The following is a 512,361-nucleotide window of genomic DNA, read 5'->3' as shown; positions in this document are numbered from 1 at the left end:
TTGCTCCTTGCAATTTCCACTGCTTTGGCAATGTCTGGAAGCTTAGTTTTGGCATGTTTTGGTATTTTGCACTGCTCTGCTATAATCCCGGTCCATTTTCTTAGAGTCACTAAATTGCCCAAATTTCCCAAATTTTTTTTTTTTCTCCTCCAATTGCAATTCCGTAGCTGGTATCTCCATTCCAGCCTGTTTGAATGTCCTTCTTTTCTGTTTTGGCCTTCGCGGGGATCATTTTGGCAAGCTTTGCTGCATGTGCCTGCATTTCATAGAATATGGGAAAATTTTTTCTTTTTTAATTTTAGATTTTTAAGTGTCCATACCATGTTCCATATCCTCTCCTCCACGTTGTGTCTTCCTCCTTGCCATTTCCCCTGCTTTGGCAACGTCTGGGAGCTTAGTTTTGGCATGTTTTGGTCCTTTGCAATGCAGCTCATTTCCTCACAGACCATTTCTTGAAGACACTAAAACTCCCAATTTTTCTGCATTTTTTTGGCTCTTTTTTTCAATTGGATTTCATTTGATCCTATCTCCTTTCCAGAGCGTTTGTAAGCCTTTCTTTATGGGGTCGCAAGATTCCGTTTCCTTCCCGAAAGGAAATGAAATTTCCTTTCGGGAAGGGAAACGGAATCTTGCGATTTCAATGGGGACCAAGAGAGGAATCTTTGGTGCATGTCCCTGCCCTAGATGACATGCCATGACTTTTGATGCCTTTGACTTTGGGAAAGATTTTTTTCTTTTTTTTTCATTTTTTTTAAGCATCCATGCCATGTCTTTTATATCTTCCCCTCCACGTTGTGTCTTGCTCCTTGCAATTTTCACATGCTTTGGCAATGTCTGGAAGCTTAGTTTTGGCATGTTTTGGTATTTTGCACTGCTCTGCTATAATCCGGTCCATTTTCTTAGAGTCACTAAATTGCCCAAATTTCCCCAATTTTTTTTTTTTCTCCTCCAATTGCAATTCCTTAGCTGGTATCTCCATTCCAGCCTGTTTGAAAGTCCTTCTTTTCTGTTTTGGCCTTCAGCGGGGATCAATTTTGGCAAGCTTTGCTGCATGTGCCTGCACTTCATAGATATGGGAAAATTTTTCTTTTTTAATTTTAGGTTTTTTTAAGTGTCCATATTATGTTCCTCATACCTTCCCCTCCACGTTGTGTCTTGCTCCTTGCAATTTTCCCACTGCTTTGGCAATGTCTGGAAGCTTAGTTTTGGCATGTTTTGGTATTTTGCACTGCTGCTGTATAATCCCGGTCCATTTTCTTAGAGTCACTAAATTGCCCAAATTTCCCAAATTTTTTTTTTTTCTCCTCCAATTGCAATTCCGTAGCTGGTATCTCCATTCCAGCCTGTTTGAAAGTCCTTCTTTTCTGTTTTGGCCTTCAGCGGGGATCACTTTTGGCAAGCTTTGCTGCATGTGCCTCCATTTCATAGAATATGGGAAAAATTTTTCTTTTTTAATTTTAGATTTTTAAGTGTCCATACCATGTTCCTCATATCCTCTCCTCCACGTTGTGTCTTGCTCCTTGCCATTTTCCCCTGCTTTGGCAACGTCTGGGAGCTTAGTTTTGGCATGTTTTGGTCCTTTGCAATGCAGCTCATTCCTTCAGACCATTTTTGAGACACTAAAACTCCAATTTTCTGCATTTTTTTGGCTTTTTTTCAATTGGATTTCATTTGATCCTATCTCCTTTCCAGAGCGTTTGTGCCTTTCTTTATGGGGTCGCAAGATTCCGTTTCCTTCCCGAAAGGAAATGAAATTTCCTTTAGGGAAGGGAAACGGATCTTGCGATTTCAATGGGGACCAAGAGAGGAATCTTTGGTGCTGTCCCTGCCCTAGATGACATGCCATGACTTTTGATGCCTTTGACTTTGGAAAAGATTTTTTTCTTTTTTTTTTCCATTTTTTTAAGCATCCATGCCATGTCTTTTATATCTTCCCTCCACGTTGTGTCTTGCTCCTTGCAATTTTCCACTGCTTTGGCAATGTCTGGAAGCTTAGTTTTGGCATGTTTTGGTATTTTGCACTGCTCTGCTATAATCCCGGTCCATTTTCTTAGAGTCACTAAATTGCCCAAATTTCCCCAATTTTTTTTTTTTCTCCTCCAATTGCAATTCCTTAGCTGGTATCTCCATTCCAGCCTGTTTGAAAGTCCTTCTTTTCTGTTTTGGCCTTCAGCGGGGATCAATTTGGCAAGCTTTGCTGCATGTGCCTGCACTTCATAGCATATGGGAAAATTTTTTCTTTTTTAATTTTTAGTTTTTTTAATTGTTTATGTTATGTTCCTCATACCTTCCCCTCCACGTTGTGTCTTGCTCCTTGCAATTTTCCACTGCTTTGGCAATGTCTGGAAGCTTAGTTTTGGCATGTTTTGGTATTTTGCACTGCTCTGCTATAATCCCGGTCCATTTTCTTAGAGTCACTAAATTGCCCAAATTTCCCAAATTTTTTTTTTTCTCCTCAATTGCAATTCCGTAGCTGGTATCTCCATTCCAGCCTGTTTGAAAGTCCTTCTTTTCTGTTTTGGCCTTCAGCGGGGATCAATTCTGGCAAGCTTTGCTGCATGTGCCTCCATTTCATAGAATATGGGAAAATTTTTTCTTTTTTAATTTTAGATTTTTAAGTGTCCATACCATGTTCCTCATATCCTCTCCTCCACGTTGTGTCTTCCTCCTTGCCATTTTCCCTGCTTTGGCAACGTCTGGGAGCTTAGTTTTGGCATGTTTTGGTCCTTTGCAATGCAGCTCATTTCCTCACAGACCATTTCTTGAAGACACTAAAACTCCCAATTTTCTGCATTTTTTTGGCTTTTTTTTCAATTGGATTTCATTTGATCCTATCTCCTTTCCAGAGCGTTTGTAAGCCTTTCTTTATGGGGTCGCAAGATTCCGTTTCCTTCCCGAAAGGAAATGAAATTTCCTTTCGGGAAGGGAACGGAATCTTGCGATTTCAATGGGGACCAAGAGAGGAATCTTTGGTGCATGTCCCTGCCCTAGATGACATGCCATGACTTTTGATGCCTTTGACTTTGGGAAAGATTTTTTTCTTTTTTTTCCATTTTTTTTAAGCATCCATGCCATGTCTTTTATATCTTCCCCTCCACGTTGTGTCTTGCTCCTTGCAATTTTCCACTGCTTTGGCAATGTCTGGAAGCTTAGTTTTGGCATGTTTTGGTATTTTGCACTGCTCTGCTATAATCCCGGTCCATTTTCTTAGAGTCACTAAATTGCCCAAATTTCCCAAATTTTTTTTTTTCTCCTCCAATTGCAATTCCGTAGCTGGTATCTCCATTCCAGCCTGTTTGAAAGTCCTTCTTTTCTGTTTTGGCCTTCAGCGGGGATCACTTTTGGCAAGCTTTGCTGCATGTGCCTCCATTTCATAGAATATGGGAAAATTTTTTCTTTTTTAATTTTAGATTTTTAAGTGTCCATACCATGTTCCTCATATCCTCTCCTCCACGTTGTGTCTTGCTCCTTGCCATTTTCCCCTGCTTTGGCAACGTCTGGGAGCTTAGTTTTGGCATGTTTTGGTCCTTTGCAATGCAGCTCATTTCCTCACAGACCATTTCTTGAAGACACTAAAACTCCCAATTTTCTGCATTTTTTTGGCTTTTTTTCAATTGGATTTCATTTGATCCTATCTCCTTTCCAGAGCGTTTGTAAGCCTTTCTTTATGGGGTCGCAAGATTCCGTTTCCTTCCCGAAAGGAAATGAAATTTCCTTTCGGAAGAAACGGAATCTTGCGATTTCAATGGGGACCAAGAGAGGAATCTTTGGTGCATGTCCCTGCCCTAGATGACATGCCATGACTTTTGATGCCTTTGACTTTGGGAAAGATTTTTTCTTTTTTTTTCCATTTTTTTTAAGCATCCATGCCATGTCTTTTATATCTTCCCCTCCACGTTGTGTCTTGCTCCTTGCAATTTTCCACTGCTTTGGCAATGTCTGGAAGCTTAGTTTTGGCATGTTTTGGTATTTTGCACTGCTCTGCTATAATCCCGGTCCATTTTTTAGAGTCACTAAATTGCCCAAATTTCCCAAATTTTTTTTTTTCCTCCAATTGCAATTCCTTAGCTGGTATCTCCATTCCAGCCTGTTTGAAAGTCCTTCTTTTCTGTTTTGGCCTTCAGCGGGGATCAATTTTGGCAAGCTTTGCTGCATGTGCCTGCACTTCATAGCATATGGGAAAATTTTTTCTTTTTTAATTTTAGGTTTTTTTAAGTGTCCATATTATGTTCTCATACCTTCCCCTCCACGTTGTGTCTTGCTCCTTGCAATTTTCACTGCTTTGGCAATGTCTGGAAGCTTAGTTTTGGCATGTTTTGGTATTTTGCACTGCTCTGCTATAATCCCGGTCCATTTTCTTAGAGTCACTAATTGCCCAAATTTCCCAAATTTTTTTTTTTCTCCTCTCAATTGCAATTCCGTAGCTGGTATCTCCATTCCAGCCTGTTTGAAAGTCCTTCTTTTCTGTTTTGGCCTTCAGCGGGGATCACTTTTGGCAAGCTTTGCTGCATGTGCCTCCATTTCATAGAATATGGGAAAATTTTTTCTTTTTTAATTTTAGATTTTTAAGTGTCCATACCATGTTCCTCATATCCTCTCCTCCACGTTGTGTCTTCCTCCTTGCCATTTTCCCCTGCTTTGGCAACGTCTGGGAGCTTAGTTTTGGCATGTTTTGGTCCTTTGCAATGCAGCTCATTTCCTCACAGACCATTTCTTGAAGACACTAAAACTCCCAATTTTCTGCATTTTTTTGGCTTTTTTTCAATTGGATTTCATTTGATCCTATCTCCTTTCCAGAGCGTTTGTAAGCCTTTCTTTATGGGGTCGCAAGATTCCGTTTCCTTCCCGAAAGGAAATGAAATTTCCTTTCGGGAAGGGAAACGGAATCTTGCGATTTCAATGGGGACCAAGAGAGGAATCTTTGGTGCATGTCCCTGCCCTAGATGACATGCCATGACTTTTGATGCCTTTGACTTTGGGAAAGATTTTTTTCTTTTTTTTTCCATTTTTTTAAGCATCCATGCCATGTCTTTTATATCTTCCCCTCCACGTTGTGTCTTGCTCCTTGCAATTTTCCACTGCTTTGGCAATGTCTGGAAGCTTAGTTTTGGCATGTTTTGGTATTTTGCACTGCTCTGCTATAATCCCGGTCCATTTTCTTAGAGTCACTAAATTGCCCAAATTTCCCAATTTTTTTTTTTTTCTCCTCCAATTGCAATTCCGTAGCTGGTATCTCCATTCCAGCCTGTTTGAAAGTCCTTCTTTTCTGTTTTGGCCTTCAGCGGGGATCAATTCTGGCAAGCTTTGCTGCATGTGCCTGCACTTCATAGCATATGGGAAAATTTTTCTTTTTTAATTTTAGGTTTTTTTAAGTGTCCATATTATGTTCCTCATACCTTCCCCTCCACGTTGTGTCTTGCTCCTTGCAATTTTCCACTGCTTTGGCAATGTCTGGAAGCTTAGTTTTGGCATGTTTTGGTATTTTGCACTGCTCTGCTATAATCCCGGTCCATTTTCTTAGAGTCACTAAATTGCCCAAATTTCCCAAATTTTTTTTTTTTCTCCTCCAATTGCAATTCCGTAGCTGGTATCTCCATTCCAGCCTGTTTGAAAGTCCTTCTTTTCTGTTTTGGCCTTCAGCGGGGATCACTTTTGGCAAGCTTTGCTGCATGTGCCTCCATTTCATAGAATATGGGAAAATTTTTTCTTTTTTAATTTTAGATTTTTAAGTGTCCATACCATGTTCCTCATATCCTCTCCTCCACGTTGTGTCTTCCTCCTTGCCATTTTCCCTGCTTTGGCAACGTCTGGGAGCTTAGTTTTGGCATGTTTTGGTCCTTTGCAATGCAGCTCATTTCCTCACAGACCATTTCTTGAAGACACTAAAACTCCCAATTTCTGCATTTTTTGGCTTTTTTTCAATTGGATTTCATTTGATCCTATCTCCTTTCCAGAGCGTTTGTAAGCCTTTCTTTATGGGGTCGCAAGATTCCGTTTCCTTCCCGAAAGGAAATGAAATTTCCTTTCGGGAGGGAAACGGAATCTTGCGATTTCAATGGGGACCAAGAGAGGAATCTTTGGTGCATGTCCCTGCCCTAGATGACATGCCATGACTTTTGATGCCTTTGACTTTGGGAAAGATTTTTTTCTTTTTTTTTCCATTTTTTTTAAGCATCCATGCCATGTCTTTTATATCTTCCCCTCCACGTTGTGTCTTGCTCCTTGCAATTTTCCACTGCTTTGGCAATGTCTGGAAGCTTAGTTTTGGCATGTTTTGGTATTTTGCACTGCTCTGCTATAATCCGGTCCATTTTCTTAGAGTCACTAAATTGCCCAAATTTCCCAATTTTTTTTTTTTCTCCTCCAATTGCAATTCCGTAGCTGGTATCTCCATTCCAGCCTGTTTGAAAGTCCTTCTTTTCTGTTTTGGCCTTCAGCGGGGATCAATTTTGGCAAGCTTTGCTGCATGTGCCTGCACTTCATAGCATATGGGAAAATTTTTTCTTTTTTAATTTTAGGTTTTTTTAAGTGTCCATATTATGTTCCTCATACCTTCCCCTCCACGTTGTGTCTTGCTCCTTGCAATTTTCCACTGCTTTGGCAATGTCTGGAAGCTTAGTTTTGGCATGTTTTGGTATTTTGCACTGCTCTGCTATAATCCCGGTCCATTTTCTTAGAGTCACTAAATTGCCCAAATTTCCCAAATTTTTTTTTTTCTCCTCCAATTGCAATTCCGTAGCTGGTATCTCCATTCCAGCCTGTTTGAAAGTCCTTCTTTTCTCTTTTGGCCTTCAGCGGGGATCACTTTTGGCAAGCTTTGCTGCATGTGCCTCCATTTCATAGAATATGGGAAAATTTTTTTTTTTTAATTTTAGATTTTTAAGTGTCCATACCATGTTCCTCATATCCTCTCCTCCACGTTGTGTCTTCCTCCTTGCCATTTTCCCCTGCTTTGGCAACGTCTGGGAGCTTAGTTTTGGCATGTTTTGGTCCTTTGCAATGCAGCTCATTTCCTCACAGACCATTTCTTGAAGACACTAAAATCCCAATTTTCTGCATTTTTTTTGGCTTTTTTTCAATTGGATTTCATTTGATCCTATCTCCTTTCCAGAGCGTTTGTAAGCCTTTCTTTATGGGGTCGCAAGATTCCGTTTCCTTCCGAAAGGAAATGAAATTTCCTTTCGGGAAGGGAAACGGAATCTTGCGATTTCAATGGGGACCAAGAGAGGAATCTTTGGTGCATGTCCCTGCCCTAGATGACATGCCATGACTTTTGATGCCTTTGACTTTGGGAAAGATTTTTTTTTTTTTTTTTCCATTTTTTTTAAGCATCCATGCCATGTCTTTTATATCTTCCCCTCCACGTTGTGTCTTGCTCCTTGCAATTTTCCACTGCTTTGGCAATGTCTGGAAGCTTAGTTTTGGCATGTTTTGGTATTTTGCACTGCTCTGCTATAATCCCGGTCCATTTTCTTAGAGTCACTAAATTGCCCAAATTTCCCAAATTTTTTTTTTCTCCTCCAATTGCAATTCCGTAGCTGGTATCTCCATTCCAGCCTGTTTGAAAGTCCTTCTTTTCTCTTTTGGCCTTCAGCGGGGATCACTTTTGGCAAGCTTTGCTGCATGTGCCTCCATTTCATAGAATATGGGAAAATTTTTTCTTTTTTAATTTTAGATTTTTAAGTGTCCATACCATGTTCCTCATATCCTCTCCTCCACGTTGTGTCTTCCTCCTTGCCATTTTCCCCTGCTTTGGCAACGTCTGGGAGCTTAGTTTTGGCATGTTTTGGTCCTTTGCAATGCAGCTCATTTCCTCACAGACCATTTCTTGAAGACACTAAAACTCCCAATTTTCTGCATTTTTTTGGCTTTTTTCAATTGGATTTCATTTGATCCTATCTCCTTTCCAGAGCGTTTGTAAGCCTTTCTTTATGGGGTCGCAAGATTCCGTTTCCTTCCGAAAGGAAATGAAATTTCCTTTCGGGAAGGGAAACGGAATCTTGCGATTTCAATGGGGACCAAGAGAGGAATCTTTGGTGCATGTCCCTGCCCTAGATGACATGCCATGACTTTTGATGCCTTTGACTTTGGGAAAGATTTTTTTCTTTTTTTTTCCATTTTTTTTAAGCATCCATGCCATGTCTTTTATATCTTCCCTCCACGTTGTGTCTTGCTCCTTGCAATTTTCCACTGCTTTGGCAATGTCTGGAAGCTTAGTTTTGGCATGTTTTGGTATTTTGCACTGCTCTGCTATAATCCCGGTCCATTTTCTTAGAGTCACTAAATTGCCCAAATTTCCCAAATTTTTTTTTTTTCTCCTCCAATTGCAATTCCGTAGCTGGTATCTCCATTCCAGCCTGTTTGAAAGTCCTTCTTTTTGTTTTGGCCTTCAGCGGGGATCAATTTGGCAAGCTTTGCTGCATGTGCCTGCATTTCATAGCATATGGGAAAATTTTTTCTTTTTTTTTTTAGTTTTTTTAAGTGTCCATATTATGTTCCTCATACCTTCCCTCCACGTTGTGTCTTGCTCCTTGCAATTTTCCACTGCTTTGGCAATGTCTGGAAGCTTAGTTTTGGCATGTTTTGGTATTTTGCACTGCTCTGCTATAATCCCGGTCCATTTTCTTAGAGTCACTAAATTGCCCAAATTTCCCAAATTTTTTTTTTCTCCTCCAATTGCAATTCCGTAGCTGGTATCTCCATTCCAGCCTGTTTGAAAGTCCTTCTTTTCTGTTTTGGCCTTCAGCGGGGATCACTTTTGGCAAGCTTTGCTGCATGTGCCTCCATTTCATAGATATGGGAAAATTTTTTCTTTTTAATTTTAGATTTTTAAGTGTCCATACCATGTTCCTCATATCCTCTCCTCCACGTTGTGTCTTCCTCCTTGCCATTTTCCCTGCTTTGGCAACGTCTGGGAGCTTAGTTTTGGCATGTTTTGGTCCTTTGCAATGCAGCTCATTTCCTCACAGACCATTTCTTGAAGACACTAAAACTCCCAATTTTCTGCATTTTTTTGGCTTTTTTTCAATTGGATTTCATTTGATCCTATCTCCTTTCCAGAGCGTTTGTAAGCCTTTCTTTATGGGGTCGCAAGATTCCGTTTCCTTCCCGAAAGGAAATGAAATTTCCTTTCGGGAAGGGAAACGGAATCTTGCGATTTCAATGGGGACCAAGAGAGGAATCTTTGGTGCATGTCCCTGCCCTAGATGACATGCCATGACTTTTGATGCCTTTGACTTTGGGAAAGATTTTTTTCTTTTTTTTTCCATTTTTTTTAAGCATCCATGCCATGTCTTTTATATCTTCCCCTCCACGTTGTGTCTTGCTCCTTGCAATTTTCCACTGCTTTGGCAATGTCTGGAAGCTTAGTTTTGGCATGTTTTGGTATTTTGCACTGCTCTGCTATAATCCCGGTCCATTTTCTTAGAGTCACTAAATTGCCCAAATTTCCCAAATTTTTTTTTTTCTCCTCCAATTGCAATTCCGTAGCTGGTATCTCCATTCCAGCCTGTTTGAAAGTCCTTCTTTTCTGTTTTGGCCTTCAGCGGGGATCAATTTTGGCAAGCTTTGCTGCATGTGCCTGCACTTCATAGCATATGGGAAAATTTTTTCTTTTTTAATTTTAGGTTTTTTTAAGTGTCCATATTATGTTCCTCATACCTTCCCCTCCACGTTGTGTCTTGCTCCTTGCAATTTTCCACTGCTTTGGCAATGTCTGGAAGCTTAGTTTTGGCATGTTTTGGTATTTTGCACTGCTCTGCTATAATCCCGGTCCATTTTCTTAGAGTCACTAAATTGCCCAAATTTCCCAATTTTTTTTTTTCTCCTCCAATTGCAATTCCGTAGCTGGTATCTCCATTCCAGCCTGTTTGAAAGTCCTTCTTTTCTGTTTTGGCCTTCAGCGGGGATCACTTTGGCAAGCTTTGCTGCATGTGCCTCCATTTCATAGAATATGGGAAAATTTTTCTTTTTTAATTTTAGATTTTTAAGTGTCCATACCATGTTCCTCATATCCTCTCCTCCACGTTGTGTCTTCCTCCTTGCCATTTTCCCTGCTTTGGCAACGTCTGGGAGCTTAGTTTTGGCATGTTTTGGTCCTTTGCAATGCAGCTCATTTCCTCACAGACCATTTCTTGAAGACACTAAAACTCCCAATTTTCTGCATTTTTTTGGCTTTTTTTCAATTGGATTTCATTTGATCCTATCTCCTTTCCAGAGCGTTTGTAAGCCTTTCTTTATGGGGTCGCAAGATTCCGTTTCCTTCCCGAAAGGAAATGGAATTTCCTTTCGGGAAGGGAAACGGAATCTTGCGATTTCAATGGGGACCAAGAGAGGAATCTTTGGTGCATGTCCCTGCCCTAGATGACATGCCATGACTTTTGATGCCTTTGACTTTGGGAAAGATTTTTTTCTTTTTTTTTCATTTTTTTTAAGCATCCATGCCATGTCTTTTATATCTTCCCCTCCACGTTGTGTCTTGCTCCTTGCAATTTTCCACTGCTTTGGCAATGTCTGGAAGCTTAGTTTTGGCATGTTTTGGTATTTTGCACTGCTCTGCTATAATCCCGGTCCATTTTCTTAGAGTCACTAAATTGCCCAAATTTCCCAAATTTTTTTTTTTCTCCTCCAATTGCAATTCCGTAGCTGGTATCTCCATTCCAGCCTGTTTGAAAGTCCTTCTTTTCTCTTTTGGCCTTCAGCGGGGATCACTTTTGGCAAGCTTTGCTGCATGTGCCTCCATTTCATAGAATATGGGAAAATTTTTTCTTTTTTAATTTTAGATTTTTAAGTGTCCATACCATGTTCCTCATATCCTCTCCTCCACGTTGTGTCTTCCTCCTTGCCATTTTCCCCTGCTTTGGCAACGTCTGGGAGCTTAGTTTTGGCATGTTTTGGTCCTTTGCAATGCAGCTCATTTCCTCACAGACCATTTCTTGAAGACACTAAAACTCCCAATTTTCTGCTTTTTTTTTGGCTTTTTTTCAATTGGATTTCATTTGATCCTATCTCCTTTCCAGAGCGTTTGTAAGCCTTTCTTTATGGGGTCGCAAGATTCCGTTTCCTTCCCGAAAGGAAATGAAATTTCCTTTCGGGAAGGGAAACGGAATCTTGCGATTTCAATGGGGACCAAGAGAGGAATCTTTGGTGCATGTCCCTGCCCTAGATGACATGCCATGACTTTTGATGCCTTTGACTTTGGGAAAGATTTTTTTCTTTTTTTTTCCATTTTTTTTAAGCATCCATGCCATGTCTTTTATATCTTCCCCTCCACGTTGTGTCTTGCTCCTTGCAATTTTCCACTGCTTTGGCAATGTCTGGAAGCTTAGTTTTGGCATGTTTTGGTATTTTGCACTGCTCTGCTATAATCCCGGTCCATTTTCTTAGAGTCACTAAATTGCCCAAATTTCCCAAATTTTTTTTTTTCTCCTCCAATTGCAATCCGTAGCTGGTATCTCCATTCCAGCCTGTTTGAAAGTCCTTCTTTTCTGTTTTGGCCTTCAGCGGGGATCAATTTTGGCAAGCTTTGCTGCATGTGCCTGCACTTCATAGCATATGGGAAAATTTTTTCTTTTTTAATTTTAGGTTTTTTTAAGTGTCCATATTATGTTCCTCATACCTTCCCCTCCACGTTGTGTCTTGCTCCTTGCAATTTTCCACTGCTTTGGCAATGTCTGGAAGCTTAGTTTTGGCATGTTTTGGTATTTTGCACTGCTCTGCTATAATCCCGGTCCATTTTCTTAGAGTCACTAAATTGCCCAAATTTCCCAATTTTTTTTTTTTCTCCTCCAATTGCAATTCCGTAGCTGGTATCTCCATTCCAGCCTGTTTGAAAGTCCTTCTTTTCTGTTTTGGCCTTCAGCGGGGATCACTTTTGGCAAGCTTTGCTGCATGTGCCTCCATTTCATAGAATATGGGAAAATTTTTTCTTTTTTAATTTTAGATTTTTAAGTGTCCATACCATGTTCCTCTATCCTCCTCCACGTTGTGTCTTCCTCCTTGCCATTTTCCCCTGCTTTGGCAACGTCTGGGAGCTTAGTTTTGGCATGTTTTGGTCCTTTGCAATGCAGCTCATTTCCTCACAGACCATTTCTTGAAGACACTAAAACTCCCAATTTTCTGCATTTTTTTGGCTTTTTTTCAATTGGATTTCATTTGATCCTATCTCCTTTCCAGAGCGTTTGTAAGCCTTTCTTTATGGGGTCGCAAGATTCCGTTTCCTTCCCGAAAGGAAATGAAATTTCCTTTCGGGAAGGGAAACGGAATCTTGCGATTTCAATGGGGACCAAGAGAGGAATCTTTGGTGCATGTCCCTGCCCTAGATGACATGCCATGACTTTTGATGCCTTTGACTTTGGGAAAGATTTTTTTCTTTTTTTTTCCATTTTTTTTAAGCATCCATGCCATGTCTTTTATATCTTCCCCTCCACGTTGTGTCTTGCTCCTTGCAATTTTCCACTGCTTTGGCAATGTCTGGAAGCTTAGTTTTGGCATGTTTTGGTATTTTGCACTGCTCTGCTATAATCCCGGTCCATTTTCTTAGAGTCACTAAATTGCCCAAATTTCCCAATTTTTTTTTTTTCTCCTCCAATTGCAATTCCGTAGCTGGTATCTCCATTCCAGCCTGTTTGAAAGTCCTTCTTTTCTGTTTTGGCCTTCAGCGGGGATCACTTTTGGCAAGCTTTGCTGCATGTGCCTGCATTTCATAGCATATGGGAAAATTTTTTCTTTTTTAATTTTAGGTTTTTTAAGTGTCCATATTATGTTCCTCATACCTTCCCCTCCACGTTGTGTCTTCCTCCTTGCCATTTTCCCCTGCTTTGGCAACGTCTGGGAGCTTAGTTTTGGCATGTTTTGGTCCTTTGCAATGCAGCTCATTTCCTCACAGACCATTTCTTGAAGACACTAAAACTCCCAATTTTCTGCATTTTTTTGGCTTTTTTTCAATTGGATTTCATTTGATCCTATCTCCTTTCCAGAGCGTTTGTAAGCCTTTCTTTATGGGGTCGCAAGATTCCGTTTCCTTCCCGAAAGGAAATGAAATTTCCTTTCGGGAAGGGAAACGGAATCTTGCGATTTCAATGGGGACCAAGAGAGGAATCTTTGGTGCATGTCCCTGCCCTAGATGACATGCCATGACTTTTGATGCCTTTGACTTTGGGAAAGATTTTTTTCTTTTTTTTTCCATTTTTTTTAAGCATCCATGCCATGTCTTTTATATCTTCCCCTCCACGTTGTGTCTTGCTCCTTGCAATTTTCCACTGCTTTGGCAATGTCTGGAAGCTTAGTTTTGGCATGTTTTGGTATTTTGCACTGCTCTGCTATAATCCCGGTCCATTTTCTTAGAGTCACTAAATTGCCCAAATTTCCCAAATTTTTTTTTTTTTCTCCTCCAATTGCAATTCCGTAGCTGGTATCTCCATTCCAGCCTGTTTGAAAGTCCTTCTTTTCTGTTTTGGCCTTCAGCGGGGATCAATTTTGGCAAGCTTTGCTGCATGTGCCTCCATTCATAGCATATGGGAAAATTTTTTCTTTTTTTTTTTAGGTTTTTTTAAGTGTCCATATTATGTTCCTCATACCTTCCCCTCCACGTTGTGTCTTGCTCCTTGCAATTTTCCACTGCTTTGGCAATGTCTGGAAGCTTAGTTTTGGCATGTTTTGGTATTTTGCACTGCTCTGCTATAATCCCGGTCCATTTTCTTAGAGTCACTAAATTGCCCAAATTTCCCAAATTTTTTTTTTTTCTCCTCCAATTGCAATTCCGTAGCTGGTATCTCCATTCCAGCCTGTTTGAAAGTCCTTCTTTTCTCTTTTGGCCTTCAGCGGGGATCAATTCTGGCAAGCTTTGCTGCATGTGCCTGCATTTCATAGAATATGGGAAAATTTTTTCTTTTTTAATTTTAGATTTTTAAGTGTCCATACCATGTTCCTCATATCCTCTCCTCCACGTTGTGTCTTCCTCCTTGCCATTTTCCCCTGCTTTGGCAACGTCTGGGAGCTTAGTTTTGGCATGTTTTGGTCCTTTGCAATGCAGCTCATTTCCTCACAGACCATTTCTTGAAGACACTAAAACTCCCAATTTTCTGCATTTTTTTGGCTTTTTTTCAATTGGATTTCATTTGATCCTATCTCCTTTCCAGAGCGTTTGTAAGCCTTTCTTTATGGGGTCGCAAGATTCCGTTTCCTTCCCGAAAGGAAATGAAATTTCCTTTCGGGAAGGGAAACGGAATCTTGCGATTTCAATGGGGACCAAGAGAGGAATCTTTGGTGCATGTCCCTGCCCTAGATGACATGCCATGACTTTTGATGCCTTTGACTTTGGGAAAGATTTTTTTCTTTTTTTTCCATTTTTTTTAAGCATCCATGCCATGTCTTTTATATCTTCCCCTCCACGTTGTGTCTTGCTCCTTGCAATTTTCCACTGCTTTGGCAATGTCTGGAAGCTTAGTTTTGGCATGTTTTGGTATTTTGCACTGCTCTGCTATAATCCCGGTCCATTTTCTTAGAGTCACTAAATTGCCCAAATTTCCCAAATTTTTTTTTTTCTCCTCCAATTGCAATTCCGTAGCTGGTATCTCCATTCCAGCCTGTTTGAAAGTCCTTCTTTTCTGTTTTGGCCTTCAGCGGGGATCACTTTTGGCAAGCTTTGCTGCATGTGCCTGCACTTCATAGCATATGGGAAATTTTTTCTTTTTTAATTTTAGGTTTTTTAAGTGTCCATATTATGTTCCTCATACCTTCCCCTCCACGTTGTGTCTTGCTCCTTGCAATTTTCCACTGCTTTGGCAATGTCTGGAAGCTTAGTTTTGGCATGTTTTGGTATTTTGCACTGCTCTGCTATAATCCCGGTCCATTTTCTTAGAGTCACTAAATTGCCCAAATTTCCAAATTTTTTTTTTTCTCCTCCAATTGCAATTCCGTAGCTGGTATCTCCATTCCAGCCTGTTTGAAAGTCCTTCTTTTCTGTTTTGGCCTTCAGCGGGGATCACTTTTGGCAAGCTTTGCTGCATGTGCCTCCATTTCATAGAATATGGGAAAATTTTTTCTTTTTTAATTTTAGGTTTTTAAGTGTCCATACCATGTTCCTCATATCCTCTCCTCCACGTTGTGTCTTCCTCCTTGCCATTTTCCCCTGCTTTGGCAACGTCTGGGAGCTTAGTTTTGGCATGTTTTGGTCCTTTGCAATGCAGCTCATTTCCTCACAGACCATTTCTTGAAGACACTAAAACTCCCAATTTTCTGCATTTTTTTGGCTTTTTTTCAATTGGATTTCATTTGATCCTATCTCCTTTCCAGAGCGTTTGTAAGCCTTTCTTTATGGGGTCGCAAGATTCCGTTTCCTTCCCGAAAGGAAATGGAATTTCCTTTCGGGAAGGGAAACGGAATCTTGCGATTTCAATGGGGACCAAGAGAGGAATCTTTGGTGCATGTCCCTGCCCTAGATGACATGCCATGACTTTTGATGCCTTTGACTTTGGGAAAGATTTTTTTCTTTTTTTTTCCATTTTTTTTAAGCATCCATGCCATGTCTTTTATATCTTCCCCTCCACGTTGTGTCTTGCTCCTTGCAATTTTCCACTGCTTTGGCAATGTCTGGAAGCTTAGTTTTGGCATGTTTTGGTATTTTGCTTTGCTCTGCTATAATCCCGGTCCATTTTCTTAGAGTCACTAAATTGCCCAAATTTCCCAAATTTTATTTTTTTCTCCTCCAATTGCAATTCCGTAGCTGGTATCTCCATTCCAGCCTGTTTGAAAGTCCTTCTTTTCTGTTTTGGCCTTCAGCAGGGATCACTTTTGGCAAGCTTTGCTGCATGTGCCTCCATTTCATAGAATATGGGAAAATTTTTTCTTTTTTAATTTTAGATTTTGAAGTGTCCATACCATGTTCCTCATATCCTCTCCTCCACGTTGTGTCTTCCTCCTTGCAATTTTCCACTGCTTTGGCAACATCTGGGAGCTTAGTTTTGGCATGTTTTGGTCCTTTGCAATGCAGCTCATTTCCTCACAGACCATTTCTTGAAGACACTAAAACTCCCAATTTTCTGCATTTTTTTGGCTTTTTTCAATTGGATTTCATTTGATCCTATCTCCTTTCCAGAGCGTTTGTAAGCCTTTCTTTATGGGTCGCAAGATTCCGTTTCCTTCCCGAAAGGAAATGAAATTTCCTTTCGGAAGGGAAACGGAATCTTGCGATTTCAATGGGGACCAAGAGAGGAATCTTTGGTGCATGTCCCTGCCCTAGATGACATGCCATGACTTTTGATGCCTTTGACTTTGGGAAAGATTTTTTTCTTTTTTTTTCCATTTTTTTTAAGCATCCATGCCATGTCTTTTATATCTTCCCCTCCACGTTGTGTCTTGCTCCTTGCAATTTTCCACTGCTTTGGCAATGTCTGGAAGCTTAGTTTTGGCATGTTTTGGTATTTTGCACTGCTCTGCTATAATCCCGGTCCATTTTCTTAGAGTCGCTAAATTGCCCAAATTTCCCAAATTTTTTTTTTTTCCTCCAATTGCTAATCCGTAGCTGGTATCTCCATTCCAGCCTGTTTGAAAGTCCTTCTTTTCTGTTTTGGCCTTCAGCGGGGATCACTTTTGGCAAGCTTTGCTGCATGTGCCTCCATTTCATAGAATATGGAAAAATTTTTTCTTTTTTATTTTTAGGTTTTTTTAAGTGTCCGTATTATGTTCCTCATACCTTCCCCTCCACGTTGTGTCTTCCTCCTTGCAGTTTTCCACTGCTTTGGCAATGTCTGGAAGCTTAGTTTTGGCATGTTTTGGTATTTTGCATTGCTCTGCTATAATCCCGGTCCATTTTCTTAGAGTCACTTAATTGCCCAAATTTCCCAAATTTTTTTTTTTTCTCCTCCAATTGCAATTCCGTAGCTGGTATCTCCATTCCAGCCTGTTTGAAAGTCCTTCTTTTCTGTTTTGGCCTTCAGCGGGGATCACTTTTGGCAAGCTTTGCTGCATGTGCCTCCATTTCATAGAATATGGGAAAATTTCTTTTTTAATTTTAGGTTTTTAAGTGTCCATACCATGTTCCTCATATCCTCTCCTCCACGTTGTGTCTTCCTCCTTGCCATTTTCCACTGCTTTGGCAACGTCTGGGAGCTTAGTTTTGGCATGTTTTGGTCCTTTGCAATGCAGCTCATTTCCTCACAGACCATTTCTTGAAGACACTAAAACTCCCAATTTTCTGCATTTTTTTGGCTTTTTTTCAATTGGATTTCATTTGATCCTATCTCCTTTCCAGAGCGTTTGTAAGCCTTTTTTTATGGGGTCGCAAGATTCCGTTTCCTTCCCGAAAGGAAATGGAATTTCCTTTCGGGAAGGGAAACGGAATCTTGCGATTTCAATGGGGACCAAGAGAGGAATCTTTGGTGCATGTCCCTGCCCTAGATGACATGCCATGACTTTTGATGCCTTTGACTTTGGGAAAGATTTTTTTCTTTTTTTTTCCATTTTTTTTAAGCATCCATGCCATGTCTTTTATATCTTCCCCCCACGTTGTGTCTTGCTCCTTGCAATTTTCCACTGCTTTGGCAATGTCTGGAAGCTTAGTTTTGGCATGTTTTGGTATTTTGCACTGCTCTGCTATAATCCCGGTCCATTTTCTTAGAGTCACTAAATTGCCCAAATTTCCCCATTTTTTTTTTTTTCTCCTCCAATTGCAATTCCGTAGCTGGTATCTCCATTCCAGCCTGTTTGAAAGTCCTTCTTTTCTGTTTTGGCCTTCAGCGGGGATCACTTTTGGCAAGCTTTGCTGCATGTGCCTGCACTTCATAGCATATGGGAAAATTTTTTCTTTTTTAATTTTAGGTTTTTTAAGTGTCCACATTATGTTCCTCATACCTTCCCCTCCACGTTGTGTCTTCCTCCTTGCAATTTTCCACTGCTTTGGCAACATCTGGGAGCTTAGTTTTGGCATGTTTTGGTCCTTTGCAATGCAGCTCATTTCCTCACAGACCATTTCTTGAAGACACTAAAACTCCCAATTTTCTGTTTTTGGCTTTTTTCAATTGGATTTCATTTGATCCTATCTCCTTTCCAGAGCGTTTGTAAGCCTTTCTTTATGGGTCGCAAGATTCCGTTTCCTTCCCGAAAGGAAATGAAATTTCCTTTCGGGAAGGGAAACGGAATCTTGCGATTTCAATGGGGACCAAGAGAGGAATCTTTGGTGCATGTCCCTGCCCTAGATGACATGCCATGACTTTTGATGCCTTTGACTTTGGGAAAGATTTTTTTCTTTTTTTTTCCATTTTTTTTAAGCATCCATGCCATGTCTTTTATATCTTCCCCTCCACGTTGTGTCTTGCTCCTTGCAATTTTCCACTGCTTTGGCAATGTCTGGAAGCTTAGTTTTGGCATGTTTTGGTATTTTGCACTGCTCTGCTATAATCCCGGTCCATTTTCTTAGAGTCGCTAAATTGCCCAAATTTCCCAAATTTTTTTTTTTTCTCCTCCAATTGCTAATCCGTAGCTGGTATCTCCATTCCAGCCTGGAAAGTCCTTCTTTTCTGTTTTGGCCTTCAGCGGGGATCACTTTTGGCAAGCTTTGCTGCATGTGCCTCCATTTCATAGAATATGGAAAAATTTTTTCTTTTTTATTTTAGGTTTTTTTAAGTGTCCGTATTATGTTCCTCATACCTTCCTCTCCACGTTGTGTCTTCCTCCTTGCAGTTTTCCACTGCTTTGGCAATGTCTGGAAGCTTAGTTTTGGCATGTTTTGGTATTTTGCATTGCTCTGCTATAATCCCGGTCCATTTTCTTAGAGTCACTTAATTGCCCAAATTTCCCAAATTTTTTTTTTTCTCCTCCAATTGCAATTCCGTAGCTGGTATCTCCATTCCAGCCTGTTTGAAAGTCCTTCTTTTCTGTTTTGGCCTTCAGCGGGGATCACTTTTGGCAAGCTTTGCTGCATGTGCCTCCATTTCATAGAATATGGGAAAATTTTTTCTTTTTTAATTTTAGGTTTTTAAGTGTCCATACCATGTTCCTCATATCCTCTCCTCCACGTTGTGTCTTCCTCCTTGCCATTTTCCACTGCTTTGGCAACGTCTGGGAGCTTAGTTTTGGCATGTTTTGGTCCTTTGCAATGCAGCTCATTTCCTCACAGACCATTTCTTGAAGACACTAAAACTCCCAATTTTCTGCATTTTTTTGGCTTTTTTTCAATTGGATTTCATTTGATCCTATCTCCTTTCCAGAGCGTTTGTAAGCCTTTTTTTATGGGGTCGCAAGATTCCGTTTCCTTCCCGAAAGGAAATGGAATTTCCTTTCGGGAAGGGAAACGGAATCTTGCGATTTCAATGGGGACCAAGAGAGGAATCTTTGGTGCATGTCCCTGCCCTAGATGACATGCCATGACTTTTGATGCCTTTGACTTTGGGAAAGATTTTTTTCTTTTTTTTTCCATTTTTTTTAAGCATCCATGCCATGTCTTTTATATCTTCCCCTCCACGTTGTGTCTTGCTCCTTGCAATTTTCCACTGCTTTGGCAATGTCTGGAAGCTTAGTTTTGGCATGTTTTGGTATTTTGCATTGCTCTGCTATAATCCCGGTCCATTTTCTTAGAGTCGCTAAATTGCCCAAATTTCCCAAATTTTTTTTTTTCTCCTCCAATTGCAATTCCGTAGCTGGTATCTCCATTCCAGCCTGTTTGAAAGTCCTTCTTTTCTGTTTTGGCCTTCAGCGGGGATCACTTTTGGCAAGCTTTGCTGCATGTGCCTCCATTTCATAGAATATGGGAAAATTTTTTCTTTTTTAATTTTAGGTTTTTAAGTGTCCATACCATGTTCCTCATATCCTCTCCTCCACGTTGTGTCTTCCTCCTTGCAATTTTCCACTGCTTTGGCAACATCTGGGAGCTTAGTTTTGGCATGTTTTGGTCCTTTGCAATGCAGCTCATTTCCTCACAGACCATTTCTTGAAGACACTAAAACTCCCAATTTTCTGCATTTTTTTGGCTTTTTTTCAATTGGATTTCATTTGATCCTATCTCCTTTCCAGAGCGTTTGTAAGCCTTTCTTTATGGGGTCGCAAGATTCCGTTTCCTTCCCGAAAGGAAATGAAATTTCCTTTCGGGAAGGGAAACGGAATCTTGCGATTTCAATGGGGACCAAGAGAGGAATCTTTGGTGCATGTCCCTGCCCTAGATGACATGCCATGACTTTTGATGCCTTTGACTTTGGGAAAGATTTTTTTCTTTTTTTTTCCATTTTTTTTAAGCATCCATGCCATGTCTTTTATATCTTCCCCTCCACGTTGTGTCTTGCTCCTTGCAATTTTCCACTGCTTTGGCAATGTCTGGAAGCTTAGTTTTGGCATGTTTTGGTATTTTGCACTGCTCTGCTATAATCCCGGTCCATTTTCTTAGAGTCGCTAAATTGCCCAAATTTCCCAAATTTTATTTTTTTCTCCTCCAATTGCAATTCCGTAGCTGGTATCTCCATTCCAGCCTGTTTGAAAGTCCTTCTTTTCTGTTTTGGCCTTCAGCGGGGATCACTTTTGGCAAGCTTTGCTGCATGTGCCTCCATTTCATAGAATATGGAAAAATTTTTTCTTTTTTATTTTTAGGTTTTTTTAAGTGTCCGTATTATGTTCCTCATACCTTCCCCTCCACGTTGTGTCTTCCTCCTTGCAATTTTCCACTGCTTTGGCAATGTCTGGAAGCTTAGTTTTGGCATGTTTTGGTATTTTGCATTGCTCTGCTATAATCCCGGTCCATTTTCTTAGAGTCACTAAATTGCCCAAATTTCCCAAATTTTTTTTTTTCTCCTCCAATTGCAATTCCGTAGCTGGTATCTCCATTCCAGCCTGTTTGAAAGTCCTTCTTTTCTGTTTTGGCCTTCAGCAGGGATCACTTTTGGCAAGCTTTGCTGCATGTGCCTCCATTTCATAGAATATGGGAAAATTTTTTCTTTTTTAATTTTAGATTTTTAAGTGTCCATACCATGTTCCTCATATCCTCTCCTCCACGTTGTGTCTTCCTCCTTGCAATTTTCCACTGCTTTGGCAACGTCTGGGAGCTTAGTTTTGGCATGTTTTGGTCCTTTGCAATGCAGCTCATTTCCTCACAGACCATTTCTTGAAGACACTAAAACTCCCAATTTTCTGCATTTTTTTGGCTTTTTTTCAATTGGATTTCATTTGATCCTATCTCCTTTCCAGAGCGTTTGTAAGCCTTTCTTTATGGGGTCGCAAGATTCCGTTTCCTTCCCGAAAGGAAATGAAATTTCCTTTCGGGAAGGGAAACGGAATCTTGCGATTTCAATGGGGACCAAGAGAGGAATCTTTGGTGCATGTCCCTGCCCTAGATGACATGCCATGACTTTTGATGCCTTTGACTTTGGGAAAGATTTTTTTCTTTTTTTTTCCATTTTTTTTAAGCATCCATGCCATGTCTTTTATATCTTCCCCTCCACGTTGTGTCTTGCTCCTTGCAATTTTCCACTGCTTTGGCAATGTCTGGAAGCTTAGTTTTGGCATGTTTTGGTATTTTGCATTGCTCTGCTATAATCCCGGTCCATTTTCTTAGAGTCACTAAATTGCCCAAATTTCCCAAATTTTTTTTTTTTCTCCTCCAATTGCAATTCCGTAGCTGGTATCTCCATTCCAGCCTGTTTGAAAGTCCTTCTTTTCTGTTTTGGCCTTCAGCAGGGATCACTTTTGGCAAGCTTTGCTGCATGTGCCTCCATTTCATAGAATATGGGAAAATTTTTTCTTTTTTAATTTTAGATTTTTAAGTGTCCATACCATGTTCCTCATATCCTCTCCTCCACGTTGTGTCTTCCTCCTTGCAATTTTCCACTGCTTTGGCAACATCTGGGAGCTTAGTTTTGGCATGTTTTGGTCCTTTGCAATGCAGCTCATTTCCTCACAGACCATTTCTTGAAGACACTAAAACTCCCAATTTTCTGCATTTTTTTGGCTTTTTTTCAATTGGATTTCATTTGATCCTATCTCCTTTCCAGAGCGTTTGTAAGCCTTTCTTTATGGGGTCGCAAGATTCCGTTTCCTTCCCGAAAGGAAATGAAATTTCCTTTCGGGAAGGGAAACGGAATCTTGCGATTTCAATGGGGACCAAGAGAGGAATCTTTGGTGCATGTCCCTGCCCTAGATGACATGCCATGACTTTTGATGCCTTTGACTTTGGGAAAGATTTTTTTCTTTTTTTTTCCATTTTTTTTAAGCATCCATGCCATGTCTTTTATATCTTCCCCTCCACGTTGTGTCTTGCTCCTTGCCATTTTACACTGCTTTGGCAATGTCTGGAGGCTTAGTTTTGGCATGTTTTGGTATTTTGCACTGCTCTGCTATAATCCCGGTCCATTTTCTTAGAGTCGCTAAATTGCCCAAATTTCCCAAATTTTTTTTTTTCTCCTCCAATTGCAATTCCGTAGCTGGTATCTCCATTCCAGCCTGTTTGAAACTCCTTCTTTTCTGTTTTGGCCTTCAGCGGGGATCACTTTTGGCAAGCTTTGCTGCATGTGCCTCCATTTCATAGAATATGGGAAAATTTTTTCTTTTTTAATTTTAGATTTTTAAGTGTCCATACCATGTTCCTCATATCCTCTCCTCCACGTTGTGTCTTCCTCCTTGCAATTTTCCACTGCTTTGGCAACATCTGGGAGCGTAGTTTTGGCATGTTTTGGTCCTTTGCAATGCAGCTCATTTCCTCACAGACCATTTTTGAAGACACTAAAACTCCCAATTTTCTGCATTTTTTTGGCTTTTTTCAATTGGATTTCATTTGATCCTATCTCCTTTCCAGAGCGTTTGTAAGCCTTTCTTTATGGGGTCGCAAGATTCCGTTTCCTTCCCGAAAGGAAATGAAATTTCCTTTCGGGAAGGGAAACGGAATCTTGCGATTTCAATGGGGACCAAGAGAGGAATCTTTGGTGCATGTCCCTGCCCTAGATGACATGCCATGACTTTTGATGCCTTTGAATTTGGGAAAGATTTTTTTCTTTTTTTTTCCATTTTTTTTAAGCATCCATGCCATGTCTTTTATATCTTCCCCTCCACGTTGTGTCTTGCTCCTTGCAATTTTCCACTGCTTTGGCAATGTCTGGAAGCTTAGTTTTGGCATGTTTTGGTATTTTGCACTGCTCTGCTATAATCCCGGTCCATTTTCTTAGAGTCACTAAATTGCCCAAATTTCCCCATTTTTTTTTTTTTCTCCTCCAATTGCAATTCCGTAGCTGGTATCTCCATTCCAGCCTGTTTGAAAGTCCTTCTTTTCTGTTTTGGCCTTCAGCGGGGATCACTTTTGGCAAGCTTTGCTGCATGTGCCTGCACTTCATAGCATATGGGAAAATTTTTTCTTTTTTCATTTTAGGTTTTTTTAAGTGTCCACATTATGTTCCTCATACCTTCCCCTCCACGTTGTGTCTTCCTCCTTGCAATTTTCCACTGCTTTGGCAACATCTGGGAGCTTAGTTTTGGCATGTTTTGGTCCTTTGCAATGCAGCTCATTTCCTCACAGACCATTTCTTGAAGACACTAAAACTCCCAATTTTCTGCATTTTTTTGGCTTTTTTCAATTGGATTTCATTTGATCCTATCTCCTTTCCAGAGCGTTTGTAAGCCTTTCTTTATGGGGTCGCAAGATTCCGTTTCCCTTCCCGAAAGGAATTTCCTTTCGGGAAGGGAAACGGAATCTTGCGATTTCAATGGGGACCATGAGAGGAATCTTTGGTGCATGTCCCTGCAAGTGATGACATGCCATGCCTTTTGATGGCTTTGACTTTGGGAAAGATTTTTTCTTTTTTTTTTTCCAATTTTTTTGAGCATCCATGCCATGACTTTTATATCTTCCCCTCCAAGGTTTTTCTTCCTCCTTGCCTTCTTCCACTGCTTTTGCAACATCTGGGAGCTTACTTTTGGCATCTTTTGGTCCTTTGCACTGCTCTGATAGAACCCCGGTCCATTTTCCTCTTGTCACTCAATTGACCAAATTGCCCAATTTTCTTTTTTTTCTCCTCCAATTGCTATTCCTTTGAAGGTATCTCCATTCCAGCCTCTTTCTAAGTCCTTCTTATCTGTTTTGGCCTTCAGCGCGGACCAGTTTTTGTAAGCTTTGCTGCATGTGCCTGCACTTGATTGCATATGGGTAAGATATTTTTCTTTTTTGTTGTTAGAGTTTTTTTAGTGATTAAGCCATGTCCCTCATATCTTGCCCTCCAAGTTTTGTCTTCCTCCTTGCCTTTTTCCCCTGCTTTTGCAACATCTGGGAGCTTCATTTTGGCATCTTTTGGTCCTTTGCAATTCAACTCCTTTCTTCACAGACCATTTCTTGAAGACACTAAAACTCCCCATTTTCTGCTTTTTTTCAGTTGCATTTCATTTGATCCTATCTCCTTTCCAGAGTCTTTGTAAGCCTTTCTTTTGGGGGTCGCAAGATTCCGTTTCCCTTCCCGAAAGGAAATGAAATTTCCTTTCGGGAAGGGAAACGGAATCTTGCGATTTCAATGGGGACCATGAGAGGAATCTTTGGTGCATGTCCCTGCACGTGATGACATGCCATGCCTTTTGATGACTTTGACTTTGGGAGTGGTTTTTTTTCTCTTTTTTTTTAAGATGGGGCATTGATTTTTCTTGTAGTCATTTAAGTTTAAAGACTTTTCAAGATGCATTCTGATACTCTGAGATTTAGTTTCATTTAAGAGGAATATCTGGAGTTATCTGTAAGCAAATCTTAGATGAATATTCACAGATATTTAATAAAATAAGCTGAGTAAAACCCAATCGACAATTTTTGTGAAATCTTTTTCTAGGGAAAATCCAGTCAATAATATTACTTTACAATTACAGAAAATTGAGTTTGAATCAGAATGTGAGGGTTATCGTTTGAGTTCACAGAATCATGGAACCATGGAATGGTTTGATTTCGAAGGGACCCTAAATGTAATCTAGTCCTAGCTACCCTGCTGCGGGCAGGGACACCTTCTACTAGACCCAGTTGCTCAGAGCTCCCTCTAACCTGACCTTGAACACTTCCAGGGATGGGGCATCCACAACTTCTCTGGGTAACTGTTCTAGTAAAGAATCCTTTCCCAATAGCCAATATTTATCTGCCCCCTTTCAGTTTGAAACTCCTACTCCTCAACAAATCCCTGCACTCCCTGATAAAGAGTCTCGCAGGATCTCTAAAACAGCCCCTCATCCAGATAAAATAGTAGGAGTTATCCTCTTAAATAGGCTTTAAGCCAAACATTTCCAACATTTAGACCTTTTTTAGGTGAAATTGATCCCAGCACCATAAAAAACACCCTTTACCCCATGTAAATCCTGCAGGCCCAAGAGTTAATAACTTTCTTTATTGCTCAAAGCTTGGAAGAGGGAGAGAAGGGAATCAGACACATTTCTTGATGACTAAATAAAAGGTTTTAAAGAAACCTAACTTTTTACCCATACTTGGTGTTATTTTTAGATTTACAAGAATAAAAAACTCTTTTCACACAGCCCAGAACTCAAGACTATAGTTAAATAAGCATAGTTATACGCACACATATCTTTTAAATAAGTTAGCTCTGCTCCTAACAACTGAAGTCTCCTGGGGGTTCTTTTTCAGGTCTCAGGGACGTCATGGATGTGTTAATGACACTCTCATGTAGCTTGGCTGTGTTTCCCTTTATTAAAGTTGTATCATCCAATTTAGGCACAATTCATTCTAAATCCCAAACTTAAACCTCTACAAAAGGTTAAAAATATATATTTAGGATTAATGAAATTCAAATTACACAGTTTCTCAAAGCCAGTGTACTTGTAAAATTAACCGTCTCACTGCAGCAGGGATAAGTGAAGCTTAAAATGACATTATAAAAAAAAAAAAAAAGGCATTTTTGCCCTGTATGGATCAACTATGTTATAAAATATTGCCTCTCTTCTGAGGAGAAGTGAAAACTTGCTGTTCCTGCAAAAAACATGAGTGATTTCATCTAGGACAGCACAAGATGGGGGCAGTGAGGGAAATACCATATGAAACACCAGTATGGCACCATCTGGGTGATTCCCAAGTCACAAGAACACTGACTGCAAGGAAAGGAGATTAAATGAGACACAATAATTACAGAACTTAATCCTGCATAAATGAAAATCAATGGAAGAATGCCTTAAGTTTCCCTTTTTTTTTTAAATTTCCTATTAGTAATTGTTTGTGCTACTTTTGTCTTATGAAACTCTCCTTCATGTTTAGGTTGGCCAGTCGCCAGGCTCTCATTTTGATGACCCTCCAACTGGAGACTGGGTTCCTGTTTGAGATCCTAATCATCTCCGCCACATTTTGAACAGAATCAGAGATCTTTCTGTCTTCTGATGTGTTTTTAGAGCAGTTACCATTAACTTTTAGTTAGAACTTTCTGGTGTGTTTCCTTAAAGTGCATGAGAGAGGTGGGGTCTGTATAAATTTTGCACAGGGTAGAACAAGCAAAGAAAAATTTTAACATGGAAACATGCAAATAGATGCATGCAACATTATCAGGGGAAAATAACTTTACCTGTAACAAAGGTAATAAATGAAGAAAGAAATGTAAAAAATCTACAAAACAGTTCTAGAGGAATCAACAAACCAGTAAATTAGACATGAATTTGTAGTGAAATAAGGTAAGAGAAAATTAGTTCAGTCTTCCCTGTATAAAGGATTCTTGTGATCTACACATTTAATCTTTGCCTCTCTCTGTCGTGCTCTCTTTCTGTCTCTGGAAAATAATTCTCAAATTGTCAGAACTAAATAGCTTTTTAATTAAAAAAAAAAAAAACACACCAGAAATTTGTGCAGAAACACAGAAATTTTTAAAAGGTAAAGGATAGAACTTTTTAACATTTGAAAACAAAATCAAGTAGAAAGGTTTAGAGAATATGACTAAAGAAGAACACAGCAAAGAAAAACAGATACAAGTAGGTTTTCTGAGTGCAAATTGCTAGGATGTAAAAATAATAATGATGGTCTTTGAGGAGAACCATTTATTCAGTGAAGTGTAAGTAAGAATAATTAAAAATCAGGATGGAGAAAAAAATGGGGGCAATGCTCTTGACAAGAAGCTCTCCAAAGGTGGGAAAGCCTCTCCAAGGCAACTCTGGCATCTCAACCCCTTATCCTGTGCATTTGCCCAGGACAAAGCAATTTAAATGGAAAGAACAGCCTTGCAGTTTCAGGGGAAAAGTAACTAAGGGGTTACTAAGGAAAGGGTTGAGACATCAACTTCTTAACCTCAGTAGTCCAAGCACAGGAAGACTGTGCACAGACTAGGAAATCCATATCCAGGGCAGCAGAAGGCCATGCGCATTGAAAGAAGAACTAATGAGGCAGATCTAACACCTTCCATGCCTGATATTCCAGCATTGTGAGACTGAAGCCCCTTTACTAGACCAAGAACTGTGGATTGACTTTCCCTTCTGGTCTGGGTAATGCACATTCTTGTCATTGGTCTAGATATAAATTTAAATTTGTATGAAATATATCTTTCAATAAGATTTTGAAAACTTTGTTCTGAGGAGTGAATCAATGGTTAAGAAGTACCTTGCAGTTAACATTTTCAGCAGCATAACATCATTTGTTTAACCTATTGTTTAAGTCAAGGGGAGCAGGGATAGGTTCTACATCTGGTTTTTTATCAGATACATGCTTATTGGAAGTTTTAAAGTAAGCCTTTTTGGCTTTGGCTAATGGGTTTTAAATAACTTCCAATGCTAGCTTGAAGCAAAGCACCTTTCTTGAAATACACATTTATTGTTTTTTGAATGACTAACACTGACTTAAGCAGTGATATCAAAATAAAAATCTAATACTCAGTATGAATTTATAGCAGTGAAACAATGTTAGCTGAAATTCATCACAGCAGCTCAGCAAAAGGCCTGTGATGACTACAGAACAAGTATACAATCAATTACAGCCTGACTGGCAAGTTGTGGCACTCATATTTTCTGGAAAAATCCCTTCACCCAGGATTTTGCTCCTGGGAAGTTGAGAAGCCTCAGAGAAAAAGGAAAACAATAATTATTTTATTTGCTTCTCCTGTGTTTTGCTCCTTTGGGATGTGTTTGGAGATTGTTTACCAACAGGTGGTTGTTTCATTGGTTTCATGTGAATTGTTTTGACTTACTGGACAATCAGGTCAAGCTGTGTCGGGGCTCAGTAAAGAGTCACTAGTTTTTATTATCTTTTTAGCCTTCTGTGATTATCCTTTCTGTATTCTTTAGTAAAGTTTAGTATAGTATTCTTTAATATAATATAGTATCATAAAATACTAAATTAGCCTTCTGAGAATATGGAGTCAGATTCGTCATTCCTTCCCGCCATGGGGCACCCTGCAAATACAATAACAAATCACCTTGCAGTGAATTTGTTTTCATGTAAGTTTTCATAATTAGTTCCCCTCCATTAAAAACAAAAAATATAGAGTGAACAAATTATGGGTGATAGAGCACTCCAGAGCAGAATGAATGTTATAACACCACAAGCAAATTTTATCTAAATGTCATAATTTCTCAAAGTGATTTCAGTAAAACTACTTCATTCCTCTGTTTGTATTTCCATATGCTCACAAGTTAATGGAGGAGTTATAAGCACAATATCCTTTGGTTTAGTGCATCTTCCAAAAAGCTTTAATTGCGAGGGCGCCAGTCCTTGAAAGCAATTTGAACATTTATTCCCTTCCAGTCTCCTTCATTCTATTATATTTTAAGTACATATGTGATTTTCATGAATGGTCATTGCACAGGTCAGGTCAATCAAAGACTACCCTATTAATGATTAGGTCAAGCATTATTACTGGCAGGTATTCTCCTCTTTTTCTAATTGCTTTTAACTGGTGAATGACAAGCCTACTCAAAGAGCTTTTATACTTTATTGCTATGATTTTTATCCAACTCTGCTGTCTTTCCAAGTGTCATTGACTATTAACAATGGTCTCTACACAGAGAACTGTAAAGGGCAAGTAGTGATTCACTTTAAAATATTTTCTTTTCTTTTACCAAGAGGAGATGTAATCATCCAAATAATTGTATTTATATTGCCTCTAAATCTGCTATTTATGAAATAAGTCTATGTTAAGGGACTTTAACAGGGATTTCATCCATTTTAAAAGAGGTAAAAGCTGAATTAATTCATAGATCTGGCTTTAGTTCAGTAGTAAAAGAAGCCAAAAGAGTCCAGTTACAGAGTACTTATCCAGCTCATTGGAGAAAGTGACTGAAGGCAGAAGAAAAAAGTCTAACTCTTTCCAACATTTGGTGTAATTTCATTTTTGAGAATTGAAAGCAGAAGCCAGGCTGCAGTGATATATATTTTTATACCATATAAATATAATTGTCCTGCAGTAAAATTCTGTAGATAATAATTTGGCTTATTCATAAATACAACCTCATGTTGTAAAGCTGCATTCATAGGCCTGACACCACTTTAAAAGCACACCAGGTGCTTTCATCAAGACATTTTTATACATTAGATAATGGCACAGCCTTCACGAGGAATGAAGAACAGCTTTAACTAAACAGTAAATTAAAAAAAATACAGAGCATTAAAAAGATCCGTTCATATATTCATGATATGAACCTGCCTCAGAGGGCTCTTTGACAAATAATTGAAAAAAGTTGAAATACAAACACACTAACAAAAGCTCAATTTCATACAAATGGTGTTTCTTAAGTGGCTGATTCATTGACCCTGTACAATAGGCAGTCTCACAAGTAATTTTTTCCTTCTCTCTCTCTATTTGCCATTTTTGCAGTTTGGTTATCTTATAACAATGTTGCAAGCTATCATCCTCTTAAGAGCCATGAAGGTCTCTAGAAAGAATTAAAATATTCAAGTAAATGTACTGAAAAAGAAAGGAAAGCTGGTATAATTTCAACAGAAGACCTGCTAGTGGGACATAATATGTAGGCAGAAAAGAAGTGCAATAAAAATATGGAAAAAAGAGAAATAGAGTGATCTGCAATTGTAAAACTAGTGAGATAACTGCACTTGATAAGACAGACAAAATTCAGTCTGCATGGAGAGCTAAAAACAATAGAAAATGGAAGAGTTAACTCTTGTAATGCATTTGAAACTAATTAAAGGGAAAAGAGTAATGAAATGTGCTGAAAGCAAAAACTATTAAAATGTGAGGACATTATGAACAGCCTTCTGGACCTGGTTATTTCATATTTGCAGTAATCACTCTGGCCAAAAAAAAATTTAAAAGCTAGTTAAATGCACTCATTAGAAAGTTAATCTTTAGTGCAAACATAGGGCAGGACTGCAAAATTACATTAAAATACAGATTTGAGATATTAAGCTAGAGAAATCCAATAAAATTTAGTAAACAATGGCAAACATTTGTGTTATGAAATAATATCTCATAACCAGGAACAAACACAGTAAAAGAAGATAAGTGCTCATTGGATCCACTAAGTATCCAACCTCAGGATAGCTTTTGGAATATAGAAAGACACGTTAGGGAAATCAGGGATTGTGGTACACCAGAATAGCACCTACAAAAAGAGCCTGGTTTGCTTAGGCCAGAAAAATAAAGGCTAGCAGCAAGTGCAAAACGACAAAGGTGGTTTGAAGGATGTTAAATAGAGAACATAGATGTTAAAGAGAGATCATGTAAAGAAGATCATGTAAAGAAGAATTTTGTCTTAGAGAAAAACAGATAATAAACAATCCATAAAAATAGAGACTACTAGGTTCTTTTCATCAAAATGAAATCTTCCAGCAGGAGAAATGAGGAAAAGCAAAACACAAATTCTGTTAGAGTCACCACCAAAACTTATATCTAAATTATGGGGGTTTTGTCCCTACCTTGATGTTTAGATGTTTACCAGGAAAGGTGAGTGTTAGCATATTAATTCCTATAACCCTGTTGAAATTCATAGAATAAGACTTTATTGTACCTAATTTTAAACCTCTGTAGTAGAAGTTTCCTTATCAGCTAGTTGTCTATTTTCATCATTAATGAAGAGAAATAAAAAATCCTGGGACAAGATATATCTGGTCAATTTGAGTGTTTGTGTGAGATAAGTTTGCTCCTCAAAATTATTATTCCTTTTTCTTCTCTGAAAAGAGTCTGGGTAAATAGATAAGCTATTGTCTAGAGCATAGAAATGTATATTTGATACACAGCAGGTACTGTAAGGATCTAAGGACTAAAATGGAAGAACTGTCTAGCAATTTACAGGGCACCTCAACAAAATTCAGGAAGATAAAAAGAGAAAAAAAGTAATTCCTTGTATAGAATCTGTTTCTCTCTTTGTCAAGGTATCTGCTTTTACAGCAGGAAAAGGACACATATTGTTGTCATTTTACCCACTAAAGTAATATTGAACTTGGCAGTACATTGTGCCACCTCTATGACAGGGTGCAAGCGAAAGATGTGAACAAGTGACTGAAGGCTGGTTTCCACAAGTCTCACAAATTTGTTTTTCTTGCTGTATTTCCAGACTCGATGTCTTTCTCACTGGAGCAAAGACTTCATCATTACTTTAATAGCAAATTTTTATCACTAACTTTTAAGAAGCTTGAAACAAACCTTTCTGTACCAGAAACTGCTCAGTTTATTTAATTTCAAAGAATTCAGAAAAAACACAGCACTACATCTTCAACATGCAAGGTGCTGTCACTTGTTCACCTTTTAAGTGAGAAAAATATTTTAAATGTAGAGTCTCTTTAGCTTGACAATTCCTATTTCTTGGGATAGTTCTAGGGACTAGAATCCTCACATGGAAAATTCATTTGCCCCCAAAAGATTTTCCTAGGAAAAATGATCTCCCAAGTGTATGTGTGAAGATTCCAAAAGCACATTTGCAAATGTTAGCCTAAAAAGTCAAAGTAAAAGAAATTAAAGCAATGTGGTTAAAACTTCCTCTTCAACTAGTTTGAGACAATCCCAGTAGACTGCAAAAGATTCCATGGGCAGTGTTAAAGCAATCAGGGTTAAAACAAACCCAGAAACTATTTAGTTTGACAGTATTTCCTAAGCAGCTTAATGGGTTTGTGTAGAAAGGATATTGGCTTTTGACATGCAAGCATTTGCTGAGCTGGTTTGTCATTCTGCTGCTTTGTGCTGGCAGATTCCACCTGGCTCTGCTGCTCCAGCACTGCCAGCTCCCACTGCTCAGTGGCAGCCATGCGTTTAAAGACAATCAGCTCAAAGAGGACCAGTGACCCTGATATATTTGAAACTATTGTGACACACTGCTACAAAGCACTGTCCCACAGGGTACAGGGAGAGGAGAAATGCTCACACAACAGAGCTACATTAAGTTAATCATCTGCTCCAAGACTCTGAGTCAATTTGCTGAAATAAAGGGTTACCATGCTTCTTCAGGAACACCTTGAGATTATTTTAGTGCACAGAAATGCCTGAGGACACACCTACTTTTTGTCTGTGCACTACGCTAGAGAGCCTTGATTCTGTCAATGGCCCCTGGTACAACTGCTATAGGAGTGTCACATAAATCATCACAACCTGGACCTTTTACAGGTGAAATATCAATTAGTGGCAAAGAAAGAGGGAATCGAGTTCAAAGCCTGCTTGTGAGACACCCTTTGGAGTCTCTGCATAAAAGACCACCAGCACACTAGCTCACACAAGTCTTGGTGGTAAAAAAAGGGCTTCCTTTGGTACTTTTCAAATTCTGAGTTAATTCAAAGCTTATTAATTCAAAGGCAAATGCAGGAAGGAAGTACAGACACTGATAAGCTGTACTGTTGGAAAAAAATACATCCTAATTTGAATTTGAAGCAAAGGACTTTTTTCTTCACTCAGCTGCTGGGAAGAAACTTATAATTAAGTATATGCAAACTAATGGGCTTTGTAGGGATCTAGAACAACCAAAACATCAAGCTCTAGAGGTATGAATCCATCAGAAACAAAAAGATTTTCTGCATGTCCTCTCCCCCTGTTTTACATTGCCATTTTCAAGGTTATACTACATCCTCATTGACACATACATATGCATAAAGGTAATATTTCAGCCATTTTCTAAGAAAGCTTGGATTCTATTCCATCTCACATCCTACACTTTTGACAGTCAGAGCAAAGCACCTCCAAAAGCACAAGACATAATAAGAAAGTTTACTTTCTTTTAGTTTTCTCATTCCTGAACAGGTAACTAGGATGCATTTCTTTCAATCAGCATATCAAATCTTAGGTGCTGCTAATTGCGGAATAGCATGGAACAGAAAGTACAAAGAGATCACGATGATTCTCAGTGTAGCCTCCAGGGGATTTTTTTCTTGTATTATTTTCCTGGATGGAACATTGTAAATTCTGTCCGGGGGGTTCTTAGGGTTTCTTTACATTTCACAGCCTAATGGGATCAGTGGGTAAGCACAGTAACTCCTGCCTGTTACCACACTCTGGCATGCCTGGGGTTATAGTGCACAGACCCCATAAATGCAATTTGTTCAGGAAAACCTCAGGCTGCACACCATGTACTCTCTTGGAAGCACGGGACCTACTGTGCTCCCGCTGCCTGAGCATGAGCTACGTGTCACTGCAGGATCAGATTTACCACAGCTGCAGGCCACCTGTGCTGTGCACACAATGAGCTAAAAAGAAATCACAGAAAGCTTATTTCTTAGCCATTTAACCCATGCTTGTGATGCTGATATGCACAAAATTATGCTTGGCAAATGTTTTCAATGTGCTGGGAAGTAGGGGGGAAGCTTTAGGTGATAACACACCTTCTCCTGAGGATAGTATAATGTATTGACAGAGGGTAAAAAAAGAGTTAAGGCCTCATTAACACTCCTCAAATGAAGGGCCTTTGTTTTTCATTAAAACTTGCCATCTCAAAGTGTGTCACACAAATGAAGTTACAGCATGGGGAAAATACAAGAAGGCTCACAAGATTTTGAAGACGAGTTCATAAGCACAAGTTATCTGTGGTTAGGAATTGAATTGCAAACAGCAGTTGCACCCTGGCACCTCTGCAGGTTGAAATGAGAGCAGAGATGCCAGTGCTGCCTGTCCTGCCCCATGTGGCTCCTGGGGAACAGTGCCTCGGGCTGCTGTCCAGAGATGGCAGTGAGGAGACCAAGCCACCCTCCTCCTCCTCAGGAAGGACTGATACCTCCAAAACTGGAGCTGCTGTGCTTCAAAATATTCCTTGGCTAAATCATTTACCCACACCCTTCCTTAAATATCTCATCTTTCGTAACTGTTAGCATATTTTTCTCTCTATTATAGCATTGATCTCTATTTCTTTTCACTACAGCACAACCACTACCAGAAGTTATGACTTTTATGCACTCCCTGTGGTTAGGGAGACTGTCCTGAGGAGCAACTGAAGCCTCAGATCAGTTGCCATTTGTGCAGTGGCACATAATGAAAGAATGGTCCCTGACAGTTAAGCATAGCAGACCTGAGTATCACTTTGAAATCTTGCTGCTAATGGGAATTCCTGTATTAAAATATGCAAAAGAATGGCCTAAATTAGAAAATATTTCTATTAATCACGTTTCTGAAAAATTGTGTCAATTATTTAGACTTCAACTAATTTAATAAAATTCTTCTTAATTGAATCTTCTGTTCTTTGTTAAGCATTAAGGCCATTATGTAATTTTGTCCCACGCAAAAATAATATTTTTTTTAAAGTAACATTTCAGCTTTAGTATTTTACTCCTTACTTTCAGCTGAGGCAGCCAAGCCTATTAGTAGAGAACATGTTCATATTGCCAAAGGTAGTTCAGGAGTTCACTAGCAGATAGGCACAGGTGTAGACCTTACGACAGCTAAAATTACATTTTTAAAGGGCAACACAGAGCAATTTTTTAGACTTTCTGAGGCTCCCTCATCTTCTAAAAGTTCAAGTTTAAGGGACTAAATAAATGGTCTGGTCATTTTTTTGAGAAGATTGCAAAAGCAACTATGACTAAATTTCCAGGAGCTGTTACATGTGAAAAGCCAGATTTGACAATACCTGAGTTCACAGTAACTCTTTATTTATCTGAAAGTCAAACCACCACTGCATCAATGAGCAAATGCTGCACATTTTTCAATATTTAAAAGAACAACAAGGCAAAATAGAAAACAGGATTCATTGCATTACTTCTCAAGAGGCTTCTATGGTACAGTGAGAAAAAACTTCAAAGTGGGCAAAACTCCTATTTCTTGTGAAAGCTGCATTATAACTTCCCAGTCTACATCTATGCTGTACTTGATCTGGTAGCTGAAGGGGAGGAACCTAAAAAAAAATCTTTCCCAAAACCCTGCTTCCAAGTTCTTATTTGCCCTGCAGCCAGCCTGGATCGATGCACTCGCTGGGTGTTTATTTTCCTTTCCTGAAGACACCACAGCCTTTCAAGAAATGCTGCTGGGTTTTTGTCTGCCTGGCATCTGTTTTCTGCTCCTGTCAGACACCAGCACAAAGGCATGCAAGAAAACAGCTCACCAGGCATGGAAAGCCACGGCCCAACCAGACTGGAAATAATCTGGCTTGAGCAAACTGCAGGCATGCTGGAGGCTGTACCCCGAAGTACTGCAGTTTGCTGAGAGATACCCCAACAGATAAGCAGTGCAGATAGTCTGCAGGTTAGTTACTTATAAATCTTGTCCTCAGTCCTAAAAACACTACTAAAAAGACACTGCAGACCTCAGCATACTCTATTACACACATCTTTCCTAGATGTTATCTCCATTCAAAGAACATGTGGACACAATTTGGAAATTGTCCTAAATCTAGAAAATCCTGAGAGGCTTATGATGTAGGAGGCATTTTGTTTCCAAAAATTACTATAACTTATTTCAGTCATATCCTGAGACATAATAGCAGTCGTGTTGAAATGAAATTGTCTTAGCTCCAAAGGACAAAGGTGTATTTTTTGTATGAAAAGTGTAAGGCATGTTGACAGTGCTGTTGAAAGCAACAAAAAGAGATTGAGCCCTGAAGTCTCTGCTCAAGTGAAGTTCTCCTGGATTCCATTATGTATTGTGATACAGTAGTTCTATAACATTTATTCACTTATTCCCAGTTTTCTTTAATATTATGTATTTGAATGCATTTTTTTATGTTAACTGCATTTTCTAATTTTGATTTTGACCAATTCTATACAGCCCCTGAACTATAGCTTGGGGATTTCCAATATTACACATTTGAGGAGGACAAGAAAAATGAGAATTTAACACCATTTCATCAAAAGTACTTCAGATAATGGTATAAAAGAAAGCTGAGACTGGTCATATACCTATCAATGAAACAGGGGTAGAACTGAGCACAGATTTTTTTATAACCAATTTTTACAAGACTCTTTTAGAAAACCCCCCCACTCAATCAAATAAAACAGAAAAATATTTTCCAATTCAAACTACCTGGAACGTGTCCTGCAGAAGGCAGGGTATAATTATTCAAATACACATTTGGCCAGTTTACAAAGTTAACACCCAGTGCCATGAAAAGAGCCATGGAATTCTGCTGAAGCTGTGAGACCTTGGTTTTAACACATCTCCTGACACACACAGCACCTCCCACGGCAGCATGCTGCTCACTGCAGAGCTGGGTGGGCTCTGAGGGAAGAAATCTGCCCCCCAAACCCACATGGATCACCCTCCTAGCATCATGCCTCATGGTGATTTGTCTTCATATTGGTATATTCAGGGTTTTTTTACAGCAATATCATAAAAGAAGCTTCAAAACCTACCAGGCTAATGTTTTTGTTTTCTGCTCACAGTAAATGACAAAAATCACAAATTGTTCATTCTCTTTCCTCATAAAATTATGCCACATGAGGATCTCAACAGGACACCCCACTGAAAGCATATCCAGATCCCCCTGGCAATATTGCAGTTTAACAATAAAAAATTCAATCAAATAAGCTCAGTTTTCCACTTCTCATTATTCTGCTTATTTCTTTTTTTTTTTTTTTCCTGGCTTCCCTACCAGCCTTTCCTAATGCTGACCCCTGAGTGCTCCCTCCTCCCCAAGCTTCCTTTCCTCTGCAGATGAGGTGGCAACCTTCTTCACCCTCTCTACACACCACTGGGGGCTTTTCTTGGAATTAGCTCTGTTTGCTTTCCTCACACTCCTGCACTGCCTTCCTGAAGTTTAGAATCATCTCCTCTATTTAGAGAACAAAATTCTAGCAGCTTTTATGTTCAGCTAGGGCCAAGAGCTAGAGGAAGGCTCAATTGCTTCTCCTTCCTTTTTTTTGCTCTTTGTGAGTCAGAAGCACAGAGCAGGCAGCTGTAAAACTGGCTGAGGGACCACTGAGGGTTTGAAGTAAAAAAATGTTAATAAATGAGACTTATTCCATCAAAGCAACTTTAAGAAAAACAATTAGATTTATTTGAAAACAGTACTGAACATTCTCAATGATAGAGCAATAATAGTCTATCTCTTTCTGTTTCCTGAAAGTAGGTATAAATATGTCAAATTAATCCACAAATTAGATAATTAAATAAATATTTTTCATTATGTATGGAGGCTATCTTTCTTTTAATAGAAAAAATAATTCCATTAACTACTCATCTACAGGACTCCTTGTTTTCATATTGCTGAATTTTTTACACATTATTCAGAATATTGTCAGACTAAAAATTCAGTAAGAGGCCTACTTCCATTTAAAAAATTATAATTACACCATGAAATTACTTTCACACCAATAAAGCTTTGTTTTAATGATGTGCAGCCCTTCAGCATAGTATCCTTAGTTCAACACACATTAAGCAATAAGGAAAAATATTTTTGTCTATTAATTTCAAGAAGCTTTGGCTAGCCCTGCCTATTTTTGTATTTTCTGTAGTACAAAACAAGTATAACAAATACTATTTTTTCAGTGTTATTCCTTTATTGTTACTGCTTGTTTATTATCTATATTTATATTTTATTTTCTCAGCTATTTTTTACCACCATGGTAGCATCATTTTAGTTTGATGAAACAAAATGTTTCTTGAGAACAGACATGGCAGTTTTTAATAGAGTCAAACATAGGGGGTTTTTATTAAACAGTTGTAGTGACTTCATCCAAATGTTTGCTTTACCTGCATAACAGTGTGGAAGAAAAGGAAGAAAATAAAGATTGTTTGTTTGTTTGTTTTTGTCTGTTTCTTAGAAGGAATGCTAGCATTTCATAGTGGAAATGTTTATATCTCGTTGAATCCTGAATTGAATTGGAAATTATAAGGCATAGAAAGTGTGACCTAATAGCTGCTATAAATTTCAAAAATTTCTTCCTAGATGATTTCATATTTCTGATATAAATGTGAATTTTATAAAAGCTATCGCCTGATATAATTGTGGATTTTATAAAAGCTATGTGACGTGAAAGTTATGACACTCCTTGGGCTGGAATCAGGATCAAAAATCCTTAGGCATCACCTGATAATCTCACATCTTTAGTTAAGTAAATTGATGGAAAGTAACCCGTCCTGTGAGACAGCTCTGTGAAAAAGCAGTTCTCAACTCTATATGAAATCATTGTTACTTCTAGCTCAGGTATGGCATTTGGACTGGAGGCAAGAGAAAAATTCTCTTTCTAAGGCCAGCATTGCCCCCTTGTGCTGTAAAGGAGCCAAGACATGTAACTTTCTGATTCTGAAGTTTGGAATGGGTTATCCACACACTAAGGTGTAGTTCATTTTAGCAATCTTTTTTTTTTTTTTTGGCGTTCTTTGAATTTCCCATGTAGAAATTTTAGAACAAAGTTTCCTTCTCATAAACATTTATTTCCTTTCCTCTTCAGAGACTACTTGTACAGAAAAAGTTTTCTCCACCTACACATTTCTATGTATCTCTAAGGTCCACTATTAAATGGCCATTGTTTAGATATTGGAGAAACAACAGTGGAAATTCACAAAGATTTTATATGAAAGTGAAAAGAACTCATAAAACTTTTTGAGATTTTACAGTTGAAAAAGAAAGTGTTGAATATTTTAGATACAATATTTTAATACTAGAAAATAATAGATAAAGCTATGCTACCACTTAGAAGAGAAATCTTGATTTTGTGGCTCTTTCAGTTTAACAAATTAAGAAATTGGTCTGGGCTCAAACTCTCAAATATCAAGTATCACTCCACTGGAAAAAGTCAATAAATATTTCAAAATAATAAAAAAAGTAGCTAGAGCTATTCTTAATAATAGTAGCTATTAAATGTCAACTTTCCTGACCACTTTTCTCTACTTTCTTCTTACAGAAGCCAGGAAATCTGTCCATAAACTTCCTAAAGGGACCCTTTCTCTTTTAACACTAGAAATAAAACACAAAAAGCCCAAGGTTCCTCTAGATTAACTAGACTGCAAAGGCAAAATAATAGAGTGAAAATTCAATGAACCATAGAAAGCCATTTGCTTTCTTCTAAGTTGATGGAGTCATCAACCCAATGTTGTTGACTTATTTTTAATAAAACTTGATCATCCTGCTTGTGTGGGTTTAATTTAACTAGCAACAGTAGGCTTCTCCAGGTCCGGTCATAATTGTTTTAAACCTTCTCCACCTCAGATATTTTCAGTTGGTGTAATTACTGGTGTATTTTCATCTGCATAAGTAGGAAGACTAGGATCAAAATGTTTTGCACAGCCCAAACCCAGACGGAGAATTTTATATTATAATACCTGGGAGAAATATGAATCTTTATAATACATTTAAAAACTGGGGCATTCTCCCAGGCGTACAAAGATAAAGTTGACTTGCAGTCACTTTTTTAAATAAAAAAAATCTAGCAACTCACCTAGAGTTCAATAGCAAATATTTTTCCTAAATCCACAAAGGGAAAGGAAGGGTTGAATTTGCTTTTGCTGCAAATGTACTGATATTTTCTTTTCCTTGTCCATTTTTGGCCATCCTCAAAGACATGTAACATTCACAGCATATTAATATTGACAATTTGGATGGAAAAAGTTGATCCAGTGAATAAGTATACAATAACTTTTGGGAGTATGGTTTAATCCTGTTGCCTGAGCCACATGACTAGACAAGTACACCTGAATAATTACTTCTCCCCACTTGTTCTTTAATAATAACAGCTGCCAGTCCACTCTACCAGTATTGCTCCTGTTTAGTTTCTCATCTTTTGCTGTTTAGACCCCCCCATAACATTATTGAAGCTTCTAAAAGCAGATGTTGGATCTCAGAGGCTATTTTTAAATCCCTTGGACATCACCAAGAAACTCTGAAAATCTTGCAATTAGTTCATACAGAAGACTGCCATCACGAAGCTGTCATTTACGTGAGCATGAAATTCAAGCTAAACTGGGTATTCCATAACTGAAACACATTAGCTAATCACCTAATTTTAAATGTGGGTTCTGAATTTTGCACGTGTATCTAGTAGGTTCTGGTGGTTCTCACTCACATAACTTGCTCCAGCATGATTGCTATTTTTTAGCATACCTTATCAGAGAGCAAGAGAACACCAATATATGGAGATGAATGTTTCCTACCTGAGCACAGCACAGAGCACTAAGTTAACAAAGCCCAGTGTTTTGTAAATTTGCACATTTTATTCTTAGACCTGGGGTTAGGTCAGAGTATCAGCTACATTCCTTGTAAATAACCATATCACTGAAGCTACAAAGCACCAAGTAAAAAACACCATTTTAAAACAGAAGCAGATCCAAATGCTGAGCATGATGTAATCAATGAGTTGTAAAAAATAAACACATGTGAAAAATGGAAATTGATTCTTTCAGTCAATTAAGAAGCAACAGGGGTAATGACGTACACACTTAACCCTGTTCTTTCACTGCAATAACAGAGTGATTACCAAGATAAGATGCTGTGATATGGCATATTATGTTACAATACAATCCCTTAGTTTTGCCCTGTGACAGCACTAAGTAGTGCACCTCAATAGCTGAGGTGGACAGACCTGCACCAGTAAGCTGACAATTCCACAAAGATTACATAACCCAAGCTGGAAAAAAGCTGGAAAAAAGCTGGGATAGAGAAATGTCCTGAACAGTACTCACAGCCAGCCATGGGGGGTGGCCAAACAGCACATCCCAAAACAGATTTTTGGCTTCTCTGACTCAAACCTCCCATTCTGTGTGGAACAGAGAGGCAAGAGAGCAAGACTAAAACAATTCCCAGCAGAATTCCAGCAGTTTTTTTTCCATGTAGGATCGTACCCCCGACTTTGGAACCCTGCTGCTGCTCCAGAAAGACTGCAGGGTGCTTGCCGCTCCATCAAAGCTGAGACAGGCAAAGTGCCAAAGCACAACAGGGAGCCTTTTTTTTTTAATTTCCTCTCTGAAATAAAAATAAACACATTTTCTGACACCAGCTTTCAGCATATACAAGGTTTGAAAACTTGCAGCTATCCAACTCTGGTTCTGTTTGCAGTATATGTTGGTGTGCCTTGTCCTTGCAGATCTGTTTGAATTTGAAGAAATTAAATCCCAGGTTAATGGCTGCTTCTTGCACACCATAACAAAACCAGTGTTATGGTACTGTGTCCTGACAATGTCTAAATAGCTGAGCTAAGTTGCTGCAACCAAGAAAAAAGGGCAAAAAAAAGCACTATCCCTATTTTCATTTTGTGGTACTCCAAACGGGATGAATTGAGAATTGGGCCCAAATTCCTCATGGTGTCCCCAGGTGCCATATGCATATTTTTATCACAAATATGCTGTATACAAAATGACATTTGTTCTTAGCAGGTTTTCTACTCTTTATTGAAATCTTCTCCAGAAGCTTTGCATAAATTACAAGCTACAATAATTTTCTCTGAAGCTGATCAAAGACAGCCCAGAGAATATAGAGCATGTTTCCTGTGTCTTATTTGAGTACAGGAACGGCCAAAACCAATCCCATCACTGTTGTAACACCTCTCCAGAGCAGAGGTTTGTAATCTGACACTGCTGTAAAGCAGAGGTTTCTAATCATTCCAGCAGAATTTGGCACCTCAGAGGCTCTGGTCACTCGCACCCATGGCACAGCTGCACAATGAACATCCAGAGAAAAGATTTGTTCTTGGGCAGTGACTAGAGGCCAAGTAGCCACCTTGCTGGCACAGGAACACAGACATACATTCTATAGTTCTCTGTGGCAGCCTCGTGCCCCACAACAACTTAATCCACAAGAACAGAAGAAAAAAACTGTCTTGTGTACTCTACCTCAGTAGAGGTGGATGGTAGAGTTTCATTTATCAGAGGCTGCATCCAAAAAAATAACATATTATGTCTAATGAGATATGGGTGATGGCTTTTTTCTTCTCTAGCAAGGTTCTCTCACAAGCTTTCTCTGTACTTGGAATGTTTAGCTGTACTCCTCATTCTGCTGCCCACATGAGGTGCCTCCAGAGGTATCATACAGTGTTTTTTTAAGTCACCAGTACAAAATGACCCCCAGAGCTTAGAAGACACCTCCCTTCCCCTGAGGAGACTTTTCAATACAAAGTAAATGGTGTGGTTCAGAAGGTTTACAATAAGTGAGTTTGACAGAAAAGACCAGCTACACTTGCACCTCCACCTGTCACTCTCAGCTTTCTCTTGTCCTTCAAATTCAGCTGCCACTGGCTGGATCTGCCTGGCTATTGGACCCTGCTTCCCGTGCCCTTCTACATCATTAGCTAGCCTTCATAAAAGGAAAGCCAGCACCAAATGCATCCTCTTGATTTTGTGGTCCAGATCAACCTTCATCAGTCATTCAGGTTCAGCTCCCTCCTTATTACATTTAACCTAACCCATCAATTCAGCTCCTTCTCTGGAGATAGTAAAATTCACTTGGCCTTGTCCAAGAGTGACATTTAGCACACAGGAACTTAATTTTTTGTACTGGATTTAACCAGTAGGAAATAATATTAAGTCCTCAAGTGCCATGGTGCTTTTAGTCTTGAACTTGAAAAATATTCACACTTTGTTGTGGACTTCCTGTATTTCATATGAACGTGGCTGAAAGGACACAGTACAACAATGCTACTTTACACAGACATATGAATAGGATTAACAGATATCAGATTTCTGACAACAAACAGTCATTTCAGAGCAACAGTAGAATCTAGATAAACTGACCTCTTCCCCCTTATTTTAGAGATATTGTGATAGATTCAAAGAAACTGTTTCTCTTTACTTATATCTCAATAATGCTTCAGAAAAAACATCCTATGCAGAATCTCCTCTTATTCCAAGACTTACCTTGTAAATGCACTTGTCAAGAAGCGATACTTGCTGAGAAATTAAGCAGCCCATTAATCCATCTAAACAGACTAAACTCTAATTAGCACAACTGAAAAGTGCAATATGACATTACATTTACATAGTATGCATGGGCATATTTCTGGAAAAGGCTGTGTATTTGTGTTGTGCAACATGCTGCATAAGATATGTGATCAAAATTAGAGAAAAGTGTGGACATGAAGGGCCATTCTGTACATGTTTTTGAAAATTATCTCACAGATGGCACTTTCACTCCATAATGTAATTTTTTTATGCATCAAAAGAAACGAGAGATAAGGACAGCTTGGTAGTTTAGAAGTAAAGGGACTCATTGCCTCTGACAAAAGATAATCTCCAGTTAAGAGTACAGTCTATCTAGGCATTTCAAGTAGGAACATACAACCCTTCTAAAGAAATTACTTTCCTTGCCATTCACAGCTTGCAATGACTGGCACTGGGCTAGCTTTTGTCACCACCCCACTGTAGAGAAATGCACATGTATAATCCTACATCCTTCATTCTACACAGGCCTCTCTCAAAATTGGCCTTATTTAGAAGAAGAATACACCACTACCAGTATAGAAAGTTGCCACTGTCAGTTAGAAAGATACAGTTTCAGAGAGTTTGTTTGTTTGTTTGTTGGCTTGTTTGTTTGATTGGGGTTTTTTTCCCAGCAAAAAATCTCACATGATATGGTGTCATGGAATTACACCTGGCTTTTACAATCAGGATTGAAATGATATCCAATAACCTTTACAACAGCCCAATACAAAGGGAAAAAAACGGGATTTTTTTTTAAGTTCTGATTTTGAGCTCTCTCCTAATTCTCACAATGGAAACAATCCATAGGTATGAAAGCACTGCAAGTTTGTGGTAAGGAATGTAATTTTAGTCTTGAGACCTACACAAATTTTATGGCTTTCAAAGCCTTCACATCTATTCCAGCCTCCCATATCACTGTACCCACACAACCTTCCAGAACACTTTTACTTTCCATGTACTATTTTTCTACAGTAAACAAGACAAGGACACTGACTTCAGTATCCAAAATCCAATGAGCAGTACTCATACTGAGCACCCATACTGAGAACTTGCATATATTTCTGTTTCATCAAAGGCCCAACCGTTTGCAGGATGAAGAAAATGGATAATTCAATGAAGCCCAGAGAAACTATATTATAAAACAACTGGAAAAAAAATAAGTCTGTCTTTCACAAAAGAGAAGGGAAACACAGAGTTTTCCAACGCTATCAAGTTTCCCTTACAGATCTGGAACCTCACAGAAATAGTATCAGCTGCTCTCTTCCTACAAGCATCACCAGGCTCCCAAAATGATGGAGAAAGAAAGCAAAAGATCTCCGACTATCCTCTTTGGAGTCTATGACCATCTGTTTTTCCCAGAAGCAGGAGAGATAGTGAATTAGAGAGCTTTTCCAACATCAACACTTCTAAAACTCTTGATGCCTGTAGTTTCAAGTTCCAAAGAGACCAACATAATTCTAATCAAAGTTGCTGACTACAGTGATTGGCAAGAGCACAGAGTCTTCAGCTGCAAAAAGAAGTCTATCACTGCCACAGAGGCACAGAAAAACAACTTCCCTCAGATAACTCAGACAAACTTTAATTTGCAACCAAAACCAATGCCAAAACAAACAAGCAGGATACCAATGATATGTAACAAGTTAGCAGTTTGGTATGCCAGTTGGAATATTGTCATTCCATGGACACAAAACAGATGATCCAAAGCATGCGCACAGTCACTCACACACAAGGGGTACCCAGAAATTCGCTTTGCCTCACCCAGAGGGTTAAAGAATCGCTCAGGGGTATCCAGCAGTAAAACAGACTCTCAGGAAGGAGAGGCATGGTATGGGTGAGGGCATTCAATCCCAGGAAGTTTCCTTGGGTAGCATCCCATCCCAAGGGGAGAGCTTCCCCTCACAGACCCACCGATCCCATGAAAACCACACCCAGGGCATTTCTGGCAGGTCCCTGTTTGCATGTCCAGAGAAGGGCTGTGAAGCTGGTGAAGTCTAATGAGGAGCAGCTGAGGGAGCTGAGGGTTTTTAACCTGGAGAAAAGGAGGCTCAGGGAGCTGGGGTTTTTTTAACCTGGAGAAAAACAGGCTCAGGGAAGACCTTATTGCCCTCCACAGCTGCCTAAAAGGTTGTAGCAAGCTGGGGGCTGGATTACTTGTCCCAGGTAACAAGTTATAGGACAAGAGGGTATGGACAAGTTGCACGAGGAAACGGTTAAATCTTTTGCTGAAAGGATGGTCAGGCTTTGAAATAGGCTGCTCAAGGAAGTAGTTGAGTCACCAATCTTGGAAGCATTAAAAAAATGCATAGATGTGGCATTTGAGGACAAGGCTTAGTGGTGAACATGACAGTGTTGGGTTAATGGTTGGATTTGATGACCTTAGAAGTCTCTTCCAACCTTGATGATCCTGTAGTTCCATAACCTGGCTGTGTCAAGGCTCATGGTCATGGTAATGATCCAGAAATTTCTCTGGACCGAGACTTCTCATGGGGACCCAGTCTGCTCACCAAGAGGTCATGCCTTCTCCATTCCTGCTGCTGGGAGGGTTCAGGGCAAGGAAGTGGAGGTTCTGGTGTGTGTGCCACAGCCATGGAGTGGTGCTGTAAGGGCAGAAATACTGGCACCAAAGGCTGGCAGCACCACATATTGGCTGGGGGGAAATGTTGGGGGGGGGAGGTGCACCTGCCACAATCACAGGTATGAGACCCTGTCCCAAGGTCGCCTCTGAGCCCTGAGGGCTCTGTGAAGAGTTACAAACTTGTTCGAACTTCAGATCTTGCCATCATGCCCAAGCACAGCCATGAAGAGAAATCAAACAAGCCTGTCCAATCCATGCTATCCATTCAAGGAGCTGGGCAGCTTCAGAAACGTATCCTAGAGGCAGGAGGGGCAGAAAAGCCCTAGAACCCCTTTCTGCCTACATAATCCAGGCAGCAGATCAGCAGATGGTGGACCCTTTGCTCCCTAATTGTGTTTTTAACAGCCAGATTTTACCTTGCTACCAGGAAAAATAAGGTAATAATCATAACCTATTTTTTCAACCCATATTAATAATTAATAAAGAAAATAAGTGTGTTTGACAAGTAGAATACTGTCTACCTGAAACTGATACATGCAATATCTCCTCTAACATCTCAAGAAACTCTCTTGGGTTTTTTGTAGTTTTTTTCACAGTTGAATGCTGGCTTGGCCACTTGTGACCATTATAGAAAAGAAAATTCTTGTGATAGCACACTATGGCTGTGAGAGCTGCAATGCAAGAAATAAAACGGTGAGTCCTGCCCATGCAAGTACCACACCTTCCACCCACGTCTTCCTCCCTTTTCCTCCCAGGCACACCCTGGTTTCAGGGTGTTGACAGCCTCATGACCTGCATGATCCTGGAGAAGAGAACAGTGCTGAAAGCTGTGCACTCTGCACTAAGAACAAAACCAGATCCCTTTAAGAGAAGAACAGCCGAATTCTACATTTGCATTTAAATAACATTAAGGCCGTCACTAAGGCCATTTATGTGTGAATAATGGAATAACTTTTTGCAGTTCACTACTGCAAGACCCAACCTAAATAATGGTTAATTAAATTCATCTCAAGCTGGACCTGAAGTTTCTCATAACGGCCACTAGAGGAAAACTAATATACAGAGAGCAGAAGGCCTTTGCTATACAATTGAGAGGTTCTGTTTGTCACTGCACTGTGTTTTAACATACCTTAAATGAAATCAAATGGCAGTCACCTGACACTGTCAAGTAAAGCAGAGTGAAATTCAGGTATAACTTTTGTGTTCTTGAAATCTGCCTGGTATTTCTACTCAAAGAAGAGAATATAGGCTAAAAGGAGAGAAAAGCAGAGGATGAAGATAGCAGATGATCCTCTCTGTTTACATTTTGTGAGGAGAGGAAAGCTTGTGTCACTCTAGATTTTGGGATTGGCATAAAGCTGCTTGAAAGGGACAGTCTCTCCCTAGCAAAGAGAAATCTCGAGGTATTTAAACTTTTCTGCTGTGTCAGGCCTGAGAAGTGTGGAAAGGCTGATGAGAATTCAGGTTCCAAATTTATTTCCTTGATAATTAATCAAAAAATGAATACGAGTAAAACAAGGGAAGAAAGGAATGGGAAAGTTTCCTCCATGTTAATTAAATTAAATTAGTCTTGGGGATCTAGAAAACACAGGACTAAGAAATTACTATTATAATTATAAAAATTGCTCTGAGGTTTCCACCACTGAATGGATTTCTCAGTAAAAATAAATAATAATTAATTTCACTAGTCATAAAAATCCAAGAAGGTTTTTCTCATCTTCTGTTAAAACTACTTCAATATTTTTAACCTAAGACAAACATCATGTCAACATATTTTTATAAAGTCTCCTCTTAATTTAATATTCTTTCCTGCTTTTTCTCTTTGATTTCTACAATAAGCACTGATTAATTCTTTCCTATTTTCATTGCTTTCCCAAGTGTTAGCTATTTCAGTCCTGTTAAGTGGCTAGTCTTGGAAGGAACTGTCAATCCTGATGCAGCCTAATTTAATTTTTTGATTGAGTATTCTGATTTTAACAATTCTGTCAATTTTCACCAAAAAATGCACTGCAGAAAATAATTATTTTATGAGGCAAATTTTGTCATCGATTCCTGCTTATATTGTTGGTATCTCCCTGTATTAGCTTCCAAAATTCACATTTGAACTACGATACCCAGAATTACCTTCCAAACAGCACTTTTCCATTATTTTATAATTCAGTATATTTTTTACATGGATTCTCAGTTGAAATAGAAAGCATAATTTGCCTACTATTAAAATGAAAGTTAAAGTTTGTATGATAATATACATGTGGGCCTCAGCTCATCTGTTTTCTATTCTCTAGCCTTAATTTAGTTTTTTCATTTAATCAATAATCTAAAAGGATCTTCTAAAATAAAACAAATTTTCCAGTTATTCAGAAGGTTCTAGAAGTCCCTTTCGCTTGCTAAGACTTTTTTTACAGATCTGCTGGCTGTTCACATCAAGAGCTGAGAGTCTCCAAAACAAACAGCTTAGTCTGGAGAAGTTGTTTGTGTGAAGTTGAAGACTGCATCATGATGAATATTTATATGGAAATGAATTGAGGTTGCACAGATAAAGCATGCTTCCCTGACTTAAAAGAAATTCGGTATGCGATTGATACATACATTATTCACATGCAAAATAGGAACAGAATCTTTTAATAGCAGTGTTCCCAAAGTCATATCCTTTCTCTCTACCTAGATCAGGTCTGTAGCAAGTAGGACTGTTCCTTGCTGTAAAAGCAAGCTGTGGTGGCTTTTTGCTCTGTATTTCAGATTGTGCAAGTCACATTTTAAAAGTGTCACAATTTAGTCAGATTCGATCAGATTTTATCAAAGCAAAAACCCCTGTTCAGAGTGCAAAAAAATATTACAAATCCCTGGTTCAACACCATGGGTCAGCAGTTTTTAAAGAAATCTTTACAAAGATATTTTACAGAGATCATTAGGAGCCTTGTAAATTTATTGTTCAAATTCCTTTAGAAGTAGCAACAAACTAAATGCTGCAGAGACAGCAGTAGTTATGCCTGCACAACAGTGCACTATGTTATCTGGTAGCACTGCTAGGTATACATAGACTTCAATTTTATTTGTTTTCCTATCACTCTTTCCTTCCCTGCTTTATGCAGTACCACAGAAAATTAGCTGATCCCACAGTTTGCATTATAAATCTCTTTCTAAATGTTTTCTTACTTCATTTCCTCAGAACCTAGTTTTCCAGCAAGCTGACCTACTTTATCTTATTTTTGGTACTTGCAGTAAATTCCCTTAAGCTTGTCTACTCTGACATTGCTTAAAATGTCTTCTATATCCTGGTAATCACTTCTCTTAAAGCAAAAAGATCCACCATGACTGATAAAAGAGCTATAATCTGTTGGTCCTTCTGAAATCCAGTAAGATGCTTTTACATTGCAATGGTATTTTTCTCATTAAACTCTTTGTGAAAATGGCTGAGGTATTTTGGAAGGTAAACCAAACAAAAATATTCATCCTGAGACAGATTTCAGCATGTGCTGCAATTTAGCTGAAATCTCATTTTTGCACAGTTTTAAGCAAGGAAAAAATAATGTCTAATAGTGGGAGATACAAGGCAACTTTACTACTGGTGTCACTAATGGCCTGACTTTTAATAAACTTATATCTGTTTTTTCAGCAGGACATTTTATGGAGGATGCTTTAAGAGCTGCTAAATTGTTTACAGTATTTACATGGAAGGAGCTTTCCAAAAAGAAGTGGTAGATGGCTTTACTGCTATCATGCTCAGATATGACAAGGTGCAAAAAATACCATGGTGATGAGTGAGAGATGATTTGATAAAATTAGGTTTGAATCACTGTTGCTCTACAACTATTACAGTTGTAGCTGAATTCCCACTATAAGGCTTGTTTTTTTCCCCCTTTAAAAATCTTCAAGCAACCAGTAAAAGTGGCATGTAAAATCTGCGGGGAAGGTTAAAGTTCTGTGAAAACAGAGTGAGGGGTAGAGAGAGAGTTTGTATCTGTGTGTCTGTGTGTCTTGTGTCTAGGATGGATGGGTTATAAATCCTGCAATGTCCTGTAAAGAAGACCAAGGGAAAATACACAGTTTTCTGTCTTTTCAGTGGTCTTCTGTCTTTGGACAAATTGAGGCTGGGAGGAGATCAGGACACTCATCTAATCTCTGGACATTTCACGTAGAGATTTGTTATTGTAGCTGTGCTTACCAGCAAGTTTTCTATCAGCAGCAAAGGTTTCAGCTTTTAGAGAGAAAAGCATACATCAAGGAGGATTATTTTCCTCTTCCTGTATACCTGCAATGATACAGGGCAGCACAGGCACACTAGTGTTTATTGTAAACTGTAAGAACAAGCATAATAGTACTTATCCCACAAGAAGCAAGTAGATTTTTGACAAGTGTCTATCAAAGAAGATAAGAGATGTTCATTATCTGATGGCATCTGGGTAAATCCTAGACCCTTTATCCATGAGGGATATTAATCTCAACAGGAGTTTTGCAAATATATAGTGGTTGTCATGGCACATGACTTTCTACTTTCTTTTTTTCCTTCTAGCATATTGCTTTCCTCTTTAATAAACCTAAAAATCTTGCAGCATTTTTCAGTAATCATCACTGAGGCTCTGAAAACTCTCAAGGAAAACATGTCAAACCCGTTTAGAAATAATATCCCACTGCAGGTTCTGAATTTATAGTTTCTGAATTCATAGCAATATTCTAAGATACAGAAAAACAATATGGCAAAGCTGTAGTCAGAATATGGACAAACTCATTCACCACTACAGTGATTTATCAGAGGAAAAAGAACATAAGCAAATGTCCAGCCCCAGAACAGCTTCTCCTTGCCTTTAAGATCCTTGCCTGATCAAAATTCTTACAGATTTGTTTAGCTGGAGTCCCTTCAATTACTACATAGTTATATTTTCAAGGCAACTGCATTTACTATATTTGTTTCGGTTTGATGACAAACACGCATTTCTTGGTTAAAACTTGTTACATTGTATAAATCCCAAAAAGTTATATTGTGATGATAAATATTGTTAAATCAAAATTATTATAAAACTAGGAAAAGAACACAAATTATTTTCATATGAGTTTTCAAGAAACGCATATCTTGCACTTCTTTTTAATAAATAGTAAAGACACATCTTCTTAGGAGTAATATTTATAGATTTTCTTACTTGACTTGTATTACTCCTTGGAGTAAATAAAGCCATCTCATGGTCATACCCAGCTCCTGCATATGACTGGATACCATCTCTTATTAGTTATTTCTTCGGTAGAACTATACACTGAAAGCAAAAACAAAGAAGAAACAGTTTAAAGTGGTTGACTAGAAGTTCATATCCAAAGGTATTTATTTATTAACCATGCCCACAATTAAAAAAAAATGTGGATGGACTGGAGAAGGTCCCAAGAAAGGCCAAAAAGATAATCCAAAGGCTGCAGAACCTACCCTGTGAGCAGATTGAGAGAAGGAGAAGGCTCAGGAGTGACCTTCTCTTCTCCTTGGAAAATAGAATGCTCAAGTGAAAACCTCATCGCAGTATTCCTGTATTTAAAGGGTGGTCACAAAGACAAAAGAGAAATTTGTAGCCACAAGAAGCTATGGGGTGAAGACAAGAGGCCATGAGTGCAAGTTGCACCAGGAAATGTTTTATTTCAATGCAAGAAATAATTTTTTACAGTGGGAGCAACCATTTACTAGAACAACCTTGCCAGGGGCATGGTAGAGTCTCCATTGCTGGAGATTTTTCAAGACGCAGTTAGACAGAGTATTAGGTGATCCCATCTAGGCTGCCTTTCCCATGAAAGGTCAGACCAGATGAAATTCTGAGGATCCCTTCTCCAGAGAACAGTCCTGGGCTGTTTTATGATCCTATGATTCTAATTTCAGTTAACACAATGAAACTTGTGGCTAATTAGTGCTACTGAAAAACTGAGCCTGTCATTAAGTCCTGGTTTGGATGACTAACCTTTGAAAATTCCATGAAAGAGGAACTCTTCAAAGAGTTCAGATCAGAAAACTGCACCGTACTGACTTTTTCACTTTTAAATTCTTGAAAATCTCAGTCCATGGTAATCCGGAAGTAGTGATGATCACTATTCCTCTGGGGAAGAGAGAAGACAGGCTGCTTATTGTTCTTTATTAGAAGTTCTAAGAAAATAATTATGGAAGACTCTCAGGACACAGTTTGCTCTTGTAAGTCACTGAAGGATCTTTCAGTGAACATACTTTATGTGCCACTTCATAAGGTAGAGCATTTATTTCAGTGTTTTCCAGAGTGGTCAGTTCTTTTAAGGATCCTAACTCTACATAGTTGTTAATACACAGGCTGCTATTTCAAAATTACTTACAAAGCATGGGATTTTACAGTGCCTTTTTTTTTCTGCCAGGTCTCCTCTAATTTCAAATATGTCATTCATCTTCCCTGTTACTCACTGAGCACACACTGTACATGCCCAGAAGCACTTTAAGAGAAATTTTACCTGATCTGAACTCATTTGGCCAGGTTATAGCATTTCTTCTGCTATTTGGAAAGCAGTTCATGGTTCTGCAAATGCTGTTGTATGCATTGAGCTCTAAGGATCACCTTCACAAAACTAAGTAAGTCCATCAACATTTGGACCCCAAATATTAAATCTCTAACTTTCACCATTACTTTCGCTTTTGCTTGTTATTGGGTTTTTCTCAGGTTTTATTTTATCATTGGATGAGTAGCAAATTCTCCAATGTGATCCAATTACACCGGAAAGCATACAGCTACTAATCCCAGGATCCCAGCTAGCCAGTCCATTTAGATTCCTCTTATCCAAATTCCTGTTTGTTTTCAGCCAAAAGCTGAAATCTTTCACTCCCAACCTAAGAAATATTGTATCCTTATGGTCCGTATTTGAGCCGAGGCAGAGAAGCTCTGCAAAAGTGGTGAAACATCCTCTGCTGTGATGTAACTGCTTACATGTTTCGCAAGAAGATTGCAACCAGCACACTGTAGGGTCAGGTATTAAAACATACAATAGAAGCAAAGGCTGTGGGGTGGTTTCTTGGAGCCACAGCATCAGCCAAAGCTCAATTGGTGAGCCTTTTGAAGGGTATAAGAGAACAACATCTAGAGTGTGCTGGATCCTCCTAATATTTTCAGTAGCAAAATTTCCTTTGTGTGGTGAAATTACAGACACTTGATACTTTCAGTTAAAAGGAATCTATTTATTTTATGCCTGTGTAGGGATTTTTTTCCGGTGGATGTTAACACACAACTCTCTGCTTTGTAAATACATATTTTATAAGATATTTGTCAAATCATTTGACACAAATAAATCTGTCACAAAACCAATTCTGTTTCCCATATCCAGGAACTAAAAACTGAATCCAATTTGCTCTAATTCATTAATTGTAAAGAAGTCTGGGAACTTTATCTCCCTCTGTTTCTACACACTACATTATATAAACAGTGGCATCTATTAACAGAGTACTGGTCACTGCAAAAAAATAGGAGACAAAAATCAATGACCTAATACAACAGGTCATTGCAGAATCCAAAGAGATGCAGCATGAATAAAGATGTTTTTGAACACAGTCAAGGTTACTGAAGTTAAGAGCCTCTACATTATGCTAAGGTACATGTCAGTCATAATAGTGAACACATGACATGATTGATCTTTGCTTTAAGATTCAGAGACCCACTTTCATCCACTAGCCACGTGTTCCTGAAAACACGCTGAGATTTCGAAGAACACGGAGATGCATGAAGCGGAAGGAGAGCCTATTTGAGACACATTCCAAGTAACTTGAATTTTTCCAGGTCTTCTCTTGAGAAGGGCTGCCACCGCCTTGGAACTGGGTTTCTAGCACCAGCCTTTCCTCCACAGCCCACAGCAGCACGCTGCTGGAGTACTACTGCTGCCAACACTGACTGAGACAGCGAGCAAACCCCAACATTGCCTATTATTTTCTCCTACCGTCGCACCCAAAGCCTTCCTCCCACGGCATCCTTAGTCAGCGCGTGGGCGCGGAGCCGCATGTGTGTGCACAGGGCTCAGAACCGCGTTGTAGCTGTGAGGAGGATGCCAGGCTGCCGGGGGCTGCCTCGGCCTCTCCGGGGCCGCTGTCACCGTGCGGAGTGCCCCTCAGTGAGAGGCCTCCGCCTCGGCCTCTCCCCCTGGGATGCCGGGGGAGACGGTGTCTGTCAGGGGCATAGCCCTGCAGGGGTAGGGCTGCGTGCAGCTCTCGGGGCTCGCACAGGCGGCACGGCGGCCCTTCCAGGCAGGGAGGAAACAAGGAGTGCGGGAGGAAGCAAGGAGGGCGGGTGGCTTGGGGGGCGAGGGTCTCCGGGCAGGGCGCGGAGCGGGAGTTCCGGAGACCCCGGCCCCGTCGGGCGAGCCGGGCGGGGGGCGGGGGGCTGCGCTCCGTGTGCGCCTGTGTGCCGGCGCGGAGCCCCCGCCCTTCCCCCGGCGGCGCTGCGCGGTGGGCTGGCGCTGGGGTATTTACGGTAACGTGGACCCGGCGGTGGCAGCTCGGTCGGTGTCAGGTGATCGGCGCCGAGGAGCCGCCGCCACAGCCCGGGAGGAAGATGCAAGATGGCCCAGCGGGGCCGTGAGGGGCTCCGCGGCGCCCCTTCCCCGCCCGCCGCCGCCGCCTGCCCGGCCGGCGGGAAGCGCTGAGGCCAGCGCCGCCGCGCCACAGCCCGTCCCCGGCGGGGGCACCGAGCCATGGGGCTCTGCTACAGCCTGCGCCCGCGGCTCTTCGGCGACGCCGGCGGCGGCGGCTCCATCTCCAGCGCCGGCGCCGCCTCGGAGCCCGAAGCGCCGGCGGAGCCTCACGCCGCCCCGCAGCCGCAGCCTCTCGGCGTCCCGCTCCGGCCCGGCGGTAAGCCCGGCGGGGAGACGGACGGGCCGCCGCTGCTGCTGCTGCAGAACGGCGGCGGCGGCAATGGGGCGGCCCCCGAGCGGCAGCCGGCGCTGCCCAAGGCCGGCGGCCCCGGCCTTGGCGGCGGGGGGAAGGCGGCGCGGCAGCAGGCGCTGCACCAGCCGCCGGCGCTCCAGCGGACCTGGGAGAAGCTGCGCCTGGAGGAGCGGGAGGCGGAGAAGGAGGCGAGGAAAGTCAGTAAGAGCATCGACCGGGCGCTCAAGGAGCAGAAGCGGGAGTACAAGCAGACGCACCGCCTGCTGCTGCTCGGTACGTATGTGTGTGTGTATGTCTGTCTGTCTGTGCGGGGGTGTGCCGGGGCGGGCAGGTGCCCCGCGGGACTCCCCGGCAGCGCCCCCTCCCCGGCTTCCCCTGTTTTCCTTGGGCACCCTCCATCCCTCCTTTGTCTCCCCGTGCCCCCCCCCGGCCCTGCCCTGCCCTCCCGCCCCCCGGCCGTGTCCGTGCCCGGGCTCTCCCCCAGACAGGTTTACACCTTCTTTTCCCTTCCTCCTCCCCGCGGTCTCTCCTCCCAGCTTCTGGCCTTGGCAGTGGTTTTGCAATGGAGATCGGCGCTCGTCGGGCGAGGGCGAGCGGCTCCACCCAGGCGGGCGGGCGGGAGCGATGCGGATGGGGGAGCAGCGGGGTCTTCCCGGCTGGAGGAGCCGTGCCCGGGCCGGGGCTGCCCCATTGCCCGCGGCGGGAACTTCGCTCGGCGCCCTCGCGACTCGGAAACGTTAATAGAAAAAAATTTAAATAATAACAATTTTTTTAAAGCACGGTAGAAAAGGAGGAAAAATGGCAATGCGTGCATGAGGTGTGTGTAGCCTGTGGATAGTCCTCCTGTGCCGCGTGTAAGCAGGGATGGTTTAATGAGCAGCGGCTTGAGGCTCCTAAATGAGAGGAGTGGTGATGAGCAATAGGCTCCTTATTTAAAGAAGCAGTGAGCGGAGTAAGGGGAAATAAGAGGGTGTAGATATGTACATTCCTCAGACATCGCCTCTACTACAAGATGTGTTCTTCAGCTGCAGGCTCTTAGATTTTTTAGGGACGATTTGCCAGCTTTTGTCCCCTATTCTCTGAGGTGCTACGTGCGGTCTGCTGTTGCCACTGCTCTTTCTAAGCATTAGTTAATAGTCCTCTCCGGAGGATTTGTACCAGCTGATACATTTACAGTATGAAAACCACAGGGGTATCTAATACAAGCATCTCATTTCCTGCAGGAAACAGAACAGTCATACTGCAGGGCTTTTTTTTTTTATGGTCTGAGCAGAGGGCTTATTTGGCCTCTTAGCTGTAGTCATAAATATCTGTTTTCTGTTAGCATGAAAATACTGATTTGCTTTTGCATTAGCTTCTTTGCCTGTTCTCATAAAGTTGCGTGGCACAGAGTTTTGGTGCTTATCTAAGTGCATTCCAGATTTGGGGTAGTCTTTACATCCTTCTTTATAAAACTCTGTTTCTGTTTTACTGGATTCCTTCATTCCTGTTGGTGGGTAAGGGGAGGAGAAAATATGAAATACAGCAGTGGACAAAAGGTATACCAGAACTGTAGTGTTCACTTTCCAAAATCAAAGAATGGGCTTTATTATTACCCATAAAGTACCAGCTTGTAGGATAATAGTGCAGCTGCTAGAAAGAAAGGAGGAAGAAGATGTAATTCATACTCCATGGAATTATTATTATTAGTAGTAGTAGTAGTAGTAGTAGTGGTAAAATGTCTCTTCTGATTCTTGAACTGTTGCAGTAATTAACTCTTTGATACACCTTTTTTAATGGTATATTAATTTTTTTTTTTTTTTCTTCCTGAAGCATCTGTACATGTGTTTTGGCTAGTATGGCTGCAAGAAGGCAGAGACCCCGTCTTTTGGCCTTCCTCTGGAGAGCATTGTCATTGAACAAAAGAATTCTAACAAGTAGATACTGTGTGTAGTCTATAACATAGGTGGTTGTCATAGTAAACCGGAGCAGTAAACACCTGTTCAGAAACAATGACATTTGAAAAATAAATCATCTCTGACCTTTGGCTCCCTAAAAGAAATTCAACACTCCTAAGACTCCCTGTGTTGATTTTTTTTTTTTTAATCCTTGTTAAAATCAAAAAAGATTTTCTTGATCTCTGTATTGCTGGGAGGAAATGTTGGATTATTGTCTCAGGCCTTGCAGATCAGGGCCTGACTTAAATGTTTCATTTGGACGTAGGGAGAGCTGCAGATGCTTTGTATTGTTTTTGAAAGTAGTGGAAATGCTGCTTTAGATAAGAGGAAATTATTTAGAATTGGGAAGGGTTTATTTGTCAGAGAAGGAGTAAAGCAAAATTGCATTGCACAAGGTAGTAGGTTTCAGTCTTGCACAGGGGAAAAGACTTTAAATATACACAAAGGTCTTTTAGAATAAAGAATATTACCAGCCTGATATTTTATAGCATTTCAAGTTGTAAATAACTGGATCCCTCCCCCTAAGGTCTTCCTGGCAGAGTGAACCTGAAAAGTGTACCTTTGCTAGAGAGAGGAGGAATATTTTTGTACATCAACATGGAGGAAATGCACAGCAGAGGCGAAATGGTGAATGCAGTGACAGCAGAGCACCATCACAGAACAAACAAAGTTGAGCAACAGCGTTGGCGTGGGCTTTGTGTTTCTTTTTTTAAACACAAGTTTGTAAATAATAGCCTTATTTTGGCTTGTCCTTGTATATGTCATATATTTACTGGGGCAAGTTTAGAGGATATTATTGAAATTTGAGAGAAAAATACAGTGTATATTTTAAGGAGCTACTATTAGATATCAAAAGGGTGTGCAAATAAATGCACTAATGTAAGAATACTAAGAATCCTTAGAATCTAAATAAGTAGTATATTAGTAAGAGAAGCTTATAAATGTTTGAAAACGACCTTTCCTTAAAAGCACACTTACTCTTTTATTATGTCAAATGAAAACAATCAGCTTTGTGATGAGCTGTGCATATCAGTTACCAAGATATTATGAAGTCTCAAAGGCTTTTCATATGTATGTTGGTAAATACCTCTCAAAGAGCCTGTTCTTGCCTGTTACAGCTTACCCCAACTAATGTCTCGTGGTGCATGTGATGTTTTGACACTCTCCCCTAACCTACATTCGGGAGCACTTAATGTGTTTTGTCATAACCAGTGATTGTGAAAGGGAGGGTGTGCAGTAAGTGCTCAGGATCAGCTCTCAGTCTGTGCTTCCCCCATAATAGGTGTGTAAGTATCAGGTGGCTGTAGCTGAGATGCTGAGGCTTTACTGGTGTACTGGAGTATCAGCAGACATGGTTTGGGTCTATTTGTTTGTCTTCTTCTGAAAGAAGAGCTGACATAAAATAGAAACTGGCTTTCCATCACAGCTGGCTGTTTCTTGCTTAACATCCACTTTAAAAAATACAGTAAATTGATTGATTATTGAATTGATTATTGGGTTATGTATTATTTGTATGGGGGTTTATTTCCTTTTCATTTTGTAAGTGAAGTGTTCATCTGTGCAGAATTCTTAGGGTGCTTTTACTAACCCTGAGATGAGGTGGTGTTTTTTCTAAGCATACGTATTTATTGAGCATATTTGCAGGGCTTGGTCAGAGTTTTGTAGCTTTGGTTTCTGTCTTGTTTTCTGTTTGGTCTTTTTTTCCGTAGAATTGCAGCCATCTCTTCTGCAAGACTGTTTTAGCTGCTGATTTCCTAGAAACTGTAGAAACATTACAAATCACTTTATAGAAGCAATTTGCATTCTCATTTGCAGTCTCATATTTTAAACTATTTTGTGAGTAAGTGAGGTGAAGGGGAATTGGCTCTAAACAGATTGTTAGTGATTGTGGTATAATTAAGGCTCATGTAATGTTGAAATAAGCTGTATAAACTTGATTTTTTTTTTCCCAGATAGCTGTTGTCTTCTAACCTCTGACTCCTATTTTTCCCATTTACCCTCACTCCTGGTTGCTATCTTAACTTTGGATGACTTTCTCAAGCAGAACACATTCTTTTACACTTCCCTGCTAAACTGAAACTGAAAGTGGTCTGAGTAAAAGCTTTTCTGTTCAGCAGAAACTGAAAGTAATGATATAGGGGTGAAGGGAGGGGGAAAAGAAATATTAATTTCTTCACTTAAAAGGTACTGGAACTACTTATGTGATATTTAAGTACTGACTTGATAGAGAAATTTAGATATGTTGGGTGATGTTCATGTACAAAAGTATAGAAAATATACCAAAAAACGTAGTTCCTCTGAATTGAGGAAATCTAACACAAAGATGCCTTGTCAAGCTTGAGAAACTCCTGCACAGGAGAGCCCAGAAAGCTCAGAAGTGTGTAACAAGAGTAATGGGTTTTTTTCTTTTCTTAACTATGCACCAAATGACTGTTGTCAGAAATGAACTTTTTGTGCAAAGAGAGTTTCTGGTCTGACAGCGGTTTTTAGACTGAAATTGCAGTCTCGTATATGGTTCTGCATCAGAACATACATCATACATCATCATACATCCTCAAGCCAATTTTAAATCTTAAACCTAATGAATTTTATTTTGAAAATAATTTTAACTTTTGTGTGGTGTCAACTCCTGCTTTTTGATAAATACCTGAATATAGTTGAGCTTGATGCAGTGATACTTTCCTCATGTCTGCATAAGGTTGAATGCTTGAGGTGTTTTTCTGTTACCACCAGAGAGGACTCCTTCCCTGGTCTGTAAGGGAGCTTGGCATATTTAGGATCCTTACAGCCAGCTATTTCTAATATGGAGATAATGCACAGATAATTGGTAGGAAAAGAGATCTTCAGGACTTTGAAATCCTGGGCTGCGAATACTGATCAATGTAATAATGCAAAAGCGTTTTATAATCCCTAATACTTTGCGTAATTTGCAATGTCTTTGCAAAAGCTCTTCTGCTTCTGTTGTAACTTCACAGGAAGTGGGATATTCACTCCTTGCACAGGAGGAAACCAGTAGGCAGGAGTCATCAGGACATTTGGGATCAGTGCTTGACTTCGGGGGAGTTTTAAGTGTACTGAAAACAATCCCTGACTTACAATCCTTAGCTTTTCTTTCTCTGTAAAATAAAAGCTAATTAGATTTAGCCCATATTTATGTGTTTTAACTTATTTCCATTCTTTGATTGATTTTGCTTATCTTGAATCACTTGATATTTAAGAAAAAACAACTAATTCATTTTTCCCACTATTAAGTGTAGTAATACTGAGGGGCTTTAAGTGCTGTGGAAGGATGGGTTCTGCAGCTCTTAACTAGAACTTTTGGTCATTAGGCAAGTTTTGTGTATCAGTGTGTATTCCATGAATCTTCTTGGAATGCAGTGTCTTAGCTAAGCAAACTTTGCAGGTATGTTATGTCATGTTAAGGTCCCATTATCACTGCAACTTTTGACTGCTGAAAATTCGAGGAGTAGGTAAAACTCCTAGATTTTAATCTTAGTTTTCCCTTCTCCCCTCAAACAGTTTAGAAGAAGTATATTGCTACTATGTTCATCCCTTTCCGCTGCCCAACCCACACACCCAATTGCTTTTTCTTTCGATTTTGACACAGTGTGACTACAAATTTGGGGAAACACATAATGGTGGGGGTTTTTTCCTACAGTCATGGCTTCCCTCAACTTTTTCAAGTCAGGTACCATTTGAGCTGGTAAAGTTGAATTAATTTTTTTTAAAAGTTTTTTTTGTTTGTTTGTTTGTTCTTTGGGTTTTGCTTTTTATAAACAGCAGTCTGTCCAAGCTGTGGCAGAAACCTGGCCTGCTTTCTGCTTACCAAGTGTAACTTTTTTGGTAGTTATGTTCTAGAAATGTTCTAGAAACATTTTGCCTTTGCTGAGTGATGTGGAAATGATTCTTCTCTGTGAATGCTTGAATAGCAGTAGAGAAACAAAATGGTGTAAATAAGATAACAGAGGTATTGCTTATTTTCACGTAAAAGGGATAGAATCTTATGACTCTTATGCAGGATCTGGAGGAAATGCAGCCTTGTATCTGGCCTGTGCACATCATATTTATGCTTTTTCCAAGAGTGGATGAGCATGTTAAATACATATTAATAATATTTCATATTATCCCTGCAGCAGTGTTTGAATGCATGTTTGAAACTCCTGTGTCTTGCGATTTCTCTGCACATGAATACTAAATAAAAGTTTAATAACTTAAAGCCTTGTGGAATAAGCTCTATGAGGAAAGAAATGTGTGCTGTTGTGTTGACCAGAATAGGTAAAAACTCCTTGAGAAAGGATTTATTATTTTCTTTTTCTGTGTTCTTGTGCAGAAGATGAAAAAATCTGAGAAAAAAAGCTGCCAATTAATGTCTGTAACATAAGACAAAACATCAATCACCTGTAGTGGAACATCTTAGCTGATAAGGTCTCTTTGCTGATAAGGTAAAACTTGAATTGCATCCTCAGAATCTGGTATTTTGTTTCTTTGGTTTTAAACTTAAGTTTGAATATTTATAAATTCCACTTATGTTTAAGGTAGTGTTAGGTTTCAAGAATAATAAATTTGTCCTTTTGAAAATACCATTACTGTACTAAGTCAGGTCCAGGTAGAATTATAAATTCTATGCTGTTATCTTTATTTTAGAAAATTTACATCCTGTGGGAGCAACATGAATTTTGCAGCTTAAAGCTGTTTAAAAGTAGAAGGTGGTTTTTTTTTTCCCCAAGTATTTAAATTAAAAATTTTAAAAAATGGAAAAGTTTTGCACTTTTTCTATGATGCACAATACACTTTTAACAGGTTCTTTTAAGATGGCTTCATTCCTTTAAAGGACAAAAAGAAAGTTCTTCTCAGCAGTCAATTCAAGCATATTATCTAGTTGATCTTCAGAAAATGAGACTATTCCTTCTGTGATTTGGGTTAGTGCATGCAATGGAGAGAAGTAGCAGGCTGAAAAACATCTGTAATAAAAACGCAACAATAAATTGAGTCCTCATTCTCTGTGGGTATACTTTCCTTACCCCCAGCCTCTTTTCATAATTTGAAAGTATACTTTTTGATACATGTAAAATAACCTGTGTTTAATTTGTATCTGTAAATTAAAATGGATAAGGAAAAGTTGTATTTTTCCATCATGAAGAATGAAGGCTATGTTAACCTGCCAAAAGTGTGAACATAGGTCCTTAGTATTGTGTGCAAGTGTAATTTATATTAAGCAACTTAATCTTTTATTGAAAACTGTTGTGAGTGTTGTTGAGACATTGCCAACTCTGCTATGCTGCAACTCAGTGAACTACGGGGAGTTAATTCTGTATCTTGGAGTAAATGCAGAATGCACTTCACGGTGTTAGGCAGTGCCTTCTCCAGAATAATCTTGATTTTCACATGTGGAGGACAAAACTAGAGCAAAAGCAAGTTGGTTTTTTTCCTTAAGTGAAAGAACTCTTTCCAGGTTCATGTTTGAATTGATTTTTTGTGTTGATTGTAGAATCATTTTCTATTCCAAATGATATTTTTTCAGATAGAGGTGCACTCATTTGTCTGTGTGTGCATGTGGCCACTCAAGTTCTTGTAAACCTGAGGTGATTGCTCTGGAGTCCAGGTGGGATAAACCAACCATCAAGAATATGTGGTTGGATTATGTCCTGGCATATCTCATAGCCTTCAGTCTTCATAGGCATAGGGCAAGTGTAATGGATTCTGTAACAAGATTGCTTTTTTTCATCCTTTGACTCACTGGACGTCTGAATTACAAAACAGACTTATGGTGTTATCTTCTGCCTGTTCTGAGCTTCCTGTGTTTGTCTAATTCACTGTCTAGCAGAGATAGGAACATGATATTAAGCACTTCTAACGTGTCAGCCATTGCAAAGATGTATATAATTTTTTATGTTCTTTTTTAAACTATGAACCTAAAATGCAGAAGAATATGATAATTTGTATAAAGGACATACACAGAATTAAGCACTTCATAATCTGAAAAGATATGATTAAAGAGTTTGGGGGAGGTTTTGGGGTTTTTTTATTTTTCTAAGGTTTTGGTAGGGTTTGGTTTGTGTGCCTTTTTTTTTTAATCTAATTTTTAGATAGGCAAAAGGACTGTCTAAGTGGCAAGATGCTGTGGAAGGTATTTACATCTCATAATGTGTCTGCTTTAATTTAATTTAGTCATTTCATCACGTAATACTAAAAACTGAATAAATAAATTTTAAATAATAATAAATAATTACTGAAATAATAATTTAAATAATAACTGAATAAATAAATAAATTTTAAAATTCCTTGACGTGTGGGCGACATTCTTCTGCTTCAGCTGTGCTTAAGAGCCTCATAGTACATTGTCAGTCTGGTACTGTTACTTGTGGTGCTGTGTAACCTGGTCATGTATAAACAACCAGGAAAATGGCATGAAGGACAGGCTACAACTTAAGAGGACTTTCAGATCCTTTTATTCATTGGGTCTACTAACTTGTGAGCATGGCTGAAGACAGAAGAGTAGCTGTTCACTGGTTTTGCTTTTATCCCTTGAAAATATTTCCATGAATAAAAACAGATGGGAACTACAGGACAATAATTCTGGTTTAGTTTGAGTAGTTGATCTTCCTTTGATTTAACATTTTGAAAGATGAACAGAAATCTCAAATTCTTTAGAGTATTTTCTCACGCTTGAGATGGGGTGAGTGGAACAAAAATACCCAACCAACCAACCAAGAAACCACCCATGTGTCATGTAAATTCTGATAGCTTTGTTTTGTTTAACAGAGCTGTACTTCAAATTCATATTAATCTGGACTGTCCCTGCAGGTGAAATAGCACTGAGAGGGGAACATAAGCTTCTGACACTTCGAGAAAGACTGGATAACCAGCTGTATTTAAGTAACTGTCATGCATCATTCCTTTTGGAAATACATTTTTCTTCTTAATTTTGGGAATATCTTTACTTTTTCTTTGATTCTTCAGTGTTGTAAATTATTTATTTTTTTTAATGGAAGACTGATAAACACTAGAGTTGAGTTTGATATTGTGCTTCCTGACATCTTGCTTCTAGATCAGGAGTCATATCAGTCCCTCTTCCTTGAAGTTCCTCGTGCACTCTGAGTGCATAAATCTGTTGTTCCAAATTCCATTGCTGCTCCCTCAGGTTTTCTTATTCTGCTCAGTGTGACATCTGAGTTCATGAGCTTGTTTGTTCAGTAGTGTCTTTCCAACTTGGTTACGATTGAAACAGTACAGTTGGTGTCTTGTTCATTTTAGATTTTTTTTTTTTAATGGGGAAACTACAATTATATTTTAGAGGGCTACATATTCACTCTGAGGGCCTTCTACTTCTTAACTCTGTGTACAGAGGTGAAAATGTTTGGTCAGCAGAGATGGGGGGAAAAGAAAAAAAAAACTGCAGTTGTGTCTGGCTTGTGATATGCAGAACTCTCCTCTGTCAGGCAATCCTGGCTTCAGGTATATGTCAACTATGTCTTTGAACTACCAGAGGTAGGAAAAAAAAAACCATTTCACAGAAAAGCTGAAGTGGAGAGAGTAGTTTTTTGATACTTGAAGTTGCTCATAATTTAATGCAGAAAGGATCACCTGAAGAGCACTCGACTCCCTATCAACAGCCATTTGGCAGTAGTCCTTGTCTAATTAAAGCAGATTCACAGATATGTGATCTATCTGCCAGAGACTGAATTAATGCTTTCTAATATGTCAGGAAAAGTTAAAGCAGTGCAGTGAAAGGTCAAACAGCCTTTCAGATATGCTGGAGAGGTATTTGGAGGGTGGGTAGGGAAGTTGGGCCTATTTTTTCACGCTGCTTCATGCTAAGTACCACTGCTTGTTCTCCTGGTCCAGCTGTTTCAGGAAAAACAGATAGGAGCTCTGATGCTCTGAAAGAGAGTGAGCAGTTGTTCCACACTTGGTCTGATTCCCTGCACAATGCTGAAGAGCAGGTACATGTTAATACCTTGTTCTGCTCTAGGGAGAGGCCATTCATCTTAATACCACAGTTTCTCTGGGTTTCTGTGCATTGGTTGTGTGAGCAATGTCACAGTCTGCCAGGGTTCTGCAGCACCTCCTGTTCTAGTACATGTAGATTGTGTGCAGGACAAAACAAATACATAACCTTCTCAAGCTGAAACACCATAAGATCAGTACATCCTACTGTGCTGACTGCCACTGAAATGTAACCTTTTCTTAGTGACGGTATTTCCCTTAAGATAAAGATGGCTGGCCAAGTATGGGAGCAAAAGTTTTCTTTTTGTTTTTCTGTTCCTACCCTTACTCTTAAAAGTAAGAACTTCTGCTGTTTTGAGATTGTTGGTGGTTTTTTTTTAATATGTATTCTGTATCTTGATAACCTGATAAAAGATAATTAGATAACCTGATGAAAGAGTAATTAGAAACTTGAATTAATTGGCTGTTCACATAATGTGCAAAGAAATGTTGAATTAATCTTTCTTAATCTTGTGTCGGACAAAAATAGTTTGAAGATATTACTGAGTTCCACATAAATAAATAGCTTGTTTTGAGTTCAATCCTTTATTCCCTAACACAGTTCTCTCTCTGAATTTAGGCTGATAAAGACTTTGGTATTGGTAGCTGCTTAATCAGCTTGAGGTAAGCAATCAGACAATGGATCAGACTTCAGGAGTTTATGAATAATTAGGCTAAAGTCCAAAAGTGACTAGTAAGATTTTTTTCATTTGACTATATATGTAACCAAGACATCATTTCATTTCCTCATAGTCTCTGTGCTCTAAACTCATAGTTGCTTGAATTTTAACATGAATATTACACTTTTACTTCATACAAAGTGTTCAAGCAGTGTTACTGTTTTGAACCTTAGTTCAGAGATACACTGTTCCACCCAGCCACTTCAGCTTCTACTGAGAGCTGGAATTCATACTATGCTTGCTTTCTCCGTCTTGTTTTCTATCTGTACCTCACATAGTTGCTCCATTCTTTGAAAGAAAACAGTCCGGAATATATTCTTTAAAAGCTAAATGTGCTTATCACCTATAGCTCTTGTCTGTTTTTTCCAATGTGTCTGAAGTGGGCGTGCCTGCCTTAATGGTGTTGGTATTTCTTTTCTGCAGGAAGCATTGGTTTTATTTTTTGAATTTGTTTATCTGACAATTCATAATTAGTATATATCCAAGGGTTTCTGAAACTGGCCTATAAAAATCTTTGTACTCTGCTTCTAGAGATATGACCTTGCAGTGGCTCATGGAAGAATATTACTTGATTGTACCAGTTTTATCATAGTTGCTGTTCTCCTGCTTGTCCACACTTGACTCTTTTGATAAGCTGGCCTTATTCACAGTGATGTCTTTAATTAGTGGGTAAAAGTTTACTGTAGCTAGTTGATGGTTCACACTTCATTCTTGAAATCCATGTATTATCTGATTCCTGATTCAACTTAAAATGTGTTGTATCGATTGTTTGCAGAGCAACATCAGACATACGTGTGCTGCTTATTTATAATATCAAATTATATTGACATAAGCCTTCAACCTAATCAACTGTGTTTGCTATCAATATCCCTCAGATAGTTATTATTAATTAGGCAAATAACTTATTACTGATTCATTGGCATTAGTTAGTAGATACAAGTCCTGTGCTTGATGGAATGGGATTTTTCTTAAACTGTGTGTAATCTAAATAATGAGATCTTGTCTCTGGAAAAACCTTGATTTTCTGATGCCTTCAGGTTATCTCATAGAGTAGCAGCAAATGTGATTGACATTCCTTACGCCATTATCTGCTGTAATTTGCAGGGCATGCTCAGATCCTTCTTGTAGAGAGTTATCCTGTAAATATTGAGAAAATAACTGTTTAGATCACATTGTGAAGACCGAGGGCAAGAATCTCTGTTTAAAGAATTAATTGTGTTGACACACAGGGCAATTTGCTGTTACTGTTTTAAGGTAAAGAAGCTAACTTGACATTTCTGAGTGAATATGAATGTTTTTGTTAAACAGTGAAGCTGATGAACCACATCTTGGTCTAGCATGGTGCAGAAGAGGATGCTGCTATTATGATTTCTTGTAAAACAAATAATTTTGTTAACTTGAGATACTTTAGAAACAGCAGTACTTTGCTCGGACCTTTTCATCTCTGTTATGTAGTCTGGTTTTAGGGCATTTGAAACTGTTCTGTGTCCTTTTCTTAACAAAGAAACCAGATGTTTATTTAAATTTATATTTTCAACAACCTGAAAATGCTTTATCAAGATGAAGTACTAGGCCAGTTAAATACTTACTGCTACTACAGACCAGCACAGGAGAAAAAAGATAATCTCATGATGCTGTGTTTTTTGTTTTCTTCTTTTATTTGTTACTGGCTGTGGTCCAGAAGTGTCTTCTGTACTATGTTAGATCTTGCAGGCAATTGCTTGGACCTTTTATGAACGCTGTCTTTCAAATCAGCTGACTCTTGTTACTTTTTGCCTTCTTTGTTTATGGTTGAAAAGTTTCTTACTCAGATTTTAAAACAATCTTTACCATAAAGGAGGCTAAGTCAAAATGTAAAGCTCTTAAATTCAAGCATTTAGTAAACTAATACTTTCATTTTAGGTCAGGTTTTTGGTGGCATTTTTTTTATAATAGTTAGGAAGGGTAACATCTGTTACAAAACCTGCTTATTGCCAGAATTCTGATATGTGATGCATGTAGGAAATCAATTCTTACTCTAACCTTTTGCTAAAATAAAGGAAGCATTCTTACCCTCATTATCCTCTTCTTTATTGATAGGTATTTGACTGATGAATTAAGTCTCTCTGAGCACATCGGGGTAGTCTCGTTTTTTAACTCATCCTAAACATGCACTAACAATTATTTCAGTTCATAAAATACCTGGCCAAGTCTGTCATCCCATCATAGACAGTATGGGATGATTCTGAGGTGTACACGTTTTTTTCAGAGCATCAGATGGCTTGAAAACCTTTCTTGACCCCCATCCCTGACTGACAATGTATTTAACATTTCAAAGGGTAGCCCGTCCTCTGTGGGTGTTCTGATAAATATGACTCTGACTGGAGCCTGGTCTTCAAGCATTTTAATTAACTCTCCACACAGGGACCCTTCCTGTGGAGAAAACATGCATTTTCTTTTAAAAGAATTTCCAGAATAGATTGTGAGCATAAACTGTGGAGGAGGAAAATTTACTTGCAAGTATAGGAGCAGTTGTGTTTCTGATTTTGCTGTAGTATATAAAGATCTGAAATCCTAAGTCAGTGTAATGTGAAAGTACGTAAAACACGTGCTTTTACACTAAAGCATAGTAAGTTTTGCTGTGACTGCAGGAATCCCAAATGTGAACTTAATTTTGTGGTGTCATCAGTCTAGAATTTACTGCTTAATTTGGAGGAGGAAGCGGAGATCCAGAAGCATGGCAGAAAATTTTCTTGAGTGCCTGATTTCCCAGTTTGGTTTTGGCACGTGTCATCAAAAGTGCATCAGGAGTACTGAGTTGTACTGTCTTCTACCAACTTCACTTGGAGTCAAATGCTCAGCACTGATGAAGACTTACAAAAGTGTTTTGTTTCACAGTCTGAATGTATCAATTCCTTCAAGGAGAATATTCTTAATTTTTGTTTTAGTGGTATTTTTGACACTTTGTACTTGGCTCAGTCCTTGAATATGTAATTAAGTGATGTCAATAAATTAATTCATTCTTTTATTTTGAGTTGAATTTCTAAGAGTACTCTTATTCTTAGCCCTAAAACTGCAAAATCTTTCATGAAGCCTATAGAATGCAGCATGTAACTTATGGCTCAACAGCAGGATGCTGAAAAAATGAGGGTAGATTTCAGAACAACAGATTTATTAAAATATTGACAGAAACACTTTGTTTGTTTTCCTAATTTTCCCTTCAGGTCATAAGTATCCATTGGTATTCATGATGGAAAACTTTAAGCTGAGAGGTTAAAACATAATAGAATTAGCTGGATAGTGTCATATAATGAATATCAGTAGGGAGACTCAACTATAAGGATCTGTTGGGTTTGACTGAAGTCAGACTGTCAAATATACATGCAAAAGTTGGGCATTCCATCATGAAGGATATCTGCCCAAACTTTGGTACATGTGCCTTATTTCAACATGTGTTTTGTTGTCTTGGATTAAATAGCTGCTTCCTTTCTGTGTTCCTCATTTTATTCTCATTCCTCACAGCGTAGAATAAATAATAGTAAATGTGTGACATGTTGACTGTATGTGATTTTTTTCTTTTTTTATGTAGAATAATTCTTGTACTGTATACAGAAGTCTTTAGTGTCTAGTGTGGATTTTTCCAAGGAGTGGACCATTGATAATACATTTCCTCTTGTTCAGATGGAAAATCGAAGTAGAGGTGGATCATGTTCAAATTTACGTATGATCTAATTTTCAACTATTAATTTAGATGTCTACAGCCTGGCCTACTTCTAAAACTGTTTTAGAGAGCTATTAAAATAAGCTGCTACCTTTGGTGTCCGAATTATTATGTTGATATTTACTCTAATTTCTGAAAACTGCTTCTCAAATTAAATAAATTACATCTTGAGAGTGGAGAAACATAGCAATAATGCTGCAGCTGCATGACCTTCTCTGATGGTTACACATCCAAGATGCGAAAGCCCAGCCGTGAAGAAGCTGAACTTTCTGGTACTGTTTTTATGTCCCCATGCCACCATAATGGTCTGGGCCTCTCAGATACTTGTCAGACAGGTTCCCTGTCTTGACAGCATGGGAATGTCTTCAAGTCTTAAAAGTAAACAGTTCCTGGCTTTCCTGTGTGCAATCTTCACTTCTAGTCCAGTGGAAATTGCTGACTGATAGCAACTGTTGGTATCCTCCTGTCTCACTTCAGATAAGCATGAGAGGCAGTGTACTGGAGGGTGTCTTGGCAGCAGCATTCCAGCTTGGGAAAACTGCCCCATGTTGCACAGATTATCAGACTGCATTGCTGCTGCAGATTTCCATGACTGAAAAGTCTCCATCTGACCAGCTTTGGCAGCCAGAGGCCAAGCAAAGAATGAGTCCTTTACTGCACCAAGTAAAAGGTCTCTGAGCCTAGGCAGAGGGATAGCTACACTCCTATGAGGGAAAACTTTGTCCCTGCCCCTTGCTGCTAATGCATGACAAGAGTGCATGGGAAAAAATTTAAGCAGAAGCTCGTTGTTGCAGTCAGTAATCTGATTTACCCCAAGATGCAGCAAATTCTTAGTTAATGAATTGGAGGTTACCAGGATTTTCTTGTATGGTCAAGTTGCCGTATCGTGCTCACTGCTTAGGTTTACCTGCTCTGGTCATAGAACTGCTTATGTAGTGGTAAAATGTTTATTACAAAGCTTCTGTGTAATTATTAGATTTACCTTTTTTCCTTAGAAAATGTGTGCAACTGTAAAAGTAACACTTCACAAATATTTCTGTATGCAGTAGAAGTTATTGAACGTGTCATCAGTGAGCTTGATAACAGTTTAGACTGGAAATCTTGTATTCCTTTATTGGAACAAAATGGGATCCAAATCCCATTCAAAATATGATGCAATTTTATCTTATTATTTTAGATCACACATCTGTTCTGTTCCTCAATGCTTGTCTTCTCCCTGTGGTACTATGCCAGAACTAATGAATTCTTTGGGATCTTATCTAATCTGAGGTCAGTGTTGGATAAACCATGTCAGTAATTCAGAAAAAACTGAGTCAAAGGGTATTGTAACTTCCAGCTATTGCTGGTTGCTCTAAAAAAGCCAGTGAAATTACAAAGAAAGTTCAATAACTTGTTTACAAATACAGAGTAAATTAGTAAATTTAAATTTAGAATTTGAATGACTGTCTAAGCAGATACTGTGTTCTCAAAATGAAGCTGTGATACTCAAAGCTGTCTCCACCTGTGTTCCCGGTTACCTGCTGGTTCAGGTGTGAAGAATGGTACTGCTGCACAGGAAGGGATTTGTGTGTGTGACCTGCCATGCAGTGAAGCAAGCTTCTCTGTGGCAAAAAGAGGCATACAGTTCTTTTTTCTCAAAGAAAACTGTATCAGCCTCTTAGCTGAGCCAAATGTCTTACACCAGTTACCCCAGTTTTATAGGTACCATGGTATCACCTCTGTTTGCTCTTTACTCACCATTTGCTTTGCCCTGAGTGAAGCAGAATTCTGTAGCTAAACTGCCATGGCTTATCCCACAGCATGATTAGAACTGTTAATGCTGTCTTTGCAATTTTGCAAATTGGGAGTAAACTGGGAAAGAAAACTTGTGGTAATTTCATTATGAAGGCAGCATGGATTTTAATTTTTTTAAACTTGGGGGCTGCATGATGGTTAATTTCAAGATCAGCTCATGAAATACCATATTCTGACGAAACTTCGGTACAAGACAGAGGGTGGTCTAGCATTTTTGTAATGGTAACTGCAGACTGAAGTAAATTCTCAGATTCCTAATGGCTCTTTATTAAAGAGTTGCAAACTTCACATGGTTTAGTAGATGTTCTTGATCAGTTTCTGCATCTTGCCTATGAATGAGAATATGCAAAAGTCAGGTTTTGCTTATGGTTGTTTATTTTTCAAGCCCATATATTTTCAGTCATCTTCTCCCAGATGTAAGTTAAAACTTCTGCAAGATGTTCTCCCCACTAATGGTAGGAAATAGGTCCTTTTGGAAAGCCAGGTGGTCTTTAAGAGCACTTTGATGGAGTGAGGTGCACTGGATTGGCACTCATCACACCCTGTTACAGTAGATGCAGATGATGGAGCACTGTGGCTTTGCCCCAAAAAGGCAGGTGCAGTTTTCATAGATACAGGGATGTGAAGGCAAGTGCCAAGGACCTTATGTTAGATGGTATCTCACTGTGTAATACTCACAAGTTATACTCACAACACTGTTAACTACTTTAAATATTTCTTAACCTATTTTGTGACATTATATGAAAAAGACTTTCTTGTATCTCAAGTCACAGATAAACCCATTGCCACCAGAACAGTAATTGCAAAGGTCACTGTGAATAGTCTAAGTGGAGATATATTCTACAGGCTGCATTCAGGCTTTGTAGTTAAAGAGCGATAACTGGTTAACTGTAGACATGGCAACAGCAACTCTGAAGATATTTGTCAAAGTTTATTAAAGCTCGTGCTTTAATTTTCTGCCTTTTCCCACTCCCACCATGCCCTGCTCCAGTTTACACCACATTTGGGATGAAATCCATACATTTCCATGTTGATGCTTGGGTGGCAGATAACAGACATGCAATTCAGTTATTTCCTTCCTGTCTCACAGTTTCTCCAACTTGGCCATTTTATTGGAACCTCTTATATGGAGAATCTTCTCTGGTTGAAGGTAGATACTGAAGACATTGAGAGCTTTAAAACCAGTTCATGTACCCTTCATGTTTTCCACAACTGCTGTTCCTGAAGCCCTATGGGAAGGAAGGATGATTGGTGGCTACCCTTGACTTAGTGTAAATGGTTTGAGTGGTGGCAGTATCCAGTGTTACTCAGGGTTACCCTATTAGGTCAGCCTCACCCTATTTTTCTTGTAAACCAGTAAGTCTCACCAGCTTTGTCTTAGATAAGACTGGTGTTGATTCAAGGTGCATCTGATTCTTCTTTTGCCAGTTGTTCACCTTTCATCTCTTGAGCTTTCCTCCTATTTTTGGGTTGCCAAATGCATCAGACATAGGTGAGATCACCTTTACTCATCCAGAAACTTAGTTACTTAAACAAACAGACCCTCCTGCTAACTGGTGCCTATGCTGCCCTTCTGATACCCTGGTTTGAACGTCATACAAGTGATGGGATTCACTGAAGGAATTATCCATTCTTTAGAGATGGAGAGATTCTCATCTATTAAACTTTGTGTCACAATAAATCTTAGCCAAGATGTGGTAGATGTAGATGTGATTCTAAGATCACATCCCTTTTCAAGACACATGACTTTACTCTTCTGCATACACCAGTGTGTTGAGCTTGAGGAAAGCTTGAGTAGAAAGTGTTCCTATAGGTTCATCCTCTTTATTTTTGAGCAATGTGATGTGCACATTTACAGTACTGATGTGCATATTAACTACAGACATCAGTCATTTGAAACTCATTCATAATGAGCAAATAATAAACTTTGGGTGGGTGTTCCTAACTTCATGAAATCTCCCTAAATAGTTTTCATTAAATGCTGTTTTGCCTTGAATTTTGAGATAGAACTGATTCAAACTCAAAAAGGGATGTCAAGTTTTGAGAGAAAAAGCAAAGCTGAAAACCTTGCCATTTTCTGATGCAGAAGGGATAGCATATTATAACTGATACCTGGATTAGGAAAGTTTAAATACAAATATTTTAGGGAATGTCGTGTTTCCTTAAAGATGTTGGAAAGCAGCAGTCTGCCTTGGGACTATGAGTGAATGAATATTGTCATTACAAGTTCTTGTCTTCTCAGGGCATCACACATCCTTGACTACTACAGTTTTGTGTATATCAACTTACCAACATTAAAAATATAAATGTTCTGATGCAGGCTTGTTCTGCTACCAAAAGAGGTAGCTGAAGAATTTAAGAAAAGTCTGTCCACCCTGATAATCTATAAAATTGCCAGTGCTTTGTTCTTATGATTTAAAAGAAGTAAGATGTGCTTGTCCTGTTACATTTTGAGAAAACTAATGACTAATTGACTGCTTGAGACTTTGTTGTTGTTGTAAATTTGTGAACAGATTTGTTTAACAAAACAATATGCATGACATTTTAATGGTGATGTTAATAAAGTAGTGCTACTGTCACTAGGAATACTGGTCTCTTTTCCAAAATTTTTATGGTTGTGTGGACCACTAAGATGATTAGGAGGAAGCCTTCTCGTTCAATAAAACTTGGATGCATAAATTGTGTGTAAACATGGCAGGAGGAGTGAGAATGGTATGGATTCTCAGCTGTAGACTCTCAGCTTAGGACATCTTAGCCAGTTTGGAGAGTCTCCCTGCTTGATTTGCCCCTGAATTCTTCCTACTTTCACCCTTTCATGGCTTTCAGAGGGGGTTAAGAGTGATAGGCTGGAATGGGATAAAAAACCCCGAAGTGAGACTGACCAGAGAAAGGTTTGCAGTTGAGTGTTGCTCTTCACCAGGTGATCTTGAGGAATTCCTGCGTTCTTTGCATTTTGTCTTTAATCCTCGTGGTGGCAGCACACACCAAGAGAAAGGGAGCCAGCCGAGTGCTGCTGACCTTAATTACAGTTAAAGTGAGCGTGCTCGTACTTACACTTTTAGCTTTTGTTTCCAGTGAGGCAACTCAAAAACAGAGGGTCAAAACTTCATCATCTGCAATGTCAGTTTTTATGAATTTCTGAGAGACATTTAGTTGGGAGAAATATTTCCTCTCCTCCTCTCCATCCCCACACCAGCAGGTAAAGGCAGCATTTGTGAACATCGTGAGCTGCTGAGAAAACTTACATGGCAGGGTTGACGTTTCAGTTGTCCAAAATGTTATCCAAGGACTATTGCAGTTTTTGAATGGTGAGGGGTTTTTTTAACACCAGCACTAGTGTCAGAACTCTTGTTGTTCAAGCACTACCTTGCTGTAGTCTTTCCTAAATTTGCACACAAAGTCAGGGTCTGTCTGATGGATTCCAGCTGGAAACAGAGAGACAGTGTCAGGCATCTAGTGAAACCTATCGACACAAGGCAAAGAAGAAATACCAAATGTGTTAGTAATGAGGTACTGGTAACCAAATAACTGAAAAGTCACTAATACACTGAAAAGTTGGCTGTAGATTTGACACTGTGCTAATTAAAGATGGTAGATAGAACTAACTTTTGGTATCTGAAACAGCCTTTTCCAAAATAGCATCATAGGCAATTCTTTTACTGTAGACTGACTTGATAATGTGAGTGGACAGTTATTTCACGGTAGAAGTGTTGGTTTGTAAACCAGCACAGGGATGGATTAATTTTATGTCATCTGCCTCAGAATCACACATCAGTTTCTTTAGATCTTTTTTCACCTCACCAAAAGTGTCAGTATTTGTTCTGTCTTCAGTGTTTCCTTAACATACTGTGAAGCTCTCATCATATATATCAATCTTGTGGAACTGAAGCCAGTATTACTGAAATTCATAAAGCACCTAGAAGAAGGAAATAAGATAGGAAAACAAACAGCAGTTTATATGGAAAACAGGTAAATGTAGTCTGTACACACTTTTTGCAGGACTGCTTCTGGTATCTGACCTGAAGTTGTTTAACTTTAGGAACACTTTAGGTGTTTCTTACTCAAGTAAGGATGAAAATATGCTCTGTCTGCACTGTATTCCAGTTAGAAGATTCAAGAACTGGAAAATGGGTAATAAATATTTCAGTGAGGGCATTTTCAGTATCTCAGAAGTGGGCTAAAAGGCCAATTTAATGGTTCTACCTTCCTGAGCTGTTTAGATACAATGAATTTTAAAAGGAATACAAATTGAAGGGATAGACCATTGTGCCTATAGACATCTGCTTCTTTACCTTTGCATCTTTATTTTAGTTAATTGAAGTCTTTTTTCACTTAAATTTGAGAGCTTAAGATGGAAGTCTCTGCAGAACTAGTTATAGGACTAGAATAAATTGTTACTGTATGAGAATCAAGAAGATTCTTTGCTTCTCATTCCATAAAGGGGATTAAAATACTACCAGGAAGAAGAACTGTATGTTCTCTGTATTCGTATTGGTCTTACAGGGAGCATGCATCAAGCCCAACACAGCTAAAACAGGAGCATACTTTCTAATATGAGAACTTGTATATGAGCCTAAGCTGCATCCAGAAGAGGACAAGCTCATGTGTGCAGCTTTTCATTTTCAGTCATGCAAATTTAAGAGCTATACCAGAAATTATCCAGAAAATCACAGTGTTAGATCTTAAAACTACAGTGTTACTCAACAACTGGCAGATCACATTACCTTTTTCATGATACTTATTTTGCCTTCTTGCCACTATCTCATTCAAGGAAATTTTTGAAGCTCAATAGCCTTGTTTTATGTTGTTAAATGTGGTAGATTTATGAACTTCCATTACCCAAATCACTACTTGTATTGTAAGTGTTAATGATGGGATTGCTCTTTCATGTAAATATAAATATAATACAGTCTACTGACCTTCACTGCTGAAAAAGCACTATTTGAGGCAGTGTGGTTATGGAACAAAGTACAAATAAAGTACTCTTTCTTTCTTGGTGACTGAGATGGATATTCTTTTCCTTTGTTCATCCTGTTAATTACACAGTGTAAAGCAAATTTGTGGGAAGAGAACTTACATTAGACCAGTCAGGATGGTTGGAAGTGGGCAAACTGTTGTGTACATAAGGATTTGTGTGTTTTATGGTCAGAGCATTGCTTTTATTCTACAACCCAATGTATTGCAAAAGCTGAGCCACCTTTGAAGGAATGCAATGTGGTTGTTTTTTTCTGTATGATCAGAAAATGACTGATGAATTACTTGATACTGGGATTTTTTTTTTCTTTGAGCATGTTGTTTGGTTTGCTTTTTTTGCTGAGAGTTTTGAAAAACCTTTGAAGAACTCTGCAGGGTTCTACCTGCAGGGCAACCTAAGACTGCATTCAGGAACAGATATGGTAATAGAAAATGCCCTGTCCAAGGACAGTCTGACATGCAGTGTCCTAGACTGAAAATTCAGAGGGAAAATTACAAGATGTAGGAGTTCAGAAAAGTAATTTGTAACATGAATTTTGGGAGAATTGATTTCTCTGTGAAGCACCTTGGTGCACACACTGGGTTACTTGTTTTGTAGAAGGAGCTGCTGCTTTCACTTGTGAGGTGGGAAGGGGAGTGGTGGACACTTGTGGATGCAGTAAAACTAGGCCAGCAGTTGGTTCATTTATCGAATAGTGGGGGTTTTAATGAATGTTTGGTGTTCCATGCAAAATTGAAAGGTGTAGAAAATAAGACATAATTGCTGCAGTCATTTATAGGTACTTGTGTCTATATAGTCTTTGGAAACTGTATGGTTTCTGTAGATGGGCCATAGCACTTCAGCCTTTTGTATGAAATTACATACTTTCTTTTACTAGCATCAAAACATGACTTTATTGCCCTGTGATGTTTTTATTTTAAGACTGTGCAACGTATGTAACCTCTAATTGTTGAACAGCACCGATTCATAGTATATGTAACATGGATCAGATAAGAAACAATTCCCAAATACAGTATATACTACACAAAGAGTAATTGCTTGAGAAACAGGCTGCTTGCTTCATCTGTTATGTATTCTGCATTTAAAACTTTGTGGTTTTCAAACCACAATGTTTCAGTGGTATTGGCAACATTCAAAGACTGATATTGCTTATGGGTGGAGTCAAAAAGATTTCTGTATAAAATATTGGCAGCTGAGTCTGGCATGATTCACTTTCCAGACTAAGTAAGCAAATCCATTTTAATTGGCGTATAGTGTTATGTCTTTCATCACTTACAGAGTGTTACCAAAGAGTTAAGGGCAAATACAATGATTCCCCACTTTGTTACTGTACAATAAAGTGAACATGGGCACTTTTTACTTTATGGGGCCTTGCTGGGCCCAGAAATAAGTTTTTGAATATATTATCCTTTCTTGTGTGGTGTTGCATGCTGAAGAAATCTTTTCAGCTTTTGAGAGCTTTGGGGAATAAAGGTCTAAACTACATCCTTCTGCAGCATGTCTGTCACTAAGTCAAAAATGCTTTTATATACAGCCATTTGACATCATCTATTAAGATCTCCATCACTTTCTTAGGCTATTCCTTTGGAGAGGATGAGTTGGAGTAAGTAAACAAAGATTTTGGGTCTATTTTGAGATCTCTGTATAAACATATGGTCTTCTGTGTCTTTAAGATTCTTTTAGGCATGAGTCAGGACTTTAGTGTAAGAAGTGAAAATATTTTTATTAGGTGGGAGTGGTCTTGATTTAGAGTTGGAGTATTCTTTTGCCTATGCTACTGATAAATTCAGTTTGTATGTCTGTAAAAGATATATATGTGGAAGTGTATTGGATATAGTAAACTAATTTCTGTTTAAAAATGTAATGAAATCCTTAAAAGGCCATCTAGCTGCATCATTTTTGAAGGACAAAAAAAATACTGACTAACATTAAAAAATCTGGTTTAGGTTATCTGTGTCACAGTCACTGAGCTCATGTCCTTTCCCCTTCCTTTTGTTAATCATTCCCTCATGAACTCCAGTCATCCATTTGGTTCCAGGAGGGATCGGTCAATTCTCCCTGAGTTAAAATGCGGGATCTATAAACTGCAGCTCTTAACATCTGTCTTCTGTCCAGATTTTTGAGACTATGTTCCTTGTAGAAAAAAGAGGATTCCTAACCCCTGACTGAAGAGTCTTTGTAAGGCACAGCATTGTCTGTTACAAAGAAAAAAAAATCCTGGAGAATGTCTTTTTAAAACCGTGAACATACCTACGAGTCTGCTCATCTCTCTTCTGCTTCCGTTTGCAGCCCTCTTCTTCTATGATAAATCTGTTGGGGTTTTTCACAATCAACACACATCATCCTGTTTTCTTTTTTTTTAATTTTATTTCAGTTTTCCTGCAGAGGAACTTCTCAGCTCCAGACTCTGCTTTCGAATCTTTTTTTTTGGAAGGGTGCCTTTTGCAAATCCACGTTGCCCTTTGCTGGAAGCAGAGCAAGGGTTTACTGAGCTCTACAGCTTCCTTGGCACTCCTTTGGCTGTGTTTGAATATTTGTATTTAGTAAACCATTTTGGTAGTCTTCTGAGCAGGCTAGAGCATTAGAGCATAAGAAGCTGTAAGAATTAGCTACACAGGATGATTTGAGTAATTCATCAAAATTTACAGAACCTTTACCTTTTAGGGGATTATATGCAGTGTTCCTAAAAATGCTGTGGTTTTGTGTTTTTCAGTTATGACAGTGCTAAAGCAGTCAGTCTGGTTGTATTTCTCATTAATGTTGAGTCATACATTTTAATAATAGCTGTATGTTTAGAATTTCCTAGGATTTTGTACTTTCTAAAGTAAGAGTGAGGTAGGCGAATTAATCTTTAATTTGATTATGTGGCTATAGACCTCAGATAAATTTGTTAGATAAACTGCGTGTTACGAGAGTGCTGTATTTGTCTTATGTAATCATGAAGTTGCTATTATTGCTTGTTACAAAAAAGGTATTTTAAAGACTTGATGTTTGTAGAATGAACATTCAAATAAATACATGATAAACACTGCAGGTGCGGTTCAGCAAAATGTGAAAGTCGATGAAGAAACGGTACCATTTTAATTTTTCTAGGTAAAAATTTTTCATTAAATGCCTTCCTTTTTTTCCCTTTTTTATGACACCTCCACTTTCTTCCCCTCTCCCCAATATTATAACACATGCATTTAAACTTTTTTTGGATCCTTATAATTTGTGAACACTTGCACTATTCACACTTCCCACACTTGTCAATCTTCAGTAAAAACGCCTTCGTAAGGTAGATATTATACAATTTAAAACATAAAATCCCCTTTACAATTATTTGTTATAGCTGTCTTCAGCTTCACTTGTGTAGCAGCAGTGAAATAGTTCCCACTTACTGATTTTTCATCATGCAGCTCTAGCAGTATCCTGAGGTCCATATTTAGCATGAGTGGCTGAGACTGGGGGGGGAAGTGGGGGAAAGGAAGATGTCCAAGGAGCACCTGGGGTTGTAGGAGACAGCAGTGCTTCTTAATTTGGTCGAGGGCGTGCTTCTTTTTTTGGTCTTGGAAAGACACAAAATTTACAGTAAATAAAATGATAGTAGAGGAGTGAAATAAGAGCCACGTAGGTAATGTTAAAAGCAGGAAAAGCCAGTCTTGGCTTTTTCACAGGATATTGCTATGTGCTTTGTTCCTATTTCTTCACATAATGAGAAGGAGGTGAACTGTAAGCAGAAAAGTCTCTTCTGCCTAAAAATGGTGTTTTAAAAATCCTGGTTGGCAACCCTTGAATTCATTGCAGTTGAGAGGAAATCTTCACCGGTATTGGTAAAGTGAACTCTTTTTTCTACTGCAGCCTGGGCCTTTTCTTGTGCTCACTAGAAATGTGACACTCATTGTAATGACTAAGTGAACTAATCTCTTTAATCAACCAGTCAGATGAAATCCTGACTACTTAGGACCCTTGGGAGAATGGCATGTGCTGAAGCCTGTTTGTGAACGTGCAAAAAGGTGCAGTTTATGTGCTTTTCTTCATTTCAATCCATGCCAGTGATGCAGGTGGTGTCACCCAGCTTCTTTCTCCTGTCATATGCAGCTGAGCAGCATGGTTTTAGCAACAAGGGTAGCGCTGTAACCAGCACTGTGGGAATTCAGACTGTGGATCAGTTTTCTCTTCCAGCCTCAATGACAGACAAATGTATTTTCCTGAAATCTTAGCAGCATCTTCTTATCATAGCTGTAGGCTGTTGTTTTTTTTTTTTCTTTTTTTTTTTTTTTTGTGTTTGAATGTACACCCCCTTATTTTAAATACACTCCCATAGCATTTTACTTCCCTTTCTCTGCTATAACAGCCCACCTCAGGGGTATAAAAAGGGATTTCCAGAACCAGGTTTTCTATCTCGAGGATCTTCTGGCATTCACTGCTGCAAGAGAAGTTATGTGATCGATTCTTAGGAAGCTTAAAGACGGTCTTGGAGCTGAAGGGGAAGTAGGTCTGTTGCAATAATAGCTTAAATACTGCAAGAAGGCCCTGAAATTGTTTTATGTTCCTGAGAGCTTGGCACCAATGATGCAAAACTGAAGGCTTAAGGATTGCAACAGCCTTGGAGGGAATGGTGTATGTGTATGAGAAGTTAGTAAGAGGATTTTTAAAAGGTCATGGGAAACCCAAGACAGCCCATCAAACACCAGTGACTAAGGACTGCCAGGAACCCCTCTGTGGAACTCATGCCTTAGATGGCTCTTCTTAACTGCTCTGCCTTCTACCCAAAGTTCCCTGAGACAGCTCAAGATGGGCTGTTAGCAATAAAGTTATTCCCATGCTTTGATAATTAATAACTCTTGTATAGAAGTGTCTGGGGTGTGGGGATAACAACCAAAAATAGCAGTAAGCCATCTGTATCAGGATTTCATAGCTGATTTTTTGTGAGGTGCTCCACTCTGTGGAGGGCAGGCCATCCAAACCACTCCTTAGGAAAGGCACTGGCCTGTGGTGAGCCGTGTACCAGCTGAAAACGGGCTTCCATTGTGCCACGTGACACGCACCCTGATTTGGGTGTACTGGTCTGTGATTAAGCTTTCATGCTTCACTGAAAAAATTACTTTCTGACCACCCAAAAATGTTCAATTCTGCCACAAATTAGTGTTGTAACTTTTAATGAATGGCTGTGCATTTGCACAGTATGTGAAACTGGGGTGGTATCCTTCCATGAATTCCATAGAAAGATATTATTGGTACTGTTACTGACTTTGAGTTTTGAAAATAAATCTAGGAGCTATGTCCAGTTATCAGCACAATGGTACATTTTCTGTTTATGAAGGACTCTTCTCAGGTGCCAGTCCTTTATAACATTTTGAGAAAGTGGCTCAAAATGTCTCATGGAAGTAGTATGAAAATTAATATTATTAACGCTAGGGTTTGTTTTTTTGTGAAACAGTGTGTGTTTGCAGGCCTTGCATAAATATGTGATATGTCAAGTGCTGTGGTTTTGTCAGTTTTTAAAAGTGTGGTATCAGTTGCAGCTAATACTCCTGTTCAATAGAAAATAAAATCATCTTTGATACACTTTTCTATTCTGACAGGTTCATCTTCATAGTGTTACAGAATGTCACTTAGAAAAGCAATAATTTATAAAAAGACTGAGTAATTACAAACCTTATGGTCACATTTTGCAAAGGAGAAGTTGCTAATAGTCCTCCAAGTTAATAGCTGGGGTTAATGTGTATTTTTTAATGGGACAGATTTATTTTCATGAGAGCCAAAGTTCTTTCTTGCTTAGATTGTGAATTCCATAAGGGAATAGTAAGGAGTTAAGAAGGAAACATGATGAAATGTTGGTCTTTGCATCCAAAAGAGGATTTGAGTCATGAACTCCTGACCTCGTGATCCTCAATTACTTATCCCGGGTGAGGGAAATCTGCTCTACTTTAATGTTTTTATTATTAATGTGACTTGGAATGAATGCAAGCATTCTTTTCTCTTAGAACGTGTTTAAAGAAAGTACCTCTGGATTAAAAAATACTAGATCTTTTAATTTTTAGTCCAAGTTTTTTTTGCATAGCCAGTTTCTAACAAAAAAAAAAGTTTTTAGAGAGGATTGGTTGTTGTTTTACAGGGCACACTGAACCTTGACAGTGGTACACTGAGAGCTGATGGCCAAGTATATTAGAATGTTACCTAATAAATAATATATTTACGTCACTGTTATGACTTGGCTTCCACGAAGAGCACTGTAAAGGCTCAGTGCAAGGGCTAGCCAGTGGTTGGTTGCATTAACCCATCTTCTGCAGGTATTGCAAACCATCCAAACACACCACCAATTTTTACCAGATTTCCTATGAAAAGTACATCTTGTCTTTATTTCCAATGTATCTTCTCTTTTACCAAAAAACCAGAGACAAATCAGCCCCATGTTTTATTTTCCTAAGTGTCTCGCTGCTAACCATTTCTGAACATCAGGGCTGTTTCCGTGTACTGTGCCATGTTTGTCTTTATTATTTGAAACACGGGAAATTTCTGTGAAGTGTAGGAAAAGCAGTGCAGATATGTTTATGCAACTGCAAATTAGTCCCCACTTTAGAGAACTTATTTGTAGGTCTCAGGGTTCAGAACTTCTTTAGTAAAATGTGAACTCACAGGAGGATGAAGAAGGCAAATGGAAATGAGTGCTAGAGCAATATACGTTAGTATGACTGAAAATTAACTCCTGACCTATCAAAGCACCCAGTTTTTAAATCTTGTTTTTCAAATGATAAATCATGCTGTTGTAAAAGCCAAATATATTTTTGGTGTGCTGTAGCTCAAGGTCTGCTTTAAGTTAAGGTTACTTAACTTGTCATTCTGGATGCTTGTGTAATGTTTCATTAAGTGTTTAGAATTCACAAAGCATTGCATGTATTTGCTTTACAGAGCTGTGGAAATCTCTGCAGGAAAATAAGTGAAGAGAGAAAAGGAAATAAAATTGTCAGATTCTGGGATCTGACCTGATGTGACCAATTGCTAGTTCCATCAATTAGGTTGCAGATAGTGTTTGCAAGGCAGACTATTGGATTTTTGCTGGGGACTGGGAATCTCATATTTTTGTGTCTAAGATAGCAAAGAATTCTTGAGTTTGGATTCTTTGTTTCATAATATTAATGTGGTAGATCTGCATGTATTTTAGCAAATATCACTGGTCTGAAAGCTATTTTTGTCAAATGTTGGAAATGTGTTTTAACAATTCCCAAAGACTGCTTTGGGAGAGGTTTATACAGGCTGTCATAACTCACATGTCAGTTAACAACTTAACATCCTTGAAGTCTTTCTTTAATAATTTGTGCATGAAAAACTTAACTTTCATGAACAGAAAGAAGTACAATTATTCTCATCTGAAAAGTCAAGTGAACATAAGAATGAGAAACAGCTCCCTGAGAGGCAGCACATCTCTAGCAGAGTGCCAGTATGCTGCTGTGAATACTCAGGGCAGTGATAAACCCTTCCTAACTCATTTTCCCATTCATAAATTGAAGTTAATGACATTTTCTCACTTTCTTTTTAAAGGAAAGTGCTAGGTCATTCATGACCATTAATATTGTGAGCAGGGAGCTAGTGCTCACTTAAAACACATGAGGACTGTTCTTCATGTTCCTGGCTGATGCCTGCAAGGACACTTGTTTTTATGCATTGGCATAAGCAGCCTGTGGCCTGCAGGCCTACTGCTGAATCCACTCTTGGCTGCCCTTTGAATAGGAAGCTCCTTACAAGCTCCCTGTATTGCTGTAATTCTGACAGTCTGATCCTCAGGCATCTTTTGTGGGGGATCTTTGGCAGGAGCCAGGGCTGACTTGGTTAGGATAAGCTCCTGTCTGACTTTGGACACCACTGTTTGCACAAGTGAAAGGTGATGAACATGTGCAGTAATCCTACTTACACAGTAAGGAAAGGTGGTACATGGCCTGCATGACTGGAAGGCTGGGATGTGGTGCTAGGAACCTTTTAACAGTGCTTTGAAAACTGGAAGTTCTGAGGCTTCTTAGAGCACTTGCCTCCACCATGTATGTGGATTTCACAAATACCAATAAACTGATGTGCATAGCAGCTAACTGAGAGGAGATTTTAGTAGCATAGGCACCTGGAAACTGAATCTCATAGACTCTAATGATCAACTGTTTGTTAAACTGTGGTATGGGTTGAGTTGTTTGGGGGTTTTTCGAGATGGGTTATATTTATCTAGTTTAGAGCTCCTAAGACTTTCCATGATTTCTGGTAAGCACTTTGAATTACATGTATTGAGCTTATGATACCTATATATAAGTGGCATGGCTGCCAAGTCCAGCATCTGGGACACAAAGCAAACAAAACAAAACAAAAAAAAAACAAACAAAAAAACCCCAAAAAAAACCCCCAAAAAACAAAAAAACCCACAACCAAACACAAAAACCAAAACCACAAAACAAGAAAAAAAGCCACATCCCAAAAAGTTGAGATGAAGGCTTGATTTAAAATAATTGCTTAAATTCACACTGAAATCCTGTGAAATTAGGAGAGAGAGTATATTTCATGCTCTGTTTTGTCTTGAAGAAATGTTTTAATGACTTTTGCAGTTTATAAACTTATTCACGACAGCTTTGCAAGAGAGGAGTAAAGAGCCCTAAAACAAGTATCCCTTACAGCATAACACTTGTTCATTCCCAGAGGAAGTCAGTTTTGTGCTTAGCATGAGGAAGGAATCCTGATGGGAAAAATAGGACATTGTCATTTAATTGGACATTGCATCATAAAGCAGATTCATCAGGGAGAATGGTGTGGAGGGAATTAGAGCCACACAGGTATTCATAGTTTAGAAGAGTCTATGTCTTGCTAGTTTTCGTATTTGTATTAAAATAAAATTATGAGACATGCTAGATCTTACATCACCTTGACATGAGCCACCAGAATGGTTCTTGATATATAGCACAGTAATGTCAGTGTGACCAAAATGCTTTCTGTTTCCATTCCTCTAACCTCCTCCTGCACTGTGGTGTCTGTGGTTGCCACAAATAAATTCCATCTCACAGGACCTCTCTGAACTGATGTTCACTGCTTAACAAGATACTTGTCAGTCTCAGGTCCACAGTTTATCAGATTCAGTTCCACTCACTTTTCCATTAGTCTCTCCTTCCAGAAATAGCCTGTCTTTTTCTTTGACCAAGTTCTGGCTGACATCACTCCTGCCTGATCTGTCCTCCACAGTTATCAGTTCTAGGTTTTCTCTACCTTTTTCAACTAATCTACATGCCCAGTTGTTTTTGGTTTTTTTCCTTTTAGCAGCCACTGTTCTGCCTATGGCTGATACCACTTCTAAGTCCATGACATTTGAACCTTGCACAGAAGACATGAGGAGCATATGTTTTTTCCAGAGTATCCTGGTCCCAAATCAACTGCAGTTTTGGGAATACAGAATTTCTCACGGGTTGAAGCATTCCACCTAGGGAAAGCAAGCATGTACCAAGCAGGTGCGACATTCTTCTTCTTGACACCACTTCAAAAAGAAAAGGCTTGGTAAATTGATTGATTTTGGCAGATTTTCACATGGATAGCAGATAGATCCCATTATCTTAAAGTTTACATTGCCCTCTGGACTTCCAAATCTTGACTTAAAGCATATGGAAGCTCAGACTTGATTATATTGTGTTCGTGAGCTTTTTGTTTGATTTTAACATGTCATCAGAGTATGTTAAACCAGGCAAAGCAAACTATTTTCTCCATGTCCACAGAAATGATCTGTTTTGGCTAAATTTCCCAAAAGGTTCAGTCTGACATGACTCTCAGCACAGAGCACTTCTGCACAGCAGCTGACATTTGGTGAAGTCTCAAGCAGTTGATAGCAGGGTCTTCTAATCGAAGTTGTTGGACAATCTTATTAATAGGCAAGCTTGGAAGCATTGCTGCTGATCCATCTCAAGAGCTCCATAATTTGAGGTGTTTTCCACCCCAATATGTATATTTTCTATAAAACTGAGGTAGCTAGTCATTGATGACAGTCACTGAACTCCACAGTTACATTGCTTATGCAGCAGTATGGATTCGTAGTGCAGTTGTCTGTCTGTTTTTTAAAGCCTCAGCATTGGTAAGGTTTTTTTGTCAGACTAAGGACCATAAAAAGTTTAGGAGCTACTTTTAAATGTCTGCTATTAGGCAGTTCACTGAAATTTTCAAATTGTTTTTTTTTGGAGTTTGGTGATGAATATGTTTCATGCCTGTTAATCCAGACTGTTAGGAAGTCTGGATTAAAAAGCAGACACTATTTGGGCTGAGATGTCAGCTGTAACTTGTCAATAATGATGACAGCCTGCATATCCCCCTTAGTCTAGGAGCCACAGTCTGAACTGTTTTGAGCCAGGACACAACTTCCTGTCTGCGGGGGAATTCAGTCTTGCAAAATTTCAGGTGTTTGTCAGTATTTAAAATAATTATCTTCATAATAAACTTGAACCTGAGCTTACATCCATCAAAGTAAAAGAAAGATCAGGTTTGTTGTTGGAGCACTGCAGATTAGGTTTATGATGATGGGCTTTCTTGATTAACTGTTGAAAAGTTCCATTTGCTTGACATATTCCATACACTATTATGAAATTCAGAGTATGTTCTGCAAAGACATTTGAATTACCATGGTTGTTGGACTTAGAGTAAAATAAGGTGTCCCTTAAAATAATGAAAATGTGGTGTTAGAGAATAGCTTTCAGATGGACCTCCCTGATAAAGAGCTATATTTAAGCTCTACCTGACAAACATTTTTCCAACTTGCACTTGATAATCCCCCAGTTGTTATTTTCTGAATTAACCTGTTGCAGTGCTTATGTGATTCTTGTAAGTAAGCCTTTTCCTGGTATCAGGCTGAACTCTCTGTTGTTACAAATTAAGGTAAGTATTTCCTGTTCTCTCTGAATGAACTGATCAGTATCTTCTTTGCAATAGCCTCCTTCATTTTAAGAAGTATTTTGTATTTGTTTCAGGTTAATCTCTTCTATATTGAACACAATTTGTTCAGTCTTTCTTTACAGGTAAGGTCCTTTGTACATGCTACAGTTTTTGGACACTGTTCTCCAGAACTGATTTGAGAAAGTCAAGTTCAAACATGAGCATCAGCTCATGTTAGTAATTCCTGTAAAGTGTATTAAAGAGGTATATCCTCTACCTACTACTGGAAGATCCTGCTTTCTGTTAAAATCTGTATTTAACAATCAGGATTAAACTTTGGGCCCTATCTCACCTGTTACTACACAACCACTCCAGTATAGCCTAGATTATCCAAATGCTATGTAAACAGTGGTTTGACCTCTTGGCTCTATGACTCTTAAATTTTGACTGGCATGTTAGAGAAATTGGAAGTGGGCTGATCAAAGTAAGTGCAGAATAGAAACTGAAAGCTTCTTACCCACATGAACAGTGTTGATTGGGACAGCAGTTTAAGTCACAGTGAGCTTGAATTACTGTCTATTATCAAACTTGCACAAAACCCTTTATGATGGATTAGGAAATTCCTAGAAGGAAAAAGCTCTCTATCTGTAATATGGATTCTTATCTGTGTTGACATATTCAGTGAGTTTTGAAAGATAGCAGGACTGTTCATTTGTTGCCTCTATAGTCCTTGCCTTATCTTACATTAGTTCAGTTTTAGTATTCTTGACTGTGGAAGGGATTGCAGGAAACTTGTCTTTCCTTTTTTTAATTACACTTAGTGCATAATTGGAGTTCAGGCATGTAATTTTGTCTTTTAAGGAAGATTGTGATGATGCAGAAGATTTAGTTGGAAGGTCTTACTGAGTTGCCAAAAAAAAAAAAAAAAAAAAAACAACCCAGAAGTCATTAAACCTGTAGGTCTACATATATGTATTGCTCCAGAAAATATAATTGTCTAACATGCTGCTGTTTGTGGTTTCTTGCCTTACTTGAGGTACCCAGCTGGTGTGTGCTGCTTGCAAGTTCATTAACACATTTCCTGCCTTGGCAGGAACCTCAGGCACTGGTGATACCCTTGACCTCTCTGGAAGAACTTATGGTTAGGACTTTTGCTCTTTTCTGCCATGCTCTCATAGATCAGCATGTCATGTTTATTGCCTGTGGAGCAGAGCAAGCACTAGCAGTGTACTCTGGACTCTCCTGAGCTAATTGCCTTGAATGATTGTGATTACATGAGCTTGTAACGTTGTTCTTGCATTGCAGTCCTCTGCTCCTTTAGGCACCATGAGATTCTGTCTAACTACCCTTCATTAATCATCCCTGCAGGTGGTTTTATTCTTTTAGAGTTATGATTTTTTTTCCCTAGTGGCATTTCTTTCTTCATTGACCCTGTGTCCATATCTTGAAAATTATCTTATTCAGAACATTTTTGATATTCTATAATTTCATGCCAGTACAAAGAAAAAAAAAACCACAAAAAGAATCCCCAACCTATAAGAATCTGAAACTTTCAATGTTTCTTTCCTTTTCTAACTGGAAATAGTCCACTACATTTTTTAAAAAAGCAAGATTTGAAGTAATTTTCTTTAACCGAGAGTGACTTCCTTTATAGATGGACTTGTTTCACATAAAAACATTCTGGAGCCTAGCTATAGATGCTGCTTGAAAATTCCTGGCAACTTGGCATTGTTCCCTTCTTATTCATATTCCTTGCAAACCTTTTTGTCTCCAACTGATGATGCAGAGCGGTGAAATGCCATTCAGTGGACTGAAGTCCAGAGTGTACTTTAGATACCAGCTTAGACCATAAAAACATAGCATTGTCCCTCTACAGCCAGATCTTCATATTCTGAGTATCAGAAGTGGTCACGTGTTTGTGTTGCAGATTTAGACATTTTATGCAGAAGACTGTGCATACCCATTGTAGGATCTTTCTTTTTCAGCTTTGTATGAATAGACTTTATTTACACAGCACACTTTTAGAAAGCCTATTTTTGAAATTACTGTGGAAGGTCTTACTGAGTTGCCAAAAAAAAAAAAAAAAACCCAGAAGTCATTAAACCTGTAGGTCTATATATATGTATTGCTCCAGTCTTACCCACTGTGAAACAGGACATGTCTTAATGCTAATATGTTGTCCAGAAGTATAATCTTATTTAAATTTTGTGGAGGTTTTTTTCATTTCCTGCAATGTCACCCACGTTCAGAGTGAATACTGATTCTAAGTTTAAAAAGTAACATTAGTATCTGGATTCCTCAGTGTAGTATGAACTGTACTTCCTGGTAAGATGTAATGTATGGCTCTGTTCAAAATACTGTAGCACTGCAGTTTTAGGCTGAAATGAACTCAAATCCAGAATAGGCTGTTCTTAGCTATACCTTTGAAATTTATTTTAGTTCAGACTGAATTTACATTGTTAATGTCTGTCTTGAAATGCTTAGCAGACTTTAAAACAATTCTGTCCTTCCTTGCTCCAATTCATTCGGAAGATCATGTGGCTTTAGAAGAGATTTTTTTTGTTTGCTTGCTTTTAATTTGGGGGAAAATGCTAAGCATGTTTTTGGCTATTTTTAAAAGAAGTTATAATTATGTCAAAAATATCACAATGAGGAAATATTGAGTATGTATAATGGGTTTCTAATGTATTTGGCATATGGTAAAAATGGAGCCTGAAAAGATTTGTACAAGGACATATTAAATTAGTACAGAAACATGCTAAACTCCTTAAAATGGATAACACTAGAAGTCCTGTCTATATTTTTCCAAACCATAATGAGTACTTGGTGAAAAACATATTTTCCTTGCACAAAAGTACTCTGAAGTGAACTAAGTGTGCCAGAACTCTAGAGGATGAGTTCCTCAGCCAGCCTAGTAAGTACAGGCTTCTTGGTCATCATGTAACTTACTTGTTCCTATAACACTTTAAAATGCACAGTGGTAAAACAATCGAAATATCAGGGCATGTATGGTAAAATGTGCAACTGTAATGTTTGGATTATTAGAAAATAGCTGTTTGTCTGCTTTTCTGCCCATTAAAGTTACTTTGCAATGGAACAGAGCTATTCTAAGAGGGAATTAAAATTGGGAGTTCATTTAAAAGGTTTCATGGTTTTAATTTTGAAATACAGGATAATCATTTTACCAAATACTTAAAATCTAAGAAATTAATAATCAAAACCAGATTGATATATAAAGAGAATAATAAGTAATGAATAATAAACTATGTTAGAATAAGGAAACTTAATTCTGCTTTCTAAGAATTTTGAACTTTTGAGGTCAAACAAGTTTAAGCTCTCTTAAAATGCATTATTAAAAGACAAGGCAGTATCCATAACAGCATCACAATCTAGCAAACTTGAAGGAGTTCTAGTATTCAAGACAGACTTAATCTTCAAAGTGTACTCATGTCAAGTTGTACAGATATTTTAATAATAAAAAAGTATAAGTCTAGAAAAGAAAGAACTTGAATATTAAATGCAGTGAAATTTCTGCTGAAGAACACCACAGGTGACAAGAAAAAGAAATTAGTAAAACACTGCATTGATACCTGTCTCCAGAAAAGCTACTGTAAATGTATTAAACTAACAGAACCAATTTTACATAATTAGTGATAAAATCATAGATTAAAGATATTCACAGTGCCCAATTTTAGACTCCTGCAATATGATATAACTTTGTCAACCATGAAACAACAGCTTTTATGAAGCCGCTGAAATGGATGTTTCAAAGCAGTAAATGTTTCAGCAGTATAAGTTTAATTTTCCTGTGTGTCTCTCTTTCTCATTCTGCAATACCTCAGAAGAAATTTCACTCTTTGTTGCCAAGAGAAGGAACACGGAGAATTGCCACATCACTGGGTGCCGGAACAGTCCTGCCAAGTGGCCTGAAGTTAGGCCCTTTCCTCAGCCAAACTGTGTATATAATTCCATGTCCTGTTACCATGATCCATAGATGCGTGATCATTTTTCTTACAGCGCATTCTCTAACCTGTTCTAAGCAGGCTGCTGCACCACAAGCAGAATCACCCTCAGTGCTGTCCTGGGGGGCACCAGCATTGCCAGCTGGACAAGGGCAGAGATTTACCCCTCTGCTCTGTGCTGGGGCAGCCTCACCCCGAGTCCTGTGAGCCCTGCGGGGTGCCACAGCATCAGAAGGAGGGAGAGCTGTGGGACAGCATCCAGGAGAGTGACACAGAGATGATGAAGGGCCTTGAGAGGAAGCCATGGTCTGTTCAGCCTGGAGAAGACTGAGGGGAAGCCTCATTGCAGTCTGCAACTTCCTCATGAGGGGAGGAGAAGGAGCAGACACTGATCTCTGCTCTGTGGTGACCAGTGACAGGGCCAGAGAAAAATGCATGGAAGTGTGTCAGAGGAAGTTTAGGCAGGATATTTGGAAAAGATTCTTTACCCAGAGGGTGACTGGGGACTGGAACAGGCTCCCTGGTCACAGCACCAAACCTTTTGGAGTTCAAGAAGTGTTTGGACAATGCTCTCAGGCAAATGGTGTGACTCTTGGGGTGTCCTGTGTTCAATGATCCCTCCAGGTCCTTCAGGATAGTCTATGATATTTTGGCTCCAAAAAGAAAGTGCTCTTTAACAAATTCTGCTCTCAGTTCTACCCATGAATGAAACATTTTGGTGTTGGGGTTTTCTTTCTCATCTGTGTTTTCCCATCGAGGATGTTTTGAACAGATGGCTTCAATTTTATGAAATGTGTGGCAGTACCTTCCATTAAACTCTGTGAACTAATATTGTGAACTAATATTGGTTATATTTGGCAAATTGTTTACTGTGCTACTTTTATCTGTACAAGGCATCATGTTTCCTTACTTGAGGAAGTTTAGCCTGTGTCTGAAGCTTAAGATGACTTTTTGCATTACTATCACTGGCATGCACTTTTTTTTCCCCTAGATTTCATTTGGTGTGTCTTTATGAATCTCAGTTATTTGTGTTAGTGCCTAAAAGTTTCAAATAAAGATCTTAACTTGCATTGTAGGAATGTGCATAACAAAATTGATGGCTGTACCTGCTTTTATATATGGCTACCATAGCAGAATCCTTTATATGTTCCCCCCTTCCTTTTTTTTTTTTTTTACATATATTGGGAGAGGTTCTTTATTCCTTTCAGGCAGAAGGTTGAAATCTGTATGGGCTGGCCTATTAAGTGTAAACTTTGTCTTCTAAACTTGTTTTATTAGAAACATTTTGGTATAGTGTAAAATGGATTTGTACCTCTTACTTAGAAGTTTACTAAATATGGCTCATAATAATGCACTTTATGTAACTTTCCTACAAAACAAAAATCATGTTTATGAAGGAGAAATGTATCCCATCTTCAAACATGCTCTAATTTTTTCAAATATCTAAGAATAGATTTTGGCAGCTGCTGATCCTCTGAGGGGATCAAAATCACTTTGAGGGCAGTGTGAAGTCCTGTTCACTGGAGCAGCCATTTCATCTGTCCTCTGCCTGTGTTCTGGGGCTGGATGGTTGGAGAGCAATAGCTTTTTTGGAGATTGCAGGCTTTGCTGTGTAATTATGTTGACATGCCTGGTATTCTTGTCTTTAACTCTTCCCCATGCAGAAATTACTCCTTTGGGCTAAAGGATGGATGTGGAATTTCCAGACCAAGTTTGCTTAGCTGCTGCTGTCAGCAGCAACAACTATGCATTCGTGCCTGACTTTGAGAATGTTTTCCTTAGGGACTTCTGGAAACTTTTGGAAGCTTGTTCAAGCTATGATACAGTATTCTAAATGAGCTGCCATAAGCTGCAAAATTCCAGGCATTTCTGTGCATGGGTGTGAATCAGCTGTACAGTACAGCTGCAGTAAGACCAGCAGAGGAGGAAAAGCCATGTGCATTTATTTCTGTCCAGGAAATCCCAGACAAGGATAGTAGCCCAGCATACTCATGCAACATCTCTTTTCCAAAGCAGAAATCGATCCTCCTCAGGATCCTGTTCATCTCCCTGATCTGGAATGCCTATGCCAATATCATAGGCACCCATGCTTTACTGTCAGGACCCAGGATATCCCTCTGGCTGTCCTGAGCAGCCAAGACCCCTGCCAGGGGTCTCAGAGACCCTGGCACAGAGCCCAAAATGCCTGTGCTTTTGACTATGACCCATGGAGCAAGTTACCAACCTTAGATGAAGATCTGCAAGCCATGACAAATTAAGTAGAATGGTGGTGAATTTATCACAAGGTGAAAAAGTAGATTTTGGGGTTTTTAGAATGGAGATTCAGGGGGGCAAGATGGAGGGATCTGGGTGTGTCCAGCCTTTCTTCTTCTTCTTGGCCTCCATCTTCTGCTGTGATGTTGGCACTTTTAGATTGGTTAAGAGTAGAAGCTCACTGTGTAACATAGGTGATAGGTATTGGAAAGTAATTGTAAACATTGTATACGTAGTTTCTAGTATAAAGACATAACACCGCCCCAGGGGCAGGCAGAATGCCTCGGACCGTCGGTGCTGAGCAGGTCTTGGCAGGACAGGAGAAAGAATTTTATAGATAAGATAAAATAAATAACCTTGAGACCAAGAAATGAAGAGCCCTGACTCCTTCTTCAAGCGCCAGGCTGGGAAAAGAGACTTTCAAACTTTTCTTGGGGTCACTCTGACCAGCTAGAGGCCCTGACACTTTACTACCTCTGCTTCTCCAAATTTGAACCCTGTTCAAATGTGCTGTCATACACGTCAAGCTAAGCTTGTGCTCCCTCCATTCCCACTGCAAAGGGAGCTCTCTCCAAAGCAAAACACAATCCTGCGCTCTTCCTTCCCTTTCCCACTCCCATCTGATTCATGCCTGCCCAGCACATGCCCTCTCTGCTCTCCTGTGCTGCTCCTCCCTCCCGACACGCAAACAAGGTCCCAGCACAATTCCTGCCCTCAGAGGTGGCACAGCCCTGTAGCACTGCCCATATCCCAGGACAGAGCCTCCTCCTGTCTGCTGAGCCACAGGTGTGGATCCCAGGCAGGCTGGTTTAGCCTGGCCAGGTGGCTGTAGGCACAGGGGGCTTGTGGCAGCTTCTCAGAGCAGGAAGTTTTGGTTGGCCAAATAATGATCTTTATCTTGCTGCTCCTGTGGAAGGCTGAGCCCGGGAGGCACTGCGTGGCTCTGTGCCCTGACTGCAGACACGGGACAGGTAGTGCCAGCACATGCACAGGGCACTGGGTTGATGAGATCCTAAAATCACATTCTGGTAGATTTTGGTATTTGGCACTAGCTGGGACAGGACTGTGCTAAACTGTTGTCATTTCACCTGCTAAATTGTTTTAATTGTAGACAAATAGGTTTCTTTCTCTTTTTCTTTGTAGAAAGTAGGGAAAGAACAGTGGATTTTGCTCATCGCCTGAAGTTATCCATGAAATGATTCCTGTTCAAGGAAAGACTTCTAAAAAAATAATTGAAAATGGACATTTGAAATATACATGGAAACAGGTGCCAGGCATTTACCTGGAATGAGATTAATTTTGGCAAGTGGGGAAACTCTCAGCAAGCTGATTTGTTGAGGCGTGGGTTTGAAGATTGCCAGTCTGCTCTAACCATGACAAGAAGCAAACTTTGCTTCTTCATCTTTAAAAAAAAGTCAGAAAGATAAGAGTTCTCAAATGTTTTCTGCCAATAAAATATAGTTAAATTAGACAAATAGTGGAATGCAATTTTTACGTGGCAAAACTGTTCTTGGTGCACTCTGCAGTCTGTCACACTCTCACAGAAGTGGTGAGTGGCATTTTTGCCTTATCTTCTGCCACTTCCCAATATTTTCTTTTCCCATCTCTCAAATAACATTCAGGTCTTTCATTAGCTTCAAATGAAGATAAGACAGTGAACAAATTTTCTGAAAATAGTCTTAGGATTGAGATACACACCTTGATTGAAATATTTCCAAAAACAAATCTCCTCATGGTAAAGATCGATGAAAAAGGTGATTTTGTTTGGTTGAGGTTTTTTTATGAATACTGTAACATCAGACACATATTTAATATAGTTTCTTAATTTAGAAATATATTTTTTCACTAAAGAAAATTAATTTCGAAAGTGTTTTCAAGCACCAAGGGTCTTGGATCAAGTCTAAAAGCAGCCCTAAAAAAAGAGTTCAAACTCCATATTTAAATTTAAAAATACTAAATTGAGTAACTTCTTTTTATAGAAGATATGATACCTAGAGCTTAACTTAAACTTTGCCCTCTTTATTGCAGTGAGAGTTGCCCTTACCTGACAGTGGTCTAACCATGTTAATATATTAAGCCAAATCTAAAAATACTGAAAAGAGAAGGTAGTTTGGTACATCTTATGCTTTATATGACTTGTTATATTTATTAACTCTATATATAGTTTCCAAATAAGTAGAAAAATGTGGAAAGCAAAGCTTAAGCAGACCTAAATTCCTTGGAGATGACATTCCAGTGAGAAAAAAATACCCTACAAATCTGTGTCCATAAAGGTAAATATTCATGAAATATGCAGAAGTGGAACCTGGTTTACCCATAGGTCTGGTCTCTCAAGTTTCGTGAGACTCTTTGAGCCCGGATTTTTCATGTTGGCACATAAGTTAGCAAAACTGATGTTCTTGTATGTTTAGGCTTGGTTCCTCTTTGCCTGGGAAGCAGGAGGAGTTATTAATAGCTATTACTACTAAAATGATTTGTGATTTCAGGCTGTATCAAATGTGTGACTGTCTTCCTGCTGTACTGCGTGAGGGACCAAAGCATAGGCAGGGCTCAGAATCTCCTGCTGCGGATGTTGCCAGATGTTTGTTGTTTGCCAAATTTTAAACAATTACAAAATTTCCACCATATCTTCAGAGCACAGCTTCCTTCCCTTCCCCCTCAGCCAACTTTCCCTCTCCCCTCCCCTTCCCTTGGCTTTGCTTGTAGCTGTGAGTGCTCACTGTTCCTGTGGATCACAGGCACTGGTTTCTGCTGACTAGGAGCATTTATTTACATTCAGGTATTTCGCACTGTTGGGTCTACAAATGCAGGCCAATGAGCAGGAGGTTTTCTTAAAAATTTACCTGAAGCCTCTCAGAGTGGAAGAAATAATTTAGACCTTGAAATATGACTGAGATATGTATAACAGATGAACACAAAGTTCCTAGGTCTTAATAATGAATTGACATATATTTCAAATCATGGTAATTTCAGTGTTCTTACACGATGTATGTTAAGTTTGGCTGTGCTTTTCTCAGAAATTTGTAAAACAATTTCAGATCACTGTGGTGTTCTGATGATAAACAGCACAAAGGAAGTGGAGATCACACTGTGTAAGGTGCACAACCTTACATGAGGTTTTAAATGCATTAACATTTTTTCATGAATGAAATTATTTAGTGTTTAATTAGAGCTAATATCCAGGGAAGAGGCTTCTAGTATGTGGTGTTACAGAGCCAGGAGGTGGTTGCATAGTACAAGAATTAATGACTGCTAATTTTGTTAGCAAATTTGAAGTATTTTAATAATAGAACAAGTGCTTAGATGCTATCTCTAAATTCAGAACCTCCCAAATAGTTATTCAGTCAGACTATTTTTATCCAAGTGTCACTGTTTCTCAAATCAAATATCCATCCAAATACAAGCTTACAAATGGATCTAGAGATGAGGACAGACTCCAGTTGTCCAAAACAATATTCAAATGTTTGAAATAAGAGAAGCTATTTTCATCCATCCGCAGTCCTTCTCTTGTCCACATGTCTGCTCATATTATTTGACCAGGAACTTGCTTTGTAGCCTTTTCCTTACTGCTGTCCTTGTATTATATGGATGCAGTTCCACACAGCTTCTGTGAAGATGAAGCAGGACTCTGAGAAAAGTCTTTACCTTTGCCCTGAATCACGCTAAAAGCAGCTGGCTTGCTCGCTGAAAGGAGTTAGATGACCTATGGAAAAGTTGATACGCCAACCTTCAATTACAGTCTTTGATCTTCCTGTCCATGCTAAGGACCAAAATAAGATTGTTCTGGCATCCTCTTTGTTTTTATAATCCTTATTTGTTGCTGCTTTGTTTAGTGGAGTTTGTAGTTATTATTTGAGTTTAGTTCTTGTAATTTAATAGTCATCTGTGATAACCAAAGGCCGTTTTGTCTGGGACAACAAATTTAAACATTTCCTAGGAAAAGTGGAAGTGTATGCAAAAATTGCAAGTTACTGTATTGTATTAAATTTTCTGGGTGTGCAGTTATCACTTATGTTGTTCTGGTTTTGTTAGCCATGAATTGTAGAGATTTTCAGAAGCGTAGCTTTTGTTAAGACCTGAAAGCACCTTGTGGGAAAGCATTGTTATCGCATTCCACTTCGCTTTTAGACTTTTTTGTTCCTATTCTAACACCCTTGACTGTCAAATAAATTGGATTATTCCAGTACATTTCCCTCCCACTAAACCTTTCTATTTCTTCTTAGGTATTCTATACTCTCAATTTAAGAATTTGGTTTTTTCAGTTGTGAGTTCAAGATTTAGATGTTAAATGTATTTTCTCTGGAAGGTACTTCTATGACTTCTAGCATGTGTTTTGAAACAAGCTTTGAAGCATATATGAGAAATACCTCACTGGATGTTAGCTATATGGTTTCATAATATATATGTCCTACTCATTAACTTGTAACAAAAGTAGACATTATCAATACTATCTGAAAAATAACTACTGGACAACTTGCAGTGTGACCAAAATCCTGAAATTTCAATGTAGCAAATTTCCTTCGGCTTCTAGGAGTTGGGCTTGCTTGCAGCTGACACTCTCACAGTCTCCTCTGTGACTAAGTACTGTACCTTGAGATGTCCCAAGAAGCTTTTTCCTAGAGCCTGACTCTTCTTGGCTGCATGCTTGGGCAACAGGAAATCCTCTTCTCAAAGATGCCTCCAAAATACTCTGGAGATAGTGGGGAGGCAGTGGAAGCTAACCCTTGGAATCTACTTTGATCTTCCCCAACAACTATCTTGTGGTACCTATCAGTTGACATGCAGTTGTTCTTTTCCTTCAAAAACATGGGTGTATGATAGCAGTGCTTTCTTAGGCAGAGAAACTCTGAAAGAAATAAAGAAAAATAAGAACTTCTTTGTTTTCCTCTCTTTTGTCCTCTCTTTGGCAGCTATGATAAAAAAACAGAAAACCAGATAAAAAGGTATCTGGGGATCTTAAATAGATGCATTTTTTGAAGCTATATTAACTAACTACACATGTTATTTGGGGGGTTACGAGTGTTTATATGCTTTGCCTTTCTCTTGGAAGCTAACCAAGAGCTTGAAGTTTTTTCACACTTTGTGTTGTGAAATTTTTAAGTGTGTAGTTCCTTAATGACTACCTAAACAATACCTTTTTGTGTGTCGATTTTACTGTAATTTTTTCATCTTTCAACATTCATAATGCACATCTGGAGCCTGGTTGCTCAGATGCAGACTTTTGTATTAGATCCTCTCACTTTTTGAGTGAGTCTCCACTAGCTCTGGCACAAATGCCTGTGGGACTTAGTTTTAGCTCACAGACCCCTCAGTTACTCAGTGATTGTGGCTTTAGAGGTGCAGTGTGACATGTAGATGGCAGAGTACCAATAGCTGTGCACAGATGAGAAATTCTTAATTTAACAGTTCCTCTAATTTTGGTGTGTATAAAGGTTAAAATAACATGCACATTGGGATTATTATTAATCCAGAGACTCTAAACGTGGTCTCTTAGTAACCTGATGGTAGTAGGGAAGAAGCTCGGAGTAGAGCCACTTCAAAAATACACTGGTTGCCCCAGTTGAACTCATGTTGACATTTAAATAGGGTGTCATGTTCCACAACAGATGAGAAACAATGCTTGGCAAGAAGACCATTTCAAGAAGTGGACAGGAAAATGGGTCTACTTTCTCTTTTCCCAGTGGTGGATGAGCTATTTTGGTGCTGGACACTGTTCCTGTGTGAAGTGTATGGGAAAGAAATAACAAAAGTACGCTGAACCTGGAAAATGAAATTATTTCACAGAGGGTAGCACAGAACAACCTTAAGCCTGTACTTTTACCTGGGGAAAACAAAACCTGGCGACATGGCAAACAGCAGCTTTCCAGAAGACTAGTAACTAAAATCTTAAAAAGACTGAACTTTTGGAAAGAAATCACTTGGAGGAAGTAGGAGCAGTAAAAGTAGTAGCTGGACTAACTTTTGCTTCTGGAGGAATGCTGGTGGTATTCCACAGCCAGCTCATTGGCAGTCGTAGAAATAGCAGGGATTAATCGTTAACTGCTTTGCTTTGCTGTTTGTCTGATTTTAACACACTGCTGCTAGAGCAATGAAGTATATTATGAATAATATAACAAAGCAAATATTTGTAATATTTTTACTGCTAGCCCAGGTATGTATATATATATAGCTATTCTATTACCTGCATGTGGAACACAATACTTTAAAACTATATAATTAGCCTATCACTTTAAGTAATAGCTTCTTTAAAGCTGCTTCTTTGTTTAGATTGCCTTAGATATTCAGTTGAGAGACTGGTAATTTAAAACTTGATTTCAAAACATGCTATTTTCTCCTTGTTTTCTAAATAGATCAGTACTAAGAGTAAAAGCTTGGCACATTGTGGTCAGTAGAAACTATTGTCTTGGACTGTGGATCCTATTTATCTAAACACACGATAAATCTAAGCAAGCTGTGGGAAAGACTGAAGAGTCCTTTTCAAACTTTTCTTAGAGGAGTATTTAGCCTCCTTGCTCTTGCATTTTATGATCTAGGAAAGCATGATCATTAGTTGGGAAAATCTTCCCTGAGAGTTAGAAGAGTAAGAATTCAGTCTTCAGTGATTTAGGAATTCTTTTCTTGTGTAAAAAGTGTGATGTAGTAGCTCATTCCCTTCTGTTTTAAACTTACACACCTGCCTGCCAGGGAGGGCAGGAAGCTGATGTTCAGGTGATGAGTCCGTACCATGGAAGAGCATCTGTTGTAACTCTGCGTGGTGGGTAAGGCATTCCTCTCTTTCAGCAGGAATTACTCTGAGCTTGTCACAGATATAGGAGTCACAGCTACCTGAGTTCTGCTCGGTAACCACACTGGCATGTTTTTAACAAGATTTAATAAACTTTGACAGGAGCAGGTAGAGGATAAATCAGCAAGACATCCAAGAGCAGGGCTGTAAGATTGTGAGAACATACTATTTAGTTGGCCTGCGGTAAGAGGCACGTTTTCCATACTGAGGCCTTTAAAGCTAGCCTGATTTGAGGTTATTTCCAGTATCAATGAGTTTAGGGGTTTTTTGTAATGCTAGCTTTGGACCATGTTTTCTGCACACCCCCTACATATACTGTGTTGTTTCAAGTGTGGATGAGCACATTAATTTCATTTTCAATTGTTATCCTTCATTTTTTAAATTGTTTGTATTGTTTAAAAAAAAACGAAACCACAAAACCTCAGTTTGAAAGTATATTTTTAATATTTTATCAGCCCTGCATAAGGGGTAATTATTAGGATAAAAAGGGGGAGATTATTCAAAAGAAGTTCAGTAACTTGAAATCCCAGAGTTGTGAGAGTTTGCTTGATTTGTTTTGAAAGCCAGTCCAATCAAATTAAAAGCAGACAAAACTAAATTTGATTCAAAGTTGGCTCACCTCAGGTTTCAGCAGGAGCTGTGAAAGCCAAGTTTAAATTGGGACAGGAAGGGAGGGAATGTGGTCAATAGCCTTAAAGTTGAGCATTTTAAATAGGAAGTCTGTTTATGACTCCAATGGCACTTGCTGTTCTGATTTGTTTAGAAAAGCTAAAACAATTCAGGACAGTGGAGTTGCTTGAGGCTTTTCTGGCTGGGATTGAACTAAACTTTGTCAGAAATTTCAGCTCATCTCCAAGCTTTTATTCGTCCAGTTAAGTGGTGTGATTCCAATTTATACTCAAGGCACCAGCTTGGCATTACTTTCCTCATTTTGCAATATTGAGCAGAGCATCAATATTTCCTTGCTTAAGAATAGATTGTAGAACTCATTCCATGTGCTTTTCTAAGAGTAGGTCTGATTTTATCATAAATATTAAAATACTGTTTCAAGGCAATATGGGATCACAAAAATTTTTGGAGGGATATTGAGGAATTTTTGGAGCAATATTGATATTGCTCGTTGCTGAAATGTGGCAGGGTTAGTGTGTGGCTTGTATTTGATAGCAGAAGCAGAAGAAAAAGTGTTCACTCAGAGAGGTGAAAACTGAGGAGGATATAATTGCTAGATTTTGTTTGGGATGAACATCCTCTCCCTCCCAAAACCTGCACAGAATTTTCAATAGGCAAAGCCTTTGCATTACTTATTTTATTTCTTTTCATTCCTGAGTTTAACCTCCTTCTTCTTCCCTCATACTTACACATCTTCTCTTCCTGCTCCCACATCAAAATGCCAAGGTTTCCAGAAGGCAGTTCTCAGAGCAATCTGCTGAACCATTGAAACACTGGTGATTTAAAGCATCATCTCTGCTGGTTCACTAGTGCTCCTAGCTGGATAATTTTCTGATTTATGTAATACATCATATTTCTATATGTACAATTTCTAATTTGTGCAATACACTGTATTTATGGAATTCAGGCAAATAGTGGGGACAGGAATTCTATTCAAAGTACTGTATTAGGAATTCATGGGCTGCTAATGTGGAAGAAAATAACCACATTGTTTGCTCAAATAGCAAAACTCTTAAACTGCAACAAACAAATTTAACAGAAAGAATACATGCATATGCAGTTGGAATTGATACATCCTTAATTTAGTTCATACCAAGTTGATATTCATACATTTACTACATGTGATGTTCTCAATCCAAATCAGATCTTGCCTCTTTGGGGTCACTTTGCAAATTACTGGTTAGAATATTTTAGATATCTGTAATACAAACAGATCTCAAGACTTGGCAGCCTCCTTCTCATCTGGCAGCTGTAATGGGAAGATGTGCTACATGTTAGGAGCTATAGCCCAGAATTTGCAGTCCAGATGTGGAGCATTCAGAGGACTTGTGAGGATAGTTCATGGTTTTCCAGAGTGGTGAGTTTTATAAAATTCACTGAGAAACACGTGGGACACGTACACATGCTACCTTTGCTTTGTGCCAGCAGCAGTTTGGACAGTTTTGGACAGTTTTGTGAGAACGCTGCAGCCACCCTCCAGCCCTACTGAATGGTGTAGGGAACAACTGGAATATGTTGGCAGGGCTGGAATTGTAATGTGATGCAGAAGATCATGAATATGTTATGAGAAAGATGTGATTTCATAAATCTGTCAGCTGTGAAGGGGAGGTGATGGTGGTTTGTAGGCTTAATGAGATGTTAGTGAAAAGTTATTGTTAGTGGCATAGGAGTGAAGAAACTGTGGAATTTGTCAGGTGTTTCATTCTACAGGGAAGAACTCAGTACATATTGACAGCATTTATATTTGTAGTCCCAGAGTACCAGGACTCTAGCACCAGGGTTTACTTTGGAATTGCCCTAGATTATGAGACACATTGGTCAGGGAAGAAGTTAAAACTACATAATGGTTAAGGCTTTTCTAAAGAATAGCCAAATTGCTTATATTCCCTCTCCCCACCACAGCTACAAGCTCTGCTCTCTCTCCTGGTTTTACATAAAGAGTATGACACTCACATTTGAAGAGCAGGGGAGGTGATCTCAAAGAAACTTAAAAGGAAACTTAAAGGAAAGGGTTACTCCAATCTTGAATTCAAGGGAAGGGAGTATGGAGCTGACAAGCATTCCTCCCACTAATATTCCTTTTCTGTCAAATACCTATATTATTTTCTTTGTCATCTGGATTCTCTGCATCTGGATAAGGATATTCTCTCTTCTCCTTTCTTCTCTCCACCTGCACTAAATTTTGCTGCTACTGAGCAACACCTTTTTATTCCCATCATTTTTCACTACAGCTTTAATCCCCTTTTCTTATTAGCTCTTTTCTTTATCTTTAATTTTCCTGGCCCTGCAATCATGCATTCATGTATGAAGTTCCTCTTTTAAAAAGAAGTTTGATTCTTAAGAATTCTGCTAACATTTATTGAAAACAAAAGCATACAAATGCCAGTTGTAGCATTTTTCTTACAGTTTTTCAGTTTTCTGCCAGTCATGTTGCATAAACTGATACCGTTGGAGCGCAGTTTAAATTCAGCTCCTAGCCTGTCTTTTCCATCCTCTCTCCTCAAGTGAAAACTAATCAGCTAGAAATTAATTTGGATATATAATTTTTTCAGAGACACTGTCTTTTAAGCATAAAACATGTGCCTGGGCTAACATTTGGCCTTGAAATCTGGTGTTCCCTTTGCTTTTTTGACTGTACAGTGAATGGTTTACTCTAAATCCAGGGGAAAGTGTTGAGACAGAGAACGTTTTCAGAGTCTAACCATGGTTGGAACAGTCACCTTTGTATTGCAGGAAAAAAATAGCAACATTTAGAAAAGCTAATGTGGTGAGGGTAAAGAAAAATTTATCTGTATCTCAGATTTAAATATGCATTTATTTACATGTGCTCAAGTTAAGAACATGACTGTTACCCTGTTTCCTCTCCTACCCCTTGCCCCTGTCCCATAAATGTACCAAACTTCAGAGCAATCCTAAACAGTCCATATATTTTGCTTTGTTTTCTGATCTGTTGAAGTACTCTTTTACATAGAATTACATTATCTGTTTACATATTACTGTGGAAATTTTATTTTGGGGAGACAGTTAGGAGGCATTTTCATTCTGGGGGGGTTGGCAGCTGCTAAGTGTGCAGAAGCAGTCTTAGTTCTAACTAAGAACAATCTCGAAAGTTTCTCTTAGTGTACTTGACTTAATGATGCTTTGTTCTTTCTGGTTAAGCAATAAACACAAACAGATTCTAGCTCGGATGTGCTGGTCTGCTCCTCTGTAAGAGATAAGGACTCGTCTTAGTGGCACAGTTTCTGCAAAGGGAAATAGTGTCTCACTCATTTTCTAGAATTCTTTAAAAGTGTTTGGGGAGTAGTGAAGTAAAGACAATCAGCAGACGATTTTATTCCCGTTTCAAAGGCCTTTCACAAGTTTTATTTGGGGGGGTCAGCTAAGCACTGAAACAGTGACAGGGAGACTGACAGAGTATTCTCATGATATTAATGTGTTGTCTGTTTATCTGTGTTAACAATGGATTTATGAGAAAGTTTTATGTCTTTATATATCTGTCAGTAGGCAAAGGAGATATTTTGGCTACACAAATCTAGAAAAGGCTGAGGAACTTGGAAAGGGACCAAGCTAGGGGTATCAGCTGGAAGATTTCTGCATTTTTGTCATTGGAAAGCTTATATTTTGGCACAGTTACAGAAAATAAGGACTTCTCTTTTTTGCTTTTGAGACATGTAGTGGTATACTTGTGCTTGTTGGGGTTTTTGTTTTTTTTGTTTTTTATAGTCACAGATTTTCTCTTTCGAGTGTCCAAAAGCAGTTCAAATACCTGTAATCCCATATTAAACTCTTCCTTCAAGAGCTCCATTTGCTTTTTACAGCTCTTCACAGGTTTGCTTTGGGCAGATCTCAGGCTTGTTTATCTATGCTGATCATCACTTGCAGAATTTTAACATATGTGGCAAATGGCATTTCAGCTACTCTCTCAAAACAATGTTCCCACTTCTGCTTGTTCAGCATCTCCCTTGTTGCACATCTTCCCCAGTTAATACAGTTCTGAGGTCTGCTCAGGTGAAATTTCTCCAGTTTCTGTTCTTCTTGATGTGTTGCATTAAACCTCCCTCCACGCCACCCTTATCTACTTACTTACCAAAGCTTTTTTAGTAAAATGTTGCCTTAAATGCATATTAACAGTTGCCTTCATATCAGTGCTCTTGAGTAACACACAAGTGAGAGCTGAAACAAAGAATCAGTAAATACATTAGAAATCCCTCTTAAAATGTCAGTAGTTTCAAATTCAATACAGATGCATCCACAGATTGAGAAAGTTTGGAGACTTTCTTTCATGTCAGTACTAGACCTCATAGAGATGGTATTTGTAGAGACTATTTTGGGAGAGGGGATCAAAAGAATGTTGAAATAAATTATTAAATGGAATCAGGAGGCATCTAGGAAAAATTCTGCCACCTCCAATCTCAATGGTTGTCACATACTCTTCAGAGATTGAGAAAAAAATCTGGTGGCTGATGAATGGTTTCATTTTTTTAAATTATGAAACCTTGATTGATTGGAATGTTGGTTGTCTTCTTATGACCTAATTTACCTCTCATCTTTTCTAATTCAGATCTTAGTCAGAATTGCGTAATTTACTAAGTACTGCAAATAGAGATTCAAGATAAATTTTTAGGTGGGCTAGCTATGTCTTAAAAAGAGATGGGAGAGAAAAATGCACTTCATCAGGAACAGGGCAAGAGGATACAAGCTGTGCCAGGGGAGGTCCAGGATGGAAATGAGGAAGAATCTTTTTCACAGAAAGGATGATTAGGTTCTTGTGGACTCACCGACCCTGGAAGTGTTCAAGAAACAACTGGACGTGGCACTTAGTACTGTGGTCTAGTTGAAAAGGTGGTGATTAGTCAAAGATTGGGCTTGATGATTTTAGGGGTCTTTTCCAACCTTAATGATTCCATGATTCTGTGATCAGTGTATTAATGAGTCTATGTTTACATTAACTTGTCTTCCTAGGGTCTGCATGATATTCTTCATATGATGCCTTAATTCTCCTCTGAAAATCCCCTGCATCACCATCAGTTCTTTCCCCTTCTGCATTCTCATGCTTTTTAATGTGCTTTTGTTTGAAAGGAAGTCACCAGGAGCAGTGGATCATAACCCGGTTTTTAGCTGAACGTTGGTTGAGAAAATTGCCATCTTTGTTCATTTGGGGCATTTGGGCTTTTTTAGCCACAGAAGAACACTTTGCAGAAGACTTGACTAAATTCAAAACAATTTCATGAACCACATTTATGTTCTTAAAGAAGAGAAGTCTGTACCTACCTGGCAGCTCTTGAGTTTGCCAAATCATTGTCATCATTGGACCCTCAGGTGACACCGGAGATAAAGGATAAACTCTGAGAGGTGCAGCATGTTGGCAGGAAGATTGATGACAGATAGATACACTGTGCAGATTTGTGAGAGATGGATGCATTGATGGCAGGACAATGGACAACATTAGTGGCACTTTAGAGCATTATTTGCTGCTTGCTCTTCAGTTCTTTCCGTGGTATTCAGCTTTACTATTATAACTGAAGAAATTGCTTTCAAGCAGGGGAAAATTGAACAAGAAAACAAAAACATTGCATGCAATTTGAGATCCCAGTTTTTTTAATGTGATCTACAGCTTGAAGCCTCTTTCATGTGTTCCTCAGAAATGCACACTGCTATGAATGCTGATGCTCGTCTTCCAGCTGGAGCAGACCACATGTCCTGAGGTGTCTGTGGAAGAGTCTTGGACAGTATAATCCTTCCCCATCAAACAACCAAGGACACGTCCTCTTTGGCCAAAATGCAGACTCTTGCATCTATCTCATACTAGATGCTTTTGGTCCTGTGATGTGTAGGAGATGTGTAACAGCTTGCTGTCCTCTAACCAAAGCATGCCAAACACATGGGGGAGGAATACTTTTGGACCCATAAGATGTGTGGTAGTGGAGTCACTGTGAAGGAAGAAGGGGAAGAACAGCACAGAAGTTGTGATTGGAACAGGTCCTTTCTGGTTCACTCCTGCTCCCATGTAGGGGAAGAGAAGGGAGGGCTTCAAGGCTGGTGCCATCTGATGTCTTGAACTAGGCTTTTAGAGGAGACACCACCTTGATGTGCTTTGCCTGCAGTTCAGCAACCCTACCCTTATTAGTATGGCTTCACTGAAACCTTTGCTTTTAAGACATCTTCAGAGCCTGATGTTGCTCTGGTCTGAAGGCCCTTGTTAATTTTTATCATAAGTAGTGCTTTAAAAGAATGATTGAGATATTTTGTGTTATGAATCTGTAGCAAATTAGTTGATGCCATTTTGGCAGCAGCCTTTTTTGCATTAATTTGGAGGAATCTGTCATCTTCTTGCTACTGTTCTGGGCCTTGAAACTGTAAAGAATGGCACAGCTAGTGATCTGCAATAAAATTCAGGTCAGTCTTTTCTTCTTTAGAGAAATTATTTATAAATGTCCTTGTTGCCAGGCACTTCATAACTATATAAGTGGGAGAACCTCTTAGTGATATACCTTAATAGCAGAATTAATGATGTTTGAACTTAAGTCTGTTTGTTGAGACTTCATTAGCTTTTCAGCCGAGAAAGCGAGCGGGGGAAAATGCGCTCCAAACACCTGAGTTGTGCACTGGGGCACAACTGCCTGGAGACAAGCAGCCAGCTAAGGCCCCTATAGCACTGCTTTCTCACTATGAAACTGCTCTTGTTTCTTTCATGAGTTACATCTCTTGTGGGTTCCTTTCACCTTTTAGTTTATGTCTGTGCTCGATATCTTTTATTATTTTAAATTCTACATGTGTGTGATTACCATCAGAAAAGTGTTTATGTGTGTGTATATGTACACCTTTTTTATTTTCAGGTTTCTGTAAAGTGTTTTCATGACTGAGCATCAAACACATTACACAGTGATGAGTCTTTAGATAATCCTGTTTAGGAGTTGATTTTGCTTTGATTTTGGTTTCAAACTGTCTGAAGTGGGACTGCTTGGAAGCCTGCTAACCACTGCCCTGTGTTGATGACGGGTAGTCCCTCTGTTAAACCTCTTAATGTCCTGCAGCAAACTTTTTCAGTTTCTTAGAACAAGAGGATCTTCTTATAATCATAAGTGTGAAACACGGTGCTGTGTACTACAGTACTGGATTTTTTTTGCCGAAGAGCCCCCTTTTAATGAGAGTGAATTCCTAGTGCTAAGAGGCAAAAATCATGTTTTACTGTTTTTACTACTTGGCATGTCCTCAGACAATTTGTTTGTTGTGCTGGATCATCACGGGGTCTGTTAGATCATCTAATTGAAAAAAAGGGAGTTTGTAGTCCTGGAACATCTCCAGAAGTTGTTTGTTCCATAGCCAAGTCCCTCCTATGCTCAACTCTGAGGTCATCTCCGTAAGTCATGTTTATTATGTTTAATTTATTTCCCTATTGCACACTTGGAATCGAAAGGTTTGTAATGAAATATATGACATAAAGTGCATTTTAGAAATAACAATGTAAATATGTCTCTAGGGTTGGTCACATGGCCTTCAGCTTTAGGTTGAAGGTTATTTGTTCAGTACTTCAACTGAAACATCCTGATTATCATTGCTGCTAAGATACAGATAAGGTGCTGAACAGTGGACAAAGTTTTTTAAATTAATATATATTTGTTTGTGGGGGGAAAAAATGAACATGCTTAGCTTTCCATGTTTTCACATCTGATTTTTCAGGAACAGTAGATACCTTACAACATGTTCTATTAACATCAGGCCTGCACAGTTTATGCCTTCGTTTCTGATCACAATGTCCCAAGTTCTTCCCTCACCAGCTTTAATCAAGTTTTTCTTGAAAAGTATATTTAAGAGTAGGGTGTGTCTGGTTTTTTGTTGTTCAAGATCATTCAAAACCTAATCTGCTGCTTAAAAGAGGCACTGAGAAATGGGGTGGGACTTCCGAATTTTACATACTGGTCTGTGAGCAGGAGTTTTTCAGGAAACAGGAGTCTTACTGCTTCTTTTGAGAGAGGTTTTTATGCCCTATTAATCAGGAAGAAGAGTTTCAAAGGGCTAGCTCTTATCTTTATGTCATTACATATTCAGTGCAATCTTCTGAAATGTGTATCATCTGTATCAAAAAAGAAAAGAGACTGCTGCTGACAGCTCTTATAAGCATGAAAAGTCAGAGGGAGGGGGTTTAAAAGTTTATACCGTTCTTTTATGATGGCTTTGGGTTCTCACAGAACTTTTTGAAATCATCTGTATGATTCCCTGCAAAACTGAAGCCGCTGGTGTTGATTGTTGCAGTCGATGGAGGGCAGGTACTGAAGAGGCCCCAAACCAGAGAGTACAGAGCAGAGGGGTGGTTTGGGGGGGCGAGGGTGAAGAAAGAAATTTATCAAAGAAGGCACCTATAATAATTAGAGAATGTAATTGTTCATAAAATGATAGGTTAGTCCTTACAATTAGACTTGGAAAGCAAGTAAGGAAGATCAGGGCACAGAAAGAAAAGGAAGGTGGTATTGCTTAATGCACTTACTTCCTATTCTAAAGATAGCTATCTTGATTAAAATGTCAGTGGTATGACAGTCATTGTAGACCAGGATGTATTCAGTTTGCTCCAGCTGCCTGACCTTGCCTAGCTGTTGTCTGAAATGAAACAAGCTGTGTTCCTATCAGCACTTTCTCTGGGTTGCTGTGGAAAGTTATACGAACCCCCACTGGTGTCTGTGCAGGTTTTGTGAGCTATGGCACTGAATTGTGTTTGCTGCAGATTTTTCAAGCTCAAAGGAAAATTGTTCTGTGTGCCCAGCTCTGCCATGCCTCTCAAAACACCTGAAATAATTCTTATTTGGGCTGTCTGACCTGTCAGGAGCTAAAGATTAAAACTGGCATGCAGCCCAGTGAGGGAACAGCTTCTTCATGTAGCTCATCAAATCACTGGGCTCTCGTTTTGCAGTGTAACTAGTCTTGCTCAACATAGATTGACTTTGAGTAACTTGAACCTAAGTCTTCTGGCATTTTTGTATGGAAAATACAGATCTTTCTTCTCCTGCCACCCTCTTCCCCCCAGAAAGGGAGTATCAAAGAGCAAGGTCCACCTTGCACACTGAAACTGTATGACAAAACCCGTGGCATTTTCAGATGGATTCCAATAAATTGAACATATTAGCAGATTCTGCAAACTTTCATGTTGGAAAGTGCTGTTTTATCATAAGTTTGCCTGCTCTTGATTTAAAGGTCTGTCTGTATTCTGCCTCTCAGGATTTTTGAGGACATGTATGCCTGCTTCATAAATGGGTTGATATAGACAGCTCTTTAATACAAGTTGTGGAAGTTGGCATCAATAGTGAAAAAGAGCTCAAAAATAAAAATATCAAAAATGCAACACAAATAGGGGTATACCTGCAGAATGATGGCTAAATTTCATAATGTCCATTATAACTTCATTGCAGCACTCTACAGTGATCCTTTTAAAGTTTCAAGCAGGTGTTTATCTAGAGCAGTTTAATTTAGGCATATGCATGATTTTGTTCACTTTATAGAAATATGTACAGATTTCGAGTATTCTTATCTTGCATTTTGATGTAAGGTTTGATCATTTGGAGAAAAAAAATTCTGAAGTAAGGTAGTCTTTATAGGCCTTGGATCTCACGGCAGTTTCATCAGACTCCACAGAAACTCAGCCAGTAAAGGTGAACACCGTCCACATATGGATGGTGGAGAGCCCATGAAAAAGTTGATGAATTGGATTATATCACTAAATGGAGAGGTAACTTCATACCAAGAGACAGAAAATTTGTGTGTGTGTACATAACATACCTATTACCTTAGGCTTTTAATTGCATAATTTACATGGAGAAGAGGGAAGCTCTGATATGCTGCTTGCTTATCATTTTTATTTTAAGGGAAATTCAGGCTTGCCTCAGTGGGTTGATAGGTAAATGCTAATTTTCATACGTACTAGCATCAGTACACATAAGGCATTTTATTCAAATTGTCCTAGCTTGCAGTTGTGGTAGAATTTAGAGGGGGAGGAATTTAAAATACAAAAAAAATAATGCAGAGGATAATGTATTGTCACAATCCCTGTAGTGAATAGATACAGAGTAGTTTACAGTTGAAGCATTTTTCTTCTTCCATCTTCAAGAAGTATCACAGAAGTTGGAGCTGTTTTCATGACATGTTGAAGGTATGAATTGCTTGCTCATATGGATTTTCTCATTGCTTGAGGTCATTGGATGCCTTATGGACTAAACTGTACAGCACTGTATTGAAAGAACTATTCCTTTTAAGTGAAGAAAAGCATTAAAATGTATTAGCATTAATTCTAAGAAAAAAGGGGATTCATTAATACCACTAAAAATGATTAATCAGCAGCAGAGTTGTTAAACTGCATGCAAAAGCTCTGTCACTTGCTGGTGACCAGCAAGTTTGACTGGTCACCAGCTCTGCACCTTTGCTTTCCAAGTTATTTACACATCAATGAGAATTCACTAATTTTGGCTTGCTGCCATGCAATGCAGTTGCTCAGCTGTATTTCCTGCTAGTAACCTTTACTTCCATTTCACAGTGATTTCTGGGCACTAATTGTTAGATCTCTAGATGAACCTACCTTGAATCCATTTATAGTTTGGGAAGAGAAAAAGGCATTTCAAGGGAGGGATTGATCAGATAATAATCTAATATTTTTTTGTAATTAGATTTTAAACATTTGTGTCAGAATGATTTTAGTTGTGGCATTGCACCCCACATTTGATTACTATAAGATTCAGCTCTTTGTGCTGCAGTTGCTTAAAATTTTTACTGATGGTAGAGTTTTGCATAATGTGCAGGGTTTTAACTCTCAGTGAATGTAACATCATGTAACATCACTGTTCATGATTATAGAAAATTTTCTGTATGGCCCACAGCACAATTTTCTCTGCTTATCATTGTTAACCCCAAAATGATCAAGTGAACAGATTCCAAGCATAAACTTGGAATATGTAACAAAAATATTTAAATCTGGGGTCAAGATTTTCAAGTGCCAGGTAAATAAAAAAATTATATTAAAAAACACCATGGTGTACACTTAGAATAGAGGAAGCTATTTGTAGAAAAATTACAAATTTTTTTTGTATTGTATATGGATAATATGGCATTGGTTTGTTTAGTTTTTAAGTAATCCAAATACTTCTGGAGTATTTTTCAGTATAAAGCATGACTTTGTAAGTTACCATCATGGTTTCAATAACAGTTAGAACAATTATCTGCTAAGATTTATTTCTTAAAATCTGATCGTACAACTAAAAACAAGCCAAACTTTAATAGTTATGTAGTGTTTGTATTTTTTTGTCTGTTGATATTTTGAATTTTTGAAGTGCAATCAGTATTCACTCAGTATTTTCCAGAAAGGCACAGAAAAGAATCATAGAATGGTTTAGGTTGGAAGGGACCTTAAAGACCATCTAGTTCCAACCCCCATGCCAGGGGAAGGGACACGTCCCACTAGACCAGGTTGCTCATGGCTCAATACCCATTCAACAGGTTCATGGCAACAGCATGCCATAAATTGTCCATTGTATACTAACACTAATTCAGGATTCCATAGGCAATTGAAATTACTAAGAAACACAGATTTTGGCAGTACTGGAAGTATTTTGCCACAGCACAAGTTTTTTGTTAATCTTTGGCTGCATGCTCTGTGCAGTTAACAGAAGACAGCCATTGGCTCATGCTGCAAATCACATAAAATTTCAGAGATAGCATATGGAAAGTATCCAAGTTAAACTGGAAAATGTGGGCACTTGACTCAGTGACATCTTTTTCTCTTTTCAACTTACCTTCTTGCAGGGCCTACAGAGAAGTAATCTGACTGTTCAGAGAGCTGTAAATAGCAGAGAAGGTAACTGGGGCTGGGGAAGCAGTATGGTAAAGGCATGAAGGGAGCCTGAGGAGATTCACAGATTAGCAGGAGGCTATTGTTTGCTGACACAATAGAAGGAACAGGCTCCAAAAGGTGTGTGGATGCCTGCCATCTTCTGCCTCCTTTCCCTCTGCTGGATTGGACTTCCACAGCAGAAACAGCAGCTCACCATGATAAAGTGGAAGCATGATGAAAGGGATGCCCAGGTGCCCTCTCTCCCCTGAGACAGTTGCACTAGTCTCTGAGCTGGAATTGGGTGATGTTTTCTCCAGTCATGCTCTTACCATATCCAGGCTCTTTTGGCAGCTGGAAACTAATTTCTTTTTCTGTCTCATTTACACATGGCTTGCAGCATCTCAAGCCAGAATTATTAAATTAGGTGAAACAGTTCAGTTTGGAATATATTAAATCTTTTTCTCTAGTCATGGGAAAGCTCTCTGGTACTTCTCTGGAAAGCAGCAACATGCCTTTTGATTTCTGTAAGGCTAAACCAGTGGTCCTGACCCACAGATGTGGATACAACATTGCCTGCAACAGCCCTTTGCAGTGTTCCTGCTGTAGTAGGAAGCTGCTGCCCTTGTGCCCAGGATAGCAAGGGAAGCCATGGTGTGCTGTGTGCTTCACCTGTCATCACAGGCAAACACAGTGATCCCAGGTCTGATAAATCCTGCTCCTCCTAGTCTCTGATACCAGCCATCCAGTTTAGCCTTCTTCATCCCTCTTCTCTGTACCTCTGCCAATTTGTGTTCCTTTATCTTCAGGGGAGATGACCCATATTGCTTGTGTTTTCCACAAATTCCTACAATGTTAATATTTTTCTCTTTGTGAGGAATACCTTGTTTGATATGTTCTGGGCCTCATTTTGGCGAGGTGGAGAGGGCATATCCTTGTTTAGTTTTGATTTGTTTTCATGGTCACTCTGACAGCTCATGGTCATTAGGAGATGAAATATTTTGAGAAATTAAGCTTTCAGAGGGGAGGACTCTATGACACATGCAGAAGAGCTGCATCTAAGATGGATATACAGCTCATGTTTAGGCATTTGCTATTTTTTTCATAGTTTCTGCAGCCTCAATAAAATTATATGAAAATAATTACATTGAATAAATTTCTGTCTTGCACTCTGTGCCTTTTACAGACACAAACCTTGAATCTTTCTGAACATACAGCTGTCCATTCCCAAACACATTGTAAATTGTTGCATGGACCACAAGCATGTGAATGGTACTGAGGAGTTTTAACCTAGCATAATGTAAGTCATTTGCATGTTCAGACAGAGCATCCTTGTGTGCTTCTTCCAAGCTCTCCTCTTTGTATACAGTGTTACAGTGGTTTGTATTTCTGATAAACATTTTGCAGGGTTAGCCTTTTTAATAGCTGGTTTTCCCTACATCAGCAAGCAGCACCCTACGCTGTCTAAAGGTTAAAAACAGATTTGTCAATGAAAATGTATAGTGCTTGATTTTATTTAAATCAAGTGTTCTCAATTAGTGTCCATGTGAAAGAACTATGTAATAGAATACAATAGTCATAATGTATCTAATGATCCTTAAGTGGCAGATTATGATCATATCTTTATTAGTGGCAGTAATTGTGGTGACAGTGTTGCTGACAGGTTAAACCATTTCTTACGACAATAGCTTTTGTGCTGTTGCATTGGGATCAGAAATGCAGTTCCTGAAGATTTGCATATTGTGAAGAATAGGCTGCAAAGACATGGAAGCATAATCTTGTCATTGTGTTTAGTGATGTGGGTGGCAGATTGTGTGTAGCTGTTTCTGAGCAGGAGGAGTCTGCATATGGGTAGGCTTAAAGCCCTTTAAATGTTTTAGGATTGGTAGGCAAATTGGTTGATGATGTAAATGTTGTTGTAAATTGTTAAATATTCCAAGCAGCTATAAGCTTTCTAAAACCTTCTCAATGTTTTAAAACATACAGTGCAGTGTCTGAGCAGCTGCATTAGCTGAAATTGCTGGATTAAACCCCTTTTGCACTTGTGCTATTCCTAACCTCAGACACTGCTGTGGTAGTTCTGCATAGCATTGTGCTGCATCATTGGGGCATTAGAATTTAAAATTTTAAGGAGGTTGCGAGGCATCAAGCTAGAATGGGTCTCCTTAAAAAACAAACAAACCAACAAACTAGAAAACCCCAAACCAAAAAACAACCAAAACCAAGCCTACAATTATGCCGATTGTACAGAAACGTGGCACCTTTGTTAATAAGTGTGAAACTTTAAACCCAGTGAAAATGTTACCATAGTTTAGGAAATTTTCTCACATTGTGCATTTTTATTGTAAAAACAAACTATTTCTTTCCCAAAGTATGTGAGAAAATACTGATTCCTCAGTAACTTATTAAATGGCTTGTTCCAAAATGTCTGCAAGTTCTGTGGACTTTTCAACCTTTCCCCCTTCTCCTTCGTGCACGAATGCTTTTATCACCTTTCACCCCAAGTGAAATGATCCTGTGAGAAATATTTGCTCCAAAGAATCTAATCCATGTTATACAAGCAGCCCAGTAGATGCTAGAAAAAACTTTTGGGTTTTAGTAAAAATAAGATCAGTAAAATCATATGGGTTTGAATTTCATGAACTCATTCTGTCAGAACAGTATTTGAGACTAGCAGTGAATAAACTGAGTAAGTAAACAGTAGAAAACAATAAAAAATAGACTTACTTTCCAGGAGATTATCACACTTGAAGATTGTATTTCCCCCTCTGCCACAAAGGTATGCAAATGGAATAGTGTATGTCTAAATAATGTAATGTATCTGCTTAGTCTTCATATTGACCATTTTCTCTCTCCAGAGAAATAAATAAATTCATGTCATGAAAGCCTAAAGTTTAATTGTAACATGAACCTTGTTGTGGAAAGGACCACGTGGGTCAACAAGCCATGTCTCTTCAATTATGAGCAAATATGTGAAAGCTATTTAATCCAGAGATCATCAGCTTTGTACAAATATACCCTAGAAATACTTATAGGAAACTTAAGATCTAACATCACAAAAAGCCAAGCAGAACATGACTCAACAGGTATTTGTTACAAGCAGATATATAGTTTAAAAAATTAGATGCATAAGGAGAAAAATACTGGGTTGTTGTTTATTCAGTAAGTTTTGATATTTTTTCTGGATTCGCTAGTCATGCAGTCAAGCAAAAGCTGTATTTCTGTGGTAAATATTATTTATGTAAATCAGGTTGTGAGTGCACGAGGCTACCAACTTACTGGGAACATTATTTCCTGGAGTGAATTTTTAATGACTGCTCTTGTGTGTAATTGCATGTTGGGATCCTTAAACAGGGTTAAGAACCAGTTACAGAATTCCCCACTTCATGCTAAGGTAGTTGTATGCAGTGATTTTCTATATTTGTAAGAATTTTCTGTGGAGAGATACCACTAACCATTCAGGCACGCGCAGGAATTAGAGCATAATTTTTTAAACATGTACTTCCTTTTTTCTTTTCGGAAAATCAACCATTTTTGGGGTAGCTAAAACTTAGTTTCTCGAGCAGAGAAGTTAAAACAACTGAGAAGAAACTAAAAAGTATCTCTAAGTTTATATCAAGATAGAGGGGTAATGCAAGGAGATCATAGGTCAGATGTGTTTGGGGTAAATGTAGAGAAAATCTAGCTCAGCAGAATGTTGGGGTGGAGGCAGTGACTGTGAGAGTCCTGCTCGGAGGTGTGCCTTGGAGTTAAAGGTGAGGTTAAGGCACATCACACGGATATTCAGTGGCTCACAAGTTGGTTTTCCTTCAAGTTTTTTGTTCCTGTCCAGCTAGTGAGATCCTGATAGTTGACCTGAGCATTTATTACTAAATGCAAAATTTTACGTGACATACAAAAGCTTTTACAAACTGCAGACAGATGATCTGGCTTTGCTGTTACAGCTGTGTAAGATGTTAGTCAGCATGTTGCAGAGAATCCAGGACATGTCTCCTGTATAAGTTTTACTCCTTTTCTGAAAGTGGTAACTTCAGCTATAATTCTAGCTGACTTCTTTATTTATTGATTAATTCACTTCTAAATTAGGGCAATATTAGCATGTTTTGCCTGGCTTTAATCTGTTTAATTCTAATGACTCCCCTAAACAACTGATTAGAACTAATTTTCCACTGCCTTAAAATGGGAATGTATTATTTGTTAAAGGGGAGGGGGGACGGGGGGGAAGGGAAAGTTGGGGAAGTGCCCTTGGAGTGTCCAGCCAAGTGAAATTCTTCATAAACTGGGATACTGACAGAAAAGTGCCTTTTCTTTTGCCAAAAATGTAACATATCCTATAATACTGTTGTCTTGCAAATTCATCAAAAACTTATCCCTTTTGCTTATTGCAAATGCATCTGTGTCATTTTGTTTAACAATGTTATTTCATTGTAATATGTAAGAATATTTAAACCACGGGAGATTGCTTAGTCTTTTAAATGCTATTAGGACGTTGCTGGATTCGTGTTAGTTTCAATCAGCTGCTTCTGCCTCTGGTACCAACAGATGGACCTGTGTGGAATGATGCCATGTGAGTCTCTCTTCACAGATAAGGGATTTCTAGTCAGAAAAGACAAGAATAAACAATGAAATTATTTTACCAATAAGGGTCTAAAGGGAAGCCCTGAGCTGATGGGATGGCCATAGCAGAAGTTCTCTGTTCCCTCTGCTTTCTCTGGGACATGGATGAGGAATAACTAGCTTGGATTAGGAATAACTAGCTTGTATCAAAGAGGATTGTCTTCTTTCTTTAGTGTAATCATACTGCAAATCTGCTTTTCACCTGATGCTTTTCTACACGGGCTTCCTAAGGAGCATCTGGCTCCTGCTAGATCTAATCCTTCACAAATGCTTTCTCAGGGCTAAAGGCTATCATTGCCATTTCTGTGGACTGCTGCCTGCAGTTTTTCTGTGAAAAACTTTTCTTTTTCTTCAGACTATTATCATAAGCCCACAGCCTTCTACTCCATCACATCAGCTACTTTCTCCCTTTTGCTGCTTTCTCGCTTTTGGTCCCTGTGCTGCACAAAGATGGGAGAGGAGTGGGCACAGGAGAAGTTGGTTTGTCAGGTGAGTTACGCAGTGGCAGCTGCCAAGTAAAGCAGTATGGCTTGGAAAACAACCATGTCAAGGAGCCAAGGACCTATTCAGAGCTTTGCCAGGCCTGTCAGCATTGCCTGACCCTCTTCTGCATCAGTGAATTTGTCCTTAATCGATGGACATGAAGGCAGTTCGGGACCAGGTCCACAGTCACTGTGCAAATGCATACCTCATCTTTTCTGGCATGTCTCTCATCCTACTTCTTAAGACAGATGACCCCCTCTCAAAAAATTGTAATGACTTTTTTGAGGTGATGGGTTTAAAGAAAAGGATGAAAGTTAGATTTGGTTTGGAGTGTGATATTCACTTCTCTGCAATGTACGTGCTGGTTTTTTCCTAAACCCTTAGTCAGTATTTTTAACACAGTTAGAGTCATATTTTTTTTTGGTTCCTGGTTCACGTATCTTATAAAACTCCAAATGTAGCCTTCCACGGAGTGTGTACTTTTGTGTTAATATTTGACATCTACAGAGAGAAACTTACCAGTAATTTATGACTAGAGAGAAAGAATTATTTTTCTTGCATGCCTATGCAGTTACAATTAATTTTTCTCTTTTTTTTCCTCCCGAGTTTGATGTGAGGTGGAATAAAAACTCAACCACTAGTGAGTTGCATATCCTGATTTGCCAGCAGTAGGCTACATGAAAAAGAGAGGTCAGGGAGGAGAAGCAGAGATCAGGGCACCAGTGTTACTCACCTAGTACAGTGCCCATACTTGAGGGTAGTGTCAGCAGAGAGTTCAGAGATCCCTGTGAAAGTTGACCCAGGAAGACTGGCAAGCTGGAAGAATCTCTTTACCAGTGGCTTAGGTCCCTCCTATGTTTTTGATTACCTCCATCTTTCCATTTGTTCTTTCTTAAAAAATGGATCCAAAGCTCAAAGGAGGCCGTGTAAAGGGAAGATGGGCTGCAAATGGTCTGCAGGGTTGCTGTACAGAAACTTTCTCCACTTTTACCTAGAGTTTGCCAGAAAAAGCTCTGCATCAGTCCTGCTCTGGATTGGAGGGGCAACCAGAGCAGGTCTCTTAGCTGCATCTGTAGGAGCTCCACATTAATTCTTTCTGGGGTTTTGTCCCTTCTTACTCCAAGCAGAACAAGGCACAAGAAACAAGACTGACTTTGTGGCAGGGGGTGGCCACCCAGTGTGATTTCAGCTGGGCTATCAGTCCTCCTCCATACAAAAATGCAAATATGGCCTCAAGCAAGCAGCTTGTGCTCCCCAACATTCAGCCTGAAGCTCACAAGCAGTGCATCCTGAGGTGGGAACTCAGAGAGGAAAGCAGGAAGTAAAGGTGTCTCCAGTTTCCTTCCAGGAGGGTTTATGCTGTATTGCCTGGTTTCATGAGGCAATAGCACAAAATTTAGCACAAAAGTAGAAGGCAAATCTCATTTTTCACACAGATATCCACTCAGTGTGTAGTTATATTTATAAATATATGCATATATAAATGTGCATATATAAATATATGTATGTATAAATGTGCTGCCTGATATGAAGGGGCAGAAGCAATGTGAAATACCTCATCCTTCAGGAACTCAAGGAGGATCCCACAAGATTTCCCCTCAGAAGAGAGGGTAAAACCAGGAAGAGACTTCTTTCCTTTGTCCAGGGTTTTGTTTTTATTCCTGTGGACAATTTGTACTGGAAGTTGGTTTGGTGAAGCAGCACCACTGCCACGTTTTATAGAGTTTTAGATTTATCTGTGTGCAGAAGAGACATATTCATATATGATAGCTATGGTTTCTCTCTGGGAAAAAAAAAAGAGCTGTGTCCAAAGGGGGTGAAAATTTCTCTTTTGTTTATTATTGCTTCTAGGATTTTGTAGTTCAATTATGTTGGGATAAATGCTGTGTTTGGGAAAAGCAAAGGGGAGGGTTGGGAATATAATTACAGCTAAAAGTTCTTTCTGGGCACAGGTTACTTGTGCATATCATTCTTGAACTGTGTGATCTTTTCTCAGGAGGAAGAGACCCAAAGGGGTCATGGGGTTTTTCGAGGGGGAGAGAGGAAATGAGAAACACTTTCCCTCTTTTGGAGAAAGGTAAAAGCAGGATATACCAGGATCATGTAAAATTCTGTTTATTGGCACTGAGCCGTTTCAAAGCTGAGAACAAGTCTGCACCAAAGATCCCAGTGTTAGTACATGAAAGAGGAAAATTGCTGGGGAGAGGAGGGGAAGAAACAGGGCAGATTCCTGCAGACTGACTGACACTAGCCAGGTTTGGGACTTAGGTCTCAAACTGAGGTATTTACACAGGTAATGAATATGCTGCACACATCTTGGGCATCATAAATTACAGCTTCTGACACTGAAGGACTATGAAAATTCAGACCCAGTTAGTGATTTCTAACCAAGCCATTCAGTTTTGGGCTCTCATAGTGCTGTGGCAGGGAGCAAACATGACTGCTCTTCACAAAAGCTATTCATCATATGTCCTGTGTCTGACAGCCTCCAAAACCAGTAGTCACCCTGAACTGTGCTTCCAAACCTATCTGTATCGGAGTTGCTTTTTGTCTCTCCAGACAGAAAAATGCCAATAGGAAAAGAAGCAGTCTGTCCTAAAAGTGCAGCTCAGAAACACTTTAAAAATGCATATTTTGACTTGGCAGATCCTGTCAATCCCGTAGTGTGTTAGCCCAGCTCCCCCCACCTATGTAAGAGGGAAGATGAAAACAGCTTCCAGGGTCAAGATCGAGCAGTACCATAAAACCACATATCTGGCACTTGAATTTCCTAGTCTCCTGAAAACTCCACATACCCAACCACAGGTCGAGCAGTACCTGTTCATTTTCTGGGTTCTGACCTTTTCACCTTCCTCTGATGTGTGCTCAGATTAAGACAGTACCAGTTTCTCTTACTTGATTCAGCATTTCCCACCTGAGTGAGGGAGCCATTTAAATAAAAAACAAAAACAGCTAAACTAAATCCTTCTGCTTGTAAAATCTAGTTTCTTTTTGCTACATACTTTCCAACACATTTTAGATTAAAATACTGTTTTGTTTGATTGAAGCTGATGGCAATCTCTCTTTGATTTTAGTTGTGACCAGGATTTTGCACACGTATGTATCTGTCAGAATATTAATTTTTCAGTAAGCCATCTTTGAAAGTATGGGGGACTATTTGGAGATAAAAGCTGAAAGTATTTGGGGACTGCAGAGTAACATCCATTCTTTTTCTAGTGTTCTTGTGTCTCAATGCATCATGTCTAAGCCGTGCAGGTGGTTTCTATGCAGGAGGAGTTTAGGACGAGCCAGGTGCTATACTGCTGCTGCTTTTGCACTGAGGTGCCAGTTTGCAAGACAAGAGATTTGAAGCAAAAAGGAATACCTATAGGGTTGTCTAGCTTGAAGTTTCATTTTAGGATCTAAAATGGAGGCAAATGAAGGAACGGAGATAGGGTTTCTTGTCGACATTTGTTGTTGTAGTGATATTAGATATGCTTATTATCATGTTCATATTGCACATTATCATGAGCTGTTTGGATAGCTTCATTTTCTGGTTCAGCTGATGCAGTTTGGAATATTCAAAGGGAAAAGACGGCCCATGTGCTGCCGTGACTACTTGTGTGGCAAGGGACATTTTGTTGGTTAAGCAGTCGAGGCAGGGTGTTTGTGCATATGCGTGCTCTGTGTGTCGAGATTCACGCGGGCAGACCCCGGCCGCTCCCACACGCCGGTGCCAGGCGCTGGCTCCCGGCGCTGCTCTCGCAGGTCGGTCACGATGGCAGCCATCACCTGTGCCAGCCTGGGCAGCCGGCAGTGCCAGCCCTCGCTCCGGTAGCGGCCAGGCTCTTCCAGTACCGCCGAGGAGCGCGGGGAAAGGTCGGGAAAAGCCCCCCCGGTCCCCGAGCGCGGCGTCCCGCAGCTCGCTGCCCCTGCGGCAGGCCGCGGGCGGGGGTCCGGAGGCCGCAGGTCCCGCGGCGGCCGTGCCAGCTCCGGGTTTTGGCGGCAGCAGCGCGGCCGGGGCCGCCGGGCGGAGCGGGGCGGGGCGGGCGGGGGGCGCGGACCCCGCGGCGCCGCCCGGCCCCGGCCCCGCAGGATCCAGGTAGATCCGTCCGGCTTTTACCTTTCTCCTTCGGCTTCCCTGCGCGTTGGGCTGGTAGCGGGGCTGTTTCCTGGTCTCGCAGAAAGAGGCAGTGCTGAGTTAGGAAGACAAAAATAGACCTTTACAGAGAAATATAGGGATTGTGTGCGCGGTGGGGAGGGAGAGCGGAGAGCGGCACCCGGCTGGTTTCCAGGAGGAGCCCTTTTCTCCCTCTCGTTGCATGTTAGGCATTTTTGCACAGCTTTCTCCCCCCACCCCCTCCCCGCCGGGGCAGGGTTACCTCTGCCGCCTGCTCTCCGCATCTCTGGTGGGGAGCGAAGCAGCCAGCTTCGCTGCGATCGGAAAGCGGCCAGAGACCATTTTATGTGAGCGAGCCGGGTGGGAAGAAGCGGAGAGAAACCGTCGCAGGGACACACACGGATATAAAGACTTGTCTTCTGCCTTCCCCCCTCTCCCTCCCCCTTGTAAATACTAAATCTGAGAAGGCAGCGATTTGACATCCACCCTGAGCAGCGGCTATGGGGTGTTTGGGCAACAGCAAAACGGAGGATCAGCGTATCGATGAGAAAGCGCAGCGAGAAGCCAACAAAAAAATAGAGAAGCAGTTGCAGAAAGAGAGGCTGGCTTATAAAGCGACACACCGCTTGCTGCTGCTGGGTAAGGAGGAAGCGGCAGAGGTGGGGGCCGGGGCGAGCGGGGCGAGCAGGGGGCAGCAGCCCCAGCCCGCCGGGAGGGGAGATGCGGCGTGCGCCTTGTCCATGAAAAATGTGGGCTGCTCTATTGAGCAATAAGCGAGGCGTCCACAGATCGCCTAAGCCACATGGATGCACACATACAGAAATGCTGCCGAGGTGGGAGATGCTGTCGCGTCCAAAAAAAACCTTAAAAAAAAACCAAACCAAAAAAACTCTCTGACCACCCAGCCTGAACCATGTATCACAATGTTCTCCCTTTCCTTCTTTCTCTTTTAGGGGCTGGTGAGTCAGGAAAAAGCACTATTGTGAAACAAATGCGAATCCTACATGTCAATGGATTTAATTCAGAGTAAGAATTATTGACACTTTGTGACTTATTTTTCCTTAAATGTTGGAAACCGGTTAACACACAGTACGCTAGGAAATTTCTCCTCTCATCCCCTATGTTTTGGTGGCTTGACACTGTGTTGTGAGGGAGGGAGGGGAGTGAGAATAAGGAAATTGCTGCTATTGTATGTTTGCATTTTCTCCTTCTGGCCCCTTTACTGTATTTTACACTGTTGCTACTGCAGCGCTTGACAGGCCCCTGTGTAGCAACAACATGGCGACTACTTTTTACATAGAAGCAAATAACCAAATATTGCATCTGTCTGTAATATAAAAATACATGTCAAATCATAATCAGATGACACTGTGTGCTGTTTTTCCGGTGCTGGGGTTAGCATAAAACTGAAACTAATTTTGTCTATTTGCTAGAAATCCTCCCGTTTTGTGGGGCTACATCATTTTCTCTCTAAAAACTCTGCCAGAAATCATTATTAATCCATAGCATTCATTTTAGATATTTGTTGGCCTTCACCTACGTGTTGTTAATTTAGAGCATGTTTACATCATGCTGTAGAAATGAAAGAATGACTTCCAGTTCCATCAGGGGAAGCTTTGCAGATGTGGCTGTGATTGAATGATTTAAAAAAATATATTAGGGATGAATGTGCATTGCTCTTTATACTGTGCAAGAAAATGGATAAAGGGCAAAATGTATTTGTCTTGCCTTTTTTTTTTTACTATTAGTATGTTTTAATGTTTGAAGAGCAGATAAACAAGCGATCAGTGAAAAAAAATTAAATGCAAGTGACTGAACTGCTTTGGAAAAAAAAATCAAAGTGTTCATATTTCTGTTTTAATGCAGAGAAAAGAAACAGAAAATACTGGATATTCGGAAAAACGTTAAAGATGCGATTGTGGTAAGAACACACTTTATACTGTTCTTACATGCTTGTTTGTACTGGAAATTATAAGGATTATGCTTTCCAAGATTGTGATGAGAGAAATCCCATTTTGCTGATCAGATTGGATTATCTTCTATTGATCCTGTATCAGATTAATGTGTTTGTTTTTCTGTTTTATCCAATTCTAGACTATAGTTTCAGCTATGAGCACTTTAATACCCCCAGTTCCATTGGCCAACCCAGAAAACCAATTTCGAATGGACTACATCAAGAGTATAGCTCCTCTTTCTGACTTTGACTATACACAGGTAAGAATAGAAACCACTGATTTATTCTGCTCGAGGGGGAATATGTTGCTTCACTTGGATTTACTGAAACATTGGGGTTATTTACTCTTTGGAAGATGGTCTTAGAAAGTTCTTATGCCAGCATCACCTCTGTTAACTTTCCTACAAGACTGTGGTGGTTGCACCTGTTTTAGTGGTGCAAGGTTTTGTTGTTGCGGACTTATTTGCTAATATTTCTAAATGCTGTTTCTGCATTTAGTCCTCTTCAAATTTTCTGATGCAATCTTACATATTGACACATCAAATAAGACTTTGTTGAAAGCTGATTTCCTACGTGGAATTAGATGCAGGATGTTAATCTGAGGAGTTACTGTCTACCTGCAGAAAAGGATATAAGAGGAAATAAAAGGCTAGACACTAAACAGCACACAGTGTTGTTTCCCATACTTACTGCACTTGAGAGTGGAAACCTGCGTAAGCAGTGGTCAAGTGAGGTGCTTTGCTTCCTCATGTATTGTAGTTGGCATGGGCAGTGGTTTGCTTGTATGTAAATGTTGCTTTAATTTGATATGGGATCAATGTGGGACTTGTGTGTGGAGGCTGATCTTTTGTATACAAATGAGAGATACTTTTCAGATTAACTTGCATAGGCATCGTACATTATTTTTATCTTTTTATGTTATTATTTATAGGCACATGCATAGAATGTTTCATTTTTTATGCATGACAAGAAAGCAAGTGCATAGACATTCTGAATTTTATTTTTGCTGTAGCACAGTTTTAATTTGCCATAAAATGGTACTGAAAGCAATTTGTTATGGATACAGTAAAGACTTAAAAATATCTTCGTTTGTTGGCTAAATGATTGTGAGTTGTACATGCTATCAATACTGCCAAAGAAGCCATTTACAGTAGAGTGTCTTTAGGTTATTATGGCTTCAGGGTGCAAGGAGGAGAAGGGGAAGAGTCCTTTCTTTGTTATATGACTCATATTCTCTGATGTGTGGTTTTGCCTCTGGTAAACCTACCACTTTGAAGGTTCAAGATAAAGAAAAATTATCAGACATCTTGTACAGTTAGAATTTAACACAGAATGCAGATGTTTAAAAAAAACGACTGCATGGTACACCCACATATTGCATAATTGCTCAATTGGTGGATGTAAGTTAGTGAAAATGAGAAACTCTTTAGAAATGGAATGTGAGCTTGACGTGAAGTATTTGTGTTATGCAGGTATTACAGTTCTGAGGCATTTGTTGTTCATTTTATGTGGATTTTTTGTCTTGAATTTTGATCCTTAGAGGAGTAAAAAAAAAATGGTGATACATATACTTTGCAGTTCTCTGTAGTACATATGTTCTTTTGAGATTCTGGGATAAAAGGCTAAAGTGGACTTTTCATAGTGCTGGAGATGTTTTCATTTTATAATTGCTTTCAAATTTTCTCCTTTTTCACAGAAGCTGGCTATATCTAGTCAAATTTGATTCATGGCTTGGTATTTTATATAGAGGAAAATTTAACCTTCTTGGAGGGGAAAAGAATAGGACCCTGTGGACCTTGAAGCAATTAATAATTCATTTGAAATCTCAATTCATAGTCCATTTTGGTTTAAAATAAAAATATTAATAAGTGGTTTTTAACTAAATAGGTTTTCTGAAAATACCATCCTGTTATTTAAATAGTGTCAATTATTAGTCCTAATTTTAAAAAAATATTTAAGAGGTTGTTACAAGTTTAAAAGAAGAAGAGAAATCTAATGCTGATTTAGAAGTAAATATGTTTCTGTGTCACTTTCATATTTTCCCTTCTGTTTTCATCTCAGCTCAATTCATAGGTTTAATATTTGTAAAATGTAAAGTATGTCAAGATTTTTGGAGGCTTTTAAATCTTTCTTGGTTCGAATGTTATTTATCTCCAGGAGGATTTGTGAGCAAGGCAGATTGAAAAAAATGCTATTGTGTTTCAGGGCTTGATTTTACTCCAGTTTAAGCCAATGATAAAGTAAAATTAGGTTTCCAGCTGAAATAAATTTTGACCCATTTAGTATTTTTGGATAAGGACAGATATAAAAATAAATACTTGGATAGTAATCAGTCAGGCATCCTCTGCTAAGCAGTACTGATTCTGTAATTAAAAGCTGATGTATGGAGTAAGGCCTTCTGAGCCCAAACCAAGAGTTTAGCAGCAGACATGCAGGACTTTAGGGCTAATCATCCTTACTTCAGAATAGTTGTGAAGGGAAAAATGCTGATGTAGGCAGTTCTGGGGCCCATTTTGGCACATTCTGTAGAGTAACAAAGGTTACTGTCCTTTGAATGAGGGAAGAGGCAGCTTTAGGGTTTGTGACAGTATGAATGGTAATGAGTTGTTAAAGACCCTTAGTGTTGCAATTTGAATTAGGGATGTGTCATTTTTTTGGATGACATTAGCCATGTAACCTTTGTCATAAAAATCGATGTGTGTTAGTTGAAGATGGATTTCAGATACATTGCATGCCAAATGTGGGAAAATGACTGCACCTTATCAGGAGTCTTTAAAGAGAGATTCCTGATGAAATACAGAAACTTCACTGATGGCACAATCTGACCAACACTCCTGGGGTGCATGTTTGTGACATATCGGGTGTGCTTGGACAGACATTCTTAAATTGCATACAAATTAACTAATACACATTTAATTGTGAAAATTACCCTTAAAATAGGTGGATATGAAAATACTGATTTCCTGTGGGTGAAATCATACTCTTAATTGCAATTTATGACTGAAATTCCAAGAATTGAGTAAAGGTGGGGACTTCATATTTAGACTGAAATATTCTGAGTCTTTGTTTGTCTGTTTTTTTTAATTACATACCTCTCTATAAAATGTAAGTAGAATGTTTTCTTTAGTAGTGATACAAATCTTAAAACAAATGTTTTTCTCTTTACAGTGCTTTAACATTACTTTAAGAGTCTGTGGAGTGCCCTCCACAAGAGTTTTACTTAGTTAAAGAAGATCATTGTATATATATGATTTGGTTATGCTAACTTGATGGTTCTTTTAGTTGGTATAAAAAATTGAAAGCTTTCTGGATTTGTTTTATAATTTTTACATAGTCTTTCATTACTTTTATAAAAGACTGTACAATTTTTACAAAGTATTTCCTGGCTGACTGATGTGTTCTAATTCTATAAATCATAAGAATTAGAGCTAGAGTTTTCACAAAATTGATAAATAGAAATAAGTCAAGTGTCCACTGTATTTTCTTCCTTGAAGTTGTGACAGGAATCAAGATAAATTTTTGTCTGACCAGATTAGACATTATCTTTGCTCAAAGGTAGAATCAGTGGAAGTGCTTTAACACTGGAATTGTAGCATGCGTGCCCTATCAAAAAGGATTTTTTTATTATTTTTGGCAATGTGATGATTGATATTTACTAAAGTTAACAGGAATTGACCTGCTGCAATTTTAATCCTTTATTGATGGGAATTTATTTTATCCTTTGTTAATCAGGGTGAACATATTAAGGCCATATTATGCTGGTAGCTGTGGTGTATCAGCTAAGTTGTGTTTACTCAAGGTCAGTTGTCTTTGTTAAAGTTTTTGAATTTTCTAGGAACTACAGAGCTTATCAGTGTATAATTCCTTTACCCCTTGTCTTCCCTGAAAATGTAGCCAAATGAAGTCACTTTCCATAAAATATGTCTTGAATGAAGCTCATCTGATCAGTTTTGTGTAGGTTTATAGCAGGTGATGGTCACCTACCCCTGGGCTGCATTGCCAAGTGTTGCTATACAAACCAGTTACCAGCAAACATGAATTATCTGCTTAGTAGAGAACATGTAAACACTTCACAGGTTTTAGGGAAAGGGGAGAGTTTTCAAAAGATTCATCTTCCTTTGCAAGGAATGTTTTAGGGAAGCAAGGTATTTTTTGGAAACTTCATAAGCGGTGAGTTGTGTGAATGCAGTCCCTTGTGCTGATTTTAGTGTGTGAGTTTTAAATATAATTTTTAAAGCTGTTTTATTAGTCAGGCAAGCTCTTTAATTTAGCTGTTAAGAATGAAATGTTAATGTGGGCATTGACAGGGAAAGTACTTTAGATTAATCAGGTCTGCAGTTTGCTTTACATTTTCAGATATTGCAGTTTGAGTTCTGTCTAATGACTTTAATTTTCCTTCAGGTTTTCTTTTTAAAAATCAGGGCATCACATTCATAATATAAAGACTTGATAAAGAAAGATAAATACTTCCTCTCAGAATTTGAAGTTACATAGACTTTTGTTAAGCATTCCAAATTTTTCTGATACCTGGTATTCAAATTCCATCTTGTGTTGATGCCTAGAGGTAGCTGCTTTTCACAGTGTGCATCTCAATGTTTGAAGCAACTGAAAATCTTGCTTAGGTGAAGTGTAATGTTGGGCTGTAGAAAGTCTTTATCCTGGATTTAAAAAAAATTGATAAGTATGGTTTATATATGGTTAAACTTGCTTGGGTTGTACAGTTAATCCTGTCACTTTATTTGACCACAAATTCTTTAAGTTTCCCTTTGATGTAGCCCAAAGGAGTTACAAAATAGCATCACCTTACATTTTCTGATTTTCACTTAACTCACAATTTTCCCATCTTTTTTGTGAGTGTGAAAATATACATTTTACCTGAAAACAAAAGAGAGAATGCAGAGAATATTGTGACTCAAATAGCTTCACTTGATTTTTCTTTCTATTTAAATTTTTACTTTAGGGCTTTGTTTACCATTTTGGTTAGAATGAACACAGGTTTTTATAACTACCTGTAATTGCAGTACTTAACATTACTCAATATTAGTATCAATATTAACTTTTTAAAATTAATTAGACTTAAAAAAATGAAGTGATTTGTGGTGTTCTGTGATCTAAGATGCACATTGGTAGATTTTCATATTTACATAAAAAGATATTTTCATATTTAAACAAACACAGAAAGTTTTTGAAAGGCCAGGCAACAATAAAGTTGTGTTGGTCTGGCAACCTTATTACTGCCCTGAATTAATAACACCTGAAGAGCTAATGAAGAAGGCTGACAGAGAAGGACAGCTGGAAACACATATGCTGTTACAGCTGTTGGCAGCTCCTTAGTCTTCATACAGAGGTTAAAATTGTCAGAACTGATGCTGAAAAGTAGAGGATATTAGGGAGAAGAAGCAATCAAGTAACCCATGAAATGTTTTTATTGTGGTAGCAGGTTTTTTCATGCTGTACACTATGCATTAACAACACATACTGAATTTGAGCTATTTTCATGTGAAGAGCAGATTCTGCTGAAGCCCAGCTATAGTTTTTCTTCCTTATGAAATACCTGTTTGCATGCAGATGTGGCTTAAGTTGTCTGCTTTTCATTAAATCAGCAAACTGAGTCCTTAATGTTCTGATTAGTCAGTGTTAAAGTTACAAGCATTTCATACATGAGATCCAAAAAAATACTTCAGTGTTTCGTGTTATGTTGTTCTTGTTCTCTGTAAGCAGTGAGTTTGCTTTTGATGGATCAGTCAATCCAGTTGTGCTTTCAGAATTAATCAGTTATTATTTTAACTGTGTAGTTTCAAAAATACGAGACTGGAACTGGGATCATGCTACAAACAAGTATAGAACAGTTTGAGAGGGGAGGAAAAAAAAGGAAAAAAACCCCAAAAATCAACAAATCTCAAAAATCAACAAATCTCAAAACATCATAACTTCTCAAATTTATAATATATACTGGAACTGTAAAATTACTAACCTGTACCGTGGTTTCTTTTAATTCTTTTATCTCCGTAATAAATACTCCGACTTTACTGAAAACAACCGGGAGTTAAAATTGGAGTGGTTTGTGTATAAAGTACAGCTCCTCCGTGAAGCTCAGGACTTCTTGCTTGAAATACACAGTTTGTGTTTGGTATGGTGCTTGCTTTAGACAAAAAAACTGATGTTCAAGCATAAAACAAAGTAAGTTTTCTGCTATAGTAGAACATTGTTCTGTAATAAAAGTGTAACATACATCTTCCATCCCTTGTTCGAAACTCACTGACCCAAAACAGTTTATAGCAATGAGAAGTAAAGAATTAAATTTGTATCCCAGGAAAGGAGCCCAGGGATCTACTTAGGCCCCCAACAATTAGCAGTAGAAATACTGGGACTGAGAGAATAAGAAATCCTGTACATGATCACAAATGATCCAAAGTTAATAAATAGGAGTTGTATTCAGAAAAAAAAAATGAAAGAAATTTTAAAAAATTTTTTAAAATTTTAAACATCTAAAAGTATTTTCAAAAGTTAAATATTAACTTTTGTTTCTAAGCCTTCCTGTCTCAATATTTTTAAGAACAGATTCAACTTTGAAATATCTGGAAAAGGTTCACTTTTTTCATAAGTACTTTGCATTTTTAGAATATTTTTTTTCCTAGTTTACAGTGTAAAATAATTAATTCCATTCTGAAAAGGCAATTATTTGAGGAAGTCTTATGAACAATGGTGCTTGTGAATGAAGTTCAATGTTGCATTAAGTATTACATCATCATAGTAACACCAAATTAAATGTTTGTTGTCGTATACAGTGAGTCTGATTTCCCAGTTAGTGAGGTGGTATTCACATTTTATCCAGCCTGACTTATTTATTATCATCACACAACACAGAGACTTTTATTGTGAAACTGGAAAGATATTATCATTTATTATTATTACTGCTGCTGCTAAGTAAAACTTAAGTTATTTCCGTGGTCTCCAAACCTGTTGACATTTTCTGGTATTACTTCCAAGTTTTGTACCTATTAATACAAATTAATTAGAGGGTTTTTTTACAGTGAGTTCAGCATCCAGTCAACTACTGCAAAGTATTAATAATAAATGCCACATTTTGCCTCTTTTTGCTACAATTTGAGATTAAAAGTTCACATACTTTTATTGCATTTTATTAGGATAAAAATATTTTTACATCTAAATTTGGATATTAGATTTGATGGCAACAGAAAGACTAATAACTTGAATTATCATTTTAAGTAGGAGTGACTGATTCTCCTCACAGAACCAAAAATGTATTAGAGGATCATTTCTGAACATTAGAATATTTTTGTTCATCAAGTATTTTTCAGTGTACACCCTAATTTTGAATTAAAGGAAGGCAGAATCAATAGGTTAAAGCCTGTACTGCCATTGTCCTGGCTACAGACTTGTGAAAGACACAGATTTATTTTAAAGTGTGGTTGCTTTTGGGGTCTGCTGTTTTGAATTCTTTCACAACTGTGGCTGCTGCCAGGGTATCTTCTGAAAGCGATCCTGCGATGCTGAGGTGGCAGCAGTCCTGTGCCACCCTAGAAGGCCAGGTTTGGAGAAACAGCCAGTGGAGTAGCACTGATCCCTATGGTGATGCTTGAAAGAGGTGTAGGAGCCTGGCCAGAATCACAAACTGATCCTGATTCCCAGTCTTTCATAAGGCAAGAAACAAAAGAAGTTCTTGTCATTTTTACCACTACTGTTGAGGTGCCCTGAAATCTTGGAAGATTTAATTATCAAGGAGTTTATGTATTAAGATTTGACATGAACATCAAATGATGGCAAGAAATTCACTTGTTTTTCCGCTTATGTGTAAATCAAACTGAATTAAAATGGAAGTAAATGTAAAGAAGTGCAAAAAGTAACCACACTCTTAATGAAGACACATTGTACATTTAGTCGAAGGGTGATGACATTTCAGGCTTTCAAAAGTGGCAGTTTTCAGAAGAAGGATATTGAATTTTTTTATGAATTGCCACTATTTATAAACTACATAAAAACATATTTTCCATCACATCCAGAAAAAATGGCAGATGTAGCAGAGTATGTTTCAGAATTGCCTTTATTATCAATTAATTCTTTCAATCTCTAAAGCCAAAGATCACAGGTTGATTTTCTGGTTTTGCCATTTTTGAGTGCTCTGCAAAAGTAGTATATTTACTAGTCAGGGAGAATCTTTGTTTTCTGCTTCAGTGACCATGATAAAAGTGTACAGATCATGAATAAATCATTACATGTATGCACCTCGTCACTGAAGCCAGTGGAAACCTATGGAACACAGACTATCACTTACTCAAATAATATTAGTGTCCCTATTTAGTGTTCCAAAGAAGTGAGTGTTCATCTGCACAGCAGCAAAGAGCTGCAATCCCCTTTCTTCAGCACCTGATGAGATCACAGCTTCTCTTTCTGCAGCCATGTTGAGCTTAGCCCTTTGCTTGTTTTTTTCGTCACCTCCATAGCTTCATCCATGGCTTGTACTTATTGTCAACATCAGATTACCTCTTTTAATGTCAACAAAGACTGCATACACAGACAGGATATTTTGTTTGCAGAAGGTAGCAACCTGAGCTGAGGAACAGAGAACAAGCTAAATAGTGTGAACAGAAGACTCTATGTATACCTTGCATACAGTGAAATAGATAGGTTAAAAACCAAAAGGTATTATGAACAATTTCTTTCCTCTGAGGATCTAAGAAGCTCTTTATAATAAATATAAATAGGACTGCTAAAAAGCAGATAAAAGGCGAGAAAAATGCACATTTGCAGTTAACTGCTAAAAGTTTCCATAAAATGTTTATGGTTTTGTTCTGTCACTCTTGTCATATAGTTTGTTTTGCTGTAGTTAAAGAGATTCAATTCAAGTTTCAGGGCCTTCTCTTTAAAAGGAGTCAGGAGGAGAATGTAATTTGTACAACACAGTTTCAAGTTCATATTGCCTTTTACTTTGGGAGCTTTTAATAATTTCTTGGAACGAAACTACCTCTGGTTGTAAGCATGCCAGCTATCACATGAAGCATGCAGATTAGGGTTTCTTGCTTTAAATCAGTGGATTAATTTTGGCTGGTTTAAAGTGTACTCTTGTAATTAATCTACTAGTATTTGTTTTAAAAACCTATGCTGGATGTTTTGAAAGGATATTTTTCCTTAGGCAAGATAGAATATTGGAATTTTTTCTGCTATGTCGACGTTAGAAATGAACTTTGCCTTTTAAATCTTTTAAAAGTAAACATTTTCTGACACTTCTGCCAATTCATTACACTTGAGTTTTCTTGGTGCTGTCAGTAGGACTTAAACATATTTTAATGCAAATAATTATCCCACTGTTTTGAACTGAAATTGTTTAGCAAGATGAAATAGGCTAAAGATATGCAAGCCCTCTTATCTCTGTTAATTTGGTGAATGCTTTTTGATCACGTCCACCCTCACTTCCAGAGGATGTTAAGTGACAGAGCTGTGCAGATCATTCTTTTCTTAACATACACCCACATACTTTCTTTCATAGGAGCTAAATAATACCAAATTTAAGAACTGTCAGGTAGGAAAACAAGAAAAGGCAAAGAACAGTTAACTAAAATAGTGGAACGTGTGTCCTTGCTGCCTGCTGTGCAGACAACAAACTGCCCCTTGCCTGCAAACCTCCAGCTGCCACAAATAGCAGCAGGACCTGGTTGTCAATCAGCTCCAGAGTGCCTTTGGTGCAGGCTGTGTGCCATGAGGAGTTACCAACTCCAGGCAAAAAAACCCAAACAAACAAAAAAAGAAAAAAAAGCAGAAGAGAAATGTGAATGAAAAAACTATGTAGCAATATGTGGTCACTAGAGGAAGAGGTCAGGTGTCACCATGTGCTACTGAAACCATGTCATTAATTACTAGATCTCCACCAGGTATCACAGCAGAGTGAGTCTTCATGGTAGGATTTGTAGCTTTTAAAATGTGCATGAGAATATTCTTTCTGGCAGATAGGTGTCCTCTAACTTTAGCATTTCTTTCCATCTCAGGATGTCAGTGCTGCCTGTTCCTTTTGGGAAAAGAAGACTTACTTATTTAGGATAGCATACTTTTAGCTGAACAGTAGAGCTTTTCTTTTCCCATCCCTAGAATTAGCATTTCTAATCACTGTTGTTATCTGCTGAATTTCTCCCCAGATTTTACCAGCAGCAAACTTAACACGCTAACCAACAGCAGTGTGGGTATTCATGGACCAAAAGAATAATTAGTCAGGGAATGTGTAAGTGAGAAATCATAATCAAAAAATAATTTTAGGGACTAAAAACCATGTCACTAGAGGAAGATGGCTGTTGACATTTTTGAGAGCCAGCCATTCAAACTGCAGAGGATTTTCACTGGATTTTAAGGAAATGAAGTATTAAATTTCATCCTTGGCCTTCAGTTCTATAGAGCAGGTTTGGATTCTTCTCACTGATGAATGAAAGGCTGGCAAGAACTATTATATTCCATAAATACAGAAGTCATCCTAAACAGCTATATTCCCAAGGGTCTAATGTTGCAAAGGCTTAAGCAGTTGGATATATATGGACCTAAATGCACAGCTAATACTGCCAGCACAGCATTCATGCAGCTGAGCTTCCGGTTATGCAGTGATATTAATATAAAAATCACAAATACTTTCAATTGAAAAACAAAACAAGCAGATCATTTTTCCCTGTTAATTTTATATTTGGGAGGTCGCTGAGCACTTTTATGGATTTTCTTGGGGGTGGGTAAAGTTGTGTAGGTTAGAGATTGGCACAGAACTTGAAATAAGCAAAATCCTTTTCAGATAAGTGACAGTTCTCTGGATGCTATTAAGCTGTGAACAGTAGGTCTTTTCAATCACTGTGATTCATTTTCATATTGTGGGGTTTTTTAATAATAATATCTTTAAAAGGCTTGCTGAACAGTAGGCTGCAGCAGCATAACTTTCTGTGCAGAAGGAAAGGTTTTATGCACAGTGTCCTAGATAATTTACCTTAAATTGATTTGCACAGCTCAATAAAACCATAAGAATACTGTACCAGCTCAGATCACGGGTTCATTTAGCACCAGATCTCACCTCTGATCGTGACTGATAGTGAAACAGGAAAAGGACCCGCACATAGTAATGTTTCCCACATTGGTTGTCCTAGTCTCTACAGATTTATGGCTGAGGTTTTTTTGGCTGTGAGTGGTATTTGTGAATTTAATAATTTTGGTAGCTTTTTCTTCTAGGAATTTTTTCCCCCCAACCTGTGTGAGCTTTCAGTTATGGCAGTGAGTTCTGCAGTTTACTTAAATGTGTTACTTAAATGAGGAAGTGGCACTTCCTCATGTGTTGTATGAGGAAGTGCCACTTGATTGATTGAATTGATTTGGAGGTTTTTGTTTGGTTTGTTGGTTTTTTCCCCTCCAAGCCTGCTGCCCACAAGTCTTCCCTAGTTTCTCTATTAGAAATATTTCATCTTTCCTACATTGCACCCCTCATTGCATATCACGTACCTCCAAATATTTGTCTTTCCACTTAAAGAGTCTCTTTAACTTCTCTCATAGGGCTTGTTCTGTGTCTTTGCTCATTCTTGTTGCCCTTCTAGTTTTACAAGACCCTGTTGGCAACGAGAAACCCAAACTACAAAAAGTGTTCTAAGTGTTGTTTTCTTTTTCATTATCTAGTCATTTTTATTGTGGGGTGGGGGATTTTGTTGGTGTTTTGCAGTTGGTTGGGTTTGGGGAGTTTTTGACACTGAGTTATAGTAGATTATTTTATAATTCTATGAGAGCTTGAGCACAATTGCAAGTAAGAGGAATGTGTGTGAAGGCCTCTGTACCAACACATTAGCAGAGCCCAAAGGGTACTGTTAATGATAATTATCCTTATCTCAGGTATTTTAAGATCTGTTATACATGTTGACTAGTCTGTTCAAAAAATCCATTGCGTTCAATTTTTTCTATTCTTTCATGTGTAATGACATGTCTTCTCATTTGCTTTACTGCCATGTATGACTTTGAAGATGCATTTTTAAAATTGTGTACCATGACTAATATTTTCTTCCATACAGATGGAGACCACACTTTATTTTTGTTCTTAAAATGGAAAATAAATTGCTCTTCAGCCTGATTTTGGAGAGGCAATGTTTACAGTACCACAAAGGACATTTGTGCTTTCAAATCTGCTCATAGTTCCTTAATCATTCATTATGGTTTGCCTGATTTAGCAGAAAAGAACACCATTATTTTGAACCCTTCTCATTAGAGAAATAAAATGTTTAAAAATACAAAATGCCCTTTTTTTTCACAGTTCCTAATGCTGTGTGTCACTAAGAGAAAATGGTCTGGACTTTTTGATATCCCTTGGGGAAATACTGCAAGTAGCAGAATTTTGTTATTTTTATGTCAATTTAGGTCTTACATGATTCAGCACTTGTGGTTTGTGGGAAAAAGTGTTGTAGATTGTGATTAAAGAGGCAAAAATAGTAAGGAGTGGCTACTAGTGAAGGGCTCTTTTTACTGCTAAAATACTTCTTTTTATTGACTTATTTAATTTTTAAATCTGTACCTCTCTTCATCATATTTTCTCTATCAGTTGTGACTAGCACATTTCAAAGAAAATAGTTCAATTCTGTTTCGCTTTTCAGGCTCTTTTAGCAGTACAAGCAATTAAGAACAAGTCGCTATAGGATCTGTGCATTAAAGTCTGTAAAACCAGTAGGTCAACCAGTCATCCCCTTCTGGTAGCCTCTCAGGAATAAACAGAAAGTCTCTAGGGAAGGGAATGGAAGAGGATACAGGATGCAAAGAAACTGCTTGTAGTGCAGGAAAAATTCTTTGTTGTAGTAATGGACCACAAACAATAAGTTAACTCATTCTGGGATACATTAACAAGGCTGTTGTACAAAAAAGCATGAAGTAATTATGCCATTCTCTTTGGCAATGGTGAGTCCTCAGCTGGGGTATTGTGTCTAATTTTGGGAATTGAATTTAAAAAGAAGTACACAAATGGAGTCCAGAGGAGAGCATCAAGAGTAAGAGGAGACAAAGTAAACTGGATATGTTTACTCATAGAAAGAGATCACTCCAAGTTGAAGAGAAAAGGGAGCCAAATACAATTTTTAGTATTTAAAAAGCTGTAATTACATATTCTTGTGCCTTCCTGTTCTGAGGGAGGAAATGAAGTTGAGGAGAGGAGAAAATTCCTCTCTTCCATGGTGTATGGCAGTCCACATGTTTGGGATATTCTGCAACAGTGAATTTAACAGTCACAATCTCATAAATACACTGAGATACGACTGCCCAGTTTCAGGCACTTACATCTGCATTTTCAGTTAGATGAATCAGCTCATGCTCAAGAAGTTAAAAACTTCCGAAAATCTGGGAAACTTTGGAAGATACAAGGTCATGTCAGTTGGTCTTACACATTTGCCACTTACTGTTCACAGAGCTTTTATGGGCATGTTGGTTGAAAGCCTCTGGGACTTCTTTTCCAAATCTAAATCCTCTGTAATCATGTCTTGAAGGAAACTAAGGTTTCATTAGTTATCTAACTAATTTTGTCATGGCCATGGTGTATAAACAGACAGTGATAATTTCTCATAAATAGTGCATGTTCTTCCAGGGTGCTATGTCAGACAGCAGACTATAACATAGCATACACAAAGTTCTCTTGTGCTTCCACATGTTGATTGCTTTAAAACTAATTCCTGGCAAGATGCACATGATTCACTTCTCATGGAGAAGTGAATTATGCACATTTCCTAATTCGGCAGGGCCTAACATTTTCCTCCCTAAAAGCAGAAAAAAATGTCTGAGAGAAATAATGCAGTCAGAAGTATTATCTCTAAAAGCTCAGAGGAGTAAAGAGCTTGCCTTCAGATATTTTCAATTCAAACCAGCAGGCAGGGGTATTTGTTTTACTGTGTGTGTGCACTGGCACGCATATGTGCATTTATGTATAAGACTTTTCCTACTTCTGTGCAAGGTTCTAATCTGTTCAAGATCTAGAACGTATGGTGACTAACAATGGGGTGAAAAATCCAGTTCAGAGGCTGTTAGCTGTAGCCCCTGGAGCATATGGAAATGAAAATAGAATTTGGAGGATAAAACAAGTTTGTTTCAAGTCTGTGGCATCAGTGAGAAGGTTCTCCAGGTGGAGGGTGGCAGGTGAGTAGCTTTGAAATGTTAGTGATAGCTCCCAGCCATCACCACGAGGAAGTAAACTCATGAGTCCTGTGGCAAGTCCTTGGAAGTCTGCAGGCTTTTTAGAGACTGTGTTTTGCATTTGTCTTCAAAACAGGGGGTTCAGAATAGAGTCAGATGTTGACTTTGCTAATGAGAGGTTTAAGGAACTACAGACACAGAACTAATGTATATTAGTTCTCCTGCTTGTGATAGCAAGATCTATAGGAAAAAAAAGACTACTTCCATTTCATATTCCCACTAAGAGTAGTTCCTATTTTCCTAATGAAATTAATTTGAAGGAAAAATGCTGACATGGATGCTGACATCAATGTTGTTGACTCAAAGGATTGTTACATTGAAAGGCATATATTTTTTTTGTTTCTGTAATTATTAGGAGTGGTGGGCTTATTATAAGTACAACTACATGTCATGCTAACACCATTCCTGATCCATGCTTACATGACAGATGTCAACATACTTTAACTTTAGGAGTTGGAATCCTGGGGAAATACAGAGATAAAAAATATGCAGTAAATCAAAGTTTTCTTTTCTTTTACTTTTTCCTTTTCCAAAATACAAACAACAAAACATCTTTGCAAATAGCACAATTAGGTGTGTTTGTTTTGTGGTTTTTTTGTAAAAACATATCGTTCTGCATGCTTCCAGGCACCAAGAGGGAAATTTAAAATAAAAAGTTTCAGCACTTTGTGGAGAGTTGCTCTATGGAATGTGAAGATGTAGCAGGGAGAAAATTGTGACTCTAACAGTTGGCTTGACCTGGGGGGGGAATTCCAGGCATTTGCTCCTAGCAAGTTTGCTCTGAGCACTCTTTGTTTGCTGTAGGTGAGGTCTGGCTCAGTTGTGTCAGTGCATACTCTCTCTGGGCAGGTTTTTCCAGTGTGGAAAGGTTGGGTTCTTGTTGGGACCTGATGTTTCAAAACTGAAGGGTCTATCACTGGCCAAGTGACTTTGGAATTCATTTACTTTTTTTGAGATTTAGGCTCATGTGATACTCTTTTCATGGCTCTACATCAATTATTTTTCTCCTCAGCTTCTGTAATTTAAGCAAGTAATCAGTCTTTGAGTCATCACACTGCTCTGGGCAGCTAAGGAGTGCCTACTGCTTAGTTTCATGTGCATTGTTTCTAACAATGCTGCCAGGCTAAGCCATTGTCCTCCTTCCTCCAGCCCTCCCCCATCACTATCCACTCCACTTTCCCATTTTTATGCACTGTGCCCTCAGCTGTGTCCTGGTAAAGCTGTTTGTTTGGCCTGACCAAATGAGGTGGAGGGAGAGGTTATTTTTAGTGCGGATCATTTCCGTGGTTTTAACTGAGGGCGGGTGACACAAAATGGAGAAGAAGAAAGTGGAGATGGAAACCAGCAGAAGGATGTAATGGGAAGATGATGCCTATCGAAACAAGCCGGCTTATTTCCTCCACCTCGGGATCTATGGGCAGATATTAGAGCCAGACCAAAAGCCACTGAGAATCTATGTGTCAGGAGAAACCCAGCACAGTGGGTTGGTTTGGCTTCTTCTGATGTGAAGACTGACATTCCTTGCAGAGGTTAAATGGTATAAGAACAAGTCTGTCTTACTCACCTTTGCCCTTTTCGATAAGTAAACATATTAACATTCACTGGAGTTATTCCTAAACTTAACTTTGTGGAATGGAGCTTTAAGGCTTAAGGCTTAGTCTGATGCCTTTCAAAAGCAGCCGACTCACATGAATTTGAGTGTACAAAAGACTTACATGGCTGTTTGAGCCTTATGTCACGAGAACCCTTTTCTCTTGGTTTTGTTGTGTAACTGCAAGGTACTTCCACTCTACTACTCTATTATTTTTACTGAAAATATGCTATATAGGTATGCAGAAATTCCATGAGGGGTCATTTGACCACAAAAGACATGGCAGGGGAGCATACCTATATGTGTATATATATGCATTTAAATTCTGTTTACATTTTCCCATGGTGTTGGATCAGCCAGCATAAGTGTTCCTGTGGTTGTAAAGTAAGAATGAAGCATTGTTCCAGTGCACGTCATGTCGGTGATAGTATGTAGAATCAAAGCTATTTTATGAAGTTCACATGGCCTTTGGAGGAGATGGGATGAGTTCAGAGTTCACAAAACAGAAATCAGCTGTGGGCTCCTGAGTATGTAGAAAGCCTGTTTGGCTCGAATTCTTGAGAAGTCTTGGAAGAATGTTGTTATGTATCCTTGTCCTGACCTTGCCCATTTCTTTTTGGGCATCCACTGTTGGAAAAAGGACAGTAGGCTAGAAAGAGCTCTAGTGTGACCTTGCCTTCTTGATATAGGATTTAAGAAATCATTTCTAAAAGAGATTACTTTCCAATCTATCCCATATCAGCAGTATGCTGATTCATTTTTAAATAGGTTAACTAAAAGAACAAATGAATCATAGCTGTTGAGCAGGTGAAAGTTTTGGCTTATATGCCAGTGAGATTCCCCTATTAACCCTTACTTAATTTTTCCAGTTGCACCATAGCAAGTGTGACACCACATTGCCTTTTTTGCCAGAATCCATAATGGTTTTCTTTCTGGTTTTCTTTCTCTAAGCTGAGAGAGGCTTCTGCAACAAGAAAATCCCTCTTTTCTACCAGCTTGTCCTTGTAAAAGGTGTTATCTGATGTTAACATGAGGGAGCCTGTGGCTATCCAGAAGGGAAAGGGCTCTCCACAGGAGCAGTGAAGCTCCTGAAGTTTCACAACACACTTTAAAAGCCTGAGGATCAATTCAGATTTTAGCTAAGCTAAATTGTGTTGTTTAGGAGATAAATGGAGAGCACACATGATAAGATCTAATGTTTTGTCTTCATAAAGTCCAGTGAAGTTTTTCAGTTGAACTTTTCAACTCCTGCTAAAAATGTTAAATACAACCCTGGTATCTGTGCCTGTGTTAACTCAAGCATTAAATTATTTAATCTCTTTTCTCATGGAGGTAAAAAGAGGAAAAATAAAACTTCCTTTGCATTTCAACCTGGATTTATGTAACCAGAAAAAATGGAAGGAGAATATGTCAGTCTTTGCAAAAATACAAATGCCATCTTAGCTGAATATTTTAATTATTATAAGCTGAATACTTAATAATAAGTACTATGTGGAGACAATCCACATAGTACTTCTATGCATCTAGCAGTATTTGTAATTTGTTTTAAATTGTATTACTGCCATCCTTTACCTTAGTTTCCATGTTTAGTTCTCCAAAATCAGAATCCTCTCTTATCACAAGGAAAATGTACCAGTGATGTTTCCTGAGCATGTAAAGAGGCACTTGGAAAGGAAGTTCACATTTTTATTATATGAAGTAAAATATTGGCATGAGCATGTTTGTCACCAGGTCTGTTAAAAAAAAATCAAGCCACTTTAGACTAGAATAAAATTGCTCTCCATCTGTGTCTAAATATAAATTATCTACAATATAAACACATTACATGGTCAAAACTAGAACAATGTTCTACTAGTAGAAGCCAGTATTGTTACTTTAGTCTTCAAAATAAATGCAAAACAAGAATAATGACATTTTACTCAAAGTTAAAGTTGTAATTTAGGAAGGTTTTATTATGTTGTTACTTTTTTTTAAGATCAGGATACATTTCCAAGAAAGTTTAGAAAGTGGTAGATAGAAAATGTGATTGAGGGCCAGCCAACTTAGAATTAACCTGTCCAGCCAACTAGAACTGAAAATTAGCAGTGAGGAAGAGAAAAAACTAGCTTGTTTTCTTATTTACCTGAATGGATGTCAAAAATACATCAAAAACAAACAGAATAAGACTTGGAACTGAATCATTAGTATCATTTTTAAAAATACCTGAAACTTACGACTCTTCACTTCACAAGTTGATAATGTTCAAGGAATGTAATACAATTGGTTTTCATCAGTTGCAAAAAAGCAATAATATTTGGGGCTTAATTTTTTTTATGATTTTCCAAGAGCTTTATACCTTGTATGCATTAGTACAGTGTTTACTGTAAAAACAGTATTTGATCATTACAGCAAATGCATACACCTGAGTACTGCACCAGTTTTTCAGATGTTGTTTATTATGCTGCTTATTTTATTTATAGTGTTATTATATTGTCTTTCTGACAGTAGTCTGAAAGAAGTGTCAAAAACTTTCAGTATTTATTGTCGTTTAACAACAGGAATTATGTCAGTTTCTTCCTTTTTTCATGGATACACATAACACTGCATACTTGAGTAATTCATCAGAATATTTTCTTTCTTTATTAGTGCTTTTCACAGCATCAGAAAGGCTTTCCTGCTCTGCTTTCCCAACTCTCCATGAGCATGCTAGATACTCTCTTTTCCTGTCTAGGGACATCTGCTCTGGGATTGAGGTGAAGGAAAGAGGATGCTGAAGAAGTCACCCCAATATTTCCCCTGGTTTCCTCTTTCCTCGCTATCCTTGACTTGTCCTTTCCTTCCCTGGTGGGACCTGGGCAGTAAACTCACCCAAAGATGTCTCCTCAGCAGAAGGCCTCTCAGGAATGGCTTTGCTGTTTCTGCTTCGTGCCACCTGGGCAGACATCACAGGAGGCTGAGTTATATTTTTACCTAACACAAGCTCTCTGACGTGAAAAATGAACTTTTGCCCTATATATATGTGATACTGTCCCGTTGAATTGTTTTCTGTCTAAAGTACATGTTTCTCAGTGGGAAACACTTCCAGCTAATCAAAAAGCACTGAATAAATACACTTGGGTAAAAGGAAGCATGTTGGTAATATAAACCTTATATCAGTAACATCTGTATTTTAAACCTGATTGAACAAAGAACAAATAACTACTGATATTTACGAAAACCTTTTATACCGATTACATAAAAGCAAACATCTTGGAGAACATAGTCACTAAAAAATAGGAGATTTTTATTAATTCTTTAAACCATTTAAATATAGCTTTAAAATCATATGCACAATCTGGGCTTCTAAGCTTTTACTGTCTTCCTTTAAGGTTGAGATTAATTAAAGGTCAGTGCCACAAACATTTCCACAATGAATAGTAAAGCCCTGGAATGAAATAAGCCTCACTTGAACATTTGATTAGACAAGATAATGTATTTCCCCCTGGAGTAGTTTGTTATTCAAAACAAGCTCTTTAGGGAAGGAAGTTCACATCAGTTGGTAACTGTTCCTGTGGATACCAAAGAACTTTGTACAGTACACACTACAGTAAATTGCACTGCAGGTCATTTAGGAGCTGGAAGCATGTCCCATGTCTAAAAGTATCAAAATGTATTTAAAAAAAAACCAGCTAGATAGCAAAAAAACAGCAGGCTGTGATACTAGAAAAAAAATAGCACCCACATTTACAGAGATATTCATGCTTTTATCTAGTCAAGAAATTGTATCTTTCTAGCAGATGAATTTTAGAAATGCTGTTTTACACCTTGTCAAAAAGAAAACCATTAAAAATTGACTGTCAATTGATACCTTTAGATATAATATGGAATTTAATAACTTCCTGCTTTAATTTTCCTGTAAACATGTTTGTAGACTTCAAAATTATTAGCTATTCTGATGTGTAGATGAGATCTTTTTTTTCTGTCATTGACCTATTTGGACCCTTTTTGTCTTCACTCATTATGTATCTTGAAAGTTCTAGTGACCGATAGCAAGCTGTGCTCATTAGGACTCAAATAATTTAAATTCTGACTATTTCCAATTATCCATATTAATTGATTTTAGACAGTAAGCACAGATGTTTTGTTTTAGACTCCTAAAGATGCTCTAAAACAAAAACTTATTTTTGTGGAATGGGAACATTCCATCCAGTTAATAAATGTTTGCTGCTGGAAAAAGCAGTTTTCAAACACTTGACACTATAGCAATAAAGTCTGCTATATCTCTGGTGGGTACTTGAGTTTTGAAATACAATTTAAAACTAATTTTGACTTTGTCTTGGACTGCCATGTTTTTTGTGTCTTTGATTACAGAAGTTTCTGTTAAATAGCCAGCCCAAAGAGTTATTGTGCTCTGAGGTTGCTGAAGGTGCTAAAAAAGCTGTGGTTTGTATCTTAAATTTGTTCTGTGGAATTATGATGATGATGGCCATCATAAAAGTTTCTTAGATTTGGGGAAAATGTTGTGCAAGATTTATGTAGTATGTGTTATATAATATATAGTATTAAAGAGTGACTCAATATAGCTATATGTGGATATTATACAAGTGAGCTAACACAGATTTATATTGCCACCCTTGGTATCTAGTACTAGCATTTGAACTGCAATTTGAGTTAGTAAATAGTCCCTAATGTGAAAAATAGGCATATTCTGGCAGCCAGCTTGGATCTCTGTACAATTCCTGCAAGTAACTTAAATCTCACTTCCTCCATTCCTTCTCCTGCCTTTCTTCCTAGCTAAAGCAGAATGGGGTATGTGCTTGGCATAATCTGCTTTTGATCTTCACCAGGAGCTTTAAGTGGGCTTTGTTTTTTTCTCTCCTGTAGAGTGTAATTAGTTCTCTAAGTAAAGGAGCTAATGAATTCTGGTTGTCTGTGGATGTTGTAGACACCCAGTCTACTTCTCTCTCCAGTGACAATAAATAGCCCATTTCTCCTTCAGGTCTATTGCTTGATTCTCCTCCAGATCAGGCCTCGTCCCCTTCCAGGTGGACAAGAGGCAGAGCATGTTAGGGCATTTTTGGTGAGTAAGTGCTGGCTGGCTGGTCAGACTGTATGTGTCCATCAGCAGCTCATTCAGCACAAACAGGTAATTTGTTAGGATCATGCTGAAAACTTCCCTTCAGCGAGGAGGTTCAGTGAGTGGGCTGGGAAACCAGCCCCTTTCTCCAGCCAAGGGCAGTCTTGATAGACTTGAATGCCTTCTTTGAGTCCTCTGCCTTTTTGTGGCATTTGTTTGGAAGTGGCCAATGGATTGCAGAGTTAGGTGAAAGCCATGATTGCTTGTCAGACAGGTGATCCAACAGTGTAAGTCACCATTTTTTAGGAAACTAAGTTGAGACAGCATACTTTGGCAGTAGGGCTGAAACAGATTGATAAATTAAGCTACAGCTGAAATTTAAATGAAATTTAAATGTACATTTTATGCTTATGGTCACATTTTATGTTTATGGCTACCAATAACCTTTCTCCCTCAAGACAGTATATTTTTTAAGAACTGTGGAGTGCTGCATAATATTTTTCATTCTCAAGGAGAATGGAAGGTTTTCTGCTCATAAGTTAAAATAAATGAATTCTTGTGAACAGATGGGTGTAGTGATGGACCCAGGTGCAGAATGTTGAGTGCAGCATTGCCCCAGTGTTTTGATGCATGAGTCTGACTTTGCTAGATGTACAGACTCTTCTGAATAATGTTGTATATAAAAGTGGATCTTGTGTCGTCATTGTTAATGTATCTTGCTCTTGCAACAAGTTGTAAAGTGTTTGTATCAACTACTGAAACTTTCATTTCAGTCCTTCTGTTTTTTTTGTATGGACTTTTCTGCTGCCCTGCTTCAGTCAAGCGTAACACATCTTGATTTCTGTCCTTCTAATCACGCCCAGAGCACAAGACTGATTTTCACAAGTATGTGCACATTGAAATTGTACATGGCTAATTGAGATGGAATAGTTTTTAACTATAAAAATAGTTTTTAAGTATATTTTAGATGAAGAAGCACATTTCCCTGAGCATACTGGGGAAGAAGATGTTCTATGTCCTGTACTTCATTAAAAGATCCTGTCTTGCAGTGTCAATATCATCAACATAAAGAGTATGATTTGCTGGAGAACAGCATTGGATTTGGGGTTGATATCTATCATCTCCAGTACCTGTCAGATTTGTAGTGGTTGTCTCATTTTTGCCTCATCACTTCTAAACCACCTTTAAAATACAATCACTACAGAAAATAACAACTTTTAAAATAGAAAAATGACAGATTTTTAACTAATTTTACACATTTATGGTTTCATACATTTTAATTGGTGTCCCCTTTAATGTCATGTCATTAAGTTCACAGTAAGATAGTTCTTGATGTATATACAGCCACATAAAAGTTCAGTTGAAGTGTCTGCTGCTAGCTAGAAACATTATGTGTAGCTTTTTCTTGTAATTCATCAAATGAATGTAACAGGGAAAGAGGATAGCTGCTGTGAAAAGTTGTTACTACAAAATACAGAAGACATGCAATCTAATGGTGTGTTAAAACAAAAATGCCTTCAGTAGCTGCTCTAAATTGGGCAGAGCTTAATGGCTGAACAGACATGCTTCAAGTTTTTATTTGAAAAATCATAAATTGCTGAGGTGCAGCTTAGCCATGTCTTGTAGTTGGAAGGCTGTGACAACATCTTCCAGTGACAAAACTGCTAGTTTTTGTCACTTTTGGCATCAGGAGCCAATAGCTTGCAACATACCCAAGGTCTACTTTCATCCAAGAAAAGATACACTGCCATAGGTCTTTCATGTAGTGTGAATTCATCATTGCCTTGGGCTGGCCAAAGTGGTTGTGGGTGGTACAGAATGCAGAGTTGTTGTAGCCATCATTTTCATACTATGCTGTTCAAAGTAGGGGAAGGTTGCTGTTGCTGAAAGGAAATTTACAGAGGGTTCCTGATGTCAGAACACTTTAAAACCTCTGTCCTGCACAGTACTGATGGTTTGATATTTTAAGTACATTGAATAGTGTTTAAACTCTTGTTTTGATGCCTGAAATACTACATTAATAACTTTTTAAAATTTTTTTTAATTTAAGATCACTGTTTTGTAAGTGAAAGTAAATATCCATTTTACAAATAAAAATGTAATATGATATCACTGTTTCAGTGAATTACAACAGAGCTCTGCTTTTCCTTACTGCAGATAAGACACGAGCAGCGTAGTGCTTTTCAGATTACTGAGCATTTAATGAATTTTGAGATGAGATTATTCAGTTCATAGCTAAGTAGTTTGAAGGTATGCTTTCTTTAAACATGATAGCTCTTCATTAAAAGTTGCAGGTATCATTTCAATTTTCATATCATAGTATTAAATTTCTTATAGGCAAACCATAATCTGAAAACATTCAGAACAGCTAGAAAAGTGAAAATACTGATTGAAAATGTGAGAAAATCTGGTGATAACAGTTGAGAGTGTTTATTCAGTACTGTAACTAACTTAACCAAAATCCCATTAATATTTGGGGTGATTTATTTTTTCAAGGTGGACAGTGGAATTTCAACTGAACTGAGATAGAAAAAGGAAAAGTATGGGTTTTATATTTTTGAGCCCTTATAATGTATCAACAGTAAGTGAATAATGATTTGTAGCCTTTTTTTGCAGTACAGAATTATTTCGCAAAACATGGAGATGGATTTACACACGCACAAAAATCTATTGCACTTGTCTCAGTTTAGCAGAGTTGAAAATAAATACATTGAACGATTGTCATCTTCCTTAATATGATCTTACTGTAATGTATACAAAATATATTAGTATAAACAGACTTTAATATGTGAATTTAGAAGTCCTTTAGAAAAAGAATACAAGCAAGCAGGCAATTAATTTTTTTTTGTGTATGTCCCTAGTAACCTCTTAATGACATTCCATGTCACACAGTACGTTTCTCAGTCCAGTGAGTGACTAATAAAGTGATTTCCCCCTTCCTATTCCCCTGTCATCAGGGTTGCGTGAATTGTAAAGCTGCCTAAATCGTTTGTAAGTATATCCTGCCATACTTTATTAATCTCTGCATGAGATTGCTGGGATACAAGCATTGTGAAATACATAGTATCATGCAGGCTCAGGCATCCTGTGATTGCAGTAGAAGAAAAGAGATTTAATTTTATGCATTTGTATTATTCTCCCATTATTGAAATGCTTTCTAAGCAGTATGCCTTATTTTTATTTTGGAAGTCTACTGCTGACTTCCCAGGACTTGGTTTAGTTGCTGCAGCCTCTGGCTATTTTTATTCCACTTCCTAAGAAATGTGCATCTTGACACAAGCCTTTTTCCAATCCACACATTGTCTACAAATCTTACATACTATATAAAAGTTAATCTACTTACCTGAAGACCCAACTTCTTCCTGAAGTATCTTGGATCTCTTCCAGCATCAGCAAAGAAAGCTCGTAATTTAGGGCTATCATATACAGAACCATTGTTGAAAAAATAACTCGGTGTTTAAATTTAAACTTCATTGTTATGTGTTTAGTTATTGACCTGTGTATCTGTGAAAAGAAGTGCATTTCTTCCTTCCTCTCTCTCTTCCTCTCCCTCCCACCAAGGGAGGTCAGGTCCTCCTGCTACCTTTCAGCCTTTGTCCCCTATTAAAAATAGAGCTCCTCCACTTCATTATCATTTTCCTCAGCAGCTCAGCCCCAGTGCACTCAGTCACAAGATTCACTTTCCACTCTTGCCAGCATCCCTACAGACTTCTTTGTCCTAGATAGCACTTCCCCAGTGAGACACCAGATGACTTAAGGAGATTAGGCAAGGGTGACCAGTTCTATGGGAATAAAGTGGGAGGTGTCTGGGTTCTGTTTGTGTGGGAACCCTCCTGGTAGGCAGAAACTCTCTACTTCTGCTGTGTTAGCACCTGTGGAAGAGTCCAACAAAACACTTTAAATGGGGGTAGCAGGTTTTTGCTTGCTGCAGAAGTTTTCTTTTTGGCTTGAATCAGAGTAGAGATTGGTGCTAGTTTTTAGTCATCTGGAGATTTTCTCAAAGAGCTACTGTTCCTTGGTGGGATTTTTTTTTGTTTGCTATTCCTCCAACAGGTTGATTTTGCGTTATCCCTATGGTAAACTGTCAGCGGAGTTTGGAGAAAAGAAAGCAAATCTAGCAATATATCTACCTACTGCTACCAGTCTGAAAGTGTGTGGGGCTCTGAAAAAAGTAGATTGGTGGTGAAGGGATCAGCATGTCTTGTAGATATTGATCTGGTTACTCAATTGCCTTTGTTCCCTACAGATGATTAGTTAAAGGTTCAGCAAAATGGTAAGAAATTCAGAACTCAGGAGTATTTTAGATTATACTTTCTTCAGCTCAGTAATGATAGTGAGCATTAGGCTGGATGTGGGGAAGATCCAATAAGATCTTCATCTCACTATGTACAGATCTTTCCTTCACATGATTAATGCACATTTTCTTCTGAAGAAAAAAAAAGGATCTCTTTATTTTAGAAATGTCCCAATTAAGAATACTGTCCAGCTTGTTTTGAAATTCTTTTGGTTTAACTCCACATTATGAACTACCTCCCTTGACATGCTTGTAATCTTTCTGTTAATACAAGGGGCAAACTCAGATTCAAAAAATAAAATAACAATTAACTCTAAAATTATTATTAATAATGTAAATAAATAATCATACTACTGAAATAGTAGTAAGTGTGAATTCTTACTGAAGTATCAAAATTTCCTAGAGAAGAGAGTAGCTTTTTTTCCTGATTTGTATATGGGCAAACTGAGCCACCAGAGGTCACAGAAAATAGTTTGCAAGAGCCAGAAATAGAGCTCAGGCATTTCTACTTTCAGCTCAATGTTCTTGTCACTGGATACCACCAGATGGTCTCCAGATTATTCAGTAAATAAGCCTCTGCATCCTCCCTAAATATTCCGCCAAAGCCAACTGGCTGTGTCTCTCGCTTGCTAGTTCCCAGTCTGTGAGAGTGGCTGACTTGGCAGGTAGTGTTGTAGCTGGCCCCATTGAGCAATCCTCTACTCTACAGGTTCTCTGGTTTTACCAGGCAGGATTTTACCAGGCAGGACAATCTCTTCTCTGCCACTGCTTTTAGCAATTCTTCTCTTCATCTCAAGGAACTTTTTCTTTTTTAGTGTAAGACTTTTCTGTATGTGCTTGAGGCAAACAATCTAATTTAAAGAAAGAAACCGAACTGATAACTGCCTGCAGATGTCAGAAAAGCATCTAAAGAAATATTTTATCTGCTTTTAAAATCTAGGTGACTTAATTGTTTCTGTGTGCCTTGAAATTCACAAGGTAGAAATATATATGCATGCACTTGTGGCTCTGTGTGTCTGTGTGTGTGTAGCATAAATACCAGATGGGAGAGGAGGTTAATGACTACAAAACAAACTGTTTTCTAGTCTCTCTTAAATAATTTCTTCACTTCCCATTTGTAGGCCTTTTTTTTTCCTATTTGTTCTGCTGAGGGTTTTCATGGCTCTTCAGTTCTTCACAATTTTGCCTATAAAATAATATGTGCCTCATATAGAAGTGTCCAAAGTAAACTTTATGTGCTGCTGTTCTGTTGGCGAATTTAGCAGCAGAAGTCTAAATGCTGGCCAACAGCAGCTTTCCTCAATTTACACTGCTGCCATTGTTGTGCTGCCAGTATTTTGAAAAAAATCCATTTTTTCCAAAGTAGACAGCTGCAGGAGCACATTCACTGCAGGAGCTGCAGGGTACATGAGCCAGTTGACTGGAATGGACCTTTGACTGGTATTCCCCAAAACTGGGTAAAGCAGTTGACTGGCTGGAGACAAGGCTGCCATTCACAAGGACCTTGGTATACTCTGCAGAAATAGGCTCCAAGAGTTCAGCAGTGAGAGTTCAGCAATATGTCAAGCACCTGGGACAAAAAAATCTTGGAGTATCAGTGTGGACAGGAGACCAGCTGTCCAAGTAGCATCTCCACTGAAAGTTACCTCGGAGGTCTGAGGGAGACTGTAAGCGTTGAGTCAGCAGTGTCTTGTACACACTGAGTAGCACTAGGAAGAGTGTCAGTTGGTATGGGGAAGGGATTATTCCTCTACACAATACTCCTGAGGTCTTGTCTAGGGGTAGTGTCCAATTCTGCACCCATCCCAAAATATCAGAAAGCTGCAGTAAGTCCAGTGGAAGAATGACTAACAAAGTTAGTGAGGAAAATAATTGAGCCTGGAAAGAGAAGGCTAAGGCTAGAGTTAATCAGACCCCATTTAAAAGAGATACAGAGTTACAGTAACAGCCAGATGCCTCTCAGAGATACACAGGGGTAAAACAGGAGATAACAGACTCATGCACAACAAGGGAAGGTCATATTAGGAAAAAAAATCCACTTTGGCCAGACAAGAACAGATGGCCCAGAAAGACTGTGACATCCCCATCCTTGGAGTCTCGTCAAGACTCAGCTGTAAATGTGATATGAGTCCTGCTTTGAGCAGGAGGTTGGACTGGGTGATCCAGAAACCACTTCCAGTATAAATTTCTCTGTGCTTCTGTTCCTATACCTGGTTCGTGCCAGAGATGTGTGTCCTCATGGGGTGACAGGCTTTGGAGCACCTGTAACAAGTGAGATTGATCTGCATCTTCCTTGTAAAGAAAATACAGCTGTATATAATGCACGTCACACAGTCAAGAAGTCTAAAGCAGTAAGCAGCCTGCAGATATTTTTTTTTTTGTTCTCACCTGAACTTAGAGCTTGAACAACTTGAAGATGGAGCTTGTACTCTTGGTTTATAAATTTTCCTGATTGTGGTGAAAGTGAAAAAACAGCTGAATGTGAAACAACATTCGACTTATATGGATGGAATCACCAACAAAAGACATCTAGATTAGCATTGGATGAACTGTTGTAACCCAGTTGTGTAGATCCCAGTTGTTCAAGAGCCAAGTACACCTGTGAAGAAGTGGCCAGGGTGCTGATGGTATTAGGTGGTAACAGAAAAAGAAAGCATTACCTGCTGTCAGACTTGTTCCCCTGTTTCAAGTAGCCTGGTTGAAACTGTTTCCCACTGCAGCACATTTCTTGTATCCTCCCTCCTGTTGTAAAGGTGTTGGCCACCATCCTTAACAACCTGAAGACAACTCACCTAGAAGTAAGATGCACAGTTTTACAGGGCCCTGAACAATATAGGAATCACATAACACAAAAATTACAGGTCCCACTTCAAGGGACAGTGTGTTTAAAAATGTAGCAGGTAAAGGTAAGAGTGAGAGAGTTAAGTATTAAACTGGCTGCTTTAACAATTTCCACATTCGCAAGGTCTCTCCAGTGACCTGTTGCTTCTGCACCAGCTTTTCCAGGAATTTTCGTTCTTTTTTCTGTTGACTGGTGTTGTCCTCAACCACTGTTTTTGTCTCTCTACAGTAAAAGAGCCCAGCTACTCTGCTATGAATTCTTCCATCTCCACAGGCTTTAACTGAAAATTGGAAGATAGAACAGTTTATCTGCCTTTGCATGTGAGATTCAGAGTTCATTTGGTGTAAAAATAAGTCATAAGATGGAAGTCAGCTGCCTTTTCATGCAAATCAGTGTCATGGTTTCAACTTAATAATATAGATACTGTGCAAATTGTTCATTTGTTGCAGTCTGTTCTCTGCAGTTCCCTGCTTAACCATAGGTACCCCAAAAAGTAAATGTAAACTGAATGGGGGAGGAGGAGGAGAAGGGAGGGAGATGCTTATTGAAAACTCTACTAGGATTTTCACAATTTACCAGCGTTGGTTATGCAATCTTAATGTTTCAATTTTAAAAATCCTCAGTAATTGAGTTCACTTAAAATGTGAGGACAGTAAGGAATTCCATGGAACCAAATCAGTTGTTTCCTGCAGTGAGTTTCTTTGTAGGTACAGACATGTATCACCATGCTTTATGATTATTTTATATATGAAACCCACAGGAACAACAGGTAGGGATTTCCTATCGCTATCATCAGAACTGGCTTTGGAATCTGCCTAGTGTGTTGACATTGGAAAATGTAGGCTCAAGAGAACAGGGATAATGTGTTTGTGGAATGCTACAGAGCTTGCTAGCCTTAAAAGTAGACACTTTGATGCGTGATACACACACCCACCAATCTTTTTTTGGTTGTCCTCTCAATCTTTTGGGTTTTTTCTAATGGCAGAATTGAAGTGCAATTTGCAAGTTACTTGGAACTTCTGGAGAAGAGGATTATTCTACATGAAGGGAGAAAAATACAACCCTCAGATACTTAGAAGAATGTGGCAGAGAAAAGTGTTTACACAGGCTTATGTCATGCTCAGCTGTACACTAAAACAGCTGCCTGCTCTAATTTAAGACTAAGAGCATTGGCAGTGTCCGCTAAAAACACTGGACCTATTGTGTTAACAGTGCAGATAACCAGTAGTTGGCATCTAGGCTACTATTTTCTTTCTTTTTTGTTTTTCTTTTCCTTTCTTTTTCTGGTCCTCTCCATGATCCTAGTTGCATAGCCTTTCAAAAGCAGTTTTCATTTTCATGTTTTTACACAAATATACACATGCATGCCCTATTTGCCTTACTTTTCACTATTACCAAACATTTTTAATCTGAGGCCATAAAGGACGATGGGACCATAACCTCACTGGTTTCTTCCTACAACATCTCATGTATTTAAAAAACCCGTTAAGGATTCTAAAGTGTAATGTTTACCTTCAAGTATTCTTTGCTTTAAGCACAGAATTTTGGTTTTAGTGGTTCACCAGTTAGTGTGAGGTTTTATTTCTAGAGAAATGTTAGGAGCATAGTTTCGGGTATTTTCTTCAGCTACTGAAATCCTATGCCTGATTTTATATGGTCAAGAGCTACTCACCTTTTTAAAATGTCAGGTTCTGCTTGGCAGCTGACGCCTCTGCAAAATGCACAGGCTGGCTTGAAGGAGAACACTTCACTGAAAATGCTGAGTTCACAAAACTTTGAGCAGAGGGCACAAAGCTCAAAGTGTTGTTTGTGAAAGAGGTTTTGACAGCAAAGTCTCCTGAATCTGCTTCTTTACTTATGTCTGCCACATTCATAAATATTTGCTTCTTTTCCTTGAATATAATCGACATAGTACAGTTTTTTGCATCATTTCTTCTTTGTTATTGATCTCCAGAGATTGCAAAGATCTCCTGTCTGACAGGATCAGTGTATGCTGCATATGAAAAAAAATCTGGGGGATTCCAGTGACCAGCCTTCAACAAACGAGAATTCTCCATCCAAAACTATTAACTCGTCATGAGAAACTGAGCTCTTATCAGACTGAAAAACAATCCAATTTCTGCATGTGTCTCATGTAAAATAATAATATTTTAAAAAAACCTCCTTAGAAGTACTTTCCTTTCATTGTGGGAAGGCAGCAGTGGTAGACTACAAAATGTCATCCTAACTTAAAGGATCAGACAGCCTTAAAAAAAGAAATCCCACTTCACTCATCCCCTTGAAGGACCTCCCCTGCTTTTTAGGTTAAATGGAAAGAAAATCAGGTGGAGTCATGTCTCAGTCTCCAAGGTTTGCCACTCAAGGTGATCCTGGCTTCTCATTCCAACTCCAACATCACATTTTTGTTTCTGGAGAAATGCAAGAAATTAGGGAAACCAATCTTTTTTCACTCCTGCACATGTAGAGAAACACAGATAAATAATACCAAATACAGTATATTAGTTTTCCTTTCCCTCAGATGGTGTGGACCTAGTTGATGGGTGTGGACCTAGTTGATGTGTGTGACTGTTCAGAGAGGGAGGTGAACTACTGGAATTTAAACCATTGTTTAGAGAAGATACTTTACTAAGTGTATTGGTCAGAAGCAGATCAAATCTTTTAAGTCGTGGACTATACTTTTATGTGGTCTTCAAGGGAAAAAAAAGGCAATGCAAAACTCTCAATAGAACAGAGCAAAAGAAATTTAGCTAATGCTCTCATTTTTGCCTAGTAGACTTGTTGCACAAGATGCCCTCAAAGTGTTTCAAGGTTTTCTGATTCCCATAAGGTTTTTATAGTATAAGTGATGGGTTTGAGGGCTTTTTCTGATAGGTATCATTTTTTGCAAGTTATTTTACTTTCCAGAACCTAAGATAGCTGTGAGAAGTTCCATTTGATGGACATGATCTGAACAGCAAATGCATAGAAAATCTTTAGAAAAAAATGAAAACCTGTAAGATATTATCAAAAATATGTAAACAATAACAATTGTAAATAGCAAAAAGAGGTTCAGGAGCAGTTTGCCAAACAGAGCTGCAGCAGTGATCAAGAGGGTCTCTCTGTAGCACCAGCCAGAGTGAACACTGACATGGACAGCTTTAATGTGATGTTTGCCTGAAGTTAAATAGTTGGAAAACAAACTGAGTTTATGTCAATGTGTTCAGGATACCTCCTTCTGTGGGGGGTAATCTGAGCAGGGTGGCAAAGGAATGCAAAAGAATTTTTTTTAATCTAGTAGAGGAAGTTCCTACTCTAAAATCAAAAGTGTTGGACAGTTGGGCCATCTGGAGACTCCATCCAGTGATAGGATAGGTGCCCATGAAGACAGAAAATCCAGATGCTTTTTGAAGACATAAGAAAACTGTCAGTGAAATATAAAGTTCTCAAAAAAAATTTCCCACTACTCTCAGGTCAAATATGCACCTCATGACATTCTGTTGCTTCAACAAAACTTAAAAGAACTAGAGATCACATACAACTGAATATAAAGGAGAAAAATTGAATAATCTATGACCATTATTATTTTAGTAATGGTGAAAAATAAAATTAAATTCTTGCCCAGATCATAAAGAAAGATACAGAGATCAAAGGCAACACTTACTTGGAATGTTTTTATTTATTTAATATTATTATATTATTTAATTCTTCATGGTTCTGTTTAATTTCATGTTTATAGGACCTTAGTGTTTAAAGTCCAGAAACAGTAATCAGACTATCAGTATGAACTGTTGGGAAAAGAAACTCCAGCTCTAATACAAGTATTTTTTTAAAATCACATCCTTCCAATATAGCAAATAAGTGCAATTTAAAATGTGTTGGTGACCATTTAAAGAAAAATATTGACTGTAATAGTTTATTACATTTATCCTTATGATAAGTTTCCATTTACTCTGAGGGATGAACATAGAAGAAAAATTAAGATCTATAATGATTTAAGATGTATGAGGTAAAAAACAATGTAGCTACAGGGCAGTACATTTGTACATACTAGCACAATAAAAGCATATTTATCCTGTGACATTCCCCCTTATTTCTGTGAGATGATTACTAAGTATTACAAAAAAAAAAAAAAAAAAGAAAAAAAAGAAAACAAAACAACAACAACAAAAAACCCCACACACAAAAAAAAAAAAAAAACTTCAGCTCTTTAAATCTCAAAGCTCCAGAATACAGAATACAGTCGGTGAGGCAGGATTTAGTGGATTGGAATGGATCAGACAGTATCCACGGAAAGTGCAGAGCAGATTCTTGCAGAGCCCTAACCTGCAAAATGCTCAGAGTTCCTCCAAACAATGAAGAAGATCCTCCAAACAATGAAGACCAACTGGTTCTTTAAGGGAAAGGCCCTTCCAGTTTGAACCATTTGCTGTTAGTCACTGGAGCTGGCACCCAGACAAAGTATCCCTCCCTCATGCATTCCTTTCTCACTAGATATATAATTATTCCTTTACATGTTGTCATAGTTTTAAGCTCCTGACTCAGATTTCTTAAATACCATCTAAGACAACTGTGTAGTCCCTTCTCAGAAACAAGAGTTAGGGGTAGCCTGGAAGGAGACACAGTTGCTCTCCGCTCTTCTTTGTCACCACAGCTCTGCGCACAAGTAGATGTGGTTTTCTTCAAGAGAAGGTTTTTTTAAGGATTTCTTAATGATACAGATTTCTGTCAATAAGAAGTTCCTTCTTTTAGGCTTCAGTGGGACTTTGCATCTGTGGAGTCAGATGGTCACTTCCTTTGAGGCAGGATGACACAGTTGGTTCCCAGCTGCATTTTAAGTGTTACTTCATTCACATCTCCTGCTGCAGCATTTCCAGCCTTGGCGAGACTTGAAAGGAAGCTGCTGCCAAGTCCAACCTTTTTTACCTCATCTCTGCCATTGCAGAGTCTGCACTGCTGTGGGCAGTCCCAGGACAGCAATAAATGATGGAAGTGGCCAGGGAGGAGTGTCCCCCCACTCAGCTGTGCAAAAAGATGCTGCTGTGCTGGACATGGCACACTCCTCAAGGCACAGAATCTGCGTCCTGTGACCTGAGCACGCAGGGAATCGTGAGATGCCCAGATCAGTAGCAGACACTGTTCATGTGACTGCTGTCTGCCATACACCTCTGCACACGTGGAAGTACGAGTTCTCTCTGTTGTTACTCTGGCTGGAAAGAGTTCATCTAATTCTTTGGAATTCCTGACAGAATATGGGCAAAGTCTTTTACATGCCTCTTACTGCCTTCTTATCCACCAGATATCACTCTTTCAAGTGATTTTTCTGTACTTCAAGTCTGTTCCTCTATAAGAAAGAGAAACAGGACTTGCTGGGCTTTCTTAGAAAGGTTTTTGTGAATTAGTGGATTTTAATTAAGGATTCATTAGAAATCTGTAATAATGAGTTTTGCTTATTTTGAAAGACAGTTTATAGTTGTTCTGTATTAATGCTAACGTTTTGAAAAGGGGCATCTGCTTCCTCATTGTTATTTTTTCATTTTCATTGATTTGTGGGGTTTTTTTAAGCTAGGAGTATGAGTGAGATGGAATAAAAATATATAAATAGATTAATTATTACAGAAGCTCTTAGGACATGAGAAATTTTAAGTTTATTCTGAAAGGCACAATTATATGGAATGGCACAGCCAGTAAAAAACTGCATCTGTTTTTTTGAGTTTATATTCCTTTCCCTTATCATCTATAGGTCCTTCTTATTTAAAAAAAAAACAAACCACTGACTGACTGTGAGCCCTCATGTCTGTGACATGTACATGCTGAAAAGGTTAGAGGTGTGGCAAAAGATATTTTAGTCAAGTCTTCAAATAGGAATTATGAAAGATTGGGTTGTGGTCATGAATACTGGGAGTGTGCAGCCTCCTCACTGTTCTGAGCAGAGGTTTTGGGCATTTCTCATCAGGAGGTCTGTGATCTTTTGCTGGGGCCCATGGACACAGAGCTGCTTCTGCTGCTTCCAGGTTCAAGAGTTCAGTGCTGGTGTTCACAGTGTGAGGCAAACGGAGTCTCTGAACTCAGAATTGGTCTGGAAGCTGGCTAGCCAGCTTTGTCATCTGACTTCAAAAGCACCACATTGTGCTTGGTTTGGGAGGGTTTCTTTGTTCATTTTTCTCTCCAATAAAGGTAGACTTCTTTGGAATTGTTACAGATTAGATTTCAAAAGTATTAAGTGGTTCATTTTGCTTTCCATTTCTCCTGGGCCAGAACAATTTGTTTTAGGCTTTGAAAATGAGTAGATGATAATTTCAGTTGTTTCTGTACACCTGAAATAATCTTATTTCAATTGTTTGCCAAAGTGTAAATCTCCAGCTTTCATTTTGATTGTGAAGTTTGCTTTGGTGGTCTGCATGGGTATAGTAATTTTTAGTGATTATTTAATGTTTGAGCACAATTTAAATCTTTCATTTTAAAAATTTTTTAAACGTGCTTAGGTTTAATTAATTAGAGCTAAATTCTGTATTGTTTCTCTTTAAAATGGAAACTTAATCTCAGTTTGCATTCTGTTTGTTGTAACATTATTGGCTGAGTACAGATGTGGTGTAATCAAGTATGAAGCCATTTAAGAAACAAAGACTCAGGAAAATTTAACTGTGACAGTTTGCAAAAGAAAATATTAAGATTTGAGCATAAATTTTTGCAAGATTAACTTCCCTGGGAAGTTGAAAACATAGGAAAATCATGTATTGCTTCAAATAGCCCTTTTCCACAGAAATCCATGGAGTACTCTGTGGGATCATTTGAAAATCAGATTATGTATTCATGCTGGTTAAGGGAATCTGCGTTAGGAATCTAAAGAAAACATTGTAAGATTAGGAATTACAATATTTGCTTCTGTTGGTAACTGCAGTTAGATCAATGAAAGCAAAACCATATATGTGGGTACATCCATCAGAACAGAGAGGAGTCAGATAGGAAGGAGTTATTAGGAATACTCTTGAATCTTTCTAAAATAAATCAAGTCTTTTATTTTTGTGTGTGTGTGTGTATGTTGGGGGGAAGGGGAGAACTACTGGGCTTTTCCATGGTACTTCTCTAAATGACTTTTCATTGTTTTCTCAATACAACATATTCCAGGTAGTACAACATGTGAGCTGGTATCTTCTGTGTTTGTACTGGGCGTTCCTTTTAGAATTGGATGTCACTTAGACTTATGTGTCACACTTGTGCTGTGCAGACAGTGCATGCTCTGAGAATACTTCATAAAAAACAGTATGTACCACTGCAGCTGAAGGAGGACACTTGAAACCTGGACATAATTTTGCTGCATAAGGCTATTTTAGTAGTAAGGAAACCTTTGTAAGAAACTGTGGCTTTGTGTTCCTATATTTGCTTTTAGAAATTCAGCTGTTGAGGAGACATTGTGCTGTCTTGAGAGTGTAGTCATATGGGAAAGTGCAAGTGTTTTTATGTGCCATGACACAATATTAATTTTTTTCTTCTTTCCTCTTAAGTGTAAGAATAAATATTTGTACTTAGAAAGATTTTTTCCATAGAAGCGTGTTGGACAGATTTTGGTTTTGTAGTAGTGTAGTCCATGTTTCTGAATATACAGATTTAATATATAATTAAAATATATATTTAAAAGTTGTGTGAGAACAGATGTTTCAGAGATACAAGCTACACTTAGCTACTATAACCTGATTTAGCTTAGTCTAAAAGGATTACTGTGGCTTAAGGAACTGGTTTCCTATGGTAACATCAGGATGCATGTATTACATGCAGTTACAACTTACCAGGGATTGTGCTTATCCATGTCCATGGTAGCAATAATGGAAAAGTAATACTGTAGTGACTTAGTGTTCCTTACATAAAGCACTGACCAATTTCCAGGTAATTACTGAATATTCAGTGTGGATAGGACTCTATAAAAATGTGTTATCTGTGTGCCAGTCACCACTAATTTTGAAGTGGTATTTTAAAATTACTACTTTTTTTTTCTCCTTGAATTAGTCCTACCACAAATAGTGGGTTTCATGAGCTGCAGGTGTAGGGAGGTGGGTTTGTTTCATGTTTGGAGGTGTCCATTCTTGCTTGTAATTGTAATTTTAAGTCCATATTTACATTGCTCCCCTCTTGCTGCAGCAAACAGGAGCTTTTGCCTGAGTTTTCAAAGCAGCAGAAGGATGAAGGCTTTAATGCAGTCTCAGTGGGTTTTTGACAGTCCACAAAAGGCATTTTTAAAGTCCACAAGAAGTTATGTTTGGGCCTTATCTTCAATATTTACAGAGGCCTTTGGGCATAATCAGAAAATACTGCTAACTGTATCTGAAATAAACATTTTATATTGTCAAGTGAGTAAACTGAGCAAGCATTCTTCTGTGGACCTTGATTTACAGTACCAACAAGAAGTATATATACTTTTAATGAAGCATCCTAATCATTTAAGTCCCTTACAGTTTATCTGTACTTAAACATTACAGAATGAAATAGTACAGTTTGGTAATTCTAAATATATCTTAAGTGTTTACCACAGTGGGTTATCTTCTTGTGTGAAGTTCCTTATTTTGCAGCCATGAGGAAACTACCAATTTGATATTGAAGTTGTAGTTCTCTCCTTTTCCATAATGACACAAATACATCAACATCATGAGAACACACATTCTTGAAAGAGCAGTTTATTTGAATCAGTAAAATTTTAAAGTTCTTAATAATTTACAGATTTAAGTCTTAAGTGCATTTGGAGGGGAGGAGGGCATGTTCTAGTGGTCAAGTTAGCTGCTAATACACAGCTAACTGTTCGGTCAGAACTACAAAATTGATAAGTATCATCATCATGGTTGTTATAAATACAGCTGCTCGTTAATTTTTTAATACAGCAGCTTTTCGTCTGGAAATGCTGATTCATTGAAACCAAAAGTTTGTAATAATCCAAGAAAACTTGGAAGAGTGTTTCCTAACAAAACTGTCTGCTAAATGTGCAGCCAGGGAGAACTTCCAAGGCAGACAGTCAGAGCACTCATCTGGGAAATTCAGATTTCTGCTCTGCCTGGTTCTCAGTCAGAGGGCAGAGCAAGATATCTCTTTTCCCAAAGGACTGACAGGACCACCAACTCACTGGATTTGCAGGAATTCTCTTTGGTTTAGATATTAAGTGTAGGCTTAAGTGATGTTTGTTAAGATGTACGTACTGGATTTTTAAGTGCATGTATCTTAAAAAACTTTGCTGCTGGAAAAGTGAACTAACACAGCAGCAGTTCATGTTGTTGTCATTTTGCTGTCCAGACAGAAAACAAGGGTTGCTCTATAAGGAAGGTTCTCTTAATCCATTAAAAATGAGACAATCTTGGCTCGCTTGAGCTGATGTTGCTAAAATGCCTATTTCCTCAGCGCAAAGAGCAATAACCAGGAAATAACAAGGTCAGCTATCCCGCTCTTTGTCCCTTTCACTTGCTAGAAAACACTTTCACCCTCAGCTAGTTTCCTCCCAGAATCACCAGGGCCCTTGGTTGGAAAAGGGTGGGGTCTTGGCTGCTGTGCTGCATGGCTGGATGCTGATGTGCTGGGCTGATTTGTGATCATTGACGTGCTGCATACTTCCATACGTGATTCCATAGTCCCAACTATTATTCTATTAAGTACTGTAACAACTTGCAAAGGACGGCGTGATTCACGACCATTCTCAACTTCATTCTTACAGGAAGTTAGAAAATTAGGAGTAGAAGAGCATCTCTGCAGGGAGGTAGGATAATCACAGTACTTTTTTCAGGATGAAGCTGTGTGCATTGGATCTAGGGTATGCTGGGAGGATAATGTGAAAAAATGTAAGAGCATTCCTTTTTCTGAATCTCAAGAAAAACATAGCCTTAAATAAAGCTACCACATAAATAAAGTTTCGAGTCTTCTCAAGAAACTGAATAAAAATAAATAAGTTGTGTTCATATAAAGAATAGTTTCAAAATTCCTTGACTGTAGAAAATATTAATTCTAATAAACGAAGTATCTCTTAGGAATTTTGTTGAAATAAATAGATGCCTAAAATGGGGTTTCATGACTATATTTGACAATTGTACCAGCTCCTCATCAATCCTTTTAGGCAAAGCCAGAATCAAGTTATAAAAATCAACCTTCTATTTATCTTTGCAGTTTAATCATTTGTAAATTATCAATCTTACTGATAGCATTCATAATAATCTACTTGTGTAAGCATGTGTACATTCCACTGAATGCATTTTTGCCATTCATTTAGGATGATTAGAAATTGCTGGGTTGAGTATTCTGTGAAAGTTTTACAAAATGTTTGCCTTGTCTTTCTGCAAGTATATATAGAAATCAAGATATTACTTACATTCTTCTCGTGTAGTGAAGTTACTAAATTGAGAAAAATGTCATTTTTGGCTGCAGCTGAATTTCGATTTATTTTGTATTGAATAATTCTAACTTTTGAAATGGCAAGTCAAAAGGGGAAAAATAGTTCAGTGTTAAATAATTAAGGAATATTTTTAAATTAGTATTTCAGGAGTGAGATAAAATTTGGCAGTAGAAAGAAAGCATAATAGGTACGTTTTGGCTTTTTGGATTAGTAACAGACTATTATGTAAAGTCATTCTCTGTTATCTCTATTGTTACGAAATCGAGGGTAATTTTTTAATTTGACTAATGATGATACAAGTTAGAAAGTCAAAAATACCTTAAAGCCCAAATGACAAAATGGAGATACATTAAAATATGTGAGCTAAGGTGAAATAATGCTTCCTTAAAAAACCCACAGCACAGGGAGAGTAGAGCACTATGGGTAGAGATATTTGAGTTTGTTGGGTTTTTTAACACTCTTGAGTCATAGCAGAAATGAATGTGGATCTTTTAGTCTCTCTCTACTGGAGTGCTTTCCTTAATAACACTTCTTTTCTGCTACTTTACCATAGAAGAACTAGAAAGGTAACTCTAGTACTAAATCTCGAAGATCAAACACCATTCTTCCTCTTACCTGCCATACTAATTCCAGAGGACCAATGGGTCCTGGGAGTACTTTTCCCATTGCTACTATGAGGGTGGTACTTAGGTGCTGAGGCTGATTTACAGAACAAAGATTCACTTCCATGATAAATGTTGGAAATCACAGAATGTCTACAATTTTTTTATTTACTCTATTTAATTACTGCAAATTTTCTCCTTTTTTATCACTGAAGAAACAGAGTTATGACATTCTCTACCAGATTAATTGGATGTCCAATTGGAAATTGTGAATAAAGAGGAAAAATTTTCAGTAACTACATTCACTTCCTACATATTCTGAGATGCTTTTGCTCATCTCTTGCTGTTCATTTGTTTTCTCCTCAATACTTTACATTGTTAAAATCTGGAGATAAACCATCATAACCAAATTTACATACTTGTTCCCCTGCTCTTTAAAATAATCAAAATGTCTGCTGCAGATTTTAGGTGAGTTTCACACACTGGTGTGGCTCAAGTGAAATACTTTGCACATTGAAACTCTTTGTTGATTGAGAGATCTCTAGGATATCAGAAATCCAATTAAGAAGGTAAAATTTTTAAGCTGCCAGAGAAAAATAATTAAAAATCACTCTTTTATGTAATTTTTTTTGCAAAATACAGTTGAACTCACAAGTGAGCATCAGTCAGGGCATTTTTATAATTGCCAGAGGGTTAGCTGTGATGGTTGTGAATTCTTGTCAAGTGAAGAAATTAGTCATTAAAACTGCCCTTTTTTCCTTCAAGTTTTGAAAGTTTCTCTTAAGTGCCTAATTTCCTTTAGGAATATTTATTTTATTCTTTTCCTCCTATTCAGATTATTTGGAATGCTTTATTTCTCTTCAAACTCCCCCTTCTCCTCTTCCTCCTAGCTGTATAGTAGAATAGATAACCAATTTAGAATAAAAAATAACCTCCCATTTACTCCTTAGAGCTGGCTTTTAACAGTACATCAAGTGGAATCAAAATCACATCAAAAATGTATCTTGTTAGAGAGCTAGCATGATAAGGAGAGGGAGCTCCCCACCTGAGGACACATTCAAGGATTTATTTTTTTTCTTTTTCCCCCCTACAGTTTGACTGGAAGGTCAGAGTCTCTTTTCTGGTACAAAGGATCTAGTCATAGGCTAGATCTCAACCATATCATAGGAGCTTTAAAAATAGGAGAGAAATTAAATGTTCTGGAGGTTGAAATATGTCACTGATTCAAAACTTCAGTGCCACCTGAGCATGGAACCTAAGCACATTTTTGTGTAGTGTTTCAAAGATGTCTGTTTCTCTAAAGGTGGGAGTGTTGCATCTGATTTAAATTGAAGTATACAGCCATGTTCTTCAGGCAATTTTTCAAATTGCATCTGTAGACCCAAGAAGATTTTTCCCCACAACCTGTACTTTTAGCACAGAAAAAAACTGACCTAGACCAAAACAGTCATTGTAGTGGGCACGTTCCCATCACGTGTTCTTACTTGTTCTGGAGGATTTGCTCAGCTGAAGGCAGATGATTCTAAGGTTGTTACTTCTTCTGCTGTCCTCGTTGGTGGCTTAAGCTCCAGAAAGGAAAGAATCATCCCCCCAGCTCTTTCCTTGTTTGCTGTTTGTCACATATGCTGCCTACCCTTGTCCTTAAGAAGCCAGTGAGAAACTTCTCTTTACAGCTTCTACCCCTTTTGTCACGAAAAATCCCCATTAGGCAGTGTCCGATCCCTGGGATGTTTGCATTAGAAAAGCTGATTTATCTTTGGCAATAGCTGCTTGTTTTTGTCTTAGAACACCACAGTCCTAAGTATCATGATTCCCTTTCATTAGACTGTTGCCCATAGTTTCAGTGGTTTGGGGAATCTGGCTCAAATAGATGAAGTTTAATACAAAAAAAAGTTTCATAAGCAGAACTTGTTTTCCAGATCATTTCCAAAAGCCATTATTGTTACATTTGAAACTTTCTTAGGTAGTTTGTTAGGATTATTGCATGAAAATTTGCAGGCAAACCAACAATCACAGTGTACTTCATATTTTTTTCATGCTGATGTGGCTATAATTGCTTTTTTATGTTTGTAGGGGAGAAATATTCCCAGTTCATATTTGCACTGTTATTGAATTGCAAAAAATAACACAACATCTAGCCATATACTTGACCTACTCATGTTGAATGTGCCAACAGGGACTTGAATAATATCTGTCCAAAGCATTACCCAGTTGCTCAATCCAAATCACCTCCAAGAACAGGTATTTCCAGTAGTGTGCTGTACTTCTGCCAGCATGATTGGCTTATTACAGTATTATTTGTGTTAAATACTGAAATAGGAGTGTTACCAAAATCCCCCATTTCTTAAAAAATCATAACAGTAATATGGCAAATTCATAGACTGCATGGTCCAGACTGTTCAGAAAAAGAAAAAGTAAGATGGAACGCTGGAACTGATTGCCTTGATAGAATATTTAATAGTTTTCAGCTAATGTAGAATAGTTAATAAAATGGATAGCAAATGGTTTTCCCTCTTTTTATAATTCTACAGTGATCTAGGTAAGACTGATTGGGTGTTTTTAAAATAATTTTTAAACAAAAGTCTCAAAGAGAAAATAAAACTCTGGAAAGAAAGGCAAAGGCATGGTATATTACTTTCTTTGGACTCTCTTATATGCTTGCCCTGGCTCTCCAAGTGGTGTAAGCAAGATGTATAATCCCAGATAAATGCAGCCATCTGAAGTGAGCTTAATGATTTAGTCTAGAGCTATGACATGCTTCAGTTTCAGCAGAAGTACTTTGTGACCTGTGCTTGAGTAATTTTGGAAGAGCACATGAGTTTTTTTTACTGTTTATACTTAGAAAGAGATATGGAAACCACTTGTTTTCCATGGGATATCAATGTAGAACTTGAATAATTTAGTGAAAATAGATATTTTTTCCATGCATCGTTAGAATTCTGACAGGTTTTGTAAAGCCAAATAGAATGGGATCTCTTGTCCCACTATTTAGTGATGTGTTTGGTTTTTCTCTGTTAAAAGTTTTAACTCCAAGTCAGTTAAAGCATTGTCTATGCATGTGCAGCTGGTGGTTTTCTTGAGCCCTGGCAGTGCCCAGGGAAAGCTTGGACACCCCATCCCAGTGGTGTCTCCATCTCTCTCCTGCTTCTCACACTGGCCCAGCTGAGCTCCCTCCCCAAGACTGTGGCAGGGAGGGTGTCTGTATTGGGCACTGCCTTTCCTGGGCAGTGGCCCTTGGAAAGAGGGAGAGAATGTCTATTTTCATGCAGCTGCTCCATGTGGGGGATGAGTGACTGCCTCCAGGGAAAGCCAGGAATGGCCTCTGTCATCCTCTGGCTCAGACGTCTGAGTGGTTTGGCATGGCAGCATGGGAGCCCTGAGTTAGACAAGAAGTAACTGGTTTGTTTTACGAACCATTAGGGAAAAGGCAATGCATCCACAAATAAAGTGCATGCTTTTCTTCAAAGACGTTTTTTAGCATTTTAGTGCTGACACTAAATGGATGTGGAAGAGCAGTTTGGATGCTGAATATGCAAATTGATGTGCTAACTTCATTTTACAATACGTTTCATTTCTGATTTTTCTTGAGGCCCGAGATGAGTAGCAAAATATGAATGTTGAGGGAAGTACTTTCAGATTTCAGTACCTTATCTGTTGACTTAATGTCTTAACTTTAGAACTCAAAGATGAATGTGTCTACATCTATGGTCTATGACATTACAATCTTATATCTGGTTTATGACGTGATGATACGGCCACACAGCAGCTGTTTTCTGGGAGGTATGTTAGATTATCTGTAGTTTTCCAACTTTATTTCTGGAAATCTTCATTATGAGCAGGTAAGTGTTAATTACTACATGTGAATGCAGTATCTATAGCAGTAAATTACAGCTGGAAGTTGCTGATGTGGCTGTAAATCCGCAAACAGAAAATTTCCAAGTCAGAGGATTGACTGCATTTTGCAGTGTACCAGATTTATACTGCACTAATGGAGAATAATTTTATATATTCAGAAGAATATTTTAATTGTTCTATAAGTTGCCATTAGAATTTCTTGATTTAAATTAGCAATCAGGTACACAGTTCAATAATATTTAAAAACTGGTAGCTGTGGATTATGTTTTCAAAGAGATATATTTTGAGAGCTGAAATCTAAAAAAGATCAATTTTTTTATATGTTGATATATTAAAACAATGTATAAATATGAAATTTAAATTGCATGATGTAGAACTGATGAGTGAGGTTGATTAATGTCACAATTTCACCAAAAGATTTAATAACCATTTTGTTCTAGTCACAGGGAGCAAATATCTGAAAATGTAAGGCCTATTAAATTACATCTCTTAAATTCATATAGCATGTAAATGCAGTATATCTGCATTGATCTATCAAGGTAGAATAGGTATTCTGGCTTAACGATTTTTTCCACCATTGTAATCATGCTGTCTTTCTGAATGATGCAATTAACCTATCAGAGGCTCACTCCTATGATATATTTGCTTTCACATTAGGTTTTTGCTCTTACACTGCTGCTATTCACAGATTTTATTTTCTCACACATTGATCAGGTGTGATTAATCTAGCAAAACTTTGTGATATACAACTCAGATCTGTCTCTAAAGAAAGAAAGAAAAAAAAAACAACAGAACTGTTTATAACAGCTTTCCTATGAAAACTCTTGTTTTGGTTTGGTTTTTTTTTTAATGTGTATCAACTCTTGTGGCTGTTACCTAACAAAGATAGCTATTTTATTTAATGATATTTCATCATACCTTTGTTGTCCTCTTTGATGCAAATTATATTCTACCATATTTTTAGGAACTTAATGCAATTTTCCTTTTGGAAATGTTTAGTTCAGTCAGCTTACCTGGAGTAACAGGAACCACTTAATATATTTGGTGAAATATATTAAATCAGTTCAGCTAGCTGTTTAATCTTTGGTATCTAGTTTGGAATGAGTCTTTATGATTTATATAATTGAAACATGGCAATACAATATTGCTGTTTCTTTACCTGTTGCTTTACCAAAAACCTGAAATGTCTCTTGAATCCTGCTAGCCAGTTTACTCCAGTAGAAGCAGATATGTTTATCTCATTGTTTGCTTCTAAAGGGAAAATGACTTTTCAGTATTCTCTTGATAATAAATATCTTGCAGTTTACTAGCTCATACCATTAGAAGTATATGTAGTAATGAACCAGATAATAATTGTGCATCAAGGGGCTATTAGCACTGACTTGTGATTTAAAAGTGTATCATAAACAAGATGATCATGGATCAATTACTGGCAATTGGACTATGTTTATTTATGCTATTTTAAGATTTGCTTGCAGACCTACATTTCATCTTCTTGTGTGGTATAGCTCTATGGATCCTGTAGCTATTGTTAATCAGCTGGGGCAGTGTGTTTGCCATCTTGTTTCTACTAAAAATGTAGAAAAAAGGTATTCCTAGTTGTCCACAACAGTCACCATCAAGAGAAGTGCAACTGCTGTTGTACTAAAATGCTGTTTTATGAAGCCAGCATTTTCTCTATGTTTTTATTAATTGTTCAAGGGAGCAGCAGCCTGCTTAGGCTGTGTTGAGAGTACAGTTCTGCCAGCCTATTCACCAGGAGCAAAGGACAGGTTAAAGCCTTGCCCCATCTGGGATGTCTGAAGATGCTGATGGCCACTGGAGCTGTACACAGTAGTTTATGTACTTTAAAGGTTCAAATCAACATCAGGGTCCCATTGCACCAAGTGCCTGGGGGTGCAAAAGCAAAATATCCTCTAACCTTGCTGAGATTTGCTGCAGCCTACATGTGCTCAGTGCAGTCATTTTGTGTGGGAAACATCCGACACCCAAGGACAGTGCTAAATACTCAGCTGTGTGGGGAAACAGTAAAAAGTAGAAATTGTACAAATGCAGTGCATTGAAGAGCCAATGAATAAAAATACTTGCTTATTTTCATGTTTTAATATGGTCTCTAGAAGTCAATGTATGTGTTAGAGAGCTAACTTACATTTTTTGATTCTGAGCAACAAAAAACCATACCTTATATAGGGGATGTGAGTGTCCTTTAGTTTTCAATAAAAAAATCACAAAACTTTGGTTTGTAGATCACTATTCTCTTGTGAAGATTACTCTGCTCTTTATCCACATTTTATTACCGTTTCATTTAAAGAAATCTTTGTGAAAAATTATTACACTTGCAAAAGTATAATAGGCAAAAGGGTTTATTATTTAGTTGCCTTTTTAATTGTAGCATAAACACAATTTCAGAGTATGGTTCTGTAGAAGGCAAATCCTGAAAAGCAAAGCTCTTACACGGATTTCCTCATCTTACATGCTGAATCTGTCATGAACTTATCTGTATTAATAGATTAAAAATGTATATCAAATGTTTGTTTAATTAAATTTTATTGCATTAAAAATAAACCTCAGTCTTTAAAAGGTAGATAAGAAAGCCACAGCTCAAAATAAAGAAACACAGCTCCATATGAAGAAGGCATTTATGTTTAACCAAATGTGTCCTACACCAAGTGTGACAGATCAAAGTACTGTTTGGAGTCTTGAGTTCTCCAAGTCAGTGCCTTTTTTTCCCAGAAATAGACAGCTTTTCCATTGCGTATTTAAATGTTTACTGTTTGCTCTGAATGTAGATATTGGATTATTTCGCAGTGTTAGGGTTTGGACTTGCTACAACTGATCAAGAATTTCATTTCTGGTGTTTACATATGTTTTCTGGTTTAACTGCCAAAAGTCTTGATCAAATTAATGACAAAGGCTCTTTCCCTTGCTAGTGTATTTTAAGTTGAAAAATTGAAAAAGCTATGGACCAATAAACAATGGATCAGTGGACAGGTAGAGAGGAAGAGGAGCTTGTCTAGAATGTGTTTGTTTGTTTAATTAAAAGTAACTATTGGTGATGAACTACCTTCAGTTCTCAAAAATCTATGGTTGCTTAAAGGCTATTGTCTACAATGCACCTGTTCCTGGCATTCTTCAAGGAGATACTTTGAGAGTTGGGAATAGCCTGTATGCTTTTGTTGCCCAGCCATCTCTTTCAGTCATTCACAGGAGGCAAGAGCTCTGAAGAGGCTGAATGTCTCTGGAATGGAGTTTCCCTAGAAATTCACAGTGGTCACTGCTAGAAGAAGTTATTTATTTCTGTCAGGTTTTCTCTCCAGATCCAGCTGAATTAAATTTGTTCACCAGGTGCAACATCAGGCAGGTCCTTTTTGTTCATGTGCAACCACTCATCTTGCAGAGAGGTTGCTGATGGCCCTGTGGTGGCTCTGGCAGGCTCTTTAGCAAAGTAGTACCTGAGGGAAAGAGAAGGGAGAGGAGGTGCAGCAGGTTGGAAGGGTCCAGTATCAATGACCTCAGACTCTAAGGTTCTGTATTTTACTTCAGGTAGGCAGTGCTGTAGTTGGTGGGAGTTTGATTTTAATACAAAGAAATGGATTTCCTACCATTTCTGAGACAAGTGTAAATAATTTCTTTCTCTTTAAGGAGTTCTGGCAATATTTGCCTTTTAAACTGAAGGAATTATCTAGTTTTATTATCTCCCTCAATTCAATTATTTTACCTCACGTCCCTGTTCCAGCATCATTTGTTGAGATTCATTAGCAGTTCTTTGGCAGTCACAAGACACTAATCATCTGTTTACAATATTGATCAGCAGCTTTTATGTTAGATTACATTTGAAGTGAGAAATAATCCTGCAGCAAGTAATAAATAAAAGACTGGGAAGAAAGGGAAGAAGCTATCTTTGGCTCCATAAAGTATTTTTTTAGGTACCCTGGAAACATCTACATGCCAAACAGTTGGGCCCCTTTAGTGACTTTCAGCTCTGAAATTCCAACAGAATTTCCCATCCACAAGTTGTACATTGTCTCTAGTCATCTATGTTTGTAAAGACATAGATTATTATGCCTATGGATATACATTTCTGTTGACTTCTAAGCAGTTTCTGAGTGGTAAAAATATTTATGGGCTAAAAAAAATACTTAGCTTCTGATGCCTTAACTATTTCATTTGTTACTGTATACACCTTTTTTCCATGTTATACATAATAGAATATTGTTATCATACTTCTTGAAAATTATGTACTCTTCAGAATGGGAATTGGGAACCAAATAGTAGGAATTAAAAAGTTTACTTTTCTGAAGTTGCTAGCTAAATTTCTTCTAAATTAGTCTGAAAAGGCTGATTTCAGCAGTAGATTTGTGCGAATTGGCATTAGAAGAATGTTGAAAGTTATATAAATTGCAGCCAAGATTTACTTGCATTTACTTTTATTACTTCTCAGAGCTTTATTAAGGTGCCTTAATCTTACTGAATAATAAGGTAGAGTGATTTTGCATCCATAAATGTTGTAAGCACATCTTCAAACTATGGGGTTGCTTTAAAATATATTACTTTCAGATAGTCAAAATTACTAGTTCATGCAGTTGTATCCAGTCATTTCCCAGAACAGTTCTAAAAGGCAACAGCTATCAGATAGAAAAGACAATAAAGTTTTTTCTTTTCATAGGAAAGCCTTACTCATATACATATATCTATACTTGTGGTTGTTAATTAGAGGAAAAAGTTTCCTGAAACTCAATTCAGTTTAGCCATAGAGATATAATAAAGACTTGTATTGCCTTTTCCTACTATTATAAATATTTAAGAATGAGTAAGTTAGCGTGGTTTTGCACATGGATAAGCACAGGAAGAAGTGTCAAAAGAAGAGAGATAATGCTGCAGAATTTAGATAAAACTTGGGCAGTGGAACAGGACACTAAATAGATCTGGCAGCAGTGGACTGGCTTTTCCATTACTTCTGATCCAATTATGAGAGTTGCTCGAGTTGTAGATGCTGCCCATTTGTCACGTGATGTTGCCAGCATTTATTTCCGAATCAAATCTATAAAAGGAAATGAGAGTTCCTTGTCCTTGCAAACCACTTGTCTGGTAGGAAATCACTTACAAATAATAAAGTGCATATTAGAGCATGAAATAGTTCCTCGATGTATGACCTTCAAAACTGGTTTAAGGAAAACAGTTGAAGCTGGGAGTAGCAGAAACTTTTCGTACTCTGAAGAATCACAGGCTGCAGTCCTGTGTTTGTACAGCTCGCTGGACGCTTGTCTTCACTCTGAAATTGTATTTACAGAAGCAGCAGGGGTTCCCTATGGGCAGGGCAGGAGAACTGCCTGGGAGCAGGGAAGAGCTGCCTCCCCTCAGCGTTGTACTCCACTGGTTTGACTTCTTTGGGGGAGTCCTCACCCTCTGAGTAATGACAACAGAGGCAGACTTGTAGGAGGGGCTGAAAGCATGCAGGAGCAGCTCGCATGGGGGTCAGGTTCTCAGTGTCAAAAGGTGACAAGGTTACATTTAATCTACATTTAGAGTTATCTCTTCAAAGCAGCGGGTGAGAATTAACTTCATGATTTTCACTGCTCAGTGAAATAATAATCCACTGGAGGGTCTCCAATTTTTTGTAATGATTTGTGCCCAAATATATTGTTTCATGGAATAGAAAATTACCTTACTATACAGCTAATACAAAATGTGATCTAATACAAGGCTACTTGAGATTTATGATCAGGAGGATTCAGATCCAATTTTGACATGTTACAGCATGTAAGTTATTGGTTTTGGCCAATGTTTTGAAAATAAAAATCTCGGTAATATTTCCTGCCATGAAATGCCTCAAGTTTACTATTTTATAATAAACATCTAGCAGCAGCACTTCTCAATTCCATTACATTCCCTTCATCAAGGATTGCAGAGTGAGTTGTACATACTCACTGACTGGATGTTATATTGACTTAAAATTGAATGTGGTGTTCACCACTGCAAAGGCCCAGGAGTTCAATGATTGCAGAACCAGAAGCAGTAACAAAAGTGCTGTGGGCTGATTTGCCATCCTTTATTCCACATGAACTCTGTTCTGTTTAGTCTTACCTACTCAGTTTAGGAAACGAATTTTTGCATACAGAATCTGTACACTTGCATGGTGCCATTATTGCTTTCAATAAATAAACAACAAGCAAACCTCTCCCAGTACAGGTGACATACAGATTATGTGATTTTCAGTAATTTTTCCAGTTTCAAGGCTCAGTGCTCTACAAAAGACAACTGTGTAAGCAGCATTTTGATAACAGGGATAAATCACCTGCTCCAAATTTTTGTCAAGTCATTACATATTTTTCATTCTTTTTACATCTTGTTCAGCACTTACAGATTAATTTCATGCTTTGTTATCATCTGTTGTCCACAAAAAAATTCTTCTTGGGGGAATTTTAACAGTTCCTATATTTTTCTTTCCACATGTACTTCAGAAATACAAGGGACAGCAATGTTGTAGGATTGTGTAATGCACCTTTAATTACTTTCACAAATATTTTGAGAAGTGGTTGTTTCCTTTTTAATTAAGAGCTTTTATGTACATTCAGGGAGAGGTCCTGACTCTCCAAAGCCACCATGATTTCAAGGAAAAGAATGGGTGTGAGCTTTCCATCCTCAACACATTTTTAGGCACTATATACACTAAGTAATTTGCTTAAATTATCTCTCCTCCTTTTCTTAGTTGAGAGCTTGGTGGCCCCTTAAAATAGCAGGTAGGCAGCAATGTTCAAGGATTTGAACAGACTGAAACTTGAAGTACACAGTTAAAATGGAAACTAGAAGACTGAATCAGAGGTTTTTGGTTTTAGTATGATAAAAGCTTTGTTATCTAGCTCAGAAAAAAAGTTCCACTATTTAACAGATAGTGAAGGAAAAAATGTGGAACTGTTCTCTGACTTATAATGTATTCTTATTTGCAAAGCCTATCTAAACCACAGTGCTGGCCTCAAAATATTACAAAAGCACAAAATCATGTTATTATTTTTGCTAGTATGATCTAAAGACCTTTTGGATCTTTTTTTAGGGCTTGACAGATAGAAGTTTGAGGCACGTATTAATATATTTCTCAGACCTTGCAGATGAGTTTTGTGATCTATGAAAGTTGAACTTGTTGATTTCTGTAAAATAGGATGGCAGATGGAACATGTTTCCAGCAGGCAGAAATAGAACTGCTAGGGCGATCAGGCTGATCCCTCAACTGCACACACTTCTTGGAAATTTAGTGTAGAGTAAGAGCTTAAAAGTGAAGTCACAGAAATAGTTCAAGAAAGGGATGTAGAATATATCTTTATATTCTGGTCACACTCGTGGTTTGTGAACACTGTCAGCGAGCTCCACAACTGATGCATTTTGTCTAGTGGTGTTACACAGGGGCATGTGGTGGCTATGTGCTTTTATACATTAATAAATGCTGTTTGTTGGCCCAGCTTCTTTCCTTATACTTGCAAGTCAGATAAGATTCTCCTAGGAGTTAATAATATACTAGTTTTGTGGTTTTGGAATATGAGATGCCCCAACACAAGTTGTGTTTTGTGAAGGCGGTATTTCCCATTCTCCCATGTTCAGCTCTAATGAGCTCAGGTTATGCTTAGTGCAGATTGATCATGCTTGAAGACTGTTGCATCTGGCCTTAAAAAAGGCAAAATAAGTCAAATGAAAATGAATAGAGGTAGATCTGGATGTATTATTCTGTAATTCTCTTAGACAGATCTGAAGTTAGGTTTTGGAGGAGGGTTAGAGGCCAAACTGCTGCTGTGCCTATCAGAATGAGTCACTAACTAGCAGAGTAATTGCATTGATTATTGCACACCCACAAATTACAACAGAAAATACTTTGCAGGGGGTGGAGGTTGTACTTTTCCTAAAGGTTTCTGTATAATTAATCTACTGTAAGTGCTGGTTCTTTAGAAACATCTGAACCCTACTGTAGAGCGTGGTCCTTGTGTGCCAGTTGGCCACCCCTCCCTACATCGTCATTGCAGTGTTTCTTGTGCTATTGCTTTGGTGCTAATGAAGGTTTTGACAATGCTGCTGTTGGGGAAATTCAAGTCATGTATTCTGCTTTTGTTTTTACATTGTAACTGTTTGCCTGTCTTCATTGCAGGCATTAGGAGTTTGAGCAGCTGCATTTGTATACCTACAGCAAAACAGCTCCCTTGTTGGGCAGAACATTTCATAAAGGACTAAGGAGAGTTGACTGAGCCATAAGGGACACTTTTAACTCGTAAACAAGAGGCTGATTATCAAGAGGCTGTGCTTGTTTGTGGAAGAGGTAGCTGAGCAGGCTTCCTTCTCTCTTGGGTGCCTTACCTTGTACTTCACCCAATCATTAAATCCATTTAATTTTTTTTTTTGTTGACACAGCTTGCATTTGCACGCAGTAGATGTTTGGGGATGAAGAGCAATTTTAATAGAAAATTAGTTGCTACACTTGGTACGAGCAAACCAGTAATAACTGGAGTCACTGGGGCAGATTGTCACTCACTGTCTCTTGTGGGTTTCTTGGAACATCAGTTTACAGCCACCTCAGTTAAATGCTGGGTTAGGATTCAAGTTTAAAGTCAGGCTCTCAAAATGGAGACTGTCTACAATGAGTAGAGTCTAGAGGCTTGCAAAAGAGTTGGGGATTGACAAAAGTAGTTTTTGCTTCATAATGTTAAATTCCAGGTGTTTACTTGGCTCAAATATAAACTTTTTAATTGCCATTCTTCTGTTACTTTACAAGGCCTGTGCTGCAAAACCCAACAGAATATTGAAACCCCGATCAGATTTGTGGCGTGTGCCAGGGCGGCAGCACAGCCCCAGGAGCTGTGAAGTTTTCTGGAGCATGAGGGGGAGCTCAGCTGAGCTTCCCATCACCCACGATGCAGTCACTCTGATCATCCCCTGGGCACCACTCACAGCTCTGTGGGAGGAGATGAAAGTGCTAGGTTAGAGTTCTTCCTCCCAGTCACCTCTCCCATACAGTGTTGCTCTCTGTCCTCTGCTGTACCAGCACAGCATCCTGCTGTCTGCTGTCATGCTTCGGGACTTGGGCTGCAGGCTGATGGATCCAGTTCTGTTTTGTCCTCAGATTTGGTACAGAAAAGGATGTTTTGAAGGTTATTGTTTGAGTTGCAAAGTCAAACATGCCACATTTAGAAAGCCCTGCTGGTATTTTGCCTCTACACCCTTCATTTGACTCCACTGGATGTCATCCTTTTGATATTACAATTTTCCCCATCAGTTGTCACTCTTTTATTCCATAAAATGTTTCCATGGTTCCATAGATGGGAGACTGGGACTGCCTGTATGTAGATATAGATATAGATATATAGATATATAGATATATAGATATATAGATATATATATATATATATATATATATATATATATATATATATATATATATATATATAAGCCTTGCACTATGCATTGGGAGGTACAAGTACCTTGCTCAGAAGGGAGGCACATACCTCCCTTCCTGTGTAAATTAATTCTCTGGATCATCTTGCACGGCAGTTGTTGTTGGGAGTTGGGGAGGTGTTAGGTGGGGATTTTTAAGGCATTGTGTGATTTACTTTTTTGTTTGGTTAAGTACGTGAGAGAAGAAGTAGTAACTGAAATTCAGAATAGAAGTGATGACTTCATTTCACACCCACAATGGCAGAACTATGTGTAACGTTTGCCACTTCTTTAAGTGGTTGTCAGGTAATCAGACAGGTTTAATCTGTGTTTTAGATGAGAAATTGTCTTACAGTCCTGACAGTCCTGAAGCTTAAGAGAATAAGAACATAAATTTTGTCTTTGGGGAGTTTGATTTCACATTGATGTAAGCAGTTGTTTCCATGTTTACAATATATTAACAGAAGTAGAAAATAAGGCTCTGGATGGAGCCTTCTACATTCCACTTTCTGGAGACTGAAGGTGACATCAGGATAGCTACTAAATGTATGCTCCATCCGGAAGAAAGGCAGAAAGAATCTTAGGAGAATAAAAATTGTATTCCTGACCTAACATGAACTTTTGTGGTTTGTAAAGCAGTTAGATGAAAACTTCTTTTTCCCGAAATACATGAAGATCTGTTCATGAAGATACATAATTGTTTAATCATCAATAGTATTTATTCCAAATTTAGGTATCTGAAAAGTGAGCTAAGTCCATTTCTTAGCTACTTGAATTTTTTTGTAGGAGTTATAAAGGGAAGGAGGTTTCTAAGGTAACCTATCAATAAATAAGTTTATTTCCAAAATAAGGGAAATTGAATTTCTAGACCAGGCTGTAACTTCTAGTAACACAAAGCTGAAAAACAGTGCCCTGAGGTTTAGCTGTATTACATTGCATTTGTTACCAGAATTGTTTTCTTGGAATGCTATGTATGGGAATACATTGAATCAGGAAATTTTTCCCTGAATTAGGTGAGTAAAAATATTTTTACAAGACCTTTTAAAACACAGTAAAAATAGCCTATTGTTTAGATCAGTAGTATCAGCTCAGGGTGTTTTTAACCTGCTTTTGGCTCTTCATGATTTTTGGATGATGTATGATTATTTATAGCAAAATGTATCTGCTAGTGAGAAGGAGATTCAGGAATGCAGGTTTGAGGTTTTGGATTGTCTCAAGAAGAGTGGAAAATTTCCAAATAGTTTTATATTAATAAATATTTGAGGTGTTGTGTGTCACATCTTCATTTTGATGACATCCAAATATCACACCAAGGTTTTGTATGGTCTAGTAATTGCTATAAATTCTTAGATAAATGGTGTAAATTAATGTGTGCAATGTAAAAAGTACCTGCAATTCATGGCACCTCTAACTCATGAGATCTAAAGCATTATCATTTACTTCTTTAATACTCCAATTTAAATACTAAATTAAAAATATATTGATTGCTTTATTTTATATGTATATTAATAGGTGCAATTTTTTGTATGCCTCCATCCCTAAGGAAGAGTTTGGTTGAAGCAACTATTCTGTTTGATCATGACATAGATGGTTTTCTGCTTTCAAGCAGAGTACATTATTTCCTGGTTCTCTTCAGTATGCTAAATATTTTTGGTAGATTTTGGTGGCTTTGATTAGATAGAAGTCAGCTGCATGTGCTTGCAAACACAGTGCATCAGATTACCAGAGTGATTTACCATCTCCCTGTTTTATTCTGTCCCAGTCAAGGTTTCTCACAGGACCTGGCTTGTGACTTCTAAGAACTGAAAAGCCACTTTCCAGGAGTCACACCTTTAAGAATGTCTTAGTTTGACCAATTCAGAATGTAAGCTACTACAGTCACAGCCTGCTCTTAAACACTTGATTTGTCTTTTCCTGACCTAAGGTAACATTTTATAATGTTTTAGTCCGTCTCCCCTTACCAGCTGGAGCAAAGCTGAATTCTCTGTTCTCTGAATTATCCTGGCTCTTCCTCATGACAGGAATTGCCAACTGTGGCTGCCGCCCCAAGGATAGTGCAGCCCCAGGGGAGGTGCCGCAGGGCAGGCAGAGCCCAAAGGCCACACCAGGGCCTGCTTGGCACTGAGGTGGCCACAACGTGGCCGTGGTGGGAGGAAGGAGGAAGGAGTAACAAGCATTGGGATTCATAGGAATGAGTTGTAAGGATTGAGGGGAGGGGAGTGATTGTTGGAAGGCTGGTCAGGCAAAAGGGGCTTGATTGCAGGGGTTGAAGCTGACCTGGTAACTGCTGTGTGGATGTTGTCCTGTGATGGAGAGGGGGCTGGCATCCAGATCTGTTTGCCATGTGCAGAATCCTCCTCTGTGCTTGCAATGGGGGGCCTTATGCAGATGAGCAGAAAAAGTACTGAGGAACTTAGAGCAGACAAGAGAAGGGTTAAAAACAAGTGTGAAAGTTGGATCATGGTACTTGGCACCTTGAAATGAAACAGGATTTTTCTGGAAGCCTTTAGTCACCTGGGAAGGAAGGATCGAGTAGCTAGCTGTGTGGGAGGCAATTTGCAATCAAGTGTACTCCTCTGCAGTAGATTGGTACATTTTAATGAGGGAAGTATATTTGCTCTGTTTTATATGATTTGCTTAGGACTAGAAGTCTGGAAGTCATTTTAAATAGACTGCTTTGAGACATAATGGTCAGGTGGAAATGTTTGAAGCATATGATATGGAAACCCTGTATTTACAATATATTTGTAAGGTCTCAAGAAGCTGAGCTGAAATGATTGCCTCTTTTTCAGAAGAGATTTTTAAGAGTAAATAAAGCTCATACAGAGGATGTAAAGGCAGTAGTGAGAAACTACTATAGCTGTGCAACTTTATTTATTTGTTTGCTTATTTACTTCATTAGTTATATTTTCAGCTGATCTTTTAATCCATGTCACCCTTCAGAAAAGGATACCTTTACACTCACCTCCTCCTCATCCCTTCCCCTTCCTGTAGGCTCTGTGGGGCTGAATGGGAATGGTTTTTACATGTTTATTCCCCTTAGAGATGGTTTTTGGGGTGGGTGGGAATTCCCACTCCCGGATGAGGAGGAGGGGAAGGCAGCCACACTGTGCTCAGACCCCACACCTGTAGCAGCGAGTTCCTGTGGGAGGAAGGGCTGAGTTGGACACTGCTCCCATCTGAGGGGATGCAGAGCTGGCTCCTTCTGCCTCAGGACCTGACACTTAACCACAGTTCACTCCATCCACTGAGAAGGCAATGCTTTTCTTTGGCCAAAGTGCCAGCAAGGCAGTGGGAGGCATTCAGCTGATGCCTCAGGTATCAATCAAGCATAAGCTTCATATTTGAGGAATGTTCCATGGTTTCTGGTATTTATCATTTTGACTTTTCCAGTTCTTTCTTTTTCTTGCAGTCGATCTCTCTGTTATGTGTGTCTGCTTTCTCTTTCTACTTTAGTTTCATATCTTGTCCTTTCTTCAGCTTGTTTTTGCTTTTTTCCTGCTGTAGGAACAGAGAGTTTATAATAGCTGTAGCATCACTTCAAAAGGTGGATCAAAAGGTGTTTAAAACAATAATTATATACGTAATTAAAATAACAAAGATTAAATAAACATGTCCTCGCCAAGTGATGAAATAAATTTCAAGGGCAGTATAAGCATCTGTCTATATATGGTGTTGCTTCCTCTCTTCATCCAAGACTTTCTGCAAAGGTTTCTCATAGGTTTCTGCTTTAATATCTTCTTTTCTCTAACATTTTCAAAACTTCTTAAAGAATGGAATTTTCTCTCTCTCTACATTGTGCATGGTATAATTGGGAAAAAAAAAGACAAAAGGCTTTACATCCTGAAAAGATGTGGGGAGAGACTGGCAAGCAATTTCAGAAAACTTTCAGAATTTAGATGTTTATGCAAAATTTTGACAGGATCATGAAGTGAATAGTGGTATTACACCCATTTTACACAGAGCCAAATTGAACTGTGGAAAAGCAATTTGTTAGGTTTCACAAATTTGTGACTAACCAAAGGACTCCGCTGATTTATTAGCAGTGTTGAGGTGTTAAGAAAACAACTTCTGTGTTTGAGTTGACATATTGCTTTAACAATTTCGTTCAAGGGAGGAAAGAGCCATATAATAAAGGAAATACTAATTCATCTAAACATCCTTCATTTGAATTTAGAATGATGTAGCAGGAAAAACTCTGTTACAGTGTCATTTACCAGTGATGATAAAACATAAAATGGACTCCCAGCTTTAAAACAAGCTGGATCCTTGAGTCTCTAGAGCTGGGGCTGGAGAAAAGGAGCCAGCAGGCAGGGTTGGACCTACCTCTCTGCCCATGTGTTGCTGTGGCTTCACAGGCACCAAGAACAGCTTTGGTTCCTCTTTCAAATAATTCTGGATTAAGCTTGCTGGCAGACATTTCTGGATTGGTTAGCCTGGGATAGCTGCTAGGAAAAGCACATTGTGCCAGGCAGCGCTTTGGAGGATGCAGTGTTGAGCAAAGACTCTGAAAGTCTTGCAATCAAGTTAGTATATTGCATGAGAAAACACCAACTAGTGGAAAGTTGTGTTTTTCAAGAAAAGTTGCACAATCTTTTTAAAGTTACAGACGGGTTCTTTCTCTGGAAAGCTAATGTTTATAAGCTGAGCGGCTTTTTGCGTCACTTTTATGCCCTTTCCATTACAGAAGCATAAATTCAGTTAAAAATGAAGTGAACATTCTTCTAGGTAACTTTTGTACTTACAGTAAATTTTATATATGGACTGGCATGAATTTTGAAGACAGTCTTCATTATATATCATGTGCTGGAAACTCTCAGCAGCCATATGTTTTGTATATTTTATTGCAATTTTGCTAATAAATGCTTATAGCTTTTCTTCTGTAAGTGTATAATCTATCATTTTGCAAAGCATAAAGCATGAAGGCTGGGGGAAGGAACAGCGCAGATTGAGGATTGAAAAAATTGAGAAATGTTCTCTGATTTGTTGCATTTCCAATTTTCAGGAGTTCTTTGAACATGCGAAAAAGCTCTGGGATGATGAAGGTGTAAAGGCATGCTTTGAGAGGTCAAACGAATATCAGCTGATTGACTGTGCACAGTAGTAAGTATTTCTTTTTATGAAATTTATAGCCAAGAATGTGATCATCTATAACAAGGTGGAAAATATACCAGTGCGATTCAGGAGTTTTGCAATGTAGGAATTAACATTTCCATTCTCTGTATAGGTGGAGCATGTATAGCAAAATTAATTTATCATCCTAGTTTGCCATTATTATACAACTAAATATTATGTCTCAAATATTTCACATCTAATAAAGAAAAGTATAAAAAAAATCAAATAACTTTAAGTATCTTTATTCCACTCAAAATTGATTTACATAAAATCATTTCAGTTGAAACTATTAAGTTGGAAAAATGTTGAGTCAATCTAACGAGAATCCTTTGTTTAAAATTCTGATACCTAGACAGTGCTGAAATTGCTCTGTCTTTTCACATTCCATAAAAATTTCTGAGACATTTACATAACCAAATGCATACCTGCATTACTAATACATTTTCTAGGTGGAAAAAATTATAAGCAGTATTTAATTAAAGACAGTGGTACATTTGGTATTCTGTCCTTCAACGTGAAGTGGTACACATATATGTAACACAGTCAAAATCTTCAAACAGATTCAGTTATGTAAAAGAGTCAAAATGTATAAACAGATTCAATCTGGTCAGAAATGTTCTGAGAAGTGTAGTAGATTGTGAAGGTGCAAATCATAAATACATAGTACAGTGATGAAAACCTATTAATCAAAAAATAGTCTGTTAACATTACAAGTGCTACAAACTCAGCTGTCCTTGATAGTAACACAGGTCTGAGGTAGATTTCCATGGAAAATACACATTTCATGTGAACCGCTATTGCCAGAACACATACTCATGCAGTTCTATGGGATCTGGGGTTTCCAGAGAACACGCTCCAGAGGGTTACAATTTATCTAATTGGCAAGATGGTCAGCAGCAATGCCACAAGTCTGTTCTTGCACGCAGTGTTTTGCTTTTCCCTCCTCTCTGCTCTTGGTGCTAAGCCTGAAGCAGAGGAATAGGTCCATGTCACTAAAGGACTTGTCGTGCTTCTGCCACAGTGGGGAATTTTGCGAGTTTGTTTTCCCTCTTTCCAGACCATTTTTGGGAAAAAAATGATTCATCAGCACATGGAAGTGAGGAAAAATTAGATTTGTGTATGAAGGAACTCATTTGACCTTGGTGCATTTACCAAAACCTGGGCATTTGCTCACAGTCCAGAGTAGCTGGAAATTGAAGCAGTGGTTGTACACAGAGAGACAGCTGTCCTAGGTTGTAATCAGTGGGTTTCCTTTCTGCCCTCACTCACCATAGTACAGATCTGAGTTGAGCTTGCTGAAAAGTGCAGACTGACTGTTTATCATATCTATTCACACACTAAAACATCAGACCAAGAAAACAGTACATATTTAAAATACATGAATGTGAACCCTACTTCAAAGATCAGTAAAGGTCTCGCAATCCTCCTTGAAAAATGGTGCTGAAAGGGCCACACAAAATCAGGAATACACCAAATTATAGTGTTAACGGTGGTGTGTTTTCCCTTTAAAAAAATGATGCCTGTCTACAGGTTCTGACAGGAAGAATGTTGTGTCTCATGTTGTGTCCAAAACCAAAACACAAGTGAGGAAAAAAAAATGGGATCTAGAATTAAGTCCACTGTCTTGGAGTAGAAAACTAAATCCTACTACCTTTTTTCTCTAAAAGGTTAAAGCAAGTTTAATAGGGTTTTTTTCTGTTTCTTCCCTCCATAACTTCTAACTGGCTTGCTTTTCCTTTATTCTAAGATTATTTGTTATAGTAGTGAGTGCATTTGCATAATTCTTCACCTTCAAGACCCTTTATGAAGTATCGTTTGATATTTAAATATTCCTTGAGTGTATCTGTGCTTTTCATGTCATTGTCTACCTGAAAATACAACAGCTGAGTGACTTATCCTTGTTTATACACCTTCAGTCTTAGAGCAGAAACTTGAAATTCAGGTACAGCTGTGTCAGTGATCTGATCAAACAGCCTTTTTCCCACAGGTATTGATGATTTCAAACACTGAAGTATAATCTTGACAGAAAAATGCTAAAAATTCACCCAGCATTTATCTGCCCCTCCACCCAGAAGAACATTTCTGTGCTAGCAGTGGATGGACATTTGTCAGGGTGGTGGGGTCACATCCTCCTCATAACTGAGAGCCTGTGAGCAGAGGTTGGAAATCCAGTTCTGATACCTACACACCAGTTCTTTCATCCACTTAGGAAATACAGAGGGTGAGGGTGCTGTGTTCTAGCTCAGCAGGAGCGTGTGGCATTTCTCTCAGAACCTGTCCATGGTCATTTTTCACTAGTGAAGGGGAAAAGGGAAGGAGTGTAATGCTGATACACATGCTTACTGTGGGGCTTTGAAACATCTGCAGCATTTCCATTACTCTGGCTTTAGGAGAAAACATCCCATGCCATCAGCTAAATCCTAATCTTCTGTTTAGCAGTGAAGGAAGAACATTATCAGTAGGTCACCACTTCTCAGCTTAAAAAAACACAAAGCCAAACCTAAAAAATCCCAGCATGAGTTATAAATATCCTTGGACTACAAGTTGGGTGGCTGGCTTAAGAATACTGAAAAGCATTATTAGCAAATTATAATGTCAGTGACCAAACTTGCTGACTATTAAATGAGTTGCAAATACAGGGTATTTTGGAATAGTTTAATTTGGCTACAGTACAGGGCTTCTGTATTTTTAAAACTTAACCTAATTTTCTTTATTGCTGTGGGAGAAGTATTTTGCTGGAATCAGAGGTAGTAGAAGGACACAGAGGCAAATGTTTTATTTATGTTATGCCTGAAAGTTAATTTTCCTCGATCCTCAGTGCCCTTTCAAATTATCAGGATACTGTTCCTTCACAGCAATGAGAATGTGGGTCTGCTTTTCCCTCATTCTCACTCATTTAATCATTTTCATAATTTTAATATTCTTACATGAGTCTTTTTGTATCTTACTTCTTCCTTTGTTAAGGAATACATTTAGTGCACACATCATGTTGATGCATCATGTGGTATTTGTAGCAAATACAAATCTATGGCCAAGCCAGAGGTCAGCAAAGATCAGGATTGTTCTTTATCACCAGCTACATTTATGTAATTCTTTGAGGGGGTATTATTGCATGGCCATCAAACTTCTTCTTTCCCTAATGACCTTCATACATTTCTTCAAGATTAATATCATAAAACTGACAGGTTATTGTTTTCCTTGTCATCTGATTTAATATTTCTTACAAGGTAAATTTCAAGTTTAATCTCAAAAACTGATACTTACTTTGAAAAGTTGATTTTATTTAGTTGTGTCCCCATTTGACTTAGACAGATTTCAGCAGATTTATTCTGTTTATGAAGATAAATCTCCCATCTAACTTTAACTTATTTGAATTCTATTCAAACTGTGCTTTTTGTCTGTTTTCACATAATTTAAATTCAGCAAGTTCTAGGTCTATGAGGGACTTTCAGATTGTGATCTAGAGAAGTTTTGGCATTGAACTGTCTAGTATATAAACAATAGGCAGAAATTAAATTTTTCCTGTGATTCTAGGACAGTTTTCTAAAAGGTAGTTTCCTGTATGATGAATACAGTTCCATTTTTAATATTTCAGTTTCTTTATACTGGTTACCCAAATTTTATTGTATCCATGGATGGGAACCACAAAGAAAATTCTATAAACGCAGAACAGAACAAAACAAATAAAGGTTCAGGTATGATGGCCTTCAATTAAAAAATGAAAAAAAAAGCTAGTGAGTTGATTATGTCTTTAAAAACTTTGTAAATTTAAGTCAATTAATTTATGTGGCAACAAAGAGGTATAAAATTTCAATTCAGAACATCAGTCATCCTTGGGGGGGATATCAGGCACCCCCAGTCTGGTGATGTCCATCTGTTGTTTCCATAAAGTAAGCATTGAGCTAACTTAGTTTTGGCTACTCAGCTGTCAGGTGGCTTGCTAAAATTACTTTCAGTGATCAGAGAAAAGGTGTGGGGATGCTTGCAGTGCTCAGACATTGCCAGGGAAAGGTGGTAGTACTAGAGCACAAGAGTAGACCAGCAGAGCTAGGCACATTGGGAAGGGGACAAAAAAGACAAAAGCAAAACATTCAGTTCTCTTTAGGTCACACACAGCTCAAGTTCAAGCTGTTGTGTTAGAAATAAAAAAACAACTCCTTTTAGGTTTATTAGAAAGTTCTAGAATAGAATTTTGTCTCACTGTGTTGACATGCAAATAGCAGCATGTGTGTTCATGAGTGGCCCTGGCTCGAAAGGGCTCACTGAGTTCCTTGGAATAGGAACTAGACCAAGAATTTAAGGGAACCCTGCCCTCAACCAGTACCATCAACTTTGCCCCGTTTTATCAGTCTTCTTTCCCTGATAAAATTTCCCTGACCACTTCTGATCTTCTTAGTGTGAAGGCCTAAATTGGTCTCTGTGTGAACATTGGGGCTAATAAAACTTGATTATACAAGTTCTCAGGAAAGCAAACACAAGGGATGTGAGCTTGGCCAAAGGAAATTGATTTTATATTTGAGCTGATACAGATGGAAAAGACACAGATTTTCTTTTTCTTTCCAGTCATTCTTTCCTGGGGGGGGGTTTCAGCCAATCTCTGAGATGTCTATCCTATATTAGGTAGAGTAATAAAAAAAAAAAAACCCAACTCTTGGGTTGTTGGGTTCTATTGTTCTGTTGTTCTGTTCTGTTGTTGTCCACAGATTCAACTCTTGATGTGAGAAAAAAGATAATCCTTTTCTCAACAGCAGCACTTCTTAAAACCAAGCATATTTTTTGACTTGCCTTGCACTCTTCTAGACATAAGGTTTAATTGCTGGCATGCACAGTCATCAGTAAGTTCCCTCCTATAGGCTGAGGTCAGAAAAGCTGCCTTGGCATTCTCTGCTTTTTTGTCTAGTGTGGCATTTCAGTCAGGTGTATTGGTGTACTCTTTCTTTATAAGGGGCAGTGAAGTAATAGATTCATGAAGTGGATAGATTCATGATAAATTAAGCTAAGCACCGTTATTATTGTTGCTGTTGTTTTCTAGAGAACATTTTTTAAAGCAGTGATTCTTTTTACATTTGGTAAGTGCGTAGTAAATATAGGACTAATAATTCTTACTTATAGAATCACAAGAAAAGCATTAATATGAAATGTTTAATGCAATGAGATTTCAATAACTAAATTTTTCTGGTGATACAAGAAAACCATAATATTATTTTCTTCCATCTATTCTTCATTTTTTCCTTTTAAAGTTTCTCATGCAGTATCACTTTCAAACCTTAAAAATTCATTGCTGAAGTTAGAAGAAAATGTTGTTTGGTTAATTCATGAACAAGTTTTCTCCACTTACTTGATCTAAACTATAAGACTTAACCAGCCACTAAATTGTTGTTTAATAGTAATAAAAAAATTAAAAAAAAAAAAGAGAGAGGTTATATTTATAGAGTAATCACTTTAGCCTCACTGATGAGTCTTCTAAACAGAGGTGGCTGCCAGATAGGACAGAAGTCATCCTCCAGTGTGTAATGCTTGCATTTTTCACTGTTTACTAACTAATAGACCACACTCTCAAGAGGCAGAATTGTGGTTTCTTAAAATATGCACTGGGAATTCTATGAAATAACCATTTCATGTGCTGCTGTGACTTTTTTTGTTGTTGTTGTTGTTCCCCTTTTTGCCTTCACTTACAAAACAAAAATCCTTAGATTAACCAATTCTATCTTAATTTTGGTAATCAAAATGTAACCATGATGTTATAATCCTAGTATTTAGAAGTACAAAGATATGGAATAAGAAGTAGCTGGAGAAACCTCCAAAGTACATTTGTATTTTCAGTTTGGAGGATGAAGCAGTATGAAAATACCATTCAGAAATAGGCATGTACCCCCCTGTTTAAACCACTTTGGTTCACAAATGCCTTCCATACCTAGAGAAGACAATAGCACTTTTCAAATATAAAAATGAGATAGAAGGTAGTTTATAAACACAGCACCTTCTCTGCCTTTTAAAATTGCTGTGACAAATACTTTTTCTTATTAACTAATTGCCACTGGAGAACTGTTTAGGCTGCCCTCGATGGGCTGCTCAAACATAAATTTAAACCATACATTTTCCCACACGCTTCACTGTGTATGACTGGTTCTGTTTCCTGCGGTTTTAGAACAAGCAAAAAGGTTGAAAGTCAAAGGCAGAAAAACATAAAATATTCCCTAACCTCAATTTAAAGGAGTAATAAAATCTAAAGACCAGGCAGAGTCATGACAGATGCATAAAAGTACACTTTGACTCTTTTTGATGTTTTATTAGACAATGTTAGTTTTCTTCGAAAAAATACGGCAAAGCTGGCTTTATTCTGTCGAGGAAAGAGTTCTTTCCTCCCCTAGTCATCAAATTTTTCAGTTTTTCCTGAACAACTGATGAATGTTTTTCCTCATTTTTTTTTTCCTGACTGCACACATGGGGCAATAATAGGTGCAGGACATGTTAGTGTAACATGGCAACTCAGCCTCGTTTGGAAATGTAATCCATTCAGCAAATTGGAGAATTGCAAGCAGGTCCATCACCTGAGCTTGTCTGCATTTAGTTTTCTCTATTAGTATGCTGTATTTAATTTGGAGATATTTTTTTCCAATATCCTTTCTACAGACTTAAACTTCAGTCTTTTGCAATACAACACTTGAGGAGCTTTTCAAGCCTGAGCAAAAGACTGCTGAAGCACCAAGATACTCAGTGTTACCCTCAGCATATCCACTCTTAAAGTATCAATATCCTTTATAACAAAGAAAGAGCCTTCTGTTACATTTATTATTAGAAGAGAAAAGACTGTGTTTATTTTGCATCACAGCATTGAGGACAGATGTGAATAGGTGCTGGTACAGGGCTGAATCAGTGAGCTGGCACAGTGGGCCAGTGTGACTGGCAAAAATGACCAGACTCTGGGATACTGAGCAGCAAGAAGGGAAAGCTTCTCTGTAAGACTGGACTGCACTGAGGGACATTTTATTTGAATTTTGCATATTAAAATCATAGAAGTAGTTATTAAAACATAGGAAAGGAAAATAGCAGAGTTAATCAGCATACTTTGAAATTGCCTTGAAGGTTTATATTTTATCTAGAGTACAGATAACTGCCAATAAAGAGAACCTTAAAAATATGTGTATTCCTACTGGCAAGTTAAAGAAAGGGTACAGTAAACATCATGATGCAGTTTAACTCCAGAAATCCTGATTATGAATCATTGTTCAGGGTCAGCATCTCAAAATGTCTCCAAATGAAGTAAAACTGCCGATGATTGTTATCTAGAATCTGCATGCAGGATTTATGAGTGGATTTCAGAAGGAAGTTGTGGGTCATTCTGCCAATTGTGGTGTTATTTATGTGCTGTTCTTGGTTTAGAACTCTTCCAGTGTATGCGTGGGAGAAAGAGTAAACTATGACCAAAGCCAGCTTCATTATATTGCAGGGAACATTGAGAGTCATTTATATTTATTCCATTTCTAAGAATTTAATTCAATCTGTTCATTTACAGTTCATTGCTGAGTGTGTGCATGTTCTCTGTGTGCGAAGATTAGTTGTTTAAAGAATATATCACCTTATTAATCATTATGTAACACAAATGTATTTTAAGTTCTATCTATGGGAATTTTTTTTTTCTATACTCTATTGAAAAAGTGTGTTCTAAATTCTCTTACTTTAAGCCTAACCTACTGTGAAAAGCATCTTAACATAATAAATTTAATATAACAACTGTATAATAACTGTGAGTTAAATGCTTAAAAAAGAAGAACATGGAAAATTTAATGGCAGGTTATATGGGATACTGTCAAATTATTCATATTTGAAGTTTAAGTTTTCTTAAATGCCACGTGCATTTTTTCACTTAGGGATGGTCAGTTTTTCTTTTTTTCAAGTAGTCAGTTTCACATGACAGGATAAAGAAAGGCCAAGAGTCATATTTCTTCCTTAAGAAACTGCTCACTGACCAGACTCTGCATACACAGCCTGCTCTGCACTAATAGATGTACACAGCCTTGTTTATGTTAGGATCTACAAGAAGCCAGGGTTTGGGTGGCTGTGTTTTTCTAAATTAACGCTGCACTGACAGATTTGGAAAAAGAAAGATGGTGGAATGCAGAAGTTAAGAAATAAGAAAATTAAATACAGTTGATACTGTGTTGAAAAAGTCTAAAGACTAAGCATCTATGCTTGAAAAATAAATTTTACACCTCAGACTAAATCAAAATAGAGTCATGGTATTTATCAGTTTGGTTGTAATCCCAGTTTTAAGACAAATCAGACTGGGAAACTAAGCAGTTCAAGAGTATCTCTCTACTTCCTATAATTAAGTTAAAGCTAATTTTGTTCATTTTAGTACAAGACAACAGTGATGCTGCCAGAATTTTTTAAAGGTTTATTTGACTTTAGAAAAATTGTTTCAGTTGTGTCTTTTGTAAAAGTATTCTTTCTGATTTAATTAGAATTGTTTGTTACATTGTGGGATTCAACCTGAAGTTTAATTTGTGCCTAAATTAAGCAGTAGAAAAGAAAATACATGTAAGACGTATCAGTAGACATCCTGTTTAATCGACCTACCAAATAATAAAATTTCTGAAAGATCATTAATTCTAGAATTGGGTGGAAAATCAGTTGTTCCTCCTCTTACTACTTCCCTGATAATTCCATTAATTGTAATCAAAAAAGAGAGATGAGTTTAAGCAGTTTTCACATATAAGTGCTAATGCATGGAAAGGTGAATCTTAAAATCAGTTATATGGATTTTCTGAGAACAACCTTTCAGTTTTGGTTTTCTTTCATGAACGTGGCAGGGAGGCTGGGAGGTTTTGTTTTGTTTTGTTTTTCAGATATTTGTTTGTGTAAATCAATTGGACTGAATATCAAAATAACCCTTAACTACATTTCCTGACCAAAATCTCTTGCTACATTTCTTTATTCCCTGCTTTTGCCCCCCATGCTGCTTTTTGTCTTTCTTTAAGAAGGGTTCACTACCTTTCATTTGGTTTAGAAGGATGAGTTTGGGAAGATCTGCATTCTGATCATTAGCATCCTGAAATCCTAGTGGTGCAGAATTTGGATAGTTATTCTTTATGAAGTTTCCTTCCCAACTACATTGTGGAGAAGTTGAATGGTCAGTATGGGTGTAATTTCTTGGCCTCAACTTATTTATTGGCCCAACTATGTCAAACATGTAATTGCCAACACTACTGTAGCAATTATTTTAAAACAGTTTATTAAAGAGTAGTAGAATGCTATAGAGCAGCATTGCCACCAGAGTTTATTCTGTTCAGGAAATATAGAAGTAAGCTTTAAGTGTAAAGGATCTTGTTGGTCCAGTATGACTTGTATATTCTTTTAGTTGGTTGTCCTATTTTCTTACATTGTCAGGATCTTAGAAACCTTTTTTCCCAGCAAGTTTGCCATAAACTTGCTTTTCAGCACAAACATCGTGGGTTTGAAAAGCTTTTCTCTAAAGAAGTATATGCCAGGAAGCATTTTTCTACATTATACAGAACCGATAGTAGTAAACTATATTTCATTACATCAGCATTGTTACAATTCTTCAAAAAAAGGGGGTCAAATGTAGTCACTAGTTTCCCCAAGTTTCATTTTCTTTTAACTACATGGAAGTCTTTGTTTTTGGGGGTTTGGTGGTTTGGTTTGGTTTTGTTTTGCATCAGAGCAGAACTTGTGTTCTGCACTGGTTAGTCACCCCTTTCCTCTGAGGTTTGTTGGCAGCTCCTGTCAGTAGGGACTGAGGTTGAGGTGGGAGGTTCTCCAGAGGAGATTGTGGTGCAGAGAGCACAGCTAACACAGGCAAAATTTAGGGGTTTTGACCTGATAGTAACCAGCAAATTATGTTATGTAAAACTGACAAGAGTGAGACCTCTATTAAAGCTTATTCATAAAAATTTGTTAATTTATTTATAAATATACCATTCTATACCTGTGTCAGGGAGATCATCATAATATAGAGTATGTTGAAAGAATGATTAAATTATTATTAAAAATTATTTTAGGCATGCTTTTACTAAGTTGTAAACAAGTTATACCTTTTTAGAGGATGAAAAGAAGATGAAAAGAGAAGATTGTATGTGGGCGAAGATAATAAATATGGGTTCACAAATAAAGCAAAAGGAATAAAGCACCAAGTATTTTTGGCAGAAATTCAGTCTGTTATCTCTCTTTAATGAGGCAAATGTTAAGAGTGTGGGATTGCACAATGTTGAGGGGGCTTAGCCTGTGTCCTGATGGAAGTGAGCAGAATGGATATGAGGAGGGAAAAAGAACAAACCATCACAAAAGATCCTGGAAACAACCAAAGAGACATTGCTAGTGAGATCTTTTATTTCCACACCGTATGAAGAGCACAGTGCAGGTGAATGTTCAGAAACTTGAGTAAATGCACAGTTGGATTCTGAGCAATCAGGGTAGCCTGGCTAAAAGGCAGTGACAATAAACATGAGATATGGATATGGCATGGATACTGTGAGGTTATCAGAAATACACAGAAGACCACAAAAACTGAAATATAGGAAAAAATCCTTAAAATAAGAAAAAAATAACAAAAAGTAAATGGTTATGTATTCCATTAATTTCTTTAGAAAGGAAATAATTGAAGGACAGGTCCAAAGCATTTAATTCTAAACCTTTCAGCCTGTGGGATGAGCTTAAGACAAATGTCTTTATTCACAAGCAAGACAGGTTTCTTCATTTCAGCCTCATTGTTCCAGAAGATGGGTGTTATCTGCAATAGTAGGCTAGGAGCACAAGTATACACTTTTTTTCCAGAGGAGAAATAGGAAAGGCTTTCCAAGCAAAAAGTCTCAGTTTCATTCTGCCTCTAATAGGATTGATTCTAGTTTTCTAAATTGCAATGTGGACCTCAGAGCACTGAGACACGTGCTTGTCTTTTAAGCAGTGTGGTGCTATCCTCTTTGCCTGAAGAAAAGTTCCCTACAAAAATGAAGAACACTGCTCTTTAAGCACAATACTCAGTAATTCCCTGTACCTCCATAGAAATCAGTGAAAACCTGTGAAAAAATCATGGCTTCTTCATGGGAACTTACTGGCTTTCTCCAACCCCAGAAAGGTTCAGCATCACCAATGTTTCATCAATTTTCTCTCTTAAAATGGAGTCAGAGGCATATCTCACTATCACACTCTTTTGGAGAGATTTCAGCATAAAAGCTGCTTATTTTCTGGAGATTTTTCACCTTACACATATGTAACAGTTATTTCAACACTGGCTGAAAGTCTTCTGAGCAGAATCCAGCATGTTTGGATTTTTGCTTGCGTTGCCTTTTTTCTTCTGTTTCAGTGCACAGACCTATGACTTACTTGTGGTCTTGATTTAAATTTGGTGGCTGACATATTTCCCTTTTTTCTCTCCACTTACTAATAACTTCAGATCCATTTCTTTGCTTTACCCAGTTTTGTTTGTTCATTGTTTTATTCTTGAGAAATTGATCATTTTCTATGATTTGGGCCTCTGGGCAATTGAGATAGAAGATAATGTGTCATTTTTGTCAGTCACAATGAGATGTCTTGCATATCTACCTGGGTGTGTGAGGTTGGCTTATCTATCTGCTATTCCCAGTCCTTCTTTGACCTTTTCTTAATAATTTCATTCTTTTCTATTTTATGTATCAATGTAATCAGACAAAGCATACCAGCAGGGAAAAAAAAGGGGGGGAAAATGGGTACTGCTTTCAGAACAGATGTTTTCATCTTAGTAAATTCCTTCTTCCTTCATGATTCTCAAGTGAAAAGAATCCATCAGAAGCTCTTATTGGAGTATGCTGGAAATTCCCAACTGTTGTTGTGAATAAATAATAAAACTATTAACAAATCAAAGATTAGGCTTTATGTGCATTTCTGCTTTTAATAGTTTAAAAGTAGGCAGGTAACATGCTTATTTCTCAGATGATGAGAGAAATAAAGTAACAAGTAGAACCTTGGCTTCAGGATACAAACTTCCTAGAAACATAATCCTTTAAAATATTTATTTGTTTGAAGTCCTCTTTGTCTGTAAGAAACTACCTTTTCAATGAAGGAGCTTCTCCAGTTATATGGCCTCAATAGAAATTTTTAAAGCCTGAACTGCCCAGTTGGATGAAGCACTTGTGTTCATTTCTGGGGAATGTGAGGACTCTTCACTTATTTCTCCCTTGCTAAAAGATAAATTATCAAATCCTAATAGTTTCTCAAAATGTAAATAGAAGAGGGCATTAAATTAGTCTTCTCTTTGTTGTGAACTGGAGACCACTAAGGAGTGCGAAGGAAAGGAAATATATGGAATTACATTGAGTTTCAACATACCTAAAACAGGAAAAGCAATAAAAATGCTTCCCACCAACAGTCGAAGGTGTTGAGTGACATGGACTGTGCCAGGAGACAGCACAGCATGGCTGTGTGCATGAGGGGCTTCCCTTTCTTTGCAGCTGTTTCATTGTCTTTTTATTCCATAATGGGGCCCCAATTTGGGTTTTGCATTTCTTCCCAGGAGCTGCTCACATGTTTAAACTCAAGACCTTTTTCAACATTTTTCTCCTTAGAGTTAAATGCAATGCAGTTGCAGGTATCAATTCAGATCTGTGACTCACTCATCTCCAAGCATGCCTTGCTTGGTGCTCTGAGCTAGAAATGACTTACCAGATGCAGCTTTCTGCAGCAAGGTTCTTTCTGTATATACAATTGTGTGAGCAGTAGTGCATGTGTTACACGGGTGCGGGTAATACGGAATATTTCTCCCCTGAGTGATGACTTCCAGATCCACTGCCAACTTGAGAAGGTATGAGAACTCTGGAAACAAGATGCTTTCCTTTTCTTTCTTCCCCCTGCACCAAATGGGGCTCTGCCTCTTAGTTCCTTGCCTTCCAGTCCCCTGTATCACTTCCCCTATACCATTCTCTCCCAGCAGCACATTTTAGTCTCCAGCTTATAAATATTTCATGGGTTATTTGGGGGGAATGCCTTTCAGAAGAGCATGCTGAGATGGGATATAGAGCCAAATCTGCAGCTATACTGCCCTGTACTGCACTGACACACTATAGTCAGATGATGCCAGAGATATTCTGCAGACTCAGAAACAAAGAATGATGGTCCAGTATTGTGTGTATTCCTAGAGTATCACAAACAGCAGTGTTTCACAATTTAAGAAAAAAACAGTCCTTTCAGGTCGCTGCATGACTTTGTTCTTGTGCAAGATGGAATTAGGAGTAAATTGGCTTTGGTTTCTTGGAATGATTGTGCCCATGTTGCATTGTGTTCTGTTCACAAAGCTCAAGGTTGATTTTTGTTCTGCCTGTGTTAAGTTCTTTGATTATGGTAAGATAAAATGTTATGGAAACTGTTTTTTCACTGATCTCATTTGTTGGTTTTACAGCAGACTTATTCCTAAGCCCAGCTAGTGAAAGTATATAGGTGTGGGGATCTTTTGGCTCTTCCATTTGTAATATTCTGTTCTATTTAAAGAATGAGACTAAATTGAAAGCATTTATCCTCTTCTGTTTGTTTGGATTTTTCTTTATCCCCTGCTCACTGTCCTTTGCAAATTATGGCATGTTGATTTCTATGTATCTTTTTGGTAGTTTGAGATACAGTTAGACGCCTTTCTAAGGATGAGTCTGAAACTCTGTGTGTGATACAATGCACAGTGATGTGAATGGCCTGTTGTCAGCACTGGTTAAAGGAGCTGTGACAAATCAGCAGTGGAGATGAAGGGGGAGGAATCAGTTTACAGCTAGGAAAACCACAATGGCAGTTGTATTGGGCAGTCAGTATTCACTTGGTGTGTTTTTTATTGCCCAAATGTCAGTGTTTCTCAATGGCTTGCTCACAGGAAAAGGAGTCAAGGGAATTCTCAATGTCCAAAACACAGAACATGTGCTATTGTTTGAATTCTCCTCAATTTGTGAGCTGCTCACAGTAGGCTGTAATCATGTATCATGCTGATTTGTGGTATCTGTTATGCATTACTTCAGTTTCTTATGACTTTTGTCTTCCTTATTTACACAGGAGAAGCAAAAGGGCAAACTAGATCAGGAAGAAGAGCTTTGAAATGTAGCTTTAATCAAGAGTGCATTACCTGGTTTGACCTTGGGTATTTTATACATGTCTTTCAGTTCAGCTATATGTAAAAATAAAAAGGGTAGTGCCTTTCTTAAGACCTTGTAAAAGCTGTTACTCTGTTTGATATTAAAGGTTACTGTGGAGGAGTCATAGGCTTTTTCAGTACAGTGCAGTCATAGATATCAGTTTGTCTTTCTGATTGCAGTGAAGTAATTGCTGGTGCCACTCTTTGCCGAGGACATCATTAATCTGTCTAGAAAATATCAGGAGAGCTTCAATACTTCCTGGTGTTTGGTGTGGTACAGATACAGATCTGGTCCTTCTCAATTCTCACTGTACAGCACATCAAATGAACTCTGCTCCATTTCACTACAGCTTTACATGAGAGCAAACTAAAAGTTTGTAAAAGCTGGGATGTGAATCCTAATAGTCAGATTTTGTAAAAGTAAAATAAATGCAGCCAATATCTTTTCATTCCACTTTATAAATTAAATATTTTGAAATTTTGTTTAATATTGCAGATGTTTTCAAGTTTTTAGGAAAATATTTACATTAGAATTAAGGACAGAAGTAAAGCAGCATAACCATCTTATGTAATCTGTAATGCAAAGATTTTTGAAGTTCCTCTAAACAGCAGAGGAAAATTTAGAAAGTGATTGAGGAACATTTTTCCCTAACCAGCTCAATTCTCTAACCAGCTCAACTCTCTGTCCACTCTGACAAAATACACCATGTTGGAAAGGAATTAGCTCACAGTTTTATCTTTCATGTACATAAGGACCAGTGTGTAAAATGTGACCAATTCAAACGTCATTAAGAATTATTTTCCCTATCTATAATAACAGTAAAACTGTGTTCAGTAGTCAGTGTGTTTTTACTGTGTGCCAAATGTAGACAAAGCCTGAGTTGTTCATTGTGAAATGCAGACACCAAAGAGCTTTTAAATGTGGGAAGTCTATGACCAACATTAATGCTTGTAGAACTCTCGGAAACAATGTAGATATTTATGTAGATATTTTCCAGTAATGGCTTTGAGTGTTATTTGCTTTAGACTCTGTAAAACAAACATAATACACCCATCCAAATGTCAGATGCTTCTCTTAATAGAAAGAGTATTTTCCATGGAGGATGCTAGTGAGGAGCCAAGCTAGATCATAAGAAAGCACCCACATGAGTTTAACTAGCCAAAAAACATTATCTTCAGGAGGTTGCCTGGTAGTTCAGAAGCATCAGTGAAGGCAGTGGACCAGTGTATCCATCGTATCAGTTAGAAGAGTTCATGCAGGAGCTGTTTGGATTTCCAGTGGTCCAGCAGCCCAGGGAGAAAGTGACCATTCAGGGTTCTGAATTGTTAGATGCAATAATCTGTCTCTAAAATGGGTAACTCAGTGTAATCTGTGGTTATTGCATTTAGAATAGATACAGGAAGGCATCTCTCTTTTTGGTAAATACAGTGCAGGTAGGCAGTGTCCTTCTGTAGGATTGACTGCTAAGATTATATATGCTATTTAGTTTCCTGCTGATTAAACTATATTACAGTTTCATCTGCCACCTGGCCCTTTTAGGCATGCAAAGCAATAGACCTGGGTGGACTTACAGAAAGGCACCTGGGTGCCTTACAGAAAGGCTTGGCCTTCTCTGAGGTTTTATCAGAAGAGGAGCGTGAGAAGAGTCACACCCTTAATCAACATGGCTGCATTGATACAGAGCTCTTACTGAGAGACTTTTCCAGAAAGGCTTTGGAGAAACATACTCGGTAATCTCCTCCAACCACAGGCTGTGGTGGGGATGACTTTTTGCATTCTTAGCAGGGGCGCAGCCCCACTGCAATCCCTCTTCATGCAGCCCGTGCAGCCACTCTGCTGTTTGTCCTGTCTACTGCAGACAGTGCAGCAAAATATTGCAGTTAGAGAAGAATTGCAAAACATAAAGGGACTTTTCAGAATAATTGAAAAGCCTATCATTAAAGCTCAAATGATTTTCTTTATTTTGTAGTTCTGAAATATCCTTTTATGTGGATATATAAGACTGGCTTAGTCTTCTTTACTTTTATTTTGTTAGGTCTGTTGGTTGATCTGACCTTTAAAAAAATCTCTCTTGAGTGGCTGTGATCTTTATAGGGGAACCCATTCTTTTATAAGAACAAAAACAGTGTAGGCATTCACTTTCATGTGTAATACTTCATTGTCTTAAAATAAGTATTTTCTTCTAGTTGCTGTGGTTGGTAGTTGAAAGCTGTTAGAAAAAGGTCTACAGATTTAATTTGTGATGTGATAGAACTGGGAAGAAAAGCAACTAACAATGATAACAACTCTTAACGTAAACTTGTTTTCCAGTGGTGAGGCTTATGCTGTTTTCTTTGTCATGCAGTGAGTAGTCCGAGCATAAATCATGTTTGTATTTAAGGTTCACATTTAAGCAGTTTCCAGAGTTGTCACTGGATTTTCAACCAAACTTGCTATTTTTAATGTGGATTTTCCAACCGATACTAGGAGGTTCTGCCTGTGCAGAACTTTGCATGTGTAGAAGCTGGTCTTCCTAAGAGGATATATTAAATTCAAATAATTTTGAGAATGATTTCTGGGGTCTAAAAGGTATAGCATAAATGGTAACATATTTGAATTGCACACTAGTTCTTTATGGGAAGTGCTGATTGCACGTTGCAGAGTTGAACCAGCCAGCATTTGTAATTCACAAATATGCCGTGTCTTATTTTTAATCTCACAGCATGATACACTACCACTGTGCGTGCTGTACTGACTTGCTTTTATTTTACTGCTTACAATGTGTGAACTTGGAAGGGGACAGAAAGGGAAGTCCTTGGGCCTGCCTCATGCATCTGCTGCAGCAGCCAGTTTCTTAACCATGTCATAGCTGCTGCCAGACTTTCTGGTTCTGATGAATGGTCCTTGTTCCTCTGAAACTGGACCCTGACAGTCTCAAAGTTGGAATAAAAATTTACATTCTCTCAGTTGAGAAAACTTCAAATAATTTCAAAAGGTCCTTGCAAATCCTGGTGCAGGTGAATAAATGAGCCATGGCAATCCTTCCTAATTGCATGGATAGATAAGTTTTGTCTCTGCTTCTTCCCATGCTTGAGCCTGAGACAAAGCCAAAGCATATAATTGGTCAATAAAGCCTTTTTCTGGCCCCAAAGGATAGAGATCATTAAACATGTCTCTGTTTCCCTTTTCTTCATCAACCCCAACTCTGCAGCAGATGACCAGATGGCCACAGGGCAATGTTTTGTAGCTACAAAATACATCTCATGGCAAGCAATTTCCTTCCATCAGTTACATCAGACACATGCATAAAAATTTAGATTTATTTCCCAATTAAAAAAAAAAATCCCTGAAAACTCTGTTCATGAAAAACACTGCTTTATGTGCCAGATGGGAGAATGTGCTTCTCTTTTTGTAGTGCAGGGCAGCCAAAAATGGTTTGTGGTTCTAAAAAAGTTGTAGCGTTTGAGAAAGTACAAATCCAGTCGTATTGAATATAAAAGATCAGGATCATCTTTTTCTTCTGGACTTCATAAGAAGGACAATGCCTCCTGTCTGACCTGAGATGGTGATGGGTGAGAAGTAACAGGCACCCCTCCAAGGAGTCATGAAAAATACTGGCATGTGCTGTTAAACCACTTAAAATCAGGCAAGACAATGAATAAGATTAGAGAAGTGTGGAAGTTTGTAGAACTGATGGCAGTGGTTGACCGCTTATATCCACCAGCAGACCTTGTTCACAGGGGAAGTTGGAAGAAAGCTGGCTATTACTACAACTTTGTTTGCTCTAAAGGAAGAGGGCCCAACAGAAGGGAGCTTCAGATAGCAGTAGTGGGAATTTTGATGTATATTTTTAGTACAGCTAAGATAACATTTCTAGAAGTGTAGTTAATGTTTAAACTCTGATTTGGGGTTCTTGGTTTGTTTCATTTTGTTCAGGGATTTTTATCAGCACTTTCCATGCATTCCTTCTTTCCTTTCCATGGCTTTTCTAGTTGCTGTTCTGGAGCAGTGCGCTTTTGTTTAAAGGTACTTGTAAAGTTTTTTAAAAATAGCTTTTAATTGACTAGAAACATACGGAGTTCAAGCATTGCTTATCAGTGTGAAGCTGGCTCACTTTTCTTTTCATGGCCTCATGCTTTTGTTTTCATTCATCAGTAAGACAAGAGATGCAATTGACGTTGCTAGAAATGTTTCTTACCAGACCATGGAATGTGTACATTAGAGATTGTGTTGGGGGTTTTTCCTGGGATCTTCCGTAACACTGCCCATGTATTTTGTGCAGTGAGACATTTCGATAATGCATCTTTCACCCTAATTGCCTGGAATTAAGTTCACAAAGCCAAGAAGTACCATTTAGTTTCTAGCACATTTTTGAAGGTGCATGTAAAAGATGTGACCTGTCCTGTGTTGCTGTGGGTAGGCCAGAAAATGGTTTGGAAATGGTTCCTGTGTTGCCAACTATTTTACTCCTTAGGATTAGGGGAGGGAAAAGGAAATAAAAAGTGTAATCTGGCCATATTTAAAATCTTGGCATGTTTATCTTGCACATGGTGTTAAAAACTACGTTGTCCTATAAGAACCAAGAATGCCTTTAGAGTTTGGTATTTATGGCCATATTCTTTCCCTTTATCACAGTCACAGCGTATGAGCTGGGAATCTAAGTGAGTAGTCAGCTGAATATACACATGGCCAGGTTATCTCGTTTCTAGCTGCCTGCTTTGTTTATCAAGCACTTATGTAACGTTCAGAATTATATTAAGGCAGGGCCGAGCTTTGTATTCACATGCTGTTATCCTGCTGCTGATAGGGGAGATGAGCAGAGCAGGGTGTGAGGTGGTTAAAGGGATGGCTGCCCCTGCTCTCTCTCCTCTCCTAAGCTTAAGACCTCACATCTACACCCCAGCTCTCATTTGCTTTCTAGCAATTGCACTGCTAGGTTGTTGGACTTCATGCTTCTCACTTCCATCAGCAGCATAGAGGCACAGAGCTGAGGCTGCAAAAGCAAGAAGTGCCAGACTGTAAACATTGATTTGAATGCTATCAAACTGATTTGGGGTTGGAGATAGACCAGGGATTTTCAATACTTGTTCATAATTAAGAATGTAAACAGAATTTCATGTTTATATGCCCCAGATTAAAAAAAAAAAAAAAAAAAAAAAAAAAAAAAAGAGGCTTTTAAAGCTCTGGTTTGAACTCCTTGAAAATAAAAGAATTCAGTGGTTAGGGTGGAAAGGAAAATTACACTCCTGCAAGCATTAAATCATATCATTTCCTCTTTTTCTTCCTCTCCCTCTCCATCACACATACTTGCACATAAAAACTCCACTGCAGAGCACTGTTTTTCATTCTTCTCATAGACTATACCCTTCTTCTGAACACATATGCGTGTAACAGGTTTTGTTTGTCCTTTCCTCCCCCCACCACAGCAGGATGTTAAAAAAAGGGGTTGACAAAAAAAGTTATTGAAGTTAATAATTGCCTGTTCGATTGAAGACCTTTCTAATGGTAACACAGCACAGTATTTTTTGCATAAATAGGTTGATATAGACTCACTGTGACCATTACTTAGTCATGTAACTCACAAGCAGCTAACTGCAGCCAGCCTAAACTGGTTTCAGGATTCTGTTGGAATTTTTTGGTCAATAACTCATAACCTCTCTTGAGACTTATGAAAATTCCTTTTTAACTGTGGTAGTTGCTCAGTAATGTCCCTACTTGGATAACAGTTTAGACACCAATCCTTAAATTGATAGTTTGCATACAGACTGCTAAATTTATGCAGGGAGCCTTACTGGACAAAGCCAGATAGTTTAATTGCTGGTTTTTACAAGAGAAAGCCTTGAAATCCCTGCTTTAGCTGGTGATAGCCATCTGAATTTTCCTTAAGGTTCGTATCTAAAATAAAATCTGAATCCCAGTTTCCTTACCGTCTTCATTACTCACTCTAAAAACTTTTAAAACAGGCCTTGCTTTTCAATTCTGGCATTTTTATTCATTACTTCAGTGCTTCAAATTTAAACCATTAAAAAACAGTGCATTAATACAGATACCAGACTTCTGCCATCCCTGTTTCTAATTTGGTTTTCCCTTGAATCTAACTCCAGCTCAGCTGGTGACACTTCTAGACGTGGTACTATGAATGAACATCTGAAAATTTTTGCTTTACAACATTAAAACCCATTCTTTTGTAGAAAGAGATGTAACCACTTGCTTGAACTTACTTTGATTTTGAGTTTTAACATAAACTTGGATTTTTTTCAGAGAAAGCTCTATGTCAGATTTATGTTGATGTAAAATATTTCACACAGACTTGAGTTCTGTGGCAAAGTTTGTAAAATCGGCATTTCTTTCAGGGCATATTTACATGATGACTTTCATGGCACAGGGAAGTAGTTTGTATAGAACATGTGAAAGCTGTTAGACCAAACAGGAGGTTTGTAATCTTATTATAAATTTCTGTTCTAAATTCTAGGCATTTTTACATGGCATAATCCAGCTGTCTGACATTTTCAGTTAAATTATCATTAAAGCACCCTAAAAACAAATTGTGCATATTTAGCATTTTCATCTTTCCCCTTACCCACCATTAACTGGAGGGTAACATTTTGAATTTTCAGTGATGCATTTCAGGAGGCCCAGTGAGATGAACAGCACAGGCTATAGAGTCGTACGTCGCTCACCCACTAACAGGGGCCTTTTTTTCTGTGAGTTTCCATAAATTAGATGTGGAGCCAAAGCAAGCAGAAGCTATTTTTAGTGCAGCAGCAGCAGCACTGCAGAACAGAAGCTGGCGGAGCTTCACGTGTGTCAGGCTGAATCAAAGGGAGTATCCCAGCAATGCAGTGTAAACAAAACAAGGGCGCTGTCAAAAAACAAGCTTCAGGTACTGAAAGAACCCAAATCAAAGCCTCACACGAGAGGCAAATGCACCATTTCTGTTTCTTAGGAGATTTTCCTATTTTGCAAACATGGGAGCCTAATAAGAATTCCATGTTTCCTGGTGTCCCATTGTCTCACTCGATGCAGTCTTTGCCATTAGGCATTTTATTTAGAAATTTTCTCTTTATGTAGTAATTTTCTATCTTTTATCAAGAGTGTAGTTGTTGTCTGAAGACACTGAGTGTAGCAGAAGCACATGCAGCTGTCTGTAGAGCCACGGCCCAGGGGATGTCCTTGCTGTGAAAGCACAGCTTTACAGCTTGAGAGATGTTGTTTTTCAGCAAGCAGAAGAGCAGTATGAGCAAATCACTCTTACACATGAATTGGATTGCTATATTCTTATATGAGGTTTCTGATTCATAACTGGTATTTTTATTTTGTGGGATATTTGCATGAAATGCATTTGTCCTCAGAAATTATACATTAACCTGAGTAAATACTCAGTGAACCTTTCAAAGATTAACTTTTACTTAGTTTACTTTGGTTTCCATGTGTCTGCATGCTATCAGAGGCACAAGTACAAGCTAGGTAGTTTCAAGACTGTCTTGTCTGTTACTCAGAGTCACTTGCAAAGGCCATGCCATGAAAGCTTATGGTCAGTCTGTAGCATCACCTTATTATTACTCAAGCAGCTGAGACGCAGCCTTTATAAAGGTTAAGAAAGGTGTTGAAATTTTTCATTTCACTTGATAGTTTAAAAAAAAAAAAAAACCAGGCTGCCTCCCTTCTTCCTGGAAACCACCTGTTCAGGTGATGCATCCTTGGTTGATCCTGCACGTGCACATATTTTAATGGACTTCAGGGACTTGAGTTTGTTGGGGTTTCTCTTTCAGAAGCCTGGGAGATGGGAGAGTGATTGTTGGCCTTACAGTAAATGCAAATAGCTGTGGAAAAGGACTTAGGGAAAAGGTTGTCAGCCTAAGCTGAATTATACTATTTCCCTACAATAGCAGCCTATGCAAAACAGGGTCATATGAGATTAATGTACAATAGGAACATCAAGAGAAATTCAAATATCAAAGCCAGCTGTGTCACGAATGGCACAAAAGAGCTCTTGAGTGCGATACATCCCTCTTGTTACCTCCCTGCTGCTCCTGCCTGGGTTTTTCCCCCCTGGGCTGGGAGAAGAGTCACTTAAGCTGGCATCTGGGTTTGGAAGGAATAGTGATACGGGCTCCTAGGCACATCAGACGTGGCATGAGCCCTGTATAGGTGCCGTGAGTCTTCTTGGAATTGTCAGTTTAGTAGGCTTTGATATCAAAGAGGACCTGTAGCCCCATCTGACCCACTGGCTGTACATTTTTGTTTATTTTTTTATTTTAGGCAAGTTGCAGCCAGGAAAAAAAATCAACATAGAATGTAATGTTGAGAATAGGAAAAGCTAAGAAACAAAGAGTCGAAACAGGAAATTGTTAAAGAATGTTTCATGCACTCTAAATTCATTCAATAATGATTAAGTCTTTTTTCATGGAATGTTTTGGGTAACTCAAAACTTGGAGCCAAGAGTTTGTAAACTATTCATTCAGATATTAATATTTCTTTTTTTTTTTTTAAGGAAAGTATTTTGACTTTTTGAGGCCAGGTTTTCAAGTGCCTGTAGCCAAACCAAGGGAGCACCCAGCTGAACTCAGAATTCACAGTTGCTGCATGAACTGAGAATCTGAGTGTACCATACTGCCTTACTGTAAGCTAAAATTACAAGATATGTCCATGAATATCTCTGAATAAACCCCTGAACTTACTTCTTTTCAGTTCCTTTGCACAGGTACGCTGCCTCCTTATTCCAGTACCCATCTCTTCCTCTTTAAAATGCAAGATGCAACACATTCTCATGTCTCTTTTTGCTAGAATGGCTTCTACCATTGTAACTTCAAAACACAAATAAGCTGAAAACATTTTTATTTGAAGTAACTGTAAATCACAGGAAAGTAGTTGGTTGTCATCTAGAATTTTTGTGGTGTGTTTAGGTCTCAGAAAAACAGAATTTGGAGAGCAGGAGGTAATTGTGCTTTGGCCAATACTAGCAAACAGTGTTGTTCTTTCTGTAACAAGTAATTTGCTGTTTATTCCCAGCAGATCTGCCACACCGAAACAGAAGTCAGTAATCACCTACATGTTTGTGGCCAAACTAAGTGGCCTTGCAGTGCTGACACTGCTTAGGAGGGCTGGCAGTTGTGTGTGTTGCAACCACTGCATTTCCTGTCCCAGCCCTGGGAGGAAACTAAGGCAGGCAGCAAGGGTGGGGAATCTCCTGCTCGCTGGATGCCATGCTGGCCTTTTAGACACACACCTCAGTGTTATCAGGAGTAAGCAAAATAAATAAATCGGTGTGCCTCTGAGGCCGTATGTCACATCCAGCTCACAAATTATAGCTTCTACAGCACAGCTCGCCACTAAAACACCCATAAAACAGATTTTACTGAATGAAGCATAGAGCAGAGATGGCACACTTAGGAAGTAATTGCACTGAGCTCTTAGTGATGCAAAAAATTGCAAGTTGGAGTAATAGTTGCTGTGAATCTGCTAGCTGCAGGGGAACTTAGAACAGATGCTACTTTACTTGGATACTAGGATACAATCTTTCAGTGGGTCAGTTATGACATGTATGTAAACAAAAAATCTATTAAAAGCCATCCTATTAACATACGGCAATATAATTGTACAGGAAGAAGGTTTCTTGAAAATTATGCTGGGTTAACATATGACTGCTTAAATTAACTTTGGCAGATAGAACTGTTTTAATTAGGTAGTGAATTAAATACAACTAGATCAAGGCTGGCATTATTATATATAGTTCCAAAACCTTTGCAAGGACATAATATTTGTAAACTGCTTGTAAGAGGTGTAATTTTCTTGTTCCACAGTCTCTGGTGAAGAAGCTGCTATACATGAGCCTTAACTTTCCACTGATTTACAAAATTCAGAAGGTTTTTTTCATATTTCTTCTCTTGCCGGCTCCTTTTCAGGCTCTTTGAATCTTTTGACACAGACTACAGGTGCAATTGCAGCCCGTGTGGACACACCCAGCCTGCCATTAACCTAACCAGTCTGGGCACCTGTGCAGAAAAAAGAAGCTTAAATACAGTCAGGTTTCTAAAATACAAGGCTCAGGTGCTAAAGCCTTGACATAGCAGATATACAGCTATCCATGATTGATCTAGCTAATTTGAATTTCAGTCAATGTCTGCAGTGATTTTCTGTATGCCTGTGGATCACCATGAAGATAATGTCTGAGGTATAATTTTCTCAAATACATAGTTATGTACCTATCCTGTGGGTGTCTTTTTTTTTTTCTGTAATGTGGGTTTCGTAAGCTCTACTTCAGCATTTCCTCTTCCTTATCCAAATGGCCTTTTCTTTGATATTTATCTCTTTTTCTTTATTAGTTTCCACATCTTGCTCCATTATTCTCAACTCTATTAATTTGAAGTAATGATACTGGATTTTAATAATCATGTTTCCTGACACATTGGGAAAACCCTTCTTACTTGTTCTACAAATATGAAGTATTTAGTAGCCTTCACACCCCTTGCTGAGCTTCAAAGGTAAATTGCAAAGTGTGCTTGATTTCATTCTAGGAAAGAAGGTCAAGTTGCTGCATTAATTCCACTGGGAGTAGAATAAGCTGCATGTTTACCTAGACTCAGGGCTGGAAGAGACATTTAATATCACCAAGTGCAACCATGAACCCAACACTACCTCTGTAAAACCCTAAACCACATCACCCAGGGCTGGATCCAGACACCTCTTAAACACCTCACTGGGCAAGCTATTTCACTGCCTGACCACTCTCAGAAATCACTTAATCCCTCCAGTATCTGAAACATGGGTAGGCACTTGTTTTGTAAGCTAGGCACAGGGCAGAAAAATGCCTGCCCCTATGAGATTAAACATCAAAAAAACTTTGTTATAAATACCCAACAGAAGGCAGAAATATCCTTGTATTGTGTAACATAATTGAGTAAGGCATACAGGTGTTTTTCTGCTGTTGTGGATTGTCTTTTGTTTGTTTGTGTCTCTGTGTATTTTCTTAGAAATACTCAGTTATTTCATCAACTTTAAGTAATATCAGCTGGCTTGCTTTTAGTTGTTACATTCCTGATTATATACCACGTATAGGAAGAACTACCTACTGCATATGCAGCAGCAGAAATGGGGCTGAGGAGGTGATATTTTCTTAGTTGTCATCATGGGTACAAACTACAGCTCATCTGTATCCTCTTTCTAAACAAAACCCTTGCTGTCAGCAAAACATCCTGCAAAGGGTCCCCTCCCACAGCATTGTCATGCTTGTGTCCTGCAGCAGAACTGCTCTTGCTGACAGAGGGCCTCCTCCTTGGGGTAGGTTTGCCCCCCTGGTCTTAACCTTTAAATGACAGATGATTTAAAATTGAAGTTTGTATCAAGCAGCTACCTATCACTGACAGATTTAACCACTTTAATGAAAAATATACATATTTTGTGTTAATACAGTGGTGATAAGTCTGAGTGCTGAGTTGATGCTGATGAACAGTGTTATATGGTAATGCTTGGCAATGCCAGTCTATCTCCCCCCTCTCATAGGTGCTTCTTATGCTCACTTTCTACTTGTTGCTAGGCTGAGATTTGGGCCTTCTTGCACAAATTCAGCAAGAGGAATTTTATGTCACAAAGCGAGACAGGTGGGGGGAAAAACCCCAGCACTCTCAGTGTGCATCCAGCAGATAGTGCTTCTCTTATCTAGTACTTCGCAGGAGATTTTTTCTGTTCTTGGATCCAGCTGAATATCCTCAACAGTCTCAGCTTAAGGTCTCTGAAGAGGATCTTGAATAAATTGTACTCTGAAATACACACCTCTCTCAGTTGTTTTTTCCAAGATGGCAAAAAGCTGTTGAGTTACAGAATTAAGACCCTGTAAGCAAGCAGAGGAATCCTGGTCATCAGTAGAGAAAGAGTGATATGATCAAGCAACTTTCCTAGCTGCTGGAATTTTTCTTTGGATAAGGAGTGCAGGTTGCAAGGTGGAAATAGTGTATTTGCATTCTAACAAGTTCTACAGCAATGACAGAAAATAGCTAGTGGTGAGAGCTGAGGGCCTTTTTTGAAAGGATTGTGAGAGAAGGCATGAACTTAGAACAATAGCGTTTTAGAATAAGACTGTATAATGTAACTTTGAACTATTTATAACATGCACAGAGATAGTGCAGGTACTTGTGTTTAGTGTAATTATGCTTATGCAATCAGCTTTTTTAGGAAGATAACCATTTGACTAGTTTATTTTTGGAAATGTACTCCAGGGTGCTAAGATGTGTATCTATATATCTGTCTTTATATAATTTCCAGCTTCAGTTCTAAATCTGTTTTCTGTAACTGTCAGGAAATATCCGTCTACCTATAAACTGTATGAGGCTGATTAATGACTGATGGCAGACAAATCTACAAATATCAAGCTTTTGGCATCATAAGTGAAAATGCCTTGCTTTGTAAGAGGGGGAAGGGGAGAAATTAATTTCCTGTTTAATTTCTACAAGAAAAAACCCACAGCCTGACCAGATGGAATTTCTTTTGTACTATAAATAACAAACCTTCCTTTCTTTCATGGTTTCAATTTTTATATATTTCTATCTAAACTGCTTCTTCCACAATATTCTTTGTCCTGCTGTGTTCAGGGATGTTCCTTCAGATGCTCAGTAGATGATGTAAATAACAGAACAAAGCTCTTCAACACTGATAAAAATGTGTATCAGTATATATCTGTAAAACTCTAAACATGCTGTGTGGCTACCCGGGGCAGTCCCATTCACTTGAATGTGTGTTCTGGGGATAGTCAGAATTAAAGACATCTTGTCTAGATTTGGCGCTCATCTAGGTAAATGGGTTTATTAACAGTTACAGGAAATATTGACTGCCTAAAAATGTTGTGGGTTATGGGAAATGCATTTTTTTCCCTCAAAACACTGCATGTGTATTTCATGTCATGTCATAATTCACTTTCTCAGTTGGGTGTAGTTTGGCAGTATTATTTTTATTTATTAATGTTAAAACATTGCTTTCTCATTATATCTTTTATTCCACTCCTTTCCTTAACAATTGTAGGTCATGTTTAATGTTAAAACATTGATTATTTTCATAGAAGCTATGATGCCACAGTGCACTGGCTCTTTTGTAAAACTCTTACTTTGAATCCCTCACGCAGTGTTGTGCATGGACACATCTTTGACTATTGGTGTGTATATGGCAGCTATACTAAATTTTAATTGTAGCCAGCTCATTACCAGACTTCTGGTGATAATCAGTATAGTTGTGTTAAAGCACTAAATACAAAAAAAGTCTAGTTGAATCACCAATGCTGTGCTCTTGTATTCTACTTCCAGCACCTCTGTCTTCTGTCCTATTTAAAGACCATAGTCATTCAGATTCTCAAAGCAAACAAATTTAACTTAAAAACACTTCATGAAAGGATAGAGGTGGGGTAGGGCTGTAAAGAGCTGAGATGCTAGAGCTTAATTCACTTTTCTGGTCTTTTTTTTGTTCTTCTGATGTAATTAAGCAGGGCATGGGTGTTGCAGGATGTTGTACTCCTTGCCAGAACAGAAAACATTTTAAGGTGAACTGCTGAAGAAAATCAATTACACTGGAAAACAAATCCTGCATGCATAATTAACAAAACCTCCTTAGCACTTGTGAGGCTGTTCTTCTCAAGAGGCAAGTTGGGGTTAATGATGGCAAATTATGGGGTTTTCCTGGTTTTCCTAGTTGTTTCAACAGATCAGTGTGCAGGTCTTGCTGTATAAGCAGTGAGTGTCCTGGGGCCCCCTCAGCTTATGGGCCAGCCCCTGTTTTGTTGTGGCAAATGATCCTGGCCCTGGCAGTCACCAGGGAGACAGCAGGCCCTTCCTGGAAAGTGGAAGGACAGACCTAGTCTGTGTCTTTGCTGCAGTGTCCCCATAGGATCATCCACATTATAATGAGGAGAAGTGTTTAAAATACAATATACCATACTAAGAGGTAAAGCTGGAGCCTGCCTTGATCCTGGTGGCTTGGTGGAGGTTGCAGAGGAGCCTGTCAGTGCTGGTGGTGGATTGTGCACTGGTGGTTCCCTTGGGTCACATGTGGACAAAACCACTGTTAGGTAGGGTGTTTTTCTTGCATTTATTGTATCCTGTGCTAAGCATTGGAAGATATGAGAGAGGGCTAACAATCTGTATCTAAAGCTGCTGGATTTCTGAAAAATTACAGGTTACTCTTAATAGCAAGATAATTACACTTGAGGAGAATGACACAGTTGTGATCATTCCCCAGAATAAAAAGCCACCTCTGTACTTTCTAAGTACAGAGACATGCTGTGATGTCACATGGTGTTGGGCAGTAGTTCTGACTGTGGGGTTTAGAGTTGGGCTGCAGTGAGTGAAGAGTTGGGTCTTCATTTGCTTTGAGGGGGACAACCCTTCATTAAGGCTCCACATATCCAGAATTTTGCACACATTACTGATCTTTTAAGCATGAGTGCTGTCCCATTGAATTCCAAGGTCTTGTCACAATCAGTAGGATTACTTACATCCTTAAAACTATGCTTATGAGGGAGTCTTGGTAGAATCAAAATTTTTCTTGCACTGAACTTAGTCCTTCTGTATATCTAAAATATTTAATCACTCTGACATAATAAAAAAAAGTGCAGGGAAGCTCAAAACTGACATGTAGTCAAAATATCTTGCCATTTGTTTGAGTTTATTTTACCTACTTTTGTTCTACAAAATTCCCTCTTACTTGTAGATTCTGTGAAAAAAATGCTCACCCTGACAATGGTGTCAGTTTTGAGGAAAGGGTCAGCAGTTTTTCAGTGCACTTCTATTATGCTCCAGATTAATTTTGGTCATCATTTCTTTCCTGCGGGCATGGGCTGTCCATGTCTTTTCTAGAGGAGCAGAGGTGGCCCGGGACATCCACAAAGGGTGGTGGTGGAGCCCATCATACAATTTCTCAGTGCTGAGATGGGGAGAAACACAAACACAAGGCATTTAGAAAGGTTGGAAGCATCCCCATTTTCTCACTTCTCTAATTTGGCTTTTGTCCACATGAGGTTTTGACACCAAATCTGCTCAGAAGTACATTGCAGTGCTTGAGCTGAATTTAGATCAGAGAAGGCCCAAATCTAACATGTAACCAATAAATGAAGATATATGTCCTAAAGATGTGTTGTTGTTTGTTACTTACATGTCTTGATTTGTTGTAGGGTTTTCAAGGTATTAGAAATACTTTTAAAAATACTGAAATTTAGAAACCATAGTCAAAAACATTTCATTTAAATATGAGTATTATTTGTTTTCACTTTTTGAATGAATTGCATTGAGACCTTCTCAAAAAAACATCTTGCAAAACAGAAGAAGTATCAGTGTCTGCTGAAGTAATAAATGGCTTTTGATTTCAAAATATCACAGTTATGTTGTAAACCTGTGCTTTTTGGGTTTTCTTAAAATTTTTGTCAAGGCACCCCCAAACAAAGTAATGCCCCACAAAGCAAAGTTATTATTCTTCTGAAGGAATTGTTTTGACATCTAATGCATGATGCCCCATTGCAGTACAGACATTTGTTAGGAGCAGGAGATCAGTATTTGTAGTGCTGGAGTTAGGACTGGATTATGTGTAATCTAATTAAGGAGGTTACTAACAATTTGAAGGGATTATAAGATTTGCAATTATCTCTGTGCTTATTTGATTAAAATAAATGCTTACAGATTTAGCTGCCATACCTGTGCTCTGGTATTTGGGATCCACATTTGGGTGGAAGCAGAAGAAACAAACAACAACAAAACTTCATGGTTTAATTCTGTTTCTGTGATGATTTCAATACAGTGTGTACTCCCTAATTAATTTTCACTGAATTGCAGTGGACTTTATCATTAAAAGCCTTTTGAAGAAAGGTTTTTTTAGGGGAGGGAAGACCACTTTTAAAAATAATATACAGTCAATCTAAAAATTCATTTTTTAGGTGGTGGGCAAAGACAGTTATTCAATAGGATATGCCTTCGCTTGGGGCTGAGGCTTTGTTTGTAACTTTGCAATTTAGGTCTGGTATCACTTAATGAAGCTTCCCAGACTTCTTGTTTGAAAAATGTCCAACTCTGTGTGATGGAGAGTGTGATTGAGAGTTTCATCTCATTGTAGAGCCAAGATCCCAGAGAATAAAATCCCAGAGATAAAGGTTTTTCTTCTTCTTCCTTACACTCCACTTTGGATCCTTCCACCTCTACTTCCTGAGGGCTTGAAGAACTTTTTTATTAGAGGTTTGGTTGAATTCAGACTTTCTGTGAAAGCAGTTCAGATCCTTAGAGGTCTTCACAAGAGTCGTTCTCGCCCTCAGCACGAGTGCTGGGCACTCTCCTTCTCAGAGCATATCCCAGCATCTGAGCCACAATGTCGTAGACATGGTTTGGTGAGGGAAAGGGAATCTGTTAGGGAATTTGTTGTTTTAGGCATCCTTATGTTTCCAGTGAGAAAGAAAAAGCCAAAGTATAAAAAGGCATCTCCTTTTCTCCCTGAAAATACAAAACTTGCACCTGCCCTCGGAGCCTGACCACAAGGTGACCTGCCTATATATGTAGGCAGCTATAAATCATTGCGTGAACGTGAGTGATAGTTCCATATTTAAAGAACAAATGATTCCTGGTTTCCATTTCCACAGGTTACATTCAAGCTGGAAATAGCATTTTTAATCTTCTCTTTAAAAGAAAAAAAAGAGAGAAAAGACAACATTTTGAGATCTGAACTGATATGTGGCTTTGGGTTTCTGACATTTATGGCTTATTTGTATATTCCTTTTCAACCTTCTCCAGCTGCTACTGCATAAATCTTGCACGTTTTTCCCACTAACTATATGGATGGAGAAGACGAATTAGGAAGTTCAGCTTCTTTCTCAGTGCCTGTTTTTAGGAGTTTTAAGAGTAGTCCAGGATCTGAAACTGGCCTTGGTGAATTTTTTTTCAATAAGGTAGCTTTTATCAAGTTTCTGCCCTTTCTTGTAGATGTGAACATGGTGCAAAGCAATAGCTCTAGGAAGTGGCATGGTGACTTTTCAGCTGTAAAGGCCGAAGTTGTTCTCATAGTAGCACTATCATGCCCTCAGGGGTAGTGATGTTGGCCACAATCCTGCAAGGAGCTGCAGCTGCCAGGCTCCCAGGTGGCTCCCTGCAGATCCTCAGGCTGGCTGGGCCATGCTGAGACCCAAGAAATGACAGCTGCCTGTTTGGTACAGGGTAGAGAGATTAAAAACAGAAGCATAACTTAATCTTTAAAGTAACTCGAAGCAGGACATAATCAGGTTGTTGCATAATTATTTTCCTCATTCCTCAAACTCAACTCATTGTATATTGTTTTAATAGTACAAATGCACTGTGCACTGTAAAAGTCAAGAAAAATTGATGAGAATGTAAAGAAACTTACAGGGAGTACAGCATTAGGAAGGCTTTTCACAAAATGCTCTATTAATAGTAAGAAGTTGTTAATGTGACTTCCTCTCAGATGTACAGTTAGCAGGGTTGTAGGGCTAGTTTTTAACACTGAGCTGTTTAAATAGCTTATAGCTGTTAAATGGAATTAGGCCAATTATTAGCAAGTTGGATAGTCACTGCTTTCTTCTCCTTCCATTTTTGTAGTAACAATTCATCTTCTTGCTTTAGCTTCATGCCTTCCTCCAGCTACCCGAGGTGATCACTCAGCCAAGCTGTAGGTGGTGTGACCAGTTGCTTGAATACATTCAGTGGTTAAATATATTCTGTTCTAAAATGGGCAGGATAATGGTGATTTAATGAAAACATCTCAGCAGCAGCAGCATTTGTAATGATACAGGAATTTTCTTATGACTCTAATGGTTATGTCTAGCATTTTTATCTGTACTGTTAGACCTCTGCTTGATGTTACTACTTTCACCTGGTAATTTCTAGGGCAAATGATCATATACAGATATTTACCTGGTACTATTTTTCATTAATAGCTGTGGAGTGTGTTGTACATGGGAATAAGAAGGATAACCTGTCTGCTCTAGACTACAATTAGGGAAGCCCTAATAAACTCTAGCCCTAATAAACATTGCTTCCATGAGCAAGTTTGGGAAGAACAAGCTTTGAGTCCTTCCCATTGAAGGTGAACCGTTGCCGTGTTGCTGTGCTTTGCTAAAGGGAAGGCAACAGGTCTACCTCTGAATGATGGGTGAGGTGGTTCTGTTGGGTGTTTGGAGGTTAAATGCTCAGGAACTGCTGGAAGGATGTCAGTTCTCATCATCCTTCTGTCCTTAACTCCTGAGCCATTGATTTTTGGCCTGTTGTGTAAGTTTTCTTGCCTTGAACATTGACAAGGTAATATCCAATGTCAGTAACTCTGAGAAGAAACTGGTGAACCCCACAGCAGCCCAGCACATCAAAGGATTACTCAGAGTTGTGTCCAGCATGACCCTTACCTTTAGTGAAACACATCCTTCACACAAGGTAAAGGTATGAGAGTGCATGTTAAAGCTGGGACAAGGATTAAGGAGTGCAAAAGAGAAATGATCTGTCACCACACTTCATAAACTGCAGTAAGGTAAAAGAAATTGTTCCAGGTGTTCTGCAAGGTCAGCATTAAGAGTTTATTTTTTCCACTGTGCAGGAAGCTGCTTGCCTTCCTGACTTTTCCTTAGAAATATTTTTCTGTTTCCTTAGTTTGCACTGATGGCATACTTCAGGTTTTACATGCAATCCCAGAAAGCTTCTTCTCTGGTAGGATGGTTGTCAGGAGCCCTCATATTCCTTGAATGGGTGTTATCTGTAGAAACTTCAGATGCTGTCTATGTCTTGGAGCCTCCAAGATATTCTCATGAGAGCTGTGATCCTGTGATTCAAATGTCAATCCTTGATGCTACTGCAATTCTCCTGTTTAACACCAGCACTCACTCAGACTCCAGCCATGTCAATTCTCCTGGCCATGTCAACACCTGACAAGCATGATAGGTGAAAGCAAACAGATAAGACTCTTGTTTTGCTCAGGATTCTAACATGCTGTTCCTTTCATTTACATGTCAGCAAAAATGCACAGGTCTGAAAGCAGTAAGAAACATGCATGTGGGCTTTTTCTGGCCAGGAGTGTTCACCACCCTAAAGAATTCACTATTCTTCATCTGGGTTTTCAAGAGAGTATTAGCATCCTCTTTGGGGAATCATCTGGCTTGATTTTAGGCCTGAGAACTTTTGGCAGCAAGTTCTCTTGCACTGGGTTTGGACTGGTGCCACAGGTAAACACAACCTTCTCATGACTTCCTCTTCAGTCTAGGTTTTTTTTACCTTTGTTTCTCCCATTTGAGGATTTTCTGCTTTCTCTTTTGTAGAAACCTGCAGTCAAAGTGGTTTTTCCTTTTTGGCAGTCACCATAACAGATTTATTATTCCAAACCACTTCCACCAAAGTGATCTTCAATTTCCAACAACCATTGCTGTTTCTAACCTGGATTTGGCATTCTTCAGGGTCTCATAGTGCTTGGTGAATTTGTGTACACTAGGAAGATATCTACAGTGCAACCATTTTTGAAAACAAAACCATCAACCAGAATGTGTGAGTTGCACTGAAGTAATTTTCCATTAGAGAGAACAAGATAAACTTGTAAGCAACAATGGAAGCTCTATTTGCAACATCCAGGGAAGATACATTTTGTTAACTTTTGACATCCCCTGGCAAGGCTGTGGTATGTATCTGCTGTTTGTAAACCTGATGCATATTATAGCTTTGAGTTATTATCAAGACTTTTTCCCACAGCTCAGCTTTCCTGAACATAAAAGTCCAAGTCTTTTTTGAAGAGTTGACCAGAAGAGATGGAGGTGAGGTCTTGTATGCACTTCAGTTAGTGGGACATAAACCCAAGGTTTTGATCTGTTCTTCTGTCAAAAGGCACATTTTGCAGGTCCTGATGGGACAGCTGCATTCTGCCCACGTGTCTCATCTGATGTTTCAGGTATTCTCAGCTTCCCTTCCAGCACCAGTCTGTGTAGTTGCTGGAAGATGCTAAACAGTTGTTTCATTCAGACAGTGGATAAAGAGATCCTAATCTGCCATACATGAGCTCACAAAGCAGTCAGGATCCAGATCTCTCTGGATACCACAATATGAGCTTTCTGCTTTCAGGTTTTTATCTTTGGGTCCTCTATTCAAAATTGCACTTATGACTGCAGAATGTGCTCTGTGTAGCCTTTACATTGCAGAACTCAAATCTGGATCTGTATAAACACTCCATGGGTGTATCAATATGCACATAACAATTGCCTGCCTAGGATTATCCACTCACAAGGAAGAAGAAGATACACTGAATTTAGTGGATTCAAGCTGGTCAGAAGGAGGGTCTGCATGTGCCAGTCTAAGCCTCAGATTTTATCAGTGCTTCATTCTTACTCTGTGTTTTGCAGTGGCTCCACCACTTGCACCCCTGGGAATAAAACGTCTGAACACACGCAGTAGAAAAATAATGTCCCTTTTAAAATAAGTAAATAAATTACCTTTCTTCTTTATTCTCTCTTTGCCTGTCATCTTCCCTGTTCTCTGAGATCCCATGTGGCAGAAGTTGCAGATGATGAGTCTCATTTCTCCTGGAGCCTGTTAACCTTTCTGTGTGAATGACGGTTTTCCAGATTTAAGTCTTAGTCAGTGTTTATGTTAAGAAGAGGGTTAATGATGATCCCCATAGGCCTCTCGCTCGGAAAGCAAAAACATCTGCTTAGCCAAGAAGTGGTTAGTTTGCTAAATTTAGAAGGAAGAAATGCATTTCCCAAAATTTGCACTGCTTCTTAACAAATTTAGGGAACCAGTGGGGGCAAGCAGTTATGGAAGTCATACTGTTTATTCATTTTTAGTTTAGTTCATGTATTTTCAGTTAAAAGTGAGATTGTTCTTATTGAACAGAAGGGGGGTATTACTCATATGTCTGAAACATTTAATGCAGTTGAACTCTTTGTGCATTTGTTTAGCTTAATAGCTGGACACATACCAAAGCCTGTGAAGCTTAGAGATGTTCTGCAGTACGTGCTTAGTGGTGGAGAAAGTGAGTTTGAAATGGATGTCTGCTAGGAAACTCCCTTAACCAAACCCATAGATCAGGAGAACTACGGGTTTTGGCCATCTTTCTGTCTCCTCACCAAATGTGCCCCCAGTTGCCACCAGCAGTCTGGCTCCTTACAAGAGAAGGTCACGCGATGAGTGGTGTATGAGCCCTTGGTTGCAGCCATCATTCTTTGTCTTTGCTCTTAGTGTCTTGGCCAAAGGTGCCATCAGTCAATAGGGTTCAAACTGGACTTCTGCTTTGTGCAATGGTGAGGGAGCATTGATGGCTGGTACCAGTAAAGCCTCTCATGACAGCAGTGCTCTTGATGACTTCATGGTGGCTGGGGCCACAGCTGGCAGCAGCCGTGGCCAGTGACAAAACGGGATGGATTATGTGCTCCCAGTCATGCTTGTGCAGCAAACTTGGGTGTCCAGGAGAGGTCACCATCGGTGGCCCAAGACCCTCCCAGTCTTGTTGCCCCTCTCCCTCTGGAGCAAGCACAGTGGCCGGTGCTGCTCTAGGGAAACACACAGCTTTGCTAAAGGCTGTAGAATCCTCTCACTTGTCTGTGGTCCCCAGCAGACTGGTGGTGACCCGGCTCCAGCCGCTGCATCCCCCCAGGCCGAGCAGAGGGCTGGGCAGATGCTTTGAACCGCAGATCCTCAAGCTTCCCTGGGCGGAAAAGGAGCTGGCGGTTTTCAGGCATGACTGTACTTTGCTCTCCCTCTTGGCATCCTGTTTAACCTTTTCATCTCCTGACACAGCAGGCTCTCCTTGCTGGCGAGCTGGAAGGTGCGGATGGGTGAAGGAATCCCACCGGCTTCTGGTCATCTCCACGCAGCCCTTTGCCAGCCCCGGGCAGCGCAGCATGAGCTCTGCTGGGAGGCTGGCGAGCCGTGGGCAAGTACGGGAGTGAAAACTGAAAAAGAGGATGAGCAAAGTAAATTCAGGAGATCTTTGCTAAATTCATGTTTTACCTGTGTTAGAGCAAAAACCTCACGGCGAGACCCCGCAGAGCCTCACTCCGCCTGCGGACACGCTCTGGGGAAGGGGTGGGCAGGGAAGGGAAGGAAAAGGAGCGGGAGCCGGGCAGAGAGCGCCCCCTCCCGGCTGTCACCCCCCCCCACCGCCCGTGTGTCACCGCCCGTGTGTCACCGCGGCTGGAGGGACGCGGAGAGCGGGATCGCGGTGAAACAGAGCCTCCGTACAGCCGCGAGCATCCAGGGCACGGAGCAGGTGCCAAAGCCGTGTGACAAGTACATCCGTGGGTTCCCAACCCTGCTGGAGGCGTGCTCTGTTCCAGCAGCATCTTCAGTACTTGCGTGTCTGTTTTGGGTGTTCTGTTCCATAGCAGCAGCAACTGGTGATTCAAAACTGGGGCACAGCACCCGTGAGCCAGGGTGGATCCCAAACAGGTCTGGTTGTCCCTCTTCCCTCTGCCCTGCTGTGCCCTCTCACCAATGCTGGCTCCTGGTGGGAAGTGGCTGCAGAGTGCTGTGGAGGGAGACAAGGGGAGTGCTCCTCTTGCACGTGGAAGCTGTACTTAAAGTATATAGATTTAAATTCAGCAGGAAAATCGTTAGCCACTAAATTTTGCCAAGCCTTCCAAGGGATTTCTGCTGATATTTTCAGCAAATGACTTGGGAAAATGAATCCTTTAGGGGTTAGAATATTACTGGAGGCTGTTTTCATTATGTCTTTCTAAGTTACCTAGAAATACATCAGGATAGTGTGAGTTTGCTTGAAGCCCAACCTTAGAGCCTAAGGTATTCAGGTATTCTCGAAAACAAAAATCTGCAGTTTCCTGTTTCAAATGTTGCTGGAAGAATTAACAGGATTGTAATGGCTTAGCTGATTAAAAAATATATATATATTGGGGGGGAAGGAGGGAAAAAGTGCAATAAATATGTTGGTCTTGAGAACTGCAGCAGAAACTAAAAAGAAAAAAGAAAGTCTTTTCCATTTCATCTCTCTAGAGACTTGGGGTGTGTGTAATTAAAAGTCCTAGTGCTGATTCCATATATATACATATATATAGTTATTTGAGCCTGGCTGAGATGTTTGCAAAGCTCTTAATGGTCCATCTGAATTGTAAAGGTTTGCTGACCCCACAACTTACCTGAAGATAGTTTTGGGATTCTTCACTTAAAACCTTAAAGATTTGCCACAATACGTTTTCCTTTTAAAGAGACAAGCATTTTGAATGGGTTTGATTTCTTGTTTTTCTTGGGAATTTTTTGATGTGAGGCCATTGAAATGTTCAGGTGAGAGCATAAAAATGGTTGAAGGAGATCAAGAGTTATTAAAATGCTGAGTTTGTTGTATTGATCTGTGATTTAGCATTTCATCTTTCCAGTTCTTTGGATGTCGAAGTACGCTCTCACAAATACAGCATGGGTTTTCTGTCAATCATATTATTCTCAAGACATGATTTTTCTTTTAATTGTCATTTTGTTTGTGGAGTCAGAATATCTACACAGAGCTGTGTAGTGATTTATTTAGTGAGAAAAGAATTTTCATGTACAATTACCTCCTTTTTATTTGTGCATTTATGAATCTTTTTTTCAGAAATTCTTATATAGCTGCTACTGCTGCTCAAATTGCCATGGTTTTTAAAGAGAATAAAGCTTATTGATAGTTCCCACATGCACTGGCAGGCACATCTAAAACCTGTACTTTTGTGTTCACAGCTTGCATAATATAAAATTTAGAGATTGCTTGTCAAACTAAGTGTCAGCTGAGTTTCCTAGGAAACTCACTGAAGATATTTATAAAACTACAGATCAGCTTAATAATAGATATAATAATGTCAGTAGCTCATTATTTTTTAACTTTATTGGTCCATTTTAGTTTGCTTTAGTTTGTTGCTAAACTAAACCACTGCATTTCCAACCAGAGCAGAAGAGACCTTCCTTCCAATAACTTGCCTAATTAAATTAAGAAAATGGTAGTTTCTGCTATTTCATGTAAGGAAATATAAAACACCCTATGTAAAATTTAAAAGAATATAAATGTCATACTAATTATCTGACTGAATCTTTATAAGTAAAACCACAATAGTGAAATATAAATGTAAATATTGTATCATGTTACTGTTTTATTCACTGTTGAATTGTATGTGTGAATTTGAAGTTCATTGCACATGCATGCAAAACAGTCACTGCAGAATCAACATAAATCCTGAGTATTGGTTTCTATAGAAGCTAGATAAATAGAAGACCTGTCAGTATTGTAAAAAGGCATGATTCTGTGAAAATAATTACATTCTTGAGTGGAAGAAAAAAAGTATCTAAAAAGATAGTAAGTGATACTTGGTGTCCATTTTTATTCATTCTTCTGTTACCATGTTTTCCTCGCACTGATTCTTTGACTTGAGACATCAGCATTGCCGCAGTTGTTGTTTTTGTACTTTGGGTTCTTTAAATGGAAATTTCAGTCATGTAAATTCAAAATTTGCTGATCTGTAAATATATATATATGTATAAAATAATCTATATTTTGTCAGAACATAATTATTCAAGACAATTAGGATTAGGTGAAGTTAACATTCTCTAGAAAGCAGTTTAGAAAAGTAATTTCAGCTTTCCCATTTTAATACGGTAATAAGAATGAAGTTAGTGTGTTTAGAGATGAGGCGGTACTGACTCCTTATCTCATCTGGAATCCATTTCTTGTACCCAGTATGTACATTTGCCTGTCAGGACTATTTTTTGATGCTGTGCTAATTAGTCAAGTAAGGAGCTCATATGAAGGATATTCAAGAACTGATTTTTCTTTTGAAAAGCTAAGGGAGTAGCTGTCTCTGTTCCTCTAAGAAATCTCATTGCACACTTAACGATGTCGTTGCAGAAGAAATCTTAGGAAGCCTCTCCATCACACACTGAAAAGGTTAATTTCCTATAAAGCTACAAAATTTATCCCAATCCTAATAGTAGCTGCATGTGGATTTATTGGATGCTAGTGATACCATTCCAGCTTGTTACAGCAAGGTGGCAGGTAAAACCTTGTAAATCATTGCATTTATTTTAATATGGCTTACATGAAGACAGAAACCTCACAAGCATAAAATGGCACAGCTGCTGTGTCAAATGATATTTTTTAAGCATGTGATATTTGTCAGAGCTGGCTCTCTCTTAGCTGTGGTGTCGCAGTTTGGGGGATTCAAAACCGATCTTTCTACTGGGAGGAAGTGGAAGTTGACTTCAGCTCATAGACAGGACATCAAATTGGGAGACTTGCCTCTTTCCCAACCTGCCATGGATTGTGTGTAGTGTAACTGCATTACTCCTCATCCTCTGTTCCTTACTATAATTTGCCTGTTTGAAAGTGCTAACAACCAAGAACCTCCCTTAAGTACTTGCATAGATGAGAAAGGGGTGAGTTAGCACTTAATACTGTGTTGCACCATTTTGGATAAGTTCTGCCAAAATGATAGTGGTATTGTGGAGATAAGATGTATTGTTTCTGATTTATACAGCAACTTCACAAGACATGTTTCTACAAAAAAAAAAAAAGTCAATTCACACTGTCTTGCAAGGTTTGTGATGGAGTTGTATTTGTGCACAAACACTGACTTCAGTCCACACTCTTCAGTAGATCCCTTTCTGTGTCAGACATAGTCTGTACTTTGGAACAGACTTTGAAGAACAACCATGTTAAGGAAAGTTACTCTGATCAGGAAGTTTCAGCCTAGAGGCATTTTTGCTTTGGGCTTTTTTGCCTTCTTTTTTTCATGTTCTGTGCTGCAAGCATGACGCGAGAGTTCTCTCAGTGATAGGTGTGTCACTTAAAAATGCATCACTCTGCTCCGGCCTCTGCATGGACCGTGGGATAACTGAAGTTAAACTTTGCTCAGTCTAGGTGATGACAATCATCTGACCAAAAGGTTCAGCCTGAATAAAACTGCTTTCCCATGGTGACTGTAGCTGACTATAAAAATGTACTTTTATATTCTCATATAAATTTATAGGGCTTTTGGCAAGGAAGAAGGATTTGTGAAATGGTGCTTTTTCTTCAGAGTTTCTTCCATATAGTTTTGCTAACAGGCACCCATTGGGTTGTGCTAAACAGTGATATTTTTTTTTTTTTAACCCTGTGCTTAGCAATCACACCTTGATCATCCAGACAGAGAAGCTGGATATTCTAACTGTAGATACTGCATTTTGTTTCCCTGCTAACAATGGAGGTTTGAAAAGGAAAAACATTTTAAGTGAATATATATGCAGTGTATTTTCTTTTCCTTTCAGTTCATATCCGTGGGAAACTGCTATGAGAATTACAAACAGCTTTTAGGGGGCTATTTTTTCAACTGGCCAGTGTGTGTGACCCTTGTGTTAACAGTGAGTTACATTTTAAGTCAAGAGTTCACTGTTTTTTTCTTTCTTTCCCACTGCAATTAAGTGGGACACATATTCCAAGTGCACACTCAAGTAAAATTGGGGAAAACTTGCCTTTTGATAAAGAAGTCTTGATAATATTGTAGTGGAATATGTCAGCCAATGGGATATTCACTGCCAAATACCAAATAACAATGTAGAAATTCAAGAAAGCTTCTAAGTCGTACAGGCAGTCTGGGGAAAATGAGCCAGCTGGGCTCAGATCTAAGAAATGGATGGAAGCGAGAGAGGAGAACCTGCCTCTTTTAGCAATAAATATAAAATCACATTATTATGTCTGTAAGTGCTGCCATTCTAACACATATTAGGAAAGAACTAAAGCTTGGAAAATCTTTTAAATAATCATAGAATATAGTTTACCCTGTTTTCTGTTTCTCTTATCTCTTGCCCTTCCCTGAAGCCGTCTTTCTTTCACTCCGTGCATGTCGCTGAGTTTTGGTGACATAAAGAATCAGATTCATTAACTTCCACTTTTTGTGCTTTAGTTGCAGTGTTGGAGGGCAGCAAGTCAGTCCAAAGCTTTTTGTATATACCAACAAGCATTTCTGCTAACATTACTGAGACCGTAATCTACATAACGTTATACTTGATCAGCATTATCCTAAATAAAGGCACCCCTTTGCCACATTTCCTATATTAAATCCCAAAATATTTTTTAAGTCTTAACAACCATATAATGTTATGATCTGTGGTTAGTCGTAGTATTTTTTAGCGGACCTCACAAAATTGTAACATTTTAACTGCATTTTGAAGCACTGGTGAGTACTGCATAATGGTAACTTTGAAAGTGCTGTATTGAAACACAGTCTGGGTAAAATGTTTGTTTGGCTTATAAAATATAACCTTGAGCAATATATGGAAATAATCAGGCTCCTAACTTTACCATTCAAGTTGTGTTTTTCTTCTCAGCAGGACTGTAAACTAGAAAAGTTAGTGAAATGTCTTTTACTAGACAGTATTGTACATATCTAAGTGCATGTTTATTTTTCTTCTAGCTTTTTAGAAAGAATTGACAGCGTCAGCATGGATGACTACACACCCACAGATCAGGTTAGTAAAAATAATGGGGTAGGGTCTGAACTAAGACTGATATTCATCTGGATTTTCTGTGTAATTTATTTTAGTCCCTACTGCAGCTGAAATAAGACATATGGCAGAATAGCAAAATATGGTCTAGCAGTTTAAGTAATGGATATTAAAGAAGAAGAGGCATTTTGGTGGTGCACACTTGTCTTTTACTGTTGTAACATCTAGGTCTGTGATTCTTGTAATACATCCGTTTTGTCTTCTTGTTTCCCATTCTGTGTCCCACAAAAATCAGGTGAATGGAAAAAAGAAGAGAAAGCATAAATGTAAAAAGTTATGGTTTCCCTCACCAGCCTTTGGTATAGAGAAGCTATGCTTTATTTCAGTGGTGGAGGTGAGCCCAGAGGGAGGCTTCCCGTGTCTATCAGAAGGGTCCTTCACAGGCAAAAGCTTGCAGTGAATAAGGTGTCCAGATCCAGGGGAGAGCACCTGTGGCAGCAGCAGAGCTTGCAAACTTCTCTGTAGGCCTGCAGATTCCTTCTTTGCAAGCTGTGCCCATCTCCTGCAGGTAGCAGAGTTTCTATTCAAGCCTTATTTGCAAGGCAGTACATTTTTTTCCCAGATACTGTGGTACATCTTGAGGGAGTGCTCTAATGGCAAACACGTTCATTTAAGGCTGAACTGGTGCAGTCTTGAAGTAAGGAGGGGCTTCACCATATTGCCTGGCTTCAGCTGCTTTCCCTGAGCTGAGGCTGTGTGCTTTCCTTTGCTGTCTCTTCAGCAAACATTCTGAAGTTGTTATTTTTCAGTGCTGCTATCCCACTGTAACTTAGTCAAGATTGTGGGCCACGTCATAAACTCCAAATACAGGTGGCAGAAGAGAATCCCTGCACTGGATAATTCAGTCTAACAATGCAAGGCATATATAACAGGTGGACGCCCTTAAAAAGAAGGCAGAGCTGTCAAATCTCACTGTGCAATTAGGGAGTGAAATTCAGAGAAATGAGGTGACTTGCCAGAGATCACCCATGCAGAGAAGAGCCTGTTCCTTCAGGTCCATAACCACAAGCATGTCCTATAGTCTACCCAATATAGGATCAATTAATCAAGCACTCAGGACATTTTCAGACCAAAGGAATTAGCACTGGGGTTTGTTCCCTCTAGACCTTATGGTTTTAGCATCAAGATCACACACCTGGAGAGAGAAGTCAGTGAAGAAAAGCCTCGTTTTTGCTTTCATTATTTACGTTAGTTCCTGTTTGTTCCTGGGAGGCCCTTCTCTACCTGAAGTAGTCTTTCATCACCTAGAAATTTTCCCTGATATTTCCTTTGTGGAGAAATGTCTTGAAAGATCAGAAGAGGCCCTTGGTATTTGGCAGGTGGAAAACTTGCTCTGAGAAGAGGATTCTGCTTTTGTTTTTGTTTTTGTCCTGTTGCCCTGTATCAGTTGTCTTGCTGAATTAACTGGTAAAAATCACTTGTTTTTTCTCTTCCCTTGCTTTCTGCTTTTTGGGTTAGTTTTTTGGGGTTTTTTTGCACCATAACAAAGTCAGCAAGTGACAGAAAATGACAGGAGTGTATAAAATAACTAAACATATTAAATAAGTGGCCTTCAGCTGAGTGCATGCAGCTGTCAAAGCAGCCAAGGTTTGCCTTGGCTACCAGAAGCAGTAGATGGTAGGGTAGGAAAAAAAAGGCAAGCTGAGCCTGCACTCTGACTGCCTCCTTCCATCCAGGAAGGAGGCATCATAAATTGCTTTTACCTACTCCCCTTGAGAATTCAGGAAATTATTATTTTTTAATTATTAAAGGAGAGTTGGTGATGTTGTAAAGTATTGCTAGTTTAAAAAATAGGAAAGAAATGCCATATTTCTGCACGACCTAAATTCTGTTCCCTTGTGCTCTGTAACAGAGCTTTAATTACTCAGTCACAAGCTATTATTTCGATAGGATTCCTGTCTCATTCAGTACAAAAGAGGGCAGAGTTAAGGTTGCCTGGGCAACTGTAAATCTGGAGTTTTCTAACATTTGAATACTTGACTTTACAACATGAATAACATTTTTCTTAGTTTTATGTAACTTCAGAATTCATTATCGTCATGACATACCAAGGTGTATAAGAACAGGTTTCAGTGGGCAGTAAGAAGAACATAGATGGGGTCTCCTGCTTGCTGAGTGCACAAACCAAATGCAGTGATCATTATTAAGTTTATTTACCATGTCAGTACAGACTAATGCAGATTTACCAACAGGTCTGATTGAACTTAAATTAAATGAAACATTTAAGACTTTTCATGGAAAATAATATTCCAAGCTTTTAAGAACAAAATTACGTTAGAAAAAAAGCCTTACTAATCAGCTTCTGTGTTCTCATTTCCAGGACCTATTAAGATGCAGAGTGTTGACATCAGGGATTTTTGAAACAAGATTTCAAGTAGATAAAGTAAATTTCCAGTAAGTCTGTTAGTAATGATTTATGAATATCATACTCATTTTTAATAGCTTCATTCAGATGTCTCTGTTCATGTATGCATGGTATAGCAGGCTTAGGATGGGAGTGGGTGGGTTTTTGTTGTTTGGTTTGGCTTTTTAGCTCTCTTTCCAGAGGTCCTAGTAAAATTACCTCATACTTTGCAAAAATAGCTTTAATTAGTTACATGTATTAGCAATGCTCTATAGTAGGGTTGTGCATGGCTTCTTGTAAAAACTGGTGTATTGGTGTAGCACTATAAAATCATAAAATACCTTTGGGGATGAGAGCTCACCAGAAGTCAATGGAAATCCTCCCTTCTTCCAGAGGGCTGCAAGCTCTGTGTTTGTCAAAGTTTTTTGCTGTATGTCTAAAACACCCCCAGGCAGACTGGCTTCTCTTGACACTTCTTGTCCAGAAAGGTGGCAGTGCTCACAGGGCTGAGCTGCCTCATGTCCTCCCCCATACAGAGATGCCCTTTCCCCACCACCCTTCAAAATATCCCGAAACCTGTTCTTGTTTTTAGTACAATATCACGTGCCACATGCACTGCTGTGGACTGGAAAGGCCAACTCTTGTCCTTGAAGAGTGTATTTCTCATTTTATGGGTTCAGTAGCCTTCTCCTGGCAGAGCAGGGCAGGTGGAGCAGTGCAGCTGTCTCTGACATGCAGTGCAGCATCAGCAGGTCTCTCTCCTCTTCAGGCAATATTTTACTTCCCCTGTCCTTGGGGCTGTCGGATTTTTAAACTGAACCCTCGTGCTGTGCATGCTTCATGTGATTTTTCCTAGTGCACATAAGTGATATAACATCCTATGGCTTTTTAACAGCATGTTTGATGTAGGTGGCCAGAGAGATGAGAGAAGAAAATGGATCCAATGCTTTAATGGTAAGTAAAAACATTCTGTGTTTTATTTTAAACTTACTCTCTGAGGTGTGAGCAGCTTAGTGTTCATACCCACACACAGTACCTCACTAGCACAGAAGTCCAGTGTTACAGATAACTTTTTTCTGGTATTTTTGGCTGATTGGTGAGTAATGGTGGTGTTACCCTGAGGAGTATGTGCTGGGATAACAGATATGTTCTATTCTCTCTCTTTTCCTTCCTTCTCTCTTTTGTGTTTTCTGCCCAGATGTCACAGCTATCATCTTCGTTGTGGCTTGCAGTAGCTACAACATGGTAATAAGGGAAGACAATAACACAAACAGACTACGGGAATCCCTGGACCTTTTCAAAAGTATCTGGAATAATAGGTAAAACAAACCTCATTTCCCACCCATCCTCCCCAGTTTAATTACAGTTCAACTCCTTTCAAAATAGGCCTTCCCTTGCTGTAGGCTCAGATTGTTTATTCAGAAAATATCCAGGTTGGGCCAGGTCTTAGAGTGCCCCCAGGGTGACACCCCCCCTGACAGGGGCTGTGGCACAGGGACAGTGCACGTGGCATTTCGTCACTCCTGCCAAAATGATGCAGGGCATGGGAACAGCTTGGAAAGGGCAAGCCCCCCCAGGCTGGCTGCTGCAGGAGAGCAGGGAGGCAGGAGAGACCCCCTCCTGGCATCACTCTGCTGCTTGGCTGAGACCAAGATCCTCTGAGGAACATTTGATCTCCCCCTCCAAAGCAGCAGCAGGAGCAGCTCCCTGTGCTTGTTCCTTACGAAGGCAGCTGCTCTTGTAAGGGTCAGCTCTGAGAGCACAGGCTACTTCTGCCTTGGGGGGTGATGCTTCACACCTAATCTAACTGGAACTGCCATTAAATTGCCACAGTGCCTGTAAATTGTAGGTACAAAACCAAATAGCAACCCAAATGGGCTCCTGGTAGAGAACAAGTGAAAACAATGTGCAAAATAAGGTGATGAAGTTTTCAGCACATACCTGTGAGGATGCTCTGCACTGAGACGTGATTGAAGGTAGAGTGAAGGAGGAATGTTAACTGCACATCCCAAGGCACATTGTCACAGTGATGGATTAATTGGGGAAGAAAAGAGACATTATTTTCTTTCCATTCATCAGGTGTCATATAGGCCACCCTAAAAGATGGGATAACTGTGTGGATGAACAGTAGCTTAGAGCAGTCTGAGGGAAGGGAGCTTTCTAGCCTTTTTTTTTTCCTCCCCTTTATCACAACCAAATAAAGCAGACAGTAATGTCTGGTTGTGAACTGTGGTGCTTCTAGAAAATGTCATCAGTCTCCTAATTGGTAACTAAAAGAGAATTTAGAAAAAAATTTGAAAACTGCTCCCTTCAGCAATGTCCACTGCAGTTTTTATAAATGCATTTACTGACCTTAGAAATATACCCATTGTTCTGCACAGGTGCAGACCAATCAAAACAATCATTTAAGTCATCTTTTTTTTTCTGTTGAAGCATGTTCTACACTATTTCACTCTCTGTCCACACAGGGATAACCAGTAAATTTCCTCTCAATGTGATAGGTTTTTGTTGAATAACATGTCAGAGATAACACAAACATTTGGTTTGTTTTTGACAGGTGGTTACGGACCATTTCTATCATTTTATTCTTGAATAAACAAGACATGCTGGCTGAAAAAGTCTTGGCAGGGAAATCAAAAATTGAAGATTACTTTCCTGAATACGCGCATTATACTGTACCTGAGGATGGTAAGGTTTCTCCCCGTGCTCAGTTGGACCTGCTGGCATGGCCCAGCCCATAGCTCCTCTCCCTGTCTGTCTGTCTGTCTGTCTGTCTCTCACACACATTCACAAGCACACACTGTTCCTTGACATGAGCTGCTGGTCAGGTAAGGAGCATGCCAGCAGCATGGAGCTCACAGGCACCCCAGAGTGGATGGGTTCTGAAGGGGTTCCAGCTCCACAGCACCTGCTCTCCTCTTTTGGGAGGAACCACCAGGCCCAGGACAGCAAAGCAGCCCCACATTTCCCTCCTTCCCAGATGCTTCTGGGCCTCCCACAGTCCCCAACAGAACTTTGTTGGGGATTCATGAGACTTATTTTGCAGCCATTCTGCATCCTCCAATACTGTAAATTTCAGTTTTTGAAATACTGATGGGAAGCCCAGCAGACCAGTAAGGGAGCTTTAATGGAGGAAAACCACATCAATACATAGGAAGAGATTTGTGGTGATGGAATGATCTGTTTCTTATCTTCAAGAAGTGCAATGGTTCCTGCACCACAGTAACATATTGCAGAGGTAAACTCTGGTATTATGCCAGGCAGAGATCTCCCCAAAGGTCTCAGCTCTGTCTAGCAAAAGTGGTAAAACTTTTACTTTCTGTCCACTTGCCTCTGCCTTACCTGGGTGATGTCCCTGGCATGGTGCTTGCAGCCACCTGTTGGAAAAGGCTTTCATTCTCCACCAACCACCACCAAGAGCCTTGGTCACAGAGGTGAAGATGGCGATTATCTATTTTCAGCCTTCATTGAGGTGTGGAACTTCCTGAGTGTGATTCTGAGTTTCAGGTATAAATGAACTATCCTAAAATCTGGGTTGATCTGGCATCTGTTTTGTAATGGTAAGGATTTTCAGAAGAAATCTTATCTCCATCACCCAAATTTCCCCTTCCCAAACATGCACCAAATAGACAGAGATTGAGTGAATTTTCAGCATTTTTTATAATAAGACAATTGTCAGGAAAAAGTAGCTTTTGGTATTTCTCAGAGGGATTTCACAGTGGGTATCTAGAGTGATCCAGAATATTCACACATGAAACAGCTCTCTATTTTTAACCTGTAGTTGTTCACTTATTCTTCAGTTCCAGCTGACATTATTTAAGGGCAGCAGCACTGAATTCCAATATGCTGTTGATTGTGCTGCTGCTCTATTTTTACCCCCAGCAGTATGGATGAAAAATACATTTCCATATTCTGATATATTCTGGCCTTTACAATGTTATGTTTATAAGCATCTGATTTTGCTATCCTAGATGAGGGATAACACTGAAAGGAAATAAATAGGTTATCTCTTCACTGCATTGTTACTGAGAGTAAATACAGTCATTGCATGGCCTAGATAGTGACAACTTCATCTGCTGACAAACAGTTAATACTGAGCAACAAGTCTCCTGCTCAACAAGAATTTAATCCAACATCCCTTGATGGACAATATATCTGAAGTATTCTGCTGAATTGGGGCCTGGAATTAAAATACATTTATATATATATCAAAAAGTCTTTCAATGCTATAATTTTTTCCAAGTGTAATCTTGGACTAACCATTTTTTAACTCACATTCCTGCCTGCAGAAGCTTTTTTCAGGAGACACTGTTCTGCTGCAGAAACTGAACAGCTCAGCTGCTTTTTCTAGTCATATTTTCTGATAAAAGCTAAACCCTAACTCCCACTTGGTTTATATCTATATGAACAAACTTGTGGATGTGAGTAAGCCTTTTTGTGATATGACCCATGACATTGTTGCAGTGATTTCAGCAATTTTCAGGTTCCTAAAATATGTTGTTCTCATAGTCAGGCTTTACTGTAACTCTTAATTTTAGAATTACCTGCTGGGAGTCTCCTCTAGTATTTAATATTTCAATTTCTGTACTGAAGGGCTACTTCCTTCTTATTAAATCTTTTGTTACAAATAGATGATTATTTAGGTTTCGTGTTTCTGATGTCATTTGTTTTTACTTGAACAGCAATACCAGATGCAGGAGAAGACCCCAAAGTCACAAGAGCCAAGTTCTTCATCCGGGATGAGTTTTTAGTGAGTAATTTTCATCCTATGTGTGATTCTATCATAGGAAATACTGACAGATGGCATAGTTTATTTAGGGAAAACTGATGGGATTTTGCAGAAAGCTAGAAGGAGAGGACAACGTCTGGCAATTCCCTAGTTCTTTTCAGCTGCCCATCTTGCAGAACCTTCCTCAGTGCTGCACATTTTTATGCCAGTTTTGTATAAAGTCACCTGCCGTGCTAATTGACACACAGTAAGTGCTAGTGCTTAGAATGGTCACGTACAGTCCATGCATAAACAAATAGGCTTTATTACTTTTATCCTGCATTCCTTCAAGGAGTTTGGCAGTGATCAGCTGACAGCAGGAATTTTAAAAAGAAAAAAAAAGATTTTATGATTTTATGCTTAAATAAGATTTCTGGTTTGACATTTAGGAGGTTTACCTCACCTTTGGACTGATGTCATGGCCCTGCTGAAGCATCAAAATAAAATTTCAGTGTCTAGTCACACTTTTCTTGCAATTAAGGTTTCCTCTATAGCTGGAGTGAAGAGGTGGTGTTTACATTTTTACATTTTGAAGGTGAAAGCGGTTGTCAGGCACACAATCACAGCCCAGCCCTGCTGTCAGAGAGTGTAATCTAGTATCACTTGTGGCTTCACTCATTCTGAGTTGTTCCCACAGTGCAGAGCAGTACCAGAGACCAGAACCAAGGCTCATCCATCGTGCCCTACTGGTAGAAACTATATGTGTGTGTTTGAGACAACAAATTGAGTCATTAGAATTAAGAATTTTAAAGTCATTATGCATTTACAAGCATTGTTAGGATTTACAGCTGCTGACGCACCAAGAAAGAAGCAATTACTGTATTCGCACTTTGGGGATTTCCAGTTGCTGCCTTAGCCTTCCAGATCCTGAGGAAAAATGTCAGATTGTGCTGTGTTAATGTAAGAGTTACCAGAAAAACTCCCTTCAAGGCAGATCTCTCCTGTGGTGATGCTGGAATCCTGTGAAGCAGGTGATGATATCCAGTCTGGAAGGAGAGTGGCTCTGGGGGATGAGTTACAGGGAAATTAGGGTGAAACTCCCCACCTTTATCTATTTTTATGATTTAAGAACACACATTGAGGGTGAGGTCCTCACTTGCCATGACTCCCTGGCATTACAGAAGGGGGCCACCTATGAAGCAGGGAGGGGAGGTGGCGTGGGCACTGCAGCCACCCAGGAAATCCCTGTGGGTGCTGGAGGCAAGGGAAGCTCCGGTGCTGGGGCCAGCACCTGCCAGCTGCGACACTCCTGGGGGCTCACCAGGCATGGGGCCAGAGCAGCTTCTCCCTCATTTCCCTGCACTGCTGCAGGTTTGGCAGAGAGCATCTCATCTGTAACACGTCTGTCTCCTGGCTCAGTGCTCTGAGTAACATGGCCATGCCTGGAGAGGGCCAAGTAGAAATGGTCCCTTCCAGTTCCATGGGGTCAGGCACAAAAGGCTGAGGTTTCAGAGAGGGACTGATAAGGGGCACAGGAGAAATACAGACTGGCAGGGATCTGATGGCCTTAGCCAGGTGCCAGGAAGAAAAGGCCTGTATGTTCTACCTGTGTCTGCCTTGGCTTTGCTTTATACTTGCTTTCCCAAGTTTCCTGGTTTATGACCTTTTCCTTGCCCCACTCTGTTAAATTTTCAGGCATGGTTCAGAGAAGCCTGTGTTTATTATGCTTTATTGTGATTTTTATCATTGTAATAGGTCTGCGTAAACCATGGATATGTGTGACAATCAGCACCATGGTGCTGCACCCCTTAAAACTGCCTGGCTGTAGGAATGGTAGTGGCAAATTTAAAGCCTGTAATTTGAGGAATTTTAGTAGGAGGTTAAAATTGACCGCATTTCCAATAACTATTGCTACACAGGATAGATTAGAAAGGCAAAAGATGTCAGCTCCTGGCTTCAGGGCTGGTGTGGGGGCTGTGGCCCCTCAGGGTTGGGCAGCAGGGCTGGGATCCCTTGGATTTCAGTCAGGGAGCAGCATGGGAGGGGTGGCTGGGCTTAGGCCTGCACCTCAGGGCTGGGCTGGCAAGGGCATCTCCCTGTCCTGGAAGTGGATCTTGTGGGAAATCCTCTGTCCTGCAGCTCAGGCACATCCTTTCTTCTCCCAGACTCTTCCTGGAGGCAGTGTGTGCGTGTGTGCTCCTGGGTGAAGCTGCTCCCCAGCCCTGTTTTGGTGTTCTGCACACAGGGCTCTCCAGCTGCTGATGTTTAGTTTGAATACATCCCCAGTGTGAATACACCCCCATTAGAACAGTGGCATGACCCCTCTGGTTCCTGTCCTGCTGGTTTTACAAAACCTGAATCTGGGAGGTGAAGGAGCTGCTGCTCAAACACACAGGCCAGGATTCCTCAAATTTGCATGTCATCCTGACCCCTGCAGTGTAGGGATGCCAGTATTAAATATTCCTGCCTGGAAAGCAAATGTTCTTTCATCAATGTCCCAGGGGATTTTTTCCCCACTGAGAACTGGTGCTGAGTAACACGCTACTTTTCAAAGTGAGTGTCAAGTAGGGGTGACAATTCTGCATTTATCTTCAAATGAGGGGACTGCAAGAGCTGTCAGATGACAAAAACAGCCCCCTAATATTTTGAAAATACATCCTGTGGCATGCTGTGTATGTAACCAGGACACTGTGGGCAGATTACTGCCATAGACATGAGTGAAATCAGTGAATGATAAACACAAGCAGACAGTTCTCAGTATTTTTCATGAGGTTAAACCTCAAACTTGGTATTGAAAGTCGCATGATAAGAAAATGATTTTTAGACTGTGTATGAACACCCCTGTGGAATCAGTGTTGAATGTGTAATATTACCTAAATTACCTGGAAAAAGTCTGCAATTGCTTGTTGATCTAATTATGTAAATCACGGCTTCTAAATGCCTATAGTTTTGCTTATCTGTAGCTTCAGGTATTTAAAAGGCCAAACCTACACATAAAATAAATCCTGTGTTAAAAATATATGGTGTAGCCTGAGTGAGATGGAACACTCTTTTGTTGTTTAGCTAGAGTAATTTATAATAAAATTTAGAAAATAGTTATAGAAATCATTATCCTAAAAACTGACCTTCTGCTTTCATGACATTTTGTTTATATTCTGCAAGATAATGGTCTAGAATGGATTTATATTTGTCAGTCCTATAGTAATACAGAACAAAATTTAGGATATCTTTTTTGAATATATGTTTTAAGATCTTGGGGAATTTTAACAAGATAACCATGGGAAAAATGATCCTTGAAGTTAGAACCTAAAAAGGTTTGCAGTAGCCTTGAGAAAATGTAGTTCTGCATGGTATGATGTTTACTAGATTTTTGCATGCTTTATTACTCTAAGTGAACCCAGCCACTCTGGTGACAATTCCACCAAATTCTGGGCTCAGTGATGATACCAATCCTTCAGCTGGCTTAATAGGTGCTCTAAGTGAAGGTAACTTGAGGGGCCCAGACACAAGAAGCAGAAGCAGTAGAATGCTGTTCTCTGCCACTGCTGGCTCCACAACTGGGAGGGTTTTGATTTTGTGTTGCTGATGTAAAACAAGAGTTCAAGAATTTGCCACATGATGGCACAAAAAAAAGAAGAGAAAACAATTCCTGGGGCAGCTGCATGGCAGGCTGCACAACTGTCAGCAGCACAGATTTGGCTGCACAGTGATGGCGACAGCCTGTGCAACTAAGGATGGCATCCATGGCTCCCACAAAAGACTCCTGTCCTAACCCCAGTATCCATAATGTTTTGTAATCTTATTTCAGATTTGTCATTTAGACTGACCAGACCACAGCCACCACAGCCCTCCCTTCCTTTTGTTTACTTTTTTTAGTGATCTATGTACAGATTTCCCAGGGCTCTTGGTTCCCCCAAGTCTGTAGACTGCTGAGATGGGAAACTTCTCATGGCATGGCACCTGATGCTTTTTGTTTTTGCCTCCCTGTTTGCACAGAGGATAAGTACAGCAAGTGGAGACGGCCGGCATTACTGCTACCCACACTTCACATGTGCAGTGGACACAGAAAACATCCGCAGAGTGTTCAACGACTGCCGAGACATCATCCAGAGGATGCACCTCCGCCAGTACGAACTCTTGTGAGGGGGATCACCGTGGAACCTGTGGTTTTAAATTCTTTGCTCCTTACTCTTTCTCTTGATACTACCCCACACAGGGTGGAAGAATATACTATAGAAATGTCAGTCTCTTCACTTTGTTTACTTTTAATTGTTTAACCTTAAAGCTGATTTGAAGCAAGTTTGGGTTATTTTCCCTTCATGCTTTTTGGGACTATTTTTGTGCTTTATTTTGACATGCCACTTCTTCGTCATTCCACTAAGCCCTTTGGCTACCTCTGTTCCCTTAGGTTTTTGTTTTTTTTTAAACTGAACGTGACCTGCTAAATTTTTTCCAGTGGGTTAACCTCAGTTCAGACCGGTATGTCATCTGGATGACACTGAAGTCATACCTATCCCTCTGTGTGGGTTTCCTTTTTAACATGACATTGAAGAGTACTTGATGGGTGAAAAAAAGATTAATGCACTTTGTATCAGGTTATTAAATACTGTTGAGGAAGTAGACACACAATGTAGCAGCACCACAATATTTATTACTCTGTCACAGTTTTTAGCATTTCTGAGTTGCAGGTCAACTGATAAAGTGACCTCCTCTTTTAAGCCGTTACTGGCACAGGAAGTAGAGTAGATAATGAGAGGAACGGTGAAGACAAAGCAATTTTTCTGGGGTTTTGGAGCTAAGTGTCTCTGCACACCTCAGGCATTTGAATTACAGCTACTTTTCAGCCTGTTGCATCTAGGCAGAAAATTTACCACCCTCACTTATGTTATTTGTGCTGTCCACAAATGATCCTTTTAGTTCAGATCATTCTTGGACAACAGTCCTCTCCCTATATATATTTTTTTGTTTTACTGCTGGTTTATTATATTGTACAGACTGTAAAATGTAATATTATTTTGTACAACTTTATTGAAGAAAAATACTTGTAGAAGATCTTTGTGCCTTGATTATGGCTGTACCTGTAAAATGAGCTAAGATGTAAGTATGTTTTTGATTGCGCTGTACAGCTTGATGTCAACCTTACCTGCAGCAGTGACTGGAGGTAAGAACTTTATCTGTAGAGTTTAGGGGTTTTTTTCTGGTTTATATAAAAATGCTCTTTAGTATAAAAATTATAAATTATGCAAATTAACCACTTACCTTTCCAAGTAAGGTATTACAGTCACCGGATGTTGCAGCAAACATGCCTTTCTCTTTTGAAGTCTCAGCTTTAAAACATTGGAATTCATTCAAGTGTCCAAATTGCAACCTGGTGTTGTTTTAATGGGAAACAAGGATTTATTTTCTTTTTCTTTCTTATTTCTCTTTTTTTTTTTTTTTGTCCTTTATATTTAGAAAATATGTTTGGTAATTCTTTGGTCATTCATAGAACTTCACAATTGCACAGACCGATTGTGAATGTGTAAAGCACCATTATATAGAGCTCTTCAATCTTTGTACCAACAGCGGCTTTCATTGTGCAAGTAAATAGCGAGAAAGAAGATAAGAAAAAAAAAGTGTATAAACCCTTGTGTCTGGCCTAAGAGAATTACAAGATGACATTTTTATTTCTCTTTTAATAAAGAGACACATTAGAAAATTATTTTATTTTAAATATTGTAGAATCAAAATGTGTGAATATTTCTCAAACTTGAATAATTTATGCAAATGACATTCTCAAAACAAGTTGTGGTACAGTACAATATATAAAAAGCAAGAATTGCTGTAGCAATAAGGCATGTCCTTTTTAGTAACTATAACACTGCTTTATATTTTATACATAGGTGTTTTATGTCTGTGACTATATACTTTTCCTGTGTCCAAGATAACCTGTACAAATGTCTAAAATTACAGTTGCAATAACAGAAACCTAGAGAAGTGTTAGACTACATTACTTTATAGAATGTTTTACCACACTTCGGACCATTCCCCCCACTTCATTTTAAATTTAGGGAGAGACGAAGAGCTAACACAGTCCCCACACTGGCATATAAATCAGCAGGTTTTATTAACTTTTTACTGTATTGTTATTAGTTATAAACCCCAATCAGTCATCTTTTTAAAATCAGACTACAGTCTAATTGAGAACTTGTTTCCAGTTGAATATAAAACAATCCCATTTTAGATACTATAATATGACCCATTTCTCTTCCCAGAAATCTCTATGTTCAGTTTACTCGTATTTCCCAAAAAGTGAAAGGCTGGGTGGAATAAACTAACAGTAAATAGAATTCTCTTATTTCTCATGCCAAAGAAAGTAATAGAATGAATAACAAAAGATAGTATTTCTTTTGTTTTTAAGCTAGCCCCAGCCCAGGAGTTCAGGTTAGAGCTCCCAGCCTCTGCAGGAACATCAGCAGGAAAACTGGTCCTGGTGTGAAGTAGTCCCTCTGTTTTTTCTGGGATGGGTGGGGAGCAGCAGTAGGCTTGTCCCACCTGCCCCACACACTGGAGACACTGAGCTCAGATTTTGTCTTTGTGGCACAGCTGGTGGCCTCTGCCTCCCCACAGAGGAGCTAGTGCAGTTCAAAATGTGACACTACATTCAAGTCAACGGAACTTGTGGAATGTAAAATAAGGTGCATTCCTATCCCTGGCTGTAGACCGAGGGCTGAGGCATAGGATAATGTTACTGCAGCTGTATTTGACCTTCCTTCTTGCAGGAGATCGGCAACTGGAGGGCCCCTCACCACAGATCTCTGGGATGCAAAAGGGCCCTCTTTTTTAAGCTCATCATAGCACATCTTTTTGAAAGCAGCAGCTTGAGGTGTCACCCTAATTTTTTTTTTTTAAAGCAGTTTTCAAATGTGTATCAGCAAACTGGATCCTCGAGCTTTTCTTCCCCGTGTTGTCTGGTAGATGGATAACTGCAACTTATAGTCAGCTAACGATTTACTGTGTCAGGAACCAGAAGATTTCTTGTCCCAAACCACAGTCCCTTACACACAACACGAAAAAGGTTATGGAAATCTGCATCTCTCAGTGCTGATGCATCCAGATTCTGCCTGACCCTAACAAACACAAGTATGACATTTGAAGGGCCATGCAGCAATAAAAAAGAGAAACATTTCCAGTTTGCAAGATTCAGCCTCCACCAGGGTAAGACACAAGTGCAGACAAGTGATGAGGCTATAGGATTTACATAATGTACAGTTACACTTTTAATATACATATTTGATACAAAAATTATAGCAGGAAAAGAACTCATTTGATTGTCGAATACAGTATTTTTGTACAGCATGAAACGTTCATTTCAGTTAATTATTTATCCTGTAGTAGTCATATCAGCTGTATAGGACTTCTATGGTATGTGTAAATGCAACCTGCCTTCAGACTAGCAATCAAATTAGGTCATTTGCTGGCATGAATATAGTCTGATGTTTGACTGTTCTCAGCTTTGGTATTTCAGTGACTGAATGCAGATGTCTGGCTCTTCATACTGCTTTATGCTTACTGATTAAACGCTGAGCAAAATAAAATGGTGGAGTGAGAAGCTGAACATGAGCTAGTACCAGGATCACAAGCAGAGCACCTGCCGCACAGTAGATAGTGAAGACTCTGCTCTCAAATGGAAGGAAGCATTTTTGGAGGGAGAAGTCAGTTGGTGTTATGCTGCCCTGGAAAAGAAATGAAGACTGTCACTTTGCTGTGTTACAGTGGGTTCTGAATCAGGAGTGAACACCACAGCTGTCAGATCTCCAATTTCTAAATCCCTATGTTGGGTGGCAAGGGTTGGGGCCAGTTTCCTAGTACCAGTGCCTTCTCCGGGGGGCTGAAGAGTCCATACCTTGTGGTGCTGGGCACTAACTGGAATATTCACCAGGCCAACATTAGCCCAGAGGCCAATCTTCCCATCCAGCATAAACAAAGAGCTGGGCTCCTCATCTGATTTGCCTTCAAGAGAAGCCTAACTTTAGCTGCTGCAAATCCACCTGGAAGGAGCCTTTCCCGGCTAAAGTTAGGTTTTGTGAATGTGCCCCTTCCTTCCCCGAGCCCTCCTCCTTACCCAGTACATGCTGCAAAAACACACATTGGCTAATCCAAATTAGGAATAGGAACTTGAGCAACAAAGAACTTTGTTGGGTTTTGGCTTGACTTTAAGTTAAAGTTTACAGCAGCTCGAGGCTGAGGAGTTCAAACAGTAGTGAAGAGGATGCCACTTTAATTAGCCAACCTCTTGTTTTGCAGTGAAGATGTGCTGTCTGGCGTGTGCAGAGTGTGTGTGCAGTTTGAAGGCAGCTACTCTCAGGACTATGAAATAAACAGAACTACTTTCAACAACAAATATTAACAGTTGCATAAAATGAATTTAAACATTTGGGGTTACCTGTGTATTAAGCAGCCTAAACTCAACAGCAGTAAAACATACATAAAAGATTTCCCTCTCCAAGTCACAGACTACTCTGTAAACAGATTGTAGGTTTTGCTTCTTACTCCAAGTTTCTAAGAGTTCTGTTTTATGTTTGAACTGGGGAACTAATTGATTTACCTCTAAGGATATACTGAGCACTGGAACTGCCTGCACGAGCATAACCAAGACACTGTATAAAATGTGAACTGGCGATGAGGAGGCAGACTGTGGGCACGTCACAAACACTTTCACTGCATTAATGCACACGTTTGAAAACCATGATCACCGTGCAAAAGGGTTTGAGGTGGATACAGTCTTGTTTTCATAGTTGGTAAATCAGCCAAGCCAAACTGGTCTTTCTACTGTTCAGTGCACAATACTGATTATTTTTACAAGTCAATAGTTTACAGTGCACCCTCTTTCTAAGAAAATGTACCCAGATACTAATTAGGTCTTTAGCAGCATTGCTTTGTACCACACAGAACATGTGGCTCCCACAGATGTACTTTATAAAGTGGATGCAGTGTACTGAGTGGGTTGGGTGGGTAGGCAGTTTTTTTTATTATTTTTCGTTTTTACAGGTAGAATCAGTTTTAAAATATAGCTGACTGCCATGTTGATTTATCTATGAAAGTTATCTGACAAAAATAAAAAAAAAATTAAAACTTACCATGATGAAACTAGGATTGTTTCTATTCCTCCAACTGAATGATGGGACACTGATTTCTGGAATTTTCCCTGCGTGCAGCACTTCACAAGCACTATGAGTGTGCCCACTGAGAATCAAACGGGGCTGAAACCACCATAGCAGCTAGAACACAAAATGGTAAAGCACAAAAATTATGTCACGGCTAAAAAGAAATTGAACTTAAAAACCCCTTTTATTCCTTTGAACATTATGGCAATTCTCATATTCTTACAAACTTCTGCTTTCCAGTAAGAAATCTCTTGGTATTGCAATATCAATCACACTCGTTTAGCCCTGATCCCAAGTACTGGGCTTTTCTTCTTTTTTTTCATACAGATCAGAACAAAGGTAACAGCACGCTGTGGATATCACAAAGAGAAAAACTTTGGGTTTAGTAAAGCAATGCTATTTTCTTGTCTAAGGAAGATTCTTGTAATGACAATCTTTGAGTGAAGACATTTATGCAGAAGGAAAGAAACAATGACCATTGAGTTTTAAGGGAATACTTTAAATTTTCTTGTAGTTACTAATTCAGCAGAAATGATGCTTTCAAAGTGTTGGAAAACTGTGGCTTCATACCAGGTGTGTCAATAAGTTACACAGTACAGAAAGTACAGAATGCTGAAGTGAAGGTAATGGCAGCACAGCAGATTTAAGAGTGCCAAGACTTAGGAGCTGTACCGGGGAAGCCTGGCAGGACCAAGGCCTGGGTGGTGAGGATCCTCAGGGGAGCAGCTCTAACAAGTAGCCTCTCCCAGGCCTCATTAGACGGGAGCAGCTGTGCTCTGTTTGTCTCAGCCAACAGTCTTACCACAATTTTTTAACCTATTTATATCTACAGTCATGTCCCCCTCTCACCCACCCACCACCACTCAAGTTCCCAAGAAATCAAACCTTTTGTGATGCCTCTTGAGACAGTACATCATACTTCTCTTTAAAGGGGATGTTTTTCTCCTCTGGAGGAGCAGAATCTTCTCCAGTACATTCAGCATCACTTTTCCGATAGAGAGGATAATGCTGGGAGTAATTAAAAGCAAGGATTAGTTGTTAATGATCCAGCCTTTCTGCAGCGGTAATAAATCCACAAAAACAACATGGCAATATGTTGCCTCACCCCACCTCTAACACACCTGTAAAAGGATGGGTTCTGAAGCTGGAAGCTTTTCCACATCACTGCATCTTTTGTTGGAATGATTTGGTTTCTGTGAAAAAAAATCAAGCCATAGAAGGGGTGACAGTAATTAAGCAATAGCAAGACTTTAAGGGGTTAGGGAGGGTGGGGTTGTTGTTGGATTTGGTTTTTCGTTAAGCAGTTCAGCTCAGGTATACTACTGACTGTATGAACTCCTAAGTGTTTTACTGTGGACTGGTGGAACTCCCCATTCTGTACATGCTGTAAATACATTTCTGACTGTGATGCCTTAAGTTTTAGCTTTTATATTTTTCAGGTTCTGTGCTGCTTTAGTGTGTACTTTTGAACTTCATCAACTGCAGAAAGCAGCAGCAGCAGGATCTCTGCACCAACAAGGCAAAGGAGTTTGAGGGCAGCCCAAGGGAGACAGAGTCAGGCAGTTTTTCCACTGGGAGCTGGTTTCCTGATTGACTGCCAGCCCAGTCACTCATGCTGCCTACTGAGCATCCTGTCAGCCTATGGAAAAGGGAAGATGAAGGAAATACAAGAAGAAATTTGATATGATGAAAAAATACAATTAAAACACTACTAGGGTACGAGGAAAGGATTGCAGTAGAATAAGGAATCTAAAAGAACATGCTTGAAGGGTATAAAACAGAATAATATCCATAAATATAACTGCAGGATTATGTATCTGGAGTCAAAGGGAGGGTTACAGAATTGCCATTGCTCAGAACAGAGGAAATTACACTCTTGGCAGCACTGACAAGGAAGTTGACACCATTAGTGCTAAGCAACACTGTTAATAGTTAAGTAAACACGGTTAAGAGGGATATGAGGGGGAGACAGACTTGCTAACAAGTTGCACTGTGAATTGGAAGCAGATTTTTTCGGGACAGTCTGGTTGTATCCTGGCTGTGCTACAGTATCAGCAATCCCATTGTGGCAGAGGAGTCTCTGGCTGTAATCAGAAGTTCAATAATCTCTTACCTGCTGGGAGCAATTCAGTTTGTGAGAAAGTGCCACAAGTTTTGCCTCTGTGGTACTGCAGACAGCACAGCCATCACCCTCCATTGCTACACTGTTCACTAGGACAAAGCTGGAAAATACCAGGGGGTGGACAAAGAGAAGTGGGGAGGACAGGAAGGCATTTGTTGTTCATACACGTGTGTTTATAAGATAAACTTCATCTCATAAAATGCAAGTGTTCCTGAGTTGGACATAGCTCAACAAAGCAGCAGAATGTAACCGCTCCTGAAATCAGGTGTTCAATCCTCCTCTGAGTATCTGTACCACAGCCATGTCTCTGACTGGTTGGCTCCTTTATGCAGTTGTTGATTAGATTGCACAATGTAGCTTATGCTTCATGCTTACACTAAAGATTTTTTTATATTTTAATAGATACTTAAGTTGTATCCTAGTGGAATGTTAGAAGTTCATCACTAAACTAAATTCTGAGGGAAAGGAGAACTTGCTTCTCTGCCCACACAGTTTAGACCTCAGAGACAGCATTTGAGACATTGAATTTCTTCAGAACAACTGAAAAGCTCAACAGCACTGCATTAGGGTGACTCCCCTGCACAAGCTTAGTTTTGTACTTTGCAGTCTCTGACATACAAAACAGGATTTTATTCTTAATAGAAAGTTTCCCGTTAGATTTCAAATAAACTCAAGTTCTGCCACAAGATTCCTACCCATTTAGTCACACATTCAGCTTGAGATACATCCCCAGTTCAATTCAGTCTGTTTAAAAAACAAAACTAAGCTGAATGCTTCACTTAAGAGATACTAGTCAATAGTAAAACAAAAATTAATTCTCTTTTAGCAAATTAAGCTGCTTTTATACCATAGATTTGTTGTAAAATAGTTTATAATTTTGGAATATTTATTTTAGGAATATTAATAGTGCAGCTCATTGCAGCTAATGGATACCAGACATGCCATCTGCAACTGCATAGGAGAATTCTGCTGTGCTGTTTTATCAAAGGAGACATGGAGATGTTCCTTAATAATTATTTTTTTAAACAGCTGAAATACATATCTTGAGGACCCCACATCTGCATGATAAGCAACAGCTATACTGAGCATTCATGAAGCTGAGAGATCTTCCTAAAATAGACACAACTATTTCCAGATCTGTTCAGAATTTTTAATTAAACCTTTATGTTTTCTTAATTAAGGGAACCAGTGCGAACCTGTAGGTTTTGAATCTCACGTTCCCACGAGTGAGTACACCCCAAGGGCACAGGTGCCAAACACAGAGTGGCAATGGGCCTTCCCTTCCTGAATCTGAGGCTTCAAGACCTTTCCACAAACCCAGCATTGCATTCCCTCTTCGGGTTCCTGCACGGTGTCTGGAGGTACCAGAGCACCCAGCAGCCAAGTGCAGCCACGGGGACACAGCTGTGAGAACGAACGAACTGCATCGAGGTCTGCTCAAAGCCAAAAGCAGCTCGAGCATTACTACCCCACCTTGTGGAACAACTGCAGACACACAGCTGCTGTATCCCTCAATTCCTCAAACAAGGGTTAAGCTCTGCAGACCAAAGAAGTTATTAAAATTAATGGAACTCCTGATTTGTAAACACAGAGGGGGTTGGTTCATGTTTCTTTATCCTGCTATGTTTACAGCCATGGCTCATTAGCAGCTGCAAGGAAGGATAAAGGCACACCAGACGAATGGATTCTGACTCCACAGTACTTTTCCATTTAAAAGGAAATTGTTACACTTTACACAGCTCTAAGTACAGCTTCCTGTCCATATAAAACTACAGGTTTGTACAAGGTGTTTGGGGTTTAACACATCATAAGGTAGGTGATTAAAAAAAAGGCCCTAAGTGAAGAATTCCCATACTATTTCATTAGAAAAAAATTAAATATACTCACTTTATTCCTTTCCGAGTTATCAGCTTTCCTGAAGTAAAGTTGAAAACCTTTTCAAATCTATTTACCTTGTAAGTAGTCATTCTGTGTCACAAAGCAAAAATACAACTGAGGTAAGAAATTGCCATTGGAACTCAGCTGACCCAGTTGCTTTACAGTTTACTGACCATTCATGCAGCTTGCTGCTGCAATATCTAGCTCACACAATCATTCAGGAAACTCACAGGGATGCTCTGACACCTCTTGTGTCCTCCAGCCCCTCCCATCAGTGCAAGCACCAGCACAGTGAGGGCACTTACAATCTCCTGTGCTAAAGGGAGTGCAAATATGCTCAGGTGCCTTCCTAAGGAGGAGGCTCAATACAAGGAAAAGCAGCTTCAAGGATTCCATGTCAGTGCAGAAGGATCAGCTCTGAACAACCCTCGTATGGTCAGAGAAGCATAAACCTGTTCTGTGCGCAGGCCTTACTCTCAATTATGACCCTTTCTAATTTGATTGTGATCAAGAAGTTTTCTGTATAAGCACAAAACAGGTGCCTCAGACCCAGCACAGTTACTGTGGGCAGGCTGGCACTTCATTCTTGGCACCTGTGTGCTCCTGGCACCAACAGACTCACTCATAATGAAATCCAATGTCGTGATTCCCAGCGATGACCACCAGCTCCGTAAAAACTGAATGCCTGAACATCTTCTGGAACCTCCTGACATCATCTGCCCAGGCCTGCACGAAAACAACAGAAGAAGAAATTGGTGCTGTTCCACAGCATCACAGGTTTTGGAGGGGGTTTGCAAGGTAAGGTTTGGTACTGTAGGGGCTGAAGGGGTGGATTCTGTGGAAGCCTGCCCTGTGTCCTAAAGAGCAGATGCAGCCAGCTCCAAGATGGACCCACCGCTGGCCAAGGCTGACAGTGCCTCTGGGATTACAGAATTAGGGAGGTGGAAAGAAAGGAAACTCTGCAACTGCAGCCAGAGAGAGGAGTGAGAATTTGTGAGAGGAAGAGCCCTGAAGACACCAAGGTCAGTAAAGGAGGCAGGTCTGTTTGTATTTTCTCTCCCCTCTCCAGCCAAGGAGGGAAGTGACAGGGCAGCTTTGTTGGGCACAGGCATCCAGCCAGGGTCAGCCCATCACAAGCCTATAACACAGAAGCACAAACTCAGATGTTTGTCTTTTATAAGTTTTATAGGAGGCATAAAACTGTCAAGGTACTTCCAAAAATGCAGGAGAATCACAACATTTCAACTCCTAAGAGAAAAAGCTAGTAACTACTAACAACAGGACAACTGTAGCAGCATTAAACAAAGCTTTGCATACCTAATCTGCTTCCATTTCCTTCAAGAAATCCTCATTTTTTGAAACAAGACAGCTGATGATGTCATACCTGAGGTGAGCTCCATTTTCCTTCATCAAAAACATCTCCCAGAATAAAAACAATATCTGGCTGCAGTAACCATAAGGCAGTTTGAAAAGATCTCTCCATTTGCCATTCTCTGAAAGGAAAACACAGAACCAGTTATCACTGCCTTACCTCTGGATCCTCAGCTCTGAATATAGAGACACATCCTGGTGATAGGAATGGCAAACCTGCTCTTGCACACTAAAATATGAAAATATATTATGAAATCCAAATTAAATACTTAGAAATCAGGTGTAAGGATAGTAGGTGGGTAATTCCACCATGATACAATCAGGACCAAGACATGCAAGAAGTAACACCAGCTTATTTTTTCATTACAGTTCTAATGAATTGCTGTTTCATAGAACAGTGAATTATTGTTCCATTAGCTACTATTAAAAACTCTAAAACTGGCTAGAGATAATTTAAAAAAATTAATAATTACCTTCTTAGCTTATCCAGCCAATGTCCTTTGATTTCACCAAGCAGGTGTGTATCAGCTAAAATGATGGCCTTTAGGACTGAAGTTTCTTTTTCAGCCATGTGAGCTCCACCTTTCACATTTGGCCATCGGCATTGAAATATCACCGCATAGTAAATTAAAAATTCACAAAATATTAACACTGAGCTGACAAAGCACACAAGTTTCAGCAGAAAACAGAGCCTCCTCTTCAGAGGGAGATTCTTCACAGCAGTGGAGCTAGAACTCAGCATTGCAGTACCAGCATAAGACAATGGCTCAAGTTGTCCTCTCAGATGAAAACAGCTTGGGATACTCAAAGGATCACATTGGGCTTTTCGTCAGCACAAAATCCCTGTGGAGAAAATACAAAATAAAAAATTCATTGAGTCTGCATTCCCTATGGAAAGCTACAATGTAAGGCTTACAGTGTTAGCTTCTTGTCACCCTGAAAGGCTTGAGAATATGTAATTGACCTAAGGAATGAAGTTCTCCTCCAGGCACACAGAGGCCAGCTGAGCACAGAACTGCACTCACTCCCACCAGCACCAAGGAAAGCAGATTACAGCCAGCCAGGATCTTGGTGCATGATGCTTTTTCAAGAACTTCACAGTGAAAACACTATGAGTGGGGGTCAAATGTGGGTAAAGACAGAGCTTAGCTTGAACAGCAGCTGCAACAAAGGAAAAAAAAACTGTTAGGATCCATATAGAATCAGTGAGGTTGGAAAAGAACGCCAAGACTGAGTCCAAGCCTTAGCACAGCACTGCCAAGTCCACCATTAAACCACGTGCCTAGGTGCCACATCCACACATCTTTTAAATACCTGCAGGGATTGTGACTCCTCCACTTCCCTGGGCAGCCTGTTCCAATACAGAACAACCCTTTCAGTGAAGAAATTTTTCCTGGTATCCAATTTAAACCTCCACTGGCAAACTTGGGGCCACTTCCTCTTGTCCCATCACTTATTTGGCAGAAGAGACCAACACCCCCTTGGCTACAGCTTAATTTCAAGTACTTGTAGAGAGCAATAAAGTCTCCCATCAGCCTCCTTTTGTCTGGGCTAAACAACTCCCAGAGGACATCTGGCACAAGTGAAGAACATGGCTACACCCAATCAATAGCATTACCACCTTTACCATGGTTCATTGTAATCTCCAAGAACCCAGGGCAATTCACTAGCCCAGGACAAGTTTACAGAATGATTCCAGGAACACAGGCACAGATACACAGGTAATTCACTAATGCTGCTTCATTTCTGACAAGAGGAAAACAAGAAACATCCAAGCCTCAGAAAAATGAAACTTCACTGGAGCTGTAGAGAAACAGTTAATGAGCCCAAATTGGTGAGATCACTGTATTTACTGTTTTCTGCTGTCTTGGATACCTTGTAACCTAAACAGGGAATTGACCCCTTTTGAAACTGGAATGTTTTTTTCTGTTTCTTCCAAAGCCCTTGGCAGGAACACTTTTTCAGGGTAAGTGCCCACAAGAGAGTATCCCAGTTGAGAGTACAGAGGCACCAGCCCTTGCTTTCCAATGAAATCCCTGTTTCCAGGTCCAGCCTCTCAGGGTGTCAGTCTGAAGAGCACTGCAGGTCTGAAAGCCTCGCTCTTTAAAGGTAAACTCTGCAGCATGGTCACAGTAAAGGAACTCCAGAGGACCTATAGAGATGCTGCTTCACAGGCTCAGGAAGAACTTCCAGAGAAATCCACAAAATGTGATCCCCCACCCAACAACAGCATTGCAATTTTGCTTTCTACGTTAGAAAAATATCCCATTTAGGACTAATACCCAGGATGTGAGCAATTACTCAACATAGTGATTAGCAGACCAAGTCTGAATTAGCTAAATCTGACTACAGCTGTAAATATTTGGTACCTTTGAAAATTTATACTCCACATATCAGGAAAACTGGGAAAAAATTACAAATCCACACAAAATTGTTTTGGATTGTTTCTAAAATGTTGGCCTTAGTTATATGCAGAACATAGAACAAAGTTGAATTGCTTCACTGTCCTATGAACCTGCCCATTTGATTTATGTCTCATGGAAAGTGAATACTGACACATGATTATTATATTTTTTCCAACCAAAACCCCTATTTGATAATAGCCACTTATTCTCAAACACAAGCTTCCCATATCAGCACTACAAAGTACTTGAGACAAAGAACCACTAGCCTGCACCATGAAACATTTCTAATATGCATTATCAAACAGTAGCATGACTTATACTTAATTGCATGGAATTCAGTTCTACCTAAACTTGGTTTAGCAGGAAAAAGCCACTGGCCAAATGTCACAATTCCACAATATGTGGAACTACACATATAGACTGATTAACCTGCTTAATACTCATCTTGCCTGCATTTTAACTAGCAAATAAAATAACAACACCTTGCTTGTACATCTCACACGGAGGAAAGATCAAAGCAGAGGTATCTGCTAACTGGCACAGCAACAAGGACAAAAAGACAGGCAAATTCTTATCCACAAAATGTTATTATCCACAAATTTGTAAGGCTTTATCCTGCAAAGTAGGAAGTAGTGCTTATTTGGAAGTAGACTTTGGTAGTCTGAGACAGTCTCCTCGTCTAACAAAAACAGCATTAATTTGAACAGAAAATGCCAGTAGGTTATTTAACTTACATTAGCCATAAAATAAATCCAGAAAATAAATAAATAAATAAATAAATGAAAATCACAGCTTCAAGAGCAAACTGATATCTTCAAGTTAAAAAAAAAAAAAATAGATGCCCACACCAACAAACCAAACCTGCAATCAGTAGAATATAAAAATATCTTCAAGGCAGAACTGTCATTTTCAAAAGTCTCAGGCAGCAACAGACACAATCAATCAGTGCCCCCGAGCCGGTCACTTCCACACGCGTTTCTCCTCCCGCTAATTGTCACTGGCTGGGGAGTCGTGCCGCAGATGTGGAGCTTGCCAGAGGTGCCCCCATCTGCACCCTACACCGCCAGCCTTCCTGATAGTGAAAGGAAAAGCGGAAAGGGAAATAAAAAAAAAAAAAAAAAAAAAAAAAAAAAAACGAACCCAACCTCATAGAAAGTCGGCGATGCAGATCGAGCTGAAAGACAGCTCCTACTACTGGCTGAGAGAAATCCCTGCCCACCACGCTCTGCCACCTGCCAGCCCAGGGCTGCCCCCATCCCATATATCCCATCCCATCCCATATATCCCATCCCAGCTGACCCCGCCGGGGCTGCACAGCCGCTGCCGGGTGGAGCTGCGGCTCCCCCGCACAGGGCTCATTATTCTCATCAGAGCAGATTTCCCCACCAGAGCCGGGAGACTTTAGTTATGAGAAAAGACTGGGGGATTTCTCACTGTTTCTTGTTCTGCACGACCTTTAAAAATCAGCCTATGGACGAGGACAATTACTGAATCATTTAACAACGGGACCAAAGTTTAAACACGCTGGAAGTGTAACTTTAAACCTCAACACTGTGGGGAAAAAGACTCCAGTAACTGGCACTGCTTCCTTCTCCAGCATCCACGTTTATTTTACTCATTAGTGAATGTTACAAACATTTTGCACTCATAATTTTCTGTTATACTTGCTATGCTCCTTATTTTTTCCACGAGGTTTACTGGCAACACAGATTTGCTCCTCTTTTGTTTCCTTTTTCCATCTCTTGTTCAGAACATTATCCAGCTTTTATTTACAACGAGCCAAGAACGAAGCAAGGGAACACAGTGGTCTATAGCCAGAGCAGGCACAAGGAGTTCTGGAGCTTTACCCTATCACTTGGTGAATATGCAACTCTGAACACTGCACATGCTTTGAGGCAAATTTCTTTATTAAATTACAACTGCACAAAACTCTCCTAACAAACCAAGTGGGACCAGAGAGTCTTAAGAAATCCTACTCCTAGTCCTATCCCTCAGGAGTGTCCATGTATTTTTATGAAGCTAAAGAAGCTGTATTAGTTTATTAGCAAGCTAAGTCTTTCTACCCTAAGCACTTTTCACTCAACTCTACCACCACAATATCACAAAGGTAGAGATCTACACCTTTCAGAAAAACATAGTTCTGCAATGTAACTATGTTAAACTTTTGTGGCATGTCATTACAAACAGGCTGAGATTCAAATCTCCCAAGGTTCTGCAAGCTACACCTGTAACTGGGAGTTGTCTCTTTTCATTCCCTGCTCACCATCCCTGAAGCAACACAATATTTCTGCCTCATGGACTGTGACTTTGTGCATTCCCACTTTCCTTTTCAGCTCTTCAAATACCAGAGTTCTTCAAGCTCTTGAATCAAAAGAGCTTCTGAGGAATTCTTCTTTTGATGATGCAAAATGCTCTGAATACACTTTCCAATTCTGAACACTAAATCCTTCCTTCATCCACAATTTTTCACTTATTATTGGGATTGAGGAAAAATTCCAAGCGGCGATTTAGCATTTTTCCTTTAAGAAACCCGTCTGCAATAACTTAATGATATAATTAATTTCTGTTTGCATTAGCACATCCTTAGTGCTGAAATTCATGCAGACTGACAAATCTACACAGACACTTTGATTTTATGTAGCTTACAGAAAAGGATAAATTGGGAAATTCTGAAAAATACAACAATTTCATTTTATTCCCATACACACCCATAACCAGAATATATTCTGCAAGTGTGAAAGAGATGGGTTTGAAACTTAGCTGAAGTTATGCAGATCACAGTTTATTTAAATATATATACAAACAAACAAAATCAAGGTCACGAAATACAACATTTCCAAGCACTTGTCATAATGAAATCACATTACTGAATCTGTATTATCAAACTATGGTACCACTTAAGCAATGGTAGGTTTAAATGTTGCAATAATTATAAAAAACATATAGAAATTCTACCTGGTATTAAATTACCCAGTAGTTACAAATGTGCAGTAAAAGGAAGTCCATACATTACACTGATTTGTTTCAAGCACTTTTCATACTCATTGTTGAGTTTCACGGATTCCTGTACAGCATGTTTTAGATCTTCTACCTCTTCAAAAAAATCCTAGAAAAACCCAGAAATATTCACCTTAAACTGTTTTTTCAAAGACATTCTCAGTAAGATCTAGTCAGGAGTTCAGTTATTCCAAGACACTTTCTGTGTTTTTACCAGTGTATGGCTGAGTTATGCAAACACAGCTATGGTGAGATACAGCAATCAACTACAACCTTAGGCAATAATTTAGTAATTTCTGCCCTGAACACACAAGCAGAGTTCAAGTTATGTTAGAGGCTGGAACACAGACTAGTAATAGGAAAAATCAGTTTTAAAAAGGAAAAAATATGGATTTACCAGACAGCTACAAAATGATGGTCCAATATGACAAGGGAATAATGTCACATTCTGACTCTTGTAAGTCAGAAATCGTTGGGAAACACATGGACAGAAGAGTATAATCACCCAAGACTTCCTTTCACCAATCCTTGAATGTTCCAGCTACTGAAATAACAATGTATCTACCTGTAACCATCTACATTTGACAGTAGACATTCTCCTCTCTATTCTTCCAGCATTTTTAAATGAACAGCTACATACATATAACACAGCAACTTAAAACTACCTTAAAAAAGGACCACTGCTAAAAAGCCACAACCTCAAGTTTATGTATCTCTCTTGCAAGATGAAGCTCTCAGCCACACATTGTCCCTGATTCCCAAACACAGGGATCTAGAACTCACCCTGGCTTAGTGTTCTGCAAGTTACACATCCAATGAACTACCACCCTCTTTTACTGTTACCCCTGCAATTAATACCATAATGTTATTTAGTTTGGGAGAAAGGACTGCAAGGTAAGAAAAGAGATTATTTTTTAAAAAAATCCACAACAACAAAACAAAAAGACTTGAGGAACAAGCAAAAATCAGCTTAAACAATTTGCTGCTGAAAATAAAACCTTATGTCACTACATTAAACTGAGTCTTCTATAGTTAGGTAAGAGCTCAGCATCTTGTTACATAACTTAAAGAATTACCAAATGTTCACATTTTCAATTTTTACACCTATAGATCTAACAAAAAATCCCAAGCCTCTGCCCTCCCTAAACTTGGAGTTCTGTCAGAGGCATGTCAACTTTGACATGCTTAAGTTCAAGAGAAAATAGTCTCCCTTAGCTGAGTGGCCCTTCAGGACATGAATGTTTCAAGGAGTCACTCATTTCCATCTCTCTCAGAATGCCATACACTGGTTTCTTTATCTATTCTACTTTATAGCAACATATGTTCAGCCTAAAGAAGTTTCAGCTCAGGCAGAAAAGTTTAGTTTTTCAAAAATCACCTACTGTTAAGCTTGTCTTAAAATAAATTACCTTGTCTAATCCAGCTAATTCATTTTTTAGTGCTCTCTTTTCTGCAGACAACTTTCCATTTTCTTTCTTCAGCTTTTTAATCTCCTTCAACAATAGCTCTATATTCAAATGAAAAAATGTAGAGTTCAACCATTACAGTCAACCTCCCCCTCATATGAATCATATTACAGCTAAAGAGCTGCCTACCTTTTGTGATATTAGAAAATTATAGTTCAGCTTCTTAAGTACCTTTTTCATACAGTGATTTGTTCTTAAGAACTGGCCCTGCATATCCCTGTGAAAGATATCAGGATCTGCCAGTTGGATAATCTGGATCTGCCAGATTCTTAGATGTGGAATTATTTTACAAATAATTTTACAATCCACAAAACACACATCACATGCTTTGATTATCTTTTTCTGGCTCATGAGAGGGTCACATCACCCCTTGCTGCTACACATTTCCTGAAAAATATGCCTACATTATATGATCTCATCCATCTCTTTTCTCTGCTTTGAAATGGAAGAGGATCACACCTTAAATTCTGGATTAACTTATGAATGGAAGAACGTACTGAAACCAGCACTGTCCAGGCTTGTCCAACGTTTTAAGGCTAAAACCAGGTTATTCTGTGACTCAGTGTCTGAAAACCAAAGGCTGGTGCTGCAAACACTATTACTAAGAGATCTGCACAGATACATCTTACTAGAATAAATACCAGCACTAAATACAGCCAGCACTCCCACCTCTGATTACAACAACAGATCTGTTTCAGAAAAAGAGAAAACAGCAAACATTTTATCACAAACAAGTGCAAGGAGGAATCCTAGATTATAAAATGCCATTTTTACACAACTAGTTTTCAAAAATGAAAAAAACATTTTAGATATTGCTGGTTGAAGGAGAAGAAATAGCCTGGAGTATCTGTTTCTCGATCAGAAATAAAATGCATTCTCTCTGCTGGGCATACTGGAAGGAACATCATCAGAATTAACTGTACCATTACCTAAATATCTACTGCAACAGGCTTCCTTCTCTGCAGAAATGTCCTTGTGAGAAGCTACTCCTCCCTCTGGGGTTTGACTTCGTTTTCTAGAAACAGCACTAGTTTTCCAAGAAACCTTTTTACATTCCAGTCGCTCAATTCTTTGCCTCTGCTCTTGAAGATTATGCTCTAGCTCATTAATTTTAATCTGTCAAGAAAATCTTTTTTAAATGCATAGAAAAAGCACAGTTCAACTGAATACAACTGGAAACATTTCCCAAATGCAAACCTAGAGCTTTCAATTGCTGGTTTAAAAACTACATTCACCCAAAGAGTCTGAAAGGAAAAAAAAGCAAAGCGCAGATGAAGAAATTAGACTGGTGAGCTGCAATGCTCGATCCATGCCTGAAGAGGCAATACCTTCTTGAAGTTTCTAGAACTGCTCCTGACCACACAACCCCACCTTCACTCCAGTTATGATGCCAGACTCTTTGCACAGCAGGGCCACAGACCTTGCTATCCAAAAGAACACTCTTTGTCTTCATCTGGTTTACCTTCTGCTGAACTTCTGAGAAAAATCAGCTCATGACACATGCAGAAAAACACCAGGGCTGGTGCAAAAGAGGCCTCAAGGTGCATATCCAGTTGGAAGGAGGGGTAGGTGGATGAGTAAAGAAAAAAACAAGGGAAGGGGAGACATCTTTCTGCTACAGACACACCAATGACAGAGTCTGCTTTTAAAGGGAACTGCAGGCTACGCTCCAGTATCCCTGTCATGGGAAACTAAGTATAAAAAGAAAAGCATGGTCTCGTTTCACAAATGTAAGAATTACTTTCCAGTCTCCCTAAAAGCTTATGTTTGGCTGTTTGATACCAGCTCCAACAAATTCTACTTACAGTGAGATTTTTAATGGCTTCACTTTGCTCCTTGTTTGTTTTGGTTTCTTTAACATAACGCTTCTGTAGTTCATTATACATCTGAAGTAGTCTAAAACAGAAATGCATAAACTGCTGTAAAACATGAAAGACAACAAAATGTGGCATCGTTTATGGTAAAAGTATTAGATATGCCCCACAGAGATCACTTGACCTGTAGCTGTGCTGCAGAGACTCCTAACAGAAATATTCAAGATGGCAGTGAATGAAATGTGACTGTCAACACAGAAAGAGACAGCACCAGAAAATAACAGCAAAGCAAGTTAAAAGAATGGTCTGTAGGGATGGCAAAGAACCCTTTTTACTCAGCCAGACTGAGGATCCCATTGTTTTTGACCAGCACACATGGCCACACTCTGATTAAACCTGAGTGCAAATCACTCTTTGAGGGAAGACAGCAGCAACAGGAGGCTGGCAGTGACTTTGCCCCTGTCACACACAGCATTCCTCTCCCCATTAGCACAACAGGAATAGCAAAAGGATACTCCTAAAGGATTTTAAAAAGTTTTTCCAGCACCAATCAAGAACCCATGATGAGGACACATGAGGCAGCTCCCAGCTCTCTGTGTTGCACAAAACATCTCATTGCTTCCAAGTGTGTGGGTGTGAGGATATGAGTGAATGAAATCTATGTGAAAGTGAGTGGGTAAAATAAATGTCAAATAAACAGATTAGGGTTATTAGCTTTCCCTCTGATATTATTTTGCATCTTGTTCTGCTGTACTAATTTCCTACTATATTTCATAGCCAACATACACAAGGCCCACAATTTAGCTGATGGACATGAGCAGACATTGTTCCTATTTTTTTTAGGAATTACAGTAAGAGCTGCCATTCATAATAAGTCATGACTGCACACCACAAGCAGGATGAGCAATACTGTAGCACAGCACAGCTTTGTGAAAGAACACACAAACATATGCTAGGAAAAAAAGCTAGGTCGGGTTATCTAGATGCAATGTAGCACAAGGCAGGTACAGCACTCAATTCAAAGACTAATTTGGACTTCTTCTACATGAGCACCTAACCAGGAACTCAGTTTGAGCCCAGAGCCAGTCACCCAGCCTTCCTATATAACTACACAGCTTGCAAAGAGAACCTGGAACACTGTAAACATATTAAAAAAAAAAAAAAACCAGCCACGTACAGCCACCTAAAAACACTAAAATCAGGGCACTTGGCCAAAGAGCAGCAGAGATCTGTGTAAGATCCACATTTATGTAAGTGGACAAAAAGCAGCCTTTGAAGGGGTGAGCAGCCTAGAATTTTACAATTTAACAATCAAGTCACAGAGGGATGGAGCAATGTTTTACATAGCTTGCCTAGTTGTTAAAATGTTCCAGTATATTTTTTCTTAAAGACCAAATTGTAGCTTTTGCATCAGAAAAGCAGTTGCAAGAGTTTAATTCTATCACTTACTGGCAAACTACAGTAAGTAGTGGCACAACTCTAAAATTATTAGACTGAAAAGTAGAACTGCTTCTCTAGCTTATTTCAAAACCAGCCTATACATTTTATATGCACAAAACAGTGAGCAATATAAAATGAGCTGAGAAAGGTTCCACAAAATAGAAGTGAAACCACAAAATTCTAGGTTGAAAAATCTTGAAAAAAGATCATATGTGTGCACACAGACACATGAAGGAGGGTCCTAGCTCATTGACTTTTTCTCAATGAATTACTTGAGGAAGAAATCCAGTTTGCTCTTTGCTTGGTGCTATTTTCAAGTTTAACCCAAGATTTTGTAATTATTTTTAAAATGTGAATGATTTCCCATGGTTTCAAAGGCTGAAAGCCACTTGCATAACAGCTTAAAAAAAAACAACTGACTTAACCATGAACATTTTCTCCACTACAAAGAATAATTCTGTGAAGAAGCAGCTTCCAAGAACTCACCTGACACTGTCACTCTCTAGAACCAGGTCCTTCCTGTCTCCACCCTTATGGCATAAATGGGTTTCTGTTTGAACCTGAACACTTAATTGAAACAAACACAGCAGCTTCATAAAATCATATTTCACCAATTTAATTTAATTAAACAAAGCAACTGAAAAAGGCCAAGTTACTTTTCAGTTTAATTTTATGGTAAAGGTTTCCAGGCAGTTCACAAACACACCAAAACTTAAGCCTTGGAAGATTTTTGTGAACCAGTGTGTAAATCCTGGCAGGATACTCTCCAAACCATTAGCACTAAAGTTTTTCAGATCCTTAGGTTTTAAATCTTTTAAACAGCATGGATGCTACTCAATTTATCTTTATCTCACTACTTTTATCAATTTGTCTTTATCTTCACTACTTTTTGTTGGGAAAAAGTGTAAAAGCCTCTGTAGTTTGACAGAGAGAGTGTACTGGCTAAGCAGGAGTATTACTTTTTGATATGACAACTGTTTCTTTCACTACAATAAATTTTGTACAAGATGCCCCAGATGTCCTTTGTTCCTCTACAGGCCCCCAGCATTTTCCACCCCACCATCCTGTTCACAGATGACTCCTCCACATACTCAGAGCAGATAATACCTAGCTCATCTTAAGGACATGCAAACAGAAGTCCTGAAATGCTGCACTTCTTTTGATGCAAAAGAGAAACATTTGACAAGTCTTACTCTCTGCTTGTGCCACAGACATGCATTAACTGCTGCAGATACAGTTGTTCTTGGATCTGACCCAGATTCCTTTCTAACTCCTTATTTTTTATGTGTAGTTTTTTCACCTTCTTGACTAACTGCTCATTTTCATCAGTGAGCTGAAAAGGAAGAGAATTGAAAAACAAAAAATCAAGGAACACTTTCAAATCAAATGTTAATTAAGCTGATAATGCTTCAAATTAAAACCCTCTCCCAAATACTTTACTACATTTTTCCAAAACCATAGAAGCATCTAAAGGAAAATGGCGGGAAAAACAACTGGCTTCAAATTTTATGAACATTTGACTACAACAAATCTCCTTTAACAGGTATCTATTAAAGGTGTCTAATAGAACTTCATAAGTCATTAATTCATTAAGGAATGTTGGGAACTGGTTTTGCATTTAAAATTAATCACACAGGGACAAAGCACCCAAGTTATATTCCTAAACTATCAATACCAGCTCTGCAAGGTAGTGTTTATTTTTGATTTAACCTCACCAGAGACAAAAAGACAGCCACACTGGCTGAACATCTTGCATGCATGTCTGCTGGACCTTGCCCAGCAGTATATAGTCTCATATATATTATATGTATATTATAAATATATATTATATTATAGTAAAATGAGGCAATATATAGCTATATGCATTTTGTATATATAATTATATGTATATATATTAATGCATATATAAAATTAATGTGTGTAAATATAGTATATATAACATATAAAGCTATATCTAAGGCAATATATTATACATATGTAATACATATAACTGTATTTATAGTTATATATAATATATATATAACTACAGGGTATGCATATATAGTATTTATGTGTGTGCATGTGTGTATGTGTGTATATATAATACATAAGGCTATATATAAGGCAATCTAATATACATATATATAATACATATAACTATGTATTTATAGTTATATATATAATATATATAACTATAGGGTATGCATATATATATAGCATTTATATTTATTAATTACTGTATATATAATATATATATGTTGTATACATGATACATAAAGCTATATATAAGGCAATCTATTACACATATATAATACATATAACTGTATTTATAGTTATAGTTATATATATTATATATATATAAGTACAGGGTATGCATATATATAGCATTTATGTGTGTGCATGTGTGTGTATATATTTATATATGTATGTACATATACAAAACTATTATTTATATATACACAAACACATATAAGTGTAATGCCTTATCCTACAGCGTACTGAGTACACCCGACGCCCTGGGCCAGCGCCGAACCCCGCGCTGCGTTCTCAGCCTGAGCTCGGCGCCGAGGGCAAACCCGGCCCAGCCGAGCCTCCGGCGCCCTCCCGTGCCGGGCTCCCGGGAGCAGGGGCCGCACTCACTTGGAGGCACCTGTGTACGACGGGCACGGCCATGGCCTATCCCGGGGCAGCGGGCGGGATAGGCCGGGAGAGGACGCCGGGGTAGGCCGGGATGAGCCCCAGGATAAGCCGGAACGGGCCCGGGATAGGACGCCGGGGTAGGCCGGGATGGGCGGGATGAGCCCCAGGATAGGCCGGGACGACCCCGGGATAGGCGGGGATGGGCGGGACAGGCCCCGGGATAGGCGGGACGGGCCCCGGGATAGGCCGGGATAGGCAGGACGGGCCCCAGGATAGGCCGGGACGGCCCCGGGATAGGCGGGGATGGGCGGGATGAGCCCCAGGATAGGCGGGACGGGCCCGGGATAGGCCGGGATGGGCGGGATGAGCCCCCGGATAGGCGGGACGGGCCCGGGATAGGCCGGGATGGGCGGGGTGAGCCCCAGGATAGGCGGGACGGGCCCGGGATAGGCCGGGATGGGCGGGACGTCAGAGCCGAGCGCCCGCGCGCGGTGCGGGTGCGCTGCTGCCGCCGTCGCTGCGGGCCGGGCGCGGAGCGGAGCTCTTGCCTAGCCCGGGGCGGCCGGGCCTGCTCCGGCCCCGGGAAAACAACCCCGGTTTCCAGTTGTCATTTGTGTTATTCGCAGTTTCAGTTGGTGCGTGTCAGTCTCAGGGTGGCCTGCGCAGGTCTCGGAGCTGGACTCGATGGTCCTGCTGGGTCACTTCCATCTCAGCAGGTTCTGTGACTTTCTGTGGCGGACAGGCACCGACCGGGGGATACCGAGAACTCTGCCGGCCGCAGATGGCACGGATACACCAACACATGCCAAATGAGGGATCTCTGCAAAAGCAGGTTCTGCATCTCCCCCCATCATAACAGGTCCCATGACATCCCCCCGGCAGGAGATAGCAGCGTGCCTGGAAATGCTGCTGCCCTCGCGGAGCAGGGACTGTGTCCTCGGTGCTGGGGTGCTTGCTGTTGCTGCTGCTTCTTGCTGGGCTTTGCCTTTTATGTATAAATATCTAAAGAGAGGGTGGCCAAGAGGATGGAGCCAGGCTCTTCTCGGTGGTGCCAAGCAGTAGGACAAGAGGCAGTGGGCACAAACTGACCTGCAGGAAGTTCCACTAGGGTATGAGGAGGAACTTCTTTACTGTGGGGTGACCACAGACTGGAACACGTTACCCAGAGAGATGTGGAGTCTCCCTCACAGGAGATATTTGAGAACCATCTGGACACAATACTGTCCATGTCTCTGGGATGGCCCTGATTGAGCAGGGAGGTTGGAGCAGATGACCCACGGTGGTCCCTTCCAACCTAACCCAGTCTGTGATTCTGTGATTTGGGTTTTTTTTATTTTTCTGGGTTTTTTTGGCAGATCAAGCTGCAGGGCACGCAGGCAGGACAAAAGCATTCCACCCTCAGGACTGCACCTTACAGACACCATACCAACAGCATGCACTCACCAGCCACAGGAAGAGCAGCTATCACAGCAAGACTGACCCAAAGCAGTGATTATTGTCTGCTGGTCTTCCAAGCCTTTGTCAGTGGCAGTTTAAAACCTTTCCTGTTCCTCTCTCATTCACTAGGTCTCAAATCTGGGTCTTCTCTTGTTCTCTGCATCTCCTGTCTTTGTACAAAATCTTGCTTCACTCATTTCTTAAAGCACATCACATTTCCTTTTTTCCTTCTTCTTCTTTTTTCTTTTTTTTTTTTCTTGTGTTAAAGGTTGCCAGATGCCACCTGCTCCTCCATCTTGACCATGTAGCCTACCTGATTGCAGTGCCTGGCAAATTTTGCATAGAACCAATCACAAAATTATAGAACGCTAAGGGTTGGAAGGGACCTTTGTAGATCATCTAGTCCCAAACCTGCTGCCCTGTGCAGGGATACCTCCCACCAGAGCCATATCCAACCTGACCTTGAACACTGGCCAGGGCTGGGGTACCCACAACCTCCCTGGATAACCTGTTCCAATGCCTCGCCACCCTCAGTAAAGAACTTCTCCCTAATATCCAGCCTAAAGTTCCCCTTTCCATTTGTACTCATTACTCCTTGTCCTGTCACTACTGTTCCTGACAGAGTCCCTCTCTGGTTCCCCTGTAGGCCCCCTGGATACTGGCAGCTTGCTGTGAGGCCTGAAGAGCCCCATCTTGCTCAGCCTGCTGTGCCTGGGAAGAGGGTGTGGGCATGAGGAGCTCATCACTGCCTGCCTGTGAGCCAACAGTTCACTGGAAACGTGGCAGGAGACAGGTCAGGTTGGGCTGCAATCAGGAACTGGAACTGTAATCAGATTGAGGGAAGTGTTACACACCTCTGGCTCCAGGGCATAGCCTGGCATCTCTCCTCCTCCACTCCCAGCCCAGTCACCCATCCAGTCAACTTGTTGAACTTCACACAGGGGTCACAGTGAAAGGTGAAATCCTTGTCTATATTCAGCTCAGGCTTTGCTGTGCTGAGCTGAATGTTCACAAGATCCCAGCTCTGAGGCTGTTAGCAACCTGGGAGTCCCTGTGAGGCAAGGACTTCCCGTGGTGTTACCTGCTGCCAGGAATCCTGCCTGGGAAGACTTCTGCATTAGTTCCATAGAATCAGCCACCCAACACTGCTAACTGCTGGAGCCTGTGACAAATCACCTTGACTTCAATTGCATCAAAATTGCTTCTTCAATCAGCAACTGGCATGGAATGAACTAGCAATGGACAGTTCATGCTGTGGAAACCACAAGGTCACTTCTTGGTAAAAGGACAGCTGGATGTAACTAGCTACAGTAGCAGCAAGGAGAAAAAAGCTTGGGAGGGATAGTAGCAGCCAGCAATGCCATGGTGATGTAGGGAAAGGGAAATCTCATTTTCAGATGAAGCAGCAATACCTTGAGATGCACTTAACGCAGTTTTATTCTGGTTTATCCAACAGAAACAATGTCTCAGATGAGGAGACTGTAAAACAGGAATAAAAACTACACACAGAAGAAAATACAGCATATCAGGACGTGTTAAAATCAGAATCATTTTAACTGACTTTGGTTATTGTAAAGGACAGTAGTAATTGTTTCCTGTGTCTTCCAGAGGAGAATGAGCACAAATAAAGTAACTGTCTAACAGAGTAGACATCTCTCATCCCTTCAACTGGATGAGAGGGAAAATTTCTTGATATCAAAAAGAAAAACACACATAGTTCTTCCTCACTATATATTATAATAAACACATCATAGAATGATCAGGCATGACTTTGAATACAGGTACACCTAATATGCACAGCACAGTGGCATAGAGCAAGTAGACAAAAGGTCCCTTCCAGGCCACCATTTCAATGAATCTATGTTATTGATTTAGAAGAAAACACACTCTGATATAATAGATTCTGATTTTTTGCAAAACTTTGTAAAATTACTTCAGAAATAATTTTTCCTGTGACAAAGAGAAGCTGAATGTAAGAGTGCAATGGAGAGAGATTAGCACAGTGGAATCCCAGAGAGATGTGGAGTTTCCCTCACAGGAGATATGAGAGAACCATCTGGACACAATCCTGTGCAACGTGCTCTGGTATGACCCTGGTTGAGCAGGGAGGTTGGAGCAGGTAACCCCCTGTGATCCCTTCCAACCTGACCCATTCTGTGGCTCTCATGTGTGAAACCTGCAGGCCCAGTTTCTCCAGCTCTTCCAGCAACACAACAACCATTCTGGGCACACTGCTGCTCTCCTGCTTACCCAGGAGTTGACAGTGCAGCTGTGCACAGTCTTTAAGACCCAAGTGTTTTCAAAACTCAGAAACTGTTACCAGTAGTACACAAAAAAGTTGGGAAATAGACCAACAGAGGTAAAAGGGAAACAAGAATTCCTGATTTCTGACCTAGAAGGCGAGCCATGCAGTCCCCTTCTTTCCCGGTTTTCCATGCCTGGCAGAGGAATTGATGACAGACAGAGGAAGCAGACAACAGCCAGGTTTCTCAGCTATGCAGGAGTTTGAAAGATGCAGATTCTGTCAAACAAGCATTGATCCATCCAAATGACACCAAAAAACCCCCTATTTGTATCTTGCAACTCTTGGGAAAATCTACAGCTGAAGTTCTTGTTGGTTTAATGATGCACATTATGATCAAACATCTTCAAAATCACCATTGATTTCATTGATTCAAAATGAGCATCCATTCTTCCAAATTAAAGATACTCCATCAATTGGTAAAATTGGCCTAAAGTGTGTAGTACTGGACATAAGATTTTGAAAATCAAAAAGCTACTATTAGCCTATGTGTGTACAAAATACCCCATTGCTTATACAAATTATAAAAGACTGATGTGCACTTGATTAGGAAATATGTTCATTTTCCAAAGATCCTAGCAATACATTATTTTAAAAAACTTCTCAGTGGCAGTGAATGTGTGAAGTGCCACTAAGATACTTTCCACTGTAAACAATGATAGCAGGAACATTTCCTTACACTATTGTTCAGCTCATTTGTTGAACACAATCTTTTTTCCTTTCATTTTTGTTTTAATGTAGTTTGGTATGAACAAAGACACATTTCATGCTGGCTTACATAAATGAAAATGTCATTGATTGCGGTGAGGCTGAGTCTCCTACTTGCTGCTAGACAGCAAGAATGTGACCCATTTCACCCTTTTGCACCTCCATGTGCACCAAAATCATTGATTTGCCAGAAAACATATAAGCATGGAATTATACAACCCTACAATATGATGCAACCCTACAGTAACTCCCAAGTGTAGCCTTTTTCTACATGGATTAAAGGTGAATATGTGTCCTTTCAGCCCCCAGAGAGATCTATCATCCATCTGATTTCCAGGAATGAAAACCTTCCTATGAAAATCTACATGCCTTTGTAAATCACGTACAAATTTCACCTGCCCCAAACGAATCTCTTTTATTCCATCCACCCACTGTGTCAGCAGTGACTTCTTCCTGAGTCCCTTTCAGGCTGGAAGATGGCAAGACTAAACATGATTTTTTGCCTGGTGTGTTCCGTGGCACAATCAGGGCTGCCAGTCTCACACCCAAATGCCAGTTGAAAAATCATGGAACAGCCTTGAACAAAATGGCCAACATGGAAAAAAGGCCCTTTCCCCATCTTGTTCAGATCTTTGATCACAGACTAATAATCCCATTTGTGTTCAGGAACCTATCCTGAAACAGGGAGAAGCAGTCTGGCTTTCCCAAGCCTCAGAAAAACCACTTTGGCTAAAAGCAAAAATTCAGAGTTCAGTTCATGAATATTTTCTGCATATCAAGAGAAAAAGCACCAAGACATGATTGGATTAAAGGTGATCATTTGCAGAACTGGAAAAAAAAATACTTTCTCATAATGTATAAGAAAGTCAATTTAATCTTAAAGCTGACAAAACCAGAGGCAATATTTATTAAACTAAATTAGGCTACAGGCATCCCTGTCACAGCACACTGACAGAAGTTCTGTATCACCTTCAGTGACAGGAACATCAAGTTATAATACTAGATTGTTTTCAGTGGATAATGTTCAGTGTTTTCAGTGGATCAAAATACAATACCAGCATGCATATGGCAGTCTGCTCTTCTCCCTTCAAGGCCAGGGAAAAATACCTTTTTATTTTATACCCACAAATGTGGTCTAGGAAAAAGAGTAACAGCTTGGGACTGTATTACCTTGTCAGAGAACCCCCTACAGAGAAGAAAAACATCTCTCACTGTAGAATCAAAGGCACTCACACCTCAGGAAAGTTCTTGCAGCCATACCTCCTGGAAGAGAAAATTTCCCAGGATGACAGAGCCAGTCTGAAAACTCCAGAAAAAAACTGAAGGATGTCATTTTACCAGTAGAGCTATCTGTCAGACCTTGAAGTGACAAAAAATGTCCTTGTTATAACCTACCCCCAGGGTAGATCTAAAGGGAGAGCCTTGCACTGTATGTTTAAGACAGTTTCTTAGTTTATGGCAGGAGGGAAAATGTGAACTGTGTCTAAGCAGTGATCCCTGAGCCTTCTGGACATAAAGAAGAAAGATGGTCAGATTATGGCTCTGTGTGATAGAAAGGGAGCACAAGAAATATCTCATACACCACTCAGAACAGTGCATTCATCAAGCATTATGCCCTAAATAACTCATTAGCGAGCATTATGAAAAACAGTGCCAGTGTTAGGAATTCCTGAGTGTCTCTGATGGAGCAGAAGTGGGATCAGCACAGCTCTTCTGGGGAGTTCAGCAAGAAGAAAGAGCATCTCCTTATGATCTAACTTCCCTTCTTGTAGGCAAAAGGAAAATCTGGGCCAAACAGCCTCTTTCATCAGATATAAAATCTCCCATTGCAACATTAGGTTTACATTAAACTGCAATATTGTAGCAGTTTGCACAAACAAAAAGCTGCTCGGCTGGGTTACCACGTAAAAGCAGGCTCAAACTACATGCTTTGTGAGATTCCTGATAAAACCTCTGGGGAAAAGGACTAGAGATGGTAAACAACAATTTTATATGACTAATCCAATGTAATCCTATGCTGGGTAAAAAAGCCATCTGCACGGATTCCCACTGAAGTGCACTTTAATAACAGTGCAGCGAGCCTCTGGCTGTCACACTGAGGAAACGCTTTCTCACTCAGGCTAATAATTGCAAAAGATTTCTTCCTTTTTCATTTTTTTCACCCCTCTGTTTCTATTAAAGCTGTTATACACTTGTCCTCCCGTTTTATTCCCTGTTAGGAGATCATCCATCAAACCCATGAAGTGACAAAGATCCATCAAGCCCATGAAGTGACAAAGATCCATCAAACCCGTGAAGTGACAAAGATCCACAGTGGAAGGCGTCTGAGGATTCCACGTGGACGGCCGGGTAGCTACAGCGAGGTCACCCTCTCTCTGCGAAACTACAACCTTTTTTATTACATCACTGCAGCCTGCAATTACTGTCAGAGTAGAGAATGGCAAGCTGTCTGCTGAGGCAGAATTAAACCAATTCCAGCTGCGGCAGCTTCCCCCCCCCCCGCCTCCCGAGTGACCCTGGGTTTTGCGCCGAGCAGAGCGCGGTGGGGACCCCTGCGTGGCACACAGAGCAGCTTAGGGCAGGAAGGGAAGGAGACTGGCCACCCCCAGCTGAGCCACACCTAAGTCAATTAGGGCTTCACACCCCGGGAGAGAAGGAAATCCGTGACTAGGCTCCCTTCTCTCCTCTGAGGTCAGAGAGAAGAGGTTTTCCCCTCCACTGAGCATTCATTGTCTCAGGGAAGGAAGTCTGACATCCTCACAAATCTGCCTGGGGCTCAGGAGGATTGAGGCAGACAAAACACCCAAGAAACACTTGTATTTCAGGTTCATCAGGATGGGCCCATTCCAAGTGGACGAGATTAAACACGTGGCGTGTGTGTAGGTTACGAAAGGCATGTGAGAGGAACTGGCTAGTGTTTGGGGTTATGAAAGATCAGAGGTTATGAAAGACCTTGGCAGTTATGAAAGATGAGCCAAGAGTCTGATCCAGCAAGGCAGAGAGCAGCCTCAACCAGCTCGGAGGTGAATGGATAGTCAAAACCAGCCAGCAGCTCACATGAGGAAGCTCACACTGCCTGGGCAGTTCTAGGCTAAGGAATGTTTGAAAAAATCATGGACTAGGAGAATGATAAAGGGAAATATTACCATTTAAAGGCCTTACAGGCAGCTGTATTTTTTTCCAAAGTATTTTGGAAGGTCTTAAAACACTAGCTGCAGTTACTGATTTTGTAAGTATTCTTTACTGGCCTTCTAGTTCTGTTTTAAATCTACCTGCACAAGTCACATAGCTGCAGTGAATCTGTAAAAAATGAGGTCTCATTCAGACATTTTGGCCTCTCAAGTTCAGTCTCTGGTGACCCTATTGTTACTATTCTACCACCAGAATGAAGAGAAGGCTGGGGAAATTCTCCTGTTCAAATGCTTATTTTCCAGACATCACTTAGAAAGAGGACATACTCCTGCTAAGAAAAATATTGAGAAGAGCACCTCCCCCTCTTTGTAACAGTACATCTCTGTGATGTTGTGTGTAACTTCCTGTAGATACCTTCAGTGGGGTTACTTGTGTATCCTGCCTACTGCATTGTAATTCACACTGCCTGCTTTTAAAACATGCCTTAAACAGCTTTCCAAATGCCTCTGTGGCAGCCCAATAACAACAAATCTCCAGGTATTGAGGCATATGGGAAGAAACCATCTGCACTACATCAGAATAGGATCTAGCCTGTTTCAACAATAGGTATAGACTTTTACTGTTCATAAATTCAGTAACTAAAACTTTGTAGTTCAAGGTAAAACACAGAAAACACTTCTATCATGGTCTGAGATGCTTCCTAGAATGCAAAGCCATGATTGACTGTACATTTTCTTTTTCACCAAAGTTAAAGCTGTCTATACCACATCTCAGCAGTCCACAAATCTCACCAGGAAATATATTTACCCATCTGGCCCTACACAGAAACTTTCTAGGGAAGGTCCTGAAGATACCTCATGTTATGGCAGCAGTAAAAAGCACAGATTTCCAGAACCTAGAGGAAACTCAGATTAAAGAAGGATCCAGATCAATTCTGTTCTATACTAGTCCAAATTACACTGCATGTTTGTAGGATTATTGCACTTATGGAAACTAATCTAACATAAGAACAAAATAAATATGCATTTGGAGGAAACAAAACAGTCAGCAGAAAAATTGACAAGCATTTGGTGAAGATTTATTCAAGAAAATTTCATCATTTCATGATTCAACCATACTTTTACACTTTGTTAATTCACCTTCTCAGAGTTTGTTAGAGTTTTTTTTTTTTTTTTATGATTCAAAAAGGGGACTAAAAAATAGTTCATTAAGTAGACTGACAGCCTTGCTGTCTTTGTGGCATCCACTGCCAGGGTGCAGCTTAGAAATTTAAAGAATGAAGTTGAATTCCTGTGCTACAATCCACAAAGTTCAGTCCCTTGCTTTAGAAGAAAAAGTTCCAAGTCTTTAATTTTAAAAAGTGTCTGTTATTTTTGTGAACTACCTAGGCAAGAGTGTCCCTCTTATCCCAAAGTCATCTGTGTCCTACAAAATAAACAACAAAAGAAAATAGATCTAGATTTAGGGTCTGTTACATTAAGTAGAATACCCACGTCAATTTAATTTGGCCTAGTCTCTAGGAAATTAATTCTGTGCTCAGAGATAGTAAATGGTGGTGTTATGCAATTTTCACATGCAAATGTGTTTGCTACTAAAGCATCTCTGTTCTAGCCCTGAAAATGAAACTCTCAACCACAAAGCAGGTGCTGAAAGACAATAACAAATTTCATACACTCTATGTACCTAATGCCTCTTTCAAAAAGCTACGCTGATGGACTCTGTCCCTGGGCTCTCTTTTTTCCCATTCAATGCCAAGTGTGCATCAGAACAAGTCATTTGGAAAAGCCTCACTCTGACAGATAAAGTGTGTGTTCCCAACACTTACTCGGTGTTTTAAGCACAGCAGTCTGGCTGCTCTATTGCATAAGCACGCACTCATCCTGGGCTGCCCTCCTTCTAAGAGGCGGATCCAGAATCGCTCAGCTCTGTTCCCTGCTCTGACGGCATGGCAATTTGGCTTACACGGATTCTGGAACAGCGGGCTCTGAATTCTCCTCATCCTTGACAAATTCAAAATGACACACGAAGACAAGGGGAAAATAGAAAGGGCCATGTATTTCTTACCACACACTTGAACACCCAAGCACTAACACGCTGAACTCCCGAGGCCTCTTTTCCCACACTTTTCCCCTTTCCTTCCGGAGATGGCCAATGCCAGCCCTGGCCAGATTTCCCCCCCCGCCCCGACAGCGGGGCCCTCGTTCCGCGGGATGGCTCTGGGGACACGGGGGCAGCGGAGCCCCGAGGGGCCGCTCGGCCTGGCAGCGCGGCTGCTCCTCCTTCTCCCGGGGGAAACAGGAGCGCCCCAGCCCCAGCCTGGCGGTCCCGGCGCCATGTCAGGAGGGGCGGCCGGGCCACGGCCACGGCGATGGCGGCGCAGCCTGCCCTCCGCATCCCGTATCCCGTACCCCGCACCCTGCCCTCCGCATCCCCCCTGCGCACCCTGCCCTCCGCATCCCGCCCTCTCGGCTCGGCCCCGGCGCTGCTCTCCGCGGTACCCCCGCCTCTCCCGGCGCTCCTCCGCCCCCGGGGCTCACCTAAAGTCAGCGCCCAGCGCCCAGCCCGCCTTCCCCATTGACCGCGGCGGCCGCCTCTCCCCGCCCCGCTGCTGCGCTGGGCGGGGCGCGGCCGGGGCGCGCAGTGACAGCGCCGGGCGGTGTGAGCGCCCAGGGCATCCTCCCCGGCGGGCGCTCCTGGGCGGGGAGCCGGGCCCCCCGCGCCCCCCGGCCCCGCTCCGGGCAGCGCGGCCGCCGCGATGAAGCCGTGCGAGGAGGAGGAGGAGGAAGGGCGGGCAGCGGCGGCGGGCGGCGGTGGCGGGGACCCCTGGAAGGAGTGCGCGGAGGTGGCGGTGCAGCTGGCGCGCCGCGCCGGGCAGGTGAGAGCCGGACCGGGCTGCCCCCGCGGCCGGAGGAGCCTCTCCCGGTGTGAGGAAGGGCCGTGCGAGCGCTTGGCTGGGGCGTAGAGCTGGGGAGGGGGAGGAGGGCGGCGGGCTCGGCACCCGCTCAGCCCGGCCGCCGCGGAGCCCTCGGCCGCGGGAGGGATGGCGGCAGCGCGGCCCCATCCCGGGGGATCCCACAACTTGAGGGGCACATCCCTCGGGGGCCCCATCCCGTGGGGACCCCAGAACTGGGGGGGCACATCCCTCGGGGGCCCCATCCCGTGGGCACCCCAGAACTGGGGGGGCACATCCCTCGGGGGCCCCATCCCGTGGGGACCCCAGAACTGGGGGGGCACATCCCTCGGGGGCCCCATCCCGTGGGGGCCTCATGCCGCGGGGCCACTTCCCTCGGGGCCCCCGCCCTTAGGGGTGCTTCCCTCGGGGGTTGCATCCCCTCGAGGGGCCCCTTCCCTGGGAGGCCCATCCTTGGCGGTTGCATCCGTCGGGGCCAGCATTTGTTTTCCAGCAGCTTGTGCAGAGAAAAATAACCATGTCAAGGAGGTTTTCTCTTGTTGGATCTGGCAGAGTCTTTAGAGTGGCCGAAATTCACTTGCTAGGGACAAATAGCTGTGAGGAAGGTCTGTATAGCTTATTTCAGATCCGTGTTTTGACACAGCAGATCAGTCATCTCAGGAGACATCCTGACCCCACTCTGTGCAGCAGCAGAACTTCTAACAGAGCCAAGAAGTGGGATCAGCAGATTGATTGATTGAGAAACTGGGGGAAACACCAATTTATGCAGCAATGTATATTTCTCTCTCACTTCCATTCTGCTCTATTTTGAGCTCTCTACCTATACACTGTGCTCTCTACCTATACACTGTGATTTAAGAAGCCCCCTTTTCTGTCTTGAGTGCAAGACCCATAACTTTTCCTTAGGATGTGTTATTAAACATATTTTCTCCTTAGTGAAAAACAACTACACAGATGAACAGAATGCCAGAGGAAAGGAGGCTTGTTTTAATAATACAGGGACTAAATGGATAATCCAAATCAGGATGACAGGTCATGCTCTCACAGACTCTCAAAACAGGAGTTTCTCTGGAATAGTCATTCTGCCAGCCATTTCACAAGAAGAGACTCATGACTTGCTCAAGCCTCCACACCTTATTTCTCAGAATACCAATTTGTGAAGCCAGCTTTAAACTTCCCTGATCATTTCACTTGCTTAGAAAATCACAGCTGAGCACCTTTTCCTGGAAGAAGTAAACATTCCATAAGACTAATCCTTGAATTCAAAATCACAGTTTGCCATTGCTACCTTGCAAATGGCAGGAAATAGCTGATTCCTTGGCAGGCCAAATTTAAACCAGCCAAGGATGTTGTTTAAGTAAGACTTTAAAAACTGGGTAATTTTTTTCCCAGTTATTTTGTCATGCTAAGAAATCTTTTTTGTTACAAAAGGCACTGGAGATCCTTCTGAAAGAAAAGGTGCAGGTATGGCTCTATTTTATTTAAGTGTCAATCTGCTTCCAGCTATTCCCAAATGAAACTAGAGCTAAGGACACCTAGTGCAGTATAGCGTGCATTTGGTAGGACTGGAATTTTGTTGAAAATTGAGTGATAAAGATGGGAGTTCATTTGATCACCAAAAGCAGTAAGTTCCACTAGTAATTTTTTTTCTTCTGCTTTTCTTCCCATCTCTCAGACCTCTCCACCTTCACCTCCATCCCCAGAAATCTGCTTGCACTCTCTGTCTCCCCAGATCCAACTCCAGTCTCCATCCCTGCATGAGACTTTGCCTCTTCAGCCTTTCTTTTCAGGGGCTCCTTCTCAGGACAGTGGCAGGTTAGAAAGGGTTGGAGTCATTAGAAAATGTCTACAAGAGTCTTGGCCTGAAGAAAAATGTGAACTTCCAGATTATTTTGGATTTCTAGGAAAAGTCAACCAGTAATACAGTTTTCTGGTCTCCCCTTTTGGTTTATACGACTACTTGATTTTTATTGCATTGTGTTTCATGACTATAGATAAAATATATCTTCTTTCCAAGAGATAGGAGTCTATACTCTGGAATAGTTTCTTCTAAACTTAAAAGGCCAATAAAGAAGTGATGCTTGAATATGTGCCTAAAGTGTTGTTGCTGGAGTAACCTCTATTACTGGGTTAAAATCATTGCTTCTCTTGCCCATCCTGTTGTTTAGTTCTTAATACTTTTATGAAATATCACAGGCTCTCATTTAATATATGTGGCTGTTTCATAACATGAATGGTCATGGTTTTGTAATGTCTGTAATTGACCTGCTTTAAAATTCACTCTATAAGCCCACAAATAACTGCACTTTTCCAAGCTTCTCTTCTGCTTTTTCTGTAAGTAAGCTGCTTGCTCTGTTCATAAGAGTACACCCATAGGTTTGATACGAGTTTTTGCTCAAGAAAAGCAGCCATGACCAGTCTGTGCATCTTTGATGCTGTTAAGCACACTGAGTAATATCTGCACTGTTCTCTCCAATTGCAGAATTGGAAAAGCTTCACCAAAATGAGTAAACATACATCCAGATAAAAATAAGAGTAAGAAACTAACACTAGGACATAGTATGCTGAAGTCAAAGCCTTTTTTTTTATTTTTCTTTTTTTTTTCTCTCTTATTTTTCTTTCTTTTTTTCTGGGAAATCATTTTATGAGGCATAGCAGACCTAGAAAAATACCACTAAAAAGTAAAAAGACAAAACTTTCACTGGTATTCTAAAAAGCCAAGATTTTTTTTCCATGATGTTAGGTCCCAGGGAAAGTTTTTAGGCTATTTTCTATGTAACATGGACAGATGTTTTAGCAAACCAGATTGGAATTTCCTGAATTATTTGCAGGTACTCATGCTTTTTATCTAGGTGTTTGAGTTTATCAGTCAACAAATATTTCAGGACAGTATTGCAAGCATCCAAAATCCATCTTGGATCTCCCAGAAGTGTATGGTGAGTGCAAGCAGTATGGTGAAATGAAATACTGAAATATCTGACATGAGCACACTACTGTAGGTGGCTCTCCTGGCAGGTATTGGGGGGAAAGGCATCTTGACCCTCTGTCTTCCTCATTCTGCTTTGTTGGAATAAATTTTACAAAGGCATTAAAGAAGGAAGAGTCCAGGACTGACTGCACTGAGCCCCAGTGTCTCCATTTCCCCTGCTCCATGGGAATGAAGGAGGGAGCAGGGAGACCCTGGCTCTTGCTCTGTGTTGTGGTCTCCATGTAATGATGTAAATGCCCCTCACTTTGCATACCCCCCCAAATGCTCCCAAGCAGGGTATTAGGATAAGATCTGCATTAGAGGAGGGGCAGCATGAGCTAAGAGTGTTAAATGGCTCTGCTCTAAATAACCATGTTCCCAAAAGTCAGTTGCTTAGAAATTGCTGAAAAATCTAGGGACAAGCCCTAGTACAGGAATAAAGTCTAGTAAAATACATTTAAAGTCAAATTACAGCATCTTGATTGCCAATTTCATTGTACAATGGGGATAAGGTGCAACCTCCTCTTTCCATTTCATCATCCTGTAGTTCCTCTGCTTTCTGCTTGGCTGCTACCTGTAACCTAGAGTGAGACTTCTATGGAACCCCACTTCCATCTGGAAAGACCAGGCAATTGTAGCAGGTATCCACAGACATTATTGTAAGGCTTTTGCAAGGAGAGGAGTTGAGTGATGCTCTCAAAGTATTCTGAGGCAGCAGGCTCTAACAGTCCTTTGGTGACTTTTAGGGATTTTTCAGCATAAATTGAATTCTACACTGCTCTGAGCTGTTTGATCATTTTCCAGACAATAAAAGTTTTTCATCAATTATGCAGAAAATGTGATCCTTGTGTGGTGCTACTCTGGCTTGGGCTGCATACCTATACAAGCTGGAGCAAATGCGTGGGGTCCCTTTCGTCAAGCCCTTTGTAAGTGGCAGAGAATTAGCAGAATCAGAGGCATCCATCCTGTGTGCTGTGGGTGAGCCTCCACTGATGTGGTGCCCATTTGTGGCTGGTGACCTCAGCCCAGCACCATGACTCGTCTCCTCCTCTGCTCTTGACATTCTGCTTGCACAAGTGGTGGGGAGAAGCAGCTCACTGCAGGGCTGGTAAATGCTAAATGTGTGTCGTGGCTCCTTGGCACGACAGAGGAGGTGGGTGAGAGGGCCATTGGCCACCACTTCAGAGTGCAGGCACACCCTTGGCTGGTCCCACCTCATGCTGGCCACCAGAGAAACAGACAGGGTTAAAGTTAAAAATGGTGGTGAGCAACTGGGCAAAGGATCAGAGATGAAAAAATATTCATGTGCAAAGTGTTGTACTCAAACCAGAGAGATCAAGTGCCAGAGCATGCAGTGCAATCAGCTGATTGCAGAGCATGTCCACAGGAGAGAGGTTTCATCTCTGCTTTTTCTTTCCCAGCAAGGCTCAGGTATGATCTCACTGCCCTGCTGAGCAGTGGCACTGATTTAAATGGCTGCAAAAATCTTAATCTATTATGCATTCAAACTGAATAGAAGTCAAGAGCGTGGCATTGCTAAGAAGAAATTCAAATCTTCTCTGTCAAAAGGAGGACATTCCTCATCTATTTCACTATGTGAAATTCCAAGCAGTAAAGACAATAGGAAAGTAATGAAGAGCAAATAAACTAAAAGGTATCAGCATAGCAGATTTTTTAGAATACACAACTGAGGAGTGTTTTGGATTTTGCTTCAGGCTGAAGAGGAGCCCAAGGGCCTTGCTGGAGTTACAGTTTTATGCTTCCATCGTAAATCCTTCAAGACAACCACACAGGGCATTGAGAGGAGTAAAAAGATTAAGTGTGGTTAATATTTTGGTATACAGTAATGAACTTAGCAAGACCTCAAACTGGAAAGTACTACCTGCCCTCACAAGCTCAGTAAATAGGCACAGCTGATGTTTTACAGCTCACAAAGCAGAAACATTAGTCCAGATACCTTCTATAGTAAGGCAATAGTTGGCCATATCCATTATTTGTCAGATCAGTTAGCACACTCTTCAAATATAGTATTTTATACTACAAAAACCAAGAGTTGAGATGACATTTGGGAGTTTCTGATTCCCTTTCCCATGCATAATGCAGAAGAACCATTTTCTTTGGTCATCAAGTATTTCTCAATGGTTTTGAAATACTTTGATCAATGGAAATTTAGTTAAGCAATTTAAATATATAAATTTTAGATGAGAGTTAGAATGTTGATCGTGTTGCTGCTGGGTTACAAATAAGTGGTACTTAATGTTTGCTTTGTTTTGACTTGGGTTTTGTAAATTTCAAATGATTTATCATTTTCACTGGTTAAAAAATAAGTGATCTCCTTTTGCATCCTTTCCCTTTATTTTTCTTTTTAATGAAGAAATGGGAAAAAAAAAAAAACAGAAAGAAAATGGGGAAAATGGTGAAAAGCTTTCATTAAGTGTTTTCCCATATGTGCATTTGTACTTGAGCTTGTAACAGTTATACCCTGGAGAATCAGACAAAGACATTTCCAGAAGAGAGTCCAGGTTTAAATCATTTTTTCATATCTAGGGAAAGCTTCAATTTTTATTCTTGTTAAATACATAGCAATTATTTGGGAACCAGAGGGTGGTCAGCATTTAAAGTTCAAAAAACCCCACAAAAACCTCAAAAAAACTATGTGTCTTTGTTGGCAAAATGGAAACCAATTATGACTGCCTTATTGCATATCTTTTAAATTAAGAGAGTAGTGGGGTATTGGCCATGTATATTAAAAAAAACAAGGAAAAAGAACAAGAAGAAAGAAAAAGCGCTTTCCTTGAAAAATGCCTGAGCCTTGAGGTTTTTTCTTACCTTGTGTATGCTTGTGGTAATTTTTTAAATCATGATGACTGCCATTATCCTTTTATTCCCTTAGTTGCATTCCTTAATCAATCCTTTTCTGAACTGTCAAGAGTGGTTTTTGCAGAGTGATTCAAAATGCCGTATTCCAAAAGAGCACTCATTAGCTCAGAAGGATTTTTTGTCAAAAAATTATAACAGCCTCTGGTAGAATTAGGCCTACAGCTGTTTTTCAGGATTAGCTGTATTTTTTTCAGTGAAGATATTATTTTAGTATGCACAGGCTGAATGCCCAACAAATCTGATTTATGAACTTCTGTTTCAGATTATTAGGAAAGCTCTAACAGAGGAAAAACAAGTGTCCACAAAGACATCTGCAGCAGATCTCGTGACAGAAACTGATCATTTTGTGGAAAATTTAATTATTTCTGTTCTGAAAGAGAAATTTCCTTCCCACAGGTGAGTGCCTATAGAAACTATCAATGACCTTTTTTTGTCCTTTCCATGCTGCGTATCTGACTGGTATTTAAAGGGAACTTTAAAAGTCTGTGTATCTTTCTTATGCCTCTGTATCTTTCTTATATATTAACCTATTGTTCCTACACTTTTGTAGGACTCCTCTTTTTTTAAAAAGTACCATTTCCTTCTACTTAGTAGTTTATATTTTCTGTGTTTCTTGATATGTGTATTTAATAGCAATGTTTCCCCTGTAGGGACATCATGGATGAAGGTTTCATGTGGATCTCCATGATGTTCAGATTACTGGTCTGTTGCCTACTGTATAAGAATTTTGCTAATGCTATCTATAAAAATATAGCAGAAATATATGCTAGCAAATGTTCCATCCTGCAGACCTTTCCTGTTGCCATCACACATATGCCTTTGCCAGATCAGGAGAGGTAAAAGGGCATTTAATTACATTTACCTTGTGTTCTGTAGTGAGAAGATCAGTGGGAAGCAGGGCTATTTGTCATCATCATCATTATTTGATGCCTACTCATAAACAAGCTATAAATTACTACATGGGGTGCAAACCCAAGGTTTTAAAAGTAGATCAGGTTGTCAATTCCTCTTGATTTATTGTGATCAACTTGAAAATAACAACTCAGCTCACGTACAGATTAGAGAGAGGGTTTGTATTAGTTGCCAGGTTTGGTTTGATGCAGAGACTGACATTGATTTCTACATTTGACTTCAGTGGATAAAATTAATTTTCCTGCAGAGCCAGTGCAAAGCCTGTGTATCCTTTAAATAGTGTCTGACTCCCTTCTAACTGGGGGCATCTCTGATGGGGATGAGCCTTGCATTCTAGTGCTGAGCAGAAATGAACAAAGAGCAAAATCTGAAGGGCTCAGCTACTAATCTAATTGTCAGCGATGCTGCTGGGCAAAAAACCAACACCATAAGAAGGAGCAGAAAGCATATTTTTGTACTAAATATGGCTTTCTAAATACATGCTGTATGTGATGGCATACTGAAGCAGTACTGTACAGCATAATGTGTGGTTCTTGGCTGCAATTCTAAAGAGAGTGCCAGGCTTTACAAGCCTATTATTTGTGTAATATTCCTTCTACTATTGCTGGCTGTGCTCTTCTCTCATCTCCACTCTTATGTTAGTTTTTTTTTTTTTCCCTGAGCAGTCTGGAGAGAACGTAAAACCTACACATTTCTCATAAAATGCAAATCACCAGACACACTCAAGTTACTCAGAATGGGAACAAAAGTTGTAAGGTCAGCATAGGCCTAGCAACTAAAAAATCCCAGATATTATCAACTCCATACAGGTAACTTCTGACTTTATAAGTAAATGAAGGAACTGCCATTTCTTCAAGACAATCTTATTTTGGTAGTGGTTGTTGGGTTTGCTTAGAATTTGTTTAGATAATTAATGCATTTAGATTAAACAATAGATTAAAGCTAAATTTAACTAGACTAGATTAAAACACGTGCAATGAGGAGTCTACAAAACCAGTCAGGGGTTAAATTGAAGTACAATTAAAATATTAAAAGATCATTTATATTGTATTCAGTCTTTCCCCTAACCAGGCTGTTGAAAGCAGCACTGAAGATTTCTGTGATTTCTTTTTCTTCTAAATCATCTTGATTCTTATGTCTTCTGAATCAAAAATGGACTTTAGATGTTAGAAAAATTAAAAGGGATCTTATTAGAATCTGCCATTGAGTCTTGAGATACTAGAAATAGTATATTTCCAATATATACTGAAATAGTATATAATAGCATATACTGAAATGCTCAGAAGTACAGAGAAATACTAGGAAAATCCATTCAAAAAGTAATTCTGTCCCATGTTTCTTTTTGTTTCTTGGTTAAGTGGTGTGTATCATCTTCATTCACACTTCACTCAAGTTTTAATCTTTGCTCACTTCCTAGTACTCTGATGTGCCCCAGAGATGTTTTTTCAGATAGATCCAAGAGTTGTGGGTAGGCACAGCCAGACTACCAGGGGCTGCTGGTTGCAAAAGGCTGTCCCAACATTTAACCTTGCTATTATTACACAAACTGTCATCTTTTGTGTTCCTTGTGGCCTTAATTCTGTAGACATTAAAATCAGGACACAGGAGTTTAGGAGGGTTACATCCAACTCTGGCTTCCCATTTTTCTGTCCTCGGATCCCCATATGGGGATCGGTGAGGTACCTGCCCAGCCTGAGTCTCCTGCATTTGACTGGGTATCATTCCTGCTGCACATTATGGGATGTTACAGCTTCCCTGCTGCTCCTGCAATGAATTTCAGAGTGGCATGAACAGATGTAGTCTAAAGCTTGGCTAAAATTACTAGAGTCATTTTCAGTGGGAGTGAAGTGTAATCCAGATTTGAGCAGAGGTCAACAGAGCTGGCAGGCTGGCATGGTAAATTAACTGTTTTAATGAGGTGGTTACCCTTCCCACTTCTCAAGCTGCTCTGAGAATTTACTCCAGTACTTCACACTGGGTGTTTTGCTTCATTTGCAGGTTTTTACAGGACACAGAGCAAGACATCAGAGATGACCTTGCAGGACTCTCACATTTCCCAGTGTTGTATAGCAGTAAGGGGGGTGTTTTGTTACCCATTAGCCCAGATTTCATAAAACGTGCACCTAATTTGGTCTACATCCATTTTGGAAAAATTGCTCTTGAGCATGAAGATTTTATCAGTGGCACTGCTGTGGCCCAGCTCCAGGTTAGCATTTCTGAGCTCAGGGACTGCAGCATCACACCCCCGCTGTGAGGGAAAGGCGAGGGACTGGCTCATGATGCTTCAGGGAGAATCATCTTACACAAAAATACTCCTGTCTTTAAGGAGGTTCTCATTTCACCTTTCTTTGACTGGACAGACAGCAGCTATAGTTCAAGCTCCAGCTGGGGGAGCTGGCAGAGGGCTGAAGCAGAGGTATCATTTATGTGGAATATGGATAATCTGAGGTGGGATGGAAGGTGCTCCAGCTACAAGAAGATGAACCTCCTCTGCATCCAGCAGCACAGAGAAGGCATGGGCTGGGTTTGGATGCTGATTATAGGATTTGTGAAAGCAAAAGTCAAGTGATACAGCACCAACAAGACAAAATAATGAAATATTTAGAGCAAGGAGCCTGCAAAGTGTTAAGTTAAACTGAGAGTTTCAAACACCTGTTCAAGTCTTTCTCGTTTCTCAGTTGTGCATTAGCTCTTTGTCCTTCAGCTGTTTCTTTTAATGGAGATGAAAATAGTAACAAACACTTCCTAATTCCCTCTTTGTATCAGCTGGGGGTCTGTAATACCATCAAAATAGTCTATTTCTGCTTAGGTTGAGGCAGAGTAGCACTTGGAAAATTCAAGAAGTCTCCTCCTGTGCTGTCTGCAGAACATTTTAAACTCATGACTTCAAGTGTTATCTGGAATCATGAGGTACAGGTTGAAGACATAAATAAAATAAAATAAAATAAAATAAAATAAAATAAAATAAAATAAAATAAAATAAAATAAAATAAAATGGCTGCTACTCTAGTCCTAGGGAAGGACTCTTTTGCAAAAGACATTTTCTCTTTATTTTATCCTTTTTTGTTTCTCTTTGTGTCTTTGAAATAAGCTTTTTTGTCTTCAAGCATTTGCAGAAACTCTGAATACCACTACCAGCTGTTCAAATGTGAAACCACCAGCAAGATGTAGTACTAGCAGTTGGATTCCACTCCTGCTGTATATAAAGGATTTTATGAAAATCTGTGAGAGTAGCACCTGCATATCTCTTACAGAAAGAGACCTCGGGCAGTTTATGGGAAAGCAGGGATAATTAAGGTTGACAGGAAATGTGCCAGAACTGGATGTTCGTTTCCCAGGGAAAAAGGAGGAAAAAAAAACTACTAAAAGAAACTGGGACAGAACAACAGAAGAGAAGATGATCTCAGATTTCATTTTGTGCCTTGTGCATCCAAACAACAAACAAGCAAAAAATAATTTGTTGATTTTTTTCTGGGTCATGGGAAAAAGAAAGTCCAGCTTTGTAAACCTCTTCATTTCCTGAGTCAGATTACTGTAAAAAATACAGATAGGAGCAAGATTGTGGATTTTCTAAGAGTGTATTATTTCCTTCTGACTGAATTTGACTGCAGAAGAGAAGCAGATACAGTTTGCAGCTTGTATTAGTTACTGGAAGAGACAGACCTAACCCATAAAATTATATTCTGCATAAAATAATCTTCTCCTTAAGTTCCAGGGATGCCAGTTCAGATCCATTTCTGCATTCATTTTCATGGCTTCCTTAATGGTATATTGGGGAAGTGTACATAAATAGAGTTCTTTTTTGCCATGTAAAATAGTGTGCTGTAGAGTTGAGAACTCTCCCTCAAAGTCTCTATGAAAGTTACCAATTCCTAAATTTAAAAAGCAGTATGTGTGTTTACATTTATACAAGAATGTTTTATGGAGAGAGGGAGAAGTTCTCTCTTAAAAACCAGAATGATGGGGTTGTATTTTCCAAGTCTTGTATCTAAGCTAATGTTCTGGGATACTTGTTTTACCCTTGCACCAAATGCAGGTTCATTGCAGAAGAATCCACTGCTGCAGGTTCAAAATGTGTCCTCACTGACAGTCCCACCTGGATTATTGACCCTGTTGATGGAACGTGCAACTTTGTGCACAGGTAAGTGCCCTGGGAAACCCATCAGAACCCAAAGTGTAGCTTCTCACAGTTCCTCCTGATGGTGCTTTTCCCTGGTGGGGACTCACACATAGGAGCCATCCCTTTATCTCTTGGTACCTGGTGTGGTGTGTGTGGGGAAGGCTGTGTTTGTGCTGTTACCTGAGGGCAAGATGGAGTTTGTGCTGCTGCCCCATGGCTCACAGCCCCAGCTCACAGCCCTTGGCTCACATCCCCAGCTCCCAGCCCCAGCTCCCAGCCCCAGCTCCCAGCCCTGCTCACCCACAGCCACCACGGGTCACCGTGCAGGGAGAACAAGGCAGTGCTGTGAGCACAATTGGCCCGGTGCCTCCAGTGGGTTTCGCACATTCCTGCCGGGAGTTCTCCCCTTCAGACCCAGGCGCTTCCTTCTTCCTGGGAAGTGCCACCCCTGCATGGCACTGAAAAGTGAGCTGTGCAGAGATGCTGGTGTTACATTTCTAAAGTACCTCTACAAAACTAGGGGTCCTTGCTGCAAAAATTAAGACTTTTAATTCATCATTCGAGTGTTAGGAGCTGTGAACTAATGACTATTCATAATATTTGTACTTAGAAACCCTGCCTTATAGTTAGCAGCTTAAAATAACTACAACTTTCATAAAGCAAAAAAAGAAAAATTTCCTTGACTATTGGTGCAATTACACAGAATTCCAGGGGAGGTGGGCAGTGTCATGTGGTGATGGTTCATGCAATTAAGTGACATTTCCTCTTTCTAGCAATATTTTCTGGACTTCCAAAGTCCTTTTTGAAATGTGTTTTTAAGAAATGAATTTATTTCATTGTTTAAAATGTAATATACAGTAGTCTAAAGGACCAAATTAAATACATGATCATCACTTTGAAAAATATAGAGGAATTGGTTTCTTTTTATGTTGGTGTTAACAGCAAGGTATCTCCATGCTACTTAATTGCCATCTCAGATGCAAAGTTTGAACAAAGCGTGTTCTTAAAAGCAATGACTTGTTACAGCATGAGTGGTTTTATACTGGATAATTCAATTACACTAAAGCAAAAATTTCCCTAAAATATACTACGTGTTCAGTGTAAAAATTGTGATGTCTTCATGAGTTTATTTCTTGCCTTCTCCAATATTAACTTACATTTTAAAATGAATTGACAAAGTTAAAGAGACTGACAAAGGAGAAATAGTCAAGGGCATTTTGACAAGCCCCATGTGGGGTTTTGTTGCCTAAGGGGGTTGCATAGGGAGTAAGTTGAGAGATTTTTCATCAGTACTACTTCATTTCTTACTTTTCACAGATTTCCAACAGTGGCAGTGAGCATTGGATTTGCTGTTAACAAAGAGGTATGAAGTATGTTCTTTAAGATGGGCACCTGAGAGTTGGCTAGAAGTCTCAAAACCATGTGGGAACTTTAAATTGAAAACCAAAAATTTAAAAAATCAGTCGCTACTCAGGTTTTCCTATGCTTTTTAAACACATCTGATCACACTCTACTCATCTAAAATCGTAGTCCTGCGAAACCTATTTATGCCAACTGGCAATTAAAAAGATTATATGAATTATTAACAGTATTATGGGATTTATTTGGATAAAAAGGAAGTACTGATGTGAGCAAGGTTTAGTTAGACAAAACCAAAATAAGTTCAATTTAGTGTTGCCTCTTCATAATTTAAACATATATCCCAGTGTTCCTGTGTTATTATTATTGCTTCTTTCCTGCTAGCAGTATCTGTGAAAGCTAACTCCTGCTAGGAGTTAATGTAGAGCTGATTTTATGAAGAGTGCAAAATTATGGGCCTAGTTCATTCAATCTACAATTGTGTTTTTCTTAATGTAGTAAAATAGCTATATTTACCTCATGAGACCTTGATTATAGTTAGGGTGGGAAGGTACCTAGCCTTCCAATGTGCCATTTTGAGTTTCCTAGCCATAGTCATTTGTGCTAGTGCTTTTTCTCCAGATGTTGCTGGTTTGCAATTTGATATATATCTATGAAGTAACTAGTTACTCAAATTGCCAATGAATGTGCCTCTTTCAGCCTAAATCCACAATTTTAATATATGTATAGCTTTAAGCAAAGCCAGCAAAAATTCTGTGCAGTAACAACCAAGTTTTCAGATGTGCTAGTACCTCCTATTGATTTAAACAGAATAATGTTGTGTACTTCTCTGGTTTGAAGGTTTCCAACATAGAAACTGCAGAGAAACACTTCCATGCTTTTCTGAAATTTATTCATTGCCAAAGGTTCTTTTGAACACTACATTTTATTACCAGACAGTTTTTGCTGATATTTATGTTTTCTAGAACACCATCATGATTTTGATGCTGCATATTTTGGGTTATGTAAACTAAACAAAGCTGAAACAAAAGTAAAGAATGATGTTAAATCTCCCTCAGTTAAACAATTAGGACAAGCAGAAAAAAGAGTAAACTGAAAAGAAGCCAAAGTACACACAGGGGAACTGGCCTGATTATAAGCCTTGAAGAAATTCCTGCAAGATGTCTTGAGGGAAAGAGTCTATAAATAGTGTGTCCCTCAAAAAAACCCCTTGGTTTAGATGGGACCTCAGGGTAGGGAGCCAGGACAGTCTATTTCCTTTAAATTGTCTCTGATGAACTCCAAGTGCAGCAAGAGAAGATTTGAAGTTTAGAACATCTGAGATGTTTTCTTGACCTTGTGGCCAACTTCAGACGCCTCGGGCAAGTCACTTAATTTTTGTGTACCCCTAAATTAAATAATGCTCATATTACTGATCTAGGGGCAATTTTCAGAGCTGACCCTTGAAGTTTGTAAAGTGCTTTAAAGTCTTTTGATGGAGCCTATTAAAGTAATAGAAATTTTAAATACCAAGGGTGTAATTTTGACCCTCTTTTCATTGGTAAACAGAATCTCCCATGAAAAGTCCAGTGTTGCACATTCTTAAGCTTTCATTGAGGGTATTTCTGTCCAAACTCCTTCTCTTGGAGTCCTGTGACTTCAAGAGATTTTCACAAAAGGATTTTGCAGAGAAGGATTTGAACAAGTGACTGGAGTGTACTGCTTTGATTGAAAAGGCAGAAAAATTCAATGCACCACCAAAGCTGCCTCCAAAAGCATCCACTGTTAATAAAGAGTGCCATGACTCCTGAGTTTGGATGCCTGACTGATCCTGGGGCTGTAAATCTTTGTGGTCCAGCCAAGGTCAGTGGGCTTGCTTCAAGGAGTAACTGCTCACCAGTGAAAGCAAAGCATTCAGAGTCTTGCCTCAGAGGTCTTGCGTATTTTCAGTAAAAACATTTCAATTGCATTTGAAAACAACTCCGTGTTTAATCCATTCTAATGTGAACAGAAACAAGCTGTGAGTAAGGATTTAGAGGATCAGGAACACCTTGCATTAACTTTTCTTTATAAACTGAATTTTATATGACCTATATCTCAATATCACAGTAATAGTAAAATTATTCCAGTTTTTTAGCATCAGTGTAATCTTTATTATGTGTACCAATTAAAATATTGCTGATCTTTTTGCCATTAGTAGTTGTTTATATTTATGATGAGTAATTTGAGTTGCATTCATTTCTTTCCTTTTCAAAATCTTAAAGCTTGAATTTGGTGTAATTTACCACTGCACTGAAGAACGATTATACACTGGTAGAAGAGGTCAAGGGGCATTTTGTAATGACAAAAGGCTTCAGGTATCAAAAGAGACAGGTTGGTCTAGATTTTGTTAGAACTCTAAAAGGAATATATTAATTTTGTTTCAGAGTTGTTGCAAATCATCATTAGGATAATGAACATCATTATCCTGATGGAAAGTATTTCACCTGCATGATAATTTTGTTGTTTTGTGTTTGTTTTTTTTCTGAAAAATCACTTTCCTCCTTTTCTTTTTAAAATATACATCTGAATATGAACTATTTAAATAATTCTAAACTATTTTGCTTCACAACCACTGTTTAAAATAAGGAAGAATGTATAGATTCACCAGTTTCATTCCAGCTGAGCCCTGGCATAACTTTTTATAAGCAGAATGCAATGGGAATGGTGAATCAAATTCAGAGTACTATTGTGGCTGCTATTCACTTCTTTTCCAATGATCTTGTACGTCACAGAGTGTCTGATGTCTGTAGGCAAATGTGCTAAGAGTGAATTAAAGGGTGCATGCTTCATTAGGGGCTCTTTAACAGCTTGCTCTGGTGTGTGAGGTTTGTTTCCACGTACAAATAGCCAGCAACACTTGGCCAACGCTTGAATGGAATTCTTTTCCCTTTTATTTATAGTTAAACCAAGTCATAGACATGTCTGTTTACCTAATGATTATAGAAAATAATAATTTGGTATTATTTAGAGAAGTTTTCTTTTAGTTAATCAAAATGCAGAGGAGAGCATAGCACTCAGCTGTAAGTGGAAGCAGACATATGCCAGAAGTGTGCACCACTGTACCCACAAGATGGTAAAAATTTCACCCCAAAGAGAGATGTAATGATCTCAACACACAGTAAATTCAAGCAATTAGACATACAGATTTCTTTAGTGCCTGAAGTAGACCCTGCATCAAAATTTCACCTGAAATTTGGGAAGTTTTGCTATTCATCTAAGTTAATAGTGATCTGGGGTCTGCATATTTGGAGAGACAGATGGTAAAGTCATTATGAATCTTAAATGCCTAAGATTTTAATCACTGATTACACATCACATTTTTATCAATGCTCAAATAGCTCATATTCCAAAAAAGCCCATACTGGCAGAGACTATTAGGGAGACCAGAGGTGCTCCCAGCTGGACTGCATGAGCCACTGTGGAAATGGCCTCACATGCTTTTGCAGCCAGAGAGTTCTGATTTCCAGCTGAGCAATGAACAGTTTTGGCACATGTCACTTCTGTCTTCCTTTCTCTAGACATCCAGTCCATGTGGGTGTCTAGAACATAGCAAGGGAAATAGACCTTCCGCCCTTCCAAAGGCTTTGAAATTTTCTTTTGTTTTGAGATACATTATTTTGTGGTGGGAAATTTTCACCAGTGAACCTGGATCTGCTTTAATCTCACTCCTACTCATATTATAAGTTTTTTTTTAATCACAGTTGCTCTCTAAGGGCTGTGGCTTCAGTGAAATAAACCAACCCTGGAAGACAGACTTGTGTTTCCCTCTACCTGCCACTGGAATTGAAGTGGCCATGATGTGTTTGAGACCTAAGCTGTCATATCACTTGCTGCCATTTGTTTTCAGGAAATGTGATGTATGATGTTGATCTACACTTATACATTCATTGTTCAGGCTTAATCATCTGAAACCACAGCCCAGGCAAACATTGTTCTTTGTCAACACCCAGTTTTGTAGAGGTTTGGTAGGGAGTCCGTGCAGCCATGATACACTTAAATGAAGGATCCATCTTCCCTGTTATCTTGAGCTATGCTTTCTTCTCATGCTTAGATTCATGTCAGGCCTTACATGTGCTAATATTGTAAATGTATTTTCTTTTTTGATCTTCTGGGGTCAACAGAACTGATCTTTTCCTCATAAATTTATCCATATCACTGTTAAATCTTTTCTACTAAGCCCATATCTTGAGTTCCTGAAATCTTAGAGTGTCTTGTGATCAGTCAGCTCCTTTTCCTAAGCAGTGACCTCCCTCTTAGTTGCCTTAGTCTATTCATCCAATTTCCAGCTGTAGCCTTGAGGAAAATTGAAGAGATCTGTCTATGCATTAGAAATATTTTTAGTAACATAAGAATAACTGTCTCAGTTATAAGTTAACTATGACTGGCATGGTGTGAATGCCTGGCGCATTTCAGCAATGAGATGGACAAACTGGGTCTCTTATGCAAAATAATCTAAGGCAGATAGCTTTCACCATCCAGAATTTTTAGTAGTGACTAAACAACAAATAGCCTACAGTGTGCCTGGATTTGTGTTTTTCTGTTTTAACACAGTAATTTAAAAAGCAGCAGTTGAATCTATGTTCCTACAGTTAATATTTGTGACACCCTATAACTTTTAATCTAATTACACACCTGTTACTTACCAACCATTTTACCACATTGCTTGAATCCATAAGGTTCATCTGCAATAGTACATTTTTTGGTAGCCTGTTTAATTAAATGGTGCCCCACTCCAGCCTTATTTGCTCTCAAAAACCTCCTTGCTCCTTGTGCAGAGCACTTTCAGCTGATGCAGGTAGCTGTAAGAACCAGGCAGAGGTTGCCTACCTGAAGGAATGCCTCACCTTCAGCCCAGGGTAGGAGGTGATGCCTGGCACCGGGCACAGCCCAGTCAGTGAGTTCTCAACCACTAAACCTTTGAGTTTTGCCATGCCTTTAATGCCTCTGAGTTCAGCTGGCACAGCAGGAGCAGGGACACTTGGCATTTGATCAACCATCTCCACCTACATTGGCATACTCTTATTGTAGCCTGGAAGTATTCAGATCTCACATGAGGGCTGCTTCAACCCCTCTCAAGTCACTGTGAGTCTCTCCTTTGACTGTACACAAGGTTGGAATCTCCATCTGCTCTTGGACAGCATTGCCTTTGCTGAACATAAGACAAATGGAACTTTCACAGATTATTATTATTATTATTATTATTATTATTATTATTATTATTACTACTATTAAAAATACTGCTTTAATTTGTCATAAGAAGGGGTTTTTTAATGTCATAAGGTGTCTTCAGTCTTTGAAATGCCAGAGTGGGCTGTTTCTAGGTCACTGGTGATTTAGGGAGAAACTTTTCTTTCCTCTTACTGGGTTCCCAAATGTTTATAATTGGTTAACAAATTACATTAGAATTCCCTATTCAAGAAGCATCGTGTTTTCAAATATGAATAGATTAACTACATTAGAAGTTACTAGATTACTGGATTATTCTTAGTTGACTGCTAATACTAGTGAATTTGCCAAAAGGTCGATGAAATAAAGCAATGTATGGAAAGAGAAGGAATCTAAAAATGCATTCTTGATTTTAATCCTCCTGTTTTGGTGTTTTTTTTAAAGTGTGTTTAGAACAGACCATTTCTTAGGAGAAACTTAGTCTTGCTTGAGTTTCTATGCAAAGTTGTCACTTTAAGAAAAAGTTTGGGGTAGAAAAAGGGGCATAAAAATTATTTTTGTGTGAAAAGTCCATTAGTGTTTAATTTAAAAACAAATTTATGGAACCTACCTGGTAGCTGCTGAATTAATGGAAACATCTCTCTACCATTGCAGATATCTCGAAGGCCTTAATTTTAACAGAAATTGGTCCAAAACGTGACCCTGCAACTTTGAAATTGTTCCTTGGTAACATTGAGAGACTGCTCAAGGCCCAAGCACATGGGTAAGATGTTTTACAGTATATGTCTCACGTTTGTGACCAAAAAGTCTTTGAAAAAAGTAATTAAAAAAAAAAGATTGAAACAAGTGTGTTGTACACATAGGTTGAAGTCAAAAGCACTTTCTTCTTTGTGTTGCTGTGGGGTGCAGGGTCCGTGTCATCGGGAGCTCCACGCTGGCCCTGTGCCACTTGGCGTCCGGCGCTGCAGACGCCTACTACCAGTTTGGCTTGCACTGCTGGGACCTGGCAGCAGCCACTGTCATCATCAGAGAGGCAGGAGGCACCGTGATAGACACTTCAGGTGAGCAAAATGCTCTTGCTTTTCCACTGACTCTCACGGGGACTGGGTGAGTGTCACCCCTGTGACACTCATTTCTAGCAATATCCTGTAGAAAGGTCTGTACCCTCCACTAGGCTCCAGCTGGTTATTCAGAACACACTGATGTAATTCCAGCATGGGCTTTCAGCACATCTTCTGAGTCCAACTGTACTTCCATGACTTTGAGTAATTCCCTCAAAGCCTCGTATTCGCTGTAAGGAACCAGCCCAGGAGACTGGCAGGTACACTCAGACATTCCAATTAGATTTCAGCAGAGACATCCTCCTGGGAAAGGAGGACTCTGAGGTACCAGTATGGACATATATGACTAGAAACTACTCAGAGGGAGTAAAGGGCGCGGCACAGTCTCCAGATTATTGCTTAATTAAATTAGATGGTGCACATCTCAGAGTAATGGTTTACTGGTGACCAATACCTGGATACTGTGGAAAGATCTGGTCGATTAAGAAGGGTCATGAATGAACTGATTGAACTAATGAACTAAGTGAACTAGTTTCTGTTTCGTTGCTAGAAAAGGGGAATATTGCTTTTATTGTTGGCTACTGAACAAATCCTGGCATTCACTGCTCCTCTTGCATACTTTGGGTCTGTATCTAGAATTTTATAAAATATTTTTTTGCTGGAGGTTTCCATGTAGGCATTGTTGAGTGAGGTTGTCCTTCCCATCCCAAAAGGAGCTACGTATGAAGTTGTTTCTGTGTTTCTGACCCAATCTAATTACAGCATGGCTTATATATAAGGCACTTCTCATTAATCCTCTTGTCCTCAGGGGGACCTCTGGACCTTATGTCCTGCCGAGTGATTGCTGCAGGCACGAGAGAGATGGCCATGTTCATAGCTCAGGAAATACAAACCATTCACTACCGGCGGGACGATGAGAATTAAACGCTCCTTGGGCGGAGCTCGCCCTCTGAACCGCGTAACGTTTGCGAGATGGGTGTCCTGAAAGGGTATGTGATTTCAGCAGGAAGGTTCCTGGGAAGATTTTCTGTGTCAAATATTTTTTATAAATTTATTACCACATGGGAAGGCATAGGGAGATTTTTAGAGCTCCTAAGAACCGTGTTTTCTTTTTAATATGTATCTCTTTCAGCAGTATCTTTTTTATAAGATAGAATATTTTACTTGTAGCAAATGAGTCTCAAAATTAAGTTGTAATTTCATATCTGTGGGGCTGATATTTAGTCTTTTGTAACACACAGCTAAAAAATGGAATTTTATTTTTACAGATGCAGATCTCAGGTAAATGAGCTTTAGGACTGTAGTAAGGGAGGAGTAGTTGAGATGTGTGCCTATAATAATACCCCTGTTCCACGATGCTTAAGAATGCAATAAAAATGGCATTGTTATTTCCTAATGAGGTCATAGCTCTGTATCCATATATGTACATGTCTGTTTGTCTGTGTGTGTGTGTATATATGTGTATATATGCACCTACACGTGTCCATGCATGTATACACACACATCCCCAGGGGTGTATGTGTACATATATGGATGCCCTGGATGTTTACAGAAACTAAGAGAATGCATAGAGAGAAGAAAGCTAATATTGGAAGCTGTTTTGAGGTAATGGTTTTTTTTAGGTTACTTAGGTGATTCCAGTCAGGGCTATCCAAATGGCAAATAGCAGAGCTGACCATGGAAAATGTTTAATTGTTTTACAGACTGCCCAGGTAGTTTTGTTTCCCTTCGTCCCTCTGCATGGGCATAAATCATACTGTCCTGTAGGCCTCTGTAAGATACTCAAACCTGCAAACAATTACTACCATAGAGTACTTATAGTTAAAACCAGGAATATTGAACTCAAGCTGAGTTATTCACAGTATTAACTATGACATGCAGCAGTAGGAGGCCAGCAGAATAGAGCACAGTGTCAAAGAGCTGTTGGTTTTAGAGAAACTTCAAGCAGAACAGCAGGATTTGGCCCCTTACAGGCAAGTTATTAAAAATATGCACATAAGATATGCTTGCAAAAAGTTGTAAATCACATGCCCTTCTTGCACAACGTTGTAATCACACTTTTTGATCAGAAAAGCCTGTAAAATCTGTTACATAGATTTCCTAAATACACAGTTGTTCTCTATCCCTGTATCTAGCCCATAATTTCTATTTAGAGTGTGTTTTAAATCATGAGCACAGGGAAAACACAAGTGTGTTGAGAAAAGCAGTTGACATGAAATCACTTCTATTTTTTCATCAAAAATTTAATTAAAAGGTATCTCTTTTTTGCAAGAGTGCAAATTGAGTAAAGGAATGAGCCAAAAGAGTTGGTTAAAAATCTAACTTTTTTTTGTACACTGCATGTGTAGACTTTTTAAACATGTTCAGATATCTGCTTAGAAGATACAAACTAAACAATATTTTTAAAAATAACCTTGTGTGTGTTTCTTGCAATGAAAAATGTTTTTCACTGAATATAACATGAAGTTCTGTGTGATTTCTGGATATTTTTTCATGAGAAATACAAATTATTGACTGTGTAAGGAACATCTAAATTGAACTAAGCATTTAAAAGCTAATGGTTCTTTGCAGAAAATCAACACTTTCCATCACAGTGATGAACATTTTGTCACTGCTCCCTTTTACCCCCTCCATCTCTTTGTACCCCTGTTTGGAAAAGGAGATTGTAAGCCCTCTGGGGCAGGGACTACAGTAGTTTGGCTCTGGGTTTTCACAGTGCTAATAGGATGAGATTCTGGTCCACAGCTAGGCACTGAGGTGCTATAATAATACAAATAATAAATGCTAATGGGCTCACTTGTCTCTTGTTCACTCTCCCCGCACGTCCCGAGCACAGAGGAGATGGCAGTGACAGATGCAGGGCTTGGTGGCACCGCTCTGATTCCAGGCTGCTTAGCCCTGGCAGCCATGGGAGCAGCTGGGGCTTTGCTCAGGCTTGTGCCGTGCCCGTAAGCCCTGGAAGGAAGCTTATGCTGGCAGGGAACCAAGTGTGGGGGGAGCTCAGCCCCACTTCATCCGCTCCCCCCTCACCCTGTCCCCCCACTGCATGTGTGAGAGGCTGCTTCGTGGCTCTGTGAGGTTTCCCTGCAGCTCAGCTCCCTTGTACAAAGAGAGGCTCTGACCCAGTTAGGGCTGGTGTGCCCTGGTGCTCCCAGAGCTCGGGAAAGCAGGGAAATCTGTGCATCCACTTCAATGGCACACGCCAGAGATTCACAGAGCTGGGAGCCAAGCAAGGCAGGAAGGGAGAAGTGCAGAAACCCAATCCCAAGTTCTCATTTGTGCCCAGGATGCAGTCTGGGTTTTTATTTGGACTGTAGTCCAAGTGTGTTAAACTGGCCCTGTGTGTGGGGAGCAACAATCCTGCCTCCCCCACCTCCTCTGCTGCCTGTGTGCCAGGACAAACATTTCTGAACCCTTCCAGGGGAGCAGATGAGTGAAGTGATCTGCCTGCAAAGTACCCCAGTGAACAACAAAGGGATTATTCTCGAGGCACACCATTTTCCCAAGCCAATTCAGTCCCTGGCCACCATGAGTGGCTGACTTCAGGCACCAACGGGGGTGGCAGGGGGCAAGCAGGACAGCTCCCTTCACAGATGGTGTCACAGTATCCCCATTCAGAGTTTGCATCAAATTGCAACCTTTAATTTATTTGACTGCAATGAACTGTATGGAACTTGTCTTCTCTTCCTTATTTCTTGGTAGCCAAGTGAAACTTTGCTCAGCATGTGCCCAGCAGCTCGTCCTGTGAGTGCAAGCATTCATAGTGCAGCACATTAGCCAAAAAGTTAAATCCCCCAAAACGCTCCAACACGTGGACTCTTTCCTGCCAGCTGTGGTAAAATGCTTTAACTGTTTCCCAGTGCATACATTATGGAGTACATAATGTATCCAAGATGGATGAAGATTTTCTCCCTGAACACCAGCACAACAAAATGCCTGTGCTCTGAAAAGTGAGTGCTTCCTCTGTAAGCAAATGGTTCTCAGCTTCCCAGAGCTGTTCCAGTTCATGCTGCATCACTCACCAGCTCACTGGCAGAGAACAACCTCCAGTCTGCTGGTGTGATCTCAAAGGGTGCTTTCTGGTAGAATAAAACTTGAAAATAGCTGTAAACTCCAGGAAAATGGTCAGTGGCTGATCCCTCTGCAGTGTGTGCCTTGTTGAGCTTGTCAGATTTTGCAGAACAAGTCCTGGAACGTTTCAGGTGCTGAAGGACTGATATTTTCCCCTTGATTGTACTAGTTAATCTCCCAGCATTGAAGAAAATATGCATGTATTGGAACACTTACCTAGGGGCCCACAGGCAGCATTCTCCATGCTTCATCTAGAATTTGGTTCCTGTTGGCCTCTGCTCTGATTAAAGGAGTAAAAATATCACTTACCAGTAGCCATTCTGGTGTCAGAATTAGAGTTTTGCTGTTCCCCATGCAGGGCTGGATCTGTTCACTGCATAGGAGATGTGCAAGGGGAATCTCTGAATAATGAAATAAGACTTAAGCCACTATATCAAATTAACACAGACCACACCTTTTTCCTGGTACCTTCCTAGAGCTGCCAAGACTCTTTAAATTTTTATTTTTTTAATGCTAGTAGGGAAGCTGTCTACAAATGTGCTCTGCTTCAGGACTGTATTGTCAAGACTGAAAATGCAGAGAAGTCAAAATTATTGTTCCTCCAGCAGTTTCATTTTACAGCACGTCAAAGTTAAGTCTTTCATAAAACATCTCCCCAACTCTAAGGAGTGCAACAAGTCATTCACCAGCAGTGGAAGTAGGAATTTCCATTTTCTTTTAATCTATCCACAGGCATGACAATAGCACTATAGGATGCTGCATTTAATATGCATACTGTGTTCACCCAGCAGAAGAACTAATTCTATTCCAAAGAGGAATGACTGTTGACACTAACTCTGGATTTCCATGGGGTTTGCTCCTGAAGTTTTAATTTTAAAATGCATGACAATGGTGGGTTTGTACTTCTGTCCTTTTCGTCCCATTATATTTGTACAGTGATTTTTAGAGTAAAATGGACATAAGTGTGACCTTTCTTGTCAGAGAACAGGAAGGTGCATGTTTCACAACATGAAGAAGCTGAATTCCTTTATCAGCATAGTGAATGTTACTATTTCAATGACCAAAAAAAAATCACGTGCAATTTCCCTTGTGTACAGCAGTGAAGTCCATGCATATCCACAAAGGTACCACAGTGCAGCCTGGTAACAAGGCAGCCAGAGAGACCCACTTCATACAGGTGGTGTGGGAATTGGTCAATGATCAGAAGGCTCTTTAATTGCAGTCACCTCTATGCAATTACTGAAATCCATTATATCATACTGAATACTTCAGTACATACCCTTATAAACAGCATTTATACATTTTTCATCCTCTGCTGCCTTTTATGCACACTGCTACTTCATGCTGCCTACTGCACTATGCTTCTTCAGTTAGCTACTGACTTTTAGTTTTACTAAAAACTAGTATTTTTTTAGTGGATGCTCAGGGTTTTTATAATATTGCCATTCAAACTATTTTTTCCCAATTCACTGAAACAAAAGGATTCAAAACCGAGGTCTGAGACTTCCTGCCAACACTTACCAGGATGAATTGGATAAATTGGTGGAGTTGTACCTGTTTTCAGGAGAAATAAAATAGCCAACATTTTCTCATGCAGGCAGAATTTTCTGTCTGGTCACAGAGGGGGAAAGCCCCCTTTCATTCAGCAATGCCTGATTTGCAACATGGAACATTAATCAGCTCCAAACAGGAGTGTTTTCCTCCTCCAAACACTTAATATCAAAATCAGTGCTAATGGATATGTGACAATACAATTTGCAAAAAAATACTATTCATATACTTAATACAGTCTTATATTTCAATATTAATTTAATGCTGGAACAAAACTATTTTATTTATATATGCATATAAAGGTATAGATATGATAGATAAAAATTGAGTCTGGAATAAGTTTTTTTATACAAATTATTAATACAAAGGCTCACAAAAATTGTCTTAAAATTTCTCAGTGTTTGTGTCTCAGCCACCTGTCACAATCAAATTCAAAGTGGTAATCTGTGGAAAGAAAAGCATTTATTCAGAGATGTTTCTAAGATAAACAATTTTGCAGACACATTCTTTGCACAGAAAAGATTATGTTAGGTATTAAAGAGGTCAGTAGGGAAGGGATAATCTTTATCACATTAAGCTGGAAACCTCTTAAAGTGTGAAAGGTCTGTGTCCTTCAGGAGTGCTTTTCTTTCAGCCAAAAATACGCAATGGTGGTATTTGAATTTGAAGATACTTGATAAAGCAAAACTGTATATGAAAGTGCACTGTTGCTGTATGAGGGATGCAGCAGGACTTGGAAACACTGTGACATTAGTGGTCACTTACAGGACCCAGAATTGGCTGTATTCATGGTGAAAATACTGGTTTATTCTATATATAAACACATACATCCATCAGGTGATGCACAGCCAGGATTTCTGGAGACACCAAGTGATTCTAAAGTCCTGCTTTAGGTGGTCAGCATGCCTCAGGGCCACACTTAACATTTGAGACAGCAAATGTTTTAAGAACTCTTTTAATGTAAAATACAGTCATTATTATACACATATGTAGAAATTTAGAAATGTGATGTTGGTTTGTCCCTGCTCTGCACCTGGTGTTTACTATTTGTAAAATGGACAAAACATGCAAAGTTAACAGAATATTAATACTTCACATTCACTTTTCAAACATAGAAATAAATATACAAGGGCTCACCAGTTTCCAAAGTTTAGGAGAAAAGCACTGGAGATTTTTTTCAGATGCACTCCATCCCTGCACTATTTAATCTATACATAAAAGAGCAGTGGGTGGATGAATTAGTCTTACAAGATGCAACTTGACTTCAAAAGAGATTAAGGCTACTTAATTACACCAGGATATCCCCCACTGATTTGCTAAGTCTGTAGTAAATCTGAACCTAAGTGTACATCTGGAAATGGACAACAAAACATAAAAGTCATTATAATTCATGTAGACCTCCTAATAATTAATATACAATTTTCTTATCTAAGACATCCTTCTGTAATTATTATATTGGAAGCTAAGAATAATTACTTTTAAATGTTTTATACAGGCAAGGGAAAGATGGATTTTACAACTAATAAACTACTCTAAATCAAGAAATCAAAGACCTTAATAATTCATCATATTAGCATGTGCAATTTCAAAGAATTCTCTCCACCCACTGATATCAGCTGAATTTAAGCTCATCATCATACAGAGATTTCATCATGGAAGTATAATTCAGAAAAGCAAAAATATCCATGCTGCAGTCTTGTTTATTTTTTGCAACATGATGCTTTGTTCTTTGGAAACTATCATTTCATCCTGTATCTTATACAAGTTAAAGAGTTTCTGGTTATCTTTTAATGAATGCTACAAATCAATGATCACAGAAATCATTACACCAGTGTGCATGTTAGAAACATTCTCAAGTGAAGCTTTCATTTTTAGAAAAACAAAACATGCATTAGCAATATTACCATAGTGATAAAGAAAGAAAGAAAGAAAATCTGTGTTGTTCTCTGTGTAAATAACTTTCACACTGGACACACCTCTCAGTCTAAACAGATTCTGTGTGCATGTGAGCTCAAATGAAGCTATTTCTGCTCTGAGTCTGCCAGTTCCTGAAGAGACTGAGAAGGAGTAACTCCAGGAGGCAGAGTAGTCAAACTTCACACCCAAAAAGGATGCTCAGATGATATAAACACAAAATGACTCATGCTAGCCATAGAAGAGTAGAATTTCATTAAAACCTGCACATTTTGCACAGTTCCTCCCTTCTCCCCACTGACGCAAGTGCAAAACCCAGAGTTTCATTATGGTTATGCCTCCTTTGAATTCCACTTCCCCTTTATTTCTTTAAGTCAGGCAGTTTATCTTATTAGCTAGCCTCACAAATTCACTGTCAGGACTTTGAGTTCACTCCCAGGGGTTTAGCTGGCCACATCCAAGGCAAAGGTGATTTGATCTGTTTTGAAGAAAGGTCTGGAAAAAGCTCCAATGAGGCTTCTCCCCATGGGAGCTGCTTGAAAGCTGAAGCTCTCCCTCTCAAGCCAGGCACTGCAGGTCCAGGGAACCTGATGGAGAGCACCTACAAGTGCAGTGGGAACTGGCTGATGTCAGTCTGATGCCACTTTTGATTGTCTTTGAAATGTTGTGATCTAGGGACATTCTTAAGCATTGGGAAAAGGCAAATGTCACTCCTGACTTCAAGGAGGACAAGAAGAAGGGCCCTGGGAACAACAGGCCAGCCAACCTCACCTCAGTCCCTGGGAAGATTTCCAGAGTAAAAACTGCTGAAAACCATTTCAAAGCACATTAAGGACAAAGAGGTGGCTGGGAATAGTCAGCATGGATTTATGAAAGGAAAATCATGCTTGACTGATCCAATGGCCTTCTGTGGTGTGTTCTGTGCTTGGGATTGCCCCAACACACATGCAGAACCTTGCAGAGAAATAATACATTGCCGAGCAGAGTGTCACAGAACAGCATAGGTAAGACTGAAAGGTCAGGGCTGAATTTTGAAAAAGGTGGTAATTTCTTTCTGAATCTCATGAAAACATTGAAACATCTTCAACATAAGCACTGTAAGTACATTTAATCTATCTCTATCCTAAGCTATGGAAATGGCCAGTACTATTGAACTGTGGCTAACATATTGTTTTTGCCCTTTCCTTACACACTGAAATCTCTCCACAGCCCACTCATCCAGTGCAAGCCAGGTTCTCTTTCTCAAAACCTTACTCAGATTCACCATTCTCATAAAAGCTATTAAATATGCTTTCACACAAGATCCTCTCACCTGCTTATGACAGACAACTGCTCCCCACCATTAAAACAAGAAGGCAACTGAAATACTGGGAAAGCACATTCCTCTTGTTGAAATCACATTGTATTGTTTATCTAATAAACTATCATTTCAAATAAGGGTATCTTTTTATATATTCATGAAGCTATTTTCAGACACCATCTGATCTGTATCCCTGTCAGAGAACCACTGGTACAGTCCTCAGCCTGACACTACGAGGCAATCAGGAACCAGTCTACCCCCACTGAATGAAACTGAAAGATTCTCACTTACTGCAAACAAATAGGTAAGATCCTGTGCCCCAGTGCTTCCATTCAGTGACATCATACCTTGAAAATAGGAACTTTAAAAAGAAAAAAAAAAAATCCAAACCCTCAAACAGAAATAAAATGCTTGATGCCATACCCGAAAACCTGCATATCTAGCAAAGCTGACATGGCTTTTGTTGAAAAGACCAGACATTTGTCTAGCAGCAGACTGTTATCATTGCCAGCTTCCTTCAAGCAAGAGCCTCTCACTGATTATCTTTCCTCTGACCACTATCATTCCTACTGACAAATTATTGGCCTTTATCATCTTCCTGTTGGCTTGAAAAAATAAAACAGTTTGTTTTGAACAGTTTCCGTTCCGTGCATCCATCAAGATCCAGAGCTCACTCAACACAGAGCCACCTGCTGACAGCCAAGTATATTCACACATTAAGTTTGAAGTATCTCTTTTTCTGGGAAAACAACATTTCTTGACACTTTTTTTTCTCTTTATCAAAGGGCTTTGAGGGACAGAAGTTAAAAAGCAGGTCATTAAAAACAAACATAACTATGCAGAAACCCTGTTGAATTTTTAAACATTTGTAAATCTGCACGGATTGGAGAGCGATGTTTGTTTCTGCTTGGAGCTGTATGAAAAAATGAGAGAGGTGCATACAAAGACAGTTCTGTCTCTGTTTCTTTCCTTCTCAGAGCTGTATGGAAGAAGTCTGCCAAAACCTGATGCAATTATTGGTCCAGCAGCATTTGATCCCTTTCTGTTCCAGTCATCCTGAAATGTCTCTGGTGGCTGCATCAAGCTCTCATCTTCCCTCACCACCTTGCAGCTCAGGGTCTGTGGAGCTGTAACTTGCCCCAAATAGGGTCCTTCCCATACACAAAAAAAAAAAACAACCCTTCTTGGAGACTGACTCAGGCAGCCCGGCTTGCCAACAGAGGGCAGCTCTAGGCTGGGATGGGTTTCTGTTCCCAGGATCCACTCATCCTGATGCCTCCTGGATGCTCGCTGCCACACCGGAGCTCCCCCATCTGTCCCAGTCAGTCAGCCAGAGAGAGAAACAGGCCGACCCCGCACCTCTGGCATTGCTGATGTGCTGCAATATGGAAGCACAAGAGGAGCCCTCAAAGCCTTGCCCTACATCTCCCCTCGAGCTCTGAGAGAGGAGAACGTTGCTGATGGTGCATCTCTTTGGTTAAGGCTTGTCAAGCAACACATGGTCACTGCACATTTAATGCTTCTCCTCTTGTAAGAGAATGTATGTCGAAGGGAAGGACTAAACACAGCATCTGAGACAGGGAGGATTCATTATGAACGATTGTGGGTCTACATGTACCCACTGTAAAGAGCAAAATGCACTTTTGGCACTGACAGGGAGAGCCAGCAGCACAGAAAGGCATGTGCCATGCAGAAAAGCCAATTAGATATCAATATAGTTCATATGTGGCAACAGGGTAAAGTGCTTCAGTTATATTTGTGGAAATAACATGAAATACAACCAATCTCCACAAGGTTGTGCCAGGGACAGCAATGAGTTTCAGAACAAAATGTCAGATTGGCCTGATAAAGTGTTTCTAAATGGAGAAACAAGTAGGCAGTGTCTGGCAGACCTCAGCAGAAAGGGACAAAGTCTTCACAAGGCACCTGCAGCCAAGAGCCCTTAGAATCCACTCTGAGCACATCCAAGCTCCCAGGTCTGTCCCAAACATAGCTTGCTCCAAGGACCTCTTCCAGGGGATGCAGCTCGGAAGGCAGAGAGAGCACATCTCTACATCTTCATCTGTATCCCTCCCCTCTACACTTTCCCTAAAAATTGAACTTAACTGGAATAAAACTCAGAGTTGAAACAGGCTGAACTTTTACCTTGGATATGCTAATGGCAGTGTATTGTGCATACAATCTCTCCCCTGATCTCTCCCCCAGTAGTTCCCAAGAGTGACTACATCAGCATTACTTTCTTCTTTTTTTATAAACAAACAAAAAAAAAGCCCAACCCCAAAATATTCAAAAATTATGATTAGGCCAAAGTTAAGCTGAGAAAACTGTTGAGACAGAGGCCTTGGCCAAGTGCCCACCAAAATCAATAGGAGTCTTTCTATTTACTTAATGGGCTTTGGCTGAGCTCTGAGTGAAGGGGGTGGGAAGGTGGTAGAATCTGTGCTGATTATCCACTAACAAAGATGTGTTTGATATAATCTGCTGCCATCTGTCTTTGTTTTGCTAAACCGCTCAGCTGGGCCTAAACAGAAAACACATCAGCTGAATGAAGAATTAATTTTTGAAAGTGATCCCTTTGCATTTCTCACCTTCTGCAAGATTTATCCCCGCTGACCATGTGGGAGATTTCCCTGCATGATTACAGCAAACCACCATGGCACTGAGCCTATGGCTGTCACATACATGTGTGTGTCAGGCAAGCTATAACAAAAGTAGATTTATTCCATCTCAAAGAGCTGCTGTAAGATTCCTGTTGTGTCTGCTAGGAGGAATGGTTCAACAGTGACCACGAGATAAGGCTGGCAGCCCTGTCACCTCCTCAACGTGTTCCAAAGTGATGAACAGCTTCATTTCTCAGGAACCACCCAGACTTACTGTCAGTGCTCTAGCTTCACCATAAGTGGAAGGGTGTAGTAACTTCATGCTCCAAGGTGCTGTGACCCACAGTAATTGGGTTTGTTGGACAGATCATCTGGTGGCCAGAATTAAACCAAACAGAGCCAATTTGTGTGGGCTGGGGCTGCTGGGGGAGGCACAAGCAGACCTGAGCGTGTGAGGTGACAAGGACTTTGGAGCTGAGGTGGCCCGGGGCAGGAAGCTGCAGTGGTAGAATGAGATTATTCATGCCTGGGAGCTATTGGCCCCACAGCACAAACCCATTCTTCTCCTGCAGCCTGACCCACCTCAAGGCAGTGCAAAGACCTGCTAGAGTCCTTAGATATTTGTCAGGGATGGGTACAGATGCAGGCCAGCTCTTGTCAGAAAGCATTTAGCTCCTAAATCAGGCTTAGTTGTCAAATTAGGTCTGACAGGAACTTGACTTCAGGCTTGCAGCTTCCCAAGAGCGTTTTTGTCTAGAGAGCAAAGTACCTAAGCAGAATCTAAAGTAATAGCAATATTTTTCTAAGTCTGCTTCAATCTGTGATCCTTAAAAACCTCCTAGTGGAGCTGCTTTGGAAATTTCACATGCACATAAATTACCGTGTAACGCCTATGAATTTAGTTCCTGTTCTTGCATGCCTTAAAAATGACTGCTCAAGCTCTCAGGTGAACCCATAATAGTCAGAAACACATGGATTCAAATACAGGGGGACCCTCAGGGAAGTCACCCATTAACCTGTCTGACTATTATTGCCTTTATCTTTGTTTTGGACAACACTGAAGTACAATAATTGTTATTTTTAAACTATGAAAGAGTGCCATGCAAGATATAAAGATGATCCTTGTCCAAGAAGAGTTTTTAATCTAATTTTGATTAATTAGTGCAGCTACCAAAGAAGCCTGAGCTCACAGTTCAGTCTGAGGCCCAGTAGTTCTGGAGTGCTGCCTGGAGCCTGAAGCTCTTCAAGCCCTGCTACAGAAACCATAACATGGCTGTGCACCTATGGGACAATTCCACAGCTAACAGCCTCTCATTTTGTGATGAAAAGCCTCATAAAAGAAAATTTCAATGTTTGTAAAATAAAAATTCATATTTCTTCTTGAATATTTTTTCTTCCTGTGGGGAGTATCACTAAGCAATAAGAAATTGTAAAGATATTAGAAATGAATGAAGTGATTTCATTTTATTTAGAACTTATACATCTTTGGAGATCCAACTTTTGAAATATAAAATAAAATATTTGAGATTATTCTTGGCATGATCAGAATAAGCAAATAATAAGTTTCCAGTTCATTATCTTCAAAAACCTCCTGGGCAATATTTCTGTTTTTTCATTAATGCTGTCACACTGATGCTCTCCATAAGTCAGCTTTCAGCTAAATGCTGCCCACAAATATGTGCATTTCATTCACACATGCATTATTGCAAAGGGGGTAAAGGAGGGCAAAGCCTGACATTGGGATTTTAATACTCCTTCTAGCTATAATCCCTCCAAATTTAAACTTGTGTGTCAAAGTATTTCACACCCCTGAGACACCCTTGTCAGGGCAATTTTTCCTAAGTGTTCCTAAGTTGTGCTCACACATCAACACTCTCTTGATCCTACTGTTAAAATCATTGAAAACCAAAAGGAACAAAATACAACAAAATACCCACCCATGAAATCTCAGAATAAAGAACAAGTTTTTTGTGGTCCAGATAATTCACTGCAGTGAAAGGTTAGTTTTTTCTTCAAACAGAGCTTTCAACATTGGGATCTTTGCTGGCCACAGAACCATTTCCAGCAAATTTCAGAGGATTTTAAACAGTACCAAAAAAAAATTTCCCATCTTCTACATTGCCATGCAGAGCAGCGAGATCACCTTTAGGAGGAGCCTCATCCCCTCTGTACAGCCAATGAAAACTCTCTGTGGCTCCTGCAAAGCTGCTAGAACTTTACTTCACAAAATATGGTTTCACTGGCAAAGATTCTGAAAAAGATGGAGAACAACAAAAAGCAACTTAATGAAATCTATTCGATAATCTTTTCTCAAAATATTCTGCTGTATATTAACCTCTTGTGAAGGATGCTTGTCTAATTTGTTCTTTAAAACTTTAAAGGATGGTGCAGTATTGGTTAACACAAATATTAAGAATGAACAAGCAAATCTTTAACATAAACAGCCTGACATAAACAAAACAGAACCAGAGGCAGTGGAGATAGAAATCTGCTGAGCAGTAAAAGCAGTTTAGAAACAAATATTGTTATTTTGAGGACACAGTGAAGAATAGAAAGTTGATTCTCTATGGAAGGGAGAAGAAACAAATTTGAGATTATTATTAGGGGTGATCACAAGAGTGCTTCTAACAGAAATCAGGATCAGACTTAACTGAAAGCAGGAAAGGCCAGAAAGCTGAATAGAAGTCAGCTTTTACAAATTTAAGCCAACCTTTCTAATCTTGCTGCCTTTGTTGCTAACACTTCTACAAATGTATCTGCTCACTTCTTTCACTCCCCTCTTGGGCCAAGGAAGGTGAGGTAGCCCCTCATTAATTTACCTCATTAATGCACTTTATTCTGCATTAATCTCATTCATATAATTTGTCAGAGCCTTGAGAAACAGAAGGAATGTCCAAATTGATTCTCAGTGTCTGGACTTGTCCTCTGTGTTATTTGACCACCGGCCCAAGAAACCTCAGTGTCTAATTGACTTCACATCTTCAGTCAGCAATTGAGCCCAGCACTTACCAGTCACCTTAGAGGTGAAAAGTTTCCTAATGGACAACCTGATTATCCTTTCCTACAGGTTAAGCCCCTGTAGGCACAAAGAAAATGCTATTCCATTCCTCTCAGAGACTTCTCTAAAATCATTGAAATCCATGATTGGTATCTCCACCCAATCTTCCCAATTCCCAAACTACATAGCCCATATACCATGTTTTTCTGCATGTCAGATCATTCCCACTTTGCTCTGAGTTTGTTCCAATCTGACATTATTTTCTCAAAGGGCAATAAGGAAAAGCAGGCCTGATACTGCAAGCTCATTAATGCAAAGTTGCACACAAAACTATTTCAAGTGCCTCCTCCTCCCTGTTAAACATGCCAGATGCAAACCTTTTTCCATAGCAATATGACCCCTGTGAGGAGTTACTTAACCAAACTTGTTTGACTTGAACTGCAGTGGAAGAGTAACACCTGTGGAGGCAGTCACTGCACTCAGCAAGGGGACAGTAAGAGAGTCATTTAGCAAGAGGGATTAGCATCCTTATTTAACTCCACCTCTAGTATTCACTCCCTTCAGTATCAGCCATGTACTTTGTCCCCTGCATGATTAATATCTCCAGTGATGTGACAGAAGCAAATGTTAGTTTCTGACCTCCTCAGCTCAGCCTGCAGTTTGTTTTCTCTCCCTGTAAAAGAGTGGAAAGAGTCTACCTCTTACAGCTATTGTCTTTACACTGGGTGTTGTCTTGTCACATCAGTTTTTAATGGCATCTCATTTGATTGCCCTGGCCTGCCAGCTTGGGCACCTGCTCCTGGTTTGTATTCCTCCTCAGTAGGTTTTGTGCAAATCCCAACTGTGTCCTATCTTGCTACTGTTCAAAGATGCTTCTTTCTCAGGAGCCCAGCTGCTAGGTCAGTGATTTTACCCCTCTGATGGTTTTACTGCTCATTGCAGTAAAAGGAAAAAAGAAAAAACAAAAGAGGTAAGAAGTATTTGTGCAGCTACAGGCAATACCCTTCTCTCCTTTTCAGATGAGGACAGCCTTTAAAAGGACATGGTTTTTCCTGTTACTCTTGTACATCTATGTTTTTTCCTGTTACTCTTGTACATCTAGTTAGGCATCTGTGTTTGCATTAGTTACAACAACTAATGCAAACTGAAGCACTAATGCTGCTGGAGGAGCTTATCCTTGCAAAGCACACAGCTGTGGCAGGCCTAGCATGTCCCCTGGGGGGCTGCTGAGCAGTGGCTGCGCTGGTTGGAATTCTCTGCACAGAACTTTGGGGACAGCCATGTGACCAGAGAAAAACTGAGCTTCTGCAAGACCAAAATTTCCACCTCCTCCAGACATTTGTATCCCAGCCTGTACAGAAAACTCCCTAAAATTACTGCAATTTCCATAAGATTTCACAGGGGCACTTTCCCTTCCTTTCCACAGACAGAGGAGGAGACAGACCATCTGACAAAACACCTTCTTCCTTTTCTCCCTCCACAAGAGGAAAAGTTGTATATACACAAGTTTGTGACAGGGGACAAACTGTTGACAAGAACTCCTTAAAAATGCATCCCTTTTCAGACTCAACATCAGCTGTGCCCCACGATCCACCACAAGATACAAATCCAGGGGAAAACTGGCTGTTTGGAGTGCAGTGCTCAAGAATTAGATACTGCCCCTCATTGCCTGCTCTCTATGACATGTTGTCAGGGACTAATTGCAGGAGAGTAACAAAACTAAATGCCATAGGAAGCAGGGGGAAAAGGGTTTAACCTATGAGAAGGATCCCTACAACACCTGCAAGACCTAAGCTGCTTGAGGAGGAAGAGATAAAAGTCTGGCCTTAGCTTCCCAGGGCTAACAGCAAGTTTCTTGGTCTAGAGTGTGCTCTGAGGAAAGAAGCTATTTGTTCATCAGGCTCGAGAGGAGATGTCATCCAAGAAAGCAATTTGCCCTGGACCAAAAAAGTTGAAATCTTAATAGCTGGTAAAGGCTCCAAATGCTGAGGACTGAAGAAGACATCTAGCAGGTGTCAGACTGCCTGCTAAAGAAACCTGGACTGTGAGAGGTATCTTGAGTGGTCCTTTCTACCCTAAACAGGAAAAGCAATTGAGGCAACCAAGTAATCGATTATTCCTGAGCCTAGGGTAACCTGAGTGCTGATGGCAAGGGCGTCTGGAGTCAGCAGTGGCAAAGTTTCCTGTGCAGATCCTGGCCCTAGGCCAGGCTGTTGCCTGAGGCAGGTTCTGATGCTCCTGGCTCTATATTTCCTGTACAACAATTGCTGGACAGCTGTAAGTGACAGAACCTGGTTCCAGGGCCCAAAAGGACTGTGGAGGACTTGTGTCCATGTGAGCAGAAAACGCTGCCTTTGTTCCTGTGTAGTGAACAGGAGCCACTGCTCCCCTGCCCGTAGGAGTAAGAGTAAATACTCCACTACTGTACACATTAATCCGAGCTCTAAGCTTATTCACAGGCCCTAAAATCAGCAGCTGAGACACTTAATCTGCTGATTTACCCTGATGCCAGGCGGCCGCAAATGAGATTGGCTTCCCCTGTTCCATGAGCTGTAAGCAGCTAACCTGCAGAGCACATCCCCCACACGCTGAACAAAACCTTTCCTCCCCTTGCCCAGGTAAACCACAAGGCGCTTCCTGAAGAAACATCCCTTCCCAAAGCGCGCTGCCCGGCACCTGTTGCTGCATCCTGGGGCAGCGGACAGGCGCTGTCCCGGCCGTGCCCCCTGTCCCGGGGCTCGGCTCCCGGTGCGGCCGGGGCAAGGCGGGCAGGGAGGGGCCGGGGCCGGAGGAGGAGCCGCGCCCGCTGCACTTAAGGGCCGTGACCGGCGCTGCCCCGCGCTCGGGCGGGCCATGGAGGTGGCGCGGGATTGCGTGGGATCGCTGCTGCGGTGAGTGCGGGCACGCTCCCGCCCCTTCTCCATGCCCAGTACTCCATGCCCTTCTCTATGCCGGCTGCCGGGCGGCCCTCGGTGGGCTCCGGCTGCCAGTGGGGCCCTCGGTGGGCTGCAGCGGAGCCGGGGGCGCGGTGCGAGGGCGGGCGGGGCTGGCGCGGGATTAACCCCGATGGACGCTGCGTGGGAGAAGCAGGTCAGGACGGTGTCGCAGCCCTGGAGCCGGCTGAGGCCCTGCTGAGGGAAGCACAGGCAGGAGCCCTACCTGCCTTTGAGGCGTAGTGGCCTCTCGGTGCCCGAGGCTGCTGACCACAAGCCCGGTGATGCGGCCACCGAGCCAGCCGCGGCCGGGGCGGTACCGCTCTGTGCGCTGCTCGGACACCCATCCGCTGTCGCTGCGCTTGTGGCGGCACCACAGCTCGTGTTTGAGCAGGAGAGCCACGCTGCGACTTGAACCCCAAGTCTCCTGACTAACTTCCAACCTTTTTCTATTTTGTTTTGGTTTTTTCTGTTGTTTTGCCTGGCTGTTAGTGCTGCTGTGGTTGCCAGTGAACCCTAACTTAAAAATCAATCTGTGCCGTATCCTGGAGCACGTTGTGCAATGCTGGTTTTTCTGAGCGAGGCTGAAGACCATTGCACCACATTCTTAGATAAACATATGGGGCACATTGCAAACAAAGATAAAGAGTGAAATATGTGTACAGGGTTCAAGGCAGGCTTTTAATCCCCATGTCCTCGTAAAGAATTAAGTCATCTCTCCCACCAGATTTGACACTGGAGTGAGTGCTTGTGGCAGCATTTGTGAAGCCCTCTCTAGAAGATTGTAGCTATCCAAAACAAACTGGATAAGATGCTAGGGTCTGAAGGTATTTGATCTTTCAAATATAAAATATTTTTGTATTTTCCACAGATGTGGGATTCCTTCTTCCTTTAGAGAAGAGCTAGGACTTGATCCTTTTGGCTTTAAAGATTAATAAAGCAGTAGTGGATTTGTCTGTATTTAATGTGTCACTCAACTTTCTAGTAAAAGCAACTGCACCTTAGCTCCTTTCCACCACTTGTTTCATGACTTAGCTTAATCAGCTTTTGATAGGAAATTATTTTTGGTAACTCAAGTCTAACAGAGGAATTCCCTGTATCAGGAATTGGTTTGTCTATGTTTTGAGGACACCTACAGCAAGAATAGATCTTTTTAAGAGCTGTGAATGTAGCCTGGTCTGTTCGATCCTATGATCTAGGAAAGAGAGTGGCACACAAAATAAAAACAAGCTTTCAGCAATAGGCCTGGAAATGGAAGGGTTCACACTCTGTTTATCTTGCTGCTTTTCACCATCCTGCCTTTTGTCTTTTCATTAGCTGAAACCTCAGTCTGCCCTGGAGCCCAGACTCACTTCTTCATAGGCAGGCTTAGTTTAAAGATGATATTGGCAGGTTTTATCAATATGTAGGTGAAATGTCACCACTGTTAAATAACTTAAGATCTTTCCTGTTCAGTGACTGTCTGGGGGCCATAATGTAAGCCCTGATCTATTGATCTGTTTGTTTTTCTTGCTCTGACTTTAGATAGAACTAGGCAGCAGTGTGGGGTGGCTGATCCTGGCTCCTTGAGAAACCTTTGCTCAGAGCTTCAAAGTACAGCTCAGAGTTGGCTGGGGTGAACCCCGTTGGCTCAAGTCCTGTCCATGGGCTGTGTCCCTAGCATTTCTCATTCATTATCAGCCTGTGTGTTTTGGCTGTTGCCCTTTTGCTTTGTCTTTTGTGAACGACAGCTTGGCTTTAACAGTGGGAAAGAAAACTTTTCAATGGGAGTGATATTGACTGTCCTCACCAAAAAAAAAAAATTAAAATTGAAGTACTCACACATATATCACTCAGGTTACTATTCTACACACATTGTGGGAGGCAATGAGGTGTAATCAGCTGTGAAAGCTCTCAAAAGCCCAGTGCTGCACTGTTTGCCATCAGGGTGCCCTGTGAAGTGATGTCACCAGCCCCAAAGTAGATGAGCAGGCTTCCTTCCTTCCTGAGGGAGAGACTCAGTGATTCAGAATGTGAGCTGCCCATGAGCAGTGGGGTGACTGGGGGCCCATTAATTAGCCAGCAGAGAGATTGGCAAGCAGGGCCTGCCCTAGCAGCCTTCCCTTCTGTGGGGCTTCAGTGCCCTTGTCAGGGCTGCTGTCTCCATGTCCTCCTCCCTGGCCCTGGCCCTTTTCCAGGAGGAACAGTGCTTATTAGCTCTTTAATATGAAACAGTGCTTGTTTCCTGAAAGCCAGGCTGGCTGCTCATCCTCTCCAGCTTTGTCACAGGGAGGACAGAGGTTTCCATCAGCCCTGTGTGCATAAATGCCAAATGGTGAGAGCCACTGTATAGCCAGGACTAGCAACAAAATAAGAGCATGAGCTGGAACAAAACTGCTGAACATTCTCCTCCTCTAAAAACAATTAAGGCTCCAATAATGCCAAGGAGTTTTTGTGGAAGGTATAAACTTATTGTTTAGAGGAAAGGTAATAGCCCAGAAGAGTGGTTCAGAATTGGATTGGTAAACAAATTACTTGCTGAAATCTGAATCTGGTCAGGCACAAAAATGACATTCTGTGCATTCCAAAAATATGCTTATAGACCAGATAAGAGGTGTGGAAAAGATATTTCTTCTGCACAGTTGGTGTGGATTTGCATAAAATGGACATCAACGTTTGTTGAGTAAGTCGAGTAACTTTATACCATCTCATTGTATGTTGTTCTATGAAGTCCTGTATTTACTCCCTGGCTACAGATAAAGGCTGGCAGTTCACTCTGCCCTCATTGAAAGAGAATAGATTTTACTACGTAAAGTTGACTTTTTACACCTATGTGGGAGAACAAAATGGGGATGTATCCCTTTCCCACCCCTGAGCAACTCAGTATGAAGGAGCCAAAGGTACATACAGAGCGTAAAGTCCAGGAGTGTGGGAGACAAAATATTGCCTCCCTTTAAAAGGCTTAGCAATCAATCCTTCCCAGGTGTCAGGCAGAATGCCATTTCTGGCAAGCTGAGTATTGACTTAGCAATTATCATTTGGCAGAAAAAATTGTCACTAGGTGTAGATGAGAGCAGATCTGTACATTGGTGTGCGAGTAGATTGTTACTGGTGTTATGTTCTTGGTTTACCAAAGGTAAATACGCAATTGCCCAGAAAAATTTTAAATCTCTTTCTAAAAGTGATTTAATTCTTCCAGCCTTGCTGGCAGCCTGCTCCCAGACTATACTTGGATATTAACTTTGATTGCATTTAACTCCTTCTCATACAAGCCTCTTATTTTGTGTTTTTCAAAACCAGATGGAGTTTTATGGGCTGCAGATATAATTTACAAACAAATACCTTGACTCTTCAAAGTCAGGTGTAGCTGTATCACAAAGCTCTGCTTGCATTCTGCCAGGAGGTGCTTTCAATATGGGTAATATGTTCAGTCTTCTAAAACAAACCCGTATCTTAACACACAAGATTGCTTTCAACTAATTATGTATCTCACTGAGTGCTTATCTTGTAAAGGAAGAGAATGAACTAAGTAACTGAATGCAGTAAGAGCTGCTGCCTTTTAAATTCAGTTTTACAACCCATCAGATCACTGTGATTGTGACCTTGAGGTCAGCCGAGCTAGAGGTGTCTGCTTGAAATTGTATTAATTTTAAAAGTCTTTCCAAATGTCACGGGCAGGAGAGAGTTCAGAGATAACATATCTGTAGGGCAGTGCAGTATTTAATTTTGAAGTTAAGCTCCAAGAGTGTTGAGGTGATCTGTGGATTACTTGTATAATGTGATTATGTCAACAGTCTTCCTCCTTCTTGCAGTACTTGCCATGACTGTTTTTGTAACTCTGTTGAATTTTTATTTGTCTTAGATCTTTCATATCCATGGGAGCATCAGTAGGAGCAGTAACAAAACAGACCCTGTTCCCTCCTCTCATGCCTGCAGGGCGCCCTTTCCGTGTGTCCAACGCCTCCCGCAGCAGCCGGAAGGGAATTGTTGCCAGCAGCCTGCAGGAGCTCCTCAGCAAGGTACAGCAAGCAGTCCCTCTCTGACTGAAGCTCATACAGTATCCCAGAAAGACAGCCCACAGACTCTTGTTCTTCTAAAAAAAACACCACTAGGGAAGTATTTCAGATAAGTGAGTCTCAATATGAAATGATTCTTTAGAATGCTAAAATCTCCTGGGGTTTTTTTCAGACTTTGGATGCCTTCGTTATAACTGCTGGAATCGTTACTCTGGTTTTGGAGGAAGATGGTACAGTCGTGGACACAGAAGAGTTCTTCAAGTCCCTGGATGACAATACACACTTCATGGTTCTAGAAAATGGACAGAAATGGACACCAGTAAGTGTTGACTGCTTCTCTCTCATTTGAGTAGAAATGGATGGAGGAATGTTTGTGGCTGCTAAAACTGTTGGAAAGAGGGGAGAAGAGGAAGAAAAATTCCTCTGAAGAGGTACGGTGTAAACTTCTTGTTGAGCCTTCCTGGATGAAAAATCAAGTTCCTACTTCTTATTGTCCCTTGTTTGTACATAGATCTGTTGTCAAAATCCATCAGGAATTGAAGTAAAACATTACTTCAAAAACATTACTTCAAAAACTGAAAAGACTTACAGGGAAAATCCCCTGCTTTTGGAGAAGCTTAGAAATATTCGTTCTTGAGCCTTTTTGTAACATGAAGAAAATGAGGACTTTGACTTGAAGTTAAAAATATACAGTGTCTTTAAAGATTAGATTTAGACTGTAAAAATGCTCAAAACAAAGTAATATAAAGCAAGGTCTGGCATCTGAAGGCAGTAATAGTTAATGATAGTTAGAAAAATGCCTTGTTTGATTTTGCAAATAGCCAGAAGTTGGCATCAGAACCTAATGTTAGTCTGCACGCTTCAAGATTTTAAGAGCTATTAAAACTGGCTTGCTCTAGCCTTCTAATCATATGAATTCAGTATTCAATTAGTTCTTTTATGGGGAAATAGTGATCTGTACATTAATAACCTAGAGTCAAGCTCCTAAATGTTTTTCCATGAGATGGTTGTTGCTGAAAAGCTGGCATCAGAATTATTTGTGCCAGGCGCAGGGCTGTCTGTAAGCAGGGACACAATTTTTGTGCCTGCACACATACAGCTCAATCATGTGGCCCTGTTTTCCCAGCCTCCTGTTGCAGTGTGGGCAGCCTCTACATTTTTTTCCCCAAATACCTCACTGGTTTTTCAAGCTCTGCACCTGGGGCACGAGCTCCAAGGGCAGGAAAGGAGCTGCAGCCAGGGTGTGACTCCACCTTGCTCCTTTCCCCTGTCTCCTGTCTGGCATTGCAGCAGCACAAGTTTGGAGGCAGCCCCTCTTCAGAATGTGCTGAATGACAACAGAGCGATTGTCACAGCCTCACCAGTCACCTGGAGTGTAGCACCAGCCCTGTCCTGCTTTTTCCAAATATTCTGGGTGCTAACGGGGAGGGGTGTGGGGAGATGCTTCCAAGCACACCAACTGCTTGTACATGTCCAGAGCTGTTGTTGATAGGGGACCTTGTTGCTGGAGCTTGGAGGTTATCAAAGTAAAACAGGCATAAAATTGCTGGCTAATGATGAACTGCTGTGTTTAACTTTGTCTGACTTATCGTGACACTGTCTGAGGGCTGGGGTGTCAAGTACAGAAAGGCCCAGTCTTACACAACTTCATTGCTTCATTTAGCCTGCAGAAAACAGCCTGGTAGCTGCCAGGTCGGTAACCTTGAGAGGAATGTGCTGAGCAGAGGATCCCGTGTATCCACTAGATGTCTCTGTGAATATGGGTTCTCTTTGCTATTTTCTTTTTGGTTTTCCTTTCTTGAAGCACACACCCCGCAGCAGACAAGAGCTGCTTTCAATAAAGGAGGGTGCATTTAAGGTGGAAGATGACTTTTTCTATGCTCTCTCTCTCCTTTGCTTTTCCTCTTAAAATCTCATTAAACCCTTGGCCTAATCAGCAATAGTTCCCTCCCTGTGTTTCTTTTTAGTGGGAGGAAAGATGTTGTGAGCCAGGTTTTGAAATGAGTGCCCTGACTTTTCACAGATGTCATCTTTGTTGGTGTCTCCAAGAGCACTCATCAGTATTGTGTTCCTAAGCAGAAGGACCTGATGTCATCCTGGTTATCTGGTGCAAAAAGATAACCAGCGAGGCCATAACCTCGCTGCCTCAGAGAGAAGCCAGAATGTACCAGGGTAAATAAATGGCAGCAACACTGTCCAGTGGTATTACCTCTGCCTTCAGTGTACTCTGAAGAAACCCTACTACAGAAAATAAATATTCAGGAGTGGCTCTGTCACTCTAGAGTTTTAGTGTCTGTTTGAAAAACTTCAGAAGCCTATTCAGGACTTGAAAAATAATACATGAGCTACAGACCTCCTTTTCTGTGTGCTAATGCTTTTACTTCTAGTTTAGAATTGACCAAGAACTAGCTCCAAGACTGGAGTAAGCAAAGATACTTCTGAAGAGCTGCACTGTTAACAATTGCCTTGCTGTAGTTTCCTGTGTCGTGGTATAAACTGTCTCTCTCTTTTTAAATCAGGCAAAAAATGGAGTTGTGGCTGTGAGAAAAAAGAAGAAAATGGGAGTAGCTAACATCACTTTTGATCTGTACAAGCTGAACCCTAAGGATTTTATTGGCTGCTTAAACATCAAGGCAACCTTCTATGAGATCTACTCTATCTCATATGACATCAAATGCATGGGAGCTAAAAGTGTATTACGGTGAGTGTGTTTCCACTACTGGGCAAGTGTACGTGCTAATGTAAAAATCTGTGTTTACCATTGGTTCTGTGGAGCAGTGGTTCTGTTTATAAAATCAGGATTTTTGTTATTTCTTAGCTACTGACTAATTTATTGTATTTACTGAAAGGGTGTATGTAGGGTTTCTTTGTTCTGCTGAGAGAATTTCCTCACATTTCCTTGACTTGTTTGTCTGAAGAATGCAGGAGGCTGGGGAAAGAAGCTCTTTGAAGAGGAGACTTCAAGGGGATGAAATGAAAGGAATTTGAGATCTGATGTCAGGGGTCTTAAAGCTTGCTCAGACATTGCAGTTCCTGCTTGCCAGATTCACCACTAGAGCTACAGGGAGGCAAAGGAAAATGGAAGAGAGATGACACTCCTAATGTGGATTTGTCATCTGCAGTAAGACTGATATCACTATTCCTAAGCCAGCTGGTGTGGTCTCTGGGCTTGCTAAGGGAGACTGTCAAGGACCTCTGTCTCCTGCAGGACTGATCTGCTGTGGGCTGTGAGTTTGGTAGATCTGCCTGGTGGGAAAAGCTGTCTTATTCAGGGGCAAAATAATACCTGTCCAGTTCCCTGTTCTCAGCAATGAGTTGAAAGTTGGTGCCTTGTCAAGATCAGCTGAGTTCTGCCCTGGCTCAAGAAGACTCCTGAGTTCCCCTTCCCAGAGGTGCTGTGCTTTGACAGCTGTTCAAGCTGCAACCCCAAGTTTCTGTACCTGACTTTTAGAGTTGTGGTTGAGACACAACGGTGTGCTACATTTTATTACTTGAGGACCAGATCTGATGAATATGTCATCAGTGACATATATTAATCATGAATGAATAGGTCATCTGTGAATTTTGATTTGTCCTGAGTGACATGTGGCCTTCAGATGAAGCAGTCTTTAAGCAGTTCTTCCCCTCCTGATGCAGGTATGCTGATTAGCACTGTACTGCTGATCTTCTCTGTCCTTCAGTCTCACTGGTCTGTCCCACTCGACTTGGGTGGTCCTAAATCTTTCAGGCTACAGCTGGTGTGGCTGGAGACAAGACTCCTCTCTGGTCAGGTTGGAGTGATTATCCAGCTACATGCTACACCCACCTGTAGCACAGATTTCATCAGGGTTTCTTCAAAGCAGAGGTTTGCCCTTGGACAGCTGCATTCTTCCAGTTCTTATGTTTGTCAAACTCTCTCGAGCCAAAACAAACTCTGATCTCTGCCTGCCTGCTATGGAACTGAGTATCTGCACTGGAACTTGTGCTGCTAAGGAGAGTTTGAAGTGACAATTCTGCCTCCCTGCCAAGACAGGGCAGCTGGTGAGAAAGGAGCAGTGCTGGCAAGCAGCTGAAGTTGCTGTGGAGTTCTGGAAGTTCTGCTATGTTGCAGAGTGGAGCTGTAAGGGAATTGTCACTGTCAGGGTGGGGCAGCACTCTGCTAGCATAGAGCAGGGTGACAGAAGACATAACCTTGGGTACCCTTGAACACAACAGTGACATGGCCTGTCTCAACTTGCTGTTGAAATCAGAGACAGAGGATGTCAGGATCCTGGTGCAGTCCCTCTGCTAATGAGTTCCAGATTGCCCAGTCTGATGCCCTCTGCCCGAGCCCACGTGCTGGGTGTGGAGGGAAAAGACTGAAAAATGCTGCAGCTGTTCAGATGGGAGGGGCTGGAAGCCTGCCAGGTCTGATTAGTGCACTTCCCCTGGTGGTGTTTCCCTGTAGTGTCCCACTGAAGGATCACATGTCGGGTTCAACAAATCACTTGCTCCGTGGCTCAAGTGGCAACTGCTCCTGTGTGCAAGTGACACACTGCAGCTGCTCAAAGCCCAGCACCAGGTGCAGCTTTCCTTGCAACTGCAAAGCTCCTTGGCCTCTTCTGTGTGCTGGAGGAAGAACAGGCTGCAGTGGCACGTGTGGGAAGCATGAATAAGGGCACAGTGTTCTGAAATGGCTTCACAGGCTCTAAGTACAGGGTATTCTGCTGTGCTGAGGCATTGGATTTCAACTGCAAAGCTTTCATGACAGTGGGGTTAAAAATTAATTTGTAGGAAGAAGATTTTTTCCTTCTCTGCTTAAGCTCAAAGGATAAGTGAATAGAAGCAGAGGGTTCACAGCTGCATGTTTTCTTAGACAAGAGTTCAGAAAATCTCTTTCTTTCAGAAGAGAGACTGATCTGGTTTCTGAATCTTCAGAAACTGATCCCATTTCCAGTTTTGGAACAGTTCCAGTTTTTTTGTACTGCTTCCCAATGCCTCAGCATCATACTTGAGTGCCCTCCTAACTTCTGGGGGAAGAGACTCACATGTAGCCCTCAGTACTTGTGTCCCTGTTGTTTCTTGCAGAATGGAAAGATGCAGTTAAAACTAAGTTGAATAAATGACCATCCAAATATTATCTCTTCCCCTGTGAAGATCCACAGTTTACATTGCCAACCTCTGATGCTTACCTTATGTTATCATAAGGATTTGTACTGATTCTTACACAGCACTATATACTTGAATGCTGATTTTATCAAATTTGTAGAAAACAAAGTAGATGTGAACTGAGAATTCTTGCAGCTTGGCCAGCACTAATTTTCCTGCTTCACCTGTTTTGCTGTTGAGTATCCACTGTAATGTGATTGTTCAGCTTCAGATCTAATCAGGTTTGATCTGTGGCTTGCAGATACATACAGGGTTGTATTAGTGAATGACAAAGGTGAGACATGAGGTGAATTTATGCTGCAGGAATGCTGCTCCCAGGCAACAAATCAAACAACAATCAAAGTTGTTTTCTGTGGTACTGTGATGGTTTGAGTGATGGCTTTGCAGAAGGCCCGTAAGCGTCTACCAGGATGTCAGTCTGCTTTGTTGAATGTGATTTCTGGTCGTGCCAATATGCCAGTGGTTTTCTGTCCATCAAGTATTTTCTCCAAAGAAGATACAAAAATGACCATCTCCTCAGAACTGAGAAGGAATAAGAGGGGTTTTTAAATATATTGACTTTACTCATCATAATGTTGTGGGTGGAAAGGGGGAATGTAATCTTGCTGGTGATTTTTTTTGTAAACAAATTACTTTTCTTCCAGGAAAGTGCTTCAGCTACTATCCCATGCAGCACAAATAGCTGGACAGTTTCTGCTCTATACTGGAACATACATGCTGCAGTTGATGGGTGAATATGATGAAGAAGAAATGTGCATGAGATCCAGGCGGGAATAGTGACCACAGCCGTGCTCCTAATGTCGAATCCTTTGCTCACAGACATTCTCCTGCCCAGCTCTGATTGTTACAATGTTATAGCAGGGCGGTGTGCACTAATGTGAACTAACATTTTTCCTGTTTGGGTGTGCTTGTAGGCCTTAGTCATGAAGTGTTGGGTGTTCACAGGCTCTTAACACCACAAGAAGATGGGTGCCTAATCTGGCAAAAGGAGAGAGAGGGCAGATTTTTGTTCCAGAAATTCAAAATTAAGAATAAATATACTTGGAAATTTTAATACTTTGTAAGCAATGGAATATTTTTTGCACCGATCAGGACACTGGAGTTTTTGTGTGGTTATTTTTTGTTTGTTTTTCATGACTATCTACTTGCATTCTGAACAGACTGGGCTGTAAGGTGAGGGCATGGGGGGGACTGTGGGGTTTGTTTGTTTATTTGTTAGTTTTAATCCTTAACAGTGCTGGCATTAGTGTGAAGCTGACATTGAGGTGAAGTGTACCTATTTACTCCTGCTGACAAGGGACCTAGATAGACTGAAGTTGCACTTACTTCAGTGACTGAGTCTTCTCCTGAAGTCTAATTGGAGATTGTGCAAACACTAAGCAGAAGGTTAAAATTTAGCTTTACTTCCCTTGAAACAAATAAAACCTTTTCATTATAGTTCTTTATATATTTTTTTTTTAATCTTCAGGATGCTTGGGTTATTACAGCTCACACAGTGGAAGAACCTGATACATTTTCTTAATGAATCTGATGCCTGGTTCTGCCTGAGCATTGAACAATCTGCTGTGAACATGGCTTATAAACAACCAGCTGAAGCTTTTTTTGGGGGGTTTAAACCACCACTTCTGCAGTTTTTACTGTTACAAGATGACCCTAGGTGTCAACTTGGGCTTGAGGTACATTTAAGAGATGCTGGATATTTTGTTGCCCTTGGGTTCGGGGGAGAGCAGCAGGACACTGTCTAGTCTTGCATAACATACATGTATGCTCTAAAGTGAGAATTTGTGGGATTATGATCTCCCAAAACAAGCTGTATTAGAGGACAAAGTAATGCTTCCTGCAGTTTATTGAACTGTTGCTGTGCCCAGCTTTCAGTAAGCTTTTCCTCAACAGTGTGAAAAATTGGAGAACAAGTACCCTTGGGCATCTGCTGTCAAAATGCAGACTCACGTTGGTGAAGGAAAAAAAGCCCAATTTTGGTTGTTCACAGGTGCAGCTTTTGAGGTTTTTGTTTGCTTGCACATGAAGAACTTTAGGGAGGCTGAAAGCTCTTAAGGTGACATCAGATGCAGGAAATGTCTGTCCTGACAGTAGGTGCCACCTAGTAAGAGAAGATCTGGTGCAGAGAGAACAAGGGGGGCACAGAAATCAGTGGGAATGAAGGGGAAAAGACCACTATGACCCCACAGTTGTTGCCATGCCTCTCAGACCGGAATCCATTAACTGTGTGCACCAACTGCACTGACCTGATCTGCTAAAAGAGAAGCAGAAAGGTGCAAACGATGAAGTATAATGGTTGGTGGTATTTATTCTGACCTCTTAGCTGGGTCTGTTCACTTCAAAAAGGTCACTGATACATAGGAAATTGCTCTTGCTTTTAGCTGCAAATCTCACTTCCATGTGCTTATTTTTTCCTTCCCACTGTGAGTGTGGCTGTGCCAGTTGGAGCTGCATCTTTCAGATCACTGCTGAGAGGAAAGGCAGCCTAAACCTACATGCTAAAGGGACTGATGGATGCAATTTTTTTTTTTGGTCTCTGCCCATCTCTTAAGTGATGGTATTACAAATAAATAGCTAAGAAAAACTTTGTATTTTTTTTCCTAAGCCCTGTTGTTTCCCATCTACTTCTGAGCATTTGCTGGAGGAGGCAGAGGGCATACTGCTCCAGATAAGGGGAGGACTCGTTCTTTCCTAATTTCTCACAGGAGAAAATGCCTGGAGCTTGCAGCATTGTCAGGTGTCCTTCAGAAGAAAACAATAAACTATTCTGGGAGTAATGAGAAAGCTTCCATTTTGATATAACCTCTTTATGTTTTATCTGTATTTTTCTTGACATCGCCTGCATAAATGATTGTTGCCATGCTAATAGTTGGCCAAAGTCTTTCTTTCCCTGTCAAGGAATTGCATTTAACTGACTTTACAAGGACACAGTAATTAATTTTTTCAGCTTTTAAGGACCACTTATTCTATTAAAACAAGCACACTTCTTGAAAGCAAATTCTCTTAAATGCTTCTATGAGTATTTATGTTGCCTGTGGTGGGAGCACCAGCATTAAAAGAAGGTAAAACCACTGGAATAGCTCATTGTTGCTTTGTTTGAATTGCTTCTTCAACATCTGTAGTACAGAAGTTTGTGCATGTCTGAACAGTGCAGATCCCAAATTCCAGCCTTCTCTAGCCAGAGGCAATTGTTAGAGGACTAACACACCACAGTTTGCAGTGGCACTATCTGGGAATCCAGCAGTGAGCTGAAAAGCTAACCTGCTATGAATGTGCAGTGTTTTTAAGCAGCTGCTCCTTTAACAGCTTAAACACTTAAAACTTGAGCTGCTGAAGTTCCTGTGTGCAGCAGTCTCCTTCTTGGAGCAATTCCTTCTGTTCAGCTGTTTGCATTTTGAATTAAAGTAGCTCAGCTTTGATATTTTCTCAAAGTGGGAGGAGTGTCCTGGAAGTTGTGTCTAAAATTGTTTCATTGCTTCTGAATCTGGATCTTTCACAGACTTAGTATTTGGAGGTGATGTTTTCTACTGTATCAGCTTCTTTCTGGAAATAAAGTTTTGGCTTTGAGTCAAACTGGAGGACTTTGTCATTCTGTGAGTTGGAACCAGTTTGATTTTTTTTTTTTTTTTTTTTTTTAGCAACATGTTTAAGAAGAATAGCTTTTACTTCAGCTGTATATTGTATGCAACACAGAAAAACTTTGGCGTTATCCATCTTTCAGAGAACTATATACAAGCGCTGTACATTATCTAGCAAGACACAGAAAAACTGAAAACACAGTTTTTACTGCAGGAATGTAGGAATGTGGAGAAGCAGCTAGATTTTTCCACTTGGCATTTTTAGCTTTAGTTTTATTTCCCATAAATCAGTTACCCTGCACCTGTTGCTGCTGCAGACAAGGCTGGGAGCAGGGGTGTGCAGGAGGTGTGGAACACGTTTGCTGCCTCCTTGTTTTACTGACCCTTTTTGCCTCTTGCTTTGCATCACTTACTGACAATGCACCAAGTCCTACTCTCTGGTGACCAAAAAAGGAATTTTCACTGAAGTAAGAGACCTTGTTGACTCAGGCACTGCTCATGTTCTGCAAACAGAGCGAAATTGCTTTCTTCTCTACCAGAATGAAGGATCTAGTAGCTTTCATCTGTGTGCAGTTTATCATTACTTCATTTCCTTCCTTTCATAAACCCCTGGAAGTTTTCTTGCACCTTCCAATTCTTTCAGGAGAAAGCTTTTCTGTGCAAGGAGAGAGGAAAAGCCAGGGTCTAAATTCCTTAGATCTTTTTGATTATACTGTAGGAAACATTATGAATCCCTTCCCTACAGAGGAGGGAAGATAAAAGCAGGAATATTGGGCTTTGAACTGCAATTTTTTTCAGTGAAGCGTGCAGAGAGGTAGGTATTCACAGTTTTGGAAATGTTGGTATTTCTGTATATGAAATGTGAAGAAAACTTTATATGATCATTCCTGACTGGCAGAAATATAATTCTCAATCATTTCAGTGTGCTTCTTTCCTGAAATCACACTTGAACTAAAGACACAAGCTACTTAATTAAAAGTTTAAAAAAAAAGTTGAACACCATAGTGCAAATTGTATTTTTGACTTGATGCCCCAAGGTTTATTAGAGGTGATTATTGTGGTGATTATTATTGTGATTATTATTTATTATTGTGATTAACATACCACTTCAGTTATGTATCTGCAAGTATCCTTGTGGGGCTTAGAGTTTATCACTGCTTTTTCATTGACATATATGTAGCTAAGATATCTTTAAGGATTATTGTTTTGTGAAGGGAAAATACAGCATTTTTGCACTGCACATTTTTTAATCTCAGATTATCTTGCTGTAGATTATCTTGCTGTGAAAACTGAGATGGGTGAAAATTGCATTCAGTGATGGCAATATTTTCTGCTGTGTGGTGCCAATTTGAAGGAACATCGTTCATTAATAAATAAAATCACGTAGTGGCTTTGGATGTTGTCTCTATTAATTTCCAGAATAACTTATTCCTGAAATAATCATTAATATTAATGAATCTATGGTCTGGCACAAACTGTTTCCAAATGCTGGACTGTGGCAGTGAAGTAACTGGATACTATTTTGTGCCTCTGAACTCCTAACTCCCAACTGCTGACTCACTTTCTGGCCTCAGAGAAGCTGTGCAAACTGTGTGTCCCTTCATACAAAAGCTTTGCTTTCCTCCATCTTTTACAAAGTTGCAAAAGAGCACAAAATACTGAGTAGAGGAGATAGAAAGGTTCTGTGTTCTCTGGAGCTCACTAACACTGTTAGGATCAAGTACTTCTTTATTTTGCCTCAAAAAACCTCTCTGCAGTCATTTACCTAGAGTAGTAGACATTTGACTGCAGGGAAAAAATTAATTTAGTTTAGTGAAATATCATATTTGTCTAGTTCAGGATTAACTTAAGCTTGAGGGGGGTTAGCATGCAAGTGTGATTTGTCTGTTGCTCTTCTATCTAACAAGTACATCTTGTATTATCTTAAGGGACAGTTTTGCAGGGCTTGACTAGAGGAGCAGTGCCCCTCTTGTGAGGGAATCATGGTCTGGTTTCTTGCTGTGGGAAAGCACAGGATAGAGCTGTGTTTGGTTCAGTGGCAAGGCTTTGGCAGTGGGAATCAGAGGGATGCTGTGGGGGTGGCCCCTGTGTCATACAGAGCTCCTTCTATCTGGCTCTGAAAGGAACCCACCACTGCCCAAAGCTGAGACCCTCAGACAAGCTGCTGGGTCTCTGTGGAAACATTATTTAAGAAAAGGTAAAAAATGCTGGGCAGCAGCTGTGAGAAAGGACTGAAAAAAATGTGGGAGATAACCTGCAGACACCAAGGTCAGAAAAGAAGTGTGAGGAAGCACTACACATGCCAGACTGAGCTTTCCCTGCAGCCTGTGGAGGAACATGCTGGAGAAAACAACATCCATCCATGGATTCCCCCCACCCAGAGCAGGGGCCCTGCCTTGGAAGAGCTGCAGCCACAGGGATCCCATTGATGAGGAATTGCTCTGGCAGGAGCTGTGGCCAGTGAGGGACCTGCTCTGGAGCAGCCTGTTCCACAGGCTATGGAAGGAAGCCACAGCAGCAGGCTCTGAAGGACTCTACTCTACTCTACCCTGGAAGGGCCCAGGGAGGAGCAGGGGAAAGGGGGAGAGGGAAGGAACAGCACAAAAGAATGGATGGGGAGTGACCATGGCCCCCATTCCTCTGTACTGCTTGGGGACAGGGAGAGGAGGTCAAAGAGCTGGGAATGAAGGAGTGAAATTCAGCTTTGGAACAAAACAGAGTTTGGAGAAGGTATTTTTGTTTTGTCTTTGTTTCTCACCATCTTATTCTGTTTTTTTCTGAAATTAAATTGATCTTCCCTGAGTTCTGTCTGTTTTACTGATGTCAGTGATTGGTGAGTGGTCCCCCTGTCTTTATCTTGACCCACAGACTATTACATATTATTTTCTCCCCACATTTGCTATGGGGATGAAGTGAGAGATCAACTGGTGGTTGTCTGGCAGACAGCAAAATTTAACTTACCACAAGCACAAAACACTGAAAGAAAAAATAAGCAAATACCCTGAGGTGTTGGTGCTGATGGTGGCCAAATTGGAAACAAGTCTTTTGGAGTGATTTCTGAATGGCTTTTCACAGCAACGTTTGGAGGGACAGAATGCAGTCATATGCGAGACAGTTAATATTTTCACTGTACTAAGCTCACTCTCAGGCATGTTTTCACCCCTCAGTCTGAATAGTTCATAGTAGGCCCCATTCCTAATCTGTTCTTGATTAGGAATATTTATTAATAAATAGCAATTATCACTGGAAAAAGAACTTTAAAATAGTACTGTTAGTAGTTTCATAAAACAAAACAACTAATAAGATGTAGCACTAGAAAGAAAGTATGTCTTAATAGACCCCAGAATCAGGATAATGCATTTTATGCAGTTTCAATATAAAAAATCGATTGACCAACAGTTTTCTAAAAAGTCTGCTTCAGTAATTAGCATATATTATGTATAGATTGGGGGGAAGTTTATGTAATGTAATTATTATAATAGGTTGTTTGTGATTGTCATGCATTAAAAAAAAAGAAAAAGCTTAGATCCTCAGACAACAACTCTATTTAAGAAAACAGTAGCTTAATGATGTGTGTAGTCAGGCTATTATAGACCCAGAGAAATCTCAGACATCTAAGAAGTCCTTTAAAGTCCTAAAGGTAATTTCTTATGACACATTTTTAATTACACCATGAAGTCCATAATAATCTTTTATGTTTAAAACACTTCTAATTAACAAAGCGTCTTCCCTTGCATAGGTTCATAGCTTGGTTTGCTGCTGCTCTTTATTAAGAGTGCTTTCAAATAATCTTCTCCTGCCTCAAAAATCAGGAGAGAATGTACAAGAAAACTAAAATAATCTAATTAAAGTAGAAGGACTGCAGATTGACTACTGAGCTAGACAAACTGAAGTCTATGGTAAACTCCATTTTATTCCTGAGAAGCTAAATTGCAAATGCCATAATTTCAGTGATTCCTGTACAAAATGTGCTCAGTGTAGGTGCTCTCCCAGCTGCAGCTCTCTTGCTTTCTTGCCTGCTTAGGGAAGTTGTTTAGAAAAGCTGCCTTGAACAGCTGCAGAATATTGTCCTAGTTTGCACCCAAGTGATCTTGCTTTCCAAATAAAAGCCACTTCCAGAATAACCAAAGTGTTTTCAGAGATGATTGATTATTCAAAAATGAATCCATTTTACCAGAAACATAAAGTATTCAACACCTGCTGCAAATATTCCAGTCTCCCAGAAGAACCATTTCATCTTTGCATGGGATGATCAAGCTGTTTTTCCTCATTCTTACAAGCAATTTCTGCATACTACATTAGGATCAATATTTCATCTTGATGAGTACTGTCTCTCTTAGTTCCACCTTTGAGACCACTGAATTTAGTAAATAGTCCTCTCAATTCCTCCTAGTCTTGGCTGGCCCTGACATGGTACCATGTTCAGATTTCACAAGAGTTGTGATCAGTGAAAATAAAGCAGGTTTTGTCACTTGCAGCACCAGCTATGGCTAAGGCAGTAGCAATCAAACAGATAAAAGTCACTTTTCTTTCTCTAACTTCTCTGTCTCCAAAGGTTGTTGACTTTGGGGTTGGGGGTTTTACTGGAGTGGGGAGATGGGTTGGTTGGTTGGTTGGTTAGTTGGTTTTGACATTTTGGTTTTCTTTCACTGGAAAAATTCCAGCTGCTACATTCTGTTCTTCTTATTCTCTGTGCCTGATGTCACCAACTTCAAGCTATTATTTTATACCTTTGGCTATTTTTTGATAGGTTGCCCTGGTGGCCCCTTTATACGTGAGACCTTTTATGTTGTTTCTCCTGTGGCCTTCCATCACCTATTCCAGATCTCCTCTGGCCACATTCAAACTAAAAATACTTCATGACTGAGGGGAGAAGAGGGTGGGCATGAAGGGGTGGGCAGGTGTTTAAGCAAATACAAATTAAGAAAAAAAGACATTTCTATCTGTCTTGCTCTATTTCATGTTAAGTCTTTTCACACAGAAGTGATCAGCCTCCTTGTTTCTGGAGCACTTTAAGCATAACTGTGTTCCATGCTAACAAGGTGGTGTCCTAAGACACTGCTGATTACTTGGAGCTGTGCCCTATTCCTGACAGATCATCCAGGCCACATGTGACATAAAGTCCCTGTTCATTAACAGAGTCAGGACACCACAATGAAATAAATTTGCACAACAGACATGTATCTCTCTGCAAATCTTCCATGCACAGGCAACAACTGTGTCTCCACACCCTTCCCTCAAAGCAGTGGCATTCAATTGTGCAGCCAGTGTCTATTGCAGCCCCACATCCTCCCCCATTCTGGCTCTCTGTTCAACAAACCGACCGTGAAGTGTGTTATTCACAGGGCCAGCAGTGGGCTGAGTCCTGGCCCTGGCCCAGACTGACCTCGTACATTCCTGGCATTCAACAGCCTTTAGATCATGAATATGGTAATGCTGCTCATGGCTGCAGGCCCAGGCAAGGGTGAGCAGCCTCAGTGCCACTGCTGCAGGGTGCTTTCCTAAGAAAAATAATGTTCACTTCTCTCTGTGTGTCAGTGCTGGCTCGCTCTCCTCATTCCCATAGGTGACTCTGGGAGTCCCCTGCTCACAGGGGGATGGCTCAGCTGCTTTTGTGCACTCAGTTTTAGGGCACGTTCCTTCAGTGGCTGCACCCACCCAGCCCTGACAGTGCTGCTGAGGACTGTGCTGTTAAAAATAAGCCAGGCTTTGTCCAGGCAGAGCTTGTGCTGTGCTGTTTGTCCTGGGGCTTGTGGACTTGTGAGGAATGGTGCTCTTCTCACAAATGTAATCTGAGAGGATCATCTGTGCACCAGGACAGGAGTGGTATGCTGGTCTGGGCTGGACATGTGTGACAGATGAGTGGGATCTGTGCTGGTGAGGGGAGGGTGGCAGCCAGCAGCCACTCACCACCTGAGAAAACAGGTGAGGAGGAAAACTGTGACTCACCTGAGAAATCCAAGACCTGACTGGAGCAATTTATAGTCAATTTTAGCTGCAAACCTGCTTTTATAGAAGAAGTGTTTCCCACAGTGAGATGAATCATTTTTACCTGGAGAGCTACACATTTCATCTCAAATACATGCTTTGCTTGGTAAGTGTTAAATAAGTGACAGTCTAAATAGGATTCTAGCCCTTCATCTTAGAGGTCTATTGCTTTTTTTCTTTTTTCTCAGGGAATAAAACCATGAAAAGTTAAGTTTGTTCAATAAAATCTATACCTGTCTTTCCCCCTTCCCCTCCTGCAGGTTGCAGTTCAGATCTTTGCTGCAAGGGGTTTTACTCAAGAGTGTTAAGGAGACTGAGCTGGATGGGATAAGATGTTTTAGCAACAAAAGACAAGAAAACTCTAGATGAAGTCCATAGATTGTGCTTGGACCTGATCTGCTCATTTCTAAATTATCTGGGAGAAAAAAAAAAGTACTGAACTGTTAAATCTCTGTGATTGTACAAAAATCTTCAGGACAGTTAATCAGGCTGTCAGGTGGACTGAGCTTCAGAAGTATTTAATGATACTAATTTGAATAAGCAACACCTGATGAAATTTAACATCCATAACTGCATTCACAGGAAAAACAACCCCTGTGTTTCCAGTGACAGGATTTAGTTTAGCTGGAGGTAGTGTGAACAGCTCAAAAAAAAAAAAAAAGGAAAAAGCTCAGCAGCCACCAAGAGGGCAAACACAAGGAATATTAGAAAATAAAAAGAGGAGCAAGAAGCATCCTATTACACTGCATAAAATGATGGCCATAATTTAAATACTCTTACTCCCATTTCACAGACACTGCAGTAGAGCCAGTAAAGGAGGCTGATGAGCAGGGACTAAGATAGGAGTGCAGGATCACACTCAGACATGGGGAGATTATTTAGTGTAATATTTTCAGCTCAGAAAATTTTGGACAGATAGGCAAAATGAAGAACAAAACCACTAAAACCTTCCCCTTACACACAGCTACAATGGTCATTAGGAACTGATAGTCACTGTTCCTCAAAACAGGAGAGTTATGGGGCACCAATTTCAGCTGTCAGCTTTACAACAGAAAGAACTACTCCCTCACAGAATGGGATTCAGTTGTGCATGGAAGGCAATGCCATAGGACACTTCAGAGGCTGAAAGTGTAACTGTGTTAAAAAGCAATCATATCACTTCAGGGATACTTGAAACAAGCTATTAAATGTGGGGTCCAGATCCTTCCTGTGGTTCACCAAAGGTTTAATCACTGACTGCCAGATGCAGGAGGGCATTTTTGGGGGAGCATTACCATATTCTTTCCCTAGCATCCATCACTGACTACTGTCAGAGGTGGAATTCGAGGTTAGACAGATCTTCCATCTAATCAGGACCAGCTGCCATCAATGCACTCATCTGGTGAAAACATGCTTTTTTTCCCTGATAGTCTTTAGCATGACTTCTGGTTAAGAGACCTTTTTGTCCTTGTTCTGATGTCTCCCACACTCAAAATGCCAGTACTTCATTGATAAGCTCTGCATTGTATTGCCATCTATTCAGAGCTGACTAAACTCCAAAAGCAAGCTGTCAATATCTCATCTTCATTTTCCTCTTACAGCTGTACCACTCACTCACCACATGGTACAGACAATGGGTGGTATACATTCCAGCTCAATTATGTTTTTACTCTGTCCTCCAAACAGATTGTTTCCCCAAAATCTTTAATGTGTAGAGAGGCTGGAGAGTTGAACACAGATAAATGCTTGCCTTAATTTTGCACTCCCATAGTCTTGGTTATAGCTGTAAGGAAACACTAGACTGGCCCCTTTACTGACTCTGCTGAACACAGAGTGCAGCCCATTCTCTGGCTCTGTTTGTTTGTGTAGCTAAGTGACCGATATGAATGGAGGTTAAAAACACAGCCACACCAAACACACATCTCTGCCTGAAAAAACAGGCAGGTACATGCTTCCCTCTACTCCAGGTGCTACAGCTATTGCATAAAAATCACTATGACCAACTGTGCAAAAAGTCCTGCATGAGTAATTGTTAGCATTGAGGCTAAGCATGGAGAGAAACAAAGGGCTGAAAGAAAATACTCATTTCCAAAGGACAGAAAATGTGTCACAGATCAAAAGACATTAAGTGCTGGAAAGTGCAAAAGCACCTGTACTCAAGCACATGAATATTCAGGGTTGGAGTTAAAGTTTTCCATCCCTTTTGTCAAATAGTGATAAAAGTGTGTGAAAATGCAGCTAGAAACTCCTTTGGACCAGATGTAGAATTCCTCCAGTGTCACTTCACAGCCTCTTGGACTTTGCACCTTAAGGTATTTTCTCCTAACTTGACTTAGTGACCTTTGCTTTAACATTACAAAGTTCAGACCACATCTTGTGGGCTAAAACAAACATCAGCAGTATCTCCATTGACAGCCACAGCTAGCAGCCAGATGAGTGGCATTAAAACACCCTCAGTGCTGTGTTTGAGCATAGGTGGCAATTCGTGAAACCACAGCTGCCACAGCAACAAGCTTAATGGGAAGGGGGGGGTGACAAAGCAAGAAACTGTTTGAGAACCATATGAAATACAATGGATTTTCTGGGCAGAATACAAACTCCAAAAATCTGAGCTAAATGTGCAGTCTGGTGTTTGTCATAATAGACCATACACTTCTCTGTGCATGTGTGTGTCTTGCTGTCTCACTTCCCCTTTGGAATGTTTTTGCTGGGTTCTTGAGCTGTTTCTAGACTCATCTGCAGCTGCAGGGTGTCTGTAACTCATGTGCTTCTTGTAGATTTTGTCACAAGAGGCTGATGGAGAAAGAGGTAGTGGTGGAGGTACACAGGTACACACTTGAACAGGAGCATGACTTCCCATGCTTGGTTTTCTCAGGAAGCCAGGTAAAAAAAAAATTCTTTTAAGATTTTTTCCCTTTCTTAACTGGCATGAAACTCTTCAGACTAAAGAGGAAAGAGGAACTAGCCTGGGTTTTTCTCCTAAAGATCACCATGGACTTAGCAGCATTTGCTAGCCTGCTACAAGCTGTCAGAGTAAACCCACCATATGGATTACATTTATTGCTTTAGTATTTAATGTAAGTGCTAACAAGTTTTATAACACATATTGTAAAATATCAAAATACAGCAAATTTATAATTCTGAAAAAAGAAAATAGTAGCTAACTTAAGTGTTCTCTTACATTATGAATTTCTCTCTAGTCCTTAAAAACTTCAGTAAATAGAAATAGTCTTAGCAACAACCCTGATATAAACTCAAATGTGTTTCCTGAAAAGCAGGAAGCAGCTTAACAATCATATCACATGACTAGTTGAATACAGAAGAACTTTGCTGGTTTTTTTCCAAGGTATTAAAGCAAATTTCCATGTGACTTTGTGGGACATGACTGTTGCTTCAGCTGCTATTACTGGAAAATCCTTTTGCTCTGCAGCATGGACACTTTACACATTTTGTCCTGCCTGTGAAATTCATCATCTTGTAGAAATCCATTTCTATTTAGCCTTTGCACGAGCAAGGAGAACATGAGAAAACCTGAAGACAGAACACAGAATGCTCTACAACCCCCATGGCCTCATCCTGTGACTGTGTGCAGCTGTTTCAAAGCAGCTGGATCTCACACAAGATCAGAGTGAGCATTTAATTTGCTGCTATGTCTGATGCCTTGTCAGTTCTGACCAACAGGAATAAAGAATCACATCACATTGAAGCCCATCACACTGGAGCACCAGAGGCTTGTCCAGTAGAAATAAATTGTCTTGGGTTTTTACCAGCTAGCAATGTCAGACTAATCCAGATATGGCCCAGCAGCCAGATCTTCGTCAATCCATATCCTCTCTATCATAAGTGGTCATGCCATTCCCTAAAACACAAGTTTTGACTTCTTCTAGAATTTAGTGGTTTTCTTTCACACTTGGGAGCAAAAGATACCATGAGGATATAAATCATGCAAACTGATTGTTCAAAAGGCTGCCTGGAGCATGAATCCGCAAACTTGAGCTGGTGGTTTGTAGATGTTGTAACACCTTACTAATTTTTCAGGTTAAATATATTAATTAATTCATTTTTACAGCAGAAATGAAGTTAAAATTACAAAAGGAAATAAATAAGGAACAGCAACTAAGGGAATAAATCTGCAAAGGAAATCTTAAAGGTCTTCTCCCATTTTTTTGTTGAGTTTTCTTTGTTTGTTTGTTTGGGGGTTTTTTGTGCATGGTGGGAAAAAAAGCCATACTCTAAGTATTAAATTAACCTATGGAGTGAATAGGAAATAAAAAAAAGACTATGAGTTATGAAGGTTAGAGGTCAATCTATATTATAGGTATGTGAGAGATATCTGAGAGAGCCAAATACAACAAGTGAGAATCCATTGTACAGAATTTACAGTGTGTTTCTATGTTAATCTAAATATACAGTGAATCTCATGGACTTGGTCAGATGAAGCACCAGGGAGAAATTTAGATGCCTTAAATTTCCAAGAGATATTTAGTGGGGTTTTAAAATACAGCTGTAAGTAATCCATAACAGTTAAGTACCTAGGAGGATTGTGAAACACCTAAGTACCTTTAAAATCCTAGACCAAGTCTGTGGAGGCCTAAGAAGAATATGCAGGGTTTACAACACAAGTTATAAAGACACATTCACCTCCTAAATCAGCTGAATTATTAAGTAAACACAAGCATGGATGAAAAGGATTTGAAAGTACATCTACATTCAGTGACCAACAAAAGTGTCTTCTTTCAGATTACCAGCAGTAAAACATGGATAAACTGCAAGTTGATTCAGGTCTGTCTGAAAAGTAAAAGTTATTCATGTAACTATAAAATTTGTACGTGCAAATTCATTGGGTAAGCTGTTGCTGACCTCCATCAGGCACACAGGTCTACAGCCTTCTCTGTACCTCAGTGGGTTGCTTTGTATGTGTGGGAAACTGGCTGAAGTTTTGGCCTCTAAATGTTGTTTGACTAACTGCTGCTCACTAAGAGTAGACAGACCTTTCAAAGGTTACAGACATTGGCAGTGCAACCAATACAGCCCTTCAGAAGGCACATGGACTAAAGGCTCTGCTACAGTACACTCTCATTGCTTCTTTTCTCCCCTTACTGCCTACCTATATCCATTTGGTCCTTTTTGCTTTTCTTCTTAAAATCTACTTTGATTCAGATCATCATATGGGTTTTACCTTCTGCTGGGTTATGTGATTCGAGGATTATCTCCACAAATGGAAAGGAGCAGAAAGGAACAGAGTCAAGGGGAGAAATCCAATGGCACACCCAGAGAAAAGGAACCTCTGCCCTGGCTCCTGTCAGTGAGGGCTCAGCCTGGGGTCTGGTGTGACACCCATCTCCACAGTCCATGGGAGAGGCTCTGTGGGTCACTCTATAGAGAGGAGTTACTGCCTGCAAGGGGGTGGGAATCTCTTGGGGATGCAGGGGAAGAACATCTTTGGGATCATACAGGACAACTTTTGGGATGTTTAGAGGAGGTAACCAAAGGTGGGGATAAGAGGGGATAAAGACGGTTTGATATAGAAAAATAAAAGGATGTGAGGCTAAAGTGACTCAACAGGGTGGAAACAGGTTTTTGGTGAGTATGCTTCTCTGGCTATGCCTTACACCTGATCATCTCAGTGTGTCTTGTCTTTGTAGATGGTATTTTAATTATTTTTGGGTGAGAGTGGCGCCTATATTCCATGTGTATATTATGTGTATGGTGGCCTGAGTACCACCAATTAAAAGTGGGGGCCACAAGTCAGAAGGGCCACAAGTTGTGGGGGCCACAAGTCACAGGGGCTTATGTGTCTTAGATACAGCAACTGGAGAGACAAGAGCCCACAGTTATGTGAATCTGAATGTCTGTGTGTGGTCTTTAGCAAACAGCAAGCCAGGGCAGGTGGGAGTCAAGTTTTGGAGTAGCCATGAGTCCAGGAAAGAAAGTGAAGAGACCAGAGGATCTCTGAGTTGGCTACTGGAGAGACAGGGGGTCCTTCTGAGAAGACTGTGGTGGGGTCAGCTGCTGGTGAGGCCACAACTCTGCACTAGCTACCAGAGGAACTTGTTTGCCCGTTTGTATCTCTGTGTGAGGCAGATTTGTATCTCTGGGGATCCAGAGGTCATCCACTGAACAGGCTGGGTGTCCTAAAGCCAGCACTGGACAAGGGGGCCACCATTCATAGCTGTAGATCTATTACCAGCAACTAGAGTGGAACTACAGGTCTCTGGGATAACATATCCTCGTGCCAAAAACTGGAAAGACTTGGGATCCAGGTGTTAACAACATATTAACATGTTAACATATAAACATATGCAAATACATGTTTATTTTCCATTGATGGGCTTCTGTCCTGATCAGTCAGAGAGAGGAACAGGATGGGGCCATTAACGCTGTTTGTTTATTGTGTGAGTGCTGTGTTTTCTGCCTGGGTCAGTCAGCATGGCCAGCCATGTCTGTATCTGTATCTGTATGTGTGTGAGCCTACTGGGAACACACACCCAGCCTTGCCACTACCTGGATCTGGGAACCTACTGGATTTTAAGAACTGGCACACCAGCAGTAGGCGAGAGGATGGCAAGTGTGAACTGTAAACGGGAGGGTTTGCAAAGTGTGGGGAAAGCCAGGCCTGGAAGGCACAGTCAAGGACATATAGAGTCAGGCAATGTCCAAGCCAACCTCACTAATCAGGCTGCTGAATAACGCCTTGTTCATGGATCTCTTCCAAAAATGCAGCTCACACACGGAAGGACACTTATTTGGAGTCCTTCAGCAGAGAAAAAGGCACATAGTATCCAGTCCTCTGCTAATGGCTGCTTGCAAGGCAAACATGCTGATCCTGATCCTCCAGCTGCTTCCCTGATGTCAGAAAGAGAATTGACTCAGCCTAGCATGATGCATGTGGGCTACTCAGAGGTGATTTGCTGCAAGCCCTGCTGACAAACATTTGTGGAAAGGCAGGGCTGGAGCTGAGAGCACAGAGCTGAGATGACATTGTTCATGTCACAGCAACCTAAGGGCAGACAGGCTGCGGGTGGCCTCCCAATGCACAGATTTTGGGTTATTTGGAGGTCATGTGTTGATTGGTGGGGGCTACCTTGACTGTGTTCAAGCTGTAGAAAGCACCCAAGATTGTTCTCCAGAAAAGCCCCAGCTGGGCCACCTTTCAACAAGTGGATGAGGTGGTTCTGTATTTCTGGCCTCAGGGCTGCTCTTGCACAACAGCAGAGACTGGGTTGGGCAGCACAGATATGCATGGACAGATGAATGTCTCCCACCAGGGCTAAATACTGGAATAGGCTGTATAGACAATGGCATCCCATGGAAGAGTCATGCTGACATGACAGCAGGAACTCTCTACTTGGGAAACTCTGCAGCACTTACCCAAAGGGGTCATAAAGCAGATTCAGCAGCTGTGGGAAAGTGGCTTCCTCTCTGGAGGGGAAAGAAAATCCCCTTTTTCATTAAAAATCAAGCATTTCCAACCATGCATATCCCAGGGCAAACTCTGCATGGTGGTGACATGAGCTGTCAGGAAAGTTTCCTCACAGACTGCTTGACATCCCAGTTACAATTTTCAGACAGAAGCTTGGAAAAAACAAAACAAAACAAAAAACAAACAAAAAACCCACAAACAAACAAAAAAACACAAACAAAAACCCAAAAAGAAACACAAACAAACAAAAACCCAAGCAAAATAACCGCCAGCAAACAAACAAACAAGAACAACTCCCCAACCAACCAACCAAACAGACCACAAAGAAAACCACTCCAAAAAACAAAACCAAAATACCCATCAGGAAAGAGCTGGGTGAAGAAGATGGCAGGGCACAGAGAAGGGCAACCCATCCTTTTGGATGCTGCCCCTTCACAGAATCACAGAACCACAGGATCAGTTAGGTTGGAAAAGACCTCTGACATCATTGAATGTAACCCATGATTAACGCTACCATGTCACCTAGGCCATGGCACTAAAGTGCCACATCCAGTCTTCCCTTGAACATCTCCACTGCCTCCCTGGGCAGCCTGTCCCAATGTCTCATCACCTTTTCTGGGAAGAAATTCTACCGAAGCAGAGCTGTGCAGCGAAGGCTGCGATGTGCGCGCCCGTCGGGGCGGGGGCACAGGAACAGGGGATGGAGACGGCGGCGGTGTCCGGCCCCCGCACGGGGTGAAGATGCCGCAGTCACGTTTGCTGGCCTGGCTTTGGGCTGAGCAGCAGCACACCAGGGATGGGAGCTGCCGCTGGGGCAGGAGGACCCCCAGGGACCCCGCTGCCATCGGGGACAATGCGGGGCCGGTGTCACCCAGCGGGGCCGGTGTCGCGCCCCGGGGCCGAGGGCGGTGCCGGGCGGGGGCGGCCGCGGGCGGGCGGGGGTGCGGAGCCCATAAAGCACCGCCCGGTGGGACGGCGCCGTGCACGGCCGGGCTGGGCGGCGGGACAGCGGGCGCACGGCGGGGCGAGCGGCTGCAGCCATGAGGGAGATCGTGCACATCCAGGCGGGACAGTGCGGAAACCAGATCGGGACCAAGGTGAGCCTGACGGGGAGCCGCCGCCTGCCCGCCGCTTGCGGAGCCTCCGAGCGCCCGGGGGACGCGCCCGGTGGTTCCCCGGGGCTGCTGGAACCCCCGGGGCTGCTGCACACCGCGGGCTGGGCTGGGCCGTGCCGTGCCGTGCCGTGCCAGCCGCCCCCGCTCCCATCGCCCCTGCTTGGATGCCGCTGCCGAGCGGCGCCGGCCGCGCCCGGGGCACCGCGCATCGCTCCGCTTCCCGTGACCATAAAAGGCCTTGGGAAGCACCGAAACCAAACGGGACAGCTTTAAAAAATTGTTTTAAAACTTTTTAAAAACTGTTTTTCTGTTTGAGCCGGCCAGGCCGCGGTTGAGAGGCGGGGGAGGGCGGCAGAGCCCGGGCGGGCCCTGGGGCGCGGAGCCGGCGCTGCCCGTGGGGTTTGAATCCCGGTGCCCGCCCGGCTCCCGCTGCTCGCGGGCCGGGAGGGGCGGCGGGCACGCCTGGAATCCGGCAGCTGCCGCCGCCGCCCCCGGCCCGGGCTCGGCAAGGAAGTTCCCAACCCACTTCTCGCTTTTCCTCCCTCAGTTTTGGGAAGTGATAAGTGATGAGCATGGCATTGACCCAGCCGGAGGCTATGTCGGTGACTCAGCGCTGCAGCTGGAAAGGATCAATGTCTACTACAATGAATCATCTTGTAAGTGTGGGATGGGGACCGGGAGGGGTGCGGGACAGGGGGCTCCCTGGGAAGGGGCACAGGAATCAGAAGATGACGGGCTCATAAAGCCATATCGCACATCTGGCCACACTCCTCACATGCCACCAGCCCCCCAGCTGCGCCCAGCTCAACAGAAAATGTTATCTACTTTCTTACAGAGTATTAAGATGGCTGGGTGCTATCTCCCCAGACACAGAGAAGTAGCACAAGGGGCTGTCCTTAGGGCCTAGAGGTGGAGGTTTGTTTATTATTTAACGTTACAGTAGGAGTTTGTTCTTCAAATGTGTGATTACTTCACCAAATGCATTTCTTCAATTACTCCAAATTAAACTGTTGGTTACATAAGCCCACACCAGTAGTACTCTCTCTTTAATTTTCATGAATGAGAGGGTTGGGCCACAGGTAATAGAGAACTGTTTCATTAATGAGATGGCAAAAGGCATCCAAGTCCTCAGAGTCCTCTGCTATTGAAGGGTGTTCACAGTGTAAAATGGGGACCTGGAGTCCTTTGGTCTGTGTACACGAACTTGCCAGTGTGAATGTTTCATCTTTTGTCCAGCTGGGGTTAATTCATATTATTTACCTGAGTTTCCTTGAACAAATTCAACCTGACACAGATTGTTTGTTTTGTGCTTTGTGGTAGATGTGCTGACTACTACTGTTTGCTATGTACACCAAGTAGCTCTTTCAGTGGAGGAGAATCCTTCAAACACAAAAGCTTGTGGATAACTTGAACATAAGCACTTCACTCAGCCTGATTTTACAGAAAATATTACCTACTTTCTTAAAAAGAACAAGTAAACCATTTCTTTCTAATCAGAAACTCCCTAATATCTCTTGCTAATAAAGAGCTTGCAAAATGTAAAATCTGTAGAGTCCAAATTATGTCAGGCCTGTTTTCCAAGCTGATTTGATTTATTCCTGTGGAGGTGAGTTTTTCACCTCCGTGACTTTCTGTATAGGAAGTACTTACATATGTATGAACTATGTAGACTAACAATATGAGATGTAATAGATTTGTGTATTAAAAGCTATAACTGTGCTAGCTTATTTCTGAACATTAAGGGCATGCTTACTTTGTGTTGTAGCCCACAAATTTGTACCAAGAGCAGTCTTGCTGGACTTGGAGCCGGGAACCATGGATAGTGTGCGCTCTGGTCTTTTTGGTCAGCTCTTCCGGCCCGATAATTTCATCTTTGGTATGTGGATGTTTCTCTGTAAAAAACAGACTTCTACAACAACTGTTTGATTACCAAGTGAATGGTCAAAAAGATTCAATCTCCCTGTTCCAAAGGGATCCTACTGAGAAATCCTAATAGCTAACAATGAAATTGCAATTATTATGTAAGCCAGTCAAAACATCCTGTTAAGTGAAAAAGTCATTCTTTTGTTGATCATTCCTTCACTTAGCAAACTGCTGGAAGTTTCCGATGGTATTCAGAGAAAGTACATTTGTTTTCCACATATATGAACTCCAGAGAAATCCTGAGGCCAGTTCTTCACAACAAAATGCACAGAAATTCTGCAGAAAATGGAGGGGGGAGGGAAAAACCTCAACCACAAACCAGCCAGACTACCCTTCACTTAAATTCACATTAAATGCTCGAGTACAGAATTGGTTTTAGGCTGTGTAATTAAACTTTTTCAGTATATCCTTGCAGTGTAGTAACAGTGGAGGAAGATAATCTGTAATATAGAAAACACAGATGTAGCCACAGTTACTGGGTTAGTTTCTAGCGTAATGAGGAACAGTCTGAAAATAAGTGGGGACGTTCTGGTTTTGCAGTGTTCTTGCAGAGGGTTGTTTTTACTTTTACTGCTTTACTTTGGACTTCGTAGTACTTTGCATCTAAGCTTAAAAATGCACAGAGCATCCTTATGGAGCATTGTCAGTCCCTTTGCACTAAAGGAGGAACAGCATGTGGAAGTTAAGTGAGCCACTTGCTGTAACGGGAAGTCTGAATGAAAGCTACCCTGAGAACTTTCATGTCTTTTGGTTTCCAAGTCTGCACTAGCCACAAACACAATTTCCTCCTGACAGGGCAAGCTTAGGTTGGAACTCAGTTTGGTACGTTGTGTTAACATAAGGAAGGAACAGTGCCAGGGACAGGCAGAGGAAAGATAAACATAGTTTGAACAGTATAAAACAAATCTGGCTTGTTTGGTTGGAGAGGGGAGTGAAAAAACCATACAGAGTTCCTTTAAGAGGAATTTAAAACTTTTATGCCATCCATGTTGTTCTCCTGTAAACTCCATGGCAGTGATGTTAAAGGTCTCTTCCAAAGGAGCTGCAAATTACAACACGTAGCTTAAGGTGTAAACTTAGGGAGAAAAGCCATAGACACAGGCAGCTTTATGAAGTCTGTTCCCGTGTTCAGATTTTTCCTTTCATTCCCTTTCACCTGCACGAACCACACAAGCATTCTGAAAGTGAATTCACCTGACCTATGGAAATACCTGAACTGGAGCTTTACAGTTTGGCACAACACCAGTAAAACCAGAGCAAAATCAATTCAGAATGTCTTCAACAATAGCCCAGTTTGCTGTACTCCCTTCCTGCCAAGATAACAATGAACCCATAGCATGTGATCGACTCGTATCTGTCAGAGGCCCCTGCCAGCATCAGGCACTGTCCTCCCAACCTGCTGAATAATGTAGAATGGCTGAGTGCTGAAGTAATGAACTTCTGTGTTAAAAGCCAACAAAGCATTTTGTTTTCTCGTTTAAAAATCTGACCTGGGCCCACAAAGGATTTTGTGGCAGGAGCTGGCAGTCCCATACTTGCTGTAGCCCAGGCTGTAAGGGCTCATTCTGATGGGGGTGTTTTCCACCTCTGCTTGTATGAACCTGCATGTGCCCACATCTCCACAGCAAGTAGCCATGGATCATCAATCAGGATTTCATGCAGGTGTATTGACCATATGTACATGGTCACACACTCCAGATACAGGAATTTTCTATCAAACCAGCAAGAAATTTGAGATGGCCGCAAAATAATCCTTCTACTTTAAGGCCTGTGTTAACAAGGTAGTGATTTAAAAGGTGAAGAACTGCAGGTGGAACAATCTTGCTGTAAGAGAGCAGTAGGCCTCCTGGCCTTCTGACTGCACACAATTGCCACCAGGAGCTGCTGTGGTCTCTGATGTGTCTCCTCCTGTTAACCAGTATTCATTTGTACATTTTTGCATTTGTTGTTCTTTTCTTGTGTACACCCTTGGTAGATTTGCTACAGAGATACCACTTCAATTTAATTTGTATGAACTGATGGGGGCAACCAAAAAATATCTGTCCAGCAGTTAAAGGCAAGTTCTGCAGCAGGGCTGTTCACATCAAGCTCCTAAGTTTTAATGTGCAAGCTACTGAGCTCTTTTACCAGGTTTGTCTTATATTTTGAGCAGTGAAGAGAGTAGAGGAGTGAAGGAAGATTGTAGGAAACAAGTGCCATTTTAGGGACTAAAAAATAAATTGACTGTTAGACAAATGACTTCTCTGCATGTGCAGCTCAACCTGAACATGTGTGATAACCCTACAGTGTGTTGGAGAAAGAAATATTCATAGAGGGAACTGGAGGTTCCAGGAATGCAGATAAGTTGTGGGATTGCTTCATACAGGCTTCTTTAGATCCTGGCAGATGACAGATGGAGGATGCTGGAGCTCGGCTTGAAGGATGGGCAAAAAAATTGCCAGGTCCTGAGTTTTTGGACACAGGCTCATTTTCCACCCAGAGAGTTTAGCCCCAGTGAAATTTGATAATTTCTATGTGTTTGTGTTAGATTTTCAGAGGTCAGGTAGGTAGGCACCTGAAAATTGGAGGGCATCATCCAGTAGAGTTTCACAGAATTGTGATCAGGATTTCCAGATTTGTGGCAGCCTTGTCAGGGCCATGGCGCCTCCAGACTGTATTGTCATGGGGCTGGAGCTTCCAGGGCATGTTTACATGCTCTGTGTTGCGGTAGCCTTACAGTGCTGTAGAGCCAGTGGTTCTGGAAGTATTAGATAACTGGGTGTAGAAGCAGGAAATCGCCAGTGAAAATTCTGGAGACGCCAGGCACATGGCTGACTAGTGGATGGAGTGTAGTGTTGCCACAGGAGTAGCTGATAGTTGTCCTAAAATCAGAATTTATGTCCAATAGGAGATAAATGCCTTCTGCTTTTTGGAGATGTTGTCTGCTTGTTTGTGTGCATCCTGATGTGCTTTCCTGTCCATAGTAGGGGATCTGCTGAAGCAGGCTGCAGGTGTTACAAACATATTTAATTCTGGAAGGATATTACTTTGTGCTTTGCCCAGCTGGACAGGAAGTGCTGAGCTCCCTGGGCTTAAAGAGAGAAAAATATAGCAACATACAGAACAATGCATTAGATAACCAAATACACCATGAGGAAACCAAGCATTTATGCAGTGCAAAAAAGTACAGAGGATTTCAGAAGTGTCCCAGCCAGCAGTTTCCCTGGTTCCTATCTTTGGCACCAACATGGTGCTGTGGGAATTGAAATGAGAAATGGTAATAGGAAGGGAGGGGAAGGTCTTGGGGAACAGCACAGAATTTGCCAGCTCTATAATTAATTCTGAAAGCATTGCTCAGTCTGAATACCACTCCCAGGAGTACCCAGTACTCACTCAGTAAGTGAGTTCAGTGGCACAATGTATGTGTGTAGTAGACACTGAGGAACAGGAATAGTAAAAAATTGATTGCCCAATTTAATCCTCCTCGTTATCTAACCAATAACAAAACAGTGACAATGGCAAATGATCCACACTTTAATAAACTGAGTGGCACATAAAACAAGAAGGGAAGTCTTGGGAAGAAAAGAATGGACTCATCACTTTTCTGAAATTTCAGTAATCTAATTTTCCAAGTCATTTTGCATATCCTGAAGGATAGTGAGTTTGTACGGAAATCAGTAAAACCTAAAAGGCACTTAACTTCTAAGTTTTGGAAATAATGTTCCTGAAGCTTCTGTTGATCACTATTTTCATTCAGGCTAGGTAACCACGAATTTAAAAAGCTATTTTTCCTGATATAACAAGTTAAATAGGATTTTGAAGCCCAGATTTATTCTTGAATGGCAATGTTTTCTCTTTGACTCACAAGAACAGTCCAAGAACCTCTCACTTTCATTGAGATACATGCATCTGTGATTTAGCTTTGCATGCATCATGGCCCTTACAGACAGAAAGCATTGAAATACCAAACAGTCATCTTGTGTTTACAGAATCATCAGGACTGGGAGTGTGAAAGTTTCCAAAAGAAGGAGTTAAGGCCATCTTTTTGCGCTTATGGAAGGTAAAATGCCAAAACCGAAAAAAACACAACAACAAAAAAAAACCCAAAAAACCAACCAACCAACCAACCAACCAAAAAAAACCCAAAAAAACCAACCCCCCCATACACTCAAAGGCATTAATGAAAACTGCCAGAGACTATATAAAAAGTTTATGTTGATACTTACAGAGATATTTGTAGGGAAAACTGAAGAGCACAGTTATCTACCTGACAGATGTATAGCAGCTTTTGTTACAGATGTGAGTCAATATGGAGTGCAAATATCAAACCTTGCCAATAATTTTGTGTATTTTCTTTCCCTGTTGTATCTCACTTCAGGACAAACTGGTGCAGGAAACAACTGGGCTAAAGGACACTATACAGAAGGGGCAGAGCTGGTTGACTCTGTGCTTGACGTAGTGAGAAAAGAGAGTGAACACTGCGACTGCTTGCAAGGATTTCAGCTCACTCACTCCCTGGGAGGAGGGACAGGGTCTGGCATGGGAACCCTGCTCATCAGCAAGATCCGAGAGGAGTTTCCGGACAGGATAATGAATACCTTCAGTGTCATGCCTTCTCCTAAGGTTTCTGACACCGTGGTGGAGCCGTACAACGCCACGCTTTCGGTCCACCAGCTGGTGGAGAACACAGATGAAACCTACTGCATCGACAACGAAGCTCTGTATGACATTTGCTTCCGCACCCTGAAGCTCACCACCCCCACCTACGGAGATTTAAACCACTTGGTCTCTGCCACCATGAGCGGGGTGACCACATCCCTGCGTTTTCCGGGCCAGCTCAATGCCGACCTCCGGAAGCTGGCAGTGAACATGGTCCCTTTCCCGCGCCTTCACTTTTTCATGCCGGGCTTTGCTCCTTTGACGGCACGGGGCAGCCAGCAGTACCGAGCACTCACTGTGCCAGAGCTGACCCAGCAGATGTTCGATGCCAAAAACATGATGGCAGCCTGTGACCCGAGGCACGGCCGGTACCTGACGGTGGCCACCGTCTTCCGCGGCCCCATGTCCATGAAGGAGGTGGACGAGCAGATGCTGGCCATCCAGAACAAGAACAGCAGCTACTTCGTGGAGTGGATCCCCAACAATGTCAAGGTGGCCGTGTGTGACATCCCTCCCCGTGGCCTCAAGATGGCCTCCACCTTCATTGGCAACAGCACTGCTATCCAGGAGCTCTTCAAAAGGATCTCGGAGCAGTTTTCTGCCATGTTCAGGAGAAAGGCCTTCCTCCACTGGTTCACGGGAGAGGGGATGGATGAAATGGAATTTACAGAAGCAGAAAGCAACATGAATGACCTGGTTTCAGAGTATCAGCAATACCAAGAAGCAACAGCAAATGATGGAGAGGAAGCGTTTGAAGATGACGAAGAAGAGATCAATGAATAAAAAAATTAGGTGCGAGATTTTTTCCAGGCCAAATTCTCAAATCTGGATTTCTGATAATTAGGCTTGTAAATCCATAGTTATGTTTAAAAAGTAATAAAAAAGGGAGCATGAATTTCAGGAGTTAGAAGGGCTTTTCAGATTCCATTTGGATCACTGTGGACATTCGGCATTGCTGGAAATTGGGCCATTTCTATTCATGAGACAAATGTAAGGCATTCAGTTACGACTTTGGCCTAAGAGTCTGAACGTGGAGATTGCTGGTTTGGGATCTTTTTTCTTTAGGGTTGTCATCCCTAAAGCTGCAGAAGAGAAGATGTAAAATAGGCATGAAAATCTAAAAATTAGAGCTGCACTATTTTCATCCAAATATGAGTAAGAAAATCTTGTGAGCTTGAAGTATTCTGTACCAAATGTACAATACTAAACTGCCAGAAACAAAATTTATTCATAATAAAAGAAAAAGTTTTTAGATATGCTGTACAGTAACTGTTAACAGTGATATTTGATTCCAGTCCTCTAAAAATAAAATAAAAATTAATAGTACCCTCTCAAGCAGAAGTGTTCTGGGCAGTCAATGCTACATAAATACCCAGTGAGCTGCAGGCTAGAGGCTGGATTTGTGTGATGTGACTTCATCACTTGCTGCTGCTGAATAGTCACAAATGATATCTGTGATATATAGATGAATCTGATAGATGTATCTGATATATAAATTAGATCCCTCCATTTGTGATGTGGCACCCCAATATCTCACTGGTCTTCCTGGCTATCACCAGCTGCTAATGCTATTCCTAACTCTATTTGACCCAGCCCATATAGCTGAAATCCAGATATTCCACAGATCATGGTGGGACAGGGGACACAGGCTATGTGCCGACAGATCTCACTACCTGGGTTTGTAAGTTCACCACACCTACAGATGCTGTGCATGTCTTGCTACCAAGATAGATTAAAACACCTGGACAGGTAAAGGTTAAAGTACAAGAGCATTTATCCACAATACTCAAAGCAGTTGGCAAAATGAAAGATGAACAACAGGTTTATCTGCCCCAACTAAAGCCAAGTCAGAAAGGTCTCTGCCTAAACCAGCTGACAAAGTGACTGCTGGGCATTTGCTCTCCGTGCATGCTTTATGTTTCTGCTCATATCAATTAAACAGCCCTTCTCCATTTGAGAGCCTCCACCAGAGAACACTCTGTCTACTTGGAGTCTCTTATTTAGGCCAGTTCCTAGGCAACAAAGCAAGCAAACAGAGGAGAAAGCTTCTGGAAATCCAAACTTTAAATGTTTCAAGAACTCTTGCTTTTTCTTCTTGCTTTCAGAAGCACTTCCCAAGCAAAACTGTTGCTCAATACTTAAAAAGGCACTTTACAAATATAGTGAAATTTCCAAAGATCTGCTTCTCCTGACAAGAGGATGCTTTGCTACTTTGGGATCCAGGGAATGAGACAATAAATACAATCCAGTATTTAGGAAGTATATAAACCAGGCAACTATTAATCACGTAACCTGAAGCTGTCTGCCCAATGCAATTCCACACAGAAATGGAACTAAATTAGTTTTAATGAAGTTTTTCACAGAAATTGACTTCAGAGGTTGAGACAGTTGCTGGAACTTGGCACGGAGGCAGAGCTTGAGGGCCCAGCTGATTGTCTTTAGAAGAATTATAGAGGAGACAGCAGTCACAGGGCCATGTTCTTTGCTACGTCTAGTGATGCCAAAAGGATTTATGACTAGCCATAGAACAGCTTTTAATATGTACTTTATAAATGTGAGATGTGGATATATATTAATTACAGCATGAGATAAAGTTATAACATAACATACATTGAAGAGAAGTAACTGCAGGACAATACAAAGCAAAATCCATTGGGAGTAAAGCCATTAAACAAGGTGAGGTTGATTCTTTGTAAGTGGTTGACTATTTGCTTTGAAAGGAGGGGGATGCCTTACAGGCTCAGAGCCTGCCATCACACAGCTGTGGCACAGGCTTTCCAATTAAAGCACTAGCATATTTTCTCTGAATGAAATAGAATTAACCTTCTTATTGTGTGTGAAACTGCATTTTGTTGTAACACACATTTCATAACTAAGTCCAAGTCATAAATTCTGGTATTTCTGTGGAAAAAAAAAGTTAATACTTTAAAAGGCCAGAAATCTTGGCATTGCTAAATAATGGAGTTGTTAACTTGGTGAACCAGCCTGTTCCTTATTGCATTTCATACACTTGACTCAAAATGCAGAATGCAGACTCTGAGGCTGTGGAATTCAGCCCTCACAATGATCCTGCTTTGACTCACCCATTCTTGCACATGTGTTTACTTGCAACTGTTTGATGTGAATTTCTAGAATGTGTGGAGGTGGAAGAGGCAAACTAATGCTCTCTTTAGAAAAAAGAGACAGCTCTTCCATCTGATCCTAGGGGCAAAAAACCCCTCCCACCATAATGAACTCAGGACCCTGCAGAGTAGGAGGATCATCAGAGGACCAGTTTGTGCATAAGTGGTCCACAAAGCCTCAGGAAGCACAAACAGTTCCTGTTTCTCTTCAGTCAACCAACTCTAATCACCTTCCTTTCCTGAGAAACAACTGAAAATTGTTTTAGTAGCAAATTTACTGAGCAATTCCTTCAGTTGCACTTCCTTTCAAATAGCTTCCCACCTTTTCCTTGGAAGCTTCTCTCTTATTTTGCAATCTCCATGGTGAGTCCCACCTGGCTTTGTTACTGTTCTTCTCAAAGCCCTCACCTGTCTGTTTTTCATTTCCCCTTTAGTTTTTCAGCCTAGTCTCTGGCTGAAACCTTTTATTTCTCTGCCTGGCCCATCATATTTTTCTCTTTTTTAACTGCTTTGGACCTGGCCACAGAGCAGTATCTAGCAGCAGGCTGCCAGGACAAGCCAGACCCCAGGAGTCCTAGAAGTGCAGCTCCCACTGCTCAGACACAAACACAGGTGTCAAGGCTAGGCTGGGGAGGGCAGAAAAGATGGCAATCTACACCACTGACACCACTTGGAAACTGGGAGAGCTGCTGCCTGGGAAGAGGGTGTGGCATCAGGACAGAAATTGGAATCTAACTCCATAGAGCAGCCACTTTGCAAAGCCATCTGGTCAAAGCCAGCAAGCAATGGAGCAGCCTCTCAGCTCACAGTCAGGAGAGTCCTTGCACATGCTGCCTTAACCATGTCAGGCTCTTGGTTTCTTTGCATTCCATGATTACTGCTCAGATTATGCTCTCCCTTCCTTCTCTTGCACTTGTATCCCTCAGGAAAATGTGGTCAGCCCTTGGGAACAGAGTGAGTTTGGGAAAGTGGGTCTAGACCTGCTCCTTCTCCCAGCCTTGGGAGGAGCAGGGAACTCAACTCCTCCTTGGTGCTGCACAAGCCCCTAGTAGCTGAAGCAGCACTGCTCAGTTTGCTGGCAAAAATTCATCTGGCATTATTGGCAGCCACAGCACAGACTAAACTTGATTTTCTTGATTCATGTTCAACCACCTGACATCCTAAATTTGGGAGTTGAAGGAGGCTAGCAATACTCTTGAAAGAAGCAGGTTGGGTAAACAGCTTTTTTTGGGTCGTTTTTCTGTATTTTTGATTCTAGAATCCCAACACTGTCAAGTTCTGCTGGTTTTGGCACAAAAGATTAAGAGCTGCTAATGTAAGGCTAAGCAAGCAAGTTAATGCTCTAAAACAGAGGCAAAGGTAAAGGAGAGGTAAGGCCATTTTCATCTATTAATTACATGCTGCAACTGAACAGGAGTGGAATTTATTAAAAGCAGGGAGTAAGAGAAACCATCTCCTGTAGATGATTTTTTTCAGTCTGGTAGTGCCATTGTGAAGAATCAGGTTAAGGGTTTGGGGGTTGGGGGTTGATTGCTGAGTTTTCTGTTGGTTTTATTTAGCAAGGAATGAAGAAATGCAGAACTCTGACCTTTACTGTATAAGCACAGCTAGTCCTCAGCACTGGCTACAAACTGAATATCCCAGACAAGAAGCATTCAGCTAAACTGGAGGATGAGAAAATAACAAACAAGGCATTAATGTAGAATACATAATAAGCTACAACACTAGAGCATAAGCACAGAAATCAAGCACTGCTTTATCATGTATGCAAGATTTGAGTTTTATAGAAGAATTTTGCTATTGCAATAAATCATTCTAAACTTTGACTCCAAAAATTAAGGAAATTTAGTTTTTTTCAGGCTGCTTTCCAGTTTATCATCCATTCTTTAATAAATGCAATAGCGATAAATAGAAGTGTTTAACAACTAAAAATTCCCAGTAAATATGCCCAAAATAGCCATATTTGCTCTGTTTTCCTCATTCCTCTTCACTGTAAAGCCAAGTAACATCACAGGTGGAAAAAGTTCTGTCATGAAGAAAAAGAAAATCCAAAAGAATAATTTCCATAAATAATTTAACTGAAACACATTTAGAATCAAGGGTCTAAACTTTCAGAAAAACTTGTTCCTTTGTCATCCTACTGGTTCCCAGTATGTTGCAACATACAGATGGAATCAGTCACTAGTTATCCTTCTAACCTGCCCTCTGACTCATTACCCTTAAAGGATTTTTGGTCCAGCAGAGAAGATTGGTTCATTTTCCTTCCCCCCCCCACCCCCTTAACCACCACTCCACCCATGCTTCCTTGTCTTCTGCTGGGATGAGGAGAAAGACCATTAATTTTTGAACAGCTAAATTCTCCAACCAATGAATCCTTAGCAGGCAGCAGAAAACGAGAAGCAGACTACTAAGACAACTGTATTCAACTAAGCAGGGGAAAAATCCCCATAGCTTCTCCCCCAACGCTTTTGTTAAGCAAATGAGTATGAAACTCTGACAATCTACTTTATGGCCTTTGGCTTTGGCTGCTGCTTGTATTTGTGAACACAACCATTTAACCCTATTTTAACAGTTGCTTTTTGCATTGCTCTGAATGCTATACCCAAAAACCAGCAAAACAAACAAAAAAAAAAAAGGGACAGCTTTGTTCAGAAAAGTACTGTTTTTATTGACTCAAACTGTATTTACACATCACATTCATATGTTCAATAGTTTACAGAACTCTGTAAAAAACTGACTGGTAAAACTGCAGGAGCCGAACAGTTTCAGACTTAATTTAAGACACTGAACCATGAGTACATTTTAAGATATTTAAGCAAGTGTTCAGTTTTCACTGTCAACTTACATGGCAGTTCTCTGTAGACAAACTCTAAAATCAAAATGAGGTAAAGGGGAAAGGGTCAGATGAAAGAGCTGATAGTTTTGCAAAGCTAGTACTTTGTACAACCAGACTTCCACATTTGACAATGCACTTTGTATGATTCTTTTTCTTTTTGGAAACAGGTCATATACAGGTATAGTTTAGATAAATAATCAAAAAAACCCTTTGATTTTTGTAAGCTTACAGATGTTTGAAAAAAAAAAAAACCAAAACAACCAGTGCCACAAAATCTGTGCATGAATCTGAACTGTTCCAGTGCTTGAGAGGCTCAGTTCTGGCATTCCACTGCAGCTCCAATTCCTTGTATGCTTCTCCAGCTGGCAAACAAAAGATGATCACCTTTTACCAGTGAACTGATGATCTCACACACGTACATCAGAAGCAGAACATCCTTATCTCATCCCAAGAGATCACTCTTCCACCCATCACTAATACAGTTTGGTTGAATAAATATTTTTTGTTTTGAAGTACAAACTAGGTGAGTTTGTTTCTCTTCCAGAGTGCAAGTCACCATGGGCACACACTTCACAGTTAAAATGGCATCCCTCCTCTGATCTGCCTAGCGACCTGTTCATCTGTTGTCTCCTCTTTTTCTTTTTCACGCTCTTTGTTCCAGTCTTTAAGGCCTTCTGGTAGTGAAGTATCCTCATCCAAGCTTCCTGTACCTTCCACAAATTCTTCATAAGTAGACTTTTCTGCAAATGGTCTTGGGCCAAGCAACTCTAGCATGTCACTTTTATCAAGCACTTCCTTCTCCAGCAGCCGCAGGGCAACCTGGAATAGCACAACAAGTTGTGTCATACACATCAAATACCTAAGATGGACACCTAAGATGGCTGTCCTGTTTGCAGGGGTTTTTTAAGGCACTTAGTTTGGCATCAATTAATTTTGACAGGAAAAACAGGTTGTTCAGAGTTCATCAGATACCAGATTCTTCTCCCCCTTGAGCATTTTTAGGGAGCACAAATACAATTTTATTTTTAATCCTGCTTTTAAGACTAAGCAAAGTGCCCTCACTGTGGGTCACTGTTGTTTTTATTGTCGCTTCAGAACAGCAGCTTTTTGCTTCTGCCAAAAGGCTCCTGATGCAAGACATTAAGTGGTACATGAAAACAAGTTCCCTTCCAGTCAGTGGAGATGGTTCAGTCAGGCTGCTGCTGTGTTACAAGCTCAACAGCACCATAAAATACCAATGTGTGAACACTGCACCAGGAGAGTTTGCAGCCTTGGGTCAGTGAGCTCATTGTTCAGCACAAACCACATTCAATGATCTCTTTTGGGATGCTGACCTGCTACAACAGGATTTATGGAGCCTATACAAAATTGTCTCCTTGTCTCCTTGTCAGTAAGCCTATTGGATGCCTGTCCTAGAAAATTATCTGTTTGCTGTATCAGGTGGCATGAAGAAAGAGAATATGCACAAGCTGAATCTTGCCTGCAGTGAGGCAGATCACAAGCAGCCAAAGGACAGAACAGAAGAAGACAAAGATATTTTGATTAACACTAAAAAGGAATTCAGAGAAACGAAGTCATATGAACTTCCCTGGTTACAAGAGCTTCTTCTGCCCCCAAAAAATTGGGATCCTGGTATTTAATCTTTGGGTTTTTAAGTTTGCCTATCACATCTACTAAACCCTATTTAGCAGGCAGTCTCCTCCCTCCAACTTTCCAAATGAATATTGACCACATAAGCAGGGAGGGATGTTAAATCATGCTTGTGAGATGCTCAGAGGTGTTCCAACACAGAAGGAGATTTCTGTTAAGTCTTGTGACACATTCTTAAGATTACATCAAATGGATTTTGAGCAAACTTCCTCATATACAGTCTCTATTTTAAATCTAAATCAGTTCAATTCAGATTTTGGCTTACCAGCTGGAACTTAGTGGCTAAAAACACTGTAATACTCACCTTCTCCACTTCTGCTTTCTTCTCAGTCAGCAGATTTAATGTCCTTTCATAGGCAATGTTAATTAGTGACCTCACTTCTTCGTCTATCAACCTGGCAGTTGCCTCGCTGTAAGGTTTCTCTAAGACCATGTCTCCTTGGCGAGGGAGATCAAAGGAAATCTGCCCCACTTTTTCATTCATACCAAACTGAACAATCTGAAGAAAAAAAAAATTAAATAAACAAAGGAGAGATAGCAAGAATTTAGGGTATGTTGAAGTAAATATGGCCAACAAAAAGGAGAGGAAGAATTTTGCTATAACCTAATCTTTTCCTGTAACATCAACCCTTCCCTGAAAACTCAAGTCTACTGAAGTTTACACACATGCATTGACTTTCACTTATTTCTTTTTACTGATTAAAGTGAAGGACACAAATAAGACCATTTTAAAGTGGTTGCTAGTGGCATGCATAGTGCTTTGCTGTTTAAATTCTAAGATATTACACAAAAAACACTTCAGCCTTCCTTAAGCAGTAAAACCCTTCTTTACCAGAAATAGAAGTGTTTTGCCAATTCAAAATACTTCTAAAATTTACCATATTCTACTCAACCATAAAGATAAGCTGACTTAAGTACTAAAGTAGAGGGTCTTGAAGGTTTTTCTATCAAGTCCAAAAATCATATGCTATTCCTCATCCCAAGACACTCCTTTAAAAATGTCAAACAATTCTTATCTTGCTTCACTCAGTACTGAATACTGACTTGTCCGGTTGCCAAATGTGGATGTTTTAAGTTGCATTTTCCTCCAGCAGAGGCAGAAGCAAGTTCAAACTGCTATTTATTTATTCACTCCATGGCTACTATCAATTTGATGGTTACTAAAGCAGCACTTCTCAGTCTAGCAAGATCCACATAGTTATGACAATGAATATTCAGAATTCAAAGAGATCTCACCATTAGAACCAAGCATCTTTACCCGCTTTCTTAATTTTGGTTGACATGTCCAAAAGTCTGTAAGTAGACTTATTTTATAAATTTAAAATTGAGCAAGAGTCACTGAAGATCTCATAGCATTAACAGGATATCATTACACATTGCCTTTCAGAACTGAGGTGACAAGAAGCACACCTGAGACCGGGAAGTAGGTGGGGTTTGGGAATAAGCATGCAGGGGAAGACAAGCATACTCCAAAACGTCTCTTGCTCCTTGTGAGTGTCTTATGAGATGATATCCTTTGCCCTGATGCAGGAAATGTAGTAACACACCTGTGTGTAGCCCACAGCTACACTTAGGTGAGTCATTGCATTGATAAGATTTTAAATTACTCATCTACATTAGTTAACACGATACAAACACAAACCAATGTCTTAATTCCCATAGCCTTAACTGACATCAAATAGTGCTTTCAAACACGGTTTCTGGATTCAAGTGTAAATCCAAATTGAATCTTCACACTAGGCAATTGTAAATGTAGGATGATATGATCAAATCTGAGCACTAAATTCCATTTTAAAATAAGTATAACAACTCCCAGGTGTGATCCAATGGGATCAATGTGTATGTTCCTGTGGGCAGATGTAGGGCAGTAATTGAAGCCTAATGCACAGACTGCTGTTGTGGGACTGAAATAAAATAATTGGTCATCAGCATCTCTAAACAACACCATGATGTTTACTCATATAGTGTTTTCTGAAACAAGGGTTCTGAGGGATGCACCTGATGAAACTGCATCATAGCAAAATATTAGGTCAGAGATGAAAACACTAAAGGAAAAAAAAAAAGTCTCACTGAAGCCCATACCTGAGCATATGCACTCTGGGTCACCTTCTTCAAGTCATCTTGGGCACCAGTTGTAATTCTTCCAAAGAAGATTTGCTCAGACACACGTCCTCCCAGAGTCATGCACATTCTGTCCAGTAGCTGCTCTTTGGTATACAGATACTGCTCTTTGGGCAAATACTGAGCATAACCCAGTCCTTTACCACGTGGAATAATAGATACCTACAAAAAAAAGTAACAGGGCTACAACTAAACAGTTCTAAAAGCCATAAAGCATTCTTCAGTTTGACTTAGTTTTTAATACTACAACCTACACCATACTCACCCTTGAGGTTTAATTCAGACATTATTTCCGTTTACAGTTTTGCCCCCATTGTGTTCTATCCTTAAAAACCCTGGCTAGCTCTAAACTGGGATAACAACTACTAGAATATCTGGAAAAGAAAGGTAAGACCACTGTCATATCTTCTCTAAAAACTGTATCATATTTTAAAAATACCATTTTAATTAAAATCCACAATTCCTTGAATATTATGTAGTGGGCATTATGTACTCTGTAACAGATACAGCATTTTAAACAGTTTAAGGAATTTCCACATTTGCTAATGACCTTTCTTCCAGAAGTAAATCATACAATATTTTTAAGCCTGAGATGAGATGAAAAACACAACTATGCAAAACTATGAATGTTAAAGCAAGTTGGGGAGATTGGGGTGCTTTTTCCTCTATGTTCAACTTGTCACACTGTGAAGCCAAAAGAAAGCAAATTGAAACTAAAATTTAGCTTTCTATATTCCTGATATATAGCTGTGTAACCTGGTAAGAGTAACTTAAACCACTGATCAGTACTGAAAACCTCAGAGAAAAAGCAGCCCTCAAGGAAAACAGTTAAGAAAGTAAAAAGAAATGAACCAAAATGTACTCTAAAATTGACACACTTACACTGCTTTTTAATATATTTTAATATCTTCTTAACATTGAGGGGAGAGGGGGGAGGGACCACAAAGAAAAAGATGTCCATGCTACTGTTAAAATTAAAAGTTCATATTAGCCTTCTTACCTTCAACAGGGGGTCAGCATGTTCCAAAAACCAGCCTGCAACTGCATGCCCTGCCTCATGATATGCTACTGTCTTTTTCTCCTCTGGCTGGAGTACTTGAGTTTTCTTTTCCAAACCTTTGAAAAATGAATAAATTTGATTAATAGCTTCAGACACAACTTTCTCCTCTGAAATCCTTTACCTCATTTGCAAAGATGGTGAGCAATACTTAGAGGCCATACATGCGATCCATTGAAAAAATTTAAACACCCCCTCAAAACTTGAAAGTTTTAGAAATTCACATCTTCCAGGTTTCACTGTAACCCTGTCCTTCCTTAGACTTTCTAGTTTCAATGGAAGTTCTTAAATATATTCAAATATTTATATAAAACATATGAACTTGAAAAATCTTTTTCAGGCTAGCAGCAGTTAAAAGCATCCCTAAATCCAAACAGTTTTTCTTCCTGCCATTTTGAAGAAGAAATTAGAGATGCGTCCTGATGAAATTTCTCTTTGTATCCCTTCCTCTATTACAGAAGTCAGCAATATAGACAGGATGCTTCTGTTCTAAATCTCAAGTGTGTTTAGGAGAGAAAGAAAACACCTTGAAGAGCAGGACAAAGATTCAAAAGCATGGCTTCCTACACATCTAAAAAAGGAAATTGCCTACTACAATTTTTGAGAAACAACTGGTGCTATTCACCTACCTCCAATAACTCTTTCAATTGCTTGCTCAAAATGCTTTTGGTTTATAGCATCTGAGAGATGCCTTGCAGCAATTAAAGCAGCTTCATTACAAACATTAGCAATATCAGCACCTAAAAGAGAAGGCAAGAATTACTGATCCTTTTCAACACTTTTCTCTGAGTTTAGCATAAACATAATCTTACCTACCACTAGTTTGCTATGAACTCTCACTGAGCTTGAAAATTAAAGGTAATGTGTTCTGAAATAGCTTAATTATTTAAGATATATTTAAATACATGTACTATAGTTATAGGCTTTATGATTTTTCTCATAGGTAGACAGACAGCAAATAAAGTTTATTATCAGTGAAGTACTTGTTTGATACATCTCACCTTCCTTTTCTGTCTGCAGCAGATTATACTTAAACTAGTATATATTTAGCTGCACGCATTTCCTACATCTGAATTCTGTATTGTTCAGATATTGGCATATCTTTACAAGATATCCTTTCACATTACTGATTTCAAGCCCTCCACTTTCTGTTAAAACTATTTGCAGTAGGGCTATTGAGGTAACAAACATCACTGTAGCTACCAGAAACACTGACAGTCAAATCACAGAAAACCAGTTTTATATAGACCAAAAACCAGTGGAGAATTCACAAGTGTTGAATTCAGAATAGATGTGAGAACTCTCATTACTGGCTTATAATCCAATTAATTTCAAATCTGTATTGACCAGTAGTTGAATTCTGCACTGGTTTTTGGTTTTTTCATCCAGAAACATAAATTCTCCCACAGAACATGCACATAAACTCCACAAAACCCGGGTCTTCTCCAGAAGTGTTCAAGAATGAAACAAAGGAAGAACACACGCACAAGTGTTAACAATCAGAAAACTCTGAATTGCTTGTACTGAAGACAGAAGAAACTCCCTCTTCATGTCACCCTGACTGAAGCTGGGTGAGTGAGGAGTAGGAGATTTGTGAGACCCTCACAAATCTCCTACTTGCTCTAACAGGCAAAGAGAATTTCAGGCTGTGCCAGTAAATACAATGAAATCAAATGCCATCCAGAAGATCAGGTACAAGAAAACCAGACTTAGTAGGGAAATCAAGTATCTAAAGCATGGAGAATAATAGTGGCATTAGGAGTCACTTACCAGAAAACCCAGGTGTTAGTGATGCAAGCTTTCTTGCTAGGTTGTCTTTATTTAAGACAGTGTCTAATTTCAGAGGTCTAAGGTGAACTTTGAAAATGGATGCTCTTCCTTTTATATCTGGGGGTCCTTTAAAATAGAAGACATATGGTTTTACTTTTCACACACACATATATTCAAATTGAGTCTGTGCAAGGTAATTACATGTATAAATAGTTGCAGTGACTTCAGCAGTGTTCTACAAACACAGGATGGTGCAGCCACCCAGATAAAACTTACCAATGTAAATCTGCCTGTCAAAGCGTCCTGGTCTCATCAGAGCAGGGTCTAAAATATCTGGCCTGTTAGTGCCTGCCAAAATGACTACATTTGTGGTTGTATTAAATCCTGTTAAAGAAAAGTGATAGAGAAAAGCTGTGTAAATATAATTTCTGGGAAAAAAAAAACAACCCAAAAACAGAAATAAAGACTGCCCACTTTACAGGGTCATGTAAGAACTGAAAGTTCAAACAAATGATCTTAAAGCTGAAAATATTTATATTTTTTGCTGCATTGTCCAGCTTTTCATAACAAACAAAAAAATGGCCTTGGGCTCTGCTTTGTGAAGTACTATATCAAATCCTGCTTTATCTTCAAAACACAATAATAGATTAACTGCTCAGGAAATCACAGAACCAGCATGGCTAGCTGTATTTTTTTTACAGACAGACTGGTCTCATTGTGAAGAATTTTTTTGACTATTCAACTATGACAAAGAGTTAGGAGATACAGAATTAGGGTTCTTTTCCTCTGAATGAATTTTAGTAAAACATCAGGCTGCAGCAAGGTGAGTCACCATGCTTTATTTTAGGAAACAAGGAAACAATGAGACAATTTGAATTTAAGCTAGAATCCAAATCTTGGTTAGCAGGTCTGAACAAGCATATTCTTTCCAATATCCATGTAATTATAACACAGTATTTGGCATTAAATACTCACCATCCATTTCTACCAAAAGCTGATTGAGTGTGTTCTCTTGCTCACTTTGTCCTCCAAAGTTGCCCCTCCCTCTCTTCCTCCCTACTGCATCTATTTCATCAATGAAGAGAATGCACGGGGCATTCTTACGAGCCAGAGCAAACAAGTCTCTAACCTTAACAAAAGAACAGAGAATGGATCAGACTGGTTTGTAACTCTTTTGAGCTGGGGGGTGGGGAGGGCCGGGAAGAGGCACATCAGTAACAGTATCCCTATAACTGGGCATGTCTCTGAACAAGCATTCACTCCAAAACCTTCAGCCAGCCTTCAAGGCAATGATAAGTTACTTAATTCCCCTCCAAATACTCATTTGGAAGTTAAATTAGCTTCTAGAAGTCTAGAAAAAACATCCAGGACATGAGCAGATGGCTGAAATCTTTTTTAGACTTTCATATTTTAAGCAAGGTATTACCTAACTACTGTGGTAGTTGCAGCACAATCTGATTTGAATTTTATTTACAACATTGCAATGCTGCTCTGCTTGCAAACGTATCAGAAGGACCTCATTAAAACCAGTTCAGTGAGTTAACAGATCTACAACCGAGGAATCCAACTGGAGCAAACAGGAAATGAAATATTAATGGAGAATTTGGACCCGCGTGAGAATTAGATGCAGCTCAGAGCTTGACTACTTTATACATTAGTGATGCAACTACAGAACGCTTCTCTGATGACAAAAAATGTACAGCACACATGAAGAGATGCAAATTTTGGACAGTAGGCTGTATTACAGAAAGTCACCCAAATTTTTTGAAAAAAATACAACGAAAGAACAAGATAAACATGTGTCAGATGCTTCAAGTGAATTCTCTTTTCCCTGGAATAAGCAGAAATCCAGAATCCCACAACTATATTTAGTGTATATGCACTATGGAAATTAAAGGTTTCCATATGCATATACACTAAAAAGTCACCAAAGAAACCAAGGCTTGTAAATAGTTTTAGTTCTAACACATTGAATTTACAAATGATCAATTTAGCATCATTAACAACTGCCTTATTTAATAAATTAACAGGAACTGAAAGTAAAACTCTCTCATACTGTTTTCTATAGGCATCAGAAATTATCAACTGTGTTGAAATTTTGATTCCCAGCCAAAGTTATATCAACAGAAGTCACTGGACAGTAAAAGTATTTTCATAGACCAGTACAGAAAAGTTAAGTCACTTTGCTTTGGGGCATTTCAGGTATCTATTGACAACAGAAGTCTGAGTATCACTATAATTTCAGGATACCTGATACTTTCCCAAACTTTGATTACCATAAAACACCATCAGTAACTTGTTTATACCACTTCATGTGTTTTTAGTGAGCTTTCTTAAGACAGTTAGGGCAGAAAAGCATAAAAAATATTAGACATATATCTGGTCATTTAAAACACCTGATCATCAGAAATCAGTCATTGGACTCATATTTCAGTCAGAAGCTTGTCTGTCTTAGACAACTCCTTACAACTAAAAGTTTCAAACTATAAAGAGAATAAAATTCTTCAAAGAAGCAGGATTTAGAGGAGGAGGAGGCATTCCCATAGCTGCAGTCGAGTGAGTTACAGACTTCTGATCCAGCTAGTAAATGTCCTTCAGATCAGAGCTTAAAGAGTGCTGTTTTGTGTTCTCAAGCACCTGAAAAGAGGCACATCCTTAATGGCCTGAAACCAGCTAGTGAACGGCCTTAGTAACTTTTATTAAAGGTACACTGGTGATTTTTTTGTTTAGACACGCATCTGACATCACTTGTAAGAAATCTACATAGAAGAAACAACTTCAGCTGTAATCAAACCATTTGTCTCCCAAACCTGACAGCATCCTTTCAACAGCCAATACTGAAAGAAAAGAGCAAGGCCAAAGACTTACTCGTGCTGGACCCACACCAACAAACATCTCCAAGAACTCTGAGCCATTGACGGTGATAAATGGCACATTGGCTTCTCCAGCTGTAGCTTTAGCCAGAAGTGTTTTCCCAGTACCTGGAGGACCTGTCAGAATTGCCCCCTGCAACACAAACAGGTATATTTTCCTCATGAAGAAAACATAGTATTAAGCCTATGAAATAACATGTCAATAATATTGAGCCCTCTGGCTTTTCTTTCACCACAGTCAAAATCATGCAATGAAATAGCTGAAGATTAATCCCTCCTTTAAAGGAGCAAAAGGAAAAACAAATTAGATAGAACACTACCATGCTGTCTTAGAGTTGCAGGAACAGTGTTTTCTTTGACTGACATATTAAGTAAGAAAGGTATGTCATCAGGTGGACTCCCCTGCCAGCACAGCCAAAAGGCAATTCTGTAATAACCACTTGCAAGATTGCTGTTATACCTATATGTGTATCACTTCTGGTCCATGTGAACAGAAAACGTATTCCAAAAAGCAAGTCTCCTGGCACCACAATTACACTGGTGGCACTCAATGCTTACTTATTTTTTTTCTGATTGGAAGACAGAAACTGGAAAGTACTGCATATGTAAACAATCCTAGTACAGTTCAGAATACTGAGGACTACTAGAAGAATAAAGTCTAAGTCATCAATCCCTTACCTTTGGAATTTTTGCTCCCAGATCCTCATACTGTTTGGGGTTTTTCAGGAAGTTAACAAACTCCATTATCTCTAATTTGGCCTCCTCACAGCCAGCTACATCTTTGAATTTAACATCTATTTCATCCTTAAGGACTTTGGCAGTAGTTTCACCAACACTGAAAAGTCCACCCATTCCACGCCCTGCCCGACCCAAGCCCGCAGGACCTCTTCTTAATGTGTACAGCAATGAACCAATAATCAGAATTGTAGGCAGCAAACTGAGGAGAAATGATCTGTGGAGAAAAACAGACAAAAAAAGAGAAACCTATCACAAAAATCCATTACTGCAAATAACACATATAAGATGTTGGTTCCATCCTAAGCAAATTCAGGACTAATACTCTATTAACATGTAATGTTTGTACTTCTGCAGGTTGTTCACACTGGGAAACCATCAAAATAAAATTGAGAACAAATTGTTATACTTATAGTTGCTTGTTTTTAAACCAAGCACATCAAGTAACATTGTTGAGTTTTGCAGAGGAAAAACTGCATTACCTAATAAACAGAAGTAGCTTGTTTTTCAGAGGTAAATTTACAGGACTAGTTATGTAAATGATTATATTCTCAAAGTAAGTTGCATTAGGTAGCATATAGACAGTGTAACCTATTACTTCAAGCAGAAATTTCTCTCCAAAATACATGCTCTTCTTCCCTTAGGTCTTTCAGCCTTTTACATTTTTTTTCTCCTTTCTATGTTTCCATTTTCATTTTCAAGGATACAGATTTGCAGGGGGGAGAGTGGTTTCTTGGGGTGGGGTTTTTTGTTTCTGTTTTGTGGTTTTGTATTTTTAAATTATTATTCATTGTCCATTGTCCTCCAGCTTCCTAGCACAGCTCTGTAAAAGCCCAAAACCCTAACACAGTCCTCTTTATCATAGTATCTGAGCACTGTACAGATTTTTCTGTGAAAAGGAACAGTTCAGCAAACAGCTCACAAGACGTTCCATCCACACTCGGCAAAAACAAAATGCAGAAAAGAAGGACAACCATAAAGCACAGGATTTCCAGGCTTTACAGATAACCCACATTCCTGGGATAAAGAGGAAAAGAAGGATTTTCCCTCTACTGTGCTATTCAGCAGATCCAACAGGGAACAGCAGTACTTTGATTATATATAGCTGCTCTCTCCTGTTTTCTGTGGCATTCCTGGGGCAGAGCAATATATACCAATATCTCTATGAAGAACAGACACTGAGGAGGAAAGGATCATAGCTGTGGTCAGGAAGAGGGATTCAGGAAGTAAAGGTCTGTACAAGGCTGAAAAAGGCATAGGAACTGATCTACTTTTCCCAGTCTGTGGTGAGAAGCCTCAGTCCAACATGCAGCCTTTTCACATAAGTGCTGCATTGCCCTGACCATCACTTTTCCCTAGGTTTGTTTAAATAAGGGCTCAACAGGTTTATTTATGGACCATCCTTAAGATCATGCTCCATTATAAAGAAACAGAGACATGAGGCAGGCAGTGTATAGAACAGGGAAATAAAAACCTCTGTCTGAAGTTGCAGGATTGCCCAGAATTAAGGCCACCGTTTTTCTTGTTGCCACCAAGACCAACAGGCAGCAGCAGCTTGGTAACACACACTGCAGTAAAACCAAGACATTCCCCTCCATGCCTCCAAATCAAAACAAATGCACCCAAGTACCAAGTATGTAAACACAAGAGCAGCAGTAAATGAGCCATTTTCGTTAGTCACATGAGCTAGTACACCCAAAGTACAACTTCCTGATGATAAAAAACCTATTTGACAGACATCAGCAGGAGTAACTTCTAAACTGCTCACTTAGAACCAAAAAGAAACTAGTCCTTGGGTTACAAGATTACATTTGTCCTTTAAGCCATTTGAAAAAATACATCAGAGAAGCAATTTTACTGTCTTCTAAATGAGGTTAATGAAACTCAGCTACATAAGGCTAATACAAAGAATACAAATCTAGTATCAGAGCCATTATTCCCTAATGGGAAGCAACAATGCTGTAAATCTAATATCAGTACTATTTTTCTTAACAATTAAGAGCATGATCCATCTTCCAGTTTCTGTTAACAGGCAGATTAACGTGATCTACTTAATCACCTATTTCCTACTTTTTTCCAAGGCCCCAAAATTTAACTTATGCTTAGTTTTCAGCCAAAAATTGATGCTCAGCCAATATACTGTGGTTCTATGATATAATCTGTCTGCCCAAATATCTACATGAGCGTCATCTCTGGAGCTCTACTGCTGTGCCTGGCTAACTCTTGCTCTAGTAAAAGTCACTGGGAGGAAAGGCTTAAATGAAGAAAGGAGTTACAGTAAAACATTTATATAATAAGAAGCTATATTTAGAGTAAGAGGATATGGATTTCTTCATAGACAAAGTACTAAACAGCTTCTCTTACACATAACTCTCAGAAACAAACCGAAGCTGATTGTTATTCTGATAATACTGCCACCTAGTGAAGCTTAAGGTATGCGCATTACAAACCTACTTCTCTGCTGTAAACACGACCAGTTTTTTTACCAGAGACTTTTTAAAGCAACTTCTTACCCATCACTCTCTGTTGAGTAGACCACAGGCAATCTGTTCTCCACTTCTATTCCCAGATCTTGCTGCACAGTCTCCAGATTCCGTTCAAAAGTGTCCACACTACCGATATTAAACCAGACGTACTGCGAGGAAAAAAGCAGAGATGTCAAGTGCCTCTCTTATTTCACCTTCACTACAAGCCAGCTTCCTCTAGTCTGGTAATTCCTTGTGCATGTGTTAGATTTGGACCAAGTTTAAGTTGCCTTGTCAAGTGTGTAACTGGTATAAGAGGCACACAACAAATCTGAAGCCTCCCAACCTGAATACAATTGTATCTATCACTTTATCATGCAGAGATGATAAATCCCAATAGTTTCAGGGCACTTTAAAAGAATGGAAGTCCTGGCATTTTCTCCAGAAAAAAACAGAAGGGAGTAATAAACACACCTTTATAAGGGACCTATATAGTCAAAATAATACAGAGCACTGAACCTGGGAACACAGCAGTCATACAATTTACTGTTTCATTCATTTCATCACAGCCCTTCTGATTAAGAAAGGTTTTTGCTTTTCTTAAGAAAAGCTTTTGTAGTTTATACTAGCTTTAAAGTCAGCTGTCTTCACAAAAAAAAAAAAAAAACAACAAAAAAAAAAAACCAAAAAACAACAACAAACAAAAAACCAGCACAAGTTCATCACAGACCAGAAAGAAAAATCCAGCCATTACTTTCAAAATGTGTTGAGATCTGGTCAAGAAAATCTCCTGTTTTGCACCATGACCTGCCTGACTTGTCCCTCCTCACCCTAACATTGAAAAAGAAAAACCAGAGCAGTTAACTGATTGGGAAACAAAGGCAATTGTTTGCATGTGGGCTAAAGAGTAGGCGTATAAATAAGCCATAATGAAACCCACTGATTATGTAATTGCTGCAGATTTCACTTTACCCAGGAGGGACTTGCAGACCTTGTTTCATAAGGACAGTTAAGAAAAGCTCCGCCACCTAAGAAGAAGTAACCTGATAAAGCTTTTCTAATGCTTCTTTGAATTTTCTAGGAAAATTTTACATATATTTTTAATAGGTCTCTGCCACTAGGTATCATTCTTTGGAAAACTTTCACCTACATCAGTATATTCCTCACTGTGCTACAAGAGCAGCAACTCCATGAAATAAATACTTTGGAAACAAACACGTCTCTTTGTTTTCTCAAGTAACTGGCTAAAAGCAGTCTGGAACAGAAAAGATTCCTAAGTATGTGGACTTAAGTCTGGGATTTTCTTGAGCAGATGGAAAACAGCAGTTAAAAATACAGAACCTTCAGCAATTTGCTGCTCTTCCGTTTAAGTATCTGTATTAAAGAGCACAGTGCTGGAAATGAACTACTTGTCATAGTTTAAAGGTATCTTTGGCAAAACAACTGATACAGTAAAGTGAAAAACACACAATGTAGGATAATGTAACAAGAAAATATGTTTTTGATTAAGAAATTATTAATGATCCAGACCAAGTTTCTGCCTCAAACTTTACATAAAAAGACTGTTTTGCTGCTTCTAGTATCTCATGTACATGTATTAAGTCTTTACCCATTCATGAGGAGACTTTCCAGGAACAAAGATGACTCTAACAAAGCGCTTGTTCACCACTTCAAGTCTGTCCACCTGTAGGAGGAGAAAAGAACAAAACCTGAGTGAAGAGTGTACAGTAACTGTGCTTCCACCACAGCTTCAGATAAAAAATGTGAATCTTTCTGTTTTCCACTTAGGGGACTACAATTAATCATGTACATCAGGAAAGTTCCACAGTCTACAGTTTGCCATTAGGAATCATGTATGTAATCAGGAAGAAAGGAATACTGGCACATAGGAATTTAATCCTTTTCTCAAGGAAAAACTCAATGCATGCATCAGCAAAAATCAGTTACAGTAAAATAGTTAAACAGTAGTTAATTGTCTCAGTGGCCAAACACCAAAACCAGTAAGTTATATGATTCCAAACTCTTAGAGCAGCTTCCAAAACAAACCAAACTGAGCAAAATGAGGGAAATCTGAACTTTGTTCTTACAACTGTTTTCCCTACTAGAAAGGGCTTCCTGTGCTACAATATTAAATACAGTAACATCAATTACATAGAAAAGTATTTAGCTGGGGTAACAGATACCATATAAAACCTAGGAACCTGCTACAGGTTTAGCAGATATATACCATTAAGATCTTTTAAGTTTACTAGGTCTCCTCCAATGGTTAGATTCTTGGATTTGACAGGGCCTTTTTAGAAGTCAAATAAAATTTTTTCCATGTTTTCTTCCCTTTTCCATAAAATAACTGGTTTTAGCATTTTTAAAGCATTTAAAACTAGCAATCTAGTTTTAGAAGTTGGGCCTGAACTGCACACAGGTTAGTAAGGTTGTTCCCTGAACTCTCTACATGCGGCTGTTTCTGGTAGAATTGAAGGAAAACGTGAGCTAAGAAGTCACTCTAGAACCAACCTGATTTCACACAACACTACCTGAACACCTTTGTTTTCAAAAGCACATGACTCCAGTATTGCTGTCTTTTCCCCACCACTAAGGCAGCCAACAGCACTTGATAGGCACACATTTAGTCTGTCTGAATATCCACACTACATCTTACAAAGACACAAGAAACTTGGTTTTGTGCAACAGCCTCATTTCACAATGCTTTTCTGCAAGGAGACTTCAGGCTTTGTTCACTCACACACAGCTAAACGAATATTTTTACAGATTTAAGTGTCTTACTGCTTCAGAAATTTAATCAGTATGAGTTTTTTCACAAGATGTACACCAATTTAGAACAGGACTGACTGTAAGACAGTCTGGGCAGAAGCATACAGAGCAGCTCTGCAGAGATCAGTTAGAAAAGAAAGGTAAGAGACACCCTGTTCAGCAGCTTACCAAAGTAAGGTAATGGAAGGTTAGTTTTGTGTTAACAGAAAATCCCTCTAGGTCTGAAACCTAGAGGACAAAGCAAACCAATGCTTTCCTAATCTGTAAGGTGAAGCTACAAGCAGGGAGGGAGCAGAGCAAAGAACTCATGGCTCCTGAAGAGGAAAAAGCCTGTGCAAGACACAATCTCCTGAACTTCAGGTCATCACCAACCTATTATTCCAAGTAGGGAAAGCTGCCAAGCTCTACAGGGAGATAGGATACTGATGATAAAATTGATTGCTTCAGTAGTGGCTCCAGGTAAGAAAAAATAAGAGGAGAAAACAAAGAGAGGAGGCTACTTTACAGCACAGTCAGGCTGGTGAAGGAATGTCAATGTACTGTCCTTGAAAGGATTCTTCCATTCCCCAACCATCCCCTTATGTTCTCACTGCTGCTTCTCAGATTCCCCAAGGAACTGATTTCAGATATGAAAAACCTTTTCTTTTCAGAGGAATGGGCTCATGCAAGTGACAAGGTGAGGAGCAAACTGCTTCCAAAGGCAGCTGGCATGTCTCTTTAAGCCATTATGTCAGCTTACCTGTACTGCAAAGCCATACCCAGAGAGAGTGGGGCTACACTGCCCCAGAACCCACAGGAGTTATCCAACCAAAGCTTTGTCCTGAGTTGCTATTCCCTCTCCTCTCTTGAAATGACATAAATCTTCACACATCCATCCAGAACATCAGATCTAGGAACTGATTTAAATGAAAGCTAATTCTTTTCTCCCTTGAAACTTACACTGAGCCAGTTCTCACTCTACAGACACACAAACACAAGCCCAACTGGGGAGGCAGAAATGAGCATCTTCAGCACTCTGATGTTTCACACTGATTCCCCTCCCCACTCACCAATCCTTTAGAAAGGTAGCTGTTGACAAAGTCTTTCCAGGTGATTTCTCTCCCAGGGACCCTGAAGAAGAAGTAGTACACAACCATTGTCCAGAAAAAAGAACTTCCCACTACATACATCCGAAACTCCCTGACATCCCATGGAATGTCACCCTAGGAAATGGAGAAGACAAAAAAATAAATTAGAGTCTGTAATACAGTAAGCACATAGGAAACAGGTTCTGGTATTTCTTTGCAGCTTCTATTCCGTGCCCTCAAGGTTGCCACAGAGAATGTTAAACAAAGGTCTGTTTTGTTGTATGAACACACTTCAGATATTTCACACAGAACTGAGGAATTACAGCAATAGAAATTCTTCAAGTGTTTTACAAACAGTAATTGAAGAGTTTTGATCCATGAACTACTGTTTTTAGAAAGGAAAAAAAAAAGTCACATGACCTTTCTGACTCCATTCTAAAAGAATTATCCTTGGTCTCCAGGAGTGCATGCAAGACCAACAAAAATAAAGGAAAAAACTAACAGAAGAAAAAAAACCAAAACAAAAATAAGAATGAAAACCATGCACCGAAAACATTCTTTATATACATACAGGAATATTTTATATATTCCTACACTGTCAAGTGCCCTCATCTTTGTGTTACACCTGGCAATAAATTTCAAAGGGAAACTCACATAAGTATTCCATCAAGGTCAGAACATGTAAAAGCAAACTACACTTAATGACCATTGTGTGGTCAGAAAATTCTCCCAATTGCCACTGAAACAAAACACGAGACCTTTAAAGGTCTGAGGCTCCCCTCCAAGAATACTGACTACTAGCAACCACATTCACACAGCTTAAACTTCATTAACATTCCTGAACAGAGGTAGATGCCTCTGGAGTTATGCACAAAATAGTTATTCATGAAAGGCACTGAGGGAGCCATCTAGAGCCAGTTGCCATGAAAGGCCTGGCACAGGAGGCTTGAGCAAGATTTGGGCAATCAGAATATGGCTTTAAAAAGCAAAATCATGCAAGGTTATTTCATGAAGATAGTGACATAAAGAAGGATATTTTAAAGTCAAAACCTTCTGTAATCTGGTCCACCAGTTAGTTTCTTCTTTCTTGCCTCCTTTTTTTCCACCACTCCCACCTCCTCCACTACTAGTTCCACTGGGTTGTCTGGAAGTAGTAGCTTGCTTTGTTTCTAAAAAAAAAAAAAAATTTACATCTTATGCTAACCTCACATTACCTTTTATTAGTTATATTTAGGAGATGTTATGGAAAATATACTAGTCTGCAATACTACAATAATTAGATGATGTGAAAACCAGCATTTTCCAGGAAAAAAACAGATATATAGTCCATTAAATGGCAGAGAGACAGTTATGACCAGAAGAGAGGTCTGTTAACTTATAATTGAGGACAGCACTCCAACAGAAGCATAAAAATAAATACTATTCCAGAAGATGAACATTATTTTCCTTTCATATCATGTATATAAAAACATAACAATTTGCACTTCTAAACTAATCTGGTACAAATACATCTTCCCTGAAAAATAAAGAAAAAACCTAAAACCCAAACTCACAATTGTTATGCCAAAATCTAATTTAATGAATACACATTCCACAAAGAACTGAAGTCAAGCAGCTTTTTGTACCTTTTGTTTCTCCAGGTGTACCTTTAGTTCCATTAGGTTTCTTCCCATTGGGAAAATACTTTTCAAATCCTATGGAGAAAGAGGAAAGGAGCTCACAATTGGATTTTATTTTACAATTCTTTCATCACACTTCAGTCATCACAAGCTGAATGTATACACCAGCAAAGAACCTAGGAACATACAGACTGCAAAATCAGCTTTCTTCTTGTCTTTTTGTTGAAAAGCTCTACCTGGTCTCCATAAATAAATCTGCTGTGTTGACAAGAGAATATCACTTCTATTTAATAACCTGAAGTAAAGCTATGTTTTAACCCTAGATAGAGAAAATTAGGTCAACAGAAAGCTCCACTGCACAGTGTTGAGCAAACGACACTATTCTTTAATAGCTCCTAAAAATCCCATAAATCAAATGTTCCATCTCAAGATTACAGGCTGGTTAGCACAAGAACTGGCTTCCTCACAGACAATAAAGCTAAATAGCACATAAGTGCAGTCCTCAGCAAGGTATGCAAGCAGTCTGCTTTGTTTCACAAATGAAAGTTAGAGTCACCTTTGGGAGGTTGAGAGAAAAGCCTTCTGCAAGCAGCGATTACACTTGCCAAAACAGTGCTTCTATCAGCAGTAACTCCAGGGGTAACTTGGTCACAGAGCTGAAAGATGAAAAAGAAATATAAATCAACAAGAACACAACACAAAAATCTTCAAGCTCTCTAGTATAGCCTTGCAGCTAGTCAGACAATACTTTACAACTGGAACTTTACAACAGATATTGTAGTAACTGCTGTATGCTGGAAAGTAAGACAACAATGTAAAAAGAAAAGTTCATCAATTGAGTAATTTCTGCAGCAAGGAGATTTTTATTCTCGTTGTTAAGAACCGAGTTTCATCTCACACACAAACAAAACATTGTTCATTAAAAGAGAAAAATCAAGCAGAAAACACTACAAGCTATGAACATTAAATACACATTGATTTCTATGGGACATGTTTAATGATACCAGCCAAATGACATTAAAGTGCAACATTAACTGTAACTGTACAAGCACGATCCACACAGTACTCAATCATGTTTTGTCTGCAACCTTTTTTCAAATAATTAAGAAGTTTTAGCTTCTGAATATGAGAGATCTACTTGAGTCTAAAAGAAAGGGATATGGCAGACAATGCTTATATCCAGCTAAGAAACTAAAGAGACAAGGAATCTCAGTTCAAAAAGAAGATCTAAAGCCCTATGTGGGTAAACATACAGTTATAAAACCACAACAAACCTAAGCCTTAACATGGCTTGTTCTGGTCCTTGCTCCTTGTTCTAAGGCTGTTTACTGTTATTCATCATTTAACGAGGGAAAATTAAGTTTTTAAACTCACTAATTCTTAACAAAATTTTGCTACTAGAGCTGAATACTTTTAAAAAGTGTAAACTGCAATTTTATTCAAGAGAAATCATATCTGATTTCTTCAAGAAGGACATATTTTAGATAAAATCCCCTTCATAAGCTTTTCCAACACTTCTGAGAAACAAAATATTATCCATGCCAAGATTTCCCCACAGACTGACTTTCCTTCTGCCTCCACTCCCTTCCACCACATAAAGGCATTCAGCTTCCTGTTCATTTTGATTGGAAGCTATTTACCTTAAGAGCCACAGAAATAGTAAAATGCAAAAACCAAACACTAACTGAAAAGTAACAGGTCCTGAAAACATGACTCCAAGTATCCTTGCAAGACAGCAAACATCCATCTGGGACTAACACCTCTAGGACTATTTCGGTGAAGGGAAGCTCAGTGCTACAGTCAAGCTACAGTGGCTGTAAACAAAACCTGGTTTTGCACATTAAAGATACTTTTGATTTCTTGGTTGCACACGTAGAAATACCCTACATGCTGTCATTCACTAAGTGAATGCTGTAACTCTACGGAAATCTTCTGTCTGGAGCTTTCCCTTCCACCCCTTATTAAATGATGAAATACGTTAGACCTATTTCAAGCATCCCTGTAGTTCCACCTGCTGGTACAAAGAAGAACACCAAAATGTTCTCATTCCTTGCTTTAGCTGTGGACTGAGCTAAGAATTCTGCTGCTTCAGCAGAATTCTTAGAATTCTGCTGCTTCAGAACTGCTGAATTCAGAACTTCTGTTCCTTTAGAACTCAGGCTGCTTCATCAAGATTAGTTTTGTGCCGCTGTGTATCTCTGAATAAAATCTGATACGGAAAATCCAAGAGGGGATTTCACTGACTCTCAGAAGCATGTGCAGGGCAGACAGTCTAGAGAGAAGCTAATGTAGAGAACAGCTACATACATTTCTGTCCCATACATTATGACCTCCATCATGAGCAATTCCATCTGTGCTCCTAGAAGTTTTAGGACAAGTGGGATGCAGCCATGTGGGCAATAAAATAAAAAGAGCTTGCCACAGATCATGTATAGTTCAAATACAGACAGGGAGCAAATGCTGCAGCAACTGACAAAACTCAAAGAAACAGCAGGGTTTTCTCCTATGTCAGTGGTCCCCTACAAAATTAGGGTCTTAGTTCTTCTGCAAACTCAGATTACTTTTTATTTGCAAAGACACTGGAATATTCAGAAAGTTACTCCAACTTAGACAAAACAACTGCTCGTGTTTAAAAGAAAAGTTTAAGTAAACCAAATCTAATTGCCTGGCTCAGACTAGCACAGGTTTACTACAGAATTAAGTTATAGTTTAAGTGAAGGAGAGAGAAGGGTAAGCAGAGAGAGCTTTGGGGCAGACCTGAATAACGGGACTTGCTTCTTGTTGGATTGTCTCTACAGATCCTAAATTCCATGAACACACACAGTCACCTGTCAAGTTAATATGCAGAGAGCTGAGTGCTTTGAAACTGCTTTCTGAGAAAAAGGAACAAGTGACTTCATGGCACCTTCAGTGTCACCTGACTGCCTTGAGAAGAGATGGCTGAGAGGGGACCTCATTTTTGTCTTCAAGTATCTGAGGGGAGGGTGCCAGGTGATCCAGGCCCTTCTCAGTGGGGCTGAGCACAGGACAAGAGGCAACGGGCAGAAACTGACACACAGGAAGCTCCATCTGAATAGGAGGAAGAATGTCTTTACTGTGTGGGTGACTAAGCACTGGAACAGGCTGCCCAGAAAGGTTGTAGGGTCTCCTTCACTGGAGATATTCAAGAATTCTCTAAAACACCAGTACAAAAACTGATCATCCTGATACAGAGTCTGTCTGGCAATGGGAATGCCACGGTAAGCTTAGCTGATACAAGCACACCCACTGCCTAGACAGAGAGAAAGCAAACAGAGCGCATTTTGACTGGATGCTGTTTCAGGCTCGTATACCAGGAAACTCTTGCCAAGTATCTCCCAGTCAGAGGCAAAAAATTTCACTACATGTTAAAAAAAACCAACAACCAAAAAAACCCCAAAACAAATATCTGATTTTTTTCTTTCTGGCAAACCTTGTGACACCATCCTAAAAATCAAGACTTTTTATAATGTAAATAAGCAAAATACACAAAGGTCAGTTTTAGAGTTAAAATAACCCAAAAAATGTTACTAGCCCAAGACCACAAGCAGAACTACTTAAAAGTTTACAAAACTGAGGCTACACAAAGCAGGAACAGAAAATCCATTTGCTTAGCTATACAAATAGGATAGATAATCCACTAATTCTAGAAAGCTGGAAGTTACAGCTTTACCCATTATCAAGTTCCAAATCAAAGCAAAATTAAACCAAAAGTCTTAATTATCTAACAGCCACCAAAATATTACATAAGAACGTAATGGGAAGAGGGGACAACACACAACAAAAAGCTGGTAAAGAAATCTACCTTAATGCAAGTTTTTTTCTACATGGGCAAATAGTGATAGGACAAGGGGAAATGTTTTTAAACTAAAAGAGTAGAGATATGGATTAGAAATTAGGAAGAAAGTCTTTACTCCCAGAGGGTGGTGAGCGACTGGAACAGTTTGCTCAGAGAAGCTGTGGATGCCTGGAAGTGTTCAGGGTCAGACTGGATGGTGCCCAGAACAACCTGGTCTGGTGGGAGGGGTCCCTACCCATGGCAAGGGGGGCTGTAACTAGAGGATCTTTAAGGTCCCTTCCAACCAAAGCCTTTCTAAGGTTCTATGATTTCAAGCTACTCACTTTTTCTTACAGAAAGATCAATTTTTAAAAAGTAATGGCTTTTATGGAACACAGATCCTCATTATTCTGCCTGCACGCAAAGCCAGATGCTAGAATGAATACAAAGTCCCCTTCCTAAGATTGATTCCAAATAGGAACTCTTTAAATTCTGTTGAAGGTAACAAGAATTAGCTTCCTGAGAGATCAGCAGCACTGCTGACAATGTTTTATTTATTGTTGAAATGATGTTCAGCTCTGATCAAAAAAAACCAAATTCACCATTAAAAACAAGCCACATATTCATGCTGACAACAAAGCTACTAACATCCTTCTGTGTGTATTCCTCTCACAGTTACCACTGTCTTAGAGATAACCTTCACAGCTATAAAGGTGTGGCTGTTCAGCACTCTATGCTACAGGAAAACAAAGAAAAGCAAGATGCCCATGAAAGGAAGAGGAATTAAGCATCTTCCTTTTCCCACAGGCCTGTCATTCCCACAGCTGTGTTAGAGCTGTCCACAAGGGTAATGCACATCTTGTAACAGCTGACAGCACAGGTCATTTTACTAAGAATGAACACACAGACATCATGCTTTACCAGTTAGTACCACAACTGCAGGTTCATGGCATCATTGCACTGTGCAATCCCAGGATGCAAACAACCAGGCTCCTCTTTTCCAGAACACTGACACCCAAACCAAACTGCTCAGTCACTAATATTTAACATTTCAGTCTCTCACCCAGCCCCAAACCCACCTAACACAACTCATCACCCTGAGAAAGCAATGGAAGGACTTTGGAATCAGGTGGGACAAAGCACCTGGAAAACCAGTGGGAACCCTACTCTATGAAGAGAAGCTGAGAAAGCTGGGGCTGCTCATCCTGGAGGAAAGTTGCATGGAGAGCTCACAGTTACCTCACAGTATCTGAAGTGGGTCGACAGAAAAGCCAGAGAAGGACTCTTTATCAGGAACTGTAGTGATAAGACAGGAAAAAATGGGTACAAATTCAAAGAGGAGAAATTAAGTTAGATATCAGCAAGAAATTATTTACTGTGAGGGTGGTGAGACACTGGAACATGTTGCTCAGAGAAGCTGCAGATGTAGTGTTCAAGGCCAGGCTGCATGGGCTTCTAAGCAACCTGGTGTAGTGGGAGGTGTCCCTGTCCATGGCAGAAGAGTTGGGAAGTGAAAATCCTTAAGGTCCCTTCAACCTCCTAACATTCTAAGTTTCTATGAATACCGACGGGGTGCAGCACCAGCAGCAGCTCTGGGATGTCACCTCCCTCTGCAGGAGGACTCTGCTGCGGCCGAAGGAGCCCGCAGGTTCTCCGGCACGGAGCCGGCTGCCGCTTCCAGGCCAGGAGGCGCGGCACTCCAGCCCGCCCGCTCGCTCACCCACCTAGGGGCCCTCGTTCGCCGCCGCCCAGAAGGGCCGGTACCGAGCAGGCCGGGGCTGCCTCCTCCGGACGGGGTGAGGACGAGCCGGGGAAGGCCGCGGGCAGCAGAGACGCGCCCGGCTCCGAGCAGCGGGGCGCCTTTCCCCGCCCCGGGGCCGCCCCACCGCCACCACGGCCCTCCCTCGACCCCCGGCCCGCTCGCTGCTCACCTGCGCCAGGCAGGGCCTGGCCCCGCCGAGCAGGCCCCTCCCGCAGAGCAGCTGCTGCAGCGGGGCCCCGGGCAGCCCCCGGCGGCCGCCGCCGCCCCGCGCCAGCAGCAGGTACCGGTGCGCCATGGCCGCCCGGACCCGCCGTCACCGCCGGCCCGCGCCGCCTGACGTCACCGCGACGCCGCGTGCATTTCCCCTACGGCCGAAGGGCACACCTGGCCCCGCCCCCTGGAGAGACCACGCCCACGTGAGGGTCACGCTCCGTCTTCTGGCCACGCCCATTGCCGTCACGGCCGGAGCCACGCCCCCTGGGGCGGAGGCGTTTCTCCGAATGCCGGAAGCCATTGGGTCAGGAAAGATGTCCGGGTCATCGAGCGCAGCCTGTGACCCAGCACCACCACGTCAACTAGACCATGGCACCAAGTGCCACGTCCGAGGTCTCCTTGAACGCCTTCAGGGACAGTGACAACACGCCTCCCAGAACAGCCCATTCCCATATTTAATCACGCTTTCCTGAGGAATTTCTCCCTAATGTCCAAGCTGAACCTCCCCTGGCGCAGTTTGAAGTTATGTGCTCTAGTCCTGCTTGCGTGGGAGAAGAGACCGACCCAGCGTGGCCAAAACCTCCTTTCAGGCACTTGTAGAGGGCGATAAGGTCACCCCCGAGCCGCCTCTTCTCCAGGCTAAACACCCTCAGCTCCCTCAGCTGCTCCTCACAGGACATGGGCTCCAGACCCGTCCACCAGCGTCATTGCCCTGCTCTGGGCACGCTCCAGCACCTCAATGTCCTTCTCAACTGCGGGCCCAGAACTGAACCCAATATTTAAGGTGTGGCCTCACCAGTGCTGGATACAAGGGGGGAAATCCCTGCCCTGTTCCTGCTGGCCACACTGTGTCTGATACAGGCCAGGGTTCCTCTGACCTCCTTGGCCAACTGGGCACAGCTGGCTCACGTTCAGCTCTGGCTGACCAGCACCCCCAGGTCCTTTTCCCCTGGGCCACTTTCTCAGCACTCGGACCGCAGCCTGTAGTGCTGCATGGGGTTATTGTAGCCAAAGTGCAGGACCCAGCATTTGTTTTTCATGCCATTGGTCCCAGCCCATCTTTCCAGCTTGTCCCAATCCCTTTGCTGACTCAAGGGTGTGGGTGAGTCAGCAGGGCAGGCTTAGCCCAGCCCAGCCTAGGCTGGCCAGCCTCACTGAGAAGGACCGGGTCTCCTTGCTGCCACGCCTGGTTTAGCCTGCAGCAATGTTCTACAAAGCCTGGAGGTAGGAAATAAGGAAACATGTCTCCTGGTTTTGCCCCATTGTGTAAGGCATTTCATATCAATGTGTTTGCTGTAGAATGAGTCTGTGCAAAGTCCTCTAGGTGAACTCAGGCATTTGGTGTTATCACTGTTAAGGAAACATCCCAGTCTGACCATTGACAAGACTCTCTGTCAGTCCCATTCCCTCACATTCCCAAGGCCAGAGACTTTCACTGCTGGAACCAGAGCCCCTTTCCAGCAGGCAGCTGCAGTGCACCCACAGGTGCCCCATTTGACCTCCGTCACACAGTCAGGCCAGGTTTGCTTACTGGATCCACCCCACATTCCTCATGGCAGAGTCTCAAACATCTCATTCCATAAAGCAATTTATTCACGGTAAAGTAACACAGAAACAGCCCCAGCTCGTGCCTCTGAGAAAGGACCCCAAGAAAGAAACCCCTAGCTTTTATACCCCCACAATCCAAGCCACATGCAAACCTCACTCTTACTCATGAGTGTTTGCTCCTGCTGTGTCTCCCAGTGTCCATTCACCTGGCTGGCACCACCAAAGGATTGGCAGTTCATGGCCTCTTGTTTCAGGCTCCCACCAAGAGCTCCACCTACCTCTCCATCTGCAGCTTGCAAACAGAGCTACTGCCCCACATGTATGCCTCAACAATCCCTTCATCCCTGGGCACAGCCCTGCACATGATGTCCTGGCTGTGTGTCATCCCTATGGCTGTTATTAGGGTATTTAATCAAAACTCCTGGTTTGATTAAACCAAAATGCTGGTAGCTCACAGAACCCCAGAATCACAAAACGGGAAAGGAAGGGACCACAGTGGCTCATTGGGTCCAACCTCCCTGCTCAACCAGGGTCATCCCAGAGCACATGGCACAGAGTTGCATCCAGATTGTTCTTGAATATCTCCAGTAAGGGAGACTCCACAGCCTCTCTGGGCAATCTGTTCCAGTGCTCAGTCACCCACACACCCCTCATATTTAGTTGGACAGAGCTTCCTGTGCATCAATTTCTATTGCCTCTTGCCCTAATGCTTGGCACCACCAAGCAGAGCTTGGATCCATCCTCTGGGCACCCCCTGCCTCTAAATACATATACACATTGATGGAGTTCTCTCTCAGCCATCTCTTCTGGAGGCTGAACAGGCCTAGGTCCCTCAGCCCTTCCTCCCTCATGAGAGGGATGCTCCAACTCCATCATATTTGCAGCTCTCCACCAGACCTGCTCCAGGAGCTCCACCTCTCCTTTGCACCGAGCAAAGGTGAAGGTTGGTTTATGAGGACCCGGGGGAACAACCAGTCAATGGTAACACAGAACTGCTTTCTCAGGATGCACCTTTCCAGCGCGAACTGGAAAGAGGAGATTTAAGCTGGATATCAGGAAAAGGTTCTTCACATAGAGGCTGGTTGAGCACAGCAACAGGCCCCCAGGAAAATAGTCACAGCACCAAGCCTGACAGAGTTCGAGAAGCGTTTGGATAACGCTGTGGGGCACACGGCGTGATTCCTGGGGCTGTCCATTGCAGGGCTGCGAACCGGACATGGATGATCCCCCTGAGTCGCTTCCAGCCTGGGACACTGACACGGGGCCAGGCCGGCGCGCTCTCCTGCGCATGTGCGCTGCGTCTCCTCTTCCGCGGGCGCGGGAGGGGCGGGGCGGTGACGCAGGCGCGTGACGCGCGCGCCGGCCCGGGCACGCCCCCCGCGCCGCTCCCGGGGGCCGCTCGCTCTCGCCGGGCCGGCGCGAGGCTGTCAGTCAGCCGGGCTCCGCCGCCGCGCGCCCTCCCTGGCGCTGGGCTCTGAGGGACACACCGGGAACGGCCATGAAGATCTGGAGCTCGGAGCACGTGTTCGGGTGAGGGGCCGGGCGGGGGGGGGGGCTCGGAGCGACCCCGGCGCTTCACCGAGCCGGGCCGTGCGGGGCGAGCCGAGTCCCGCCGGGATGACGGCGGAAATGGGAATGCTGCGGGCGCGGGCGCGGCCGGAGGAGGGAGGCCGGGAACGGGCTCCGGTGGTGCCGGTCCTGCGTTGTCTCGAGCTGCTTCCTGCGCGGCCGGACCCCGCGCCTGGGCTTCTCCTGTCTCGGGAACAGCATTCCAACAGGATGGAATGGTGGAGCTGGCCCCACAGCGTGGTGGCTTGGTGAAGGGCTGGGTGTTTAGGAAAAACAACTTTCACACCATAACTAAAAATAAATCCTAAACTACCGATGTAGCCTACGATATATTCCAAGAGGTGTGGACTGAGTGACGGTGTCCCTTAGCCTCAGGTGTGCCGCTGTGTGTCCAGCAGCCAGCTCTGAGTAAGTGTTCTTTCCATCGGCGCTTTTCTGCATGGAACGTGGTTCTGGCCCGCCGCTTCCACCTAACGAGGAAGCAGCAGGGAAAAGCATCGGGAGGTGTGCAGCGAGCTGTCCCGGGAGCTGGCTCCGTAGGGCCCGTGCCGCCCTGGGAATGCCACCGTCGGTGATTCCTGGCAGTGCCCGTGCCGCCTGGGGAATGCCAGCGCTGGTGATTCCTCTGCTACAGGTGTTCCCAAAGTCTTGAGGCCCGAAGAGCACCGGGGGTGATAGTTCTTAACATATTTACAAAATATCCCAGATGTGTTGCTCTGAATTTCCTTATTTAGCTCAACACAGCTGAATTCCTTGCACTGATGCAGATACTCGGTGCTCCGCTGCAGCATTGGTCTGGTGTAAGTGAACTGTGGTTTCTAGCAGGAAATATCAGGCAGAGGCTGCTCCAGCCTGACACAACTCCCTGGTTTGAGATGAGTATCTGTCACCTAGGGAATGCAAAAGCTCTTTTTATTTGACATTTTCTCACCAAGTTCTGTATTAGAACATCCACGTCTTATGGCGTAATGTGTGTGGGTGTAGGTAGTTAATTTGAATCGTTAATAAAATGTTGTTGTGCCTTATCAGCTCTCTGACTCAATCCCTTAGGGATATTTAACAGAATTTTGTCATTTTCAGTTTGTGTATCTTCTGTTGATGGAGGTGTAAAGTCACCAAAGATGGAACAAGGAGTAATCCTCCAGCTCACCTTCTGCTGCAGGAATTGAGGGCTCTTATTTCTCCTGCTTGCACCAGTAAAGCTTTCTGGCACTTTTCTTGTTAGAAAAATAACTTATTTTTCCAACTTTCTGTTTGTTCTTGTAGTGCTGTACTGTCAGTGCCTTTCTGTACCAGTCTATTTTAAGAATAAAATCCATTTAGGGTCCCAAGTGCAACTCTTAAGTACAAGTTGGCACCCCTAAGCCTTCTTAAGTTAGATATCAATTGCTGAATTTTTAAACATACCTTTAAAAGCTTTAAGGCTATTATGTCAGGACAGTCAGTTATTCTGAATATAGAAATAATTAGGGACAGAATTTCTCTGTTGGATCAAGTCCATGGTTTCTGTAGCCTCCTCTGTTTCAGAAGGAAATATCTGAAGTACCTGAAGTGCTGTGTAGACAGTCTGGCCTTGTGTAGTAGGACTTCTCCAATCCCAGGAATCTGGGGTTATCAAACTTTGTTTTGTAAGAACAGTTCTGAGAAGAGCATCCAGAAGTGGAATTCATGATAACAAACTGCTGGAAGCAGTAGTGTAGGTGCAGACATCAGGCTGTGAGCTGGTGGGCTTTCTAAAAATCTGTTTCTTTCCCAATCATCCTTTTTTTAGTAGAATTTAATTTCACTTTACTGGTTTTTGGGTGTTTTTTTGTTTTTTTTTTTTTTTTTTGTTTGTTTTTTTTGCTATAGGAAGGAGCAGAAGCTTACAGAAAAATTTGTGTGGAGTAGACTCCTGGAGGTCGTGTAGTGTAGCCCTCTTCTCCAAGCAGGGCAAGCTTAAGTGTTAGGTGAGGTTCCTTTCCTGGTGGAGTTCTGGAATGAGCTGATATTCCCACCATCTCTGTGAGCACCACTTGGAATGTCACTTGTAGCAGTGAGTGACTGTTGCCCCTTGCCTTCATTTTTCTTAGTCTTGTATTAATAATTCCTTGCTTCAGTCTGGAGAGAAGAATTTTTTTCTTCTGTTTTTGTATCAGTATTGCCTTTCCAAGCATAACTGTGTTCCAAAGGGACTTCTGGGAGCGATGAAGCTGCACAGCCTGTCCCATATTGCACAACCTATATCCTGATTTAGTATCATGGGATTATTTGCGATTCAATATAAAATACTTACAGATACTCTGGCCTCTTCCTTCCTCAGGCATCCCTGGGATACTGTGATCAAAGCTGCTATGAGGAAGTACCCCAACCCCATGAATCCCTGCGTGGTAGGAGTAGATGTCCTCGACAGGAGCCTGGATAACCAGGGGAGGCTGCACAGTCACCGTCTGCTCAGCACGGAGTGGGGATTGCCCAGTATTGTCAAAGCGGTACATTTTTGCAGCCTTCGTTCTTTATTTAGGGTGGGATCGTTTTTATGTCATCCTGTGAATTGGAGCTGACTTCGAAGTAAAAGCTGAAATTTGTGTGTGTCTGTCAATGCCTTCCAGGCTGGTCTGTGCCATGCTCTGTGGCTTATACAGTCTACACAATGAAGTCTCACCACTGATCACAATCCTCTGATATCCATGGATTTGTGTTTATTTGGGGTCACTGAGAACTTAGCACTTATGTGTTTTAAGGTTCAGTTTGTTTGTTGGATGTTGGTACTTAACATTTTTTCCCCCTTCAGATATTAGGAACAAGTAGAACTCTGACTTACATAGAGGAGCATTCTGTGGTAGATCCAGTGGAAAAGAAGATGGAGCTTTGCTCAACTAATGTGAGTGGTGGCTTAAGAAGTTTCTGATAGTTAGTTCTGGAAGTTGGATGTTTTGCTCTTAACATTTAGGTTAGAAGTGTAGCTGTGTCTTTCATTGGAGGCAACAATTTACAGGTCTTAATCAGTGTTTTAGATGACTCTTTTTCCCTTCCCTTTTTCTTCTTCTTCTAATTTAGATACTTCATCATCAAACATTTGTAATTCTGCTTTTAATGTAAGATTATTTCTCAGAATGCATGTAAAATAGTTTGACTTTTAGATGAATGCGTTCTGTCATTTCCAACAAAAGTTTTAATGTGAAATGCCTTTTTTCAAAGAATGTGAATGAAGCATTGTGCTAGATTTTGGTATCCTGGTAACTCATAGATCTCAGATTTAACGTGGGCTTGTCTGTAGGAGAGCCTAGTCTCTGTACAAGAGGCCTTGTCCTTCCTGAGTATTAATTTTCTGTCTAGTCCAGGTGGTGCTATGGGGGTCTGGAAGAGCCTCTTTTAACCACTGTCCATAAATCAGACCCGACATTCAGAGAAAGCTGTTGGTGCTCTGTCCTGTGAATGGGAATTTTGATATAATTAGATCAAGGATAGGAGAAGATGCATCACCCTTTATAAGTCTTTTTATTGACTGTGTTCTGGGTTTTAGTCTGTGTACAGTATTTTGACATTAAATTGAGTGCTCTGCTATTGAATACTGAGTGCTGCTGATAACAGAAAAATTAAAGGTGGGGAGTGAGGATTTCAGCTCTGTTTTTGTTCTTAAGATTACACTCACAAACTTGGTGTCTGTTGACGAGAGACTGGTTTACACACCTCACCCAGAAAACCCGGAAAAGTAAGTAGGGAAATTTGTTTGTGTCTTTCTGCCTAGGAGACAATTTGTTACTCCAGTTCAGCTTAGGTGTTAACCTTTCCTTATTCCCTTACAGGACTGTGCTAACCCAAGAAGCAATTATTACTGTTAAAGGCATTAGCTTGAGCAGTTATCTGGAAAGCTTGATGGCAAATACAATATCTTCTAATGCCAGAAAGGTACCTCTTTATTCTGTTTTCTTCCTCTCTTCCCCACCCAATCACTCTTTCTTTTGAAATAGTAATTGTCAATGGTGTGTGTTGAATGTTATATTTAATTTCTCCAGATTTTGTTCACAGTGTTTCAGTAGATTTTTTATCGAAACCTCAGCAACCTATTTCTAGGACCTAGTACTAGTAGAAAATGTAACTTCACTTTCAGTCTTTATAATGTGGATTTATCAGTTAATACCAGCAGATTTTTATGCTGCTTTTGTCAGTTGTTCCAGTTGACATCCATTATTGAGCTGTCTCCTTGCCTTTGGATAAAAGTAATTTAGTGTAAGCAGAAGCATATCTTTGAGGAGGTGAGACTGTGCTGGCTCACCTGGGTAACACTGCACTGACTGCTCTGTCCTGTACTTGCTTTTTCTAATTTGTCTGCAGCCTTGGAGCTGCTCTTCAGCACAGGCAGAGCTGTGGGAGTGCTTATTCTTGAGCACTTTGTCCTACAGTTCTTTGGGGAAGAAATGGAATTGCTAGAGAAGCATAGGCCTTGCTGCCTTAACAGTAGGAGGAGTGCCGTTAGGAGTTTGAGATTTTGTTCTGCATTGCTGGAGGGGTTCAGCACAGTGGGAATCTGGCCCAGGTAACTCCTGCTATGCCAGAAATCCTGTGCTTTGGCCATCCCTTCATCCTTGTGAGGGATGCTCCTTGACCAAGCCAGTGTAAGCCGACTTGGTAGGACCAACTAGATCAGAGAGCAGAAAGCCTCCTTTTCCACCCTTCTGTGTACTTCTCCTAAGGTGAGAGGAAAACATGTTAAAATTATGGCATGGGGTAGGAGTGATGGGTCATTTCTAGACACTGAAGAGTACCTTTACCTAGCTGGGTGCTCTCTGTTTGAAATGGAAGGTATTTCAGTTAAATAACAGTTCTGTTCTGATCCGGTTTCCATTTAAAAGTCTGTGTGGAGTTATATTCTTGAAAGAGAGGAACAAACCCTGGCTCACAACCAAATTTCAGGCTGACCCAGAGGTAGCAAAGCATTGTCTAGTTGGCTCGTGTGCCAGATCAAGTTAGGCACACTTAAAAATGCTGGCAAAATTCCTCTTGAGGCGTTGGCTACATTTACATATCTCTGAAATCAGAGAAGCTATAAATATTTCTTGGTACCTGCTGACGTGTTGCCTGTGAGAGAGCTCAGTTTCTTTTAAAGATTGTTCTGTTCTGCCATTTTCAATGAGCACACTGCTTTACAAGCTTCTTGCAAATCAGAAAGATCTTCTTATCCTGTGTATTTCACTGAAAAGTCTCTACAGATTTTGAACCTGGCAGGAATTTGTAATTGCTGTTACCAGCCCTTTCCTTGCTAGCCAGTACCTACTGTGCTACTACTAGCTCTTCTTGCATGCTGTGCTGTGCCTCTGTGCTCTCAACACCCCTCTTAAACTTCATGACAGTTACTGAAAAATGTTTTGTTGCTCTCAAGAAATAGGAATTACTGAGACTTTGCTCTGAGGTAGCAGTGGCAGGTGATGCATTGTTATTTTTAATGACGATAAAAAAATAATTTTGCTGTCTGTTGTAAATCTTTTTGTGTTACTCTAGGGGTGGGATGCTATTGAGTGGATAATTCAAAATTCTGAGAGCGCTCTAAGCTAGCAGTTCTCCACACCTGCAGTTTGTACTAACTAGTGGTAATGCCAGCATTCTCCTTCTTGGTACAGCATTTCAGCTTTCTAGCGAATATCTGCATGGACTGTTGTCACGTGGATTTCATAAATGACCCTGCATGTCTGTTTCACACACCTTGCATACAGGAATGGCAGAGCTGCTCCTTGCCCTGCAGTTGTGGAGTGTGAGTGTAGCCCCAGTCCAGGCTGGATCCATGAACCCGTGCTTGTGCCACTGGGCAGCCGAGGTGCTGCAGCCATGTGCCACACAGCCTTGCTTATGGCTTGAAGACTGCAGACAGCTAGGGCTGTGAGGAGTCCCTCCACTGAGTGTTTGATCTGGTCTGAGTTTCTGTGATTTCAGTACATAAAGATGGTACCTAAAGAAATTAATAAATTGGCTAGTGAGTGGAATTGGCTTTGTAAAAATGAAATGGAACTGTGTTCTTAGGATATAAAATTGATTTCTTGAAACAGGTTGCCTAGCAGGGGTAATGTTTTGCGTAGCAGAATTGTATTTGCTTTTCTTCTGCCTGAGGAGTAGTGTTGCCCTTCTGAGGAAATCTGTGCAAAGCTTGGAGCTGCCAGGATGCCAGACTGTTCCTGTTTTTCATTGGTCTTGTAGTTATGTTCATTTTGGTAGTGACATGTCCCTGCAGTAATATAACTATGAACAAATCTGAGTTCAGGGTTGAGAGAACTGAGTGTATTTGCCTCTATGAGACCTCTGCAGATTATTTTTCTTCCACTAGTCAGTGTAGCCTGTCCCTGTCATTCCTGTATTGGCTTCTGCTTCAACCAATAAGATTTCTTAAAAAGAAAAAAATCCATTTTGCTGCTTCTCCTAGTTAAGAAAGTTGGGCTTTTTACACTGCTTACTTTGAGATCCATGTATGCCATGAGTGTTTGCTTTTATGTTCTCATTCCACTAAGCTTTTATGGCTGTTTTTCTGGAAAACATCAAGTACAAAGGCTCAGCACTTATCAGTCATTAAGCTCTACCAACAAATCTTCATATGCAGCGCTTGTCCTGCCAGCCACGTCATGCTGCTGACACCTGCAATAATGAATAACACACCGTGCATGCCTGGGGATGAGTGTGCTTGCTTAATGACTGACTGCAGAACTTGTTGTACAGTATGACACTTTATAGACAGTCCTCTGTCAGATTTTTCCTCATAACTGGGTAGTTTCATGGCACTTGGAGGCTTTGGATCTGGTTGAGATTTCTAACTTGATTTCCTGTGCAGAATGTTCCTGAAGTCTTCCTTGCCAAAATCAGGAGTTTATTCTTAGCTGCAAAATATATAGTGTATGCAAGTCTAAGGAGATATACACAGACCTATGTACTCTCAAAAACTGGAGGAAATATCTTGGTGCCCCAGTTGAATGTCATGGATTTTTTAAATTAATTTATCTCATCCACAGAGATATCCAGTAAGACACAATGATGTGATTGTTTCAAGTCAGGGCCTGAAAAGAATCTCAGTGTTTTTCTACTGATTGTTTTCTATGGCCTGGGTGTTTTACCTTCTGACAAGTCTTCTTTGAGCAATACAACAAATGTAACATCTAAGCTGTTGCTGTCTCAGTTCTGCGTGCCTGTGTCACCTCAGAGAGGATATTTAAACCTGACTTTTAAAGGTCCAAATGTCTGCTTACTGAAAGATGATTCCTCCTCCCTGCCCCCCACTTTTTCCTTAGTGAGCACTCATCTCAGTTATTTCACAGCTGGTTACAACTTGTGGCTGTGCAGTAGCTTGCCCATGTCTGGGTGCTTTTATTTGTGCTTTGCTGGCACTGCCAGGTCTTGCACAGCCTGTAGAGAAGTTGGAAATTAGTCCCTGCTGAAGAACAGTCACTTTGGTGCTCAAATGACAGGAGCTCAGAAGTTAAATCATCCCTTCTAAGGTCTTCTATCAGCAACCTGTACTTAAAGTGGACAATTTCAATCATGCTTTCTTGAATATTATTATTATTATCTTTTAAAGACATCTCTGGAACTAGTTAACTTAGACATCCTAGTTCTTGAGGTAATTTGGGGTGGAGCTTAATCTCCCTTTCTGAGCCTTGACCAGGAGCTGAACACTTTATTGTGATACCTGGATGACTCTTCTCAGTTTAAGGACTGCCTGCCAGTGCAGAAGTAGCAATTAGTGTTTATTCTGTGAGTCCCTCGAATACAGCAAACCCAAAGAGAAACAGAATCAGCCCTTCACTGACCTTAGTGAGTCATCTCAAGGGAGTCTTGAGATAACTGTGCTCCTATTCACAGTAAAACTTTATTTCTTTTAATAGGTTATACTTTGCACTCTGGATCTGGGCTTTTCATATTATTCTAGGCTGATGTTTCTAGCCTGGCAAAAAAATCCTTTATGTGTGTATGAGCTTTCTTCTGACATTCTTTTTTCCTTAGGTTTTCAAAGCTGCTTATGCAGATTCTTGTTCATGCTTAGTAGTCCATAAAGGACAGCAACAGGTTCAGGACACTGTGATGTTTCTGTGCACTTTATCACCTTTAATGAATACAACAAAGTTAGCACATCACAGTTTGGAACACAACACCGTGCAGAGGAGGCCGTGCTTGCCCTTTCTGTCAATGTCTACAGAAGGCTTGAACACTGACAGTGGCTCTCCTGAACATTTATGATTTCTTGGGCTCAAACCTTTATCTCCAGAATTCTAAACTTGGCCAGAGCCATGCAGCTCCCACTTACTGCTCTCCACTCTTTGTATTTCTTATTCTTAGTGGAGGAATAGAGGTTAATGTCTCTTGACTTCTCTCTAAGTGAAAAAAGGCCAGGTGTTCTCCTGGTCTGATCCCATATGCTTGCTTTGACAAAAGCTGCTATTCTGAGCTTGCAGAGTTCTAAAGTCTTGACTTTTGTTTAGTTAAAGTCTTTGTCTTTCTTGACTTCATTGTGCTGCTGGCTGCATCTTGTGGTCATTGGGGTGCAGCTGCTAAGAGTCTTCTTCAGGTGAAAGGTGTTTGCCAGGCTTATTGCCCTGGGTTCTCCAGCTGTTACTGAAGTACTTGCTGTCACTTCTGAGCTTGAGACATTCCCATACCTTGATATAAAATGTGCAACTCTCAATTAGTCTGATTTAGCTGCTGAAAAGTTGCTGTGTACAAATGTAGAATTCGGTGTGAGTCCACTTCTGAACTCTTGATTGGTATCAGATCACTTAGCTGCTACTTCAGAGAGCTCTGGAAGACTTTCATTGTCCTGGATCTTCTCAAAAACTTTCTATATAACTTTGCTAATAAAGCTGAGAACAGTACCTGGATTTTGCCATAATATTCTTTGGGTGGTGGGAGCAGCAAACAGCAAAACCAGCAATTCTCTTAGGTAAGGAAACTTGACTGCTGAATTAGGCCTTGTGCTACTGGGAGCTCACACCAGCAGTGCATTTGCTTCTGGCTTTGGGGTGAAGCAAATGCCTCTGCAGTGAAGTTTCCATAAGAAAATGCTAAGAAATTATCAATATAATCTGGTATCAAACTATGCAGAGCATGGCATTGATTTTAAAGCAAGTTTCATGTCTGACAGAGGAAGAACTATAGAAGCATGAGCAGTGGTGGTGTGTCTGTTCTGATCCTAAATCCCGGTGTTTTTCTGGCAGGGCCGGGATGCCCTGGAGTGGGTGATCAGCAAACTAAACACAGAACTGGAAGAGCTGAAGTCCACGCGCGAGGGGATCAAACCAGCCATGGCAGCAGCGTCCACGGAAAAATAAAGCCAAATATTTGGGTTCACCAAATAAAACCAAGTAACTGACAGAAAAGTCTTATTCTGCAGACTGCTCTGTAGAGCTCCCTCCCAAGGCTGATCTGCAGGGATTTTGTCCATTTATAAGAATACTGGATCAGCAGAAAAACAACCTCATCCATCATCTCCACAGCAGCTCTTGTTGCCTACTGAAGTTTAAACTGACCTCCTGCAGATGCTCTTTTCATTTGAACAATTTATGTTTAACACTGGAAACAAAATGTTTAGCACATTCAAAGCAGCCTAAATGTACCTTTTCAAATAAAGGTAGAGGGCATGTTATATTTACACCATCTCAAATTGAAAAGCTTGAAAGAAAAGCATGTGTGGGATTAAGGGTTTTCTGTGTGAACGTTTATTCTGTAAAGGGCTGATAGGTCCCAGAGCACTGAATTTTGTCTGGTTTGTAATCTGATAATGTCTTATGGCCAGTTAAAGGAAACTACATGAGTCAGAACATGATACTGTAGAATCTGATATTTATCTAGAGGATCATCTTGAAAGGCTACATCTTATGTGGAACTAACTCTTCTTAGGTGCTGCCTGAACATGACACACAGATACTTTACCTCTTAGATGTTTGTATCCAAACAAAGATTAAGTTTCTATTGATGTTAATAGCCTAAAATAGTTTTTCTGGTGGGAAGTAGGGTATAATTTATTTTGTTATTTATTAATTTTTCCTCTTTCCTCCCCTCCCTGTGGGGACAGGGATTACTTGAAGGTGCTGGAAAATACTTACTTATCTCCAAGAAGGGTATTTGTAGGCTGCTAGAATGAAGAGACCGTGCTGTGCCACTGGTCCTTGCTCTTCATAGCACATCTTAACTGGGGGAGAAATTGATGCAGTAACCAGAAGAGTTGAAATGAGAAATGAGCAGAAAATTTTAAATCTAAATGATAAGGTTTCATGAAGAGAAACCTTTAATTTCCTGAGTGGAGAAAACAAGAGTACAAGAACCACAAATGGACTCTCATTTCTAAATGCTTTCTGTTAACTACTGACTACCACTGTAACTGAACCTTTTAAACTCTTTTCCACGTGGGTACAAAATGGTTTTAAAATCCTTTGAAATGCTTCTCATTATCTGGAAACAGACTCCAGTAACTGCAGAAACTTTCCTATTAAATATGCATAAATATGTATTGGTAATGACTCTAGCCTTGTGTGATGTTTACAGAATTGTCATGTTTGGACCAGATGTAGTATGTTTCTCTGACGGAACCCTCTGTTAGGGCATTTTAACTTATTTCTTGGTGTGCACACAAAGTGAAACAAATGTTGCAAGGATGTTTACTTGTTCAAGTGGCAAGCATGTGCTCAGGAAGCTGTTAAAGAGCATGAGTAACTTCTGAAAAAATTGAAGAGTAAAATGTTGGTCACTGTTTTGATCTGATAATTTTAAAGTGTTTGTAGCTTAAGGGAGTTTGCAGCATTCATATTCTGGTTGGTTTGAAAGTAAACTTTAATCTGGGTGTAACTAAATTACATGATCCTAATGAATAAACCTACTTTAAAAAATATGTCTACTAGTTGAAAGCAATGAAATGAATAGCAGATATTCACATTGCTCTTTTTATGTGGACCTAAAGCCCTTCCTATTTTGGAACAGAAACTTAGAGCTTAAAGCAGCCCGTGTCTGGAAAATAAGATGGATGGCTTTGGTGCAGGTCTGTTGTTGTCCCCTTTTCAGGAGTGATGTCACTTCCTGGGTGAGGAACACAGAAGATGTTCTAACTCCTGGTGTTGTTCTGCTAGGCAGGGGAGTGCAGCTATGGCAGAGCTCTGCACAAAAAGAAGGAAAATTGGGTGGTGTGTGTCCATTTGGAAACCTGTGCTGCAGCATTTCCGTGCCTGCCTGCTGGAGGATGAAAACATGACTGTCAGCAGGGGTGGGAAGGCCTTTGGAGAGGCTCATGTGTTGCCTTGGCATGGGAGAAGAGTTGTCTAAAGCTGCTCCTTGCATCAGAAATGAAATATTTACTTAGAGTTGTCTTAGGGCTGGCTGACTTGTGCATGGCACTTCCACAGAGTCACCACAGGCTCTCTGGAGCTGAGCTCCTCTGCCACACCCTCGGGTCAGTGACAATTGCATGACAGGTTCCTGGGTTACTTTCTTGACACTTTGTTTCCTTCCTTGCAGGAACTAATCCCTATCTGCTTCTTTCGTTATCTCCTTTCTGTTTTGTTCCTCCCTGGTTTTGGGCTGCTTTCACTCCACAATTTCCTCCCACTAAGGAAGTATATGACTAAATGCTTGGTTTTCCAATCTGTCTGCTGCTCCACCTGCCAGGCATCAGCACCTTTCCTATTTGTGCTCAGTCCTCTCCTGCTTTTCTCTAGGCTAAAGGAGAGTGGGGACACTTTGGGTAGGAAAAAACCAAATTTCTTCTGGAGGCCTGTTCCATCATTTAGCTCCCTCTCATCTTAGGGGTAGGTGCCTGTTGTGCATCCATGGGATTGTTGATCTTCCTGTGGCTGTTCATTTTGCCAGTGTGTACAAAGGACCTTGCAGTGGGTCACAGTTAGAACCAGGTAGGTGTGATGGTGTTTGCAGGGGTCTTAGGATGATGGAAGAGACGAGGATCTGACTCCATGTTTCAGAAGGCTTGATTTATTATTTTATGATATATATTATATTAAAACTATACTAAAAGAATAGAAGAAAGGATTTCATCAGAAGGCCAGCTAAGAATAGAAAAAGAAGGAATAACAAAGGCTTGTGACTGACCAAGACAGTCCGGACAGCTGGACTGTGATTGGCCATTAATTAGAAACAACCACATGAGACCAATCACAGATCCACCTGTTGCATTCCACAGCAGCAGATAATCATTGTTTACATTTTGTTCCTGAGGCCTCTCAGCTTCTCAGGAGAAAAAATCCTAAGGAAAGGATTTTTCAGAAAATATCATGGCTACAGGTAGGCTCCAGTGTTCAGCAGATGAAGCGTTCTTAATTTCCCACAAGCTTTCCTGGGCAGTTTTTACCCTGCTCTCTGTCCTTATTGTTGGCGTATGGGGCTTCAATCCCTCTCCCTTGGCCATGTGACTGGTTAGATCGATGGGATCTGGTGGGATCTCTAGCTGTCTGTGCTGTGCAGAACACTGATTTTGAAGCATCTCCATTCCCATTCCAGTTCTTAACTGTTATAGGCTGAGTTGGCCCTTGAGGCGAAAAAACTTCCTGCCTTTGGAATTGTTTATTTTCGTTGCTCCCTAGAGAAATTCCTCCATCTTCTGTTTCTTCACTGGAAATGGTTAAAAAATATTTCTGGAGTCGGTTTTATGTCACATGCATTGGCTGAGGTTTCTCAAAGACAGAAAGCTGCATGTGAGGGAGAGTGTTAGGCTGCTTGTGGGAGCAGCAGAGTGCAGCTTTTTGGATTACAGCAGAAGGAGGAAAAGGGATATGTAGGAGGAAAAAAATGTGTAAAGCAGAAATGGTGTAAAGTCAGTGCTCATTTACTTGGAGGGATCTTGAAGTGCTGGGAGCCAAGCAGAAGAAAGCTCAGAGCTTGTAACCGTGTTGATTAATAGGCAGCAAGTGCCATCTGGAGTAGGAATTCTGCACTTGGAGAGTTGAAAGTGGAACTGAAGTTGGGTTTTGTGAGCTGTGAGAGGGAGGTTATGTACAGCAGTTGTTCAAGCTGCAGTTCAATGTTTCTCAGCTGCTGGGTTGCAATTCAAGGGTGTGTTGTAGGGAGGTGACTGGATTTTAAGAATTTGGTGCCAGCACATCAGGTCTCCATGCTGGATAGAAATGTGGCTGCTCTCCCTGTCCCTACAGCTGTGTCACACACACCTGCTGTGGAAGGAAGGAGCTGGGAAGAGCTGGTTCCTCACTGCAGGGGAAGCAGCGAGGGGAGACAGCAGCAGTGATTCCCAGAGTGGGGCAAACTGGGCATGGTGCTTTTTGGCCCTGAAGGATTTTAAGATGTTGAAGATCCCACACTCAAAATAGACTGGCTTCTGGTTGATGTCTAGTTTTTGTGCTGGTGCAGGCTCATGTTAGCAACAAAAATATTGACTTAAAACATTGTAGTCAAATGGTCTGGTGTGTAATTAATTGGGTTTGTTTAGACTACCCTTTCTTTTTCTTAATTTGGCCTCGTGCCAGTGTGAATCTTCCATGCTCTCCCATGCTTCTTATTTCTTTTCCATCAGGCCAGCAGGCATGCTGGAGAAAGGGTTATATTTGTTGGGACAACAGGCAATCCTAGTGAAAGCTCCCATATTCTTGAAAATTTTGCTTAAAGTAAGCAAAGGGATTGAGCTGCAGTAGGTGGTGTCAGGAACTGCTGCAGAGCACAAACTGGGCACTGCTGTACTGACAATGTAATAACCTAGCACTGAGTAAATGACCAGCCATGTTCCTTGATGAGACCTTTTCATTCAAATCCTCAGGTGGAGCAGTGATGGGTAGGCAACACCATTCCTGCTGCTGCACCTCCCTAGACTGAGAGCTGTGTAGTGTCCATGTACCCTGTGGTGCTATCCAAAATAAACGCCAAGTGCAGTTTAAAAAAATCACTTCTGGGTGTGACTGTGGTAATATCTAACATGCTGTTGGTTTTCTGAGAAAACTGCAGAAAAACAATTTCCATTAGTCTGTGCTGGGTAGGCAGCAGGATCCAGTACCAGTCTCCCTGGAGCTTGCTGTAAGCCACACACTGCTCAAAAGCTCTGCTGGGGTCCTCTGGGCCTGGGCTGGTAACTGCATTTGGGACTGGCAGCTGCTTCATTTTGCATTAGAACAGGAAAGACTCATCTAAAATCACTAGCCTTGACTTGTAAATAAGATCTTATTTATCTAATAAATTATCTTCTCACCCACCAACACTACTTGCCACTTGTGAGCATCATGCAGGTTATGGGCTAAGCCTTTTAATTGCAGCTCCAGGGAGCATGTCATGCTTTCACTATGGATTTGTTCAGCGAGAAGGCATTTCTGTGAAACACAAGTCCTGTCCTTTTAATTTTTCCACAACTGAGGTGATTGAGGTATGATTCTCATTTTACTGGAAGGCACCTGCAAGTGAAATGATCAGTAAGGGCTCCTAATGTGGGGCCCTGCTGGTACAATACCTTCTCTTTTGCTTTGCTATAATTTTGTTTCTGACCTTGCTAAGATCTGCAGCAGCTAAAGCTCAGAGCTCTGCCTGGCCAAACAAATGTGGAACACGGCCTTGCCACATGTGCTCTGTAGGAAAGGGTGCCTGTGGTCTTTACAGTTCCCTCAAGAAAGTGAGAGCAATGCAGTAATTTTAAAGAGTTTTAATTAGTAATGCATGGACAAGAAATTGCTTTTCAGTACCACATAACATGGAAACAAGCAGAAGACAATTCTGTGGCCTTTTGCTGTTAGAGCTGATGCCCTGGTGTCCCTGAAGATGCGCAGACAGTACATGCACAGTGACAGCACAGAAGCAGGGGGAGCTCAGAGCGGAAGGGTTTGTGCTTTAGGCCTGTTCATGTCCAAAAGTGCATCTCCTGTCTGGGAATTTTTTTCTTTATTAAAGAAGGGGGTGAGAAAATGGTACCAGCTTTAACAGAAATACAGCTCAAAACCCCTTTTCATTATCTTCATTTTGCTTTTGAGTCACAGGTAGTGTAAATACCGGCCCTTCAATACCTTCATGCCTACCTTAAATGTCTCAGCTGAAGCTGCACCCTGAGAGTGCTGCCTCTCTATAGATCTGTGCCACTTCCACCAAACTTTGGAAGCATACCTCCTGCAGGACTTCCATCAACTCATGCCCATGTCCTTTAATTCTAGATTAAGCAGATTTCTGAACTCAGATTTCTGAAATCCAGTTTAAAAAATCCCACTCTGTCTGGCCCAGGGCCTGTCCTGCAAAAGCCAAAGCATTGCTGGCTCCCATTTCTAAGCACTGGTGTCACTGGTTAGAGAAATGCAGAGAGGACCTGAAGCTTAGTGGAAACACCTTCAGCTTCATTGGAGGGACCAAGAATATGTTTTTTTCATACTGAGTCTCTTATGGGTTGGTTTTTTTAAAAAATCAAATATATCAATAATCAAGCAGGGCCTTTTTAGCTGTGAGTTTGCAGTAGCAGTCTGGCACCTTGAAAAATTATCTGCTTACAAGTGTATTTTTTAATTAGCTATAGTAAGGCCTGTTCTGAAGGGTCTGTTTCAAAGGCTATTCCAAAGATCTAGGAATGTTCTACAGAACCCATCTCGCTGCCCTGTGCAGACAGCAGCAGCTCCTGTTACCTCAGGACACAGAGCCTGGGCTACCTCATCTGACACTCAGTTCAGGCAGGCACTGCCACTGCAAAACAGCCTGACCAGGGAAGAAACTGGAACGTTACTGAATTGATTTATTGCAAATAAACAAACTAAGCTACTACTGCATACAATTTGATGCCTGTTTAGCTCCTTCTCCTGATTACGCCCCATGACATTTGTTGAGTGCAGACCTACCATAGAAAAATTCATTCACAAGTCCTTGCTTGTCAGAGTATTGTCAAGTTTCACCTCTCTGGAATTTGTTTCACCTGGAAGTAGGGCTAACTGTTTTCCAGTACTGAAAACAGATGGAAACTTGCACTGCAGGATCCTTTCAGCTCTGACACTGAGCACTCAGCTCTTCAGTAGCAGCTCTCAAAATTCTTTAAACAGTTTGCAACCACTTTGAAGTGTCTTTTTGCAACTGGGGACTCTGGGACACAAAGCAGCTCACAACTTGTGCCAGGGCAGCTGGGCAACATGGGCAGCTCTGGGATTTTTCAATGTCAAGGTGAGGGAACAGGGAAGGCCCCAGGCTGCCTCTGCTCCAGGCTGCTGGAGCTCACAGGTGCCACTCAGCACGGGGGTTCTGTGCTTTGTGTGTCACATCAGGCTGAGCTAATGCTCTTTGTCATGGGTTCTCCTTCAAGGAAGTTCTGGGGAATAGTAATGACAGGTACCCAAAAAGTCTAAAACACAATAGTAAAAATCAGACAGAAACAATGAAAGAGGTTTCTATAGCTAGAATTGGTATTCATAAACATTCTCAGCCTGGCCTTAAGATACACATATACAAAAGAAGAAATAAACCAGAGCAGCTCCAAGTTATCAACATGGCAACAGTACAAAGTTTTCTGGTAACATGAACATAATCCATGTGCTGTAGCACCAGAGTGTAGAGTTGCAGCACCTTTCTCTCATGCCTGTGTGCTGCTGTCCACTGTTTCACAGATGAGACCGAGCTGTAAGACAGACATTCCTAAGAGTTGTGCAGAGCTGCTGGATGAAGTAAAGCAGGAAGGTAGCAATCAGGAGTTTAAAGTTGGAGGTTCTAAATAAGTTTTAACCTATAGAGCATGCAGCCAGTAATGAACCAGGGAAGCTGATGCTGAACTTGACTGGGGAAAAAGGGATGCTCAGGAGAGAAGAGAGAACAATGTAAGAGTTGTGATAATAATGTTCTCTCCATTTCTGGTTTAAAACCAAAACCAAATCCATCAAAAACCTCTCCAAAAGACTGTCAGCATTTCTCTCCCAACGATGAGGGAGGGATGGAGATTTCCCAAAGCCTGTACTACATGCAGGACAAATGTGCTGCCTCAGGTACAGCCCGCCAGCGTTGGAAGAAGCAGCACACTGGTAATAGAGGGAGTTGGCTGCAGATGATGACAAGGAGTTAATCACATCACTGGGGTTACACAAGCAGTTTTTATTGCTATTCTAAAGGTACTTCGACAGGTTTTCATCCCTTCATGCAGCCCAGCCAGTGTTCAGCTGTTATGCAATCATTTTTGTTAACAATTCTTTGCTAAAAGAAACATCTGACTGATCTTACAAAACTATAAAAGCATGAAAAAGAGAGAGACAGAACCTTAATTCAGCTTCCCCATGAATAATTAACACAGACAAGGTTATAATGGAAAGACATTTTATTTTTACCAGGTATCACCCCTCCCTGTATAAAGGAAGTAATGGAGAAAGGGAAAAAAAAACCCCAACAATCCCTCAAAACACTACTGTCACCATGAGCACTTGAAAGGTCACGTCTGAGAGCTGCAGCAAAAGTCTGCTCACATCTTCCATCACCGCCGTGAGGCAGAGCTGGTTTTGCATTCCCCACAACCAGGTTCACATACAAAACAAGACTGATCCTGCCAGAGGCATTTTTAGCTCCTTGGGTCTCCTATGATATTTTAACAGACCTTGGGCATACTAATAAAGCTAAAAAAACCCAAAGAAAATAATTTTTAAATTCGTGGAACGGAGTTCTCTGTGCTAGTGCCGCATTCTTTTCAGCAGTAATTTGCTCTAAGATGTGCAAACTGTATTAGGGGGCTGAAAGCGTTAACTCTAATAAAAGATTACAGCCAACACACATATAAATAAGATTCGTTTCCTTTTTAAAACATCATGGGAAATTCAATTCCCATTGCATGATTGATGGAGACTTCCTAAATATTAATAAATATATTACAGATATTTACAAGCTTCTGATTTCCCCCTCCGACGCTGACGTGAAGTTCAGCCCGTAACTAGGACATGCTGGGCAGCACCACGGGCTGCTGGGCCAATGGCTGCAGTGCATTTGGGATGCTGGTGCAGGCAGGGAGGAGATGGAAAGCTAAAAATAGCCCCCTCTGCAGAGCCAGGCAAGCAGCGAGCTGAGCTCCTTCAGGCTTCCCGCGACCAACCAACCCCGCCGCTTCTCCGCTCGCAGAATGAAATGCTGGGATTATGCGGAGCAACTGTGCCAGGGAGGAAGGGATGGAGCCAAGGGGAGAGGCAGCCCTCCACACCGTGTCTTCTGAAGCACGTGTCAGCAGCTTGGAGGGTTTTTTCCAGGGAAAAAGGGAGGTTATCCAGGCCCTGGCCCATGGCAGCTCTGTGTGAGCAACGGGGAGCCATCTGTACAACTACTGCGTTGTTTTTCAGTGTTTGTGCCCTGCTCAGCACAGCAGAGCCTGCCCTGAGCCAGGGACTTGTGGGACTTCAGGGAAGGCACAGGCTGGATCACAAAGCTCTGCCACTGCCCCAGAGCCATCCCTGGACACTGCTAGAGTGGGGCAGGGCACAGCCATGAAAGACTTGTTTGCCTTCACATGCTCAGGAGCTACTCAGTCCTTCATCCTGCCTGCTCTACAACATCCCAAATACCTCTCCAAGAGGAAAATAAATGTGCTGGATGCCCTGCACCTTGGTGGCTTGAGGACACCAGGGAAGCAGACTGTGAGCAGAGGACTGTGCAACTGTAACATGGCCTGGGCATCTCCATGAAAAAATCCTGACAACAACAGGGCAGATGCAAAGTGAGATTTCCTGCATTTGTTTCTGTCTGGTTCCCCTGGTGCACTGTGCAGCAAACACACGGCCTGGTTTTGGCACAGAAACAAGAGAAAGTACTGATGTGACTGAGATCAGGCAACCCTTCCAGCAACAGCAGAACCTTTCCCACCAGCCAGCCTGTGCTGCTGCCCTGCAATCCTACATCCCTATCCCATGCCAGTACTCCAGGTGCCTTAACATGCAAGACACTTTTCCAGAGGTACCATGAGGAGAGGGCTGTGACACCTGACCTTAAATGGGACAGCAAGGAGGGAGAGTTAGCACTGAGCCCTGCTTTTCCTGTTTGCATTGGTTCAGAAAAAAATAGAAACTATTTCAATAAGCCCTACATATGTGAAAATTCTCATTTTCCAAGGGGGCTTTCAAGAAAAAATAAGGATGGCTGACTCCCTGGAAAGGTTTACAGAGACTTTTGCATGTGCTTTTCAAATCAGCCTAAAAGAGATGATATGGATGGCTGCTCCAAAGGCTGCCGAATGGGAGCCAAGCAGCCCTGGTGCCTCCAGCCTGGGCACTGTGCCTTGCCAGGGCCAGAGGGGCAGTCTGCCTCTTGGGCTTTTTGGACAGAGGAAGCTATTTTGTTTAATACACCTTTAAAATTATGTTATGGAAGTCCAGTCCCAGCTACTTTGGAGCAGTTCTGAGGTATCTCTCATTAACTCGAAGAATAGAAATGTTAATAAATAGATCTGAAACTTTTCTGCTATGTCATTCTATAATACACTGCTATATAGATATTAAATATGCCTCAGGGTATTAAAAAATTTATGAAAAAAGTTACAGTAGTTGATTTCAAGTATTAATAACTTGGCTATGTTAGCTTGTTTTTAAATACCAAAAAGATCTGGCCCCAAATTATTGACTAAACTCTGGCTATGACTGAATTAAAAAAAAAAAAAGTATTTTGAATATTAAAAAAAGTGCAAAAAAGCATGAGAAGTCAGTTAACATTGTAAAATTGTTGGAACTTCTAAACAATTAGTCTAGCACTCCCTTGTGAGTGAATTAAAAAGGGGGAAAGAATGAAAAAAAGATTAAAGACAAAAAAGAGATCACTCCCAATCTGAGAGAGCACTGTCCCAAATTTCAGCCGAACACGAATTTTTACAGCCAAGTTATAAACCCCAGAAAAAATGGGGTTACTAGTGGATATGCTGTCAGACAGAACTCTAGCAGTATCTGTGTGCTCCATTATAATACAAATTTACACCTTACTCACTGCTTTCTCTGAGTAACCACGAGAACAATTTTATAGGTATTCAGTTAAAATTAGAAGCCTCCCTTATTTCCCATCCTCCCCATAAACTGTACAACTTTGTCTACTACTAAAATTCACTGCTACTAGTAGTCATTATCATACATTCAAGATAGAAAGTGAACTACTAAAACCTGCTCAGGAGTCACTCAGAAGGACACTAAGGCTTAAGAAGTACAGCAGCTCAGGGGTATGACCGACCACACGGGCCAAGAGCTTTGTCACCTGCTTTGCCCCAGGACACTGACACTGCAGAGTCCCGTGCTGAGCCCTGATCTCAGAGCAACCAAATGGCTCAAAGGAAGATGGATCTGACTGGAGCTGCTCACGCTGGGTGCCTGCTGTGTGATGCAGCCCTTGGCTGCCTCAACAAGGGCGTGAGCATTCCGAGGGTGGGAATGCAGCAGGACCTACCGTTTGCTAGTGTGCTAACGCTGACACTGTGCTAGATCTGGTTCTGCACCAGACACCTGCTCTCAGCTCATCTCCTGAAAAATGATTCAAAGCATGGTTAAAAAAAAGATTGAAAGCGAGAAAAGGCTTTCTCATTTCGACGCACACGTACAAAAGAGGCAACAATTTCCAACTGTTGATTTTCTCCCAGTGCGAGCAGCTGCCCCGTCGTGTATCGCCCTGCACAGATCCCAACACAGCTCTGTGTCTCTGGGAGCTGCTGGAGCAGGAAATCCTGTGACTGAAGGCAAACCCAAGCCAGTCAGGTGGAACAAAGCAACGGGGTGATGATCCAGACCCAGTGAGCTGGCTGATGGATGATGACCTCCTGGAGCTGAAGCAAAGCAGAAGGCACAGGCTCAGATCTCATTGATCGTCCTTTCCGAGGGGCAGTACTCCGAGGTTCCTGCTGAGGACATGTAGAAGGACTGCGTTTTCCTTTTCAACCTGGCTCGCTTGTTGGCCAGGGACAGGCTGCGCCGGCTTGAGTTGATGATTTCTGAGATGAACTTCTTGCAGTCCACACAAACCTCCATTGTGCTCCAGTCCTCCATTAATTCTTTGGGAAACTCTTCGTGCGACTTATCCACGGACTTGGACCTCGAGGTCAACCTGAAAGGCAAAAGAGCAGGATCTGTCACATTATTGCAGCTTGGCTGCAGGCCCCAGAACAGATCACCTCAGAAAGGTCTGGATTTAAATTTTCCTTTCTCCTGTCCCAAATTACACCAAACACTGGAGAGGACAGCTTCTGCCTAGATTGGCAAGATTGCAGGGTCACTGACTGAGGGCGTGTGTAACATTTACATCCTGGCAAAAACAACCTTCCTAGTAACTAAAAATAGCTGATATTTTTGGCTAATCTACACAGCACCATAGCAATGGTGATTATGCAGACGGTTTATACAGCAGATTCCCTCAAAAAGGAGCATTTCTTTTATATTTGATTAGCTTTGACAACCATCCATGTATAAGATATAAAGCCTACAGATAACTTCATAATAATAAAGTGAAAAAATGATGAAAATTGGAGTAAGAAAAATTAGGAGAAAAGAAGATAAATCTGTGCACTAGACATCATTGAATTCTCATCATTGAATTCAGTTTGTGATTTCAGCCCGTAAGATTTATCTCCAAAGAGTCCATTCACACCAGAAAAAAAAGACACGTTAAAGATATTTTCTCAGAGGCCCTACAGAAATACAGCTGTCCCAGACTCTCATTATTTTTCAGCTGTAATGTGAAAAAGGTTTAAGACACTGTTAGGACACTGTTAGGCTTCAGGAAAGTTACTACAGGCACTAGAAATATGGCCAACTACAAAACAGGTGAGCAGCATGTTCATGATTGATAAGCCAGCATGAAACATTTGGGGAACATTTGCAACAGACACAAGTGGGGCCGGGCTGTCGCTCACCTGCTCCGCAGGGAATGGTGGTGACTGGTAGAGGGTTTCTCTGGCCTCATGAAGCTTTCTCCCCTTTGCAAGGTTGAGGGTCCCAGGGAGAAGATGGGCAGGGTGGAGTATGGCTTCGATGGCAGCCGCATCTGTTGGGAACAGCACAAGGCACGTGCAGCATCATTACAAAGGCTGCAGCTTTTTAGAAAGGCTCGAAACATAAACATAAGTTTCATTACTTACTTTCTTGCAACACTGTGAGCATACAGGCCTGTGTAAAAAAACAAGAGCATGAATCAGTCCATTGGGAAAAAATATGTTTAAATCAAGAATAAGGGATTTCAGGAGTTAGAAACCCGCCCCCCTCCATCCTCCCCTTAAACAAACATATTTATTTTTAAAGCTTCTTCAATATAGTAACTTCAATTAGAACATGAAGCCAGAAGCAAGGAGAAATGCTAAACAAGAATGTCACCTAAATGAAAAAAACAGGGAAAAAAAAAAGAAAAATAAACTGGTTTTTCTCTAAAGAAATTTCTTCTGGTAAATGAGACCAAAAGTTAGTGATTACATAGATCTTCTGACTTATTGTCTCACTGTTAACTTAAAATTTATCATTTTGCCTGCAAATATTCCTTCTTGCATTTCCCCTGCCCCAATACTCAAAAAATCACCCAAAAAATAAATTGCTTTGAAATGTTTTCCCCAAGCACAGAGGTTGTAGAACTGTTGAGTGGGGAGCCTGCATAAATCATGTTGCTTTCTCATAAGCATTAAAAAAAAAAAAAAAGTTTCTCTAGCTTTTAGTCAAGAATTTCAGTCCAAGGAAGCAATTCAGTCATTTACAAATGAAATGTTTCTGCATACTTTTTTCTTTTTTTTAACACAGACTGTTACAGAAATAAACCAAACCAACAGTATGCAGCAGAAATTTTTGAGGGTTTCTAATGTATAAATCAATCATTTTTCCTATGAAATTGTACTCATTTATTAACAGAAATAAAATATTTACCTCTTGCAGAACTGACAAGTGTAAGACCAGGTAAAGAAAGAAAACCTTCTTGTTCGACAGCAAAAGCAGAGCTGGAGGAAGAAGAACAGAGGAATGCAGAGTGTTAAGCAAAGTCCCACACAGTGATGACTTCACTGACCAGTTGCTGTTGGCAAGGTCACAGTGGCAGGGCTACATCCAGTTCTGGGGTCTGTACTTCTAAGATGATATTGAGAACAAGGTCCAGAACTGTATCTTCATATATTTAGAATTAAGCCTTTAATTGTTTTGCCTAAATGAAATACTTGCTCATTAACTAGATAACTTTGGTTAGAAATAAAAGCAAACAATTTTAATAGTGGGGTAAATTAATTAAATCCTCAACCTACTTTGAGATTTGAGAAAAGCTCATTACTAAGCTTTCTATGTCATGACAACAGGCAATAGCTGAATCTAATGAGTGACATTATAAGATTATTGTTCCTCTGCCTTAAATGTATTAAACCTTTAAAATAAATCTGCACATTAGACACAGGTAGGCCTGTAGATAAAATACACAGTGAAGTCAAAATAGGCTTTCTGGAGGTGTCCAAGAAGCACAAGTTTTAAAAGTGGGAGAAAAGAATGCTGCTTCTACTGGGAAGTACCAATCTCCAATCCACAGTTTACAGAAAAATGCATTGGTTAAGGGGTCTCTAAAATTAAACCTCTTTCTGGTTGCAGCACTTCTCTGAAGGCTTTAATTCCCTCTGTGCTAGATAGTAAGGATTCATATATGAAGAATGTGCAGTTTTCTGTTGCTATCTGTAATTCTATTCTATTTTCTGGACCAGGAAAGGTAACCAAACCTGCAGAAGGCATGGGGACAGAAATCACCTCAGTCAATGAAGTTCAAACCAGACACATACAGATACACTCTGATAATTGCAAATGCTACTGCATTTATATATATATATCTGAACAAACAAGGTGTTTCCATGAAAAGTTTTGATGTTTCTGGACATCACTTGAGGAAGTTGACCCATGTGTGACCCATTTAGGGAGATGTTTGGTGGATAACTCTTTTTTCTCTCCAATAGAGGGTAAGAGACAAATGTGTAAATGGGAGGCTTGTGCAACTGGCCTCTCTCAGTACCCTTCAGAGCCTCCCATGACTCAGCTCTACCTTTCCTTTCTTCAGAGCAGTGTAGACATCTTTATATTGCTGGTACTTCTCCAGCTCCGCCTTCACAAGCACCTGACGGATGTGCATGACCTCCTCCACTGTCAGAGCCAGACATTCCACGGGGTAACAGAACTCCTCCTGGAAGCCAAAAACCCCATATTATTTCAAGGACAAATGGCTTCTTCCAGAGTTCAACTTAGACAACCAGCCACCTGGTTAGTAACTCCAGAAACAGAGGGTTTCTCCCATCAAACTGGAATAGCACTGGCTCATTCGTGGGCATCACATGAGTGCCAAACCATTGGAAGCTGCATAAATGTAAATGATCTTATGTTCAGCCTTCACAACTATGACAGTTTTCTTCATCTTTCCTCCTCAAATCACTTGACCCTTCTCTCCATTTGTCTTTTATTGTGAATATTTGTTTCAAGCCAATCAACATTCAGATTTATAATTTGAAATGGAAAATGTAATATGGTAGATGGCATTATTTTATGCATACTGTTTGAGGTATACATCAAATAATTTCTCTCAGACTTTGTGATGCCCAGAGTGGCCAAGAAAAGTTGTTAGTAGCCCATTCTAGCAAAAATTTTTATTCAGTGGTACCACATGATCAGAATCACACCAAGACCACAGAAGTTATATCAGCTCAGGCAGAAAAAAAGTTCTCCTTTCTGCCCCAGAAAGTAACAGCAGCAATTTAAGCTTTACAGAATAATGCTCCGGTATCAAGCAGGTGAACTGCTTACCCAGTGTTGCATTATAAATGGTAGAGACTCAAATAGAGAATTAACAGCACAACTTTCCACTTACAAAATTTTGTATTTGTTCTGTGTTGCAGCATTTAGGAGAATATTGAGTGCAGAACTCCTGAATTTGGTACCAGGGAATAAAAAGCACCAACCCAATTTGTAATTCAGCCCAGTAGTTGATTATACATTTCCAAAAGAAAGACAGAAACCTCTGTGGGAACTCCCATTGCTTAATGCTTAGTGAACCTTTTCAGTCAGCCCAGAGGGGCTACTGTGCAGTAATGACAATGACAGGCACTGCTCTCTGAATAAACGAAGGAAATTTCTCCTGCATACACAAAGACGTGGCTGACAGTTTGGAGATCTCGTTTACAAATTGAAGTGATGAATCGGATTAGTACGGAAATGCTCCATTTCCATGTACTCAGAGTTCTGTCTTTCCATCAGATTAAAAAGAAAATCCTTCTACATTGCAGACCTGGCAAACATTAGCATTTAGGAACCACCACATTTTTTAAAACTGTTGTCTTACCTATCTAGAAAGGGAACACAAAGAAACTTCACTCTGTTTAGGGTACCCCACAAAAGACTAGAATTGAGTTAACTTTGTTAGATTTGCCAGCTAAACCTTTGGGATATGGAAAACTAGTTTTCTGGAAAAAAACAAACTATATCAAAAGCAGCTGCAATTTGCTCTGAGGTGTAAAACTGCACAGCCAAAACAAAGTATCTTCTGTTCCTTATGAGCAACTTTATAGCTAACCAGCAGCTCTCAGCATTTCGTTCTGGGTTCTTCCCATAGCAACTGCCTTGTTATGGGGAGGCACGGCTGAAGGCTGGGGCGGCTCGGGAGAGGAAGTGGGTGGGAAAGCGGGATGCACACAATGCCAGCAAAACCCCCCAGTCTGCATCCTGGGAGACTGAGGGGAACTATCCGAGGTGAATGAGCTGACTGAATGCTTGCAATCAACCAGAGCTTTAAGTCCTTTAGAAAGACATTTCTTACTTGAAGCTCTTCCTTCCCCCTCATGAACGCCCATTCCTTTAATTTACAGAACGATGACGTCGGGGAATATTGCTCCTTTGAAGAATTTCTGCGGATCTGCTATAGGTGTAGAGCACGTACTAGGGGAATAGTGTGGGCCTGTTGTCGTACCAATCAAAATGAATACCATTAAAATAGAAATAGCCAGCAGGCAGCAGGGGAAACATAGAAAATATTCACATGTTTAAATGCTAATGTTTTAATTCCAGTGATTACACAAGGACAACAAAATGTTAATGCAACATTAAATGAAAGATAAATAATCCATTTTCAGAAAACTGCTTGGGGTTATTTTTTTCCCTTTTCAGAATATAAATAAGTACACAAGAAAATCTTTTTTTTCTACACTACCTCTAAGGCATTGAAATTAATTAAATTTTGCTAAGCACTGGCTAAACTTCATTGAACAATGATGCTTTGGAGATACTGCTCAAACTTCCAAACCTGCACTCAAATTCAGCAGCTCCAAGTAGAGTACTCTCTGCAATACTCGCATACGACAGAACATGGTAAAGACAAAATGTGGTTTGAATGGTCTTGATTTTCCAGAATTACACTCAATAATCTTTTTAATATTAAACACAAGCCAATACGCTTATTTTTAAAGGGGAAAAAATATTATTAGCAAATACTATTTTGAACTTGAAGTATCCGTGATCCTCTTGGGGACTGGCTTAACTCTGACTATGCAATCATTTTATAAACACTATACCTTAAAGTGTGTATGTATCATTTTTTTAAGCAGGAAAAGCAGGTAGTAAGACTTGCATACCCATAATGTGCTTTGTAGGTCATTCTCAGTGTACACACACCTAATAGGTTCTTATGACTAACACATTTTTACTCTAATGTATTCCTTCTTCTCATTAAAGAATGTCACTAGACATTCAAATGAGTTGCATTAGTAAATTGCAAAATGAATGAGTGCCAGAGTGGCCTCTAAATTCTGCAATTCACAATTAGTCAGGCACTCTAAACTCTTGCTCCTTTTGCAGACTAAAAGTTTCTAAAAGGTCAGCTTAGTATATCTCAACTATAAACTCTCCTACAAGAGGTTTCACCCTTCCACTTATTGGTTGGGACAACAAAACAAAGGAAAAATTAAATAATTCGTGTTCAGTTAACATAGGGGTAAATTAATTACTTTTTATTTTCAGTGGATTTGCCTTCCCTGATAGATGGATATGAGCTATTCTGCAAGTTCTGATACATAAGTGTGCTGAGGACCAAAACAATATATGGGCTTTCAAGTAAAGCAGATTGCACATGCCCTCCCATTCTATATAGGGTACCTTGGGAGAAACATAAAACCTCATTCTTTTAAACATAGTCCAAGGATCACAATAGTTTTGCTGGATTTTTGCTGCAGGATCTTCATGTGCTGTAATATTTAAGGTCTGTCCCATTGATAATCTGGTGATGTTGCATTTTTAGTTTGCTGTCCTTTCAGAACTGATTTCTTTTCCCCGTGAGGTGATTGAAGACACACAAATATCCTACACACATTGAAATCAAAGTCAATCAGGTGCAATGTCCCAGCCTAAGCTGTAATTCTTGCCACAGCTGAGGAAGTGCTCCCCTAGGAGGGAACATGCTGGTGAAGGTGATTTCCAAAGCCAGCAAAAAGAGGCAAACCTTTGCGGGTTTCCACCTGCTGGCAAAAGCTCTCTCACAGAGATAGTACATAGCCCCTGCCACCCCACACATGGCTGCTTCAACGGGATGAGAGCTGAGCAGAGAAGCTGTTTGCATAGTTGAAAAAAGTGGTCTGAATGTCATCCTTGGAAATAAACTGGTTATCCTAGGAACCTGAACAATAGATAGGAAGCAGAGAAGCGAATGCTGTGTATAAATGAAACCATTAGCTTTGGTCCTCTGGGTCATGAAAAAAAAATAATGATAATAAAAATAATAATTAAAAAAGCAAACAGACTGCAAAGGCACCCACAGGTAAATCTCAGGACACTGAATTGATCTCACTGATTAAGCACCAAATCAGCTCACTACAGCAACCACCAGGGCTGACCCCCCCAAAATCACTGATCCACCCTGCCTTTCCATGTACCACTGGCAGGGTGACATGTCAAAAGGACTGTGTTTGGCATTTTTCCAAGTTAGTTTCCCCTCCCCACCTACTTGGGCCTAACTACCTCTGTCTGATGAGATGCCAGTTCACAAAATCATCATTAGTATGCAAGACAGAGCAGTTTCCTGCTAATCCTGCTAAGAGACTGTAGCAAGCCCCTGCCTGGTTTCACTGGCATTGACAGCTATTTGCTGACAAGGCCTCTTTCACCTTGGAGAGAAACCAGGGTCACAGGAGCTGGTGATAAGAAATGAAACTCCATCAATCCTGGAGGAAGGGATAAAGAAGTGTGAGGTCAAATACAAAATAAATAATACTCTGCACTTATTGAGAAGCAGTCACTCTGGGAATGGCAATTTTACAGGTGCAACATCTGGAGCAGCCCCTGGAAGAGGCTGGCATCCCTCTGGGAAGGAGAGAGTTGCAGAAAGCCAAAGTGTGGAACTGGGCCAGTGCCAGCATACAAGAACACATCTCCCAAAATGAAAAACAGGAGTGTTGAGGGAGGCGTCTGTTACACCCTAGAGGGCACTATTGCCAAGTTAAAGAATTAGCTCTCAAGGCATCAAATAAAATAGGTTCTTATTAACAGAACATCATTTCACTACCAGCTTCCTTCTTTTTCACTTCAAAGTCAAAACCAAGCTAGGTGACAGTTCTCTAGAGATTTAAAAAAATTAAAAATACCAAAACAAATTTAAAAAATCCCCCTAAGCACAAAAGAAACTAGTAAAACCCTTCCCATCTGTTCCCAAATTAGCCTGACTTATCTAATGTTTTTTTCTCCCTTTTCCTTTAGTATTTTTCAGGGGAATAGAATAATTGAATTCATTTTTCTGCAATGGTTTTATTTTTAATGTATTTTTCTAGGCATATGTCAATGAACAGACTAACAGAGTGAGAGTATGTATGAGGTCAAGAAGATCCTGGTAAGAACTTGGTTGACCTATTTAAAACAACAGCCTCATATAAGATTTTAAATTGCATGATCCTCTGAAATACACAAGATTAATATTACAATGTAGGACACTCAGATACACTAGAAGTGTGATGGAGCAAATGTCTCAGTGTAACACAGGATGCTTTCTGCCATCCTCCCTTTGAACTATTTGTCTGTGAATGACACTGGGCTTACCAGGAAATAAAGTCTGGGTTTCCACAGGTTTCCACCTCCTGCAGCAGGAGGTGCCAGAGCAACCCATTTTATGTGACAGTGACTTCAAACACATGCTGAAGGAGCTCTCCAGTATGGGTCTGCTGCAATACATCCTGCTCCAAATTCACTTTGGCAGGAGATGTCCACCTGGGCCGTGCATTTATCAACATGTTACTACCTGACCTGCACCTGGAATAAAAAAACTACATTCTACTTGGAAGGATGTAATAAAATCCAGCAGACCTCTGAAAAGGAAAAGCCCATTGTGGGAATATTTGGAGGTATTTTGCCTATAATTGATCAGCTTCATCATCTAATAGTTTTGGATCCTGGCTGTCATCCCTTGGGCTGACAAAAATGCTCTTCAAAGCCCTTTAATACCACTGCACTACAAGACAGGGCAAGTGAATATTCCCTTCCTTTAAAACTCAGATGTGTTTATTGATTTCTCTGTTCACCAGCACCTCATGGGGGACACTCTGAAACCCTGCTGGTAGGAAAAGAGACAAGGAACATACCCTGCATGAAGTTACAATGCACTAATCAGTATGTCAGCATAAACGAACCAGGATTTCATACCCTCTGCTGTTTGTACTCTGCTGGAAAACAGTTCTCAATTAAAGCTAATTGATCAAATGCACTGTACTTTCTTTTCAAGCAGTAAAACAGGTTTTTGCCTCAGTAACTTCAACAAAGCAACACAGACAAACCTTGATTTGGATTACTGAAAGAGCTTTCGTATGTATAAACATTACCAGGCAAGTTCTTAAGGTGGGAAAAAAAGAAATCATTCAATTCATCCAGTTATTAGCTGCAATACTTCCAACAAGTAAAAAAATTCCCCCAAATCCCAAAATAGATCCACTGCTTTGGAATTGTCTCTATTCAAGTGGAATATCAGTAAGGTGAAGTTCATCTGTTTTGGTAACATTCTGAAACAAAAATCAAGACACGTGGTTTACCTGGAGTCCTAATCACAGTGCAAATGTTTTCTGAGGCACCTGTACCTGGGATTTTGGATAAATATGTTAGAGAGACAAAGTTCAAATCTTGATTTCAAAACACCTTTAGTAGCCAAGAGCTGTTTCTGAATTGAGGAGTTTTCTTTGGGTCATGTTCTAATCACACTGAAGCCAAGTTTTAATTTTCATTATACTCTTAGCATTCCTCTTTTTCTCTCTCCTACCACCCACTCCACTTACAAGTGACCTGGAGCTCTGTTTTGAAGGGGGTAGGAACTGTCTCACATTGGTTGGTGTTTCCTTTTCAATGGAGTGTCGTCTCTGAGGCGGCTGCCGTCTCTCGGGCTGCGGCGTGGACGATATGGGCAAGAACTTTGGAGGCACTAAGGAGGATTCAATCAGTACAAAAAAGTTAGTTCTTCTATGAGAGACTGTTGGATAACATTTCTCAGTACTTAATCCAGCCACTGATTTGCTAGAATTCTTACTACTGGCGGCTGAAGTTACATATCCATACTGAAGTGTTTCAGGATATTGTTCTCATTATTTCACCATCATACACAGAAGACACATGCACAGATTACACAGCTCATTACAAAACCTTCCAAATGAAACTGAAATGCTTCAAACAAATGAAAAATATGGTTACACAGTAAAGCCTGCAATAACTACGCCTGAAAAAAAAGGCCAGATCTTGCCCTTTTCCCAGTAAGTATTTTTGGGAAATACTGGTGGATTGCTAAGTGTCTTTCAAACACTGCCACAGTGGCAGAGATGGAGGAGAATTTTAAATTGGTCTTAGGTTAGAATATGCTTCCATAGCAAAAAATTATTTTAAGAGATGAGCATAGCTAAGCCATCCCCTCCATTCACTTGTGACTTCTCTACAGTCCTACATAAACTTCAGGGATGAAACCTGTTTCACAAAGATATCTATCCAGAGTGGAGGCTAATGTCTCTCAACTGTTTATCACACTTGACCGATTCAGCAGGGTTCAGCTTTGGAAGTTTATTCCATTAACAACACTCAGATTTCCATATAAGTGTGAGACAAAGTTCATAGCATAGAAGACAACAGAGGTGAGTAAAAGCAGCCACTGGGCTCTCTCATAACTCACTCTTTCTGCTGCTGGTGCCTTCTTGAGAGGGGTCTTCCACCTGTGAGGGGGAGATGCTACTGCTACTTCCTGACTGGTGCACTGATTCCTCCTGTGTGGCAAGAGAGAAAGAAACAGAAATCTTCAGGAACTGTTTTTAGTTCTTCTACTGCTTTTTAGCACACAGTAAACACAAGCTATCAAAGATATTTTGGACCATTCAGTCACTTAAAGTCCTAGAAGTCTTGAGAAAAACACTGACTCTCCACAGTACTGAGCAAACAGAATTTCAGTGCTCCGTTTTTTTAGAAAGTGAAATAAATGGTACATTATTTGGATTCAGTGTGTTTAACTACTGCATGAAAGAACAAGATCAGGAGAGAGGTGCATGAATCCACTGTAAACTGTTAATTTTCCTTGTTGTATTTAAAGATCCCTAGGGATTTGCAGCTACAGCAGATATGTTAACACAGCTTTATAGCTCACACTAACAAGGAATTAGCACTTAGATTTCTCTGGCCTCCAAAGGAAGGAGAGCCACTCACACAAGTGGCTCAGGTGAAGAGAAATTAAACTGAATTTGATTGCACTGTTCCCTAATTCCCAATCCTGGTGTGTTTTTCCTTTCTTCTGTATTTAAAAGAAATCTCATTCACTGTATCTGCATGCTTCTTCTCAACAGTCAAGGGCAACTCCTATAAGATGAAGGAAAGTGAAATGGGCTTTGACTAAATACCTCTCAGCTATCTAAAGCTTTATGCCACCCAAATTATTAAATCCTTTGCTGTCACCTAAAGCCTGTCTCTAGCTACCTGCTACCAGCAAAGAAAGAGATGGTCACAGAAGCCTCCCAAATGAAGAGTGCTGAAGGACTGAGCTTGAATGCTCTTTACCTCTAACGTGAATGCTTTCAACCAAAAAGACTTAACATCATTTAGGCTGTCAAGATTTACAGATCAAACAAGTGACCTGCCCTAAAATCCAGCAAGTGGCTAAGCTTCTCTCTCACAGATTTCCTTAGCTGAAAATCTCCACTGGCTGCAAGATTGCCTTCTTTGGTAACAGCAAGTCAGAAAGAAAAGCTGGCAGGATCACCTCCGTGAGCACCACGCATCACAGGACACAGGCCTCTACAAATTCCCATCAGGTGATCTGTCCTTTAGGCTTAGCCCAAGGGTAGGTGTTGTATTTGAGGAAGCTGTTCCCACCTATTTGCCACAACACAGTACTCTGCAAGGGGTCTCAAACCAGCTCACATCCCAAAACAGTACGTTCACTGTAACACTTCAGTTGAGACCCCACAAGACACTTGTGATGGAAGCTTTTAAGGAAGCTTGATTAGCACTCTGAGCTACATCAGCTGTTTTACTTGCAGAAAGCAGGACAGTTCAGCTACAGAGCTGGCTAAAACACCTCTACTTTGCTGCATGGTTGCCTTAAAAGACCAATGGAGAACCTCCATGACAATTGGATGCACTGTCCTTTAGAAGAGGTGCAAGACTGTTCACAAGCCTAGAGTAAAATATTTACATTTTGAGAAAGAGAACAGCCCTGAACAAAGGGAACTAAACTTTTCACTTTGTAGAAGTCAGATTGTTCTGAGTGGACAACAAGTTTACCATTGCTGGAGAAGCTAAAGAGCTAAGATGAAGAACTAAGTAAGCTCTTCTGCTGTTCTAAAGAATGAACTGTTGGAGCCAGTGGTTAAGTATAAAAAATAGTAAGTATAAACCAAGGCATGGAAAACAGAAGCAAGGAGGAAATCAAATTGGACATAAAATCCTACTTAGACAACAGGTACTCAAGGTTAGTAATTTCAAATTACTACTTCTATGCACAAACAGGCACACTGACAATGCTATTTCAGTCCTACAATTTCTCAAACATAGAGGGCTTTCTTTTGAGAATGAAATCTTGTGTAGGAAGTCCTGATGAACCACTGCATGAATTCCTCCATATCTATACAGCAACTGTTGATTATTATTTTAGACTATCTGACATTTTACATTTGATGTTGGATCAAACCAAACATCCAGGACTCTGCTCTTTTCCAGAGTGTCAAACAATGAGAATTTTACAGTTACTGAGAAAGCCGCAGCTTAAAACATCTAAATCTATTACAGACACAATTTTTGGCCAGATAACTGTAGTTTCACTAGGAAGAGACAATTTTTTTGTATCTGTATCAAAAGTGACTATTAGATTGCTACTTCTCTTAGCCATACAAAGCAAAATGGCACTTCCTGTTCCATGCCCCCTGGAATCTGTGATTTTAGTGGTGATGCAGAAAAATCAAGGACAGAAAGAAGGAAGAATTTATATAATATTCATCCTTGATAGAAAATGGGCATAGGGCTGTATCAGACCTTGCCTTTCACCTCTGCCTGGCTACACTGAGTATTGGGACACAGCCTGCATTGCAACACTCATGAAAGAACAAAGGGGACGCATGGAGAAGAAAATGCATCTGCATCACAGCTCATCTGGTGGTCCACAGCTCAGCAGTGCCGGTATTTCCAGCCTGTAATTTAGGGCACAACACAGTAATAATTTCACTCCCAGTGAGTAACTCCAAATAGGTTAAGCCCAACTCAAACTGCAGACAAAGAGGTGGCCGAGTCATTTACAGGCAATCAGAACAACACACAGACTCTTCTCTGTGTTACATACAAAGTAAAAGTCAGGGAAGAAATAAAACATTTGGACAGAGCAATATTCACTCTCTTCCAATGTTCTGTGTCCTTCACCACCTTGAAAAACTTCACCCAAACTCCCTTCAGTTTATTTTCACTACTTTAGCACTCTTCCTGAGCCCAACCAGTATTCCGCTGAGCATCTTTATCATCTCAGTTGCTTCACCAGCTATTTCTATTGACCCAAACTGGTCCAGCATCTGTTCTCTGTGACAGCTCAATGTGGTTGATTTATTTTCAATTTATCTTTTGCTCTATGTTCCAGAGCTTGTTCCATACCAGTTTGCTTGCCTACACAGTATTCCCTAATCAATAGTCATGTTTAGACTTTTTATTTTTCCCTTCTACAAGAAACATTTCACATTTCCCATTACACAATTTTCTTTTACTGTCTTCTGCTCATTTTGTGTGTGAAATAGCATGATGCTTCAGGATACACAGAGGTACAGGCTGTAAGACCCAACTCTCACTGACAGATCTTAGTATTCCTGCACCCTGCCCAGCTTCATTCATATTAACAAACCACATATAGCCTCCATTGTAATTTTAAAGACTGATGAGTGATCTCAGAATGCAAATCTCTTCTGCTTTCAGAACAGATGCACCAAATTATGCACCCACACAAGTCACCCACAGGATAACCCCAAAGAGGGCCAACCTTTCACAGATCAGAAACTATGCAAAGAGATAAATTTCTCCCCACATATATTTCTTCCCAGCCTCCTATCTTTCAGCATAGACGCCTTTGTAACCACCCTGTCAGGAAACCCCTCCTTTCCCATTTACAAGAGAGAAAAAGAGTCAGGGAAGACTGCTTTCCCCAGGCTAAAATTATCCTCTGTGAATAAAGCCTGCCTGCATGTGCTTTCCAGACAGCTTAACTTTCAGAAAGGTCCAAACTCAATTAATAACACTACTGGTCCAGAAGACAAAGCTCATTCTTGAGGATGTAATGTTGGTGCTTCCTGAGGATCATATATAATGCAGCTTTGAAGCTAAAAAGCTTTTTAAGGTTTTCTCCTTCTAATGCTCTTTTAAATCTTTAACTCTTCATTTGGAGTGGATGAATTCAAAATTATTTCTCCATCTGAGTGGTATTTGCTTGTCTCTATCCATGAAACATTTTTGGGGTGTTCCTTCCCAATCTTATATAGCAAATTAATGCACTGACATTTGCACCAAACTGCAACCCCTCTGGCACAGCTGCTGCTCTTTATTAACAGCTTTTATGGTGAGGCTAGCCCCATATCTGAGTCCTTTAGCAGCTACTGCATGAGTGCCAGAAGGGTGCTATGTACTTTCCTAAATTCCCAAAAGCATAATTGCTACAAACACACTGTGGACAGATACTGGGTATTTAGGAAAGTAAGTAAATGTGGGTTTAAGGCCAAAATTACCATTTAATCTTTCAAAAGAGTATTCTCCTTTTTTGGGTCTGATTTAGTATTTTTGAAGTTCTGTGGGCCGACAAAGCAGCCATGGAAAATTCGGATTATAATTTGCACACATAATTTGAGTCACTTCTCATCTGATCAGTTCAGCAAACTATGAAGCAAGAGTCAGTTCTGACAAATCGAGAAGCAAGTTGTGTCCTGATTTTTTACCTCTGAGTCTGAGCTGTCAAGCTCAGCCAATGTGGGAGCCTTAAGGAGTCTCTTGCGTTGCACTGTCACTTGTGTGGCCCCGTTCTGCTTTCCTTGGGGTGCCGGGCCGCCGTTCACTACAGAGGCATCCACTAATTTTCTGCCAGCCTCTGGTGTCGGTACTTCTACCAAAAGAAACAGAACAATTGGTGTTTGCACCTGAAATGCATTTTGCCTTCTCAAATCTTACTGTCAAGGCAATACACACAAAAGGAAAAAAAAAATTATTGTGATAGTTGTATCTGTGTAATTATTTTACTTTTAGCGATTCACTTCTCAGACAATTACAGGCAATGGCTTGCAGTTCAGAAGCAGTATGAAAGAATGAAAGCAGTGCAAAAAGCAGCATTGCATAACGCTAAAACCCAACCTCACACCAACACCAATCAGCTTTGAAAAAATTGCCTTGTTAAACCCAAAAATATTCTTCCTTCAAGGTACAGTCTGTAATTAACTATGTAACAAGGACCAGAAGAATGCACAACCATATCTGGGCAAGTGGGTTTCCAGTGAATCTGAAGACAACACCACACAGAAATTAGGAGGTTTAGCATGGAGTAAACCCAGTTTTTCCTGTGAGGACAGAATTGCACTTTACTCTGTGCAAAGGATACAGAGAAGGAATGAAAATGAGGTAAATAATGAGCGTTCATCAAACACATGCACAACTCTTGGGCTTGCTTGGCCGTTTGTAATAAAAACAGGTCTGAGAGGTCAGACCTTCATGGGACAGCAGAAACATGAGGCTCCAGCTCTATTTTCATCTACATAACTTTACAAGGATGAAACTCCACTGAGTAAATTACTTAGGATTTCTGCCAGTGTGCAATGAAGATGCATCTTGGATAAGGTAAGCTTTGGGTCTGCTGTGCTTAGCCCAGCTTAGCTTTTGACATTAAGATAATGACCTAGCCTTTGATATTTTAGGAGAGCTTAGAGTTTGGTCTGATAAATCAGTTTTATCCCTGTAAAAGTACAAAGTACAGTATTCCAATCTGAAGAAAATTATGTTGGAGGGACAAGGAAGAGAAGCTTTTAATCTCCCATCTGCATGTATGTCTAAGCAGCTGGTCTTTCTGCAAATGTGTTTTTCTACTCATGTAATTATAGGACTCCTTCCCCAGCCTTGTAATAACAAGGTACCTCTAGGTATTATAAGGCTAGGTTAATGATGAGTAATTATTCCCATTTTTATACAGGGTGAAAAGAGGCACAGAAGGTCAAGTGACTTGTACCTTAGGTTACTGGGAGGACGAAGACAGGGAAATGATATCACCCAGATCTTCACAGCGCCAACAATGCAAGTACTCACACATCATTTGGAGTTACTTACACAGTTGCCCTGGTATAAAAGACAGTCACTCCTGCTACAACACCATTTGCATGGATAAAGCCACCCTTGCACCAGGTAAATCAAAGCTACAGACTACACAAAGCACCAAAGCACAGCTACAGAAGTAGGTCTGTTTAACAACATTCCCACCACAGCACCTATTGAAATAAACAAACTAAGAAAGTGAATAAGTTAAACCAATATATATATTTCTAAAGAATTATCCAGGTTATTGTTAAATGCTGGAAACGGATCTAAAAAGGAGAGGAGGTGCATTATAGTTGCTATATAAATCATATCTTTAACTGGGAGTATAAGAAAAGGCAATTATTTGGGCTAATAAAGTCATGGTGACATTCCAGACCCATGAATCTGTGTACTACAGTGTTATTACTGCCTTCAGGTCCTTCCTACAAAGAGCTGCAATCAAAGACTTAGACTCCCTAACCCTTACTTCCTATCTTCAAAGGCTTTGCTAATGGCTGTCCTGACTACCACAATGGCTTACAGGTCATGGGTTTTCTTCCTCCTGGATTTCTGTGGATACAGCATGGGCGTCCCCCACATCAAATGCATTCCTGCTCTGCCAGCAGCTCAACACAATTCCAGAAAGAGACAGCAGGAAAACAAAACCCAAACTGCCTCCCCTCCCTGCTGCCAGTGACACTTCTGGAGACCTCATAACTAGCTGGCACGTAGCTGATTGAAGAAGTTCTGGCTTTCCCAAATGAGCAAGAAAAACCTTTGATTTGTCTTTGGATGGCACAGGGTGGTTCCTGAACAGACCATCCAAGGAAGCAACCCCAGCACCACCCACACAAGAGCCAAAGGTGGTGCCCCTTCCCCCCTAAACCTCCTGGGTGGGGACTCCCCTGCCTGGTGGTATGGAGGGTGAAGAATGCCCTGTAGGCATTGCTGGACTCACTGGGAGATAAATGATGGAAGGCCAACAGCACTGCCCTCCTGCCAAAAAGCAAAACACACAATAGGCCTGGGGAAAGGAAAAAGGGGGGACACCACCAGACACACCCTATGGCAGGGGATGGAATGTGTTTTCACATCAAAAATTGTTTTCTGGTGTTTTTTGTTTGCTTGCTTTTTTTTCTCCCCTAGTAATATAGGCCAAATTTCCTTAGGCCTCAGAAATGTAACTCTCTGGTCCATTTTGAAAGTAATTTAGGTAGCCAATCACAATCTAGGAAGCCTAAACCAGCTGTTATTTGAAGTCAGGCACATGCGAGTTGTTCATACATATTGCTGAGTTGCTCATATATTGATTCAAGTCTTCTTGAAATACCAAAGAAATTTTAGGTGAATCAAGAAGACAACCCATCATAGTACTTGTTTTCAAGGTTTCTTCAGTAGGAAATGTGATTTACCACCATTCTTTCCTCTAGAGAAAAAAAAAAAAACAGTGGGTTTTTGCAACTTGCAAGCACCAAAGAATAATAATAAAAAAGAATAAAATTAGAAAACAGTCCAATCTATAAAATTAATTTGATCAATCACATTCAATTTATCATTCTTGCACTTACAGTACTGAATCCATGTGAATAAATGGATTATCATAATTTAAGGAAAAGATCATGAAACATTGAAATGTTTCAACTCAAGTGTTGAAACATTTGAGTTCCAACAAACAGATATCAAGAAAAATCCTTGTTCTAAAATTGAAACCAGAATCTGTTAGCAGACATAGACCAAAAATTGATTAGTTTGTTTAAACTGTTTTAGTGATCTGTTTGGACAACAGAAACATTTGCAGGTGACGAATAATCACACACTGTCAGAAACAAGATAAAATTATTTAGGATAAACAAGTCAGAAGCAACAAAGAGACTAAATCTTATAAATATGAACATGACAGAAGAAATCAATAGACAATTCTTTGAAACAAAACTTAGATAAAAAAATGGATAGTATTTTACAATCTCTAGGTTCACAGAACACTTAAACATTTTGAAGATGATTTCAATGATATTTAAAAAGGCTTGTGTGAGTTATAGCCTGCGGTTAAGGATTTATTAGAGAGTCAGACCAGACACGCTGGAGGAGTGTCATTTCTCTGTGTTTTCAGGCAGCAAGCACAGTGAACAGTACCTGAAAATTAAATGATTGTGCTTGGTTTCTTTTTCTCTAAGCTTTCATTACAACAGGCAAATGAAAGAAGGCGAAGTCTTGATTTGATTACTTGATTGTTGTGTTGGGCTTCCCTGACCAGCCTTAGGAAGGGGGAGACAAAAAACCCCACTGTAGGATAATATGAAATGTGTCTTTATTTACATATAAGATTATGTCTCGTGAAACAAGGAATTAAGCAGACCACAAATTACATGCAAACCTCAGCAGCCATGTAACCATATGCTGTCTGCTTCCTAACCAGCTCTCCTTGGCCAAGAGTAATGACAGAAACCTGAATTTTCCTCTATCCAGAAAATGTACTCCCTGGGATTATAATTTTTTACACTGAGTTTAAAAGAAGGCTAAAATGGATTTGCAGAATCATTATATGTTTGCTTTTTGCTGGCTATTATGTTGATAATATGGTGGGACATATTACATAATGAGTAAAAGTAACAGAGATGTGCTCATTTCACTGGACTTCAGATGTTGAATTCAAACCTGAGAACTAATAAATCAGTCTTTTGCTGTGCTTGCATCCCATGTATCACTGTGTTATGTAAACTAAAGAGTTTACAAAGACCTGGTGGAGCTCCTGCCTCCCACTGGTCTGAGACAGACATAATCTAAAAGTAATAATCCCCATGAAATTCTATGTTAAATGCTTCAGTTTCCTCTTCTCTCCCTGCCCACCTCCCAGATCCTCCCTTCCCCCAAAATGTGCAAATTGTTTCTGAAATAACAACTTCAAAGCAGCAATGCACACAGCTTTGAGGTAAGAACTCAAGTGTTAAGAGTGGCAATGACTGATCTTTTGAGCTGCATTCAGCACTGCATTGAAATGAAGCTGCTTTTCAGCTATTTTTCTATTAAAGGAAGTGGTAATGACTGCCCTGGTCCCCACTTGTTATCTGTGTACCTCTCAGGTAACTCACTACAGGTGGCTACCACTCGCTCCTTCTATTCTGCCAGAAGGAAAAAGCAGTGTAAAAGGAGACCCCAGGAGCCCCTCCTCTCCTCTTCAGGAGAACAGCAGGCAGATGTGTGGAGCTGGGCACTGTGACACACCAACTACACTGGCTTGGTGCCAGCAAAAGTCTTCTCAGGATTCTGAATCCTCTCCATCGCAGGCAGCATGAATAATAGAAACCTGCACCCGTCCTTTAGCACTTAGCAGGAAACACTTCTCTTTTTCAGCTGGTTTGTGGGGTTTTTGTGACAGCAATTCCATCAAGCAGAGTGCAATGAAAGCAGTGAAAAAGCAAGTGTGTGCAAGCAGTGATGAAAGCACAGTACAGCCTGTCTGCCTCTAAAAGAATGAAAAAAGTAAAAGCACGCAAAGCAACAGCATCCAAAATTACTGCTTATCTGCTTACTATTAATATCCCAACCCATCTAATTCACTTCACTGCTCATCTGGTGTCTCATATCAACCTAACTGGAATGTTTTAATCATCATGAATTTACTTCTAAGGACACTTTATCAGATCACTCAGTCACGCCATATGATGCTACTTGCTGAGAACCACATGACTTGCAAAAACAAAACCAATCACATTTGGGAGATGGATAAAGAAACCAGGAAGAGTTCTTCGGTGGTCAGTCAAAACCAGCAAATCCAAGTACAGTACAGATTTTTAAAGCTACTTCTTTGAAATAAAAATATTATGGTTATGAATTAATGGATTACAAAATATTGTTTGGATTTAAACAAATGAGGATGTCTCAGAATTCTTAGAAATGAAAGGCAAAAGAAGCAGACAGACACACATAGAAAGACAGATCTGAACATTTCCCTTTAGCTGGTCACTGGCATATTCAGTTTTATATTTTTAAAACTAGAACTTTTGGCACGTTGAAAGTAGCAGTACTTTTTGAAAACATAAGTTTGCCTGTTTATGCTTCTGTCTGAGGCCCTGGGGACCCTGCAGCTTTCAGTGGAGTAAAATATGATGCCGTGTACATATGTAATCTGAATCCCAGCAGACAGCTGTAGTAGCTGCATCACACACCACGAAGTGTAAGGTTTCACAAAAAGGCTTGAGCTGCATTAACAGCTTGTCACCTCCTCTGACAGCAGAGCCTGTTCCTTCCACCCCTGCTCATCAGCTGCCCTCCTCAGCCAGCTCTCTGATCATCTGATCAGATAGTAGGCACCTTTCAATCACTAAAAGAGCAGAAGAACAACCTGGTAAAAAATATTAAAAGTATTTGTTCCTGGGTTATGGGAGTTTAACACAGTCCTCCTGTGAATAAATGAGCAGGACTGACACAGAGAAGGGGCAGAATCACATGCTTAGAGGGGAGCCTGGGGAGGAAGGGAGCAGTGAGAGTCCCTCCTCCCCTCTCAACAGTGGCAAGCTGTTTCCTTGGCTCAGTCAGAACAGGGAGCCATGTTCACAGATATGTCACTTGTGAACTGTGTTCCCATATTACATAAATGCTGTATTTTTTAGGTTATAGTAATAAAAAAACTTCTGTGTGGTCTTTCTAGTTCACAATATGCCAGCATTTCAGTCAGATGATGCCTTTCTGTGGGGAAAATAACCAGATGAGGCTAAAGTATGCATGGAAAAACTGAGGATGTGAACTGTGCTGAAGTCCTAGATGAGATGTTTCTATCTGTAACTCAGAGGAAGGAGGGGAGGTGGTACATGGATTTATTTGGAGACATTTTTGAGAGTCACCTAGGGGAAATTAGATAAGAGCTAGCTATCTCCTCTGCCAACAAACCTTTAAGGGTGATGTTGAATATTTCCAACATCAATGATGGAAATTTTGGGCCTGATCATCCTGGAATGTTAGTGTATAATGAGGAAGGAACGAATTATTTTCTGGCTACTAAGCTATCTGACATTGCAGTATCCAAAGGGCAGCAGGTTCATACAGCTGCTGCATGTCCTAACTAATGGCTCACCAGAGGAAACCTGAAAACTTATATTAGATAGTTGATGAAGGGTCACCTTTTGGATCCTCTGTACCAGCTATTACCAGCAAACCTTATTTTTCCAACAAGTAAAGAAGGAAGGTTTATCCTTTTTGTTGGTGAATGTCTTGGATTTCATACCTCACAGAGCTTTTGCCATAAAGACACTGTAGAACTGACAGTTTCTTTCTAGATCAATATACATAGGTATATTTCATGTAATCTAGAAAGGTCTAGAAGTGAGTTCAAAGCTAGTTTTAGGATCCTGGTGAGAAATGAAGTACTGCAAAAGATGGTCTAGCCAAAAAGTGAGTGCAAAGACACAGAAGTCAGATTTATCAAGAAATAAATCAGACTTGAAGGTGATGCTGAACTCTGCAATCATTTTAAGAGTCTGGAATTGATCTGTATCACCTTATTTTGTTTATTAATTTAAGCAGAATTGCAGCATTCTGGTCAATACACTCTGTATTTCAGGTGAAATGCAGATGTTTCCTGTACCTAGGCATCCTTTTATGGCAAGGGAAATGTAAGTATTAATAACTAATCTATCTAAATTTTTTATTTTCACTGACCATATCTTGGAAGAATCCCTTCAAGTTTCTTTCTTAGATGGGAATTCAACAAACAGATGGAACAAATTTCACAATAAGCACAACAACCACGTCAGGTGGTGCAGCACATTTTACCTGACAAGTCAAAACTGTAAGACATGCTAAGTGGCCGTATTGCTGTAAAAAAAAGAAACAAACACAACAAGAAAAGAAAATGATTCAGCTCTTAGAAAAGCAGAAGGATAACAAAAACAAAATATTAACTCTACTTGAGACATTTTGGACTCTCTTGCTTAAATCCAAAATGTGTCAGACATACAACTGCTTTACTGTAGTAAAGTTTAAAGTCTGAAAACTACAGTAGCGTAAATGGGACTTGCAAACAGAGCAATTACATTACTAGTAAATCAAGATTTTTGGAATTCAATAAATCAAATATCAAAACAAGAGACAAATATCTAAAAAATCTAATACTCTAAAATAAAATCACCACAAAAGAGCAACAGGAAAAAGGGAAAGAGAGAGAGAGAGAGAGAGGAGAGAAAGAGCTGGAAAAAAATTGAAAGCACAAAGACACATTTCACACAAGTTTCAGTGACCTGAAATAAAGATATTTTTAATTTTTTTAAGCATAATCTCCAATGATTATAATTAAACTAATAAAGAGAGACACCCAAGCTAAGCTTGTGCAGTAGAGCAATCCTCCTTAAAGGGGATGGAAAAAAAGGCCAAACAAAATCTGATTTGTGCTGATTCCTGTTGTTTTTAAAAACCTTAGGAGGTCCACTTAGCCTTTAAAATATATCCATAATATTATTCTCTTCTTCCTGGACCTCTGATGATTTTATTGTCAGATAAGAAAGTGGTCGGATGTTTTTCATTTCTGGAAAGACCTGTCCATATTTCCAAGTAAACAGTGTATTCAGGGAGCAGACCCTCAAAATATTTTTCAACTGAAAACAAAATTTCAGTGCGCTAATCCAGATAAGCCGGCCAAGCCCAATGGCAAGAATGTGCAAAAATGCATCAAAATTGAAATCAGCTTATGTGTTTTACTTGACAGGTGATCATCCTGCAAGCTGGTTGAAAGAGCTTGTCAAACACATATACCACTGCCCTAAAAGATGTTTATGAAAAGGTTGTACTGGGACAAGTTTTGCTCATGAGAATAATTTAAAGTGCTGCATGCAGTAGGTGGCTGACTCAGAGCTAAATTTGGGAGTCAGGGAAGTTTTTCTGTATTCATTAACTAGAAATTATGCATAGGTAATAGCTACAGTAACAGTATCAAAATTTCTGTCCATACTTAGCATAAAGGCACAATACTTAAAGCAGAAGGGTGTTTATCACCTGATGCTGAGACATTGATAAAACCTGCACATGAAACAAAGTTTTCTCCAAGCTCTATTAGCTCCACTTGCCTAAGTCACAAACCCATGGTTTTAATTAAAAGCACATGTACCTCAAGGCTGTGCTTGTCTCCATGGCTTACACTGATGATTTTAGGGGGTCATTTGAAAGCTCACTCCAACTCCTCTACTCAAACCTCTCCCTTTGTGAGCACAGTTCAACCCCATTCCCACAGAAGGTTTAGACTGAGACTGGCCAGGGTAGAGAAGATCTTACCTGTACCATGTGTGGTGCAGAGAGAGGGACAAAGCCTGTGGCTGCTGGGGAATACATGCCATAGGTACAGCCTTAACACAGAGGAGGAACTGCAAGAGTACAGCCCCTATTCACCCCAACAGCCAACTGTAGTTGGGCTCTTGACTGTATAAACTGAGCAAAAAGGAGTTTGGGACATGTGAAACATGTCTGGGACATGTGAAACACACCTTATGCTCCTGAATACATCACTGGAATGTGCTATTTTCTTTCTCCTTTTTAATAGCAACAAATATTTCTGTCCAGATGGTGTAAGTGTCCCACATGGTGTTTCTACTTAGATTTATAATCCTTAAACCTCATTACCTTACATGTTGTTACACTAAATTACATTCAGTGGTCATTTAAACTGTATGGCAGATCTATTTATGGTGCCATACTGAATGCCACTAACATTACTCTGTTCCCAAACTGCACAAGCACATTCTTTTTTAAAAGGAACTTAAGGTGTAACAATCATTCCAATTGTGAGAAAGAATGAAACCTCATATGTCAACATAAGGAAAATTATCTTAAAGGCCTTTGGTCTTTTTAGTTCTTCATGCCAGCAACTAATATATACTTGGAAAAAAGTTTGCATCCACTTTTACACCTCCATTAATGTGGCATTTAATCCAGTCAATTCACTGGACTTAAGAGGAATTACCCCAGTTCCAAAACACAAAAATTTAATGCTCTAAAAAAAAGGGAAGAATTAGTGGAAGACAGGTATCCCTCATTGGAGGCAATGCCTTGAAATCAGTCCAGAAGTCCTAAGCAGTAGTGGTTCAAAATTTAACATCAGTTTTAGAAACTGTTTACTAACTGGGTTTGATTCCATTTATATCAGTTAGAAATTGCAAAGATTTATTAGATTAGGTTTGCTGCCCCTGAGACAACACAGTAGTTCCCAGACAGACAACATATAAAACACTGAAACTGAATGTTTGAAAGAAAAGTAAGGAATCATGCCACATTTCTACAAGCTTCCTACATTTGGAAAAAAGTCTAGGCCTGTGAGAAATGTTAATTGATACAGCAAACATAAACTAAATCCAAACCAGAAACTGGAAGGCCCAAAAAATCCAATATTTGAAGCATTGTTCTTTTACAAACGCACGCAAGCATTCCCCAAACTCCATCAAGCACTTCAAAAACAATGCAACAAAGCAAGACTGATGGAATTGGTTTTCTCCAGAAACAACGGGTTGTCACAATCCACTTGAATCTGGACCAGTGCCTTTGGGCACATGTGGCAAGTACAAATATCTTTCAAAAAGCAGTGACACGTGAGTACGTACGTGGATTTTTGACAGTTTTCAGCCATAAGATTCTACATTTGCTCTTTAAAAATGTAGCTACTTCAGTTTTTCTGATACAGATTAATACAGTACACTGAAAGCAATCTAAGTCACTATGTAAGCCTGTATTTGTCATGCTTTTGCCAGCAGAACCACTGAACTAATAATGCAAACGGGTGACTGCTGCATCGCATAGTATTTGCATCATTTCATAGTGGTTTGCTGAAAATACACTGCAGGAATGAAATGCTTTGCAGTGCAAGTCTGAATTATTTTCCCATGAAAAAACCTACAAACATGTTTTCCATAATTTGGAAAAGGAAGCAAAGACTTAGATACAAAATAAATGCAACAGATTCAGTAAACAAAATAAAAGCCGATTTAAAATTAAATAAGTTGATGATGCTAAAAACAGGAAAAAAAGAGAATAAGTTAATTAAAAATCAACATGTAAAGAATACTTTCAGATAGTCAAGGTATACTGCACTAGAGACAAGCAATACCTGTTCCATTCTCAGCAAATCTAACATAAACTTTCACGTGCAACAAGCAAAACAATACCATTCCATTTATCTAATACACGAAAAACTTGAATGGAATCAAGCTGAACCATTCAGTTTCATACTTTAAAATATAACTAAGCACAAAGATTGCACAGCCCTAGAAAAGCCTGTAGGCTATTTCTTTTTCTGAAGGATTAATTTTATCTTTGGTGACATCTGCACAGATGTGGCTAACATTGCTGCTTCCTTTGTGGGAAGTGTTCTGTGATGCTGCAGGTAAAAATTGGCCAGGTGCTTACCCAGCCTGCTCCGCCTTATCTCATCAGGGGAGACTGGACGTAACTTCCTCTCTGCCTTGATCTCCTCCAGGATCCTTTCATGGAGGCTGCGGGGCCGTGGCGGGGTTGGTTTCAGTTTCCTTGCCGAGGCCTTGGGATACAGAGATAATCATATTTACATTGAAAAGTGCATCCTTGAAAGAAGATTTCACACTTTTTTGGAAAAAAAATGTGGAATGCTGTGATATGATTTTGCATGCACTCAATTTCAAACCTCAGCATAAATTGAAAGAGGGTTTTATGCATCGTGGTTCCCTAGGGATAAAGGGCTGCTGGCAATAACAGCTGTTAATTGGGATGTGTAACACACTACACACTGCTCTTTTAAGGGATCCTGTTCTATGTACAAAAGACAGTATTTCTGAAAGCCCTGGCAGAAAATATGATGTTTAGGTATTTGCTATTACCAAACATGCTTTGAAAAGCCACTGTTTTGTAAGGAATGAAGGCCACTGGATTACGTACAGGATTTAATGGAGGTCGCGATCGGATGAAATCCAGGATTATTTCATGGGCACTCTTTTTTAATCGAGGTGGGATGTCACCGTTGACCTGGAAAGGAGAAAGTGAAATATATATTGCTGTGTTTCACATTTATATTTATATTTCACATTTATGCAGATGAGATCAACTGGAAACTCACAACAACCCTGACAGAGCTGCAGTGTTCTGACACCTGCACCAGACATAAAACCCCACCAGTCCTGAGTGGAGCAAGAATCCATATGGAGAGCACAGGCAAGCAAAAAGAAAAGGTACTTAGCAGCTTTTCAGTTTTGCTGATGGCTGCAAAATAACTCCAACTGCAGCAGCTTTAAGCAGCAATATTGAGGATTTTGAAGTAATGAAATCAAGCATCAAGGCTGCAATTGTGTCTGTGGGAGAAGAAGGTTTCCTCACTGTAAATCAGATATTTCTGTAGCAGAGGGGCTGGGTGAGGACTGTTTGTTTTTTTTTTTTGGTTTTCTCCAGAAACACTTAGACATTTAGATGTAAGACCATATTCAAGACATCACAGGGAAGAATCATCAGTTCACTATATGTACAGGATTTAAAGAAAGCAATGGAAGTTTTCATATCATATGAAGAATGTACAAATTGTAAGCTGGGAATAAGTGTATGGATTTTCTTAAAAAGACTCCCACCTGTCAGGTTCAGTTGTCACAGAGCACAGTGCCCAAGCATGCTGTCAGGGACAAGAGATCATCCTATGTCATATATATCATTCTGCTACCTCCTCTTACTGCACAGTAGCTGGCCATCAGCCCTGTCCTCCAATTTGACAGAAATTTCCATGACACTGCATTGCTTAGACCAAGTATTCCATATTTCAGACTTCTTTTTTCTTTTTTAAGGGTCAGGTTTTTTGGGTTTTTTTGGTTTTTTTGTGGGACTCTATTCATACAAACTCTGTAGCCAGAAAACCTGTGTAAAGACCCATGTCTGGTTTGACAAATAACATGCTCTTTTCCTAACCAGAAGGACTGCTGCTATCACAAAACGGGGTTTACATGCCCATAAGGTCACCTGAATATGATCCCTAATTGAACTTCACCAATGCCAGGCAGCTTCCATACAAGCTCTGCTCACCTCAGGCATGCCCCATGTCCAGGCTGAAGCTGAGTGACAGCCTCCTTGAGAAGATTCATCCCTTGCCCTCTAAGAAATCAGATACAGAGTCCCTCCTGGGGAACATTTAATTGCTTTCCTGAGGACTCTATCTGGAGATATCCTAACCCAGACACGCTCCAAACTCTATTTGTTCCACCCTCCTTAGTTTCCTTAGAGTGAATTTCATGTTGCTTGGCAAAGAATTCCAAGCTGCTAAACTCTGCAACTTGCATCATCTTCTTAAAAATAGTGCAGAAAAATTAAAATGGAAAAGGTTTATACTAAACCATGATTTGACATTTCCTGATGAGGAGAATACTATTTTAAGGGATGTGATTGATTTCTTGTGTTCAAAGACTGAGCAGTTTTTTGAGGCCAGCATGCCCTGGAAGATGGTTAATGAAATGAGAAGTGTCTCTTCCCTGAGCTACTGTTCATCAGATGTCAAAGTTGATGGCTGAAGTTGAGAATTATTACCATCAGAACAGCCGTTTTGTAAACTGCTAATCTCTGTTGGAGCCTCGGGGAACAACCCTCTGTGTGACAATAGTCAATAAATAATACATGGCTCTGAGCCTTTCACCTCAGGGCACTCTAGGCCCTGACTTAATGCCACCAGGGTATAATTAGTATCAGTATTACCATCTGATTGGAAAAAGAGAAATGTAGGATTTGCTTAAGTGATTTTCCACAGGATACATGGCGAGCTGGTGGCCAAGAAAGTGGATGCTTTGCAGCCAAGAAGCCAAGAGCAGGAGCATCAGTGGCAGAACCCACCTTTTCATACTTGGCACCCAAACAAGATACTGACATGAAAGATACTGCAAGGAAACTTTTATCCTCTCTGTTCAGACTAGATTTATTTAGATTTATTTATTTACTCAAACTAATTCTCTCTGTAGTGAGCAACTTCAAATGCATCCTTTACTTTTACTTAATTAAAATTCATGGCTCTTGATTAAAGTCTCAATCAAAGACATTGCACAGATGCAGCCATGATACCCAGGCTGCAGGGGAAAAAAAACCACCAAAACACAAGGAAAAAGTTTGGTTTTTTTTTTCCTCTCCACATAACAGGCTGGCCCCAACTACAAACCAGTATTTGAAATAAAGTAGAACTACCTTAAGCCTTCATGTGTGTAAAACAGTTTTTGTATAGCAGTATGCATTAGAACAGACAGCATGAAAAAAGCTTAACCAATTATTATAAAAATCAAACACAAATGTAGAGATCTAAACAGCTAATGCACAGAAAAAATTAGCATGTCATTATCTACCAACAACCTGCTACCATCACATTCTAATATACAAACATGGATTTGCAATTTAAAAAATAATGGCAAATGGTACTTAATTACCTCTGGTTGAAGCTCAAAGCTTTAAAAATGGTGACCCCAAGCAAGAATTACATTGCTGATAACTTTCACAAAAAATAACATCACCTGTCATTGATACTCAATTATCTTAGTCATTTATTGGTTCAGCTATAAAAGTTGTCAGCAATAAGTAGGAGTGCTATCTTTAAATAACAGTCAATGGGAAACTGATATTGTTGTACTATCTAGAAATTTTCATTTAAAAGAAAATTGCATGGGCACTGAAACAAAGGGGACACACTACATCATTTCCAGAAGAGCACACAATAAAGTTCAGTGGTGAATTAAATTATTTTAAGTAGATATCTATTTACCAGCTTGCATTATGCAGACACTATAGTGTTTTAGTCAACACTGTTGATACACAGTATATTGACACCCCACAGCAAGCTGAAGCAGCAATGTCCAAGAATGAAGTGCTCTGGTATTTCCCATCATGAGGTACTATACTCACACTGCTGTTCCTGCACATCTATTGCAGAAACAAGTTTATGATACCACAGGGTAACCACAGAGTCCCTCCTCTGAATACCCCTAAAGCATAACTAGGAACTGCAAAGCTCTCTGCTCTACCTAGGATGACTCCTACACTTCTGTAGAAACATGTAATGAAGGTGTAAAATGAAAAGCACAGTTCCCCTGCTGAAAGCAACTCACCACAACCAAGTCAGACTTGTGTGTAAGGGGACAACAAACTCTACAATGTCCAGCTGGATAAAGTGGTCAAAGTCCTTTGCACAGCAAAGATCACATTCTCTGTGTCCTGCTTGAAGCATATGAACTCATGCTTATGAAAATACTGTCTGTGCACAGCTGTAACTGCAATTAACCTAAGTACTCTAAGATGATAAATACTGCAAAGAAGTAAATGGAAAAAAAAAAAAAAAAGAAAAAAAAACCCACCCATGCCACAGGATTCTCAGCTTAGATACTCAAATTACTGGATATTTTTGATAATAATGGCTTCAACCTGCATGTTTAAATTCCCCTTCTGCAACATGGCCAATACCACTGCATGACAGGTACTTGTGAAGAGCTTGAATATGATGACAAGAGTGCTCTTACCTACACAGAGTGTAACTGTTATGTAACATAATGCTGAGTTTGGATAGGGCATAAAAGTACCTGACAGGCATGTACTGAGCAGGTAACACAAGAGATATCAGCTACTGTTCAATAAGCACTGCTCAAGAAATACAGTGAATGGTGCATATCTTGGAGGAAGGTGGAGACGGGCAGAAAGCAGAGCTAATTGTGAAGCACAATTTAACTGAAATTAAAAATTGTAGCTCAACACATACAAATAATCAAGAAAAATTAAACCTAAAAGAGCAATTTAATTCTTACATTTCTTCATTTCCAGGTGTTGACTCTAGCAATGACCACAGCTTTTAGCTTTTGTGCGAGTGGGTGCTTCATAGGTGAGGAAAGCTATTAAATCTCTCTAAGGTAGATACTTAAAGTTTATAAAATTCCAGAATGAAAGCTATCTTGCTCCCACAACAATTGCAGCAATGAGGACTCTTGCCTCAGGATAGAAAGATGACAAATCTGAAATTATTTTCAGATGTACTGAAATAGAAATGCCAACGTCACCGAAACAAACGAAACCAGTTATTTACCAAAAGCCCAGAATTTGACATTTTACATCTTCAAAACATTTTGAATATTTGCACTATAACAATGGGTGAGAACAGGAAGCTCCAGTTACTGCTGTCTGTTAGCACAACAGTCTGATACACTAAAATATGGCCTAACAGGAACATCTGTTCCTTCCTTAATTTCTACGCAGAACACTGAGCAGTCAATGACAGATCAAGATACTCTTTTAAACACAGCATCACATTAACAAAAAGAACAGTAAAGATTTCATGTTGCATTTCATTTATTTAAAGAAATTACTTATTACTTTGGAAATTTACTTAACCTCTTGGTATCATTAGTAGGATACATGTCCTCACAAGCTAACAAGTCTAAACCTACCACCCATAAATTTTAAGCAAAATTACTTTTAATACAAATTTTGCTGAGCTATTTTGAATAATAGAAAGAAATATAATCCATCTTTCTTAGACTTCCTTAAAATTCAGATTTGGGATCCTTTTCTCCTCTTCTCAAGAACCACAAAGCTTTCTGCTGATGGGAATCCATACAATCAACTTCAACCTGATATAGCCAGTTAGAAGATGCATCTATGCAATCTAACTAAACTTGTAATTCTGTGTGAATCCTTCAGGTTCCACATGTTCCATGTCAAGCTGCACTCTCATTGTTGAACATACTTTGCACAATCTTCAAGCAGACCCTGCAGCAGAATCCAAGTTACTGAGCTTAAGGTTTCCAGTAAGAAAGAAGTGATTTTTCTAACACAATGTCATCAGCACTTGTCAGACTAAGCCAGCAATTGCATCACAGACAGCCCTACAGGTACTGTATCTGCAGCTGATTGCAATCACATTTATTTCCAGAGTTCACTTTGGACAATCAGTCTAGAAGACAAGATAGCAGGCCAAAAATAGCTGCTTCCAGGGATTTTGTACAGAGCCAGAGTCTGGATAAGCAGAACAGCAGCTGTGCCCCCAAGATGTACCACATAATGAAGGAAATCTCTTCTGAAGAGGCAGGAGCTTGCTTAGCAGCAGCTGAATTAAAAGCTGGTCTGACAAAAGCAAAATTAGATGACCCAGGGCTTCCCATTCAAACAAAACTACTGTTCTGATTGCATACAGTAATTGAGGTCCTGAGGGGACTGGTCCTCTTTTGCAGAGGGTAGTAGGAACACTTAGCACAGTTCTCTGAATTGTTAGGTGAAAGACAGACAACATCATTACCTGGGTATGCATTTACCCTATTGATTTAACATTTAAGCAACATCTGCAGCAGAAAATAAATACAATCGGATAGTCTAAATCCAGATCTCGATTAGGAAAGTATTTTCAGCTCAAGCATAAAAAGCATTTATACGACACACTTTCTGCCTCTCTCATCTGTCTCCCTCATCCCCACCTTCCCCTCTGATTTTTTTTTGGGTGGAATCACAGCTCTGTGGGAAGATTTGTCAGGAAAGTAAATATATCTGAATACTGAATATTCTAAGAACCACAGCTCTGTCACTGTGTGAAGATTTGTCAGGAAAGTAAATACATCTGAATACTGAATATTCTAAGACAATGCTTCCATTGTAACTAATGCCAGGTGAAGATAAGTAAGTGTAAGGTATAAATGTTGACCAAATACACGCCCTTGACAAAGGGATTTACAATGTCCTACCAGATATAAGACACCCTTTAGATCAGTTGCTAGATGATCAGGAAGAAGATATTAATATTGAAAAAAATATATAACCCAAAAGGACAGAAAGAACAGGGAGACACCAGTAAATGTGTTCTGATAAAAAGAGTGCCTCAAGTCAATTTTACAAGCACCTTTATGAGGATCTAGGGAGAGGAGACCCATGAACATTCTCTAATTTGCCATGGCATAGTCTCGATTTGAAAGCAACAAGGAAATATGTTGAAAATAACTGAGCTCAACTTCTACAAATGGAAGATTTTTTTTTTTAACATAGACTATTCCTTGAAAATTTGTAACAGATCACGGTAAAGTAAGTTTACAAACATTGTGATACAGGCAGTTTTCAACCACTGTAGGTTTTCCTTTCCCATCACAGTATCATTCATGGCAGCACTTCACGTTCTGGAACTCCAAAAACTATGTTGCAGCTCAAGATAAATGTACTGACAATAAGAAAAGTCTAAAACAATCTCTCATTGGAAAGCATGACAGGACTTGTGAAATAACTCTTAAAGTGATCACAAACCCAACACAAGTGATTTGTTCAAGCTTATGATAGGTGATAGGTAGGCATGTCTTTCAGACTTTTAAATGCCTGCCACATGGAAAACAAAGTACACTACATGTGTTGGTTTCATATTCTCTCCCTCAATGCACTGCACAAATTTATGATGCCATATAAACCCCATGAACATTAGTATCTATAAGAAATAATAATTTCAAGATTCTCAGAAGAAAAAAAAAAGACAGAAAGAAGACAAAAAAAGGAAAATAACATTTCAGGTTTGAAAAACTCCAGTAAATCTCTTGACTTACCATGACCTTCCTTAAGGTATAGCGTTTGGACCTGATGTCATCCATCAGCATCTCATAGGGTGTGAGCTGATATTCTATGGGCAGTGGGTTGTACTGACGCTCCTGGACTTTCTTCAGTTTAACCCCATTCCGTAAATCTCTCATCACCTGCACCCAAAAACGGGCCTGAAGACCAAAGACACAGAAATTTTACTTCATACCTTACCCATGAATACCACCTCACATTAAACCAAAGTTTCCTTCCAGGACACCACCAAATATTTACAGCTGTACTATTTTAACACATCAACCAAATTCCATTTTATTTTACATAAGCTTATTTTTAACACTCATGAACATAACAAAACTTTGTTGCAACTCAGCAGGACTGCTGGGTCCCACCTCAAGTATGGAAGAGGATCTGAAATTCTCATACCTTACATCTAAATTCCTACTTCAAGTATACTGCAATCACATAATCAAAGTTTTTCGACTTATAGCTAATACTGTGTGAATTAAAACAGTGATTGAATCTGAAACTTTGTTACCGAGGACTCTCCTGTAAAATTTCCTCAAAAGTTGTTCTTCAAATAGAAATTTTCGAATGGACTCCCAAGTCCTAAGATCTTGCTGTCGCAGACATCTTTCATGAAAAATCCTTTCTTAGGATTTTTCCTTGTGAGAAGCTGCAGTTTCAGCAACCAAAGTAAACAATGGTTATCTGCTGCTGTGGAATGCAACAGGTAGACCCGTGATTGGTCTCCTGTGGATGTTGGGATTTCCTGACCACTCATGGCAGAGCTGGCTCTTGCTCTGTCTGAAACACAGATCTTTGTTATTCATTCTTGTCTATTCTTAACTTAGCTAGCTTCTGAAGAAACCTTTTCCTTTCTATTTCTTTTTAGTATAGTCTTAATGTAACATATATCATAAAATAATAAATCAAGCCTTCTGATCATGGAGTCAACATTCTCATCTCTTCTTCATCCTGAAAACCCTTGTGACCATGGTCACATCTTGCACTAGAAAAACTCAACCTATTTTGCTCTGCCTGTAAGAGCACCTCACACTAACACCTCCCTCTCATTTTCTGTGCAGCAGAATGGCTGGAGAGAAGAAAGAACAGGGGGTGGAATTGAAGATTGGAAATTAAAATCAGGTAGTTTGAAGAACCTTGAAATATTTGTCTATGAACTGGCAAGAACAGTACCTAGAAAATAAATAAAGTTACTTCCTGCTTAAGAGTTTCGCTGCTGCCTTTTTCTTTCATCTCTAGAGAAATTCAGCTGGTGGCTCTGTCTACTGCCTGACTGCCCCTCTGAAGGGCAGTCAGCATGGTACCTGTCTAAATGTCCAGTCTGCAAACTGCAAAAGCTTCTCCATGAAAACAGCCTAAGGAAAAATATATTGCTTGGATACTTGTACTGTTTCATCTGTCTGCAAAGGGAAGTTGGGATTTCATTTAGTTCTAACTTGTAGTGGGTTACTATTAATACATATACTTAAAAAACCCCAAAGACTGATTTGAGCACAGTATCATGGAATGGTTTGGGTAGAAAATTCCTTAAAGCTCATCTAGTTCCAGCCCTCCTGCACTGGGCAGGGACACCTTTCACTAGGTTGCTGAAACCTGCTCCTGTGCCTCACCACTTCCATTATAAAGAATTTCTGCTAATATCTAATCTAAACCTCTTTCAGTGTAAAGCCATTCCATCTTGTCCTGTCACTAAATGTCCATATTAAAAGCTCCTTTCCAGCTCCCTCAGAGCCTTCCTTCAGGTACTGGAAAGCTGCTCTAAGGTCTCCCTGGAGCCTTCTCTTCTCTGGGCTGAACAATCCCAGGTCTCAACCTGTTCCCATAGGAGAGGTGCTTCAGCCCTCTGAGCATTTTTTTGGTGTCGCCTGGACTCAATCCAACAGGTCCACATCATTCTTATGTTGGGAGCTACAGAGATGGACACTCTTTCAGGTGGGGTCTCATGAGGGCAGAGGTAATAATGCCTTAATTAAGTTTTATAAAGAAAAATAAACTGCCAGTAGTGATGCTGAATCACTATTCCATTGCTGTCTTACCCAGTCAGCATTTTTCAGTTCATCAAGATCCGTACTGGAATCATCACTTGCCTCTTTGTCCATTTCCTGAATCTTCTTCAGGTTCTGGCAATGAAAAGGAAATGAGTGAATAAATGAAGAGTGGCATTAACTCTCAAGTAAAATTGAAGCTTAATTTTTAATCTCTTGTATCATGTTGTTTGGGTAGTCTACTGAATATTTCATGACTTGAATAGCAAGACTGTAAAAGTAACTTGAAACACTATTTGAATATATTTCTCTTCCTTGGAAAGTTAACCTTAAATGCTGGGAACAAATGTTAAGTTTTGAGTATGAAAGTACTTCAGATATTAACATGCTGGAGATAAAACTACACATTAAAATGTTTATCTCCCTAAATTTTTATATGCACAGAAAAAAAAATCTTAACCACCTGTCAGGTCTGTTAAGCTACAACACAGAAAATATTACCAGCTTGATAAGGATCCATTCATACCAAAATGAATGCTTGTTGAATTCAAGGCAGCTGATTCTTGTAGAAGGAGAAATAAACTAGGAGAAACATTGAATAGTGCCAGAATTGTATATATATATATATTTATATACATAAAATAATTAATTAGCCAGTATAATATGCATATAGATTCTGAAATATCCATAATAAAATCATTTATTATGGATATTTCAGCAGGAAGAGAAACTGTTCTTTAAAAGATGAAAACTGCTGCTTATTAACAAGATCAGATCATGCAAATATGGAAAAGATGGAGTACAAAGGGGCAAAAAAAAGCTTTCGTACCAACAAGAATATGAAAAACAATAAAGTTACAGCAGACCATAGAACAGGCAAGCTTGAAGACAGAAGGCTGTGGCTTTACACAGATTTTCTTATACACATCAACACTTCTTTATTCAAAAGGCTTTTTCTTTTTTTGTTTACTTCTGTATTGAAATGTTTTGGAATCAGCAGTACAAGCAATTTTTCAGTAATCCACTTCACTTTTATGGAGAGTTTTCCAGAAAATCTTTAACAATGTTTAATTAGATCAATTTTCTAAGTACTCACTAATATATCTGAAATTGATATTTATGTCCTCTACTAAAAACCTTTTCTATTTTTATGAGACAAAAGCAACAGGTCAGAGATCTGACAGATGTCTCTACCAAAAGTATTTCCATCTTTTAAGCACTTATGCTCTTCTTTTAATGGAACTGCACAATCAGTCTCAATTCAGCTTCTGAGCTTTCCAGAAAAAATAAAAATAAGCATACTCTTAAAGACTCTTTTTTTCCTGGAGGTAGTTCCTAAACTGCCAACATTTCAGTGTAAGAAATGGAAGCACTGGAAGAGTGCTTAACTTGCACATTCAAGAGTGCAAGCATCTACCAAACCTGGCTGCAGAGATAGGACATGTGAGTCAGCTACCACAGAGGTTTTGGAAAGAGACCAGATGGGTTCTTTATTGTCTTATTTATGTAAGTAGCACAATTGCTTTAGTATCAAAGAAGAAATATTACCATTGCCCTATCAAAATAAAATACATCATTTACAAGGAGACTCCAAAAATGCATAAATCACCCACACTTGGCAAAAGCAGATCCATCATGGGACAATGTGGGAACATTTTGGCATGACTTGCGGCATCACAACAGGATACCCAACTGGGAAAGAATGTCTTTATGGAAACTTCTGCTGGCCCTGGCACTGTGGTCAGTCTGACACTCACAGGCAATTGCCTTTTCCAACAGGAAAAACAGAAACATGGAAAGAATGGGTAATGTAAAGGCCTTGCTCATGTGTACTCTGCTATCCAGGATTTCCTCTTTTCTGTATCATGCAGTTGAGTCATCATTTCAAATGCAGTCAAATGAACTGTAAATTACTTTCCTTCTTGCAAACTGCTAACATCTACTGGTAAACTGTAAAATAAAACATCTGATACTTTTTCTCTTATCTCTTTGTAATCAAAAAGATAACTTCAGTAAATGAGCCTACAACTGTCAGATCTGCTCCTCCTTCCCATATTGGAAGGTAAACTTTAATATTTTTAAAAATTAATGTGTTCCAGCTGCTTAACTGATACCTCAGCTATTCAACAAGACTGGTAACAATCACCCACCTCAGCAACCAGGTTCCCTACCATACAGTTTATAGGGCTGGTTTATGCCCAAAGGCTGATGCTTTAGACTGACATAAATATTTCATGAAGCTAGAAGAGATTACAACCTGGTTTTCTTAACAGCAGAAAATAAGAAGGGGAAAAAACCCACTCTGAGCAGCTGAAAGATCGTCCAAATAAGGCAACCATCTAATTAGTTTCTCTGGAACATAGCTAGAGGGGCAGCTCCTACCCAAAAAAGCACAGGTGTAAGTGATGCTGGCTACCATGCACCAGAGAGCTGCAGGAGCAAAACCTGCCAGCCAAGAGATGAAGTGTCTCCAAGTGCAGTTTTATGATACAAATGAGCTGGTACAAGCACAGGCTGCTGCCAAAGCTGGGCTTCTTTCACTCCCCATCCCTGTGCTGAGTGCTTGGCTGCAGCCCTGCAACCACAGACACCCACTTTGTAGGGAGAGGTCATAATCTTCCCTGGCACCTGGCTCTGGCACTTAAATGCACCATGCAATCAGTAGGGAAGAATAGGAGATAAAGGAATTTCCATCATTATAGAACTAGCAAAGCTTTGGAAGAAACCAGCAAGTGCTCTATGCTTGCAGGAAGTGTTTAGGAAGGCTTCTTTAGCTCTTCTGCACCTGTCAGGTGCTGCTTGGGAAGGAATAAATTCACTGTGACAAGTGATTATATTTAAACTTGTAGACTAAATGGAACATTAGGGTTTCCCTCCAGCATCCTCAGCCAGCATCAGTGGGTTTCTGCCTCTGTTTCAACCATAAATAATAGAAACCAACATATTTAAAATATAATAGATCCTTTGTCAGAATTCAGCTGTGTTCTAAAGCCTGCAAGTAACCTCAGCTGCTGCTGCTGTAGCCACTTGCACTTACCCTTGGGACAATGGCTTAAGAAAAGCTATTACAGTACAATAAATACATGGCCTAAATGGATTTCCATTCCAGAAAGCAGAAACATCTTAAAAGGGTTTTTCTAAATGATCCCAGAACCTCAGACCCAATTCACCTATTACAGCCTGGGCATTCATTCAGGCAATAAGGGCTGGATGTGTAGGAAATTACTGCTTCAAGAGCTTTCACCTTTTTAAAAAACCTTTACAGCATTTGGCCATTTTTTAGAAGACTGCATTTTGTGGCAAAAAACAGTAATAAAAATATCAAATGTCTTCAAACCTCTTGATGTACTATTAAAAGCAGGCAGCTGATTTGCTGCTGCTGTGTGGCCCACATTTGAGATGTGCTCTTCTGTGCTCAGTGACAGATGGGAATTTATGTAAGACTCTTGTCAGCACAGTGTCAAAGACTCCCTTCCATAAAATGCTTTCTAAAAACATGATGCTTTAATGAATGTGGTATTCTAGGGAATCCAGACCTGGACTTTGACTTTCACCAACTGCAGAGCACAGTCTGTGGCTCCCAGTTCATACTGTAAATTAGGAGTCATTTTTTCACTGATTAAATTGATTTTTACACTTCTATCTCTGTAACTAGTAAAACATTCTTGCACATCTAGGTTTAATTTAAAAATACATAACATTCACACATGGGAAAAACTCCTTTTATATACCTTCAGCTATTCAACATGGGTTTAAATTCCAAGGTCTTAGGCAGTAGCATTACTCTAGGTCTTTGAAAAGACCCAAACCCCATTTAATTCAAACTGGGAATAGGATCAGTTAAATCAGTCCCTGAAAACCTTGAGCTGATAGCAGACAAGGTTCTTAATGTACAGAGATATGGGCTGATGCCCTTTGCTCAGCTCTGGAGGGGGCAATAATCATCATGCTGCTCAACATAACTGTGCAAGGAGAGGCACAAAAAGCCCAAATCAAGGGCATGTAACACTGATTGAGTGACAGCAGCTGCATCACACAAGAAAACCAAACCCTCCCCTGCCCAAGACAAACCAGCAGTATTTTCCTTTATTAAAGGTCCTAAATTGAAGGATCAAACTGATCAGAATGGAGCCACAAGCCTGATGAAAACACAGCTGCAGAGGTGGAGTCACTGGAGACTTGGAAGTGTAGGCAAAAGTGAAGTTATGAGCTGAAAAGTTTGTGAGCTGATTTATTTCTACAGCTGTGCTCTCTGAAAATCCAAGCAGCAGATTATTTGACAACTTAATACAGTCACAAGACTTTTGAGCACAACTTGGCTAATGACTCTATTTCCAAAATAAGTTAGCCATTAACATTGTTTAGGTACCTATTAACTACCTCCATTATCATATTTTGTACAAATAATACAGCAGTATGGCCACCTGACCTTTTTCATCAGCTCTTTTGCAACTGAACCTCTGTATGGTGCAAAATTAGGAATAAAAGAAAGGAACAATTTCATTTCATGCATGTCCTTAATTAGAATTTGTATGTTTGCATTTCATACAGATTGGATTGAAATATATCCAGGCAGACCGAAAGAATTATGTTTTTACATCAGAAAGGACAGAAATGCAAGGCAATGTTTTAAAAGAACAGTACAAAGATGACAGATTGGGAGCTTTCTCTGTTTTCTACCAAAAGCCTAATTACAAGGCCCGCTGTGGATAATGAAATTATGGATGAGTTTTTGATGAGCATGGATTTTCACTGCAATTAGAGATGTAGGCGATTATAAAAACATACAAAGTCTTAATTAGTTTTGGAAGGAATACTAATTTTGATGCTCTAGGGTCTACATCAATCTCTAAAACTTTTTGAGGTATAAGTAAAACCTACTGCAACAGATCTGCCTACTGGACACTCATCTCCCATGCTGGCCAGCATCACACGGCGTTTTCTAGCCCCACCTGTGCCAGCTGAGGAGTTTATCACCCACAGGTCTACATCCCACATGCCAGTATGACCTTTTTTTGGTACCACCCACAGAGTCACAAAGTGTTTCAGAGTGGAAGAGTTCTCAGAAAGGCAGCTGGTCCAAGCTCCCTGCTAAAGCAGGGCCACCCAGAGCCAATTGTCCAGCATCATGTCCAGGCAGCTTTTGTATATCTCCAAGGACAGAGAATCCAAAACCTCCCCAGAAAATCTTTGTTCATCCTCACAGTAAAAATAGTATTTCTGGCTGTTCAGAGGAACCTCCTGAGTTTTAGTTTGTGTCCACTTCCCCCAGTCCTGTCACTGAGCACCGCTGAAAAGAGCCTGATGCTGTGGTCTTTGCACTCTCCCCTCAGGTATTGAGAGACACTGATGAGATCCCCTGAGCCTTCTTATTTCCAGACTGAACAGTCCTGGGTCTCTCTGCCTTGCTCACAGGAGAGCTGTTTCAGTTCTCCATCATCTTCCTGGCCCTTCCCTGGACTCTCTCCATGGTGTCAATGTCTCTCCTGTACTGGGGAGCCCAGAACTGGACCCAGCACTGCAGCTGTGGCCTCACCAGTGCTGAGCAGAGGGGGAGGATCACCTCCCTCAGCCTGCTGGCAGCATTCTCCTACTGCAGCCTGGGACACCATAAGGTTTCTTTGCAGCAAGGGCACTTTGCTGGTTCGCTCAGCCATGAAGTGCATGTGGAACATAAACTCCAGGGGAAGGCAAGACCGGGCAGTAACAGGGAGCCAGAGGAGGACTAGGGCAGATATTCCTTCAAAAAGCAGGTTCACAATGTGGATACAGGCCTGGTGGATCACCTGTCTGATCCAGAGCACCAATTTTGCATTCCTTTGCTTGCATAGTCTCCCCCTGTCATTCTCAGTCACACTCAATGCCACTTCTGAGCAAAGTGTGTGACCTTTTCAGATACTTCACAGCAGGAACATTTGCTCAATCTCATGGACATCAGTTATTTGTGCCTACAGTTCTGTCTATGGCCAGGTGCCACCAAAGGTTATGTCAATGACTTCTGGACAATTCTGAAAAAGATGGCTCTTTTCTTTTACATGGGTCAACTTTTAGCAGATATTCAAATTACCTTGCCCGTGCCATACATGTGTGCATTTCCTTCACCTTGTGGACCATTTTCCCCCCAAAACAATAAAAAAAAAGGATAAAAAAGAAAAAAGAAAAAGAAAAAAAAAAGAAAAAGAAAAAAATTCCTTTCAGTGGGATTTTGTTATTGCAATTTTGAAAGCTCACTTCTTGACACGAAAAACAAGCTGTACTCTATCTTTGTTATCAGCTGTAAAAGCTTAAACAGCAGGTCACAAGTATTAGGAGGTCTTGGCCCATCAGGAAACCACTCCTGGATGCCAAGCAGATGGTACCCAGGGTGAGTCTGCAGCAAGGGCACCTTTCACAGACCCTGAGCAGCATGCAGGTGCTGCCAGCAAGCTGGAAAATACCCCAGTAAACTTGCTAAAAAAACACTTCACCTTGCAAAAAGAAAACTTTTAGTTGTTTAGTTTTTTAAACTATTGCAACAGTGCTATCACATCTTTCTCAACTCTGCTCATCCTTTGTATCCACTACATGAAATATTTCACACTTTTCAAGAATAGAAGCACCATCTCCCTGTCTGCAAGTCAGCTTAGCTGCTGACCTTTCATATACAGGGAATCAGACTGGAAATAATCATATGGCATCAATTATGTGACAAAGTGCCTTAAACATTCTATCTGACATCCATTGAGATGATGTGAACAGCTCACTCATCACTTCATCATCTCCGATTAACAGACTCACCCAAATTCATGCAGTCCAGCCCTTTGTGAATCTATGCTCTATTTGTTATATGACAGATGATGACTGGGGAACACGTAAGTCCTCAGTATATTTATTTGTATTACCACACATTACAGCCTATAAACCTACCCCTCCTACCTACCACTCAATCCCTCTTGAAATCCTGGACTTTCAAAGTCCTGCTAAGGCTTTATAGAGCCAAATTGAAAACAGCATCACAGCAATATTTTTTCCCTGACTCTTTCACAGTTTATTTCCCTCTAAACCTGTTCTAGGCTGCAGCATAATATAGGTCAGATTTAGTTCGCTCCAATCAAGTGAATTTTTACTGATAGAAATTCTCCCCCTTCCACTACAGTGAAGCTGCCTATTTAAGCATTTATGGACCAAAAAATATGAACTTCATGTACCTGGGAAACAGGTACAGTGGCATCTGCCACTCAGTGGCCCTAGAAGGAATCAAAGTAATTTCAAAGTAATTTTTATCCACAGGAAAGTTACTTTGAATAATTCCAGAGGATTCTTTCCATTTTTGGTGTTTTTAATTTCATTTTGATCTCACATCCACAACTGCATCTAGGTCTGAGGGAATCTAAAGGACGCTCTCCAAATTAGGCTGTTATTTTTTGAAACAAACTAAAAATTTAAAATTCCTGGCATCTTTAGTGTCAAACCCACAATATTACACAGTATAATTTTTTTAAAAATTAGAACTGATGTATGTAACTTGGTTATTTTCCCCCAGTTCTCTGACAATGGAATCACCACAAATCCATGAGAACAAAATTTTCTTACTGAAGTATTCAGTGTTTATCTCCTTTATACCCATTACTTGTATGACAACAACAAAAGGAAAAGAAAAAAGGAATTCACTAGAAGAGTATTTAACTGTACTCCTCATGACTTAAGATTCTGCTGTGTGTTTGCAAGACAGAAAAGCATGTAAACAATAGCACGGCTTTTACTGGCTGTGCTAAAACCTAGCGTGATCATATGATCCCTGCTTGCCTCAAGTATAAACTATAAAGGTCACTTTAAAATGGTGCAACAAGATTTACAGCATTCCACCTCATATGTTCTTCATACCTATTTTTTATTTTGTACACGGTATTATTTTCAAAATTAAATACCTTCCAAATCTATAGTTAGATAAAAGCTATGACCAAGGACCAAGCACATCATAAACCCAAAGTATTCAGATTCCAAAAGCTGCTTCCAAGATAATTTTCTTGGTAATTTCTTACATGCCTACTGAGGGAGTGATCCAGAGTAAAATGAAATCAAAAGGTCAAAATTCCGGCCCTGGTTAGGTGCAGCAATAAAGTGTTACTGATTCAGTTGGGCCAAAATTCTGTCCACAAGGATTACTTCTTTTGACCTAAATGTGCTTTGAATCAATGCCTAATAGTCTGTGAGAGGCAAATGGCTTCTTTCATTGGGATTAACTCATAATATTCTCTATGGTGTGTTCAGATGTTGTTGGGTTTTTATGCCCAATGATAAGGTGATTAAATAATTTGCAAATTCAAAATGCCTTTCCACTTTTAAAAAGAATTTAAAAATATTATTGTTAAGACACGATTTTAAATGGTTATAGGCGACAATATTTTATTTTGACATTGACAACAAAGATGCCCTATTATTGCTCACTGTGGCCAAGGTGTTTGAGAACAATTGGAAACAATTCCTCTCTGAGGAGAAAAAAGAACTCTGAAGGGTGCTATCCTTGAGCCTCAACATGGACTTTACAACAGCTGTTGAGTGAGGTTTTTCCAGCACAGGTCCCTCAGTTAATATATCCAGCAGTTAAAAGCCAAGATGTGAAATTATTGATGTCAAGGTTTGGGAGACAGCTTTAGCATGGAGATCTTGTATCCTGGCTTCTTCCTGTATCAGGACATTGGATGCAGATGTGCCATAACACAGGCACTTCAGAAAACAAGTGGCTCTTTAGTCATGCTGACATTGCCAAAATTATCCTTGTATGACACTGCTTTAGTTTAAAAATTGCTTTCAGTTTGAATAGGACTGGAGAAGAAGTGGAGATGCAATATGATCCTGTGCAGCAGAAAAACATCTCAGAAGGATTCTCCCTCCTGGATGATACATCTCACTCAGGAAGGAAAGAGCAGCAGCCCCTTACGCCTCTGAGTAGTTTGCATTTTCCACTATCAACATGATAAAAGCTCTCTTGTACCCATCTGAGGCTCATCTGACCCTTTAATGTGCTGATTCAGCTCACTAACCTGATAAGGAGTAACTCCTTTACTTTTTGTTTTGCTTGATATTTACTGGATTTGTTCCCTAGAACCAGAAGAAGGGAAACAGTGGGAGTACATGTGCATGGGTGGAACAGCTCAGCCTTTTTCGGCAGCAAAATTTTTAGGTCAGCCTGTAAAATCTTATCCTGCTTTTCAAAGGTACTGTAGACCTTGACTTACAAAAGAAAAGAAAATCCTTCAGGGATTTATTAAGGAAAAAAAAATTATGAAAGCGTTGCTACTTGACAAGTTTGCTTTGGTGAAGAAACCAGCTTTGAGAAATGAGTTTCCCTTCCTGCCCTTCCCCTCACCCACCAGTTATGAGCACCCAGACTTTTAATACAATTGTTCACAGGGCCACTCTGCAGGCCAGATCACTGAACTATCTGCAGTAAATATCAACCTTAAAATCACTCTTCAGCCAGACCTGATAATTGCAATGGTTCATAGGATGGCCTTTCAGCCAACAATAACAGCCAAACAAGCAGTGAACATAAGCATTGTGACCTGAAGGGGAAAATTTTTCTATTTTTAAAGTTGGGTCTGCTGTGAAACCAATGTGACAGACAACAAACCAATCACACAGCAAAAGGTAAGAGAAGCTGCTGACTGGGGACAAAAGACGAGCAAGAAGAATCTCAGCTAATTCTCAGCAAAGAGAATTCCCTCATGGGAATGAGCTGAGGAAGAACAGGCAAAGCTCTGACACTTCATAACATCCCCAAAACACCAGAGAAGAATTTAGACTCAAATATATTGCATGCAGGAATGGGCATATGTATGCAATGTGTTACCCTTCAAGAAAATATTCTGCTTTACTCCCAAATAGACTCATCACAATTAATAACAAATTCTGAGGATGTAAATGGTTACAGACCAAAATTAAAAAAAAACCAAACACCTCAGCTGAAGGAGTGTACTCCCTGAAAAGTACAGATCATCTCCTCAAGCATCTGACAGTCCCTATTGGCTGCACACAGAAGTGATTTTGTAAACCAAATTCACATGGTGATGAGCTCAAAAGCAGAAAAACCTTCTTAGACTGCTCACCTCTTTTGCACTTTTAATTTTGGCCAGGAAAGTGTAGAGCTCCATTGTTTCAGCAAACAGAGCCCGACACACAGCTTGGTAGTGGTTGGGCGCCTCCAATCGCGTTGGCAGGTGGGCAGCACACAGCTAGGAAGAAAAATAAATAACAGGATCAAAACAATCCCCATAGCTTTTATTAATGCTACAGAGCATGAAATAACATGAAAGTAAATGCAACCAAACATTAAGGGCACAAGCATCCATGAGATATTTAAGTTTAGTCAGGGATTGGGGTGTATTTCCTAAACCTTCTGTTCCCATTTTTTTATGAGAAGAGTATTATGGGAATGGTAAGGGGACTGGTAGACCATGTTCTAGAAAACCAAGACATTGCCTTTTCATAACAAAAAAAAAAAAAAAAAAAGGAGCAAGGACAATATAATTCAACATAATTGTGAAAACAAGCCATCTTGCATTAGCAAATTTTGGGAAAACATACTTAATTCACACCAGCTTTAACAGTAAGTGTTAAGTATTCCTATGAACATGGAAGAGAAATGTATCCCTACTGGTTTATGAAAGGATGGAAGGTGAAGCAAGGAAAAAAGTACAGTGTAATCATCAAGCTGAAACTCTGATCAGATTTATTTCAAGCAGCACAAAGATTTTAAAAATCAGCAAGAGCTATGGAAGCACAGGCTTATTGCTTTATCTCAGACACTCATGAACATTTTCAAACACAGGCATAGCTAATGCAAAGGAAAAAAAAATTCAAATAGCTAATGCAAAGGAACCCTACAGGTGTTTCCATATATGCTAAACTTGTCAAACTCTGAAAGTCTATTCAAATCACTAAGAATTATTCACAGTTACTGATGAACAGTCAGTCCAGCATTGCTTATAGAGCAAAACATGCAGCTCCTGTTTCCAACAAGAGATGCTTCACTGAAACCAGCCTTTACATTTCAAACTAAGAACCTGAATGGTTTGAGTGACATCCAACTTGGTGGACATACCATTTACATGGAAATATTGGCTGAAAACAGACAAAATAAAATAACATCTCTATTTTGTTTCCTAAACACTTTTAAATTAAAAAAATCCCAAAGCTGAAACTTGAGTATGGACAGCCATATACTGGTACATATGTAAAAAAAAAGTCTTAACCAAGGCCATAAAATTGGTCTTGTTTATGTGGGTCTATTGTAACTATTTTTTATATAAATACAGCTACATTCAGATCTCCAGAACTAAAGCTTGAGACAAAAGCCTCTTTAGCAGAAGAGCCTTTAATTAGCCTAGTAGCATACTTGTCTAAATCTCTCCTGTTATTTCAGTGAACGCTGTGGTTACAAGGGGCACGATGCATGTAAAGCTCAGGCTGCTTTTCCATATTGCTTTCAATTTGATTTAAATCCACACTGCCACTCAAAGGTGTGGTGCTGTGGCCTCCAGCTGTAGGAATCCACAGATACCCTCCTGCTGGCACGGGAGTTCATGCCCTAACTCAGAGGATTACTCACCCTGACAAAAATCAACAATGTGAAGGAAGTGGAGCAGGAGACAATTACCTTCATGGCATGGACACACTCACAGAAGTGAAGGCAAAAAGGAGCAAGGAGAACGTGCTGCCAGGGTGGGAAAAGGGAGGAAGGGCTGAAGAGATTTAGAGTGCCTCAATCTCATTGAAAAGCTGCTCTCTGAGGCCATAGGCCCCTTGCTATCTTTTATTTCTTCCCATTAGAATAACAATACAGAGCTCAGTGGTCAGACTTGGTCAGCTCCTTTGATAAACCTTTACAAGCCCAATTATGTACCCCTATGTATTTATGTCCTTTTAGTTGTAAAAATGAATATCCATATAGAAAGCTTATATATATGTGTATGTGTATTTTTATTCCTTCCTATATATTTCTCTTCCACATAGGAAATGCAAGGTAGCCATGTTCATGAAATTGCCCTTGATCCCTGCCACTTCAAAATTTATGCTGTTTTACAGTGGATGGCCAAAATTTTCTTATACTTTTCAATTTTCTTTCTGGATAATCACAAGGACATAGTTGACATATGCCTTCCTTTTTCTCCCTACCCCCCCAACTCCCTGCTTTTTTTCTCCTTTTTTTTTTCCTTTTATTTTTTCCTTTTTTTTTTAAATAAATTGGATCATCTCCTTGGCAGATAAAGGGAGAAAAACCCAAACAGATGCACTCCTAATGTGTGCAATAGTGATACCAAAAAGACAGAATGTACTAAATATTTCCCTTAATGAAAATATTAGAACATTAAACCAGTTCTGAGTATGGTTGTGCTCTTTTTTCTCAATAATGAATCATGTCCTTACTTGCCTTACCATGCTTTACATTTTCTAGTTATTAATTATAGTACACAAAAAAGGGTTTCATTCTAAAATACACTACTTACAAAAAATAAAAATAATAGCAACTGCAATTTTGAAAAAGCTCATAAAATGTTATAAGTCTTCATAGCTGAGAATAAAATTTTATTATTACACAGACTGCACACAGGTTTTTAAGAATCCTTTTTTTCTTTATTCAGAGGCATGTTAATTAGAAACATTTTGCATCAAATATTGAGAAAGTTAATGAAATGCAGTGGTGACAAGTTCAAGCAGGGAATGGTTGTAATATTGATTCTATCAGTAAACACAAAGTAAAGCAAAAAAAAAAAAAGCCTGTTGCTGAACTGAAGTTACAAAAGCAATCACATAAAACCTGACCATTTGCTTTGCAAACCTTAGGCTGCAGGTATTAAAAGAGGGCCAGCAGCTCCTACTAACTTTCATGTTCTGAGAAATCAGTCTCTGAGTCATCTTATATTATGTGAAGATGCATTACATAAGAAAACTTCTTGTGGTAATATTAAGTCAAACAACTCAACATGAGTTTTTTGGATTAGGGAAGGTAAGCCTGAAGAAAAAGGAAAACGTAAATAGGACAGGCTGATTTTTTTCTCCTTCATTGTAATATACTGTACTTGCACATTGGTTCAGAACCCCTGACATGCTGTAACTTCTGCATGAAATACCACAAAATCTATGCAGGCAAGGCAAATCAAGCATGAAATGTCACTTCTAGACTGAGTTCAGGATATTTATCCACTTTAAAAAATTTAAAATCTTTACGTTTATGGTAGTAGTGTTTAAAAAGCTATGTTTCTGTAACACACAACAAAAATCCCAGTCAGTATGTTTTAATAACTGAGATATGAAAGGACAACTACCTAATGAGCTCCTCCTCTTACCATGTCAGGGTGGTAGTAGTGCAAGAAGGATTAAGATCATATATAGAGTTCTTCCCAGTCATTTTGAGGTTGTATGCTTATTCTGACACTTGCCTTTTCATGCCTCATGATACAACTTAAAACTACCCTAAGGGGAATGAACTCGAGCAGTGCCCAGAGCTTAACACAAGGGCTGTTTGTTCTGCTTCCAAGAAGTCTCAAAAAGTATGGCTCAAAACAGATTATGTGGTATTTGCAAACTGGTGAAATAATAAAAATATTATCAACTACTAAAACATTAACTAGCTCAGTCTGTAAATATTTCCATTTGCAATCATTGTGAAGAGCTGGGATTTCTGAATTTTTTTTTCCTAACTGAGCCTATCCAAAACCCCAGCTTGACCCAAAGCATTCAATCTTTGCTTAGATCACTAAGAAGATTAGAGGCTGTTTCCATCCACATTCAGGGTTCACAGGAAAAAAAGGCATTATGTAAATATCATAGCCTTGCCAGCTCCTCCAACTTCATCCTCAGTTGACTAGGAAACAGGGTGCACCAAGCCAAAGCAGTGCTAACAGGAATCACAATTTAACCATCTGAAGAGATCAAACAGCATTTCTTGCATTTGTTTGAATATAGTCCAACAAGGCCTCCATAAAGTTACAAGAAATACAGCTGACTCTCCCACTAAAATGCAGCTAAGTTTTGCAAAACCATTTTGGCTACATATATACTGGAAGTTTCATCAAAACACCTGGGCTGCTGGAATTAAGATTTCAGAAGACAAAAAGTGTTTCCACTTGTAATTATCTTGGGGAATGCACCACAAAGAAGAAAAATATTTCTTTTTCCCATGGGCCACAAAGACAGGCCATTGATATTATGCAAAACATATTACCAGCCTGCAAATGCCAGGCTTGTTAAGTGTTTTGAAAGCCTTGGAGTATTAACAAAGACTTAAAAGATGTACTTTTTCTTAAGCAACAAGAAGAAATTACTTTAACCAACAGATCACTGAACATGCAAGTTCAGTACACTGAACAAGTGTACTAGGTATTTGCCTCATCTTTTGCAGTATGGTACTACAACAGGTTCACAAAATAAAACTCAGCTTGAGATGCCTTTTCAAGTCCAGGCTATTTTCTGAAAGATTTTATCTCCATGAAGATAAACTAGAGTTTATGATAAGGCTTTTGTTTTCATATATATCCTTCTTCATATGAATATGAACTTCAAGAACCACATACCTTACCAGAGAAATCTTACCAAGTCAGTACCTGCATATTTGTAAAATTCAACTAAGCATTTTGCTTTGCTTTATTATCCAGAATAATGTTGAGGGATGGGCTGTTGACAGAAATAAGTGTTTTTTCATGAGTTTGTAAGATGTTTCTGCCTGCTAGGACCACCCCTGTGCATAGTACCCACAACTTAGGCACAGTACAAGTTTTGAGGTGGCTTTCATGACAATGAAAGCCAATTTCATTGGATCCAATTTCAGCTGCTTCCCAGCACTTCAGAGCTGCTCTCTCAAACATTCCAGGCAGCCATGTGCCCCTGGCTCTGCTGCTTTTAACTGCAGTGGGCCAAGGACTGTCTGGTCCCTCTGATAAGGATTCCAGGGGAATACTACTGAGGAAAAACTGCAGTAAGATAATAGGGATGGGAGCAGAGTTAGCTATTAATCCGCAAAATAAATTAACAGAAAATACAGAAAGTATTCACAAAAAGTTACTCTTCACCTGCAAAAGTTTGGTAACTTTTTAATTGATATTTTAAATTATCTTTTGCAAGTGCCATGGAATGCCCAACTGCTTGACATGCGATCTCCTAGTTAATTTTGGACACCTCAAGAAAAAGGTAGGTTTTGTGAAAATTGATGCAAATTGCTAGTACCAAGCACATCTACCTTGGTATTTAAGTGTTCTCCAGCATTCTGTAGAGGCCTTCCCTTGTGCTGCTATTTGGTGTTTTGATAATCGCCTTGGGGTGGACAAGGGAAGTACTATGCAGTTCCCTACTTTCACAATTTCCAGATTTAATGTTTTGAGTGATCCTACACATAAAATCATTTCATAAATACAGTCTTTCTTTACAGATTTTCCTTTCTAGCATGAACCTGCAAATGCAGCAGCAAAGCTATTGCATTTAGCAATAACAGGTATAATTTGAAGAAACAGTGGCCTTGGTTGGTTCTCTCTGTCAAGACTGTGTAAAGGACACAACAAGGTAGCTGCTGAAATTAAAGCCAAAACTGCAAATGGAAATTGGATGATGCAAGGATTGAAAACGCTGCTTTGCATAGGATGCTGATCCTTAAAGAAATGTCCACTTGTCTGCATCAGATAATCATCATCGTCATCGCTAACTACCCTCTGCTTTGCAAAGTCTAAGGATTAAAGGCTTTGAGCAAATTATTCATATACATGCTGAAATGTCAAACAGGAATGGACTAACAAATGTTTACAAATGTCCTCCTGAGTCAAAACTGAAGTCAGCCTGCAAGTAAAATTGAAAGACGCTCCTCATGAGGGTAGACTGTGCTGGGAAATGCTGCTGTGAGGTTTTGGATGCTGCCATTGTTTTTGAAACACAAAGCAAAACACACAGATTAAAAATGTTGAGGATGAAACTGGTTCACAGTTAAGGACTCCCTTACACTATTTTCTCCTGAACAGAATATCTGTCCTGACACTCTTTCCTTCAGGTACCAATTGCATTGAAGGGCTGAGCACCATGACTCATTTTGCTTCTTAAAATCTTAACACTACACAATTATTTGATGACTCTTAACTACTTTTCCATGCTATGAGACTGAATTTAAGCAGTGATGAGAATCTTGATAAAATTTCAACAGATGGCAACTGCAAGACTAATGCCCCACTGAACTGTCTCACCTATAAACTTGAACCTCACCCAACAACAGACAATTAAAGGTGAAGATAATTTGTAATCTGTTACATTTATATGATACCATCTTTAGGAAAATGAGTCTTACAAATATTTAACATAATTACAAACACTTTTGAAAGTACTTAAAACTTACACTGGTGTCAGGAAAAGGAAAGAAAACTCCACTATATGTTACTGACTACATCTCAATTTTTAAGCCAAATCCTGTATTTTTCATGCTCAGTGAACCCTATTCTCACTCTTTATTAGCTTTCTAAGAATGAAGGAAGACCATGACTATGGAAACAGACTTTAAATGAAAGTTAACCTATGTTTTTATGAGACAATGATTATTTCCACTGGACATTTTGATATTAAATGTTCAATGACTGACTAACTTTATGTGCTAGTGCAGACTTCTTGTCAAAGTTGCAATTGTATAAATTCTCATTTCTACTTGAATGCCATGAGGGTATTTTTACCCCTCAAATACAAGCCCCTGCATACAGCTGTTTCTGGACTATGTGTTAAGTGTATTGTTACACTGTCTTTACACAGTGGACTAACAACATCCTGCTTCTCAAAGAGACTTGTCTCAAAAGAGCCAATTAAGTGAAAACCAATTCTGCATTCTGTCTTAGTTTCAGAGAAACTGTGCTCTGTTGTTTCTTAGCAGAATAATGGAGGAATTAATAATATAAATATGCAGTAATCTGAATTTGCTAGCTCTCCTTCTTTGACTATTCAGTGGAACATCAATGGGATTATTCATGGGCAAGGGAGAAAACCTACTGTTTCTGGGGTTTTTTGCATGAAATGTCAATCCCTGCAACATTTAGCAAAACCACTAGGTAGCCTGTCAGCAACAACTGCTTTCTAAAGCTCTCTGCTTCACAGGTAGACAAGAGCTTACTGCAACTCTCATCTGTACCACTTACACCTCTGCATTTCATGCTGGAGTAGCAGAGTGAAGGATGAGATGGAGGCATCTGGGTAAGAAAACCAGCTTCAAAAGCAGAGCAGAGGCATAGATGGGAAAACATGATAAAACTGGATAATTAAAGGAGAAGGGGAGTGGCTGTGCAAATTCACAGGGCTACCTGTAGTTATTTAGCTAACAGCCCATTAAGCTGTGGAACCACCCTTCACATTATTAAATAACTTAAAGCTGAACAACTGCTAGCAAAGAGCTGCACCCTTGTAATGCTATTTTGTATGTTTGTCTGCCATGCTGCTCAGGCCCTCCTTAGGGCTGCAGGGTGCCTTCTCCTACTCCTGAATTACTGCGCTTCTGTTCAGGAGAAGAGAGGAGAGCTGGTTTTGTACCAGGATGCTTGGCATATGCAGCAGAGAATGAGGGCAGGATGGAAGCCCTTCTTTCTTCTCCTCTCCCCAAGACCCCACACAAGCAGATAAAGCAGTGATTACACCCAGGCTGCTGCTTGAAAAAAAAAAAAAAAAAGAGTATTTCAGGAAAAACAGTAGAAAATAGTGAATTTTTAAAACAGTTTAAATGAGAAAACAATTTTATCAAAAGGTATCATAAAATGTTGGGGAATGACCCGCAAATCAGAAACCAAATCACAGAGACACATGTAGAAAAGGAAGGGGAGAATACTGCAGAAGAGAGGCTGCAGCTCTCAGCTTTTGAATAATGCCCATCAATCTCATCACTACACAGTTCAGATGTTTGTACACATTCTAATTGAGAGACAATATATTAATGTAAGGCAGTTTATTCATGAGCTACTTAAAATCCAATTAAAATATATCAACTAAAATAAAAACATGCACTTTCCTTGGCAGCAATTTACAGTTCACATACAAAGCTTTAAAGTGTATGTGTGTGTGTGTGGGAAGCTTGTTTGTTTTTATGTACAGTGCTGAAACTTCTCTCAGTAGGCATAATAATAATAATAATTTGCCTTCATGTTTTGTCCTGAAGCATGACTTTTTTATTCCTATCCAAAAAAACAGCTTTCCAGCCACATAAACAAATATACAGCATGACAAAGCATAACAAGCTTTTAAACTTCATCCCAATGAAAAAATCAAGTAACTTCTAACCAGTCTTATTTTGCTTTCATTAGACCTCAGCATATGGAAAGCTTTTCTACTCCTTCATGTATGCCTACTCCTTATTTGTACTACCTTTGTTAGGGAAGACAGGTCATGGAACCCTGGTTGCATAAAAAAGGCCTACAGAAAAATTCTTTATCTTTTTCTTCCAGGCAAGTATGCTTAACACTTTTCTCTTAAAATTTATAGCCACTGAATCTACATTGCAATTGTCTTACCAAGCATATCAGTTACATAAATGTTAAACATGCCACTCTAAGGTAGGTATGAACAAAATTATTTAACCCACAATTTATTGATTAAATTGATTAAGTAATTTTGATTCGAATATATATAATTGCTTATTCAAACAGAATAGATATCCAATGAAGCAGAACGTTAAAAATGCTTAAAAGTGTTATTTTCTTCTCAGTTCCCTATGTTTGTAGTGGTGGTGCCCCTTTTTGTCATTTTCCTTACACACACTTCATTCCTGGAAATTGTCTCCAGTATGGTAATTACTAGAAATTGAATTACCTGGAGCCAAAGGCTCTGAAATACTCCCTGCCCATAGGTGGGACTCACCACCTGTAGGGACTGCAGATGGTGTTTATCCTGCCCTGGATGCTCAGGGGCTTGAGGCAAAGACAACTCTGCTGCTTCACTCTGCCTCCACACGTTTCTTGCCATTGCAGCAACAGGAGTAAAAGCATTTTTTTACCACTCTGTCAAGTATTCAAGGCCAGCTCATGTACCCCAAACTGTGCTGAGTCTGCACTGTGGGGACTGCAATTGTGCTGCTGGGGCTCTGTCGCAGCCTTGCAGTCCATGCCCACACATATTCTTTCTCCCTTGTGATATTAGGAATTACAAATTTTATTTTTGTCAGTGCAGCTGAGGTCAATGCAAAGCCCAGTGGGCTGGTCAGGAACGTTTTTTGAAATGGAAAATAAAAAATTCTGGATCAAAGCCGTCGCTGACCAAATCACATGTGACGCTACAGCATATTTTTCTCTGCTCTGTTGGTCCATTTGAACTTCTCTCTGCTCAAAAGATCTTGGTCTCTATGTGAACATTTAGGATGGATAGCTGTACTGAATTATTAAGCATTTTGCAGTAATTGATGGTTTTCTTGAAATCTTAGGTGCTGAACTCATAGGAATATATACAAAATATAACCTTCATTATTCCCAATTAAGAGATTGTGAAGATTCTAGCACATTTTAAAGGCTGATCTCTTGATGCAATCTTAAAATATATTAGTTTCCTCACATCATGACTGCTTGGAGGGGAGACCAATGAGTCTCTGCTTCCAAAAGAGATGAACAACACAGACCTCAACACAAGAGGGGAACCCCAAGCTGAAGAGCCAGAGAGATTGTCTCTTGCTAATAAACTGAATACAAGAACATTTCTTCCTCTTCCTTAGGGCTTGGCTGTCCTTTCTAACAGTTACCTTGTTTATTTCAAAATATGCCACTTGTAGAAGTAGGGCAACCCATGCACCTGGGCCAATCTCTGACTGCACGAGCACAGTTTGTTTAATTTTCAAATAAACTTCCCTGTACTTTCAAATGCTGAGCATTCTTTTGGAAATTAATTTACTTGCGCACTCAGAAAAAGATGCATGGAAAACATATATATAGTTTAAAGTATTTGAAGAATCTTTCCAACCTTTATTACCTTACTTTTAATTAGCATAAAATAATTTTGTACTTGATGTTATTTCAACCATATCAGATAAGTCTTACCATTCTCATCTGAGAAGGAACCTTGTAGAAACAAGTATGTTCCTCACTAAAAGGGATGTGGCCCTCAAAAGAGAATAGTTCAGGGAAAAAAAGCAAACAGCAAAAAAACACACCAATAAAAAAAACCCCACACACCACACCCCAGCTACCAGCCAACTCTTCATCAAAATCTTATTATCTGAAGGGAAAAAGAGAAAATGGAGGTAGGCAAACCATTTTACTAGTTCTCCAGTCAAGTGCTGCATGACTGCTTTGTTTTCAAACACAGCCCTTGAAATAATTAAACAATTTTGTGCCAAGTACTCTAAGGACCTGCACCATAGGTAATTATTTACCTGTTCTCAGTTACACATCATGAAAGATATATCTCTACAAGTCAGGCAGGAACTCTCAGCTCAGTTCTTCAACTTCAAAGCTACCTTTAAAACCCCTGGCACTTGCAGAAGCATCTACTACATGTCCATTGAAATTGATGCTTTTACATGATAAGTCTATCAATGCCTTCTAAAGCAGAAATAAAAAGGGAATTTTATCTGGAAGGCAATTAATACTGTGGTGACCTCAGTCCAGAGAGAGCAAGGTTATCAAAGGGGTGATCATGTTAGAGCACTCTCCTGCATGTACTCAAAGACCAATTGTTACTCTTGGACAACTCTTTTCTATACTAACATTTTTCATAAGAAAACCACTTTTGAAGGCTAAAAGTCAGAGCAGTCATATTTCTAAAAACCAGGACTTAGAGCAAAGTACAGTAACTAGAAATGCAAGTATATACATCTATTTCAAATGTTGCTACCATCAGAAAGATGAAAAGCAGTTTAACATCAACTTTATACTGAACTTTATAGCAATGGATACAGGGATATCCCTAAGACATTGGCAAAAGGCCTCAACTGGAGTTAGTCAACAGCTCTGAACTGAATTTCGGATCTACCATCACATCTACCAAAAGTCTGGTGTAAAACTGCTGAGTGTTAAAGCTCACAGATTGTTCTGTCAGCAAAGATAACTTACAATATCATTCTTTTGTCAAAAAGCCCAAAACTGTTTCTAAAGGACTTTTTGCCAGTATCCTGAAGTACACCTCAGTGTCCCACAAGAAAGATGGCATCAAAAGGAATCTGGGGGAGGCAGGGCACGCAAGGGGGGATCAGTTCCCTCAAACTCTGCATGACACCAGCAAGGAGCTGCCAAAAAAACACTCTGCTTGCAGCACCTTCATTAAAAGGCCTAGATAGCTGCCAAATTACCTTCAAAGAGAGGTTAGCTTTATCTGCCAGAGTGGTAAAGAAAATTAATAATCCTTTTATTGTGGTAGGCATGTAAGACAAAAGAGGTTTGTGGGGGGTGTCTAGTTATCTTGCTGGTTATCTCCCCTCAGCTGCTCACTGCCCTGCACCCAGGCACAAGCAATACCTGCCCAGAGACTGCAAACCTCCTGAGTTTCACCTGCACAGCAGCAAGTGCCCTGAACACAACAGAAACACCCATCCTGGTTCTACCTGCTCGCTTGACCACAGAGCCGGGCTGAGGGAGGTGAGTGCCATCCATCCCCTGGCCACCAGGAGAGCACCTGGAAGGAGCAGGGATGTTCCCTCTCTCCCTCTCCAAGGCAGGAAAGTAAGCCCAACTCCGTGTTCTGAGGTAAGGTTGTTTGGTTTTTAAAGGTTTCTGGTGTGGACAGATTTCAGCACTTCTGCTGAAGTGACACCATGAGGCCAAGTGTCTCTGGCAACCAGACCTTACTGGAAAGTCCCCAGCAAAGTGCCTTGGCTCCAAACACAGTAGGCACCATTACCAGGGCAAGAAATTGCAATAAGCACCCTCCTTTGCTGACCAGCACACTCAAATGTGAAAGGGACTGACATCACCCTTTTAAAAGGAACACAGTGGTTACTTTCAAAGTAAAGCTGACCACATGTTGACCTCCAGTTACACTGCCCCAGATGAAAAATCAGGACAAATGTTTAAGACAGCAAATGACATCACTTTAATTAATGAAACCTGTCTATCAACATAATTCACTTAAACACTTGTCACGTTCAAAGCTGCTTTAAAATTACTTTGAAGGGATTTATGGGAACTGTCCCCAGCTTTCTTCATCAAGCTAAGGTACAAGAATCCCTTCACTTTCTATATGTGTTTATAAGAAATTAAACACAAGGGCAAACACAAGGACAAAATTAACTCACTGAGTATTTTTATTTACAAATGTGTGTTGCCTAGAAAACATATTCCTTTTTTTTTTACCTCTGGGCCATTAAAAATAGTTCTAAGTGTGACATGGTGCTCCTGTCCAGACATGAAAAGACTTAATAAATCTTGCTAATACTGGCTTGAACTTCAGTTTTTTTCATTTGTTTTTTTTTTTGTTTTTTTAATATCACATGCTACCACAGAAGATTTGTTTAAAAACAAGCCCTATAGCTCACTTTCTTCACTTAACACTGTCATGTTTTTAAACATCACCTTACAATTTTGTCTTTCCAAAAGGTGGATTGAGGATAGTGATATCTTACATCTACCTATGTAAGTATATCTGACTGTACAAAATACATAAATGGGGGCTTATTACATACAGTATGATATAACAGACTGGGAGATGTGAATTGATTAGAAGAGATCAGTTTATAATTTGCTGATTTAAAGCAAGTGGTGGTCTTAATGCTCACATCAAGAAATCTTGGCATGCCAAAAAGAAAATACAAATACAATTGCTCATTAGGACCTTCTTGTCCCAACTCCAAGTCTGCTTTATCCTAAGAGAAGGCAAAAAACCCCAAATCCAGCCAACTTGCTCCAAAAACCTCAACCATACAACTCTCTTTTGGCTTAAATCACTCAAAGTATCATGTTCTTCCCTGCCAACATGAGTGCAATAACTACAAAACAAATGCCTGGTTTTTCTAGTGCTTAAAATCAAGTTTCTAGCCTCTTTCTCTGAGATAAATAGCTAAATAATAACAAAACAAAGGGTGTTGTTCTCTCTTCAGTGCAGAAGCAATAAAATGCCTGTTTTCCATTCACCCAAGCTTCCAAAAAGCATCCTCCTAGTGCCTTCTTTCCAGCCTTTACACAAAGCCAACTGAGAGCAGTGTGTGAGGCTCTGCCACTGTGTGCAGCTGCCTGCCCTTAGCACAATCCCTGAGCTCTCTGTCCTTGTCAAGCCCTCAGCTACATATTCCTCCTGAGAGGGTTTAGTTTGGATCTCCAAACAACAACTAGTCGTGGTTCTGCTCAGTGCTGCCAGTTTGCTTTGCCTCCTCACATAAAATCCCTAATTTCCCATGCCTGCTACCTTTCTATAGCATCCAGGCTGCCCTAATACATTCCCTTCAGTAAAAGCTCTGCCAAGCTCAGTAGATTCAAAGAATTTATCTCTTGGGACCACTTGATTTAGTTGCACAGACTAGTGTGAGTTATCTGAAAGGCTGCTAGGTTAAAACATTCAAATCATTTTCCACAATTCCGCATACCCAGCCCACATATGAAGAAGCTTTGGAATGTATGGCCCAAAGTTTGCAGTGAGGCAAACCTGAAACTACATGAGAAGTGCCCTGAAGCCATCATCCAGAAGAATACTGCTTTTGCCATTCTGTTATTTCATTAAAAATATTTACAAATCTATCACTTAAAACACACTCAGGGCCATGCATCCTGCAGACGATAATGTTTTGAAAGCCACCTCTCAGGAGTGCTTCAGTTACAATACTATTTAGGGATGTTGGAAGTAAATGTTTTAAACAAAAAACCTACTGTAAAAAACCTTTTACTAAAAAATGCAAAACATGCTCTGTCTTCAGACCAATCTTTGGGATAAATATGATATCCTGCCTTTTAGATGTGAATCTTCAGGGGTCAGCACAATCTAGCAGACACTGTTTATTTCTTCGTATCAAATGGCCTTATCTCACTTAAATATTTTTCTAAAATACAGCATGCAACAGTACCCTAAGCAAAAGGGAGCAGAAAATAGTATAATGGGAGCACAGTAGTCAAGAGCATACTAAAAAAAATACATAGATAAAAGAAAGTGATTATTATTTTGGACAATTAATGGTATTTTTAAATCAATTCTATGACCTTTCCTCCAAATGCTTAATTTATTTTTATACTGTTACTGGCACTGAAATAAATGCGCCAAAAGAAATTTTGCCTCAAGCCCAAGGCTCCCTCTTGAATAATTCAAAAGCAAGAAGATCACAGTGGCTTAATTAAAGGGCTCTCCCTCAGTTTCTTTATTTTTCTCATGTTGCTGTTACAGGACAATATGCCTCTGTAAGGAGTTAATTTTGTAGCACCTATGCTGCTTCTATTTTCTTTGCCAACGCAATTATACCATTATAAGTGACTCTGGACTAGCAACATTGACAACTGAAATGCACATTGTTTTTTACATAGTTGCTATCAGCAAGATAAACTTAGCACACTCATATTCAGTGATTTACTTCCAGGCAAGAACTAGAAAAGGCAAAACTTCCACAGCCGCTTTTCCTCTTAAACTCTCTCCTGAATAGGCTGATGGATTGTGATGCTCTAACACCTCAGAGAATTAGGGTCTCCACAATTTATAGAGGACCAACACTCATAGACTCTGCCATTGGACCTTTTCTTTCACCCTGGAAGGTGTAACATATTTTACCCCAGCTAAATCAGTCAGACTAATGAAGTTCTCCCCCACCCCACAAGTCCTGCTTCTCTCATACCTGTAGAGCACTAGAGCTACAAGAACACCCACAGTGCCTATTTCAAATGAGCTGCAGATGCACAACATAAAAACTTCAGAAATAAGTTCATCTGCTGTTTTGAACATGGTCAGTGAGTGCAGTCACTGGGAATCAGCAGCACACAATACTACATGAGAAAACTGCCCATCAGTTTTGCATGTCACCATTAGTTTATCTGTCTACTGAAACACGTATCCCACACATGATGTAAGTAATACAGGGTGTCCTGGGAAGCTACACTGGAAATCCCTCATGGGTTATCCCCTGTGGGATGCTGGCATTACATGGAATATAAATCAAACACTTGCACCTTACAGGCATGATAGAAGATGTCATGTGAGCCTGTGTAAGAATGGCCTTCACTTTTAAAGTAGCTAAAGGAGCCTGCAGAGATAAAAAGCTGCCAGCAACACCACAAACATCCAAGCCTACATGGGTAGAAAGGATTCTGACAAGATGAACCTTGGCCAAATCCTAACGTAAGACAAGCTGCTGTCCTGGCTAATTTTTCTGAGCAGATCTACTGCCTTTACCAGGCTGACAGCAAATCTGAAAAACCCATCACAGCCTTCTGTGCACTTAGCAGTTTTAACACCTGGAGAAGAGGGGAGGTTGAGAGTTGGAGAGGGAGACTCAGGCAGATCCCTCCAGCTTTGGCCAGGTCAGGCAGCACTGCTTTGCTGAGTGCTGCAGTTAATCTGCAGGGCAGAGAAGATATGGGTCCTTTTTGTAATTGTGGCTCTGCTCTTTTCCTACTTTGTTTTGGGTCTCTACAGCTTTACTGTGTTAATTGACCATTAGCCCTGATTTCCAGTCATTACTTAGAACTTCAAATTAATCTGATCAAACAGAACATACTTTGTGAGAGTAAACACTCATTGATCTACTTTAGTCTCCAGGGTATATTTTAGGCAGCACAGGCTCACACAGATTCTTTGATACTTCAGATGTATTCTTTCTTACAGAATGCTTTTCATGTTTTCAAACTTGTATTTTTTATGGAATAACTGAAGCTCTATCATGACAAATTCTGCCTTTTATGCATTATGGGCCACCATTACCACCAAAGAATCCTTCCACCTGCACTAAAGTATGGAACTTTATTTTTACCCTTGTATAAATTATTTATAATAATTACAGCATAAAAAAGACAGAGGGAAAAAGTCCCTGCCCTACTGTGCCTCTTTTAGATGCATAAGGGCCCACACACAAATTTCAGGTGTATTCTAACCTCCCCATAAAAATAATCTGAACACCCCATCTGTGTTTCCTGTTTTTGTTGGACAACTCCTTGGATTCCTCAGACTATTTTAGACCTTAGACAGGTTATACCAGTATAATTAAGTGAATTATGGGTACAGGGTTTTTAAACCAGTGTAAATGTGCTACTGTGAGCCATAAATCATTGCAGAAAAGGTCATTTGGTTGTGTCTCCCAGCCTGGAGTAAGACACTCCAATCTATCTAAGCCCATACTGATGGAAGGAATGTTTCCAATAATAATTAAAGTAAGGAAGACAAAAAGTTCTTCTTTTAAATGAAAGAGCAAGGTCTTGAGGGACAACTTCCTTGCAAGTACATCAGGTACAAGCCCTTTATATCAAAGCCCTATTATTATTGTTAAATACTTTTATTTTAATACCAGCACATGGAGATATTGCTCATACATTAAAAACACTCAAACATGCAGAGACACTCCTGCTTAATTTTGCACAGTCTGTCCTCAGCTCAGCTCTGTGGGCCTGCACAGCACAGGACTTCCAACACGGGCTCTGGCCGTGACTCAGCCAGGAGCACTGTTTACTCTGAACCTGCACAATTGTGTTTGTAGATGAAGGAACTGATTAAAGGACAAAGGCAAACAGATAAACTTTTGGGATGCTTTGACAACACATAGGTGACAAAGGTCCCAGCAAAGGTGACAGCACAGACATGAGAAACACACTGTTTTGAATGAATAGCCATGATGCACGAGGCTTGCCTGGACAAGAGAAAAGCAGCAGGTTTACTGCATTTCTAAGACAATTCCCAGTTCTCTCAAAGCACAGTAAAAGAATAAGAAAAGGCCTGTGGATGGGTCCTATTCAGCCAAGATCCATCTATTCCTTTGCTAGTCCAATCTCAGTGATTGTTTTGTAGGAGTCCCAAAGGGAATGGTTGAGCACATGCTCACCTCCTGAGCATAGGAGATGAGCCCTGGTCCTTGTGACTTCACTGCTGAACTCAGAGCTCCCACTTCTGTCAATGCAGCAGAGAGAAAGGGTGGCCAGGAGGTGTGCTGACACAAGCTGTCTACCTGGTCAGAGCAGCACCACAAAACTGCACCTTCAGAGGCCCACACTGCCCAGGGGCATCCACCCAACGGTGTCCTGCCATTGCAGTGTGAGATGGGGCTGTGTTTACAAAGTCACTCTGGGAGATTTTGGGGTTTCTTTCTAGCTGACAGTCCCCAAAGAGTTAAACTGCAAAAAAGGAACAGCCAAAGGAGAACCTGCCTTCCTCAGAGCTTAAGAGGTACACAAACTAGATGGCTGCACTTTCAGAGACCCAAACAGATGGGACAGGAGGTTTCCCGATATAACAAAGGAGGTCTCAGACAGCCGGTCTATGTGACTGAAGATCCCCAAGTGTAATAATAATGATAAATTTTTGTTCAAGCCAGCAAGTACTGTGAGAAAAAAAGTGAAGAGAACTGAGGACTTCCAACCCACTGTAATTTCAATGCCTCTCCATGCACATGAGACAAAAATAATGTTTTTCTAAAATGAGATCCACCGAGATAAAGACTAGCGCATAAACATGTGAGTACAGAATTCAAGAGAAAGGAAAAGGATCAATTGTTGTCTTTTTTGAGCATTTTCACAAATGGCCAACGTTGCTGCATTCCTTTTTAATATAAAATGAATTGGCAACATCTGGGACTTTACCATCTCAGTAAGTTTCCAACTCATCAGCATCTTCACACAGAGTTACAGCATACACTGCAAGTTGCTTGTTTGGAAATGAAGCATAAATTTCAGGCTCATACAAAAATGCTTAGGCCAGCCCAGCCTTAAACTGAATTACACTCACAGAAAGCTGCACCTTACTAAGCTTGTACTGGACAAAATTATGGGGTTTTGAATTCCTTTACATGAACTCTTTAACTGTCTGTCATAAACAAATACCCTGACTTGTTTTTAACTGCATTTTCTGGTTCCTCTCTGACAGGTTCCCATATTATACTTACATGGGGTCACAGCATCTATATGATAATAGTCCTCAGACTCAGAAGGGAGTCTCCAAAATACTTAGATCTAAATGTAGATCTTCTTATCCTGCCTATAATTGCAGTGAGACAGGACATATTTTTCTTTTCCCCTATAATCCTACACATGCCATTGATGGTAGATCTGTTCTACTATCAGAGTACTCAAAATAAAACAGAGGCAGATCAATATCACCACTGTAAATTTCAGCCATACCCTTGAACTACCAAGACATATGAGTCACCTAGACATCCAAGTTTTTCATCTCATCACCATGCCAATGATTAAAACTGAAATGGGAGAGAAGGAGTGTTTGAGGTTGAGAGAAACAATTTATTCTTCCTCTTTGCAAAGCACAAACATAATTTTTTACTAATAAAAATATTACAAACTGCATCCTTGTTTACATTTCTTATAGCGAGAAAACACAATACTGACTATGCTGCTCTGAAAAAAAAAATTTCATGCAAATTAAGTCAGCATGGAGATTTTCTATGTATGAGTTTTGTTTACGATGGGACCTGGGCCACTAATTCACCTTTGTGAAGCAGCACTTGCATGACAGTTAATTTTTGGTCAGAACTAACAAACACTATTACTGAACTTCTTACAAGCAATTAGGAAAGACCTGGGACCCAAAGCCATCGAGCACCAGAGACCATCCACCTGCATTTGTGTCCTAGACAAGAAGGTGTGGCTTAGCTACAGATATTAAAACCTGAGTTAACTTTTGGGATGAAAGGTGAACATAAGAAAGAGAAAGATACTGGTTCAGGAAGGGTGCTGTCTTCTTTCTGTACCTTCTACAAGACCTGCAGAAAAAGGCAGCAAGGCAGTGACAAAGGTTAGTGCTGTGACTTGCAGGCACAACTGACAGCACCTCTACAACACCTCTGCTCTGCAGAAGGGCTGAGGCAGTCTAGTGCTGGCAGTGGTCATTTGGCTACAATGATGTTCAAATCTGGAAGAAATGACAGGCTAGGATGGCAGTTCAGCCCAGCAAATACCAGCACAGAATAAAACCTGCTATCAAAGCCTTATGAGGTTACCTTTACATGCAGAATTAGAAAGGGGTGTTGACCTAGACTGAAGTATAATACTGTAACTGGGTTTAGGGCTGGGGCTCAAGCCAGCAGATATTGATAAATCGCAGCTTAGAAAGTGCCTCAGGGTTAACAGGAAGATGTTGTTGGTTTAAACCATCTGTCTGCAGAGATCTGTGGGATAAGGAGTGTGATAATGTTAAGATCAGGAGTGGAATTAGGGTTTGAGCATACTCTGGAAGAGGTTGATAAACTACATCATCTTGTCTCAGTATCAGGGAGGGCCCCACGCTGTGATAAAGGTGCCACATGACAGGACTTCCCACACCCTTAGCAAGCCCAGCACTGCCCAGCATGCCAGGCCTTCCCTGTGTATTCTCTGTTGACCAAGGCTTCCCAAGGTGTATGTGTGCTGCCAACCTGTGCTCCTGATCCTGGGATTACTGTACTGTGTACATGCAGAGCCAACCTGGCACTCCCCACACGTACAGATTTATAGAGCACAGTGTGTACACACAGTGGATGGGGTGGGGAGAGGGACTCAAACAAGGAAAGCATCTGTCTGAAAATGTCCAGTCTTTGCTGTCTCCATTTCTCCCTTCTTTTGCAGCAGGGCTGGCAAATCAGAAATATATCAAAGACTAAAAGCCTCTGGTAACCAATGTCTCCTCTCTTCACAGATGCATTTTTAAAAACAGTAGGTCAAGTCTGGGCAGCAGGTTGGTCCTGCCAAGGAAATCAGAACCTAAATCAGCCAAATATACCAAGAAGCAGCACAAAAGCTTGTCTGTGTCTTCCCCACTGGCTTTGCCAATGATAATCTTGGCAGTACTATTTAGCACTTACCCTTTTCCCTGTTCTTGGGAATCAGTGTTTGCCATATTACTCAGCATTTTCCAGGCTAGGGGGAGGGTGCAGGATTGACCTTGCTTACTTCACATTACAGAAAAACCTCACATATCTTAACTACCTCTGTGTTTTTTAATCACAAAATATGCTCACCTAAGTTAGTGATTAATGGTGAAAAGTTCAGTTTTAGTGGCCAGACAAAGACAGTTTTTGGAGGAGGAACCATATAATCACTTTTCAAGGACGAAATAATTTCCAGACCAGAGACTACATAGTTAAAAACCTTAAAAATCAGTATTAGTAGCACACAGGCCATCACTACCATTTTCCAAGCTTGTGATGTAGAGAATGCAGGGGAGGCAAGAACAACAGTTCTCAATTCAATGAGCAAACCTGCTTCAGCATTCACTACAAACTGTGGAGGAAAAAGCTTTGCAGTGAGTCTTGCCAAGAGGATCTTAAAATAATTGAACCTCATAGTCACAAGACCACACATTACTGTTGTGAAACAGTCACTGGGTAAATAAGGGTGTAGCCTCTAACATTTTACCACTGCTGAGGGGGGGGATAAGAGAAAGCCACATGCAGAAGATGGTCTGACCCATAAAAAGGTATTAAGTCAAGAAAAAAAAGATCTTGCAAATTTGCAGTCATGTCAAAATATGGCATTCTAGTCCTCTCAATGCAGTAATAACACTGAGCATGGAATAAAGGTAATTTGCAGAGTTAAGCCTGCAGCACATAATTAAGGCAAAAATAACAACAGAAATAGAAGAGAATTCCAAGGGATGTAGGAGTAAAAGTCAGGATGATGTACAAATGACAGCTGACCAGTTCACTAAGATGAAGTCACAGAAGCAGTACATGTCCAGGATGATATAAAACTATTAACAAAATATGATGAAGAAATTTAAGGTAAGATGCTGATTTTAAAACATAGAAACAGGCAGATAGCTCAAACTAGCAGAGATATTAACAAAGCCAAATGAAAAGGCCTTAACCATTGAAACCTGCTGAATTTTCTTATCGCTTTTGATTTCAGGGATGTCTACACCAGTGTACCTAAAGGAGTTCAGCAAAGTTTTCCTAATTTATCTTTTATTGTTTGCAGAAATCAAGTAAAGAACTTGCAAAACAATCACTTCCACAAAGCCACTGTCTTAGCTCTGTGTATACAAAGGTCTTGTCTGCCTCTGCACTAAGTGAAACTTTCACTTATCAATCTTATCAAAACATTTATCAAAAACTTCAGCTGTCACCAATTCACAGCATTTTGCCAAACTCAGGGAAAAGGAGGAATGTATCCCATCAATCTTCTAAATTTCCTCAAGAATGTCTGGAGCAGCTTGCATGGGGGCTTAGCAGGGTGCAACTGCCCCCTCTGGGTGTCAGGGAGAGGCAGAGGGACGAGAGAGCAAAGCACCTGCTTGCAGCAACTCAGCAAGGCTGGCAGGGGCAGGGGTTGAAGGGCAGAGCAGAACTGAAGCATTTTAGTGGGGTCTCTTTCTTGTGTCAGTGTGTTCTGATGGGCTATTTGGGACATTCCTCTAGTCTCAGCTTCCACCATGACACTTAATTTATGTGGTGCACTAAGCTCCTGGTCCTTAGATATGACTTGCATTTATGAAGAAGCACTATAAATGGCTCAGTCCTCAGGTAGAAGTTAGCATAATGTTTTCCAACCTATATTAATATCAGATTATTTATAAGTTAAACCAATTATGCTATTTTTTTTCAACCACGCTTATTAATACCTCTGTCTGTAATAAGAGCTCACTGGGCTCTAAAACATGCACACATTACTCTGTAGAAAACAGAAGGTAATACTTTTAAATGATTATTCACAGTCACCTAGATAACATTAAAGAACTTGTCACAATTAAAATTCATAAGCTGTATTTCTGAATATCACAACTCAGGTCAAGAACTGCAGCCATAATGATCACACATTAAAGAACTTGTCACAATTAAAATTCATAAGCTGTATTTCTGAATATCACAACTCAGGTCAAGAACTGCAGCCATAATGATCACCAGTGAAATACTGTGTTCTGACTCACTCCATCCAAATAAGCTATGGTACAAAACCATTGCTGTGCTTCAGGAGGGGAGGGTGCCAAGTGAAGGAACTGATAAGAAATAATTACCCTAATAACCTGCTAATGAAAAGGTGAATTAATTGAAACACACCATGAAGTATCCAAGAGTACACAAAGTAATTCAACAGATGTTTACACTGCAAGGCTGACTATCCAGTGCAGGGATTAAATCAGATTGTGATGTTAATGGCACATCCAATGCTAAAGTTGATAATGGATTTTCTGTTGCCTACTGTCAAGCTTGAAATAATGCTGCATGTCATTTTCACAAACAAACCTTATAAAAGGACCAGGGAAATCAGAAAATGACACAGCCAGTATCACACAGAATAATAATGCAGAAAAGTTTTCTCATTGACAGAACTATCATATAAACTGCCCACTACTGTACCTTCATGACATCTTTATAGGAGTGAATGGCCTCAACTTCTTCTTTGTCATCATCCTCATCCTCCACTCCTTCATCCAGAGCATCATATCCTTCATCCCTACTCCCATCTGTTTCTGTGGCATTAGTCATGTAGTCAATAAGCTGCTCCAGTGGAGGACTTAATTCCCTCTCTTCATTTTCCTTCAAACCATAGTCCAGGGCTTTATATATAATAATCCCTAGTGATTCAATAACCTGTAAAAACAAAGAAGAAATATATATTAATGCCATTCACATGAACGAAGAGGTCAAGTGAGGAACAACCTTTTCTGGTGTTTGTATAACAGACCCAGCAACTGAGAGGGCAATAACCATCAAAATCTAAGAGAAAAATGATCCGCTAATACCTATAGTAGCACTTGAGTAGGCACTTAAGTAATACAGCATAGAACAAGCAAGAGCAACTAATACCACATACCTACAGCTTTCTTATTTCAATATTTGAAATAAAAATTCATAATTTAAAAACAAAACAGGACCTTTTAAGGTTATTTTCCCTTTTTCCTTCTGATACTGCAAACCTCAAAGTAACATTACTCTACTTTTTGAGACTATATTGCGCACACATAATTTTTTTGTGGGGCAGGTAGGAAGAAATTCAAAGAAAGAATAAACTAACATGAGATGCCTTCTTTCTCTCACAGCTTAATGACACTTGGAAACTGCCCTTCAGTTTGTGCCTCTTCATTGATCTGAGAGGTGTCTGGACACAGCTGTCGATGTCCCAGCATTACTCACTGAGCACAGGGACAACAGCCCCCAAGGACTCCTTTGCCTGTTGCACAGCTGTGGAGGCACACATTTGCCACTGAAACTGCCAACAACTGTATTCCATAGTGATGAGGTTGTACCTCAATTTTTCATTGAATTGAGGCTTCTTATTTGTGCCCTGTCAAGAGCAAAGCAAACCAATGACCTCTTACTCAGTGTGAGCTAGGAAAAGATTGTCCTGAACATCCCGCAATTATAAATGCACATTTTCTCTCTTGACATTAGTTTTCTCTCTTGACATCATTTTCCTTATGAGCACTATCAAAGCCTCTGGAATGTTAAAGATGTAAATAATGGCATTTCAAACAGGAGTTTGAAAATGGGTATTAATGAAGAGGGAAGGGAAAATGGGACTGCAATAGCAAACCACAAGAAGGTAATGTCACTGCTGGGAGATCCTTGTCTGACAATGGAAGTAGGACTGGAGTTATTGCATGTAATCTCTGATCATCCTTGTGTGTTGGGACAGATAGCATGTCACACAAATTAGCAGACTCCAGTGTAGGAGTAGTTGGCACAGCAGCAACTTTAATAACAGGAGCATTTCTAAATATACCAAACCTTGTCATCAAATGACATTTTCTCTAATCTGCCTTTCGGTACAATCCTGGTCGACACACTTTTTACTGCAGAGTTTTGAAATTCTTTTTCAGGAAATAGGACAACACAAAGGGATTCTTAAGACATTAATTTTTACTCTAGTTGCTTACTTATTTCAGCACAACAAAGTATTTTTGGTCTGAGAGGCTGGAGGTTAGCAAAGACTTAAAATCGTTTCCCATTAGTTTATTTAGACAGACGATTTAATGATTGCTGTAGTCTGACAGCTTTATACTTGTGTACTTCATTCCTCTGCTGGGATTACTTTACAGTGCAAATTCACTTTGCAAGACAGTGGCTAATAAACAAAAAACAAATTAAAACCCCAATATATAAAACACTTTATTTTATAATTTATTTCCAATAATTTTGTTAACTTTGTTCAATAAAAACATTTTGCACATGCTAAACCCTTGAAATATGTTTATACATATTTATGTTAAAATGCAGCTAGGGAAAGTGATTAGGCAAATTAGTGAAGAAGAAAAACCTGTATGTGTTTTTTTCAGTTCAAAGAACAGCTTCTGTCTTGGGGAGTGCTATTGAGACAGGAAGGTATGTCAGGGAAGCATCACTGCTTTCTTGCTCTGCTCTCGTACCCTTCCCCTGACTTCTGTCACGACTCACTCTGGAGACAGGACACTGCACCATACAGATCTTAAAAAAGCTCTAAAATATTAAACTTGTATTTGTAGTATATCTTGCTCACTTTTTAAGGAAGCTGTTTTGCAGTAACTGTCTTGTAAAACTTGTATTGTTAAAAAAAAATAAACTGAAAATGTGGAATCACACAAAGTAAAATATATTAATTCCAGCGGTAGACGTGTTTCCTGTAACTCAGGTGCTGAGTACAATCCCAACATACACCCCTTCAGCAACTGAAAGGGAACAAAGAATAGCAGTTTGAAGGAAACTGACATCAAAATGAAGTATAACTGAATAATCATTTTGATACTTTGAGCACCTGGGAATAAACACAAAGTGAGTAATTTCTAACTTTAACAAAAGGTACATTTGAAAGAGCTTAGCATACATGAAGACTGAAATGTCCAGATCAGATGCAAAGAAAATTATGTCTTGTGTCATGCAGTGATGGCTGCTGAACACAGCTTCTGGATTTTGCTACCAAAACTTAAAAAAAGTAGAAGAGGGAATGGATAAAGAAAGTGCACTCTCTCTGCCTTCTTCTGTTTGGGAAGAGGATTAAGGTATCCAAAAGCACTGTGGCTAAAACTGGATGATAGCTGCTGCTTTCTTTGATGTACCAGCAGTGGGCTTCTGCAGCTCAGGAATATGGTTTGTGCATTTTTATGTGCTATGAACTCATTTCGTAATGCACGCAAAGCTGACACAAGAGAAAAGCCTGTAACAGCAGCACCAAGTCAGAGCTGCAGTTCAGTCTCTCAGCTCCTTAGTTTAGGACATGCAATCAAAGCCATATTTACTCATTGTCTGTATCACAGATTCTGCTTGCTGAAAGACAAAACAGCAAACAACTTAACTAAGTAACTTTGCTTTGACTTGCATTGAAACTGAAATGTTCAGTGCTTCCAGGAGTATCAGTTTACCAAGGATCCTGTAAACTACACAATTGCCATACAACTATCAAACAAAAGTCACAGAATTGTCAATGCTTCTTCCCATGGATAAAACTACTGATGCAATTTCATACAAAAAAAAACCTTTAGGTCTATATAACTAGAAGCAAAGTATACAAGTCAACTGATTGCTGCTTCAGTGCATGTGTGCTGTCACTTTACCTGTAATACAAATCAAATAAAAACAGAAAAAAAAAAAAAGGAAAACCTTTTCACAGCTAACTGGATGAATTGATAAATAAGAGGGATTTTTGAGTTGGATAATCAGGGACTGTCACTTTTAAAATTTTTTTTAAAGCATAAATTATTTACAAAGAAATCACATGTTCTAAACCCTACTGTTGGCCAATTTAGCAGAAAATAAAAACCTCTGGCACCTAGCAAGTGACAAGCACCGATACAGTCTTCAATTATAAGTGAAAACAGATATATATGAGAAAAAGAAGGGTAAAAATGGACCTAGCAAAGCTTTTTTAAACCACAAAGTTGCACATTTACACCCCAAAACAACTGCATAACACTGAAATAAGTGTCATTAGTAACACTAAATAATGCTGCTTAACTCAGGTAAAAAAAAAAGAAACCTTGAATTTTAGAACACATTTGCTCCTGATTGATTTAAATTTCAGCAAAGACCTGACCTCTGGAAATCAATCAGCAGATAAATAAATTTTAAAAATAAACAAGGAAGCCTGTATTATTAAGCTTTACACCTTCTCATCAAGTTCTTTTGGAAGTCATGGCTTCAGACCAAAGAAAACCCCAACATACAAACATTTCCCACATTTTGAACTTGTACTTTGCTGTGCTGAAATCATTAGTGAAAGGGCAACTTTGTCCCACTGTGAGCATTCCTGCAGTTTCTACACCAGTCTGGACTCATGCAGTGTTTTTATAATAGACTGTGATAAAGTTGCTGGAACACTTTGACTTCAAAAACAATGTAAAAACAACATCCACACACTCCTTTTACACACATGGCAAAAACAAAACCCAAATTATTTCGTTTCTTTTCATGCGCAAACACTGCCCATATTTCCATTCCATATACCTTCCTCCAACACCTTAAGGAATGCCTCTTGGACAGGGGTTCATCAGTGTTTTAGGTTTTCAATATGACCCAAATTAGACTCTTCCAATGAACTCTGCCAGTTTAACATTCTTGAGCTCTTCAAATATACAGCCTTTGTACAGGAACCAAAGAGGTTTGACACTTGTAAAAGTGCAATTATTGCAAGTACTTCACTTTGAGAAAAAGCCTATTTTCCCCTCAACATACACATCTCCCTGAACAGGCAGAATCCACATCTCACAGCACACACAATGGGGCACTGTCTGAGCTTTCATCCCCTCCTAGGCCTGCCTCAATTTTTAAACACACAAAGCCCAAAGACAGGCTTGTACTTAGAGCAGCAAAGGGCTGTTTTCAGCTCAAATGCCTGTCCCTCCCTAAAGTTCTCCCTTGGTCAAAAGCCACTCAGGTGGCTTTTTTTAGGTCCCTAAACTTATCATCCCTAAAGATGCTGTGAAGCTCCAGCTCCTAAAGTGAGTTAACTAACTTTGAACTTTCCCACGGGGACCTCAGATATGGCCACCAGCCACAGCAAAATTTGCATTACTACTGCACTTTTATGAATTCCAATAGTTTTTTATTAAAAATATGCGGTACAATAATTATTTTTAAGTGCTTCCATATTTTACCCAGATCTCCAACACACTTAATGAAGGAGAATCATTCTGCCTCATGGTGAGAGTGCTCAGAGTTCAGGACTGGCACTCCTGAGGGCAAAGCTCCTCTCCACCACCAACTCTGCTATGTAAAAACTAACCTGTCCTAATGCTGACTTTCAATTAGCCTGCCAGGAGCTCCACACCATGCTTCTGACACCATAACATGCTGTATAAACATAGACACAGACACCCTTGAAGTCAAGAGTTAGGTATCTTAAATTATCTGTGACATATTAGAAGACAAACACACACAAGTTTTTGTGCTCAATTTCTGCAATATGGTCCAAAGAACTGGCATGTTAAAATCTTATGCAAAACCAACTTGATCCTCTCTAGCTGGATGACAGAGGGTGAAAGCTTTTGCTCTGGCTCTCATTTCCATTTATAACAAAGTAATTTGTTGTTTCTTCAGCATTCAATTCTGGAACTGAAAAACACCAGGCTTTTAGGAAAGGTGAACAAATAAATGAGTTAGGATTACCCCATGCACATTTTTTTTGGTTATTTAGCTCATCCTGAGGTGCCCTACATAACTCTCAGGAGCACCTTGTGGAAAAACATGTCCAAATAGGACACTACCAGAGATGTGCTACTGTCACTGCACACCATAGGTACATTAATGTAGTTTTCACCAGAGCATTCCCAAGTGGAAATGGGGTAGCATTACCCAGGTTTTAATGGCAGGGGACACTGCTAAATTTAAATGTGACCTTCACTAAATTAGAGCAACGTGCAATGGACTGTCAAATGAGAATAGCGAAAAAAATTCCAAGTGCTTCCAGAAAAGCAGCAAGGATCTGGACTACTTCCAACGAATCAAATGAATCATTCATTTCCAAAGAATATAGACATAAGATACAGAATTATTTAATTTCTGTGTGATGTTGGTTTGCTACTGAAATAACAAGGTACTGCTTTCTGCAATATAATGAGCCTTGCTTTTTAAGTCAAAGGAGTAATGAAAGCAAAGAAAAAGAAAATCAGAGTATGTCAGGTCTAATAGAAAATAAATATGAGATAAAATTAAATAAATCCTTTTAATTATATTCAGTCTCGTTTAAATACGTTCATAGTTCAGAAAATTTCTCTACCATATTCAGAAATCTTTTTCAAAATGGTTTTACATCCTGAGTCTTTGAATGCACTAAGTGGGCAGACAGACCTACTTACTGAATTCTTTGTACTATTCAGGTGTGTGTTAAAGAGATTCAGTGCAAGAGCTTTTGATCAAAGACACAGAACAAGCCTAAAACACACAAAGGGGATACTAGCTTTTTTTTTGTTTTGGTTTATTATTAAGTGAATATGTGAAAACTGAAGCAGTTAAATGTTGTTGGACACAGTTGCCTCTTGGAGTGTAGCAGTAATGTAACTATAAGTTTATTAAGGATCAAGTCTAATACAACTTTTCGACTTATTCAAAAGATCTGATAATTATAAACGTGGTTTTTAGTTGTTAAAGTTGCACTATAGATATTATCTCAGGAGAACTATAATTTATTAGCATAAATGAAAGCAGAATTTTTTTCTATTGTATCAGCCTCAATTTACATTTTATCTACAGTGTTTCATTTTAAACACTGAAACAAAACTGTCAATTTTCTCCTAGCTTTAGTTCAGACATTATAATCCCCAAGATCATGACAAATCATTACTTTGTTACTGCAGACTTTATTCAACCTGAAGGAATTTCACCATAGTGACAGTTCATACCCAGAGAAAAAATAAAAGTTCTCTAATTTAACTGTGGAGACTCTAGCAACGGCTGAAGCCTCAGTAAAAGCATTAAATGCAATAATTAAGTAACCTAGATGGTGAAAGTAATTTGAAAGTTTTGAAATACTCCTCTATTCATATCAGGCTTCAAATACAGGTCATGTTAGCCTGATGCCATTAAATAAGGAGATTTATCCTAAGTTAAAGACAAAAAATCCAATCATGTCACAAACTTCTAGTTCTGTTGTCTTTTTTTAAAATTTTATTTTATAAAACATAGCTAAACATATACATATAGTTTTTTATAGAAATAGAAGGCAATCAGGTGAACATTCCAGGTGAGGAAACAGAAGGGGCAAAGACTTCAGCTGACTTCCAAAAACATAACCAGGCTGCAGAAATGCCAGTGGGTTCAAATTGTGTAAGAGACAGAAATTGCCATTTATCACATCCGCCTTTTGAATAAAGCTTTATCTAGATTACATGAGAGTACCAGATTAACTGCAGCAAAAGATTTTGCAGTGAGGGAGAGAAGTAAGGAGCTCAAGCAGAACTGGTACAAAGGAGAGTGAGACTAGTTCAGTAGCTCTGATGCTGAGAATTCGTGTGTGACTGGTTTAAGTTCGGCTGACATTGCACACCTGCCTATGGTCTGCCAGACAAGATATAGAAGATAGATAATAAAGAGCTTACCAGAGCTTTGATTCAGTTCAATTTATGGTAGTCATGAAGCAATGCAATATCAATGCCACTTTTATTCAAAACATCTACACAGTTTAACTGCTCTACTCAGAGAGTCAGTCTGCATGAATTTTTCAGCCTTCCCCATGGCTTTTATGTCAGCCATTACAGCTGCCTGCTATAGGCTTGGCCCTCATTTAATTAATCCAAAAATTAAAGTGAGTAAACACCTGCTGCAATATAAAATATTTGTTCTCCTCTGAGTTAAGAACTTTCTCACACCTATTTTCACCAAAATTAATGACTACAAAAGCCAAGCAAACAAAATACCAGGACAATGAAAGCCATTCTTTTAAATACAAATTCTCGATTAGTTGAAGTTTTACATTTCCATGTACATGTTAGAAGCTTTCCAGCAGCAGCTCACAACAGACTTTATAAAAGTTAGGCTGGTTTCACCATATTTGTCAGGGCTATGCCTGCATTTCAAGTGTTTCACAGCTGATGAACTTCGCATAGACAGATGAAGCACCTAACAAGTTTACACAGAGTGGGGAACATGACAACTCTCCTGGTTTGACTTTAGCTTTCCTCAGATCCATCTTCCTCCATTCCTGATAAAGTATGTCTTTCTGCCTCCTAACAGACTTCTCTTGTCAGTCAAATTGTCCTAATTCCAAGATTCCATGCATAAAATCAAATATGTCAAGAAAGAAGCCCAAATGTAACCACTCCACAGGTTCCTTTCAAAGTGATGTGCCACAAAAGCAGGCTGGTATGTGCTGCTCCTTTCTAGTGACTGCAGCACTCATTAACCCCACACAATGCAAACCTCATTTAACACTGCTTGTCTTGGAGGTGCCACATACTCATGGCAAGTCACATAACCACCCACAGGAAGGTGTCCTTTCCATCCATGCCAAAGGAGAAACTTCAAAGATGTCTATGGGATGTTGCATTTATCATGCAGCCACCTAAGACAAACCATGCCCAGCTACCTCCCCTGCCTTGTGGAAGGTCACTCAGCCATACCTAGGCTTCTTTCCTAAAGAAGCTGATGGGAATTCACACATACAGCCTGTGACCAGAAAGGAAAAAAATCTAAGACTCTTACTGAGAGATTTTTGCTAAAAAAATGTAAGGAAACATCATCCTGACATAAGGACATGCCTTGATTATGAAGCATGTGAATTTTCACATAGACTATCATGATAGTCCAAGGAATTACTAATGAGTCAGACACATTAATTATTTAGGTCACATATGATCTCTGAGTAAGTAATGCAAAATATTACTGCAGGCTGACACAGCCTCTGCAAAGCTCCTGATTTTATGAATGTTCTTCCAGGCCCTCTTCCCCACAAAAGCAACATTGGACCAGGCATTTGGATCTCTCAAATATTCATCCAAAACTGAATGCCTAAGTGAACATAAAATATTTGAGTAACAAGCAAGGGGAGCTACTCCAAAATTACCTTCAAGTTCTCATAATGGCCTTATTGGAAAGACTGGTATTTGCTAAAATAGTTCAAAAAAGCACAAGTAGGCACTGTTGATAAATTACCTACCTATAAAAAGACATTAGCTTGACATTCTTTTTTTCAGGTCTGAAATTCTTGCAATCATAGCATGGAAGGCTGACTTACCCTACACCAAAGAGCAACAGAACATGTGGCTGAAACTCAGCAGAAAGCTCAGCACCTGCTCTTAGGGCCACAAAACCTCAGAGAATCCATGTAAGAAATGCCACTCACAGATTTCTATTTCTATTTCTTCTGAACAATGAAAACACTACAGAAGAAATACATATTAAGACACACCTCTATCACAGGTAAAAGCTATTTATACATAAAGCACACAGTTTATAACCTCAGGCATGAAGTACCTTAGCACAAGATATTCCAGCACCTGCAGCTGTCAAAGTGCTGAACAGTGACAGTTTATTATCCTTAATGGAACAGCCATATTCCTGGATTACAAATTGCTGAGCATTGTTTCACTGCTCTCTGCCAGTAATGGCAATATCTATGTATGGCAGTACAGTGATGATAACATAGATTTGCCTTCATTCACAGGTCAAAAGTGTTACACCGTTTAAAAAAAAATTCATATGGATTTTATGCTTAGATTTAAAAAAACCCCAACCTAACAACAACAAAACCAACCTCCAAAAACTATATCAAAACCAAAGCATTCCTGACTCTGTCTGTCTGCAGAAACCTCCATCACACAGCCAAATTTTCTACAATGCTCAGCACCTGACCTTTGAATAGAATACAGATATTATCCAGATAACTTATTTAGCTGCTTAGGTGGCAGCCAAGTGACTAGGTATCTAACAATTAGTGGAGAGGGATTAATTCCAACACTTCCATCTATGTAAGACACACAAGTACTTGAGAACAAAAACACACACCAAAAAAAAGCTATATGCATATCAACTAAATAGATTTACTGCCTCAAAAAAACTGTAGTAAAATAATCTGCCCCATTCAGTGCATTTTACACTGCCTGGGAAACTTGAGAGTCTCATAAATTTAGGCCTAAAAGAAGCAATCCTGATTTTCTCCCATGCTGAGACCTTGTTAATGGATGTGCTAAAGTTCCTGTACAAGGCACTCTCTGTGCTCAACCCAAGGAAAAGAGAGGTAGGTAAAGGTGTGGATCTGAGGTAATGTGGTAGAAAGGGGAAGGGAGAACAGCAGGACAGAGGGACCTGTCACATCCATAGGAGCTCTAAAGCAGTTCTACACAATTCACCCCTGGATCAAGGATTCACAACAAGCTCCCCAAAGCTTCCTCACTGGTTTGTAAAGAACAGAGCTGAGCTCTGGTGTACAGGGATTATAAATCCCTTTGGACTTCTTTGCTTAGGAAACTAAAATAATGCTGCAATATTACCCTGTCTTTCTAACCACATTATTACCCTTTAAATGACAAAAAGAGATCCCTACCCAGAAAAAGTAAGTCAAGGAATTATATTCATATTGTGGCAAGTTCCCTGATTTTTTGAAAATTCACGATTTTTTGAAAATTTCGGGGTAAAATATAAATTAAAATTAAGGGTTTATAATGTCCAGGTAATGTTCATATAATGTTTATAATGTCCAGGTATGTGTTGTCATATCAACTTGAAGTCAGAATACAAATGCCCCCGCAATTTTCGCGACACAAAAGAGCCAAAGACTTCAAATCCTATATTTAGTCCCATCTTTACACCACCAACCTCCCCAGCAAAACAAGCTGCACTGCACTCCTAAATTCATTGCAAAGCACAGGCATTACTTCTTCTGGACTACTGGAGCTAGTTTCAAATGTAGGAACTGTATGGGGCTGAAGGTCTGTCCTGTGGGGTTTTCCTCATCACTCTTCCCTGTGAAACCTCCCACTGGTCATTTCCCCTCTCCTATAACAATTTTACCACCTGCTATATGAGGATATTAACCCATTTTCAAAGCTTTGGATAAGAAGTGCTGTGCAAATCTAAATTATATTTCTGCATGACATGCACACAGACTTAAACACAGCTGGAAGTGCTTCTAATCATCCAGTTTTCCATATGACTTTTGTTCCCAATAAACCAGAGGCAGGAAAAATGAAGAAAAGTACATGCCTGAGGCTAATGGTTAGGCTTATCAGCTGGGTGCAATGCAACACATAAAGCTGCTTTTCTTTGAGGATATAAAGCAAGATGTAAGAGTGGTTTATTTAAATTTAAGTAGCACAAGTAGCCAGAGAAAACAGTTACTAAGGTTTGAATATCAGATTGTTCTAAACTTCACAGAAAATAAATTCTGACAGCATCATCCCTTTGTCTTGTTGCACCAGTGTAATTAATTATACCTACCAGGCTACACTCTAGAGAATTAATGTATTGAAGCTTAAGAAATGGGGGGAAAAGCAAGGTTTTAATGATTTTTGACACTGTGGCTTTAAATTTTGCTCCTTAATTAAATTAAGTATCCCTAAGTATTTTTAATGTCCTTTAAGACTTTAACATTTTACAAACTCTACCATATCCACATACCCTTTTGGGAATATCTTTCCTACAGTTCATATTACAGCCCAAACAGAAATTGTGTGGCAATTCCTACACCACTAAAAATGAAAAAATGGTTGTTTTTTCAGATGGTTCTCTAACAAGAGAAAAAAATTTCCTAGAGGGAATAAAAAATGTAATTAATTAAAAACAAAATGAAACAAAAACATTCCCAACAACAATAAGAAAATAACAAAAAACCCCCAAAACACCACAAAAAAACCCAACTACTAAACAACAATGTAACAGTCAGAAGGTCCATAAAAGATAAAACATTGAATTATGCTGGACTTTCACAGGAAACCCAGTTTTGGAATAACAAAAACATTCCTGCCTAGCCAAGAAACAAGTTACTTAAAAGTAATGTCCTTAGATTGGAGAGATCTCCATTTGACTCCAAAAAAAAAAGAGAGAATATTTTTCCCTTGTTCTCTTATTTAGTAGCCTCCAAAAAGTTTAAGAAATTAAGACTAGAAGAAAAATATCATTGTATTATAAAGACATGCCTAGATTTCTCTGACTAAATGAGCACAGTCATCAATACTCTTGAAGGAGTTAAAAACCTTCAATTAAATCAGATTGAAAGAGCATCTACTCAGCTACCTCCAGGGACTCAAACATTCAGTATTTCAAGTGAACAATTTATATCTGTGAATTCTGAAGCAGAGAGTGACAGCAGAATCTGCTTTTCTTTTCTTTTCTCTTCTTTTCATTCAGCCCTTTGCAGGGATTATTTGCACCAAACAGGCAGGGACATGTAAATGTCTCTTTATGCAAAGGCAACACCTCCCAAGGGAGAGGAGCCTTTGGTGAGGATCAGCACCAGGAGACAAACTGCAATGGCACAGTTGCAGAAAATGCTGCTTGTAAGGAACACCTTTCACCTGCCAAGCCAGAGGAGTGGGTGGGTGTCATCCCCCCTGCCCCCTGAACCCCCTGCTAACATCACAGGGCTCGTGCTGCACTATGGTCTGACAGCTCAGAAAACTGATCTGGCTGGGAAAAGTCACATTTCCCTCAGCAGCTTAGGGGAAAAAAGCCCAACCAAAAAGGCCAACAGACCCAGACCCCCACTCGCTGTGCTTGCACAGATGCATCCTGTGCTACCAGACATCAGTGCTGGCTTTAGGGCAAAAGAAAGCACAGCACAACAGAAATCTCAGATCTATTCCTACCCGTGAAAGAAATAAATGTCTGCTTTAACTGGAAGAGCTAAAATTAGCCTTAAAAAGGAGTGACTGCACGATTGTTTGCCATAACATATTTTGATAAAATTCTTGGTGTAACGCAATCCTCCCTCTAACAATTTTTCTACATTTTTCCTATGTTTGTAGTCTTCCCTAATCTCCATTTTTAACCCATGAACAATGATTTTTACCAAATACTTGTTATGATAGGTATAGCTGGGATGGGTAGGTTGAGCTACCTAGGAAAAAGTAGGAGGGTTTGCTTTGTATAGTTAAGATTAAAAAACAAATAAATTTTAAAAAAGGAAATTAAAAGAAGAAACATTTGGTTCTTTTAAAAATATGATATTAAGATGAATCAAGTCACCCAAAAGCCAGACACAATAGAATAAAAATGTCTAACTCAAATCATAATAATATTTTAAACTAAGATTTATTAGTAAGAGAACTCCAATAACATTAAAGAGATTTTAATACAATGTGTATTAAATTAATACTCCAAATACAATGTGTTCTTTTAGATATTTCTTTGAACTGAATTAAATAAAACCCATTAAAATCAAGTTTCTAAGGATTTTTCCATTACACTCAAAGGTGTTTTTAGGGAGTAATATGTGGCATTCCAGCAAAGCCCAGGTGCAAAGGAACAAGCAGACTAAAAAGATAACCTTCCCTGCTCACTGCCCTTACCTAGTTAAGCCAATAAAAGTGTTCTACCAGAAGAAATTAAGCTTTTCTCTGTCCTAGAAAGCTCTCTATTTTTAGATGCAAATGAATAATGTTTATAATAATTTTAAACACATCTTCCAGCTAAAACACCATGAACTGACCAACCAGTGGAAGTGTGTATGTGACCTAGAAACTGGTACAAAATTTTTTTTCTTTTCCCTTATGCATAAGGTACACCTCAAATTGTGGATTACTGCTCACTAGAAAGCATGGCCTCAGGGAGAAGCTTCCTCCAGTGAGCAGAGACTTCAGTGGCTGCTGCTCTTATGGGAACACTACATGAAGCCTGTGTTAGGCAGAATTGCCAGCAGCCATCACAGATACAGACAGTAACAACTCCAGAGGAATTTTTAACTGAAGGCAAGTCTTAATATTCTTAGAGCATATGTGATATTTGCCCACACCTCTCTAGTCATTTGACTGCAGCTAGTTTTTCTGGACTGATTTACAGATGTTTCCTCCAAACATACCTCATCCTGCTATGAAATTTCCAGTTAAATCTCTGCTGGAGTATTTTATTCTTTTTCAAAGTGCTTTTTTACACAAGATGGTTGCATGTTACCATTAAGCTGTTCACAACAGATCACCTGTCACTGTTTTCTAAGGAGCAGCAGCCATTAAACCTAGGAAAGGAAACTGTGATGACTATCAGACCTACCAGGTGTGCTACCAATTCACCAATTTTGCAATATTTGCTGCTGAGGGCCCATTTTTATATGTATTGCTCAGTCACATTTTTGGGCTACAGCATTAAAAAATACACTGGATCTGTTTAAAAAAATTCTCTTCTATAACTCAGTAACTAAGAAGTAACTGCATACAAATTGTGACTGCATAGAAACCACCTGGTTTCTGCATTCATCATTCATCTTGTGATGAACGTGCTACCCAGCCAAATGATGCTTTCAGGCTTACTGTGGGCTGCTAAAGTGAGGAAGCACTGCCCTGGATAAAGCAGCCACAGTTGCTAGAGGGTAATGCAGCACTTCATTTCTCAAGCAAAATGGGCTTTTGTTAACCTTAATAAAACAGATATTTGACTGACCTTCTCCCTTGGGGATCTCACCTTAATGTTTATGCTGACTGATCAGAATAGACCTTTTGAAGGGAACCTCCCCATCATCCATCCCTGAGCTTCTGGCTTGCAGCATGGGGTGCTGTGCAGAAGGAGGCTCCTTTTGGATGAAGGTAAAACGTTAGATGAAATCCAAAAGCTCACCTAAGGTACTCATTTTGCTGATGGTACACTCAGCCTAAGGCTCTCAGAAGAGAGTTCAGCTGAAATAAAGCAACTGGAATATGTATTCCATGAACACGGGGTCCTGACACAAACTTTGCTGCTCTACAGACTTGCAAAATGCTATTTGTTAATGCAAAAGACTGAGTTGAAACTGAAATGTCATGAACTGTAAAATAACCAGGAAACTATTAAGCCAGTACAGAAAGAATAACAACAGCAGCCATTTTCTAGGGCCAAATTCTGTAACAAAAAGCTGCAGTTTTAGTTGGGCAGCTCAGATACACTTAGGTGTTTTTTTTCTTGCTGCTACAATATTGTGAAACTGCAAGTCATTACCATCAGTGTAGAATTACCAGGGGAATGTAATAACCAGCATAATGCAAGAGATCTAAAATAATTTTGAGCTTTGGATATTAAAAGGTGAAATAATACAGGTACACCTATACTGCAGTTCAAACTTACACCTGCTCCCCACTTTTCTTCACCCTTTGTGGAAAAAAATCCTACGTAGACTAGGCCATGGATATGTTAATGTAAGTTAAATAGAAGAAACTAAAAGCTAATGGGTAGTCTAACACTCATGACAAATGTTGTGGGGTTTTAAAAATAAATACCAGTATATATACACTCTATTTGTCTTCTTTTAGGACATCTGTGTTTCCTACTGCAAGTCCAGTTTCAATGGGACTACCAATAATGAAATATGGATGTAAAAAAGCTTAGTTAAATGCTCAACATTTACAACATCCTGGGAATAAGGTACTAAAACCATAATCTCTCAAGTCACACCATCCCCATATAACACCATCTTTTCACCTGTGCAGTACCCAGCTTGCCAGTCGGGGATGTCCTCTCTGCTTAGGCCCTGTCTGCTGGGCAGGGACTGTGAGATGGGAGCAAAATAGGAGAATGGATTCACTGTGACTCGGCCCTTTCTACAACCAGTAGGTGTTAACATCTTCTAGTACCTCAAAAGAGGGATTTGGGAAGGCCAGAGGGATTCTGGATTCTCTGAACTCACCAAATCTAGTCCATCTTTCCACCCCAGGGATAAATTACTTAACACTTTGTAATCAGCAACTGAGAGAATGGCAGCTTTTCAAGGAAAGCCAAACTAGGACTGCAGTTAAATTCTCAAAGTTTTTCTTTTCCTCTGCAAAATGAAACATGACACTCATAGCCTTATAAAGGTAGGAAAGGAGGCATATGAAATGAGCTATTAAGATGAAGTGGCATGCTTGATTAAAACACATTGGTTATTATATGATATAATATGATGTGATATATAATAGTGGGGCAAAATATGCAATAATAAGCACTTGCTTCATGACAACAAATATCAGATCAATCTGGACATGAGATAATGTTTTTCAATGTCATCTCACAGTGTTTGATCACTCTGCTTTTCAAAAATCCTCTGCTTTATACCACAGATGTTGCAGTAGGTTAAAATCCCATAGAGACAAAATGCCCACGATTTTACATTTATGCCCCTCACCTGAAATAACCTGCATCCTATAGGAAATGTGCTATCTCAGAAAACCTGTACATGTGCTAACGAGTAAGGGAGCTTTGGAGGGATCCGAATCAGGAGTGGGAAAGGGGAGGGACACTGCAAAGAAACAGGATGCTTAAGATGCTTAAGACTACCTTACACCTCATACAACCACTCACACCTATGTGAAAATGAACTGTTGAGTCTCTGTGGGAAAAGAAAGGATCAAAAAGCCAAGTGAAAACTGATAACCTGTGTGAAATGCACCTGAAAAGACAGCCATTAATTGTGATACATGGTCCCTAAAACAAATGGCATTGGGAACACAAGTGGATGTAGTATTTTAAGCCATCTTATCACACAGATCTTTACCAAGGAGACCCCACTCAAATGAGGTTTTATTCCAAAGGGGAGATAACTTGTAAGCAGATCAGCATTTGTCCAGCATCACCTTGAACAGTTTGCCAGGCTGAATCTACATTACAAGAGACTATAAAGGCCTCTAATGAGGACGACTCACAAAGCAGCATTGATGTACAAATCTACATTACAAGTAGTTATTGTAGTTATTTCAACAATGCCCAGCCTGTGAGATGCAATCTCAGGTGGTCTACACCTGTCCTGCAGGGCTTGGGGCTGTCAAGGTCAGATATCTCGAGCTGCTTGTAACTTGAACTCTGGCAGAGTTCAGATAAACGCAGCTAAAGAGAAGAGAAAGCTTCAGTGTCTCCCAAGTATCCTATTCCAACAAAGAGCAAAGGGAAACAGAAAGAAAGTTTGTGTTGGCTACACAGGCTTGTCTCTGTCTTTTTTCTTTCCCTCTCCTGTCCCTGAACCCACAGGCATTGTTAGATGTCTAATTTTAGTTCCAGATAGCAGATGTATTTTTCATAGCTACTCCCACTAAAATGAAATAATAAAAGGGGGCTTCTTAAAATTTTAAAGGACAGAAAATAGTCTGTTGAATCTCTTGCTGTTACTGTTAATTATAGACACTGAACAGATTTAATTAGAACCAACCAAACAGAAAAACATATGTAATCTATGCCTTTGGCATAGCATGAATCAGGCAAGGGGCAATGAAGCAACCGCCTGCCAGGACACTTTAATTAATTTTATTTTAAAAAGAATACACAGATCAGAATTCAGCAAGGGTATTTCTAGTAATGGATATAATTCATTGTTATGAAGGCTAAGTTTTCAGACAGCAGAATGCCTTGTCATGGCACATGAAAATCTTGTTATACAAGCAGAAGAGATTTGCTATTGTGATGGAAGGGGCAACTCTAATTTTGCCATTTCCCAACTGCCACATGCATGAGATCATAGATTTTATTGTGGCAAAGCAAGAAGTAAGAAAGGATGGTTTGGGTGCTAACAAAAATGACCTCTGTCAAAGCATTACTATAAAGACACCTGTAAAATTGCAAGCTTCAACCCTAAAAAAAGAGTTGAAGCCTAATCCAATATGAGGTTGCAGCCTTCCACATGGACTGGTTTATCCTTAGCAGTGTCCTTGATATTTCTACCCAAAAAATGCTTCAAAATGTATGGCCTGTCTTTCATCCCCCCCTGTGCTTTTCAACCCATTCTTCACTCTGTTTCATCCCCTCATGGGGAGAACAAAGATTTATTGCGTTAAACTCAGGCAACTTTTTGCTGGTAAAACTTCAGTCTTCACTGATTGGAAAACTGGCTTAAAACACATCTGGGTGTCCATGGCTTTGGTTTCAGAAATGACTTCTCTTAGCTTTAATAAAACCTTCTACCATTCAGTCACAGTAGACCTTTATAAGTATCCAAAAGACCTGCTGCACATACTTAGTACAGTTCACCCCTAGATTTTGTACCCCTCTTTTCCAACAAAGCCCAGTTTCACTTAGGTCAGAATGACAGAGGCACTGAACCCCCAGAGCTGAAAAGGAAGGAAATCAGTGAAAGCTGCATGCTCAGAACTTCAAGTGCTGTATAGTGTTAAGTACTCCGAAAATTGGGTTCTAGGTATTCAAAATGGGACATCTAAAATTAGATTATCTGTACAATAAAATGAAAGCATATTATGAAAATACATTTGTAAAACCTTTTCAAATTACAGTAATTAATATAATGGCAAGGCCGATGACAGAGCCAACCCTTCTTTGAAATTTGATTTGAATGCTGCAATTATAAAATGGGATGACTCTGTGAAAATCCTGGGGAAAACCTGCAGGATGATGCAAACACTGAAAGGAACCAAACTGTTCTTGCAAAGCCATCACCGTCAATTATGGGCTTTCTCAGTTTGTGAACTCCTGAATGTACATCCATAATAAGCTTTTCCTTTCTTAAAAATGTGTGCCTCAAGAAATAGTAGCACACTAAGATATTCCTTCAAAATGTTTAAAGTATATGAGTGCATAGCCCACCTCAGTGATGTTTTTACTGTGCCCACACAGTGTGCATGTGTGTGAGAGCACATGCACATGGGCACACACAAGTCTACACAACAACCTACAGCAGTAAACCACTTTCCTCTCTATCCCTCCTATGGCTTTGAAGCTAAGCTGCTTATTTTAAAAGACTTGAACCTATTCTATTTACTCTGGAAGCTTATTACAAGAAGCAATTTAACACCAAAACTGTTAGGGGAATAATTGCTTTAAAAAACATTCCCAGACATAAAATAGATTTGTCTTTTTCTGAAGACCATAAAGGATGTTCAGCCTTCCATCTAGTGCCTGGGTGTTTCACAAAGCAGAGACCAAAGGTGTCTTTCAGTAGTTTTATTCCTTTGGGAGAAGCTGCTGTGGAGGAGACAGGCAGCCTTTGTGATAAGGCTGTCTGAGCCCATTTAGGGCTTTGAACCCAGGAGCCCCATTTGGAGCCGCACCCAGGATGCCATGGGCGGCCAGCACAGCACAGGGCGTGGGCATGGCACCAAGCACTCCTTCCACAGGGGACAATTGGCATTTGTCCCCTTCATGTGGCCTCTCAGCCATGCAGCAGTGAGCTGCAGGCACCATGCTTCAGTCCCTCTCACCAAGACCATCAGCCAGAACAGCCAGAGGAGCAGCCAAGAGGAAGGGCTTGGGAGCCCCAGCAGCACAAGGTATCAGATGTTAATCATCGCCACTTGTTAGCAGCTTGCTTTAAATTAAAACTAATTAATTTAAAGAAATTATGCATGCTTTTCTTGACTACCAACTGCTAGTACCACCTACAAATTTCAAGCATTAGGTCAGTTGCACAGAGCTTGTGAAAATCAGCTTAAGCTTTTTTAATGCTTAATTATAGCAAGTCTTCTTTACAAGTGTTTTACAGTGTCATTACGCAAATTATAAGTTCAACCATAGTTTGAACATAAAGAAGTTCCAGTTATGAAATGTGACTTGCAAGGGTATTACATAAAATTAATTGGGAAAAAATAATCACCTAGACACAGTAATTACATTTTAGAAATGAAACTCTTAGCCAATTTATAGGTCTCTAGAATTAGGGAGTTCATAGCTAATATATCTAATATACTGCTGTTCTTGGTGTTTCTTTTTTGTTTGAGTTTTTAAAAGGAACACTCATAAGGTCTGTTAAAATATGAAAAATTCTATAATTCTAAAATATTTAAAATTCTATTGTTCTTTCTAATTAATGATGTCATACAGGGAACAAAGGAGCAATTATTTCTAAGGACTTAAGAGAAGTAAATTTTTTTAAAATCAGCTCTCAGTAAGATCATGGATGAATATGAACTTTGGCACCTCTCTGTAGATATATGAAAAGAAAGATATGCATTTCAGTCAATACAAGCATTACCAGCAAGCTGAAACGAAATTTGTTACAGCAGAATGGCTTCTTTTTTTGCACATGCTTTTACTGTGTATCTATTCAGGTCAAAATATTCTGCATTCTGCAAAGTGTTCCATTTCAACATCATTTCCAACACTTTTGCCAGCAATTGCTAAGAAAAAAAGGCAGGGATGATTGCACGATAGTAGGAGAAAGTAATTTTGTGAATATATATATATATTTTTATATATATATATATATATATGCAAATATTCTGCCTGATAAAAAATCGTATCGCTTGAACATTAATGTTATGAATATATAGAACAGACAGCACCAAAGAGGATTTCTTGGAGGCTTTCAATGAGAGAGTTTGTTAGTAAACACACTGAGCAGCAGCACAGGAATTTTGCTCTGTGCCTGCAAGGGCAGAAAGGTCAAGAATACAAAGCTCCATTTTTACAAGCAGGAAGAAAGAAAGTTAAAGAAAGCATCACAAAAGGATTTTTTTCTACCTCCTTGCTTTCAAAAAAATAAAGGATCAGAGAGAAGCTTCATTAACTTTTAGACAGCACCAAGGATTTTTTGTTCATGTAAAGAGGAATTTTTGGTATTGTAAGTACCTCTACTATTTTTCCTCTATACTAAAAACCAGTAAATCCCAAGAACATCTTGAACATTATCAGTTTAAAGAATTCAAAACAAAGGATGAACACAATATCAGAATAACTGCCAGCAAAATGAATTATAAAGAGCTTTCATTTTTAAAAGCACACAGACCTTCCTGCAGAATATGTTCCTTTCAAATATTCTGCTTTCACAACATGACATACTGTTTCCATGAGCATTAATTCAAAACTATTGATGTATCTCACATGTCTCCACTTCTTAGAGCTCATTTAAACAAAACCTTGACAAAGCAGCCCAAGAAAGTCTACAGAAAAAAAAACCCAAAAACATGCCTGCTTACAAACGATAATCAGATAATATGGGACAGGCTATTATACTGCATGGTTCAAAAGCTAAAACACCTCCTCATTCTCATTTCACTTTTAATCATTAAAATACCCTGTATGTGTATCATAATAAGGTTCTTATGACTCTGTAAGGCCACATTTCAAAGCAGTTTGTTCCTTGCACCAGGATTTGGTTGTGAATAGGCAGTTTCTGTTTAACTTCACAAACTTCTGAGGTGTTCCTTTCCAATGCTTCTCCCACATCCTCTGCTCTAATTAGCCCCTTAGTGGTATTTGACAATCCCTTAAAAGACAGGTTATTGAAAAGCATGTTTAAAAAAAAATCATAAAAACCCAAGAATTAAAAAGACAAGGAAAAAATTCTCTGGATGAGACTGTCCTTATTTCCTTTATTTTAGATGGTTGGGTACCAGAGCACTTGCCACTAGAGGACAGGCAGAAGGGCCTGGCCTTCTTTATGGCTGGAAAAGAGGAAATGTTGCTGAGGGAGTGAAGCACAGCCTGCTGATACCTGCAAAGCAGTCATGGAGAGGACAGAGCCAGGCTCTTCATTGCACTGCACAGTGTGGGAACAAAAACCCATGAAAATACAGTGAAACAGGAAAAGTTCAGACTAGATATAATTTTAAAAAACCAAACAAAAAACAAACAAACAAAAAAAAACACCTGGAGGACAACGAAGCCCTGGAACTGGCTATCCAGAGATCTTACAGAACCACTGTCCTTGGAGGGTTTTAAAACCCAAAAAAAAGCCCTGAGTAACTTAATCTGCACTGAGAGCTGAACAGAGGCCCCTTCCAACCTAATGGTTCTGTTGGAAATTTTAAAGCAAACATATCTCTTTAAATTTTCATGTGGCTGTTGCAAAGGAAGCAGCAGTTTGCGTAAAGCAATCATACTGATGGCCACAACCTCAACAGCAGCAAATACAGAAATGAGGAATTTCCTTTTTCTAGAAATATGGTGATTAATCATCACACATTTATGATTAAAAGAAAATAAAGCCTGTCACTTAAAACCCAAGTCTTAGAGGCTTTATTTATATGACAGTATTTATTAGGTTTTAAGGTGGAATCTTGCCATGGGCACAAGTTCATGCACATGCATGCAGTATTATTATCTCTTTTATGTCATAGATGCTATTGTTATGTGTTATTTTAATGAAAATATAAAAGTCATTACATATTTATGTATGGATATTTTGGGATAAAGGCGTTTATGGGATTGGCGTTTGGTCTGGCTAACAGAGAATAAAGAATTTTCCTGACAAGCTGATCTAAAATTTGCACACAACAATTAATAATTTCTAAATTGATAATTTATACAGACTTAAAAGTACACTTTATATCAAATAGTGCAAAAATAATTATCTGTAAGAAGTCTCCCTCCTTTTTTTTTAATAAGAAATATAAGCAACTAATCCTTGTATAAGCAACTAATCCAACTGCGCTAAACAGTGCTTAGAGATTCTGGATAAGAATCTCTAAGAAAGAAAGACCAAATATACCAAAGAACTAAAAGTCACTAAAAACATGGAAGATCCAGAACCCACTCCTGGCACAGTAACTCTTTTTGTCCCATCTGACTCAGCTGCCTGCTGGGCAGTACCAAACACAAATGCACCCTTCTTGATCCCAAAGGGAGAAGACCAACTTGGAAACATTCAACTTCAATGGAAGATGGGATGGCACTGTATCATATTTGAAAGACAGCAACTAGAAATAAACTAGATATAAAGAGAAACAAAGCTAGGAAGACTCAGGTATATTCAGAATTCCTGACTTTAACAAAAATATTAGCATTGACTCATTTGGTAAGGTTTTCCTCATCTGAAAAATTAAAATAGTTTAATTGATTCACAGAAGTGGCTGCTGTTTGACAGAGCTGACTCTCTGAAATACATAAATTCATATTGTAAAATCCAGGTCACCTTCTCTTCTCAGTAATTATGGAATGCATTAGATGTTCCCACCAGAACAGCCAGACTGTACCAGCATCACAAAAAATATTATTTGTTAAAAGCAGAAATTATGCCAGTATATTCTGACTTTGCCAGATGAAGATCGAGTTTCTGGATATGAACCAGATGGGGTTAATCAAAAAACCCTTGATTTCTGTTCCCCAAGAAGATGAGGCTTCATCACAAACACATTATTTTGCTGTACTTTAGGCCAATTTTTGTAGCATAAAACAGCTACCTCTTCTCCCCTTTCTCCCCTAAAATATAATGCTTACTCATGATAATATGATATTTAAGTTGTAGCAGAGGAATATGTGCTCTAGGCATTCCATGGGGCTTCAAGAAAACTCGCACTGAAAACTTAGAGTAAATCTAAAGACAAGCCCTTAAAATAAACTGATAGTGGTCTAAGACAAATGATGAGGACTGTAGCACAGTAGGTGGAAAACTATCTGGTCATATTTCTACTAAAACCTGTTCTGTCTTGAGACATATTTGTAATTGCACTTGAAATACTAACTAGCAGTTTTTATGATTTCAGCAAAGACTCGTGCAATTTAGTCTGTTCCTTACAATTGCAATTCCTGAGTTGAGCAACAAGGTTTAGGGATTTTTTTCTTGTTCATTTTAACATGGAGATTTTTTTTAGTTTTTAAATTCCAGTAAATAAAAACCAAAAACTAAACCCCAGGAATCCTAAAAGGCTTGGGGCTTTAGGGAAGAAATAAAAGAATTCAAACTCAAGAATTTCTGAGGGGGAAAAATAGTTTTCTAAAGCCTGACCCAATTTTAAATGCTTTGCTTTTATACTACTGCTTTGCTTCATTTCAGATTTAGTATTCCCACAGTAATCATTATGTAACTTCTACTTTAACAGCTGCAGATTTTCTAGGGAGGTTTAGGATACACAGGCTTTATATACATTTTACACCAGTATTATAAGTTCTGGAAAATAAGGAGGAAGGAAAATAAGGAGGAAAATAAAAAAGAAGTAAAAAGCCAAACTCACACTATCCCACTGTCAACATTCTCACTACTAGAAACATTAAGGCAGTTTTAAACGGCCATCAAATCCTACCCAAAATGAGCAGATTTAGTAGTCATTACCACTATAGTACTTTCCCAGTAATTAACTAAGCAAGGCCAAAAATTCAGAATTATTAATTAATTATTAATTCAGAATTACAAAAACCAGGCTTGCTGTACCCTATGTTCTAATCACATGCAGTAAATTCACAAACTTTCAAGCAATTTACCTAATGTAGCATACAAAATAAAGCAGAAATAGAAAGAGAAATACACTATTCTTCCAAAACCATTAATCATGTCAGTTTTTACATTAAAACTCTCCTAAACTTAATCTTAGCTAGTTTGTCACTTCATTGCTTCCTCAGACAGAGACCAGGTAGCTCTTTATTGCATCCCAAGGAATTCAAGAACTAGAGAATATTATCAACAGGATAGACTATTTATGGGCTGAGATAGTTGATCTATTGCATTACATTTACCCAAAGGCATGAAAAGCACCACTTAGAAAGCAAAAGATAAGGATTCACATTCCTTATTACTGCTCTTTTTTTTTTGTTTTTTTTGTTTTGTTTTTTTTTTTTTTAACTATGAGCATTAATCTAATTCCTTGGTAGGAAGAGCAAGAACAAAGAGGAGCTGCACAGGAATAAACAAGCAAGTCAACAGGAATAAACAAGCAAATCAACACTCTTCTATGAAGAAACCATTTAGTGGGTGAAAGGTGATGGCAAAAGTTATACTGAGTTTTTTTTTCTGCTTCTATGTAGAAGGGAGAATTACACAAGATTTTTAAAAGTCCCTTCTATGTACATGTTTATGATTCTGTGCTTAGTAGAGCTTCAGGCAGTTATAATGACCAAAGTCTCCACACTGAGTATGCAAGATGTCATGAGACCTAAGAAACAGAATGTTTCTATTGTTCTGATGAGACAGCAATATTCTAAAAAATATTTCTGCCACTCCTCCTAAAAGGCAGACAAAATTTATTTTTAGCAGGACATAATTCTCTTATAAGTTTATTTATCTTGCAGAATTTCAGGGAAGACCTGCAATGTGGTGAGATTTCCCACTTTCACATTCTGCTGCTAAGAGAAGAAAAAGAAGCTCCATGCTTGGTGTGACAATTTTTGACTTATAAGATACACCATTAGTTTTGGGCATGTCTGTCAGCTCCAGCAGGCTGAAACAGAGAGCCAGGTATTCCCTGTGGTTACAAGTCCTAAGTTTTGTATTTTCTGTTGGAAACTGTGGCAGTTGTACTCTTTCAACAAGACAGAACTCCTGCTCAAACACTGAAACACACTGCAAGACAGTAATTGAACCAAGAGTTAGTTACATTCCAGACTGAGATTTGAAGCATTTATACAACCAGATATTACTATACATACACACATATATATACACACTGCTGTATAGATGGTAGCATCAGATACATAGATTTTAATTTAAAAAAAATGTGTATATTTGAGGCTTTTCTAAGTAAAAAGAACCTCCTTTCTGGAAAAACTGCATGCTCAAATCCAAAGCATTGCAACCTCTGCTCCACTGCCTTGAAGGCAGCCCAAATACATCAGTCAGCTCAGGATGGAAGAATCTCAACTGTGACTCGTTGGCTGGGGAACTTCTGCCCACTCCACATCAATTAGGAAATGATTCAGTTATGGTGAAGAGAGGTACCCCTTGCAAAATAGCCGCTGAAAAATATCTGTATGTCAATTCATACCCTACCCAATCTCCCTGGTTCACAGCTTCAGTCAGTTTGCAATCTGTAGATACTTTCATCCAAAAAAAATTTTTATGTAATAAATGAATATATTAGTTTCTTGTTTTTAATGAAATTTCTGTATTTGCAATATAGCAGCATCTAGTCAGATGAGCCAGAATGGCACAGAGATGTGAAAGAGGTGGCATCAGATGATTATGGGATGCTCACTTTGTAGGATTTCTTAAATATAACCACTTGACTAAGTAACGGATTCATAATTTTTCATATTCAGTCTTTTATTCATAGAGTAGCCATAGGTCAGACAGAGATTGCCATTTTCTTTGCTGGGCTTTTCCAAAATACTGTCCTAGAAGTTTAGAAAAGGAAGATTTCTGATGTGCTCTGTTCCCTTACCACTCTAACTAACAACAGTATCATAAGCAAAGCCATCAGACAAATATTCCCAGCTGAAGAGCTCCACAAATACATGAAGCATGTGTTCATTCCTCTTTGGGGAGCAATGAAAATGGGCAAAGAACTACTCTGTGCATTCTGTAGGGTCCAAAGTCAACTCTGGTATTAAAGTGCCCCTAGTTTTAACTAATACATAAACACTATGGAAGTTACAAAACTGAGGTGTCTTCAAAACAGCTCCCAGTTTAGATGCTGCAAGAGGAGAAAAAACACAGGACTGACTTTGTTATCCATCCTTGGAAAGGTCAGGCTTTTACTGTTCCTCTTTAAAGCAAGTGAAGCTCCCTCTTTGCATGTAATATCTTCTCTTTGATAGAGAGGGACACAAAATGTATTAGCTTGCTTTAAAACTGTGTTTACAGCAGTGTGTGGTAGTAACACAGCTACAGAAAGCAAGTGGAGGGCACTTAGAGTATCAGAGTAAGAAGACTTTTTAAAAGTAAGTCATAATTTCTCTCTTCAGAAGTTACAGTAAAAATATTTCTTTCTAAATATAATTTGCTATGAAACAATTGAGATGCTTGACTTTCCACAAAGGAATTTCTCTCAATCACAAACAAGTCTTTGACCTTCAAGCAAACAGGCACAATGATCCCAGTAACAGTCTAAATTTATACTTTGACTAGCTCACAATGGCCACATAAATCACACATCAAGGGTGGGAAGATGAAAATAATGGATAGGCCACTGCCACCCAGCTGGCTGGCTGGTGGCTCTTCTATGGATATTGGCCCTTTCATCATGGCATCTTCACTGGCCTGGGAGAGGATGCAGATGTAAAATACTGAAACAAACCTGGAATTAATTTCTCAGGCATTGGGGCATGCTGATTCCTGCCAGCAGTTAGGGTATGGCAATCACTGGGACAAACACAGGACAGCTTCTCAGTACTTACTTTGATACCCCCTATGATACTCTCAAAAAAGATGAGGCAGTAGAGGTATGCATTTTCCAGATCATTCATAACTTTACCTAAAAACCTTCTGTATTCTGTGTAAACCTGTACTCACATGCATGTGTTGACAGCCAGTGCTACAGGGAGAGAAAAGAAGTGCATGCATACCCACCTTCAAAGCTCAGCATTTGTGTGTGTGTGTGTATTTTCTGTACTGGTTTTTCATGCTGTGATCAGGGAAGGAAACATGCTTCCCTGTTCCTGGATGAGTAAAAGAACTCATGTGAGGAAGCATTTAAGGGCAGCCACCTCTGCAAGAGGAGGCGAGTCAGGAGCAGAGGGTGACCACAACAGAGGCAGGGGCAGTGCCCTCACTGACCAGGGATGCAGGCACACATCCTCAAACAGGAAAAGCAGAGCAGGTCTGGTCAGAGGAACCAGGGTCAGCCACAGCCCACGATGACCAAAGTCATGCCACAGTGACAAGGCAGGAGGAGGCTTGGCCAGGAGGGCAAGCCAGTGGGTCAGGTCCAGTGAGGGATGTGGCTGGGCACAGAACAAGCTGCAGCACAGCTCAAGAGACAAAATGTGAAGGCTCATCTTAAATGTTCCTCCTAGAAAGGAGGTGGAATGCCTGCAACAAGGCTTCTTCACACCTCTGACATGGCAGTCACCTAATCCAAGGCTACTGTACCATAGCAGAACCAGCTTAGGGCATGGGAAACCCATCCCTATACCAGAGGTATGTGCAGAGGGGCACTGTGCTTTGGTACCAGGAAATACCAAAACACGGGGCAAAAAGTGTGAATTATTCTATTAAACAGTTGTGGCAACTGTCAGAAAAGAAAATATTACTGAAAATCGGATGTCTGAAGTCAAGAAAAAGTAAAAATATAGTGCTCAGATATAACCTAGGATATATAAGACATAACTGAAATAAATATGGAACTTGAAAGTTCACTTGTGAGAAGCTGCATCAGATTCTAAATTAATCTTGAGTTTTTCTGACCTATGAGACAAAATAATAGTCACGTTCTTCAGGAAAACAGAAACTTCATCCTACAGAATAAAGATTTGGCAATTTGCTCACTACACTTGTTTCATAGCTGTCCATGAGACTACTCACAAGCCTACATTGTTCTTTTTTGTTCTGTTCATTTTTTAATTAAATGAAGTCTATTGTATTTGGGAATATCCTGGAAAATGTTTGTGATCAAGTCATTGATGGGTTTGTGGGAACAAACAATGGCCTTTTTAATCCAATATTGGTTATGAAACTAAAACCAATTAGGTCCATCAACAGTAACAAATAAACAAGACCTTCTTTTAAAAAAATGACACCAACTTTTGCAGAAAATACTGAACACGAACATGCATGTGATTTTTACATCCACAAACTAGTCTTGGTTTCATGTGACTGTGATTCCTGCGCTGGCAGACTCATTTTGGGTGGCACAATCCTCCCCAGTGCACGCAGGGGGGCTGCAGCAGCAGGATCCTCCTCCCATTTGTCCTTTGTAAGGACTCTGGCTCTCTTAGAGACACTAACCTGGTTTAGCCAACGTGATGGCTCATTCCCCCTTAGCCACCTGAGCATCCTACACGCCCAGTGACACTCTGTGAGTCAGCTGGCAGTCTGTGAGGCCAGGGCAGCAATTCCACCTCCTCCCTGAAACCTCTCTGTGCTGTCTCTGACACCTCATCTCCCTGTGCGAGGGCAGCGTGGGTGTTCCAAGCTATTTAAATGTTTTAGGACTCCCATGTGTTAGACTCCCTTTCTCTCCTCTCTGAATCTGGAAAACAACCAAACTTTCTTTCCATCAAACACTTGAAGAGGCTAATGCACAGTTAAAATAACCCTGACTCAGAGCATTTAAGGAGCAATAAAAAGGACTGACTTACACACAGGGATTTAGTCTTTTTTACATAAATTATTTCATTATGACAAATGAGCAAACAAACCACCAGTGTTCCAAACAGCATATGTTTAGGCTGGTTTAACAAAACAAGCAGCTAAGAAAACATTACTAATATCTGAGAAATACTTGCTTATCTTGAAGCGTTCTTATTTTAAAACTGAATTATTTATATAGCCATATACATGAGCAAAAGGTTTATAACATGTTACTTGTTGTTAGCAGCTGCATTTCTATAAGAAACATTAAATAATCTCAGGTATATAAAATCTATACAAATAATCCCTGTCAAAGATCTATCTAAATTTGAAACATCCAGGTGGGAAGAAAAAAAGGATGTATACAACAAAGGCAGAAAGACCCAGGATATACAAAGAGCTCTTAGTTTATGTAGAAACTGGGCTTATATGCTTGGAAAACATTTCATCACTGGTGTCACTGCAGGTAAACAGTGATACAATCTAAATCAGAAAATGAAATACATCCAGCTGCCTAATAATAATGACAGCCTAAGAGTCTTTTTAAGATCATTTAGTAACATTTGAAAATGGCTACATTATGGTAACATGTGTTGGGTATTTTAAACATCACAATCCATAAGACTCATTAAGTAACAACAAACTTTATGTAAGTAAAGTTAGGTTCAGTGAACTGAAGTTTCTTCTAAAACTTGTGATCAGTCACAAGGTTCTATGACTCTTGAAATCACCATTTCACTTAAAGGGGAATTGTTCCATCCCACCCCAGATATTTACATATTCAAAATGAGCACATATCTGCTTACCATACTTACTTAACAAAAAGCTGCCAAGCCTCACTTCATTTTTTCCTTGTGCAACCCACAGTAATTCCTGATGTTGTTTTACATGCCTGCAAAGCAAGCAGTACCACACTGCTCCTCACAGGAAACACCAATGTGTCCACTCTGCTTTCTTTTGTGTGCTATTTCACCATGACAAAAATAAATATAAATAAATACATACAACGACTCCTATGTGGTTTTGCTTGCTATACATGATAAAATATGAGCTTTGTATCCAGAAAATAATAATAATAATAATAATGCAAAGTTTAAATTAGATCACTCATTGTCTCTAGCTTCAACACTACTCCAAGATGGAGCTCATGCCTTTGTCTTTCATGTTGTGCTGCCACATTATTGCTCTGCTCTGAGCACTAACCTCCATGCCCTCAGTATTTCTCAACATGCAATTTAAAACAAGTGATGGTAGATTAAAGACAAGACAGAAAGAATGTATTCATACCCATGAATTACATTTTCAAGTAACTACAGCTACCACTAAGAAGTTGTTTTTCTATATTTGGGTGGGTGGCAGTCTGCATATGTGTTCTCCACAAGGAGGGTGGTGAAAGAGGAGCAGATTTCCTGAAGAGGTTGTGGGATGTCCAACCCTGAATGCAGCTAGGCAAGGTCCTTATCAACCACATTTAACTTGAAGTTGGTATTGTCCTCAGCATGTTGGTCATCCATCCCAGATGACCAGAGGTCACTTCAAATGGCCCTTCTAAATATATTATTCTGTGATTCCATAACATTGTGGCTTTGGCTGATTTCAAGCCCTGACTCACAAACAATACACAGGCATTAAAATGCAGAGGCCTTCATGCATGCAAGGACCCAGAGCCCTGCAGAGCCCCAGGCAAACCCCACTGCTGCCAGAGTCATCAGCAATACCAGAGCTGATGAAACTGCAGAGATCCTGGTGCCCAAGCTGAAGAAGTCAGTGCTGAAAACCTTCCCAGCATCAACTCTAATGCAGCTAAGGCTCATGAAATAAATGGCAATCAGCAATGCCAACACAACCACAGCTAATAGAATCTGTCTTGGCACAACACATTAGCCATGTCAAAAGGACTTGAGTAGGGATAGGCAAACCCCACAGTTACTCACTCCACAGTGGAGAAAAAAAATCTGAGAGATAATATGAAGGGCTCAGACCCATGAATGTTAAAAGATAATTTGTCAGCTTCAGAGCAAGTTATGAAGTTCATAAATTTTATGTATCCACAAGAAAAACACATTATCTGTATAGGAACAGTTGTCATATGTCTTCATATGCCTTCAATGTCTTCTCATAAATAACATTGTGATTGACAGGAAAACCAACTTCATTGAAAGAAACACAAGTGAATATTGCCAAAGGTACAAATTCAGTAAGATGCTGCATCGTTCAGTCTCATGATACAAGAATCAGATTGTTTAGAATCTTATGACCTAGGAGTATTCTTATGACCTAGGAGTATTCTCTGCAGGCTGGAAAAGGACAATGCCTGTTTTTCTTGACCTTAGAAATTCTGCAAGACATTCTTAAGTCAGCCACTGTATTAGAAGAAGCTGTGGAAATCAGAGACTTAGTGCAGTAGTTACATCTCTAAAATGGACTGTGGCAACAGGAGTTATTCCCTTACTTCAGTGTCAAGAGGACACAGTACCCACGAGAGTGCTGGAGGTCAGAGGCCAAGAACAAGTGACAGGCCCAAGGTGGAAAGGGAGATACAGCGCCTGTAAGAGTCAGCTGTACATTCAGAATCCTGACTCTCTGCAGCTGTAGGTGTTGTCAGAAGGTGCAATGGCAGCACCTGCGAGATTTAGGACAAACAGAATTTAGCAGAATTTGTGGCTGCGGACAACTGTTTGCTGTATCCATTCATATCAGATTATTTTGCTCAGGGTTTTTTAGCTCAGGATACCCTCATAAGATCTGCAGACGAAATCCTGCACTACGATGCTCAGCGCTGCTGCCATTTGCCGCCCCTGGGGTCATGGCAGAACTGGGTTAGAACAATGGAATTAGCCTGGAACACAAACAGGGCCAAGATGGTTTCAACAGCCACCCATCTCCTTTACAAGGAAGGATTCTGCAGATGTGGGCTTTGCTTCCTCTGATTGTGGGATTTGAATCCACTGACAGCTCTACACTTAGGAACTCTCTGGAGCAGCAGAGATACTCCATGTGTGGGTGGATGACAAGAAGAATGCTTTGAGGAGTCTGTTCTCTGGAGGCAGACTGCAGCAATTTAAAATAATTTTTTTTTAAAAAGCAAAACAAAAAGGGGCAGACTGAGATCCTCATTCATGGAGGAACTAGAGAGATCTGGCACTAAGAGGTGATAAGCAAAGTAATTAGAAAATAATTATTTTAAGGGAGAAAGGGATGTAAAAGAGTAGAAGTGAGTCAAGATAATTTCAACAGAATGAATCATAAAAAAGTAATATATAGTTCCTGTTGTACTGGGTGACTGAGAGGGACGGGCATGCTCCTTACAAGACATTAGCAAGATCTTAACTAGATCTTTGCTCCTGCAGCCATTAAACAGGGGAAAAGCACAGCAACCAACACTTTTCTATCTTCTATTCAGAAAGCTTTTTGAAAACTTGCTTTCACTGTCACTTTATAAAACCTGTAATAGGCCATGTCAAACAAAAACCCCAGTGTCATACAAATTCAATCAGTGGTAAACAACCACACAACAAAAATACAAATGCAGTTGTGTGATGATCCATGTTCCAATTTCCATGCCAGGAAATGCAAAGCACTGTATATGTGTATCTGCTGCAGTGCCCACTGTCTGCTAAAATCCATTTATCTAGATAGTCACACAGACATAAGATTGAAGAAACAAGATCTCCATACAAGCCATCTTTTCCAAAAACAAAAGGACAAGCCACTGACAGGAAAATGCATGGAATGTTATTAGTCTGACACTTTGTGTTTCCATATGACATTTCAAATGCTAGAACAACACAAACATGCTGTTTTACACTATAAATTCACAGTGAGCTTCAGGCTAGATTTAATGATTGTATCTTTGCTCATGATACAAGTGCAAGAAAAAAATTATACCAGTCCTCTCAAGCAGATTTTGTGAAAAGAAATTCTCTTTTCAGGACCCCAAGCTTGCTCACTTCTAACAGAATATTTTGTTCAAGTTCATTGTCCTACTAATCACTATTACAGTAATACCACACAGCAGAGCCAAATATTATTTAATCCACATTTAAATGACAATAGGCCTCATTTGTTTCACTGCCTTTCCAAACACTGCAGAAAAGAAGTTTCCTTATTTTGTATTAGTTCTTGATTCTTCTATCCTTTATTACTGGAATCATTTCCCTTTATTCACACTTAAATATGACTCCTACTTCAAATTCCCCATGTTTGCTTTTTTCCTTCTATGAAACTGTTCATTTTTATCTTTTCCAAACATTCTATATCTCTTTTGAAATGCTTTCTCTGACTGAAGTGTATACAAGAAATTTAGAGGTTAGCCTGTCTTCTGTGTAGGAACAAAGTTTATCTATTTTCAGAAAAGGAACAATAGAAAGTCTGATGTTGTATTAGGATGGCAACATCAACATGAATAAACCTGAAAGATAAGAAATCTATTTTTAAAGAGAATAGGCTACTACTTCTATAGAATTTCAAAGTATTTAAGAAGTTGACATAAGAAATAAAGAGTAGCCTAGCCTGAAAGTAAATTCCTAGTTATCTTGATGAAATGACTCTCCAGGGAATTAGTAATTTCTTGGCAGTAAAGTAATGGGCTTGTTATTTTGGGTAGTTTTTTTAATCTGAAGGATGATCTTGGGGTTTGTGATTAAGGCTTAAACAATCTAGATTCTATGCTGGCTCCACCATGTAGTCCAAATGTCACACCAGGCAATATGCCTGATGTCTTCAAACTTCAGTTTTCTTTCTCTAAAATGAGAATGTTCATTTTCTCACACCAAAATATTAATCTAGTCTGCTTTAGTGTCCATATGATTAAGTCACTGGGGCAACTCATACAACCAAAAGTTCATCATGCACTCTTCACTCCTGGTCTGGTTTTAAACTGTGAAGTCTGCTACTACATCTGTGTATATAACAAGCATAACAAGACACAGAAATCATCTGAAGGATCTGAGAGCTGCAGCCAGGCAACACTCCAGAAAGCTAGGAGCCCAGAGATAAGAGATCTTAACTTTTAAACAAACATTTTCCTTCTGTAAGAGAATGAGGTACTTGAAATTGAAAAATAATTTGGCTATAATGTCTCTAAATAAGTGGCAAAACTCTCCCCATCACAACGGGATGTTTTTCTTCCTTTGTCTCATATAACAATCCTTACATATGGTTTTCAGATTAACTTTTTATTTCTCATCCAGCAATGAATCCAAAGCATGAAAAACAAATAGTATTCCAACACATTTTCCCAGCGCCAATAGTTTAAATGTTACAGGCATAGCTATGCAGCTGATTCTCCATAAACACGCTGTGTTACTGTTCAAATGCCCTTTATGCCATGAAATGGAAGCACCAGACTCTGCATAAAGAAAGTCAGATTCAGCACTAGCTCTCTCTATCAGATCAAAATGACAGCTCACAAAATTTTGAAACTGGCAGAATTTTGAAGAAAAATTCACTATAACAATAAATTTGTGTATTAAATAAAATCAAATGTCCTTGAGTACATTCAGTTGGTCCATGAAATCTAAAACTATTATGATAAAGTAATGCTGGATGTTATTATTCTGGCCAACAAAGTTCATTAAGGACATTATTTCTGTCATTGTACAGACAGATAAAAAAAGAAAGAAGAAAAGGGAAAATAACCATTTTTCTACATGCCTTACTAGTTGTAGACTTAAAATTAATTCTAACACCAAGCAATACAAAATTATAAAGAACAGCTCTTTGGAAGATTACTAGGTAAAAAGGTGGCCAAGGACCAGAGACCAAAATTACTTGACTGCTTTCATGCAGTTTCAACCATATTTATTTTCTCCATGCCCAGTGACATGAAACATTTCAGAAAGACTTAGGAATTGCATGGAGCTTTCACTCTGAGAATATAGATGAAATACTCAAATATTCGAGGACAGGCAGAATGCTCAGAAAAACAAGGTGATTTGAGATGCTACAAAGTATATTCAAAAAGCAGTGTTGATTCACAATCACCAACTAGTGAAGGAGTTTGAAATATGTAGTCGAAGGATACATGCATGTTTGTCTCATCTATGTTCCCTGAAGCATTTGTAAGAGCTTCCCTTCAAAGCAAACAACGCATGGCACATCTTCCTAACAAACAGACCAGATGGAGCAACTTGTTTACTATGCAATGAGTGTTTGCTTCAGATCTACAAGAGCAGAAAGAAGATAGCCTGAATGTGTAGGTCACAGGTGAAGCAAAAAGCAACATATGGCAATCCCAAAACCACAAGGCAGCCAGAGGAGAGTCTTTCAAAAAACTTTGAAGAAATAATTCCCATCATTGCTCAGAAAGGAGTAGGTGGCAGGCAGTTTGCATTAGCCAAGACAACCCAATACAAAAAAACACAAAGCCTGCTTGGCAACAGAGAAGAGAGGGGTGCTTTTAGCAGACAGCAATTAAGGATTTGGCAAGCATCTGGAGGAAAGGAAAGGTTGCGAGTCGAAGATAACGCCAGTGTCATTGGTCCAGATAACAGAGGAAGATAAAGACACAATGAGAAATACACAGCAGAAAAATAATGAATTCAGATAGCAGCACATCATCCAGTAGGACCAACAGAAGAAACAAGCAGAAGAGCAGAGATCTGTGAAAGCACACATTTGGAGCAGAGAGTCATCTCAGCAACACTGAGAATCATAAAATATTGTGCAGAGGCAGTAACACACACCTGCAAAAGCAGATGATTAACTTTTTGGTTAAGGAGAAACAGAAAAAATGGAAGTTAATGAATGAACTATAAAAGATTTTGGAAGAAAGCAGGAGAGGGACACTTGGAAGTAAAGGTACAATACAGATGAGAAACAGTGACTTGAGACTTGGACAAGGATGTTTCAGGCTTAGGGTCTAACAGGTGGAAGAGAAACACTTGTCAATTTAACAGAGTACCTCTACTTTCTTAAATGAAGCAGGAGTAAATCTAATAAGTGTGAACAGCTTGCCTTGTCCTAGTTAATTATTTAACCTTTACTTCTTGCTGAGGGTGAAGTACTAAAAGCATTACAGGTGCTTCATAATTGCCACTGGTTAATAGAAGAAAGGGACGTGATGAAATACACATTTAGAATTTAGTCTAATTTTATCTGTGTGTTTAATTTACCCTCTGCATTTCCTTTTGGTAAATAAAAGTATTTTGTTTCACCTGCTACAGCTCACAGCAACACTAAAGGCTAATCCAACAGTTCGGCATGGAACATCTTTCTTTCCTTCACGCTATTAAGAAGAAATCTTGGAGCTTGCTTTGTCTTCCCATGATTGACATTACAGACATGTAACTGGCAGACAAAATCAAACAGCTTAAGATGAAAATGTTCACACTGGTAGGTCATGGGGAGCACAGAAACTTACCAGTTTCTCTAAAGTTCACTCTGGAACAAAAGCTCAAATGAATTGCACTGTGTCGAGTCAAACAAAAGAAAGTACAAAACTAACAAAACCCCCTTTTGCCTCAGTGAGCCCCAAGACCAAGTCAGGATCCTCTGTGCCAAAGAAAGCATGCAGTGCTGCACACTCTCACGACTCCACTGCAAATCTTGCTTTGTTCAATGCCTCAACTTCTCAGGTCAAGAGATTTCAATAAAAAGCTACATGATAAATGTTCCTGTGGAAAAAAACATTTCGTCATAGAAGTGCAAAGAAAAAAAAAATTAGTTATTTGGCTATGTATGAACTAAAACCTAGAAACTAATAAAAAAACCCCTCATGTTACTTTCAACAGATTGTTTTCTGCTGATCTCACTGCATGCAAGAATAAGCCTTATGGTATTTGAATGCTTGAAGACAGTGTTAAGGGGAATTTCTGAAGCAACCACCATGACCTCTCCTGTTATTGACCTTCTGAAAATGCATATCAGAGAGAGACAAAATAACAGAAGGCAGCAAGAGAGATTGAAGACCAAATAAAGATTAACAGCACCGTCTATTTGTTCATTTAAAATTCCACATGTTCATCTGCATTAGGTCAGCTAAAGCTGCATTTAAAAAAAAGCCTTTCATAAGGACTTGTGATTTTCCCAAGTATAAATTGCTAGGGGTCTGATACATGTGAAGTATGAAGTGACTAACAAGAATTTAAATGTTAAAACATTATCTACTTCATACAAGAATTGTTTAGATGAACTAGATCGATATTTCTAAGTGCTTTCAAAGAAGGAATGTTAGAATTACTCAATAAGTTATCACTTGAAAGAAGAGCACAGGTGTATTTAACAAAGCAGCTGGGAGCACTCTGAATTGACTTATTCATAAACAACTATTTTTCTCACTTTAAATCTCTTCACATTTTGAAAACAACCGTCTTTCAATCCTTACCTCATATTCTTAATGCCTAAATTTAAAAGAACATTTGCTTTTAAATTGGGAAACTGGTGCCTGGTAACTGAACTGCTGAAGTGAAATAAAGTGTTTAGCTCCTTTGAGTTCCTGTCTTCTTTGACCACTGACCAAATTCAAAACTGATTAACAAGCAATTAGGCTATCTTAGCTATGTTAAAATTAGCCATGGCCAGTAATGCAGGTTATTGTTGAAATAATGCTGCTTAGATTTTCAAGGAACCTTATGTTAGAGAGCCTCTAAACCCAGTCACACAGAAATGTAAAAAAATTAGACATCAGTTAGAAACACACAGACACAAAAGGTCTGTTTGAACAACATTCTCCCTTAAGATTAAAACGGTAACATTTTACAAAAACAAAAAAAATCCAGTATTCTTAATGAAACATCATGAATCTCTACTTCAGTCAAAGGAGGTTACTCATGTCCTACAGCATCAAAAGTAAAATATAGAAGAAAAAATGCAGCAGAAAATGAATGCAATATTATGTTAATATACTTAACCAGCCCACTAAAGTGCTCCTTGCTCATCTGAAAAAAACCCTGAAAATTCGCTAAAGACTCATTTTCCTTGGCTTTTAAAATATCAAGTACCAAACTGAACCTATTCAATATTCCTAAATTCATCACTGCAAGTAAGCGCTGTGTGGACTGAAGTAGTGCAGAGAAAGAAGAACTGCAAACAACAGGAAATCTTCAGAGACTGAACTGATTTATATGCTTTTCATCTGTCATTTAACCTTTGCTTTACATATTTTATTCTCATCACCTGTGTATCTCCTGCACTTGTTGTATTGTGGGTGTTGAACTTCTGAGTGAATAGAGACATTCAGGAATAGGGGTTGAGTTGGAGTTTGTCCCCTGAAGATCCAAAAGCTGAAGCTATCAGGTCAAACTTATCACTGAAACTTACTGAAGTCCAGGGTGTATTTTACCTCAGTTTCAGCACTGCCCTAGGCAAAGTCCTTCAAGCAATAACAAAGAACTCCCACCATGCAACCACACTATTATTCTCTTTTATTCATCCACAGAATGCTCCTTATGTTATTGTGCTTTGACTCTTAACTTTCTGGAAATTAGCAAAGAGGTAGGAAAACACAGCATCTCTAACAGAAAATCCATAAGTAGCAGAGTTCATAGGAAAATGTTATATAATCTCAGAAGGCTTCAAGAGATTTAGCAGAAAAAAAAGGTATGAGACAGCATTGTTATTTCATACAGATACTCTAAACTTGTCTTTTATTATACAGAACAACAAAGAAGGACAACACAAAGGGCTATTAAATTGTCAGTATGCAAACATCTAAAGCTTAATTTTTTCTTCCAGTTTGAATGAGCAATCAAATTAGTCTCTTGGTCTGAACAGACAGGCAAATACATCCACCAGCTACTTTACTCAAAAAATAGCACCTTAAAGCTAATTGATATGATAGCTATCAATGAGTACATATGATTGCTGCCATAGGTATGCTAGCATGCTTCTGATTAGATGGGTATCTTCACAAGCACAATTTAATAGAATTTATATAGAAAGGGCTCTGTAAAAATTATCTTACTCTTCCAAAACTCTGAGCCTTCTTTCAGATCCATATATTCTATAGCTGCAGACTTTTCCATCTCATCCCAAGAAAAAAAAAAAGGGAATTCTGTAGTTACCAAAAGCCCAAAAAAACATAGAAAAAAAATCCCCAAAATCAAGAAAACCTCCAAAATATCAAAGAAACACCAACACTACTTAACTTCATGCTCTATGCTTTATTATTTGTGGTTTTTTGCAGGCAAAATGTTCCCTGGAAGGGCCCAAGTTACTGTAAGACCTAGTTTTCCACCAGCCATTATCTGAAATTGTCAGAAGACCAAAGGCTGAAACTGCCTCTGGACTCTTCCCCAGTTGATTGAAAGGTTTATCAGTGGTATCTCTGGAATGGAGATTTCATCATAAATCCTGTGTGACTTCAGGGCGTGTAGATTAATAAAGGCACATCATATACTGCAAAATTACAAAGCCTTTACAAGGAACAGCCAAATTCTCCTCGAGAACTCTGGACAGATGGCAGGATTTGACTATCACTAAATCAGCTTAGTCAAATACATTATTAGTTCTCCAGCCCAATATTTGCTGGGTATTCCCAATGAAACTGCTGAATGAAAAAGGCAATGTGTCGAGCTTATAGCAAGTAAAAATCAGAAATCCATTTTTCTCCAAGATAAATCCCCTCCTGATGTGCTAGAAACTTATACAAATTACAAAAAGGCAAAGCTCCTCTTGAAAAAGCAGCTCATTACAAAACACCAAAGGTCAAAACCTAAACTCTACTTTTTTGTGCATTTGCTATATAATTAAGTGTCTGTTAAGCTGCTTCTCTGCAACTATGGAGTATTTCAGGAAAATCTGGAGGTCAGACTGATTGCCAGAGAACACCCACATCAATGAACAAACATAATGGACTTTCAGGTATCTAAAATAACAGGTCCCTCAAAGGCTAGAGTGCAGCTTCTCTGTGAGATAATTCCATCAGCAAGGGATGAGTGCTTCACTTATCAGAATTGCCACATAATGCTCAAGCACAAATTAATGCTTGCAAGAAAAAATGCATGATTCTGCTTTGGTTTCTAGAAGGTAATTCAGAGCTCTTGTTAATTTTCCTCTTAAAAGCACAAGGAATCAAAAGCTTTCATAGAATTACCAGATTTGTAACCAAGCTTCCACAGAGAAACTTATTTTGATGGAAGTCACATGCATTCATATTTTACTAAAAGAAATTATTCTCAAACATTTTTGCCTGTCCTCTGTGCAGTGACATTTCTTCTCCCTTGTCACCATAAGGTTAATGCTCAGGAGGGAGAACAAAGTGACTATTACTGTGCATGACAAGGATTGTTTGCTGCAGCAATTACTCTTCATCAGAATGTTACTTTTGTTTACATTCAACAAGGATAAAAATATGAACCCTAGATATTACCATATGCTAAATACACATTTTACACTGCTTGAATTGTGAGCAGGCAACACACTTTAATACAGGTGTGGCATGGCTTTTAATGCAAAATTATGACACCTCTTTTGAAATCCTAACATTCTGTGCTATTAAATACCTGTTCTCATTTTCATCTGCATGAGACAGGTGATTAATTTTATTTGCATCAATACACTGAACTAACAGGTATATTCTCATTTGTATGACAGTGAACACTGTATTCTCATAAGCTGTATATTTATTCCCCTGAATTATTATCTAAAATACAGTCAGTGCTTCAAGTTTCCAATGAAAAGGTTAAAAAAAATTAGCTCCATAGACAAGAATTGTGATTTTCAACATACATTAAGATTTTTAATAGTGATACCGAGAGCTCATGAATAGAATTTACATAGACAGCGCACAGTCTCCACAAAACACTTCTACAATTGATTCCTTCTGTGATTTGACTTGGACTGAATGGTGTTGAGTAATTTATTCACCATTGTTTGGGACAGGCTATTTAATTCCCTTCTGACCCTTAAACAGCATGAGAGGTTGCGTGTGTCTCTATGTTAGCGCACGTCCTGGTTAACTGCATTAATCACACACAACAGGCCTGTGCTCACTTAGGTGGGTCTTTTCAAATAGATGGCAATTAAACCCTCCTACATATGAATCACTTCACATTCACAGAATACTTTCTATGTGAGCACTAAATATTTACAAATGAGGCTGGCATATTTTATATAATTTCACCACCTCGGCTGAGATGACTAAGGAGCGCTATCATTATGTACATAACAGAGTTATAGGCAGGTGCAGATTAAACAAGGTCACCTTATTCCTTACTCCCATCCTTCTGTTATGGCTGTGGCACCTGGACTCTGAACTTGACACACCATTCATATTGCTGGCTTGAAATAAAAGGTGTCCCAATTCTGGTTAGTTTATGTTTTGTAAAAAAAAAAGTTATGATTGTCATTCTTTAATATTTTAAGAAGTTTCCCACATATCCTAGTATGTAGTAGTTCATTTAGGCCACAGGAATCAAAAAAAGAGAGATGAGCTGTCTCTGCTGAATTCCTAGTTCTAAAAAACACAAACATCATCAACTTCAAGTCTAACGCTGCAACCCCAAAGGAATTTTGGAGGAGAAAAAAGTTACTGACTCCTTCACAGCCTCCTTCAAAATGACAAAGATAAAGCGAAGAGTCAACATGATAATGGTCACAGTGCTGCTTATTAGAGACATTCTAAAGTGAAGCCTCTGTCTCATGGGAAGCTCCAATCTGCTTTTCAACTATCAACAAATACACTTTTAGAAGATCAAAATTAGAAAACTCTTTTCCCATGGAAGATTGAATATAGCATATTGAACTGACTCTTAGTAGACATTTCCATTTGAAGCAATAACACTTCTACCTTCCCAAAATGAAAGACTTAATCTTTTGTGAAAAACATTTTAACAGTGGTATATTATCTGTATTTTTAATATTAGAGCCTTTGATTATCTTCCTTTTAAAAAACACAAAGCAAAATTGTAAACATACTTACTATATAAAGCATTCAACACACTAGATTATAATTTGTAAATAAGGCACTAGATTTGTGAACTGAGATTTTGTAAATCCTGAAACAAACGCAGGATGCATTTGTTTAAACCAAACCACACAAAGCAATAAAACATGTCTACTTCCAATTTCTGTACTTCTCTCTGTTATGAATTACTCCTTACACTATCCTGCAGGAAGAACATTTCTGGTTTTATTATTATTAATAATACTTGAAAACACCTGGATAGCCTTAGCATTTTACCATCTGTAGTTGAATTATCTGGTCTTTCATTTTTTCATTATAGCCAGCCATCATCCTGCACAGTTTACCTATGAATAAACCACTTGGTAACAGTACTTTGTCATCTTCACATATATTATTGATGAGAATGCTGACAAGCTGCCAATTAAAGATGCTCCACTGCTTGTCCCATCTCCAGGCTCAGCCTGAGGTACAGATGGAATAGTTGCAGTGAAAACTCAGTTTTACATTTCAAAGAAAGTTCAAAGGCAGTGAGAAAAGGCTGCCCTGCAAAGGACACAGAAATTGTATTTATTGCTGGAAAAGTTTATTTGAGTAGACTGTATTATTTACTCTTATTATTTATGATAATAAAAATTAGACTGTGAGTCCACATCTTGATCAACTAGATGTTCTATTTAGTTTTGCATTCAGTCCTGGATTAAATCTATGAATCTGACATATAAAACAATTACAACACTAATCACAGTTTAGTAACAAATATACAGAATTAAATAACGGTCAAGATATAAATCAAGCAGATTTAAGTGGATTTGTGTTTCTGTTGTTACAGAAAGACATACAACAATATTTCTTGGACCCCAAAACATTGCCGAGTGATAAATTAAAGGTCATACCAAAAGTATCTGAAATCAGGATGCTTTTAAATGAACAAGCAACCCTGAGATCACTTGTATTCTCTGCTTCCACCAAAATTCTCAGGTTGTGAAAAATCACCAAGCCATTCCACAAACACTAAGTATTTATTCCATGACCAATTAGTCCTTTCTAAAGTAAGTATAATAGAATAATTTATCCAACAGAAATTACCTACATTAAATATTCTTTAAAATACACATATGTTTTTAAGAGATTAATATCAAATGAGATTACATTGGCTGCATCACAAATCTTTAATCTTGGTTTTGAAAAACCACACAGCCTTTTTTTCTTGTATTTTTGAACATGAGACTAAATATCCCATGTTAAGACACGCTTATCAGCTGCCAGTGAAAGTCATAAATACAATAAACATTACAACTTTGCAATGAACACTCCACACTGTAAGCATACTACATCTACACTATAAGTTAAAGAAAGAGCTGAGCTAAATCACCACTAAGAGAGAACACAAAATACTTCTCTTACCTCCATTTCTGTGCAGTGTAAACGGCCTGATTTATCTGTAAGAGAAAAAAAAAGTTTTCAGATAAAGAGAAAATGGAAGAACAAAACTAAAAACTTGAGTCACTTCTCTTTTTCGAGTAATTGCCAAATATTCCTTGTCTTACCTGAATCACACATTTCAATAATGTTTTTATTATATATGCATCCTGGTATTAACAACAAGAAGGCCCTACCCTGTAAGATTTTTCTTTGGATCCTTTACAATACTGACTTTTAAAAAGATGTGTCTTTAATGCCTGGCTTTATTATTTAAATCATATGATTGATGTTTAGCCATGGAGGGAACATGAAAACATGTTGGCTTAAATTAAGCAGTAGCAAATAGTTATTTCAAGAAAATAAGCAGCATTAATTCATAAACTAGGGAAAAGCCACTGTTTCATCTGATACTTCTGGGATTTCAAAGAGTTCAACAGATGTATGAAGTTCAAACAAAGTTAAAACATTACTATACTATTTTTGTAAATCCCCATTGTCAATTTTTGCATTTCCTCTGAGTTCCAAAACATCACTTAGGAATTTGCATAATAAAGAAAAATAAGGTTTCTGAAATGTTTCATTAAATTGAAATCTCAGTTTTCTGAAACACAAAATAGTTTTATACCAAAGTGGCTTGACAGCTTAGCAAAAAGAATGAAATTTCACAGTGCATTAGGAAAGAATCATGTCACTAAAAGCAGCAAGTTTATAATTTTGTATTAATAATCCTTATCAAAGTAGGGTCAAGGAATCCTGACAGGATGATTTCCTGCTGGAAAAAAATTATTCAAGGAATTTAATTTTTCCACAGAAATCCATCCATTTGAAAGGGGATCTACCCAAAACTTTCATTTCAAAACACATGGATATAAAATGTTACATTTTTTTGTCTTAGCTTTTCAGCTTCATTGCATTCACACAGCTGGTTTAGAATTTGCAGCTTTGGACCCAATAGCATAGAGCCTACAAAATGCATGACAGAATTCTGACATCTCATGTACTCAAAAACCAGAACAGGATGCATTTGCTTGACTGTGCATGTGTATTCTAAGAGCAGATGTTCAGGTGATGATTAGGAAGGATTTAGTGCAGTAGTTTGGAAAAGCCTATGATTTGTACCCATAACTGGAAGGACTATTTCATCAGACTGGCTGACAAGCCCAAGGAAGCTCAACCAACTGGCTGGCACAATGCTTGCACAGAGGAGTGATCCCACTGACTCCATATGACAAATGTGAACGGCATGCAAAACACTCAGCTCTGGGAAGAGTCACCTGCACAGAAAAACCTCATTTTTCATACAGAACTGGTCACCTTCCCTTTGAAACTAAAGGTTAAACACATCCTGGATTAATAGGGAACACCCACCTAACAGAGTGAAAGTTGTTTATTTTCCTTTTGAACTGTTGCCAAAGCAAGCTAATGCTTAGCGCTGGTGTCTGACTTCAAGAGCAAAGAGTGACTTTAAAAGGCTTTTGCATCCCATATTATCTTTTCAAAAGGACTGGTACCTCTGGTTCACTTACTTTCAGATCCACATAATAAATTTTTTGGTGTTTAAAATGGTAACATTCATGTGATTGTTACAAACTATAAACAGGGGAGATTTGCTGAGAATGTTTTTTAACTGCTAGGATTATTAGCAGATTTATTAGGGGCTACTTTTGAGAAGCCAAATGACAGGTGACCAAAACAATGTATCTTTATGATACAAGATGATACAAGATTAATTCAGAGAAATGTAGTCAAGACTGGGGAAGAAAAAAAGCACATGCTGTCTTTAAAAAGACATTACTTAAAAAAAAATTAATTACTTGTTCATTAAAAAGTACTAATTTTAAACCTATAGCAATGCAGTGCATACACTAGGCCACCAATGTTTGCAATCACTGATAGTTTAAAATATTCAGACTTGCATCTCCTATGGTCTAAGGGAACAAGAGCCAAGCTGTCCATAGATCCTCTGAGTAGCACCAAGCACTCATTGCTGCACCTCACAGCAGAGCTGAGATCCTATGAACATCCTTTTAGCAGAAGTCCCAAACAAGTCCTGAAGCACAGAAAAATAAATCAGCCTGGACCAAAACAAGAAAGACAAAATTTGAATTTCTGAAAGTAACAAGATGCTTATCTTGCAGATCCTTTGATAAACCTCCATGAAAGCTGTTCGTCAAGGAAAAGCACTCAAACTCTGGAGTGCTTTTTTTTATTATTAAACTCAACTATTTATTTCTATTTATACCAGTATTTTAAACCCCAACAGTATTGTCCTGAGGGCATGTGCTGGGGAATAACAAGTATTTCATGCACCCAGACAGTATCCTAGCTGGTGCAAGTGACTGACTTACAACATTTTAATATACACTGCATTATGGTAATTATTAACCATTCCATGTGCCTCTGTACCCTGAGACCAGCTATACACTTAGCAGATTTCCCAAAGCTGTTCACAGTCACTTGTGGACTCTCTCCATTGGGAATTTACTACATTTCTGCAGAGATCATTAACAATACTGTTGATGCGCACGCATGCATCTATCAAGACTGAAATGAATTTGCTTTCATATGGCAAGACAATTTATTTATACTGGCTTTATCTAGAGTGGCCGGGAGTAGAAATTTCTTCTCTCTTCAGCTGACATGACTGAAAAAGCAGTAACTCATAAATGAAGCCTAGAGGTCACACTTCCTTGATTAGCACTGCAGAAGAAAAAATTCCCTATAAGTCATAGAACAGTCTCTGTCTGCAAGCATGATGAAATGCTTCTCTGGTAAACAGGTGAAGCCTTAAAAAACTATTGCAGCTGCTGATTCTTAACATAAATGAAGACTTTTCCAGACTTCAGAACCATTCAACTAGATATTCATCTGTGCAGCATTTTTACCACTCTTACTGCCAAAAAATATTCAACAGTAATTTTCCATGACAGTTTTCAAATAAAAGCTAATGCATTCATTACTAGTAAACAGCACAACTTTAACTGTCAACTGCAGTTTATAAACAAACTATGGTTTGGAAAATTAGATCATTTTTCACTCTCAGTTTGTTGAAATGAAAAAACGAAAGAGTTTTTTAAAGAAGGAAAGTGACTTACATTGGAGGTTTCCTGTATTTCTAAAAAAAGTCTTCAGAGAGACACATTTGACAGAAAAAAGAAAATTACAAAGAAACCCCAAACCCTCACATTCATTTTTTGTTTTTCAAAATTTCTATTTTGAAAAGTATTCTTCTGTCAAACCCTCAGCAAGAGGAGTCATGACAAACTTTCCTCAAGCACCAGGGAAGACGGCCTCATCCCTTCAGGCAGCAGCTCCCTGGACTCCTACCAATTGTAAGAAGCACACATTTAAGACTGAGTTTTAAAAGCAACACAGACAACTCAGCATGTTAGGATGGACTGACCCAGGGTATTTGTAGGACAGCTTGTGGGATGTGCCAACTCATCTGCACTCCTCTATCTGAAGAAAAACCAAGCTACTGAGTTGACTTTAATGATAGGACACCACAATCAAACAGAGGCACCATTTTGGCGATAACCAGCTGGTTTAAGAGCCCTGCAGCTCAGAGCATCTCCCTAGCCTTCCTCTGGTGTCTCAGACTCCTCTGCTCACATCCACAGGCAGTTCCTTCAAGACAGCTTCTTCCAGAATTGAATGATAAACACTGATTTTTCTGGCAACATTGTGGCTGATGCACATATTGCAACAAACCTGAAACTCATTTTGTGTTAAAGATTAACATTATAATTAAATGTCACAGCCCAATTCTGCAGGTTTGGAGTGAAATCAAGCTGCTGTTGCTACAACAACAGAACTCAAGTTGCCCTCAGGAATGACAGACACTGCCTGTACGTACTGGAGGACAGTGGAAGAAGAGGATGAAGAAAGAACATAAGGGCTAACCTGGGAAAGGGAGCAAGAAGGACATGAGAATCACTAACTCAAGTTCCTTGAGTTGAACACTCTTTAGTCACACTCCCCAAATTAACAACAAACTGAATTTGTATTTACTTTCTAGCTTTTACATCTTCAAGAAGCACTGTAGCTACAGTAGTGAGCTTTTCTTTGCCCTTAAGAGAATGAGGATTCCTCAAGTAAAAAAATAAAAAAAAGTTCAGACTCACATTTAAACATCCAGAAAGTGGAGTTTTGGTAACTTTGCAATTACCAAAAACTGGAGATTTGGTAACTAATCTGAAACTGGTCAGATTAGTTGCCAAAAGTGACAAGTTCATCAATACAAGAGTCAAGATGAGCACCGATAAAAGGGAATGAAAGAAGAAAGCAAAGGCAATCATGCCACAGAAGGAAAAGAGATAAATACGCAAAGAATGGGATTTCTAATTAAATTAAGGGAGTGGAAAACATTGATGTAGGAGAAATGAGCCAGGCTGAGGACAGACAGTGAAAACTTGTAAGATAAAAAGAAATGGGAAAAAAAAAGTGAAAAACAGAAAGACAAATATAGGCAAAGGATATCTAGGAGCAAGACACGTCATGATGCAGGGAAGAAGGTCAAAAAGAGCAAGAACATGAGGAAGTGGAAGGAAGCAGACTGGATTAGGAGAGGTAGAGACCCCCTCTGAGCAGGAAGCACAGAGACCCAAGTTTTTAAGAAAAATACTTAGGCTTTGAGGATCAACATATCCTTCCTTTAAACTGTAATTAGAAGGCAACAAGAAACGGGATGACACTTTAGAGCTTGTGGCTTTTTGGCTATGACTCATGACTTCTGTATCAGACTACAGCTGATGACTTAGTAATTACAGGCCTCACTTTTCTGCTTAGGAAAGGAAAGAGAAAACTGTAAAAATGTTAAGAGAATACAAGGAAAATTCTTAGAGATGTTTCTAGACCCACAGCAATCAGACTTTCCTCCCCTGTGCCAATCTTTTTTCATGCCTTCTTTTTCCTCCATTCAACACTTCATGGAAGTTACTCCTAATTTTGAACAGTCATAAGCATTTTTTGTCTATTGCACTAAGTAAAGGTAATGACTAAGAGGTCTTCTGTATTAATACCCTGCTACATTTTGTAATAAAAATATTTTAAATTGCAAATTAACAAATCCATGCTACCTTAGTGCTACTTCCTAAGATATAATTACATGGTCATTGTCTTGTCTCACTTCTATTCTGCACAAGGCTGTGATCAACATAGGATTTTTCTGTGTTCCACTGCTTGCTCTCTTCAGCAAACCTGTTAAGTTTTCCTTGGGATCACATCAATTTTTGTTACTCTAAGATAAATACTGTGGTAGTTCTGCATCTCCAAGTACTGCTGGACACCAATCTCTTCTGTAGATGCTTAAATAAATACAGATACTGCACTCATTCTCCTCAGGCCTGTACAGGTATCAACTCTTTCCAAAAACAGTGTGAATTCACAGAGTTCACGGGTCTTGATTTTTATTGTTTAAAATTTCTGTTACTCTGATCACATTCTAATTCTTCCCAGAGCTACTCAACTGCCTGCTCATTCAATACATATGTGTGCTCCTGGCAGAACTGTGACTCCATTCAAGTCATGAGCAGTTTCTCCCATCACTTTTGATGGATCCAGAGCTTCAAGCAGGTTACAGCTTTTCTAAACTGATAAGTCAGCACTATTGGATCTGTTAAGAACTGTCACCAGCTGTTAATAAGCTCTCTCAAGTAAATGAAAAAGGAGTTCTCTTAATTCTTCTCTACCTCAGCTATGTCTTAGCACTATACAAAGCGACTCATCTCCTTTTGTTCCTCTTAAAGTGCACAGCAATAAAATACAGTAATGCAATCATAGTTGCATATGTCATGCAAGCTGTTTTAAGGTTTTATCAGGAATAAAACAATATTGTCTCCTTATTGTATCTGATGCTGTAATGTGATAAACTAATTCAGAAACAAAGAGCAAACACTCCTCAGGTTTCTTTTTAACAGATATTATGAAAAAGCTTCTCCACTTTCATGTTCATTGCCAACATGGATGCAGGATATTACATACCTTTAATCCTCTTGTTACCTGCAACATTCCTACTGCACACTTGGCAAACACAGGCTTGGGTAAGACTCATCCACAGCTCTGCTGCTGTGCAGGTCATTTGCGCTGTAACTCTGATCCTGTCCTGCTCTGAATCACCCTGTTCAAGGCTCTCTCTCTTTCTCTGTTCCCCTCTGTCACATCAAACACTGCTACTGTCTTCCTTTTCAAAGCTCTGTGCTCCCCCAGTCCCACCCATCACCTCTCACTGGGCACTGTGGGGTAAACTATCACCTCAGCCAGCCCTGAAGCAGGACTCCATTATCCATCACCTATTCCAAACCCCCACCCCCCACCCCAAAAAAAGCATCTTTGTTCTTTCTCCAGCAATGACCCACAGGGACATGATATTAACTCTCCACAACATCATGGCAGATGGCTCACTTTTCACTCTTCTCTTCAACTGCTGTTAACAACGACAGCTAAAATTCCATTTTCCTTCCTAAAGCAACATTTTTACTGAATTAGACAAGAAAATCTCTGTTAAAGTCTTATCATTTACTTTAAGTCATTATTAATACCAGGGGCCCACAATTCCTCAAAGTTCTTCTTTCTAAGTTCAAATTTCAATGTTTTCCTTTGGAGTAAATGCAGTTTTCAGACAACACCAAATCAGAGTTCATTCGTTCACTGCATACTTACCATCTTCAGTATTTCTCCATACAAATATAGGCAAACAAGGTCACTTATCCCTGTTGGCAATTTCCTTCCATTTCTTTTGTGCAGACATTTGAAATATGCATTTTTTTAACCAAATACATTATTTTGTTATGCTGAGATCTTTTCTTTGCTTATTTTGTCTTCACTACCAGAACTGCCTACAATAGAATGCCCAGCATCTGCTGATATTCACAAAGAGCCCACATAACCCCCAGTGCATGGGATGCATCCATATGAGCCATGACTGGAAGCCTTCCAGTTCATGCTTACGTACTGGGAACCACACTGATGACAGAAAGCCTGGCATAAATAATGCCTAAGCTTTCTCTCTTCCACAGATCAGTAGGGCAAGAAGAGAAAAAAGTATCAACTCATTGAGGCTCCTCTCTGCTGTCTAGTAGTATTTTCTTCCTACTTGACATCCAATATTAAAATACCTATCTTAAAACTCTCACACAAGAAAGTGAGGCTCAACACATCAAGCCTTACTATCTTAAATGCAGATGTTTCTGAATATCCTTGAATTAGATTTGAATTCCAAACATAATTAAGTCATCATCCTAAAGGTACTATTTGTTTAGCACTATTCATAGCAACACCTCTTCCAAAACTTCAACATCAAGAAAGGCTACTTCCACCCATCATCTTTAAGAAGGGTCAACAAAATTAGAAGAAAAATGGTAGTATGTTCATTTTCCACTAAAAATCATGCATTTTCTTCAGTAATCCACCAGAGACTGACAGATAAGAACATCTTCGTGCACACAAGTTGAATTGCATTTATTCATCCTGTTTCTCTATTCTTGTTTTCCAAAACCTGGGCACACAAGGATGTAAGAGGGACATGGAAGTCATTAAAACTGCCAAGACAACATAAACTATTCTTCTCCAGCATGTCTCACCCTGAGCCCTCCAAGTCCCATGAAAGCCACCATGCAGTCAACTTTTCTGTGATCTTTTTGATTCAAAGCCAGAATACTCCATGCATTATGCCCTCCTGCTGAACAACTGGCAGATTTCCAAGACAAAAATCTGCATAGTACTCACTTCTGGTAAGACCAGCAGTAATTTCCCTGTGTGTTTTCTCTCTTAGGGCTGGAGGATGAGGCAAAAGAAGGGCCACTGACACTACCCACAGCTCAGGGTCTTGGGAGGGAAATGAAGGCCAAGAAGAGCCACAATTATGCCAGCCCTGAACAGCCAACAGATGGAAGTGAGCCCAACCTGGTGTTCAAAGTATCTTTCTTTGCCACCTTCCAAGATCCCCATGGCCTGCTCCTCTTCAGGAGCTCAGTGCAATGCCCAAAGTCAGTGGCCACCTTTGCTAAGCCAGGGATGTGGCACTTACAAAACACGCAGGGAAACCCCTCATTTTACCAAACCCACTTACCCCCAAAACTGTTCTGTTTCCCACCTTTGGTAAGGAGGTGGCACAGCCTCTGTGCTGAAAAGCAAGAGCTCCTTATCCAGCTTGCAGCAATGGCACAGCCCCAATGAAACAGCCTCTGGCACCCTACAGTAGTATCCCGGTGCCCCCAGATCCTGGGCATGGTGTCAACTGCCAGCTCTTGTGTGGGTTTTCTGCTCCTCTGTCTGTCATTTCATTATTGCTTCAGGTTTATAAAAACATGTGTAAATGTGGTTCTGCAAGAAGAGAGCTTGGACGAGCTTACCCCAACTCTCCCAAACGTTTACCCCAAACATTTTAGCTCATTCAGAAGTTATTTTTTTATTGCATCTGGTGCTTTACTGGATGCCACCCTTAGCTCTTTTCATATAAATTACAAGTTACAATGACTGCTAAAGCACTCATTAGTCAAAATAAATTCTACACTGCATCTCCAATTCCACCATGGGTATTTTGAAGCAACCCACACTTCTGTGGCATTTAGATGTCACTAAGACAACCACTGTGTTTATTTTGCATATTCACGCAAAATCTTTCTTTCCTACTTTGGTCCTGGAAAAGCAAAAAGGTTCATATTGCTCTGTAAAAACATGGCTTCATGTGCATCTCTAGAGCAAACTGTGACATGACTGCGTTTGCTCCTGACGTTGCCCGAGCCCCACTGACAGGCGTGACTGATCACATCGTTCGTTTGCCACAGTCCTGGACAAAGCCCGAATGTTCACTACCCAAAGACACCATTCTTCAGGGATTCCTTTATTTGCCCACACAGGATTCTGTTGTTTACTAAAATGGAAACTAACAGCCAATATTTGTTCCTGTGAATTATCCAAACCTATGCACCAACCTACACCTATACATTTTTTATGTATTGCTGGAACAAAACAGCTTTACAACTCAGAGCATTAACCTGCAGAACCCCTATCGCTCTAACAAACCTCCTGACACAGGCATTTAAATCTAAATTGTCTGCAATACAAAGGCAGGAATCCTTCCTGATCCTCCTCTTGTCAGGGATTCAGGTGATATCAATGGTGACATTAATAGGAATAATTGGGCAGCTTTTTCATCCTTCATCTTTTTACTTCTTTTTAACCAAAACCTGGTATTTTTTAAGATAATGAAATATTAATAGATCACATAGATAAAACTGGAAAGATCTGAAAATCAGTTTGGTTTTATTTAAGGATGTGATTCAATTCAAAGGGCATTTTCTGCCCCACTATCAGCGAAACTCATCTCTTTCCTACCTCAAGGACATTTTCCTTCAATTTCTATGTATTGTTACTTGGAATTTCAAGTATTGAGCATGAACTGGTAAACTGTTTCACAAGAAACTGCTTTAGAAAAATACCATCAGTTTCTGCATAATCAGTACTTCTTTCTAAGAGAACTTTAATTTGTATCTTGAAAGTAAAATTACTGTGACCATACTGCTTCAGGGCCTGTTGTGTTGTGCTGCTCCCCAGGCCATAGAGCCAGAGCACTGGTTCTTCCTAAGCTTTCACCGGTGCAAAGAGAACATAGGAGTCTACAAACAAACAACTATTCCAGAGGCTCAAGCTGTAACTGGCTGAGGAAGCACATTAATCATCATGTAAAGAGAATGCAGTGAGCAATAAGGAAAATAATAGGAAGAGATCAAAAGATACCAACGACAAGCAAGCCTTCTGTCAGCTCCTCAATATTCAGTATAATGAACTTCCAACATTCGATGCATCACATATATAACAATTTCCAGTGAAAACCTGCTCCAGATTTCACAAACCAAAGAACACAAAAAATTCCTCGTGAAAGCTTAGAGGCTGAGCGGCCTCTGTGTCCAAAGTCTGTTCAAATTTAGGAAGATGAGAAAAGCCAGGGGCAGGGAGAGGACCCCAGGAGGAATCCTGCCTCTTTTCAAATCCAGGCACCTACCGGCCTGCAGCTGATGGAAAAGCGAGTTCACCAAGGATGCTTTAGGAATGGACAGCTGGCAGAAAAATCCCTGCCTCCCCTTTTCTATTATAGGCACTGGAGGGGGTACTCTCCCTGGGATAGCTCCCGCCTCCTGCTTTCCTGGCAGGTCTTCACAGACTGGTTATCTTTGTTTAGGTACACAGACACACTCTCTTAAGATTCTCAAGATATAAGCACACACATGCGGTGTTATACAGAATAATACATACACTAATAAGGTGAAAAAATAAAAATAGACAGGGCTGGAATATTTAAAATAATCTCATCCATCCAAAAATTTAGATGTGGTATCAACATACATAGGTTAGCACATGTTGACTAAAACATTTTCACAGTAAAGCTTTAGCATAAAATAAACATGCTGGATATCAGTGAGGGGCCTGAACTTTATATCCAAGTATATTCAACACTCTCCTACAGCCAGTAATGATACTGTGTAAGAGGAAATAGGGTAAGTCCACCAATAGCAAGAAAAAAAGCCACAAAAGAAAGAAATATAGGAAACTAATGCATTTTCTGCAATAGGAAAGAGAAAAGAAAAAGTCTTGATGTCATCTCAAAAGACTGTAAGCAAAAGCAGCACACGACATGCAACACAAAACTCTTCAATGTGCTTGTGACATGCAGATGCCTTTGGTCAGGAGAGCATTTTCCTGGAATTTCTGGGTGCTGGTCTGGCATTTAATTAACATTACAAAGACCTGGGTTTTAAAACAATTTTAAAAGCACACCAGATCACATTTAAATGGAAGTCATTATTAGACTCATTACAATTGCAGAACTAAATTATGTCCTTTCTTCCACTAAATATATTTTGATATTTGCATGTACCACTAGCTCCAAACTGGATTACTGCAACTCTCTGCCAAAAGACTTTTCAGACAGGGACTGTATCAAAAGGCTTCATTAAATTGTAACACCAGGCATAATATTCGTGCTCTAAATGCTGAGGGCTCCATTAATCCCATTTTGTGAATTTACCACTGCCTTCTGATTCACACAACTTTAAAATGCTGAAACCTGTCTTCTCGAAAAATTCTGTGACGTTGAATGTGGTCTAGGCTGATACTGGGGAATACCATCATGTATTGGCCACATCCTTCTGCTCCCCATCTTTGATTTCTTTTCAGAAATCGAGCTTTACTTGCAACAAAACAAATACTGCTTTCCACATTTAAAATCGGAAGCTTTGAAAGGCTGAGAAACAGACATGCGCCCTCATTTTCCTTTCCAATGCAAAATACGCTTTCCTGGGCATTTTAACGAAACAGATGGTAGGTGCTAAGCCCCTGTACACGGCTCTCTCACTGACTTAGTGTCAGCACACATCTAAATGGATATATTTCTAATGGGTGCCTTTTGATGCCCAACTGTTCCGGGAGCCCCTGCGGGATGCGCGGCCCGGCCGGAGGAGCCCAGCGAGCGGGGAGCCCGCAAGAGCGGCGCTCCCTCCCGGTGTGCGGATGACACGGGATTGATTACGCACCAGGAGAGACGACGCAATTATAAAACACTGGACCCGCATTCGCCTGCCCGCACCCGCACGCAGGCGATCGCATCCCAGGAGAGCGGTTCTACCTTTCCACGCACGACACGAGATGCCGCAGGGACACACAGACACACACACACAGAGACACACAGACGCACGCAGACCCCCCACGGCAGGACCGAGGAGCCGAGCGCTCGCCCACCGCGACCCTCGGGCGGGAAGGACCGCCACGTCCCGGACAAAGGCTGATGGAGACAGGCGCCCGACCCCCGGCTGCTGCCGCCGGTGGCCCCCTGGCCTTACCTGCGGCGGGCGGGGGCGGCCGGTCGGGCTCGTCCTGCTCCAGGGTGACGGCACCGTCCCGCCAGACGCGGAGCTGCGCGGCCGCCGCCCCCAGCCTGGCGGCGGGGGTCTCTCCGCGGCGGGCGCGGGCGCGCAGCGAGGCGCAGCACTGGTAGCACACGGCCCACGCCTGCTCCTCGTTGATGGGCTGGTTGTAGAGCCGGAGAATCTCCTCCAGCGACAGCGCCTCCGGCTGCCCGCCGGACCCGCCGCCGCCGTCCTCCTCCTCCTCGGCGGCCGGGCGGGAGGCGCCGGGCTGGGGCTCCATGCCCTGCGTCCGCCGCGGTGCTCCTCGCTCAGTGACCGGCCCCGCCGCCGCGGCAGCGGCTGCTGATGCTGCTGCTTGCGCTGATGCTGCTGCTGCCGCTTGTGCTGCTGCTGCTGCCGCCCGGTCCCGCCGTGCTCATCCTCTCCGCCCCGCTAGTGCCACCAGGCCGCCGGACGGACAGCCCGGCCCGCGCGGCAGGCAGCAGGAGCCAGGAAACAGGCAGGAGTCAGGAGGAAGGCAGGCACAGGATCGGCGCCCGGTCCGCCCGCTGCCGCCGCCGCCGCAGGGGGAGCGACAGCTCATAGCAACGCAATGGCGTCCTCGTCCTCGCCCGCCCCCGCCGCGCGGCGCCGCCCGCCGCCGCAGCGCCCCCTGCCGGCACGGCCGCCATGGCGGGCGCGGGGAGCATTCACTCGGGGCTGCCACGGCAACCGAGCCCGCAGCGCTGCCGAGCCCTCCGCTTCCAGCTCCGCCGGAGACACCGACAGACGTGCGGCACTCCTCCCACAGCTCCCGGGCCGCTGTTTCTGCGCCGTGTATTGGGAACCACCACCCTCAGAAACAAACAACTCCCGGCGGGACGCG

General features: G+C 39.8%; 9 protein-coding genes across 20 annotated transcripts; 5 read left to right on the top strand and 4 right to left on the bottom strand.

Moving 5' to 3' along the window:
• The first annotated feature begins 54,271 nt into the window (after positions 1-54,271).
• Positions 54,272-238,104, top strand: GNAL (G protein subunit alpha L). Of its 2 annotated transcripts, none has more exons than XM_036404464.2 (12): positions 54,272-54,832; positions 122,121-122,193; positions 123,034-123,088; positions 123,262-123,381; positions 180,289-180,386; positions 221,844-221,898; positions 224,255-224,328; positions 225,174-225,232; positions 225,477-225,597; positions 226,836-226,966; positions 228,961-229,028; positions 232,983-238,104. In XM_036404464.2, the coding sequence occupies exons 1-12, from the start codon at positions 54,367-54,369 to the stop codon at positions 233,127-233,129; spliced, it is 1,467 nt and encodes a 488-aa protein (XP_036260357.1). In that variant the 5' UTR covers positions 54,272-54,366; the 3' UTR covers positions 233,130-238,104. The 2 variants fall into 2 exon arrangements, with proteins under 2 accessions (XP_036260357.1, XP_036260358.1); XM_036404465.2 differs by lacking the exon at positions 54,272-54,832 and adding an exon at positions 121,177-121,806.
• On the bottom strand, positions 236,228-266,382 carry MPPE1 (metallophosphoesterase 1). Of its 4 annotated transcripts, XM_054514178.1 has the most exons (11): positions 246,770-246,986; positions 244,468-244,664; positions 243,977-244,346; positions 243,517-243,625; positions 242,755-242,858; positions 242,142-242,222; positions 240,246-240,354; positions 239,254-239,325; positions 239,018-239,140; positions 238,106-238,246; positions 236,228-236,701 (listed from the first exon to the last, which is right to left on the bottom strand). In XM_054514178.1, the coding sequence occupies exons 3-11, from the start codon at positions 244,243-244,245 to the stop codon at positions 236,519-236,521; spliced, it is 1,191 nt and encodes a 396-aa protein (XP_054370153.1). In that variant the 5' UTR covers positions 244,246-244,346; positions 244,468-244,664; positions 246,770-246,986; the 3' UTR covers positions 236,228-236,518. The 4 variants fall into 4 exon arrangements, with proteins under 4 accessions (XP_054370153.1, XP_036260361.1, XP_036260363.1 ...); XM_036404468.2 differs by lacking the exons at positions 244,468-244,664; positions 246,770-246,986 and adding an exon at positions 266,361-266,382; XM_036404470.2 differs by lacking the exons at positions 244,468-244,664; positions 246,770-246,986 and adding an exon at positions 247,054-247,077.
• On the bottom strand, positions 248,670-256,380 carry LOC118700123 (centrosomal protein of 290 kDa-like). Of its 2 annotated transcripts, none has more exons than XM_036404472.1 (7): positions 256,245-256,380; positions 254,819-254,958; positions 254,112-254,192; positions 252,177-252,267; positions 251,301-251,487; positions 250,315-250,412; positions 248,670-249,014 (listed from the first exon to the last, which is right to left on the bottom strand). In XM_036404472.1, exons 1-7 carry the CDS (start codon positions 256,275-256,277, stop codon positions 248,886-248,888), a joined length of 759 nt encoding a protein of 252 aa, XP_036260365.1. In that variant the 5' UTR covers positions 256,278-256,380; the 3' UTR covers positions 248,670-248,885. The 2 variants fall into 2 exon arrangements, with proteins under 2 accessions (XP_036260365.1, XP_036260366.1); XM_036404473.1 differs by lacking the exon at positions 248,670-249,014 and adding an exon at positions 249,734-249,750.
• A 105-nt stretch (positions 266,383-266,487) lies between the features above and the next one.
• IMPA2 (inositol monophosphatase 2) lies at positions 266,488-288,017 on the top strand. The gene is made up of 8 exons (XM_036404471.1): positions 266,488-266,698; positions 272,845-272,978; positions 277,531-277,635; positions 278,932-278,977; positions 281,217-281,325; positions 284,815-284,923; positions 285,070-285,221; positions 286,030-288,017. Exons 1-8 carry the CDS (start codon positions 266,579-266,581, stop codon positions 286,143-286,145), a joined length of 891 nt encoding a protein of 296 aa, XP_036260364.1. The 5' UTR covers positions 266,488-266,578; the 3' UTR covers positions 286,146-288,017.
• A 14,489-nt stretch (positions 288,018-302,506) lies between these two features.
• On the top strand, positions 302,507-315,277 carry CIDEA (cell death inducing DFFA like effector a). Its single transcript, XM_036404487.1, has 5 exons — positions 302,507-302,546; positions 306,430-306,586; positions 306,756-306,902; positions 309,103-309,284; positions 312,355-315,277. The coding sequence occupies exons 1-5, from the start codon at positions 302,509-302,511 to the stop codon at positions 312,485-312,487; spliced, it is 657 nt and encodes a 218-aa protein (XP_036260380.1). The 5' UTR covers positions 302,507-302,508; the 3' UTR covers positions 312,488-315,277.
• A 14,393-nt stretch (positions 315,278-329,670) lies between these two features.
• Positions 329,671-337,689, top strand: TUBB6 (tubulin beta 6 class V). Its single transcript, XM_036404485.2, has 4 exons — positions 329,671-329,775; positions 330,341-330,449; positions 331,559-331,669; positions 336,074-337,689. Exons 1-4 carry the CDS (start codon positions 329,719-329,721, stop codon positions 337,135-337,137), a joined length of 1,341 nt encoding a protein of 446 aa, XP_036260378.1. The 5' UTR covers positions 329,671-329,718; the 3' UTR covers positions 337,138-337,689.
• Positions 337,690-342,119: 4,430 nt separating this feature from the next.
• On the bottom strand, positions 342,120-366,310 carry AFG3L2 (AFG3 like matrix AAA peptidase subunit 2). The gene is made up of 17 exons (XM_036404482.2): positions 366,166-366,310; positions 360,995-361,094; positions 360,445-360,513; positions 359,870-359,988; positions 358,802-358,954; positions 356,593-356,667; positions 355,032-355,153; positions 352,462-352,735; positions 351,779-351,916; positions 349,886-350,039; positions 349,187-349,294; positions 348,911-349,036; positions 347,770-347,880; positions 347,084-347,199; positions 346,045-346,245; positions 344,267-344,461; positions 342,120-343,131 (listed from the first exon to the last, which is right to left on the bottom strand). Exons 1-17 carry the CDS (start codon positions 366,289-366,291, stop codon positions 342,889-342,891), a joined length of 2,430 nt encoding a protein of 809 aa, XP_036260375.1. The 5' UTR covers positions 366,292-366,310; the 3' UTR covers positions 342,120-342,888.
• Positions 366,311-369,135: 2,825 nt separating this feature from the next.
• On the top strand, positions 369,136-380,166 carry PRELID3A (PRELI domain containing 3A). 3 transcript variants are annotated; one of them, XR_004982188.1, is made up of 7 exons: positions 369,136-369,287; positions 371,629-371,797; positions 372,100-372,189; positions 372,950-373,020; positions 373,115-373,217; positions 374,808-374,920; positions 378,497-378,604. XR_004982188.1 is itself a non-coding variant. In XM_036404484.2 (7 exons), exons 1-6 carry the CDS (start codon positions 369,256-369,258, stop codon positions 374,859-374,861), a joined length of 519 nt encoding a protein of 172 aa, XP_036260377.1. In that variant the 5' UTR covers positions 369,136-369,255; the 3' UTR covers positions 374,862-374,896; positions 378,497-378,611. The 3 variants fall into 3 exon arrangements, 2 of the variants coding, with proteins under 2 accessions (XP_036260377.1, XP_036260376.1); XM_036404484.2 differs by having other exon boundaries at positions 374,808-374,896; positions 378,497-378,611; XM_036404483.1 differs by lacking the exon at positions 374,808-374,920 and having other exon boundaries at positions 378,497-380,166.
• A 5,457-nt stretch (positions 380,167-385,623) lies between these two features.
• On the bottom strand, positions 385,624-512,024 carry SPIRE1 (spire type actin nucleation factor 1). 5 transcript variants are annotated; one of them, XM_054517925.1, is made up of 17 exons: positions 511,470-512,024; positions 499,615-499,649; positions 456,842-457,075; positions 434,565-434,690; positions 424,528-424,611; positions 422,476-422,640; positions 415,844-415,930; positions 415,340-415,469; positions 411,728-411,769; positions 404,620-404,783; positions 400,344-400,434; positions 399,466-399,608; positions 393,222-393,359; positions 392,078-392,148; positions 391,309-391,336; positions 391,084-391,214; positions 385,624-390,278 (listed from the first exon to the last, which is right to left on the bottom strand). In XM_054517925.1, the coding sequence occupies exons 1-17, from the start codon at positions 511,774-511,776 to the stop codon at positions 390,026-390,028; spliced, it is 2,229 nt and encodes a 742-aa protein (XP_054373900.1). In that variant the 5' UTR covers positions 511,777-512,024; the 3' UTR covers positions 385,624-390,025. The 5 variants fall into 5 exon arrangements, with proteins under 5 accessions (XP_054373900.1, XP_054373921.1, XP_054373932.1 ...); XM_054517946.1 differs by having other exon boundaries at positions 399,511-399,608; XM_054517957.1 differs by lacking the exon at positions 411,728-411,769 and having other exon boundaries at positions 399,511-399,608.
• Between the last annotated feature and the right edge of the window lie 337 nt (positions 512,025-512,361).

Source organism: Molothrus ater, chromosome 1, assembly GCF_012460135.2.
Source record: "Molothrus ater isolate BHLD 08-10-18 breed brown headed cowbird chromosome 1, BPBGC_Mater_1.1, whole genome shotgun sequence".
NCBI lineage: Eukaryota > Metazoa > Chordata > Aves > Passeriformes > Icteridae > Molothrus > Molothrus ater.
The sequence above is the reverse complement of the archived record's forward strand: the minus strand, read 5'-3'. Positions and strand labels throughout refer to the sequence as shown.

Excerpts from the sequence above, each read along its gene's own strand:
- SPIRE1 (XM_054517925.1), bottom strand. The coding sequence starts at position 511,776 with ATGGAGCCCCAGCCCGGCGCCTCCCGCCCGGCCGCCGAGGAGGAGGAG. Across the intron at positions 411,770-415,339 it reads GATAAGGCGGAGCAGGCTGG|CAATACGGCCACTTAGCATG; the intron begins GTAAGCACCTGG and ends TTTTTTTTACAG. Across the intron at positions 400,435-404,619 it reads TTGACAGCTCAGACTCAGAG|GAGGAATCAGTGCACCAGTC; the intron begins GTAAAAAATCAG and ends CTTGCCACACAG.
- TUBB6 (XM_036404485.2), top strand. The coding sequence starts at position 329,719 with ATGAGGGAGATCGTGCACATCCAGGCGGGACAGTGCGGAAACCAGATC. Across the intron at positions 329,776-330,340 it reads GAAACCAGATCGGGACCAAG|TTTTGGGAAGTGATAAGTGA; the intron begins GTGAGCCTGACG and ends TTCCTCCCTCAG. Across the intron at positions 331,670-336,073 it reads GCCCGATAATTTCATCTTTG|GACAAACTGGTGCAGGAAAC; the intron begins GTATGTGGATGT and ends ATCTCACTTCAG.
- IMPA2 (XM_036404471.1), top strand. The coding sequence starts at position 266,579 with ATGAAGCCGTGCGAGGAGGAGGAGGAGGAAGGGCGGGCAGCGGCGGCG. Across the intron at positions 266,699-272,844 it reads TGGCGCGCCGCGCCGGGCAG|ATTATTAGGAAAGCTCTAAC; the intron begins GTGAGAGCCGGA and ends CTTCTGTTTCAG. Across the intron at positions 272,979-277,530 it reads GAGAAATTTCCTTCCCACAG|GTTCATTGCAGAAGAATCCA; the intron begins GTGAGTGCCTAT and ends CACCAAATGCAG.
- AFG3L2 (XM_036404482.2), bottom strand. The coding sequence starts at position 366,291 with ATGGCGCACCGGTACCTGCTGCTGGCGCGGGGCGGCGGCGGCCGCCGG. Across the intron at positions 349,037-349,186 it reads TGACAGGCAGATTTACATTG|GACCCCCAGATATAAAAGGA; the intron begins GTAAGTTTTATC and ends TCTATTTTAAAG. Across the intron at positions 344,462-346,044 it reads CCCAGAGTGCATATGCTCAG|ATTGTTCAGTTTGGTATGAA; the intron begins GTATGGGCTTCA and ends TTTTTTCTTCAG.
- CIDEA (XM_036404487.1), top strand. The coding sequence starts at position 302,509 with ATGGAGGTGGCGCGGGATTGCGTGGGATCGCTGCTGCG. Across the intron at positions 302,547-306,429 it reads TGCGTGGGATCGCTGCTGCG|ATCTTTCATATCCATGGGAG; the intron begins GTGAGTGCGGGC and ends TATTTGTCTTAG. Across the intron at positions 309,285-312,354 it reads GGAGCTAAAAGTGTATTACG|GAAAGTGCTTCAGCTACTAT; the intron begins GTGAGTGTGTTT and ends CTTTTCTTCCAG.
- PRELID3A (XM_036404483.1), top strand. The coding sequence starts at position 369,256 with ATGAAGATCTGGAGCTCGGAGCACGTGTTCGG. Across the intron at positions 372,190-372,949 it reads TGGAGCTTTGCTCAACTAAT|ATTACACTCACAAACTTGGT; the intron begins GTGAGTGGTGGC and ends TTTGTTCTTAAG. Across the intron at positions 373,021-373,114 it reads CACCCAGAAAACCCGGAAAA|GACTGTGCTAACCCAAGAAG; the intron begins GTAAGTAGGGAA and ends ATTCCCTTACAG.
- GNAL (XM_036404464.2), top strand. The coding sequence starts at position 54,367 with ATGGGGCTCTGCTACAGCCTGCGCCCGCGGCTCTTCGGCGACGCCGGC. Across the intron at positions 122,194-123,033 it reads GTCAATGGATTTAATTCAGA|AGAAAAGAAACAGAAAATAC; the intron begins GTAAGAATTATT and ends GTTTTAATGCAG. Across the intron at positions 224,329-225,173 it reads GTAGATAAAGTAAATTTCCA|CATGTTTGATGTAGGTGGCC; the intron begins GTAAGTCTGTTA and ends GCTTTTTAACAG.
- LOC118700123 (XM_036404472.1), bottom strand. The coding sequence starts at position 256,277 with ATGGCCGTGCCCGTCGTACACAGGTGCCTCCAA. Across the intron at positions 254,959-256,244 it reads TCGTACACAGGTGCCTCCAA|CTCACTGATGAAAATGAGCA; the intron begins GTGAGTGCGGCC and ends CTTCCTTTTCAG. Across the intron at positions 251,488-252,176 it reads AAGCCATTAAAAATCTCACT|ATTAAAATTAATGAGCTAGA; the intron begins GTAAGTAGAATT and ends TTTTCTTGACAG.
- MPPE1 (XM_036404468.2), bottom strand. The coding sequence starts at position 244,245 with ATGCTGAGTTCTAGCTCCACTGCTGTGAAGAATCTCCCTCTGAAGAGG. Across the intron at positions 240,355-242,141 it reads ATAACTCGGAAAGGAATAAA|CTTTGTCCTAGTGAACAGTG; the intron begins GTGAGTATATTT and ends GGTATTTTCCAG. Across the intron at positions 239,141-239,253 it reads CAGAACCCATCCTTTTACAG|CATTATCCTCTCTATCGGAA; the intron begins GTGTGTTAGAGG and ends AATTACTCCCAG.